The sequence below is a fragment of the Acomys russatus genome, chromosome 24 (genome assembly GCF_903995435.1).
Source record: "Acomys russatus chromosome 24, mAcoRus1.1, whole genome shotgun sequence".
Lineage (NCBI taxonomy): Eukaryota > Metazoa > Chordata > Mammalia > Rodentia > Muridae > Acomys > Acomys russatus.
The window spans coordinates 14270485-14847200 of record NC_067160.1 but is presented as its reverse complement, the minus strand read 5'-3'; the positions used below and the strand labels follow the sequence as shown (position 1 = coordinate 14847200).

General features: G+C 44.5%; 3 protein-coding genes and 1 long non-coding RNA gene across 7 annotated transcripts in view; all 4 read left to right on the top strand.

Moving 5' to 3' along the window:
* Pdk1 (pyruvate dehydrogenase kinase 1) overlaps positions 1 to 13788 on the top strand; it is a 24973-nt gene extending 11185 nt beyond the window's left edge. The window contains exons 6-11 of one of the 2 annotated variants that reach the window (XM_051166402.1): positions 1756 to 1833; positions 3139 to 3215; positions 4886 to 4984; positions 8418 to 8528; positions 10282 to 10395; positions 13218 to 13788. In XM_051166402.1, the coding sequence (XP_051022359.1) occupies positions 1756 to 1833; positions 3139 to 3215; positions 4886 to 4984; positions 8418 to 8528; positions 10282 to 10395; positions 13218 to 13358 (620 nt within the window). In that variant the 3' untranslated portion in view covers positions 13359 to 13788. The remainder of the gene's footprint in view (positions 1 to 1755; positions 1834 to 3138; positions 3216 to 4885; positions 4985 to 8417; positions 8529 to 10281; positions 10396 to 13217) is intronic. The other variant, XM_051166403.1, reaches the window with a different exon arrangement.
* A 78575-nt stretch (positions 13789 to 92363) lies between these two features.
* Rapgef4 (Rap guanine nucleotide exchange factor 4) lies at positions 92364 to 379974 on the top strand. The gene is made up of 31 exons (XM_051166215.1): positions 92364 to 92490; positions 144196 to 144338; positions 147447 to 147535; positions 161996 to 162142; positions 259748 to 259820; positions 264074 to 264093; positions 296355 to 296408; positions 296716 to 296822; positions 299743 to 299864; positions 301421 to 301604; positions 318051 to 318135; positions 318631 to 318691; positions 320662 to 320738; positions 321087 to 321233; positions 323379 to 323494; positions 329425 to 329513; positions 331882 to 331960; positions 347253 to 347403; positions 349275 to 349363; positions 350077 to 350107; positions 350325 to 350403; positions 351125 to 351271; positions 353110 to 353207; positions 357693 to 357818; positions 358224 to 358402; positions 361327 to 361417; positions 365075 to 365125; positions 365898 to 365985; positions 366590 to 366654; positions 376771 to 376825; positions 379693 to 379974. The coding sequence occupies exons 1-31, from the start codon at positions 92426 to 92428 to the stop codon at positions 379818 to 379820; spliced, it is 3036 nt and encodes a 1011-aa protein (XP_051022172.1). The 5' UTR covers positions 92364 to 92425; the 3' UTR covers positions 379821 to 379974.
* LOC127206910 (uncharacterized) lies at positions 177042 to 177466 on the top strand. The gene is made up of 3 exons (XR_007832899.1): positions 177042 to 177124; positions 177305 to 177340; positions 177395 to 177466. It is a non-coding gene; the product is annotated as an uncharacterized LOC127206910 (long non-coding RNA).
* A 27223-nt stretch (positions 379975 to 407197) lies between the features above and the next one.
* On the top strand, positions 407198 to 567304 carry Map3k20 (mitogen-activated protein kinase kinase kinase 20). 3 transcript variants are annotated; one of them, XM_051166214.1, is made up of 19 exons: positions 419805 to 419997; positions 477100 to 477187; positions 487692 to 487793; positions 491808 to 491873; positions 495544 to 495572; positions 495808 to 495945; positions 502255 to 502341; positions 507906 to 507980; positions 513491 to 513597; positions 520484 to 520619; positions 532916 to 532960; positions 535033 to 535063; positions 535157 to 535296; positions 540161 to 540223; positions 541596 to 541688; positions 558601 to 558717; positions 561099 to 561173; positions 564468 to 564618; positions 566511 to 567304. In XM_051166214.1, exons 1-19 carry the CDS (start codon positions 419839 to 419841, stop codon positions 567212 to 567214), a joined length of 2406 nt encoding a protein of 801 aa, XP_051022171.1. In that variant the 5' UTR covers positions 419805 to 419838; the 3' UTR covers positions 567215 to 567304. The 3 variants fall into 3 exon arrangements, with proteins under 3 accessions (XP_051022169.1, XP_051022170.1, XP_051022171.1); XM_051166212.1 differs by lacking the exons at positions 532916 to 532960; positions 535033 to 535063; positions 535157 to 535296; ... (4 more) ...; positions 564468 to 564618; positions 566511 to 567304 and adding exons at positions 407198 to 407364; positions 524611 to 525039; XM_051166213.1 differs by lacking the exons at positions 532916 to 532960; positions 535033 to 535063; positions 535157 to 535296; ... (4 more) ...; positions 564468 to 564618; positions 566511 to 567304 and adding exons at positions 419446 to 419660; positions 524611 to 525039.
* Positions 567305 to 576716: the final 9412 nt, after the last annotated feature.

The following is a 576716-nucleotide window of genomic DNA, read 5'->3' as shown; positions in this document are numbered from 1 at the left end:
GTCTAGTTCCCAGTGCTGAGAGTTAATAACAATTTAATTCTCATCTTTTCAAGCATTTTTGTTTGTTTGTGTTTTTAAGACAGGGTTTTTTTCTGTGTAGCCTTGGCTATCTGGGACCTTACTCTGTAGACCAGGCTGGCCTTGAACTCACAGAGATCCACTTGCCTTTGCCTCCTGCGTACTGAGACTAAAGATGTGGGCTACCACTGCCTGGCTGTTCTCAAACATCTTTTTAAATTGACATCACATGCTCATTTACGTATGAATTGTTTTATGGGTTTTGTTGTTTTTAATTTAAAAAGATTATATGGGTGTTTTGCCTACATTCATGTCTATACATCATGTGTATGTGGGGTGCTCTTGAAAGCTAGAAGCAGGGGTGGGATCTTCTAGAACTAAAATTACAGATGATTGTGAGCCACCATGTGGATATTGAAAATTGAACCCAGGTCCTTTGCAAAAGCAGCCTGTGCTGTTTTGTTTTGTTTTGTTTTTGTTTGTTTATTGTCTTTTTTTTTTTTTTTTTTTTTTTTTTTTGTGGTTATTTTTTCCTTAAGACAGTGTTTCTCCATGTATTCCTGGTTGTCCAGGAGCACACTGTGTAGGCCAGGCTGGCCTCAAACTCAGAGATTCACCTGCCTCTGCCTCCTGAGTGCTGGCTTTAAAGGCATGAAACTCCATGGCCAGATAGCAGCCTGTGTCCTTAACAGTTGAGCCATCTCTCCAGCCACTGTGTTTTGTTATTTTTAGAAAATGGAGTGCTTTGTACAGTTTAATATAAACTCATAGCCATATGGACATAGCCCACATTTTTGAGTGGCTCTTTAGAATGAAATAGAGTGCTGACCTGTACTTCTTGTGATGTACACTTAGGTTGTTTTCATTTTTTCCCTTCCTGCTCCTCACAGTATCTTAGTGAACTACCTTAAATATATAGTGACTTTTTCTAGTATAAGGCAAAGAACTTAGAATGGCCAGGCGTGGTGGTGCCCACATTTGACCCCAGCATTCAGGAGGTAGAGGAACATGGATTTCTGTGAGTTCAAGGCCAGTCAAACCAGCTTTGGTTACATAGTAAGATTGTTAACAACAACAACAACAACAGTGATAATCCTAGGATTAAAAACATGTTTAGGGGCTGGGTGGTGGTGGTGCAAGCCTTTAATCCCAGCACTTGGGAGGCAGAGGCAGGCGGTTCGCTGTGAGTTCGAGGCCAGCCTGGTCTACAAAAGCGAGTCCAGGACAGCCAAGGCTACACAGAGAAACCCTGTCTCGGAAAAAAAAAAAAAAAAAAAACACACACACACACACACCAAAAAAACCATGTTTAGGCATTTAAATTTTCAGTGGTTCCAAAAAAAAGGGCATCAAACAATAGATAAATGTGTAGACTTCCTAAGTCCTGAGCAACTGTTTTTTAGATGTCTCAAAAACAGATATCTATGCAATACATATTTAATGTATATAGCAATCTTTTTAGCCTCATGGTTTTTTTTTTTTTTTTTGTTTTTTTGCTTTGCTTCTGTTTTTTTTCCATGCTGCCTTTAAAAAAAAAGTTTTTGTGACCTTTTCTGTCATTCTCTCACAGCTCAGGCTTTGTCACGTAAAAGACCTTCCTTCCCTAAGATTGTTAAAAGTGTATTTTTCTTCTGCAGAGAGTTTTAAATTTTCATTTGTCAATACTGTTGGCCTCTTGTTGCGTAAGACAGAAGTACATTTCTTTAACGCTTCTTTGTTTTGTTTGATTCACACTAGATGGCTATGAGAATGCTAGGCGGCTTTGTGATTTGTATTATGTTAACTCTCCTGAACTAGAACTTGAAGAACTTAATGGTAAGCCTGCCGGGTCGCCTTTCCTCAGTAGTGGGTGTGCTGACGGCCAAGGAGCAAGCTGGGATTGGCTTGAACAGTAAAGGACTCTTCAGCATCAACCTCTTCACTGAGTGTGAAGGCAGAAGATACGTGTGTGCAACACACGCCTACACGTACATGAGTTAGTTTGAGTCCTAGGAAGAATATTTTGCTGTTTTGATTTGCTCTTTATTTTTAATGGGTAATTTTGACTTTTTGCTATTTTCTTCAGAGACAGAAAAAACAAATAACACCAAGAAAATTTTTATTTCATTTTTGTGTACACCTCATAGCAAAGTTTACCCTTTTTCTGTTTCCTGAATTGCAAGCCAGTTTTTATTGTTGAAGCCAGAAGACTGGGGTATGTGAACGACAGAGGAAGCCGCTCATTTGTGTGAGCGGCTCTGATGGTCTCTCCACCTGCCTTTTAGAGAAAAAGTTGAGAGTTTTGGACAGAAACTGGCGATGGTTGTTTAACAAGGAAAACCTCTCCCGGGTTAAGATAATTCTTTGGGAAGGTGATGGGAGGAAAAGTTTTAACAGGCTTGAACTAAGCCGCGCTCTGGACCTGAGTGGGGAGCAGTGTCTACTTGCCCAGCTGAGGTAGAACTGCCTGTGGTTTCCTGCCACAGTGAGTCTTCTGATGGTGCCACCAGTAAGAACCATGTGCCACACATAGAGCTTAGGAGCTTGAGCTGTATGGGCGGGCAGTGTCAGCTGTCCCACTCACGTTTCCACGTGGGAGTTGTTCAGGAAGGACAGTTTGGTTTACTATTAGAAACACAGTCCAGTTATTTATTGGTCAGTGTACTCTGAAACTTGGCATCTTACCCTTTTGTTTTCCCAGAGGTCTATGTTACAAGTAATGCTTGAGAAATGATGCTAGCTTTCTTTTTTTTTTTTTTTTTTTTTTTTAAATACAGTGTTATATCCATAGAAATGTCCGGAATAAAATAGACAGTGTTCTACCCAGGTGAAACTTTTTTTTTTTTCTAAGATAATCTGTCTTGGGAAGTACACTCCTACCTGAAGATGGAGTTAAGACTTGCTGTCACAGAGAAGCGTAGGAGAGTGGGTGGCTGACCTCTTACAACAGATTGTCCTTGTCATCTGCGACAGGGTTCAAGCGCTAAGGCAGTGAAGAAATGGTGTGACATTATGCACCCCCCCCCCCATAATACCACCCTCCATAGCTAATGTTTTCTCCACATCACTCCACAGTTTATTCTTAAGAATGCTTTGAGCACATCTCTCTGTACTTTCATATTTTTCTCTTCTGCTCTGTAGCGAAATCACCAGGACAGACAATACAAGTGGTTTATGTACCATCCCATCTCTATCACATGGTGTTTGAACTGTTCAAGGTTTGTAAAATAGTATTGCGTAACCTTTACCAGTCCTCTCTTGAGCTTAGGAATCCGCTCTGAAAACCATTTTCCTTTGGACTTCCTGATTCATTAAGATACGCCATTTCATGTCAGTATCATGCCCCACTGTGCTGGAAGTGCGCCTCTTGTCTATATAAATGGCTGCCTCCGTGTAGTAGAGCACACAGACCTGGGAGCCAGGAAGACCTGGAATTGAATAAAGATTCTGTTGCTCAAATGCTCTGAACCTCGGTTTCTTCTTTGAAGCTAGGATAGTACTTTCCAGGAAGATTTATGAAGATTAGGGAAGATGTGCCGAGTGGCTGTTAGGGCAGAGCGGGCTGTAGGTACTTAGTAAATTTGTATTATATTTTCATGAACCAAAATACTACAATTGTAATTCCCAACTTTGTATCCTTGAGCCAGCCCCACTTACATGCCTTTGTTTTTGCATTTCTCTTAGGAAGTTGTTTATGTTGGACTTAGAGACTATTTGCTGTTTATAGCAGATTTGGGGACTCAGTAGAAGCATTCTGGTTGTGTTGAGCTGCCCTCCACCCCACTGGGGCGTTTGCTAGTTGATAGAAAGTGGTTGCTGAATGTGGCTGGTTCCTGCAGCTGCAAGTGACTGTCCTAGAGCAGAAGCCTGTCCCGCTTCCTGCTTTAGCTGCCCAGTGTCCAGCCAGCAGCAGAGATGGCTGTCCGAGGGATAAGGCACGGTAACCATAGGCTGGCCAGGGCACACAGCTGTGACTGCAATCCCAGCACATTTGAAGGAAGCAGGAGGGCGCTAGCACTATAGGCCACCCCAAGCCGCGTCGCAAGACTTTCGTTCAGAATCCAAAGGAAAAAGAAAATAAAAAACAGCATACCAAAACATAGAAGCCCGAGAAAGCAAGGGTGACCATACGTGCTTTGTATTGATAAATTAAGAGCTCCTTTAACACCTACATAAATCTATCAAAGTGGTTAAAAAGCAGTAGGCACCTAACATGTTAGAATTGTTTTTCCCCCTTGAAATTTCAGTTATGTAAAGATCCTGTTTTTTTAAAAAGATTTATTTATTAATATGTAAACAGTGCTCTGCCTGCATGTACTCCTGCAGGTCAGAAGAGGACACCATATCACATTATAGATGGTTGTGAGCCACTATGTGGTTGCTGGGAACTGAACTCAGGACCTCTGGAAGAGCAGTCAGTGCTCTTAACTGCTGAGCCATCTCTCCAGCCAAAGATCCTAACTATTAACTATTCTAGTTAATGAGACTTTATGTAAACTGTAGCATATTTGTATAGTGCACATGACAGTGGCTTTTGTCTAGAACCTAGTATTAAACTGGCACAGCCTTGGCTCAAGGCTGTTCTGTCCTTAGTGGCCAATGCTGTCCCTCTTAAGTCCACATTCAGTCCCATCTTCTTTGGCTTTAGCCGTTTCTATTCCAGCGCCATGTGTCCTGTTATTAGTCCATGCTTAGGCAGCACTGGCCTCACACAGTTTAGAAACTAGTCAAAACATTTTTATGGTGTAAATACCCTTAGCTTCAAATCAGTGACAAAGGGAACTTAAAATTCAAATAATGCATATATCTTTAAAAACTGTTAGTATATGGTTTTCTTTTTTTTTAATTATTAAAAGCTCTACTTCATTGTAATCCTAATGTATTTCAGAATGCAATGCGAGCCACTATGGAGCACCATGCTGACAAGGGCGTCTACCCACCTATTCACGTCCATGTCACGCTGGGTGAGGAGGATTTGACTGTGAAGGTAATGTTTTAAAAAAAAATGCATGTATAGGCACGCAAAAATGATACATGTCTAATTCCTACAATGCACAACTTATTCTCAAGGGACAGAATTTCATCAACTAGATAATAAGCACTTTGCCTTGTTTCCTGGCAAATTATAGAATTATCTTCTGAGTCTGTTTCTATTCTGGTCCTTAATCCAGACAGCTCAGGTTGAAGGGATGCCTGGAGGCAGACTCTGATCAGTTAAAAAATCTTAAATATTTGGGCATGTTCAGTTTTAAGAAATGGTTTTTCATCTTGCTCTTAGGAGCACAGGTGACTTTAGCTTTATGTTTTAGTTACGGGAACTGAGGGTTAGTGAGAATTTAGGGTCACACAGGGAGTATAGAGGCTCCAGACCTGGAGATGTAACCATGTGACCCCTGCTCAGCCTTCCCACTTACCTGCTCCAGGAGCGCAGTTTGCTTGGAGTAATTGTGCATCTTTTAAATTATCAGGTATGATACAGAGTATAAAAGTCAGCTGTCCTTTCTGGCTGTTGATGCATGCGGCTCACACCTTGTCTTAGCTGTTGTGTGCTGACTGCACTTCTGAGGAGTTCTCTGGCGTTGCTAGTTCTGAATTCTTTACACTGTAAATAGCATGCACTGGTTTATGTGATGGTTGGGAGAGAGGCATTGGGTCTCTGTCCCTTTCCTACCTGGCTACACGTGCTGTTTGCCTCCATTGTTTTCCCAGTGTTGGTTTCATACATGGAATTGTAGGTTGCAAATAATTGTCTACAGAGTTCTGTAGGCAGCTGGTGCTCCTGTCTCTGAAGTCAGTTCTAGTGGGTTTTAATGTCTAATAAGTCCTTGGTTTCCCCCATAGGGTTTTAATACACATGCCTTTAGAGTCTAATTCAGTCCAGTAAATTTATAGGGTGGCACCATTTCTGCTCTCTGGAAGGTCTCATTTATATGTCTACCCAGGTGCCATTTGCTCCCATCCTTAAAATGGAGTCATGCATGGCAAAGCACAGTCTGAAAAACCACAGTTTTGCGCAACATGGAGTAAGTTAGGGGAAGAGTACAGCCTGAGCTCAGTCGGGTAGGGTCGAGAATGTAGGGCCTTCTGGAGGCTTTCCTGGGTGGGAGCACAACCCTCAAGAGTATGGCCTGCGAGATTCCTAGAGTTGAGCCTTCCAAAGCCCTGTGGCCATCTTAGTCCCTTGCTGCCCTGCTTAGCTCTTTGGTTAGCCTGTTATTAGTTCTAGCTTGTCCATGTTGTCTCAGCCCTCAAAGTAATTCATGGATCTGGATCTGGAGAGATGGATGGCCAGCATTGAGAGCACTGGGTACTACTCTTCCAGAGGACCCGGGTTCAATTCCCAGCACCCACGTGGCAGCTCACAGTTGTCTGTTAGCTCCAGTTCCAGGAGATCCAACATCCTCCCATAGACATACATGCAGGCAAAACACCAATACACATACATTAAAAAATGTATTCCATTATTTATAATTGTTTCTGACAACTGTTTGCAAATGAGACCTAAGACTTCATAATGGTAGGGTGCTGGGGAACTCGCAGTCAGCAAATGCAAGCCTTCTGAGTGGGAAGAGTCATACTACTGCCTGTCAGTGGGGTGGGGGGGTGGGGGGGTCGGGGGCCTCCGAGCAAGTCTAAGACAAGAAAGGGCCAGAACCACCTAGAGTTACCCGTCAGTGCTTTTCTGGAACAAGAGCCTCTTGGTTGGGTCATTTTCAGGGGTTCTGACATACTTGTGGTCTCTGTCTTTTTCTTGGTGCTATGTTGGAAGAGCGACTTTTGGGGAAATCCTTCCTTTTCTGTTTTTGCAGATGACATTCAAGTTGTTTCTTCTGCCGTTCCTTTGTGTGACCGGTTTTAGGCAGCTGGTTTTGCGTTAACTGAAGTTCTTAGATTCTTTTCTGGATTCTGTTGTGGGGTTCACTGATCTGAGTCAGTGGGGTCCTTTCTCTTCTCTGGGGCCTCGAGACTCACTTGTCCTATTTTCTCCTCCTGCTGCTGTGATAAAAATCCCCATGGGAAAAGCAACTTGAAAGAGAAAGGGTTTGTCTTGGCTCATAGTGAGGGGTCACCATCCATCATGCTAAGAAAGGCAGGGCTGCAGGAGCCCTGCGTAATAGTCAGGAAAGAGGTCACCCCACAGACATGCCTGGAGTCGCCTTCTAGATGAGTCAGAGCCTAGTAAGTTGGTAGTTAGTACAAACCACCATCCCAGTTTCTTGGGGGAAGCCATGGGTGGGTGTCCCATGGTGTCCACAGAGTTCAGAAGAGGGTGCTGGATCCCTGGAGCTGGAATTGTGGGTAGTTGTGAGCCTCCCTCTGGATGGATGCTGAGAACCAAACCTAGGTCTTCTGCAAGAGCAGGAAGTGCTCTGAACAGCGAAGCCATCTCAAACAGTCAGGAAGGGTTCCTTTGCTTTGGGCCTGCATTCACAGGAGTTAGCTCAGGGAGTCAGTGTCAGGGGAACAGGAAGACCAGGTGGCGTTCTTGGCTACATGCTTTTAGAGTGGCGGTTTGGGCACTGAAGGTGAGCTGGTACGCTTTGTTCGCATCTCCATCAGCGATGCTTTGTTTTGTGTTCACATCCTCTCAGTGTAGTGGCCTCCAGAATCTTACTCTCTTGCCTGAGTGTAGGCGCCAGCATCCTCCTCCCATCATCCCTACTCCCATCTCACTAGCCCTTATTTTTGTTTGTTGGCTATTACATTATAGCACAAGCTGGTCTCTAATTATGGCAAGCCTCCTGCCTCAGCCTCCTACATGCTAAGACTGCAGATGTGTAGCACCAATTAGGTTCTGGGTGGGGGGGACGATTTGTATGTGTGTGCGGGGTTACAGGAGTGCAGTGCATGCCCAGTGGAAGCCAGAAGTAGGTGGCAGATCCCCTGGAACTGGACTTAGTGGTGGTTTTGGGTCAGTATGTAGGAGTAGGGAGCCAGACCCAGGTTCTCTGGGAAAACAGTCTTACCTCGGAACTGCAAAGCCGTGTCTCCAACCCGCTGCAGACTTCTGTCTTTAATATATCTAACCCAAGTTGGAATCATGTCTCTAACTTGTTCCTTGTTGTCTATTTTTTGTAGCCATCTCTCCTGCTGATTATGTATTAAGGTTAGAGTCCCTACGTAGCGTTTTGTTTTAGAATGTGCTCATGTAGTCCCTGTGTGAGTTACTCTCTGATTTTTGTTAAAACCACGATGGATATTCTTGTGTGTACTTCCCCTATGTTAGTTTTTCTAGGATAAGCTTAGGAGATGGCATTGATGTGTAGAGTGTCCTTGGTTTTTATTTATTTTATCCTGGTTATCATGCCGCCCACCAGGAAGGGCTGGCTTTGTGTTAGTTAGACCGTGGGAGCAGCGGTCACATTTGTGATGCTCTAACGTGTGGGACTCGGTCACAGAGCGATCCTTTCTCCTCCTAGATGAGTGACCGGGGAGGCGGTGTTCCACTGAGGAAGATCGACAGACTTTTCAACTACATGTACTCCACTGCACCCCGGCCTCGGGTCGAGACGTCCCGCGCAGTGCCCCTGGTATGTGATCTGGAAGGGCTGTGGTGCCCCTCAGCCATCATTGGAAAGTGCGCTCCTCAAGGCCAGTTATGCTGATTTCACGGGAGTTCACAGGGAGGGAGAATGCTTTGGAAATTTGGAGATTAATACTTCTGTATGAATTTAAATAGCCCTGGGATTAGTGGTTTTTTTTTTTTTTTTTTTTTAAGATTTATTTTTTATTATGTATACAGTGCTCTGTCTGCATGTATACCTGCAGACCAGAAGAGGGCATCAGATCACATTACAGATGGTTGTGAGCCACCACGTGGTTGCTGGGAATTGAACTCAGGAGGACCTCAGGAAAAGCAGTCAGTGCTATTAACCTCTGAGCCATCTCTCCAGCCCTGGGATTAGTTTTTAATTGGAATAGGGACAAGACAGATTATAGTTTAAGAAATTTTTTCGGCTCCTCTTGGGAGTGATGTCACAGCAGTTTTCCCTGTAGTAGTCCACATGTGACTGTATGTGTCGGTATGGACTGTACTAGTAATCGGTCGTCATGACTTAATCTTTAATGTTGATGTTTTCCCTCAAATATTTGTTGTATTTGGAAAGACCTCATTATGTAGACCCAAATGAAATTCTGATCTCTTTTTTTTTTTTTTATTATTTAATTTTACTTTTGTGTTTATGTGTGTCTGAGTGTTTTGGTTGCAGCTCAGCCCTAGGGCAGGGGGAAAGTTAGAAATAAGGTAGTTGACTTAGAGGAACACACACAAACACTGCTTTAGAGCACAAAATAATTAGCTCTAGTGGGATGGCTCGGTGGGAAAATGCTTGCCAGTGACACTGATGACATCATTCGGTGCCCAGATCTCACCCACGCTGGCAGGAGAGAAGCAGCTCCTGGAAGCTGCCCTTCCCTCCACACATACAGCACGCTGTGCACATGCCCGCACGCACAGACACACAGTATAATAGTAAAAAACAACCAGCGGGAGAAAAGGCCAGGGTGTGTGTGTGTTACTAGTCAGTGCTGTGACGTAAACAGTTAATAACACGCTGTGAGGAATGCTACCGAAAGCATGATTTGGTGATGGAAGCCTTTTCTCCTTTTTCCAAGTGTTTGTAGATTCTGGATACTGGAAGCAGGTTGAACAGAGGCCCAGAAGTCCTGTGTTTCAGGAAGTCAGGGAAGGAGATGGGTTCTGCTAGGCAGGAGAGCAGGAGGCAGAGGCCTGTGTCAGACTCTCTTTCTAGAAGCTTGGCTTTTTTATCTCTAGGGCAGGGGGAGTGGGGATGGTAGAGTACTGGTGGGCTTTGAAGATTTTGGAGCAGGGAAGTGATGTGTCAGAGGGAATTAAGGAAGCAGACTATCACAGATTACCTCAGGATCCATGGTGTAAAGTCCCGAGATTCCTGCCTATTGTTAAGAAAGCTATGACAAGGCGTTTGCTAGTCTCGCTCCTAAATGAAACAGTGTGCTTTCTGTGAGACTGCTGAGAGCTGTATTGGGGAACCCCGGAGCATGGCAGCAAAGGAAAGCAGTGTGTGTGCCTTTTCCAGACTGCCCACAAGTCACTTTCTAGACAGAGTAAGGGGCTTTGGGTCTAGGCCTGACAAGCTGGTGGGCTCCACTGAACTCCAGCTTAGTCCTTCCACACAACTGTATCTTACACGCTCGCAGACGCACGGGCTGATGGCTCTGCAGCACTCGGTGGCATTTGTCTTAGTTAGGAAAGTGTTTCAGTATGCGAGTCTCTGAACAGAACTTTGTCTTCTCATCGAACAGGCTGGTTTTGGTTACGGATTGCCCATTTCACGCCTCTATGCACAGTATTTCCAAGGAGACCTTAAGCTGTATTCCTTAGAGGGCTACGGGACTGACGCCGTTATCTATATTAAGGTAATAAGCAATGCTTCTTGATTTAGCTCTATTTTTGAAAAAAAAATTTGTACATGTATGTGTGTGAGTTTATATGTACCACATGCATGCAAGAGCCCTCAGAGGCCAGACGGTAGCCACCACGTACGTGCTGGGAACTGAACCTGGGTCTTCTGTAAGAGCAGCCAGTGTTCTGAACTACTTAGCCATCTTTCCAGCCCCTTCACTTGGTTTCTTTTAATGATAAGAAAAGGTATCAGTTAAAAAGTATAATGGAGGCACAGGTGGTGCACACCTGTAATCCCAGCACTCAGGAGGCAGAGGCAGGTGAACCTCTGAGTTTGAGGCCAGCGTGGTCTACAAAGCGAGTCCAGGACAGCCAGGGCTGCTACACAGAGAAACCCTGTCTCAAAAACGTAAGGGGGGAAGAGCATAATGGGATTTTACTAAACTTCACACTATTCAATAAATGTAGAGATATTTTGATAGTTGAGGGCAGTGGGGAAAGAAATAGAAAATTAGGTTAAAGTAGAAAATTATAAGTATACAAGAAAGACCCTGGGTGAATTTTTAAAAAACATTTGTTTGTATAATATGTGTATGTTCGTATTGTGCGTGTGCATGGGCAGAGGACAGCTTTCCAGGATTGGCTCTCGCCTTTCGCCATGTGGGTTCTGGAGGTTGAGCATAGGTGTGGTGACAGCATTGCCAGGCAGTGATAGCACCCAGGCTTTGTGTGTGTGTGTGTGTGTGTGTGTGTGTGTGTGTGTGTGTGTGTGTGTGTGTGTGAGAGAATATATGGCCTTCCACATGTGGGGCTAGTGCTCCCCAGCTGCCAGCAGAGAAGCATTCTTTTTTTCAATAAATACTTGTTTTATTTTGAGTCTGAGTGTTTTGCCTGCATGTCTGTATACCTCATATGTGCCTCGTGCCTATGGAGAAGAGGGCATCAGATCCCCTGGCACTAGAGCTACAGATGATTGTGGAGCACCGTGCGGGTGCTGGGAATAAAACCTAGGTCCTGCGCAAAAGCCGGAAACGCTCTTAACTGCTGAGCCATCTCCTCAGCCACCTAAAGCAATCCTTTTAAAAAAGTGTGTGTGTGTGTGTGTATGTGTGTGTGTTATGTATTTGTGTGTGGGCATGCACATGTGGAAGTCAGATAGTAGTGTGTTGAAGTTCTTTCCTCTGACTATGTGGATCTTGGAGATTAAATTCAGGTCATTGGGCTTAAAGACAAGCATCTTAACCTGCTGAGCCACGCATGTGCAAATAAATAAATGTAGTACTATTTTTAAAAGCAATGGTTAAGCAGTTGGTGCCTGTAGTTTCCTGTTCTGGCCACTAGATGGCACCTATTTTATAGGCTATGCTCAAGAATTTTTTTAAAAAGTTGCCCTGAAGAGATTCAAGTCTTTATGGCCATATTATTTTTTTAATGTCATTGTGAGGAACTTAAATATGACAGCATCAGTGCAGTATTTTTAACACTAAATGTAACATTTTAATTTATGTTTAGGTTACTCAGGGCTTCGAGGTGGAAAGCAATTTTTATTTGGGGGAAAACTAGAACACAAGCATTTTAATGGAGTCAGCACACCCAATCACATTAGAGACCACACTCAGCACGACCAGGAGGAAACTCATAGGTCTGTATTGCCAACATCTTGGGGAATACCAGTGGCCTGTTGTCAGAATTCTGAGATTTCCTACTGTGAAGACAATAAAAGAAAGTGTAGTTTCTCGCTGGCTTTCATTACTTACAGGAGGCTGCAGGGCAGTGGATGAGTGGTTGTGTATGGGAACAAAGTCCATGCTCAGGCCCCAACACTGACCTTCTTGGCAAGAGAAGAAAACACAGTATTGCTCTGTGATGGAGTGCTTTCTCGTGTACAACAAAGACCTCCTGTTCAGTCTCCAGCACTGGGTACCGAGGAGTGAAAAACATGAGCTCCAAACAGAGGGACCATGCATTGTTCATGGGCCAGCCAAAATGTTGTAGGCTCAGCTTGATATTTATTGATGATATATTGGTATGTTCAATTTTTTTGGTCTTTCGAGACAGGGTTTCTCTGTGTAGCCCTGGCTGTCCTGGACTCGCTTTGTAGACCAGGCTGGCCTCGAACTCACATCAGTCTGCCTGCCTCTGCCTCCTAAGTGTTGGGATTAAAGGTGTGCGCCACCACGCCCGGTGGTATGTTTAATTTTTAAGTTTTGTAAGATTATTTTTGTGGTTAAGAGTGTTTTGCCTACACACATCTCTGTTGGGCAAATCCTCCTGGTGTGTGTGGAGGTCAGAGGGGGCATCAGGTTCTCTGGACTGGAGTTATAGGTGGTGGTGAGCCGCCATGGGGGTGCTGGGAACTGAACCTGGGTCCTCTGCAGCAAGTGCTCTTAACCACTGAGCCATCTCCGTTCCTGTACAGTAATGCTTTTATAGTACCTCGCTAGATAGTGAAGAAGGACAGCTTTCTTCTCATTGGGCCTATATGTGTAGCGTATGTTAAGGTAGCTATGCTGATTTTTATGCTCTTACAGCCAGCCCTTTGAAGTAGCGGACTCCTGGCTGGGCTTGTACTTTGTAAGAGGGTAGACATTTTCAGGCTGGCTAGTGGATAACTGAAGCATCGAACCCAAGCACTGTGTTATCGGTGCTGCAGATGTAGTAATAAACAGCTTGTTCTAAGTACGTCCGTCGCTCTGAAACTTGTGTGTGGTTAGTAAGTAGTTGGTAAGATGCCAGCATCTTGTTGTTTAGTTTGTAGTCACCGTTCGCCACCATATATAATCTCAGAAAATGAATTCTTAAAATGCCCGACTCAGGAGACTCTTTCCAACCGCAGGCTCTGTCAACAGAGTCCATCGAAAGACTCCCTGTGTATAATAAAGCTGCCTGGAAGCATTACAAAGCCAACCATGAGGCTGATGACTGGTGTGTCCCCAGCAGAGAGCCCAAAGACATGACCACGTTCCGAAGCTCGTAAGTGCACGTGGACATCTGGAAACCCAAATGGGGGCGTACGCTGAATTTGGAAGAGATGCGTTTGAGAAACCACATTGTACCAAATATGTCATGAGTGATTTTTTTTTTTTCACAATCCGTGTTTGCTAAAGCTCCTTAAGGATCAATTATACCAACTTTATTCTGATGTTTGGTTCATTGGGCGTATTTTTAAACACTCATAATTTCGGTCGGTTTCCCTTGGTGTGGCAGATTTTTATGGAGTGTGAAGTCTCTGGGTTTCTGTAAGAAGCAGAACATTTCTTTCAAGTTTTCATTTATGTCTGCTAGAAACAATGTCTTCTGAAGTGGCTGGTTAGCTTTTGGAGTTCTGTCATCTGTCAGTGGTAACCAGATGGTCTTGTGACCTCCAAGCAGAGCACAGAGGTAGTAGTCGAACCTACATGTGTTGTCCAGAGGTCCAGAGTGCTGGGTCATGGCATAGTTTCATTGTGGTGGCTTGTGATGACTGGTCCCCATGGAGCTAAGTCCAGATCACGAGTAGGGATCAATGCAAGGGATCTCAAAAAACAAAAACAAAAACAAAAAAAACCAAAGTCTCGCTCGATAGGACTAGCTGGCCTTGAGTTTATAACGCCGTTCCTTACCATCCCAGCTGCTACGATGGGTGAGAAGGGCGCACTGATACATCTGGCTTAAAAGAGAGATGTGTATTCCCCAAACAAGCAGGGTAGCAGCAGAGACTAAGCTGAGGGCAAAGCACATGGGGTCCCAGACTTGAGCCAGTTGACTGTTGAGATGATCTGAGTTTCTCTGGGTCCTCGGAAGGCTGGGAACGAGCTTCTCAAACACTCGGTGGTGAGGCTCATGGCTTCCCTGGCTGAAACCACACTTCAGAGTGAAGAGTGACGCCACTTCTACTGCCAAAGGGACAGGTTGAATTGGATCCAGACTTTTTTTTTTTTTTTTTAATTAGAGAAAAGTCATCTAGGATTGATTACAAAAACACTTTGTACCTGTGGTAATTTTAAAGCTTACAAATGCTCTGGAGTATTAGGACATTACTTGTGTCAAAAATACAGAGCTATGAAGCAGGTAGTGACATCTTAGTTCTCATGTAGAGTGACCCAAAGTCAGAATTGGAGCTACTGCCTGGGCTGTCCCTGCTGATCGCCGTCCACTGTCTGGGATGCTCTTGCCTCATCTCCTGAGTGATAGACACAGACTGTGCAGGCACGCTTTGCCATTTAACTGGAGGGATTTGGGGGTTTGGTTTGGAAAATTCCGTGAGTTATAGCATCCCTCTCTGACAGAATTTATCACATTTTCACTCTGTGTATCATAAATACATGCATATTTAATATAAAACCCAAGCTATGCAACATGGCACAAAATAGACCTTTTTTGTTCCAGATCATAGAAACTTGTAGATCGAGGGTGCACCACGGTGGTCATTCCGTGACCCTCATGAGTTTCAGGTGAGGGGCCTGAAACTCAAGTCTTACTGGCCCAGGAATTTTTAGCTAATACTACCAAATGTTGGAAAAAACACACCTTATACCCGCTGTTCCTAATTGAGGACTTTGTAAGAAATAATTAGACTGTGTTCATGAGTGACATTTATTGAGTGTATTACACTTACTAGCTTTAAATTACATTTTCTTGCAATGCTGAAATATTTTGGAATCTTTTGTACAAGTGTCAATAAATGTACTATTTTTACTTGTGAAGTAATTTTTCCTCTCCAAGGAATTAAAGTTTCCCCCCTCTCTATTTAAGAACTAAGAAATGTTTTCAGGTAAGAAGTAAAATTATTTTACTTTAGTCTCTTTTTAAGGTGTAGGACCTTTTTGCTTTGTTGTCATGGTAATGGATGGAAAACTGTGTGAAAATTTTCTGGGAAGGCCTTTTCAGAGTTACTTTTAAAGATACCTAAAAGGCTTTTAGATTCTTAAGGCGAGCTGTTCTGTCTCCCAGCATTAAATTTATGTGGTATAGATATAAAAATAGATTAGCAGTCGGGGAGTGGATGGCAAGTGGTTTTTATAACCTGGGCAGTTAATGAGCGTGCCATTACATTGTAGGGAAAGGATTGTAAGAAGATTCCACCCTGCAATTCAGAATGCTAGCTGACTTTGGTGCCTTTACACCTAACAATGGTCAGTGTCTTCCGCTGTGTAGTTTCCACATGAAGATACTGAAGCCGAATTCTGCCGTAGCATAATATGTTTTCTTGGTGACAATAAACTGTGAATACATGCATCAGCTCTTTTAAAAATAAATTTGAAGAAGCCAGGCATGGTGGTGCACGCCTGTAATCCCAGCACTGGGGAGGCAGAGGCAGATGGATCGCTGTGTCTGAGGCCAGCATGGTCTATGAAGCAAGTCCAAGATAGCTACACAGAGACACCCTGTCTTGGGGGAAAAAAAATCAAAATAAATAAATTTGTGTCACTTAAGGGTTTTAGAAATATACTCATGTCTTTTAAATAGTGCATCTGTAAATGTTTTTAAAAAACTGTAACTAGTTGCCAGCACACTGCTCAACAAGTGAAAGCAATAGCCGCCAAGCCTGGGTTAGGATAAGGGGCATAGGGTTAGAACTCTTTCCTCAGCACATGTGGTGGAAGAAGACCAGCTACCCCCGTGTGGTGTCTTTGGATCTCTACATCGCACTGTGCACATGGCCCACCCACACATAGCCCACAAAATAAGTGAAACTTAACTGTAGCCCGTGTCTTGCGCTCTCTCAACTGCTCTAATAGAAGTGTTTGAGGCAGGCTTCTGACGTTTCTAGTGCCATGGAGAAAGCAGGTGGTAGAGCTCATGTTGCTTCGGTGACCCTAGATTTCCGTTTCCTGATATACCGGCCGATGACTGAGGCTTACTGCGTAGATGGAGGGAAACACACACAAATATCCACATCGCTAACAACTGCAGAAGGAGGGGCAAGAGTTGTGTAGTTCTGTGGACCACTGTGATTGGCTCACTAGGGAGGAACCCCAGCCAATAAACAAGTTTATGTCATCACTCTTACAGGGATAGGTGGCCAGGGTTGTGTCTGGTTGTTTTCACTGGAGGAACTTCTCATTATATCTGATTAATTTGTGGTCTCAATACTATTAATTTTCTCACAGTCAAAACCAAGGCACTTAAAAAAAAATAATACAATTAATGCTTTGTGAAGGTTTTTTTTTTTTTAATGTCAGAAATGAATGCATTTCTATATTATATAATCCTGGTGTTCTTCAGTTACTGTATTATTTGTTCTACTTTTATGTTTGGAAATAATTAAACATTGTACTGCCCACTCTTGTCTATTTTTGGCTTCCTAAAGTTTTCACTCAGCTAGGGACACAGAGCTCTTGCCTTGCGTTATGAGTCCCTGGATTTATAAGCCCTACTACCACAAACACCAAACATGGTAGCATATGCTGGAAATCCAGGGGCGCATGCCTGTGATCTCTGGGTTACAGGGAAGGCAGAAGCGGGATGATCAGGAGTTCAAGGTCATCTTGGGCTACATAATGAGTTTGAGGTCATTCTGAGATATTTTAGCCCCTGTTTGTTTTCCTTTCTTTTTACTGTGTCATTTTGCTAGTGTGGTCCAGTCCCGAAAGACTGCAGGCTTTTTCTACAGCAGGCAGCCTGGAGAAGCAGATTGCTCTAAACTACCTCTTGGACATACTTGTTTCAAAGGAGTGTTCTAAACCAGCCTAAATGAAGATCAACCTGCTTATATTTTAAGCTCCCTAAATTGAACATCCAAAGTGGAAAACTCATTGTTTCAAAAATGAGAATTGGGTAAGTGATACCGGTTCTTTCCCGAGCCACTGCTACTCATGTTTTTCCCTAAGACGTATTTTGAGGCGGCTGAGCATTATAGCTGGCCATTCCTGACCCTGCATCAAACTGAGTAAGACTCTTGGTTACCCTAAGACACAGACTCCGAAGTGGTATGGCTGCTGCTGCAACCACAGGCTGACTCCTGGCCAAGCTCTGCTGATAACTACTGGAATGGAGTGGGATAGGAAGTCATGTGATGGTGAATCCCAATGTGACAGGAATGAGGCTGGCCCTGGTCAGAATGCATGGTCCTAGTGAGAGGTCTGGAAACCTAGCAGGCATCACGGGAAGAAGGAGCACCCAGTGGGCAGAGATTGACGGCTGCCATTTGGATTCTGAGACTTAAGAGATGTTCAGGACATCATCCTATCCAGTGTGTGCACTCCAAGGTGGTTCCTGAGCAGTTTCATAGAGGCACATATTTATTAGTTTTTAATTATCCTTTAATGGTCCTCAATAATTGTACATACTATGAGATACATAATCGGGTATAGCCATCCTCTCAAGCATTTATCATTTCTTTGGGGGATACTCAAAATCCTATTTTGAAGTCTATAATTTTACTAGCTGGCCAGCCTGTAGTGTAAAGCGCACCAAGGTGGCTCTTCTCGGCTGTACATTCACCTCATCACGGCCCTCTCTCGTCCCTGATGACCTCAGTCCTATGCTCTCAGATCAACTGACTGGGCATTTGTAGGTGAGTGAGATCACAAAACGTTTGTCTTTCTGCACCCAGCTTACAAACCCCAGGTCCATCTGTCTTAACCACATAAGATTTTGCAAAAATGACTTAGTTTTATATGTGTGGATGTTTTACCTGCTTGTGTTGTCTATGTACCACGTACGTGCTGTGCCACAGAGAGCAGAATACATGTAGGAGTTGGAGTTACAGATGGTTGTGAGCCATCATGTGGGTGCCGGGAATTGATCCTGGGTCCTTTGAAGGAGCAGCTAGTGTTCTGCACTGCTGAGCCATCTCCCCAGTCCCTGTGGACGTCAGTGTTTTTAATGGCTGAAGTGTATTCCACTGTATACAAATTACCCTTTTTTTTTTTTTTTTTTTTTAACCTCCATTGACTGATGAGTACCTAAGTTGATTCCACGTCCTGGAAGAAAAAGGATTTGGAAAAGGAGCTATGTTTGTTGTTAGCTTATATTAATCCACGAAGTATCAAATGGTTACACAGTTTCTGTGGGGTAAGGCAAAAATCTGAGTAAGCTAGAGATCAATAGCATAGCAGTTAATCAGAGAACCTAACACAAAGGATACTTAAACATTGATAAATATGCCTCTCTATGGAATTGCTCAGGAACCACCTTGGAGTGCACACACTAGATACGACGCCACGTGAGCATCAGCAGATGGCAGCTTCCATCTCATTTCAAGAGCGGTAGGATGGTGTTTGGTGCAAGTGCTAAAGTGAGTGCTTAGCTTCTAGAAAATCATTCTGAAACTGGACATGTTCAAATGGGAGATATTCTGGTTTGCTTTAGGGGACTATTGGGTGGTTTGGCCAAGTGCTTTTAAACTAATAAGGTTATTAATAACACTACAGAGAACACTTCAAGGTTCTGGATTCCAGCTGCTGTGATTGCAGTCACCTTTGCTGAATTGCTGGTTTGCTGTTCAATGGGTCTGCTGGAATCCTGACTACAAAGAGTGGAATCACTCCAAGGAACTGAGTCTAAAAAGGTCTACTTCTCCTGTCCCCACTAACCCCTTTTCTCTCCTGTCTAGGGTAGGTGGGTTGGGAGGGAGGTAGAGCATTAAAGAACCCCAAATCAAGTAGGTTTGAAAAAGTTCAAAGCCTACACATATTAAACACAATCTGAAATATTGAACATGAAGACAAAAACATCTTGTTACACCCAATCTAAAATAGTGTCTAGGATTAAAAAAAAAGGAGCTGGAGAGTTGGCTTGGCAGTTAAGACCACTTCTGCTCTTTTAGAGGACCCAAGTTTGGTTCTCAGCGCCCATATTTGGTGGCACAACCACCTGTAAGAACAGCTCCATGAGATCAGACACAGTCTTCTGAACTCCTTGGGAACTTGCACACACGTGGAGTATATTTACACACAAATGCACACACACACACACAATCACAAATAAATCATTAAAAGTAAACCAAAAGCCTGGCATAGTGGTGCATGCCTGTAGTCCCAGCACTCAGGGAAGCAGAGGCAGGTGGATCTCTGTGAGTTTGAGGCCAGCCTGGTCTACAAAGTGAGTCTAGGACAGCTAAGGCTACACAGAGAAAACCCCGTCTTGAAAAACCAAACCAAACCAACCAACAAACAACAAAAACAAAAACTAAAAATCTCCCAGGTAACATTTGTTTCAGGAGCTCTGCTAGGCCCATACAGAAAAAGCATGGTTTTGTTTGGTTTTGGTTTTGGTTTGGTTTTTTTTTTTTTTAAGACCAGTTTTTTTCTTCGAAGCAACTGACCATGGAACTGCTGACTTAACGGCTAGCTGTCCTTAGTAACTGTTGCTGCTCACCAAATTACCCCGCCACTTCTCCAGCACCAAGAATGCCAGTATACTTTATGATGTGTGTGGTTCTCTCTCTCTCTCTCTGTCTCGCTCTCTCTTCCCTGATAAAACTATCAACCTTTTGTTGATTGACCAGGCATACTATTGGCTTCCCCAGGTATGTGAGCGGTCTCTCTAGTCTGTCCTGCATGGCAAGTTGCTCTATTTCATACTAAATAAAGATTCCATTATTGAAGATTGTCCTCTAAGTCTTATTAGGAAAAAAAAAGCAAAGACTGTCAGCCTTCTCAGTGGCTGCTCTCAGGAGCATTAAAGTGAGGTGGATCTGACTTCCTGTAACTGAAATATCACTGCTTCAGGTGCAGAGAGACGCATGTGTTCTGTTACATAGGGGCAATGTTCTAAGAAGTTCCTAGATCTCAACCCACAGAAGCAGGCATTCCTGGAGACAAGGTTTATAAAGTGGGTAATGTGATTTCCTAAGTGCTCATTATCATCAGAAGGCATGATTAGCCTGCTGTTTGTGTTTGCAATATTGTCCTTAAATCTGAACTATCCATTGAACACATTAGTAGGTCCCTGTACTGAACCGGTAGTTTTCTGATGTTGAGTACAAGTCATGAACATTCCCTTGTAATTTGCATCTTTTCCAATTGGGTTGGGCCTTTCTCATTGCATTGCATCCCATGTTATAAACTTTATGATGAATTACTTCCAGCTGATGTCTGGTTCTGGAGAGATGGCTCAACAGTTAAGTTTTTCTGCTCTTCTTGAACACCTGAGTTCTATTGTTAGCACCCATATTGAGTGACTCACAAATGCCAGGGGAAGCTAGTGATTCTGACCTCTGCTGGCACTCACAGACACACGCACTTACACATGATTAAAAATTAACCTTTAAAAAAAAAAAAGGCTGAAGCATGATAAGGTTCAAGTTAGTGGTTACCAGGGTCAGATAAGGAAAATAACGAAGTAAATATAGGTTATTATTAAAGGTGGGTATTGTTGGCTGGATATCAGGGACATGGTAGTTTAGCGCATTACATTTCAATATGTTGCATAATCTGTTTGTGTATATTCTTTTCAATGTGTAAGTACATTTACATTATTGGGGTGGCTTAAAAAGCAGCAAGAGCTCTACTGAGGGCTGTGGATGTGGCTCAGTGGTAGTGCCTAGTTAGCCTACATTTGCATCTAAATTACTTAACAGTGAAAGGGGCAGTGTCACTCATATGTTCTGTCTCTCCCATGTTAGTGTTCATGTAGAGTCCACTCAAGGAAAACAGATGAAAATAATCTATAGATTATATAACAGGTATGTTTCTTTTATTCTAATTTATAAAGACAATGTTTGGCTATTTAAAAATCCAGATAGTTCTTGAGTATTAAATAGAAATAAATTATTCCCCCGACCAAGCCTACAACCTTCTATAAACCTATATACTTATCATATTTCTCCTCTTCCTCCTCTTCCTCCTCCTCCTCCTCCTCCTTGTTTTTCAGGACAGGGTTTCTCTGTGTAGCCTTGGCTGTGCTAGACTCGCTTTGTAGACCAGGCTGGCCTCGAACTCACAGCAGTCCGCCTGCCTCTGCCTCCCGAGTGCTGGGATTAAAGGTGTGTGCCACCATGCCCAGCTACATATGTCTTAAAGATAAAAGTATAGGCTTTAATCTCTGCACTCAAGATGCAAAGGCTAGCCTGGGCTACAGAGTTCCAGGCCAGACAGAAATACATCAGTCCCTGTCTCAAAATAATATTTAAAACATAAAACCTGTTTGTCTATAAATATGCTTTAATGTCTTATTCTTTTCATGCCAGGATCTATAATACACTGTTAGAAGATACATAATTTCCGATTGTATCAGCTGTGTGCCATGGCTGTTAGGCATACTGCTGGTGTAACAGGACACCAAGTACAAGTCTCTATATCCTTTTTAGCGTGGAACATCCCTGTCATGGTCAATTTCTGTGGTCCAAACTTGACACCATTTGGAATCACCTAGGAGACAAACACCTGGGTGTGCTTGTGAGGGGGTGTCTAGCCTGGGCTACCGAAGATGAGAAGAGCTACCCTTCTGGGCAGCAACCTTCCACAGGCTGAACTAGAAGCAGAAGGCAAGCTGAGCACTGGCGTTCGTCACTCTCTGTTTCCAGCATGTGGATGCCTTACGACCAGCTGCACCTTCCTCTCAAGGTGGGCTGTTCATCAGAGCACGAGCTCTTGTAAATCCTTCTTTAAATTGTGTGCACCGAGGATTTTCCCTCAGCAACGAGAAAAGTAATTAATACAGCTCCCAGGTTTGCAAAGGACTCAGAAGGTGCCAAGTATCCCCACTTGGGGAGCCGGGCACTCGGGATAGAACCCAGGGTCCCATATATGCTAAGTACTCCTCCACCACTGAGCTACACCCTCAGTCCCTAGGCCTTCCTAAGTGAGACGCCAGGTTAAAAATCCTGGAGTCAACAGGCATCAAGAAATAAAAATCAATGAAGTTAAAAAACCCAAGAAAGGGGGGGCTGGAGAGATGGCCCAGAGGTAAGGAACACTGATTGTTCTTCCAAAGGTCCTGAGTTCAGTTCCCAGCTACCATGTGGTGGCTTGTAAGCATCTATAATGTGATCTGGTGCCCTCTTCTGGTATGCAGGCACACATGCATGCAGGCATAATACTGTATAAATAATAGATAAATCTTAAGAAGCCCAAGAAAGGAAAGCCAGAGCCGTGGATTTAAAAAGAGATTTAAAAATTACTCGAACAAAGCAGGGGACTCTCTTTTTGTTTCTTCGGAAGAAGACAGCCACGTGCTTACATGACGGCGGTGAGAAATAAGGAAAGGCCCCGAATCCACTTTTTATTGCGCCCTCTTTGGTAATCAGCCTTCAACAGGGAAGGAGAGAGTAAAAGTACAAGTGGCGTGAGAGCCGCAGCTTAAGACGTGTGATGATACAATTTTCCTCTGTGTCCAGTGATGCTGGGTTTGAAACGGAAGTGGTAATTCTCGGGTCCGCAGCTCAGGCATGCAGGGGTCTCAGGTTTGATTCCCTGGAAACGGAGTTATGTGGGGGCATTAAAGTGTTAGCTGAGCGGACATTCTCCATCGTCACACCCAAGAGCTACCCCTGGAAGGCCCGGAAGAAGGCAGCGTGGGAGAGTGCAGGAAGCTTCGTCAACCAAGCTATGACTGAAGGCTCCGAGTTCCTGAGCTGATCTGTCTCTTCTGAGCGGTCCTGCTTGAAGGTGATGTGTTCTTGCATCCGCCAGTTATACACGCTCGTGCCCCGGGGGGGGGGGTCATAAATGTGGGTGAGATAGTTACAAAATTCAGTTGCTAACTCCAGACGGCAGGGGTTATCTGTACTGACCATGGATGAGGTGCCACCGTGTTGACTAGGAAGGAGATTGCAGGGAGGGACGAGGGCCTCTGTCTTTGCATGACTTTAGTCACTTCTGTGCTACCACAGAAGCCACTGTGGGAAGCCATGCAGCAGGATGGGTGAGGCCGTCTCCCTGACACATGTTCTTCCATTGCTGTACATGGGCTTCTTTCTGAGCAGGAGGAAATCCTTTGCTTGATCCTTTCTCAGGAGCACTGTTGTCTGTGCCTGGATTTCCAAACACAGACGCAGAGCATCTCCCTGCAGCACGGAGTAAATGCCCACGCTCAGAGCTGAAGGTGGAAGCAGGGGTGCGACAGGATCAGAGGGATCAGACAATGCCACTCAGAGCCATTTATCCCTCATATAATTTTTATGACCTGACTTCCCTCCAGGCCTTAGTTATATATATATATTTTAATGTCCTACGTTGCAGGCTTCAGATGTTTAAAAAAATCATTTTCTTTGCTTTTCTACTGTAACATCCTTCCCCAGGGCGATGGATACACTGATTAAATGAATTGAGGACAAAGAGTAAAAGAAATTCAGAGACGGAATCTCAGATAGCATCTCAAAATATTATCCCGCCACAGTCACATCCAAGGACGCTAACAGGACCTGGGGGTGAGAGCAATGAAATCTTGTAACAGTCTTTGATGGCTCAAGGAAAATGGGAAGCGAGCAGATGATCAAAGACAGGGAAAAAGTTCAGCATTTTTCAAAGTACAAAGAAAGAAGGTGCTGCAAATTGCAGGCGGGGAGAGCTCCAGAGAGAACTTGCCTCTTTTCTGGTTTTTGTTATTGTTGTTGTTTGTGTGTTTTTAGTAGTTGGTCTTGGACGGAGGCTGTTGAACAGAAACATCTGGAGATTTGCCAATAACACGAGTCTCTGCTGAAGTAGTGTTATGAAGTAGACTTGGAATGAGGAGCAAAAGGCAAAAACGTTAGAAAATGGGCAGTGCGTTGAACCCTGAAAGCAGTGAACTCTCTCCCAGGGGCTCATGGGAGGTACAAAGACCAACTCCCGTTTTAGGGAGTGGGACCTACAAGGAAACATTGGGGTGTTTTGATCTCTTTGACATGTCTGACAACACTATTCCTCCTGTGCATCACTGCCTCATGTTTGTGGTGGCCCAGCTCTTCCTCATGTGATAGGCTCTGCCTGCCATTTGTGGCACTACTGTAAGCTGGTCCTGGCTTGCTCGTCAGTCTGGTGTCACGACAGTCTCAATACATCATGCATGACCACAAACGTGGCAGTATGGTGGGTTGGCTTCCTTTCCACAGGAAGGCAAGTTGAGATGGGCTTGTTCCTGAGATGACATTTAGGGAAATGTGTAAACACTTGAGTCCTGTCTCCTTTGCCTTGTTACTTTTTTTTCCTCCTCTACACAGTTGAAGCGGTATTGGTAAGGCTCATGCTGCAGGCAACACCTCTTGTCTCCAGTGTCAAGCCCTCTGAGCCACTTGCTTTTTTCCTAGGTCACACAGAGCTTTTGGACAAAGAATATAAAAGATAGGGGGGTGTGTCTGTGATGTGTATGGAATGTATGCACATGTGTGCATGCATATATGCCAATTAACACACAGAGAGACCTGAAGAGGATGTCTGGAGTCCTACTTTACCCCTCTCTGTATTGTTTTTTTTTTTTTTTTCTTTCCTTCTTTTCTTTTTTAAAGATTTATATATTTACTATTATGTATATAGTGTTCTGCCTATATGTACACCTGCAGGCCAGAAGAGGGCATTCAATCACGTTATAGATGGTTGTGAGCCACCACGTGGTTGCTGGGAATTGAACTCGGGACCTCTGGAAGAACAGAGAGTGCTCTTAACCTCTGAGCCATCACTCCAGCCCCTGCATTATTTTCTTGGGATAACATTCCATTTCGAGAAAGAATGAGACAAGATGAATTTTAAGGATGCCCACGATGCTGAGAAGCCATGGCTCTACTTCTAGGAAAAAGTGTTTTCATTGCTTTTTCTCATTGCTGTGAGAAACACTAGACAAACCAGTTTAGGGCAGGAAAGGCCTGTCTTGGCTCACAGTCCACCGCGGTGAGAAGGCATGCATGCGAGCCCCAAGCTTGAGGCTTTGAGTCACATCACAGCTGTGGCCAGGAAGCGGAGAGACATGCACGTGGTGCTTGGCTCCCTTTTCCCCTTTCTGTTTACCCTGAGACTCCCCTCCACAGGCAAAGCTCTCTGGAAACATCCTAACGGACGCCCTCAGAGGTGTGTCTCCCAGGCAATTCTAAGTCCTATCAAGTTGGCCATAAAAATTTATCATCAGGGAAGAAAAGTGAAAAACTGAACCCAAGTCGGTTGTCACTTCTGTTACAAAGTGTTTTACATGATTTAGAGAGAGAGAGAGAAAAAAAAAAAAAAAAAAAAGCAACGTAAAACTAGTGACTCAGAGAGAATTTTATAAAGGCTTGTGAATATATTCAAAGTCAATTTTATGGCTCATGGGTAGCAACATTAACGGAAACAATGTTAATAAAAGGTATTCTTTATAGTAATAAAAAACCTAAAACAAGGGCTCATAAGTCATATTTTAAACAGTTTCTAAGGCAGTTAACTTTTCCAGTGTGATTTAAGAGAAAGTAGACTTAAAAAAAAAAAAAAAAAAGACAAGTAGGCTCTATATTAAACTTAGAGGTCATTCAGTTTTAGGCTAAAGACAAAGACAAAACAGTACCAGCCAAGGGTAACACACCATGGACACACTGATATTAAAATGTGACATCCGTCCTAGGGCAGGGAAGACGGTAAAGGCACCTGCTTCCAAGCCTGGTGACTTGAGTTCCACCTGCAGAGCCCACACAGTAGGAGAGAATCGAGTTGCACAAGTTGTCCTCTGATCTCTACAGAGGCACCAGTCACAGCCACAGTGTGATAAACATAAAGGGAAAATATACAAATGTATAAAGTGCTAATAGAAGTGGCTGAGTCACCCTACCTGCCAGCTGCTCACCGCATGCTTCTAATTTGAGGGTCAATTGACTTCTCTTGCTTTTCGCTCTTCCGAGATTCTAGCCAAAAGTTTGGCGAAGTGAAGCTTGTTAGTGTTGCTTGTGGCTGTGGCTTTCTTTGCAGCCACTTGCTCTGCCTTCTGCCACCCGAGCCCACTCACCTTCCGCTCAGGGATCCCTGTTCCCACGCCACCCAGCTGCCCATCATGGTCTCATCGTCGTCGTCTTCGGAGCTGACCAATCGCAGTGTGCCAGTGAGAAGTAACTGGCTAGGGGCATGCAGATGCCACCTGACCCCCTGAGGTCAGAATCACTTCTCAGGAATTATTAGGGATTTGAGGAGGAAGGGTGGGGAGAGCTCTCCTGGTACCCCAATTACCACACTCTGTAATGCATGCAGTCTTACGGGAACATCTCTTACATTCTAAGGGACTGGACCCTTTGCTGGACCTCACAGCCCAGCTAATAGTACCCCTTGAGGTCTCTTAAGACTTGAGACTGCTTTCCTGCTTTGTACGCAGCCTACTTGTTTTAAGCTGACTTTAAGAGAGCAATATAAGTCATTCTTACTATGCCTTGGATTTCCCATGTAATGAACTTTTATAACCTAAACCAATGCCTAGTTTTAATCATAACTTAGGCGTTCTTCCATGCCTCTGACCCAGAGAGAAATACATGTGTGTTTGTATGTGTTGTGAGAATCAGTTGCAGAAAGCAGCAAATGGATGAAAACTGCCTTATAAAACAAATACCTGCCATTACACATCGAAAGCAACGTACAGATACTGCTTGGTAGTGTTTTTTCTGGCTTGTTGTCTGGGTCAGGTCAGTCAGTTGGAACCAGTGACTTCACCTCTTGCGAAACTCTTAGAGATTTCTGTAGGTTATCCCTTAGTCCAGTCCCATGTGGTGTTTCCTGTGCTCTTCAGTAAATACAAAACAAAAGTCCCTTTGTTGGGGACAGATGGTAGGGATTAAGACAAGGCAACGTCCGGGCAGGCGCAGACTCATACTCATGGCAGACAGAAGGCAAATGGAAGGTGCAGGAGAGAATTGGAAAACTCAAGCCCTGTCTGGTCCGGCTTGCTCTCGGTTAAACCGCTTCAAGGGGACGCCTCTGACTTCTTTGACGCAACACAGCCATGATTCTGAGTTTATAGCTGAGGTGCTTAGCCAACACAACACGCCTTTTGAGTAGAAAAGCTGGGGGCCCATCCTTTATGACATCAGGCAGAGAACATCCTCGGGACTCCACCAGAGCAGAGGATAGCAGAACCAAGGGATGAGAAGGGATGACAGAGATGCCTGACAACATATTTGGATGCCTGTGTCCAGCTGCAGTCAGACCCCTCTGAAGCCCTGGGCATTTCAGAGTCTTGAAACAATGAGTTCTTGTCTCATCTTGCTAGTGAGATCTCAGTGCTGCTCCTCCTCGCAACCCAGAGTCCCAGCTCATTAGCTGTTGTTCTGTGTCTGGTGGCTTGGCCTGGGTTCTGTGTCTGGTGGGTTGGTCCTGGCACTGCTTGCCAGCAGACAAGAGTGAACGGTCCATCCTATCAAAAGTCCCAAGGCCTCATTTCTCGATCGGTGGCAGCTAGAGCACTTTAGGGTGAGGCCTGTCACCTGGGGTCACCTGGGCTCACCCGGGCGCTAGGCCATGTTCTCAGTCTCACTGGGGGTCAGCACTGAGCTAGCAGCAGTGGTGCACGGGGCCCCACCATCAGCTGCATAGGCAGTTCCGCCACTGCTGCCTGACCACCGAGTGTCCAGTGGCGGTTCCCCCAGAATAAGTGGAGCCTCAGATGGTCATGGTGGGGGAATGGTGAGCAAGAGGGCAAGGAAGCCCCCTCCCCCCCACCCCCCGCCCTGCCTCCAGCACACCAGCCAGCCTTTATAAATCTTGGGCGGGCAGTGGGGAGGGATTTTGAAGGTAAATGTGTCTGATTTGATAGGTCTAAGGGTGCCAGGATATTTAATCTCCACACAGTGATGCAGTAACATGGCGGTCCTATCACAAGAAAGAGAAAATGGTATGTAATTATCCTATGTGTGAGGGGATGACTTCTAGGTCCAATTAAAGGTCATTTTGGAGGCTAGGATCTCCTCAGCATAGGGAGCAGTACTTGCAGGAATTCCCTGTGCTTGTTGAAGAAGTTTCTTATCAGGAAAGGTCTGGCCTGTAATCTTCCCTGAGGGCTATGTGACACTCCTTACAAGATCTGAGGTTACCTGATCAGGTGGAGTGAGAACTCCCCCACCCCTATCCCCACCCCCACCCCTGCTAAGGAAGGGAGTCCACCTTCACAGACTGAGTGCAAAATGACTATCCGGCAAAGTCAGACTTCAACCTTATCCAGCAGACTCCCACAATTTGCCATGCCAGGGTTCCCTTTATGCGGTAGAAGAGTTTCTGGAGTGTGATGCAGATGATGTGGGTGTCTGAAGCTGGGCTATAAAAAAAGATGCAGTTTCTGGGCCAGTGAGATGGCTCAGTTGGGTAAAGGTGCTTGCTGCCAAAACCTCACAACCTGAGTTTGATCCCTGAAGGCGGCTCTGGCAAACTGTTTTCTGAGCTCATTTGTCATGTGTTTCCTTTGGCAAATGAAGGCTTGAATAACCGCAGAATTTCTCTGTTGTATGAGTTACCTTTTCTGTTGCTGTAAGAAACCATCATGACCAACAGCAGTTCTTGGGAAAGTTTATTTTGGCTTATGCTTCTGGGGTTGCTGGAAGCAGGGATGTCCAAATGGTGAGGGAGGGATGGCAGCATGTGGCTGGAGCAGGAAGCCTAGTGCACGCACAGGAAGGAGAGTGAACTGGACATAGGTTATAGATCCCCATAGCCCTCCCCCAATGACACACTTCTCTAGCAAGGCCACAACTCTTTTTTAAAAAATTATTTATTTATTATGTATACAGTGCTCTGCCCATTGAAACTTGTAATTGCACAAGCTGTAATACCACAAGCTCAATATACAATATGTAATCCAGCATTTATCTGAACATTTGCACTATACATGTTTCCATAGCAACAGAGTAGCATTTACAAAACTGCATATTTCACATATTTAATGGCATCAAAAATGATTACCTTTCTTTCATCTTATTTCAACTGTACCTTTTCAGATTCTGTATTTGTCTGTTTGGCATCTATCACAGAGCTAATTATATTAACTTTACTCTCCTATCTTCGGTATTTTTGATGCCCTGGCACTTAGGCTTTTATGGCTCTAGGAAGAGACTGTCCCATCCAGGCCTCACTAGCTCCTAAACACAGTGAACATCTTTGTATATGAACCAACCTTCTCTGTTTGTCTAATTCTCACATATCAACCCCACATCTTCCTTGTCCAACATCATTTCAGAACCAGGCACCTGAGAAAGAGAGGCCACTTGATACCCCCAGAGTCTTGCAGAGCCACTCAGACTGGACAATAGTGGCCATGGGGCCAAGCATGCTCCTTGTGCCTTTCTGCTTTTTTACCAAGCCCAGAATTTCTCTGTTGTATGAGTTACCTTTTCTGTTGCTGTAAGAAACCATTATGACCAACAGCAGTTCTTGGGAAGGTTTATTTTGGCTTATGCTTCTGGGGTTGCTGGAAGCAGGGATGTCCGAATGGTGAGGGAGGGATGGCAGCATGTGGCTGGAGCAGGAAGCCTAGTGCACGCACAGGAAGGAGAGTGAACTGGACATAGGTTATAGATCCCCATAGCCCTCCCCCAATGACACACTTCTCTAGCAAGGCCACAACTCTTTTTTAAAAAATTATTTATTTATTATGTATACAGTGCTCTGCCTGCCTGCACAGGTGCCTAAACTCCAGAAGAGGATGTCGGATCACATTATAGGTGGTTGTGAGCCACCATGTGGTTGCTGGGAATTGAACTCAGGACCTCTGGAAGAGCAGACAGTGCTCTTAACCTCTGAGCCATCTCTCCAGCCCAAGGCCACAACTCTTAAAGGTTCCCATAACCTTCCTAAACAATGTCTCCACCCAGGAACCGAGTGTTCAAACCTGGAGCCTATGGGACAGACTTCATAATCCAGCTGCCACAATTGTTGATTCTTAAAAATATGGCATTGCCCTGTCTGCTGGGAAAACTGAGTGACAAATTCTCCCAAAGGCCTTGACCTCTCTGTGTCAGCGTTCTATGACATTTTAAATCCTGAGACTCCAAAGAGGATGTACGGAGGAAAGACTGCTATAGCCCATCAAATAAAATTGTTCTCTCTCTCTCTCTCTCTCTCTCTCTCTCTCTCTCTCTCTCTCTCTCTCTCTCTCTCTCACACACACACACACACACACACACACACACACACACACACACACACACACACGTCAACTGCAACCAAAGACAACAAAAAGAAAATCTCCTTTCCACTCTAGACCTCCAGTTCTCCAGAAGCATAAGCTGAGTCTGTAGCATGGAAATTGTACATATAACAGACAAGTGACACGGCAGGGTCCCCAGGATCACTCAGAGCGGAAAAGTCAAGCATGGCTTCATACATCCAAGTTAGGCCCAAGTCCAAAGACTTCTGCAGAAGGCAACTCCCGAGAAAGCTGCTGCTGCCTGTGAGCCTTCCCTGGGTCCCACTTTGGCCTGGCGCTCCCTGAGCACGTTAGCTGGTGAAGGGTTGTTCACCACTGTGTTGTGATGTCCCCACGCTCCCACTTCACAGGTCATCTCTTCTGCCTCTTTCCCTCCCACCGATGCTCTTTTGGTGTTTACTAATTCCACAGGTTACTATATGCCTGATGGAACCATTTAAAATTGTTCATTTGTCAAAAATAAATAACTGTTGGGACATTTGATCTAGGGACTCCTTTACTGTTCTTAGAATCTTTTGCATCAACTGATAATTTTCGGGGTCCATCCACTTTAATTCAGGTTTTCCTGCAGATTTAAATTTATTTATTATGTATACACTGCTCTGCCTGCATGTACACCTGCAGGCCAGAAGAGGGCACCAGATCTCATTATAGATGGTTGTGAACCACCATGTGATGGCTGGGAATTGAATTCAGGACCCCTGGAAGGGCAGACAGTGCTCTTAACCGCAGAGCTATCTCTCCAGCTATGTAAGCATAGTTTAATAGACCTTAACAAGTAAATTTACAAGTTAGTACTTTCGTTCTGGTTTGCTCTCTTTTCTGCCTCTACATACACTGTTTTTTTGTTTGTTTTTTGTGTTGCTTTTCCTTTAAATGGAAAAGGCAAAGGTGATAAACTCAACATTGACTTATAGAAAAGGATCCCTTTTGCTTGGCTGACTGTCATTATTGCTGACTGGGCAAACACCATTGTGCTCCAAGCATGGTGGTGCATGCCTTCAATCCCAGCACTCAAGCCCAGAAGTGAATTCAAGGCCAGTCTGGTCTGCATAGCAGACTCCAGCCAGGGCGATATAACAAGACTCTGTTTTAAAAGCAGTCTTTCATGCAAGGACCTTGTGGTCAAGCCACATTTTCTAGCACAGTCCAGAAGAAGAAATGCCACCGACAGCCATGGTCTGAGATGTCGTTTTTATTAAAAACATTAATTTGCGAAGAAAATGGTATTTATGGCCATATATGGGTTGCCACTCATTTATATCAACAAAGCAAAGCTAAATACACAAATGGTAAAATAAAAACTACTCGTTAAGGCTAACTCACTTCACACTCTTGTTTACGTCTATTTCCAAAATGAGAATTTTCCTTTTAATGAAATGAGTACAGGAGAAAAAAAAAATTACTTTTCTTAGAAATCACTTACTGAGTTGGTGTGGAGGCACACACCTTTAATCCCAGCACTTGAAAAGGTAGAGCTCTGAGCTCCACCCCAACCAAAGGCTACGTAATGAGGTCCTGTGTCTAAAACAAAACAGCCAAACAACAACAACAAAACCACTCACTGAATTCTATTAGAAATATTAACATGTAAAAATATTTCTTTGGTGGAATAAATCATAGTCAAAAATTTGCATAATGCCTATTTTTATCCACAAAAGAGTTCTATTCAGCATAAGAGGCAGCACAAAACTAGCAGTATTAATACTCAAATCTTACTGTAAAACTTTAATATTTAGCTGTATGCACTTATAAAATGATTTCAATTCACCACTGTCCACATCAGGTTTATCCTATAGTCCTTCATTTGTAAGTTGAAAAGACGTTGTAAAGGGGACAGGTGAAACTATTTTAATTTTTGTTCTCCTCATGAGAACAAAAGTTCTTATCTCTTCCCATTTCTTCTCTCATCCTGGCCTCTCTGCTCGCAGCAGGGAAAGCTTGCCTGGGAAGAGACTCTCTGAGGTCCTTTCTCCATAGTTCAGGTCACAATGTGAGGAGACTGGGCCATAGGGGTTCTCCTGAGTGGGCAGAAATAAGAGACGTGCTCATGGGAGACGCAGAGTGAATTGAAGTTAGGACTGTTGTGTGAGATGGGCCCTAGGTGTGGCGGCTGCAGACAGGGGGTCGACAGCTGAAGAAGATAAGCAGGTGTTAAGATCTCTAAGCCCTTCGGAATGTCCTTCCGTTGGGAAAACACATGTATCTCCTCTGCTTCCCTTCCTCCCTTCCTTCTTGCACAGATTACCTCCACTATCGATTTTAGTCTCCGGTGTGGGTTCATGGTGCAGAAATGGACTGTCAGTTACGCCTTCAGGAAGGTAGGAGGGCGAGCGCTTACGGGCTAGAGCTATGCTGTGGAGGCAGCAGGAGTGACTATGCAGAACTTCCCCAAAGTGACAAAATCCTGCAGACCAGCAGCATCCCCATCGACACCCCCACACTCCAGCTAGTGGATAAAAATCCACCCGTGGATCCCGAATCAGACTTCCTGAAAGAAACTTCCAGAGAGACTCAGCACTCCGTTGCCTTTGAAACAAGCCCTTCAGGTGAATTGGCCATTCCAGAACTTTCCTGCTAGAGAAAGCAGGCCAGACCAGGTGTGAGTCATCCTGGCACAGTGGTGGGTCAGGCGTGTCCCCCACTCTCAGAGCTCTCCTCTCAGGCTTGTGGTGTCTGTGCCTAGGCACTGGCTTGTATCCCTTTCCTCTTCCGCCAGAATCTAGAAAGTTTAAGTGTTAAGCCTTAAATTTTAAAAAATCATCTGTTTTCCCACTCTGTGAACTAAATAAGGAAAATTATTCAAGTGATTTGCATATTTAAGATTGGATCCTGTGGAAGGAAAAAGCTCCAGGTAACTCAGATCGTAAGTAGAGAGCTCTGGGGAATCGTGTCACGGTTATTATGACTCGTTAGCCAAATGATTGCATTAGCTTTCCCACTGGTCTAGTCACCAGTGACTTCTACCCATTAGGAAGCGATCAGCTCAGGAGGATGTAATTAGAATATAAATGTCAGGTTGCTATCTCACGTAGTTCTCACCCACTTGCCAGCTATTGGAATCATTTAGAATGAACACCCATAGGCTCCAGGAGTTAGTGCTCATGACGTTGTCTGCCTCTCAGCACACGGGAACCGCTCAAGAGGAGCCTGGATCTCAGTGCTTTGGAAGGCTGGTCCGTGGCACTTGGGATGTTTTGTTTTGTTTTGTTTTTTGAGTAGTGAAATTATTTTTTTAATTTTTTATTAATTTATTCTTGTTACATCTCAATGTTTATTCCATCCCTTGTATCCTCCCATTCTTCCCTCCCTCTCATTTTCCCCTTATTCCTCTCCCCTATGACTGTTCCTGAGGGGGATTTCCTCCCCCTGTATATGCTCATAGGGTATCAAGTCTCCTTTTGGTAACCTGCTATCCTTCCTCTGAGTGCCACCAGATCTCCCCCTCCAGGGGACATGGTCAAATATGAGGCACCAGAGTTCGTGTGAAAGTCATACCCCACTCTCCACTCAACTGTGGAGAATGTCTGTCCATTGGCTAGATCTGGGTAGGGGTTTAAAGTTTACCGCCTGTATTGTCCTTGGATGGTGCCTTAGTTTGAGTGGGACCTCTGGACCCAAATCTGCCTATCATAATGTTCTACTTGTAGGTTTCTAGGACCCTCTGGCTCCTTCTACTTTGCTATTCTCCCATGCTTCTCTCATCTAGAGTCCCAATAGGATGTCCTCCCCTCTGTCCCAGTTTCCTGGTAAGTGAAGGCTTTCATGGGACATGCCCCTTGGGCTAGTATGCAGATATAAGTGAGTATATACCATTTGACTCTTTCTGCTTCTGGGTGAACTCACTCATTATGATCATTTCTAGCTCAATCCATTTGTCCACAAATTTCGGGAATTTCTTGTTTTTAATAGCTGAGTAGTATTCCATAGTGTAAATGTACCACAGTTTCTTTATCCATTCTTCTACTGAGGGACACTTAGGCTGTTTCCATGTTCTGGCTATTATGAATAACGCTGCTATGAACATGGTTGAGCAAAGTTTCTTGTTGTGTGCTGGAGTATCTTCTGGGTATATTCCAAGGAGTGGAATAGTTGGGTCTTGCGGAAGCCCTATTCCCAGAGTTCTGAGATAGCACCAGATAGATTTCCAAAGTGGCTATACTAGTTTGCATTCCTACCAGCAATGAAAGAGTGTTCCTCTCTCTCCACATCCTCGCCAGCATGTGGTGTCGCTTGAATTTTTGATCTTAGCCATTCTGGTGGGGTGGTTTGAAGGACAATAGCCCCATAGGCCTATAGAGAGTGGCACTACTGGGAGTTGTGGCCCTATTGGAGTGGGTGTGGCTTTGTTGTAGGGACTGTGTCCCTTGGGGGTGGGCTTTGAAGTTTCAGATGCTCAAGTCAGGCCAGGTGTCACTCTCTTCCTGCTGCCTGCCCATCATGATGTAGAACATTTGGCTCCTTCTCCAGCACTCTGTCTGCCTGTGTGCCGCCATGATGATATTGGACTAAACCTCTGAACCTGTAAGCCTGCCTCAACTAAATGTTTTCCTTTGTAAGAGTTGCTGTGGTCATGGTGTCTCTATGGCTCTTCACAGCAACAGAAACCCCAACTAAGACAGTGCTCTTCCAGGCCGAGTGGTGGTGGTGCACACTTTTAATCCCAGCACTCGGGAGGCAGAGGCAGGCGGATCGCTGTGAGTTCAAGGCCAGCCTGGTCTACAAAGCAAGTCCAGGACAGCCAAGGCTACACAGAGAAGCCCTGTCTCAAAAAACTAAAAAAAAAAAAAAAAAAAAAAAAAGACAGTGCTCTTCCAGTCTCAAGGGATCCCTTCCAGCCCTGGACCCTGGAATTTCCTGCCCAAACACCCAGTTCATGTGCAGGACTTGAAGTCCTTTTCCTTAGGTCTACCTTCCGAGGGACAGGCCATGCCCAAGAAGTGGGCAGAGCAGCTGTTTGCTTGGGAGGGGGACATAGCTTGAATGTAAGGGGTGGGGTGTTTGCATTCACGTGTGGAAGGACAAGACTGAGCTGGGGGTGGGAGAAAAAGGGACAGGAATGGGTTAGGGACAGAACCAATTCTTTCCCCTGCCCTGTTGAGAGAAAGTCTGAGGAATTCAATGATTCCAGCTTCAAACGTGGCCCCCAAAGGAGGTAAGAGAAACAGACTCTATTGTGACCACTCACTAGCTTGGTTTATAATTCTATTTAGACAAATGATTTTGTGGGCCTCCATTAGCTTTCTCCCTCCAGGCCCCATTACTGTTGCAAGCCAGTTGGCCACCCACGTAGACTGCTGGGAAACTTTTGTCTTCCCAATTATGTGGAACTGGATTCTTGAGCTCCACTCACTCAGTTCTCTGAGAGTCACCCATGAAGGATGGTTCATTTCAGACAGTTTTAGAGCAAGACAAAGTCAAGGCGCTGTCCAGAGGTAATACGGAGCTCCCTACTTTAGTTAAGTCAAGAAAGGGGAGGGAGAGATGGCTCAGCAGTTAAGAACACTGTCTGCTCTTCCAGAGGTCATGAGTTCAATTCCCAGCAACCACATGTTGGCTTACAACCATCTGTAATGTGATCTGATGTCCTCCTCTGCCTGCAGATGTACATGCAGGCAGAGCACTGTATACATAATAATAAATAAATAAATCTTTTTTTAAAAAAGGGAAAAAACTTATTTTTAGGGTTGGAAAAGAGACTTAAAATGTGCCAGGAAAAAAAACCCCAAACGACAGCAACAATAAAAACAAACCCTTAAGAAATCCATCACAGATTAGTCACTGGCATGCCCAACCAGGCAGCATCATGGCATAGAGAGCTGAGGGGCTGCCTAAGGTAACACAGCAGTTGAGAGTTTAGGCTCTGAGCCTATGCCTAGCATAAACATCCTGGATATAAGTTGTATAGCATTTGGGTCACTTAAGTTCCTCTGAGCCTGAGTTTCTTGCCTGTAAAGAGAGGATAACAATATGGTCTGCTTGCCAGGAAGATTGTGAGTTTACTTAAAATGCAAGTGTGTGGAGTACCTGCATGTTGTAAGCCTTCAGTAGATAGCCGCCTGAGAGTTTGTTATCGCGAGAATTGGTTCTCATGGAAATGTGTGTGTGTGTGTGTGTGCGCGTGCATTCATGTGTACATATGTATGTGAAGCTGAGGGTGCAGGATTAGTAGTGAAGTGCTTGCCTAGGACATGCAAGGCTGTGGGTTTGATCCCTAGCAGCAGTTAGAGTGGGAAATCCACAGGGGGGTGTTAGCCGAGGGGTTCTGACTGGTTACACTTAAGTTTTATGTCACGGTTTCAATTGGGCTTTAGTTGCGCAGAGCCCGGGCCTACATCCTGGCTCTGCAGTTTCCGGGATCTCTTAGCCTTTGGCTTTCTGTGAAATGCAGATGGCAATGGAGGAGACCCATGAACTGTTTGTAAGACAGATGCCAGGTGGTGTGTGGGACTCAGCTTGTAGCACTAGCAGGTGTACCGGTTACGTTTTCAGGACTTTACACGCTAGCTGTTAAACGTCTGGACAGCCTTACATTAGCCCCAGTGGGAGCATTTATATCACAGAAGTTAGCGGTGACTACAAACCAAGCCTCCTTCTCTTAGAGGGCCATTTGCCAACACAGTGTGATTACAAATGGAGAAACGTTTAAGAGGCAGCATTGCACAGCCCACAATAGGAACTGACCCTGTTCAGTAGTTTCCATTGTTAATGGGCCCTTAGTATGCACAGAAGTGTGTTTTAGTCACCATGGGACTCCCGTACTAGAAGAAGATGGGTGCATACACTGTCCTCCAAGGAAGATCAGCTTAGACTGTCTGAGAGGACAGCACCATGAAAGGGTTGTCCTTACAGCCACTGAGACTGGACATCTGTCCCAGCAGTCTCCCTATTTCTATCAGGACCTTAGTGTCTCACTGTAAATTGCTGGCTGGCCTGGCATTCACCATGCAGACACAGGCTGGCCTCGGACTCTCAGAGAACTGCCTGCCTCTGCTTCTTGAGTGCGAGGATCAAAGGTGTGCCCTGCAATACCTGCCAGGGTTCCCTTAACTCTCAAAGACAGAGATTAGCCACACACATTAATACTACTTAATGTACATTTTGTTTGATTTTCTATTTATGCAAGTGGATCTAATATCTGATCATGCTCTTTAAACATTTGTAAGTGGCTTACAAATGAAATAGCATATTGTGGTTTAGATATAAGTAATGTAAAAGAATCTATCTGTATTCAAAAGAGCACAAATCAAGAGTTCTGCTCCCATGTAAGTGATGTAAAATAAACTCTCTTCCTCCTGCCAGGAATGCAGATGGCATTTGCCTGACTGGTGGCCAATCAATGAGACAATCTTCCCCAAGGTGGGTTGACATCTGATTGCAGCATGCAGAGCAGCCATCCAGTGAGGCCATAATTTCCTATGAGGCAAGAGTAAGATGAGAGAGACTCAAATAATCATTAAAGCAACATTTTAGACATAGAAATTCCCCATTTCCTACTTATAGCTAAGTGGCAAGGATTCACAATTAAATCATGAAGGGTGTATACAGTTTATTTAGCTGTAGAAAAAAATAATAATCATAGATGTGAATCGTATGGTTTGTGACTCATAGCTAATTACTGTTTTCTCCTCGAGGAAGTAAAGGCAGAAGAGGCACATCTAGGGATTAATGAGGATATGGCTCTGAAGGTTTCTGTGTGTCTCCATCTCTCTCTCTCTCTCTTTTTTTTTTTTTTCCGAGACAGAGTCTCTCTGTGTAGCCTTGGCTGTCCTAGGCTCACTTTGTAGACCAGGCTGGCCTCGAACTCACAGCGATCCATTCGCCTGCCTCTGCCTCCCAAGTACTGGGATTAAAGGCGTGTGCCACCACCGCCCGGCATGTCTCCATCTCTTAAACTTCCCATTTCACCTCCTCAGAGAGACTGTCAGCTCAGAAGGGGGTTGGGGTGCTCCTTCTTGCTCTGACAGGCTCCGTGTGCAGTTACGACTGCAGCCTATGAGACACCAGGTTCCAGTTGTCAGTCAAACTTGCTCTGATTCATCTTTGGGAATAAATCCATAGTACATTGCAGGTCCGGAATGCGGGAGTGGAGAAAACTCTGTGGACACTCTCTCAAATCCCCAATTTCACAGCAAGCGTGAGAACATCGTTGAGAGAAATGTGCTGTTTAGAATTTTTTTTTTTTTATAGTGGCAACTGTCTTTAAAAAATAGACTTAAAAGAAATCTTACTTTTATGTGTATGGGTGCTTTGCCTGCATGTGTGTCAGTGCACCACATGTGTGCCTGGTGCCTGTGGAGTCCCAGAAGGGGGCGTTGGATTCACTGGAACAGGAATTACAGGGAGTTCTGAGCCACCATGAAGGTGCTTAGAATCAGCCCCAGGTCTCTGAAGAGCAGCCACTGCTCTCAACTGTGCAGCCCACCTCAGCGGTGTGGACTTTTGCCTTGTTATTTTATTGGATAACAGTACACTGAAAGTGAAAGCGGGAAGCAGAAAGTCTGTTCCCGTTTTTTCCACTGAATAGTTGTGCTGTCATTAGCTGCCTTTGATATTTTATTGATGTGTCTGTAGCATTTATTTACTGAGGAGCCACAGGCAGAGAGCCCAGGACATGAGTACAAAGCTGTCTTTGTAGCTGGTGACGACATAGATGATGTAGTGCCTGTGCTTAATAGCGAGCACTAGGAAATATAGAATTATTTTGAATATGTTATTTAGAACCAGTTGTGGTGGTGGATGCCCATAAATCCTCCAGAGGCAGAGGCAGAAGCAGGCAGATCTCTAAGTTGGAGGCCATCCTGGTCTAAAGAGTGAGTTCCAGGACAGACAGGGCCACACAGAGAAACCCTGTCTCCAAAACCAAAACAACAACGCCCCCCCCACCCCCCAAAAAAAAGTAATCAGGGCAATATCAGAGGAAAACAGGGTTATATTGTACATGGAAACTATGACTTCTACTTTCTGCACCAGAGGCTTTCACATCTGAGACTTAGCTACTCTGGGGAGAACCATCCTTCTCAGGGCTAGAGAGTTCCTATAATTCCAAATAACTTGCCTTTCATATGAAAACTAGTGAGTTCAGCATCTCCCCATAGCACATCATTAGCACCATATCCCTTCTGTAATCATCCAGGACCAAGTGCCGGATGACCACCGCTGGTCCCTCACACTAGCCACCTTCAACCTGCCCATTCCCCCACCCAGAAACCACAGGTAATGCTCTGGTTCACCCCTCTGCCTCCTGACTGCGCCATTGCTTCTCTCTGTGTGGTTCTGCTTATGTAATATATCCACAGAATACTTCTTCCTTCAGAACAGAAATTGTTATCTCAAAAAACATCCCGAATGCCTTTTATGACAAAAATATAATTTTTTTTAAAAAGGACAAATGACGTGTAAGACATTTGAATAGTTCAATATTGTGCCATCTGTTCTAGGTAGCTTCAGTGGTCAAATTAACACACCCTAGCATTTTCAGGGAAGAAAAAAAAAACCCCTCCATTGAGGAAACTCCTAGATGAAGACTGATGCTCAGGAGCTAAACGCTGCCCACTGCGGGCAGCACAATCCCTAGGCAGATGGTCCTTGCCTATGTAAGAAAGGTAGTTAAATCTGAGCCGGTGAGATAACCAGCTAATGGCTTCAAACTCTGGGTTCCTATCCTGACTTCCCTCAGTGATAGAGTGTGAGCAGGAAATATGAGCCAGTAAGTTCTTCCCTCCTCTAAGTTGTTTTGGTCATGGCATTTCTCACAACAACAACTTGAAATCAGAACACCATCCCTGTGAAGAATAATTACTCCTCACCTCAAAGTGTATTGATTCTTGCTCCAAAGAGTTATCAAGAAGAGAGAATTTATTCTTCCTCAAACATAAGTGGCCACAGCCCTGGAACATGGCTTCCAGTTGTATTAAATGGTATGTTCTGTCTTAAAAGTAGTGACATGAACTTTGACAGTCAGGACAAAAGAGAACCGTAAATCAGTGCATTTACTTAGTATGTCTGTGAGGACAGTAATAGGTTTTCGCCTGGATAATAAGCTTCTCTGATGGCATAATAAGCCAAACCAAACTAAGTGGAAAAAGTATAAAAGCAGGTTTTTGGGGAGCAACTTTCAGGCAGGTTCTTTGGAGGCCAGAGAAGTTACACAGAAGCCAGGCTAAGGTGAGGGGATTTTATATGTCCTAGGCTAGCCGTGAGCTGAGATTGTGCCCTTATATGGTTAAAAGCTGAGCCCTGAGCGGGCACTCTTGAGAGAGCTAGCAGGTTGCATCAGCTGCCTGAAACTCCCTTTGTTCAGAAGTTTTCAGTCTGACCGGCTTGGGAGAAAGACAGGAGGAACAGGGCTTCCTGGACAACGCAGGGGCAAGCCGGATGCTCCAACCAAACAGACATCAGGGAGATAGATGGACTACAGCAAAAAGTGGGGAAACTCTCCTCCGGTTTCCGAGGCTATCGGGTGACATTTATGGCTTTCAGACTTGGGGAGAGTAGTGGCCCTATTAAGTTAGTATGCATAGGTCACAGTTATTAGATCAGTTACAGAATGCTTTGGTTTCATTTCTGTTGTGGTGACTCAAAGAATCGAAAAGGAGGAAACAGTTTATTTCAACTTAAAATCCCAGTTTACAGTCCCTCACTGTGGGGAAGTCATGGCAGGCAGGAACTTCAAGCAGCCAGCCACACCACAGTCACATGCTTGGTTGGTTCCTTGTTTATGCTTACCTCCTGGGAGGGAGAGGGAGGGGGAGAGGGAGAGGCAGAGGGAGAGGGAGAGGGAGAGAGAGAGAGGGAGGTGGGAATGGTGTGGGCTTTTGAAATCTCAAAGCCTGCCTCCAGTGACACACCACCTCCAACAAAGCCACACCTCCTAGTCCCTCCCAAGCACTTCCATCAACAGCAGGGCCAAGTATTAAATATATGAGCATATGGGGTTCGCTCTCATGTAAGCCACCATACAGCGGTTGGTAATAAATTGCTATTGAGGTGACTAAACATAACCCAAGGCACACTGGCTCTCAGTCAGCAGCATTCTGTCCCTCCATAATCCCAGAGTTAAGTTACTGTGCATTAGTTACAATCAGTATGCAGAATCTCCCAGGCAAACGTGACTTTTCAGGTAGCCTCAGTCCACAGCTCAGTCCTCTACATGAAAGTATCCACCGAGTGTGAAGTGGAAATCTACCCTGTGACAACAGAAGCAGGAAAGCCAATAACGTCTTACCTGCCCTGAGCATGTAGCCATTTTATTTTCAACTTAGACTTTTCTCCCTTCGCAGTCCTTTCTGTTTACCTACTGTCACGTCTCTCCTGCTCCCTGCCTTCTAGCTTCCCAAATTAGCATGTCCCTGCTTCCGTTTCTTCTTCCCTAACAGGTGCACATCTCTGCTGTGCACAGCTCCCCCCTACAGCTGGCACGATCGTGCCACACTCACACCCCGCATTGCTCGCACCCATCTTGCCTGACTCCTGGAAGGACGGGCTAGGTATTCACAAGAACCGTAAACACAAATGTGAATAGGGAAATTGTTATAATGGGCATTCTGTATTCTTAGCTGGGCATGGTACCTGATGCCTCTGTTCTTAGCACTTGAAAGGCTAAGGCAAGAGAGTTGTAAAGGAAGGAATGGCTCAACAAGCCAAACCACTGATCACTGCTACTACTCTGAACAGAGACCTAAACGCAATACCTTCATAAAGACAGTGGCTTATATTTCTTTCTTTTGAAAATTATTATTGTTGTTGTTGTTGTTGTTGTTGTTGCTTTCTTGTTTAATTCAAGACATCTGCCCAGGGATGACACTGCTCACAGTGGGTTGGGTCCTCCCATATCTTCTGTTATCCAGGAAAATGCCCCATAGGTCAATCTGATGGAGGCATTTTCTCAGATTACTCTAGTTTGTGCCAAGCTGACAAACTAACCAAAACAATAGCACTTCCACAGGTTCAGATTATCAGAGTTTGTTAACTGATACGAGGAGCCATATTCATCAGTTATAGCTTATAGGCACCTTGTTTTATTTATTTATTGTCATTGCTACTACTACTGCTATAACATTGTTTGTCTCACTGTCCTTGGCTATATTTGAAACTTCCTTTGTTGATCTGCCTGGCCTTGAACTCAGAGATCCTTCTGTGTAGCCAGATTTTTTTTTTTTTAGCACTTTGTGGGTTCCTTTCTCTCTCTCTCACCCTTATTAACCCCCTGATAGGAGAGATAAAAAGAATAGGGAAGAGTACTTCCTGTGGATTAGGGGTGTCGAGTTCCTTAGGGCAAGTTTGACCTTTGCTGACAGGATATTTCATTTTTCTCGTTTCTTTGCACATGACTACTTTACAAACTGCAACCAACAGCATCTAAACACCAACCAAGCAACAACAGCGACCATCTACCCGGCCTCTCGGGGGTCCTAGCATTTATGTACCCTCTGAAAAGGTTCCCAGATTTCCAAACATCCCACACACTCAGAGAAACTATCTGCAGCTGGCAAAACCACGCCCCTGCCAGAGCACAAGACAAATCACAGTCAGCTGCTTAAAGCAGCCTCTTATCCCCCACACCTGGAATTAAAATGAAAACATAGTCCCATAATATTTCTGTGTATTTTAAAGAAACCAAAATTTTCATTACACCTCTGTTTCTCTCAAGTCAAATTGGCATTTGACTAATATTAGTAAAAAGTAGCTACATAATTTTTATTCATTGAGAATTTTTAAGATAAAAATTGTTTTTTGTTTTTTCAAGACAGGGTTTCTCTGTATAGCCTTGGCTGTGCTGGACTTGCTTTATGGACCAGGCTGGCCTCGAACTCACAATGATCCGCCTTCCTCTGCCTCCAGAGTGCTGGGATTACAGGCATGCGCCACCATGCCCGGCTTCTCCGTCGAGGTTTTAAAGGCATGCATCACCAAAACCACAATTTACAAATGTTCTTACATTTGCTCTCTTGTTTATGTTCCCCCAACTAATTATGAAAGTTAAGTTAGTCTAATTTTTATGATTGCAATTTGTGGGCAGAGTTTCTTCCCGCTGTTAATGACATCAAGCAAAGTGTAAAAAGTAAAAAGTATTCCAAAAAATATAGGATTCTTCATATTCTCTCTAATCATCTATCTGCTTTGTTTTGTCACCAGCCATTGAGACTCTTCGATTTTGTTAACTTTATATGCCAATATTTACAGAATTATAATGTAAGTTATAATTATAAATACAATTGGCATTTACATATATTAGTAAAAAGTAACTGCATAATTTTGTGTTCATTAAGAGAAACTCTGTCTTGAAAAAAACAACCCTACCCCCAAAAAAAGATTTCTTAAGATAAAATTGCTTGAATACATTGGAATATACCTATAAAATAATGTTTCCCTTTTTAAGCTCTTAATAATTTTGGGCCTCAGTTACTTCCACTGAGAAATCTAATATTCTCTCCATCTATTTTTCAGGGGAGGGGTTGTTATAAAAACACCTTGAACTAATAATGGTTATGAAAATTCTTTGTACACTGCTATTTACATGATTATATTTGCTATAAAGATATCCATGAGGGGCTGGAGAGATGGCTCAGTGGTTAAGAGCACTGGCTGTTCTTCCAAAGGACCCAGGTTCAAACCCCAGCACCCACATAGCAGTTCACAACTGTCTGTAATTCCAGTTCCAGGGAATTTGACCCCCACACACATACATACATGGGGGCAGAATACCAATGAAAATAAAATAAAATAAGATATCTATGATATGGAACATCCTGATAATGTCATAAATCAGGTCACAAATAAGCAATCTGGTATGTATAGTTAAACATGCTATAGAAATAGAGAAAGAGTCACAAGTCTGTCTTTTAAAGTGTTGTATGGGCCTGCATATATGTCTGTGTACCACCTGCATACCTGGTGCCTATGAAGGCCAGAAGAGAGCGCTGGGTCCTCTGGAACTGGAGTTACCTACAATTCTGAGCCATGCCAGTGCTGGGAATCAAATCTTCCCTCAGGAAGAGCCACCCTCTTAACCACTGAGTCATCTCTCTAGCCCCAACATGTCTGTCTTAGGAGAAAATTCTATCCTTACAGTTACAAGGAAATCAAAATCAAGTAAGGGAGCCTAAATACACGTTAGGAGGGAAACTTGGAAAAAGATGGTACCTCAGTAATATTTACTCAACACATGAGTAAACCAAATGGACAGGAAAGCAGAAAGCCCACGTCTTGCTCCTTTCGTTGTTTCTATAGAAAGTCTTGGAAGGCGTCACAAAAAACAGTGGCCTTGATTTTGAAAGAGAAAAGCATTTTTGGAATGCTGAGGAGAAGACAAACTCCCGCCTGTCCTTCCCAGGCTGACTGGTTCCATATTTGTCTGTGAATCATCGAGGCTCGAATTTCATGCCCTGCCCTTTCAAGCTGTCTAGGGTTTAAAATTAGCCACATACACCAGAGTAACATCTCCCGCTAAGACATAGCTCTCCTTTGTGTTTGGCGGCCGTATTTTTAGCCACAAATCACTAGCGTTATCTGCATGGCAGACCTTCTGGTTTCAGTGTTTAGTCTTTTCGCAGTCTGAATATCAAGCCAATTTGCACAACTATTAGGGACCTGTGATTTCTCGTCATGTGATGAAAAGATTGCAGTGATGTCACCACAGTTTGATTTTTAAGGTGACGAAGAGTGTTGCTTTTGGCAGTCACAGTGAGCCACAGTTTTACTGGTTAGACAGCAGCGAAAGGTTGGGAAGTTTATTCCTTAGTGTACAAAGACATCACTGTTTTGCCCTTTCTTCCTGTCTTAGTCTGTCTCAGGCTACTATAATAGGAAAGCACTGTTTAGGCATTTTACAAACAATAGATGTTTGTTGTTAGACTTGTGGTTCTAGAAGTTGTGGTTTTAAGAATGAAGGGCTGGGGCTGGAGAGATGGCTTAGTAGATAAAAGCACTGACTGTTCTTCCAGAGGTCCTGAGTTCAATTTCCAGCAACACCATGGTGGCTCACAACCTTCTATACTGTGATCTGCATGTGTACATGCAGGCAGAGCATGTATGCATGACAATAAATAAGTAAATCCTTAAAAAGAAAGAATGAAGGGCTGCATCTGGTATGGGCCTTCTTGAAGTGTTTCCAATGATGAGAGGCAGAGGGCACCTTGTGGTGAAGACCATGGCTGCAATAGTCCCTAACACTAACTATTGAACCGTATATACTAGCTAGGTTCAGCCCTGGCTAAAATATCGTCTTGACCCAAAGTGGGTTCTGGTTTTTTTTTTTTTTTTTTTTTTTTTGGGGGTTTTTTTGTTTTGTTTCTTTGGTTTTTTGAGACAGAGTTTCTCTGTGCAGCCTAGGCTGTCTTGGACTCACTTTGTAGACCAGGCCGGCCTTGAACGCACAGAGATCCGACTGCCTCTGCCTCCCAACTGCTGAGATTACAGGCGTGCACCACCATGCCCAGCAAAGTAGGTACTGTGAGTTATCTACCAGAAAAGACCACAGGGACATGGGTTCAAGCCAATAAAAGCCAGCCAGCGATCACACTGAGTGTTCAGGACCCCAGTGCAGTCCCAAGCCTTTCTCAAAATGAACTTTAAGCACAAAAATCCTGCACTCTCACACCTTTGCTAGCAGGAGCAGTTAGCTAGAAGCAGAGCTACAGAAGCCAAAAAGCAAGGCTAGTCCATTCAGAGACTTCCCCAGAACTGTGAATTTTGATGGATTAGGCCTTTGGTCTTGTTATGGTAGCTGTTGCTGCCCATGTGCTTGTTTCCAAGGCCTGGATGGTGCTTCCATCATGGAGGAAGTTGTGCTAAGGTCTGGGGGGGCCTGTTATCCTTCCTATCATTATGTTGTGGAACTTTCTTTGACCCTCTTTCAATTTACAGACCCTGGTATACCAAGTTCCAGCTATATCATCTCATAGATGCCTTCTGTTGCCGTTGTCATCACAATGGCATACATGTGTCACTAGTTACAACACAGTGTCTCGCTTATGGGATGGCATTCTATTTTGTTCATCATTGAATCTTGGAATACCCCATGTTCGGAGTTTGAACACAGTGTTTGCCCAATTCATATCTGATTATCCCCTGCCTCTGGAACTGGTGTAAGCTCATTGGCAACTTGACTCTGACCAAAACCAACCAAACAAACAAAAGGCATGTGGTGGTCAGTCACAGCTCTCTAGTCAGAGGGAACCAGATGATGGCTGTTGTCACAGTTTGAAAGCAATTCTTCCAGTTTAGGAGAATTGAGGGCTGGCCCCAGTTACACATGGGAAGCACGTGGGGGTGCCTCCGGGCTCTGGCGTGTATCTTTGTTTTTAGTGACTAGACTTTGTGCTTAAACCACATTGCTTAAGTTGTGAAGTCACTCTGTGGAAATATGTCTTATGGTAAGAAATGGTACCAGCCCCTTTACCGGGCAACATATTTAGTAAGTCTGATTGTTTAGGGGGCTGGAGTGTGTTGCCTGGATACTGGTATCTCTATTGTTCAGATTGTAGTAATGAAGTGTTTTCTTTTGGGGGAACAGTGTTGGTAGTATCAGTTAAATTAACAACTGTATATAAATTGTTAAAAAGAAGGAGGAGGAGGAACAGGAGGAAGAGGATACTACATCATCTATGACTCCATCTTGCTGGCTGAGTGTTACAGTGGTCCTCCTGGCTGTAAGTAGCCTTCTTGGGAAAGCCCAAGTGGCACCTACTGCTAGAGCTAGTGACGCAGCCAGCTCTCAGACAGCCAGAAGTGAGGACCCTAAATCCTACAGTTGCAAGAAGATAGATTTCTACTAGTAATCTAAGTAAGCCTCGAAGAGCATCCTTCCCCAGGTGAGCCTCCAGCAGACAGCACAGCCTGCCTGGCACCTGATAAGGGTTCATGAGACTCAAAACAGAAGACTCCACTGTGTCTATAATGGACCACCCCCCCGAAAAAAAAAAACCTGGAAGGTTAAACAAATTGTGTTTTATTCCAATACCTTTGTGGTAATTTATTGTGCAGCAATAGACAATTAATTCATTATCTGGCTCCCCAGATGATATTTTAGTATCTTTTAATTTTAAATTTTCAGGGATGAACAAATCTATATAATAGAGTATAAAATGTGAGCAGAATGCATTGTAATAGAGCATCTTCGTAGGCCATTTGGACTCATTTCTTATTACAATCTGCTGGAGACGTCTAATTGGCAAAGAAAGTAGTTAATGACCATGATATTCTTTACTGTGATGACATATCCATGAATGCATGCTCCACAAACACACTCTGTTGTTGTTGTTGTTGTTTGGGTTTGGGTTGGCATGCCTTCCTGATTGGGTGGGAAGGTGTCCAGGAAACCCACAACTTTAAGGCCTAGGGAGGTATTCCAGCTCAGAGGTGGGACAGTGTCCCAAGGGAAGGGTATCTGAGTCACGGCACCAAATATTATTGTTTGGGGTTTGGGTTTGCCTTCCTGGTACTCGACTCGAAGGGTATCCTGGGACTCAGAAGTCTAGGAACCACACAGCTCTGAGAGGAGGACTCCTCTGCAGAGACATTGCAGCTCCCAGGGGAGGGAGCCTAGGAACCTGAGCTCCACTCTTTCTGCAGCCATTGCAGCTCCTAGAAGAGGGTTGCCCCAAATCCTGAGATGCTCAGGAGCTCAGGAGCCTGAGTTCCACTCCTTCCCTGGTGTCTTCTCTTTTCTTCTTCTCTTCTTCTGATAAGAGAGTCACACCAGATTTATTGGAGAGACAATCCAGGAGAGGAGGGACAAATCCAGGAGTGGCTGCCTCTGCTCCCAGGAGAAGGCATCAGGGAACTGGGGCAGACACAGCCTTTATATAGGAGTTCTTAGGGGGGAGGAGCTTCCTAGGGCAGGAATTTCCAGAGTGTGGGTTGGTGGGATCACAAACCCTGAACTTGAGCAGCTCAGGGATTGGTGGGCTTCCTGTACAGGGATTGGCCAGTTCTCTTGCTCAGGGATTGGTGGGTTTTAATGGGAAGCTCAGGGATTGTTCAGTTCTCTTGCTCAGGGATTGGTGGGGTTTTGTCCAGACTTTTCACCTCAAATTAACTTACTCTAGGATGAGTCCTACTGAGACGGTTGTAAATGACAGTTACAGAAGTCTGTGGGAGGACCTGGGCTGCTGGAGCTTCCTCAGGTAGGGGTCTGGCCACTTTTCTGCCTTGAGGGGGCTATAAAGTATACAGAGTCTAAAATCTACAAAGAGTCCACTGTAAAGGCAGTAGGCTGAAACAAGAAATGTTGCTGACGTCATGAACAGCTCCCATGGCAGCTGTAGACAATCTGAGACAGGAAAGATGTAGACTCCCACGGCAGTAAGCTGAGGCAGGAATGGTCCCGTTGGATAACTCCTGCTGAGGCACTGTCAGGAGCCACCATTTTGTCTCCTGTCTCCACAGCCCCAGGGTGAGAAGGAAAAGCTGACAGCCCTGAGTCAGGATGGAGGGCCTGGCAGCCTGCCACTTTAAATTTTAGTGGCCTGCTGCTCAAGGGCTATATATAGCTCTGTGTGTGTGTGTGTGTGTGTGTGTGTGTGTGTGTGTGTGTGTGTGTCTGGGAGGTGGGGCACAATGGTCTCCACAACAGGGGAGGGTGGGGCAGTGGGCCACTGGGATTCACCACTGTCACAGGAGGCAGGGTGGTGGTATCAGGTCACCATGGCTTGGGGAGAACTGGAACACTTGGGGTGGAGGGCCACCTCAGAGGAATGCCTCACCTTGACGTGGGTTGGGATGGCCTGCTGTAGCTTGGGAGTGGGCCACTATGGCCACCACAGCAGCCTAGGGCATCCAGTGTGGTGGGATGTTATCACAGATGGAGGCTGATTTGACCTGTTGTGACCATGGGCCTCTGCTGTGGAGACCACTGTGCCCCGCCTCCCAGACACACACACTGCTGTCTCTCAGTGAAGAAAGCCCTACCCACTCCACCTACCTGTACCCTATCTCTCATTCCTTTTCCCAGGATAATTTTATATTTCTGGATCGCTACAAATATGCCGATGGGCATCTTTTATAAAGAGTTGTCGGGGGCCTCAAGAGATGGGTCAGTAGTTGAGAGAGCCTGCTGTGATGTCAGAAGGACTGCAGTTTGGAGGCCGGCACCTGTGTAACAATGTTGGCTATCCATGCCTGCACCTATAAGTACACACATACACATACCAATAAGTAAAAATACATCTTTTTAAAAAAGGACCAGTAGGGTTCCTCAATATTCTCAATGAGACCTCTTATTCTTCATACACACACATATATATATATGAAATATATATTTTGAAATGATTCTAAATAGTTCCACATCCTTGTGACTTAGTGTTACTAGCGATGTAGTTAGACTCCTGTAAACACACAGCTGCCCCAGCCTCTGCCTCATTAAGAATGTTTCCTAGGTGGCTGTAGGCTGCCCTGAGCACAGTGTCATGCTAACCATGATGGACAGAGCAACTCTCCCCATCTTTAGACTGTTTTGAGCAGGGATGCTCTGTAATCCATGCGGAGCTTAATATGCCTGTGCTAATTAAGGTACCACCTTCTGAGAGATTTAGATATATTAATTGGACTCAACAGTTAAATTGACCTTGCCCCCCCCCCAAATTGAGGATTATACTTAAACAATTAGTATGACTTTACTCACTCAATAAGTATGTGTCATGTTTGAGGCCAGATGATGGAAGAAATGCCCCAAGCAGCAGAAATCAAGCTGCCTGTCTCCCACTCACATTGCAAGTTTCCATAGTTATTATTCTAGCATAAAAAAAATGCACAGTGTGTAACCTCACCATATGCTACTTGCTAATGAGGAGAATTAAAACTACTGCCCAGAGGACTCACCATGGCAACCACCAGAAGTACCTCATTGGAAAGCTAAAAATCCATAAAGCGATAAAAAAGCCAGCATTTGTTTCTTCTGAAGTACTATCTTGGCTTACAATTCATGGCCCGTCTTTGCCTAGAGTGACTTTCAGGCTACGGTGTCATTTTTATTGTAAAGGAAAAAAAAAATCACCATCTCTTTAGAGGGCTATATGGGATGTATTTCAAAACCAACCAATTTAATATTGCACTCTGGGGGCTGCAGAGATGGCTCAGGAGTTGAGAGCACTAGCTGTTTCTCCTGAGGAGACACTGAGCCCAGGTTCAGTTCCCAGCACCCGCAGGGCAGCTCACAGCCACCTGCAATGCCAGTTCCACAGGATCCAACACTTTCTTCTGGCCTCTGTGGACACCATGGTGCATGGTGCATGGTGCATGGACAAAATACCCACATGCATAAAATAAAGATCAACACATCTTTAATATTACACTGTTTAGAGTTACCTACAAGCGGTACGCATTGGGAGTTGCCCACTTCCTACCAAACACACAGAGCTCTGCATTTTGATGCTTCCCCAACCCATCCTGTTCTCTCTCCCAAGAATCTCTATCACAGCATGAAAACAAGGCCCTGGTTCAAGCGTGAATGAGTTTTGCTTGCTTGCGCATATGTATATGCACTGCATGCTTGCCTGGTGCCTTCTTGGGTCAGAAGAGGGTGACTGATCCTTTGGAAGGGGATTTAGAGGCTCAAGCTCTCGTAAATCTTCCCGTGGATGCTGGGAGCCAAACCTGGGTCCTCTGCAAGAGCAGTAAGTAAACCACTGGCCCATCACTCGAGGCTCCTAGAACACAAGTTTAAAGGCTTTTTCTATTAGTTACTTTTTCTATTGTTACAGCCAAATGCTTGATACAAAGTAACAGAAGGGTGGGGGTGGGTGAGGGCGGGTGGGGGCAGAGGTGTCCGCTGGAAGTTAAATGGCCTTCAGATGCTTGCTTTTATCTGGGAGGGTCAGTAGGCAGGTAAAAGAGAATACTAGCATTTAGCTGGATTTCTCTTTTTTCCCCTCTTTATGGGATGGTGCCTTCACTGACACACCCAAATGTGTGTCTTGCCAAAGCTCTAAATGTTTCTTTTTTTCATTCTTCTTCTTCTTCTTCTTCTTCTTCTTCTTCTTCTTCTTCTTCTTCTTCTTCTTCTTCTTCTTCTTCTTCTTCTTCTTCTTCTTCTTCTTTCTGAGACAGGGTTTCTTTGTGTAGCCCTGGCTGTCCTGGACTCACTTTTGTAGACCAGGCTGGCCTTGAACTCACAGAGATCCACTTGCCTCTGCCTCCCAAATGATGGGATTAAAGGCATGCGCCATCATGCCCAGCCCCTAAGTGTTCCTTAGTCCAAACAAAGGATAATGAGACTTAACCCTCACAAGCTGCTAACCAGTTTACATTTTAGTTATTTATTTTTTTTAAAAGATCACCAGTTTTATTTCTACCTCTGTTGGCTTATTTTGAGCACAGGCAGTTTTTGTCTTACAAATGCTCAACTTAAGAGTTTTTTCAGTTTTACTGTGGCATGGAAACCATGTACATCAAAGTTTTAATTTGGGGACCAGTGAGATGGCTCAGTGGGTAAAAGGCATTTGTCACCAAACTTGATGACCTGAGTTCAACCGTCAGACCCACATGTGGAAAAAGGGAATAGACTCCTCTGAGTTTCCTTTGGTCTCCCCATGTACCCAGTGGCACACACAAACACACACCCCTGTCTTAGTTAGGGTTTCTGTTGCTGCAAAGAAACACCATGACCAAAAAGCAGGTTGGGTGGAGACAAGGGTTTATTCAGGTCACACTTCCACATCACTATTTATTGCCAAAGGAAGTCAGGACAGGAACTCAAACAGGGCAGGACCCGGGAGGCGGGAGCTGATGCAGAGGCAGTGGAGGGGTGTTGCTTACTGGCTTGCTCCTCATGATTTGCTCAGCTTGCCTTCTTATAGAACCCAGGAGCACCAGCCCAGGGATGGCCCCACCCACAATGGGCACATTGATCACTAATTAAGAAAATGTCCAACAGCTGGATCTTTTAGAGGCATTTTCTCAATTGAAGCTCCTTCTTCTCTGATGACTCTAGCTTGTGTCAACCAGTACACCCATAACACGCGCACACGTAAATGTAAAACAGTTTTTTTTTTATTTCGATTTTTTTTCTGAGACTAATGATATGCCATAAGACCTCTCTTGTAAGACTGGACAGTGAGCAGTGGTTGTGTGTCACAGCTCTAAGCTAGCACCCAACCAGAAAGAGAAACAGCCCATGTTACAGTGTACTTGTTTTGATGTCACTAAAAGGTGGTTAAGGGGCTGGAGAGATGGCTCAGAGGTTAAGAGCACCACCTGCTCTTCCAGAGGACCTGAGTTCAATTCCCAGCAACCACATGGTGGCTCACAACCATCTATAATGAGATTTGGTGCTCTCTTCTGGCCTCCAGGTGTAAAGCAGTCATATACATTAAATAAATAAAACTTAAAAAAAAAAAAAAAAAAAGCTGGTTAGGTGTATAAGGCAGTTAGTTGTGGCTTACGATATTTGCCAGTTAGAGTTGTTTTTTGTTTTTAAATCAGGATGCCACCCTCTCATTATCTGAGGACCATCTGTGTTTTCTTAGATATGTACAAATTTAGGGGTGTAATTTGTTTCTGTTGAGCTTAGTTCTTATACCTAGAAATATCTATTGAAGAAAAAAACAGCAGGCACATAGGCATGCCTCCGTTCACTGAGATCACTTTGTGGGTTTTGTTGTTGTTGTTTTAATTAGACTACATTAGACGGTGGTAAATATCCTTAATACACACTTGTTAATGATGCTGTTTCCTCTTAACTTTGGAAATATTTTCACTGGGTATGTTACTTTCCTGCAGAAAGGATTTATACTTGATTCTGAGCAACGATGAAGGCTGCAGTAATGACTCCCAGTAACCTTGGGTGAAGTATTGAGGCTCCTCAGAGCTGGGTTGGCATGTTTTGACTCAATTCATGTATGTTGCCTTAGGGTTCCTAACAGAGGATGAAGGGATTTCCGGGAGTCCCCTCATTGCTGGGCCCTGTTTTCTCTCTTATCCAATTAGTTATCAGAAGCTCCTCCCAGCTTCTCTGCCTTGTTAACTGCTTGCTTTTTTTTTCAATTGGTGAAGGCTTGCAAGGGAAAACCACTGGGCTAATCTTTCTGGCTTTTGACCTTTTCCTGGATTTTTGCTCTATTAATACTCTACTGTTTTGAATGTAGTTAGATTAAAATATAACAAACAAACAGCTAACTATATGCAGCTTTTCAGGTGCTTTCAATCAAATAGTTGGTCAGAATTATCTGCATTATCACGCTAAGGGCAACACTTCAGTACTCTGCGCAGATTCTCTTGACAATACCTTTCCCATATATACTGACCTCAAAGGCTATACTATTACATCTCTCACAAATATCGAGTCCTAAAATATCAGTTCTTGGGGGCTGAAGTGTGGCATAGACTTTGGATTCAAACCCCGACACCAAAACAAAACCTCAGATCCGAATATTTGGGACCTTTCTATGTTACCTTGGGAGAGAAACTAATTCTTTTTTTCCCCGGTTGGAATAAATTAAGGATCCTAAAATGAGGAAGTCATTCTGGATTACCTGGGTGTGATCTGAATGGCTCTCAAATGCCTGGCACAGAGGGAAATTTTACTTCATACAGTAAACCAGCCGGAAGACTAAAGGGATAAGATGCCCTCAGGGGTCTAGACAGAAGACAGTTCAGCTGGCACCTTAAAATCAGCCCCCTTCACTGACTTTGGAACTCTGCCCTCCAGAACTGTGTGAGAATACATTTCTGTTATGTAAAGTTACTAAGACTGTAGTATTTTGTTATAGCAGCCGCAGGAAAGTAATACATGTCTAGATTGTGCCGGTCAAAGGCCTCATATATACTTTATCAAGTTTAGTTACACAGCAAAGGCTTGGAAAGTTCGAATCTTTGAGTCCTTTCCTTTTAGAAACTCACAGTCTTCCATCATAAGTAATTCTGTTCCAAGGCAATCAGGTACCCTGGCTAACAGGAGAAACTCAGGAAGTCTTCTTAGGATAACACTTGAAGAAGTCTCGATGCCCCCCAATTCAGTAACAAGTCAGTGATGGGGAGCATGTTATTATGACTCGGCTCCCGCATCTAATCATACTGTGTCTGGCACGGCTTTGGAGAAACAAGTCGCCACCGAGGTCCTAGAATCAGAACAGCAGTGACACCTCTATATTCTCTGGTCTCCATATTATTCCCAGGGTCTTGGTCCGGCTTCCTGAAAAATAAGGGCAGTTGACAATAGCCGAGAGGGCTGGTTCCAACTGGAGTTCTAGGGAAAGCCGATGTCATGGAAAGTTAGTGTTGGATCTGTGTGCCGGAGCGAACAGGTTCACGGGAAAGGGTGACTCTGTTTTCGTCTTAGTACACAGTGCAACCTTGGGGTTCAATGAGCATCACAAGAGAAGCCAAGGTTTGTGTTTTATGACACTGGGCCTGACTTAAAGCCTTTGCTCTGACAATGTTCTGGCCCATTGCTGGCAGGGCCTCATTATTGCCTCCTGAGACAAAGTTTCCCAGTTTCCCAGTCAGCCTCCATGATACCTTTGAGGGAGGAGGGACTGCTGCCTGGTTAGGGTAGGGGTCTCAACCCCCCTCTAGGTCTCCCACACTGGCTACAAGCTGTAAGAAGGACTCATTAATGTTTCTTAGGTGGCTTCCATCGAGGTGGCCTTGTGACCACTGGGCAGTGGTGGAAGTGACTCTGCCTTCCTCTGATGTTACCCTAGCAGGGAGGAGGAGGAGGAAAAGGAGGAGGAGGAAGAGGAGGAGGAGGAGCGCCTTGCTTTTCCTAGGCACTTGAGTTTTGGGTTCAAATGCTTCACGCGGTCTCGCCTGCCCCTCACACGTAGCTGTGATTTTCTTAGGGCTTCTGAGAGTTGGAAATATTCATCCATATCTGGTCTTCTCTAATTCCACCTTAGGGAGTGGAAAGGAATATTTTGTCAGTACAGCCTGGCATGGTGAGTCTAGACTCCCTAGTTGACCTTGGGTAGCACATGCAGGCATGGAATGACTGTGTTTGCTGTGCTGTTTGACTGGGGTGAAGTTATTGTTTAGAAATTCTCTCGCTTGCCTGCTGCCCCTTAGCCTTTAGTTTTGTTAAAAGGAAGAGACATTCAACTCTCACCTCAAGCTGTAAAGTTAATCCTTGCTTAATTTCGGCAAATGGTTCACACAGTGTTTGTAGTGATGGGCTGGCATGCCTTTGGCAGGGTTCTAGTATGAACTAACTCACTTATCAGTTCTACAGTTAATATGATCAGCCCATGGGGCACGGTGTAAATTACATCTACACACCTGCAGTTTTATCAATAGCACGGCTCAACTTTGAGTTACCACAATGTTATGGTTTGCATGTGCCCCACCCCCTACAAACTTAAAACTATCTCCAAAGCAACTGGATGGAGAGAGAGGACCTTATGGAGAGATCTGTCCTTGTGAGTGGATTAATGCTATCATTACTGCAGAAGTTTATTTACTGTGTAAGGGAGATGGCTCAGCAGGAAACTGCTTGCCCTGCAAGCCTGACCGCCTGAGCTGATTCTCAGCTTATTATGTTAAAAAAAAAAAAAAAAGCTGATGTGGTAGCGCACACCTGTAATTCCAGCATTCCTATGTGGAGATGGGAGGTAGAGACAGGAGAGTCCATAGGAAAGATGGAGGCCACCTACAGCTACTAAGGTACAGTGAGCACATAGGGCCCAAACAAAAGAGACCTTGCCTGAAAGCTGTCTTTGACTTCCACATCCATGTCTTGTTAGGCAGGCATGTACCTGAACACACACACACACACACACACACACACACACACACACACACACACACACACACACAAACACACACAGAGAGAGAGAGAGAGAGAGAAGAAAGAGAGAGAGAAGAGAAAGAGAGAATAGAAAATTTTTTCTAGTTCAATGCCAGATTGGTGGAAGTTTATTATATTATAGTAGATTGAATGGCATTAAACCAAATGTACATAATGTACTGTAAGGACCAGACAAACTCCATTTTGAAAAAAAACCTCCATTTTGTGTTAGATCTGGCCAAGGGCTGAACCCAGAAAGTAGTCTAAACAGAAAAATTCCCCTAGCAACACAATCAGCTCACACTAGGAAAGTCCAAATATACTTTTGACCAGCAGGTGGTCTGGCACATAGCAACAACCAATTAGGAGAAGCCAGGCCAAAGTTCCTAAGGCCCTCATGTCTGCTTCAACCAATCTTTTCTATAGGCCAACTTGCCCCCACACCTATTACCCAACCACGAAACGCCAAGGCTTGTAACTTTTCTGCCCAAATGCCATCCAATCATATGCTGTAAAACCCATTCATTTGTCTAAAACCTATAAAAACCCCTCTCAATTGAGACTCGGGGCCGCTTCCCTGCATCTGCTGTGTGAATGCATAGGAGGAGTGGCACGGGTTCGAACCTACAATAAAAATTTCCTTACCATCGCATTTGGACTCAGCTCTTGGGTGGTCTGTTTGAGGAGTCTCTCAATATTTGGGCATAACAGTACAAATGCAAATACTTTAAGCAGAGTCATCATAATGTAAAATACAAACTCAAGGTCCACTTGAGTCCCAGGTCTAGCTCTCTTTCATTCTTTCTTGCCATTCTGCCTTAGGTCATGGGATGAGACAGGAGAGTGCTCACCACATGCAATCCCCTTGCCCTTACTTCCCCAAACATAAGACATAAATTTTTATTTTTACTTTTCGAGACAGGGTTTCTCTGTGTAGCCTTGGCTGTCCTGGACTCGCTTTGTAGACTAGGCTGGCCTCGAACTCACAGCGATCCGCCTGCCTCTGCCTCCCTGAGTGCTGGGATTAAAGGCTTGCAACACCACCGCCTGGCTTCACTGTGCTTTCTTATCTTTCTGATTAGCCCATGTGTCATTTTGCAAACAACAAACAAACAGCCGGGTAACTAAAGCCAAGGCAATGGGTGAACAACGAGGAAATTACAGCAAAGAAACAGAAGACCACGGTGGAAGTGAAATTACACTCAAACACCAGCAGAGTGATAGATGATAGAACTGACTGTGGCTACACTGACATTGCTACTGTGGGAAAGCCTAGATAGGTGCGACCGGGCTTTCTTTCTTTAGTTCTGGAAAGCGGTTGTAATGAAGATGTCCCAGCGGAAACGGTGCTGACAAAGAAGCACAAAGATCAAAGTGGACCTTGGAGATATTTCGCAACTTGAGAAGCGTTAAGTATAATGTTTGTACGCTGGCCCAAATCTAGGGAGGAGTATGACAGATACCTAAGGCATAAAGGACAAGACCCAAGGCACTACCCAAAGCATACTTTATAATTTGATTTACAAAGGAAGCTTTGAATGTCCGTAATTCTAAGGTTACACACTGAATGATCTGGGGTCTAGTTTCACCGCTTTTCCTTCCGCATATGTAACAGTAAGAGTCTTAACGTTTTTACAAAAATGGCTAGAGGTCAGGAGCACTCATGAGCTGAGTGCTGTCCTTAGGACGACTGTGCGTGATTTCAGCTCACGCAATTATGTTTACCTTCCGCCCTGTGTGCAGCGCTCGAGGGCTGCCTGTCAATGCAATCAAGACAGTCGCTTCCCTGTTTTTCCCTATCCCTGCCTGCCCTCTGCTGGAAGTGCTAGACATCGGCAAAATTATCCAAAGGCCCAGGACACGCAGTCCCTATGTACGGGTCCCCATCCCATGCCTCCACTGCCCTTTGAAGCTACTCTCCTTTTCCCCTGGGTTCCAGGTCACATTCACATCAGCCCCGTGACCCTAACGCCATAAACAGTCGCATCTAACTGAGCGCTTTTAACTGAACATTGCTCCCATTGTAGCTTCATATATGTTTCTTATTGAAAGAACTGTGGGGATTTATTTAATTCGGCTGCTGACTGGTGCCAACTTCCAGTGCAAAGCTATTTTTTTTTTTAAAGGTGTAAATGTAAAGTCAGAGGTCATTATTTTTAGCTAGCACCAAATTTCAATCGAGCCACCCTCCCTGCTCCCAACTCCCTTGTTTTTATTTCTGAGGTTGTCTGCCCTTGTTGGGCAGTTCTTAATAGAAACACTCGATTTTAATAGCTATATAAAGACATCTCTTGTGTTTCCAGACCATTTGTATTTCTAGATGCTGTGAGGTCTCTTCATCCCACGCCTACACTGCCCCCTTCTGTTTTTACATTGACAAATAATGTAACTACTCAAGTTAGAGCCATGGAAAATGCTTAATAAGGGATTGCTAAGGGTGTGATGTACAGGGGCTGGCGCGTGCTGCACAGTGGCGTTTCAGTTAACCGCAGGCTGTAGCGGGGGCCTTGGCAGTAAGCCTTCTGACACCAGTGAGAGTGGAAGGGAGGGGACATCACTTCAGGACTGGCGCCAGGAGTTTGGCTTTGATCCCGGGTCTGGTTTGTATTCTCATTTCATACTCTGAAGCTGCAAGGTGGGGCAGGCATGATTTTTACAGAAGAGCACACAGCAGCCAGCAGGTTGTTAAGGGCAACAGCTCACAGTTTCAGCTGTTTCTCCAGATGATTCTGATTCAGGTAGCAAGTCAAGCCATGCTTGGCATGTAGGCCGTATGAGCCGCGCCTTAAATAAAGCACCAACTCAATCAATAAATCAGCACCTAGCAGTTGGCTTTTCCTACCTACTTTGAGGCCATTCATACGATAGTGGTCCTCTGAGATGATGTTGCCTAGGGAAGCTGTGCCCATCTTACTCCAGGCAGGCATCTCCATGCAGCTTGTACAGCACAACGGCGACCTTCCTGCCTCAGCCTCCCAAGTGCTTGGATGGCAGGTGTGAGCTACCACACCTGGCTCCTTAGAGACTGAAATGTCATTAAGTTTTCATAGAGCATTACAGAATTTCCAATGACATCTTTACATTTGGGCATGTGAAAAGGCCTGGGAGCCGTGCCTGGCACAGTGTGCAGTGCACTTAAATGCTTTCATCAACCCCTCTTGTAGAAGAAGCTGTGGGGTTGCCCAGGCTCTCTTCCTGGGCAGTGGGGTCGCCCAGGCTCTCTTCCTGGGCAGTGTTGGTAGTTGGCCAAATGAAACGATTTGGTTCCTTCTATAGTAGAATCGACTCTGGGAGCACTTGTTTTCCCAAACTTCCACTCTGTTGTTCATCTATTGTGGTGGTTCTCACTCTTCTTAGTGCTGTTGCCCTTTAATACAGTTCCTCATGTTGTGATGACCGCCCCTCCCCCAACCATAGTTATTTTTGTTACTACTTCATAACTATACCTTTGAAACCGCTATAAGTAATAATGAAAATATCTGATATGCACAGTATCTGAAATGTGGCCCCTGTGAAAGGGTCACTCAGCCCTCAAAGAGGTCAAGACTCACAGGTTGAGAAACACTGGTCTACAGTCATGTCGAGCTGTGTAACGGTGTTTTAGCGAAGAGCAGACAGTGCAGTCGGTGCAGGCCTCTTCCCAGCTTGGCTCACAAAAGCCTCTCTAGCTTCTCTGTGTTTAGTTCTCTGTCACCAGTGGCACGGAGAGGCCCACAGTGCTGAGGGCAGTCACGGGTGAAGATGGCTCTGGTAGTAAGGTCTTGTTTCACAAGCAAGAGTTTGACCTCTAGAACCCAAGTACTAAAAGTGATGTGTTTGTTTCTAATTGTAGTTCTGGGAAGACAGAGGCAAGTAGATTTCTGGGGCTTCTTGATCATCCAGGCCCAACTGGACCAGCTACCTTCAGTCCCCAAAACTAAAGTGGGCAGGCCTGGACAAATGACACTCAATGTTAACCTCTGGCTTCTACATGTGAGAGCAAATACACACACACACACACACACACACACACACACACACACACAGACAGACACACACAGACACACACACACACACACACACACGGCACAGCCTTATCAGCCTGTATCTATCTATCTTTATTTATTTATTTATTTTAGTTAATTAATTTTGAGACAGGGTTTCTCCTTATAGCCCTGGCTGTCCCGAAACCCACCCTGTAGACCAGGCTGGCCTCAAACTCAGAGATCTGCCTGCGTCTGCCCCATGAGTGCTGGGATTAAAGGCCTGTGCCACTACTGCCCAGCTTGATCTTTCCTGACAATAGAGACTGGAATATACCTATTCTTGTCTCCCAACTCTGGAATCAATTTGGACTATTTAATGAGCAAAGAAAATGTGTGTCTCAGTTACTGTACACATTGAGATGAGGCTGTTAGACCAAACAGCCAGCCCTAACATCGTCTCCTTTTCTTCCTTTGTCCAAATGCCTAGCCTACAGTAAACCCTCTGATATGAGATTTTACCAGGCCTGCCGATTATTGGGTAGGAGGTCATTCATGAGACACACTCTTTTAGACCCTGGCCATTCATGTGCTGGTGAAGAGGAGACACCAAAATATAGACGGCATTTATTAAAGTGTTTTGAAGTGATAAAAAAAAAACAAAAACAAAAAACAAAAAAAAACTTCATCTGATGTACTGACTACATTTATCCTCAGTGGGCCCTGCGCACTGTGCTGGGAAACTGCCGGGGTGGTGTCCAGGCTCCGAGGAAAGAACCATGATTAATTAGCAATGACTGCCGTAGGCAGGTGAGTTAAGAACTGTGGCATGGGCTCAAAAGCTACATCATCCCTGGGGCTGCAGCCAAGCCGCTGGCTGCACGCAAAGGCTGTTCCTAGAAATACGACTCAGAGTTGCCATTAAGGTAGCATTCTTGTCATGGCTCTTCTTTGCAGAAATTGCAATATATTATTAGAAGCTTTAAATAGGCCAAGTGACAAATGAAGTTTAGATGATCTCCCAGTGCCCTGAATTTTGCTTGATTGGTTCGGGAAATCAGGTATCTTTCATAATTCAAACATTCTAGTAAAGCAGTTTTTAATTTTTCCCACTTTGAGGGATGAGCTCACCACATAGCCTAAGCTGGTCTGCAATTCTCAACCCTTCGGGTGGGAGAGCTGTCATAACGCGGCTTCATGAAAACAGATGTGAAGGCTCACAGGCTGTGGCATCTGAACAGTGGATATGCAGACGATTTACTCTCTGCTACCACAAGCTTTTTAAATCCATGACTGATTAACTCCTGCCTGGTTTATTGACTGGCCTGAAAACAAACAGTAGAACAGGAAATGGTCTCTAGACACAAACAAGCCTTAGGTGGTAAAAAGCATCAGATTCTTCCCGCAATCATTTGGACTTTTCCTCTCTCTTCTGTCTCTGTCCAGGGAGGCAGGGTTTCTCTGTGTAGCCCAGGCTGTCCTGAAACTCACCCTGTAGACCAGGCTGTCCTCCAACTCAGAGATCCACCCGCCTCCACCCTCCTCAGGGCTTGGACTAAGGGCGTGCACCACCACCACCAACCAGGGTGACCATGTGGTTTTCAGGTGTCAGGTCCTCAGTTACTACCATGCAGAGGGACAAGGCTGAAGTTCGGATGTGCGTGCCTGCCCGAGTCTCATTCATAAGCATCCGTCAAAACCTCAGCCTGATCTTTTTTTTTTTTAAACAAATCTGTTAGAGATGTCCTTTTCAAAGATTGTAAGAAGTGAATTAATACTATTTCATGCAAAATAAAAATCTATGAGTAGTGGAGAGATTCAAGTATTTCTAATCATGAAGAAACAGATATATTCAAAGTTGAAAGGATAGCATGCAAAATAGCTAATCTAGACAGAGTCTTGAAGGGATCAGTATCATGAAAAGACTGAAAAAACCAATTGTGGATGAAGGATTATATGCACACACACACACACAAATATATACATACACACACATACAAATAATACATATATGTGTGGTTGTGTGTGTGTTATGGTAGAAAGTTTAAACTCTTTATTTGGTAAGAGGATTCTATCATGGTCACTGCTTGGGTGAAATGATCATGGTGGCTAGGAAGATGCTTGTTCCTAAATACAGATGTGTGGGATCTCAGACTTGTCTCCAGTGATACGTGATACCCAGAAAGAAAAAGCATCCTGGGAATGGCAGGTACGATGAAGCATTTATCAGCCCTTGTGGTTGTTTCATCAAACTTGCAGCTTCTCTGTAGCTTTGAAGTTTTCAAAATGAGATTTCTACTGCATCAAATTCAGTGTTTAAGAAGGGGTGTTATGGCTCAGTGGTTAAGAGCATGTATTGTTTCTGCAGAGGACCTGAGTTCAATTCCCAGCACCCATGTCAGGAGGCAGCTTACAAACTGGCTTGTAACTACAGCTCCAGAGGATGTCCATAACCTCAGGCAGATGCACATATACAGACATATACACATGTACATGTAAATAAATAATAACAAAAATATTCTTAAAAGATGAGTTATTAGTCAGTAATTTTATATCTTTACGTATAAAATATATTGTTAAATGTGGCAAGTAACACCATGTGTAGGATCATATAGTTGTAATTTCAGTACTTTGGTAGTAGAGGCAAGAGGATCAAGAGTTTAAGGTCATTATCCTTAATGGGGCCTGTAGTGCTGTGCTGGGAAACTGCTGGGGTGGGTTCCAGGCTCACAGGAAAGAGAATATAGATATATATATATATATATATATATATATATATATATAATATATATACATATATATATATACACACACATAGATATACATACATATATATATATATACATACACATATATATATATACATACACACACACACACACCACACACACTATATAATATATATATATATATATATATATAGATATATATATATATATATATATAGTATATTTAAAGTTTGAGAACACCCTAGGTTATATAAGACCCTGTCTCTACAAAGAAAAAACAAATGTGGGAAATAGAGGGGGACTGTACCCATTATTCCATCATTAAATGCTAATCTCTGTGTGTTCCCAGGTTCTTGGTGCCTGTACAAAGCACTGGAAAAGATGCCCACATAAACATTAAAGCAAGAAGTTTTATTAAGAGTAAACAGAAAGTACCAGTTATTTCAAAGAGAGGCAGTTAGACAACTGTAGAGAAAAAAGAGCTCAGGTTATTGTTTGGGGTGTAGGAGAAGGAGGAGGTAGCTACAAGGGTACAGAGCAAAGTGGTTCTCTGTTTTGATTGGCAGGTTTGGGTTATGTAACCCCTCTTCATGATACACATGATTTCAATCAAATGTACTCCCAATTATGCATAGGCACTAGAAACAAATAACATGTTCTTTCTAGAAGTTCACTCATTCACTTATTTGTCTTATTGGGCATATACTCAACCAGTCTAGACTGGATATTTCCTCTCATTTCCATACTTGGATATAGTTGGAAAATATTTGAATGGAAACTGTCTATGAAAGATGAGTCATTGATAGTTGTTAGGGGTGAAAAAACCTACTTCATTGTTCAGAGTGTTGTGTTTGCACAGCTTGGTGTAGATGGGGGTCCTAGATTGCTAAATTCATTGTTGGGAGATAGGTGTGCTTATAGCACCCCAAAAGTGCAGCCCCAAGTTGCTAAGCAATCCCTATGTTTGCCTACCTCACTGTTGTAGTCCAAGAATAGTCACAAAAACCACCCAGACACCAATCTCAGTCAGATATTGATGGTGTATTGTCCACACACCCCAAGACTGATCATGATTAGGGACACAGTTGACCTGGGAGACAAACTGTGACCCTGAGTCGTGACCTCAGAGTGAGCTTTAAACAAACAAACAAACACACAAACAAAAAACCCAAAACAAAACAACACAACCAAGCACGAAGAATCAATTCTATTTCAGGCAAATTGTGCCTAGGTAGCTAGACAGCATTTCAGCTGACCTGTAAGCTAATTGGTTGGATATAGGGTAGGGGAACTTGGGGACTTACTAGTTCCTTCTCTTGGGGGTCTGGGGACTTCCCAGACCTTTACCATTCCTGTGAGAAAGGAACGGAGCAGAGTATTGTGGTTTAGCTTAAGCAGAACAGCCATTTATCACCTCTGCCATTATTATTCTAAGCAGCAATTTCAAGCTAGGGAAGACAAAATGGCTGTTCTTATGTTAGGTAGCAAGGCCTAGGCATGTCTTAATGTTGGTGGGCTTCAACATTCCCCACCCCTTGAGTTATTCCTAGAGTCAAATTGTAAACTCTATACCACCTTCCAGATCTATGGGATTATAGGGAGTCCTTAGAACCAAAAGTTTGACAGCATAAATCCTTTTCTTGTACAAAAGACATAAAGGTATTACGAGGCAAAGTCCACAGATTAAGGCCATGAGAGCAGTAAGTAAAGATGTTAACCATGGGGACCAATTGAGTAATTCTTCACACTGGTGATTTGATTGTTGTCTTCTTGTTCTCTCCTACAGAGACAGGTTTTTAAATTCAGCCAATCACCGGAATGATTGGCACAGAAGCAACACTGTTTGCCTAGGGCCACACATAATCCTCCTGCCTTGAGGAACAGCAAGTCTAATGCCTGCTGTCAGTTTTGCTCTTATTTTTATTTTTTATTGTTTTTGTTTTTAATGCCTGTCAGTTTTGCAGGGCCACTTCAGCTCAGGAGTCTACTTGTTCCAGGAACAAGGTAGCTGAGTGCCATTCGGCCAGATCTTTGCCAACTTGTTCATTTAAATATTTGATGAATTACGTGGGTATCGGGATTAAAACAACCTCCTGAGTATGGGTGGGATGTAGAGCCCCTAAAATTAGAAGTGAATCTCATGGGCAAGAGGCTGTATCATTAAGAAGAACTAGATGAAAGTTCTGGAAGGGTTTTGGGTTTATAGTAGCAACATATATGTAATAGGGTGGTTTGGGATCCAGACAGAGCCAGCAGCCCTTATATCTAGTGTCTTTATGAAACTTAAAAGTTGCCCTGTGGTGTCTGTTATTGGAGACCCATTTTTGGTACATCAATTGGCATTATAGGTAATCATTTGTTCCTTATGTCAAGGGAGGCCTTTTTGACAGCATTTCAGCCTGTTAGGTGGGACAATGGACGGCATATTCTTTTCTGTAACTACTTCCAGCCGGCATTAGGACGTTGTTATCAGGGCCCAGGAAGGCTGCAATGCTAGTCAGAAGCCGGACAATGAGGCAATTATCAAAAGCATCTGATTAGTTGATCTAATTGAAAGGCAGGGAGCAATCGCATTGGCTGGGCTTGTTTTACATCAGCTTTCAGGAAGTCCAGAGCTTAGCAGCTTGCAATCTGAGGGTGATCCCTGGATGGAGTCTGTCAGCCAAGTGAAAATCTGCTGAGACAAATATAGACTAGGTACAGAATTAAATTTTTCTAGTAATTGGGGAAAGTGATGAGTCCCAAGACCAGGAGAAAATTCTCATTTTTAGGAACAAGTAGGTGTACTTACCTGGACTTCATTTGACTTGAGGCAGGTGGATCCAACTCATTGTCTCAAACTTATAAGATTCTTTGTTTATTTGTTGTTTTTCGAGACAGGGTTACAGGGTTTCTCTGTGTAGCCTTGGCTGTCCTAGACTTACTTTGTAGACCAGGCTGGCCTCGAATTCACAGTGATCTGCCTGCCTCTGCCTCCCGAGTGCTGGGATTAAAGGAGTGCCCCACCATGCCCGGCAAGACTCTTTTTACGTTTACAAAAGCAGGGTTGGTTTGGGTGACAATTTAAAATCTATTAATATTAAAGCTCTGAAATTCTTAATATAACAGTACCTTAAATCATTTATCATCATTGAAGTTTTTTAATTCTTTAATCTTTATAACTTGTATTTACCAACATTAAGATATTTTTATACTTTTAAATATTTTTATAAGTTTAAACATTTTTAGATCCCCAGACTTTAATAAATTATATATATATTATATATACATGTATATATATTCTAATTATTTGTCATGAGATACAAGTGGTTAATTATCAGGAGCAGTACAGTGAGTTCCTTTTAGACAAAGGAACAGTAAAGAAAAAGTTATTTTTCCTTTCTTTTTAAAAATTTTATTTATTAGTCTAGTCCTCAAATGCATCAGAGACATGAAAAAGATAAATTATAGCAGGAAGTACCATTTAAATGGCGATGTACCAGTTAAAATGACAGAGGCTTACCCACTCCCTAGACTGCCATCCCATTAGGCTCCTGTGCTGTTGATGGCTTTGTTGAGGGCATAGATCCCAGGGGACTATCAGTCTCTAGCTGCCACGCCCAACAAATCTGAGAAGCCTTTCTGCGGAGGAGGATCATGGGAGAGACCTACCTTACCTTGTCTTAGGCACAATTAATTAATTGGGACAATTAATTTTCCAGGTGTCCTCTTTGTCCATAATTCAGACCAGGCCCTAGCAGGGTGTGAGCCGTTGGGGCAGTCAGGCCCAGAGGTTAGCATACCCATCCATGTGAGGTTCTTGTTATTGTGCCCATATCTTCTTGGAGACCTTAGGTTCACCACTAAGAGCTGGGGTCTCTATCACAGTGAGCTTTTTAAAAAAAATTAAACATTTATATGCCATATTCAGCCAATCTCTGAGGTATCTGAGGGACAACTATTTATCTAAAGTTTATCTGAGCCAAACACACTTTGTTTGTATTCAGTTTCCCATCCTAGGCTTCACCATGAAAACATAAAACGAGAGACTAGGTAAAGCTTGATCTTGTAATCAACTGCATCAGTTCTTAGCATGACTTTATTATACATACACTTCTAAAGACATTAAAGGATTTGATCGTCCATATGGTGGCTGACCATCAGCTTGCATTTCCTAGTTATCCTCAACAATCTGCAATAATTTAGTTATTTACCTTTGTTTAGCTTTGAAAACAAATATTGGAGGCCAAATAAAGCTCATCCCAGTAATCAATCATGATCGTAAGCATGGTCATGAATATTTCAAATAATACAATCATTCATGAGGCAACCGACATCAAGTTGCGTACCCCGATCATCTTCAACAGTCCATAATAAAATGAAAGCTGCTGAACTGAAGCTCCTTCAGCATCAAGATCCCTAAATATAGAGACTAGGAACTTCCTTGAGCTCCACATGGCACATACCATAGAACATAACAGTTCCCTGTATGACCCAGTTTATTAAAAAAAAAAAAAACCAGTTCTAATAATGCTAGTAAAAACAAGGAGGCCAAATACATCCTTAAGTATCTCTCAGTTAGCCTGAATAGACCCAAGAGCCAGTGGTTTTTATTTTTACTTTTAAATGTATCTTTTTAATATACACATCTCTGTTGTTGTGGCAGTTGCCAGGATGTACTGATATTTGCAAGCTATACAGGGTACACAAGAGTAATGTGTAAGACCAGTTATCCTGTCAAGCTTCTGTATGCTTTATTGATTTCTAGGGGGCACAGAGAAACACAAAGCAGCCAGAACGCTTCAGTGCCCTAGGGGGTGCCTTGGTTTCTCAGAAACTGAAAGACACACAGTGCCCCAGGATCCACGGACTCTAACCTGAAAAACCTATCCTATGGCACATGTTTCTCAAGGCAGCTAGGCCAGGCCAATTTCATGACTCCCTGAAGTTTCCCTTTTTATTTTTAATACCAAGGTATACAAGTCAATCTTCAAAGTACACACTGAATAGCAAATCATTCTTACAGTTATTATGATTCTCAGAATAGCCAATAACAAAATTCTCAGAGATATTTCTTTGGACCATAGTTTAGAAGTCCAATTAGAGACAGAAAATAATCTTTGCCAGGTTTTTATGTACTGATGATAACGATGATTTATCTAACTTTAAATGCTAAATGGTTAATATTTTATCATGCAAGGCCTGAACATCAATATTCAAATTGTCATGTGACCGTCTTTGCCTAGGGAAGAATATATTCAACAATGGGCACTCCCAAGTCCTAAGACTCATTGACCTAAACAGGAATATTATTCTTCTCCAAGTTAATGAAGTGAAGCACAGGAAGACCAGACACATAAGCCCAATATGCTTCAGTAGTAGTTTTCATTTATTTATTATTCATCAAGATCATATATTAATAAAGACATTATAATAAAAATACCTAATAAACACTAAAATGTTCCATAGTCTTATATATTTAAGTATTTTTAAAAACTTTTTGCAATATTAAAATAAAGTACTTTTTTTTTTTTTTTTTTTTTGGTTTTTCAAGACAGTTTCTCTCTGTGTTAGCTTTGGCTGTCCTGGACTCGCTTTGTAGACCAGGCTGGCCTCGAACTCACAGTGATCCGCCTGCCTCTGCCTCCCGAGTGCTGGGATTAAAGGCGTGCACCACCATGCCCGGCTAATAAAGTACTTTTTAAAGAGTGAAGTCACAGAGCATAATCATAATTTTTAGAAACCAAAACCAATTATTTTTGTTTTTGTTTTTTTGAGGTAGGGTATTTTTCCCATCACCTTGCCTGTCCTCAACTCACTTTGTAGACCAGACTGGTCTTGAACTCACATTGATCCACCTGCTATTGCCTCCCTGAGTCCTGGGATCACAGTCTTGTGCTATTGTACCCGGGCTGACAAACCAAATTTTAACAGTGCAAAAGTTCTTGTGTATCAAGGCATAGAGGTGCAGCTTTAAGACCTTTTAAATCAAGCATAGTTTTAAGATAGGATGGAAATTACATAAAATCCTATCCTAATATAAAAGTAACTTTGGAGACCTGTTTCTGTGATTGTCTCATGACACTTCTTGCTGTCCAGACTGGCTCCAACCCTAAGTTATGAGTTTGAGCTAACTTTTTGTTACAGATGTTACAGTTTTTTAACCTTTTCCAATAATTCATAAGGCAATAATCTATAACCCAGTTATATAGAACATAATAAATTCATATATTTAAGATCAGTGAGAAACAAACATGTAGTGGCCATATATATGTATGTATATATATTTACTCATAACAGACAAAATTTTTCTTATTTTTCCAGCTGTGATTTCAAGGGAGGAGCACTCTGTTATCTGCTGAATCCAACTCTTGTGGCCACAGAGGCTTTGTAGCACTAATAGGAACAGCTTTCCTCCTGGAGAAGCTGAGCAGCTGCTGGGGCCCCTTAAAGAGCAGCTTGTACAGACCAGGCAGCCTCTGGCCCGCTGCCAACCTGATTCAGGCAGGAGGCAGGGCTTCTCCGGCAGTGCCAGTTTATCAGTTTTTATTGTAGCAATTCGGCTGCCTTCTTCCCCCCCCCCTACCCCCACCCCCCGCCCCGAAAATCCTGGAAATGAATTAAAACTAAGTCAAGATGTAAACATCCAGAAGATGAAGTTTGGCCTTTTTCCCAGGACGTGAAATGCAGAGCAACAATCAAGCAGTTAAACAAAACTACAGACATAGACCGACAGATGTGGACTGACCGGCATGTCCAGGACCAGCACCAGATGTTCCCCCCAAGGGAATCAGAGAGGGGCTGGAGCGTCTTACAACCTCCTCAGACCCCAGGACTTTGCTGCGTCCAGCTCTGCTCTCATGGGTCTCAGATTGGTACCACAAAACAGATTCCCAAAACACAAAATGGGGATTCCCCCCAGAACAGGTTACAAGTTACAGATTTGAGCACTCTCTGAGTTCAGGGTGGAAGTTGAGAAAACTCATTTCAGATACAGAAGCTTAAAATAAAAGTGTTATTTTCTGTGCTCAGGGAGGTGGCCAGGTTGGGATCCTAACCATGTCCAGCTTCTCTTTTTTGAGTCACCAAGAGTCTAGACTGTACCAAGACTAAACCAAGAAATCAGGAAAAAACAAGAAAGCAAGGAAAAAAAAAAACTTACAGAGGAGCTTCCTGTTTCAGTGGCATTCACTTATCACACTGAGAGGTGGCTGAGGGTAGACGGCCATCTTGCTAGAACCTCCAAATGTTATAGCCTAAGATTAGCCTCAGGAACCACTCAGACAGCGATCTCAGCCAGAGATTGATGGTTTATTGTCTGCAAACCCCAAGACTGATCATGATCAGGGAAATAGTGGATTCAGGAGACAAACTGTGACCCTGAGTTGTTCTCAGAGTGAGCTTTTTAAAGGGGGGAAAAAACCCAAAACCAAACAGGAAGAATCAATTCTATTTCAGGAACATTTTGCCTAGGTAGTTAGAAAAAGCATTTCAGCTGACCTGTAAGCTGATTTGCTGGGATATAGGGTAGGGGAACTTGGGGACTTTCCAGTTCTTTCTCTTGGGAGTGTCAGTTCCTTCTCTTGGGAGTGTTAGCATCTGAGAGCTCCACTAACCTGCCTGCCTCTAGGTTGCTTAGCAATCTGTGACATCATCATTTGTGGCCTCAAGTGTGCACCAGGTGGCCTCAAGGGCCAGCCTGCCATTGCCATCTTCTCTCTCTCTCTCTCTCTCTCTCTCTCTCTCTCTCTCTCTCTCTCCTCTCTCCTCTCTCTCTCTCTCTCTGTCTCTCTGTCTCTCTCTCTCACACTCTCTCTCTCTCTCTGTCCCCCTGGAGTGCCCCTCCCCCTTCTTTCTCTCCCCATGCTTCTACAGTAAATCTCTCTATATCAGATCTGCTGTGCATCACTCTATTTATTTGTAATGGTAACATTTGGTGCCGAAAACTCTTCTGGTAGTGTCTGAGGATGCTACTGGAATCCCATAACCTCTACAGCCCACAATAGATTTTCCTTTCTCTCGCGGTACCATAGACCAAGACATTCTTTCCAAACGACCTCCACTCTAATCCGCTTGGACTCACTTGCTTTCGGTCAGTCACTTGCTACAACTGTTTGGTAAGTAGTCTCTGCTGCTTGAGGTTCCGGCCTCTGCCCCACCACACACCACCAGGCCTGAGGTGGGTGAGGTGGGGTCCACCCTGAGCACAGAGAGTTTTTAAACTGCGTCCCTACTGTCCTGTCCAGGATGATCCCGGGTGCTGCCACTGTAGCCACCCAGAACACATGGTGAGGCGAGCTGCCGTGTTGATTTTGGTACAAGGGGGTGGAAGCATTGCTTCTTTACCATCTTGACTGAGGGCAATCTCATGACTAATCACCATTTTTGTTGTGGGAAAGTCATGGCTGTGCCGCTATCTTTTTTGAGGGCTGCCAGACTCATTCAAATTCTTGCTGAACTCCAAATCAACTTTTATCTTTTAAGTTTCTGCTGTTCAGTCTGTAATGATGCAGTTAATATAGGATTAAGCTTTATCTAGTCTTTGGTTTTACATTTTCTAGGTTATGCTTTAGGACAGGTAACTAAAAAACAATAAGTCTCATTTAAATTGCTATGGACTTTTTATATAAATTCAAATTTATATTTTTACATCATGATATATATGTGTATACACATACACACACATACACATACATGGTTGAATATATAAATTTATATTCAACCCTAGTTCAAAATGTTTTTATATAATGATGAAATTTCAATATTATACATAGCTATTCAGATATACAAGCTAATTTAAAATGCACGTTTAACTACCTATCTCTTCACTAGTTCTTGGAATGAATGCTGTTTCTACCACCACCACCTGGCTGTGCAGCTTTCTGGCCAATGGATTTGATAAAAACTTGATTGTTCTACTCGTATCTTCACTCAAAAAGGTTAAAAATAATTGCCTTAAATATGCTAATCTATTAATAAAGCCCTAGGCTTTTATAAGTTATGGACTTTTTAGAGCCTAAATCATATAGGGACCTCTTTTGTTCTTTCTTTGTGAACCATGTTTATGTTTATTTATTTTTTTTTTTTTCCGAGACAAGGTTTCTCTGTGTAGCCTTGGCTGTCCTGGACTCACTTTGTAGATCAGGCTAGTCTTGAACTCACAGTGATCTGCCTTCTGCCTCTGCCTCCCCAGTGCTGGGATTAAAGGTGTGCGCCACCATGCCGGGCCGTGTTTATGTTTTTTAAGACTCCAACTTAAAAGGGATGAAACCCAAAGTCCTAGTCTTTAATGGTTAAGACCTTATAATAAATGATCAAATCCTTTAATGTATTCAGAAGTATATTTTCAGTCATGATTAGAACCAATGTGATTTATTACAAGACTGAGCTTTATTTAGACTTCTAGGCATATTTTTAAGGTCAAACACAAAATAAGACCATAACATTCTGTTTTATGTTTGCAAGGTGTAGTTTAGAGCAGATAACTAAAGACAGACAAAAATTGCTTAACTCAAATATGCTAACCCTCGAGTTTGTCAGAGACCTGCTGGATATGGCATTTAACAAGTGTAAGTTTGTTGTGATAAAAAGAGATTTCCAAATCCTATCAGTAGTTCCCCAAGGTCTCCTAGAAGAGCTAGGCACAATGATAAATGATGTCACCCTTGGACTGTGGTGTGCTAACCACTGGGCAAGACTGTCTCCAATGCCTCACCCTCTGCAAGGGTCCTGCCTGAACTGTGAAGAAACTGGACACCTGGAGAGCTATTGTCTCATGTTGCTGAAAACTAGGTGAGGTCAGATTCTCCCGTATTCTTCCACAAAATGAGCCTCTCATCCTCTGTGCCTGATGACTAGTCTGATGGCGGTATTCAAGAACTGTCATTTCATTTTTTAAATACATATTTTTCTTTTTAATTGATATATTTATTTAGGGTACAGAGTAACATTTCAATAAATGAATATAATATGTAATGATCAGATTTTATCCTATTATAGTCACATAATTATTATACTTTTCCTTTGTACTTTTTCTCATTCTCTACATAAATGATATCACATGACAATTTTCATTTACTTTCCCTGTGATACAACAATGGATACTCCTTAGAATTTTCTACTGTGGTATATCTTAGGCTTTCTTGATGATTACTATTTAATGATCATAATGCTAAATACTAGACTCTATGGCATGGAAAGAATAGAAATGAGACAAAGCCACATATTCTGAACAAACAGGGTAAGTTCCTTCGCTGGAAGTGATACTAAGCAAGTCAAGCCAAAGGCATCAGCACAGCCCAGACGCCCGGACAAAGGAAGCAGCAAGCTTTTACTGATGTTCTGGGTGGGCTGTAGTTCCGTAATTTACTGTTGGTCACAGGCACAATTTGGAAGATGTTTTATTCCTTGTGCACAAGCATTCTAACATTGACTTTGCCGGCTAGCTGGCCAGTGACCTAGCCCAGAACTCCTGAGTTATTCATTGTCCTAATTGATTGTTCTGGTCTCATGGTTTGGTAGGGTCCCTATGGTTGGGCAGATGGACTGCTGGTGCTTATATTGCGGAGACAGTACAAGAGTGGGAAAGAAGAAACACACAGTGCCTCCAAGGGGCAGTAGGCCAAGTCTGCTACATTGTTGCCGTGAACAAAATTTCAACTGATCAACATGGCTATGGGCTTTGAGTCCGAGTCAACAGTTGAGGTAGCAGAGGAGACAGACACCACATGAGGACAGAGATGCCAGTTCACTCTAGTTACCCATCAGACAGGCTGATAGAGTCTAGCCAAGTGTTCTGGTGTGACGTGTACTGCCAGACTTCAGAGGCTGAGGTAGGAGAAACGCAAGTTGCCATCCCGGGCAACAGTTTCAGGCTATTCCAGGCAACTTAGCAAGATGTTAAATCACAGTGAAAAAGGTCTAAAGACGTAGTTCAGCAATTGGGAGCTTGTCTCAAACCCACAAGGCCTTGGGCTCCATCCCTAGTTCAAAGGAAAAACTAAAAAGACTGAGTGCTTTAGGCCTTCGGGTTTCTGTAGGGTCCAAGGCACATGCGAACCCTCACCTGCCCCGCCTTCAGCAAGCTATGGGATGCCAAGAATGGACTGTGGCTGCTGGGATGGGTTAAGTAGGTGCAAGTATTGCTGGAAGGCTTAATTGAGTCTGCTTCCTAACACTGCCCCATGTCTCTGCTTAACGTCTGTGTGGCCACCACTCACTCGACTGGTTTTATATTGGTGTAGGCCTAAAGGGATCCTTCTTTGTGAGTTATTTTGGCTTTTTGTTCTAACCTTATATTTTATGACCAAGCTGTCAAAAGTATGGTTTTTTGTGAGTAACAGGGTAAAGACCCAAGACTTCTTTACTTTCATCCTCTTGCACGGCTGCCACTTTGCATGTCATGGTACAATGATGCCACAGTTCAGATTTTTAATTAGTGATGCATTGATAACAGTTTTGCTTGGCTCTTTCTCCATATTGTGGATTCTAGTTTCAGTGAACGTTTCTACAGATAGGTTTCAGGGTCAAGAGACAGTTAGTAAAGTACTAGAAACACTACCTGATTTACCTTTTGAATGACTAAGTGAAGTAGGGGGTCAAATGAAAGCAAACCATTAGAACAGCTTTCTGCACCTAAAGATGTCTACACTGCCCCCTCCCTCAGCTACATGTGAGCTTTGCAACTCTTTGCTATCCTTTAGATGAGGTTTTTTGTTTGTTTGCTTGCTTTTCAAACGGAGACCAAGAGGTCTATGAGACTAGCAAGGGCTCTTTATGCTTTTTAAATATTTTACTGAGTAACATGAAACGCTTCTCCTATGAAGCTTGAATGAGTGACCTTAAAAGTGACGTCTCTGACTCCATGGAGCTTTCCTATGATGCCAGTGCCAGGCGACATCTCCACTGCAGCCTGAGACTGAGCCAGATCCACCTACTAAACTCTTCCCAGGCTCCTGACCCTAGTAAGCTAATACGCAGTTGTTGCTTTCAGCTGCCAGCTTTCAGAGTGATGTGTATGTCGGCAATGGATGACTAATGCAGATTTTTAGGTGTGGGATGTGGCCAAAAACAAAAGCAGAGCACGTGGATGCGCACTTCATAAAAGAAGCTAAGTAATTATGAGCACATCAAAAAGAGATCATCATTAGTCATCAGGGGGAAAATGCATATTAAAACCATGATGAATACCACTCTACACCCACCAGAAAGGCTAAAATTAAAAAGACTGACAAATGCACCTTTTGGTGAGCCCATGGAATGACTGGCTCTCTGGGGTTGTGCAAAACCGTGCAGTCACTTTGAAAAAAACTAAGGAAGCTTTTGCGAACCTTTTGTTGTTGAACTAGAGAGTACATAGGTGAGCTTGTACCAATAGTGATGGTTGCATGTGCTGGAGAAAGGAAGAGAGCATATATGCTCTTAGCACGTAGAAGCTCCACTCATTACAGGCCTAAGCTGCAAATAGCTCAAACCACTCATCGGTGGGGGGCTGGGTAAACAAATATGAACTGTGTAGGTGGTGTGGTGCTGCTCCACTGTGCAAACAGGGTGAGTGCACACATAGCAATGGAAGGGTCTCAAAAGCATTTCTATGAGTCAGAATAGTGCCTGCCACCTGGCGCTTTGTACATCCTTTGAGACTCAAGCCAAGCCTGTGATGATAAAAGTGACTGGTAGTTGTTTTCGGTTAGTAAGTTTGTAATTAAAAAAAAAAACAAAAAACAAAAAAACAACTTTTTATTGATTCTTTGTGAATTTCACATTACGCGCCACAATCCCACTCAACTCCCTGTCCCTTCATATCTGCCCTTACAACCTCACCCAAAAGAAAACAAACAACAACAATCAAACAAACAAACAAAATCTCCCTGTAAAAGCTGGGGTGTATCACGGTGTGTCACATAGTATACCCTTTTGCTCAAATCACCTCTGGCTTCTGCAACACTGTCAACACTGGATCTTCACCAGGACTCCTCTCAGATCTCCTGTTGTTGCCCTGTGTCATTGGAGATCCTGCAGCTTTGGATCTGCTGGACTGGCTCCTTCATGTTGTGGTTAATTTATCAGTGCAGCCTAATAATATTTATTATTAGGTTTATAATTATTATTATGGTGGTATTTTCTAACCCGCTAGCAGTCAATGAAACACAATGAAACACCTGTTATATTTTTAAATAGCCTTAGTTAACCTGGGGCAGGGCAGACATTAATCCCCTAAACTACTTCCCATAGTGGAGCAGGTATCCTATACCTGCCCCAATCCTATGTCATCTGCTTCTAATAATTTCTATCAAGCTACCTCCCATCCATAATCCCAAATACTTGCTAATGCTCTTCATCTGGGCTGAACCCTCCATCCATGCTGGCCATGTGCTTTCTCCTTTCTCTAACCCATGGCGTGGCCTTTTCCTTCTTCCCCTCTTCTTTGGTCTCTCTTTCAAAGCTTCCTTCTTTCTTTCCCAGCCCGGGGAACCTTAGTCACACCTATTTCCATTTGCCCTGCCCAGGTGTGGTGGCTTTTTATTGGTCAAACAGGAATAAGCTCTTAGGCAAGGTACAAACAATCTTCATTAAAATGTATCAGACCAACCTCCAACACCTTCGCATGTTCCAGCAGTTCATAGAAGAGGTAGATGTTGCAGCACGCCAACTCAAAGCTCTGGATCTGGGCCTGGGTGGAAGCAGAGCTGGTCAGACAGCCAGCTCTCCTGCACCCACACCACCAGGGCCAGCTCTCCTGTTTTGCTCAGGTGAGGGGTGAGGCCACCTCTCCCAGATGAGGGTCAAAGCCAGTTCTCCTAGTCTCAAGCCACCAGCTCTACTGTGCTGCCTAGTCCAGGGTTCTAGGAGCTTCTCTTTCTAGTGTTGCTGCTGGTGAGGGGAGGGGCCAGCTCCATGCAACCCTTGGACACCAACATGGCCCCAGAAAGCAGCCCAGGCCAGGGACATCCCATGGCATGTGATGGTAACATGGACCATAGATATAAACCTAGACCCTTGCTGCTGCAGGCCCATGGGCTCAGCTATGGTTCTAAGCTACAGCATGGGCTAGGACTTCGCCATGGCCTCAGGTAGCAGCACAGGCTATTTATATCAGGGTGTTCTTCTCTTCCCTCAGTGGTCTAGTTCTGCCTCTCTTCACAGGCCTAAAACATTCAGCTTCTCTTTCTCTCCCACTGCTCACTACATACTTGCTCATTTTAGTGGTGTCGTTCATTGGAGGGCAGGGCACGAGGTGGACAGGCCTCTGGATGTCTTCTGCCCACCCACCCACACCACTGTCACCAGACAGGCCTCTCTTGGTAAGTTATGTTGACTAAGAGGTAGGACTTCTATAAGGTGATGGGAAATTTATCTGGATGGAAATAGTCTTAAGGTTTCTAATTGCAGGACCGTGCAACACTATGAATGAAAAGCAAGCTGGGGAGGAAAGGGTGTATTAGGCTTATACTTCCACATTGTAGTCTATCATTGAAAGAAGTCAGGACAGAACTCAGACAGGGCAGGAACCTGGAGGCAGGAGCTGGTGCAGAGGTCATGGAGGAGTGTTGCTTACTGGCTTGCCCACCCTCCTACAGAAACTGGGACCACCAGCCCAGGGGTGGCACCACCCATAATGGGCTGGGCCTTCCCCCATCAATTACTACTTCATTAAGAAAATACTCTACACGCTTGCCTACAACCTGAAATTGCCTTATGGAGCCGCCTTCTTCTTCTTCTTCTTCTTCTTCTTCTTCTTCTTCTTCTTCTTTTCTTCTTCTTCTTCTTCTTCTTTTCTTCTTCTTTTTCTTCTTCTTCTCCTCCTCCTCCTCCCTTCTCCTCTTCCTCCTCTTCTTTTTAAGATTCATTTATTTATTATATATACAGTGCCCTGCCTGCATGTACACCTGCACACCAGAAGAGGGTATCAGATCACATTATCGATGGTTGTGAGCCACCATGTGGTTGCTGGGAATTGAACTTGGGACCTCTAGAAGAGCAGTGTTCTTAACCTCTGAGCCATCTCTCCAGCCCTGGAGGCATTTTCTTAATTGGGGGTTCCTCATCTCAGATGACTCCAGCCTATGGCTGGAGTTGACATAAAACTATCCAGCACAGCAGTCTTATTGGATTGTTATGTTTTAGTTTTTTAAAAAAAATCACAAAAGATACCCTAAGATGTAGTAATTTTACTATGATATGTGATTCTATCTTAGCAAGAAAGAAGACAACAAACTCAAATCCTCCTTGTGGCCCTGGATCATGTCTTTCTTTCTTTCTTTTTTTTTTTTAAAGATGTATTTATTTATTATTATGTATATAGTGCTCTGCCTGCATGTACACCTGTAGTCAGAAGAGGGCATCAGATCACATTATAGATGGTTGTAAACCACCGTGTGGTTGCTGGGAATTGAACTCAGGACCTCTGGAAGAGCAGCCAATGCTCTTAACCGCTGAGCCATCCTCCCAGCCCTGGATCATGTCTTTCATTCCTCTAACTAACTTAATCATTTTAGTCTTCCCCGTAGCGTGAAGCCATACCAGCCCTTCATCCAGTTCTTCCCTGTTGGACTGATGTTTTTGCGCACCGTGTAAAGGGTGTCTTTGTATACACAAATGCCGGTTTCTATACCTGCAGGGAGCTAAGTACGGACCAGACTTGGGTATTGTTAAGCATCACCGGTCTCAGTGTTTTGTAAACATGGTTCTCCATCATTTTTGATTGGCTGAATAAAGAGCTGAATGGCCTATAGCCAAGGCAGGAGAGAGTAGGCAGGACATCCTGAGAGATAGGAACTCTGGGAAAGAAAGGTGGGGAAGGTTTGCCTAACGGGACACGGAAGAAGTAGAATGTATGAAACTGAGGAGAGGTAAGCCACCTCACGGCAAACATAGATTAGACATAGGTTATAAGAGCTAGTAGGAAACAACAGTAAGATGAGGCCTACAGCTATTATAAATAAATGTAAGTCTCCGTGTCATTAGTCAGAGCTGGGGCAGGGAGAGAAAGTCTGTATAGTTTTACTTCCCTCTGTCAATACTCTATGAACTCAAATATCTCTCAGCCAATCTCCTGCCAAATGATCCAGGACTTCGGTTGTCATAGCAATGGTCCCCTGGAAAGCAGACCTCAGGCGAGGATTAAGTGTTAGTGTTTTATATGGGAGGTACAACCCCACACAGCTGGCTGCCTTGTGTATTAGTTTCCTAGGACTGCTGTAATGGAGTGACTCACTCAAGTCCTTAAGACAGCAGAGATGTGCTGCATTGTAGTTCTGGAAGCTACAAATTTAGGGGGGGTGGGGTGGGGGGCGGCTAGACCATGCTTTCTAGGCAGCCTGTAGGGGAGAATCTTCCCGGCTTCTTGGAGCTGATGTTTGCAGACATTCTTCCAGGGCCTGTGGATGCATCACTCCATCCTCAGCCTCCTTTGTCATTTAGCAGAAGCCTCCCTGTGTGTCTCTGTGTCTTTGCCTTTCCTATTTGTAAAGAGGAAAGGTTGGAGTAGAGCACCGCCCCTCCCCCATCCCATGACTTCATCTGATCATGAGCAAACATGCAAAGACACAGATATAGGGAGTTTGGGTTTCTATGTATATCTATAGGGGATGCCATTCAATGGTCATACAGGTTGTATGAAGGGTCTATGCCTTGGAGCCATCCATCAGACGGAGAGAAAGTGAGAGGATTTATGTGCCTGCTGTCCTCCCACCTTGCAGGCACCCCCTACTGGCTGTAGTTCACAGACGGGGAATTAGATCCTTAGCAGTTCAGCTTTGTAGGCAGTTGCTCACAGAAGCAGGCCCTGCGGGTTGTTTTTCATCATTTGCAAGTGGAGAGAAGAGCCAGCGACCTCAGGCTTGTGGCTTGTGAGCCTCAGGTAGGCAGTGGCCCGCAGGAACCTGAATGGAGCTCTGGAGAGGAGGTAGGTGGTGTATAGAAGAGTCCCAGGCTTTGCTCAAGTGTCACCTTCTAACCTCTGTATTTCCTTATTTTGCTTGATTTCATAGTGTTTTTCCCTCACTAAACATAAAATATATTTTATTTGCTTATTTTCATTTATCCACTACTACAACAATTCATGCAGATAGAAATTTGTTTTCTGCTCTTTCCTCAGAGCCTAACAGAGACCATTGGGAAAATGAAAACACTCAATAACTTCATTGGGTTGAGTCACAAGAAGCCCTACTCTACAGACTGACTGTTGCAGGACAGCAGGGCCGATGGCGGTGAGTTTGGTTATATTCGCTGCAGACAGCACTGTCTTAAGCATGTGAGGGTCTAGGTCTGAGGGAAAGATGGCTGCATGCTGAATAGCTCCACTCCGGGAGGACGCAGTGGCAGCCTAGAGAACACCTATAAGACTCCTGGGTAAACGAGTGACTGAAGAAGTTACAAACGGAACGCTCTCTTCACATTGGGACTTGGAGAGCCGAACCTTGCCATGACAGAGGGATGTCTCCATGCAGGGTTGCAGTGAATGAACCCACCGTCCTGTGCTCCATAGTTTTGTGTCAACTTGACACAAGCTAGGGTCATCTGAGAGAAGAAAACCTCAGTTAATAAAATGTTTCTGTAAGATGCGGCTGTGGGCAAGCCTGTAGGACATTTCTTAATTGGGGACAGCTCAGCCCATTGTGGGCAGTGTCAAGCCTAGGCTGGTGGTCCTGGGTTCTATAAGAAAGCAGGCTGAAGAATAAATAAATAAATAAATCAGGCTGAGCAAACCACGAGGAGCAAGCCAATAAGCAGAACCTCTCCGTGGCCTCTGCATCCCTCCTGCCTTCAGGTTCCTGCCCCGTTTGAATTCCTGTCCTGACTTCCTTCCAGGATGGACTACAGTGTGGAAACATAAGCCAAATAAACCTTTTCCTTCCCAACTGGCTTTTGGTCATGGTGTTTCATCACAGCAATAGTAACCTGTAACCCCTAATTTTGACTTCTTGCTAGGCATGTGCTCTTGTCTTTCTTTGGATCCAACTGGCAATTAATTCTAACTGAGAAATGAATGAATCAGATCTTCCATATTTTCATAGTGAAGATGAATGTCACCTGGCCAAAGAGCTCAGGTCCTTATAATTTTACGAGTCAAGATTTTATGTCTTACTATAATTGGCAGCTGTTTATTTTACTCCTTCCAAATTCTATTTGCTCTTATTTTAATATAATCAGGACAATTTTAGTCACAGTCTCTTTCTTGTGTTTAGTTTTTCTGTAGAATCCACTGCATAACTAATCTGTTTTGAAATATGTAGGCAACATATTGGATTATAGTCAAAAGGAAATTGTAACAAATGTTATGTGACTGTAATTCACTTAAAAGCTTTAATGATGAATTTTCTCTATTAATGTGAAAAATGTATATAATGACATCAGAGATTTTTCGGAGGTAAATATTCTATGCATCACTCCCATAGTATTGAACAGCAATACTACCTTGATATTTCACAAATATAGATAGATAGATTTCACAAGATGATGCAATGCTAAAGCCCTGACATGTTTACCAAAGTTTATTATTGAGACTTTACCAACTCAACTTGAGGACGTGCCATCTATATACTTTTCACCTATGACAGTTATGGTGAGGAAGACTGTAGTGGATGTAAACAAGTTTTTATTTTGATTCCAAGTATAGGATCTGAAACAGACATGTGTGAGGGTGTGTGGTGTTTGTCTGCTGGACGGATGTGTGAGAGGACACGCAGTGTTTGTTTACTAGAGGAGGAATTGCCTCTTGCCAAGGCATGGTCTTTGCCAGCTGATAAACATCCTAGGACGGACTCTTGAGAGAAGATGGACATATGAGCCCAAAACAAGAGGCTTAGCTTTTTGGCTTTGGCATAGCTTCTATCGTTTGGCTGTTCATCACTCCACTTTGAGATGCTCCTGGAAAGAAATGCTCCAGAGAACACTTCAGGGTTCCTGGTTCTGGCTGCTGCTCTGGATTCCAGCTGCTGCAGTTGCAGTCACCTTTGCTGAATTGCTGGTTTGCTCTTTAACAGGTCTGCTGGAATCCTGAACATGAAGAGTGGAATCGCTCCAAGGAACTGAGTCTAAAAAGGTCTGCTTCTCCTGTCCCTACTAACCTCTTTTCTCTCCTATCTAGGGTAGGTGGGTTGGAAGGGAGATAATCCCAAATCAAGTAAGTTTGAAAAAGTTCAACGCCTACAGAAGACTTTGCTATAGCTGATTGGTCCTTAGATCAAGTTTAGGCTGACATGATTGATTTACTTATCAATGACTGCCATTACCCTGGGGCTCCAGGGTGGTCATGAAGGTCAGGTGGGCTTTCCCATTGCCACCTACCTAGTAGCAAGGAATTGGCAGCATATGAATCAATACAACACAACTGCCAGCTTCTTTGTTGATGTCAGTGTGTTTCCCTAGCATACAATTTTACTTAGTGAGTAAGAGATTTTTAAAAGTAAGATTTTCTTTCATTGCTGAGTCAAAAAAGTTAACAGAATTGCTTTTTTCGTTTGTTGACGTTTATTTTAACCTGTGTGTATGTGTGTTAGGGGACTCAGTAAGAAAACTTCTGAAATGGCTATTCTATTAGGAGGAAGGTTTTTTATTGTGGGTAAGAGAGAGAATGTTATGTTGATGTGCATGGGATATAACGCACCTGCCACCCCTGCCCACACTCTCCCTGCTTCTCTCAGCTTCTTCTCTCTGTCCCCCTCCCACCCCCGTACCCCAGGGTGCCCCTTCTTCCTTTCTTTCTCTCCCCTCTTCCCTTCTACAATAAGTCTCCGTATGCCAAATATGTTGCGTGGAGGCCTGCTTATCAAAATTACAACAGAAAAATATCCAGAAGCATCTAAAAGAGTCCAGAGCAAAGAGTGAAAGTAACAGACTGGCCAAGGCCAGGGCTAGGAAAGTGGAGCAGCAGCGACCAGCAAGAGTAGCTGGGCTATACGGATGGTGAGTAGCGGAGGGAAGGGAAGCCCCTGAGTTGGAACAGGCCTGGGAGTTTCAGGTAGAAGGAGAAGGAAAGGGGCCAGGATGCTAGTGTGAGGGCTTTGAAATGTGTACCAGAGGCTTGTGGGCTGAGGGAGCCTGGAGGCCCGCATGGGCTTTGATATGTGGAGCCACCACAGGTATATGTCAATGGAGAACCACATGTCCCTTCTACCAGAGACAAGGGAAATAACTCCTTCTGGGGACAGAAAATCCACCTCAGAAGTTCTTGAGGAATGCTGGCTTTCATCTAATCCCCAGAAATCTTTCTATAGTCCACTTTAAATTAAGCCAAGACTATCAGTTCTGGACACGTGCTCTGCCTTTTAGAGTTTGGGAAAATCCTTTTTCCTTTGGATCTGACAACTGTACGTAATAATACTATACTGTATCTTCCTGTAAAATAGGGAGCTGTGTCATTAGATCTATGCTCTTCTAGAGAAGACAAACCCTGACCTGTCATTAGCCCCAGATGAGCCTGGTGACAGGAAGACTGTCTTCATTTCTTTTGTGCTGAGTTTTTTTTTTTTTAAACTAGCCAATTCCCAAAGTCTGTGAGGCCAGATTCCAGCCAATGGCGGAAAGGCACAGTCACCCATGTCTTAGAATAAAAACCATGTGAACCTCCGGCCCCTGTGTGTGTTAGTCCAGTTTGGGTTCAGTGCATGTATTTGGGGGCGGGGGGGGGGGGGCAGGGGTGCGGGGGGAAGTCCTTGCAGAGCTACTTTCACTTTGTTCCCTTGTGTGACACTAAGACTGATCCTCGTTTCTAACAGTTAATTGTATTTAAAGTGCAACCAAAGCTAGGTAGGTAACAAAGAGTGCCAGAGAGAAGGCTCCTATTACCGAGCCTGACCACCCACACACACTCTGGCCCCAAGTGCAGTCTGTTCTGCTGGTCACGCTCAGTCTGGACTACTCTTCCAGATGCTTCTGGCTGTGCTCTCCCTCATATCTAAACAACAACAACAACAACAACAACAACTCATCTCCTCAGCCGTACTTTGGAGCAGTCCTCACTTTCATTCAGAAGGAGAGAATGGACTGTCGCCAGTTGCTTTGAGTGTCCACGAGTGCCATCGCACACATCCACCCCAACACACATCTATACAACAACAAAAAGCCTACAAAGAGATCCAAGAATGCCTAATTTAGTATTGTGAGTATTGAGGTTCTTCCTTTTTAGGGGTGGGCGGGGAGCACGTCGAGACAGGGTTTCTCTGTGTGGCCTTGATGTCCTGGACTCACTTTGTAGACCAGGCTGGCCTTGAACTCACAGTGAAACACCCGCCTCTGCCTCCATGAGTGATGAGATTAAAGATGTGTGCCACCACACCCGGTAGTATTGAGGTTCTAAACATGGGTCATTTATGATTTTTGCCTTATCAGTGAATCTTAAGAACATTGTATTGTTCTAAGCAAAATCTTCACCATTCCCTATCCTCTCTATGATTGTTTTAAAACAGTAACCCAGTTATCTTTCCCTGGAATTGACATATCTTCAGAATCACAACCTTTTTAATATAAGCCACCATTTGGGACTCTCCTGATCAGGTGGCTTTAATTACACACTTGTTCCTTAGAAAGCTCAAGGGCCCACAGAGATGTACTTTGCTAATGAGTGTGGGATTCCTTACAACTCCCAGGTGAGTTGCCTCACCTAGAAAGGCAACTGTTTCAGTTGAGTGGGAATGTTTGCTGAAGGTGCAGCAGAGCAAGTTGGCTTGATACGGTCCTTGTCCTCAGCGCAAATCACAGCTGTTAAACTGCAAGTGCAAGAGGCACTGAACCGGGAGGAAGATGAAATTCTGTGGCGAGACGCAGAGACACTGATTCTCGATAAGAACACCTTAGTACAAAGGAAGAGAGAAAAGTGCCTAGGAGGCAGTGATTGAGCGAGAGCTTGCCTGAGCGGTTGTCTGGCTTAGATTCACACGTCCATTTGACGGCATCAAGAGTATCCACTCTCTGGGTGTGTCTCTGAGGGTTTTTCTTCATGAGGTTAGCATTTGAATCACTGGATTTAAGTCAGATTAGAAGGGCCAGGCAGGAGTTAAGCATTGTCAAAGCTCTGTGAAGACTACTTAAAACCACTATTAGCAAGTAGTTTATTGTAGGCATGCCTTCTGAGCTTGATTTTCCTCATAGTAAATAGGAAAGCTGTAAAGGATTGGGCTATGTAACTTCCTGACTGGCAACTGTCACTTTCCCACAATATCTCAGCTGTCTTCTCAGAACTGTCAGTCAAGTCGCCAACTGGTCTACCTTTATGCCAACACCGGCTGTGTTGATTGCTCCTTGGACGCCCTGAAGAAACTACGTATCAAATACAATTGCTTTCTCTGCATCCAAAGGTGCAGCTCCAACCACATGGGTTCCACAACCCACAACCACAACATAGCTTTCATTTGATTTTCTTTGCATCCATTTCCATCCGGGCAGAAGGGAGGCACTTCCCATGGTGGCCTCACAGAGGGACAGTTGTGACTGTTGCAAAAAAGACAAAACCATGATTGGTCTAAACAGGTTCTCTCATTTGCATGGTGGTCTTCAGTGATTGGTGCCGCGCCTGTTTCTGGCTGCTTTGTAAGCTGCTAGGAAACACGCATCTGCGCAGCCTCATTGGTATGTCAGCTTGAGGCCCAATAAGGCTTCTCTCGAGAGGCCTTTTCTTGCCCTGCTTCTGATATCCAACATTGGTAGAGTGGGCTGAGCTGGAGACAAAGAGAGGAGAGGTAGCAGTAATGATGTGGAGCAGCTGCCAGATATAGTCACAGAAGTGGAGAGCTGGAGAGCTTCCATGGCTTTGATAGCTACAGAAGAGGCAGAGCCACAGGGACCATGATGACTTTGATGGTGGCCTTGACAACTTGGCAGTGATGGTGGCAGAACTGCCAGAGTGTCAACAGAGCGGCTGTAGCAGAGCAGAGGGGAGAAACAGTCACAACAATGGCTACAGGAACCAACAGGGGAGCAGTAGGGAGGGGGCACACTGCAGCAGTGGCCATGACACTGATAACAGAAGTAGCAGCAGCAGCATTAGTCTTAGGGTCTACCAGTCTTAGACTTACCAGGGCCAGGAGATGGAATGTAGCCATTACCAAGGGTCAGGGAATTCCCCACACCTAGACCTGTGTATTAGTCCTGTTTCTATCAAGATGCCTGGGGTGGTTTGAATAAGAATGGCCCCCATGAAGGAGGAATGGGAGGATACAAGGGATGGGATAAACATTGAGATGTAACAAGAATAAATTAATAAAAAAAAAAAAAAAAAAAGAATGGCCCCCATAGGCTCATATATTTGAATACTTAGTCACCAGAGAGTGACACTATTTGAAAAGATTAGGAGGTGGGGCCTTGTTAGAGGAAGTGAGTCACTGGGGGCTTTAAGGTTTTAAAATCTCAAGCCAGGCCAAGTGGCTCTCTCTTCCTGCTGCCTGTGGCATCAGATATAGAACTCTTAGCTACCATGTCTGCTTGCGTGCTGTCATGTTTTTTGACACAAGGATAATGGACTAAACCTCTGAAACAGTAAGCAAGGCCCCAATTAAATGCTTTTTTAAAAATAAGAGTTGCCATTTTGGTTGTGGTTTCAGAGGATGGAGTTCATCCTGGTGGGGGCAGCATAGCAGAGCATCTCTGATCACATTATAGTGGACCAGGAAGCAGGGGCAGACAGAGCATCTCTGTTCACGTTATAGTGGACCAGGAAGCAGGGGCAGACAGAGCATCTCTGTTCACGTTATAGTGGACCAGGAAGCAGGGGCAGACAGGAGAATGCAAGATCAGCCCTAAGCAGTCACCCTCACCTCGTACAGTCAGGTGGCACTTCCCAAAGTTTTCAGAGCCTCCCGATTGTGCCACCAGCTAGAAACGAACCACGAACCACAGAGACACTCTGGATTCAAACTATAACAGCTCAGGAGCTGTAACGTGGTTGAGGATTTTCTCAGCCCTATATAAGGGATAAAAACTCTCTTTCCTGAGGCCTACAGGAAAGCTGTGATGTTAGAAGGTTCAACCTACTGCCACTCCCTCCTGCTGCCATCACTCGCTACTGCTAATAACATGAGAGATGCTGGAGACCAGCACCTAAGAGCTTTCTCTTGCCTACCCACTTCTTCTCTCTGGGCTGAAAAAGAAGACCCACGTCAGCTGACTGGCAGGGTATTCAGTAAAGAAGATTTCCCTCCCCAGGTTGAGCATTATCATCTTAAGAATCTTAATAAAAAAAAAGGGGGGGGGAGGACAGAGGGATTTGCACTCTCCTTCCCCTTCTTACTTTTGAACACAGGCATCATATCCCATGATTCCCTGCCCTCTGCCCTAGATTTATATTATCAGCGTCATGTCGCTGGTGCTCTGACCTTTGAACTCATTTTGAATCACACCACCAGCTGTTTCGGGTTCTAGAAAGTCTATTCTGGGCTTCTCAGCTTCTAGCATCATGGAAGCCAACGTGATGTCAGTGATCACTTAGTCTACCATGGACTTTCCAGGGCTGGGGAAGTGCAGGGCTCTCTGCTTGATTTTTTTTTTTTTTTTTTTTTTTTTTTTTTTGTTGCTGTGCTTTTGGTTTCCATACGGTAACGATTATCTAGTGTTATGTATGTGTTTTGTGTATGTATGTTTGAAGAACGCCAGAGCTGTGCAGAGAGTGAATGGCCTTGATTGTGATTCGAAGCTCAAAATAGCTTGAGTAGGAAGCAGTAATGTTTCTTAGGGAGAACCAGCTCCCGAATCCTTCACAGTGGAAACTTTCAAGTCACAGATTGCAAATGGAGGGCCATCGGTATAAGGGAGCTCGATGATTTATTACTAGGTTCCTGGGAAACAAAGAAGGCGCATACTCTTCATCTGTATTGTGCAGAGAGTAATAACTAAGCGTTATCGAATGTCCACTGTGCATTTGGCACCTGTGTTGCAGGCCCTGTGAGCACGAATATCTCCACTTGCGGATGAAACAGAATCTTATGCTAAGTAAGTCATCTAAGGCCAGAGTCTTGTCTTAGTTGAAGAAGGAACCACAATTCGCACCGAGGCGCCTACCTTGCCTACCTTCAAACTGATAACTTAGCTTCTGCTCACACAAACAAATGCAACTTGAACTTCAAGCGCGTTATTTAAGGGCTGATAGGCATTAACAGATATTACATCGTATAACACTCTGCATCTAGGTGCGGGGTCTGTACTGAACACCTCAGCTGTCATAGAAAGGACTCATTGAACTACAAGAAGAGGACTAGGCAGAAAATAGTTTTGCCAGTGATCAAAAACAAGTCTAGAGGATACTTAAGTACATTACAACTGTATATTTGAGCATTCAGAAACCAATAAAAATTTCTAATGAAGATATTTTGAACATATAAAACATATGCCATCCATTGTAGAACTTATAATCTATTAATGTTTTCAAGTCTGGATGAACATATTTATATATATTTATAATATAAATGATTGGATATAGATTGCTAGTTTTATCTGTGTGTTTGTTGCTATACCTTTTAAAAAAAAACATTTATTTTTATGTGTATGGGTATTTTGTGTGCAATGCTCATGGAGGGCAAAGGGGTATCAGATCCCTGGGAATGGAGTTACAAGTGGTTGTGAGCCACCACGTGGGTGCTGGAAATCCGACTGAAGGGCTCTGGAAGGGCAGTGGTACCTTTAACCGCTGGGATATCTCTCTAGCCCCTGCCCTTTAAAATAGAAAAGCATAGTGGAAAGTTTTGGTATCTTTAAAAAACCCAGTTATGTTATGTAAACATGTTTTTGTTTTAATCCCAGGTGTGGGGTATGGGGCTGATTCAGATTGTCCACAGCAGCCAACTATTTGCCTCATGTGGGCTCTGAGAGGGGGGTGGGTCTTTGCAAGCTAGTGTAATTCTGAGGACTCTGAGAAGGAATAAATGCCAGAGCCCAGAAAGAAATGGAGGGACAGCGGTGGAGGGGTGGGGGGGGGGCGCAGTGGAGGTGGGGTGGGGTGGTGGTGGGTGTTAGGGGAGCATGGGAGCAGCTCTGCTGCTCCCCTCCCCCCGCTGCTCCTGGTTGCTGTTGATGCAGTTTGGAGAGAAGAAGTTGGAGATGTCCTTAAAAGAAGATTGGACTTGCCCCAAGGAACCCGATGACCGTAAAGAGCAGGAAGTAGCAAACTAGAACTCTGCCCCACCCCCCCCTACTAACCCTCTTCCTCTCCTGCCTGGTGCTGTGGGTTGGAAGGTGTTAGGAGGGATTTGGGGTAGAGAAGAAAGAGGCATTAAGATAACTAAAATAAAATACATAATTAAATAAAAAAAAGCATGCCTATACCATGTGGGTGCAGAGAATCCAGTTGAAGGGTTGTGGAAGTGCAGGCTGTGCCCTCAGCCACTGAGTTATCTCTCCAGCCCCCTGCCCTTTAAAATAGAAACGTTTAGAATGAAGTTCACTAAAATATTAGCAAGGTCACTTTTAGGTGATAGAATTATAGGTGATTCTTTTTTCTCCTATAATTTTTTATTTTAATCCTTCCAAATCAGACCCCACAGTAGATAAGTTTATTGCTTCCTTTAAAAAGTTTTATTATGATGCCATTTGCATGCCATATGTTGACTCATTGTAAACATACCATTTAGGGATTATGTGAATCCGATAACATGTGTGTCCCTCACTACAAGCAATCTTAAGTCACGTCTTGAGTTCATCATAGCCTGTCTTCGATCCTACTACCCAGCTCCAAGCAACTTCCAGTCTAGAGCCTTTCTTTATAAATTTACCTTCTCTAGATATTTTCCATGATAGAAATACATCATGTATAGTCTTTTATAGTCTGGTACTGTTTTATGTCCTTTAAAAGAAGGATGATGGTTAAGAGCACTCACTGCTCTTGCAGAGGACCTGGGTTTGGTTCCCAGCACTCACATAGGAGCTTACAACCACCCATAAGCCCAGTCAGTCCCAGGAGACCTGACAACCTCTTTTGACCTTCACGGGAGCCACACGTGCTTATATACAGGCAGGCAAAACACTCACACACACATAAAATAAAACAAATACTTCTAAGAAAGAATTTAACAGGAAAGAAAGGTAGGAGAATATTCTCTGATTCTTTGCCTGGCTTTGTCCTTCATCACAACAGGCACAAGCAGGAGTGCATTTTCCTTGACTTTTGCAGTTCTTGAAACAGTCTTATCCCTTTCAGACCATGAGAATAACCTCTATATCATCCATAAGGCTGTGCCTAAGTGTGTGTTTGCATGTGTGTGTGTGTTTATTAATGTACAGTAACTAATATATATTTAATTCTTGAGATGTGTCCCCATTCTTATATTTGGATAACAGTCTATAACCATTCAGTTCCTTTTTCTTTTCTTTTCTTTTTCTTTTTTTTTTTTTTTTTTTTTGGTTTTTCAAGACAGGGTCTCTATGTGTTAGCCTTGGCTGCCCTGAACTTGCTTTGTAGACCAGGTTGGCCTTGAACTCACAGTGATCTGACTGCCTCTGCCTCCCAAGTGCTGGGATTAAAGGCATGAGCCACCATGCCCAGCTACCATTTTGCTCTTATCACTTGGGCAGCTGTTAGGACAGACCTTATAGTCTCATTTCATTGGCAGAAACAGCAGAACCCCCTCACTTTGAAGTTACCCAGCTCCAGTTCAAGGGAAGGGAGGTGGTTCTAGTGTCTCTCGGTCACGGGCCTTTGTGGCTCTCCCTGTCCTGGTGACTGATACCGCCCTCCAGGGGTGGATGGAGCCATGCATATGCTCGGAACGGGCTAAGAGTTGTCAGCACTCCTTCTAGACCATAGTTAAGTAGTTCTGCTTGTCCTTAGAGGTCAGCCAATGCTCCCCAGGGAACAGACAAAGCTCTTGCACTCTGTCAGACAGACTTTAAAAAACTTCACATGTATGGGAGACTTACTGGAGACCTTACCCCACCACAAGCAGTCTCGGTCTCTCAGAATGTTCTAAGGATTAAACAAGAATGCATATCAAGAATGTTGCCCGCTGCCTAACACCTAGTGGCTTTAATAAATACCGAACATTCTTTGTGGCCTCCCATGGCCACCTTGAGCCTCTATGTGGTGACAGGTGACCCTTGGCCTTTTTCCCCCTCTGGATCCTCACTTCCAAATATTCTCCAAGGCATTGCGAGCAAGCGTTTAGTAACCTCGGAGTGTTCCGATAGCTCTGATACCTTCATAAACAGAAACATAGACGACCTTCTCCTTCTTCCTCCCATAAGATGACATTGTTGAGCCGGGCGTGGTGGCACACGCCTTTAATCCCAGCACTCGGGAGGCAGAGGCAGGCGGATCACTGTGAATTCGAGGCCAGCCTGGTCTACAAAGTGAGTCCAGGATGGCCAAGGCTACACAGAGAAACCCTGTCTCGAAAAACCAAAACCAAACAAACAAACAAAAAGATGACATCGTTGGAAGTCTTATTGTGGTGCGATGTTAAGCGTTGTGGTGAGTGATAGAGGTTAACAGAATGAAGTTCAGCTGAGGGCTAAGCCCTGAGCAGGGAGGCGCTGCTGAAAGCATTTGATGGCGGGTCTGAAACCAGATCTGTCTATTGAACATGGGGAAATGGAAAATTTTCTGGAGAGATTTAAGGTCAAGGTTGTTTTATGAGAACAAAAGCATCCCAGAAGGCACAGGCTGCTTTCCTTCTCCCCAGATTCCCCCGAATCTGCCCTAAAGGGGTGGAGGTGGGGACAACAGACAAAGAGGGCAAAGCAATGATCCTGTCCACCCTGGCCTATTCCTAAATGGATGTCACAAATACCAAAACGGTGCTTGGAAGGAGTTCAATGGATTTAACTTGTCCCCAAATTCCTGAACAACCTTCTTTGTAAATTTGTTGGGTTTTTGGCAGAGTATAACTGAACAACTTCCAGGCATAACATTTGCTGTATAAACCTACAGGAGACTGGCAGCTGTTGTCACCCTCGCACTGGGTCAGGGAAGAGGGGGTGCTGTGCGAGAGAAGAGTTTATGGAGTGCCCAGGAACTTGGCTTCCAGACCGGAAACCCAGTTCTGCTTGGGACTCAGGGAATACCCCATTCTTAATTGTTTCTTTTTGCTCAAGCAAGTCCAAGGTTCAAGGCCAGTGACTTCAGTTTGCACTCCGCCCTCCCTCCTCTCCCCATTATCCTCTGGTCTCCTAGGTTCTGTCCTGCCCAGCCTTCAACGCCCCCCAACCTTCGAAATAGTTTACCCTTTGGGGTACAAAGCAAGAGACTATGTTGTCCCGGACCCCCACTACATCACAAGCCTTCCTAGCCCTGCCCCCTGTTGCCTCTATTTAAAGGGGAGACTGTAAAGGTGAGCCGGGAGCAGCCAGCAAGTTTTGACAGGCGCTGAAGAGGACTAATGGGTTTCTAAGGAAACGGAGAGGCAGCAGCCATTTTAGTGGCATTTGCCGTACGAAAAATATATAGAGTCTGACATCCCCTCCCCAGGCGCACCTGGGTGGCACCGGCCGCAGAGGCGCCCCCTCCCCCACTCCAGAGGTGAGGGTGGACGCAGGCCTGGAGGAGCAGGGCACCTGCCGCAGGTGCCGTGGGGTCGCCGTTTCCTGGCTGGCGGGCGGGGCGGCGGGGCTCCCACGCGGGCGCCGCAGTGCAGCGCGGGCCTCGCGCCTGGCCCGCCCCTCGGTCCCCGCCCCGCAGGCCGCGGGAGCCCGCCGGGAGGCGCGCAGGAGGTGGCCGCAGCCCTGGGGCCACCGCGCGCTGCTGCCCAACATGGTCGCTGCGCACGCTGCACACGCTCCGTCCTCGGGCGAGTGGATCGCCTGCCTGGATAAAAGGTATGCAGGGTGGGGTACGGGACCTGGGTCGTGGGGGGCCACCTGCGGGAGAGCATTCCAGGTGCCGGGAACAGACTGCCGTGGTGCGGGGGACAAGGTGCCAGCCTGCCCTGGTCCCCTTCCGCCTCGCAGCGACTCCACGCTCCACGCTCCACTCGTGGAATGGGGGGTTTCCATTGGTGTTAAGACCAGGGAGAGTGTATTCACTCTGCTTCAGGATGTACAGACCCTAAGGGAGAATGTCATTTAAGTTTCCAGGAGGGGCGGGGAGGTGGGTGGTTCATGCAGGTGCAGTGTCACCTTTTTTTTTTTCTTTCTGAAAACCAAGTGTGAGGACGCAGTGGAGCTGTCAAGTCCTTTGCTGAAATTCACAGCTCTTTTCCCCCAGTCACTCTCTCAAGGTCTACGATTAGGAAGGTCACCGGGAGGTGTCTTAATCTCTGCAGAAAAGACCCTCACTCTAAAGAGAAATTTGAACAGCAGAGAGTGTTGACTTCAGCCAGCCTCCGAGGAAGGTGTTGTGGGTGACAACCGATTGCAGTTGTTTTCAAGCTCCAACAGTGCAATTTTCTGTTTGTCCAGATTGCAAATTTAACAGTAAACATTACACAGTATGTTAGCAATTATAGCTTATTACCCTCAGGGGAAAAAAGGTGAGGCATCTGAACTTTGAAAGAAGCTAGCAAAATGTCTTGCAGAGTGAACTGCCTCTGAAACCTCAGAATTTGGTGCCAAACGCCAGTAGATTCACATCTTGATGCTATCTGCATGGTACCTGAATTTGCATCTGTGGGAAATATTTTGTGCTCTGCCATATTGAAATTTTTTTCAATGAACAGATTTGTAACTGGATCAAACTTGAGAATCTCGAGAGTGGCCTGTTGTGCACGCTCTACCCCTACAGGCCTCTGCTGAAAAGATACTAACTGACCGAGAAGAGCTAAACGCAGCTCATGTTAATATCCTGAAGATTGATAAAACCAATCTTGACTTTTAGTTACCACACAGTAGCAAGAATATTTTTGGCAGGCATTGCCCGATTTCTGACTAAATGGTATGTTCTGATATTAGAGAAATTACATGCAGCAAACAGTAAGACGATCGAAGAGATGGTTAAGTCATACAGAATTCTGTGGAGGAATTAAAGGCATATTTCAGCCGAGAGCCTGCTAATGGGATCAGCAATCTAAATGTAATACTCTAGGAAAAGCGAATTATAAAACAAGAGATAATCAAGAGCTTGCGCCTAACCTATAAATAGCAGCGCTTCCTCGTGAGTGATCATTTTGGGGAGGAAGAAACATACTTCTCTGTGCCGAAATGCATAGCGTACAGTTTCGAACAGTCAGTAAGTCGGCGCGCATGTGCGGGATGGATGGAGTGGTGCCTCTACCTGCGCATCTGCCTACCTGGTTGTGTTCGGAGTGGATTTCTAGACCTTGGTGCGACAGTTTAACGCCGCCACCGCCGTTCATAATGGGTAAGATAAGTAGATACCAAACAGGCAAATAAATAAACCTTCTCTCCCCGAGCCTCGTGCTTCAGAAACACAGGCGAGTGGACAGCTCCATAAGCTGAGGGTTTTAGGCCCAGAGCTCTTACGGGTTCTGATCTTGTGTCCTATCGCTTTACTTCCTGGGTTTGAAAAAAAGAGGCTCATCTCCCAGCAACCTGTGGGCAAATGGAAAGGAAGGCGAAGGTGCCGAGTGCGCTGGAAGATAGGAGGTGCCCTATAAGTGTTTCGTTTCCACGGTGTGAAGACCCCTTCTTATCTGCTCTGTGTGTGGCCTTGATCCCAGAATTCCTCAGCAGAGCCTTTTAGGAGAGGCTGTTTCATAACAGCAAGCCGGTAGGGGGAGGCCTATTTTGCTGTTGCATTTTTAAGCGTAGTCTGTTCAATTTTTATTTTTTAATTTGAAAAAATGTTTAATTTTTAAAATTTATTCAGATTACAACTCAATTGTTATCCCATCACTTGTATCCTCCCGTTCCTCCCTCCCTCCTGCTTTCAGCCTATTCCCCTCTCCTAGGTCTAAGACTGAGGGGGACCTCCTCCCCTACTATATGGTCATAGGCTATCAAGTCTCATCTTGGTAGCCTGCTTATTCTTTCTTTGAGTGCCAAAAGAAAGGATGAAGGCCGAGAGTGTAGATGAAAATCGTCTGGGGTGCTGGCTCTCTGTAATGTCCTTCTTCCTGGGGACGTTGCCTTTAACTCGTCTGAGAGACTTAGTGTTAATACCCTGTTCCAGGTACTAGACTAGGCATTGAGGTTGCTTCTTGGCTTGGAGGTGCTGAGGGCTTGGTGGTGGGGTAGCTAGGTAACTGTGTAACTGTAGGCCAGGGATAAATGCTTTAACAAGGATATGTGCTTTGGAAATGCAGAGTCAGGCCTGGACATAGAGGCTGAAGGCTGGTTCTACCAAAGACTGGGGAGGGCAGGCCAGACAGGGGAGGCAGTTGGACAAAGGCACACAGATGTGGCAAGGGACTCAGCCTTTTTCCCCACCTCACTTTTTATTTTTTATTTTTTTTTTTAAGTTTTTGGAGACAGGGTTTCTCTGTGTTAGCCTTGGCTGTCCTGGACTCGCAGTGTAGACCAGGCTGGCCTCGAACTCACAACGATCCGCCTGCCTCTGCTTCCCAAGTGCTGGGATTAAAGGTGTGCGCCACCATGGACAATTCCAAGAATGCACAAGAAGAGAAGGAACAATGCAGCGAGGTGGGATTTGGGACTCTGATGCCAGGAACGTAGTGAGTTAAGCTGAGAAATGTAGTTCAAATGTACGGATGAGCGAAATGAGCAGGAGTTTGGATATCTGGGGGGGGGATTGTGGGGGCAGCGGCGGCTGGGGTGGAAAGAGGAGCTCAGAGATTGGAAATAGAAGAGAGAGGAGAGGGGAGGCTATTGTTGGTGGAGATAGCATAGTCAGTACAGTGTCTGCTGTACAGACTCCTGAGTCTGGATTGCCAGCACCTGTGTGAGAAGCCTGGCATTGCCCCAAACATCCGCAGACCCAGCAACGGGGCAGCACAGACAGGAGGAGCTCATTGGCCAGCTGTAGTGATGAGCTACACATTCACCGAGATATCCTGTCTCATGAAATAAGGTTGAGAATGGTCAGGGAAGACACCCAGCATTAACTTCTGACCTCTCCATGCGTACACACCCACGTGCATATCACACACACACACACACACACACACACACACACACACACAGAGAGAGAGAGAGAGAGAGGAGAGAGGAGAGAGAGAGAGAGAGAGAGAGAACTTTAACAGAAGAGAGTAGAAGGAGAAAAGTCTTCTTGAGTAAAGACATCTGTAGGGGAAATCGGAGCAAAACAACAAGGAGGGCGGAGCCTGAGGAGTGTGTGGTTCTCTGTTTATGGAGATCTTGGTTGGGATGGTGCTCTCCAACCTCACGTGTGAAGGGGGAGGTTGAAGACCTGCAGATGTGTAGATTAGGCTGGAGAAAGGAAAAGCAAAGCATTCTAGGTGTCAGCTACCTATGGTCACGGACTGAGGTGGTGTCTATAAATACGAACCTAAGAGTCTGAACCATGTCAGACCCTAGATGTATAAACCCACATGGAAACGGTTATCAGTGCACTTACTGTGAACCCAGAGCAAGTGTACTGCTTGTCTGCGGGTTAGATTGTTCTCTGTATAGATTGTTCCTTAAGCTGAGCTCATTAACAAATTCCTAAATTACACAATTCCTACTATTTTGCACTTTTTAAAATAATGTGATGGCTTTATTTAATGTTAACGAAAGGTTTTAAGTTGGCTTCCTGTGGTTTTGAGAATTGTTTCTAGTTGATAACTTGCATTGTGGGTAAGGGGCTGCTTCAATCATAGGAGAGCAGGAATCAGCAAACCCTGACCTGTAAAATCCTCCCTGGAGCATGGCTCTAAAATTCCTGATTGGCTGGAAAATAAATAAAAAGAGCGATATTTCACGATCCATAAAGTTTGTATGAATTCAAATTGCAGTGCGCATCAACAGTTTCATTGGAACACAGCCACACTTACTCGGTTACATATTGTCTGTGGCTGCTGTCACTCGAAAGTGGCAAGGAGGCTTACTGTCTTCTGTGTGAACCCTCACAGGAAACACTACCACCTCTTGCTCTAGCTGATAGGCTCTCCTGAGAGAGTGATGGTGAAACTACAAGTGGCAACAGAAACCATCTTCTCTTTGGAAAGAGTTTGCTGTGTCCTTCCTTTTGTTTGAAGCTCTGTTAGGCTTTGAGGAGGGGAGGGGCAGCTGGTTAATTTATTTGAGGACCACTGTCTCACAGGCCAAAGCAGAAACAGAAGGTAAAGCCAAGGATTGTGGGATATGTCAAAAAGGCTGTCCTCTTTTAAAGGCAACTAAGTTTGTTTTTCAAAATTGTGTTTCGTTTACACACACACACACACACACACACACACACACACACACACACACACTTCTGTTGATGGTTCCTTTGAATGGGACTTACCCACATAGAGATGGTGTGTTAGCTATTTTGATGAGGTTGAGTGAGACTGAAAGAAATCAGGGAACACATCTGCTAAAACCAAAATACTTTGTAGGACACATGGTGTGAGAGGATGACTCAGATATCAAAGAAGTATCAGATATGGTCTCACTCTGGAGGGATCAAAGAGGCACACGGAGCAGAACCGTGGCTCTGGGGGAGACTGGTGTCAACTACGCAGGACCCCAGGGATGAAATCCTCTGGTACTTTCTCCGGGGCTCAGGGCTAGCTCCAGGAATCTTGCTTTGTCAGCACATTGAGAATCTATGCGTGTTTCAGGGATGGTCGCACACGTACCAGACTCCAGAGACCTTAGAGAGCAGCCAGGTCATTGATTTGACGATAAATCTGTTTCACCAGGCAAGTGGACACGCTCATTTGGCTAATGCAGTCCTGCCAGAGGCCAGCTGAGCGGGGAATACGGTCGTTAAGCAGAAGCACAGCTCTTGAATTTCCTAAGAGAAGCTAGGCTGCCAGGTCAGGATGGCCGCTCATATCTACAGCGTGCGGAGTGCATTCTTTTCCCAGAGACACAGAGCTGGGAATTGGGTTCTAATCACAAGGTAGTTCTGGGAATACTTGAGGACAGCTTTGCTGTCTTGCTGTCTCATCTTCTAGTTAGATGACCACTGCAAGAGCTCCCAGGGCACACTTTGTCCACTGCAATAAGACATAGCAGACTCCGTGTTAACTGCCTGCTTGCTTCTGCATCCTTTGATGCTACTCCCGCATTTTACTCATCCCTTTATCTCCAGCACCTGCCCAGTGCCCTCCGTGTAGAAGGTTCTGGCAGGGCCAAGGTGAGGTAGTCACATGCTCTGCAGCCCTCTGGCAAGGTCTTTCCTGGGAAGGGTGCAGGTGGCAGGTTAGCAATGTCTGCCTCTGGTTCCTGGCTGATCTGAATACTGGTTTTGGAGTGGGGGTGGGGAGACAGTTCATGACTGTTTTTACCAACTGTCTAAAAATTTCCATCTATTTTTATTGTGGAAAATTTCTAAATACATAGAATAGTAAGATTTTCTTATTCGATCCCTTCCCACCCTGAAGAATCATTAACTCGCTTAAAGCCCTGTTTTATTTTTATACTCTATCTATCTATCTATCTATCTATCTATCTATCTATCATCTACTTACTTAGTTGTGTGTGGTGTGTGTGTGCAGGTGTGTGCAGTGTGTGGGTGTTGGGTTCAGGAGCATTCAGTTGTTCTTCCTCCCCTTTCATCTGATTTGAGCAAGTTACCGGCTCCTCCATCACACAGTGTACTACCTGCTAGCTGACTCCAGATCTTCTGGGCCATTCCCCTGTGTCTGCCTCCCATCTTGCTATAGGGGTGTTGGGATGTTCATGCCACCTAGCCTCTATTATTTATATGGGCTCTGGACACAGGTCACCAGGCGTGTGTGCTGTAGTTCACCCATCAAGCTATCCCCCAGTGCCTGCCCCTGGTTTATCTTGAAGCAATTTCCATATGTAGTATTTAATCTGCAAATATGTCAGAATACCTCTCAAAAAGGTAAGGATTTTTTTGGTAGCATTCTTTTGCATTTTCTTTTTTTTAAATATATCTTATTAATTTGTTCATATTACATCTCAATTGTTATTCCATCCTTTGCATCCTCCCATTCCTCCCTCCTTTCCATTTTCCCCATACTCCCCTCTCCTATGACTGTGACTGAGGGGGACCTCCTCCCCCTGTATATGCTCATAGGGTATCAAGTCTCTTCTTGGTAGCCTGCTATCCTTCCTCTGAGTGCCCACTCTCCACTCAACTATGGAGAATGTCCTGTCCATTGGCTAGATCTGGGTAGGGTTTTTGTTTGTTTTGTTTATTTTGTTTTTTGGTTCTTTTGTTTTTTTCGAGACAGGGTTTCTCTGTGTATCCTTGTCTGTCCTGGACTCTCTTTGTAGACCAGGCTGGCCTCCAACTCACAGTGATCCGCCTGCCCCTGCCTCCTGAGTGCTGGGATTAAAGGCGTGCGCCACCACGCCCCTCAGGAATTTTTTTTTAAATAAAGAAACTAATGCCATTAGTGGTCTTTACAAATGTTGACACTAGTTCCTAAATATATTCAAGTATTCACAGTTCCTTGTTTATTTCAAATCTTTCTTTCTTTTTTCATTTTGTCCGTATCAGCATGCAGATTATTTGTGTTTAGTTCAGATATGTTTTTATACCTAGATTTCTCTCCCCATGTTTCCACCTGAACTGTAATTGTTCCCCTGTGGTGTTTTGTAGAGACCCATTCCTTTGCGTCTGCATTTCCTGAAACTGGCATTTGGGTTTAGAGCTTGATCAAATCCTGACGTGATACTTTGGTGAAAGCGCCAGCAGAGGAGTTCCGGAGTTCCATCAACAGGCGCCGGTGTCCATCAGTCTCTTTCTCTCTCTATGATGTTAGCAATCTCTACTTTTCAAGGTTCATGTCTGGAGTCTCGGTGTGTAGTTCCTTAGGAGACAGAGCACTATGAGCTTACAACCATGGGAACACATGCTGTATATATGTGGAGCCAGTCTAGTGTCTAACCAGGCGTTAGTGTTCTGGCTCTGGTTTTATTTGCAGAATTTTTAGGGAAAAAGCATGGCCTGCCCCGATGCCTTCAGAGAGGGAACACGGGAGATGCTATGCAGCTGACCCCGTACACCCCTGGCCCTGCTGTCTTCACCTTGCCCTGATCCTGGGAGGCAGAATTTTTCCCCCATAGAAAAGTGGCACCCAGCAGAGCAAATGCAGTCTCCTGTCTTCCTTGGTTTTCTCTTAGTGGATTTCGGGTTCCTCCAGTGACAGTAAGACTAGTGTTGCCCTTTTTTTCCTGAATTCCCACTGGTTTATAAGAAGCTTTTGTAGCCCTTTCTTAGTTCAGGTTAACCTCCCGAGCCACCCCTCCAAGCCCCGGGCATCTGGTTTGGCTTCTGGCAGATTTAAAAGTTGCGTTCTCAAGAGAGGCAGGGAAGAGGGCTGCCGTTCTATGCTTTATTCTCCCAGAGAACGGAGGCATGGGGGAGGCTCTGGTCTAAGGTATACTAAGAGGAAAAGAGTGGAAATAAGTGCGTGGATAAGAGACCGGAAGCAGCTACACACCCCAAGGAAAACAGCAGACTAGCCTGGGTGGCAGCAGCGGTCTCCAGCTGGCTGTGTTGACTCAGCTGCTTCTCCGGGAAGCACGTGGCTCTCCTGCAGAAAAATAAAGTATGTGTGGCCTCTCTTTTTCCTCTTCATACATGCCCTTTCGTCTGGGGTCTCCTGCCCTCACTACGAAGATCACGTCAACTTTGTGCCCAAGGCGCATGTGAAAGACCAGCTGCGTTTGTCTCTGCACAGGGGGAGTCCCTTGAGATACCCCAGGAACATTTGGTGGGCACACTGCCTTCACCCTCCACTGCCACAGAGGCTGGGGAGAAAAGAAAGAAAAGAAAACGATTTTCTTTCAGTCGCCTCCTTCAGCCCAGGTATCATGGCCACGGTGACATAGGGGAAGCTTACTGAGAGATTCCAGGACGGCTTTTGCCTTCCTGATAAAAGATGGAGATATTGATAAACCCCCTCCTGCCGGCCCACTGTCTAGAAAGCATGATCCTGTGGCCGCCATCTTGTAATCAAAAGGAGAGCCCAAGGGAAACCCTAAGGTCCCGACTGTGCTCAGCCATTGTGTCTCTTGTGAATACAATGACACCCTCTGTTAGGCTTTCCGTCATGTCGGAAGGACCTGTGGTCTAACGAGCTGCTCTGTGTCAAGCTTGTCTGACCCCTCTTAGCCCCTGAGGGCCCTTTTAGGTCTTCCTTCTTTTTCGTCTTATTAATAACATCACAAGTCTGTATTTTTCAGATCCTTGACGCTGTCTATAATAAACAGTCACCAGTTCTTCCCTTACCCGCTGCGTTCTCCTGTTTTCTTTCAGGACCTTAGCCTCAGGTTTCTTCATTTCCAGCTGGAAATGCACATTGTCAGATCAGCTTCGTTTTTAGGATGAACGGGATCTGGGTTCAAGATGTCACCAGCCCCACTCACCAGCGGGGTGCACTAAGTCGTTAAGTTTTCTGAACCTCTGGTCTTGAATCTTTGAATAAAGCTACCGATACAGGGAGAGCTGTGCTGAGATTTGTGGGCGAATACAAGTACAGCTGAATGGTCGTCTCTGAGTTGTGAAAGTCTGGTGCAGCTGTCAAAGCTTGGGGACCGTAGTGGACAGGTTCAGATATCCTGTTTGATTTCACTAGCGATGTAATTTTTGCCAAGCTAATGAGTTCTAGTAGTTCCTGTATAATTGTTTTAATAGACCGCCATGTCTGTAAATAATGGTAGTTTTACTTATTTATCTTGATTGGTTTTGCCTTTTGTAATTTTTCTTGCCTGACGTCACTAGCTAGGAATTCTAGGGCAAGGTTGAAGAAAATAGGTGAAGATGAACAGCATCTTTGAGTTCTTAATGTTTGGCCATGCAATTTAAGTGAGTCCCGTCCCCCCCCCCACCCCCCCAACACACACACTTCCTTCCTTCTACTTTCTTTTATTTTTTAAAACAAAGTCCATCTTCTTAAGCTAAGATGATCATGTGAATTTTTGTTTCTCTTTCTCAAAAACAAAAAAACAACAACAAAACAACAACAACAACAAAACAAAAAACCCTTTTATTTTGTTTCTCCCAGAAATACAGAGATTTACCTTGATTCATGTTCTTCTTCCTCTTCCTCTGCCGTGTCACCTAGGCGTCCTTGAGCTGCAGGGTGCTTCCAGCCCACACTCAGCCTCCTGCCTCCGCCTCCTGAGTACTGGGGCCACCTGTGGAGCCTACACCTGGCTTAGTTTTGAATGATGAATCGCTCTTTCCCATCGGAACACTGCTTTGTTGTGTTACATTATCGTCCTGGAGTTTTGCTCCATTCAGCAATGTAATGTTTTGTGAAAGCCATTTTCCTATCTATCAATGAAGGATGTAAGCTGGTGAGTTTGTAATATTTATTTCAGGTTTTAGTAACATGATGCTCCTGGCTTCTTAGTTTTCCTCTATTTTATTCCTCTCTAAATTAAAAAAAAAAATTTTATCAAAGATTGATGTTTTTCTTTAAAAGATATTTATCATTTTGTTCAGGTGTTAAATTTGTAGAAAGTTTTTGTTGTTGTTGGTTTTGGTTTTTCGAGACAGGGTTTCTCTGTGTAGCCTTGGCTGTTCTGGACTCACTTTGTAGACCGGCCTGGCCTCGAACTCACAGAAATCTGCCGGCCTCTGCCTCCTGAGTGCTGGGATTAAAAGCATGCACAACCAACCACCGCCCGGCTAGAAAGTTTTTTCTTTTTTTAAATAACAGATTCAATCTTTTTAGTAGATAAAGGACTACTCATATTTCTGTTTCTTCTGGTTATATTTTTGATAAGTTCTTTCAGGAGTTCATTTATTTCACCCATGTTATCAGATGGCATAATACTTCTGAGTTGCCTGTTTGCCATCCTCTGTGACTGCTTTAGTTTCCAAATACCCGAGAGGAAGCAACTCATGGAAAGAAAGATTATTTTGGCTCACAGTTAACAGGACAAGTCCACGTGGCAGGGGATGGCTGGTGACAGGGTTGTGAGGTGGCTTGTGGGATTGCATCCCCAGCCATGAAGCAAAGAGAAGGGAATGGTGGCTTCTTCTTTCACCTTTTTTATTTGGCCCAGCACCATCATGAGATGACACCACCCATGTACAGGGTGAGATTTTCCCTCTTCAGTGAATTCTGTCTGGAAACATAGCACAGCCAGGGGTGCACCATTGTTGGGAAAATGTCTACTTAGGTCCTTTACCCTTTTTCAATCCATTTTTTGGGGGACATTGAATTGTATACTTCTTATATCTTTTGGATATTAAGTTCTTACTAGAGACATAATCTGTAGACAGTTTCTATTTGTGGTGCCCCTTTTTTATTATTTGGGAATCTCACATCGTGCACCCTGATTGCACTTACCTCGCAGTCTTCCCATGTGCACCCCTATTTCCCTGTGGCCTCCTACACACACACAATTTAATTTTGTGTTGTCTATATACACACTGGAGCATGGTCAGATTCCTACTGGCCAGCCCCACAAGGCAGAATAAGTCTTTCTCTGCTTGCCTACCTACCAGAAGCCATCAACTAGGAGAGCCCTGAGGTGCTAACTTTCCCATGAGGGGCAGGGAAAGCTTTCCTGTGCCCACAACATTGTCAGTGCTACCATGTGGCCGCTGGAGAAGGACCAGGCCAGTTGTCCTGCACCCATACCCTGTGGTGGCCTTTTTACTGTACTGCTTGCTTCTTTGCTAGGAAGTCCCTGGCTATCTATCTATCTATCTATCTATCTATCTATCTATCTATCTATCTATCTCATTATTTATTTATTACTTATTTTGAGTTCTTTTAAAAAATTGATTCTTTGATTTTTTTTTATTGAGATTTAAAAATAATTACAAAAATTTCCCCTCCAAATCCTCCCGTAGATTTACCTTGGCTCACTTTCAAATTCATGGCTTCTTTTTTTCACTAACTGTTGCTATGTGCCTATCTGTATATATTTCTATTGTTATAATGTTACTTATATGTATGCTTTCAGGGCTGACTATTTGGTATTGAATAATCAGTTGGTGGAATTTTTGTTTCTCTCTCTCTTTCTTTCTTTCTTTTTTTCCTTCTCCTAGACACGTAGAGATTTACGTTGCCTCTTCTTCTTTTCTTGGGGAAGACTATCTGTCTGTCCTGCTATTGCATGACTATCTATTGACTGTGCCACAGGAAGGCTGGATGCTTGGGTCTTTTTTTTTTTTTTTTTTCCGAGACAGGGTTTCTCTGTGTAGCCTTGGCTGTCCTGGACTTGCTTTGTAGACCAGGCTGGCCTTGAACTCACAGCGATCTGCCTGCCTCTGTCTCCCGAGTGCTGGGATTAAAGACGTGTGCCATCATGCCCGGCGGGTGCTTAGGTCTTGCATGCCATGGTCTTCAGCTCTTTAAACAAATGTGTGACATAATAAGAAAGCTCCGCCATCACTGTCCTCGCCTCGTCATCTCTTCTACCTTCCCCACACCGAATGTGCTGTAGGAAAAGACCAAACGCAGTTACTTCCTTCCTGCTCTTCACGCATCCATTTATTCACTCTGACTCCACTTTGCTCTCTATTTGCCAGACACTCTTGTTGAATGCCCATTAGTGAGAAAACCGGCAAAGCCCTTGGCCTTGTGAATTGAAACCTAGATGAAAAGATACCATTCAGTCAGTCGTCGGGACATAGCTGAGTACCTGATCATGTGCTGGGATGGTATAGCAGTGAACAGGGACAAGTTCCCTGCGAGAAGTGCCATGGGGTTAAAGGTAATAGTATACAGAGCAGGGACACAGACATATGCAGGAGCGGACATCTTTACCACCATGCCCAGGAGTGACAGGAGCCTTAATGGGAAATAAAGCAGAGACAGAGCAGAGACCTAGAGACACTGCTGTGTGAAAGAGGATGGCTAGAGAGGTCTTTCTACTGCAGCGATGTTTCATTCAAAACCTTGAATGAGCTGTGAGTTACTTGAATTGAATTTAAATCCAGGCTCTACCAAATGGGTGGATGAGACATCTTAGAGAGCAGAGTTGGACAGGCGCCCATGGTGAAGATTCAGGCTGAATAAATACAGTGACATCCTTTGGTTTGGTGACAAGATCTGACTTTGGAAAAATACCCATACTTTAACTGCTTTTGTTGCCATAGTAGATGATAGTAATTTCATTGAAATGAACAAATTAAGGCTTTTTAGAATTCTTGAATATCTTTTAAAAATGATACTTGCTTAGTGTGTGTGTGTGTGTGTGTGTGTGTATGTGTGTGTGTGTGTTCATATGTGTGCCATAATCCATGTACAGAGATCAGAGGACAACTTGTGGGAATCAATTCTCTCCTACCTTGTGGGCACTGGGGATTAAACTCAGGTCATCGGCTTTGGTGACAAGTGCCTTTGCCTAGTGTGCCAGCCCTGGGTTATCTTTTAAATACTATTATTCAAAGATATATTTTAAAAATAAGACTAGAGCGATGGTTCAGAGGTCAAGAGCACTTTTCGATCTTGTAGAGGCTGTGGTGGTTTGAGTGAGAATGGCCCTATGGTGTTTGAGTGCTTGGTTTCCAGTTAGTGGAACTCCTACAGAAGGATTAGGAGGTGTGGACTTTGTTGGAGTGGGTGTGGCCTTGTTGGAGGAGGTGTATTACTGAGGGTGTGGCTTGGGCTTTCAAAAACCCATGCCCGGCCCAGTCTCTCCCCCCCCCCCCCCCCCCCCCCCCCCCCCCCCGTTTGTGCGTCTCTGTCTCTCTGACTGATGCCTGTGGATTAGGATGTAAATCCCTCAGTTACTGCTGCAGCATCATGTCTGTCTGCTTCTGACCTGTCATGATATAACTGTAGGCAAGCCTCCAATTAAATGCTTTCTCTTATAGGAGTTGCCTCGGTCACTGTGTCTCTTCACAGCAATAGAACACTGAGACCGAGGACCTGGATCTGGTTTCCAGCATCCACATGGTGACTCACAACCACCAATATTTCCAGTTTCAGGGAATCCGATGCTCTCTTTTGTCCTCCACATGTACCAGGCATGCGCGTGGTATACATACATGCATGCAGGCAAAACACTCACACATAAAATAAGACAAAAACACCTCCCAATTAAAAAAAAAATACAACAACAGCAACAACAAGAACACAATTCATTTTAGTTTTTCATCCCTCCCTTTCTCCTTCTTTCTTTCAACCCCGAACCTCTTGTCTGGAGCATTTATGACTTTAAATGTGATCTGCAGTGTAGTCCACCCTGGGCTTGAATTGATACCCTCATCTCAGCCTCCTGAATGCTGGGATTATATGAGTGCACTCTACCACCCGGCTTCGTTTTCCAATAAAATAACGTTTTTGTTTTTGTTTTCCAGGAGTGAGAATGCTGCCTTCAGAGAGGCAGGGGTGTGAGTGTGTCCTGACACTGGCTACGTGCCAAGCGGTGTCCTTACCTCTACTCTAAGGATGGCTTCTGGGTTTTGTATTTACCTGGCTTAGATTTATCAGGGGTGAACTTAGTGCCTATGTAGAGCCCCTTAGAATTCTAATTCTGAAATCCTAGAAGGAAACAGCTCGGAAAGCCTGCCAGTGTCCTGCTTGAAGGATTTGTTTGTTGGCTTGAACATTTTATTTTTCTTTCTATCATTATCATTGGCCTTTTCAGAACATTTGTGTGTGTGTGTGCGTGTGTGTGCGTGTGTGTGTGTGTTGGGTTCATATCATGGTTTCCTCATTAAGATGTAGCAGTATGTTTTACTTTCTTTTGTCAGATTTGAAGCCCATTTGAGAATACCTCGTATGTCATGATAATGTTGAGGTAACTACCTACATCAGACTTCCCCACTGGCTCCACACTGTGGAGCTGGAAAGATCTGGCATCTGGCCTAGCTTTATATTTTATTTACTTAAAATACTTTTAAAACCGTACATCAGGAATCCCGTGTAATCATTTAGATTATTAGAACACAGACAGGGGGTCCTCTCGATACACCGGAGTGCCAGTTGCGGAGGGCAGCTCTGTGCATAAGGCAGATCTCCCAGCACGGCCAGGCTGGGAACCCCGCTGGCTCAGTGTGAATGGAGCCGGTGCTCCCTCGCTCGCTCACCTCCTGCTGCTGGAGCTGTACAGTATCCCAAGCTTGTGAATGCACCTTATCTTCCCCTCAATTGAATTTGATGCTATCTCTACAGCTTTGCTTTCTGCCTCTTCAGTGTAAGCTTGGATACTTATCTTAACTTCAGAGGCTCATTTTAGAATTCAACATTCAACAAGTTCTGGATGTCAAAGAAAATTTAATTTTTAACCTCCCTGTGGGTTTAGAGGATTAATATATGGTTTCTCTCTCCTATCAGAAGTTCCAGCCTCAGGAGTAACGGGCAAGAAAACTGTGCCTTGGCGAGTGTGGAGAACTCAGAGTGGGGACTAGTTAACTCTCGTGTTGTTTTTGGTTACCTGAAAGATAAATACAATCAAAACAAGTTAAATAAATGAATATATTAGTCATCATTCTTAGGGAATGCATACAGGCATCATTGAGAAGAGAGAGTGAACAGTGACTTGATTTTATGTTATTAGAAAACCTATGATTTTCAATCTGCTACAGACAAATTCTACCACAAAAAGTGCCCCCATGAATGGAATTGTAGTGTTTGAATCTGTTTATTTTTGCTTGGGCCCAGCAGCATGTATGACTGGTTTCATGTGCTATGTTCTGCTAGTTTACATCATTACACAGGGGAGACTTCATAGGTGTGAGTTTATCTCAAGGTAAATAAAAAGAGATCCAAAAATACTAAAATAGTTGAAAAGAGAATTATAGAAGAGGAAAACATTTAAAGTTATTTTTTAAAAGATATAAGACCTGTAGCTGAGACAGCAGTACTGAGGAAATGCTCACCTGTGACCCAGGTACCATCACCACCTGCTCCTCCCTTCCGCTGTGGGTCTGAGGGGCACAGGACTGCACAGTGCCCCTCTCTGCTTTACCTCCCTTCCGAGATCACTACCAAGTAACAACATACTTCTCCTTCCCAGATGGAAAATGACACTGGCTTTGAAAAATTACAGGCTATAATTGAAACTATCTTTTAATTGGGGCCAAATTAAAAAATTGTTGAAACCTTATCAACTGGGCTCATAGGTTTTACTGCACTTCTTCAGTGTCTTTGGTCTGAGTACTTTTAGCATATTTTTAGCCTAGACTCGATGCTTTATGACATTTAAAATGAACATTATAGGACACTAATAGGATGATCATTTCCTAGGTGAGTAAAATTTTTATAAATATAATATTTTATAGTTTTTGTTCTTTTTTCTTTCTTTCTTTTTTTTTTTTTTTTTTTTTTTTTTTTTTGTTTGGTTGGCTTTGTTGTTTTGTTTTTGAGACAGGGTTTCTCTGTGTAGCTCTGGCTGTCCTGGAACTCTTTGTAGTTCAGGCTGGCTTTGAACTTAGAGATCTGCCTGCCTCTGTCTCTTGATTGCTGGGATTAAAGACATGTACCACTACAGCCAGCTTAATTTTTATAAGTATGATTTTTATTGGCTGAAATCACATGGCTCATATGGATTGAGGTTTTTTTCCCCCTAACGTTCTGTGCCCCTGGGCAATGCCACTAAGACTGTGGTTGGCAGAATGACAGCCTGTCTCAATTCTTAGCCTTCACAATAATCTTTCCACCATGGCTGAATTCCAGGAAGCCTGTAAGGAGCCATTTCAAAGTGTCTGGTGTACTCAAGATGTCCCTCGTTGACTATTTCTAGTCTCCCCTCCCACTTAGATGCCTTGGGTTGACATTTCCCTCCGTCTTCTATCTCTCTTGTTGGCCAACCTCTCTACTAAGAAAAGTAAGACAGACGTGTGGGCATCCCCTCTGGAGGTGGACTGAGGACGGCAAGACCAGCCTGCCTGGCATCTGTTTGCTTTGAGCCCACTGTTCTAAATGTCCTAACCATTAATGAAATGATCTGAGCAAATTTGCTGAGGAGCTCAACGGTGCCATTCTCTATCAGAAATAACTGTATTTCTAATACAGAATTCCTGTAGATGTGGAATCCTTAACTCAAAGAAGATCAGGGTGAGACACAGGAGGAGCCCGATGGCCTTTCCAAGTCTCACCTTGTGAATGCCATTGCTGTACTGCGCCCACTGCTGACGCATCCGCTTCAGCCAGTCAAGAGTTTTTGTGCTTTGTATAGATCATTAAAAATCTCAGACCAAAAACCCTCTTGAAGTTCGATAGTTGATCAGAACTTGCTCTGTTTTTGGAGCATAAGATTATTTTGCACACGTGAATAGCTGAAGGCCTAACAACATGCTTGTCTGCAGTCTTAAGCTACGGTGTATAGAAGTTAATTTCAGAGATACTTATGTCCTAAATCACCAAAATTTAGCATTATTTAATAATTCTAGCAGAAGCAGAGTGGTGGTGGTGCACGCCTTTAATCCCAGCACTTGGGAGACAGAAGCAGGTGGATCTCTGTGAGTTTGAAGCCAGCCTAGTCTACAGAGTGAGTTCTATGACAGACAAAGCTACACAGAGAAACCCTGTCTCAAAAAACAAACTATAATAACAACAACAACAACAGCAACAATAATAGTTATAGTAGTAGAAATACTTAAATGATATTTCTTATGACTTTCCTCAAAGCATATGAAATACTATTTTTCTCTTACTAGCTAGGACTCAGTATCTCTGTTGGGACTCAACCTCTTGAATATAAGCCAGTATTTTGTGGGACAACATCATGGCCTTGAAGGATGTGGGATTATCTTAGGACCAGGTGCCTCAATGGTTTATATTTATTTTTAGTTTGCCTCCCTACATCTTGTTTCCATCCTTTGTGCTGCCAGAAGCTACGGCTCCTTGATCACTGCCCTTTTGGTTTCTGTCCGGTCCTCTCTTGTACAAATAGAACAGCTTGCTTCTAATCCTTTGGATTTAGAAGCCAGGTAACTGGGTTTATTGGGGCTATATGCATAATGCGAGAACATGTGTATTTTGCTCTCTCTGAGTATTTATCTCTCCTAAGAGTAAAGTATATGAATTTCAGAGTTTCAACATTTGGATCATTGATCTCGGTTTTACAATTTTTAGTCTTATTTACTGTGTGATTGTACTCGAGTTATTTCTATTTATAATTTTTAAATTATTAACTGAATTCCCACATAAATAGTCATTGATTGATGCATTTCTTCAACAAGATGAATTCCTGCATCTAATATATATTTGCTTAGTACATGGGAGACACCTTCTAAGTCTTTTGGACTTGTTAGTGGGCAAAGAAAGATGCCCCTGCTTTCAGAGGGATTGTTTCTCTGAATGAGAAAATAGGTAATGCCAATAAGCATAATGACCACATATTTACGTTAAAATTGGTATGTGTTATGGAAGAAGCCAAACACTCAGTAAGAGACAGGGAATGCCAGTGGGGTGTGTGTGGAGATTGCAATGACAGAGTAGTTAGGATAGCATTCATACGGAAGGTGTTTCTGCTGAGGCAGGGTTTGAGCTAAGCATGTGTTGAGGGTAAGAATCCCCAACCATAGCCGGGGTGAAGACTCTGGCATGGGCACAAGGATTGCTCAAGAACCAGTCAGAAACTGGGTGTTGTAGTCAATGTTCTATTGCTGTGATGAGACACCATGACCACAGCAAATCTTCTGAAAGCAAGTGTTTCACTGGGCATGGCTTACAGTTCAGAGGGGGAGTCCATTGTCATCATGGCTGCATGCAGGCAGACACAGTGCTGGAGAAGGAGCCAAGAGTTCTACATCTTGATCCACAGACAGCAGGAAGAGAGAGACACTGAGCCTGGCTTGAACATTTGAAATTTCAAGGCCCACCCCCAGTGACACACCCCTTCCTCCAACAAGGCCACACCTACTACAATAAGGCCACACCTCCTAATCCCTGTCAGGAATCAACACTCCCTAATGACCACACATTCAAATATATAAGCCTATTCCGATTCACACCGCCACACTAGGGCTAAGTAAATGAGGGAAAGAGTAGAAGTCACACTGAAAGATAAGGCAGGCCATGTAGGGTGCTGTGAGTGGCTCTTACAAGGGAAATCACACTGAAAGACAGGGCAGGCCATGTAAGGGGGACTGAATGGCTTTTACAAGGGCCTCAGGTTATCATTCTGGGCTTGGATAGAAGGATGGCATGACTTACATTTCTATTATTATTATTTTAGTCTTAAAAAGATTTTATTCGTGTGTGTGTGTGTGTGTGTGTGTGTGTGTGTGTGTGTGTGTGTGTGTGTTGGGGGACACTCGTGGGAGCTACAGGCATGGGTGAGCTGCCTAATGTGGGTTCTGGGATCCAAATTCTAGTCCTCTGATAGAGCAGTGAGCACTCTTAACCACTGGGTCATCTTTTCAACCCCCTTGACTTACATTTTAAAGTATCACTATGATTATAGTACTGAGAAAGTTGTGGAGAGCAGGACCATAGAGGAGGAGGAAAGACCTAGTAGGAAGCCATTGCAGTCATCAGGTGAGAGGTGAAGGTGGCTTGGCTCAGGAGGCAGCTGTGAAGATGTGGGAATCGCTGGGATCCATGTTGGATAGGTTCTGCCCATGAGCTGGAAGTGGGACTATATAGTGCTGTGTTTTTCAGACCTTGGGTTCTAAAAATCTCCAAGGATTGTAGAAGGGTCATGGGGCCATATGTTTTCATGGAGAAGACTGTAGAGAAAGCGCGTTTGGAGGGAGAGTTCAGATGTGGACCTATTGAGTTTACAGTAGATGCTAACTGGCCGTGTTGGATGGGAGATTGAACACATGACTGCGGAGTTTGGGAAACAGCACTGAGCTGCAGATAGAAATTCAGAGATTGTTACTATGTAGACAGTATTTAAAGCCATAAACTATTGAATATCAAAGAAGTCTTGGTATTAGAACCTTTTGGAGGAGGGGAACATAACAAACAAGAAGCTGTGTGGGAGGGAGTTATCAGGAGGAGAAAAAGAAAGGAGTGTGGAAGGTGCTTTGAAAGGCAAAGAAGATATTTTGAAACAGTCTGTGTCATGTTGACAAAACACGCAAGAAAAAACTCGGACCTGCTGACTGGGTTTGCATTTGAAGTTTTTGTATCTTGCAGTCTCTTCCCAGCCTGCTTTGTTGTCAGGCTAACCAAAGACTCTGTGTCAGGTCAAGGCTGAAGGTGTGAGGATGCTGGCAGTGCTACAAGCAAAACCATAAGCTTTATAACCCAAATCCAGTACCAACGCTTAGCTGATGGCTTAGTGCGGCCATTCTGTTAAGACCCAGGAAGGGGCAGCTCAAGTCAGGAAGCTGAAAAACCGAGGGAAGGAGGCGCAGAGGACAGGAATGTGGATAATACGGCTGCACTTATGAGTTCTCAGAGTGTTATTTCTCTGTAACAAATGGGGAAGAGATCAGAGAATGAACATCCCTGAGACACGTACTGAGCACCAAGGAAGCAAGCTATTGCAGCTAAGGCACGCAGGCTGCTGTGAGGGGCAGAAGTGGTATTATCAATAAAGCCAGAGCTGCCATAAACAACATATGGCAACATTGGTCGCCAGGTCCCTGGAAGCATATTCCTTGGGAGACAGTGTGCCTCTAGTTTCTAGCTCTCAAATACGTGCTTTTGGGGGCGTGTGGAGGTTGTGAAATTATACCTACCTGGCTTACCTGAGAAAAATTGCTACCATAAAACAACCATGGATTTCCAGTGTGGGTCAGAGAGTGGTTGTAATTCTCCCTGATCCTTCCCTGAAGTCTGCCTGCCTGTGAGCTCTGACGTCATGTATTTAAAAAAATGGAAAAATGATTCTAAAGGCGGAGAGAAAACAGTGAATGCACTTGAGTCCTTTTGTTTTTCTAGAGATTGACAGAATGAGATGGTGAGTCTTCTGAGGTTTTACCCTCTTTCTTTCTTTCTTTCCCATATATATATCCCAGGATGGTGTTGGAATATGCAGTGACCCAGAAACACCTTAAAAACAAACAAACAAACAAACAAAGCCCTTCCAAAACATTATCCTAAGAAAAACTTGTTTTTCTGTAGTCCTAGAGAAGGGACAGCCTAATGAAACTCAGAACTCCTAGACAATAATGACTCTCTTTTAAAAAGCCAAATTCCACATAAACTGTGGTCCTACTTTCAACCCTGTTATCATAGACCGAGGCCAGAGCCCAATTTCGTCTTCCCCGTGTGGCTATAATGAAGCAGTCTTGCCTTGCTGCCTCAATTTTAAAGTGGCCATCCTGAAAATACTTCCATGAACAATTGGAAATGCATTTGGAATAAAAGAGAAACAAAACAAAACAAAACAAAACAAAAACAAAACGGGATGTCTAAGCAAAGAAATAGAAAGCTTTAGAGACTACAACACACGCCACACACACACACACACACACACACACACACACACACACTTAAAGAGAATGGAAATACGAGAACCGAAAACCACAGAAACTGAAATTGAAAAGTCAATGGATGACTCAACAGCAAAACGAAAAAGGCAGAAGGCTCAGTGAACTTGAAGATAAGACAATACATTTCAAGAAGGAGAAAGTCTTCAATGTAACAGCCCCCCCCCCCACACCAAGAATCCCCTGCAAGACGCACAAGCTTTTGAAAACCAAAAGCAAAGAACCAATGTTTCGAAACAGAATATACTTTCCCAAAAGAGACATGCCACCTTGTCTGTAGGGAGAAGCAGAATGTCAGTGGGTTTTCTCATGGAAAACCACCAAGTCCAGAATGAAGTGAGGGACGACCTGTGAGTGTAGAAGGAACTGTCAATGCAGAGTCCTTTGCTCAGTGAAACCATCCCGTAAGAGTAAAGGAGAGTCACAGTGTTCTCAGCTGAGCACACTCGGGATTTGTCCCTGGCTGTCCTGCCCGGAAGGAATGACAGAAGGAAATTCCTGAAACAAAATGGAAGTGAGAAAAATAAGGAATATGGGGTGTTAGGAAGGAAGAATCGATGACGGATAACAAAAAGAGGAAAACTCCAGGGCACTGGAGAACAGAGATTCAGTTAAAATAGCTGCATACCACATACTAGAGAGATGAATGAGGTGGGTGGATAGCAGAAAGTGTCTGGCTTTCTCCATCATCCTGAAAATCATTCCGTCGTTTTAAGATGCTCTTGTGCTTTGAGTACTAGGATGGTGTTAGGTACCGAGTTCCTGCTTCCCCTCGGCTTTGTATCTTCTACCTATTGGCGCTTCCTCTGCTCTTGTCTAGCCGCCTCCCAGGAGATCACCTGCCTGTATCATCCAGAGATACAGGCATCTCCCCCTCCACTTCTCATCAGACTGCAAAGTTAGTTACATCTTCGTCACTGACAATTCCAGTCTTTATGGAGCCCTCAAAGTGCCTTAAAATTCTTGGACTGGCAACCATTCTTTCTAGTTAGCATTCTTTCTTACTCTGCCTCTTACCTAATGGAACAAGAACAGACCCCATAGGCTCATATATTTGAATACTTGGTCCCCAGTTGGTGGAACTGTTTGGAAAAGATTAGAAGTGTGATCTTGTTGGATAAAGTATGTCCCTGCACGTGGGCTTTGAGGTTTCAAAAGCCTAGACCAACCCCAGTTAGCATCCTCTGTCTCCTACTTTTGGATAAGGTTTTAAACTTTCAGCTACTGTTCCAGCGTCACGCCTGCCTGCAGGCTACCATGCTCCCACCATGATGGACATGGACTCTAACCATTTAGAATTGTAAACCTCCAATGAACTCTTTCGTCTTTAAGTTGCCTTGGTTATGGTATCACTCATAGCAATAGAAAAATAGCTAAGACATGTAGGTACTGCTAGTGTATAGAATCACAGAAGTATATAAAGAGGCCTTCTGTCTGGGGCTGGTGTACCACTAGGGATAGAAGGCATTGAAGAGGAGATGGCCAACAGTGGACACACCCAGACAGTGAATAGTGGGGTTTATCCCTCTGCCTTTAGGCTTCCCACTACTCCTACCCTATGTTTGGAATGTATGACTCAAAGTTATAAAAAAGGAATCCTGGTGGAGTTGGGGAGTGACCGTCTTTGCATGTTCATAGATCCTCTGTCCTAGCTGGTGTGCAGATAGAGATGGGGGAGGGCTGGGGAGGGACCGATGGCAAAACACTGGCTCTGCACCCGAGGGACCCCTGCCATGAGTGCCTATGGCAAACACGACGGTGCACCACATAGGATCACAGAAGCCAGTTCTGTGAGAGTTGCTTCTTGAATGCAGCATCGTGGTCTAGGCATTGTACAATACAAGTTGGGACTTTACCATTCTGAAACCAAGACACCCAAGACAAGAGCCTGGTATGATGTGAAGGCCAAAGTAAACCTTGTCCTCACTTGATGAAGCAGTCAGCAGACAGAAGGTGGAGAAGGAAGAACAGCAGAGAGGCGCATGCGTTCACTGTATGTTAGTTCCTATTTCATCCTGAAAAGTCCCTATGAAGCCAGGAATTCATGAATCGTGACGGGTTAGTAATAAGAGGATTAGAAAAGTCTGACCTTAAATTTTTTTTCCTTTTTAGGTTTACTTATTTTATTGTATGTGTATGGTGTACTGCCTCCGTGCAAATGTGTCTGTACTTCCACAGTACCTGTCTGCTACCTCCAGATGCCCACAAGGGGTGTTGGATCTTCTGGAACTGGAGTTAAAAGGGGTGGTGAGCCCCCCCCTCCAATGTGGGTTCTGGGAAGTGATCCTGGGTCCTCTGCAAGAGCAGCCTGTGCTTTTAACCCTGAGCTGTGTTGCCAGCCTCCAACCTGCACATTTCTGTTGCTATAAGGGAGGAATTGGGGAGGAATAGTTAAAAGTTGACTATTCTAATAAAAAATTGGAGCTTATTGGGAAAGAGTTTTTAAGACACATCATTTCAGCATGGTCAATCAGAGACGGCACATAAGAGGAGAGTGGTAGTATACACCCCAGAACAGGAGCAGGCATCTCAAGAGAGTCTAACATTGTCTTAGCTATAGGGCTCACTATTCCAGTTTTAGTTACTAAAATATTGTCTAGTTTGTCCCCTTTAAAGGTGTGTGTATGTATGAATGGATGTGGGCGCACCCTTGCTTTCAGGTGTGCATATGGGGGTCTGAGGACAACTTTGGGAAGTGGGCCACATCCGTGATACCCATCCTCTGCCTCACTGAGGCAGGGTCACTTCTGTTTCTGCTGCTGCCACTGTGTGATCCAGGCCCGCTGGCCTTGAGCCACTGGTGACTCTCAGGGGGATTCTCCTATCTCTGTCTTCTCTCTCACTGTACCAATGTGGGTATCACAGATGTGGACCACAGCATCCAGCTTCTGACCTGGGTTCAGGGATGGAACTTGGGACATCATCAGGCTTATGTGGCTTGTGCTTTTGCCCCACTGAATTATTTCCCCTGATCCCTTTATAAAAATCTTGTTTCCTGTTAAAGAATTTTAAATGTATACACATGCACATTTTCTTTGGGATGGGCACAGTAATCTCACTAAGAAAGGAGATTTTACTTAATTTGTAGATAGTAATAATATTATTATATATAATGATATAATATATTATATCACACAATTATATTACATAATATACATAACATATTGTTATATAATATATTATAAAAACAATATATAATTATATAATAATATTATATAATCATAATAATAATTATTATTTCAGGATTTAATTCTTCCCAGGTCACCACTAAACATAAATACATTTCCTTCCATGATTCCTATGTAAACCAGATGCCAAGAATAATCTTTTATAATATGGAAGCTACAGACAAACCATCCAAACTCCTGGCACTTCTCCATGAGTCTGTGAGTTTTGTTTGATTTTTCATTGGAAATTAAGCTGAGGGAAAGTAGGTGAGATGGCTGTGATAGGAAAGTGTTGTCTCACTTGTCTCTCCACTAGAGCTCACAGGACTCCACACCTGTGAGCTGAGGGTAACAGGCTTCAGTCTGGAGCCGATGGAGAGGATGCACACGTTTGGGAACACCATGACTGAACTCTGAAAAGCAATGGCCTGTGCCGTTTGTGGGCACAGCCCACAATGCAGCCTCTGTCTAAAACATCTTTCATCTGGGTGATGGAGATGGACAGAAGCTCCTGTAAAGGTTTTGTTTGAAGGAACTGTCCCTTGGGAACAACTTCTCAGAGTGTCTGCCTCTTTTGTGCCACCAGGAATAAATCTGGACAAAACTACCAGACTATATTTCACCAGATTTTCTTCTAAATAATTCTGAATTTATTCTTAAGAAAGCTGTGAGCAATTTCTGCTGCGCGCGCGCGCGTGCGTGTGTGTATGTGTTTAAACTGGGTTGCTTTTAGTTATAGCTGCAAACAAAACAAACCAAAAAACCCGCCCTCCTTCTTTGGGATGAGGACTGATTAAGGGAGAGGTGACAGACAGTAGAATGTGGAGAACATGAGGTAGAAAGGGAAAACACAGCATGAGAAGGCTTGAGGAGGGAGGATGTCAGGAGATAGAGGATATTATGGGGTTGAGGGGAGCCAAGGAGATGTAGGGCAGGAAGCTGATCCTGACCAAGAGTGGGGTTGAGATGCATTCAAACTCCAGAAATCGCATCCTGAGATCAGCAGGAGTAGACTCCCTCCATCCCCTGCCCCTGGCCTGCATATCAGGGCTCACACAACATTGCCCCTCGGAGGAGATAGCCTGGCAGCCAGGGTGGACTTCCTCTCCTTATAAGGTTATGTATAGCAATATCTGAAATTCCTCCCTATGCATATGAGGTATCCTCAGCACCCTGGCCCGGGCCAATGATGTACACTCTCCCTGAAGACCCCTATCCACTCCCCAAAAGGTTTAAATAACCTTTGTTCTCCCAAGTAAATGAGCTGCCTCACTCAGGCCTGTCTCCCAGAGTTTGTTCTACTCCTTGCTTACTCGGTGCCTGAGGTCTCCATGCCCTGGCTGTTCCTGCCTTGTTCCCATTCCCAGGATCCACCTTGTGGTCACACTATTACAGGTGGGAAAATTGGGGCCAGGAATAGCAGGGTTGGTGAAGGGTTAACCAAAATCAATGGAGTACAAAAGCGTTATGGAAACCTATAATCTTGTAATGAAAAAAAATTTTAATGTATTTTTTAAAAATGTTTGCAGGGGTGGCGCATGCCTTTAATCCTAGCACTTGGGAAGCAGAGGCAGGTGGATCTCTGTGAGTTCAAGGCCAGCCTGGTCTACAAAGCGAGTCCAGGACAGCCAAGGCTACACAGAGAAACCCTGTCTCAAAAACCCCCCAAAAATGTTTGGAGGGAGATATCGTACAAGGCTAGAAAAATCTGTACTTGGGAGCCGTGGGTTATTAAACAAAAACCACAGTGCGAGGGTTGGGTTACCTCTTTATGAGTTGGTGGTCACGGGTCCCAGTGTGGGGAGCCGGCTAAATTCTGCCAAATTTCCAGGCCCGACATGCACACTTGTGGGGCAGTGGCCCTACTATTCTGAATGTAACCAGTTGCCCTCTGGATTTGAAACCTGCTCCACAGGAAGGGATTGATGCTTGGTTACTGTAAACGTGATCGCAAGCCCATGGCAGGGGAGAAAGATCAAAGTCTCTGGGGACAGCTGAATACTGTTGTTTAGCTCAGTTGACATGTTGCCAAGCTGCCTTCTAAAGATGTATGCTTACACCCGCTAGCCTTAACAAAAGAAGCCTCTCCTTCCAGCGAACAGTGGTAAAGGTGGCGACTCAGGGTTGTGCAAGGTGTTGACAATATGTGAAGGATGCTCAGCCCTATTCCCTTTAAACTTCAGGAAAGTTTAGAAGCAGGAGTAGGGTGGAAAAAAAAAATACAAGAACCAAAAGATGGGGAGAATGGCTGTGACATGTTGGGGAGGGTGGCTGTGACATGCTATGTTCTGGGCAAGAAGCACCCACGGCAATCATGATCTCACAGCAGATGCTAATACCTGTCCAGGGTCTGCTTAAGAACGGACCCACTGTCAGGCATGGAGGGAGGAGGAGGGGAGCAAGTGCCCCACCCTTTACCACTGAGCTGTTTACGACTGGTAGAGTGAGGATAGCGGGGACACATTGCCTTCACTTGTGTCTCCACTGAGGATCCTACCAGACTCCGGTAGATATTTCCAACCCACGGGTCACACAGATAGCTCTGGTTAAATTAAATGGGCCACAAATCCAAAACATAAGTCATGCTTCTGAGAAAGAGACTGGTAGGATAAGGGGAGGTTGATTTATATAGGAGTGAGTTGTGGGGAAAAGAGTAATCAGTATATATTATAAGTGTGTATGAAATTGTCAAGCAACAGAATTAATCAATAAAAAAACTGGCCTCTGTCTCTTCTAATAAGAGTCATGGCCTTGTATACACATAGCTCATCCAAGATAGAACAGGTTTTGGGCACATATGTACCTCTATAAAAATGAATCGTATGTCTTTAATTTTAAAAATATTTTTATTATGTTTTACTTACTGTCTGTGTGCGCACAAGTGTGCATGCTGTGGCATGTGCAGAAGTCAGAGGAGAGCTTGTGGAAGATGGCTCTCCCTTTCTACCACATGGGTTCTGTGGCTTGAACTCAGGTCTTCAAGCTTGGCAGCAGGTGCCTTTATCCACTGGGCCATCTTGACAGCCTCGATGTGTCTTAAACAAACAGGTAACTACCCTCTGCACTTATTTAATATACTTTGGTACATGCCTCCAAATGACCGTGAAATAAGGATGGCTGTCTACTTTTTGTAGTTTATTGAGGACTGCTCAAAAGGAGACTATGCTGACTAGCTTTATTTCAACTTAACACAAGCTAGAGTCATCTGAGAGGAGAGAGCCTCAGCAGAGAAAAGGGCTCCATAAGATCCAGCTATAGGGCATTTTCTTAATTAGCGACTGATGGGGAGGGCCCAACCCATTGTGGGTGGGGCCATCTCAGGGCTGGTGCTGCTGGGTTATATAAAAACTCAGGCTGAGCAAGCCAGTAAGCAGCACTCCTCCACGGCCTCTAGGTTCATTTCCTGTTTGAGTTCCTGTCCTGACTTCCTTCAGTGATGGACCAAGATGTGGAAGTGTAAGCCAAATAAACCCTTTGCTCCCCAACTTGCTTTTTGGTTATGGTGTTTCTTTGCAGCAGTAGTAACTCTAACTAAGACAGGGCCATTAGGTGCCAAAGTCTTCAGTGATTTATATTCAGTGATGTGTGAGGTTTTCACTGACTGAAACAAAAATATATGCTCTGTTTGGCACACAGACAGGCCCAGCTCTCTGCCAAGTGAAATCTTGGGAACTCAAGGTCATTGAAAGTTTGTGTGCACCAACAGACAGCTGTTCAGACTGTATTGTTCAGATGTATTGCCAATTTAAAATGCAAACAGGGAAAGTATACATATTATTTAAAAAATTTTGTTTTGGCTGGCTTTATGTGGTAGGGATACTCTTTGGAACAGAACATGGAGCTATTTATAATCTTGTTTTTGTAGATGAAAATTTTGATTTATCACATTTTAAAGCAATTTCAGTTGGAAGTTGCACTAGTTGCTGTGGGAGCCAGTATGTGTGTGTGTGTGTGTGTATATATATATATATATATATATATATATATATATACATATATTTTAAATTTTTTTATTTTTTGGTAGGCAAAAGTGAGGAAAGGGGGGGAAAAAAAAAGCAAAGCTTCTTTGGATTCATCAAGAAATAGCATTTCCTGGCAGGGATGCTTGGGTGGAAGACAGCCAGCTGTGCCTCGTGGCGCCAGCATCTCAGTCTCACCCAAGGCATGGCTGCTTGTTTCTGCCTACAGTGCTGATTCTGGTAATCTTGCTTCCCTGAGTACAGCAGGGTGCGGTCCCTCACTGCACATAAACATATTGTGGCCACTTGGTCTTCGTGAAAAAAGAAAGGAAAAAGCTCTGCATTGTCCAAGATGAAAACCAGCAATCTGCATATTCACATAATAACTTCCTGTAACAATTCTAAAACACGATTTTTTTTTTTTGGCCAATCTTTTAGTAAAACTGATGCTCAGAGTAGTGGCTCTTTGCATCCTGTAGCTCTTTAGCTCCCCTTGAGTTTTCACCCACAAAATGAGCTAATTGCTTTGTTAATCCCATCAAAGGAGAGCAAAGACCATTACCCAAATTATTTTCGTCAAATTAAGAAAGCTTTATTATTATTTTTGTCTGACAGGCCATCTCTCTAAATCGGGGTTTGAAAAAAAATAGTATCGAACACAGGGTTCGAAGGTGGGGTTTATATTAGCCTCCAAAACTGCAAGGCTGAGGGGTGCGGCTTAAGAGTCTTGGCTTACTTAGGAACTTGGCAGAATATTTTAAAATTATTTGGCAGAACATCTTAATCAGGGTGGAAGTTAGGGTATAAGGTGTGGAAAACGTCAAATTCCAAGAAACGGGTCAAGCCATGGCCAAACCCAAGTTTTACAGAAAACAGGAAGGGAATTGTTCTGAGCTTGGAACAGATGGATTTTAATTTTAAAAAAGAACCAGACTGGCCCGTTATTCTCTCTTTGTCTTATGTGTCATTTGTCTTATATTGGTCATTTTCTTCTGTTGTACGGGCTGATAGTGCTGGCAGAGAGCAGGTATCTTAGCATTTTCTATTTGGCGAGAGATAAAATTTGTATCATGGCTAGGATTGCTCGGATGGTGTCTGCTTGGTTAGCACAGAACGAATATATTTTTCTTAAACCCATCCTTTCTGTTCTGTATTGAGCAGATCAAGTATCCTATCATATTGTAGAACTATTTTAGCTAATGAACTATTTTAGTTGATGGATCTTGGTCTATTTAGTTTTAACAGGCACCTTTTTTTTGACAGTGAGGGAGTCCGGTATGCCAACAGGCATTTTATATATATATATATCCATCTTGCTCCCTTTGCCAGGAGGTTTCCTTTTGACCTAACCGTCCAGCCTCTGTTGACGATAAGGGGCAGTGTACTCTCCCCTGTAGCTGCTTCTCAGCTCAAATTAGGACGCTGTTGTCTGGGCCCAGGAAGGTTGACATGTTAGTCAAAGGCCAGGAGGGGATTCAGGCAATGCGGCATTCACGAGAAGCAGCTGGTTCATTGACCCGGCTGAGGAGACAGAGCAATTATCTTGGCTGGACCAGTTCGTATCAGCTTTTAGCAAGTCCAGGCTCTCCAGCTTTGTAGGACTACTTGGTGCTGGCATGGTGTACATCACTCTTGGGACAGTTGGTAATCGGCAGCTGATCTCTGGATGGTGCCTGCCAGCTGAGTGGAAATCTACAGAGACAGATGTAGACCAGGGACAGATGTTAAAGTTAAGGAACATAAAGAAAAGTCTTACATTTGCAGCTTCCCCTTTAGGAATAAGTAAGAGGCACAAAGGTTTGACGTGACTGGAGGACTTATCTGGAGTCTATTTGACCCGTGACAGGTAGATTCAGGTTGCAATTCCCCGAAGCTTATATGAATTTACACACAAAATAAAAGTTTTAGATATGTTAGCATTACTACTGTTTGTGCTCTGTATTGAACTCTCCGCTGTAGAAAAAGCAGTTAACAGGTATCAGTAAAACAGCTGGAGTAGATAGATGCTGTGTCATGAATCGCGGAAAAAGCTATGGCTTTGAATGAAAAAGCGTGGGCGTTCTTTTTTTCTGTCTAGAAGGATGGCTGTAGATTGGATAGAGGTGCATTTAGCATGATGAGAAGCATCTTTAAGTTTATATTTAGAAGACTACCAAAGGAAATTTAAAATATTGAGCTTGTGACTGATAACAGTAGTCAATGCTTTGCCGGTTTCTCAGAGCTCCGTTGATCAGTGTTAAACCTCTGAACCTTTGCAATTCTTAGTATTACAATAGCGCAGAAGGGGAAGAAATCTGAAAGTTTTTAAAAATCTTAAGTAATTTTTTAGACCTTTATAACTTACTTTAAACTTTTTTATGCCCTCAGATGTTTATAACTTGCATTTGCCTTATACTGTTTCCTTAGACTCTCAGAACTTACATAAATTTAAAACCTTTACTATTCAATCATTTATTTACCCTGAGACATTGGTGGTTGATTTCTGAGAGCAGCCATTGCAAAGCAAGGCCCTTTAAATAGGGAAAGCCACATTTGTTTACCCTCTCCATATGAAACCTGTTAGTAAGGCAATCCTGTCTGAGCTTACCTTTCTCATCAGGAGACCTTCCAGCTCTAGGAAAGCTAGTCCTGATTGATTTTCATATGAAAGGTGCTGAGTAGACAGCTGTTGTTCAGCGGATAAATCTACCGTTAGCTGCCAACGCCATCAGAAATCCTAGAAGGATAAATTAGCAGGAAGTGTGAACCAACAGGCCCTTATCTCAATTAAAATAATAGACTTACCACTACCTGAGTGGCTACTCTAGGCTCCAGAGGTAGTTTTGTTGTGGCAGAGGTTGGTCTTCAGCTAGCACACAGGACAGTGTCTTTTCTTCAGCACAAGACTGCGTCGGCCTTTGGCTGCCAAACACAGATGATCTGAGAGATTTTCCTGTGGGTGAGGAACCTGGAAGATTGACCTACCTTGACTTAGACAGAGTAGGGCAGTCAATTGAGCAGTGTCCAGTTTGTGCAGGGCCCTGGCCACTGGCGAGGCCTGGAACAGTTTACCCAGCAGTTAGCAGCATCCCAGTCTTGCCCCATCTGTCTTCTTTGGAGACCTTGGGGCAGCTGCTTGGATCTGCCTTTTTCTGTCTATCATAGGAAGCTTATCCCATGAAACATCTTAAATGCTATATTCAGCAGATCTCGGAAAAGTTTTGAGGGCCATCTATTAAGTATACCTGATTTTAAATACATTTCATGTGTTTTTGCCTATTTGCTTTAGGCTTACTCTTGAAACATACATAGAAGGCTAAATAAACAAAGTTTATTCCTGAAAAATAAAATACATTTTTACTTAGCGTGACTACAAATATAGTTCTGAGCATATGGTCATGTTATAAGGTCATTAATAACTATTAACTTGCATATCTTAATCATTTTTAGCAGTTTACACCAGGTTAGTACCTTTTATAAGATTAGAATTCAAACTGAGTTTTAAATTGATTAGCATTTTCATTTTAAAATTAACCCTTAGAAACATTGAGCTTATACCGGGAGGTGTTAGGCTGGGCCGCTGAAGGCCAGGAGAAACCTTTAACAGGAAACACAGCAGCCATTGACGCCCCACCTTCACCCAGCAGTAGGAGCCAGTTCTTAGCCTTTGCATAGTTTGCTGCGAATAACCTGCACTTACATATCCAAGTACCTGGGCTTTCATCCTACAGTCCTGGAAGCTAGCAACAGGCCTGCCCATATCACCAAAGTCAGTGGTTTTTTTGTTTCAAGGCAGGGCAGACTTTAAAATGTCATCTTCTCACTAGAGCTCCCTGTGGGAGCTTTTTACCTTTGTCTTTTCTCCATCCTCTTCCTACTGTTGGGCTTTGGAGGCCCTTTTAGCCATTTTTATCGAGAACCTTAGTTTAGTACTTCTGTGAGAATCTTTAAAGATACTCACTGGATTTTTCAGGAGAAGAAAGGCTACATGCACATTTGTAGATATCTAAGGTTATTTAGAAATCATTTCATGTAATATTTTGGCATTGTCTGGCAGCAACGGGTCCTCCTTTTTTGTATAAAAGTAACAAAGAGGAAATAACGCATGGGATGACAGACTTAGTTGGGCCTGTGTGCTTTACCTAAAAAAAAAAAAAAAGAAAAGAAAAGAAAAGAAAAGAAAGAAATCTTAAGTTTTTGTGCTTATAGTTGTGGCTCTAACACTTTAGATTTTTCATCTTTTATCTAGAATAATGTAGAATTTTGTCATTTTGTCTGTCCAAAATCCTGGCCAGACTCTATCTCATGGCATTAAACCTCTGCTGGTTCTTTTAAGTTATATTTAATCAGAAGACCCAGCTAAGGATGCGAGTCCCTGCTAGTGACAGTCAAGTTGGCATCAGAATCTGGCCAGAGAGGAAAGTAGCCCTAAGACAGGAGGAGGCCTGGCCTGATTTTTTTTTCCTTCCCATGAGACAGTTTCCTTTATCTCTTCTCTTATTTGTTTGTTTTAGACAATATTTTTATCTTTACTTTTTTAATGGCTATTCTTTTTTGGCTTAGTCCTCTAGCTAAAGTGTAAACTAGAATTGGCAAAATTATTAAAAGAATCTTTGCATATAGCAGATGACATCAGGATAAATGCAGAATTTGAGGATGTTTAAGGATAAACATTTTGGTTCAATCCATGACATTTGAGATGAAGTTGCCATCTGGAAGACCTGCTATTACGTTTCTTTTTAAGAGCAAATAGTTATTGACTATAGTAACTGAAACCTCATTCATGTTACCTTGATTGAGGAATAAAAATTATTAAAGGCTTTTATTTATATCTTTAATTATCATAGTTTTTAATGTTTCCAAATTTTTTTCAAACAAGAGTTGAATCCAAATCATATATATGGTATATTGTAGTAAATTAAAATTAACCATTCATAATTTTTTTTATTTATCAACTCTTTTTGTTGTAAGTTTTGTTTGTTTGTTTGTTTGTTTAAATATTTTATTTAATTTTAATGTGCCTTAGTATGAGAGTATCAGATCTTGGAGTTACAGACAGTTGTGAGTTGCCATGTGGGTGCTGGGAATTGAACCCGGGTCCTTTGGAAGAGCAGGCAGTGCTCTTAACCACTGAGCCATCTCTCCAGCCCTTGTTTGTTTGTTTTTTGTTTTTGTTTTTTTATTATTTAATTTATTCAGATTACATCTAAATTGTTTTCCCATCCCTTGTATCCTCTTGTTCCTCCCTCCCATTGTGACCGAGGGGGGCCCTCCTCCCCCACTGTATGGTCATAGGCTGTCAAGTCTCATCTTGGTAGTCTGCTTATTCTTTCTCTGAGTGCCACCAGGCCTCCCCACCATGGGGAAGTGGTCAAATATGGGACACCAGAGTTCATGTCTGAGTCAGTCCCTGCTGTACACTCAACTGTGGAGAATGTCTTGCCCACTGGCTAGATCTGAGAAGGGGTTCAATGTTTGCTGCATGTATTGTCCTTGGTTTGTGCAGTAGTTTGAGAAGAACCCTGGGCCCAGATCCACCTGTCATGATGTTCTTCTTGTAGGTTTCTAGGACCCTCTGGATCCTTCTGTTTCCCCATTCTCCCATACCTTCTCTCACCTAGAGTCCCAATAGGATGTCCTCACAACTATCCCAATCTTCTGATAAGTGAAGATTTTCATAAGGCATGCCTCTTGGGCTAGTGTCCAATTATAAGTGAGTATATACCATGTGAGTCTTTCTGCTTCTGGGTTAACTCACTCAGTATGATCATTTCTAGTTCCATCTATTTGTCCACAAATTTGGGGATTTCCTTGTTTTTTATTTTTTATTTTTTATAGCTGAGTAGTATTCTATAGTGTAAATGTACCACAGTTTTTTTATCCATTCTTCTATTGAGGGACACTTAGGCTGTTTCCAGGTTCTGGCTATTATGAATAAGGCTGCTATGAACATGGTTGAGCATATGTCCTTGCTGTGTGGTGGAGCATTTTCTGGGTATAGTCCAAGGAGTGGGATGGCTGGGTCGTGAGGAAGCCCTATTCCCAGTTTTCTGAGATAGCACCAGATAGATTTCCAAAGTGGTTGTACAGTTTAGGTTAACTTTTTCTTATAGACTTTATAAATCTTTAACCATACCCAATACATTTGAAAATCTTGATTATAGAAAGTTCATAAAATAGATTTACAGGAATATTTTATATTTCAGCAAAAGTTTTAGAAAATCAAATGAAATCAACAGTCCGTACCCCCCCCCCCCTCCCTGTCATTAAATTCAGGTGATTCACCTGTCCACAGAACAGACAGGAAACTTTAAAATCAGCCTTCTTGGGTATAATAGAAGGGGGAGCTATAACTCAACTCCACAGCCCGCTTTTCAGTACAGCAGAGCAATATAAAAACAATATTTCCATAAGTTGAATCCAGTGACTAGGGAGAATAACTCGATAACAGAGAACGTTCAGAGGCAGAACTTCCTAGCTCTGGTTATTAAAGCAGCCTTGGCGAGCTGCCAAAGCTTCTTCTGTGTTGGTCCCTCTTCCCCTGCCAGGTCTGCCCCGCCCCTTTTTGGGGCCAGGTGTTTTTTTCTCGGGGTACTTTCTGCTGCCCACCTTCCCCCTGCCACAGCCAGCACCTAGCAGCAGGCTCTACTCGGGAAGGGAAAACAAAGCTGCGAAGGGAAAACAAACCTGCGTGGAAAAGTTCCTGTGACTGACATGGGGTGGGGGTGGCGGGTAGGAAAACAGTAAACACAGAGCACGGAGTGGAGTCAGGAAACAAAACCAAACCAGTAAATATAGAACACAGTGTTCACATAGTCAAAAGAGACCGGTCAAAACGAAACACGCAGTGGCCACCTTCATTCGTACCTTTAACCGGGCTTGACTGATTTCCGTCTCAGTTCTTAGCATCCAAGAACCAAGTGGGCAGAATGACTTCTTGCTAGTGCCCCAGGCAGGAGACAAAACATAGAGCAAAACACAGGACCAAGAACCAGGTGCCATAAACCCAGGTGGGCCATGCAGTGTCTGGCTAGTACCCTGAACAGGGTTCATGTACCTCGTCAAGCACCTCTCTGCACCCCCAGGAGCAGCGCCAGATATCCTTGAAGGACATACCTTCTAGGACTTACCGATGGAAGCCTATTCAGACAGGTGCCTGCTGGTTTCTTTTTAGTGCAGCAGTTCGTTCCAACAATCCGCCAAACTGAAAATCTTTGCCTTGGAGCCTCGGAACATCTTCAAGGCATGAACCTTCCGAGGCAGCATTCCAGTCCCGGAAGCCCAGAGTGAAGGTCCACCTTCAGATTTTGGCCTGGGGACTTGATGTGGCGGGGTCTCCAATTCTTAATCCCGCCGAGTAAAGACCATTACCCAGATTCTTTTACTCGAGTTAAGCAAGTTTGATTTACTGCCAGGCAGGGCTATCTCCCTAAAGCGGGGTTTGAGAAGACAGCATCAAACACAGGAGACGGTAGGCTTTAGATTAGCCCCAGATCTGCAAGGCCAGAGGAGTCTCAAGAATTTTTGGTTATGCAGGAACTTGGCAGAATATTTCAAAATTATTTGGCAGAACAGGTTAACGTATAGGGTATGGAACACATCAAATTCCAGAAAATCGGTCAAGACGAGGTCAAATCCAGGTTTTACAGAAAAGAGAAAGGAAAGTGTTTTGAGCCTGTAACAAGATGGATTTTAATCTTAAAATGGAGTCAGGCGAGCCCGTCAGGATCCCAGTGTTGTTGGCAGGCACTACAATGGCCTTGGGTCACTCTGTACACAGCAGGCAGGCCATACCTAACAGAGGTAGGAGCAGGGCCAGGTCAGGCTCTGACTATTCGAGGCACCTGTCTGGGGTCATCACTGTCCCAGCAGTTCTAGACAGCAATAGAAGGAGAGATGGAGACAACCAGGCTTGCCTGGGGTTCCTGGATAAAATGTAAGACAACCGATTAATTTGAATTTCAGACTAATGGGAAATTAAAAATTAATTACATCCCTTTTATTGTAAGTATATACTTACATTAAAATTATCATTTACCTGAAATTTGAATTTTGGGGGACTGCTTTATTTGTTTTTGCTGGACCTGTTGACTTAGTTAAAAAAACAAAAACAAAAAACAAAACAACTCTCCACATAAAGAAAACAGCTTTCAGGATAGAGGGCTCTTTTTGGAAATTTTAATATTTTATTGTCGTGTATGTGATGCTGAGTGTGGAAGAAGCACATATCATGGCACATGTGTGTGGGTCAGAGGACAGCTTTATGGAGTTGGCTTGTTGTGGGGTCCACTTAAGTCCAAGATAACTCAAATGTCAGGTCAATACAGATGACAACATGTATTGTAATCAAACCTCTACTGGTCTATTAGGGCCACAGAACAGACTCGGGAGCTGATCTGCAACCCTGAAGGGACATTGTACAGAGTACTTAAAGCGTGAAACCATAGGGTGAGGGGGGGGAGCAGGGGGCTGCAGCGCTGTCCAGTCATGCTCTGCCATAAGGGGTTGACAAGGGAGTGTCCATCACTCAGGGCAGGAGGCGGTCCCTGGCCTGGGAACATGAGCTTGTTTGACAAGTTTGGCAAGATGGCAAGGCTGTCCTTGAGATGTCTGGACTCAGACAACTGTCCCCTCACAACAGAAGCTGTCTAGATTTTGGCAAGTCCCCGCTTCTCCTAGGGCCTGAGTTCTTGGATTTAGTTTCTCTCTATGGTTAAGTGGAGTCTGAAAACAACATGGTAGTACTTAGAATAAGTTTCTTTACTTGGTCCCAACAGGTTCTCTCCTTCCGTGTGTGTGTGTGTGTGTGTGTGTGTGTGTGTGTGTGTGTGTGTGTGTGTGTGTGTGTGTGTGTGTTCTGGGCATCAAACTCAGGCCTCAAGCCTTGTGTGGTAAGCACTTTTACTTGCAAAGCCACCACCCAGTTCCTAGAGAATCTATGTAAAAAAACAAAAGTTTTGAAGAATATTTACGTTAGCTTTCCTAATCCTAAGTGGCCAACGCTAAACTCATATTTATGCAAACAACACTAAATGGACTGAGTAGTGTGCGTGTATGTGTGTGTAAAACAGTAAGAGTGAAATAGCAAAGAGGTCGTGACTTTGAGTGGGAATTGGCAGAAGTTGGAGACAGAAGAAGCAGTGAGAGGAAAGATGTAAATACAGCCCTCATGTTTGAAATTCTCAAAAAATTAAAAGTATTTACTTTATGTGTATGTCTTGGCACTATGTAATATGTGTGGGCCCTTGGAGGTCAGAAGAGGGCATTGGCACCCTAGAACTGGAGTTACAGGTGGTGTGAACCATCTGGTGTGAGTGCTGGGGACCAAGGCAGGGTCCTCTGTAAGAGCAGCAAGTACTCTTAATTTTGAGCCATCTCACCTCCTTCTTTAAAAGTTTTAAATTATGTTCTTATTTGTGTGTATGTGTGTGTGTGTGTGTGTGCATGCACACATGTGAGCACATGTGTAGGTGTGCGTATGTGCACACATGCATTCAGCGTAGCGCATGTATGGAGGTCAGTAGACAAGTGTTCAGGGTTAGGTCTTTCCTTCTGCTGTGTGGATCTGGGGATGGCTCAGGTGGTCAGCCTTGGTGTCCTTAGTCACTGAATCATTTCATTGGCCCAAGGGTCCATCTTAATAAGTTGTTCCGTTGGGGGATAAGGTGACAATGACTAACCACAGCAATCTAACTTCCTTTTATGAAAGTGGGACCGTGAGTCAGTCATGACTTAAGAAACTGTGGGACATACTGGGGTGACTTATGTTCAATAGAAATTTACTACTTGTACCCCTGAAGGTTGAGACATCTGACACAAAATGCCCGCATGCTTATTGTCTGATGAGGGCTTGCTTTCTGTTTCATAGATGGTATCTTCTTGTTGTGTCCTTTCACGGTGAAAAGGGCAGGCAAACTCTTTTAGCGTCTTTTACAAGGACACACCTTAATGTAGGATGGAAGAGCTGCCACAACTTTATCACCACTCCAAGGCTCATCTCTGAATATTTCACTTTTGGTTAGAATTTCAACATACAACTTCCGGGTAATACCAACACCAGACAACAGCTGCATCATGTGTGTGTGTTTGTGTGTGTGTGTGTGTGTGTGTGTGTGTGTGTGTTATGTTCCTCAACTGTTCTTGACCTTATTTTTTGAGGTAGGGTTTCTCTCCAAATGTGGAGCTCACTGGTTTGGCTAGACTATCTGACTCAAAGGCCCAGGGATCCTCCTGTGTCTACATCCACCGTGCTAGGATCATGTGGGTGTTGGTGATTGAATGGAAATCCTCATGCTCGTGAAGTGAGCCATTTACCAATGAAATATCTCCTCAGGCACCAAAAGTACCACTTTTGAAAACTCAGTTTTTGGTTTTATCCAGCTGAGTTGCTAGATGAAGACTGGGAAGATATAAAGCATATGAGGGTTATTTGAGAGGCTATAATTGTGATTGTTTTTAATAATGATTTCTTCCAAGTGCATTTATGTAACTAGGAAGATTTATTCTCTCTCTCTCTCTCTCTCTCTCTCTCTCTCTCTCTCTCTCTCTCTCTCTCTCCCTCTCCCTCTCCCTCTCTCTCTCTCTCTCTCTCTCTCTCTCTCTCTCTCTCTCTGTATCTAAGTGTATGTGCATATGTGGATGTAGGTGTGCGCACCACACACACAAGTGGCTGAGGAGGACAACCTCAGGTGTTAGTCCTTGCATTTCTATGTTATGGAAGGGGGATATTAGATTCCCAAAGGCTTCTCTACCCTGGCTGATTCTTGGCTAAAAAAATAGACACAAGGAGACTCTAATTTATGTTATAAGCTTAAAGCACAATATCTGGGCAGACCATCAATGCTCTGGTTATTTCGCTCTCTCCCAGCTACACTCCCTAAGTAAGTCATCTGTCTGGGCTGCATCTGCTCTGTCAGTCTGTCCTCATGGCCATGTACTCATGGTTCATACTGCCCCAGGTGACTTCCTTCTCTCCGGCTTCCTCTCCTCCTGCTCCATCTTCTGCTTCCTCTCCTTCCTTCTGCCTCATGGTCCTCTCAGACCCCAGGCCCAGGAACCTCACTCAACTCTGCCTCCTCCTCTTCTGCCCAACCCAGGCTGTCAGCAACTTTATTAACCGATCAGGGATAACTGGGGAACAAAGTTACACAGCCTTACCTGGTGTATGTGAGAGTGCACTCTCCTGAGGTGTATCAGATCTTGGGCAGGGGTGGGGGTGGGGGGGTGGTTGGGTGTCATTAATTAGCATTAGAATACACAGCACCAGACCAACCTCCAACAAATTGTCTCTTCCCTGCTATGTGGGCCAGGCTGGCATGAACTTTGGGTTGTTTTTTCTTGTCTCAGCGTCTCCTCTCCAGTAGATGGTGCTGGCCTTACAGAAGCTTGACCCACTGTGTCTGGCTTTGCTGAGCATGCACACCAAGTGCTTTTACCCATGGAGCCATCTCTCCAGCACTGTTTTACATTTTTAATGTTCTATGTAATGTTAGGGCTTAGACTGTAGCTTAGTGATAAGGTGTTTGCCTCACATGCATGCCAGTACTGAATAAACAGTTAATTTATGTGCTCCTAAATGTAAGTTGAAGGAGAGAAAAACCTGTTTTTGTCATGATCCCAAGTATGGGATCGGAGCGGTCTTGTGAGAGAACAGATGAGGTTAATCCATTAGAAGATCAACCACCTTGTGCGGGAGCTTGACTGTTGCCAACTGAAAAGATACCGTGAACAGACTCTGGGAGGAGATATATAAATGAGGCCAGAACTGGAGGTGGGGCTTTTGGAGACTTTGGATAGTTTTGGCTGTTCATCGCTGCACTTCAAGATGCTCCTAGAGAGAACCGCTCGAGGGAAGGCTTCGGGCCTCTGCCTCCTGCTCCTGCTGAGGTTCCGGGTTCTGGTTACTCCAGGTTCCAGCAGAAGAAATCCTGCTGGCAACGCCAGAGTATTGTTCCTCAGAACTGATATTCTTACGGTTTTGTTATTATTTTCCTTAATCCTCTTTCCCTATTGTTTTGGTTAGTCGGGTTGTAAGTGACATATGCTCAGTTACTAAGTTGTTAATAAGATATATTGGTTAAGAAAATTGAGCCTACAGTAAGTAACCTCCAAGTACTGATGACCTAGATAAAGTCAGTATTTAAAGTCAAACTGCAAGTGCTAGATTCTTAAGGAAAATGAAAAGATAGCCACTTAGTGAAAATAATACCTGTTGAATTCTGAATACTGCCAAAAAGAAAAAAATACAACTCTGAATAAAAAAAATAAATATTTAAGATAGTGGAAGGTTGTTTTAAAATAAAAACCCAAACAATTGACAATTTATTAATACTCAGTATGGTCAGTAAACTAATGTGTAAATAATAATCTATCACCAGTAGGTGTGTGGTGCTGAGTCTGGCTGGCCAGTTTCAGAATATTTGACTATTTGGAGGACTAAGGGAATAACTAAGTGGTTGAGTGCTTGCTGAAGCAGGCTTGAGGCTCTGGGTTCAATTCCCAGCACTAACCCAAACCCAAAACCAAACAATAGCAGTGCCAACAACCCCTTTGAATTCTCTCTTTATCTGCACTAACTCTTCCTCCCAGCATTGCTAGTGGTGCATTGCAAGCACATGACTCCAGCGCCTACCCAGAACACAGTCTTCTTGAAAGCATTAGTGATTATTCTCAGATCGCTTTCTGTGGTGAAGCATGCATTAGCTTCTTCTGCCTGGGCTGCTGGATGTGTCTCCTTTTCTTTAGCGAACGTGGTCCCGCCCAGGAATGTGATGCGATGGTTTTTGCACTCTTATAATGGTAGGGAGCATTTCTATTGCTTTGGTATTTTCTTCCTCACAGAAGTTCATTAGGGCCTGAAAGATCTAGATCTCTGAGTGGATACGATGACTTGTTAGTTATAGAAGGAATCAGTGTTAGCATCGGATGCAAAGGATCAGGCATAACAAACCGGAATTATGAATGCATAGAGTGTTTATAATTATAATGGAATAACAGTACACTAAGAACACTTTGATACCTTGTGTGATTTACATGCATGCTCCTGGGCAGCACTGTAATTAGAAACAAGCGATTCATATGATGCTTAATCAGAGACTGTAATTAGTATTACTTTGGTGTAGTCAAGGCCACCGTTTTGTTTTCCCCAATCCATGTATCCTTTCATCATGTTCACACCCTACTGACACTTGCAGATGAGAAAGAGAAAGACCCAGAATCTTGCTCATCAACACCTGGAGAGCCTCTGTCCTTCATCTCTTCTATCCTAGGCTTGAGAGTCTTTTCTGGACCTTGGCACATCCTAGGAGCTAGGTTCCGAATTCTGCTCTGTCTCACTGACCTGGAGCTGGGGGAAGAGGAAGTGGAGGCTGGCTACAAAGTCAGATGAATGTGGATCATTCAGGGCTGCGGTGAGGCAGAGAAAGTGAGGGCATCATCCCGGCGAGGGGAGAGGCTCCAAATTGTAGATAGCAGGTCCCTGATGCTGGGGGCACCCGCAGGGAGAAAGGAACAGGGTTATTTCCGAGCAAATTGCATGCATAATTTATTGTCTAAACCAGGACACTTTTTAGAGCGAGTGAGGACACTATTAATAATTTTGCAGGGACTACAGGCATATGTGCCATGACCATCTCTAGATCAGACTTGAGGTTACACTGCTGCTAAGCGGACAGTGGAGAGGAGGGAAGAGGTTTGTGTGTTATGACACCGAATGAACGTGTGCTGCCCTGTAAGCATAAGCACGAAGGCTAGATGGTAGAGAAAGAATGACATGTAGTGCCCCTAAAAGCCCAGCTCCAATTAGCCTTGCCTACTGTTACCCCATTCTTCCCTCCCAGTTCACTTCCTGTGGGAAGACAGATTTTCTGAAATGATGGGCTCAGATTTTTTTTTCTGATTAAACAATAACAACAACAACAACAACAAAAACCTCAGCATCCCCCAGGCCTAGTAAAATAAAGTCTACCCAGTTGGCTGGCATTGGGGTCCTGGTCAATCAGATCTACTATTATTTTTGAGTCTAATTGTTTGGGGAGCCTGTAGAATTTCCAACCGCTGTGGCTGTTGGCCATCTTGTCTTTAACGTCCCACCCCCATGTCTTTCTTCACTGTCCGACTAGCCAGAAACCTTTTTTCCTCTCATGGTACTTAACACAATTTCTGCCCACTCTCCCTGTCTAGTTAAAACGCCAGGAATTAGAAGTGGGTATCCCTGGGAAGCCGCCTCTCTGAATCTTAACGAGTCTACGCAGACCTCTGTGTCCCTTTCCCTGGAGACGTGACTGTGTGTTGGCTCGTATCACTGTGATTTAGAGAAATACTTTGGATTAGCACAGGGCAGATTTGAGGCCTGATCTCTTGTAAGGCTCAGAGAACTTGCTTTAGGCCTGCTTTGAGAGGCCTGCGGCGGTTTTGTTGAAAGAGGGTCTAGAAATGGAGGACCAAGATTCTGATGTCATTTATCTCTGCAAAGTTGTGGGACAACAGTGCCCCTTGCTTTGTTGCCTGGAGTCGGAGGACTGGGGCAGGGGTGGGCCTCTGCCTTGCTGGCCCTCAGGAGTGGAACTGGGAAGTCTGCTGGGATCTGTCAACCAGAACTCTGCTTCACCCGGGTGGGCAGTCACGTGCAAGGCCCTTGACTTTTCAGAAGCGCTCCATCTCCAGGCATCTTCTTGTTTTAGTAGCCAAAAGGATTTATTTATTTATTCTTTTTAATGTAAAGTTTTGTGGGTGGAAGTGCTCATGCGCATGCTCTTGTGGAGTCATGCAGGTGCCCACAGAGGCCAGAGGCATTGGACCCCCGTGGGCTGGAGTTACAGTGGTTGCTGGGAGTCAGGTCCTCTGGAAAAGCAGCAAGTTCTCTTAATCACTGGGCCACCCCTCCAACACACTTGTCTTTTTTTTTTTTTTTTTTTTAATGCAAGAATTTAAACTTTGTCTGAAATTGAATGCTAGGCACAAGGCTGGTGTCCTTTTTTTTTTCCTTTAAATTAGATCATCTTCCTACATCCTGGCTTACCTGCTCTGGACTACTAATCCTGGCCTCCCTGAAACCCACGATGACTAACAGTGAAGGGAGATACCGTGGGGCAGAGTCCTCATTCATAATGGATCAGCACCTGCCATCTGTCCTTGGCACAAGCCCTGCTCCCTAGGGCTTTAATTTGGGCAGTGAGGCATGCTGGAAGTGTGTGTTTCTGAGAGCTGCCCTTGTCATTTCACACAGGCAGGGCGCTACCAAAAGCTCCTTCCAAACAGAGTGAAATTCAGGGCACCAGTTTCCCCTGGCATTAGGGAATTCGAGCCTGTGGAAATAATGTACATAATTGAAGAATTTTGGTTTTATTTGTAAGTTTATTTAAAGATGTGCAATGCTTTATTTTATAGCCACCTCAGAGTTATTTAACAGCCTGTCCACTATTATGGCCTAAGCACCGTGAAGAAAAGCATCATTTTGTTTTATCTTACTGTGCCTTATAGAATCCTTACTTAGGTTGTTAATATCTTTTAACTGACAGGTCACTATATTAAATATTCTCTAATGTATAAACCAAAGCCAGCTGTATCATGAATACAATGTAATTAAAAAAAAATTACATTAGGGCTAGAGAGATGGCTTAGAGGTTAAGAGCACCGACTGCTCTTCCAGAGGTCCTGAGTTCAATTCCTAGCAACCACATGGTGGCTCACAACCATCTAGAATGTGATATGATGCCCTCTTCTGGCGTGCAGGTGTACATGCAGGCAGAGAAGTGTGTACATAATAATAAATAGATCTTTTTTAAAAATCACCTTATGTGTGTGTTTTGAATCAGCACTGCATGTGGAAGGCACAGGGACATTTTGATTAAGGTGATTAAGACATTTTGATTCTGAAGCACCAAATGGTTTCAGGATGGTTGCAATATCCTTCTAATTGCATTGTGTTTATCAGCTCAACACAGAACTACTTCTGAACACAGACTTTTAAAAAGCTATGCGCCATGTGTATGCCTGGTGCTCCAGGAGGCCCGGAAGCTGGAGTTTTAGACAGTTGTGAGCCACCATATGGGTGTTGGCATTGAACGGCCAGGGCTCTTAACTGTTGAGCCATCTCTCCAGCCCCGAAGTTCTACTGCTCGGAAGAGATGGCAAAATATCCTCTTTTATAAAGAAAAAAAAATGTACTTCATGATAGTTTAGACTCTTATTCTATATACTGCATTTTTAATTTAAAAAAGGTCAGCCACTATTTCTCAAATATTTTCCCTTTTCCCTACCCCCTTTTCCTTATCTGTAAATTCTATCACACGGATACTAAGTCCTCTTGGTTTTGTCCCCCAGGCCACCGGGTCTCTGTTCATTTGTTTTTGTTTGTTTGTTTTTTAAAGATTTATTTATTTATTTATTTATTAGGTAGACAGTGCTCTGTCTGCATGTACAACTGTAGGCTTGAAGAGGGCATCAGATCACATTATAGATGGTTGTGAGCCACCATGTGGTTGCTGGGAATTGAACTCAGGACCTCTGGAAGAGCAGTCGGTGCTCTTAACCTCTGAGCCTGTTCATTTGTTTTTCATCTTTGTTCTCACTGGAAAATTTGTATTGTCTGCCTCACTGTTCTTCTGGTGATTTTCCCCATTATACCCAGTCTGCCCTTAATTCCACAGGGTGTGTTTTGCTTTGTTTTGGTTTTTTTCATCTTGTACTTTTCAGCTTTAGAATTCCCATTTGCTTAAAAAAAAAAAAAAAAAAAAAAAAAAAAAACCTTTAATTCTTTCACTACTGCTCTTTCCTGTCTGTTCAGTCACTATTAATCTTTCCCGTTAAATCCTTGAATACATTTCCAATTCCTTTCTTGGAATTTTCCACATATTTATCATTTCTAGATGTGTTTGCATTTTCCCATTTATCTGAAATTATAATATTTTATTATGGTATGTTAGACATTTTGGATGTTATGCTATTGAAAGTGTAGACTTTCTTTCTTTTAAAAAAGGAGTCCAGCTTATACTCTCATAGACAGCTGATATATTGATCAATCAACTTGATTCTCCCAGGCTTATTTTAAGCCTTGTCAGGGCAAGTCTATGGTGTAGGCTGGAGTACTGTTTCAGGAGTTTGAACGTCCAGGTGGTTGGAGAGTCCTGCCTTCTTTGGCCCTTCAGAGGTCATGTATCTCTGTGAGAAAACCTGACCTACAGAACCCTGCAGAGCTGAGTTCTGCCAGAGCTCTCTATGAACCGGCCTGGGCATGTGCAGCTGATGACTCAGTGAGGCCCCACCCTCAGTTCACTCCTTCCGTATCCTATGCTGTGACTCACGTCACTGCAAATTGCCACCACCAGCCCAGTGAGTCTGCTGTGTTCCCTCTGCCTGTGTTTCACAAAGTGTATCAGCAAAACAAGGCTGTTATGTGGCTCCCTCATGTATTTCTCTTCTTGCCTGGACCACAGTCCAGTGTTGCCTGTTGTCTAATGTTGGAATGCAATGGTTCACGTCATTTGTCCAATTTCTCTTTACTTTCAAAGACTTTGTCCAGTATTCCATCACAGTATGAAATGATACAAGAGGTGTGTGTGTGTGTGTGTGTGTGTGTGTGTGTGTGTGTGTGTGTGTGTGTTTAAACTCGGGGCCTATGTATGATAACATGTACTCTACCACCAAATTATGCCATAGATTTTTCTTTTCTTTTTAGTTTTTTCAGACAGGATTTCTCTGGGTAGCCTTGGCTGTCTGGGACTCACTTTGTAGACCAGGCTGGCCACAAATTCACAGAGATCTGCCTGCTTCTGCCTCCTGAGTTCTGGGATTACAGGCATGTGCTGCTGCACCCAGCCTCACTAGCCTTGGCTGGCTTAGAGCTTGATATGTAGACCAAGACGGCTTCAAAGTCACAAATATCTGCCTCCATCTTCCTCCTGAGTGCTGGGATTAAAGATGTGTGCCATCATGCCCCGATAGAATTTTTTAATAAATAAAAACTTCCTAGTAGAAAAAAAAAAAACCACATTGTCATTCTCCATGATGCTTAACTGACCAGTCCGAATTATCAAATATGAATGTTAGTTAACCAGTGTCTTAGTTACTTTTCTGTTGCTATAAAGAGAGGCCATAACCAGTTGCACCTTATAGAAGAAAGCATTCGTTGGGGCTTGTAGTTTCAGAGCTTAAGTCTATGACCATCAGGGCAGGGAGCTGGGTGGTAGGTAGGTGATATGCTGCTGCAGCAGTAGCTGAGAGTTACTTCTGATGCACAAGCAGGAGGCAGAGAGCTAACTCAAGGGGCCTGGGCCTTTTGAAATGTCAAAGCCTGCACCTAGTGATGAACTTCCTCCAACAAGGCCACACTTCCTAATCCTTCCCAAACAGTTCCACCAACTGGGAACCAAGTGTTTAAATGTGGGAGCCTATGGGAGCCAGTCTCATCCTGACACCACAGCCAGCAACACCTGTAAGGGCTGTGCTTGGCTGTTGTTTAGTGGGTGTGGTTTGCTAAGAGATCTGTGATCTGATTAGAGTCCCAGCTTAGCATCCTTGTTCACTTTTCCTTTGGATGTTTCAGGTTATCACAGGCAGGGACACCAGTAGCAGGCGCTGAAGGATGTTTGGTGCTAGATGTGGAGGCAAACATATGCAAGGAGTGTTCAGGGACCGAAACAAATGGCTTGAAAGCCCCAAGGCTAAATAACTAACTCAGAAACTACTTTTCTCTTAAGGAGATTCCCCAACTTAGCTGGTTCAGTTTGAGAGTCTTTTTTCCAAACCTCCCCTGCTAAAAAAATCTGCTTTCCTCTTGTAACGCTACTGACTGCGTGTCCCATGCTTCAGGTGGCCCCAGATGGCAGAATCTTGAAAAATCCCTGGCCCAGGCTGTAGTGTAGTTGCCTCAGTATAGACAAGACTGACTGACTCTGAGTGATACTGCCATAGACCACTGGCTTAGATATAGAACACATGGAATAACATATAGAATAGAATATGGAATTCTATAGGATAGACTTCAATGGCTTCCCTTTTCATTGTTGAGAATGTAGTAATTACTAGGCAGGTGCGGTGGGCTCAGACCTCTAACCCAGCACTGGGGACATAGGAGCAGGAAGGTCAAGAGCTCAAAGGCAGCGTGAACCACTTAGGATATTCTAGGTCAGCCTGGGCTATGAGACCTTGACTCCAAGATAGACAGACACACAGACGGACAGACAGACTGAAGCTCTGAGTGGGCCAGCCTCATGAGCATCTGCTGCTGACTCCTCTATGAATCACCTCGAGGAAAAGTCACTGGTTCTGTTTTAGTCTGAAACATTTTAAAAAAGCATCTGTCACCTGACTCATCCTGGACACTCTTCTATAATGTGAAGAACCGAATGAAACGCTCTCTTACCCTCATGCTAGCAGGGCCAGCGCACTGGCGAGTTCTAGTCCATGTGCATTTGAGGGTGTAGGTCAGCTGGCGTCTGTAGAGCCTGTGGCAGAGGGTGTGTGCACAGCCTAATGGCGCTGTGCTAACCTTAGATACTAAAGCACAGCCAGAGAGACTTGGAAACGAGCTTCTGAAACTGATCCGGCCTTTTTTGTCTGTTCTGGGGATCAAACCCTGTACATGCCTGGCAAGTGCTCTACCACTGAGCTGCATCTCTGGGCCCTAGACGGGGCTGTACTTTGATTTTGTATTGTGGTTTGAATCTAAAGAAACAAAAGACAAGACAGAACCTTCTCAAAGGCTTCCTTCCCTCCATTCACTCACAGATGCCAGGCTCAGCATCCTTTAAGCCTTGCCAGGCGGTCCTGGGCTCCAGGTAACAGTGAGATTGTTTTTCAAGGGCCACAGAGCAGTGGCTTTCAGTCCCCTGTGGGACCTGGGACAAAGTAGCCATATCCAACGGGGAGGTGAAGCTATCTGGGCCTCCTCAGCCGCAACCTCTGGTCTCATCTTGTTAGACATAAATTCAGGGTCACAAAGAGACAACCACTCCAGTTAAAGTGTCTTCACGGGGCAAACCTTACTTCTCGTCAGAAGGGCAAGCCACCCATGAGAGCAGAGGAGCAAGCACACGGGATAGGGAAGCTGAGTTGGGTTTTTAGGCTTATGTAAATGGTGACTGTGGCTTTCCCCTGTTGACTGGGATCTGACTTCACAGCGGTTCACTACTGGTTAGTTTTAAAAGAACTGGCACAGAGGAAATGAAGGAAAGTGGGAAGGAGTGGGCCACTTAAGTCATTTAAGTTGTGTGTGTGTGTGTGTGTGTGTGTGTGTGTGTGTGTGTGTGTGTGTGTGAGTGTGTGTATGTGTTTCTTCATTGTCTTATAGAGATGTAAAAGCTAGCAGGCTGTGCTAGCTATCGGGCATTTCCAACAGACTGCCCTTAGGGACCTAGTGGCAGCTTATGTCATCACTTGCCTCTGCCAGGTGTGCCAGGTGTGGCACATAAAAGGGTCTGCCTACCCCAGATCTCTCTCTCTCTCTCTCTCTCTCTCTCTCTCTCTCTCTCTCTCTCTCTCTCTCTCTGTCTCTGTCTCTTTCCAATTGCCCCTCTGTCTTTCTCTTTTTTGTTTTTGCTCTCTCTCATTCCCTGTCTGTCTTGTTTGTTCTCTCTCTCCTGGTCCCTCTGTCTGTCTGTCTGTCTGTCTGTCTCCCTTATGTCCCCAGTCTAAGAAGGCCTTTTGCTCTCCCTGTTTCCCCCGCCCCAAAACTTCTTAAACTAGATCTGTTGCCTGGCCTAACTTCTTGGGGACACACCTTACCATGACCCACCAAAAGTACCCACCATCTCCGCAGCTATCTTATTAGGTTGGCTACTAAGCAGCAATCTGCAGAGTTAGTGGTCTCTGCTTCCTTGTGGCAGCTGGGCAGCTATTGAAGGACTAGGAAGACCTTGCCAGGCCTTGGTTAAGGCGGAATCAAGGATAATAGACAAGAGGAAATGTTGGCAGTTGAGTTGTGGTGTGTGTGTGTGTGTATACATAAACAGGTATGTATCTATGCATCACCGTGTGTATGTGTATAGACGTAGGTGTGTGCGCATGCACTCGTGTAGTGAATGAGTGAGAAACTGACAGAGGGAGGAGTGAGGAAGGAAGAACTTTCTAGGGAGAAACCTCCAGCAAACTTTACAGACTCAGTTGCCAGCACTGGTGCTACAGTTACAAAAGAAGAGACGGGAAGGGAGGGTTTTAGGGCTAACAGTGCATTCATGGATTCTTGGTAGAATTTTACCCGCAGGGACAGCTCTTTCCTTTCTGAACTCCTTTCCCTTCCTTGACAATTCTGTATGTGCACAGATGCCCTCCTTGCTCTGGGCACACAAGCCATGGCCTTTAAGTCACTAGATAGCTTCACTTACTTCCTTGGTAAATGTGTGCAGATTGAACAAACCACCATCCACCCTTTCTTTCTGAATTCCATTGACATTGCTGGAAAAACTTGCAATTATCACAGAGTAAATAGTGTTCTAAGTGGTTAATAATCGCATAATTAAGACGATAACCTGATAAGTGGAAAACATCTTGAGTTTCAAAGACCTTTGACACCTCTACATCATCAGCGGCATTATAAATACACATGATCTTCAGCATGCTGATAGTCGCCTGACTTATGTGTCTAAATGTTTTTGAGTATAAAATGGGATTCATTATATTTGCTTTATCTGTTAGACCACAATGATCAAAAATTTCCATAGGTGTCAAAACCCTTTGAAAAGCTAAGTGGTTTAAAGACTGAGATCGTTAAGTACGCATTGTTTAAGATCTTATGGTTATAACAAAAAGAACACACACGTGTCTCAAAATCCTACGAAAGGCATACAGGCATGCTAGTGTATGTCTCAAGCTCTGCATCCGTTGGTTTCCTTAGATACTGTGTGTGCGTGTGTGTGTGTGTGTGTGTGCGTGTGTGTTATGTCTATATGCACAGGCATGCCTATGTCTGTGTGGAGGCTGGAGATCAACATTAAGTGTGTCTTCCTCTTTCCTTCTTCACCCTAATTTTTGAGACGGTCTCTTCCTGGATCGGGATCTTACCTTACCACAGACCGTTTCTCCAGCCCCTCATTAGATGGTTCTTTTAAAGGTTTTGGTGACTAATGACCATGCCGATGGTGGTGGTACTACTGCTAGTTGTAGCTTCTGTAGCCTTGTGTGATTTATAAAGCTCACGTGAGTTATTTTAGCTCTGGTCACTGCTCATTAAGGGAGGGAGAGATCTTTTTTACATTGACTTCTTGTTGAAATGAAGAGTCAAACTAAGCTACAAAGTCATTTTAATTCAAGTGTATTTAACTAACCGTATGTCTAATGTTCCGAAACACTTACACTAATCCCCAGAAGCCATTGAGGATGAAAGCCATGGGACTGGCAGGGTTGGTGGCGTGACTGGCAGGCACAAGGCTCTGGGTCCAATCTGCAGCCCTGCATATGGATATGCACACACAAACACACAGATACAGAAACCGACACAAGACAATGTAATTTATACATTTTTACATTAAAAAAAATCATCATTTTTCATTTTTTGAGGGAACTTAAATGTTTAACAATGGGCAATATCAATCAGGCTGGGTGTGGTGGCACATGCACTCGGAAGGCAGAGGCAGGTAGATCGCTGTGTGAGTTCGAGGCCAGTCTGTCTACAAAGTGAGTCTAGGATAGCCAACGCTACTCAGAGAAACCCCTGTCTCGAAAAAACAAAAACAAAAAAACAAACCAAAACCCAAAACAAACAAACAAAAAACTAAACAAACAAACAAACAAAACCCCCAAAAAACCACCCATCCATTCCCCCTCTCAAAAAAAAAAAAAAAAAAAAAAACAGTTGACAATATCATTGAGACCTTTGAGTTAGGGCTACACAAAACCGTTGACATCGTCTTTTGTGACTTATATTCTGGATTTGAACCTTGGTGATCTCCTGGCTTACTTTGAACTTCATGGAAGCACATGTTTCCCCTGCTGCTCCTGAGTGTTCAGTCTCTCACGTAGTGTTAGGCTGACAGTCTGCTGCTGCCATGGCCTGCCTTCCTGATAAAGGACGTCCTCAGGGGGAACAAATACGGGTTCTGCTTTCCTCACCTCTTGCTGTTTTTCCCGTGAAGACAGAACTTACCACATCAGTGTTGTTTCTAGCTCACCTGCCTTGCAATTCCTCCTGGGGTAATTTCCATGCTGGCCTTGCTTTGGGCCAGTCTCGGGCCTCCTGTGGCAGTGCTCTGACTCACTGTAGGCGCCAACAGTGTGGCATATGCCCACTGGGCTGAATGCCCTCCGAGAGACACCCTGCTGTTGCCTTTGCTGTACTGACTGTGCTTGCCTCTGAGCACACACAGACTCTCTTTGGGCAGCCTTTTGTTTACTCTTGAAGTTCTAGTTCCCTGGCAAAGCCCTGGGCGCCTTGAGGACTTTGCTTCTGATAGGGAGTTTGGAAGTCCTCCCTAGGTGATGGATGGAAAGGGGCCGTGACACAGAGGTACTGTGCTGCTATAACCAAATACCACAGGCTGGGTAATTTATGAAGAAAATAAAATCTGGCATAGTCCTGGAGTGTGGGTGATCCCTTAGAAGAGGAGAGAAAACCATACTGGCAGGGCCTTCTAGCTGCATAAGCCCAGGGTGGCAAAAAAGGGAGGCAAGTAACATCCATGCAAAGGTCAAAGAGAAAGGGCTTGGAGAAGAGGTGGCCCTGCCCCCGCGCCCCCCCCCCCCCCCCCCCCCCCCCCGTAATCCCAGGTCTTCTTTCTTCTACCGGAAGTCCTACCCACACCTTCTCTGGGGGGAATTAGCTGGGAGGCTAGCCAGGACCACAGACATTTTCTTTGAGTCTAGTTTTCTTTACTCTGAACAGACCTGCCTAGGTGTTGGCAACAGTAAGGACTTAAGACGGCAGAGGCCCCAAGAGAGATGACTGTGATGGGGGTGGGTGGATAAAGATTTGGGATGGGGCACTTGGGAGAGTCCACTAACTTTACGACACAGGCCTATAGTCTGGCACTTAGGGGCGTGGAGGGAGGAGCTAAGCGGTCAGAGTCATCCTGGCCCACATTCTAAGTTGCAGGCCGTGCAGGCTGCAGGAGATAAGCAACTGTAGTGAGTTTATGCCTCGTGGCCTGTTTCTCACTAAGGCCTTACAGGTTCTGTGCCTTTTCTGCGCCCCCTGCAGGCCGTTGGAACGATCCAGTGAAGATGTGGACATAATTTTCACGCGCCTGAAAGAAGTTAAAGCCTTCGAGAAATTTCACCCAAACCTCCTTCATCAGATTTGCTTATGCGGTTATTATGAGAACCTGGAGAAAGGAATAACACGTAAGTCCCGTGACTTCTGTGCCAGGTGCTTATGTGTGGCCTGCGCTCATCCGGGGCCGCAGCTGTGTGGGGACCGAGAGCACCCGCAGAGTCCCCGCAGAATCTGGGTGGCAGATGTTTGGGCTTCCAAGTGAGCTGACGTCTGTGTCCTCTGTGTTTCTTCTGTTTCTCACCCTTTAGCTCACAGTGTAGAAATTGTTATCCCCCCCGCTCAGGGCAGCAGCTCACTTTCCAGATAGGTCTGGAAGGACAGACTGACATACTCATTTAGGCGTGTCCTTAGAGATTCAAAGAATTATTTTCTTTAATCCAGGAAAGAGGTGACTGTTGGGCAACTAACAACTTTTCTTATCGAACACTGTTAGCTATGATTTGAATGGACCTCACTAATAAATGTTATTTATTCCAGATAGGAATCAGGGAGCAGCGAGAACAAACGTAGAGGGTGAAAGCGGCATTTTAAAAGTGTTTTTCTTTTCATTAAGAAAGCAGCGTTCCCCATCTCTAGGTATATTTTATTCTGCAATAACAGAACACTTCCATCCAACTGCCTTAAATAACCAGTGACTCATTCAAGAAGGGGGAAAAAAAAAGCAAAACAATCCATCATCTATGAAAGCCATGAGGTGCGATGATTCATGGCTGGGCCCTGCCCCCGCTCCCGCCCCCGCCCCCGCCCCCCTCATGCACCTCAGGGCTTGGCTTGTGCCTCAGGCAGCTGTAGCAGGTGGCGGTGTTCTGTGTAGACTCCCTGAAAGACTGTTTCTTCTAAGTCCCGAACCCGACTTCTTGTGTTGTACCCCATGACTAAAGCCTCGAGCAATCACTGGCAAGGCTGATGAGATGTCCCGGATTGATTAGAGCAGTCTTCATCCTGCAGGCCTTGGACCAGGCCTGTGGACAAGGGCGTGAACTGGCATAAAATCAGGCTCAGTGTAGTCAGACCGCATGCGTGTGTGCTCTGGGTGGGAAGGCAGGGACAGCATCACTGTAGGAAATTAACAACACAAGTCACCTGACATCCCCAGACCTAGAGATGACTAATAGTATTTAGTACGTGTCTTTTGAAGTGTTTTCCTGGATCTACACACAAATGGTCACACTTCTGATTTTGAAAATTTCTCCACACGGGGGTGTGGGGGGGGGGTGTGGGTGGGGGCAGGGCGGGCGCGGGGGACAGGAGAGATCGCTCAATGATTAATACTTGTTGCTCTTTGGAAGGTTTGGTTCCCAGTATCCAGTTGGGGCAGCTCGCAACCCATAATAATTCCAGCTCCTGGGAATCTTACATTTTCTTCTGACCTTTGCAGGCATACACACACAGACACACAAACACAGGTAAATAGTAAAATAAATCTTTAAACACTCTCCACATATATAATTTTTGAACCAACGTATGTTTAAATTTTTTTCTTCACTGATGTCAGAAGCTTCATTCTTTGAGAGGATGTTTTTGGTTCCTAAAGCCAGTTTGAAATAAATTTTGTATGGCATGTGATAGGGAGTGGATCACGTGTGTAGCTCTAAGCATGTGGTAGAGGCTGAGAGCAGTTGTCACTGGAAAGGCCCTGGCTGTGTCACTGTCCTGGCTGGATGCCCTCACTGTCTTGTGCCCCTTCACAACATGGTCCACTCAGAGGGAGCAGAGCATACCTTCAACCATAGTTCCCAGAAGCTGCCCCTTAGGCACTGTGCACCAGCCCTGCCAGGCCTTGGCTGGCCCTCTGAGCTGCGCTTTAATTTTTGGTAAGCCAGTTGTCTGACCTCTGATTTTTAAACATAAAAATAAGTATTGTCGGCTTGTCCCACGGGGTTCCTTAGTCAACAGGAGAGTTGGTTTGCATGAGATTTTAAAGCAAGAGTTTCAGAGAATGGTTTTCTTCTTTTTTTTTTTTTTAAATAAAAGATTTATTTTATTTGTGTGTGTGTGTGTGTGTGTGTGTGTGTGTGCGTGTGTGTGTGTGTGTATGTGTGTGACTTTGTGAATGTCTGCTACACAAGTTCTGGTGTCCACGAGGTCAGAGCAGGGCGTGGCATCCCCTGGAGCTGGAGTTAGAGGTAGTTCTCCGACTAGGGTGCTGGGAACTGAACTCTGTCCCTTGGAAGAACCGTAGGCGTCATAGCTGCTGAGCCATCTCTCCATCCCTACAGATGACTTACCCAAGTGTACCCTTTACATAATACGGGAGCTAGCGTGTATCCTGAGTGTCTACACGGTTTTGCTCTGAGACTACAAACTCAGCGGCGATTCGGGTTCAGAAAGTTCTGGTGAGAATCACAGCCAAGTGCCCAAGTACAGCGGAGTCAGAAAGCAAACAAGACAACAATGATGGCTCAGTCCTTTACAATTTTTATAAACAAAGAAAAACAAACCGTTCATTGGTTAGTTTAAAAGGAAACACATTACCCTAGAAAACACACCACAGCATTCATTTATTTATTAACTTAATTTACTTCTTGACCGAGTCTTGCTCTGTCTCTTGGGTTGGCCACAAAGTCATGGTCCTCCTATCTCAGCCTTCTGAATGCTGGGACCATGGGTGTGCCACCACAGTGGTTTTGCTTTTAATGCAGATTCATGAAGTTGGGTCGGCATACTGTGGAAAGCCAAGTAACCCCTTCTCCTGTTTAGAGTCACAGTTTCCCAAGAATCACAACACAGTGAGATGTATTTAAGATAAAGGCACACAGAACGGTAGTGAATCATTACCGTGGATGTTCTGCGTAGCCTTGGCTGTCCTGGGACTCAGCTTGCAAACCAGGCTGTCTTCCTCATATTCACAGAGCTCTGCCTATCTGCCTCAGCCTCCTGAGGGCTGTGACCAATCACCCGAGTTACTGTGTCAGGCCAGTGGACCTCACTGCAGTCAGGGTGGCCAACCTTTGCAGACCAGTGTTCATGGGGTGTCAGCTTCTTAGGATGCTGAATCTGGAAGATAAGTGTCGTGGGTGGACGGCACCGAAGAAAGCCATGCTGTAGCCTTGTGAGAAGAGACCAAGGAAGGGTGAAAACAAGCCATACCTGTAACGTCCAGTGAAGGTCTGTCAGCTACAGTCAAACAAACCCCTCTGCGATATGTTTACACTACTGTTTTTTTTTCCCCCCAGTATTTCGCCAAGGTGACATTGGAACCAACTGGTATGCTGTCCTAGCCGGGTCTTTGGATGTTAAAGTGTCTGAGACCAGCAGTCACCAGGTAATCCACCATGCCATTAAAACAAACAAACAAACAAACTGTCTTGAGCATATAGCTCAGTGGTAAGGTGCATGCCTAGCATGTGTGAGGCCCTAGGTTCAATCCCCAGTACCACACCATATGAAAAAAAAAGTTAAGATTTATTATTAATGTTTTTTAAAATAACTGTAATATATTATGTTTTTTTGTTAGGTTGTTTGTTTGTTTGTTTGTTTGAGACAGGGTTTCTCTGTGAAGCCTTGGTTGTCCTGGACTCACTTTGTAGACCCATGCTGGCCTCAGACTCACAGACATCTGCCTGCCTCTGCCTCCTAGAGTGCTAGGATTACTGGCGTGTGCCACCATGCCCAACTTAATTTTAGTTTTTTAATATTTAAGACTCTCGTACATGAGCACTGTGTTTATACCATTTTCAGGCCTCCGTCTCCCACTTCAATCCCTGTATCCAGCCAGCTCCCTCTCAAACTCATGACTTTGTCTACCATGTTATTATTATTATTATTTAAAGATACATTTTCCGGGGGCTGGAGAGATGGCTCAGAGGTTAAGAGCACTGACTGTTCTTCCAGAGGTCCTGAGTTCAATTCCCAGCAACCACATGGTGGCTCACAATCATCTATAATGTGATCTAATGCCCTCTTCTGGCCTGCAGGTGAACATGCAGGCAGAGTACTGTATACTTAATAAATAAATCTTTAAAAAAAAAAAAAATACATTTTCCAATCTACTTCTCCACATTAAGTATTTGTTGAATTCATTTGTTTGGTCATGTCACAACATACCCTGAAAATCTGTGGGACGTGAGCTTGGTGTCAAAATTCAAAGCATTTAGTGCAGAAATGCTCTGGCTGTCTCAGGAGCTGGCTGTCCCTTGGGAAGTGCAGACAGTCCCACTGCGGTGAGAGAGAGAGAGAGAGAGAGAGAGAGAGAGAGAGAGAGAGAGAGAGAGAGAGAGAGAGAGAGAGAGAAAGAGAGAAAGAGAAAGAGAGAGAGAGAGAGAACCTGGAGGAAAGAAAGCTGCTTGCTTCCCTCTGGGATCCTTGCTCTACCTTTCATGGTGATTTTTATTCAAATTAGAAGTTGTCCCCCATCAACCTCCTAAGAGATTCAGAGATACGGTGAAAAATGGCTGACACAGGCAGCCTCAAAAGCCTATCTTTCCAGAGCTGGATGTGGTGGCCCAAGCCTTTAGTCCCAGCACTTGGGAGGCAGAGGGAAGTGGATCTCTGAGATCAAGGTCAGCCTGGTCTATAGAGTGAATTCCAGGACAGCCAGGACTATACAGAGAAATCCCATCTTGAGAAAGAAAGAAAGAAAGAAAGAAAGAAAGAAAGAAAGAAAGACAGACCAAATCCAAAACACTATCCAACCTCCACAAAAAAAAAAAAAAAAAAAAAAACAACCAAAAAACAACTAACAACAAAATGAACAAAAAAACCACACTGCAACTCTTCAAAACAAAACAAAACAAACAAACACCAGCAAACCCCGCAACCGCCCCCCCCCCTATTCCTAGGCTAGGGTGGTGGCTCAGTAAGGAAAGTGCCTGCTGTATAAACCTGAGGACTTAGGCTCAGAGCCTCAGCATCCGCTTACCAGCCTGGTGTAGCCTCAGGCATCTATAGTCACAGTTCTCAAAGTTCATGGGAGCTCATTGACCAGTAAACTGATGAGTCCCAGGTCTCAGTGAGAGACCCTGGCTCAAAGACTCAGGGGAAGAGCGACCGGGGAAGATACTCGACATTGAACACCTCTGGCCCCCACAAAAGAGTAAACACATACACACACACACACACACACACACACACACACACACACACACACACACCACTTGCATACATGTACACAGGCACACTACATATAGGTGACAATTTCTGAGCCCATTTTGGCAGCACACTTTAAATAAGAAAATATTTGTGATTCTAAATTTGAGATTTACAATCTGTAGGGACTCGTGGACAATCGCTTTTTTTTTTTTTTTTTTTAAGATTTATTTATTTATAGTGAGTGCGTATGAGTCTGCGTGTAAATCTGTGTGCCACGTGCATGCCTGGTGCTGGAGGAGGTCAGACGAGGATATCAGATCCCCTGGAACTGGAGGTCTGGATGGTTGTGAGCCACCATGTTGGTTCTGGGAACCAAACCCAGGTCCTCTGAGAGACCAGCCACTGTTCTTTGCTGCTGAGCCATCTCTTTAGCCCTACAGACCTCTTACAACGGCAGTGGCATCTCAAAAGGTTGTTGGTGGCGTGAACTTTGGAACACGCTTGGTTTCCTGTGTTAGGCCCACTGTTGTGGATGGTCACTGTTCCCTTTGGTGACCAGGCCATTCTTGTCCTATGGGCACTTTCCCTGTGTGTAGAGAGGACCCCAGACATGGCTTGCCGCCCACGGCTCCTCCTCTCTTCTCTCTCATGACTGGTTTTCCTTGCATTTCAGAGAAGACTTTGATTGTTATCAGCTGCCTCAGTGTCCCAGTGAGTCTGCAAACGGCTGACGTTTTTTGCATAGTCATCCCTAGTGGCCAGTATTCTAAGCACTGGACAGGCCTGGCTGTCTTTGAATCCTTGTATAACCTGTGAATTAGGTTGTGTTCCTGACTTCTCTTTACGGATGAGGAAACTATCCCCGTCCCCCAGCAGGTCAATAGCTTAGCCTCAGATATTAGAGACCAAGGCAGTTAGGATTCACACATGAGCACCTGGTCCCATGCGCGTGCTCTAAACCACTGCTCTGCTCTGGAAAGGAACATGAAAAGAGCTAGAGATGTGTGGAGCTCAGTTGGTGGAGAGCTTGCCTAGCTTGCCGAAAGTGCCTGGGTTTGATTCTCAGTGCCATGTAAACCACATGAGGCAGTGCACATAATTATAGGTGGAAGCAGGAGGATCAGGAGTTTAAGGTCACAATGAGGTACTTGTAGAAGTTGGGGCCCGCCTAAGGCACAGGACACTGTTTCAAATTAAGAAGAAGGAGAAGAAAGCCAGGTGATGAAATATTACCCTCTACACACACACACACACACAGACACATACATACACACACACACACTCGTGCACACACACTAGCACACACACACTCGCACACACATGCATACACACAGACACAGACACACATGTACATACCCGTGCACACACACTAGTACACACACACTTGTACACACACGCATATACACATACACACACACTCGTACACACACAAATACACACACACCCCCCACTGTTTTCATTCTGCTGTCCTGAGGTCTTCTGCACAGATGTGCCACAGGGAGGACCTTGAGGAGGGTCATTTGTTGGTCCCTCTTGCTCTTTGAACGGGCCCTGAATAAGTCTTGATGGAAAAAGGAGAGAAACTGAAAAGAAAAGAGGAAGGGAAGAAGAAAGTGAAGATTAAGGAGGAGAGAGAAGTGGAAAGAAAGTGCAGCTGTGCCCGAGGGCATGATCAGGGCACCAGCAGAAGTGGACTGACACAGCTGCTGCTGCTGCTGCTGCTGCTGCTGCATGAGACTTTGATGGGGTGAAAAGTAATCCGTGGTCAGGATCTTCAGGAATATTGCCCTGCCCCAATGGGAGAGCCCCATGAGGTCCTAGCAGGGGAGAGCCAGGTAATGCTTTGCAATTTGCTGTGGGGCTTTACACTTGAAGTTAATATAATTTAGTTGTAGGTTTTTAATGTGTAATTTTGACCTTAACCCTACTGCAGACAACTTTCCTGAGCTATGCTTGGTTTCCCAGGCTCCTAAATCATGGGGCGTTATTAGCTTATACTGACACTGCTCACTGGCTCCTTGACATACTCCATCCTGTAAAGTTGAACCAGTTTTCTGGATGTATTTTCACCATTAAGATACAAGGAAGAAAAGGGACATTGACCCAGAAAGTGGGCCCAGGCTCTCAGGCAGCTCAAGGTCCCAGCTGTGGAACAGGAAGAAATTAAGGAGGGGAGCAAGATGGCTGGCCCTCCTCCCACCAGACTTCCTATATATAAGAAGAGGAAGAGGAGGAGGAGGAGGAGGAGGAGGAGGAGGAGGAGGAGGAGGAAGAAGAAGAAGAAGAAGAAGAAGAAGAAGAAGAAGAAGAAGAAGAAGAAGAAGAAGAAGAAGAAGAAGAAGAAGTTGTTACTTGGGCTGACTGTGTAGTCAGCATTGGGCCTCTGCCTAGCAGCAATTGGGGCAAATTAGCCTGACTGCTTAGCTTGGTAGAAGAGTGCCCTGTATAAGAGAAAAGGGAAAGATGGAGGGAGGAAAGGAAACAAAGACACACTGGGTTTGGTTCCCAGGCTCATGGGCCTCAGCAGACATGAACTCCTAGGGCAGCTGTCAGGGCTGGGGGACAAGTTGTATTCTTGGACAAGTGGGCTGGAAACTCTGCCTTCTTTCTTCTGTGGGAACCCCAAGGGAAACAGATTTGCTCTTAAGACCATCAGCTGATCGGGACAAGGCCCACCTACCCCAGAAAGGGTAATTTGTTTTCTTTAAAGTTTATTTATGGGTGGTGAGATGGCTCAGCAGGTAAAAACGCTCATTGTGCGAGCCTGGAAGAGACCTAAATTTGATCCCTTTGACCTGTGCAAAAGGAGGGAGGACAGAGTGGACCCCACAGAGTTGTCCTCTGACTTCCACATGTATCCTGTGGCTTGTGTGCACCACCCCCAAGTAATACATAAAAGTGAATAAATCTAAATTTTATTTACTGTGACATCAATCACATCCAAAACAAAAAACGAAAAAATTACAGCATCTAGGGTTTGACCAAACAAATGATCATCAGGTTAGCGTAGAAGAGCATACCAGTATATCCTTTATGCTTGGGACTGGCTTCATCTTTAGGCATATATATGTGTGCTGGTGTGCCCATCGGCTTCCTAACAGTAGTTCCAACCATCCTGGAGCTGCACAGTTGCATAGCAACCAAAGATTTGGATCCAGGTCTGACATAGTCCAAAGTTTACATTCTTCCTGCTGCCTACACATTAACCAACCAACCAACCAACCAACCAACCAACCACCACCACCACCAACAAAACATAGGTGGAGAGTTGGGAGCTGGAAGCGAGGAAGAGAAAAACTGTTACAAGAGGTTAAAGGAGAACTGAAGAGAGAGGATGGAGGTGAGCTGTGTACAGGGTCGAGTCATCAGAGAGGGCAGAGCAGTTTTCCTCTGCCAGCCTGCATCTCCATTTTCTTTCTCTAAGATCCTCAGTCTGGCCCGTCTTCTCGCCAAATCAGAGGGATACAGTGACAAGCTCCCAAAGGCACCCTGAGTTTCAGCCCCTGTGTGTGTGTGGGGGGGGGGGGGGGGGGGAGCATTAGATGCTTTCTGGCCCAGAACAGTGAGCAAAGAGAAGCGTTTCTGGCTCAAGGGTGCCCCCTACAGTCAGCTATGTACTGAGCAGCCAACAAGCATCTTGAGAGCTCCCATGAGACTCATTTTGCTCGCCAGTGTGCTCACACCCATCAGATGGGGCAGCCAGCTTCTTTGTGACTCTGGGGCTTATGTCCTTGACTATAATGGGTGCCTGAAGGACGAGAAGAGGGAGGAAATAGAAGCGAGGCAGTCTAGGATTACAGTTGTGGAGAAAAACAGCTTCCCTATGGGGTTCCTCTAGCCATTTTTCTGTATGCGATGCCAGCTCAGAACCCCGGCCTTTGCTGCCACACCCACCTACTCTTCTCCGACCACCTCTTAGACCTAGCAATGTATGGTTAAACCAATGTGGCCTTGTGTTCCACAGCATATCCATGTTGGAGTAGGACAGACGAAGGAAGAAAACTGAAGGGCAGCAGGTTACGGGGTAGAGGTGAAATTGTTAGAAAGGATGTTGGGGGGTTGCGTGGCCTCCTGGGAGAAGGGAAGAAGTGGGTGGTGGCACCCCTGAAGAGATGGGCCTCCAGGGTCTGACATAGTATTTATTATGGTATTCATTTATTGAGTTTTATTGATTTGATCCTTTTTTTTTCCCCCAAAAAAATTAGCCTACTTTGTGTAGTGATAGAAAGTTAAGAATGCATATATAAATGCTATGTCTTCTTTTCTCCATTAGTCACTTTGGGCTCAGTAGCTTAAGAACACAGTGTCAGCCGGGCATGGTGAAACGCACCTTTAATCCCAGCACTCAGGCAGGCAGAGGCAGGCAGATATCTGTGAGTTCGAGGCCAGCCTGGTCTACAAAACAAGTCCAAGGCTACACAGAGAAACTCTATCTCAAAAAAAGAAAAAAAAAGAAAAAAAGAAAAGAAAAGAAAAGAAAAAACAATGCGTGTTTTTCCCCTGTATGATTGGTGTGCATGGCTTTTCTTGAACCTTTTGGGCCTTCGATGTAGGTTGTCCTCACTTTTCACTGGTGATGTCCAGCACTGTTTACAGAGCCTATCTCTAGCTTTGGCTTGAGGCCCTCTGCCCCCTGCAGGTTGACCCAAGTGTACTGTATTGTGCTTGTACACAGAGAAGTCATGGGCTCCTTAGGATGACAGAGTAGGAAGCTGAAGAGCTAGAGGCCACTAGGATTCCTGTCATCCCTGTATTCTCTGCCATCATCAGGGTTAGTCAACACTGTCTGAAAGTGTCTCATCAGTGTCCAGGGGATGCGGTGGGTGCAGTGTGCATTCACTATTGTCCCTGGCCTGATGAGGCCTAAGCTTGCAGTAAGGAAATCCATTGAAGCCACATTGCAGGGAAAACTACACAAAGTGCGAAAACTATTCAGGGAATGAGTGGGCCTGCCAACGTCAGGCTCTCTGCTGTGTGGGGAGGAAGGAAGACAGGCCTTTGGGCTTCAGGCCTAGGGGTGGCCTACCTCCCAGCACAGGGCTCAGTCCCACTGTCAGCTCAGTAGCCAAAGCTGGTGAGGGTAGTGTGCAGGCAGAAAGAGAAAGAGGCAAGACTTGCTGCCAACCACCTCGCCCTGTTCCCAAATGATACAAAATCCTGTCGAGAAAGAGCCACACAGCTCGGTTCTCAGGCAGTTACATTCTTCCTTTCCCTGATGGGCCCAGAGCCACACCCTGCTTCTTGCAGCCTTGCATTCTGGGCAGCTGAGTTCCCCAGGCCTCAGGCTTTCAGAGCAACCTGGGTGGGAGAGAGAAAACCCTTGGGTGGGCGGGGACATGTCCCACCCAGAGACCTTCCCCCAAGGAACTGATGCTCTTGCCCTCATTTCCTCATGGCTCCCTTGAAACCACATTTGCCCCAAGAATTCTGGGACATGTGGAGCCACTCCTCTTCTTCCTGTGCTGAGGGACCTTTGGAGACCTGCAAACCCTCATATCTATCTTCACATTCACCATGTTTATTCCTCTACACCACCAAACAAAGCCTAGGCTTTGTATAGTGTCATGGGCATGTCTCCTGCTTCACAGACGGCCTTCCTGCATTGGCCATTCTTTTTGCTATCTTATGAACCCTTGACCAGCCAACAAGGGGGCATGCCTACAAGATGGCGTCCGTGTCTAATGGAGTCTCAACGTGACTCATGTGGTCATGTAGACTGCTATTTGGCAACAGGGGTTTTGTTGAGGACTAGTCTCTCCAGCTCCCCTGTGGCGTCTGCCTGCACCTCCAGGACATTCTACCCAGGACACAGAGGCCTTCAGATCCTGTCACCAAACTCAAGCCTGACCGCATGTACTCTCAGGCCTGCTTACTTGGGCTAGATGGTCCTACTTGAGTGAACTATGGAGGTGCATTTTTCATTACTATATTAATGGATTGGAAGTAAACAATAGGACATTGTTATAAACAATAAATAATAACAAGCATGAAGTGGCAAAAAATCATCATCATCATTATCCTTAAGTGACAAGAAATAATAATAATAAAACTTAAATAGGCTTATAAATCTCACTATATCAGACAACAGCACCCAACTTGTGTGTGTGGGCACGCATGTACATGTGTGTGTGTGTGTGTGTGTGTGTGTGTGAGAGAGAGAGAGAGAGAGAGAGAGAGAGAGAGAGAGAGAGAGAGAGAGAGAGGGAGCGCACAAGGTCTTGTTTCTCCCTGCAGATTGTCTTGGTGAAGAGAATGTATGGTATAATAAATATCTAAATCCTAGAAACATGTATGAGTTTAAACTAATCTGGAAACACCCAAAGTATGGGAAAGTTTCCAATCATACCAATGCCCAGAGGCTGCTGACAGGAGTCCATGTTAACAGAGAATGGTGGTTTGGGATGTCACTGAAGGCCATGCTCCTTTGTAACAGACACCCACTCACTGTACCCTGTAAACTGAAGCTAGCTGCTCCTACCTTAACGAGTCTTAATGCACTTAGCACAAAGCTTTGGATGTGCAGAGTCCCTGTGCTTTCTGGTAACCAATAAAAAGCTGGTTGCCTAGAAAGGAGCGCTGTTGGCTGCCATGCCTGCAATGCTATCATTGGTCACAAGAGGGCAGTGTTAGAACATGAAAAGCGGGAACCGCTTCCCAGTGTTTGAAACTACAGGGGTTTAATTTTTGTTCAGCCATTTCACTGGAGCAGAGAATCTGTCTGGGCTGCCCTTGGCCTTGGTCTTCACTTCATCCCACCCCCTCATCTGTCATTGTGCCATTATCTGGCAAATTTTACTCTGGTTTTAGAAAAAAAGACCTCTTACTGCTCCGCCCCCCCCCCCCCCCCCCCCCCCCCCCCCCCGGCTCTCTCTAAGGTCAAGTAGTGAACCTCTTATGATTCCTGCCTTTGCCTTTATAACTCAGATGCTTTTGGGCATTGCATTTTTGTTTATCAGATTGGAAGCCCAGATCACTCTCTCTTCTTCCCTCCCTCCCTTTCTCCCCCTCTCTGCTCCTCCTCTCCCTCTCTGCCTCCATTCTTTCACTCAGCTACTCATTTTGTTTTCAGTGACATCACCATTTTTGGGAGACATTTGCTGGGCACATTTCTACACAGTTTTATGAAGCCCAGGAAACGTAAGAGTGCCAAGCTGGCAGCGGTCGGTCGTCCGTCATTGCTGCCTGCTGCCTGCACTCCGGCTGCCGCTCTGCCGCTATTCGTTAGGAGCAGATTTCTTAATTGACTTAGCATTCTGCACAACTCATCCTACGTTTAGTTTTGTTGCTATGTATTCTTTGTCTGGGTGACACAGTGCTGGCCAGATAGGCTCTCTGCACTGGTTAGAAATGCCCACACCAGCCCATCCTCTGCAAGCCAGCTTGCCTGATGTCTGTCAGCTGCCCAGCAAGCTGAATCCAGGGACATGCTCGAAAAGGAACCGGCCTTGTTGCTTCTGCTTGCCAGAAAACACATTTGACTTAGAAGTATCTTGCCTTCCTGCTTGGCGGTAAATCCTTTTTGACACACGTACAGTTGGATGCCTTAACCGACTCTAAAATTGGGTTCCATTCAATTTTATTACTTAAAAGCGCTTAGAGGACTCAATAAATTCCAGGAGCAAATTCAAGCTCACAAGCTAAATGCAAGTGCTTTGAAACACAATGGCTTCTGCGCTGAGCATACTTACAGGCTGAAAAATGAACACTGTGAAAACATTTGCTTTGGGAAAAACATGCTTCTTTCTGAGTCTGTCTCACACTTAAATATAATCAAACACAAATGAGATTATTAATTCTTGACTCACTAATACACGATATGAATGAAGTCTGAATAGCCACAGATATGCTACCTCTCCTTTTGGGGGAGGGATGTTGGATTTTTTTTTTTTTTTTTTTTTTTTTTTTTTTGAGTCCAGGTCTTACTATGTAGCCCTGGCTGGCCTGGAGCTTACTCTATAGAAGACCAGAGGCTGGCCTCAGACTCTCAGAGGTGATGCTGTTTCTGCCTCCCAAGTGCTGGGGTAAGAAGCACGAAGCAGCATGCCTGGCCTAAGATCTGATCACTCTTCAACATTACAGAATAACTTAAAGAAATCTCCACGTGCTCATCACAGACAATGCTCATGTCTTTGGTACCAATTAAGTGGCTCTGACCTCCCCAGAACATCTGTGCAAGCTGGCTTTCAATGGATGCTTCTAAACCGTTTGCCTGCCAGTCCCAACTTTCCTAGCTTGGACCAGCATCTTAACTGCCTGTGACATGTAACCCCGGCCCTCTTAGCACCAGCTCTATTTTCATACTGGTACGTAAGAAGCAAATATGAAATGGCTCTTGTGAGAATGTCTCCTTTACGATGTGCGTATTCCATAATGCAGGCGCACAAAGCAGATAAATTAAGGGGTGATTAGTCGCAGTACAAAAGGATTCTTTGATTTACAACAGGATTGTCAGGAGGGTTTCTTTGAATACAAGCTCCCCCAGAGAGCTCAAGTGTTTTGCAGATCATTCAAACCACTTGACATCCAGACTGGGGGACAGAGAAACTTGGAATTTAAGGGTTGAAAGCCCGTCATTAGATGAAGCTTAATACACACGACTATAGAGATTCTCTGTTGTTTAAATAATAGCAAAAATATAATTTGCTTTTTAGGAGTGTAGAAAACCTATACATGCATGGCAACGTGACTGAGTTAGGAATTATAGTTTCCTTTATATTGTTTATTTCTATTTAATTCTGGCAAGATAGCTCAGCCAGTAAAGGGGATTGCTGCCAAGCCTGACTATGTGAGTTCGAGCCCCGGAAGCCCACATGCTAAAAAGAGAAAACCAACTCCCACAGGTCCTCACACTGACCCCCACCTGCATGCTATGATATGTGTGTCATGGTGGCTGCCCCCCCAATTAAATAAATGCTTAAAATGTGTTCTGCTATTAATCTCATTAAAGATACTGTGACCGTTCCACAGAGGACTCAGGGAATGTTTTGCATAAAGCCGAGGTTTAAGTGCAATCTAGGTCTACCAGGCTCAGGCATTTTCCACATCAGTTCTGTCTGGCCCTGTGTCTCTGTGTGGACCTCCTTGGCCTGGTGTTTGGGGCCTGTCACTACAGGCTTGTTGGTGCAGATAGCTGCAGATTTGTCTGGTGAAGGCTTGGGCAGTTTTATCAACTGGTACACAGAGACTGAGGTACACACGCCGGAAGGGCGTGTGCTAAATATTTTATGTCAATCTGACCCAGGCTACAGTCACCTGAGAGGACAGAACACTTAGTGGAGAAAATGTCTCCATAAGATTGGGCTGTAGGCAAGACTTTAGGGTGTTTTCTTAAGTAGTGATTGATGTGACAAGGCCCAAACTAATGTGAGCTTGGAGGTGGGGTGTGGGGGTGTGGGGGAGATGGGCACTCCTGAGCTGGTGGTCCTGGGTTTTATAAGAAAGCAGGCTGAGCAAGCCATGAGGAGCAAGCCAGTAAGCAGCACCCTTCCATGGCCTCTGCAGCAGCTCCTGCCTCCAGGTCCCTGCCCCGCATGAGTTCCTGCCCTGACTGCTTTTGATGATGAACAGTTATTTGGGAGTATGAGTGAGATAAACCCTCTTATCCCCAAGTTGCTTTGGGCTATAGTATTTCATCAAAGCATTAATAACCCTAGCTAGGACAGGGAGTCAGGAAGCAGGTGTAGCAGAGAGCTGCACCTCCACCCAGGCTGACTAGGAGCTCTCTCCACAGAATGATTACCAGAAAGCCCTTGGGGCACAGATGCATTGTCAAGTGACACATCAGTGTGTTTCTACAAGGGTCAGTAGGGCCAGGCGGTCTGTAGCTAAGTTAAGAGAGTGACTAGCTCCTTGTCTCGGCTCTTCCTGTAACTGGCTGTTGTGGACATCTCTACGGCTGCGTTTGTCTAGCTTATGAAGCAGTGATAATGCTTGATGATAGTGCGGGATCACTTTAACAGCATTCCTAACCGCAGAATCCTAAGTTCTGGAACATTCTATATCTGATCCTGTATGACAGGTAGTTCAGACACAGTTTAAGGAATGGAGTGGTGGCTCAGTCAATGAAGTACCTGCCAGAGAAGCACCAGGACCCATGTGACAAAGCTGGGCTCTCTAACCCTACAGTGACAGGAGCTGGGGAGACAGCCCAGCCAACTGCTGAGTGATGAGCTCACTGAGAGGCCCTGGCTCAAAGACCCTGACTCTAGCCTCCACATGTGTGCCCGTGCACTGCCATGCACATGTGTGTGCACACACATGTACACACAAAATAGAGCTCAGCGTGAGGACAGATTTGTTTGGAATATCGCATGATGTTACTTTTAGACTGTGCATAAGGAAATAAGACACAGAAGTGATTTTGTGTTTAGACTGAGGTCCTTCACACTCAAGGTATCTCCTGATTATTTATATATATATGTATATAGTGTATATATGTATGTATATATTTATATATAAAGCATATGCATATATGCCATATATAACAAATGCATATATATCATACGACACAGATACATATACATATATATGAACTATGCATTTATATCACATATATATAATGCAAATATCCCAAAATTTTAAAAAGCAGGAAATCTGAGACCATTCTGACCCAAGCATTTCACTCGACATGATGGACAAAGGGAACATCACACTCCCTTTGATGGACAAAGGGAACATCACAGTCAAAACCATGCTCAGTCATGGCACAACATTCCACTCACATGCGTGCAGATATCTAGTCCCAGGTGATCCTACGCCATCTTCTGGCCTCCAAGGGCACTACACACAGATATATATGGAGGCAAAGCACCCATATACACAGGAAAAAATAAATTTAAAAATTCCTTTTAAAGTGTACTGATCAATAGGTTTCCTCTGTGGGACACTGGGCTCTCTCCAGAGAAGGCCGAGGAAGCTGCTTGTCCCCCACTGTCCTACCTCTTCACAGAAGGATGTACCTTAAAGGCGCCTGAGCAGCATTCTGTTCTAGGGTGGAGGGACAATGCTGTGCAGGCAGCACTACTACAAGTGAGCAAACTGGAAGCTCCAGGGAAAGCGAGCCTTCTGCCCCGTGTCTTCATTACAAGAGCCGTTCACTGCCAACAAGACAGGTCATGTTGAGTCCCACAGCCGAAGTTTGTGTACCCTGTGGTGACAAGCTACACGTGTCATGAAGGGAGAGGAAGACACCCGATTAATCTGTCAACATCAGCTAATTCATGTGTAAACTGAAGTTGAACAACCCCCTGCTGCAGTCCTCATGAGGGGTCCCCCTCAAGTCTTAAGAAGTCGCAATGCTAGCTGGGAAGTGGTGGCGCACATCTTTAATCCCAGCACTCAGGGAGACAGAGGCAGGCGGGTCTCTGTGACTTCAAGCCTGGTCTACAGAGAGAGTTCCAGGACAGCCAGGGCTATACAGAGAAAACCTGTCTCAAAACAAACAAGTCTCAACACTGGAAAGATCGCATTAGGCAAAAGAAATGGTTCTGAAGTTAGACCTACAAGAATACGACAGCGCAGTGAGAGCCTCCAGGGAGCCCTCCTCTAGGGCGTCTGTGGAAGGCTGTGACTTGTTACAACTCATCCCACGTTTCTCCTAGAACTGGCAAGTTACTCGCCAATTCCTTGAGTGCTGTTAACTTCAGTGCTGGGCACGCTTTGTGAATGGACCTGTTTGCAGTTGCCCCTCTGGAGAATTTATGAATGGGTGTTTTTAAACTTCCCCCGGATCTTTTTTCCTCCCTTTCCGGAAATATTATTGATTTTTATTTTCCTGAACATCGTTTTAGAGGGTAATATCTTTGCAGAAGCAATTTGCCGTGCTTCAAGGGGCTGGATTCGCGTGCGCATTTGTCTCAGTAATGCGATTGCAAAGTCACCAATGATCGGGCACAGGAGGCATGAGAGGGAAAGCATGCCTTCTAACTCGCAGGCTTGCCCCATGTAGCTTCCTAGTGTACAGTGCCTGCAGAATTAATCTCCAGGTGATTTTGAGTGGCTATTTGCTTTGTTTGAAAATTGTTAGGATTGAATATAAACATTCTCGCAAGTGTTGCGTGCAGAGAGGAATTAATTTTTACTTTTTCTTTAGAACTTTCTTGATCACAGACTCAGGGCCCTTTATAAGCAGCTTTACAGTGTTTTCTCCAGTGCTGTTTTTCCTCTGTTCTGGCTGCAGGAGGCAGCATGATACAAAAAGCTTGGCATCTCTAATCAGAAAGACTTAGAATCTGGCTCTGGTTTCTGTATGGCCTGAGCTGAGGCCTCTGGGAACTCACCGTCAGTTTCCCACATACAGAAACAGCCCTGTTCCAATTTCTTAAATATTGTGATCATTCCCTCTCACCAAAAAGACCTAGTGCCTTTTCAGTAAACTTTTCTTCTTTTCTTCAAGCAACTCGTAGTTTTAAAATAAAATAAGGTTATTGTTATCAGCAGTATTCAGAGTACCCACAAACTAGAAACCCCCAGCAGGAGAACGGGTGAGCAAATGATAGCATGGCCACAGAAAGCATGTAAGTCTTGACTGGGTGTCTTTTACACCACTGTGTACATTTGCCAAAATATGTTGAGCTGCACAGAGAAATGAGCTCATTTATCTTATATAAATTATACTTCAGTTTAAAGACAAGGCAAGTCTGTCACCCATTGCGCCTTTAATTTTCTAATGATTTTCTTGGGGGTTGTTTCTCAGGATGCGGTGACCATCTGTACCCTGGGAATTGGGACAGCCTTTGGAGAGTCCATTCTGGACAACACGCCCCGCCATGCAACCATCGTTACCAGGGAGAGCAGTGAGCTTCTCCGCATTGAGCAGGAAGACTTCAAGGCACTATGGGAGGTGAGCCCCCAGGCTGCCCGTCAATTAATGCAGTGTCCAGTGAGGAGAGAGAGAGAGAGAGAGAGAGAGAGAGAGAGAGAGAGAGAGAGAGAGAGAGAGAGAGAGAGAGAACGCTAGCTAGCACCGCCGCGTGGATAATGGCGTTACAGTCAAGCCTTAATGTGTGCTGTTGTGAGCTGGTGGATGGAATTTAATTTTCAAAACTTGTTTTTGAAATGAGTGAGTGAAAAAGCCATTTTGACACAAGACATCCATTTTTTTTTGTTGTTGCTAATTTAGTGCTTGCTCGATTTTCTGCGGTTTGACATACCTTATAATTATTTCTTGAATGACCATAGAGCGTTTTATGAATTTTCTCCTTCCTATTCCACAGATGTATTCTTAACCAGGGAACAAAATACTTTGACATTTTCTTTTGCATTTTCAAAATCATTATTGACACATTCCCCGAGAAAGTGGAATGAATGGGGTTAACATCTGGTTCATTTAAATGCTTTTAAAAATGATATGCTCTGTAATAAGGTATGGAAAATGGGGGGCCATAAAGATGTCTGGTTACTTGCCAGCTTCAAAATGCATCGATGGCCCAGCAGTGGGTGGATGCTGCCGTTGGTCCCGTTGTTGGCTTTTGCATTTACCGATGCTTCCCAGCATCCCTTAGGGCATAGCACTCATTTACAGGAAGTATGAAGAATACATCATCTTGTATGCAGTCATGGCAGCTAGAGCACTCACAAAGGCCTGGCTGAGCCTCGCATCTTTTATGCTCTCATCCCTTTTCAGCTCCTTTACCTTTGGATTTTAACCTGTGGTGGCTCCTTATCTTTGTCCCTGGCTCAGTGGGTCCAGGAGTTAACCCATCGAGCTGTCGGGCTTCGCCACTTGCTCCAGTGTGGCTAGATTTCAAACTTGACCTAAAAAGAATTTTGTGTAATCAAATAGTTTCCTCCAGAGCCAAACAAATGACTGATGCATTGGGGGAGCTAGCCTGCAGGTGAGTGAGTGATGATGCCGGCTGCCTTAAAAGTCACGCAAAGCGTTGGAAGGCCTTTGCGGGTGAGGCCTGTTACTTTTTATTCTTGGCGGCCGTGAATAAATTGAGGGGTTGCTTGTTTGAAATGTTTCTCTTAGAAAATATTAAAGAGCTCCAACTGCTTTGTAAAGTTCAGAGACAAAGCTAGGATTTTTTTTTTTTTTCCGGGGCGGGGGCGGGGGAGGAAAAGTAAAAGTCAGTTTATGTGAGGTGTGTAGGTAAAGATACTCTGTCAGTCAGAAGAGGCCAGGCTTTGTGTGTGTGGGGGGGGTGGTGGGTAGGGTGGGAGGTGGGGGGGTGTTGTCTTTCATTTTAAAAGACAAACTGAAAAGGCTTATACATAATGGGAATTTGGGAACATGGCTCAAGAAAGGAAGCCATTCCTAAAGGTATCATGCACTACAGCAGCCATTTGGTCTGTGTCACTTATCAGCCTGATTGGGAGCTTTGGGGAAACAGAGAAGAGCCACTTGTTTCAGTTAGGAGCCTACCGTGCTCTGAAGGAAGTCCTTGAGAAGTTGCTGCCTATGGACATTAGAACATTCTGTAAGACCGCTTTTCAGACCGAGAAATGTTGCCCTGAGCATTTGCAATGGACACGCAGCCTGGCAGTCAATGGGCAGCTGCCTTCGCCTCATCTTGCTTTTCTGTCTGAGCCTCTTTAATGCTAATGAGACACCAAGATGTTTCATCCTGAGTATTCAATGCATCTCAAGGAAATGAGTGTTCTGCTACAACCCATAATATTATTGTGAGCATTTGGAGTGAATAGCAGCATCCTGGTGCCGTCTAATAACCAGTGGATATTTCATGTTTCCCCAGTTGTTCCAAAAATGTGTTTTATAGATGTGTACATCACCCCCCCCTCCCCGAAACCAAGCTCAGGTGAAAATGAAAACAAAACATGTATTATATTTGAGTGTTATATTAACATTGCTCTGCTTAGCTTTCTCTGTGTCTCTATGTCTCTTGACTCCTTTTTTGTCCGCTTCCTTGCCTCTATCTCTTCTTGTCATTAGCGTCTTTAAAAGGGCTGGTCAATTTTCTCTCCCCTAAAATTGATCTGTTTTCTCATGTTGTCTCCGTTAATGCTTCTACCCAGGTTTCCTGTAAAGATATGTTGGGGCTAAGAGTTAAATTCAGTCAAGTCAAATGTTTTATTGGATTGCCAGAAAATGGCTGGTGGGTTGCTGGTGACCCCAGCCGGAGGCTCATGATGGCTGTCTACTGGATGGCTTACATCTACTCATCTCAAGGCTGAGCCCCACTGCTATTCCTCTTAGGGACAAATTCTTAAGTGAGGGAACTGACCCCGAGGGCATCATGGCTGCCCCCAGCCTTTCCCGTGTTCCCTAGCTCTGTGGATCACCCTTCATCTGTAACTCGACTCCTCCTCCTCCTCCTTCTTCTCCTCCTCCTCCACCTACCTCCTCCTCCTCTTCCTCCTCCTCCTTCTTCTTTTTCTTCTTCTTTTGGTTTTTTGAGACAGTTTCTCTGTGTAGCCTTGGCTGTCCTGGACTAACTTTGTAGACCAGGCTGGCCTCGAACTCACAATGATCCTCCCGCCTCTGCCTCCCGAGTGCTGGGATTAAAGGCGTGCGCCACCACTGCCCTGCCCGACTTCTTATCAGAGTCCGGCTTTGATCTCTCTAGTTAGTGGCTTACCCGTGATGGAGACAAGAGCCTGAGAGCTCTTCACAGCTGAAAGAAGGGGATGTCTTTGCCTCTTTTGCAGCTCTGGGGCTGGAGACCAAGAGAATACAGTTAGGTGCTTCTTTGCGGTTGCCTTTTCATGCAGCCAAGCACAGGGTGTGGGTGGGGTGCTCCGTCAGTGTTGAAACTATTTGAAGTGAAAATTCAATAAGCCTCTCATGTAGCAGCCTGTTAATCAAGGCTTTATTAAAGAGCATCCATGTGCATACACAGTGCATATAATCCCAGGAAATTGTACAAGTCTAAAAGAGCTTCTCAGGGAAGCCTGAATGGTGCTCACTTTAAGGCTTATTTATTCAACAGATGCTAAGTAGCTCCTGTGTATGTGTGTATGTCAGGCATCAGCGAGCAAGACTGGCAGAGCTCTGTTTTCAGGGCAGGAGCTGCCACTTTGCTACTTGGAGGAGATGGCAAATAAGTTAACAATGTAACTTAAGCATATTATGTGCCATTATCAGTAAATTTTTCTTCTATTCTCTGGATATTAGGATACACCAGTGGCATACAAAGCACTAACTACAAGCAAAATGTTTGACAATCAAACACATCTCCCTTAATAATGTCAAATAATATGGTTTAGAATTCAGCCATCCATTGTACTACTAAGTGGCTCTGTTAGCAAAACTAATACCCAACATCACACTGAAACCCAAGCCAGACCCGTTAGAGAACATGTCTGCAGGGAGGACGATGTGGGAAGGGGTTTAGCCTCTAGATGCAGGAATGTCGCTGACCCTCAGAGGAGGCACCAACCAGGTCCAGAGCTCAGAGCTGAGGTGAGGTCAGACGGTCTGGATCTTAAAAGTGAGAGAACCTTGGTCTGGCTTTAAATTCATGTTCATCTCACTCATCTGGTCCTTGGTGTTGGAGCAATGCCATAGGGGATGGTCTATTTTACGGCGAGAAGTGTTATATTTAGCTTGGGATCCTTATATTAGCTGTTGACTCCATTCTGAGGGGTAGTAGGAGCTGAAATAGCGGTTCTTAGTCCTTGGCAGATGGCACAGCCTGAGAGTGGCTGGGTGCTCAGCTGATATCTCATTCCTGGGATTGAGTGGCCATGGAAGGCTGGGGAAAGCCCTCTCCTTCCCAGGAGGAAGGCGGATTCCCCAGACTTCTGCGGGTATGCACTCTCGGTGCTCAGCAGCACTTGCAGGAGGTTTCAGCACCCTGGCTAATTCTATTGCAAGGATTCCTGTCTTTTTGTGGTCTCCATGTTCTTAGGCAACTAGGCAGCTCTGGGGTATTTTAAAAATTGTCATGAGGAGACCAGAAACATTTCCCAATGTCTACGTAAGACAGCAACTCGAAGTTTCTTATTTACCCTTTTTTCATCTTCTTAAGGAAAACCGATTTCTTCTCCTTTCTTCTTGTGGTTTAGTTTCCAGTTTATGGTTTGATCTGTGGATGCTGCATTGGCCTGTCAGAAAGTCACTTATGCTTTCTTAGCTGAAGCACATTGTGGGACATTTCCTTCAAGTGGGCCAATAACACTCCCTCTTCTCAGGCCTCTTTGACACATTAGCCAGGGCCTAAAACATCTGAGTTACCAGTAATAGCTTAGAAGGGAAAGACAGGCAAGGAGAGGCATGGCACTGGAGTGACGGGAGACAGTGACATTTCTGAATTTCATCCAGGAGAAAATTAAGTTGAAAGTCTTGGGCAACCATTTTTAGTTCTTGAGACCACTTTAATTTATAATTTAAACTTCTTGACACCAGTGGCATTTTTGGGCTCAGTAAGGAAGCTAAATGGCGTTAAGTGGAGATCTGGGGATTTAAACCAGTTATTAATAGTTGATTCAAGATTATAGGTGTTTATGATGGATGGTGGCTCTTGGAATACATATAAAACTGATTTATTATCTGGTTCTATGAATCTCTTACTGCTAACAGCCCGAGAGTTTCTGATGGTTTGGAACAGTGGTTCCTAATGCTGTGACCTTTTAATACAGTTTCTCATGTTGTGGTGACCCCCCCCAACCATAAATTTATTTTGTTGCTGCTTCATAACTGTAATCTTGCCAGTTATGAATCATAATATAAATATCTGATAGTCAGGATATCTGATATACAACCTCTGGTGAAAAGGTTGTTTGACCCCCCCCTCAAAGGAGTCATGACCCCCTGGTTGCGACTATTGATTTAGATGAACAGTGGTGGTGATGTGGGGGCGGGGGGGATTATCTCATTTTCCTTTTTATATTTAAGTGCCCACATGAGAATGCTTTTGGGTTTGCTTTGAGAGCCTTGCAAAGTAATGAGTCCAGTGTGTTCAGAGAAGTGGATGAGAGAGGCTGTCTTGGTCAAATTCAGAAAAGACATTAATGGGACACCTTAGATCTAGCAGGCTACCACCAGTTACCAGCCTTTCAGTTGCATAAACATCATTTTGGAATTTTTTTTTTCTTTTACTGTGTGTCCTATTTGAGCATGTCCAAATAACACACATTTGTGAGTAAATTTTTGAAAATTTGAAGATGGTAATGAAATTACAGCATTTAAAAATAAAAGTGATTTTATTTTTAAATTTTACAAATTTCAGATTTGTAAATTGAGCCTTCTTTATGAAAGTGGCTACTTAGCTGTGATTGTCGCCTGCTCAATTGTTGGTATACTACCATGATTTTGTTTCAGCCAAAGGATCATTTTGGGGACATTGTAATTGGCAGGGTTTATCCCCCAAATATTCCTGTGGCTGCAGGAAGAGCCAAATGCTATTTCATGTCTCGTGAGATATACAATTTAAATGGTTAAAAAATAAAAGGTAGATCTGGGTGCGATAGAGCATATTTTTATTCTCGGCACTCAGGAGGCAGAGGCAGGTGATCTGTGAGTTCAAGGCCAGCCTGGTCTACAGAGTGAGTTCCAAAACAGTCAGGGCTGCACAGAGAAACCCTGTCTTGAGAAACAAAACAAAATTAAATAAATAAATAAAAGAAATAGAAGAACACATTTCTGTCTTATGACAGCAATCTGTTAAAAAAAAAAAAAAGGATATTTCTCAGAGCCATGAATGCTATTGAAGAAAGATATTTGTTTCTCTCTGTTCCCTAATTTTTATAGTGATATTTTGTCTAGAAGATTCTACCAGATGAGAAGCTTTTTTAGCTGCGTTTCTTCACTGCCTCCTTTACATACATGGGGGGGGGGGGACAAAAGTGATTTTCCATTAATAATCTTTGAAGCCACTGTGAAGGTAAGAATTGGTGACACATGACAGCAGCTTGACCGTGACCGGCGTATGTTAAAAGCCTTGTGGTATCAATGCTTTCAGCAGGCATCCGTGCCTGTCTGAGTGGGCTTGATGCTCCTATCTGTTTGCAGCTGTCAAGAAAATGAAAGCCAGGTACCAAAAACATAGTCTCTGAGAACACAGATGTCAGAAGTCATCCGGGTGGGCTCCCTTCAGTGTGCTCACGTCAGCTTCCTTTGCTTTTGTACTAGTGATTAGTTGGAGGGCCAGCGTTTCAAACCATTGTCACTGGCCCAGGCTCCATCCCGCCCTTCTAGGTAGCACTGGGACCTGGATGCAGAGGAGTTTGCTTCCCCTGAGGCAGAGGCCTGTGCTGACTCTTGGCAACTTTGAGTTTTCTAGGGTTACTTCCCAGGCCAGAAATTTGCATCAAAGGCCCAAGAAAAATACATCCAAAAATAAACATGAAAGCCAAGACTCCATGCCAGGAACTCCAGCCACACACATCCTGTTGGCTGGTTCCTCTGTCTTTCTCCTCACAGCTCTGATTCTTTTAAACCAAACGGAAGCCTGCTCCAATGACTTGGACCTGATGCCAGGACAAAGGTCTCCCTCCTCAGTCCTCGAGTGCCTCCATGGTGTGACAGAAGTTATTCAAAGCCAGAAAGGAAAGGAGTGAAGTTTTTAGGGGCTAACTAAAGTTAAAGGGGGAGGGGGGAGGAAGTCTTTTGCTACCTGTGACTGGCCAGGCTTTCCTGGAGCGCCTTCAGCACTGCTTCCTCCCTGTGGACTCAGAGGCTCTCTGCAGGCTTTGAGAAGGGACCTGTGGCTGATGAAGGTCCACTGTGCTGTTCAGATAAAGGCTGGCTGCTTACTGCATGTCTGAGAATTTCCAGCAACGGACGCATGCTCTACAAGGTCAGAGGGGTCTTTGATTCTTTAGTGAAGGGTGGGAGATGGATGAAATTTGGTGTGTCTTAGCTTTTAGTTGGCTTGGGGAGCTATGCTCTGGGATGTCTCTGGTGTTTCTGATTCCGTTCTACAAGACCTCACCATGTACTGCGGCACTGCCATTATTTTATCTGTGGTTTCCATGTTGGGGGATGGGGTGAGTGGTGGCTCATCTTTTTTTTTTTTCTTTCTGATGGCAACATGATTTTTATTTTTATTTATTTTTTTCTTTTTTTTTTTGGCAACATGATTTTTAAATACATTTCTTGAGAATACTTATGAACTAAGTAGGCAAAATTACATTAAACACACCAATATAGTATATATATATACATATATATGTGTGTGTGTGTATGTGTTTGTGTGTGTGTATGTTTATCCTATGACATATTTGAATGGCATATAGGCATATATTAAAAACCAACGTGGGTAAGGAGATAGATTGCCACTCTTGGTATTTCACACTCTGGGCACCTGGTAGGTATTCTGCCGGTAGCTCTCGGATTATTTAAAACCCTTAGTGTTTATGGGAATCCTGTTACATTATTAACAACTGGAAGTCCTACCAGCTCCCCACGCTGTGACCCCACTGTGTCACAGAAGTTTCTCAGGGGGTCTGAGCAGATCAAGGCTTGGCTAGCAGGTGCCAGGCAAACCCAGATGCTGCTCGCAGGCCTGTTGGCAGGGTGCTGTAACCAAACAGCAGCCACCTCTCCTGGCTGTCACCCCCTCTAGCCTAGGCTCCTGCAGACGTTAATCTTGACAATGCACAACTCTACTTGTGCTTTTTAGGGTTATGCTAACCATTTTTGAAATGTTCCTTGACTGTGATCTTCTCTATGTTGTTGACCCCCCCTCCCTCCTACCTTGTCTCCTGAGAGAGGTCCTGTCTTCCCAGTCCACCCCCCCCCCACTGTCACTCAGCTATACCCCTGGACAGTGTGCCCTTCTGAAGAGCTACTCAGTTGCCTTCTAGGAAGAGACTGTAACACACAACAAATGTACTTGGTTCTTACCATGCGGAGGTGCCTGCTCTGCACCCGATCTTTCTGTGGCTTATAGTGCTGTAAAGACAGACAGGCAAGAACCAACATCGACATACAAAGGGACTAAGACAAACCCAAAAGTACTCCAAGAAAGTGTGCTGAAGGTCACAGAGGCTCACAGGGAGATTGATTTCTGGCCCCGAGTCTCACTTCATACACAGAAGTCTCGGCTTGTGAATTCTTGTGTGGCTCAATAGTCGGCTTCTCGGCCTCCCTCCAGCATTGGGGTCAGTTAAGCAAGTGACAGCCTTGGAGGCAGTCTTGTCCCCAGGGAGAGAGCAGGTTCCTTCCTCTGATGCTTGCTTTGGGGTTCTCCTCCTCTGTGAGGCCACCCGGCGTCTGGGGGAACCTCACGGAGGGGGTCATGTGCTGTGTTTCCAAACACTAGCTTTTGTTTTCGGCTTGGACTCAGTCGTCATCTGGAGAAATCTACTCTGAGCTTTTATGGTCCCTCAGGCAAAAGCAGTTGTAGCTGGGAAAATGTTAAGAACTTGAGACTTCCAAAAGGAGCTCGTGGTGAGGCCGAGAGGATTTGTTAAGCTCATTATGTGTAGAAAACCCTTTGTCTCGTGATGGTCTTCCCACCCCACCCTCACCCCTGACCCGTACCCCCCCCCACCCTCACCCCTGACCTGTACCCCCCCCACCCTCACCCCTGACCCGTACCCCCCCCCACCCTCACCCCTGACCCGGAGTCTAGATTCCACAGCAGTCTTGTGGCACCTGGGCAGAGAACATCTGACATCCAGGAAGATTGCAGGAAATTGGTTCACAGTGCTGGCCTCTGACTTCCGGAAGTCTTGGCCCAGTTTGACCTCTCTGACCTCGGTGTTTAGAGCAGTCTAGCCCAAACCAGTAAATGTAAGACAGAGCTTCCAGGGCCATTCATGTGATTTAGTGGTCTGGCTCTATTCTTGACTTAACCCTGTACTCCTGGGTGAATTTGTGCAGAGATCCTCAGCCTCCTGGGTCCCTTGCCGTGGAATAGAAAACTCTCTATTTCCATTTTGGGGCGCTGCCTGGAGGTCAGTATTGATGCCAGCATATTACTTCTGTGCATTACTTGGGGAAAATGTCAGTGTTCCCTCCCTTTCGGTTTGCAAATGGGGAAAAAAAAAGGCAGAACCACAAATGATAAGGATGAAGAGAATAAAATATAAGCTAATAGGATATACTTCACCAAAATATATTATTTAGAAGGGAAAAAGAATTCTTTGTATCTTTCTGATTCTACATTAGAATCATCAAGGGGGACTTAAAAGTAAAATTCCAGTGCCTGTGCCTTCCCTAGACTAAAGAAGTCCTAAACTCTAGAAAAGGTGGGCCCAGCCCCGTGGCCTCTTAAAGGGCCCTCTGTGGGTCTCCAGGCAGCCTTGCCTTTACGCAGAGGGATTTGCCAGCCTGTTGTGCCTCTCGGCTCTTTTCAGAGTGCTCGTGGCTGGTGCCCTTGCCCAGGGCTGAGGCCCTGCGAACATTCTTCTTTTACATGTCCTATGTTTTTCTTCCTTCCCTGACAGGCATTCTACTTTCTAACTAGGCTTCTGCCACACTTGGATGATAGCAGCAGACAGTGCTTGAGTCGGGTGTGGGGACTATTCGTGAATTACAGGTGCTGATTGCTATGGTCATTGAACATGTGAAGATCACATGCAAAATCACCCGTTCCCCCATCCTATGAGCTCACATTCTCTTGGCTCTCAGCGTGATGATCTGGATGCTGTTTCACCTCAGAGCTTCTGGGGAGCTCCATAGTTGCCCGATGAGAGAGGAAAGGAAAGCAGGCAAGCCATATCTAGCTATTGTCAAGAGTGGGATTCACGTGTCTTCTGAGACCATTGGGAGCCCACGCCGTTGACTGTCCCTCGTCTCTAGTTTGAGAATTATTTCTTTAGGGAACATTTCTGGAAAAACAACACTAACTTAAAAAGTGTGCAAATCAGTTCTTGATAAGTACGATTATGTTTCTTTGCACTCTTCTGAGCTATATTCTGGCATAGCTGCATTTTTTCACTGACTTTCATTCTGTCACCAAAGTCATCTGAGTGTGGCTGTTACATCTCACTTTGAACAGCATGACTATGGTACATATATACATGTATGTGTTTATGTGTATGTATATGTATGTGGGTATATTTATGTGTGAGTGTCTGTGTATATATATATATATATATATGTACATATGTATATGTGTGTATGTATGCGTGAGTGTGTATGTGCATTTATGTATGTGTATGTGTGTGTATGTGTGTATATATATGTATGAATGTATGTTGGTATGTGTGTGTGTGAAGGTATGTATGTGTAAGTATATGTGTATATGTGTATTTATGTGTGAGTGTGTGTGTATGCATGTGCGTATATGTGTGTATTAATGTTTGCATGTATGCGTGTGTATGTGTGTGGGTAAATGTGTATGTGCGTGTGAGTGTATGGATTATTATTGAAAAATCTTTCTTTGGCTGTTAAAATTCATATAGACACTTTATTTGATTGAGACATTTATACTTGTTAACAATGTACTTTTTATTTGCAGACATGTTTGACCTTCACTCATCATAATATTTTATGAAAATTCATTTAAAATCCGTTCACTGTAAACACGGCTCTACTGTGATTTTCAAAAGTTTGTCTCGAAAGCTGCCACTTTGCTTCCATTCATAGGTTTGAAAAGTCACGTGATGTCAGGGCAGCCAGTAGTCATACGTGAGTGGGATGAAGTTAAAAACCTTGCCTTGTTTCCAAACTCTCAAACGCATTTACCGCCAATTGCTCTAAGTCTCGCCCCCCGCCCCCCCCCCCCCCCCGCCCCCGAGGTTTAGAAAGCGTTTTAAAGAAGGCAGAGCTCCTTTTAGGCATTGTGGGTGGGGGGAGGGGGAAAGAGGGAGGGGGAGGGGGGAGGCAGGGCGAGTAGGGTCCATCAGAGCTCGCTGTTTTAGAGTTAAAGCTTCCGGATGAAGGTATGGGGCAGGGTGGGGGCGGGAATGGACCAATCCCGTCCAGCTTCCCAGATGCCTGAGGGTTCAGTCACAGCCTCAGTATGATCTCCACAGGGCAGACGCTCTCTAGAATCCAAACCAAAACCCAAGTTGTTGTTCTGCATCACCAAGTAGAGGAAAAAAGCAGAAAGAACAGTAATTTCCCCTGGAGTAAAAGAGCTCCCGAAGCTGCTGGAAACTTCTACCCTGCCTCTTCATCTGGGGTCAAGTTGCTGTAGGCAGAAGACACCTCAGAATGTATCTTTAGTCCTGCTGTGGTCACCATATTTTTGCTGGATTTAGAGGTCACAGCCTGTGCCTTAACAAGAGCCAAGGTAATAGTGAAAAGCAGAAAAAGGAGACTTTGTCAATGTGGACACATTGGGAAGAGGGACAGAGAGTTCCAGTGGTGCCCCCCACCTCCCACGCCCCACCCCACCTCCCACGCCCCACCCCACCTCCCACGCCCCACCCCCCCAAGTGCCTAGCCAAGAGCATATTTGTCTTGTATATTTTAAACTTCAATTTCAAAATTTTTAATCTGTATACTATCTTCAGAAAAAAGAAAATATTTCTCTTTCTCCCTCCTTCGCTACTGCTGCTACTGCCCCTGCTCCTCCCCGCCCCCTCCTCCTCTTCCTCTCCCCATGCCCCCTCCCCCTTTCTCTCCTTATTTTTGGTATAGCAGGAGTCCTGGCCTGCCAGGCAGTGTTGTTCCACTGAGACACACTCTCAGCCCTCCAGCTGTTTCTTATAACCTCTATCTGGAGCCTTTTTTAGGATCTATGCCAACATTTCCTTACCATTTCTTTTCTGAACTTACAGTCGACACCTTGCTCTTTTAATACATTTGAAAAGAAAATTTTAGCAGAGCATAGAATTGATTTTTAAAAAATTCTCTTTTGTTTGTTGCTTTAGACTTTCTTCTTCTTCATCTGAGTCCTTTCTCCAAACTTTATTGGAAACACTAGACTCATTTTTATCTCATCAACTTTTGGTTCAAACATCCAGAAAAAAAAAAGGAAGAAAGAAAGAAAGAAGGAAGGAAGGAAGAGAGGGAGGAAGAGAGGGAGGAAGGGAGAGAGGGAGGGAGGGAGGGAGGGAGGGAGGGAGGGAGGGAAAGAGATCAGCCTACATACAGTCAGTCCTGTGTTCTTCTGGTACTATGTCTGTGGATTCCACCACCCATGATAATAAAGTCTAGGGGTCCTGAAATGACACCCAGGCATCTGGATTGGGTTCGTGTTCTCTGCTAGTTAAAGAATTAAAAAGCAGGAAAAATTTGAAGCACACAGGTAGCAGCAGAGAAACCTCAAGCACTTCAGGCAGGATCAGTAGGTGAAGGAAGGCTTTTACTGCGGGTAAGGAGACACACCTGCAGCAGACACGTGGAGAAAAAGATGCTCTACAAAGCAGAGGGGGGCACCCAGGAAACCAAAAAAGTCAGCCTCTTCCTGAGGGCTGCGGTTCTTTAAGGCTCCAAAGAGAAGAGTTTCCCCTTCTACTTTAGGGTTGGTTATCTGGAAGACGGACAGGATGGTTGATTGGTCCATGACTGTTATGTGACATGTCCTGATCTGGCCTTGAACTTGTTGAGCCAGTCCATCAAAAGCTGTCAGGCTTTTGTCTCACGTTGGAATGTTGAGAAGTTGGCCACCTTATTATGTAGGCACGGTACCTCTCCCTATTTGTCTGCCTACCAGGAAGTTTGTCTAACTCTCAGTCTCTCAGTAGGTTGAAATATTTAAATAAAATGTGTCTGAACATGCACAGACTTTGCTGCAATTGTTTTGCAAATAGTATGATGTAATGACCAGTTAGGAATCATTTACATTGTGCTAGCTATTAGAAGTAATGTAGACTTCATTTAAAGCTTGCCATGGGAGGGATCAGGCCTGTAATCCAAGAATTTAGGAGGTGGAGTTAGTGATGCAGTGATCTCGAGTTTAAAGTCAGCTTGGATTATGCAGCAAGACCCTGTCTAAAACAAAAACAGAAACAAAAACAAAAACAAACCAACAACAACAACAAAAGTATTTGAGAGGTTGTGCATAGGATTTTATAAGCACTATATTTTATGCAAGAGACTTGAACTGTGAATTTTAATGCTTGAGAGGGGTTTTGGCGTCAACCCTTCACAGGCAGCAAGGGATGACTGGAATGCTGATCACGTGGAAGCTTGTTGAAGATGTCCCGACAGTTCACCTTTTATATTTCAGGTTGGTTTCCCGGCTTCTCATCCTCACTCGTCCCTTTGTAATCAGTTGTGTACTTCAGAGACAACCCTTTATGAGGACTTGGAAGTTTTGTTGTGGTTTTCATTAAAATATTTTTAAAATATTTATTTGTCTGTGTGCGTGTATGTGTGTGTGTGTGTGTGTGTGTGTATGGTCCATGTATGAGTATCACATGTGTGCCTGTACCCAAAGAGATCCAAAGAGTGTGTCAGATGCTCAGGAGCTGGAGTTGTGAGTCACAGTGTGGTCCTGGAAACCCAACGCAAGAGTAACAAGTCTCTTAACCACTGCGCCATCTCTCCAGTCCCTGACACGGTGGGTTTTGAAATTTTCCCATCTCTAGTGATCTATCCCACAGTCGTTGGAGGCCACGTGCTTGCTAGATGAGCAAAGCACCTTGCATGCTCAGAAATGTGTGACCAGCCTCCGCAGCAGCCTGCCCTACTCATGTTGTGCCCCTTAAACCCCTTTGTCTTCTTCCATTTCGAGAAGCAGCCCAAATGCCATCTCCTCTGACACTCTCCTCGGGTCCCACGGACAAGATCGATGACATAGGGAGCAATAATGGTACCGTATGCATGTACTGCCTCTTGGAAGCTTATTTTTAAAATGAAATATAAGAGGGCAGTGAAGCTTTTTCCTGTGGGGAATTGAGCCACGTGCTCTAAAAGAATCCTACATCAGACAGGTTGCTATGAAACTTTGAGGCGTGGTCTTTAAGTTGCCCATTGTGGCCTTGGACTCCCTCGGTAGCCCAGGCAGGCCTTGAACTTGTTAATCCTCCTGCCTCTGCCTCCCAAGCAGCTGGGATTGCAAGCCTGATGATGTCAGCTGTTTATCACTTGGTGCCTTCTACTTGCTGTGGGTTTCTGCTGGTACCAGGTAGGCAGGGGTTCACTGTCAGCTCTTGGTCAAAGTCACAGAAGATCCAAACCCTCCACATTACTTTCCACCCTGTGTTCTCCCGGGGCTTGCAGACATTCTTCTCTGGTTTAGGTGGAAGGAAGATGAGCCCCTCTCCCCACCCCCCCTGCCCCCAAAGAGAATCCCACTGAGGTGTGATTAGCCTCAGGCTGGAGCTGATTGAGGACCGTGTGGTCATTTGGATCTTGCATTTACTCAGTGGGTCTCTGTAAATAAAGTTTACGGTAACAGACAGATTTTTGCACCACTGCCAACTGACCACTGGGGACATTCTGAATTGTTTAGATGCACCAGCATCTTAATAGGAAGGTATTATCAACTTAGTGTGGGGAATAGGATGGCAGCGTGGTGAGTGCAGTTATAGGAGCATCTGGAATGAAGGAAAATCTTTCAGTTGGTTTAGGAAAACACTCGAGATTAGATTCAGACGTTCGCTTTAGGCTACTGGAAATGCAAGAAGTCACTTTATCCCTTGGCAGATTGGTCACAACAGGCACTGTTAACTGTGGGATTTGTGACCACAGAAGGATGGCAATAGGTTCAGGGACCAGGTGTTTGACCCTTAACATGGCTCTAGGTATACACATTAGCCTTTATTCTAATCATATAGGCATCTGTTGCTGCCCTCCTCAGATCAGGGACCGTCTTCCGTAGAATCCAAAGGCTATGGAGTGGAAGAATGCAGGCAGACATCACTAGAAGTTTAACATATTCATACAGAGGTTGTGATTAGAGGAGTATAAATGGTAAAATAATTGTCATCAGGCTTTGACACGGCTATATCAAAACCTAAAAAGAAAACCAACCATCACTGCCCCCCCTTAAAACAAAACAGGATTATTTTATATAGCTCAGGTGGCCAGAAACTCAGTTCCTTCCTGCCCCTTCTCCTGAGTGCTGCAGTGCAGGTGTGTGCTGCTTTACAGGTGTGTACTGCATTACAGGTGTGTGCTGCTTTACAGGTGTGTGCTGCATTACGGGTGTGTGCTGCATTGCAGGTGTGTGCTGCATTACGGGTGTGTGCTGCATTGCAGGTGTGTGCTGCATTACAGGTGTGTGCTGCTTTACAGCTGTGTGCTGCATTACAGGTGTGTGCTGCATTACAGGTGTGTGCTGCATTGCAGGTGTGTGCTGCTTTACAGTTGTGTGCTGCATTACAGGTGTGTGCTGCATTACAGGTGTGTGCTGCTTTACAGGTGTGTGCTGCATTGCAGGTGTGTGCTGCTTTACAGGTGTGAGCTGCATTACAGGTGTGTGCTGAATTACAGGTGTGTGCTGAATTACAGGTGTGTGCTGAATTGCAGGTGTGTGCTGCATTACAGGTGTGAGCTGCATTACAGGTGTGAGCGGCATTACAGGTGTGAGCGGCATTACAGGTGTAAGCGGCATTACAAGTGTGTGCTGCATTACAGGTCTGTGCTGAATTACAGGTGTGTGCCTCCATGTTTGCTACCAAAAATGTTTTTTTGGAGAGGAAAGGAAATTATTAGATAAAAACAAACTACCAGAGATCAATACAAATACTTAGAAGTTTAAAGATGTTCTCCTAATGTCCATATTAGAAGAAAATTGAAGTAATTTTTTAAATGTATGGACCTAGTATCCCAGTGAATGGGAAAGCCCATAGGAGTATTTTCTACCCAGTTCCAGAAAGACCCATTAAAGAATGTAAGCTTTCGTATCCACAGGTCCCACTGACCCATGCTTTCCAGTTAACAATGCTAGTTGAGCTGACTAGGCAATTTAAGAGAATGGTGCTTTAAGAAATCAGCCTTGGGCTAGGAAGATGCTCAGCGGCACAAAGCACTTGCTGCACAAGCATAAAGACATGAACCTGAATCCCTAGCATCCAGGTAAGAAGCTGGGTGTGGCTGCAAGTGCGCCTGTAGCCCCAGCACTGTGGGAGATGGAGACAGGAGGATTTCTTGGTCTTTCTGTCTGCCAGCCTAGCTCCATGTTCGGGAAGATACCTCATCTCAAAAAATAAGGCAGAGGGTGAATACAGAAGACACCCAACATTGACCTTTGGCCTCGGCACATGTGCATATAGGTACATGTAACCTGCATGCACATGCTCACATATAGCCCAAACACACAAATGCATAGATACGTGCACACACAAAAAAGGAAAAGAAGAAAAAAAGAAATTAGCCACAACCCGCACATCATTCAGAGCAAGAACTTTTATTTTTATAGTATTTGTTTATCTATCATTTCTCTACGTGTGTGTGTGTGTGTGTGTGTGTGTGTGTGTGTGTGTGTGTGTGTGTACCTGTGTATGCAGGTGGACATGCACATTTTCAGGCCAGAGGTCTATGTTGGTGTCTCTTCAATTGTTCTCCACCTTATGTTGTGAGACTGGGCCTAGCAGTGGATCTGGAACTTGTACATTTGGCTCAGCAGCTGGCCACCAGTGCAGAGCCCATCCCTACTGCCTCCGCAGTGCTGGGATCACAGGTGCCCACGGCAGTGCTGGGCATTTTACCTGAGTGCAGGGATCTGAACTCGGGTCTTCCTGTTTGTACAGCAAGTACTTCACCACTGAGCCATCTTCCTCGACCAAGAATATTTGTTTTTATATTAAAAACTTATTAAGATCAATCAACACATGCCTCCAATACAAAATTTTAAATGTACAACAAGGCATGCAAGAAAATCAACGCCTTCCATGGTCCCCACTATGGTGCCATTTTCCCTCACTACAGCAGCCCTGTTACAGGCTCCTGCTGAGCAACCTTTAAGTGACCATTGGGCAAGAGTTCCAACATATCTGGGACTCTCTCAACTTCTTGGAAAGAAAGCAACCTAACCTAAAAAAAGTAAAACTTGGGGACATTTGGAGATAATGATTTTCACATAAATCCATGCTAACATACTGCTAAGGATGCAATTTATTCACCCTTTTTGGTTTACTGTTTTACTAAACCTTTTTACTAAAAGCTGTTTGTCTTATCGACATTAAATTGGGCAATGTTAGTGCAAAATATGACTACGTTACAAACAGAAAATTTGAACCAAGGATGTAAGAGTCATCGCTGAATAATTAGCTCTAACTTGTGACTTTCAAGAACGGGTGCTCAGGGCTGGAGAGATGGCTCAGAGGTTAAAAGCATCAGCTGCTCTTCCAAAGGTCCTGAGTTCAATTTCCAGCAACCACGTGGTGGCTCACTACCATCTATAATGAGATCTGGCGACCTCTTCTTGTGTGCAGGTGTACATGCAGGCAGAACACTGTATGCATAATAAGTAAATTAACAAAAAAAGAATGGGTGCTCAGTAATATCAAAAGAAGTAAATATAAAAGGGCCTCTCTTGGCGTTTATAGAGATGCCAGTCACTGGGGCTGTGGGATAGCCCACTGCCATCACGCTAGTAGTGCACCGTGAGAAATCTCTTTTGCATTAATTTGCTGTGATATTATGCCTGTAAATAACTCGTCTGGATTGTCTCTATTTCTAGGGCTGATGTATATGTACCAGTCAAAGGCAGGCAGCCCTTATGTTGTAAATGACGTTGCAGCCATGGCCCTTTGGAGGATAAATATTTATGGTAACGGTATAGCTGTCGTGAGTGGAGTTCATGAAATTGACTCAGGGGTTTCAAGTCTGGCAGAGGCTTTTTGCTTAATCTCATTGTGTCCACTGTGGCTCCCATGCTGTAAATCAGGGAGAATAAATGTACAAGAACGACAAGAGAGCAGGAGTGGCAGTGTGAAGGGGAGGGAGCCTCTGTTTATCAGGGTGACTCTTCAGCAGGCGCCTTTTTTTTTTTTTTTTCAGACTGCAATTCCCTAGATCTTACTGTTATAGTTTTATTTTTAAGAAGCATATGTGAACCAGATTTGAATGAGGGGTAACACACAGATTATTAAGGAAGGGAGTAAGGCAGGTGAGTGTAAAAAGAATGCTGGTTACACACACACACACACACACACACACACACACACACACACATACACACACACAGAAAAGTAGGATGCATGCACACAGTATTCAGATCATATGGACAGGGCCAATTGCATAATTTATTGCACCTTGCACAAAATAAATATATGGGGGTTCTTTGTTCTCCTGGAGTGAAGAAAGATGTAAAGATGTCACTAGTGGTACTAAAATAAGCCTTTTTTTTTTACTCTGCATTCTGTACCTCAACTCATCATTTTGTTCTTATCTGCTGTTTCATATCACTCTAAGTGAAGAAAAGTTTTTAAAAATTTTATTAGCATAAATTTACCACCTCTCCTTCTGTGCTACGATGCCAGCTTAAAATGCAAATGGGAGAACATTCAGCTTGTATGCAGAACCCCTGAAATTACCATTTATATTTCTTAGCTTCCACATGCATATGTATTTTGTTCTTATCAGGAGAGTGGGAACCATACATCAGACGGATCCAAGCCATTTGTGTTTCATGTCTCAAGGCGTGTAGATTCTGCTAACACTTTATCCAGCTTACTGATGAGTGAGGAAGGACTGGAAGAAAAAAAGAAGTCTCGGGTCGTCCCCTTGCCTTTCTGTCTTTATCTTTCTTTCTTTCTTTCTTTCTTTCTTTCTTTCTTTCTTTCTTTCTTTTCCTTTTTCTTTTCTTTTTGTTTTTGTTTTGGTTTTGGTTTTTTGAGACAGGGTTTCTCTGTGTAGTCTTGGCTGTCCTGGACTTGCTTTGTAGACCAGGCTGGCCTCGAGCTCACAGCGATCCGCCTGCTTCTGCCTCCCAAGTGCTGGGATTAAAAGTGTGTGCCACCACGCCTGGCTTTCTGTCTTTATCTTAAGTGTAAGCCCTCGCTGCCGATGGAGGGGAATACTGTGGGGGGAGCTCCTCCGCCACCATCACTGCCGTCCTTCTGAGTTCAAAGCCAGTCTAGGTTAGAGTAGAAAACGGAGCCTGTGCAGAATGGCAAGAGCCTGGATTTGCTCATTGAAGATGGCGTGTGCTTAGCTTGTCCTTGCTCTGAGCCATGCTTTCTGAGTTCTGGTTTTGTGGGATGCTGTGAAACCTCTGTGGAAGGGATGACATTATGTCCTTGTCCACTTTTCCGTGGTGTCACTGAACTTCGCTTCGTTGGATAAGTTCAACATGGAGGATTAGGAAGGGTGTCACGATGGACATCAGAGCAGCAGTCCAGGTACCTGTGGCTCTCGGGTGTGGGCGTCCATGCAGCCTCACACTTCTGGGTACGACGTGCCTGAGAAGAAATGTAGATTCCTGCCTTTTCCGTCCTTATTTATGCTCCCAGTTCCTCTCTCCAGAAGAAAGTACTGGAACAACCATCGCAGAAACACTTCAGCTACATGGAAGATGAACACAGATGCAGAAATATAAACCCATAGAGAGACATAGTGGTGGATTAGATACGGCCACACATTCTTTGCAGCTTTTCCAAGTGAGAGGAAGAACAGTCTGTTTTCCAACTTTTGAATCCAGACTCTTCCTGGTACATGTTTTAACAACCAACCAAACTTTTTTTTTTTTTTTTTTTTTTTTTTTTGTGGGAGTGATTTCCTCTTTACTCTTGGCCTCTAGGAACGCTGTCTTCCTTGTATGTGTGTCTTCACAAAGGAAATATGCTTCACACCAGACATTGCAGTGTAACAGTCAAGACCCCTGTGAAGTAGATACCTTGAGCCCTAACCAACGGTCCAGCTTAATGCAGCCGCCAAAGGGAGGCGTTGCCAGTAGACCAACTTCCTAGGAAGCCTGTGGAGTTGTGAGACATGCTTAATCGTTGTTTTAAGACACCACATTTGGGGGTGATTTGCCGTGATCAATGGTGCTTTATTAAAAAGCATTAAACTGGATGCTCTCTCAAGTGGGCTTCTCTCAGTCATGTTGTCTGTGTCTTGACTTTCCTTTTCCTGTGGTGCTTACCAGTGCAAACCCTTTTTGTAAATCCATGTAGGTTAGCCATGTTTTGCTACGTTTCCATTGAAGGTCGACTGTAATTTGTTTAACTTGTTCCTTTATCGATAATTATGCTGTGTTTTGTTCTTATAAGCACTGCTTCAAAGGACAGCCACCAACATCTTTCTCCATGTACATTTTCTGAGTAAGTTTGTATTTGTGGACTCCATTACATAAAAATTAAAAATTGATATGTATTTTATAATATAAATAATGATGATGATGATAAACTATTTTCTACAAAGTCTTCACCAAATTACACTCGTTCCAACAATGTGTGTTAACTGGTTTTGTTAGTTCTTCAGCATGAGTAATTTAAAACCCTGAAAAACATTTAAAAAACAAAACTCTGGAAAACTATGCGAGGAAAAAGAGGTTGGAGTTTTTTTTCCCCACTATATTGCTTTGTATTTCCTTTTTCTTTTTTTCTTTGTATTTCTTGAGTCTCTAATCTTAACTAAGTCCTTAATAAAGATTTAACTCCTAAATAGTTTAAGAAGTCAAACATTAAAACATTTTTTTCTTCAGTGGTTGTTGCTTAGTTTCCATCTGTGAATGACAAACTTATGTCCTTTGTTAGTTTGATGGACGATAGCCACAATTTATAAACTTATGGGAACCCTTTGAAATTCCACAAAACAAGCCCCCTTTGCCATACACATTAAAATATCTTTCCCAAGTTTTCATTGACAATATATTGCATGGCTGGCTAGAGGAACATCACCTGGCTGGCTTCATGATGTCATTCAGGATATTTCGTTCATTAATTTCTCCATCTTGTAAACTTTGTCCCAGTCAGACCTCCCAAAGGACACACTGCAAAACTTTAAAAATGTCATTTTGTTGCCTACCATTTCTCCTGGAAATTAATCTATTCATTTAACACTATTTTTATCCTGTTGCTATTGAAGAGTTGCTACTTCAGGAAGCTGATCCCAAACTAGTTGGTAGCTGGATCCCAATTTGTTGGCTGCAAAATGCAGTTCCCAGCAATAATTCAGCCTTATCTATTTGGAAGAAGCCAAAGAGAAGAAAAAACACTAAAATTATATCATGCGCTGTTTTTCTTGGCTAGATCAGTGACTTAACAGTGTACCACATGGCTTCTCAGTCTCTACTGATCAGGTAGGCTCTACTGGACTGGCTTAAAGGGTTGAAACTAAAGAGCTCCAGACACAGGGATCAGACACATTCGTGCCTGGATCTGACCTTTGCCTGGTACTCCGTGTGTCATCTAGTTAGGATATAGTCATGTGTGGGACATAGCAGAGCTAACCTGAAAAAACCCTCAGAGTAGGTACAGTGTGAGGAGGCGCTATCGAACACAGAAGTAGAGGATAAAAACGCCTCTTAGCTAAAAACTTGGCTCAGAGTCTGTTGTGACTGTGGTAGTAAAAGGTGCTGGTGAGAGGCAGAACAGAGCTAGGGAACCCTTCCAGGAAAGTTCTGGAAGGTCTGCAACAGAAAATCATGCTCTTGTTGTTGAAATAAAAGAATAAAAAAGAAATAGAAAAGGAGGGAAGGAGGGAGAGAGGGAGGGAAAGAGAGAGAGAGGGGGGGATTCAAACAACTTTTAACCCTTTGGGTGCTTTATAGAGTAGTGTTATTTTTTTAAATGTTGTATTTATTTTTATGTGTGCAAATGTTTTGCCTACACCTATGTATGATGCATGTGCATCACGTGTGTACCTGGTGACCTCGAGGGTCAGAAAATGCTGTCGAATGCCCTGGAACTTGAGTTACAGAAGGTTTGGTTGTGAGCCACGATGTCGGCACTGTGACCCTAACCTGGGTCCTCTGCAAGAGCAACAAGAGCCCTTAACTGCTGAGCCATCTTTCAAACCTCAACAAAGATTAGTTTTTAGTGACAGGAAGTAGTCTCCCTTTAAGAATTAAAATGCTTTTTTGGAAGACCTATTTAGAAATTACTTTCCGTTCTATTTCTCTTGTTATCAGTAGATAAAATACCAAATTCTGCTTTCTCAGGACGGACTACCCATGGCACCATTATGAACTTGTGTGTCAGCTACCCGGTGTGCCCTGAAGATTCTCTGACATTTCTGAGCTGGGCAGGAACTTTGCCTCATGGGAAATGGCCCCAATCTGTCACAGACCACTACCGTTTTCCCCTATTCTCTTTCTCTCGGGCGTCGTCGTCTTCCACCCTCTCTGCCTCTTGGTCCCTCCCCTAGTGCTTCTGTGTTAGAGGCTGGCCTCCCTAGCGTTCTGACTGAACAGAGTAAATTAATACTAAGGACATGAGTTGTGTCTGGTCAGAGCAGTGACATCTTCCAGCTGGGATGCGCAAGGCAAGTGCCACTCTTGGTGTCTCGAAGATGAATTTACAGCTCTTAATTATGTTTGTATCAAGCATATCTGTGGAAGTGATTCCTGGGTGAATGGCGGCCTGATGAGGCGCTGTAAATCTTTATGAGACGCTATTTCTAGATTGTCCACTGTCCTGCACACGGAGTATGTGAGTTCTCTCATGAATAGAGAGGCTACTTTCTAGGAAGAAGCTGCCGGTAGATGGATGTGGGCCACACTATGACCCTGCTCCTTCCTGCCCCTGTGATAGAAGGTCTGAAGTATGCAGCTGTGTTTCTTCAACTTAAAATAAGAAAATAAAACATGGCTCTTAAGGTGGTGAAGTGTCTGTGTGTCTAGCTCATGGATCCTTAGTAAGTGAATTTTGCAAATGGTAACGATTTTGGATATACACAAGTTGACAGTGTTATTATTTTGGAGATAGGGTCTCTTGTTGTTTATGCTGACCTTGAACTTCATTATGTAGTGAGGCTGGCCTTGAACTCGTGATCTTACTGCCTCCACACGTCCCAAGTGCTGACATTATAGGCGTCTGCTGCTAAGCCTGCTCATAAGCTGACATTAGTTTGAATGTTTTCTAAATGTAAGCCATGAGAATTCATGCTCCGTGTTTTTAATAAGAAAAGTTCATATCTTCATTGATATATAAATGGCATGATTATAAACTGCCAAAACACACTATTTTCAAAAAAAAAAAAAAAGAAAAAAGCCTTTTAATTATTCCTACTTTCAGTTCAGAAGTCAGATTCTCAGTGTCAGTGTCAGGGTGAGGTCATGAGAGAGTGTAAAGATGTGTTTCATTCTCCAAGGTTCCCAGTTGGAGGGTGAGTCTGATGCTACAAAGAGGGTGAGACTGAGCATGCCTTCCCAAACTCCCGACTCCCCCCTCAATCTGAACAACTCCCAGGTCTGGAGAGTGTAGATGAGGTAACTCCTCACTATTTGAATTACAAATATATTTTCACTCGATAAAAGATGTCACATCTTGATACAGAGTCAGGCTTCTTTTTGAAAAAAAAAATGCTAATTTATTTTTTTAAAATGGCAGCCTTGGCAATGGAGATCTTCAGAGTTGCTTCCTTCTGAGTGCCAAAACCCTTCTCGTGTATGGGCATGCATGCCTGCACGGAGCCACACAAGACACACCCACACTGCCTACATTCATCTCTGCCACCAAATCTCACTTCCAAAGGAAATGCCTAGACAAGCTGAGAGGGGTGTGCTTTGAGACCACCATGTGTCAGCACAGGGGTGGGGGGTGACGAGGGGGCGAGGTGACGGTCAGTGCAAGGATCTTGGCTGTAACACGGGATACCTTCCTTTCTTATGACGTGACAAAATGTGCTCTGCTCGGGCGTTCCCTGACAGATGGGAATAATAATAACACTACTTGGGTAAGAAGGGTAGCGTTCCCGAGGCGGGGCATCCTTTTGACTTCCTTCTTCAAGTGGAGCGCTTCCTGCTTTCCACTGAGTGATGAGTCATGTGACAAGACTTGAGGATGTGACACAGGGGGCCAGTCAGCCTGTAATTATGTGCATGGCGCTGGCGATAAATTTGCTTTTGGCACACTGTCCATCCAGGTTAAACTAGAATATACAAGCAGGACTAGAAATAGCTCATGGCTGGTATCTTGAACCTTCGCCATTCCGTGTCTTTCAGAGCTCAGAGAGACACATTGCCGTGGTTATGTTTACCAGGATTCTCACTGCAGAACGGAATCTCCTGTGCTGACTTCTGTTCCTTGTGAGTTCTGGCAACTGGAGAGCTTGTTTAAAGTTGATTCTGATTGAGAGAGTCATGAGTATTTTGTGTTTGCTGAGAGACACCTGTGTATGAAGTAATGGCACATCAAAGTATGTGGCCCGTAGTATACAGTCATTCCAGAAAATTGCCCTGGGTGTGTAAGGAAGCTGTCTCATATTGGGTATTGAGCACTAGCATTAGCATTTATATGTGCCAAGTGCCACTTTGGGGTGTGTGTGTGTTTATGTGTGTGTATGTGCACACAATTTTGTTGATTCCTAACGATGACCTTGTGAAGCAATAATAAGTATAGAAATAGCTGTAGGCATTGTGCTTGCTAAGGGCCGTCACTCTGCTGAGCAGCCATCTTGCATACACTGTCTCACTTAAGCCTCCGACACAGTGGAGGTTATGATCCTATTTTATAAGGAAGAAAATGAAGATATGAGACTGGAGAGATGGCCTAGCGGTTCAGAGGATCCAGGCTCAGTTCCTGTCATCCTCAGGCAACTCACAACTGTCTGTGAACTCCAGTCCCAGGGACTCTGACGCTATCCTGTGACCTCCTTTGGCACCAGGTCTGCATGCAATGAACCTATGTCCATGTAGGCAAAAATGCTCATAAACATAAAATAAAAATAAACAAATCTTTTTTTTTTTTTTTTTTTTTAATGAAGAACAAAGAAAAGGAAGGTGCTAACTGAAGACGCTGCCCTAGGCTGTGCAGCTAGCAAGGTGAAGGTCTAGGCTTTCCGTGAGCCCTCTCTACTCCAGGACTTAGCATTATAACGTTTTCTCCTTTGCTCTGGGATCAAGTGGTGTCAACAGTAAACTCGCCAACCTGTCAATCAGCATGTGTGCACATAAAAAAAAAGTCCACTCTTAAACTCTTTGAATAGAGTATGTAGGAGCAAAATACTTAAATTCATGTAAAGGACGATGGCAAAGTGACCTGTTCTCATCAGTATTAGGACAAAAATTAGGATTGTAAGAAATTGGCCTAATTTGTGTGAATGAGTGTGCAGATACAGGAAAACCTTGGCTATCTTTCCAGGCACTGTCTACCTCTCTGTCCCCTCCCACCTTTCTTTTTGATTTGTAAAGATTTCCACCCCACACCTCACTTGCAGCCCTTTAAGGTGGACACATTTGCTTAACAATATGGATGACTTTAAGGGCACACACAAGTTGAGTGTGGACAATGAGATTAGATCCTGCAGACTGGGACAGAGCCTGCAACTGCCAGTGCAGGCGAGCCAGTGACTCCCAGAATCCTGCCTGTCTTTCCATCTCCAGCTCTGGGATTACGAGTATATGGTACCTTGTTTTTTCTTTTTGTAAACATGGATTCTGGCGATCAAACTAAGGTCCTTGTACTTACAAGGCAAACACTTGCCAGCCCATGATTGGAATTTTAACACTTAAATTCAACAGGCTTGCACCGAGTGCCTCTTGGGCTGACCATATTTCCTATGTGACCCTGAGGTGAGAAGTCAAGATGCTTAAGCAAAGACTATCCACGCAGACAAGAAGGCTGCTGTTTTAATTTTAGCCCTTTCCCATGACATATTTCATTCTGTACAAGAAGTATTCTGGGTATGGTGGCATGCACACCTTTAATCGTAGCACTCATGAGGCAGAGGCAGGTCGCTCTCTATGAGTTCAAGGCCAGATAACTGTAAATAGAGAATTCCAGGCCAGCCAGGGTGACATAGTGTGACTCTGTCTCAGAAAACAAAGAAAGAGAAGGTCTCTACTCTGATTTGCTATAAGATGGAACCATTCTTATCTCCCCGTCTCATGATAAGGAAGAGCATCTCCCTCACAGTCTTTCACAGCTAGGCCTGAGTCATAGACCTGTGGTGCTGAGACATGAGGGTCACAAGTTCAAGGCCTGCCAGGGCAACTTAGTGATATGCTATCTGGATACAAAGACAACTGGGAAGTTGTGCTGTGGCAGAAAGCTTGCCTAGCATGGATTCAGTCCCTGCCATGCCCAAACAGTGTTTTCCTAAACTGAATATGGTGGTGCAACGCTGTAATTCAAGCCCTTAGGAGGCTGAGGCAGGAGGGTAGAGAGCATGGGCTATACAGTGAGTTCAAGGCTAACCTGTTTCAAGCAAGATTCTGTCTCAGCAAAACAAAGCACAAGCTGGCGTCCCTCTCTGTCTTTGAGCTCCTTCCAAGACCAAGGTCACTGTATCACGATGACGGTGCTGTCTAAACAGTCCAGGAAAAGAGACCGAGGAGACCTCAGCACTTCCCTTTCTTGTTTATCTGCAATTTTTTATTCTGAAGTAAGTGATTTAAAGAAATTAAAGTACAGCGATATAATAATATGCGCTGACTCTTAGCTATTCAGTTTATAACCAAAGGAAAAGAAGAATCTGGAGAAACTCATACTGGCATAAAGTTCATGTTTTAAATATGCTGAATGGTATTTAAGATGGGATATTGCTCAGTGGAAGACTTCTTACCCAGAATATGTGAGCCCTGAGCTCAATTCCTGTCAAAACAAAAACAATAAATAAGAGAACAAATAAATACATAGACAAAAAAACCAAACAACAGTATTCTAAGTATGAGGCCTTTTTACCAAACAAACACACACACACACACACACACACACACACACACACACACACACACACACAATCAATTTGAAGGTATTGTCTTCCACAAGCACTTTCTCTTCCTTAGGCATTTAGTTCACAGATGTGCAAATTTATCTAAAGAACTTTGCAGAGAACCTAGACACCCCCTCCCCCGTCCAGATGTAGCCTATGGACAGCTCATTCTCCAAGTTGGGGGTGGGGTGGAAGAACTGACGCTGAGCTCTGACATGCACTCTGGTGCCCACGATTTGGTCACTGCCTGTTGGCAGGACGGCCTTGCAGGCACACAGAGGAAGGGGATGCAGGCTATCCTGATGAGACCTGATAGGCTGTGGCCAGACAGTGGGGTAAGAAGGACCCCCTGTCAGAGGTCTAGGGGAGAGGACTAGGACAGAAGCCATTGATATAAATTATATATATATGCTGTGTATGTATAGTACACCAGAGTGGTAGGGAGAAAAGAAAGAAAATTTGAATGAATCATATATTGAGGAGAATAAAAATTCATTCATTCATAACCCTTCCTCCTCTTATTATTTTTTAGAGAAACACAGATTTGTTTTTAAGGCATGGGGGAATAAGATAAGGTTGTCTCTCACTCTCTCCAGGTCTCCATGCGCTGGTCAGAGAACAGGCTCCTTCTCCTAGGGCCCCCACACCCACTGCCCTTGGTGGTCAGCGATACTCAGAGGGGCTCATTTGCACTTTTACTTTCTAATGAAAGAAGTGCTTTGTGGATGCTGCTTACAGTGGATTAGGAGAACGTGCTTGGTTTCCCTATAAAGCTATGTGCTCGCTCCATCACCTTCCTGAGCTTCAGGGAGAAAACTTCATTTGTTGATTCATAGAATATTTATTGCCTATTTAGTAAGCATTTGCTATTGTACAGATGAGATCAAATATAATATGGGCAAAGGGTTCAAGGAAGTGACTGCTTAGCCTATAAGTCACGTCTTTCATATGTATATGCACACACACACACACATACACATATGAAAGACTGAGTATAACTTTAAAGGGAAAAATTAGTGGATCAAGAAATGATAAAATGATCAGCGTTTCGTGTTCCATCTTCCTAGGCACTGAAAGCCTATATTCTCTAGTTCTCTGCCTTATGTTCCATCTCTAGTTCAGACCTTGTATAAAATCTTGCTTCCTCCATCGAATCCTATGAATGTGAGAAGACCAGATCATCCTTGGGTCTGGACTGCCCATTCCATGCTCTCCTTCCACTAAGCCCCGCCCATTCCGCACACTCCTTCCGCTAAGCCCCGCCCGTTCCGTACACTCCTCGTCCATTAAGCCTCAGCATTTGCCTTCTCGGTGTTTGTATCTGGATCTGCTCCTGTCAAAGCTGGCTCTGGGCGTCACAGCGGTCTTGCGGGCACTTATCTACCTTTAAAGAAAGATTTCCCTCCAGGGAAACAGGTCTGCTAACTGATCTGCAGTGCTAGAGGGCAGAGGAACAAGTGGATGCCCACTGACTAGGCCAGGCCCGCTAAGCCCACCTGTTTATCAGCAGACTTCGCATTTCCTTCAACAGCTCCATGACCCCTCTCCCGCCCTCCCGGTGATGAGCCATCTCTTCTTTTTGGCCACTTTCACCATTCTACCTTCTAGAACAGTCTGCAGCATTGGATTGAACTACTCAGAGTAAAGGCCAAATCTTAGAACTAAGGCTGAGTGAAAAGTTCATGACTGGTGACTGTCACAAGGTGAAGCACAGTTAATACTTACGAAGTAAGTGATTGTGAATATTTTAATATAAACTTTAACCAAGATGAATAGTACCATTTATTTATTTATTTTTATTAACTAATTTATTTAATTACTTTACAGCCTTATCACAGCCTTCTCCCCCCTCTTCTCCCAGTCCCACCCTCACACTCTCCCCTGTTGTAGAAAACTTAAAATATATAATAATGTTTATTATCAAAGCTTATTATGGTGGTATTATCTAACCCACCATCATAATCAAACAAGAGACAGACACCTGTTGTATTTTAGAATAAGCCGTATTTTATCTGGAGCTGGGCAGATATTAACCCCTAAACTTCCTCCCATTATCGCCCAGCCCCTGTCCCAGGCCGTCTGCTTTAATCATTTCTCTTGAATCCCAAAATAGTTGCTTATGTCGTTCATCTGGGCCGCTTCTCTCCACGGGCAACTTCAGCGTTCCTCCTCCTGGTCCACGTGGCTCTTTCCTGTCCCATGGAGACCCTGCCCCTTCTTCCTTCTCCGGTGCCTGTCTCCTACCCAAGGTCCTCCTGTCCCAGAAGCCTCCAAACTTTGGCCATGCCTCCTCACTCTGCCCCGCCCAGCTGTGTAGGCATTTATTCAGCTAGTCAGGGATAACTTGGAGGCAAGGCTTAAAAACATCATTTTGGGGTTCTTGAGTATCTATCTTCTCATTAAAGACAGCAAGCCGACCGACCTCAGGGGTGTGAGGGGAAATAATTAGCAATCAAATACAAAGCACCAGACCCTGCTGTTACAGACCAGCAGGGGTACCAACCCACCCTGGAATTCTACTGGAAAGGCACAAGCAAGGTAGTAGCTTCTCCCCCGCCCCTACCCCCTCCCCTCCTCCCCCTTCTCACTGTCCTCTTCCTATTTCTTACAGGAACTATCTACAGAAGCCTTAGCCCTATTGGGTCTTAGGGATCATTCAGTATGCTCCCCTTTTAGAAACGTCTACAAGTTTTTATGAGAGATCTTACAAAGATGTCTCCAAGGCCATTTCCCCCAAATCTGCATGAGCAACCACGGTTTCTCTATTGCTAGCTCCAAGTTGGGCCTTGACAGGGTTTTGAAGGAAGGTTCACCTGGGATTCTGATAAAAGAAGTTGATCTTACCTCAGAAAAACATGCATGGATGTAAAAGTGTGGATGTGATACTAGGCTGGAGCCACTAATTCCAGCAGCTAATGACCATGATTTAGCCCCATGGTCTCCGTTTTTAAGAAGTCTGATAGAGATGTCATTTGACAAGAAATGGCTCTGTTCACTGCTGGCCTCTGCCATGTTCTAATTACTCTTAAGTGTTGACACGATTGTAGCATGGTTATTGCCATTTCTCAAAATGCCTACTTAGAATTTAATTATTAATGAGACAACAGTTCCCACAGCAGACATCCAGTCCACATGTTGGCTGAATGCACACACACACACACACACACACACACACACACACACACACACACAAATACACACACACACACACACACACAAAATGCCTGAATGTGGGCTTTATATACTGTGAAGGTAATTTAGTGACTTGAAAATTCTGAGTTTCTTGAAACTCCAGGATCCTCCACAAACACATTATCTTTATTGTCCCTTATTTTTCTATCATATTTTCTTTTACAGAGAACACCTGTCATGTTGTATATCATTTATTAAATACATACTACAAGCAAATATATAACTATATAATATATAAAGTAATATATTATGAAATGTATGTCAAATACATACCATATTATATAAATATATTCATTCATATTAATTATTAATATTAATATATCACATAGATATTTAAAATACAATGTGTTATATTATATGTATATATGATATATAAATATATAGTACATAATACATATATTTGTCTGTATATATAGGGAGATATTCTGAGATATGATGGGAAAGGATTCCCAGAGAAACACAAACATGAATTCTTTTCTCAGGAAAATTATGGAGTGGGGTGTTGGTAGTAATATGCATAAATGGTGAGTCTGTATTGGGTGTTAGTCAAGCTTGAAGCAACAGAGAAATCAATCACCTTTAGGTTGGCTTAGTTTCATGAAGAAGGTGATGCTCATACTGAGCTTTGAAAGGTTGGGTTGGAATTTCAAAGGCTGAAAAGGACCAGAAGAAGGAATTCATTGTTTTCCTTTCCAGTTAGCCACCGTTAGGTAACAAGCCATCCCAAACAGAGCTACCTGAGCAACAACAAGTCTTTGCTTTGCTCATGAACCTGAGATTTCAGTAGCGTTGTGGAGAGTGAGGGGGACCAGCTTGCCTCTGTTCTACCAACAGTCCTCAGGGACGGCTCAGACAAGGAAGTACTCGCTGGACTCTGGCATGTCTGTGGGTCTCTGCTGATAACGGCTGGAGCGCTTGACCAGGGAACTATGTAGAGCTTTTCCATGTGACTGTGTGGCTGCTTCCCAGCATGGGGGCTGCAGAACAAGAGCTAGGCTCTCCAGAGAACCAGCCAGAAGCGCTTCACACTTTCTGACCTGCCTTGGAGGTCACCCTCTGCCGCTTTTGTCGAAGTCCAAATCCAAAGGGAGAAGGCATCACTTTTAAAAAAGAATGCGTTGTCAGAGGAAAGGGTGGGCTGGGGGACAGTGGAGACATTTTGGAGGGAATAGTCTGCTGCGGAGGCCTGCGGTGATGGGAGTGAGGTCGCAGAGGTGGTCAAGTTAATGTGCTCAGGTGTACGCCTGCGTGGAGCAGGCAGTGGAAAGGAGCCAGTGAGAAGGGGAGGGGCTCAGTAAAGAGCTCATTGGCTAGAAGGACCTCGCTGCAGAGGGCCGAATGGTTTGTGGGGATGTTGAAGAAGTGCCGTGAGCTGGGGATTTCTTACAGCACTCTAGAAAAGGGACAAAGAAGGAACAGTAGAAAAGACTCTGCTAGGCAATGTCTGACGCTAAGAACACACGCTGGTAACACTGTATCGAGCTAAATAGAAGTATAGGTCTTATTCTTGTTTTAAAATTTACTATAACTTATTCAGATTACATCCCAGTAGTTATCCCCTTGCTTGTATCTTCCTGTTCCTACCCTCTTCAGCTCTATTCCCCTCCCCTAGACCTCTAACAGAAGGAGACCTCCTCCCCCACTATATGATCACAGCCTATCAGGTCTCATTTGGATAGCCTACATCCCTTTCCTCTGTGTGCTGCTGGCTAGGCCTCCCCACCAAGGGGAAGTGATCAAATGGCCAGGAGGCTGGTGCGGGGGGACACCAGAGTTCATGTTAGAGGCACTTCCTGCTCCCTCTACAACCATGGAGAATTAACTGTCCATTGGCTAGATCTGAACAGGGGGTCTAGGTTTACTATATGCATTGTCCTTGGTTGGAGTGACAGTTTGTACAGCCCTTCCCACCAGGGTCCAGATCTGTAGGCCTTGATAGTCACCTTGTGGGGCTCTTGAGCCCTCTGGGTCCTTCCATTCCCCCATTCTTCCATACCACTCTCAGTGCTCTGCCCAGAGTCCAGCAGTGAGTTCCATCATCAGTCCTGATCCCTCGCTGAGAGGGGTCTCTCAGAGGACACCTATGTTGGGCTCATATCCACTTATAAGTGAGTATATACCATGCATGTCTTTCTGGGTCTGGGTTACCCCACTCAGGATAATCATTTCTAATTCCATCCATTTGCCTGCACATTTCAAGGTTTCCTTGTTTTTAATAGCTGAGTAGTATTCCATTGTGTAAATGTACCACTTTTTTTTAATGCATTCTTTGGTTGAGGAACATGTAGGATGTTTCCAGATTCTGGCAACAGAGGAGTGTTCGCCTTTCTCCACATCCTTCCTAGCATGTGCTGTCACTTGAATTTTTGGTCTTAGCTATTCTGATGGGTGTAAGATGGAACTTCAGGCCTTATTCTTAAAGGGATTGGTAGACTTTCCCAGTGGAATCAGCCTCGGGAGAGTCAAAGCATACACACTTGGATAATTAGTGTTTCCTGAGATCCCACAGCGAGTTCGATACACATCAATGACATACTTGGTGGAAGTACATTTATACAATTAAGACATTTTTCTAAGTATAATTGATCATATGGTTGCTTTGTTTATCTTCAGTGCATTCCTTTCTACATTATCACAGATTTTATGGCTCCCTATCCACTATCTTGTGTTACAATAAATTGTATCTCTTCGGTCTAGGAAGCCAATAACTGACACAAAGAGACTGAAACGTAATTCAAAGCTGCAAGCACTACACCAAGCAGAATCTAAACTGCTACTAATCTTACAATAAATTAAAATAAAGTATTCTAATCCTCATAACCTATATAGATCCAATGCACTTGCCAATCTAGTACTTCTTGGGCGGCTCTTCTCCTTGAACTCTCTCCCTCAACTCTCAACCATCAATTGTCCTCTGTCAACTTCCGGCTCCTCCTCCTCTCCAGGAAGTCCCGCCTTCCACTTCCTGTCCTTCTGCCCAGCTGATTGGCTAAACAGCACTTTATTGACAGTTGTTACATCCACTCAAGACATTCCTCCACAGTCCTAAGAACCAGTTTTAAATTTTAATTTAAAAATTATATATTGAAAAATATATAGTGTGTGTGAGAAGGGGAAAGCTCTTTAGTCAATTTTTTTTTTAGCAGATTTGGGCTGTTTATGGCTTTATCTCAATAATATGAGTATTTGTAATTTTACCACAGATATTTTATGCATTTAATTTTGACAACCTGGAGCAAATCCCCATTGTACAGATAAGAATACTGACACTCAGAAAGTTAAATAATTTAGTCAATTGATCTCTGAAGGATAAAGGCCTTTTTTGTGAGCAGAATCTAATCTTAAAACCTGCATGTGGGAAAGCCAATCTTTCTTTGACAGAGGATTTGTCTCTCTTCCTCCCTCCCTCCTTTTCTTTCTCTCTGTCTCTCTCTCTCTCTCTCTCTCTCTCTCTCTCTCTCTCTCTCTCTCTCTCTTTCTCTCTCTGTGTGTGTGTGTGTGTGTGTGCATAGACAATCTTTTTTTTGGGGGGGGGAGGGACAGGATCTTCCACTGGCCTGGAGCTCACCAAGTAGCCTAAGCTCCAGGGATCCTCCAATTCCTCCCTTTTCAGGTCTGGTATTACAAATGCACACCCACCACCGGGCTTTTTTTCTTTTGGGTTCTGGGGCTGGAACTCAGGTCCCTGTGCTTTCAAGGCAAGTACATTCCTAACTGAGCTGTTTCCCCAGCTGATGTGACGGGCTAGTCTCATCTCTGATAACTGCGGTGTTTTGGGGCTTTTAAGTTGTAGTGTTTTTACAACAGTAACCAATGAAGTATTTGTGTTATTTGCCTTATGTATACTTACATAATCTTGAATTTGAATGCATTTGATGAATATGTACTCCAATTTAGGCCAAATGCTGCAGGTTGACTAAGACCGCAGTACTAGGGAAGTCTATGTGCGCTGTCAGCCCCAAGCCAGGAAGGCTTGGAGCAGTACACTCTACCAAGGGAAGAATGGCCTCAACCTGGATGTCTCATCTCAGTGTCCTCAGATGGACCCATGAGACCTTGGGGCAGGACCAAAGGCTAATAATTTTAGAGATCTCAGATGGCCTTCAGGTGTCCATTGGGAGGACAGGCCCCTGGTCATGAATCACCCAGGAAATACAGACACACAAGCCTTTTCCAGAAAGTCACCAATGGGCTTTCTCACACTCACTGTGTACTGTCCAGCACAAGAGTCAGTGACCTTTATTGCTAAGTTGTCCTTGACTGTCTCTAGTGGTCAGAAAATTATCCAGCAGGAAACTTATCGTATAAAACAATATAATCACTCCCCCCCCCCCCATCAAAACCCAAACAAATAAAAGAAAGCCACAACTAGAGCACCCAGCCGCAGTGTGTCCTGTGACTTTTGGCTGGCAGGAAAGTGTTCTCTAAAAGGAATCGTTCAAACAGTTGCATTCAGCACTTACTCAGTACATTTTATGTCATGGGCAGAGACATGAGGGTTTTGCTGTTTTTACAGGTATGGTTTAGTCCCTTTCAATAGCGTGCATATTTTAAGCCTCCCAAAGGAGGAGCTGTAACTTTAATATGATCATTGGGGTAGAAATTATTTGTTTGTTAATGATCTTTATGTTCAGTTGTGTAGTGTCAAACAAACATGGACGCTAAGCAAACTCAGACCTGGTCACTAGCTTTTAACACTTTGGTACCTTTGAGAATTTACTAAATACTAACATTGCTTTTCTTTTTCCTCTTTCTTCCCTCTCCCACTCCTTCCCTTCTTGTTGTGGGAAGAGAAACATTTTCTTACTTACTTACTTACTCATTATTCATTTATATATGTATTTTTGAGATAAGGACTTACATATCTTTGACATCCTGTGTAGCCAAGGAAAACCTTTGCCCTTCTGGTCTTCTGGCCTCTGCCGCCCTCCTATGTGCTGAGATCATAGGCATGTGCCAGGACAGCAGGTATATGTGGTACTGAGGGTGGAAGCCAAAGCTTCATAATGCCAGGCAAAGACTCTACCAGGCCATACATTCAGGCCTGCAACCTGTCTTCTTAGTGGGAAGAAGGAAAGAACACTGTAACCAAGCTTACACATTGTTTGATGGAAACGCAAATCCCAATGGTTTGGGCGCAAAGCATTCTGGGAATTACCACTGACAACAGTAGGGATCCTGTGGTGATTCCCAGTCAGGCGGGAGCTGCCTTGAGTCATGTCCCAATAAAAAGACTGAGAGTTTTTTGGGTCCATAGAATTTTCAGTTGAGCAGAGCGTGTTTTGCAATAGACCATGGCTAAATCCCTTACAGGGCAAGGCACCCTCTCTTACACGTGGAAGGAACCATGGTTGGGACACCGAATAAGATGACTGACAGCTTAGGGAATGGCCCAGCATGTGCTGTTTTGAATAATGCCAGCCAGCCAGTTTCAAGTGGGCAGGATTAAAATGCAAACCAAGCCCAGATTAGTTCACCTTTTTTTTTTTTTTTTTAATGAATGTCTGATGTTTGCCAACCAGCAGGAAGGTGATAGAACATGGCATACAAATTGCTTAGAGCTGTTTGGACTAAGACATCTTGACATGACATAGCTGGGACAGCAGCTGGCTCCTCAGTGGTACTGGGATGGATTTGGCAGACAAGGAGGGAATATGAAATGTTTCTGAAACACTGTCTACTTACAAGTAAATTGAAAATATTATGAGGCCACAATTTTAATAAGCATGAGTCCATTCACAGTGTTGATCCCACAGCTCAAGGCAGAGCTGGTAGAGATTGGCCTGTGCTTTTGGAATTTCTACTCTTACATGGGAGAAAAAAAATCCCCATGAATGTATAATTCTTGTGCTGGGTTGAGGAAGCAGACACGTGGGACACAGGTGGGACCTGATGCAGCTTTACGTGTCCCCTCCCTCCCCTGACCATGCCACTCCAGGTAGGCTCTGTGCTCCTGTGCTCCCATTCTATCCCAGCACATCATTTTCACATCATTTTGGAATTGCTTGTTTGTTTTGCCCAGTTCTACTCTCTTGAGAATATGAGCGATGGTGGTGGTGGTGATGCTGGTGGTGGTGATGGTGATGGTGGGGATGGTGGGGATGGTGCAGCAGAATGGTGTCTCTGCTGTGCTTGGCATGAGGTATGAAAAGCCAATGGCAACTTGATGAGGAAATGCCTAGACACATCTCATTTTGGCAACAATCAGGAGCAAAGAGAAGTGGAGACACACTGTACCCTCCCTGTCTCAAGTCCCCAAAATGGCTTGCTCTTGTCCTCACTCTGTATTGGCATTGTGTGGCTTCTCCAGAAGTCAGTGGCTTTGTGTCCTCTCTACTCCTCAGTACACAACCTCCACACAGCTCCCTACCACTGTCATTAGCATCCTAATTGTGTTCCTAGGGCTCCTGAGGCCAGACTATTTAGGAAAACAGCATGAATGATCTTGCGTGGGTAGGTGACTAGGCCCAGATGCCAGGAGTGATGACAGGATGGCTTCTCCAGCCTGGCTTCAGGCCCCTCCCTATTCAGTCTTGCCACCACCCTGCTTCATGCCATCAACTCCTCCTAGACTCCTGCCCTGGGCCATCTTGCCTGACCAGAAAGCCAGGTGTGGAGGGGACAGTATGCATCCTATGTATCCTGGCCAAAGGTGGAGTAGAAAGACCCAGGAGGCTGAACCAGACGAGGTGCTTCATGAGGAGAAAAAAGCAGGTGGCTCTTGGGGGCTTCCTCGGTTGTTTGGCTGCTGGCTGGGGTCAGGTGAGAATCTTGTTGCATCACTGGGACAGAATCCTGAAAGGAGAGCAGATGTGGACACATCTAGTCTTAGAGATTACTTGAAGTTTTGAGTGTAAACTATCTCTATGCTTAAGATTCTTTTATTCTCTATAAAGATAGATAATGTGTTATATTTAATAGATCATGTGCTAGCTTTGTTTGTTTTGGATGACTGGGGAGGTTTATCACATGTTTATTTTCATGGGTATTGACTGGTTAGGCCTATCACATGCATTTATTGTATAGATGACAGCTACCATACTACCATGATGATTTCTCTATGGGTTCATGGCCCCCTCCTCTTACAAAGGACTCTCCATTGCTGGGGTGGATTGTGACCTTTAAGGTCCCTTCCTTCCTTCCCTCCTTCCTTCTTTCCCTTTTTCTTTTCTTTTCTTTCTTTTTTTTTTTCAAGGCAGGATCTCACCATTTAACTCTGGCTGTCTTGGAGACTATTATGTAGACAAGGCTGAGATCCCTTTCTTAATGGTGGACAAAGACTTAACTGTTCACTGGAAAGAAACTGACCCATGTTGGAACTGATTTTATGATTGAAGAGTCTTTATCATTCAAAATGAGCTTACACTTGAGGCACCTCAGGTGCGGTCAAATCATTCGAAGCCGTGCATGGAGCTGCTCTCTGATGGTGTCGTTCTGGAAATTGGGAGAGCCAGCCCTTGTGAATCACAAGTCATGGTTACTCCCCCCTTTAACATGTCACCTTTTATCCACATGAGGTTCTTTCTGTTGAGTTGGTTGTTTCATTTTTAGTGTAGAAATCAAGTTTAATTAAAACTTACGTACAATTTAAGGTGATAATTTGTTTGATTTAACATTCTTAATTACCTTGGGTAAATTGCCCGTAGAAACTCACATAATTCATTTGTTTGTTAAAGTATTACTGTGTCATTTGCATATTTTGAACGACACCACTTTAATGAAATGCTGGGGGTGGAGTCAAGGAAGACGCTAAGGGGTCCACCCTGGTCTGTTTGTTCAGCTGGAGGATGTTCATCACTTGCTTATTGAGTTTTTGTAGGAGATCAAAGTCTTTAAAAGTTCCATTGTAGGAAAATTGTTAGTTATGACATGTCTGGGGAAAGGATAGCCATGTGGTCCCTGTAAGAAGCTTTGAGCCCAGCCAGAACTGACCCTCAGGAACCACATAGCTTCTTACAGTCACACAGGCTCCTCAACATCCAAGATGGCAGCCTGCAAACTCGAGGCTGTGTGGATTGAAATCCTATGTCTAACACACTAGGAGAACTTACAATAGTTGGAAAGCTTGTCTGAACTAGTGAAAACAAAATGTGATGTTGACAGATGGTAGCCATCTTATTTTTTTTTTATTATTATTATGTATTATTCCTAGCAAATAACTGTTGGTGGGGGAGGACTTTAGAAACTTACAGAGAAGCAGGTAAGAGCGATAGAACATTTAATGCCTGTTATTTTAGGTTTTGTTTGTGAGTTCCAGCTCATGCCCTTAGGCATGCTAGTTTGAGTACTGTTCAGGTGTACCCCTTTCCTTAATAGAGAGGAATGAGGGGTTTGCTGACTAGCCTGGCATAGTCTCTGATTTATTGATTTTTAAGTAATTTAGAGTCTTGTCTCTGGTTTTTCCTTAAACACTAGTAGCTGATTCATCATAATAATAATAATGATAATAGTAGTAGTAGTAATAATAATAATAATAATAATAATAATAGTAATAATAATAATAGAAGAAAGCATCACAGGTTAGACGTTTTCAATGTTCCAACTGCCTGCAGTAATACTGAGCAAAGCACCCCAAGAAGCCCGCATTAGTTATTAGTTACACCGCCAAATTATCTCTGAGTCACGTGACAGAAAGATGGGTCTCACTCTGTCTTTTCGTCTAAGGGATCATTCACAGGAGAAGTGTACATGTATTTTCCAGAACAGAGTGACAAGGTGAAGGAATGATAGAGTTGCTTTTTCACTACAACCTGAGCATCCAGGGTAATGGCCGGAAACTGCCCCGTCTTGGCTCGTTGTTAAGTCCGCCATCTAATGCAGCCATGTACATACACAAAGGCTCTGTCCTTGGTGCACCAACAGCGGGACATGTCCTTCAGTCCCTTGTGAGTCCCAAGGGAACATGTGTCCTGAGGTTCAGAAGACCTGATTTGATCACAGATGTAACTCTGTGGGCAAGTTGTTTGTATTCTCTGAATTCCGGTTCGCTTGCCTGCCAAGTTCTCGGCGCATGAACTCGGGTGTATTGAAAGTCAGTCTAAGTACAGCTTTGTGGCCTACACCTTCTAGACAAGTTTGCCTGTTGGCCTGGCATGTCCTCTGATTTATTGATTTTTAAGTACTTCAGAGTCTTGCCACTGGTTTTCTCTTAAACACTAGAAGCTGATTCATAGCTTCTGACTATGAATAATAATAATAATAATAATAATAATAATAATAAATAATAATAATAATAATAAAAAATGATGATGATGGTGGTGGTGATGATGGTGATGGTGATGATGATAGAAACCATCGCACCGGGTTAGGCGTCTCCAGCCCTCCTACTGCTTTAGCTCACTGTGACTGATTCTTTCATACCAATGGTCCTATCTACCCACGCCTGTGCTTGGTTGGTGGGGTGCTAGGAAGGCTCTCAGAGCTGAAAACACCTGGAGCACCTGATCTTGATGTTTAAAGTACAACCCTACCTTTGCATAAAGAGCACAGAGAAGAGTTCTCTTAACCTTAGCGGATTCAGAAGAGAAAAAGACTAAACACTGTGACTTTTAAATGTTGGTAACAGTTTACATTACCAAGGGGCCTGGCTTTGTTTTTAGTTACAAAGTAAAAGTATTCATAAATATTGAAAGTGCAAACAACATGCCAAAGCCATATAATAAAAAAAGTGTTCTCCCACTCACAGCACCCTGAGCTGTCCTCCGTGAAGACTTGGGTTTGTATATTTCCAGTCACTTTCCTCTGCATATGTCAATACAGTTTTTACAAAAGGATGTGCTTGTCTTAAGATTGAATACTACTGTTTTCTTATTCCTTAAGTGCCCACCATGGCTGGTCTGCTATTATTAGCTGTAAACTACAGGAAGGTGTATGCTCATCAGATACAATCCCTGGCAGCTTGTGAGGCAGTGTAGACAGGATGTATGGGGTCGTTCTGTAACGCACTTCACCTTTCTTCCTGTGTTTGGAATGTCACTGAGCAGGAATGGCTCTAGAGACATCTCAGTATTAGCTGCCCCGAGCTTTGTCATAGCCTGGGTCCCAGAACAAAAATAACTTTGTTTTTTTAAGGTAGCCTTTCCTCAGTACTTTGATAAGTAAATGTATGTTGTCAGTAGGCTAATATGTATATTTCTCAGACAATACACTTAGATGTACTTTTAACATAATGCTTACTGTGTGCCAGGCATAATTTGGAAACATAATTTAATTTAAATTCATATAACCCATTATAACAGATGTAGGAAAGAAATATTATCCCATGAAAAAACATGACTTTTCCATTCAGTCATATAATCGGCATATAATTGGACTATCATTTCTCTGCCTTTATGCCTTTTATTTTATTTTTCCTGCATTATTACCTTGGGTAAGGTAACTCCTACTAAGGGTATACATCCTTTTCTTGTCATTGATTTTAGGGGAGCTTAACACTTCACTATTAAATATAATTCCAAATATAGACTGAAGAAATCTTTTTTTTTTTTTTTTCGAGAGTTTTTATCATGGAGTCCCTGAAATTACAAAATACTTTTATTGTGCAATTTTATCTTGTTACTATTGGTTACGTTTTATTATTATTAGTTACATGTTATAGTCTTACATTTTTTAGGCAAACTTTAATACTTATTCGAAAGGTTGCTTGTCCTTTTTATAAATGGCCAACTTAGACTTACTAATATTTGCTAAGGCTAGTTAGGTCTATGTTAGTTGACACTGATCTCCAATTTTCTTTTCATAAAGTATTTCTTTCAAATTTTGGTGTCAGGTTTGCCATAGCCTCATAATAGGTCAAGTGTATTCCACCTTGCTCCTCTTTTTGAAAAAATTGTATAATATTTAAGTATTATTATTATTATTATTATTATTACGGGTTTTTTTTTGTTTTTTTTTTTTTTTTTTTTTTTTTTGTTTTTGTTTTTGTTTTGAGACAAGGTTTCTTTGTGTAGTCTTGGCTACCTGGAACTTGCTTTGTAGACCAACCTGGCCTCGAACTCACAGAGATTCCCTGTGCCTTTGCCTCTCTGAGTGCTGGGATTCCAGGCATGCACCACTGTGCCTGGCTTAAGTATTATTTTTACCTTTAAATGTCTGATTGAATTCATTATGAACCCCTTTGTCCTGGAGTTTTCCTTATGGAAAGAATTTTGAGAACATATTCAATTTATTAATAGACATGGAGCTATTTAGGATTTTCAATTGCTTCATGTGTCAATTTTGATAAATTGTAACTTTCAAGTAATTTGCTTATTTTATCATAAATTTAGATTTTATTGACATAAAATTATTTGTTTAGTTATTACTTCAATGTACTAGAATTTCTAAAGTGATCTCTCATTTCTTATGCTGGCAATTTATGCTTCCTTCTTTTTAGAATTTTCTTGATGAGTGTAGTTAGAAATTTATTGATTTCTTTCAAGGAACCAATTTTTGGTTTCATTAATTTTTCTCTATTGGTATTCTGTTTCATTGATTTCTGCTCTTAAGAAAAATTCATTCCTTCTATTTACACTGGATTTATAAACAGTTGCTCTGGCTCTGTTCACAAAGATGGGAACTGGAGCTCAGACCTTCAGACCTTTCTTTTTTAAAGATTTTAAGATATATTTAAATTAATTTTTATTATTATTTTTCTTTTTTACATATATTTATCTTATTACACATAAACACAATAAACTACCTACAGCAATAAGAGTCACGAAACAGTCAGGAATTATATAAATGTTATATTCTTAGTGTTTTGGCTATTTGTATTTGCCAACCTTGAAGAAAACATCTTTCCTATCTTGGTGAGTCTAAAATTCTGAATATAAATCAATATATATCATAGCTCATCTCTATCAACTTAAAACATCCACCTAGACCTAAAATCACCTTACCCCCTAACCAACTAAGCTTAATTGTAAAACCAAACTATCTGGTCTTCAACCCCATCAGAGACTTGAGAAGGAATAAAAATGAATTACCTGAGTGAACTGGAAGTGCAGGTTAGCAGCTTCCAAAATGAAAAAAATGACAGAAACAGTTTGCTGCCTGAACAGTCACCCAAGACTCTCTATAATGTTGAGATCTTTCTTCTTTCTTACCAGAAGCATTTCAAGCTATGAACTCCCCCCAAGGCGTACGTTAGCAGTGTCCCCAGATTGCACCATGTCGTGTTTTCACTGTCATTCGGAGCACCCTGGGTTTCCTCTGTGATCCCTGTCTTTGGTTACAGGTTCTTCTTTTCCTTATGAGTTCCTGAGAAATGTGTTATTTCTAAAGATTTTGAGTTTCCTGAGTATCTTATTGCTGTTGATTTGATTAAATCATTACCAAGACACATTTCGTAGTGTTCCCACTCTTTTCATCTTTATTGAGACTTATTTGTGGGGCATCTTGCTTCTACCCCCCTGGTCATTGCACCTGGAACGTGCCCTGCAAGTGTTGGGCGCAGTGCTCTGAGAGTGCTGGGCACAGTGCTCTGAGGGTGCTGGGCACAGTGGTCTGAGGGTGCTGGGCGCAGTGGTCTGAGGGTGCTGGGCGCAGTGGTCTGAGGGTGCTGGGCACAGTGGTCTGAGGGTGCTGGGCGCAGTGGTCTGAGGGTGCTGGGCGCAGTGGTCTGAGGGTGCTGTTGGTCATGTCAGTGTAGTTGGTAGCGCTCTTCAGGTCTTCTAGGTCCCTACCGACTTCTCTTTGTTCCTTGTGGCTCTGGATGTGGACCCTAGCATGAGGCCCACTGATGTTTTCTACCATGTTCTGTCAGTTATTGAGAGGAGAGTATTAAAATTGCCAATTAACATTGTGAATTCACCCATTTAATAATAAATTCTGCTGCTGTTTGCTTTGTAACAGTCTATTTTAGGTGCACGCGGACTTTATTTTTAGTTCTTGCAAATGAATAGCTTCTTTTGTTGCTACCCAATACCCTCTTCATGTCTCATTATGCTGTGCCTCGAAATGCAGCGCATATGGTGTTAACGTAGCCACTGCGGCCTTCTTGTGTGCATATGCGTGTGTCTGAGGACACACGTGCGTGCGTGCGTTCGTGCATGTGTGTGTGTGTGTTCACGTGTGTGGATGTAGGTGTGTATGTGCCACAGCACACATACGGATGTCAGGGGACAGCTTCTGTTTTGTTTGAGAGAGGGTCACCGTGTTGCTTTTCCAATGCAAGTGCCAGGCTAGGTGGCCTCCCAGCTTCTAGGGATTTCTGAGCCTTTGCCTTCTCGCAGGACCACTGAGGTTCCAGGTGCTTGCTCTACGCATCTGCCTTTTCACGTAGGCTCTGGGGATTTGAACTCAGGGCCTCACACTCATATGATGAGTCCTTTTATCCACTGGGCCATCATCTCAGCCCCACAGCAGATTTCTTTTCCACGGAATATAGTTTTCAAGCTTTTATTATTTATTTATTTTATTATTTATTATTAAATCAAAGTTTTGTATTTAGCAAGTGTGAAGAACATAGTTCACACCCCTTCCCCTACCCCATTTTTTGAAAACTTTTGTTTTTTTTTTTAATTATTATTATTTGGTGTATGTGTGGGTGGGTGGCAGCGGCGGGGGGGGGGGTCTGTTCAGGTACATTATATTTATGAGGAGCCACTTTTTTTTAAAAAGTTCTCTCACTGTTCTTGGCTTTGATTAGCTTGACTGGCCAGCAGCACCCAGGGATGTGCAGCATCTCTGCCTCCCTAGCACTGAATTATAAGCACGACTCTCCATTTACCAGTTTTCATTTATTCTTTGAGACTTTTACGAGATATATTTTGATCATTCTTATTCTATTCCACAATCTCCTCCTAGATCCGCCCCCACCTCCCTATGCAACTTCATGGATCCTCCCCCATTTCTCTCTCTCACAGAACAAACCAAACCCATGGAGGCCAGTTTGTGTTTGCCAACAACTTTTGGGTGTGGGACCTGCTCTTGAGAAGGGTTGCTATTTCAAGTGTCACTCTACTGCAGAAAACTAACTTTCGCTTATCAAGCGATGATCAAATTCCAATAGCTCCTTGGTTAAGAATGGGACGGGAGGCCTGTCTTCCCTGTCTTATGCTGTGCTTTGTCTGGCTTGAGGTTGTATAGGTCTTGTGCATGCTGCGCCAATCTGAGCTCACGTGTGCATCTCCCTTGAAGTCACCCACCACCCCTGGCTCTTAGGATTTTTCTTTTCCATCTTCCACATAGATCTCTGAGCCTTGAGGGGAAACACTTCCATTTGGTTTCATCCCCACCTCACACTTTTCCCCATGTGTTTTTCATTTCTTTATGTCCTCTGTGTGCCCTATTTTGGATTAGTTGATTTTGTTTTTGTTTCTGTTTTTGTTTTAGAATTCTATGCTACTTAGGCTCCCCAGGTAGCATGTGGAAGGGTGTATGAGAGATTTATCTGGTACCAAGGGAAAAAAAAAGGAGACTGAGCAGAAGGCTGTCGTTGTGGAAGGAGGGCAGGAAGAAGAAAAATGGCATAGAAGGAGGCCAATTTTACCTTCCCTCTGACAGAGTTAACAGGGAAAATTCTTCTTGCCTTAGCTAAGCTGCTTGGAGTCTGCTGCGTGCGCGCGTGCGTGCGCGCGTGTGTGCGTGGTCCTGGGATCCGTCAGAATTTGCCCAGATCTCCATTACTCTCCTTGTGTGTCTGTCTTCTCTCTGGGATTTCCTCCCACATTTTCTAGCCACTGTCATGTCCCTGAGCTGCCCTCTTGACTACTCAGCAGTAAACTGAGCATGGTCACTAAGCTGCCACCTGGAGCAGCTCCTCTTTACAAGGGCTGAAGGAAACGGGTTATTCTAGCGCCATTCATCTAAGTGTCACCGATACGCAGTTTCTCACTCTGTCCTTGTTGCTGTCCCGTCGTGCCTTTCAGACATTTTGCTGCTGCCGTTCTACTGCTTTATCTTGAGTTTGTCACCAGCTCCCACAGGATGGTTGGTCTGATATGAGTCACTTTCAAGCCCAGAAGAACTCTATGATAACTCTTTATAGCAAATTTAAAACATGCACATGCACATGTATGCTTACAATGCATATGTATGAGTGCACATACACACATGTGCATACGCATACAGGTCTCTGGTTCCAGAGTCTTCTATGAGAGGCTTCTATGAGAAGACTCCAGAGCCTTCTATGAGTTTCCAGGACAATGGGAAGAAGTATAGATGTCCTAGGCCTTACGGAACCTTCTGGTGACAGTTCCTTGCACATCGTGCTCATACCTAGGTCTTATTACTTAGTAGGTACTTTAATCACTCACGTTCTTTGATATAGAAGTTTACCTAAAGTTGCAGTCAAGGACTGTGCTGCCTCGCAAGGGAGGCCTTTGACTTTGTGGAATCGCGTGTGTGGTCGTGTGATGCTGGGGTTCCAAAGAGGTCTTTAAAAACTGATAAAGTTTGCCATGTAGTTTAATGATTTCAGTCAAGACAGATTTTGGAAGAAAGAAAATTTGACAGGAAAATAATGGGTCTGTGAGAGTTACTGACTTAACGCCGAACAGTGGCCATGGATCAATGCCTGTTAGCTGGCATAAGTCATAGGTCTTGAAAGCACTACTAAGACTAGCTTGGGCAAATACTTGTTTCTGCTTCTGCCAGTGGCTCCCCCTTTCTCCACTCCCCAAGGTTCATCAAAGGATTAATTTTTCTTAGACCCGCCCCCTACTCTTTTATCTTTACTTTGTCTTGTCGTAGTCAGGGTTACTCCCTAGGTCTTACCATAGCTGATTTGGGGAGTGGAAAAGACCTGCAACCCTCTCAGCACCCCAGGCTGGTGCTGTTACTCTGCACACAGGTCTGGCCCATAAATCACAGGAGCTCAATCCTTGATTGACTAATGGCTCCGAATCCCAGGGAGGCAGTTCTGGGAACCGAGCTGTGATGAGGATTTTGGCCTTCATCCTAAGAGCAACGGGAAGCTATACAAAGTCCAAGCTACAGAGTAAAAAGCCTGGATCGAAAAATTTAAAGATACTTTCTCTGGTCGGTTGGGGCGCAGTGCAGGGTAACCCCATTCTAGAGTGTAGAAGTTAATATAAATTTCCAAAGTTTAACCCAGGCCTGGATAGTCTTTAAGAAGTCTACCCAAGTCTTACTTCAAGTCACTGGAATTTTCAAGGAAAGTTGTGAAACAGAAAATTTGAGATTGAGATTGATTTTTTTTTTAATGGTATTTATTTGTGTGTGAAACTGACCTTTTTTTTTTTTTTTACTTTGTTGAGATATGAATAAGACTTTTAAAATATATATATATATATATATATATATATATATATATATATATATATATATATAATAAAAACTACAAGATACACTTTGCTCTTGGTTCAATTCCCAAATTTTCCCCAGAAGAGGGGGGAAACTCACAGTAATGTAAATGCCAAAGGTTAGAGAATTGAAGAATATTATAAAGCTATTAAACAGAACAGCTGTGGGGGGCTAGTGAGATGGCTCAGTGCTTAAGATCATGTACTGCCCTTCCAGAGGACCCAAGTTCAGTTCCTAGCACTCACAGCTGGTGGCTCCCAATGGCCTGGAACTCTCAAGTTCCAAGAAATCCGATGCCCCTGGCCATCTCCAGCACAAGCACCCCTATAAGTAAAAATAAATAAATCTTAAGAGAAATGGTAAGCCTGTATCTTATGCTTTCAGAGAAATGGGTATGCTGTGATTTGTTAATTTAAAAATGTTTTGTTGTTTTTTTATGGATATGAATGTTTTGCTTGCACGTGTGTCTCTGCACCACATGCCTGCCTGGTACCCACAGAGGCCAGGCGAGGGTCTGGGATCCTCTGGAGCTGGAGTTACAGATGGTTGAGAGCCACCACGTGGGTGCCAGGAATTGAACCTGGGTCCTCTGAAAGAGCAGCCAGTGATCTAAACTGCTGAGCCATCTCTCCAGCCCCCATAATTTCTTAATTTCAAAACTCAAAATTAAGAATGCAAAAACGTATTTAAAACGATGAAAACAATCATGTCTTCTCCAAAGTAAAGACACAGCTTCTGTAGTTAGTATCCACTAAATTCTACCGCTTGCAGCTCTCCTGTAGTTTTGCTGCCTAAAAGACTAAAGACCTGGTCTTTTCAATAATTGTTGTGAATCTGCTTTTAAAGGCTTCAAGATACTGCTGGGGTGGCAACATTTTAAAGAGATCGAAAACTTTTCTATGAAAAATGTACTCTGATATGTTTGTGCTCCCCAGACATTTGGGGAGAACAAGGGCAGCTTAAGGTTTGAGGGCTGCCGTTGGCTCCCCCTGTCAGCTGCTTGCTGACATCAGGTTGCAAGGAGGTTAATCGCTTGTTTGATGAATTCCCCTAAATTTTTAAATAGGCTATTCAGCCTCTCGTCTGTAACTTGCACTCAAATTTCTTATCAAAATAAACACTTGAGGATGCACATGTGAGGCAGATATTGGTGGAGAAAGGAAGAGATTTTTTTTTTCCTGAAAATATGAAGAACTGCACCCAGGACACTGAGAGGAGTATCAGATTGCTGCTTTCACGGAAGTGTCGGTTTTTAATTCTGAGCTGAAAACGCTCATAGCTGACAGCTCTCTCTAGGATTTCCTGGGGGCCATCTGCTGTTATAGAGCATACATCGTAAATTTACCTTTGAGCCATCACAGCCTTGCTGGCCTGTCCCCTTGCCACTCAGCCTTCCAGTCTCAATGGGATACAGGATAGAACCAACAGTGGGATCCTTGTCTGGGAGTGACTGCCTGGCAATTGTTTCATGGAAAACACGAGGGGGGTGCGGGGGGACAACAACCCTGCTCTGTTCACTGGCTCTTTAATTTAGATTACCAATGATAAAGCCAGGGCAACGGCTAAAGAAAGGTAGGATACGTACGCTACATTAGTGCTAATGTGCTGTAGAGAGACAAGATAAATCAGTCCAGCTCCCGTACATCACTGAGGGAGAAGCTGATGGCAACTTGACCATGTGCCTGAATGGTTCGATCAGTGAGAAGAGCCAAACATGGATTAAAAAAACCTAGGATGTGCCGTTAGGGCTACCGCTGTGCTGGACCTGGGGGAACTGTCTGGTGTAAGTGTCAGCCTGTTTTATCCATATTTATCAGTACGTTCACGTCCAGGGAACTTGTTTCTCTTCTCTGTTTTTCCTCCCTACCCCCACCCTGGAGCTTTCAGCATGTTTATTTGCAGTAGTAGACTTAATTCCGCATAAATGCAATCACCACCTGATAAAGTTCTGGGGAGAGAGGACCGTTCAGCTCAGTGTGTATGTATCCAGGAGCGGATTCTGAGAAAGCAATGATCATCATCGCTACTGTCTGTGGGCAGCCTGGGGGTGAGGTGCATTTTGTTTATTGTTTTGATTTATTTTATTTCATAGGGAAGTGGGAGGTCAGAGGGTTGTACGTTTTAAATTAATAACTCGGTTATTTTGCTAGACTTTTAAAAAAGGGTATTTATGACAGTATTTCACGTCTCCTGTGGGCTTTTGTTTTTGAAAACTGTGTTTGAATATGTAAACCAGAGTGCTTGAGATGCATCATATTTTATGACTGGGATGTTTGTATTGTTTCATATGTTATTAGACAAAATAATCATAAAGGGTGTTTTCTGTGGACCTTTTTATATTCCAAAATTAAGTACAGATGGTAATTTCCAGCAGTTTTAAAATTTTGTCAATTATTTAATTTAGCATCCCTTTAGCATCTGCACAGGGAGAGAGCTGAGATGGTACAAGGCTGAATGAACATTGATTGCTAGTCTGAATTGCATCTTTAAAGTTTTTTTGCCTCAAATCTCTGATTTCATAGCTTTTTTTTTTTTTTTTTTTTTTTTTTTTTTACCAAATTAGATTATCATATTTTATTATTGAGACCGAGAATGGGCGGAACTCTCACGGAGCCCACATTCCCCTTAGAGCAGAGCTTCCATGAAGTGCCTGCCGGTTCTTGCTGGGAGGGAAATTCTCAAGCTGGCTCACTGAGAAGATTGCTTAAATAATGCAAGAGCAGGCAGGAGAGAGGCAAGATGGAATTTATGGCCCAGACACTGAGACCAGGCTTTTGTTAGAGGAGAGACCAGTTAAGTGTGAGCCTGTAACGTACACCGAGGCTCCAGGGAACTAATGTCACCAAATGAAAGTAGTGGCCCCGTGAGGCTGTCCACGAGTCATTTCAAAGCAAGCCCATTGAGCCCATCGCGGGGCTGGGAAGGGAGGAAGAAGGGGAAATTTGAAGGGCCGATTGGAAACGGAATCCCCCTGCCTGAAAATTCCATGGGACAGACGGAGGAGTGAGTATTATTCTGGGAGGAGGTGGCTCTCAGGAGGCCAGATGTCCAACTAGTGAAATGTAGTGTGGCAATCCCGCTAGGAAGGAAGAAACCTTGGCCAAGCTGCAGTATTCTATGGACGACGTCTTCCATCTTGCCCTAATTAGAGAAATATGACTGCTGAATCCTAATCTCTTTAATTGTTGATAGAGTGGGCACGTGATTTGCTATAAATACAGACGTGCATTCATTTCTGAAATAATGGCTGTTACCAAATATATTCGGCCAACAGGAGTGCTGGCCTTGGGAAGCTGTGCTGAGTCCTTGTGTTCGCGAGGTAACGGGCCCCCCGAGAACCACTGCACAGCTGGGCCAGCAGCTGCACCCAGGGCTCTGTCAAGTTTGGCCTCTAATTTCCCTGAACTTGTCCTTGTTTGCCAAAGTGATGAACATAGCAAGACCATGCCTTTAAATGAGCCGGCTGCAAGTGACGAAGGCCTTTTCCAGGGAGTCTTTGTCAAAGTGGGGAGTCAACTACAGCGGTGGCCAAATGAGGTATTGATTGGGCAAGTGAAGTTTGGTGGGTCGTTATAAAAGTAGAAAGCAGAGGCAAAGTTGTAGAGTGAGCTAAACAGGCAGGTCAGAAAACATTAAAAGGCAGCCTTGGGTCATCAAGCGTCCGACTAAAGGACATATGGAAAAATCCTAGAGTAATATCGAACAATAATCATCCTGTCGTTAGGAGAAGTAAATAGTGCTGTTGAGTTGGAAAGGAGCCCAGGAATTGTAGCGCCTTTTCCCCCTAACAGTGTGTTGCTCTGATTTGGGGGAGGAGGGATTGGGCCAGGAGGAAGTGTCAGACAAGAGGGTGTTTTATATTAAGAAGCATCCTTGGCAACCTGCTGTCCTTCCTCTGAGTGCCACCGGGTCTCCCCCTCCAGGGGACATGGTCAAATGTGAGGCACCAGAGTACGTGAGAAAGTCATATCCCACTCTCCACTCAACTGTGGAGAATGTTCTGACCATTGGCACCCTATGAGCATATACAGGGGGAGGTAATCCCCCATCAGGAACAGTCATAGGGGAGGGGAATAAGGGGAAAATGGGAGGGAGGGAAGAATGGGAGGATACAGGGATGGGATAAACATTGAGATGTAACAAGGATAAATTAATAAAATAAAATAAAAAATTTAAAAATTAAAAAAAAGAAGCATCCTATGACCAAGCGATGCAATCTGAATCTCAAGTTAGCCAAGCTGAGAGAGCACCAAGCTTGCTCTCTAACCCCTGCTCTCAGATACATCGAGGCTTTTTATATATATATATATATATATATATATATATATATATATATTTAGCACTTACTGTGTACCTACCATGTTATCTATAACACTGTAACTAGATTAAAAACTTTGAAGGAAGACAGGTGGATTGATACTTCAGTTTTACCAATCCCAGCTCTCCAAAACTATTAGGCTTAAGGTTGCTCCTTGAGGCTAAACAGATTGAACACGGAATCCTTGTCATTTCAACATTTCATTTACCCACTACAGAGCAGGCTACTTTCTTTCCCTGGATTGCAGGGCTAGGAGCCTGAACTTCCAGGAAATCCAGTTTCTTCATTTGTGAAATGAAGAAATCGAGGCTCATCTTTCTGTGTTGAGAGAATTAAAGAAGCAGGGCCTGGGTACCATCACACCTGGGAGGTGTGTCCTGCCCTCCAAGTCAAGAGCACATGACTCACAGAGTAGATGGGTGTACGGTGGAGCTTGGCTGGAGGGAGGATGACATGTGTGGTGGGAAAGCTGGCAGGAGCTGGAGCAGGACCTTGGAGCAGACGAGAAGTGATGAGGGAGGTGGGAGTGAGGAAAGGAGATGGGGGTGTGGCCACGGGAGACTTAGAGAGGTAAAGAAAGAAGAGTGTGGGAAGAGTCACCATGTAGCTGGAGTGACAAGATGATGGGCTTCATCATGGCAGAGTGTAATTTATGCAGATAATCTTTTCTCCGAAAACCAAAAAGCTGAAACAATACTGTGTTCCAGCAAATCGGAGAACTGAGAAAACATAATGAGAGGAGAAGTGATTAGAATGTTCTAGTTAGCTTATGTAAAGGGGAATGGGGGAAATCAATAATAAGCCAATAATATAGGCCTATTGCTGACAACAGTGAATTCAAAGGAATGGCTTAAAGTGGCAAATCTGTTTGGAGTTTTTCCCAGACAAGAGTCACAGTCATCAAATAATAAGGCTGCTCTGAAGTCTTGGAACTTATTTACGTTTTCCTGAGTTAAAAAATGCCACCAAAGAGATACAAATAGTGTCAGGGTTGGGAAGAAAAGGAGCACGGGGAATGGAAAAATCTCAAAACAGCCTGGCTTATAAGAGGAAGTGGGAGCCAAGCAAGGGCTGCTTGACCCTGTGAGACAGTCACTGTTCATTATGACTTACCGTAAACCATGGTAAGAGGTGTTCCTCAGTAGCTTATTGTGATCTTTCAGGAAATCCATATGAAGAGTCAGGATTATACCTTAACTGGCAAAGGGGCTGTATTCCAAAAGTCCATTTGGACAACAGCATAAACATCTTTAATCTACTTCTCAAAAGGCTACCCAACCTATGTGGCAACAGAAATCACATACATTGCAATTAAAAATTAATAGCAAAATACTTCTAATGTTAATAATTAAAATATTAATGAGAACCATCATACTAGAAAATGTTCCAAGCGCTTGTGCTCGGGTATGGAAGAGGTGATTAGCCACAGCATTAGTTTTGTTATGGTCACAAAATTAGTTTGTAAGCCATTTGCAATTCCTGCCTCTGTGCTGTAACTCAGGGGCGCTTCAGTCTTTTTAATGTAATGAAAAGGTTTTCTTGCCCTTTTTTCATACACACTGTGTGGTCTATGATTATCCATACTTACCATGATGGATATTGCTTTCCTAAAGTCAAAAAGGAAACCAGGTAAGACTAAAAGAAAGACAGATACTTGGGGTAGCTGGGCAAAAAGAACAGAGAGAAGAGACATTGAGTTAAAAGAGTGAGGCAGATCTGGACCCAGGGGGATCTGCCAACCAAGGACAACTCATGCAGTAAAACCTAGACCCCCCCTCTTCAGATGTAGCCAACGGACAGCGCACCCTCCACAGTTGTGTGGAGAGCAGAGACTGACTCTGACATGAACTCTGGTGCCCCCTATTCGACCACTTCCTCTTGGTGGGGAGGCCTGGTGGCACTCAGAGGAAGGGGAAACAAGTATCCAGATGAAACCTGATAGGCTGTGATCCTATGGTGGGGGAGGAGGTCCCCTCCTGTCACAGGTCTAGGGGAGGGAAATAGGGTGAGAGAGGAGAATGGGAACATACAAGTGAGGGATAACAATTGAGATGTAATCTGAATAAATTATTTAAAGAAAAGAAAAAGAAAGAAGAAAAAAGGGAGAAGAGGAAGGCAAAAAGTTAAAAGACTGAGTGAGAAGAAGATGGTGGAAAGAGAAATTAACAGAGCACTGGACAGTGAAGGGAGGAACACGGAGAGTGCATATGTGGAAAGAGGATAGGACCTACTAGCTCCCATACCAGCCACCATGAAGTGCCTAAGACTCCAAGACAGCTCAAAGTTGTCTCTGAAATGGGAAGCCGCATCTGTAGCTAAGTACACCAAGGCATCCCTTAGAACCTTCTGTGTTGGTCCTTTTCCCAGGTTCCCCTTGTCTTCACTTCCTTCCCTGTTCAGTTGGACACTATAGTTATCATCTCTTTAGCCAGATTATCAACTTGTGTCTCCTTCACTCCTTCACTCACTCATTCATTCATTCATTCATTCTGATTTATTGAGTGGTTCCTACATGTCAAAGCAAGTCATCCTGTTTTGGGCAAAACTTCCAGGGTAAATACAAACTCTGAAGAGATCCACTTGTATGCTTTCTATTTCCTCCGGCCAGGCTGCTAATCACTGCTGGGGAAAGCCACCACTATTCAGACTGATGCCATAGTAAACTTGTGACCCTCGAGCTCAATGGATCCCTTGATATAACTCGGCCATTGCTGTGGATTTAGTAAGCACCTCCTATTGTTCTCAGCATGTATGTGCAGACCTTTGCATGAGGCCTCGAATTCCGGACAAACTACACCTCCCTCATGTTTAGCAGATGGCCTCAGCTCTTACCGTGCAAGGTTTCCATCCCGCTATCAAGACCTGTGTAAACCAAATAAAACCAGCTGCCTGGAGGACAGTTGCTCACAGGGAGGTCAACGCTGCCTCCAGGAGGCCTTGGAAGCAAGGGGAATCTTCACTAGAGATTTCTACACGAGTCAACCAAGATCAAAATCTCTAAAGCCAATGTTTACACATCTCTCTCCTCAAGTATTCCAGTTTCTTCCAGCAAGAACCAGTGCTCTGCTGGGCTCCCCCTTGCTGCCGATTCACGTCATCGCGTCATCGCGTTACTGTGTTCCTTTCAGGTACAGCAAGCTGGCCTGTTGCTGCCTGCCATTTTCCTCCTCCTTGCCCTGCATCAGTATAAGGTATAGGGTGACTCAGCAGATTTTCCTTCCATGTGAGGGGACAAAAGACTTTCAGATATCAAGGGCTTCCGCGTCCCTCCCCCGCAGTCTGATCCCTATACAACTCAGCCATTTTTGGCAATGCAATGACATCTCTTGGCCCTGGCCACCTCTCTTGGTTGGCCATATCCAGCCTGGATTCTTATCTCTGCCCACTTTCTCCCTTATGCCTACAACGAATATCTTCTCCATACTTTCGGGGTAGTCACGTCCTTCTCCTTTTATTTCATTTTTTCCCCCCATTCAGACTCCCCTGCCTGTGTTCTGACCCCTGTAAAGCATCATCTTCTTGGTGTATTTGCTTTTCACTCAGTTTCTTCCATTTCCTGCAACTTGTACATGGAGGCAGCTACTCTTATCTCCAAAATTAAGCCAGATGAACCCTTCATCCTCCCAACGTACCTTTTTATGTTCTTTCAGCCCGTTTCCTTGTCACAGTCACACTTGGTAAAGGGATTGACAGCATTTATTGTATCATTCCCTTCCTTCCCTTCAGCCACCATTTAATGTCTACCCAAGAGACCTTGTGGACCCCCCACCAGCCGAGGCCATCTGCTGCCTCCTGTGCCCTGAACGGAGAGGAGAGTCCCAGTGCTTCCTACAGCATCTGACATTGTAGGTCGGTTCTTGAAATGTGGGTTTCTCACAGCTTCCTTGAGCTCTCCTTACCTTTCTTTACATGCTGTTTAAAATATGGATAAGGGGGTGGACAGATGGCTTCTCAATTAAAAGTGCTTGTTAGGTGAGCATGAGGGCCAGGGTTTGGATTTCAACACCCACTTAACAAACCATGTATGAGCTCTAACCCCAGCACCATGGGGGTGTGGAGACAGCAGAGATTACTGACTTCTAGCCTAACTGGGAAAACAACAACAACAACAGCAAACAAGTTTCTGACTTGGGGAGATCCTTCCTCAAAGGAATAAGATGAGAGTGATAGAAGAGAAAGACCGAAAATCTTCTCTGGCCTCCACATGGATACAGTTGCATGTACCCCTCTCCCAAACACATGCATTTACACCACACACACACACACACACACACACACACACACACACTAATAAATAAATAAATAAATAAATAAATAAATAAATAAATAAATAGAAATAATAAAAATAGCATAGATGAAGTATAGGGAGCTGTTCTTTTCTAATCTTGGCTGGAGGTAGGGATGGACCCCATACATGGGTGTGGCTTCTGTTAATGACCATGTGATGCTGGTTTCAATGTTGGGTAACCCTGGCCTTACACAGGGAAGTGAAACCCAGATTTCCTCTTCTCTGGGACTCCTCCAAACCTACAACGGTGCAGTCAGTCAGTGAGCTTCATTGTTGTCCCCTCCCCTCTTTAATAAGTATAAGCTTCATGGCGTTAGTTTGTCCCACCAAACAAAACTTTGGAATATTAACGTCTTTTCTGTCTTAAAAATAAGAAGATAATTTGACGTTCTGTGCTTTAGATTTTAAGAATCTGTTAGACTACCTGCTAAGACAGCTTCGTTTGCTTTGGGTCTTTGAGTGTCTTGAGGTAACTTGGCTGATTCCACAGGAGCAGTGAGATATAAATTTTCAAATACTTTAAGTGACTCTTGCAGGGAAAGAAGGAAGAGTTAGTTTTACTTGTGGTGTGAAGAATTAGAAAAGACCCCTGACCTTGAACTTAAGGATCAAGGGAACTCGCTTTGCTTTCCTTGACAAATCACTTATCATCTGAGTGTGCGACACTCACTTTGAAATGGGAGATAATTAGCTAGATTGTTCAGCATTATGAGTAGATGGATTGATAACTGAGAAGTTGTCTCTTTGTTGAGCTCTTAGAGTTTGATTGCTGTGAAGAGACACCGTGACCATAGCAACTCTTATAAAGTAAAGCATTTCATTGAACTGACTTAAAGCTTAGAGGTTTAGTCCATTATCACCATGATAGGAAACATGGAGGCATGCAGGCCAACTTGTTGCTGGAGAGGCAGCTGAGAGTTCTATGTCTGGCTCTGCAGGCAACAGGAAGAGACAGTGAGCCACCAAGCCTGGCTTGAGCTTCTAAGACCTCAAAGCCCACCCCCAGTGACACACCTCCTTCAACAAAGCCACGCCTACTCTAACAAGGCCACGCCTCCAATAATGCCACTGCCTGTGAATCTATGGGGGTCATTTTCATTCAGTCCTCCACAATGAGTGTTTATAATAAGTTATGATAAAAGGAGAGCCAAGTTTATTGGCTTTAACCAGTTTGAACCTGATCAAATAGGTATAGACTAACCTGTATGCAGGGGGTGAGAAACTGGCTTGAACCTTTGACCCTGGCTAACTGTTCATGCAAAGTTCCATGTGGCGTGGAGAAAAGACAGCCACCAAGTCAGAGAAGTAATGCTGAATATTGCTTATTATGGTTCTTTAAGGCTGTTGTGTTGGCAAATGTAGAAAATACTGGAACTTTCAAGAGTTAAAGCAGAACATGTTTCATGAATTCAAACCATGTCTTACCTAAATTAATCCAGATTTTAACTGTCAAACAACAGCAGATAATATAGCAGAAATGCTATATGCCTCAGTTGTCTGGCTTTCCCCACCCAAGCATGCAATTGTATTTTGCACAGGCTACAATTGAAAGGACAGACTGAACAAAAGCCGAATCCCAGTAATCAATGTCTGTAATAATACAAAACATGATTTCGATCAATAGTATTCACACAGCTCATATCCTTAATGATAATCCTTAACTGAAGGAGAGACCTTTGCTTCAAGGTTCGTTTGCCATCCACAGAAAACTCTAAATTTGCTTGAGACCCCAGTGCTTCTGGGGTCTATGAGTCCTGCACAAACCGGGTTAGTTCAGAGGACAGAGTTGGGCGTCCGCCTTCACCCTTATTCACACATTCTGTAGTCTCTCCTCTTCTGAAAAGAGGATGCACGGAACCTTTAAAAAGCTCTGTTCTACCTTAGAGTGGTAGGACAGGCGGACATTCCTATAAAGTCGCTTTGGAGCCCACAGGAGGGCAGCTCTGCTGCTGTGGTCCTTCTGCAATGCCAACGACAATCCAGCAGCCGCCCCGCCCTTCCTGCAGCTGACTGATGGGCTGTGCTATAGGGAGAGACACCTTGTCTCCACCACTTAGCGTTGCCTAAAAAAAAAAAAAAAAAAAAAAAGAGCAGAACTGCAAAATGAGTCCCGAGGTATTCAGCACTTCCTAGGTGGGGGCCGTGGCTCTGGCAGAGATTGGCAAATTGTTGCCAGTGTTGCCTTTTGTCATTTTGGCTTTCTAACCAAAAGCGATCCTCCACAAAAATGTCTGACGCTTGTTGAAAAACTGGATGGCAGATGGTTGCATGCCTATTTTGGTAAACCTACACAACTGAGAGATGGTCCTAGGGTTGGTTAAGGCTGAATGTGGAGTCTGCTAACATTAATGAGCCACAGATTGTGACGTACTCCTAAGGTTTTTTAGTTTTATCATTTACTTTTGTCATTTTTGGCAAATGTGTTCTAGGGCAGAGAAATGGCTCCAGGATAAAGGTGCTGGCTGCAAGGCTGGCATTCTGAGTTCAAAGAAGAGAACTGACTTCTTACCATTGTCCTGTGACCTCCACACACATGCTGTGGTGTGTGGTCAATGCACTCCGGAGTATGTGCATATGTGTGTGTGTGTGTGTGTGTGTGTGTGTGTGTCCTGCCATTTGGGAAATGAGGACCCAGTTAAATTTTGTAGAAATATTTATGCTCCCAGACAGAAGAAGAGGGGGGAAAAAAAAAAAAAAAGGTCCCAGATCAATGTTTAAGCTTTTGTAACCCTCTTAAGTAACTTGCTGCCTGTATTGGATTAAAATAGGATTTATTTTCCTCTGCCTGGTGTAGGGAAGCCACAGCCTTGCAGATGAGCCCCAGGACGGGGCTGTGGCTTGAGTTCAACACCTTGAAGTCCTCCTAATTACTTATCAGTGGTCATGGCTTCTTTAAGCCGCAGTAGATTATGGCCAGCAGATGAACAGCCCCAGAAGTGCGTGCTACTGCACACAAATGTGGCTGGTGAGGTTAGTTATCTTCATACCCACTTCCTAGCCCTGAAGCAACTTCACAACCTTCCCTGTCTGTGCCTTGAGATGCAAGCTCAGAAGCAAGCCGTTGCAGAGCCAGCTAACCGACGAGAGACTGCAAGTCGTGCTTTGTGGAGTAGGCACCCTAGGTTACTGTGGCTTGGATCAAAACTTTTGAAATGTGTTGAAAAGGGTTCTCATACAATCTGATGTGAGGTGTCTCTATTACTTCTAGGACTGAGAAATGAGTCAACACCGTAGGTTACTCAGATGGCCTAGTTCACTGGCGTTTCCAGTGCCAACTGCTTCAAATACAAAAATATGTTCTGGAAGCAGGGAGGCGAGGGTAGGGTGGGGGTGAGGGGGATTCCTTCTTCTTTCAGGGCTCTGTCCCTAACTGAGTTGCCAACCTGTCTGGAACCCTGCTCACCCAGCAAGAACCAGAGGCAGAACACTTTCTTGTTCAGATGAATCAGAATGAACTCAGAGTGCCACCATTCCAGGGAGAGCTTGCCTTATACTTGGGCTGACTTCTGGGGTGCAGTTAACTCATGGCAGTGTTGTGCTGTCTTCTGGGGAGGGCACTGACCACAGTGAAATGCTGCAATCACGGGAAATTTCCTCTAACAACAGCCTCGTTGAGACCGGTGTTAGCAATGGATGGCGAGGCACAAAGTCTGGACTATCTATCCTGACCTCTGAGCCATTTTATCCCCCTCAGGAGGTCACTGTTGTCTCTGCAGAGGCTTTCATCCATGAATGGAAATAAGAATTCCGTTCCACAGACCTCACTAAAAGACATCGCTACAATTTGACAAAAGAGTCTAATTTGTTTTGCATCAAAGTCAATTCAAGGGGGAGTTACGGTAGTATTTTGAGATGACAGCATTGTTCAAAAAGCAAATGAAAAAAAAAACAAAAACAAAAATCAAATGACCATCCCAGGCAAGTACATATTGAAACAAAGACTGGGATGGAAGTATTGCCAAGTGGTAGAACAAATGTTAAGTATAGGTGAAGCCCTGGCTTTTTACCCCCAGCACCAAACAACAACCAAGATGAAAAAAAAACAAAAAAACAAAAAACAAAAAAAAAAAAAACCACTAAAAACTCCAAAACTCACCCCCACCCCAAAACACTAGGCTGAGTCTTCAGAATCTCATTACTGATTGATAAGCATCCCTGGGGCAGCTGCAGTGAACACAGACGTTTATGTCTGAGCCATCATCCTGTGTTTCAACTTGTCTGGAGACGTTTCCGTGTTGCCTATCAAAACCTCAGCGCAGGAGTTATGGCTCCTGTGTCCATGCACACCCGTGCACCTGAGACCACAATTAAAATGTAAGATGACCTATTCACAGATGCATTGAGATCCAAGACATCTCACCTGCTGTCCATTGGCACAGCCTTGAGACTCTGCATCCTATAGATAATGCCAGAGCGACGCCGGTTTGTTTCCCTTTGGCCCTTCAGTTGCCCCTCCCCTTTCCCTATTCAACAATGACATGAAATCATGCGGAGCAAACTGAAGCCCTGTGCAAACACGATAGTTCAGATCAGGGTATCCTTGTTACTACTAGGCTTTAAGAAACAAGCTTGGAGTCTTTGGTGCTGAGTCGATCCGTGCTGCATCCAAGCCTTACACTTCTCACTTTGTTGGACTGCGGCACCTGCTGGAAACAGAACCCCTCCTACCCTTGGGCCAGCCTTTTCAGGTGTAAGATGTCTCCATTCTCCCTCACTGCTTGCATCTGGAAAAAAAAAAAAAAAAAAAAAAAAAAAAAAAGCAAAAGCAAAACATACCCATGTGCTGATTTGAAGCCCTTTCTTCATTGCTGCCCCTAAGCCTCAAGACAGCATTAAACATGAGAGACTTTCTGTCTTTTCTGTGATGGAAGGGGGTGGGGCTTGATCCCCCTATCGATGAGAAAGATGCTGCTGTGTAATTCTGAACATGCTAACAGTCGGCTGTATGAATAGATCTTAAATCTGTTTTGTTCTCTTGCTCAAAGACAATTGCTAAGAATAGAGGCAAATAGTTGCTATGAAACTTAGTCTGTGACCCTTTCGTGACTCAGCCAGCATTGCTAATTTGCTGTAAGAGGCAGCTTTCCATTTGTTGGAACCAGTTCCTGAAGAGAGTGCTCTTTGCTTTAGAATCCGCACTTCACATGAGTTAACTGTGCCTATGTGGGACATAAGACGGAGCACAAGGTTAGCTGTTCATGCAGGGCTAGAGACGGGCAAAGTGGGGCTGTGGTTCATTCCCACTTAGGTCTTTCCAGTCTCCTTTTCTATCCGAGCTTCTTCTTCCAGATACGTCCCTCCCCCCCCCCCCCCGCCCGTATTCTCCACCTGCCTCTAACGTGGCAATGGGCGGTTGCAGAGCACTCTGTTCATGTTGGCATCTCCTATCGTGGCTCAAGACCCTCTAGTATCTGCTCCATGTTTCCAGAGGGCTCCATTTCCATTGCTGCAGGAGACCTATGGCCAGCCTGCTTATTTCTAGAAAAAACAAAAACTGCTGCTGAGCTTATCGCCTCCTCTCCAGATGGCAGGGTGATTACTCCTGCGCGTGACTTCTGGGGTGGGGAGTGGTTGTGGGTAGAAGATTCTGGAAAGAGAGAGAGTCTCATCAAGGCCATCAGAATATTACTGCTGTCACTGTCTGCTAGAAAACAATAATAGACACGCCCAGGTGGCTAGACTGATTTAGAAACACAGATCAGAAATCTTAGGTACGATCCCTGCTAAGGGGGCTGGTGTGTGGGGGGGGGGCACTCAAAATTTATCAGCCCAAAAGGAAAGGCCACTAGCAAGAAAAGTGGGCAAACCATATGTACGGCAATTCAATGTGAAACAGAAATGACCAATAAGTATCACTCACTCGCCATCACAAGAACAAATGAGAACAACTAGATATGCTTTTCACCCATCAGACTGATGTCAGGAAAAGTTATTCCTAAATATCCAGTGATGGGGACGCAGGAATTCCTAGGTTGTGGGTACAGATGCTAATGTTAATAAGATTTTATAGCTTGTTTGCATACACCAGTGGCTTAAATGTTTCTAAGCCTTGCACTTGTTCACAACGACGTGCACATAAGAATCTTCTTTGCAGGGCTAAGAGTACTGTCTGTTCTACCAAAGGACCTGGGTTCAGTTCCTAGCGTCAGCATGGCTACTCACAACTGATTCTATAATGCCAGTTCCAGAGGACCTAGCGCCCCCTTCTGGCCTTCATGGGCGCTGCATGAACCTGACACAGACATACAAGCACGCAAACAACCATACACATAAAATAAAAAAGAATCTTCTTTGCATTGTTATTTAAAATAACAACAATTGGAATAACCATAAATATACACCAGTAAACCCATTCATATAAATAATAATTCATGGCCGAATTGAAAGACTATAAAGCTATTCACTCTCTGAGAGACATATAAAGATGTATGTTCATCTTTAAGACATTGTTAATTCACAGTCAGGAAATTATATGACAGTGCCTATAACTATAATTTAATTTAATATAAAGTGAGACCAAAGCCATAGATCTGTGTGAATGCAGGTAGATGTGAGGTAAACAAACCAAGTTATGAGACACTTTAAATTAAGCTGTTTCCCCTGGGAATAGGAGGCAAGGGGGTGGGGAGTGAAGTGAGGCCTTACATAAATTCTGCATATTACTGACCTTTGACTTTTTTTTTATAATAAGAATCAATTTGTGGATTGTTTGTGTAATTCATTAAACTTTATATAAAAATAGCAAAGTTTCAGCTTAGTTTTCTGGGAAAAGCACTCAGAGTTGCTTCCCAAAGACTGCATTCAGGAAACCACAGGTGGGTGTAATGGAAGTGTTCTCTTTTTATTTTGGTAGCGGTTGACCTGTTTATATAATTAGGTATAAGAGAGGTGCCCCCCCCCCATAGACTTTCCAGAAAACATACCTGTGTTGCCTGCAGCAGAGGTACACACATGAAGCTGGCTGAGCCCACCAATTATCTGCAGGCTGGAGTACGTGGGGAATACAGTTCCCACTTGCTGACTGGAATAGCATGGTCATTATAAGAGATGACTGTGCATAAGATGCTGGGCTAGTCCTTATAGTGCACACTGCATCCCTGGCCTTAGAGCCTGATGCTGGCCTGGTCCTTACAGTGCACACTGCATCCCTGGCCTGAGAGCCTGATGCTGGGCTGGTCCTTACAGTGCAAACTGCATCCCTGGCCTTAGAGCCTGATGCTGGGCTGGTCCTTACAGTGCACACTGCATCCCTGGCCTTAGAGCCCGATGCTGGGCTGGTCCTTACAGTGCATACTCTATCCCTGGCCCTAGAGCCCAATGCTGGGCTGGTCCTTACAGTGCACACTCCACCCCTGGCCTTAGAGCCCAGTGCCCAGACAATGAAGCCAAGGTTTCATGCTCTTGTTGCCTTCAGTAGAGCTCAAGCTTATAAAAAATGCCTCTTTATGTCCCCAACAATCAGGCCTGGACAGCAGTTATATTCTCTTGCTCACACTATGTAATGATTTGTGCCCCCTGTGTCAGTGCCTCACTCTCCTCTGTTACCTGCTCCTGGGAAAGAGTTGAAGTTTGTTCATCTCTGTATCCACAGTACTCAGTCCAGTGCCTGAGCCCCCATGATAAATGATTAAAAAAAAAAAAAGTCTGACTTTCAAGCAACTCTTTTTAAGTTTTTTATTATTGTATGTATATGGTATTTTACTTGTGTGCATGTCTATGTGCCACATGTATGCCTGGCGCCTGCAAAGGCCAATCAAAGGCACTGGATCCCTGGAATTAGACTTACAGACATTTATGAGCCACCATGTGGGTGCTGAGAATTGAACCTGGGTCCTCTGGAAAAGCATCCAGTGCGCTTAACTGCTGAGCCATCTCTCTAGCCCCACAATATATGTGTGTGTGTGTCTGTCTATGTGTGTGTGTGTGTACACCAGAGGACAATTTCAGGTGTCCTCCTTTGAGACAAGGTCCCACAGTGGCTTGCAGCCTCACAAATTAAGCTAGACTAGCTGGCTAATGAACTCCAGAAATCTGCCTCTACTTTCCAGCTTTGAGCTATGAGAATTTCGGGGGATCCAACTCAGGACCTCCTGCTTGCAAGGCAAGTAAGTGGTTTACCCACTGAGCCATCAAGCGTAGCCTACCACTCACTCTCAAATAATTGAAACTGCAGTTTACTGTGGTTGGATATGAGAGAAAAGGCTAAAAACACAGTAGTTGTAACCTGGTGTGGTTAACGCTGAGCTGTGGCCAGCTTGGCTTGGCTTTTACGCATCGGAGTTGGCAGGCAGTGACTCTGCAGGTTCCTTGCCTTACCTTCTTCCCCTGTGAACAGACACACTCTCATCTCCTTCCTAGGCTGCATTCTGGGACTCAGTGAGATAAAAATGAAAAGTTTCTTCATGGGTGGAGGCATTCATTGTTGTTTGTGCTGGCTTTTTTTCCGGAATGTATATGACATGAGTTATCCTCCTGGTCAGGGTTTCTAAACACCCCTCTTTAAATAGCGAGTGATTATTATTTAACTAACTTTGGAGCTACATCTTCCAAACATGGAGTCATTTCCTGAAACAGTCTAGCGAGCATCTTACCTTTTAGCTCCGGAGCATTATCATAAGCAGCAATTACTGTCCTGTGTAAGGCACAGAAATACTGCCGGAGCCCACAGAGGTGTGGCCCACTGCCATGCATTACAGCTACTGTGATTCGTTAGCTCTTTTGTCTTGGCTTCCTTAATGGCCAGCTGTCAATTGTTACTACTCTCAGTGGCCTGTGAGTAGTACATTCTTTCATCATTATAATTTTCCCTTCTAATAGGCTGTACTCTTGGGAATCAGGCAGCCAAGACTGTTATAGTTGTGCATAAATAACAGTGGCTTGATGAGGGTCCTTAGGTGCTCTCTGCTGGATAAGATGAATAATCTTTGCAACTGTACTATCGGTTGAGATTTTTACACCACTATTCCCCATAGTTAAGGTAGGCAAAGCCTTACCACACACAGAAGCTGCCTTCCCTCCATTCTTGCACCCACTCCCAGGGCCTCACTTGTAGCCTTGTGAGTGTAGCCTCTAATGCCAGTGGAGGCTGGGATAAGAGGCATGTGCTGCCAAGTCCACCTCTCTGTCTTCCATGCTACAGTTTTCACTCAGATTCAGCACAGCACAGCACAGGGCTGGTCCAGACCTCTCAACACGTCTTGTACTCAGAGAGAAGCCCTCTGTGCTACTGGGAAGGGCACTGGGTTCAAGCTCTGAACCTTAGTGACATGGGTTTAGTTCTCCTCCTCTGTCCAGGAATAAGGCTGGTTCAGTAATGTCCATGAAACGAATCTGTTCATTCTAAAGTGCTAAGAATTGTACTAGCTTTATGTCACTCCAGCACACGGTTCTACTATTGTTTTTATTGTTCTTCCGAGAATCTGGCTTGAGACAGAATTCTGTGGTTTTTCCAAAGAAATTCCTCAATGGCCTTTCCATGAACCCCTGTTCTTTTTGGGGGACCATCCTATAAAACCACTGTGAAGCTGCCGCCTGGGAGATGATGAAGTCAGGTTGCAGGGGAGAGGTGACGAGAAGTGCCACCGTGTGGGATGCAGTGAGCCGAGGCGAGGAGGAAAGCTGCCTTCTCTACAGATTCTGCCAGTGAGTTCATTTCTACCTACAGATGGGAGAGCATTAAAATAAATATGTGGCATGTCCCTGGCCTTGAACAGAGGAGCCGGTGGTAATTAAGTAGATCCAGTATTTGTCTTCTAATTTTATATTAAGTTTCTCCGATTAAATGATGTACTTCTGCAGTAGCCATCTGTCTTGGAGCACACAGTATGAGGTGCCTCGCGACTCTATTCAGTACTGTTCTCTTATTATCAACTAGAGGTTTTCTGTGGCAGAGAGCAGCCCCCTGCCCTTCATCTTCTCTTTCTGATATCGTTGGGCCTCTTTGGGGATGCAGTTAGAGTGAATTCCCCACCGCAGCCCTGGGTCCTCAGGTCTGCCTGACCCCGGAGGTCTGGAGTACAGTTCTGGCTGTGCTTTGGTTATATGGTAAATGGAAGTCACTCAGTGCCCGTTTAATTCTCCTGCTCAGTGAAATGCAAGCATGTTAAAGATACCTCAGTCGGAAATGCTTCTGGGAGACAGTGAGGCTGAAAGTGGAGTGTGTGAGCAGCCACGGGGAGTGGAGGGAGGAGCTGACAGCAGGTTATGAAGGAAGCAGGTGGAACAGCACATCTCAAGGTCTACGTTTATATCTTGGCCTTTACATTTTTAATGTACTATTGTGTATGGTCTTCTCTCGCATGTGTGGGTGGGCATGTGTGTATGTGTGAGTGTGTATGTGTGAATGTGTGTGAGTGTGTATGTGTGCATGTGAGTATGTGCTAGTATGTATGTGTGTGTGAGAGTGTATGACTGTGCTTGCGTGTGTGTCTGTGTGTATATGTGTTTGTGAGTGTATTAAGTATGTGTGTGTATATGTGTGTGTGTAAATGCATGTGAATGTATATGTGTAAAAGAGTGTGTTTGTGAGTGTATGTGTGCATGTGTATGGGTGTGTGCATGTATATGTGTGGTGTGTGTATGTGGATGTGTGATGTGTGGAGTGTGTGTGTGTGTGTGTGGATGTGTGTGTGTGCAATTCTCTCCTACCTTTGCAAGGGTTCTGGGGATGGAACACAGATCACCACCTTTACCCTTTTAGCCAGATCCATCTTGCTGGCCCTATATGGACTTTGAACTATGATTCCCTTGGGTAAGACACTTTGTCTCTTTAACTCAGCTCTTTTTTTTTTTTTTTTTTTTTTTTCAAAAGTGAGGCTATAGTATCTGGTGTATTTGTAAAATTGGGTAAAGCTGAGCTGGGGTAGCTGGAGGAAGCGCCTTCTGTATTGTAAGATGCCAATGGTCCCCATCATTGCTATGGGTACCATTAGGATGCCGCGTGCTGCATCCCACAGTTCTGAAGTTCAGGCTATTTACAGCAGTGGGGTTCTTCCTTGCTCTTGTTTGCTTCAGGTTCAATCACTGCACTAACTCGTAGTTATCACTCAGTTTTGATTTTGTCAGTGGCCTGTCACCCCCTTATTTCCAAGGATGAAGTTGAGGCAGGGGGCATTTGGCTGGGGGCCCAGATGGGCAAGAGTGCCATTAGGAGATGGGGAATGTGCTACATTTAAAACAACATGTTTAATATGTTAAAAACAAAAACAAAAACAAAAACACAAAAACAAAAACAACAAAAAAAAAAAACCACAGAAACTATCCCAGTCTTCAGAGAGAGCCTGTTGAGGGTGGATAAGGACTCTTTAAAAAGAGAAGTTCATTGAACAAACTCAAGAAAAGAAGTTCACAGGGCCTAACTGACACTAAGAAAAGTTCGGTTGACTGACCACCTAGTGGAATTTACCCAAAATCTGCTGTCCTTTAAGGTGGCTCCCGTAGGTGGGCTGTGCAGGAAACTTGTTCTGACTGGCGGAGAGTGAGAGTGGACTGTAGTTATAGGGTGTACTCCTGAGCTGTCCCAGCACAAACCTAGCTTCGAGCAGCATAGAAATGAGATGTAAAATGCTGTTTGGAAGGATCTGCGAGCGCCAAGTCTTCCCCTACCTAGTGTTTAGGTTAGTGAAAACAAACCCCGTGTGGGAGTCACTTTGAGTGAGGACGGAGAGATGATATATGTGGTCACTGAGATAATTGGACTCATGGAGTTAGGACAGCAGCTGTGGGATCAGACCAATTTTTGTCCTCATCGATTAGGCTTCTTCTAGTAACTAAACTGTCACCACAGCAATTTTGCTACAGCAGTGACCTGTGATGACAGTGTTTAAATTCCACTATAGCCTTGTACCTCCACCCCAGGACCAGGGCACCAACAGTGAGCCGTTAAAATGCATGAAGCGGAGCCTCCCTGGGAGCCCGTTACTACAGCAGTAACTCCAAGTGGGAAACCATGAAAATGGTTTGAAACTCTTTACCTTCAGATACAAAACCTTAATACCATGTTGACCTTGGACTGTAATTTGGGTAACCAGTACTTTTGTGCCCCATTTACAACAGGGAGGTAGATTGGTTAGAAAACATGTGTTTGCAGTCAGTAGTGTTCATGGGTTGGTTGCCGCAGACCTGTCTTGGATGAGTGTTTGCAAAGCCTGTGCTCCTCATTGTCCATAGGATTTGGTCTTGGTCATGATTCCCTTGTCTAAAATGGTGTATGGTCTGTATGAGCTCTGTGCCCACCCTCCTATGTTTTCAATTGGTCTCCAGCTTTACTTAAAATACCTAACACAGTGTAAATAATGTTAGTCTTCATTAGGGAGCAATGAAAGCAGGCGGGGGGGTCAGGCAGGGGGGAAATATATGTTTAGTGTAGATATAGCTTAAAATTTTTTTCAACCATTGGTCAAATCTATGGATGCCAGACTGTAGGTGCAGAAAGCCAAGGATTTTGCCTGGACCATTGATTGGTTTTGCTTGAAGAAACTCATGTGAGATTAGCACCCGTCTTTCTCACACCACGTGTCAAGTTGTACTTTCTAGTATTGCTTTCTCCAGCTGAGATCCAGAACATTCCTGCTGTTGTGGGAATTCTGTGCTGGCCTTTCTCTGTGTTTGTTCAGCCTTTTTCTGCACAGGGCTGCTATGCATCCAGTTTGAAGCAGTTTGCCCCCTGAGCGTTTTTGTTTGTTTGGTAGGTTTTTGTTTTTATGAGATAAGAGAATGTATCCCTGGCTGGCCTGGAACTCTTTATGAAAACCAGGCAGGTCTCAAATTATATAACTCTGTCTGCCTCTGCCTCCGAGTGCTGGGATTAAAGGTGTGCCCCACCACACCCAGAGAATTTTTGAATTATCTTTATCTGAAGTGCTTCAATTGTTTAATGGTCTATAAACATAGTACTGTGGTTAATAATATATATATATATATATATATATATATATATATATATATATATATATATACACACACACATAATCTCTGTAGACATCTTTAAAAATTTTTTTTGACATTGCCCCCCCCCCAGAAAAGGAATTTTATTTAGAAAGATTTGACAGCATTTGAAAATAGCTTCTAGTTTTCTTGCTTTATTTCTGATGAAATGGAAAGATTAATTTTTATAAATACTATTGGTGCTCCATCTATGCAGGTGGCCATGTCTCAGTTGCCCAGCAGCTTGGTGGACTGGTCCTCTGCTCCCCACTTCAACCATCAGTGTCCCCTACTTCTTCCTGGTGGCTTTCTCTACTAGCAAGGTGTGCTGCAAAGGGTTAACTGTTGACTTGATGTGACCTAGAATCACCTGGGGAGAGGGTTTTCTGAGGAACTGTCTAGGCCAAGTTGGCCTGTGGACAGGTCTGTGGGAGGTTGTCTTGATTGTTAACTGAGTGTGGCCTTGATTGTATCCTGAGTGTGGGCCGCACCATTTGATTGGCTGAGCCTTGGACACTGTAAGTGTAGAGGATGCTTGCGGAATGCTAAGAAGCAAGCAAGCAAGGATGTGATTCGACCACCTGCCGTGGCTTTGCTGAAGGGGTGCAGTATAATTTGGAGTTAGAAGCCCAATAAACTCCTTCCTCCTCTCTGTTGCTTCTTGTTAGGCTACCTTATTAAAACAACAGAAATGAAATTAGGGCGCAAGGGGGTCTTCGCATGCAGTGGGCAGCACGAATTCTCCCATGTTCATTCAAGCAATGAGGATTGCACGCAAGGGCCTTTTCACCCCCTCCTGGATGGATAAGGAAGTTCACGCCCCATACCTCCTCCGTGGATCTCAGAATAATTAACTGACTTCCCGTTGCCCACAGCAGCAATGGCTTTTCTCTCTGCCCTACCTCACATTCTCCTTCTGTATGCTTTCTGAGATTCCAAATATACCTCCTGCAAACCGAGGCCTGGGCTCTGGAGGGCTGTTGGAGGAGCCAAAACCACAGTAGTTTCCTAAGCTTCTGCTTAGGTACCTGTGGCCTATTTACCTGGTCTTTTTGCCACCTTTGGATCTCTTGGAGCAAACCAATCCATTCCTAAAGTCCTTTGATGGCTTTCTCTTGCCTTAGACCCCTAACACATGGCATTGCCCTACAGGGACCAAGTTCTTCCAGTGCTCCAGCGCCTGAGACCCTGCGACAGTGTTGCGGCCTCTCTCTGTGCTTCAGCCTCCTTGCTTGAGCCTATCTGTATCCTTTTCCTCTTCTGGAGTGTTTGTTGCTACTGGCTTATGTTCCAGCTCTTTCCTGGACCTCTCAGGCTTGGTCCAGGACCTCAAACTCAAGTTCCCACGGAGCCTTGTGCTTTCCCGCCTTAGTGCTTTCCATCTGTGCACATCTGACTTACTTTCAGCTGTGTCTAACTTGGAACCTGAACAGCATGCTGTTTTATATTAGAATGCCTTCACACTCGCTGGTGTCCATGTCACCTGTACTTTTCTGATACACCTGCGCAGGGCTACCTGTGCAAGACGCCACGTGGCTCACAACATCTTTATAAACCTTTACACACTCGGCCAAAGTAAGTTTAGTGGCCCCCTGCCTAGACTGTGTGTCTATGAGAGCCAAATGTCTTGCTCGCAATTGTGACCTAGCACAGGGCCCTATGGGTGATGCAGAGCAGACACGGTATAAATATTATCTTACTGTCTGAACTGAAAGCAGTTTCTATGAATGTTGCCTTTCTTTCCTCCTTGCTGTCATGTGTCCCCGTCCTGTGGATTGCGTGTGTGTCCCTGTTGCAGCACTATTGATAACAAGGGAACCTTTTTAGACAGACCGACCTCCTCAGGGCCCTTGTGGGACAACGTGGGATCCGACTCTGTGGGGGCTGTTTACTGGATCCCCAGGCGGAGCTTTTTACTAAAGAGAGACTTCCTGTCTTAATCTAAGGCTTTTGTTCAGGTGTTTCAGAGCTGGCGGGATGTGATGCACTGCGCCGCTTTCCAGATCAAAAAGAGTATCTCCCTGCTTTTATGTTTACATGGGAGAATATGACCAAGCTAGGTTCAATTTGAGGAAATGGGAGTATACTGAAGAACAGAAGGCTATGGCTTTGATTTTGACTGTACAAAGTATGAAAATGTCCCTACCGGATGCTGCCGATAATACTTTTAGCATACAGATTTGCATCATGTCTCTTTTACTTAAAAAAATATTAGTGTTTGCCTCGCTTCTCAGCAATGCCTGTCAGAGCATCTCTGAATTGGTTTTCAGTTTGCTTTTACAGCTGTGTCTCTTGTTATGCCCTAGGACAGGGGTGTGAAATTGAGCTGGGTGTACATCCAGACTGCCACTGTTTTCGCAAATAAAAATTTATTGGGACGTAGCCGTGCTCATCTAGTTATGTACTGTCTGTGTCCACGTTTCCAGTCAGATGGCCATACTACATGGCTTCAAAGGCCCAGCCTTTTGCAAACTGTATGTACTGGGAAGGCTGTTATGGCTTGGATACGGTTTATGTCTCAAAGGATCATGTGTTGGTCCCTGGAGTAGTGGTGTGATGGAACCTCCAAGTAGCAGGGCCTAACTGAAGGTAGGCCATGTGGCTCCACCTTCATGAATAATTAATTATCTCCTTGTGCACTGGGATAGGACTAGTCACTACTAAAAAAGACTACATCTGCCCTGCTCCACTCCTCACTCATTTGTGTGCCCTTTCTGAACATGGCTGGTTCCTTTCTGCTTCACAGTGATGCTATGATGTGGATGATGGGGTCCTTTCCAGGATACTGATATGTGCTATATGAACGTTTTAGTCTCCTGAATCGTGAGCCAAATAAAGCTTTGTAAAAAAAAAAAAAAAAAAAAAAAAAACAGGCTTAGATATATTGACACAGGAACACAAAATGGAACAAGACAAAGCTCTTTCTACTTAACCATAGCCATAAGTTGTCTTCATTTGCCTTTCTTGCTAGAGCACTGTGCCCGCCCGAGCCCTTGAAGGTACCGTTGTCTCTGACTACAAAGCCAACTCTGTCTTTCCCTGTTTAGACAGTACCTCCTACAAGCTATCATCTCCACTTGGTATTCACCTTCCTTGTAAAACTTCTGAACTCCCACAAATGTATTTTTTCCTCTTCTGATTCCTATGACAGCCTGTGGAGGTATGCATTAAAATGGCATATTGCTGTTAGTATCATAGTGCCTGGAATGGCATTTTTCTTCTGCTGTAGTATGGGCTTACTCAAGAGCCTGTAACCAGCCATATGATAAAATAACGCTCTCATGTTGAAGCATTGAATAGTCTTCAAAAATATGTTATTTATTATTGTCTATGTATGACATGTACACACACGTGCTTGCCACAGCACATGTATGCAACATATGGGGGTCAGAGGACAAGTGTGTAGAGTTGGGTCAATCAGTTCACTTTTCCATGGGTTTTGGGGGATCCAACTCAGGCTTGTATGTCAAACTCCTGTACCCACTAAGCTATCTTGCTGTCCCCACTGACTGTCCTTTACCAGTGTACCGGACAGCACAGAGGTAACAGGAAACACATACCGCTGTTGGAGACTCTCTTGGACCATTTGTGTCTTACTTTCCCCACGTCCAACCGTCTTACAGATGGAAGACATCAGGTACAGTTGAAGAGAGGATTTGACCAGGATGCCTGGTAAATGTGGTCCTCACTCTTCTAACTCAACTGTGCAGTAGTGAGACCCTTTGGTGGCGTGGGGTAGGGGTTGAGGTGTCACTAGACACAGTGTGTTGGTGGCAGAGGTGATAGAACTGTTGACACTTTGTTCCCCTGGAGGAAGCTGGGTATTTATTGGTAGACTGACCTCCTATAGCAGTAAATGAAGGATAATCACAGTCTGATGACCTCCATGTTTCATTTAGAGGTATGCTGACTTCTTCATCTCCTTTGGTTTTTTTTTTCTTGTGGAATGTAAGAATACTTCACTGTTCCTGATGTTGTTGTCTCTGCTTCATCAGTTAAATCTAAACACCTTTAAAGTTGCTTTGAATCCATGATCTCTTCCGTAGTCACAGCTTCGTGACCTGGCACGTTACACCCAACATAATATTCTCCTTTCTTTCAGGGAAGATTGAATTGAAAAATGGAAAGCAGTGTTTTCAACAGTTTCCCATGTTTATCTGAGTGGCTGTGATTTCACGTTGCTAGAGCCTGCGAGCTGCTGGAAGCTTCGCATTTCCCGACTGCCTAATGGGAAGCATTTGGTCTGGCGAAGAGCCCAATTGTCCATCTTCCTGGGGCTGGCAACCACTTATGGGGTTGTGAGGGTGTGTTTTAATCGACTTCCTAGACACCTCTCCACTGGGGGAGAGCCTGCAGATGAGGAAAGGAGTGTGTGAGTGGCGGCGAGCAGTGCCTGAGATTGGCAGGTGGTTTGAATTTCATTTGAAATGCCCGGAAAGCAATATTCATCATCTTGGAGAGCAGATTTGAATGAGGACTTCAAGTCGGACCTTCTCTGCTGATACTTAACGAAGTTGCACTGTACGTGTTGAGGCACTCATCTTTCCCTTGCTAAAGAGCTGGGAGAGAGATCGTATGACACAGTCCTTTTAGATGAATGGGCTTTTGACATCTTTGGAGCATGCTTTATAAAGAAATCCGTTTTTGCTGGCTTCTCATGGTTCAGATTTTGGCAGTCACACTTAAGCATTATAATAATGCCAACCAAGAGGTCCTGTTTGCTTACAAATAGATTTCAGTGGTTTAGAGACTGAATTATGCCCTGTTGCTGGACATATGGACAATATTTGGTCTCTGTTCATTGAGTGACTTTGTAATTAGGATGGCGTCTAAGTAGCAAATGCTTCTTGTCCTGTGGAGGCCATTACAGCTTCCCACTAATAGGAAATTACAGTTCCCACTAGTAGGAAAAGGTCTTAGCAGAGGACTAGTTTCTAGACACATGGATGACGTTTAACTGAGTACATGTGTATACATGTATGCAGGCTGTGTAGATATCTGTGTTTGACTTGCTGCTTCCTAATACCAATCAGCAAGGGAAAGGAGTTTAAATATGGATAGAAATTTTGCAAGATTTAGGTCAACGTTAGTAAGTAAACTTTTAGGGAATAAATGCTGTAAGCTTTGCAAAGGAAAAGGCACTCTGGCACACAGTGTGCCTAAAAGGCTCGGTGTCCCTGGGCTCTGTCTCTCAGACTCTGGGACTGCACTGTGGCACATGAGAGACACACATATACAGCTGCAGAAAGAAGGAGGTTATGCACCTCATTTTGTCAGCCCTGCCGAGGTCACGTGGCACTATGGCCAGCAGCCCCAGGCCTGGAAAGCAAGACTCCAACAGATGCTCTGGTGCTAGGCATCGAATAGAGACCATGTAACCAGGACCTCAGGTGTGAACCAACAGCCATCGAAAGGGTTTTGGTTTGGGTAGCTGATGCCAGAACCTCAGATTTTTTTTTTCCCCCTAAGGAAAGTTGCTGGTGACATTTGTGGTGGCTCTATTTAAGGACAGGAAGTTTGGGAAGGTTTGATGACTGATATGAGCCAAGGCTCAGAGTCAGAACTTAGGAGACTGGCGACAGCCATTTCCACAATTGTCCCTGGGGATTCCTGGGTGACCTTTGGTGCCCTCTCCTGCCCCCTGCCCCGTCTAAGGAGACTCAAGAATTTTCTTTGCAAGGAAGTTAGGCTTTATCTTATGGAACCTTATTTTGAAGACATTTTTCCTTGGTTGTCATTTGAAATGTCAGTTCCTGCTTCTGGAAACGAGAAAGCTGGTGGAAGGAGTTTGGAATTTCATCCATCCGCTTAGAACTTCATTCTCTGTGATTTCCTGCCTTCAGCACTCATCACCAGCTTACCAGTTCCTTCCTCCACCTAACAGGCCGAGCATCTTTAAACCCAAAGAGGCAGTTGGCAATGAATCCGTGAGAAACAGGGAGGAGGTGTGTTGAGAACACCCCTTCAACTCACTCCCTCTCCACCAGGACATGTGCACAGGAAATGACTGATCCCATGATTCCTATCCTTTCACTCGGGATCAGAAATGGAAAAGAAAACACAGGACCCTTTGTTGAAATATTATTAAGAATCCCAGGACAGGCCGGGTGGTAGTGGCGCACTCCTTCAATCCCAGCACTCAGGGGCAGAGGCAGGTAGATCCCTGTGAGTTCAAGGCCAGCCTGATCTACAATGAGAGTCCAGGACAGCCAACGCTATACAGAGAAACCCTGTCTCAAAAACCAAAAAGCAAACAAACAAACAAAAAGTAGAATCCCAGGACAGCAGCTACACGGCAGTAAGCCAGGCCCAGTGTCCTCTGATGGAAACTGTGCAAGTTGCAGGTCCCACACCCCAAAAGCCAGGCCTGATTTGATGCTTCTTCTTCCAATGAACTCCAAGACTGGCGCCGACCTATTCTTTAAAGGTATTATTGTAACATCTGTCAGATACTAAGTCAGGATGTGTCTCAATGTCTTCTGATTTCTCTCGATTCCTAAATGTGTAGTTTGCTTCCCTTTTTTCTCTTTTCTCCCACCTCTTTTTTTCTCTCTTTTGGTGTTATAAGGGGCCTAGTCCTGTGAGCACACGTGTTTGCAGGTGTGCTCATTTGTGTGTATGTACTTGGAGACCAGAGATCAAAGTCAGGTGTCCTCCTCTGTCATTTTCGATATTTATTTCTTGAGTCTGAGTGTCTCCCTGAACCTGGAGTTCACTGTTTGTCTAGATTGGCTGGGCAGGGAGCTCCCAGAATCCTCTTGGCTCCATCTGTCAGAGCAGAAGCTACATCCAGCTTTCTAAGACGGTTCCAGAGATCGGAACTCAGGTCTTTGTGCTTGTTCGGCAAGCCCTTTCCCCACTGAGCCATCTCCTCCACGCTTCTTCAGTTTAAAAAGATATTTTATAGACTCATTTCTGCTTTTACGGCCCTCTTTCTTACCTCACTGCCACAGCATCTGTTTCTCTCAAAATTCCAGGGTAGTACTAAGCTAAAAGACGCTTGATGAAAAAGTAAGGCTGATTACAAAACAAAACAAAACAAAACAAAACAAAAAAAACCAAAACAAACAAACAAACAAAAAAAGAACCAAAGAGCCAAATTCATGGTCATTTGCTCTGCGTGGTGGGATCAGAGGCAGCTGAGGGCATGGGTAGAGGGGGCATGTGAATCAAGAGAAATGAGCAGCACCTGAGTTTTTCACCCAGCGAGCAGTGCAGCGCCCAGGCTCAGCTAGAGAAACAACAGGAAGAGAGGCAGTCTATCCTTTTTTCAATTGGCACAGATGTTTCTGGTCAAAGTGACTATAAGGAGCGTTACTAGACTGACTCGGAGAAGGTAAAGAAGCAGGTTCACTGTCATCAGCAGTAGATTGCTCTGGTCTTAGCCACTGTCATTACTGCTGTGATTACTGCTGTCATGGCCAACAGCAAGTTGGAGAGGTTAAAGTGTTTGTTTGGCTTACACTTCCACACCATAGTTTATCACTAAAGGAAGTCAGGGCAGAAACCTGGAGGCAAGAACTGATACAGAGGCCACGGAGGGGTGCTGCTTACTGGGTTACCTGCTCCTCATGGCTTGCTCACACAACCCAGGACCACCAGCCCAGGGATGGCCCCGCCCACAGTGGGCTGGGCCCTCCCACATCAGTCACTAATTAACTATTACTAATTAACAAAATGCTCTACAGCCTTGCTTTTTGAAAGTGTTTTCTCAGCTGAGGTTCCCTACTCTCAGATGGCAATAGCTTATGGCAAGTTGACATTAAATTACCCAGCACCATTGACCCCTTGTCAACTTGACATACAAACGCATCACTATTAGGCCACAACCTTTCTGTTCGTATTGATCCCCCAAGATCACACATTAATATTGACATCACAGTATAACGCATTTTCAAACTTAAAAATGGCCCACAAATCTCACAAATTTAATCAACAAAAGTCAGTCTCTTAAAATCCAAAGTCTCTGAACTGAGGACTCCTATAAAATTAAAAAAATATATAAATTAAATGTTTTCTTACTTAAAGAGGAAAGAACCAGGGTATAATCACAATCCAATCAAAGCCAAACCAAATTCTTCTGCTGTTCTTGGTGATCATCCCGAGACCACCAAGGTACTAGTGTCTCCAAAATCCTCGGGTTTCCTCCAGCAACTGGGCTGCATTTTCACCAGTAGCCTCTTCTGGCCTCTCTCAGGTACCTCGGCCCTCCCACACAGTGCCAAGCCTCAGCTGGTCTCCATGACCCCTTCCTGCCTTCAAAACAGTGCCACCCAGGTGACTATTACACTACTAAGCTCAGCTGGCAGTGTGAGATACAAACTTGGCTGCCTCTGGAACACAGCTGGTATGTGCAGACTCCGAGAAAACACTTCCCAGACGATTTCACGTCAGTGACGCTGGCCTCTTTTAAATCACTGGTCATTTCTGAGCTCCAGGTAAGGAACACTGAGTGTTCTAGTAAAGCAAAGGTTTTCCTTAGGTGGTGCTGGGCTCTTGTTACTCATGGCTGAATCTTTAGCCTTGGCCATCCAGACCCATCGATTCTTAATAAAAAATAGCAAACGGCCCCTATAGTTCTTTTTTTTTAAATCAAGTTGTAAACCTTTATTGCAGATTAAAAAATGAAGCTCTTTCTTTTTTAGAGATTTATTTATTTATTTATTATACAGTATTCTGCCTGCATGTGTGCCGCACCCCAGAAGAGGACACCAGATCTCATTGTAGATGGTTGTGAGCCACCATGTGGTTGCTGGGAATTGAACTCAGGACCTTTGGAAGAACAGACAGTGCTCTTAACCTTTGAGCCATCTCTCCAGATCCAGCCCCTATAATTTTTAAGCTTCACTTTAAACTTCACAAGCCAGGCGTCCATCGTCTGCACTGCTCTTAGTATTGTCTTCCAAGCTCCCATAGAGCAGTTTGCCAAACTTTGAGCACTCAATGGCTTTTCTAGCTCCGAGTTCCAAATTCCCTTCAAAATCCTCCCAAGAACACATGGCCAGGTCTGTCACAACAGTATCCACACAATCCTGATACCAGTTTCTGCCCTAGTAAAGGTCACTATTACTGGGATGAAAACCTTGACTAGAAGCAAGCTGAGGAGGAGAGGGCTTATCTGCCTTCACATCCACATCACAGTCCATCACTGAAGGAAGTCAGGGCAGGATCCTGGAGGCAGGAGCTGATGCAGAGGCTCTGGAGGGGTGCTGCTTCCTGGCTTGCTCAGCCTGCTTTCTTATAGAAGCCAGAATCATTGTCCCAGAGGTGGCCCCACCCACAGTGGACTGGGCCCTCCCGAATCTATCAGTAATTTAAAAAATGCTCGGGCTGTAGAGATGGCTCAGAAGTTAAGAGCACTGCTTGTTCTTCCAAAGGTCCCGAGTTCAATTCCCAGCAACCACATGGTGGCTCACAACCATCTATAATGTAATCTGATACTTTTCTTCTGGCCTGCAGGTATAAATGTAGACAGAACACTGTATATATAATAATAAATAAATAAATCTTTTCTAAAAATGCCCTACAGGCTTGCCTGCAGGGCCATCTTCCGGAAGAATTTTCTCAATTGAGGTTCCCTCTTTTCAGATGACTATAGTTGGCGTCAAGGAGACATGAACTAGCCAGCACCTCCTGTACACTAGGTGGAAACTTTTTCAAATCTGTCATCAAAGCCTAAGAGAAGAGAAAGGACTCTTCCTCACTTTGCTGTTCATGTAATCACAAAAGACCCAATTGCGTGGTGTCAAGAATTTATAATGATCGAGAAAGGACATATGGCCACGCCTAGTTCTTTTTGTGCTTTGACTAGTGGATGTTGGTAGGAGTCAGTATCTCGTGGGAGGGGTACGTAAGGTTTGGATGTTACTGGACGTCAGTAACAGAACCCTACCCTTCCCCTTGGCACCCCATCCCTGTGAAGCACTTGTAAGTCCTTAATTATTTCTTCCATGGCTCTTTCCTTACTAGCACCAACACGTGCTGTGGCCTACCATCTTTAGCGGCAGACGCGGTGGGCAGTTGCACTGCACATTAACATCCTGTCCCAGTGATTTGCAGCCTGTATGTGTCTGCTGTAGGGCTTTTTCTAAACCACAAGAGATTCCACAGCCTAAACTCATGATAATTGGGGCATTTGTGAGCAAAGAGAGGTAGTCCCCCTGGGAGCAGCCCTCAATATCGGCAGACAAGGAGGCACAATTCTGAGATGCATTAGCTAAGGGTCCCTCGTGGGCCAGCCAGCTCACGGGCAGTCTTTATATTCCTTTTTTTGTTTGTTTGTTTTCCTCTCCATAACTGCTCCGGCGTGTCTGGTGCGGGGGGGGGGGGGGGGGGGATCATGTAAGTTCAGTTCTAAGGTCATACAGTTAATTAAGAGATGCCCATAAAATGAATTAGATGCAATGCATATATATCATACCTGCTGTTCTTCTATAGATCTTGAACTAACTGTGGCATTTTTGGAGGGCACTCACAAGTCTTTAAGCTTTGACCTGATAACTAGAAGAGGAAACCAGAAATTCAGGCATGTTCATCCTGTTGAAAAAGTTCACACTTACTTATGACATCTTATTGTTTATTGACTTTTGCAGTAAATGTTCATCAAGGCTACCCCTTCTCTCAGGCACCAAGTTAGAGTCTAGTCTGAGAAAGAGAAGTAAGCTATGGTTCATGTCTAAGAGTGTAGTGTGTGCAAAAAGGAGGTGATGCTAGAAATCTGCCCAGACCACAGTGAGTGCCCAATGTAAACAGGTCATTTGTGGTCAGTATGACAAAGGTGAGAGGACATCACCAGGCAGGGGAAACTTGAGAAGAGACGAGGAGTGGGTGACATGATTCAGTCGCTGGGGAGAGCTGCAGCCGGTGGGACACAATGTGAAGAAGACAATGTGGAATCCTGAGGCGAGACCATGCACTCCATGTCCTGTGTGTAATAGACAGTGAAGGGAGACTGAGCACGGAAATGGTGTATCTGAAGCAGCTAACCTTTGCGGATCTGAAGGCGGGTGCCCTCAGGCACAGGTGTGACAGGTGTGGATCTGAAGGCGGCTGCCCTCAGGCACAGGTGTGACAGATGTGGATCTGAAGGAGGCTGCCCTCAGGCACAGGTGTGACAGGTGTGGATCTGAAGGCAGCTGCCCTCAGGCACAGGTGTGACAGGTGTGGATCTGAAGGCGGCTGCCCTCAGGCATAGGTGTGACAGGTGTGGATGTGAAGGCAGCTGCCCTCAGGCACAGGTGTTGATCTGAAGGAGGCTGCCCTCAGGCACAGGTGTGACAGGTGTTGATCTGAAGGAGGCTGCCCTCAGGCATAGGTGTGACAGGTGTGGATCTGAAGGAGGCTGCCCTCAGGCACAGGTGTGACAGGTGTGGATCTGAAGGAGGCTGCCCTCAGGCATAGGTGTGACAGGTGTGGATCTGAAGGCAGCTGCCCTCAGGCACAGGTGTGGATCTGAAGGCAGCTGCTCTCAGGCACAGGTGTGACAGGTGTGGATCTGAAGGCGGCTGCTCTCAGGCACAGGTGTGACAGGATGGATACTTGGGATTCTCAACTCTATTCTTCTTCATAAAAGATTATAATAACCCTACTTATATTTTTTTAAAGTGGTCTGTTGACTTAGTCAAGGCCTTTGGGGCACAGAGTATTAGCTACAGTCATGTTAGCAATGGACTGATCAGAGAAATATGAAGAAAGAGCTTCAGGAATGTCTTGAAGTAATGTCAGTGTTGGCCCTTATGGAAATATCCTCCAGTGATACCGAGGAGGGTCTGGCCAGAGTAGACTACTGTCTCCTTCCCTGCTCTAGGCATCTCCGAGCAGCTTGTTCTCCTTTTTAAATGCACCTCTGGGAGCTGGGGTGAGGATAACTCAGGGAGAGAGAGCTTGGCTAGCATGCCCAAGGCCTAGAGCTCTAAACCGTTGTGCTGCAAACAACAGCTAATTCATTCTAGAATTGGCCCCGCTCGCCGGCATATTGGTATCTACATTGTCACAGTGTGAGCCTTTGGGCGCAAGCCAGTACATAAGTCTTCCAAAGCCCTTTGTAAAGATGCTGCTAGAAAAAAAAAATCCTTTTAGAATGTATCACTGTACATCACAGCTTCTCCACCTATGGTTAGTGACCCCTGTGGGGGTCAAGTGGTCCTTTCACAGGGGTCACCAAGACCACAAGAAAACACAGATACTTACATTATGACTCATAATGGTAGAGAAATTATAGCCAGGAAGCAACAATGAAAATGCTTTTATGGTTGGGGGGGGGAGGGGTCACCACAACATTGAAGCACTGTATTAAAGGGTTGCAGCATCGGGAAAATTGAGAACGGTTTCTCTATATGAAGACCTCCTTCCGTTCTTGGACTGAAAGACATACAAAATCACAGCAGCCCGCTCTGGCTGTGCTGTGCTGTGCATGCATCATGGGTAAGGCCCACTAGTCATCAGAGCTTCCTTTTAGAATAGTTGAGTACATGGCACAGCGGGTGGGGGATGGGCAACAAGAAGAGCACAGTGTGAATATCTTTGGCTCTATCTCCCGCTTTAGGGTGTTCTGTTGCCGTAGACACTCACGTTTTCCTCTCTGTCTTGCTCACTTCCTGCTTGGTGTGGAGTGGTCCACACAGAATATTCAAGGTCCTCCTGGACAGCTCCGTGGATAGGCTTTTCCAAAGCTGTCTTAAGTTCATCATGGGTGCTCACTTGTGAAAAGTGTCACTTCGCAGTAGCACCTCGTTGGCCTGAGATTCTGGGCTCTTGTCACTAAAGCAATAATGGTTTCCTGGGAGAACTCTGGAAGTCTACGTTCCCTCCTATTGCAAGGTGGACAGTAGAAAGCCAGGGCTAATCTCTCTAAAAGTTGTAATTCTAGGTCTTTTCTTCCCTTCTCTTTACTCTAGGGGAAAGGGTTTGGTGGGAGAGAGTACCAGAGTTGTTTTCCATTTTTTTTTTTAAATGAACATGCATTTTGGAAGCAAGTACAGGCGACTCTGTGGAAGTGTTCCGTTCATGCGCTGTGAGTGGGGATTTAGACTGCCTGAGGGAGGCGCTCCTGAGAAAGCTGATTAGTGGCGGTGAAGACTGAGAGCTGAAAAGCGCCTTTGCTCCTGGCGTGCTTCCTGCCATTTGTTGTCCACTCCAGATCACACCAGTCTTTTGAACCGCTCACACCAACACAAGCACCTGCACACACTGGTTTGGCCTTTAAAGTGGCGGTGCAGGTTGCAGAATAATTTTCGCAACATGGGACGTGCACCGCCTTGAACTCCGGGCATGCTCACTGGCCGCTCAGTGCTTTGTACGCGGAGCCTCTTCAAAGAAGAGCTGTGTTTGGGTTTTCTTTGGAGAGCTCTTCAGGGCTTCTGGTATGCGAGGGACCAGAAGTAGGGAGTGGAAGCTGGTGTGACTTTCCGGCTGTTTTAAACGCTCCCTGGGAAGCATCCTGCAACTGTTCCACTTTCATGTTTTCTGTTCTTCTTTGTTTTCGATCTTCCCTAGACAACAGCTGGATTCCGCTTTCAGGACTTTTAATTCCCTGTCCTGTCGTGAGCCATTCTGGTGGGTGGTATTTTTTTTTCCCCCAAGCATCTGAATGTATTTAACTAAAAGTTTGATTTTGTGGAATTTATCATTAGTAATTATTGCTCAAAAGTAGAGCCTAGTGCACATCTCCCAGGAGTCAGGATTCTCTTTCTCTACCCCGCTCAGCCTCCTTATCTGAGGATTGAATGCTTTGTACCAACCCGAAATAAGATGACTATGCCATACAAACACACCAAAAGTGTGCATTTTGTGCCCTTTGTTCTGATTCCTATTGGCCAGCATCATTTAATTTTATGCAAAGCAGTTCTACTTCTGACATGGTTTTCTGAGATGGTCAAACATGGAATTTGTGCTGCTGTAATTTACCTACAAAAAAAAAAAAAAAATGTTCTGATCATCAAGTTCCTTACCTTAGTCTTTAAGGTGCTGCTGTACTGGAATATTACCGATGGGGTAATTTATAAGGAATAGAAGGGTGGCACACCCCTTTAATCCCAGCAGGCAGAGGCAGGCGGGTTGCTGTGAGTTTAAGGACAGCTTGGCTTACAAAGCGAATCCAGAACAGCCAGGGCTACACAGAGAAACTCTGTCTCCAAAAATAAATAAATAAATAAATAAATAGATAAATAAATAAATAAATAAATAAGAGAAACAAAAAAGAAAGAAAGAAATTAACTTGGCTCACAGCTCGGGAGGCTGAAGGAGCCGAGATGGAGTGGCTGTATCTACCAGGCCTGCTTGCTGTGTTACCACATGGCAGAAGGCATCGTGTGGCTGAGACAGAGTAAGAGAGAGCAGAGACGCTGCTTTCAAAAACAAGCCTATGCTGGCTTCAATGGCAGGAAGCTACTCAGGCATCACACCGGAGGTCTTAGTTCTCCACAGGGGTACACTGGGGAAGGGGTTCCTCATAGGATTTTAAAGGGCACACTTAACCCATCACAGGCACTCAGAAATACATATCTAGGTTTTGTACAGGAGAAGGAAGGAATTTGGGGGTAAGAACGATTAAAAATAAAAATCAAGACAAAACACTATGAACGTAACATTTGTATAATTCCTGATTGTTTCGTGGTTCTTCTTGCTGTAGGTAGTTTATTCTATATGTGTATAATAATATAAATGTATATGTTAAAAAAAAAGAGAGAGAGAGAAAATCAAACAACACCTGTTGCTAGAATTTTCTCCGGAGCCATTTCCAAAATTGCCTTGCTTACTTAGATCATGGCTTTTCAGCATGAGCTATATTATCACAACAGTTTTACAGTTTTACATCTTTCCTTTTTAACGAGATTCCTCCTCCTCCTCCCTCCCACTGTCTTGCCATCCACACATCCCAGCCTTAGTTCAGAAAAGTGTAGTGACAATGGAGGCTCGTCTGGGACGTAATATCAGTGACAGAGACCCTGAACACATTCTCTAGGAATCAAAATTTTATTATTTTTATTCCCATGTGTGTGCACATGTGTCTGAGTGAGTGTGTGTGGCACGTGAATGCAGGTGCCCCTGGGGGCCAGAAGATCTCCTGGAGCTAAGTCCCAGGCAGATGTGGGAGAACTGAGAGGGCAGCTGGCCCCTGGAAGAGCTGGTTGTGCCCTTAGCCACCCGGCCATCTCCCCAGCCCCTAAGCCAAAGTCTTTAACGCTAGAAACAACACCTCTCTTCCACTAGACTACATGAACTACCGTTCACACTCACCACAGGAATTTCACTTGCAAGGAGGCAGAATCTGCCGGAGCTGGGAAAATTTTTTTGTTAACCTTCTTTTGAGGGCTTTCATCTGAATTGTTCGTATTGAGATAGACAGACTGAAATTACCCAGTGGATGAAGGAACTAGCTTAAGATTTATAAGAAAAGTTATCTTAATCAGTTTTTAAAATTCTTTTTAAAGATAACATAATTTTCCGGATACATCATTATGACACACTGAATTATAATCTACAAATTAGAGCATAATTGTGCAATTTGTGTTTAATTCTATCACTCATGTTTTATACCAGGCAGGCTTCTTTGCAGGCTTACAGTATTGTGAACTTTTCATATGCAGCTATTTAAAACCATTCATATAATCAAAATATTATTTATAGATATTTGAGAAATGATTATTCTTAGGATTGTGTAAAGCAGAAAACCTTACTGTGTTGTAGGTTTGCACTGCCCTGCCACCATTAAAAAAAAAAAAAAAAAAAAAAAAAAAAAAAAAAATCAAGGCTTAGTTAAGTTCCATGAATGGATGTTGTGAAAATTAGTTTCTTTTGGAATGCTCCTACAGTTGAAAGACTAATTTAAATTAAGAGGGCACACTGGGCTTGGAAAAGGGCACTGTGGGAACTGCAAAGCATAATTTCCCCCTAAACAAAGAGAAGCTTGTTGAAGCACACACTTTATTGCCTGGAAATTCTATATATATGCAAAGTTGCTTGTCAAGTCACTGTTGGGTTTTGTGTGCTTGCTTTCTCCTTTTGTTTGGAAAAAAAATCAAATGCTGAAAATAGTCTGCACAGCCCTGCGTGCTATAGGCACAGGGGAACGTACACACACCAATTCTTGTGCCGCGTGGCACCCTCCCACAGGCAGCTCAGAGCTGGCTCCTCACAGGTAAAGCCAGCATATATCCTTCATCAAAGCCCACTCAGGGTTTCTGGAATGTGGTGTTCAACGTCTTTATTTTTATCCCTCCTTCTGACAGAAGTGGGGCTGCCCCGGGTAAGTAATGTCCGGGTCCTGAGGCCCACTCAGTGTCTTCTCTGTTCTATATTGAGGTATGATTCATATACAATACTGTCTACCAACCTACGGTGCACAGCTCAGTAGAGTTTATAAACTATAGTAGGTTGCAGCGCCACAAGTTTTAGCACAAAATGATACCTTGTACCTGAGCAAGTGTTCTTCAGCAATCCAGATGTGGGTGAATTCGGTCAGTGAAATGAAAGTACTGGTTATCCGGGATGTCTCCAAGTGGGAGTTCTGGTCTTTGGAACGGCCACTCATGCAACACGTTAGCTTCTTGGTACGATAGCTCCATCCACCCCTCGTTACATATATGGCATTTATAGTTTGCCAAGAACTTTCTCGCAGGCACCAGATGGGAAGCCTGGACCACAACATAACCAGGTGCAGGGTGAGCAACTCCCAAGTGGTCTGGAGGAAGAGGGCCCGTGCAGTTTGGTTCCGTTATCCTCATTACGGCTGCTGCCTGCACATAGCTGAATGGGGTCTTCTTGCCTGCGTTAGGGACAGCAAGAAATCCAACAGGCTAGAAGTGAGACTGAGCTAAGAAGACAGATGTGGGGACTGGGTAGGTGGGGGCCCCAAACACAAGGATGGAGGGGTTCTCAAGGTAGGAGGCAAGTCTGAGAGGACGGGGAGCCCGGCAAACATGCAGATGGGAATGAAGGTGGACCTGAGGCAGCAGAGCTAGAGCCGAGAGAACCAGGAAGAATTTGGCGTAGCTGCTGAGCCGTGCCCTCTGTGAAAGAATCTCCTTGACTTTCACATCCGGTAATATTCTACACCCCTGCCCCATTGCTCTAGCCCCCATACCTTGCGCCAAGATCGCCGCTCTCCTCACTCTGTGTGCCCATTTGGATAAGCTACACCGCTTAGCATTCTCCCTTATATATAAACTCCCACCCCTGGCCAGCATCTCACACCCCTAGCTGAAGTAGGAAGGCCTTTGGGCAGCCATCCCATTTTCTTGTGGGGGAAGAAGAGGGGGAGAAAGACAGACTAGACTAGCTGGCATTGATTACTACAGAGGCAAAGCCAGACTATCACCATTTTGGGGGACTGTGGGTGGCCAGAGAGAGCCTAAGCCAGGCATTTTTAGGCTTCTTTACAAGGCCCCTACCTCATGGGCTGTCCCCACATCTATGCTTTTCAGCTCCTGGAATGTTCACTGATTGGAGTAGCCTTTTGTCCAGATTCGCTGTGTGCCATGCGTATGGCTGGAAAGTGATAGGCAGTGGTGACTTTCCTGGCAAACCTCCTAAGCAAGTTTTAATAAGGTCATTCTCTGCTGCCTGAAGGTTCCACAGTTTTTCCTGTAAATTTTATATATCACTTCATTCAATAGATATTATTATAAAGCAACGTATCTACTAATTTGGGCAAAGTTTAATATATTTTTTTAAAACAGGAAGACTTTTGTTTAAAGTTTCTATAAAACAAAAATGACCATGTATTGCCAAGGTTGAGCCACATGTGTAAGCATGGCCCGCCAGATCACATTGCCCTGGTTTGTGTTGGCTGGCAGAAAGGGCAGCCATCTCCTTCTAGCTCTATTGAATTAATTTATAGGGAGGCTCAGTGCTTGCTTTCTGACTGCAAAATTAACATTTGAAGTTAGGTTTCTAAATTGCACCAGCGGTCTGCTGTTTGTGGGCTCAAAGATTACCCACATAAAGCAGACTCTTCAGTTGTCTTCGCACAGGACATTGGATCTAGGGAACCCTTGGGCCGTAAAAGACCAGGATGCAGACTACAAGGAAGCCGAAATGTGCATTGTAGACTGACCCCTGAAGGCAGTGGCCAGGGATCAAAACGACAGTGCCAAAGGAGGTTGGCCAACTCAGATTTCATCTAGGACAGATGGCCAAGGGTGACCCTGGCATGCTAGTTCAGTTAATGGAGAAGACGGAGAATCACTTGGGAGGCTGAGGCAAGAGAATTGCTAATCAAGTCTATCCTGGGCTATAAAGTTCAAGGTGGGCTTGGGCAGCATGGGCAATGTATCTAAAATAAGGTGTTAAACACAGGCAGGGAAATAAAGCCACAAGTCGGTTCTGTGGAAAAAAATACAAACAACAACAAACTCCTAGCCAATTCCAGTAAGCTGGGTTCCTTTACATACAAATATCAAACATCCCCTGGCAAAGGTTGAAGTTTTCATTTGAACCAAATTTAAATAAAGTCAATTTTCTTTCTGACAGTATTTTTTTTTTTCTTTATATATGTTATATGAAAACCTTTCGCCAAGTTTCCAAGAACTCTGTTGATAGTCTATGGAGTTACAGCACGCTGCCAGGGAGGAGAGGGAGCTGTTAGGTGAAGGGAGTTCGGGAGCAATATACATGCATGCCAGTTTGTGTTTAAACTGTACACAGCTATCCTATTATTGAGGCTAAAATGGAAATTAGACATGGGTTCTCTAAAATTTAACGTTTACCCATGAATACATTTTGGCTCTGCTCTCTCTCTCTCTCTCTCTTTCTTTTTTCCCTCTGTACTTCCTTTTAAGTCACAAACAACTATTCATAAGTAAGTATTAGACTTTTGAAAATAGTACTGGGAGGGGGAAGGGCATGTGACCCAGCACATGTGTGGAGGTCAGAGGATAACTTCCTGCCGTCGCTTCACTCCTGTGACCTGTACTTTTGGTTCCATGGACCTAGCCTGGCAAGTGTCCTTTCTTGATGACTCTACTTCTTACCTGACATGTGTGGACTTGGGATAAATTAAGTTGAGGTTCTGTGCCCATCTGCATCAACTGACCAGCATGCTGACTCTGTTCCTGCCTACAAGCAGGAAGCTCACCCACAAAGAATGAACAACCCCTCCCCGCCACCCCCGCATCCATGCCACCCCGCAATCTCAAACCCAGACCCCGAGCTTCATGGTGGTACATCTTCATGCATGAGGCTGCTTCTTATGTCAGGCATTAGTTCTTTTAAATGAAAAGGAAGCCTTTGACCGAATTGGCCCAGGAAAGAATGGCGGAGGGGAAATAGGGACTCATGTTTATTTTGTGTCAGAGCCATGGGGACCCTCAGTTATCTCACTCAGTCCCCCGTCCCCATGAGGGGCTACCATAGTAGGAGCACTTGCTAGACTCTAGGGACACAGTGAGGGTGACTATAGCAGGGCACCTCCGTCTGTTACCTTGTAATGGCTCAGAAAAGGGAGCTGAGGCAGCACACAGTCAGATCCAGTAAATGATGGTCATACCAGTGTTGGCGGCGTGATACCAGGAAAGACAACACAGGCTCAGGTAGACAAGGGCACTGGGCACAGGCACTCCAGGGAAGCAAGTTCAGATGAGATGCTGGGAAGCCGAGTGAGGAAGGGTACATTCCAGGCATCATGAGATCCATGTGCTGGGTTCTAAAGAGGCCAATGTGCTTGGAAAGGGAAGGCTGTGGGAGCCGCAGGCGGAGGGTCAGGCAGGCAGGCTGGGGAGTGTAAGGTTCCCAGGTCTTGTCAACACCAACAGAGATGGAACAGGCTGTATCTAGAGGTCATAATCACCTGGATCCTAAAGCCATGTCCTTGCAAGTTGCTCAGCCTTGCCCACTCTCACAAGACATGAGCATGCCTTGCCCTCTGAACACAAGACATCTTAGTGTCCTCTTTACTGTTTCCAACCAGCTAAAACATCCACTCTCTTTATTGGTCCTCTTAGCCTTCATGCTGTGTGAAGAGGGACCCAATCTGTTACTGAGATTTAGAGGGACATTAGATAACCCAGACAGGGGGGCAGCCAATAAGAACGTACCCTACAAAGAGAACAGATGACCCCGAGTAGAAAAAGGACAGAAGGCAAGATTTGCTCAAAGGATTCAAGCATTTCCACACCCCCGAATGCAGGTGCCTCTCAAGCCTGCTCCGATTCCATAGAAATATACCATAAATATATGTTGCTTTATCTTGAGACAAAGCTGTCTCAAGGTTGCTCACTGGGATTTGTGATGAAAATAGAACCGGTGGAGGCAAGGGAATCAAGTCAACCTAACCAGCCGGTGGGAGGAAGGCTGGGCAGACGAGATGCATCAAAGAGCTTTAAAAATGGAGAATGGTGGGGGCTAAGGCGTGTACTCTGGGCCGTGGAGAGGACAAAACACCAATCAGTGTCCTTGTCTGGCATAGAGTGTGTTGGAGCATAGTGAACCGGTCATTCTGAGTTGATGTCACGTGTTCACTGGTACTCAGGGCAGGATGGGAGTGAAGAGGGGAGTTCACATTTCTCTGAGCCAGGAAGATCTTCCTGATGTTGAGCCCAGTCTCTTCTGCTCAGCTCCTTTGCTGATGGCTGCCCTCCGTGTGCACCAAGAAGGCAGATCCGCCCTGGGTAGTTTCCTCAGCAGGGAGGGCAGTCCTGTGTTATTACTTTTGGGGAAAATGGTCCTTCAATGGCCCATGGGTCCAGAATCTGTATTATCAATATAGAAGCTCATTTATTTTGGTTTGTATTGCTGCTATTATTGTCCATTTTACAAGAATTATGGACTGGAGAGACGGCTCAGTGGGTAAGAGTACTAGATGCTCTTGCAGAGGACTGTTGTGTGCTAGGTAGCTCACAACCATCTGTAACTCCAGTTCCACGGAGCACTACACCCTTTTCTAGCCTCCTTGAGCACCAGGCACTTATGCATACACTTATGTATACGCAGCCTAAATATTCATACACATAAAATAAAAATAAATATTATTTTAGTGTATGAATAGGGTTTTTTGAATAGGGTTTTATATAATAGATTTCATTTAGGATAGCTGTATGTAAGATCCACCAACCTTTCAAGGTTTACATGATTGGAAACTGTTTCCCACAGCCAAGGGGGCAATCCCTAGTTGTTGCATCATTCACAGTGGTACTTGGGTGCTAGCTGGGCTGCAGTGGGTTCAGACCTACTATGACCAGAGAGTTTTCAGTGCAGTCACCATGCCAGGGTAAACTGCTAGATGACTTTCAGCTAAGCAGCATTGACCTACTATGTGTCCCAAGTTTCCAGCTCGAGTTGTGCTAACAGAGCCCTTGGTTAATTAATTACTAGAATACACTCAGGGCTAACTTATGTTATTTGTCCGAGGGAGCCATCTGAGGGCCCTCCTAAAACACTTCAGTCAGCTTAAAGACACAGGGATGTTGCATTTCAACATGAAACCAGAGGCTTTGCGTTGTCCACAGAAAACAGACGGAGACTACCTCAGCTCTGCTTTTAGGGACAAGTGTCCTCATCTCCCTCTGTCTGCAATACCACATCCCTCTCTTTCCTCATTCTGGCTGTCCTGGACTCTCTTTGTAGACCAGGCTGGCCTCGAACTCACAGAGATCCACTTGCCTGTGCCTCCTAAGTGCTGGGATTAAAGGTGTGCGCCACCACACCCTGGCTCTCTGACAATTCTCTTGGTCCCTTTGTTTTTGCCGTATGCAGGCAGCTCTCGGGTACACAGGACCTTCCTTATTTTCTCATCAAAACCACCCTCATGGCATCAGGCTGATCTTCTAAATGCACTCATGTACTCTTTTTACTTCTCCATCTGAGTGTCTCCCACGACACTATGACAGTAGCCTACACCCTAACCGTGACCTGTGAGGCCCTGCCTGCTGAGGCCTCGCCATCATCCTCTTTCCCCTCTCCTTAGCCTCGTCCTCAGTTCATCTTCACGGTGCCTCTTTCATCTCCACCGACCCTCATCTCTGACGCAACATCATTTCCCTGATGTCTAAATCGAAATGACCACACCACACCCCATAGCTCCCCAGCCACGGTTTCAGCTTTCTCTGTGTCCTTTCTAGCATGGCGATAGCTGTTCATGTGATCATGTTTGAGGGGTTGCCCTTGTAAGACCACGAGTTCTTCAAGGACTCCGCCCTCCCTTGTCATGGCTGGGCAGGCAGCGGTCAGCAAGGGCTGTCTAAAGGACTGTGTGTTTATTACCTCTTCTTTCAATGTTGAGTGCTGCCAAGTGGCATTTCTTCTTTCAGGTGACAGTACTCACAGAACCCACCCATGCTGTCAGTGTCTTGGGCATCACTGGTATCTCAAGTGGGTTGGTTTAACAGTGACCTCGTATGGTTACTTGCGGCTCTTAGCTTCTTAAGAGATTCTGCTTGGCGGCCTGCTTCCACCACAGCCATCGTGAGACAGCTATTCTGACACTTGTATCTCCGTGTTCTTTCCTTTTCCGTCATTCTGGAGGCTGGGTCTCCTCCCCAGACCTGTTTGCTCTGTGGATACAAAATAGTATGTTAGGGGTTTGTGTGTGTGTGTGTGTGTGTGTGTGTGTGTGTGTGTGTGTGTGTGTGTATTTCTTCTTTTGAGATAAGACCTCACTTGGCCTAGGCTGACCTTGAACTTGCTGTGTAGGAAAGGCTGGCCTTGAAATCATGGTCCTGCTGTCTCCACTTCCCAGATGCTGGCATTGCAAACACACTGCAAAAACATTACATTATGGAATTATTTTTTAACTCTATGATTTAAGTTATGTGCTTAAGATAATTGTGAATCAGAGACATTTTAGACTATATGTCTGTGACTTTTTAAGCCTATGATGGTTCTATAGCCCCACTTGGCACACAGACCCATAGGTGTGCTAGGCCTTTATACAATGCATCCATCACAGCCTTAGCAATATGAAGCCATGATGTAGAAAATGACCTTTCCCCAAGCTGTGATGATCTGGTTACGAAATATCAAACATACTAAAATTATCTTGACTCATCTTTGGCTTATTGTTATTTTCAGGATTATTGTTGCTACTACCAATCACCACTTACTTCCTAATGTGTGCTGGAAACTTTTATAGACTTTATTTCTTTTCCTCACAAGTGTCCAAAAGTTGGGTACCATTATCCAAGTTCCTTATCTGGGAGATGGGGGGAGGGCAAACATCTTCAAGCCCACACAGGCAGCGTTTGACAGATTCAGGGTTAAGGCTTGCGGGCTTGCGTGATGCCGACGGCTGCACGCTCCCCACAGCATCAGAGGCCCTCTCTGGTTTTTTTCCACTGGAGCTCCTGAATGCAGAGGAAATCAACACATTAAGCCTGGGGTCTGGGCCCTTTGTAGCTAGAAGTAGCCAGCAGCCAGTTCAGGGTTTCTTTGAAGTCTCATGCTTTAATCTTTAAAATGTATGCAAATGTATCTTCCTACTCTATAATATAAATGTATAAAAGTAATCCTTTCAACTACTTGACATGGAATAAAGTTGAAACTCCAGGAAGAGCTGCTGTTTACCCTTCTCCTGCCTGGCTGGGTGCCACTCTGGGGGAGCTTCGGACCTCAGCTGGAGAAGGTCACTGCTGCTCTGTGGGGCTGCACATCTTGAATAGCCTTAGGACCAACTCCCACACCCTGAGGAGCGGGGACTCAGCTCCAGGGCCTTGGACATGCTCACCAAGAGCTCTCTCACACTCTACCCATTTTTTTTTTCTCCTTGTTTTTATTGAAACAGGAACTCACTGTGCCACCTAGGCTGGCCTCGATGTCACGATCCTTCTGTCTCAGTCTCAGTTAGTACCTTTTTGTTGTCGGAAAAGCTTTTCAGTGATGGAGCACACCACCATACTCGTGGGCAGTACATGGCCATAGAAGTCTTTGAAATGGAGAGCAGAGCCTCCAGGAACATTGCCTGCTCAGTCCTAAGCCAGGCTTTGTTGATGCGATATGGAGGTGTGTGAGTGATGCCTACCCAGCGGGAAGTCTAGAGGTTCTTTAACCATCATTTGTAAACCTTCATTTTATTTTTTTATTTTTTTAGGAAACAAAGGTATTTTTACAAATGAAATTGCACGTACAGCTCTAATTTATGCAGCCACTGAGAGTGACGATAACCTCTTTTCTATAGACCTTGAAAGTTGTGCGTGTATGGCATGCTTTTCTTGAGGGTCCTATCGGCACCCCAAGCTGTGCAAAACCAAGAGGAAATGCCCCAGATCTGACTCGGCATGCATTTTCCTGATGAGACTCAAGCTGGAGGGCTTGTCTCCAGGGACCCTGCTGATGAGTAACCCTCCCACTGTCTGATCTCAGAGACCCAGCCCTGCCAGGTTCACCTCGAACCCTTGAAGGCTCTTCTGGTTCTACTACCTCTAAAAAGCTTCTTTTATAGCTTCTCTGAGAGGCCAGGAGGGGCATGCCCTAGTCCCATCAGCATCCGTGGCAGGGTGGCCTCATGGGAAAAGACACATTGACTCACTGGGTCTCCGGACAGCCAACCCAGACTGTGTTGATTTGCTCTGTTCCTCCCTCCCTCCAGACAAGGCTTTTCCGAAAGATGTTCTGATGGGAGAAAATGCCTCTGGAATGGGAAGCCTGAGCTGTCACAAGTGCCATACGTGAAGCCACGTTCTGAGGGCTACAGTGCGGGAGTTTGGGGTAGCCCCAGAGCTCAGCACGTTTCTCTTCCCCTCACAGCCAATTCTAATCTTTTCCTCAGCTCACTGCTGCTTTGCCTCTGCTGAGACCTGGTCATTTCAGGGCTTGGGTTAGTGGCGTAGCTCTTTCTTAAGTGCCCAAGTGAGGCCACGCAGACTATTGCACTATTGTAGTGGGTTGGGATCCAGAGGAAGGGTCTGCAGGGAAAAGTCAACCAAGATCTCAAAGAAGACAAAGGCCTCGGCCAAGCCACCATATACCTCAGCTGCAGGGGGGTGGGGTTGACAGCCACCAAGACCTGCTGGGCCACCTCTAAAGACTGATGTCCTTAGATTTCTACTGACTAGTACTGATTGTATATGTGAGGTTCATTAAGCAATGGCCTTCACACTGCTTTTGATTTGTTTCTTTTCTTTCTTTTTTTTTTTTCCCCCTTCAGAAAATGGGAGTTTTTTAAAACGTCTATAAAAATGCAAATTGTTGTAGCACATAGGTTTATGAATGCAGTCATCTTGCTGTTACTCCCCAGTGATCCCTAGGGTACATGACAGCACTATTAGGAAGTGGCCTAGCATCCAACCTCTCTATTCTTATGGCCTCTGGAGGACTTCGTGATTGAAGGGACTGCTCCCTCTTCTGTGTGTCACTCTATCATCCTGCTGCTGTCATCATCACATACTGCCAGTGCCACATGCACTCCGATGCTGAGTGCCCCACTGGCAGAGGGATGGCTGGAAATGCGCCAGGCTTGGGTCTGCACAGATGCTCTCACGGTTCTCATCTCTTCCTGGCCACACAGACAGAGCGCTCGCTTGTTTATTTAGCATTGCTCCCTGTGTGGACATAGACTAGCTATCCCATGCCCCTTCCTACCCAGGAACTTCTATGCAATAACCTTAGGCTTTATAGACACTGGTAGCATTTGTATACTGCATGGAGGGCTGAGTAGTATTCCATAGTGTAAATGTACCATGGTTTCTTTATCCATTCTTTGACTGAGGGACATTTAGGTTGTTTCCAGGTTCTGGCTATTATGAATAAGGCCGCTATGAACATGGTTGAGCATATGTTCTTGTTATGTGGTGGAGCATCCAAGCCCATGAGTATCTTTGCATCAGCCCCTCTCCGCCTTGAACCCTCTTTGGTGTGGCTGAAATACAGCTTCTATAAAGTCTTTCAGAATCCCATCAAAGGGCTCATACCACCTCTTCCCCTCATCACTCTAAGGCTTTGTTTTCTGGACAGGACTCTGTGTTCATCTCCTTCCTGAGTTCCATCTATTTTAGAACTTTCTGCTAAGAGATTGGAGATGAGAAATTGTCTTATTTTTTAGACCTTATAAAACCTGGACCCTAATTTGTATTCTGATTGCAGATGAAATGACTCCACGCTTAGCTCATCGGTACCTGGACCTTAACAGATGAGACTGGAAGAAAGTGCTGGCATATGGTGGTCTATGGGCATCTTAGCTAGAGTCCACTGGTTACATCTTTTGGGTCTGGAGTTATGTGGACACTAGTTTGGTTTTTTTTTTTTTTTTTTCAAACATTCCACTTCTGCTCAGTAAGGACCAGCATCCTCTTTCTCTCCCACCCTCCTCCTTAGCACACTGTCCACAGCCCTCCAGCCCCACTATGCTTCCTCTCAAATCAAAGCCACATGTTTCAACTTTGTTCCAACAGAACTTCATGATCAGATACCAAGTTCCCAGTTAGATTTCTCTGGCCATTTAACACTCTGTGCCAAACGCAGTGGCCATCCACCAAGAGTTGTTTTCTCATGTCCACAGCTCCACTGGGGAAGGGGCAGGAATTGGGTCAGGAAACAGTGGGGATTTGTCTCTCTCCATGGTATCTGAACTTCAGAATACTTAGCAGCTAACATGGCCTGAATTGCTGGAGATGATTTAACTGACTGTGGGCAGTTAATGTGGAAGATTCTTCACCCCTGTACTGTCAGTGATGCAAAGAGGGCCAGGGGATAGCGTGAGAGAGTAGACCCTGCATGTAAACACGACCTCTGATTCTTCAGAATGCCTTCCCTTTTAACGTTTTTTTTCCCCCCCTTTTGATTGTATGGATTTTTTTTCCCATTTTGATTCCTGTGTTTATTGCTTCCATAATGGAAAACTTCAAATTAAGTTTTTAACACATATAAAACAGCAAAGGATGTGGTGGGCTGTTCTGGTGCCCCAAGTGTAACAAGGGTCACATGGTACAAAGTCTAAAGTTCCAAACTGCAAACAGTGAAAGCCGTGCCTCTGACTACATGCCCTCAGCCACACCGCCTCTTTCCAGAAGCACTCTTATTGCTCTCCTCTTAACGCCCAGAGATGCGCTTCATGGCTGCAGGTTCTTGTATTTATATACGGTCATCTCTTCTTGTGTTGCCACAAAGCAATAGCATACTGTGTATATCACGCTGGAGATTGTCCTGTATTTGCATTGTAGTATATGCTTGTGTGCACATGTATGCACAAGCATGTCTACCCATGCAAACATAAGAGGAGGCCAGGGGTTAATGTCACACACACACACACACACACACACACACACACACACACACACACACACTTTAAATGCTTTTAAAACATTTACTTTATTTACAGATATGTTAACCCTGTCTTTATAATCTCTATTTATTTTTTTAAAGTTATTTAATACTATGTGCTTTGGTGTGAGGATGTCAGATCCCTTGAAACTAGAGTTAGTTACAGACAGTTGTGAGCTGTTTTGTATGTGTTGGGAATTGAGCATCTGGTCCTTATAACCACTGAGCCATCTTTCCTGCCCTCTAATCTCCACTTATATACCCAAAGCTGTTGTGTTAAAAACCATTGTTGTCTTACTAAATAAACTGCTTTTAAAATTTAGTTTATTGATGACATTTACAAAACAACTAGAATTCTTCCATCAACTGGATACTGTAGACTTTCAAAAAGCTTTGATAATGCTGTGATTCTGTTTAAGAAGAGCCTTTATCTTTTAGAAATTCCTACTGAACTATTTAGTGATTAATTTATATGACGTCTAGAATTTGACCCAAAAAATAATTCTGAAAGGAATAGGCAGATATATGTACAGTGAAATAGCATCAGCCACCAGCTGTTAATTACTGATGACAGCAATGAGCACATGGTCTTCTGTCTGTCGGAATGTGTGTTTGAAATCGACAATTGAGTATTGAATTTGTACGGTAGTCACCCTCGCCTGAGGTTTTATTTGCTGTGGTTTTACTTACCTGCCATCCACCGTGGTCTAACTTATCTAGAGCACAACAACACATTTTGAGGGAGAGAATGACTGGAATCCATTTTCCCCTTAGCATTTACCGCAGCGTGCTGGTAGGATTGTCGTATTTTATTATCAATTACCACAAATCTCTTACTGTGCCTAATTCTTAAAATTAAACTTCACCCTATGTAGGTGTGTCTGGGTAAGAACAGTACACATAGAGTTCGGCAATGTCCATGCTTAAAGGTATCCATTGTTGGTCTTGGGATGGGAACCTTGTGGATAATGGGGAGCTGATACGGTACGCACAAGTCCTTGTGCTCAGTGTTTCAGTAATTAGATAGTATGCGAGAGCGAGGGCCCTTGTCCCCTGTTCTCTGTAGCGTGCCCAGTGCCTGGGACACCAAACACATCTCTAAATTCAGCCCACATGGTCCTCCCTGGAGGCTGCCCTCCTTCCTGTTCTCAAAGCAGCAGCCCCAGGGACTCAGACTTGGGGAGCCACAGACCTGGGCTTGGAGGAAGGTCAGTGGTGCTCCCTGAGTCCATGGGGACTGGCACCCAAGTGCTATGACAAATAGCACCATCAGCCACAAGAGAATATTTCTAAGCAAAACAAACTGGTCCCTTAAACTTAACAGGAACCATTGCTTTCAGAAGCCTGAAAGGGCCTTATAAAGCACAGGAGCAAGAATGCAGATGGTTGAAGGAGGCTCACAAAGCTTCTTGGAACACAACGGGCTTGTTAGGCTAGGCCCTCTCTTAAACTGTAGAGCACAAGTTAGCTGAGTGCCCAGAATCCTATCCCATGAAAAAGAAGAGTAGACAGCAGTGTAATAAAGAAGGGATTTGGAATTGGGAAGGTGTCAGGAAACGACAGGAATACTGGGTGACATGTTGTTCCTGTAGGTATGTTTGAGGGATGAGCTCAGAGACAGGGGCAAACCATCATTTTAATGTTGCACGCGCGCGCGCGCACACACACACACACATACACCACGCTGGTATAGTGCTTCCTAATTGGAAGGGGAAAAAATGGGGTGGGAAGTGCTAGTCATATCTTGGCTAGAAGGCTCTTTAGAGAAAGTACCATGACAACACTGTTCAAATCTTCCAAATGAGCCAGATGGCTGCTGGGGTACCACATGTTACCAGCTGCCCATTGCTACAGATGAAGTCTTTTCTACTGGTGTTTGTATAGCACACATTATGGGATGCTGGCTCTTTTGATGCTGTTTAACATTTATGTGTGTGCCACTGTAATTATAAAGCCATGAATAGACATGATGCCACATGATCGGTAAAACTGCCCACCTCTCATTCTGCAAGGAAGGAAGCTGCATTTACTGCCTGAGAGCACTCACCTTCCCTTCTCTGTAAATGCCCCTCCTTTCTAGCCTGAGGCTCACTGAGCCTCACCCCTCCCAACACAGCACAGACTCCTGGGGCTAATCACAGAGATTGTGGAGCCCCAAGTTTCAGAGCAAGCCTGGACCAAAAAAACCAGGGGAAAGACAATTCGGCAGCATCGAAATTAAGCCGACCGATTTTATTTGACAACGTAACAAAAGTGCTCTGGAGGTCACATAGCAGGCAGGTGTGCCGTGTAAAAGGGAGGAGGTAAATGAAAGCAAGTCGGCTTCTTTCAAAGAGACGTGTTCCAAGAGCTGCTGCGTTTCTTTTGGCTTTGAAAGAGGCTGATTTGGAGGCATTCACCTCGGAGGTAGGCAGCGTGGTTACTGTGTCTGAGCCTGTAAACACTCAGAGCGGGTTCTCAGGTGCCTGTGTATACCTGGTGGGGAGAGGTAAGAACCCCCCCCCACACACACACACACTCCTCTGACCCCACAAACGCATAACATATAAATAAAGCAGCTGGGTGGAGCTCTGCCCAGTCTCACCCAGGAAGCCTCGTCTTAAACCACACGTTGTTAGTTTAAACCCAGAGCCCCAGAAAGCATACTTCCTGGCTCTGTAAATACGACACCCAGAGGTTTGCTGACACCCTGGGTTTCTATTATTTAACATGTAAATAAACCAATGCTCCAAGCAAGTAAATATCTGTGTGCTGAGTTTACCATCTTATCTTGCAGAAATACCGACAGTATATGGCCGGACTTCTGGCTCCTCCCTATGGTGTTATGGAAACGGGCTCTAACAATGACAGTAAGTGAAATGTGACCATTTTGTACCTGAAAGTTTGTTGTGTGCTATGTGTTTTCTTGTGGGAAAAAAATGTTGTACGCCAGCATGGCAGAGAAAGCACCCTGACTCTGGTGTGAGTACCAGACCACCAGCAGCTTGTGCTGGAGATACTGCGCACGTGATCTGTGCCCTGTCCTGTGGGGTCTTCACCAATGCAGAGTAGGCAGCTCTGGTGCGGGGCTGGGCCTTCCACAGACTGGGCATCCGCATACTTGGAGTGTTTCTGTGTCCTCTTCCTCTTCAAAATGGGATTCCTGAGTTGTGTTTGACTCAGCCACATGTGGGTACCCAGTATCCCATCTCCTGCTCACTTTAGCTCTGTTGACCAAAGAGAGAACCAGAAGTCACCCGTTCTTTTAGAATGGCCCCTTTCGAGTTCGAGGCTTTTGTTAAGGGTCTAGGCACTCTACCACCGTGATGGGCGGCTTAACTTTGTATCCATTTCACAAATGTATGTGTAGCCAAGTGGTGTGGTACATTCCTTCAATGTACACTGGCAAAAAAAAAAAAAAAAAAAAAAAAATCAATCTCCTATAAGAGACTTAGCCCTGGGGCTGGAGAGATGGCTCAGAGGTTAAGAGCACTGCCTGCTCTTCCGGAGGTCCTGAGTTCAATTCCCAGCAACCACATGGTGGTTCACAGCCATCTCTAATGTGATCTGATGTCCTCTTCTGGCATGCAGCTATTCGTGTAGATAGAGCACTCATATACGTATAGATAGATAGATAGATAGATAGATAGATAGATGTTAAAGAGAGACAGAGAGAGACAGAGACATAGAGAGACAGAGAGACAGAGAGAGACCCTCCCTTGGATGAGATTTTAAATTAGGGGTGGGTGAGGTGTGTGTTTTCTCTTTCTTTCTTTCTTTCTTTCTTTCTTTCTTTCTTTCTTTCTTTCTTTCTTTTGGTTTTTTCCAGACAGGGGTTCTCTATGTATCCCTGGCTGTCCTAGACTTGCTTTGTAGACCAGGCTGACCTCAAACTCATAGTGATCCGCCTACCTCTGATTGCATGCTACCTTTTAAAGGATTGATTTTATTTTTATGTATGTGTCTTTTCATCTGAGTGCAGGTGCCCTTAGAGGCCAGTAGAGGGCGTCAGATCCCTTAAAGCGGTTGTGAGCTCTCTGACCTGGGTACTAGGAGCTGCCTCAGTCCCCTGGAAGAACAGCACATGGTCTTAACTGCTGAGTCATCTCTTCAGTCTTTTTCATTCCATCCCATCCCTCCTGCAGGTGCATGTGTGCGTTCATGTGCTCATGCGCGTGTGCGTGTGCATGTGCGCGTGTGTAAAACAACGTACCAAGCATGAAGTATCTGAAGTTGTGGCACTTGGGCAACCAGAGATGGATGTGGCAGGCAGCATTTCTACCCTCTCCTTTGTCCCTTGAATGCCAGCTCATTCTCCTGTTTGTTACTTTCTGCAGGGGCCGCCTTCTTGCTTGACTAGAATCTTCAGGGTTCCTCACCTTCTGCCTCACGGAGATGCTGTCACTGTCTTTCTCCATAGCCCCTGCCCTCCCCTCACATCTGACTCCCTGAAAACTGAGCAGGAAAGCTGAGGCTCATCCTTTCTTTCTTTCTTTCTTTCTTAATTTCCTCTTTTCCTCCTCATCTTGGCTAAGCCATGAAAAACTAGTTCACTAAGAATGCCTGAGTTAAAAAAAAAAATCAACTGTGCTGTCTCCTACCTATGTGGCCTCAGGCAAGACAGGTGCTTCATGCCTCAGTTTCCTCCCAGGGTTGTTGTATTAAATGAGTCAAAATGTGCCAAGTATTTAAAAGAGTGCCAGGCACATAACAGCCGTGCATAATATATTAGCTATTATGAGCTCATACCAACCATCACCAGCCCCGAGAAGCCTGGCTTCCGCCCAGTACTTTTAAATACTCCGCAGTTAACCATCACCAATAGCCTCAACAGCTCCCATGGTTCTTATTAATTTAATAACCTCCTGGCCCGGGTCGCCCTTGCACCTCAGGGCTCTGCTGCATGATCCTTCTGTTCCTGCATCACTCTCTACACTTGCAGCTCTGACTCTTTCCCACTCCTTTTACCTTCTCCTAAAAGCTTAATTTAGGAGCCTGAACTTGGTGTCCTCTCATTCTCTCTCCAGACTGTGTCTTACCACACACTGGGAGACTAGCCTCACTTGCAGTCGTCCTGCCTCTGCCTCCTTAGTGTCTAGGATTGCAGGTACCCAGCCCCGCCCCCGGCTTTAGGAGACCTTTCTGAAAATAAAGGCTTTTCTAAGTCTAGGCAACACTTTGACCACGTGAAAGAGCTGCCATTGTTTCTCTGAAGAACATCCACTGCCCAGTCAATAGTCAGACTCTCCAAACTTAATCTCTTTATTACAATTATTGAACTGGACCCAGTCAAGTGGCAGCCATTGTGTCTGGTCTTGGTGTCTCTTTAAAAATGATAATTATTATTACATTTGTTTACATCTTCTGTGAATGCTTGTGCAAGTATGTGCCACACCACATGCATGAAGATGGGAGGATAATTTACAGGATAGTTAGTTCTCTCCTACCACCATGTAGGTCTGAGGGATGGGACTCAGGCCGAGCATGCATCAAGCACTTTTACCTGTTGTGTCATCTCACCACCCCATTTTTTTTTTTTTTAGATAGAGTCTTACTAAGTACTCCAGGCTAGCCTCAGACTCATGATCTTCCTGCCTCAGCCGCCTGCAAACTAAGACAACAAGGGTGCAATACCAATAAATTGTCTTTTCATTTGAATTGTCTTTTCCTCCTTTTTGCTGTTTTTATTCCTCTATTGTGCGAAGCCTTTTATTGATTGCTGTTGCCATCCATGGAAGGTGGCAATCCAAGAATCTGTACGCCTTAGCCCAACTGTCAAGACCTGCATGGGCTGAAAACCCACCTGTTTCTTGTAGCTCCCCAAAAGTACCCTAAGAGGCCACCATTCATATGTAGCCATCTGTGCAACTGTACCTTTCACTTAGCGAACACTCTAGGGAGTCAGTCTACTGTCCCCGGCTCTCCTCAGGCAGTCTGTTCCAGTCCCACCAGGCAGCTGCTGGCTCAATAGCTGTCTCGATGGCTGGGTGCAGGAGGAATTTCAGAGTGCTGTCACAAGGCTACCTGGCTCTTTCTGACATATCTGGGATGCTATGGCAGACTTGCCTACAATACCCCTGCTTCCTGCCTGAGCATTTGTGTCTTGACACTCTCCAGATTAAGGGAACAAAACTCCAACTAGATCAAGTTTTTAAATAACCTCTTCTGGTCTGAGGCCTCTTATCTACTTCCCTGCTGCTATTGGGATGACCACCCACCGCATCCTGTTAAGGCTGATATGGCAATTGTGTGGCCATACCTGAGAACAGTGCCCCGTATACTTAGAATTTGGACACACTGTAGGTTTGTGGGGCAAACCACCTTACACTGAGCCGCTGGTTGGAAGCAAGGCCACACATGAGACCCACCTGTGCTATCTTCTTCCTCCATACAACACAACTTTGTGCCCGCTGCTCTGAGCTTAGTGAACTCTGCTAAGCTGTGGCTTTCCACAGTTGCCCCCTTACTGTGTCCACCAAAAGAAAAGGAGTGGACACAGGTGCTTGTCTAATGTTGGTAAATGAAGGGCTGGGTGAGTACACAGAAGAACAGTGGCTTTTTTTTTTTTTTTTTTTTAGTTAGGGGAACTGAGAGAATTATTCACCTTGACACAGCTGCTGCCAACCGGCCTGAGCGCAACAGGAAGGGGCTCTGCTCAAAACAGAAGTGTCCTGGTGGCTTGTCTATGCCACTTGCACTGGCTTCGGGTCACTGGAGCAGAGTGAGGTGGCTCGCATCGTAAAGCCGTGCTTGTGCAAATGGTAGGATAGCTCCATCTGTGCACGGTTCTGAGTGCACTGGTGTCCAGTCAGTGGGGTGAGCTGCTTGAACAGTGTAAATGAGCCACAGAGAGATTTTTACCACCAGGAGGGTAAAGCACGTGGTGGAGACAAAATAAGTCTGGGTTTTATTGCCTATACACACAGCTCTCTGTCCCCCAATCCTTTGATTTATGGAGTTGATGCTACGGAGTTTTGATGGCTCTTTCTGCATAGGCCTGTGTAAGCTGCACAAGTGGAAAACATGGAAGTGTTGCTGGACTTCCTTCAGCGAAAGAGTGTGGGTCGGTTGTGTAGGCTGATCATCTCACTTATGGCCTCTCTTTTCTCTCTTCTCCCTCTAGGGCTTCCTGACAAGGAGAATGTGAGTAGCCCCTCTCTGCCTAGCTTCTATACACTGTCATAAGGTAAAACACACCCATAGTGACCTTCCAAGCCAAGGAAGGTTCTCCATCCACCGTCAACAGAGCGATAAATATTTTTTTCTAATCTCACTGTGGCATCTTGGGTGAGTCATTTAAAATGCCCAGGAGAGCAGGTGATGATTGTCACGTGTTTCTGGTATTTAGTCCAAAGAAAGATTGTTCTAAGGGTAAAGCATGCAGTGCTAAGTGTTTTCTTTCCCCCCCTGCCGTGATGCATCTACGTGAATAGAACAAATTATTGTAACTGTGCAAAGAAAACCAGTTGCTTTTCCTTCATGAGAATAGAACCGGTGAAAGCCAGGGTCTGTTGACGAACTTGCCTAATTATATCCAGGCGCACTACATCAGCATTTCTCTTTGGAAACTGAGGATGGCTAATTACCATAATTGCTTTCTGAGAATGGGTGGGAGAGATTTTTTAAGATACAGCTTCCAGGGCATTGCTATCCTTTAATCCCAGCACTCAGGAGGCAGAGGCAGAGGCAGGCAGATCTCTGAGTTTGTGGCCAACCTGGCTTACAGAGCGAGGTCCAAGGCAGCCAGGCTACACAGAGAAACCCTGTCTTGAAAAATAAACAAATGAAAACAACAACAACAAAAAAAGTACAGCCTCCCCCAGCGGCGTTCAGTATGTCTGCTAAGAACAAGTGTAGCTCAGTGGCAAGTACCTTGTACTGACAATGGTGGTGTTAATTCTACTAAGCACACTCTAGGCTTACACAGCAGCTGGTGAGGTTTAAGGGTGAAAATGCCTAGGGACGACCATCATGATGTGTGGTTAGTACTCAGATGTGCACCTTGTAATCCTGTTCTTGATTGCTGTACCTAAGTGACCATTTTCTCAATGGTTTCCCTTCCCTTCCTCTGCTCTCAGTCCTGCAACTGTCGGCAGATATGCAGTCTCCTTTAAATTCAAGTTATCTGTGTATTCCCTTTCAGAGAGCTGACTCTGTAAGCCACCCTCTTTTTCATTATGCTGGGTCCTACCCCACTGTTCTACTGCCTGAAGCAGGGGTCCCCGTCTTTGTTTGTTTGTTTGTTTTTTGAGACAGAGTTTCTCTGTGTAGCCTTGGCTGTCCTAGACTCGCTTTGTAGACCAGGCTGGCCTCGAACTCACAGCGATCCGCCTGCCTCTGCCTCCCCTAGTGCTAGGATTAAAGGCATGTGCCACCATGCCCGGCTAGGGGTTCCAGTCTTAACAATGCCGCTTATAAATGTCACACCAGATTTTGACTTTATTTAGCTCAGCAAAGCATTTCAGAGCCCAGCCGTGGGCCTGGGACAAGCTGCTTGGTTTATCTAAACATCCTTGTCTCCTTTCTAAAATGTAACTGTTAGTCAAGACTACCTCAAAAGTCTGTTATGAATATTGAATAAGATCACTGATGGAAAGCATAGGGTGAGAGCAATAGAGCTCAGAAATGCTAGGGCTATCATTGTAATTAGTATTTCCTCAGGCACTGTATCATTTCCCAGCTACCTTTTCTCTCTGAAAAGCAGCCTCGCCCTCCTTAAAATATTTCTCTTCAATGAACCTGTCTATATTTTGCTTTTAAAAACAAAAGCAAACAACAACAACAGCAAAACCCAAGTCTGTACATTAAAAAAAAAAAAAAAACCCAGAGACCTGGCTTCACAAGATTCATAAGCAACAGGCTACAGTGTAACATAACAAGCTGATCCTGCCACCATCTTGGATGAGGAAGCCAGGAAGCATCCACAAAGTAACAAACAGCTTGCAGAGTGTGAGATAAATCAAGATGGTAAAATGGCCTCCAGCTTCCTCCCCAAGGGACAGCTGGTGATTTGGAGACTGCACAGAATGCCTGAACCTTGGGGGAGCTAACATGGTCTAAGCTTCAAAAGGAAATTCCATCACTTTTAGTCTCTGGGTGACCTTTAGGTTGGGGGCCCCCTGCAGTGGGACCTACAGGAACAGGGCTGTAAGTGGAGGGCCTAACAGCTGTTATGCACTCAACTCCAGACAAGACTGGAGTTTGAAGTTTGCAGAACCTCAGATCCGGTGAACTGTGAACCTCAGATCCAGAAACATACTGCCCTGAAAGGTTTGGGGGACTGGACAAGCTGCCAGCCTGGCATCATAGTGGGAGAAACTTACTGGGGTTTATTCTTGACTGTTCTATAGCAAACCATAGCATGCATATACTCTGTACTAGCAACCAGAATAGATGTAATGATACCACATGCAATTTGGGAAGATCTCCAGTGCACAGTCAAATAAGGCAGAGGAGATGAAAGACATTCATGAGGAGAGTTGAAGTTCCAGAGAGATAAAAAGAGGCCTAAGAGCCTTCAAGTGGGGCTAATTGAAATTTTTCCCTTTAAAGGGACAAGTTGAGATATGATATTTTCTTTTATCCTTCCTCTTCTTTAAGCACATGCTGAGAGACACTGTATTCCCACGCATTCCTAAATAACGATAATACGCCTGTGGGATGAAATGAAAGTGCTTCGATGATGGCTTCGGTGTCTGGACAGATTCTTTGTAGAAAGAATGCGTTCTCCTCCCTGGCTTCCACTCACAGTTTTGTTAATCACCAGGCTTAACTTTTAATCAAACATGAGGACATCACTATGCAGCATTTTGAACCACTTTGCCAGCTCGGTTTTAATTCCAGACCTGGTCTTACTGTGCAGAAATAGAACTTTCTTTTTCTGTCAGTTCCGCATAGCCACTTGCTGGATTGTTGTGTCCACCACCCACTCTGAGGGCTAGGGCTGTCTATGGAGGATGGACCCAGGACGCTGGAACCTTACACAGCGAGGGAGAGCTACATTAGAAAGAGGACTGTGGAGTCAATAATACAAGCGGGCTGTTTTCACACTTCTGTGATTGCCTACAGCTGGAGGTGTTATTAAGGGCACCCTCTCTTTGATCTGTGTCTTTACATGCCAAATCCGGCTGGCCATGTTTAAAACTGAAGTTAAAACCCCAGGTACAGGCTTTCCAGCTAATGTGACAGCTGGCTTTTAAGGAAAGGAGCCTTTCTGTGAGAGTTTTGAACCCCACCCCACCCCGCCCCAGGGAGATTTTGTTGTTCGTTGTGCTGAGTCTTTAGGCAGGCAACTGCCAAAAGGTTTTGTTATTTTAGAAAGTTCTGTTCTTTCTGTGTGGAAAAAGCAGGAGAATGGAGCCTGATCAGGGGGCTGCTGGAAAAAAAAAAAAACAAAAAGATCTATTTCCTGAATACCAACATCTTGTTTCCACTCGGAAGTGTTCATTCCTAGGCAGCTACAGAGTCAACAGCAGTGAGGAGTCTCCCCCAGAGACAGCAGAGTCCCCTCAAATCTGAGGGTGATTCCAAGCATCAGACCACCTGGGTACACCTAGGAATGAGGGCGTGGCTCCTCTCCAAACAAAGGGCAACCTCCTGTAAGGGGATTAGTTTAAATGAGAGTTTCTCAAACTTCTAAAGATCAGGAGATGTGTAGAGGAGGAATCATTTGGGGGAAGTTACCGGGAAGATTTTAAAGTTTGAAATCACAACTTGGTAAGGAACTACTGGCTCACAGTTTGTGAACCACCTCGTTAGGCAGAGGACAAAAAGAACTGTTAGTCAGGGTGTTAGGGATGTTAGCCGTGCTTCGTGACATTTCTTTCTCTTTGCTGCTGTCATTTGTCAAGGTTGGAGAAAGCAGATTGAATGTGTTCCAGCTATTATTATTATTTTTTTTTTTTACTGCGATCATGCAATGCTGGGCCAGATGAAGAGAAAGGAAAATGTGCCGTCCCCCCTCCCCATGCAAGTTTAAATCGTAAAATTCTCAGTCCATTAAAACCAGACAAATCCTTTCACTCCAGCTTTGAGCATAGCTGCTGGTTCACATGGTTTTCTGTGGAGCACACTGCTGGTAAAGTGCCTGCCACAAGGCCAGAGCCTGTGAAAACATCCTGCCCTGGGTTCAAGGCTTGCCCCCTGTAGCTGTTTTCCTCTGTCTGGTCGGGGGCGGGGATCTCTGTTGTTTGACCAGGTCCCTAACCAGCATCAGTGAGATCTGAATGCAGGTGTGGAGGACAGGGCGCCCGCACAGAGAAAGCTTTCACAGGACAGAACAACAAAATTCTAAAGCTCAAGAAAATCCTGAGCCTGCCTTTTCTGAATCTGAAGGGCAAACTGCTTATCACCAGAGTGAAGATTAGATTTAGCCCGACTGTTCTTGGGTCCTGCAAGTTGTATGCTAAGTAAATACTCATTTTTCAAGCTGGCCTATGAGGAAGGGTGGCCCAGCCAGCCAGCCAAGACTTTTTTACTCTGCCCCACCTCCAAGAAAACACCAGTGACTTCATGGCCAAGGTGCCAAGGACAACCTCAGCTCTCCAGCCTCTGAAGAGATGTTTGTTTTTGTATTTGTGAGTTATGTGTTTTATGGGAGGAATGTCCTTGCGGGGGCTTCTCTGTGCCTTTTCTTCCCGCCCTTTCTCAGCTGCTATAAATGTGGGCCTTCGTGTTTCTCGTGTGTTTCTCGCTCCGATTCTCTCTGGTTTCTGCAGTGTGAAGGTGGTTGAATTTTTTAGGTGGTCTGAAGCCGCTGTTGGTCTATGCAGGAAGCAGTGGATGTAGGTAGCTTCTGAACCCTGGACACTTCATCTCTTGGTCAAGGTGTTGGTGGCCTCTGGATGTTTTCTGCATTGAGCCTGATACCTGCTGGTTGTGAGTCTGTGTGGCGAAGAGGCACACCTTGGGATATCCTGGGTGGTGCCTCACTGTATATTGTAGAATTGTTTTGTATAATATTGTGGTTCTATCTGATGATTGTTTTTCATGTTTCTTCACAGTGTTTAAAGTACCTTATTGTTCTTAAATTACCAGTATTATTAGTAGGCCTGGCTAGGTCCTGCTAGCAATCAATTAGGACACTGAAACTTGTTATATTTTAGAATAGACTTAGTTAACCTGGGGCAGGGCAGACATTAATTCTCTAAACTACTTCCCATAGTGGGGCAGGTCTAGGATCCTTGCCCCAGTCCCATGCCATCTGTTTCTAATAACTTCTATCAAGCTACCTCCCATCCATAATCCCAAATACTTGCTAATGTTCTTCATCTGGGCCGAATCTCCATCCATGCCTGCCACATGTTTCTCTTCTGTCTAACCCATGGCGGTGTTCTTTCTCCTCTCGGGACCTTCTCCTTGGCTTCTTTCTCCTTCTGCATCTTCTTCCCAGAATTTCTCTCTCTCTCTCTCTCTCTCTCTCTCTCTCTCTCTCTCTCTCTCTCTCTCTCTAAGCCCAGGTACCTTAGCCACACCTCTATCTCCCCTGCCCTGGCCAGGTGGGATGGCTTTTTATTACTTAGCATCAAAATACATTAGACCATCCCCCAACAACACCTTGATATAGAGCTTATACACTGCAGATGTATTTTTTGTTTGGTTGGTTTGGGGTTTTGGTTTTTCGAGACGGAGTTTTTCTGTGTAGCTTTGGCTGTCCTGGACTTACTTTGTAGACCAGGCTGTCCTCGAACTCACAGCGATCCACCTGCCTCTGCCTCCTGAGTGCTGGGATTAAAGGTGTGCGCCACCATGCCCAGCTCACTACAGGTAATTAGCTGTGCTTCCATCACTGGGTTGCACTTCAAGAATACTCTTGCATTACTTTCAGTGGATATAATTTGACACAAGCGGGAGATAACAGAGAAACGGGGCAACGTAGTGTTTGATGCTCAAAATAATAATGATGATGCTAACGACAAAGGCCCGACGTCACCCCCCACCTCTAGCCAGTAGCTCCTTCCTGCTTTTATTTTCATAAATGGCCTGTCATGAGATGAGGTCTCTCGATGGACTCGGAAGCTGGGAACCAGCTCCATCGTGGGCAAGGAAGAAGAACATCAATGTCATATCTACGCTAAAGCACTGCGGGAGTCAGGCTGACTCTGCAGCCTGCCCTGCTGCCCTTAGAAACCTTTCATCGTGCACTGTAGAGGCTCATCTTCATCCTCGTTGTGGGTGGCTAGAGCAATCTCGGCTAATTCAGATCTAGCGTCTTTTAGGTTTGACGCAGCTGAGTTCTTATCATTCCTGTTTTGAGAATTTGTAACCAAATTGCCTTTTAGGAAAATTTTGTCACAATAGTTGTTAAGTTGGTAAATGTTTATAGATGTATGCGTGCTGTACGTACATACATACATACAAATTGGTGCATGTAGAAAGATGTGTAGCCATTCCTATTCTTTTACATTTTGTAAACCTGTCTGATCACTGTTAGTACTATGGTTCAGGTTTGTGCCAGCTTTCAGTACTATTTAAATTATTTTCACCACAATATACTTTTATTTACCATCTTGTCTCGGCCAAAGAATATCTCAGAATTATCCATAGATGTATTTCAATTTATCAATAGAATATATTGCCTATTTATTCAAAACTTCGAATTTATCACACATTGTTGATCAATCTCAGGTTCTTAATGGGCCCGTGAAAAATAAATGAAGCCTGGGGGGGCTTCCCATCAGGGTTAGCAGCCCCAGATAGAGGGAAACACCAAGAAAATAAGTGTAATAGGATGCTATGGGGGCTCATGGGGTTGCAGAGTGTGGCCTTAAGAGCTCTTCAGCCCTGACAGCTTCTAAGCCTCCTCCTTCGTCTGTTCTTCACCACTGTAGTTCATGCCAAATTAGGAGTTGTGGGGCATTGTTGCCCAGTGCTAGATGGTATCTGCTTTGTGGAAGTACACACAATATGGCAGGGCAGGATGCCTTGGGGGAACAAGGGACTAAGAGTGTCCTCAAGGAGAAAGAAGTGATACCCAAGTAGAAGGGGAAAAGAAATTTTAGGCTGTGAGCATTACATGAACAAAGGAACTGAGTTTGGGAACTTTGTCTAATAAGGTTAATGTTACCAGACTTTAATTTAAAAAGGGTTGCCTTCCAAACCTATTTCCCAAGGTATAGGAGCTGGGGTCCAAGCAACACCCCCTTTCCTAGAGTTATCTAATTTGTGTCTAGAAGGGGATTTGGCTTGACAATGTCCCCGTTGTTTTTTTTTTTTTTTTCCCTGAAGTTGTACCTTTTTTTTTTTTTTAAGTGACAGAAGCAGGTTGCTGACGCCTCTAAAGCCTGTTGGTCACTCTGGCCTCCAGCTCTTCCTCTAGTTGCATAGCCTGCGCTTGCTCACTGCTCTTGTGCTCTGCTTCCCCACGACTTTTGAGTGAGCTATTTTGCAAAGATTCCTATTGAATTTTGGCCTTTTTTTCCTTTTCTGTTCACCAAGATCATTTTAAATTTCAATCCAGTTTTCCTAACCATCAGCCGTCCCACCCAACTGGGCGTCATTTATAAACGTAATGATAATGTTTCTGAGTCTGTTTTAGCAGCATTAATAAGCACGCTGAGCCTAACAGCATCTAGCCAAGGGCCTAACCCTGTAGAATTCAGTTTGTTTGTGCTAATTTATTTGCATACATTATAAAATTACCCTATCTAGACGTGAAAAAGAAACTTGGGAAACAAGGCTAAGTCATTCAACTCATTCCTGACACAGTTTCAATCGTAGTCAGAGGGAAAGGAAGACAGAAAAGTTCTACCTCAAAGGTTAGGAATACGATTGAGTTTGACGTTCGCATATTAGAATTCATGTTTCTGGAAAGGAACCTTCATCAAAGTTTGTGACCTTGACACTTAATTGCTATCAGTAATGAACTGAAACTGTAGGTTTCAATTTCCTTGTAGATCAGTGGTTAAGGCTCTCAATATACCCCCCAAAAAAGCCTAACGAGACGGTAGTTACACAGTTTGATAATGCTGTCAAATGTAAGCCCGTATGCCTGGGAGTTAAGATCATGCCTTGTCCAGATAGCCTCGGTCCTGGCCCAGTTCTCTAGTTTAGGAGTGGCTGACCTGGGCCTGCCGGAGGTCCTCTGTTGTCCTGTTTAGGACCTGGTCCAGTTTTCAGATGCAGGAAGACTTCAAGATGGTAAACGGAAAGTCATCCTTAATGCCCTCATCATTTGGCTCAGACAGGAGAAGGGAAAAAAAAAAAAAAAAAAATCCCAAGTCACACCAAGTGCTGTAATTTGATAGCCTGATCCCAAACAAAGTGAGGAAACCACACCCAAACCTTCCCCCAGTTAACCACAAGGATGGACCAGAATAGAGAAGGAGAGCAGGGACTTTAAGAAAAGCCGGAGAAGGTCTGCCTGGGGCACGGCCGAGAGCCATGGACGCTATCACCGCACTCCCCCCTGGACCTTCTAGTCTTAGGGTATGTGAATTTTTAAAAAGATTGTGTTCTGTTAATCATCTTTTTTGGGTCAGAGCATTGGGATAGACCACGGCCGAGCAAGGGGATTTGTATCACGAATGCAAGATGCATCTGCCAATATCTGTCAATGAGATATTCCTGAAACAGCGGCAGCCCCTCTCCCCTCTGCTTTCTAGCTTTATGTTTTGTAAGCCTTTTCTCGTCTTGGTATTTTGTAGGCTCAGAAAAACACACGGGCTCCCTCTGGTGGTCATTCCAGGGTTTCTAGCATTCCTAACATTGACGTTTGAGTTACACAGAACAAGACGTTTGAAGGAAAAATGTTAATAGTAAATGTTGTTTTCTAAGATTCCTAGGCCTTGAGAACATTCAAATCAATCCAAATTGAAAAGACCCCTGTACATCTCTCCATATGTTCATTTGTCCATCTGACCATCTATCCATCTGCCCTTCCATCCATATGTGGATGTATACATTCTATTGTATCATGTTGGTGATGTTTTTGCTTCCTGAATGCAGTCTAGCCTGTGAGTCCATAGGAAGATGCAGAGCTCCAATCTCACAAGGCAGACAAGCACTCCCAAGGAACAGGTCTGTTGAGCAGCAGGTCTTGAGCACTTACTTAACTCTGTTGTACCAGAGCAAGCATTGCAAGAAGTGACCCGCTACCATTTAAAATATACTGTAGGTTCTTCACTGTTGACAATGATGTTTCTTTTTCTCCTTTAAGTCACATCCTGAGAATGTGATCTTACTGTCATGTGGTTTTATCCTAGGCTGACGATTGTACCGTTGCATCAGTGCATTCTTAACATGCAGGCTAGGTGATTAAACACAAGGAAAACAGTGTGTGGTCTAGAAAACAGAAGTTCACGTTTCTTTCTTTTGGGCTGTCCAGGTGTTAGCTGTTCAGGGTAAACCTGGAAGCTGCAGGCTGTGATGTGTGCTGTGATTGGAAGTCTCTCTCATGAACCACCCTCTTATACATAGCATCTTCTAGCAGGCATGGAAACTTAAGTCTCGGTGTTTAAAATTTTTCTGATAGCCAGATGTTTTTATTGCATTTTTTCCTTCTTGACTGGTTGATTGTTATCCGTATCTGTGCACAAGTATAGAAACAATGTAAATATTTTATACATAACTATTATTCAACATTAAAATACATTGTTATTGAAAAGTTATTATTTGTTTATTTACTTATTTACTCCTTTTGGTTTTTATCCTTGTAAGAACTGGGGAAACCAGTTCACATACATAACGAGATGGGGATGGGAATAATTTAACTAGCATGCCTGAGTTCTTCAATTCTTGGGGACCCAGTGTGGTACTTTATGGAGAGCTAAAGGCGAGGAGGTACAGTTACAGGGTGATGGCACAGCGCGGCATCCATAAATCCGTAGAATTATTTGGTGAATGAGATATGAGGTAAGGGGAGGAGCTATAAGAATGACTCCCAGGCTTTTGGCTTGAAAGGGTAGAAAGATGCAGTTGCCATTGGTGGAGAAAGGGAGGGGAGAATAGGTCCCAGGACCTAGGTTCAAGGTCACAGTGCAAGGTAGTATCCAGGAACGTGGAGTGATTTAGACTTTTGTGTTCTGCCTATGCCCAATCAATAGTTAATTACAGTAAATGTTTGATCAGAAAATAATAGTGAGGTAGGTGCTGGGGGTTTGTGCCCAAAAGCGTTTGCCCAGCAAATGAATGGAATAAAATGGATCTGAAAGCAATTAAATAAAAGAGGGGACACAAATCAGCCAGAAGTTTATTAGGTTTGTTTTCACCCATTATTATATTTTTGTAGATTTTTAAGAGAATTTATGTTTGTGAGTAAACCGTGTATAACTGCGGGTGTCACCTTTCCCATTAGTATGAGGCTGATTTATGTACTGTTTCAAGTGCAAATAACAAATGAGCCAGGCTGACAAAGTGTTACTTAGTAAACATCCCCAGAGGCCTTATTTAATGAATAGGTAGAGGACTATTGTTTGAAACTTAGCCCACAAATTATTTCTATATGAATTGGTGATACTAAATGGCTGTGGCCTGCTTGAAACAATTTATTTTCTTAATTAGTTTAATCATCCTCTTTACAGTCTCTTACACTACTACATGAGCTACTAACCACTTTTTCTTGAATAAATTAACTTTCTAGCCTGCTTACAAATTTCCAATTAATAAAGTTTTTCAAGGAGTGAGGTCATGGTGTAATCCTAAGACTGGCCATAGTTTATTTAATCCTTTTGAAATCTACTGACACTGGCTAAGCAACTACTATGTACTATGCAGGCTCTGCATTTTAGTCTGGGGATTCAAAGTGCAATAAAACAAATTTCTGACTTCATAGGGCATGGAAGGGGAGATAGGTGAATGCATAATTATATCCAGGTGTGGGAGGACAAAGACGGGAAACACATGGCAAGATACCAAAGTATCCACCCCCATGATGCTCGTCCCTGCAGGGGGAGGGTCTCCGAAGAAAGAGTATTTGGTCACTCACTCCCCACGTGCGATCACAACACCGGACTGCAGTCTCCAAATCTTATGCCCTGTAGCTCAGGACTTTGAAGGTGCAAGAGACAGAAACCCACAAGAAGCCACCTTAAAAGCAATCAGGAGCATACACTGGAGATGACTGCTGGGGTCTCCAGAGAGCATGGAAGCTGGTGGAGGGCCGATGGGAGCCCAGGGCCCTGCTTTCTGTTCTTTGGGAGCCTTGCAAATATGGCCCTCAATTGTTCTTGTTTTTTTGTTTTGGTTTGGTTTGGTTTGGTTTTTCCACCAGCATCTGCTGTGAGGAAACCTTGTGCAAACACCCTAATTGAGATAGTGTGGGTCATGTGACCCCTCCACCTAAACTCTGGGCCAGCTAACTAGAGGAGGATTCTACTGTGGTTTCAGCTTTGTAGACAGGAAAGGGGCAACCAGAGGAATAATTGCTCCCTGTCTCCTTCCTGAGAATGCATGTCCAGCGGACATCGTGATGCAATCAATACCCTATTCGTGGGTAGTCTTCATTCCTTGCTTATGAAGAAATGGGGCAGAAGCACTTAGCAGAATAGTGTTGACATGACACTTTGCCATAGCCTTGATTGCAGTGAGTGCTGTGCTTAGAAGTCCCGAGAATCCCACATAATCAGAAACGCTTCTTCCTCACCGCTGTTTCCTGAACATGTGTGGTGGGAGATTGCAAGAATTGATCTTCTTAGGTCTTTTGAGCAAGGTGGACCTAGGTGCTAAAACAAGGTTTGACATAACTTGTCCCGGCTTTTCTAGAATATTCAAGGAATTCTTTTTTTAATCTATCTGATTTTAAGTCCTTAAAAGTCTGGGAGCCAAGTTTACATTCAGATAAGTCACAGGAGTCTGAGATGTGTGCCTAAAGGAAACGTTTCTGCCAAGAGCCTAAAGTGAAGAGAAGCAAGATGGTAGGTTTTACAATATAATGTCTTCCTGATCATAAATATGACAGTTTATGTTGAGTATTGGGAAACATAAAACTAATTTTTACAACTCCTATGAATGCCACCACCTGGTGTGTACACACACACACACACACACACACACACACACACACACACACACACACACACACACACACACGGCTGGGGAGATGACTCAGCAAATAAGGACCTGAGTTCAAATCTCCAGGATGCACAGAAGAGGCTGAGTGTGACCATACACACATGTAACCTCAGAGCTGTGGAGACAGGGCGATGGTTGAAGCTTCCTGGCTGCCAGCCCAGCTCCGGGTTAAGTGAGAGAGCCTGTGTCAAAGGGACACAGGAGAGAGTGACAGAGCAGGACACCAGCTGTCCTCGGACCTTCACTTGATTGCATGGGTGTGTATACCCTCACACACTTGCACCATAGCACTTATATGTCATATACACATGTGATGCACACACACAAAGGAAAAAATATATATATATATAGAGAGAGAGAGTTTGTGTTCACATAGTATATAGTTTGTTACCTGTCTTTTTCAATTAGGTTTTTAGAAAGACTTTTAAAGTAGTTAGCATTGACTGAGCCATACAGGGGGAGGAATTTCCTCTGTAATTAACATTTTTATATGCCCTTACACTTTATCTATGTATCTTGTCAAAGTTAGTTTTCACATTATCCCCTGCCCATTTCTAGGGTTATTTTGGGGTACTTTGCTCCAGTTTTTCCTGATGTTCTCAGTCTCTCTCTGGAATCACCTTTGCCTGTCTGAAGAACTTCCTGCGGAACTTGTGGATGGGCAGGCATGTTGCCTGCAGGTTTTCCACGCTCTCCTTCACCAAGACTGCCTTACTTCCTCTTTATTGCTGAGGGTGACCTCCCTGAGATGGAGCAGACATCTTAGCAGTTCTTCCTTCCGATCACTTAAAGATGCTAACATCGACAGTTGTCCCCAAGCCCGTGGTCCACCCAGATTTCCTTCATGTGTACCAAATGCCCATTTCCCTTTCCAGGATCCCATTGAAGACACCAGGCTGCATTTAGTCTTTAGGCAACTTTTGCCTGTAACTCAGACCTTTGGCTTCTGTGACTTTTGACGGTTTCATAGGAATGCCCATCAGGCATTTTATACTGTGTCCCTCAGTTGGGATTTATCTGATCTTTTTCCTAAATTAGAGTCATATTCTGCCCTCCAGGGAAGAAACCCAGAGGTGGACTGTTTGTATCTAATCATTTCAAAATATGCCCTGTCAGTATGACCAAACACAATTGCCACTGACCTTGCTCACCTGCTTAGGGTGTACTTGCCAAGTTTCTTCTCCATGAGGTCACTGTCCCTACCCGCCCACCTTTAGCATACAACTGTGAAAGGATGTCACTATGCACAACCCATGGTGGACTTTTAAAGGAACAGTGAGCTGTGTCCCAAGTCCTTGGTAGCACAATACCAATATAAGTATTTAGAATCCCTTCTGGGAGATTTGCCTCTTTTCCATAATTATTCATTAATTCAGTCTCTTTATGTATCATTACGAACTCTTGTTCGTCTGCTTCATACTTGGTGCTACAGCCTAGCACTGATAGTTGAATTTATTCCTTAAATTGTTCTAGTTTTAGCTTCACTGTTCCCTGTTTCGTTGTGTTTTATTTGGTTTTTGAGCACCGTCTTCTGCTATAGCTAAATAGTTTTAATCCATTCCCTTACAGGGTATTATATCCAATCATTTTGCCAAATAATTAATTTTTCCTCTCACTCAAAGATGCTATTAGAAGCCAATGTCTGGGTCCTCGATGGATTGTTGCTATTGGGAGCACTAACCCTCCCAGCTGCTATAAGTCGGCAGCATAAGTAACCCGAATGCCAGAAGGGTGGCCACAGGGAGTTAGCCTTGCCTTGCCTCGCTTTCCTACTCTGTGAAATAGGGCTGACAAGAGTCCCTTCATCAAAGTGTTGTTGGTGTTCAGTTATCGGCTTGAAGAACGGTCATATGGAAACTTATAAATAATTGCTCTTACCCTCTCCTGTGTCCTGAATGACATCTTATGGGCCAGCCCACAACTTCCTGCCTTCCTCACTTTCGCTACTTTACTTTGCTGTAAGTGTCCTCTTCAGGCAGCTACCTTACCCCATCACCCTGCATCAGATAAGAAAGCTGAACATCTTGTGCTTCGCCCCAGTCTTTGTGCACAGGTCTGCTTTTCAACCTGAGGGTGGTTGTGTATGTATAGTTGGGATACATGCCTGGAAACATGTGGCCTTGGAGTTTCCTCGGCTGTGTAGCCTCATAAAGATTCCACACCCCCTCAGCAATACCTTAAGATCACAGGCTTAAACTCCTAATGATAACCAGAGAGAAATGCCTCTCAGAGCGGCTACTTGGATAAAAACAGCAATGATATTGCCAAATAATTGATGAGAAATGAAAAACAGTTATTTATAGTGCTTGCAGGCACCACAAGTCACCTGAGGGCATTTGACTTGCAAAGTTTTGAAGCAAGAACATTTCATAAGAGATTAAATCGCACAGAGACGAGTTCCCTGCCTTCTAGAGGAAATGTGTAGACATCTGAGATGCCTGCCTTCCCCTTCCTTCCTGTGCTGTGAAATGTCCTCTTGCGGCCACCCTGCCTTCTGGAGGGAACCACACGGTGGAAAAAGAATGAAAACTCTTTCAGTTCTTGGCAATTCTTCAGGGTTTAAGTGTTGAGACAATGGTGTATTCACAGTTCTGTCTTTCGTTGGCAGAGATTTGCTTGAAAACGAAGCCTACCACTTAAAAATTGTCTAAGCTACACAAAACAAAGAATGGTGGCGTTCCCGGAGTTTGGTGGAGTGCTTGAAGTTGGATAGAGTGAGAGAAAAGGTTTGTGGTGGGTCTTAGAAGCCTGGGACAAGTACCCAGAGAGGGCTGTATCACTCAGCAAGGTGTGACTCCTGTCCCACTCTGATTTCACGGCTGGAAAGCCTAGTACAGCATCTGGGCTTTGGGCTAGGGGTGTCAGATGGGGATACAGAAGAGCCTGTTACTCACCGACCTCTGTGGTGCTTAACCAAGTCTGGTCAAAGGCTTTAGTCAGGGGGCCTTGGTAATTAACACATCCCACTCGGGGTGCTGTGAAAATCTGTGGCTATCATGTCCACAGTCTCTCAGTTTCTAGTCAGTCAAAGAACATAATAGCATTTGATTCATTCTCATTGTGTTTGCAAAAGTTTCGAGTGTTTCTGAAGCCTTTCGAATGCCTTTGGATTAAAAAGAAAACAAAGCAAACAAAAACTGCAACCTTGAGGTAGAAACAGCTTGGTTTCTGAAGTAGGCTTGTGCTTCCCTTGACTAATTATTTTCCTAGTAATAATAAGGCTTTAAATTTTGGAAACTTTTTTTTTTTCTTTTTTCCTGAACGCTGCAGGAGGAAGGAAGATAAATATATGGGTAGCAACAATTTTAAAAGTCCAATATATCTGAGTACTTCTTTGGCATTGAAAGAACTCAGATTGCATATGTGATTGGAGCCATTGTCTGCATTAGTACAACCTGATGGTTAAAAGAAAAGCAAAAAAGACTGTTGTTTAGGGAACCTGCCTGGTTTATGAGCCAGTTTGGAAATGAATTTGGTGTTTTACGCAGTATGCTGCTGTTCCAGCCTGCTTTCATATTTTATATGGTATGCTTTCCGAGCTTTGATCATTTTTGGTTTTGATGAGCTTTGTAGAGGTTTAAAAGGTTTCTTGAAAACATTAATAGGCCTTTACTGTTCCAGGAATTGTGTATAATGTGGATCAAATGCACGCCGTTCTCAGGCCCTCAGACCCGTCCAGGTTTTCAGAGCCTCTTGTTTGTGTGTTCTCGTATTTGTCCTGAGGTTGTGTTTATTGTACCTTTGCCTCACTAGATTGTTCTAGGCAGGGGGAAAAATCCTCTTTTAGAATTTCCAATCAATACAGATAAATACACCACCATGCAGAGGACTGTACAAAAGACGATTGAGTGTATTATCTTCAACTCAAAGTACAGGACAAAGAGTCCCATTTTTTTTTTTAGTAATTATTTTACCTTTCCCAGTTGGGAATTACAAGACTATTAAAATAATAGCTAAGGGCATTTTAGATAGGATGCATTTACATGCTAGGAAAATATATTTGTGTTTTCCTATTGGAAAATTTTATCTTAACTGATTAATTTGTTCTTATTAATATTTATGAATCCTATGCCAGAATGACTATTCAAGAAGCCAAAGATAGACCACTTTCTTAAGAGTCCCCCGTCCAAGGTTGTCTCCTGTGAAAATGTTCCAGTTTGTCATCGTCGTAAAACCTTAATCCGTGATATCCATCTTCTATTTCTAAAACCCCGTTCTGAGCGGGTCACCTCCAGTGAGTGGGTGACTGAAACTTTCAGCCTAAGCTTGTAGCATATTTATAGTATCAAATTGTTAAAAAAAAAAAAAAAAAAAAAGAACACCTTGAAGGTACAATGACAAGAAAAACATTAAATTATGTCATATTTCAATAAAATTTTTATTAAAAAGAATTTAGATAAATATGTGGATTTTTTATGATAGTGCTGTATACGATGGAAGAAATATAAAATTTTATTTAGAGTGATTATGCCTCACTTAAAAATGAAGGAAACCCCCTATCCACTCAGAAGGATTAATATTCAGATCCTAAAATAATAATATTTTTGCCTTGTATGGTTAAGATATACTGTCTGGTGGACATGCATCATTTTGTAGTGGAAAAAGCTAAAAGCTGAAAATTAAGGATAAGCTTTTGCTGTGATTCGTAACCCGACATTGCAGTGTCTGTTCTGAGCACTGGTGGAACCACAATGTCTTGGTACATCTTGGCTTCAGGCACTTTGTCTCACCTCATCCCAGCCCCAGACGCACGCACGCACGCACGCACGCACGCACGCACGCACGCCAGCCAGACTCGGGAACGCCCGGTGCTTTCACCTCCCACCAGCGTGACTTTGGTTGGCTTCAGTCTGCAACTCCATTCTGCTTCCCTGTGCCTATCAAATCCTCTTCCTGCTAAAGGCACTGGAGCCCCACCCCACTCAAGGCACCTTCCTTGACCCACAGGCCAGTTGTGGCCCCCCCTTCCCATTTCCCGGCACAAACCTGTCTCTGTAAGATACGTACGCATACAGAGTTCCGCTAGATATAAGCTTAAGGCACAATGACAAGAGGACCATTAAATTATGCCACCTACTATTAATACAATTTCTCACTGAAAAGAGTCCTTTGGTACTGTGTAAAAATGCTTATGATTTAGGGTTATGCAAGAAGGAAGAGTTATATATTTTAATGTAGAGTATGATTACACCCTTGCTTGAAAATAGAGCAAATCCCATGCCTAGTTGAAAGGCTCTCTATCAGTATCCTAAAAGAGCAGTCATGTGTTGCACATCCTCTGACCTTGGGAAGCCCCACAGGTATTTTATCAGTGCCACTAGTTGGTGACAGGTGAAGAATGATCATCTATAACCATAAGTGCATTTTCATTCTGCCCTTATAGAACACATTGCAGAGTTTCCACAGTATGCAACATTGAACGGGGCCCATTTATTTCATTTTTTTATTTTAATTTTAATTTATTATAATTTATTCAGATTATGTCCCAAATGTTATCTACTCACTTGTATCTTCCTGTTCCCACCCCCTCCCTCTTCAGCCCTATTCCCCTCCCCTAGACCTCTGACTGAAGGGGACCTACCTCTGCCCCCATCATATGACCACAGCATAGCCTGTTTCCCATTCATCTGTGTGCCACCGGGCCTCCCCACCAAGGGGAGGTGGCACCAATGTTCATATCAGAAGCAGTCTCTTCTCCTCCCACAGCAGTGGAGAATGAGCTGTCCATTAATTAGATCTGAACAGGGGGTCTAGGTTTACTGCATGCATTGTCCTTGGTTGGCGCAACATTTTGCGCAGGCCCCCTGGGTCCAGATCTGCCTTGTGGGGCCCCTGATCCCTCTGGATCCTTCCATACCCCCATTCTTCCATACCACTCTCAACAGTCCACCCAGAGTCCAGCAGCGAGTCCTAGCATCTGTCCTGATCCCCTGCTGGGCGGAGTCTCTCAGAGGACATCTATGTTGATGAATGTATTTTCTGGGTTTCTGTTTTGTCTTTATGTAACAGTCTGTTTCTGGAGAGTTAAAAATATGATTGTTCAGGTTTAAAGTCTGTGTGTGGGCTTCCAGAGGTTTGTTAATCCATGAAATTATAAGCAGAATTTTGGATGTCGCATCGTAAACTATCACTTTTATGACATTCTCAAAACTGACTCGCCCCAAAAGTTTATCAAAACAATGAAATTTCAAAAATTGATAGAGCTTTTATCAAGGGAAAAAAATAATCAAAACATCATGAAAAAAGGTAGCTTCCAGTTTTCTAGGATGATCTGTCTTCTGGAATATTTTTCAATCTAAAGGATTGAGCCAATATTTCAATCTAAAAGAAATACAAAGGTTTTTAACCTTGAAATAAATGTTTCTTATTCCCAGTGCAAAACACCACATTACAGATTTGATGGGGAGAAATTTGCCTAGGGAGGGAGAAGAAACCATGTCAGTCACCGGCTCATGCTGGCATCCAGTGCACGTGGGCCTTCCTTATCCGCAGTGAAGAGTGGAACTGGAATTTCAGACATGAAAAGAGGAAAATTCTCCTCTTTCTTTTCCTTCCTCAGTCAGGTAAACATTCCTCAGAGGTTTCTCCATGTTCTTCCAGGAAATATTTAATGAATAATCCACCGATGGTGCCACGGGGCCTCTAAGATAACGAAGGCGTGGGTTTTAATTTTGAGGAGTTCATTTAGTATTCAGCAAAATAAACATGTAAGCAACTACAGTTCAAGGAGCGGAGTGTGTGCAGGGCAGAGCTTTGGGGAATACAGAGGGGTCCCCAGGGCAGACCTGGCCCCTATGTGGAGGAAACAGAAAGCCTCGAGACAAAAGAAAGGACAGGGATACACACCCTTCTCTCCAGGGGTTCTCTTAACTGTGTCATCTGTTTCATTGATTAGAAAAGTTCAAGGCACCACGGATCAGAAGAACCACCTGTAGCCAGCTGAGTGTCCATAGCTTCTCAGATCCTTCCACTGTGTGTCCCAATTGGACCAATTTTATCTTTAAGAATTTTGTTACCCAAAGCCAAGATTATAATAACCCAAGTTCAGCATCATTTACCAGAATAGTCCTCTTTGAATTCTTCTGGCTTAGGGTTAGTATAGCTCTCCTGACACGCATGGATTTAGTATTTGCACAGTTTGAAGTCCAGCTAGAACGCCAGAATATGATGCCATTGTAGGTTGTTTTATGTAGGATGTTAATGTGTGTCATCGTGGTGCATGGTCTTAAGGACTAGTCTGTGCCCCGTGGGTTTATGAAGACATTTCCAAATCTCTGTGTAGCCTTGGCTGTCCTGAACTCGCTTTGTAGACCATGCTGGCCTTGAGCTCACAGCGATCCACCTGCCTCTGCCTCCTGAGTGCTGAGATTAAAGGCGTGCGCCACCACGCCCAGCGCTGCAACGTTGTCTGCGTATTGTATGTGTGTCACTATTTGTGGTATCTGTAAATATCCTCTCTACACTGAGGCTTTGACTCTACAGGTTGCTAACCACTCCTCCTGCTGTACTGCCAGTGAAGGAAGGAATGTTAACTTCAGTTGAGCTATCTCAACACTCTAGAATTCCAGCCTCCTTGAAAACAATTCAGGCTCCAGTGTGCGGCCCCAGCTCTGTCAGCTTGGCAGAATCCATCCTCCTTGGCAGGGGAGAGCAGGTTTTCCCAAGTTCATTGCCTGCTCAGGACAAGTCTTGGTCATGGGGTATAGTGCAGGTCTTGCCCTTGGCTGTGTTGTCCCTCAGTCTGTCAGTCCATGGTCTTTTTAGAGATTCTGACATTTTTATGATCCACAGATACATTTCCGTTCTACCTTGGCTAGCTAGACTAAGAATATAACATATTATATCCCAAAAATGTTAACAATACTTTATACTGTTGAAATTTAGATTCCCTTTGTAAACACTTCCAAGTACTAGTTTTATAAATATGAATTGTGGGGTAGGTTTTCTTTTTTCCGTATTCCTTTGGGATGTTGTCTTAGTTGGGGTGACATTGTTGTGAGGGAACACTGTGAACAAAAGCAACTTGGAGAGGAAAGGGTTTATTTAGCTTGTGTCTCCTGAGTCACAGTTCACTGAGTGAAGCCAAGGCAGGAACTCAAACTAGGACGGGAACCTGGAAGCAGGAGCTGATGCCGAGGCCGCCATGGAAGAGTACTCTTTCTTCCTGGGCTGCTCCTCATAGACAGATTAGCCTGTTTTCCTATAGAGCCCAGGGCCCCCGACCTGCCCAGGGTGGCACCACTCACAATGGACTGGGCCTCTCCCATCAGTCACTAGTTAACAAAATGCCCTACAGGCTGTCCTGCTACTCAGTCTTATAGAGGCATTTTTCTCAACTGAAGTTCCCTCCCCTCAGATGACTATAGCTTGTGTCAAGTTGACATAAAACTAGCAGCACAGTTGGCAAGGGAGGGATTATGTTGTCTTTTACTATCTTTGGAATCCTTATATTCACACAATGATTTTGTTTGAAATTAGTTACTCGTAGTTTAGAAATTATCAAGCCTTTTATTTGTGAACATTAGGTGTATTACTGAAGTAACCATACTTTTTTTTTTTTTACTAAATTACTAGTATTTGGTTTTCATATAAGGTATTTTCATACTCAAAACAATAAAAACAAAAATTATTGAGAAATGATTCCTTGGAGGGAGGCATCTAAGTTTAATTAGGTAGTTTAAATATTGTTAACGCTACTGTGGCCCAGTCTTCAGGGAAAACACATCTTAGTAAAGAATTGTGTTATAGGTGCACAGAATGCTGCTGGCACTCACGGATTCTCCAGTGCTCAGATTGGTACCCACACACCACAGTACCAATACCTTAAAGCAGAGGTAGAGACATGCCTCAGATCATACCTCAGACCAGCAGATCCCATATCTGCACTTTAGTGAGATCTCTGTGTGATGTGCAAAGCATTGACTTGTCTCCTCTCAATCACAGATCCAGTAGAAACAGCAGCCATTTTCCTCCCAACATACCTGAATGTATAAGTTTTCACTACTAAATGAAGTCTGCTGAGAGGCTTTAATTCATTAATTAAGAAATCATTTCATTCATCAATAATAACGTCTCAAGTAGTTCCGTATACCGAGAGCTGGGGGACAGGAGAGCAAGCATGATGAAGTCCACAAAGCCAACATTGCAGTGGAGAGTACAGGCAGGAAACGAAAAGCCATGTGTCAAAGGTGTAAGGTGCTGTACAGCGAGAGGGGAAGGATGCTGATTTAGAGCGAGGATGAGCCGAGTATCATTTCTGGACAGGTATGTTTGAACAAAGGCTTGGACTGGGTGTGAGGCAGAGATCGTCTTGGAATTCAGTGTCTAGAAGAAGGAAGAGGAGGATGACGAGGAAGGGCTGGACAGAAAGCAGCCAGGAATCATTCTATAGTGTTCAGCTTGCACTCTGAGCAAGAAGGGGAGCCCAGGAACGTTGGATTTTATATCTGATCCATGCTTTCTATGGGATGTGCTAGCTATGGGCTTGCGGATGATGGGGAATATGGAGAGATGGAGACATGCAGACTTCTAAGGCTACCATCACAGTTTCTAGGAAAGAGAAGCCTATGGCTGGGACAGAACACATACTGACACTAGCACTTAGCATGTAGCTCATGGGGCTTAAAGAACTGAATTTTCACATTTTAATTAACATAAATGTGAGTGCCTACATGAGGCCAGTGGCTAATGCATTGAACTGTGCGATTCTTGAGTTCAGGGATACTGTCGGCATGGTTTTGTTTCCAGGACAGTGTTTGTGTGGTCTTGGGCTATTGACAGGTTGTACTTAGTCATAGTTCACCAGTTAAAAAGACAGCTTGCTAATCAACCCTACAATACTTGTATTTTGAGAATTCTGGCCTTTCCCAGCATCTTCTGCATGACTATTCCCACAGTCAGTACATGAGAACATTCTAGTCACGCAGGCTATCCACTATATTGGCAGATGTTCCATGGGCTGTGAAAATAAAACAAAACTAAAATACCAGAAAAATAACATACAGTCTCATTTCCAGTGTCTTGTCTCAGTGTACTGCTTTTCTTTGCATTCAAAGTGTGCAGTGAAGTAGAATTTTGGGAAAATTGTTACCACAAGTTCTGTACAAAGCATCTGAAAGGTTTGCTGCAAGTCTGTTTGCTACAGCTGTATTGTCCTCCTTTTAAAAGTCATATAATATACTCATTGCTATTGTAGTTTCACTTTTTTTTTTTTAACTATATTTTTCCTCACGGTAGAATCCTGGGCTTTTCAGCATCACAGAGAGAAAATATCCCATAATTTCTCATTGGCTTTATCTCGGGTTAACATTGCTAAATAATTATCAATAAATGATCATTCAACAAATCATACCATGTCTGCAATGGCTTCCATACAGGTATAAAAAAATGCACAGAAGTGCAAAACCAGGTAACTGTTTGTGGTTTGATATGAAAATTCTTGAAAACTCTTTTTAAGTGATAAGCACAAGACGGAGGGCAATGTGTCTTAGCATTTGTGTTGGAGAGTAGGGGAGCTCATATATATTTCCATATTAGTTTGTGTATGATAATTAAATTAGCATTTCAGCCCAATTAGATTTTCTAAGACATGTTATGCAAATCACATCCTGAGCAGGAGCTTGAAGCCTAGCTCTAGAGTGGGTCGAGTTTCTTAAAATGTTAAATAAATGCCAAAATTTCCAGTATCTCACCACACCCAAGTTTAAATTTGAGACCATAATGGGGCGGGGTGTGTGTGGGAGGGTGGTACATGTAGTGCTAGACTTACCATTAATAAGTACCCCTCAGTGCACAGGGCAAACATTGATGTGCTGCTCCATCACAGCCTTTGCCTCCTGAAAGTGAGGAGCACACAATTATACGATGTGATTTGCCGCTAGCATTTCTCAGAAAGGAAGCCTGAATGATGGAAAGAAAGAGGTTTAAGTCCTCTTCCCCACAACTTAGATGTCCATAAAAATTACTGTCGTGAGCCAGAGAAGACCTGACAGTGGTACTTGTGGGATGTTGTGGTTGACTGACTCACATCTTCTCCCTTCTCACCCCAAGTGCAGACAGAACAGGAGCTTACCCAGAGGCCTTGGATCAGAAAATCTGGGCCAATTTGTAAGAAAGAGGAAACTAAACAAAATGTCCCATCCCACTCCACTCCGATATGCGTGCGCGCGCGCGCGCGCACACACACACACACACACACACACACACACACACACACACACTGCTGGGCCTAAAGGAACTGTTATGATTGGTAACTCTCAAACGTAGCATTTTATTTCTTGAAGGGCAAGATGGCAGGGGATTAATTCCCTTGAGGTTTGTTTGTCTCAGCTGACATTTTCTTTCCTTCACTGTGTGTATATGTATGTGTGTCCGTGTGCATGTGTGTGTTTGATGGGTGCTTCGAGGTGAATGCATGTCATGGTGTGTGCCTGGAGGTCAGAGGACAAGTTTGTGAATTCTGTCCTTTACATGGGCTCTGGGGGTCAAACTCGGGTCACCAGGCTTGCACAGCAAGTACTGTGTCTGCTGGGCCATCTCACTGCCCTGTGTTAGATCCTACAGTGTGCACCTGACGTGCCCCAGTGCAGGGCTTTTGTTGTGCTGTTGCCCTTGTTTGTTTTCATTTGTTCTTCCTGGTGTTCTGTGAACTTCCTGGTTCTGGAGTCTGTCGTTAAGTTTTGAGAGAATCTGAGTCATTATTAAAGTATCTGTTCTCTTTACTTTCTTCCTGTGGTGTTGTAAGTACATGTGTGTTTTTAATCACATATGTGTTTTGCCTTAGAAATTGCCTCAGCATACTTAGACATTCTGGGTTTGGACATAGGACAGTATCTTTTTCTCTTTCCATTTCAGTTGGAAAGGTTTCTGATGACCTGTGTTTGGGGTCACTGAATCTTTTCTACTGATTGTCCGTCTACTGCTGAGCTCATTCATGCCAATGTCATTCTTCCTGTGGAAATGCAGAGTTTGTTTGTTTGTTTGTTTGTTTTCTTGTCATTTCTATCTCTCTGGTTTTTTTTGTTACTCGATACATTTTTGCGTTTTTTTTTTTTTTTCCATACAATTTCATTGGTGCAATCAATAGGAAAAATTTTCTATACTTAACTTACATTACTGATTCAACCTTCCTGTCTGGCCATTCGAAAATCTGTGTAACATCTAAGTTTCAGCCCAGTGTTTGATTTGTTCTTCAGACTGAAGTCTCTCCTGTTTATCAGGCCTTGTGATTTTTATTATTGAAGTGGAGGTAAGCAGGATGTCTTAGTTACTGTTCCGTTGCTGTGAAGAGACACCATGCCGAGGCAACACTTGTAAAAGACAGTGTTTAATTGGGGCCTGGCTTACAGTTTCAGAGGGTTAGCCCATTATCATTATGGTGGGGAGCAGACAGGCATAGAACAGGAACTGAAAGTTTTACTGAGAGCTTTACAGTCTGGTCCACAGATGGCAGAGGGAGGGAGGGAGGGAGGAAGGGAGGGAGGGAGGGACGGAGAGAGAAGAGAAGAGAAGAGAAGGACAAAGAGAAAGAGAAAGAGAGAGATGCTTGGCATGGAATTTTGAAACCTCCAAGCCCACCCCCAGTGACACACCTCCTCCAACAAAGCCACACCTTCTAATCCCTCCCAAACAGTTCCACTCACTGGAGACCAAGCATTCAAATGTGTGAGCCTACAGGGCCTTTCTCATTCAGACTGCCTCAGATAGGCCTTTAACCTAAAGTTTTCTGCTAATCAATCTGTCCAGGGGATAGATGGAGCTTAATGTTTGCCATAGTAGGAGAGATCAGAAGTCTCACATTTTTCTTGTGTTCTTTGTGTTTTTTCTGGTGAGAGCTTCTTGGAAAGAGTTAGAATCGGGGCTGGAGAGATAACTTAAGAGTTCAGAGCACTGGCTCCTCCTGCAGAGGACTCATGTTTGGTCCCCAAAACCAAAACATGGCAGCTCACAACCCTCTGCAACTCCAGTTCTAGGGGGGAATCCAATGCTCTCTTCTGGCTTCTGGGAGTACCAGGTACACATGCGATCCATAGATACATAGGCAAACATTCATACATATGAAATAAGTAAACAAACAAACAAAAAAAAAGAGTCGATCTTTCCACTAGAATCTACTATTTTTATGCTGTCTCTGGGGTTGGCATGAGATCATGATGCTAAGAGTCCTGTTAGTAGGCCTACTTTCCTGGCCCGTGACCTTCGCAACTGGTTTTGTTTTGTTTTATACTTTTCTTAAACCTGTAGAATCTTCCTGTTCGAGATTATTTTGACTAAGACTTTTACGCATTGTGTTTTGCTCAAATCCACGCCTGCCATCCCCAACTCCCCCTTCATGTACCTACTACTTTTTCTTCCCAACTCCTTTCCCCTTCTCTCTGCCCACTGAGTCCATCTAGTGCTGTCAGCATGTGCAGGGGCAAACCATCTATGGGAGGATCTTAGGAAGCCTCTCCGGGCTCATGTTCCTGAAAACAACTTGCTCTCCCTCTAAGCAGCTGCCACTCGCTTCTGAGCTAGGTGCGGGACTTCGTGGGCCCCCACACCTGCCTCTTAGCTCCTGCTCTCTCTCCCTGACTCAGTTACTGTAGGAAGATGGATGCTAAATCACCTCCTCCAGGTGGGGTCAGACGCCGTTGAGTCTCTTCCTGAGGAGCAGACCGTTGCTGTGGACAACGCTCTCGGTACAGAGCTAAGGGGCTGCTGCCCACAACTCAGGGTTCCTAGACAGGTGGTCCACATTCAGCCTCCAGCAGTCCAGCCGGAGCCCTGTCCCTGTGGTGATGCTTCTGCCACAGGCCAACTGACCTCAGGCCTCCCTTGTTGGAGCACCTATACCTGCGGGTCCCTGGCTGACAGTGTAGACTGGACCCTCAGTTCTCTGATGAGCCCAGGGAGTTATTTTCATTTTGCTTAGCCTTCCAAGCTCCTTCTGTGTCAAAGCATTCCTCTGCAGGCCAGTTCTGATCTAGAAAAGCCTTAGAGCAACATTTCCCAACCTGTGGGTCGTGACCCCTTTAGGGGCGGGGTCAAGCAACCCTTTCACAGAGGTCTCCTAAGACCATGGGGGGAAATAAAGACATTTACATTACAATTCATAACCGTAGCAAAATTACACTTACAAAGTAGCAATGGAAATAATTGTATGGTTGGGGAGGAGGGGGTCACCATCACATGAGGAGCTGTCTTAAGGGTCACAGGATTAGGAAAGTAAGAACCACTGTCTTAGAGGAAGAAAAGCTTCACCAATGACGGAAGCCAAAGGAGCCCAGAGATGACGTTTCTATGATCTCATGAATGGAAAAGCTTAGTTATTTCCAAGTCATGGAATCTGCAGGTGAGTCCTGCATCGTGTTTCATCAGCCCAGCACTAGAGTGCTGACGTAGTAATGACGAGACTGAGGCCGATGCTTCAAAGGCTTAGTTGCACTATTCCAAAATATCAAAACAGGGGACATTAACTCCTTCCAGTATGTCATTTTTGCTAAGAAACCGAATGTTCTTTTCACTTGCTTATGAGAACTAAGAGGGGCATTTGAAAGCCATGGTGTTCCATAGCATTTACTTGCAGACTCAGATGGACTTGCGGATTATTGAACCCATAGAAAGTTCAAGAGCTCATCTCAATCCGGCACTTTCTCCACCTCAATCCCCCATTTAGCCTTTCACATTGCCTCGCACACCGTAGGCCTTCATTAAGTGCCTGGATCTGGTTGGATCTGACTGCCGTGACTTCTGTATTGCCCTGGATTGCGGGCGGGCGTCTGCGCTGAGCTCTGTGGCCCCATCTGGCTTGTTACTCTTGTCTCTTGGCTTAAGATGCTGTGCCTTGCAAGAGGCTTCTGTGAGCGAATACTTGACTGAAAAGAATCACCCTGCTTTCAAAGGGGTCTGAATATGATTTTTCGGGAGGCCTATTACAAGGCCTTATCTACCTATGTACTGGGGGGCGTCATTGTGCACCTTGTAATGGAAGCTAAATTCATATTTTTCATCACCTGATTAGTATTTCTAAATTGGCTCACATGCCAAAAGGAATATTTTTTTCCACTCACCATTTTCCCCTTTCACTGGTAATAGAAACATAATTAAAAAAAAAAAAAAAAGCAGTTGAAAGCGCACCCCTTCCCTAAAACAAACAAAAACCATTTATGGTTAGTCCTGAGGGAAGTCTCCAGGGGAGACAGCCAAGAAAACGCTGAACACTGCTGCCCTTATCTGTCCTCCCTGCTTGCCTTTTGAGGATCACATGTTCACAGCCTGGTTTGGACTCTTTCACTCCCACGGGAATTTCTATCAACAGGAGAATGTGTTCAAATGGTATAAAATTTAATCAGCGAGGGCCCATTCCTTGCCCAACTCCTTGTGATGTGTGCATTCTAGCTACAGGCAAGATGGGGGCCCAGCTCTCGGACACAAACCAAGCGATTGTTAATGAAGGCCCTGTGCCTTCCTCTTCTGCACCCAACAGGAAATGGGCCTGGAGGACAGAGGGCAGCAGCAAGAGGGCGGGCGGGCTGGGGTGCTGCATGGTGAGGTTCTGCCCCAGTCTGTGGCTGCTGTGACCACCTTGTATGGCTGGGCCTTTGGGTTGTGTCTGTGTCCCTCCCAAGCTCTGCAAGGGACCTGCCTCCACAGCCATGTTTGCTGGCTTCCTGTTCTTAAGGCTGGTTTTCTTGCTTTGGTTCTCACTAATAGCACTATACTGTTGTTTCTCTCTCTCTCTCTCTCTCTCTGTCTCTCTCTCTCTCTGTCTCTGTCTCCCTTTCTCTCCCCTGTTTAACCCAATCATTGGTATAATGAAATGATTCCTTTATTTCTCTAGCGTCTGAAGAGAGAGGAGACTGAGTATGGGTGGATCTTGCCTCCCTCTTGGCAGTGGGTAGGCTGGTGGCATCAGCAGCAATGACTATGCCTCCACAGGTTCACCTAATTAAGCCCTCATGATACTTCCTTCTTCCTCTGAACTCTTCCCCAGAGCTTCTTTGGCCAACACAGGGCTTGGCTGAGTGCATACACACAGCCTCCCTGTCTTTCCTTACCTGTGAAACTGTTTCCCCGCAGAGAATTCATTGCCTCTCTAGCCAGGTCTCCAAGTGGCTTCTATTCTCCTGATTGGACTTCTGTAATACCCTTTCTCTGGCATCTTTATCTTATCCCTGAAGGAATAGTTCCTCCATGTCAATGTTTTATTCTTATGAGTCATGTCTCAGTTAGGGTTTCTATTGCTGTGAAGAAGAGACGCCATGATCAGGGCAACCCTTAATAAGGAAAGCATTTTAGTGGAGCTGCCTTACAGTTTAGAGGTTTAGTCCACTAGCATCATGGTGGCATGCAGGCAGACACTGTGCTAGAGAGGGAGCTGAGAGTCCTACATCTGGATCCGCAGAGAGCAAGGAAGAGACAGTGAGCCACAAGGGCTAGCTTGAGCTTCAGAGACTTCAAAGTCTCAGAACTTTGACACCTCCCCACCCAGTGACATACTTCCTCCAACAAGGCCATACCTCTCAATAGCGTCATTCCTATTCAAACCACCACTGCGTGGTGCCAACGGGTGTGGTCTCAGTGAGGGAAAATGACTATTTATTACTAAAAATTCGTAATATCAAATCTGATGCCTTGACCTAGAAGGGCTGGCCAGCATTTGTACCCTTTTTCAGTGAACTTTAATCCAACAGAATATATAATCTTCCAACATGAGAGCCAAGGTATTTCTAAAAGAAAAGGGGTGAGTGTAGTGGCAGAGGCTGTGGTTGCTGCTGCTGCTGCTGCTGCTGCTGCTGCTGCTGCTGCTGTTGGTGGTGGTGGTAACTGTAGACACTAGAGCCATGGTTCTCGACGGGGGTGGGGTGGGGTGGGGTCACATATCAAACATTCCGCATACCATATTCTTGCATTACAATTCCTAACAGTAACAAAATTGCTGCAATGAAATAATTGTATGCTTGGGGTCACCACAGCATGAGGACCTGTATTAAAGGGTCACGGCGTTAGGAAGGTGAGAACCACCTCACTAGACGTGGACTGAACTCTCAGCAATCCCAGACAGCAGCAGTACGAGCTCAGGCAAGTCCCTACCTGCCTCTGGCCTTCGTTTTCTCAGTGAAAAACAAAATAATAGTGAGACAAGGAGCTAGCACCAATGAAGGAGCGTGTAGACATGGGCAAACCCATCTCTAGGGCACACCTTCTTACTCGGACACTTCACAAGAGTAACCACATTTTGTCTGTCTTTCCTAACTATGTGTAAAATTCAATAGAATATATTTCCTTATTTCTCTATAGCGCAGCCAAGGGGGTATTTACTCAAAACGCAAGGAGCAACAAACTGGAAATGAGTAGGCAGACCCAAAAGCAATGTACTCACAGTAGTTACATAGGAGTCCCTGACCAGGCCTGGCCAGGGATGGTTTCCCAGGGATCCCGCCTGCCTGTCTCAGTTCTCTCTGGGTAAACAGTCGCTGTCAGGCACTGGTACTTTCTCAGACCTCCTGAGTGAATGTAGTATTCCCTTCAGAGTCTAAGTCCTGCTCTCTGAAGAGAACACGTGCCCCAGTTCCCCTGCGTGTGTGTTCCCTCACAGGCTTTATTTAACCAAAGGGATGTCCCCTCCTCAAAGCACTCATTCATGCTTGTTACCCCCAACCTAACATCTCTGAGGTGGAGAAGGTTGGAGAACATTGCTTTTCAACCGATGAAACACATTCCTGGCTGTGGAGCTGGTACTAGGATTCGCTATATGAAAAAAACCTTGGGCAGGTTTTATGCCTTTAGAAGTCACAAATCGAAGGGAACATTTCTGGTATAGCTTGATGCTTCTCCCTGCTTTAGCAATTCCTCCTTTTCAAGGTTCGGAGGAACCAAAAAAGGAAAAAAAAAAGTCATTGAACAAATAAACTTGGTACTGCTTTTAGCATTTTGTTACAATATAGTAGAAGGAATATAATCAAATAGTTTCATTCAGCCCACTAAAACCAAAAAGAAACACACACATCATCATCATCATCATCAAATAGTTTCATTCAGCCCACCAAAAGCAAAAAGAAAAACCACTTCTCAGCCACCCTCAGTTTAAGCCTCCTCTTGACCTCCAGCCTAGCCAGCTTCCTAGAGACAAAGGTAGAAGAAGAAGAAGAAGAAGAAAAAAAAGTCAGCTTTTCATAGGATAGAAAAGGTTGTCAGGAAAACAAACCCAGCATCCACCTGTCTAGCCGTCTCCTGGCAGAACAGGAGGAAGGGATGAGTGTCTACCATCACTTTCTAGAATAACCAGAGGCGTTCACAATTTGATCCTTAACCAGGAAGCCCCGCAGGTGTCTAACAAATGCTCGCTGTGTCTAGAGGGGACAGGATCCCTGGAGCTGATGCTTACAGTTGGGATGGGCACAGCAAGTTTTAGCTGTATGTTCCAGGGACCATTTCCCAGGCTGGTCAAGGCTCTGAGCTGTGCGCAGGTGTTCCATGGTCTCACGACCAACCCCTTGCCCATCTCAGGTCCGCTGTGAGGAACACGGGAGTTGTCAGGTGCGCCATTTTGAATTGGACCACATTGACATCCTCTGGTCTAAGTCCGTGCTTGATCTAAGTGGTCAGTTTCCATGGGTGGGGGCAGCTGGATGCTAGACACGTGAAGAGAATGTTGAAATGGATGAGTTCCATGGGACTGTGGCAATTCTGAACAAATGCTGGTTTTTAAAGTGTAGTGTTCATGTCTCCCTTTGACTCTATGATAATATTAAAATCACCAACCTGCCTGAAATGTGTTTATGTGTGTGCGTGTATTCACACTGAGGTTTAAAGTGTTTCTTAAAACTAATATTGACTGTCATCTCCCTCGCTGGTTTTGTATTTGAAATGAGAAGTAGAAATGAACTCACCAATGTATTTTCTCTGTAAATAACTGCTATTTGCAAAAAGCAGGGAGGTGTTGATATAAAGTGTTACAATCACTATGTCAGTGTTTGGGGACTCTATAACAAATTGCCACTCACCGAGTGGACCTGGACAGTCAAGTCAGTGAGCACACGGTGCTATAGACTAGATCTCCAGCGTGAGCCCCTGAGTTAAAATGGGGGTGTCAGCAAGACCGGGCTGCTTTTAGAGACTCAAGGGGTCTCTCTCTCCCTCCTCTCTCCCTCCACCCTGTATGAGTATCTCTGTGTTTATATATGCATGTCCCTGTCTATGTCTCTATTTCTCTGTGTGTCTCTCTGTCTCTGTCTCTCTGTCTGTGTCTCTATCTCTCTCTGTCTCTGTCTGTCTGTCTGTCTGTCTGTCTCTCTGTCTGTCTCTCTCTCTCTCTCTCTCTCTCTCTCTCTCTCTCTCTCTCTGCCCTTTGTATCTTCCCCTGCTGAGGCCTCCAGGATTCTGTGGCTGACTCCCCCACTTTCCGCTGTCTAGTGCTGGCTTTGTGCCTCACATTCTTACACCTATTAACAGACTCCCCCAGAAACACCAGGCTACGTCTCCCCATTTTGATCCTTAGCCACACTCACATCATCCTTTTGCGAGTAACCAAGTATGCACAGGTTCCAGCGAAAAAGATGTGTGCATCTTTGGGAAGCCAGCGTTTATGTAGCTAAGGAGCCCCAGCCTACTAAAGCTCCAAAGAATGAAAACACCATTATGGCTTTCAAAAGTATCTCAACTAGCACTGTGTCTGTGGCTCCTCCACCACCTTTGACTGGGCACATTTGGGAAGGACATTGCCAGATGTGTGAGGTAACAACTCCTCCCCAGATTCAGATCTGTCACATCCATCTCAAGAATGTGGGTCACATGAAGAATGCCATCTAGATCCTGGACCCCTCTCACTTGCCTCAGAATCTTGAAACCTGCACAGCTTTCTCAGAAAAAGAGAAACATACCAACTGCTTCCATTGAGTTCTGGAAGCTTGAGTGCAGGAAGGTACATGTAAAGGAACAAAACGAAACAACAAAAGCAAACACAACAACGGCACTGCAGAGGAAGTCTTAAGTACACGAGAGAAAAGGGAACAACTCACTCCCACCCTAAATCAAAACTTTATCCACAGGCGCAAACAGGTCACTCTAACCTCTGGCTGTTTATCTTGTTTCACTTTCTTCCCTGCTCTGACCTTTGTTACGCTTTGACCAGCTGCCCTTTCCCTGCTCATTAAGCCGATAAACACCAAATCATCCCCCGTTTGATTCTTTTTTTCATTTTTAACAATCTGCATTTAAATGTTGGCAAACTGAATGGCCAGATTTGCCCTTTGAATGCCTGTGCATTCAAGTTCTTTTAGGCAGCCTTTTCTCTCCTTTTTAAATTCTATTTTGAGTTTCATAAAAATTGGTATTTCTTATTATCCTCAGCCCATGATTTTCTTTACTGAACTTTTTTGTTTAATTTTCTTTTGCTTTAACGTTTTATTTTTCAGACACCTCTCATTGAACCTCACGTTCCTCTCCGTCCTGCTAACACCATTACCAAGGTAATGGGATGTAGGTGGGTTGATGAGCCATCCAAGCTCACTTCTTAAGTACCACTGGAGGTGGCTCCCATGTCAGAGCGTCATGTCAAGGCTCCTCACATCCACTTCCTAGAGTCAATAAATATGCAGTGTGTCTCCACATAAGGCGGTGACATGTCACACGCGTGAGCAATGTAAATATGTATGAGTGATTTACAGTTTTCTATCCAGACTCTGATTAGAAAATGGTTTAAGAATTCACTGGGTTTATTTCCCTCCTATAAACTCTCCTTTCCCCCTTTCCTCCTCCCACCTGAATAAAACCCAGGTCCCTTCAGAGAAGATCCTCAGAGCTGGAAAGATTTTACGAATTGCCATTCTCTCTCGAGCACCCCACATGATAAGGGACAGGAAATATCACCTCAAAACATACAGGTATGTTTGCTCATTCTAATGGCTCGGCCCCCTCCAGTTCATGTTTTAGGAAAGTGGATCAAATAGCCCCTTTTATATGGTGCCTAGGTTCCAGCCTGAATTTGGTTTAGCCTTGCTCCTTGGCTAATCTGTGCAGGCCTGAGCACAGAGGAGGGCCTTTTGTGTTCCTCTTTGGCAGCATCTTTCAGTGGACCTACTAAGTTCATCTAGCATTCACACGGTCTTGCTTATGCCACAGTGGTGATACCAGGCCACTTACTCTGTGTGATCCACCACATTCCTGCTAGAAAGGTACATCTAGGTATGTGTCCACTTCTCAGCTGATAAAACTGATTCAGGGCTGAGATTAAATAATTTTCCTTCACTAAGTCTGGTAACTAGAGACAAGCAAGATTTAAATCAAGTATGGTTGATCACCGAGTTCAGTAATTTTTATTTATTTATTTGTTTTAAGCCATGGTGTGACAGGCTCTGAGGATACGGAATTGAACAAAATATACAAAGTCTTTTATGGAGTTCGTTTTCTAGTAAAGTTTTATTTTAATCAGCTACTTCACCTGGGGGAGGTGGGTGTGCACTTTGTGAAGCCGGCAGAGGACACTGGAGCTGGCATCCAGCAAGCCCCCAGGGACCCCCCCCTTGCCTCTTCCTGTCATAGTACTGGAATGACAGGCATGTGAGGGGCCACCCCTAGCTTTTACACTGGGAATTCAGGCTCAGGTCCTTAGGCTTGTGCTGCAGTGTCCTTACTCACAGGGCCAGCTCTCCAGCCCCATGTCGTCTTCACTAGCTGGCTATTTTCAGAAATTACATCTGAAAGGCTTGTTCTGTAGCCCTGCAAGTTAGTCTGTCTAGATTCTGTGGCTCGTATATATATATATATATATATATATATATATATATATATATGCATGCATGCCATCAACGCTTCTAAGGAGAGTCAAGATTTAAAACAAAGCCAAGGAAAAACCAAAACACGTGTGTCACAAGTCCCCAGAACCTCAACCCCTTTAATCCTTTGGCTCTTTAGCTTTAAATGGACCTCAAAAATCTCACATAGCTGAGAAGATCTTTTTTGAACACTTTAATTATTTTTCCTTTGACATGTGAGTGTGCTCCGTAATTATTGACTCGGGTTGGGGAAATTCCATTAACTACGTCATGTTTGGTGACAAATACTGGAAACTGGAAGTCAGAAACTGGTCTCTTCCCTCTGATGAGATTTAAACCCTGACATGGAGATGTTATGTCTGTCCCACACCCTATGACATAAAGTTATGATCTGCTAGTGATGACCAGTGGACTTTACCGGATGCCACGGACATGGTTTCTCCTTCCATAGCAGTTGGAGTTCTGTGCGAGCAAACTCTGTCCTCTCGCCCCATCCTATTCTTTATCCTGTTAGGATTCCTTCAGTGTCCAAGAGCTGAGGCCTTTACAGACTCAGTATCATCCCCAAGGACCACTTTGCTTCAGGTTGATGGTCAGTTCTGAAGTGTAGGATGCCCAGGGAGGGGCTCTGCTACGTGCCCCTGTTGTATATTCTAGCACCAAAGTCCCTAAGCCTCTCCTAGAAATTTGATGCTCTTGGACCATCTTGATGCTCTTGATCATCTCAGTTGCTTATGTACTTTTTTTTTTTAGCTTTAACAGCAACCATTGAATTAAAAGCTAAATAAAATTATTTCTTCTGTACTTTTATAAGAACTTTCCCACTAATAAACTACCAAATTATAAGAGAAATACTTGTTTTATATGCGTAGTTCAGAGGTATATGGTTAGTTCAGAGTGGAGATGTGGGTGCCTCTTCAACCTAGATAGGTGAGAGATGGTACACTGGCTTTCTCCTCAGCCCTTCCTGGCTCAGGTATGCTCATTCCAGGCATTCTGATTTCAGAGCTTCTAGAATATTGGAACAGGAGAGGGCTCCAGGGACATCATGTGCCCTCCTGTTACAGAGAGGGCAACAAAACCAGAGAGCTGGCCAAAGTCACGTGGCTAATGATGAGCAGCAAACCTACTGTTACACCTCATGGCTCCTCCACTTTAAGATTTCTCCCAAAGTGGCCTGGCACAGGGAATCTGCTTCCATTTATGCTAGAGTTCTTCAGGTTTGGCCCAGTCTCTACTCATACTCAGAGGCTGTTTCATTCTTAGCATACAAAGGGAGGCAACCAGTGAGTCAGGCCCAGCTGCCTGCAGCAGCCACCCCTACTCTGGGCCTCTGTCCCTAGGACTCAAGACCCCACTTTCTCCCTTGTACACACACACACACAGAGGGGAGGGGAGGAGGGAGGGAGAGGGAGGAGGGAGGGAAGGAGGAAGGAAGGAAGAGAGAAGAGGAGGAGAGGGAAGGAGAGAAAGGGAGGGATGGAGGAAGAGAGAGAATACCTGCTTTATTTTCTCACGCAACTCAGAGTTTCCTAATATGTAAGTATATAATTATGTATTTCCTAACTAATATTCATAGTTTGTCTACCCAGATCAACTCACTACAGGGGCAGCTTTGGAGCTAGCAGGGAGCATCTAGAATTGTTAGGTGACAGATTCTGTAGACATGTTAATGCTCACTACACAGAACTTTTTTGGGAGAGAGATTTGCATTGCTAATTGCTTATTTCTCCCAATACCCCTCAGACTGAGGTGTTCTGGGACCAGCTCAGAGCGATGGGAGGAAGGATAATGCTTTCTATCTACCATCCCTTTGAGCAGCCTGGTGCTTTGTTTTAAAGCACTCTTCTATCCACACAACCCTGCTGAGAAGATACAAGGGCTTAAGGCTATATACCCCATACCCTTGCCTTGATTTCTTTTATGGTGCCACACTCTTTGGAAGGTCCTCCTCTCGAAGGCTGCCTTACTCTCTCTCTCTCTCTGCAAAGAGGTGACTTTCCCATCCTCTGTGTCTCATCTCCTTTAGACAATGCTGCGTTGGGACCGAGCTGGTGGACTGGATGATACAGCAGACGTCTTATGTTCACTCCCGGACTCAAGCTGTTGGCATGTGGCAAGTCTTGCTGGAAGATGGCGTCCTCAACCATGGTAAGATGAGCCATAGGCTCCGGAAACTTCTCAAGCAATGCAAAGTGCATTTCCCTGGGTAAGCTGTAGCTGAATCCCCAAATGGGCAGGAAAGAATTATGATCCCTTAAAGAAGCACCAAGCTAGCATCTTCATTTAGTGATACAAATGCAGGGAGCGGATGCTATTGATTGCTATGTTCCACCATTGTACCTTCCTAACTTCTGAGAACGAAGGGAAAGAAAATGAAATTGCAGCTGGGGTGCATCCAGCTCCAATTATGTTTATTAGTTTGCATTCATGGTTCATTGATAGCGTGATTATACTCCGAGCTCACTGGCAGTCCTGATGCAGGGGCAGAATGAGAGAGCAATGAAATGTGTGGCCAGGCTGATGACATGAAAGTAAGTAATGAATTCAGACACTGCCTTTTAACTGTGCCGCTGTCTGGGAGAGCCAATTTGTATACCCGCAGGATGACCATATTTAACATCAGAGCTGAGCTCTGCAATTGCCGTCTCTAGTAACTGCAGCAGCTATGGCAAAACAGAAGAACCATTCCTATTTGGGGCTGGTGTGTGACTGCCACTGAACGGCTCACATGCCACTTGTTTAAGACTACTTTTCTAAACATGAAGATATTCAAATCGCCCATTTCATTTGCCAACACCTGGGGACGCGGGAATCATAATTTTGCTAGAGTTTCTCAGAGTTTAATGTGCATTCCAATCACCTGGGGCTCTTGTTGAAATGCAGATTCCAACACTGCAGGTCTGGCATGGATTTTAAGCATATTGTTTTTCCAAGAAGTGCCCTACAGTTGCTGCTGCGGCTGCGGCTGCCATCCCTGTTTTTGAGAATCTGCAAGGCTCTATCACTGTTCTTTGTCTTTTGAATGTATTGACAATCCCTGCTATAAAGGGACCAAATGGCTTTCAGACATTTAGTTGAGGTTTTCGACCCTACTTCACCTAACAGAGACCCCCAAACCTTCTTGCTGATCACTTGGTTGGTATGTGTAAGTTCCTAGGTTTGAGTGCCCAGCTTTGCCAAAAGTAAGGGAGGAAATAGCTTTTTGAACATTAAAACTGCAGGAAAATGACCACAAAATTCCTTCCAGGAGTCTGTGACCTAGAAGTGTGGTCTGGTTGGCTCTGCTGTTATGGCTAATTAATGCTCTTGGAACCGTCTTTCTCCGAGTCCGGTGAGAAAGGAAAACCTAAGTTCCAACCTCCCGAAGGAGTGAATGTCCCCTGTAAGACTGGCCTCCCAAGCCACTCTACAGGCATTCTCTGGCAGTGAGTTTACCAGTTTGGGACACGTGTCCCACACTGTAGAAAATGCCACCAAGGCATTGTGTGCTTATCCCATAACAGCTCAGTAAGAGGCCCAAAACTGGGTGGGTCCCCAGGAGGCTGTGGCAGGCATGGGTGCAGATGGGATGGTTTCCGCTTCCAGCTTGCCCCGCCTGGGTGAGGTGGCATTCAAAGGACTGAGATTCCTGCTGTGCTGTCTTTGGGGACTCCTGTCCTGTCCTCACAGCAGGGAGCTGACCCTTGGCTTCATGCTTCCCGCAGTGGACCAGGAACGCCATTTCCAAGACAAATATTTATTTTATCGATTTCTGGATGACGAGCATGAGGATGCCCCTTTGCCTACTGAGGAGGAGAAAAAGGAGTGTGATGAGGAACTCCAGGACACCATGCTGCTGCTGTCACAGATGGGCCCTGACGCCCACATGAGGATGATCCTACGCAAACCGTAAGTGAGAGCCAGGAGCTCATCAGCCCCAGGCTGATCCATGTGCAGATGGGGGAGGGACTCAGGGTGCTGGCAAAAGTCCTGGCCTTCCCTGATGTCAGAGGAGAGGTGACAAAGGGGTGACACTGCAGCAGTGTTTGTCTCTAGTTTTAGCTTTGATCACCACCCCCAAAACGCCACTTTCCACTCATGTGAGCTTAAACGAAAGATCTTTAGCAGGTGCCTCGGGATATCAAACTGGAGTCCCCCTATTAAATGACCTTTGGCCAATGACAAACAGAAACTGATCTGCTTCTATGCCAGACTGAGGCAGCCCCTTTCCTCATAGTGCTAGAGGAAAGTGTCCTCAGAAGCAAAGCTCTCGCACCTGCGTTATATTCATTCGCTTATTCTTTTGGTAACACCTTAAAGGCCTCTGTCCAGTCAGTGAGGCAGCTGGAAACCCCCTTGTCTGCCACAGCTGACCCCAAGCTGACATTGACTAGCTTGAGATATTTAATAAGACCAAAGAAGGAAACAACCTGCCATGCTCCTGTTTAGGGTCTAGGCATCCTACTGATGGTTCCAGGATGTGCAAAGCATACCTACCCCCATGCTCATCCACTCAGGGAAACCTTTGAAGTAGGCGTGGTGCAGCACTAGATTTGGAAACCCCGCACACAGGCTTATATTTTCATGCTGGAAATAAAACCTCCCTCTGCCATACAACCAGTGCCAGGCAGCTATGGGTATCAACCCTGCGTCACTGACTCCCTGTCCCCTCCTTTACGATTAGGTCTCTGTGAGAACATTCAGTGTTAGGTTGGCTGTGTCCACTGGGCACTTTCCAAGAGAGAGCCGACCCTCAGACAGACTTCCCCAGCTTTTGCCCCTCAGGCCAATCCACAATAGCCTCCGAGTATAGCTTTATCTCTGTCCCACAGGACTCTTTCCCTTTCACTGGCCCAGGCTCCAGGCTGCATGGGCTTTTCAACACATGGCTTTTGTGTGTGTGTGTGTGTGTGTGTGTGTGTGTGTGTGTGTGTGTGTGTGTGTGTGTGTGTCACACCATGTCCCCTTTGTCCAAACTCTCTCTTGGGGCCTAATCTCCCACACAGAGCATTTCAAAGGCCTTTCCCTCATCCCAGCCGTTCCTATCATCCTTCACTCTAGAACCGTGGCTTTCAGCTCTTTCAGCCTCAATACTCTTTCTTCAAACAGAAATTTAATAGAAGAATCTAAACTATCAAATAGAAAAGCCAGAGCCTCACTGACCTAAGCAGGAGTGGGGTCCAAGGAACCTGCCCAGCCAATTTATGCTCTGTCTGCCCTGAAGGATCATGGGAATGGTGGCTGAGGACACGAGACTTCCCTGGGGCTGTGGACCTCAAATGAGTGATGCTCATGTTTTCTCTCCCGTCTGCCTCTCTTTCCCTTGACCCGTTCACCCATCATCTGTCCTTCTTCATCATTTCCTGCATCAATCCCCTTTGTGCTGTTTTTCTTGCTGTCGCGTTCATTCAAGCCACTACCCTTCTGTGGTTCTGAGTGAGGCTGACACAGACCCCGAGGCATTTGGAAATGTACGGGGGCGTTCAGGTTGTCGGAACACATGAGTGGACCACACGGGCTATTGGCATCCATTGTGCAGAGGTGAAGACCAAGGGATAGCAGTGGCGTTCAGTGTCAAGGAACCCTGCCACGTGTGTCCTGCAAAACGCCCTCTGCTATTGACAAACAGCTAAACTCTGGAAGCCTGTGAAAGGTGGTCACACAAATGCCCTCTTTTTAATTCACTGGCACTTGTTGGCCATCTGGCTTGTTCTAGGCACTGTGGAGTTAAGTTAATCAGGAGCAAGGGGGTTGTTCCTTCTTTTGGACCTCTGTGTGAGCAGAAGACATCTCGTAAGACCCGTGAACGATGATCTAATCAGGACTGTACTACACCCTACAATGGACAAGGTAGAGTGTGTTAGCATCCTATACTGTGGAGAGGGAGTTACCCCAGTGTAGAATAGTTAAGCTGTGTCCCCAGCAAGGAAGCCATTGGTAAACATTTGCTAGTGAGTGAGTCTGCAGCCCCTGCCAAACCTTCCTTAGCTATTCCTTGCTTCAAAGAGGCAGGCATGTCATTGAGTTCACTAATGTTTTCAAGCACTTCCCAAGTAGAAGAAAATGTAAAAAGAGTAAACTGTTTGTACCACTGAGGAGTTTGTAATCCAATGAGAAAAGCACTGCCAAATTAGATTCAACTTGGGCAGGCATTTGTTGAGTACATGCTGTGTGCTCCAGACTTCATGGCAAGGTTTCAGGAATCATCCCTAGAAATAGAATCTTCTGGGTTGGGAGTTCAGAACTTGGGCTGGGGGCGCTGGAGAGATGGCTCAGAGGTTAAGAGCACTGTCTGCTCTTTCAAAGGTCATGAGTTCAATTCCCAGCAACCACATGGTGGCTCACAACCATCTATAGTGTGATCTGATACCCTCCTCTGGCCTGCAGGTGTACACGCAGGCAGACCTCTATATACATAAATAAATAAATAAATCTTTAAAAATATATATTAAAAAAAAAAAAAGAACTTGGGCTGGGTGTGGTGGTGCATGCCTTTAATCCCAGCACTTGGGAGGCAGTAGCAGGTGGATCAATCTGAGTTCGAGGCCAACAGAGTGAGTCCCAGATAGCCAAGGTTACACAGAGAAACCTTGTCTAGGAAAATAAAGAAAGAAAGAAAGAAAGAAAGAAAGAAAGAAAAGAAACAGTCTAGCAGCTGGGCATGGTGGCGCACGCCTGTAATCCCAGCACTAGGGAGGCAGAGGTAGGTGGATCTCTATGAGTTCAAGGCCAGACTGGTCTACAAAGCAAGTCCAAAACATCCAAGGCTACACAGAGAAACCCTGTCTTGAAGAAAACAAAAAACAGAAAAAACAAAAACAAAAACAAAAACAAAAAACTTGTCCAGGATGTGTGAGAGAAGCTATTGGTTCAGTTCTGCAGCACCCCACCCCACCCCCACCCCCAAAAGAGATGGTGCTGCTTCCATTTTCTTCCACACTGCAATGAATCACATGTACCTTAGAAACTCAAATTGTCAAGGAAAATTCATTTCCCAAACTTGGCTGCAGTTGAGCTCTGGCTGTGGAGCAGCAGGTGTTCACTTGGTGTGGTGGCTAAGGCCTGGGCTCTGAGCATACTAGCATCCGAGGCAGGAAGACTTGAAGGTTGAGGCTATCCCTGGAAGCATAGAGCTACAGGCCGGTTTGGATTACATATGGAGATCCTTGTCTCAACAAACAACACACCAAGAAGATAAAGATCACTGATATCCCAGGATGGAGCATCGGGGACTTTCTTCCCATTTCCCTTTTTTTTTTTTTTTTCTTTTCTGTTCATTTGTTTTGTTTTTGTTGTTGCTTTTTTTAATTTGGCAAACACTGGGTTTGCTCTGGCAATGTTCTTTTTGCCTTATAGATGCTCTTCCTGCCTGAATGGCAGCTCCTAAGGAATGAGAGAGTAAAAAGTAAGGAATCTAGCTTTGTTTTTTGGGGTTTTTTGTTTGTTTGTTTTGTTTTGGGTTTTTTTTTTTTGTTTTTTTGTTTTTGTTTTTGTTTTTTTTCTGAGACAAAGTTTCTCTGTGTAGCCTTGGCTGTCCTGGACTCCCTGTGTAGACCAGGCTGACCTTGAACTCACAGGGATCTGCCTGCCTCTGCCTCCCTGCAGGCCTGCTGGGATGAAAGGCGTGCACCACCACCTCCTGGCCTAGGAATCTAGCTTTATGAGATGCACAAGTTCTATACACACACACACACACACACACACACACACACACACACACACACACTCACACACACACACACTACTCCCCCACCCCACTTTTGGTTGGTTGTTTTTTCAATTTTTTAGTGATCTTCGAAGGTACACTGAAGAGGAAAGCCAAGAAGCAAGCTTGGCTAGGAGTCACCAGCAACACTTCTGTTCTTGAAGGGACTGACTCAGCACTCTGCTCTTGGAGGCTGGGGCCAAGTCCATGGGTCCTGGAGAGGTTGGTCCCTCACTGCCCAAAGTGCCGAGTCACCGAGAAATGTGGAGCGTTGGCTCGATGTCAGCTGGGCCAAGGCCCCCAGCTTTTGAACTCAGCACAGCTGCATTTATAGTAGTCACCACTGCCAGAGAGGCTGCAGAGCTCTGATAATTACTGGGAAAGAAATAACACAATATTCTTTGATGAGAAGATTACTTTGAGAATTTGATTGTATAATGAAGATGTTGCTTTGAAAGGTGCTTCCCATTGTTCAGAGTCTGAGACTCTCTAGCTGGAAAAAAAAAGTGTCACTTGTTTTGACAGGCTACTTAGAAAAATTCTCTGTTTATTACATTAACTGCAGCATTTTAACTGTCAAACTATGAAAGAATGTTCTGCAGTTTAAAAAACAGAATAGAGCTTCAGGGCGAATTTTTTTTTTGGCACACTCTTGTTGCTATTGGTATTGAAAGAAAAAAAAAAACCCATACATTCTGAATGTGAAATTAGCTTTTTTTTTTTTTTTTTTAATGTGGTGGCAGACGGAGTGACTCACAATGCCAGTCGTGGTTGCGCAGGTGTGGACCTGGATGGCATTCGGGAGCAAATGCTACAGAGTGGTGACAGGTTGTGGGGCTGTTGTTGCAGCGCTGAGACAGGGCCATCAAACACACGTGAACTTTCAGGGCTTACTATTTTGACTTTTCTTTGTTTATAAGTCTGAGTGAAGGGGGCTACCCTGCACACACAGATGCAGCAGAGACTCTAACGTGTAGAAGTGGGCATTTGGGTACATTTAAGCAGGCGCTTTGGATAGGAAACTGTGGGCCAAAAGATGCAGAGGCAACCAGGTAAGTACAATATTGTAATAAGTGGAGCCAGATGGATACAAAGAGCCTTTGTGAAGACAGGATTCTTCCACATACAAGCCTTCCAGCTCCTTCCACGAGGGATGAAGCACTCTCTAGACTGATCTCTCAGAGGCTTACCTAAAGTGGGAGGGAAGTGAAGTTTCTATTTCTCAAATCTAATTCTAGGTCTGCAATTCTGAAATTTCCTAAATCCTAGAAGCTTAAGTGGTTGGAAAGGAAAAAAAAAAATCCACTGAGCATGCAAAGAGTGAAAAACAGCACAGGAAAATTAGGTTGTCATATTAAAACAAAATTGTTAGCAAGTTCTAGAGTCTTCCAAATGGGCCTGAAACTCGTAAACTTTAATTCATTTGTTTTATGTGATCAGCGAAAGGTTTTAGGTGTCTGCATGAGGCTGGGAAGGAAATGAGTAGTGTAAGAAAATACTGGGAAGGGTTGGGGGTTATCCGCTCTGCCTGTCGATGGCTTTGATGTCCAACAGCTGGGCTGACTCACTGTATGCTCTACACAGTTGTTAGAGGGCACTCAGGAGCTGTATATTTTTTTCTTAATTAGCAAACCTTGTCTTTTAAAGTATTTATTATTATTATTATTATTATTATTATTATTATTATTATTATTATTATTATTATTATTATTATTATTATTATTATTATTATTATTATTATAGTGTGTGTGTGTGTGTGTGTGTGTGTGTGTGTGTGTGTGTTGGGTTAGAGTGGGATGGGGCATTTTGTTTAATTTTCTCTTTCTTACAAATTGGCCCAGATTTTCTGATCCAAGGCCTCTGGTGGGCTCCTGTTCTGTCTGCACTTGGGGTGAGAAGGGAGAAGATGTGAGTCAGTCAACCACAACATCCCACAAGTACCACTGTCAAGTCTTCTCTGGCTCACGATAGTAATTTTTATGGACATCTAAGTTGTGGGGAACATGACTTAAACATCTTTCCTACAGAGGCCAGAAGAGGGCATTGGATTTCCTGTGGGTTGCCTGGTCTGGGTATTGGGAACTGAACTGGGGTTTTCCAGAAGACGGGGAAGCCTCTTAACCACTGAGCCATCTCTCCATCCCTGCTCGTCTTAACAGCGTCTTTCTTTGTGCAGACTGTTTCTGAGGGGGTGAAGTCTGAAACCCTAACATTTTAGGGAGGTGTCTTTACTCTGGAGATCTCAGGGCCATCAGCCGAAAGTCATTGGTGGTTTTCCATTCTGGAGAAGACATATTTACCAAGAGAATGTTCACCCATCAGGCAGTCCATCCTCCTCACGTGCTGGTCGGGGGTGGGGATGGGGGCGTGGGGATGGGGGGAAATAAGCCTGAGCACAGGAGCTAAAGCTAAGAAAGGGGCTGCATTGTGGACCTTCCCACAGTGCACACTTCAGTGTGGACCTTCCCACAGTGAATCCTTCAGTGTGGACCTTCCCACAGTGAACCCTTCAGTGTGGACCTTCCCACAGTGAACCCTTCAGTTCTCAGCAAACTGCCCTCTGTTCTCGCTGCAAAGGTTGCTCTGTTCTCATGGAAAGCTTAGAGAATGTCCCTACGTAAGTGATCCCACTAAGTGGGTCATTTCATGTCCCCTATGAAAACAATGTGCCATGTTCTGTTTGGGTCTGCATACCCACGAAAGCACACTGAATTGCTGCCACTATGATTCAGGCCCAGCGCAGTGGGGCTGCAGTGACACACTTAAAACTTCAGGGTTCCCAGTAAGATTAGCTCAAGTTTTTTAAATCACGTCCTATTATTTAAGTCAATCTATTTGTTGTAGAAAATTTGGAAACTACTAGAAGAAATTTCAAAAGAAGGCCTATCATATGCAATCCTATCTCCCAGATATATAATTGGCATTAACATTTTGGTACCTAGCTCTCTGGGGATTTTCAGGTGTATGGGTTTTGTTGTTGTTGTTGTTGTTGCTGTTGTTGTGTTTGTTTTTTGTTTTCTACAATTAATGGTACGAGGTTCTCTGGGGCCAGGGCTCTAAGGTGGTGTGGAATGTGCTATATTCCTGCATGTATTCGTTTTGTGATGGATGGATGTGTGGGTTGATTCTCTGCTTCCTAGGAGTAACAAAAGCTATTTATTGCTTCGGTGTTCTTCCTCCCAAAGCAGAGAAGGAGCTTCCAGCTGGGCAGGGGCACAAGCATGGGGGTGGGCCAGAAGCATGCTGGGAAAGCAAAGAGCGACTTGATGCTGAAGGTGTGTACAGACATGGAGCAGAGTTAAATCAGGGTCAGAGGAAGGGAGGACAGCTATGCCACCCCAGGGCCCTGTGGAAGAGCATGGAGGGGGGGGGTGTGAACGGTCAGACACGCAGCACATTGACCTCTGAAGTTGAATTCTCTGATGACTGTAGAGAAAGGACCGGAGGGGCCAAGACTGATCACAGCTAGATATTTATACGAGAATAAAATTAATGGGTTTTGGAGAGTTTAATGATACCATTCGAAATGCATGCATGCGATCCAAGAGGCTGCCTAATAACCCGTCAGTAACATGGAGCATGAGAGCCAGGATTCTCTTCTCACAGATTTGCCATCACCACATCCAACTTGGGTACCGATCTCCAGGGACTTAATGATGCCCACTCACCCTCTCTCCCTGCTTTCCAAGGCCTTGCAAATGGAAACACAAATGCAATTGTATTTAATGATGGGCGGATTTATTAAGTGCATTGTGCTAGGCACTGGGATAAACAGTCCTTTAACTCAATTCTCTCAGCCAACAATGAGGCAGTTAACATACTTCTCACCTCATACTTTAGGAAACAGAAGCTGCCTGTGGCTATCCAGCAGTGGTGGCTTGGAATTTGATCTCGTTGTCTTACTCTGGAGCTGTGTTCCAGCTGCCATGGTCCTCAAGGGACCCCGGCTTGGGGCATCGGTGACAAGGGATGTCATGGAAATTAGATTTTAAAGTAGTTATTAGAAGATTACCTCAGCCCGTTACATCATTCCTCTATAAAGCTGAAATACAAGCACAGCACAGTCAACAAGCCATTACCATACAGACTAGGACGTGAGTGTACACCTACTCTAGAAAGAGAGTCCTACTTTTGGAGAGTTTCTGATGACTCCTCAGTCTATAAAGGGTTATGGTAATAGTGGAGGTTACTCTTTCTCTGCAAACTTCTGGGGCCTACAGTTCTCATGCGTGTATCTCATGCACTGAGCTCTCCTCAGTGTTGTCAATAGCAGGTCCACATAGTTATGTGGCTGTAACATTGTCCAAATGTTCTGATTCCACAGAAATGAAAGGCTTTATGACTAGTGTTTCCAGATTAAATATAGGATGCCCAGCTAAACTGAGGTTTCAGATAAACAATGATTTCTTAAAACTATATATGTTTAATGCATTTTTTTTTTTTTTTTGAGGCAGAGTTTCACTATGTAGACCAGGATGGCTTCAACCTTAGAGCTACCTGCCTGCCTCTGTCTCTGGGGTGCTGGGGCTAACAGGGCACACAACCGTGCCAGGCTTTCATGCATCATTTTATTTGCTAAAAACCAGTCCCTGGCTTGGGATTATTAATTGGCTCATCTTCGCAGCTGTCTGGAAGAGTCACTGGAAAATTTAGGTAAGGAGACCAAGCACAGCTGAGAGGAGCCTCCTTACTCCACCAGAGCCACACACAAAACTTAGTGACTCATACTTGAGCAGTACTACGTAGTTTACATGGTGACCTCACACCCTTCAACCCTTTCAAGCATTAAAGAGCGCTATAAACTTTACATGGCTTAATTATAACTTTCTGCGTTCAGGAGAATAAATTGAGCTGAAGGGATGTCAAGCGATTTTCTTCTTGCTACGATTCTCCCCTTCCTGCAAAGTTACCTCAGATCTCTTCTTTCTAGTTCAGTTAGTGAATCAGAATGAGATGCCCAAAGAAAACGAGGAGGAGAAGAAAAGGAAACAATAGGACAATTCACCTTGTCCCTGATAAGAACTGACAGTTTACTGAGAAAAAAAGTAAAGCTAATAATGTGTCCTTCTAGCACTTCTGATCGTTTGGATTTTCTGTTGTTCCCAAAGCCAGAGTGAGAGATTTGCCATCTGACTCCATCCTCATTGGTTTGTCCTCTTCTTCTTACTACTTGGATATTTCAAGGGAAAGTACCAGTAGTTGTACATCTTACAAAGTTTAATGTTGGGTGCTGGAGAGATGACTCAGAGGTTAAGAGCACTTACTGCTCTTGTAGAGGACCGGGATTTAGTTCCCAGACCTGCATGGTGACTCACAATAGCCTCTAATTCCATTCTAAAGGCTCTGACATCTTCTTCTGGGTTTCTTGGGCACTGGGCACTGGGTGTGCACATGGTGCACGTGTGCGCGTGCGCACACACACACACAAGAACTTGCCCACGCACATAAGACAAAAACAAATAATTCTTATTTAAATAGAAGTTTAATGTTAACCTTCTTGAAAGTCCTTGTAAGACACGCTTGCTGTCAGAGTATTAGGCAGAGTCTGTTCCTGAGCACAACCAAATACCTTGTCCTAAAAGCATTTTAGGGCTTCGAGTCTCTGACCTATGGAACTGGGGCTCCATGTCTTACAGAGATGGGCATCTTTTCTCACAAACAGAACGCTTTTTGCTATTTATGAATAGTCTGTATTTATTTCTAATCTCACGAAGAAGCACAAGCCCTGATGTACAGGCTTTAAGGTAGAACAGAAGATAGCTACTTGCATGTAACAAACTTCTCTGTGGTTAAAATAAGTACGAGGGTGGCAGCCAGGCCTGACACTTCACTGTTAGTCACAGGGAATGTCTCTGACATGTACGAAGAAAGGCATTGCAGGTGAGAAAAAGAAACAAGCAAGCAACAACAATTTCTCTAGACAAGGCTGCAGACCCTTACCATACTTCCCTTTAAGGGGAAAGGAAAATGTAAGGTCTATACATGGTCCCAATAGCATCAGAACGCGATAGTACGTTAAGACATGACTTTGAAGTAGCGTATCAGGTGGGTTGTGGTGAAGTCCTACATCAGAAATAAACATTCCCTCCCCGGAAGTAAACAGAACACTTTTTAAAATTTAGAAACTTATCGGGGCGTGGTGGTGCACGCCTTTAATCCCAGTACTCAGGGAGGCGGAGGCAGGTGGATCTCTGTAAGTTCGAGGCCAGCCTGGTCGACAGAGCGAGTCCAGGACAGCCGAGGCTACACAGAGAACCCCTGTCTCAGAAAGAAAGAAAGAAAGAAAGAAAGAAAGAAAGAAAGAAAGAAAATTTAGAAACACATACATGGCTTGTGCTTGTATTTAGAATGTTGACTTCTCTTAGTGTTTTCTACACAAATCAGGCCAGGTAGCAGGCCTACTGGAACCAGTTTATTCACTTTCTCACCTGCTTGTTGTACCCCTAGTCATGCCCACACGCCACTTGGCAGATGGGCGAATCCTTCATTCTATCCGCATTCCAATAGCAGAGGAACTCTGTCTCTGACCTTGATAAATTCCTTGATAAAACGGTATTTACCAGCAGCGTCCTAGATCACCTGCGCCCTCCCATCCTTTAATGTACAAACTGCTTCTCCCTCCATCCCCGTTTATTATCTTGCCTGTAACTAGGCGTTGCTGCCAGGAATGTAGCCCTTACAGAAACTAGGCCTTTCCGCAGCGGGATCCAACAGAGCCACATCAATGTGGCACCACGCAGGTTTGTAAAGAAGCGGGGATGCCTAACATCTCCCCCTGGGACATCTGGAGAAGGACAAGTAAAGACCAGGTACATTCACCAGCTGCCACTCAGAGCATCCAGAGAGTCCATTCACTTCCGCAGCTCGCGGGTTCCTCTTCTGAAGGTCCATGGGAGTTATCTCCTCCCGGTGCTCGCCCCCCCCCCCAGCCCCGCCCCGTTTCCCTTTCCTCTTGAAAGCCAAATTGCCTTCAGTCCTTGGGACCCTTTCATTACCGTGTTTGAACAGGCTGGGGGGCTGATTTGTAGGATCGCTTCTCTATTTTCTCCCCCTGTCACCCCCATAAAGACCAAGGCATGAAAGGTGCCTAATGCCACTGTAGCCACGAGAGACCCGCTTTTAAACGATGACTTTGTTCGGTGATTGCGGTAGGTAGGGAAGGCTGGGTTTAGATGTTCTCAGAAGCTCTTTCAGGGCTCGTGGCAGACGAAGGGGAATACCTCCGTCTGAAGCAAGGGTAGAGAGATGGAATTTTCCCAAAGACTCTGGCTGGCACAGCGGCCCTGCGCTGGTGGCCTTGGGAGCAGCCAGGTTCGTTGCTGTTTTTCCTATGGCCAACACTGAGATGCAGCACTGTCTAGGAGAGGCGCGCACACTTTGATTTGCTCCGGCAGGCACAGGTTGACCAGATTGACTTTCCTTCCCTCTGGCATTCTGCCTAGTATTTACCTCAACTGTCAATCTTGATGGCATGTTGAGACCCCAAAGGGACGGGGTCCTGGCTCTGGGCAAATCTCTTACGGATGTTTTCATTGCTTTGTGAATTGTGAATAGACTCATTTTTGAAAGAGTAAAGTCTCCTCACGCCGTGCAGCGCTGACTTCTCTCACCTCATTACACCACTTGCTATAAACAGGACCAAAGAGCACCTGGCAGCCTGGGTCTACTGCCAAATGACAATGGCCTGCCCGGTCACTTCAGACCACAGAGTTGTTTTGTTGTTGTTGTTGTTGTTGTTACTGTAGTGTTTTTTTCTTTTTCTTTTTCTTTTTTTTCTATTCATTTGAAAGCTAACCTGTGTTTAGACATTGTTCAGTTTGGTTTCAAAGCCCAACCCCCACCACCACGTGTTTCACCACAGTATCTGGTCAGTCCCTCTAGAAGACTTTATTCACCTGGGTTGCCTGCTGAAGATGGATAACCAGGCCTGGGGCAAGCTGCCACACAAGTGTTTACATACCAGTGGCACCCCCAAGAGAGCCTTCCCGCAAGAACTAAGGTGGATTTTTATTAGGTTATTCCCAACAGGCTGGGCTTTATGAGAGGTCTTTGGGGTCAAAGAGGCTGAAATCGTCTCTCCTTCCCATTTATTGCCAAAATAAAGAGTATTTCTCCAGCCCGAAGCCATTTTGTACCCTTCCTGGGACAACTCTTCTCAACTGTGTGTCTCTAAACCACTGGCTCAGTTCTGCCTTTCCCAGGCTCTGTCAGCCACCCTGAGGTTCTTCTCTGGACATCGTCTCAGAGAACAAGTTTTCTCTCCATGAGAAACTCTGTTCAGTGTGGTAGGCGAAGGCCAGGGGCGACCCTAGAGTCCAGTGAGTCTGAGTAGGGTCCAGTTGATGAACCGCCAAGACCAAGCCCTTACAGAGTACTCGTGTAGAGTACTGCTGTCCGTGCTGCCACTTAGCTCTCATGTGAGTGCCAGGCTCCAGGGCCTCCAGGCTTGATCAGTCTATTCCTTTATGCTTTCCACTATCCAAGAATTCTGGAAGCTTCCTGGCCTTCTGGTAAGGCCCACTTTGGTGTGTGGTGGTGGTACCTGCTCGTTTTTCCCTGGGCTTTTTAAGCCACAGACAAAACCCTGACCAAAACAGTGGCTAGCCCAACAGGTGCCATTTGGCTGGTCACCTCCATCCAGACCCCATGCCCACATTTATTTTGATGCAGAGTAACTGGCTGCATGTCACAACTGTACGATTATACATTTTTTTCTATCATTTGTAGAAAAAGATTGTTTCCATCCAATTCCTCCCTCTACTGAGAATTAAAATACCTGCTTTTTCCTATGGAGAATGTCCTAAGGCTTTCCATGGATATCTGATTGTGGATGGTACACTACTGTGTGTGTGTGTGTGTGCATATAAATGTATATAATATATATGTACCATATATAATCACCACACACACATATATACTTGATCTAGTATATATAATAGATACAATAAAGTAAAGCAATCAGAATAATTTACTATGAGTCATTTGAAACTTGGAAATTATTTATTTGTAGAATTTCCCACCTAATAATGGGACCTCAGTTGACTACAGCTCTGTGAAATTACAGAGACCACAACTACAGATGAGGAAGGTCACAGACAAGAGAAGACAGCTGTCACTCTTTGTCATGGAGTAGATCAAAATGAAATGTGCTGTGGACACCTTGTGTTACTTGACCTCACTGGGAAGATCACAGAGCATACACCCCCAGTTCCCTCAGGCCACAGAACAGGAGTGCTCTGTGGCTCTGATGGCATCACTTCCAAACTCATCGTGAATTTTCAGAACTCCGTCCCATGAGCCATGAGGAAAACTTGCCCTTGTAATAAAGCCATCCCGCCTTTCTGCCATATTCCCTAAACACGCAGTTGACCTTTACAGCTATCCTACTTAGTATTCTGCCTTACAAATGCAGAAATGAGCCAGCAGAGTATTAGGCAACTAGAAAGTTCATAGGTTAGACTTTGGTGCCAGTTTCTGCTTCTAATCTAGTGTATGATGCCTTTTGATGCTGCTGCTCTTGAGAAGAGTGTAGAGTTAGGAATGGCCAAGCAAATAACACTCCTCAGAGAGTGTTGCCTATTACCACAGCAATGCAGCCTTGGAAGGACAAGGGCTGGTGAGCCCAAGCGATGCTTGAGGCAGAAAGAAGCATCCTCGTTAGGTAGGAGCTGCAGAAGTCTTGTGGACAGGAAGTAGGGTGTATTTGCGGAAGTGAAAAGGCGTGCCAATGGCTGTGGCAGACAACACGCCTATCAGGAAAGATGGACAGTGAGTGGCAGCAGATGACTCTAGAACAGTAAATCAAGACCAGGCTTTAAAGAGCTGTGGTGGACGCTGAAGTACTGAAAAGATGAAGCTTAGGATGCTTGTCAGCTCTGGGATGGGAGGGCCAAGAAGCCGCAGGAGGTCAGGAAAGAATGCTGTATGACCTCCGGTAACATCCCAGAGCTACACAGATGGGAGCCAGGCTTTTCCCTGGGGAGACAAAGCAGAGCAAATCCTTTGTGGCAGAGCACACTGTGAGAGGTAGACAGAAGGACAGACAGGGAGAGGAAGGGTTTAGGAAAGCAAGAAGTGGTGGGGTGCAAGCTGTGGAAGGAACGAGAACTCAAGTGCGTTTCAAAAATAGCCTGGATGTTGCCTTCTTTACCTCCCCCCACAGGCCCTAGGACTAATCGGAATGGCTCGGCACTGGCAGATTTTCAGTATATTGCCTCAAATATCTGACTGTTCATCATGTTTAAAATTCTTGATGGAAGTAATTATTTTTACTGTAATGAGATGTGTAAATCCTAAAGACAGTATTTAAATTTAAATAAGTTAATATTTAAGTGATTTAAATACATTTTAAAATTCTAAATTTTTAAAAGGCATCTGAGTCAAGCAATAAAGATTTCGTATTGCTACCATCCAAATGCTGCTAAATGCCCAGAGATCTGCTGCTGCCTCGATTCCAATACTGAATCTGCCAAGATTTTAGAACTGGCTTACTTGTAAACCTTTCTTCTCGAGGCTGTGCCCCCCACCTTCAGCTCAGTCCACACCCAGGAGGTAAGGTAGTCTAATAACTCCTTCTGCTTTTAGCCGAACATCCAGGAGCATTTGTGCTATTTGCCTCGTGTCAAGAGGCACGAACAGCAGGGCAGCTCCTTGATCCAAACAGCTGTAATCCTCTTCCGCCTACCTGAGCCTTTTCCCCCGTGGCTGCCTCTGTGGCCACAGATGCGTGAGGTGACTTGATTGACTTTTAAATCCCCAAGGGTCCTCATTTCAAAATCCCTACGTGTAAGTCAAGTGCTAGATTGGGCACTTGCTAGGAGGGCCTGGCTCCTGTGGCACCCCTGGTGGCCTCAGTTTCTCTTCAGTGTCTTTCAAGGTCCTGCACTTTCTAGGTGACACCACTAAGCACTAGATTGGTGTGCCACTGTGTCCTTCAGTGATGATCCCTGGCAGGAAATGAATGTGGCTGGCGTCTCCCAAGACCTGAATTTTGTATTCTTTTGTTCATGGCAAAGCTGCCCTTATGGAGGTCATTGGAAATTATGTATTTCCTTCCTCCTGCTCGCTCAGAGTAGGCCTGCCACCTACCTTGTGTGATACTGTGCTTGCAAAATTGTTTAATCTGGCCATCTGCCTCATCATATTTACAGTGCAGTTCTGAACACCCCACAATTCATCTAAGTTCCAGATGTAGACTGCTGGACCAAATACCATACTCTACTTTAAGCTTGTTGCACTTTGGTTTGAGTTTCGATTAGCATGTTGCCGGGGTTTGTTTCCCACTCACACAATTGTGTAAGTGCCTTAACATCCAACACTTGGCGTAAATCTCACCTCTCTCTCAAGAACTGTCTCTAGTTTTCCAAAGGAATGTCAAAGGGGTGGTATCATAGTTACTTTTCTATAGCTGTGAGATGACACTGTATCAGTGCAATTTATAAAAGAAAGGGTTTACTGGGGCTGAAGGTCCCGGAGAGTCAAAGTCTGTGACCATCATGGTGGGGAACATGGCAAAAGGCAGGCAGGCAGGCATGACCCTGAAGCAGTATCTGGGAACTCAGATCTTGAGACAAATTCACTCATGGGGCAGAGAAAGCTAATGGGGAATGGCATGGGCTTTTGAAACCTCAGAACCCACCCCCAGTGACACATCTCTTTCAACAAGACCACACCCCTAATCCTTTCCACACAGTCCCACCAACTGGAGACCAGGTATTTAAATATATGAAGCTATGGGAGCTGTCTTTATTCACTCTCCACAGATGGTGAGTGTCAGTTAATCAGGCTTCCTTATATTGCAATAAACAATAAAAAAACCCAAATTATGGACTAATCTTATCTTTTTAATCATTAATGTTATTAAATATTAAAAAGATTCTAAAACAATTTTTGGATACAAAAGGCAGTTAGGAATTTTCTCTGTCTTCTTATGTTAAAATTTACCCCTTATTCCACACACCAAAGGTGCATTACTAATTTTATACACTACTAAGCTTTGTAATTAAAAAGCATTAGCATAGATCATTAACTGTTTGTGCACAGTGGTAGTTATGGAACAAAGTTTCAGACACATGAATGTACCTTGCTTTTCCTGTCTTAGAAATTCCAGACAGTGTGATTGGTCTTATTCTCACACGATGAACGTACCTCCTTAGGGCTGCATAAGGAATCCTTGAGTCTTCTGGGTGAAGCCTAGAACCTAGCACAGGGAGAGCGGCAGTGTTACCTTTTTGTTAGGCTATGGTACTACACCAGAGCCAAGAAATGTGAATCCATTGTCAAGGTGACCAACCCAGTGTCTCCAGTGCTTGAAGAGGCAAGTTGTGTCATCATTGATTGAGGGTGTAATAAAAAGCAATGTTTTACAATGATCTACAAAGTGCCTGGCAAGTCAGCCAATGACCATGTAGAGGGCTCATCCCACTGAGAGTGGAAGGAATGGGAGCCTGGGTCTGTGCTTCTCCTCCCATATCCTTCCCACTAATGAAAGCATCCATTCCTACGCCCTGTAGGCATTATTGCGGCACAGTGTCTCCCTCTGTCGGTATATTTTCATATAAAATAACCCCCTGAACATGTTCCTGACCACTGGATCCATTTCCGTATTTGAAGCTCATGTAACAACATTTCATTCTTGTCTTTCTTTATAGACCTGGCCAGAGGACTGTGGATGACCTGGAGATTATTTACGATGAGCTCCTTCATATTAAAGCCTTATCCCATCTTTCTACCACAGTAAGTGTCTCTCGAGCAAGCTGTGGCACACGGGGATGCAGCCAAGAAAGAGAAATAAAAATTGTAGATCAGCAAACAAACAAAAATGGTGTCTGAGTCTAAGAAGTGACTCAACGTGGGTATAGGTGGAAGCCTGAGCTCCACTGCAGAAACCCCACATGGTGGAAAGGAAGAAACAACTCTGGCGAGTTGTTCTCCGATGTCCAAATGTACACCGTAGCATGCAGTCACCCCACAAAGTAAATAGATGTCCCTAAGGGCTCTGCCTGGTGGGAATTCATTATAAACTTGTTTGTCTAGACAGTAGTTTGGGTACGGACTTTGAGATCCAAGCAGCAAGTCCAGTGAGAGTTTTTTTTCTGGATCGCAGGGAATTGTATAAGCAAGATGACAGCTTTGAGGTGAGCCTGGGGACTACAGCCATCTGACATCCACGCAAAACACAAGTCCCTTCTCCCATACCTTGCCTTCCTACGGTCTTTCTTTTCCTTCTAGGTGAAACGGGAGTTAGCGGGCGTTCTCATTTTTGAGTCTCATGCCAAAGGAGGAACTGTGTGTAAGTGAGAGTCCTGAGGAAGCCTTGTGCCTCACCACACCCTCTCCTGTTCCAGGCCAATGCCACACTCTCCCATGTTGGCCCCACACTGACCCAGCAGGATGTCAAGTGGCACTTGTACTTTTCTGGACCCACGACTATTCCAGTTTGTGTCAATTAATCTGAGGTTTGGTGGATTTTCCAGCACCGCACATGTAGCCCTTGCCAATCTGAGTCCTGCTGGCTCCCTACTCCACTGGCTCAGCATAGCGTCTAGCATAAGTGGAAAGCATGAAGTCTTTACTCTTCCTGCAGGGCTCTGGGGGCATGACTTGCACAGTGACTTCTTTGCAGTTTGTGGATTTAGAACTAGTCTGGGGCTGAGGGATAGTTCAGTTAGCAGAGCACATGCCCAACATGTGTGAAGCCAGCCCTAAGTTCTATCTTGATATCTTGATCACTGTGTAAGCCGGGGGGGGGGGGGGGGGGGGGAAGGGAGGGGAGTTTGAGGGGATGGAATTGGGAGGGCAGAGGGAAATAGTTTGAACTTCAAGGTCATCCGTGGCTACATAGCAAGTTTGGGACTCAGTCACCAAAAAACGGTTAAATTAATTAAAAAAAAAAAAAAAAAAAGAACTAATTTGGCTCTTGAAATTGCCTGTTACAGTTACATTTAAAGTGTCGTGTTCCTGTTCTTCTTGCACCGGGGGCTCCAAGCCCAGGAGGGATTCTTAGGCTTGCATTTCTCACTTACACGGTGCTAGTCAAATGGGGTATTTCTCCAGAATTCAAGCTGTCCTTCAGTTCTGTGATCATACCTGGAAGAAAAAAAAATCCGATATTAATAGATGCAAGCAGTGTTACTAAAGTGGCGTTCCCGCTCGTCCTACAAAAGCTGTGTCCAGCAGTTGGGGTTAAGGCCAGGCAATGCCTCCTTGTCTGCTCTGTGGCAGAATCAGAAGACTAAGCAGCATATCAGGGCCTCTCAGGGTTCTGCGCCAAACAGGGAGTGATGGCTACACATAAATGGCCCTTCCTAATCCCGGTGACACACAGGAACACCTTATTAATCAACATCAATTAAACAAACTTCCAGGAGACATCTTTTGGGAAATTTTGTTCTTTGTTAGCTATGTCGTGATAGTTAAAAAGAAACAAGAAATGTGAATTATAGAAGCAAAGTGAGTTTTACATTTTTTATCTCAAAATGTCTTCATTGTTTCTAATACTGATACCTCTGTCAACAAGAAACTCCATTTTTTTTTTAGCTTTGTCTCTTCAGTTCTTTTTTATTTAATTCATTTTCATTTGTCTTTTAATTTTTTTTTTCATTCAAACTCACTAGTTGTTTTCACCGTACTATGAAATATTTAAATGTTCCAGATGAAAAATAGAGACTATTAAAATATTTCATTTTTATCCAACACTCCCTGCTTGTCCTATAGTTTAACTATTTTCCAAACAATGAGCCCTGCACTCCAGCTGCCTCACATCCCTTCCTTTAGTCTGTTCTTTCTCACCCTCCTGAGCGTGAGTCCTGCCCTGAATACATTGGTTATTATTCTAACCAGTTAAAAACATATGCGCAGGTATGTATTTATCAACACGCTACAGCACTGATTTGCATGTTTTCAAACTTCATGTTACTGGTCAGATCACTTTTAAAACCTATTTTCTACAGCACAATGCTTTGTGAATTGTGGGGGAAACATGCAATCCATTAAGAAATGGATTGCTGGTAAATTGATATCTGGTAACAACCTGTCTTTCAAGGTAGAGCAAATACTGCAGTTTCTTGTGCTTTTATGTTCTATAGAAAGACAATAATATTCCACCTGAATTAGTTAGGATTTGCCAGTAATTTTTTTTTTTTTTTTTGTATTTTATGTATGCGTAATTCTGGGGACTTAAAAGTGATGATTTGATAAGCTGTAATTTATATTGATGTGCTTCTATTCTTGTCATAAGTCTCTTCATCTTTTTGTATCTAGTGTTTAACCAGGGGGAAGAAGGTACCTCCTGGTACATTATTCTAAAAGGATCAGTGAATGTAGTCATTTATGGCAAGGTATATATCTATATATATCTTTTTTTTTTCTTTTTGAAGCTTTATTATACTCCATTTGCTAGTATGTCTCTAAGTAGTAACAAATGTTGCTGCAATTAAATTTACCATGGCATTGTTACTCCATGTAGAAAAGACATAATTTCATCTTTAATCATCAATTTTCTCAATTATTGCACTCAAGGTCATTCATTGACTGTATTTATTCTGTGAAAGAAAAATTAAGCAGTTTAATTTGATTATGTAATACAAGCTGCAGCAGTCCATTTACCCACACAGTGTTTGCATGGCACGGGAGGGTAAGGAGGGTGGTGTTTGGTCCATTTTATCTGAATGTCCTGCTCTCCCCAGGGTGTGGTCTGCACCCTGCACGAGGGAGATGACTTTGGCAAGTTAGCTCTGGTGAACGATGCTCCACGAGCTGCCTCCATTGTTCTTCGAGAAGATAACTGTCACTTCTTAAGAGTTGACAAGGAGGACTTCAACCGGATTCTGAGGGTGAGTGAAGAGAGTGCAGTTTGGCTGAAGGACATCTTATTCCCCTCCCTCCCCCACCCCCCACCCCCGCACCTTCTTAAATAAGAAAAGATTTGAATGGGTTGTTCATCCCACAGGATTGCGGCAAATAGATGCTTGAACAACGGGCCTTTGTGATGACACCGGCATGTTCAGTGTGTTCCTGTGCATTCTGGTGACCAGCTGCAGATATCAGATAGTATGCTGGACCAAATACCTCTGCACATGTCCACACTGGTCCATACGAACAGACAACACTAGCAGCTGTCTTAGCAAGATATCAAAGGCTAAGACATTCCTCTCTGCTCTCCTATGCATCCCTTTGGATGCTCTTTTTCTACCCCACTGTCCAGGAGAGTGGCAGCCCCCCTCTACTGCATGTCTTCCCTGTGGTCCATTTCCCATCTCTTCCCAAGTGGACCATTCTCATAGCATCACACACTCCTGATTTACCGAGTGTTTGCTAATAGAAATTAATGCCAACTGAAGTTATCCATTCAAGGGCTTTATCTCAAGCTGTTTCAAGCCACAGCTGTTGCAGATACAGGCAAACAGGTGAATGGTTTGGGTGGTCGTGGGGCAGCAAAACTGCACCTGAGGTTGGGCTGTGATGAAGAGCCCCCAAAAGCTCTTTCAGGTCCCTGTAAGAGTATGAGATGTTAAAAAATGGTTCCTGGTCCCAGAGAAGCTCCCTCTGCCCCTGTCCTTCCATGTGCACTTCTCTCTCTACATTGCCCAAAGCCCTGGCCTCTGCTCACAGCACTGGATGCATACTTAGTCACAAAGCAAAGAAAGTCAAAGTCCATACCATGAAGAGCATTAGAAGAGCGGCTCAGCTGGTCGAGCGCTTGCCTAGTGTGCCTAAAGCACTGAGTTCAATCCATCCCCCAGTACCTATGAACCAGGCCTGGTGATGAACAAGGATTATCTCAGTACATAGAAGGTGGAAGCCTGTAGGATCAGAAGTTCAAGGTCAGCCTCAGCTACACAGAGAGTTTGAAGCTATCCTGGGGCATATGAGACCTTGTCAATAGTAATGATAATAGTAATTATAAAATTTATACCACTGGTTAATATAGGGAAAGGTATCATAGGAAGTTAGTTTTTATCCTTATCTGGTCCCATTTAAAAATGGAGACCGAATTAAGAAAATGCAGTACAAATTTCAGAGTAAATATTTTTAAAAGTATTTTAGGTAAATTTGACTAACTCTGAAATTTAAACCTGTGAGGTTACACTCTAGGGGGGGAAAAAGGCATTTGAAGGAGTCATATTTGGGCCACTTTGTCAATGACATCATTTATAAAGCCACTTAAAATAACTGAAAAGGGCTTGGATAACATTTCAATTTGATTTTGAAAGAAGCACAGCGTGTGCTTGGGGAGACAGCTCTGTCAGTAAAGTGCTTCCTGCATGAGTGTGAGGGCTTGCATTCAGAGCCCAGGACTCACCTGTAGTCCTGGTGGGCCCTGTGGTGAGTTCAGAGCCCAGGACTCACCTGTAGTCCTGGTGGGCCCTGTGGGGCTGAGCAGCCAGTCTAGTTGAATCAGACAGCTCCAGGTTCAGTGAGAGGCTCAGTGGGGAGTGGTTGAGGTGTGGACCTATGGTGTCTGCGTGCACGCTTGCACGCAAAGCACACGTGGAAACATGGATGCATATACACTCCAGACATGTCCAAATTCAAACAAAACAGTTGCTTAATCACACAGAGGTGCCTCTCCTATGCACCATAGAGGAGAAAGGGACTCCGCTGAAGCTCGGGACTGTTTACCACATATTTTTAGAAAGAATAAACACCTCTGGCTCCCCGTTTGCCTGTCCCATGCCCCTCCCCCAGAGACTTCCCAGAGCGCACCACCCCAGGCTCCTCTGGAGTTTTTTTGTTTTTTTTTTTTTTTTTTTTTTTTTTTCTGAGACTAGGGTAAAAGCAGTTTTAAAAACCACATGCTTCAAACCTCATCTGGTCCTCTCTCTGACCATTCCAGCCCTTGACTTTGAAAAATGGCTTAATTTGTAGACGCGACAATTAACATCACAAGCACCAAATGAGTTTCTGAAGCATTGGAAATTTCTGTCATTGTCTGAGTGAACAGCAGCATCTGTGTGTGGTGTAATTTGTGTTTGCAGGACGTTGAGGCGAATACAGTCAGACTTAAGGAACATGACCAAGATGTCTTGGTGCTGGAGAAGGTCCCAGCAGGGAACAGAGCTTCTAATCAAGGAAACTCGCAGCCTCAGCAAAAGTATGTTTGCATCCAACACTGTAATTGCCAGACTATGATTAACCTTTTCACATGGTATCATTTCTACAATAGCATGTTCTCCCTTTCTGTGGAAGATGGCAGTGCGTGTGACTTTTTTTTCTTTCTTTCTTCTCTCTATATTGCCTAATCACACATCTTGTGGCGTATAATGTATCCATTTCTGGCACTGCATTGAGCTTGGGGCAGGGTAGAGTAATGCAGAGAGAATGCGGTCCTGCTCCAAGGCTTCTCCCCCACCGTAGCGTACAGCCATAAGAGCTTCAAAAAGAAGACATAACCCCCTCCCCTCCCCGCCAGAACAATGCAAGCCGGCATGCCAGGCAGCTCAGGGCACAGGCCCCAATGAGGAGGATCCTTGCTATCTAAACGCCCGCCCGGGGGCTGGGGGAGGGGGGGAGGTTCTCCTAAAGCGTTTTCACCTTGTTATTAGAGTGACTAAGTGACATGGACGAAGCTCTGGTCGTGTGTGCTGCCTCATCGGCCGCAAGGGCACTTATTCTTGCCAGTGTCAGATGGGAGTTTGGCTTCTCATTTCGCAGGCTTCTTGTTTAACTGGGGTCGTTTTCAGCTTTTACTGTAGCTTTCTACCTAGGACTGTCTCACGAAATGGACCAGCGTCTGCACTACGAGACAAGAGACGTAGAGATGAGCCTGTAGGAAATCGGGGCTTGCGAAGTCTTAAGTGGGGATTAATTTTCAATCTGTGTATAAGAAAAGCAGATGAATGTGTTTGTTTGCTAAAGAAACATCACCAAATAATATGTTGAAAGAGCATTTTTCCTTTGTTGCCAAGTAAAATGGGGTTTCCTTTATCAGAGCGCTCACCAAAACTGATGAATTCCTATTGTTTCGACTAAAAAGCCTATGACTCAGTTGTTTTCATCTGGGTAAGTCAACATATTTGAGAAGAAGACAGGAAGAAACATATTATTAAATAAGCACAGTATGTTTTGTAAATCTTATCTAATGCTTAAAACAACCCTTTAGAAGGAATGGAGGCACGTCAGCTCTCACTGGCAAGTGCCTGCTCAGAATTCCTACGGGACTGTCCTCCCTAGACAGCAGCAACCCTTCAATACAGTTCCTCATGCAGTGGTGCCCGCCCCCCAACCATAAATTCAGTTTCGTTGCTACTCTATCACTTAAGTTTTGCTACTGCGATGGGACATAATGTAAACATCTGATACACGGGCTATCTGATATGCTACCCTTTGTGAAAGAGTTGGTTGACTCGAAAGGGGTCTCAACCCACAGGCTGAGAAGCACTGCCTTAAAGGGGAGTTCAGTTTGACCGACTTTCACGCCTCTGTTCCTCCTGCTTCCTAGCTTACGTTAGCAAAACAGAGTAGTAGATTCCATGGGCTCCGAAGTACTCACAGAGTGGGCCACGTATCTGAGCATGTCCGTGTGTGTCTCCCGTATGGTTATTCCTTAAACAATACAGAATAGCAGCTACTTGTATCACAGTTGCCGTTAGTAAGTATTCTGAATGACCTAGAGCAAATTGAAGCACATGGGAAGGTGTATACTATGCTATCCTGTATGAGGGATTTGAGCAGCTGCATGTTTGGGTATCAATGTGCATCCTGGTACCAAATGTTCAGACGAGGAGCGATGGCTATAAGTAAGAGCACTGCATCTTCAACACTCCATGGTAAATCTGCAATATGTCTCAAGGAGGATGGCACTAAAAAAGAACTGTATAAAAAAAAAATCTGTTCTAGGCACCATTGGAGACTGTAATAATAATAATAATAATAATAATAATAATAATAATAATAATAATAATAACAACAACAACAACAATAATAATAATATTCCTGCTCTGTAAATCTAATTAAAAGTCTATAAATTTTAAAAAGTAATAATAAAATAAAATAATCTATTCTTTCACTTACAAAGCTCTAAACTTGCCACCTGGATTTATTTATTATGTACTAGTGATATTTACTTTTATCTATGCTTTTTGTAGCAAGGATTGAACCCAGAGCTTTCTATGTGTTCAGCAAATGCTCTCCCACTGAACTATGGTCCCAGCTCTACATCTATGCTACTATCTACTTTTTAAACAGTTGTCCTTGTAGCCTACTAAGGAGGATGGCCATGACAGCTGTGTGTGTGTGTGTGTGTGTGTGTGTGTGTGTGTGTGTGTGAGAGAGAGAGAGGGGGGGGGGGTTATACTACTTTCAAGATTTATTTATAACTAGATTATTTTGCAGGTAATCATATTCCTTTTTTTTTTTTCTGGTTTTGCAAGTAACTGGGAGTTTTGTTTTGTTTTTTTAATTAATTTATTCATATTACATCTCAGTAGTTAGCCCTTCCCTTGTATCCTCCTATCCCTCCCTCCCTCCCGCTTCCCCCTCTTCTTCCCACCCCCCCCCCCCCGTGTCTGTGACTGAGGGGACCTGGTAATCATATTCTTTAATACTATCTCATGTCTCAGGAAAATTATGATATCTGCTAAGGCAAATCTGGAAATTTCTCCTTAACTTTGAAACATCTGATCAAGAGATGCCCTTGGGGCCTCCCTTCGCCTCTTTCGTACATGAGGGAGGATTAAAAAACAAAACAACAACAACAACAAACCCTGTGTTTATTCCAAGTCTTCAGTTCAGATGCCTTCCAATTTATGAATTCAGTGGAATGAAAACTCAAACTGAAGATCATATGAAGAAAAAGATTGGTGATATAAAAGATATAAAGGAAGCTGAGCGTGGTGGCGCACGCCTTTAATCCTAGCACTTGGGAGGCGAAGGCCGGCAGTGAGTTCAAGGCCAGCCTGGTCTACAAAATGAGTCCAGGATAGCCAGAGCAATACAGAGAAACCCTGTCTTGAAAAACAAAAACAACAACAACAAAAAAGATATGAAGATTATATAAAAGACAAGTGTCTTACGTTTATTTTAGTACCAAATAAATTTTCCATTTGTGTCCTGTTATCCAGCCCAAATTTCTTATATAATTTAAAGATAACCACCACCACCCCACCCCACCCCTTGCATGTTTGCAGCAAGCTATTTGTGAAATGCACTAGGTAGAAAGCAACACACCGCACAGTCAGCTGCCTAAAGAATGAAAAGCTGTTACCACAAATGACAAGACTGACCAGAGCTGATAGGAGGGTCCTGTAAGTAAACGTCATGCCTGGTGTTCTCATCAACTCTGATAGCACTCCGACAACCATGTCTGCAGATAGACGTACAATTGAGGGTATCTGTCTCCACAGAAATTGTTCTTTTTTAAACTCAGAAAACATCATCATGGTCGTGGCACTAATGCTATATTTCTGTTTCTTTTTTTCCCCCTGAGAACTCCAGGTTAGTTTTTATATATACATTAAGCTTTAAAAACTGCCTGACTCATCCCAAGCCCCTGAACGTTGAGTGTAGCGTCAGTACTGACGTTACGTAACAGTTGGGATGAAGGGCTCACTGTGACACCCCCTTTGGGGGATGTCGTGGTCACTGTGACACCCCCTTTGGGGGATGTCGTGGTCACTGGGTTGTGAGAACTTGGTAGGACAAGAACTTGAAATGACTGTCATTTTCTGCTCAGGGCCCTGCCTTTTCCTTAGACGGGTTTTCCCACTGCAGTACTCCCGGCTTGTTCATAGGAGGGTCTGCTTTTCTGTTCCTCTGCTCCCGGGCCTTGCTTTTTGTTTGTTTGTTTGTTTGCTTGTTTGTTTGTTTTTTGTTGTTGTTCTAAATGTAGACTTGGTATTAGGAAAAGATTTTTTTTTCCTTTCACAAGTTTAAGAGAGCCTGCTGGCTTTAAGTCAACTAGGGTGGCTTTTTACTAGAACTGGGGTAGCTGCCTCTTGCCATAAATTGACAAGAGTTGCTCTATCTAGTCTCAGACACTTTTGACCCCACATAGCAAGGGCTCAAACACTAGGCGCCTGCCTGTTTCTGGTGGGTGTAAAGCCAGAATCTGATGTTTTAGGCAGAACTGGGGCCATCTAAAGGTTTCTATGCGCCCCTTTCCTAGTTCTATGGAGCTATAGGTTAGGTAAGCAGTCTGCAGAGCTGTGCCACTAGAGGGAGTCAAGGACCAAAGAAAGACTGGCAGGACATGACTGGCCAGGCAGGCAGGACCTGAAAGAAGACACTTGCTCTCTGTTGAGGTGACAGCTTGCGTGGCAAGCCAGTGGGTCTTCATCCTATGTGATCTGGCAGAATACTCCACCTAAGGGAAGTCCAGACAAAGAGAACCAGAGTGTAAATGCAGACTGCTTCAGAATTAAAGTTCTGACAAAGGCACTCATGGCCGGTCAATCTCTACCCAGACAATACATGAAGCGACTAACTCACTCACTCAGAGTTCAGTTAATGAATGCATGTATAGTCTTATTTAAATAAAAGTTTCTTGCAAAGCCTCCTCGGAGAGGAAGACTATTAATAACACAGAGAACTTCCTGTTCAGAATGGGCTCTTGACAGACAGGCTGGTCTTCTCTCCACACAGAGCATCTTGCTCCATAACCCAACCAACCAACCAACCAAAGCAGCCACACAGTTGCATTCTCTAAAGCAGGCCAGCTTCCCCACCGGGCAAAATTAACTAACTACAGGAGTACACAGGGCTGCCTAATCTAGCACCTACCTGGTTGCTGGGGGCGTAGCAAACACCAGACAGGTGTAGACTGCTCTCCTGACCCCCACCCTGCTTCCTGATTAAGGTGGCCATACGCTGCTCCTCTGGCAGCTCTTCTAGTGAGCCATAGATTCATTCATTCGAGCTAAGCCTAAGTAGCAGAGCACACACTTGCCTAGCGCACACAAGGCCCTGAGTTCGATGTCCAGGGCCACTCTCTGTTTTCATGTCCTCAGGGCCATATGCTTTTGGGTCTCTTCCATCCCTCCGGCAGGAGGTAAGACCCTGCTGCTGTTTGGAGGGGCTCTTCTTTCCAGCTCTGTGTGCCTCCTCCACAGTCTCAAAACAGGCAGGAAAAGCACATGGGTGAGGAGGTGAAAAAGGGAGCTGGACTCTCTCCGAACTTGAGCCTGTCTCTGCTTTCTGAACATGAGAGAACGTTCTTTCTGTTGTTAGATTCCTTTCCCGTTGTCATGCCAAGCAGGAAGGGCAGGGCTGAGTTCTAGCTGAGAGACACCCACAGCATCTTAGGTACTTTGCCTACGCCAGCTATCGGTTTCCGTTTGCCACTCTCTTCACCCCGACTTTAACTCACCTTCAATTTTAAAAGTGCATGGTCTCCTGATGTCTGGAGAGTACCCCGAATATATCCCTTGATGCACCCCCTAAAGTAATTCATATTTGACATTGAATACCTTATGCATAGCTTTCTATTTCTGATTTATTTCTGTTTGTGATGGTCCCTGGGTTTGTTTGCTCGCTGGTACTTGGGGTTTTTGTCTTTTGATTTCTTTTCGTTATTAGCTGATTTCCAAAGCACATAGCAGTGTTCAGTTGGAAAAGACAGAACATTCCAGAATTCTGCAGGGGAACCCAGTGTCACACTGACATTTTGTATGAGTGACCCATGCCTGGATAACCCAGTCCACTGTCATTTTCCTCAACAGCGCCCTCCTTGCCCTGTCCTGCCCTGCCATTGCCCTGCCCGAGGGTTTATATACTACTTTACATTTCCCTTGGAATAAGACTGGCATTCCTCAGCTCCAGCTGAGGGAGCTTATCTCTTGGGGAAGGGGAAAAGAACGTCTTTTAGTCTGTGCTCCTATTGACTGTTTTTCTATCGCTTCTTGTGTGCTTGGGCAAGGCCCATGGTCTCCCTTGCCACAACGAGCACAGTAATCACAAGTGGCCCATGCTTTCCCAGCAGCTCTGTTTTCAGAAATATATGTCAGTAATCTGTTTCTCCCAATGAGTGCTCACCTTTGTAAAAAAAAAAAAAAAAAAAATCTAATGGTCTTTTTCCTTCTTGCCCAGGTATACTGTGATGTCAGGAACACCTGAAAAAATTTTAGAGCATTTTCTAGAAACAATACGCCTCGAGCCATCCTTGAATGAAGCAACAGGTACGCGCACAGGAGAGTTTTGAGAATCTACCAAATCCATGTATAGAATTGTGAGAGAGAGAGAAAAATCCTGATTTTTCTCTCAGTGTGGGCCGCCAGGGCAGTACAAGAGGGGTGTCATGTTCATTCTTTTTTAAAGAGTGTCCCTGGGTGGTGCGGAGACCAGCCCATCCCTAGCAGTGGTGTAGTTATAATTGAACATGTTAGGAGTAGCCTTCCATAGACATCTGTCCTAATACCATTCAGTTCCAACACACACACACACACACACACACACACACACACACACACACACACAAAGGTGTCTGTTAGGCCATCATTTAAACCCACCCTCTTCCCATAGAGTATTTGGAGCTTCCCACATTAAGAATAAATGGAATGGTTCTCTCTGTGGTTGTGGAGTCTTAGGCCAGAGTGAACTAAATACCACCCGGGTCGGTTTTACTGCCAGCTGCTCTAACATGGAACAGATGCCCAGACAGTGGCATCTGATTGTCCTACAGGAGGCTAGACATCTACAACAGTGGTGATAGTAGATAGATTTCCTTATGAGGGTTGTGATAGAGTCCATCTTTGCCTCTCTCTTATCCCCTGGTGTCTGTTGGAATCTTTCCATATATAGCTCCAATGTCATGTTGGCCAGGTCTGCACTTTGTGAGTCTTCATATGGCCTTCCTTCTGTGCAGAGATGTCCCTGTGTCCAGATTTTTTTTTTTCCCACAGGACATTGGTTAGAGCCCACACTAGTGACTCACCTTAACTTGTGTCTTCAAAGACCCTGTTTCCATACAGTGTCACATTTGGAGGCTCTGGGGCTTAGTCCCACAGCATGTCTTTTGTGAATAATAAAGTTCATCACATAAACTTCCTTATAGCGAGCAAGCCTTGCTTTTAAGAGACAACACTGAGGATGAAAAAGACAAATCTCACAAGTGAGCTGTGTCCAGGGTCACATTATTTCCACTTTGTGGGAGAATTGGAAGAAACGACCTGCAGCCAACTTTGTCTTTGTACTTTCTTGTGATGCTGGGCATGGAAGCCAGGGCCCTGGGTATACTAGGCAAGTGTTGTACCCCAGAGCTGCACTGCCAGTTCAGGCATCCAATTTAAAAGAAAAATCCTGAGCTCCTTGCCTATCTTACTGAATAGCATCATGGGTTAATGTTTTAAGCACAGTGACTTCCATGAGAGAACATCTCTCACTACAGTAAACTCACAGATTTATCTCAGAAACTTAGTGGTAGGTCAAAATCCATTAACAACTGACCTTGGCAATTTACCTAAGATGAAGACACCATTATTATATATTTCTTATAAGTGTGTTGCCACTGACTTCCTAATCTCTTTCCAGTGTCTTATTCTATGAATTGATTAGCTGAGATTTTTGCAAAACAGCAAATGAAGTGGGGAGTAGTTGACACAAAGCCAAGACCCCAGGCGTGGGTCTCTTCTTAGAGCACTATTTGTTGAGTCAGTCCAGGCAGATACTCAGATGGATGGATGCCTTGTGTTCAGTGATGTATATAGACCTCCATGGCTTCGAAGTGTGTCTACACACGCTTTCCCAGCGAGGATGCCTGGATGATGTGATCCTTGCAATAAGGAAGCACCAAGCAGCTTGGTGATGAGGTACTGAGACAGCCTTCTCTCCCTTGCCATCCCCTGGTTCCCCACTCACAGAGCAGGTGTGGCCCCAGCTGTCATCCGGTGACTGGCTCTGATCACTTCTAACGCTGCTCTCAAGGCCTTCATGTATCTCTTTTGGCTGATTTCCTCTGTCCTCCAATTCTGTGCTTTTACTACCTTCATTTTCCCATAGTTCTATCCTCCTCTTACCCATGTTGCTCCTTCTGGAAAGATGCAAAATCAAAGATAATAGAAAAGACATATTGCCACAAAAGAAGTATAAAATAGACAAAAGTCAATGTGTTAATTTAGCATTAGGCTATTGCCCAGGTATAATTCCTTAATATAGAAATATATTTAACATACAAATAAAATATATATGCATATTTTGTGTGTGTGTGTGTGTGTGTGTGTGTGTGTGTGTGTATTAAGAGGTATTTGTAAGGTCCCAGCCCAGAGAAAAAAACTATTTGTGCTTAAAGTGACTAATGCCATTCATACAAGGCTGTCCTTTTTTTTTTTTTTTTTTTTTTTTTTTTTTTTTTTTTTTTTAATGCTATATTTTTGTTCATTGTCCTAAGAAATTGAATTTTGATCTCAGGCCCTGTCCACATCACTAACTTGGGATGAAGACACCCTACACAGACAGTCATGCCCAAACTGACACTTAAGAACAAACGACTAGATCCTCTTGCTGCCCTAGAATTAACACAAAATGTAATTTCTCTTTTCTCCCTTCCAGATTCCGTTTTAAATGATTTTGTTATGATGCACTGTGTTTTTATGCCAAATACCCAGCTTTGCCCTGCCCTGGTGGCCCAATATCCTTTCACTGTGGTAAGTCTCTGCTCTCAGAAACACCCCACACGAAATGGTCATTGCCTCACTCCATCTCCTGAAGGTAAGTCTGGCTCAGAGCACGCTGTGCTCTTTAGTCTTACCAGACTCTGAAATGCTAGCGTTTTCCCTGGTGTAGGCAGGCATCTGCCTTTTCTTGCCTGTGGGTTTTACTAACTGTATGAAGCACAAGCCAAGTTACTTCGTCTTAGTCCGTTTTTCCATTGCTATAGCAGAATTCCCAACACTGGGTTGTTTGTGAAGAAAGGAAGTTGATTTAGCTCATGGTTCTGGAGGATGGAGGTCTCCAGACCAGGCAGCTGCATCTGTCAAGGGCCTTGCACTGTGTCATTAAATGACAAAAGCAGAAAGCTTGACAGGCGTGTGCAAAAGAGACAACGCAGGAAGTGTGGTTTCACTTTGTAACAACCTGTCTTCACAAGGTCTCATCAGTCCCAGACAGTGAGAGTCACTAACCCTGCCCTCAGAGAGAGATACGAATGTGTCTACAAGGGCAGTGCTTCCGTGACTAACTGCTCTCTTAAGGGTCCTTCCACTCCTCAAAACCTTAGAGTGTCACTCAGATTTTGACACGAGTGTCAGAGAAGACAAACCGCATCCAAACCGGACACTCAGGAAGGCAAGGCTGACATTTCTTCCTGGACTGATCTCTTTATGTCACATTGCCTTAAAACAAAAAGCCAATACTTGAAATTCTAAGGACAGTCCAATAGACAGATCAAAAGCTGTGTCTGGTTGATGGCAACTTTTCAATAATGGTCTGAACTGACCAGTTGGCAAGCATTGGAATCGTAAACATTCAAAATGATAAACTGCATAAAAGAAGTGAATTTTGTGGATGTCAGTTTTGGAAGCGACGTGAAAGCTTATCTTCTAATTCTGCTTTATTTTTAGAGGCACAAATATTTAGGCCCCAAAATGCTTTGCCCTTTCGGAGCAACTAAACACATCCCGAGATTGCCTCTTTAGTCCTTTGCTTGAGCAGTCCAATCAGTGTTGGCATACTTCCCTTTCTCAAAATTATAGTTGTCCTATTTCGTTCTCATTTTCTGCTCACCCAGAATTCACTTTGAAGTCAACAGAATGTGTGAGGATGGGAGATTTGAGTTGAATGCATTACTCAGAGGAAACTGCAAGAGTAAGATTCGGGTGTTTATTTGCCTGGAAACGATATTTCCAAGTAATGACAGCTTAATGAGTCTTACCTATATTGTGTATTCTTTCCGGCTCACCTTCAATTTTCTAAGGTGGAAATTAACATATTCAGGGACTCCTCATGCTCTCTTCACTCTATACATGCTGAGTGTTATGAGACCTTTGAGATTTGTTGGAAGGAAAATAAAAACCACTTCTGAATTCAGCTTGATTCCCTCGGTGGTTAGTGTGCCAATAAGCCTAAACTGGGCAAACCCAAAGGTGAGAGTTGCACTGGCCAAGCCTTTATCTCTATACGTTAAAGCCCCTACACAAAGCTTATGCCAGTCTCTTCACTTAGTAGCTCCTCCCCTTTAAGAGGGACTCAGAGTGTTCATGGTGCCAGCTGTTTTGAAAGCAGCAGCTCCACAGGGAAGGCTCATGCCATGCCCAGTCAGAGAAGGAGTGGGGGTGACGGTGTTGTAAAGAAGAAAGCACAAGCACCCATAGGAGACCTGCGTATCCCGTGCCAACTCCTCAGCAGAGCGAGGCAAGCAATATGGCTGGATATAATGTGCACTGCCTGGCACCTCCAAACATCCTTTTTCTGTGAGGACTTAGATTCTCTTCTTTGTTCTACTTTGATTCAGCCCTCTGGGTTTGAGTTTCAGACATTCTTCCAAGAGTTTTGAACTATGCCATCATCTTATCCTCACAAGATTCTGTTTGAGTTAGCGTAAGCATTGCTTTGCAGATGTGGACCTTAAAGCCCTCTGCAAGCATGGAGTGACATTCCCAGTGCAGTGGCAGGGTCATCTGGGATTTATCACTTGTTCTCTTCATAATTAATTTCTTTAAAGGCATATTTAAGTTGTTGCTGATTCTATAACCTTTAATTACAGTTTCAGAACATTTCTTCAAAATGCACTGCATTTATACAGGCCCTTTATACAACCAAAGAGCCTTGCTAAAACCAAACAAAATTACCCATTGGACTTCCACCTATGCTAAACATCCTCAGAGATTTTCTTAGCACATTCTTTTTAAAAGGAGGAGAAAGAAGAGAGGGAAGAGGAGGGGGAGTGGGAGGGGAGAGGAAGAGGAAGAGGAGGAGGAAGGAGGAGGAGGAAGGAGGAGGAGGAAGAGGAGGAGACCCTTCTAGTTTTAACAGTTTCCAGAATGTGCAAGGCCCTTAGGGCACCTCATTTGCATATTTACCAAAAAACCCAAGGGCATCCTAACAAACTAGTACCAGTTTTGGCCTGCAGATGAGCTTGTAGGGAGAATTACTAGTGAGGCTCTGGGCCATAAAATAGTCTAGTCACCACTGTCCAATGCATGCTAGTTTCATGGCCACTGAGTTAAAATTGGACTTGTAATGAACTGGCTTCAGTGTGACTTAACTGCTCTTGTTTTAGTTTACATTGGCACATGCGGCTAATGGCCACCACATTAGGTGCCAGAAGCTGAGCCCTTAGGCTTTAGGAGCAGGAGATTCTAATAAGAATTGTTCTGTGATGGCTAGACATAATGTTCCAGAAAGCCAGGGCTCTTCCTGTCAAGAGTAAGGAAAGGGGCAGGGCTCCATCCTCAAGGTTGTGTATGTTCGAGGGCTTGTGCAATATGCAGTTTTCTGCCTTCCTCATGGTGATGGCATAGATAAGGCCCTTAGATCATCTACTTTTCTGGCCACAAGTAACATAAACCAACTGCGACTGACTTAAGGAATAAAATGACTCATCAGAAGGGAATGGGGCAACTTGGCAAACAGGGAATCCAAAGGATCCCAGACCTTAGGAAGGGGCCTGGGCTGGCAGGTATTCAAGGCCTTACAGATGAGACAGGCCCTCACCGAACCTTCTGGGCCCTTGACTCATTCCCACATCCTGAGGATGGGGTCTGCTTGGCACTGTCATCAGTGGGCAGCTCGGACATATGGAGGTAAAAGTGTTTTCTGTACAGGTTTACAGAGGCAGCCTGGCACGACAAAGTGAGTGGAGAAACGGCAAAACAACATGTATGTATGTATGTATGTATGTATGTATGTACGTATGTATGTATATGCATGAATGTGTGTGTATGTGTGTCTATGTGTACATGTTTACTGTACCCCATAAGCAGCTGGATATTGTATGTGCAGCCAGACAAATCAGTTGACTCCCGTGTTCTTAACACAGGGCACAGGAGTGGCAAAGTACTTAAGCACATTTTTGTGACTTGATGGGTTTTGGTAAAGTACAGAGTGTTTTCAAAGTACTTGACATCTCTGACTTTTCACAGCAGCCCTAAAAAGAAGTAGTCAGTATTTTTTCACTGTTCTTTTTCCAAATCAATAAACTAGGATAATGAAAAATTATGATTTGCTCAGAGAAAGGTAATTACCAGCACAGAAAAGATTCGAGCCCAGAGCCACTGACACCTATTTCTGTCCTTAATCCGCATTGTGTGTCTTGTCTATTTTTGCTTTAAGCATAGAAAAAGGTGGTAGAACTCAGTTTAACATTAATATATCAGCCCTTTTATGTGCTAATGAGAGAGACTCTATTCATTAAATACACTTTGGACATGATTTGACCTGATGAATACAAGTGCTTTATAATGAGTCTTAAAATCATATTTGTTCATTTCCTATACTTTTCATCTCTAGCTTTTTAAATCTTTTTAAAAATCTATATTTAAAAATCAGTTCAATTTTCCTTTAGTTTAAAAAGAAAATTAAAGCTGCCAGTATATAAAACCTTATCATTTCCCAGATATAACTATGGCTTACATTTTAGTGTATATTCTTCTCATCTCATCCTTTTTAATACATGGAGATGCATACTTTAAAAAAACATTCCCATTCTGAGTGAGTTAACCCAGAAGCAGAAAGACTCACACGGTATCTACTCACTTAGAATTGGTCACTAGCCCAAGAGGCATGTCCCACGAAAGTCTTCACTTACCAGGAGATTGGAATAGACATGAGGACATTCTATTGGGACTCTAGGTAAGAGAAATATAGGAGATGGGGAAATAGAAGGATCCAGAGGATCTTAGAAACCTACAAGAAGAACAACATAACGAGTGGATCAGGGCCCAAGGGGTCTGCTCAAACTATTACACTAACCAAGGACGATACAAGTAGTAAACACCAAAGCCCTACTCTGATCTAGCCAATGGACAGGACATTCTCCACAGTTATATGGAGAGCAGGGACTGACTCTGATATGAACTCTGGTGCCCCATATTTGACGACCTCCCCTTGGTGGGGAACCCTGGTGGCACTCAAAGAAAGAATAGGCAGGCTACCAAGATGACACTTGATAGCCTGTGACCATAAAGTGGGGAAGAAGATCACCCTCAATCATGGGCCTAGGGGAGGGGAATAGGGTGGGGGTAGGAGGAAGGGAGGAACGGGAGGATACAAGTGATGAGAGAACAATTTAGTTGTAATCTGAATAAATTAATTACTTTTTTAAAAATTCTCATTCTGGGCCTGGAGAGATTGCTCAGTAGTTAGGAACACTGGCTGCTCTTCCAGAGGATCCAGGTTCAACTCCCAGCACCCACATGGCTGCTCACAACTGTCTGTAACTCCTTTTCCATGGGATCTGACACACTCACACAGACATACATGTAGCCAACACACCAATGTACATAAAATAAAAATAAAGTATCAAAAAACAAATTCTCATTCTCTCCCCACTCCTTGTGTGTGTGTGTGTGTGTGTGTGTGTGTGTGTGTGTATGTGTGTGTATATGTCTGTGTGTCTGTATATCTGTGTGTGTGTATGGGTATATGTGTATGTGCATCTGTATGTATGTGTGAAGGAGTATATGTACACATGTTTATATGTACAGGCCAAAAGTTAACCTTGGGTGCTGTTCCTCAGGAACCATCCACCTTGGTTTTCAGAGCAGGGCCTCTCACTAGGATATTGGGCTAGCTCACTAGGCTAGGCAAGCTGGCCCGTGAGCCCCAGGGACCCACCTGCACTTCCCTTCTGAGCACTGACTTTACAAGCACACATCACCATGCCTGGCTGTTTAAGGTGAGTTGTAGGTATCCAAGTCAAGTCATCACGCTTGTACAACAGTCTTCTCCTCAGCCTGACGTACAGTTGTAAACGCGAGAATGGGACTATGTTGTAATTTCATGCTTTTTTTTTTTTTCACTAACAGGATCTTATGAACATCTTTCTATGCCATTGAATATTTTCTACCATTTTTCTAAATATAAGCAGTGTTGTCATCATCATGACACTTTCCCTGCAAAACTTTTCAATTGCCACAAAAAGAGAAAGAGAAAAATCCACCTGACATCTTAGCTCTGTTAATAGTTTTACAAAAAACACAATAGAATTTGGGAGGGGGAGAGAGGTATAGCATGTTTTGGTTTTGGTGTCTGGGAGTTCTTTTTTAAACCAAATTCTTTTCCTGGTGTCTTCCTTCTCTGCTTTATGACTGAACCCTACCATAGCCTTCAACTCAGTAAGTGGTCAGTATGAGTTAACACTGTTTGCCAGTTTGACAACCAGCTCCTTGATGCCCAGTGTTTTTAGAGTGTTTATTTTTTCAACACACATTTCCCCTAATATGAGACCAAAGGAAATGGTGTATTACTTAATTCATTTGATATATAAGAGAAAGCTAAGGCCTGGAGGACCAATAAACACTGAAGAGTCTGTATATGCCGTCAGGAGAGTGTTATAGAAACACGGTTGTTTTTTGTAGTCTTGTGCTGAACCTAACTCTACAGTATGCAAGCCATCATAGGAGGCCTTTCTGACCATGCTTAGGGGCTTAGCTGCCCTTGCAAAGAGTCTCAAGGGCCCCATGTAGACTGGGCCAGTGAGGCTTTCCGGGCTTCTGGGCAAAAAGCATTTGAAACATTTAAGGCAGAAAATAGGAAGCATACAACCCCAACTACTAGAACCAACCATCTGGGCACTGTAATGGAGGTGAGGAACTCAAGGGTAAACCTGAACAAGTCAGCAGTCACAGAACTGGGGTCTGTAGCGGCTTCGCCAGCATTTGGACCAGGCAAGAACTCACGCTGCCAATAGGTTTGCATGTCAGTGAATACCAGTCTTTGTTATTTAGGACAGATTCTGACAGAAGCTAAAAGGACCCTAAGTGATAAATGGTTTCTATTTAAACATATATAAATTTAAATACAGCGGTAATTTTGGTTGAATATTTTCTATTAGCATACTAATTTCCTTTGGCTGAGGATCAGGACAAATTTTATGCTTTTGACATGGAAGTAATTTATTTAGTTTCTAAATTAAAAGGGAAAAATGGAATATAGATTTGCTACTAAGTTCTAGTTAAAACTGTCTTTTATGCACTTTGTTCCTGTACAGAAACAAACATAGCAGAGTCTCATTCAGGGAAGACATGGTCTACATCATCTGTAGTTCTGTGAAACTGACCTGGAAATACTGTCTGTATGAATTGGCTGGGTGTTTCAACAGGAACGCATATTAAAAAAAAAAAAAAAAAAAAAAAAGACTGGTTTTGTTGTAAATGAAAGATTAACAAAGCAGTGTTAGGTTCATATTCTTTAGGTGAAGTGAGCTTGTGGGAACATGCTTTAGATTTATTCTTAAAGACCTATTTTTTGTTGTTTTGTTTTTAATTATGTGTGGGTCTGTGCAAATGAATGAGGGTGCCCATGGAGACCAAAGGCACTGTTTCCCCCTAGAGCTGACATTACAGGCTGTTGCTAGCTGCCCCGTGTGAGTGCTGGGGACCAAGCTTGAGTTCAGTGCTCTTAATTACTCAGAATCCTGCCGACAGCTTGTGTTAAGTACTCCTGACTGCTGAGCCATCTCTCTAGCCACCTCTTTAGAGTTCTAAAGGAAAAATTGTCAACTTAAATTTGCCTTAAGTCAGGTCTTAGCGCTGTGGCCCCTTTTTGAGTTCTGGAAAACGTTTGTCTGTATTGTCACCATCAGAGCAATTTCCCTCCGCAGTTATGTAGTTTGAGAATTTCTTTCTGGTAAGGACATTTTGATTTGTTGATAAGAACACTATGTCCTGATTGGAAGAAAACAACCGTCTTGGTAGATAAGCTGCAAGTCCCTGGAAGACGTCTATGTCCTCAGCCTCATAGCATAACTTAGGGTATGGACTCTCAACCGCTTCTCACGATAGAAGTAAGATTATACAGTTTACTAATATGTTCCAAATTACACTACCAATGTTAGCAGAAAATGTGAACTCTGACAGTGTGTTACTGGGGGTGGGGGTGGGGGGTGGCGGTCACATCCTAACTGTTTAGCTATAAGTAAGTACAGACCCTCCTTTGAAACTTAAGAGGAATATGGTAAGAGTCAGGGGCTTCTAAAAAACAGAATTCTGGAGAGGTAAAAATATTCTAGGCAAGAAAACTGGAGACATGTAAAGAAACTGTTGGTACTGCAGATGCTTCTGGAAGCCTGGAGTTAATAGCCACACATGAACACGGGGGAGCAGGGGAGGGCAACGTGTGTTGGGTCTAAACAGTGTCACTGATGAGAAATTTCCAGAGGCAGGGCAAGAGTTCCCAGAGCGCAGTAGCGATGGCCTACTAAACACTGCCTCTGTTGCAGCCCCTGCGTCTTGTTCATTTTAGCCCATTACCCTCACTTTGGAGCTAACTGAAGAGCACCTCCAGGCTCCACGCAGACGACAGACTGACTGACCCACGCAAACCGTCCCGTTCTAGAACTTGAACATTCATTCCAGGAAAGGATGGTGGCCAGAGTGTTGAACTGCTCCACAAAAAGGCATGCGGGCAGCAGTGAGGCCCCAGGTTCCAGTGGGAGAGGGGGTGTGGCGGGGTCACGGCGGGGGGGGGGGGGGGGGGGGGGAGAGCTCTGAAGCCAGAAGAAGGTCCTGTTTAAGATGTGCTGCCTCCAAGCCTGCCTCCAAGCCACAGTACGGGCAATTATGCCTCACCTCTCTGAGACCTCTCTGCATAATAGGGGTAATTATTCCTTGCCCTACCCACTCTCGGGGCCATTCTGAAGATCAAATGAGGCTATGTGTGTGAAAGTACATTATAAACCCGGACACCCCCATTAAATACCACCATGATAATTGTGCCGTGAGAGGAGTTTGGCATAAAGTAAAGACTACAGAAGCTTTGTCTCCTCAGTGGGCAGATGACCCCCAAAGTTTGTTTTCAGTCGCAAGCAGAGATCTTGTATGCAAAGCAGGATTTTAAAAAAACAACAACATTGAAGAGTGTCAGTTTGAATGTTGATAAGTGTTTTATAAATAGCTGCATAATTAGCATGTACTTACTGCAAAAAGTATACATAATATTTTATTCCCTGTTGTAGGCTGTAATGAATCTGCTGTCTCTACATCCTAGGAGGTTTTCACTTACTTTCCCTGCGATAATTTTAATACGTGGCACCATTATTAGCTGAATTAAGAATAAGTAAATGAGCAGTTAAAAAAAAAATACAGAAAAATTACAGGTGCCTGTGGTGAGTAAGATAATAACTAGGTAAAAATATATGAAATAATTACAGTGTTTGAACGGCAGAGCCGGCATGAGGAAAATGACTCAATGGAATCTCAAGCCTGCTGTAGGGAAGGGTGGAAGTGCAGCCTGCCTTGTGGCCTTCGCCTCATCCATTTCCAGCCCTGCACATGCACCCAGCCTCTCCTCAGCCAAAGGACACAACGCTGAACCAGCTGGTCCTCTTCCGTGGAGACCGTCACCCTGGGAGCTTGCTTGTCCTCTTGTAGCTTTAGTAACCGATAGTAAATGTTCCTGGTTAAAAGATGTGCCAGGTGTTTTGACATCTGTGCAGACTTCCTGTACCTGGTGGCGTTGGAGCCTTTATAAACTTATTTAGCGACAGAGCTATGGTCCGTGTTTGGTGCCATCACGGAGAAAGATTTCAGGTCATTTGGATGCGAGTCTGGACGAGCTGTGATGTGTTTTGGAGAAGTATGTTCTGTGTTAGCATTCCAAACTGCGCAATGCTTTTAAGGTAGTTAACCAACCAGGGTTTGAGGGCTCTTTTGTGCCTGGTTCCAAAAATAGTAAATGGAGGGATCTACTGTGTCTTTAAAACCTGGGCCTAGCCTTAACGGTTCTGACCCAGTGCTGCTCCATACAGAGCAAAGTCTCCTTTACAGAGAAGGCTCAGGCTGGTACTGAATCGTGGTGGGTGTGGCAGCGAGCTGGTTGTGACGCCATCGATGGCAGGGAATACAATGCAAGCGATCTAGGTCAGACACTAGCAGGTCCTGCCTCTCTAACTCAGTTTACCCGAGCAGGGGCAGTTACCCTTTCATTTTCTAGCTGTTCTTTGTGTGCTTTGAGAATTTGGGGAGAGATTTTTCTCTATCCCCAGTGAATGGCCCTGCTACCCACCAGACCTCTGAATCTGCTGCATAGCTCATGTTTAATAAGGACATGACTATTATATGAAATCGAACAAAGCAGCCTGGACTGGGGACTGTCGCGGGGAAGTGAGTTCCAGCCCGAGAGGTTCATTGATAAGTTTTGGGAAGTCATTTAAACTTGTTCTGCCTCAGTTTTCTATTGAGTTCAAAGAAATGCTATCAAAAAGCTAGGAAAACTATGATTCCTGCTGCATCTAAAAATCAGCTATATATAAGGCTGGGTTTGACCATTTAAACTATGTATTTTCTTATAGCCCTTCAACCCTTCTCAAACTTGGGTTAAGTTCTTGTAGGAGTGAGCAAAAAACCCACTCCCTGGAACCATCTCAGGAAGTTAATTACCTATGAAGTCCTCTCTGTGTCCCTTGAGAATCTGACTCCAGGGACTGGGGAGGTAGGTGGCTGAACTAACAAAGTGCCTGCTGTGTACACACAAGGACTGAGTTCAGACCCCAAGAGCCTATGTAAAATCCAGGTATGATGTGTAACCTAGCCATAGAGGCCAGGTGGGAAATAGTGTTTGCTGGCCAGATAGACCTGTCTCAAGGGACTAAATAAACAAGACAGAGAGTGGCCAAGGAAGACATCTACCACTGACCGCTGACCTCTGGCCTCCATGGGGGTATGCGCGTGCTGGCGATGGCCGCACACATTCACGGAGGAATCCACACACATTCAGGGAACTGCCTGCCTGGGAAGGAGCCTGAGCACAGAAAGAACAATAGTAGCCCAACTCAGCTTAGTCAGGATAAACATCTGTGAGAGGAAAGGCCAGACTCTGTGAAATAGGTCAGTTAGTTTCCTACAGGGGAAAAATGCTTAGTTTCCACGAGAAAAAAAAAAAAAAAAAAGACACACACACACACATACACACACACACACATTTCCCTCCGTACTTTTGGTCATTCTTATCTGCCGGGTGGCTCTGGCTAGAAATGACTCTAGGGAATTAGAATTGAGGGGTTGGAGAAGGAAGTGAAGGAGGAGGAGGAGGAGGACGATGACAACGATGATGACAACAGGAATCTCATAGTAAGAATTTTGCTTCCCTCGGGGATGGAGAGAAGACTCAGAGAGATTAAGCGCACTGGCTGCTCTTGCAGAGGACCCATGCTCAATTCCCAGCACCCACACGGTACCTCACAACCGTCTTCAACTCCAATTTCAGGGGACCCAAAACCCTCACACAGACACGCATGCAGGTAAAGTGCTCATGCGCATAAAATAAAGATAAGGTTTTAAACTGAAGGGTAAAAAGAAAAGAATTTTGCTTTCCCAAATGCAATTATTTTTTACTAATATAAAGCAAACTAGTGTAGAGGCCTCATTGGCCGTGTTTGGGACAGTGGGCACAAAAAGAGCCCTGTCTGCATTTGTAAGCCCGATACTGATGTCGTCGGAGGCATCTGGTGAGCAGACCTCCTCCTTCAGAGCCTTAAGGTTTCTTTCATCTTCACATAGTCCCTCCTAAGTTTGTAGGGAACATTTTATGCATATGCTCACTCCCATGAGCGTTCTGAAGGTGTTTTATAAATGTAAATTTTTACAAACACTTGAAACATGATCATATCAATCTGCCCAATTATGTGTTCTGTCATTGACTGCAGACAACAACAACAACAAAAACTAGATTTCAATACCGACAGAAAGGTCAAGAAAAGCCTTTGTGCTGACGGACAGGGACAATATAGAGGCTGCAGGTTAACCACAGATGTATTGCTGATCCTCCCCGGCCAGCGCATGAGCACTTGTCCTACCTCCTTGGTCCCAGGAAAGATAACCTGGATTATTAGAATTACATTCGTGGTCCCAACTTGCTGTTTCAGATGGTTTCCCTGTCGTACAACTGGAAGAGAGTCTCCTCTTCCTTCATTTCAGCATATTGTCCAGTGCGCTATTCTAAGAGATAGGGCCGAGGCCCAACACGTCCCTATCACTGAGCACTTACTTTAAGGAGTGTCTTTGCTAGCCCGGTTTGAATGATTTCGTTGCCCACATATCTATCAATATTTGGAGTTTTCTTTAATAGGTCATTACTTTATTTGAAAATTACATTTGCCTCTTAAGAAACAAACCAACAGCCTGGAGATATGGGTGGCTCATAATGATTAAGAGCATATTTGTTGCTCTAGCAGAGGGATTGAGTCTGTTTCACAGTACCCATGAGGTGGCTCATAACTGTTTGTAATTTGGGTTCCAGGGGATCCAATGTCCTCTTCTGGTCTCTGTGTGCACTACATGCACATGACGTGACTTACATACAAGTAAAACACCTGTATACATGAAACAGAAACAAATACATCTCCTTACAGAGAAAATCAACACTTTCCTCATTTCATCTTGAGGTAAATTTTCCTAAATTTAGGTCAAGGGCTCTCACTCTGTGCACCGGTTCAGTAGGCATTTACATTTCCTTTGTATGATGTCACCATCTTTAAGTGATTCAAGATCATACTTCATGTGTCATGCTTCTTTTTAAAGACTTTTAAAAGACTTTAGTCTGTACAGTCAGTCAGGGCACAGTGTGATATTCTTTTAAAGTTGAAATGACAGGTCCAAGAATATATGTACATTTTCACAGCATAAAGCCATCAGAAAGATGTTTTTATAGCCATTATCACATGCTTCTAGCAAAGTGGATAGAGAGAGGCCTAGGTTGAGGGGAAGAGTGTAGTGCATATATACTGTGGCTACAACTTAAAGTCAAGACAGCTGGCATAGAGTGAGCTCAGAGTAAGCCTGGCATAGCGGGAGCCATATCAAATCTAATCAGATTTTATAATTTTACTACCTCAGTCCTACCAAGGCTGTCCAAACCCCACATCCCTGCTTCTCCACCTTAGCCATTCCTACTTTATCCCACTGACTCCAGAAACTAATTCTTAAAATAGTACCTCCCAAAGCCTGACCTGACCTAAACCACAGTTCCGTATGTCTTGATTTATTTGCTGTCTTTGCACTAAAACACCAGACACTGGACCATTTATAAAGAAAAGTGATGTGTTAGTTCACGGTTCTGGAGGCTGGAAGTTGATGGTGGCCACAGCTCCTCAGCGTCTGCTGAGGGCACCATCCAGCTCCAAGCAGCAGGGTAAATGGGCATGTAAAAAGAGAGAGCCAAGAAAGGAGCCACCATGTTGTATCGTGATCCACTTTAGAAAGAACCAATCAGTTCGTTCCTGAGAACTGTCACTGTCTCTCAACAAAGACATCAATGACCCTTAAAGGTATAACCTCGCGGTATCATTGCATTAAAGAATTAATACCTGCACATGAACCATAGTGGGAACATACTGTATTGTTGGCTCTGTTTTTTAACAATTAGACTTTATTATACAATCCAACTATCCTATACAGGAGGGAAAAAAGGTTAAAGGGAAACAGGAATAAACCTTCCAGGTGTCAGCTCCACGGGATGGATCCCTAAGTGTCTCTGGGTCTATTCGCTGGTCCTTTCCCTATAGAAGTGATCCACACCCTCATGGTCTGAACCTGCAGCGCTCTCTCTCTCTCTCTCTCTCTCTCTCTCTCTCTCTCTCTCTCTCTCTCTCTCTCCCTCCCTCCCTCCTCTAGGACTGTAATCCCTGGTCTCATCCAATTGCCTCCTCCCATCAATGTTAGAAACACAATAGCCCAGCTAAAGTCCCCAGTCTGTTTCCTGAATTCTGGACCCAGGATGGCCCCTCCCACTTTATCACAATGCCCATCTCAGTGGGTTATCCGTGGTGCTTCCAAGGGGCAAAGCCAGTCAAGACTGCTTTCACCTGAGACAAAGCCTGCCACCCTTCCACACCATATCAAAACTACAGCACCACCCAGAACACAAGTTTCCATAAAATTAAGCAGAAGAGACCGTGAAAAGGCAGCTTATTTTCATTATGCTAGTTTGTGGTACCGAATTCTCTTTGGATCAACCTTCCATTGGCATTATAAAATACACCTAGAGAGAAGCTGGCGTTTTGCCTCGCCTCTTCCACAGGTGCAGGGGCCTGTGGGTCCCAGTGACTCACTGCAATTCAAGGCTATAGACAGTGGGAACCAAAGAACTCAAGGCCAGGTTCTCCAAGCCTCTGCTGAGCCAGCCAGTTCTTGTGTTTCAGTCAGCACCAACCCCCCCCCCCCCCCCGCCGACAATGCTAACGCCTACCCTGTGCACTATTCACAAAATTTTATACCTGGTATTGTAATTCTTATGAAAGAAAAACTGAGTTATGCATATATATAAGAGACCAAAGGGTTAATCAGAAAAGAAATAATTTTCACATAAAGTGATCTGTCTTCCCTTTTTTTTTATTGTAAACTCAGAGAGAATTGTAGCAATACAGGTTGAGCAATTTTCTTTTTTATGAATCTCGTGCTCAATTTATGAAAGCCATTCTGCAATCCATTTACATGCAGTAAACCTTTGCTTTAAGGTTCTGTCATTTACCTTGATCATGATTATTTATAGTTCTTCCCAAAAGGCCCTTTGCTGGCTTAGTTTTCCAGTACAGCCCTGCCATGAGGCAGTTTTCTATGGTGCCTTGTAAGACGTGGCTGTCAGCTAAGACATGGCCGGTCTTGTTGCTTGCTACGAGGTTCAGGAATGCTGTTCGGTGGGAAGAAAACTAGCTGGAGTCAGCAGTCTTGGACCCAGAACCAACTGTGCCCTCTCACTAGGTAATCATAGCCTTTTATGTTCCTTTTGTGTTGGTTTGCTCACTTTAGAAAGGAAACAACAGTTTCGTCACCAGACGCTCTATTTAGAGCTTCACAGAGGTCCTTTTTGTATAACTTACAGCCTAAACTATAAATACCAAGTTTGTTTTATGAGCTAGGTGATTATGATATAAGCTACTATAAATCATTTAAAAAAAAAAAAAAGAAAGAAAGAAAGAAAGAAAGAAAGAAAAAGTGTGTCTAATCTAAAACACTTGCATTGGCCACACAGGAGTGTCAGTGACAGCAGGGCCCTTTAATTTTGACATATGGTAGGCACTCAAGTAAGCATGGAATTCTATTGATAAGTAAAGTAAAACTTGGGATAAAAGTCGTGGTGTTAGGCTTGGTATAGTACACAAGACAAGCAATACCCCGAGCCTAATAGCACTTACGATTAAGATGGCTGGCCATACGTGCACAAACTGATGCTGTAGAAGGGAGGGTCAGGAGCCCTCCCCAAGGGCTGACTAAGTAAGAGTGCTCTCTCTCTCTAAAGCATAGTGAGTTGATCTTCCCCCACCTTGCGTGTTTATATAAACAATCGCACCAGCCATGATCCTGGCAGAACAGGGTGCCCACCCAGAAGAGTTAAATTGAAATTCATGTAAAGAAGACGACTGTAACGATGTGGGTAGAATTATGGGGCCCAACGGGATGAGGCAAAGTCCCCAGAGATAAGCAATAGGAAATCACATTACTGTCCTGAGAGGTGAAGGGGGGGTAAAGGGCAGACAGAGGGAATGGAGGCTGAAGGCTGAAGCTAGACCATGCAGGGGTCTTTGTCAACACTTTAGTCACGCCGTCTGTAGTGTAACTCCTCAGTCAGCTCTCAGGTAAAAGTGAGCAGGAGTCACCAAACGTGTGTGTGCATGTGTGTGCTTCAGACACCGTGACAGGGAGTCTCCTTGAAGACTAATTTGGGAGACCGAATCAGTCCAAAGCTGGGATCTGTCACTCTCCGACTTGCAAGTAGCACAATTTAAGTGGGTGGCGAGTAGCTCTGTGGTTTCCTTGACTCCTTGGCACTTACCACGCACAGCCTTCTCAAGGGACAGAACAGGAGAGAATGGATTATGCCCTCCACAACAAGAGGCGGGTCATCCGCTTGGTTCTGCAATGGGCTGCCATGTATGGGGATCTCCTCCAAGAAGATGATGTGGCCATGGCTTTCCTGGAGGTATGTGGGGGGTCATCCATTCCAAGAATATCCTTTTGTCCCATAACACAGGGTTGCACAGCAAAGTCTATAGAGATGCCACAATTGCCAGTTCTAGACTTTGTTAGCATGTTCACTGTCAAAGAGGCACTTTAATAAAAGAAAACCATCATCCATTACCCTGCCACTTTAATTCAGGGAGTGGTGGCATTGTGATGTGTTTTCTTTGTATGTTTGATAGGCTTCTAATCACGTTAGTACCCAGCATTTTGCAGGCTGCTTCTTTTCTACTTAGCTCTGTAAAGATTTTTCCATGTCTGAATGATCTTTGTAAAAAGTTTTGGTGATCAGTCAGCAGCTACCCACAAATGTATTTATCTGTGCCCAGATTGTATTATTTTCTCCTTCCTAGAAAAACTGTACAGCAAACATTTTTGTGCATGTAGGTCTGCCTTTAGTTACTTTCTTAGGGGTAAGAGCGCTAGGACAAATGGTAGGCGGGCTGCTTGTCCGCAGATTGATTTAATGAGGACTGGCCAGGGCCGCCAGGAGACAGTTCTGAATGGACACTGTTTACTTGGTCAGCACAGCTTCTAGCTTAGCTGCCTTCCTTTCCTGCGGCTCACTGCAGCATGGCTTGGCTTTTGACCCTGGATTAAGCAGTACCCCAATATCCATGGGTACGTTCCGAGACCCCCAAGCAGAGACCTGCACTGCTAGTAGAACCAAGTTCTGTACATTACTGCTTTTTCTACACATATCTATTCAGAATGAAGTTTGTCAGTTCATCACACTAGGAGGTAAACTACAGTAAGTGATATGAAGATACTCTAATATACTGTCATAAAGGTTATGAGTTATTTATTTCTGGAATTCTCCATGTAGTATTTCCAGACTGTAGTTGATAGCAGGTAGCTGATACTATGGAACACAACCTCCCAAGATAAGGGGAGTGATTGCACTCACTCTCCCCTCCCTAACTCAGCAAGAGCACTCCTGTACTCATACATAGAAGGCAATGTGGTTCCAGTTCAGAATTTACAGTCTCTTTGCCCTAAATTTAATCTCCCAAAAGAATTATGCCTCCTTTTAACTTGTGTTTATCTTTGATGAAGCATCAAGAAAACTGGGCTGTGGCTGGAGGGGGAGTCAGTCAAAGAGTAAAGATTTTAGAAATAAGACACATGGTGGTTTGGGACCATGTGCCGACTTGTGCGCCACCCTGTGACTGCCATAGTTGTCGTGGCTCACCCTGGAGGCCATTGCTCCCAGGAGACATGGGCACATGTACTGATGTTGCCACTAGTGGTCAGCACAGCTCTGTGAGCGTCAGATGGCATGGTAGCCCAAGCCCACAGTTGGGCCATGCCTGTGTTTGTACCATTAACAACCACACTGATGGTGCATATTAAACGACAAATAGTAAAGTAATATAAAAACATATTAAAATTCCCTAGGGGGAAAAGAATTTTTAGATTTTAGATTGTAAAGTGGCCTATATTACACTTTGTCTTCTTTCCTACAGATGCCACATATGTAAGTTCGCTTGCACTTTATTGTTTTAATTTTTGTCAAGATAAAATGTAAAGAACATAATATTGATTATTTTAGCCATTTTTTAAATACAAAATCCATTGATGGTCATTTTATCGCCATTATCTATTTCTAGGACCTTCTCTCATTGGCAGTTTTGAATGTAAATGTGTAACTACTTCTTCCTCCTCTTCCTCCCTCCTCCCTCCTCTCCTCCCCTCACCCCCCACTCCCTCCTTTCCACAAAACTATGGTCTGGAGGTGCTAGCAGCATGCATGGCATAGGAGCATGTCTCTGTTGCTCTCTAGAGAGCTGCACCTTACGGTTCTTAAGATCCTGTGACCTTTGCTGATTATAGGAGTTCTATGTGTCTGTATCAGATGACGCCCGGATGATGGCTGCCTTCAAGGAGCAGCTGCCGGAGCTGGAGAAGATTGTCAAACAAATGTAAGGAGGGGTTCACTTTGGGGGATACATTTGCCAAGTGGGTGCCTGCCTTACCATTAGAACATCTTCCCCCACGCCCCCTCCCCCAAGCCTTTCCCTACAAAAATGGCTAGCACTGGCCTGTCATTAGCCACATGTTCTGGTTTGTGTCATGGGCCCCAGGCACAGGTGGCAATGAGACAGGAAGGACCTGAATGATGTCTGGGCCAGCAGGCTACAGAGCGGGAACCTGCCCTTTTACAAGCCCGGTTCTAGACACGAGTCCCTTAGACAACCCAGCAATAAAATAGTCCTCGGGCGTCTGAGCACATTTGAAGACAGTTTCCTGTAAGGGAAATTCACTCTCTGCTGCTAAAGCTGTTCGTTGCAAATATTCCTGTCTTTGTGGTGAATGTGGGGGTTTCCTATGCTCTTAATGAGCTATTAGGATAAGTACTGGGGAGTGAGTATGTTGTGAAGTTGACTTCGAAAACCAGGAACCAGAACTTTTAGCCTCGGGTGTGCTCAGGATCTGCCTGTGACAGGACCTAGTGGCTTTGCTGCCTTCCTGCATTTTGGCCTCTTAATTGTTAAAATGGGGGAGTCTCCGCTGCTGCCCAGAGAGGTTGTGCAATCTCACTGCCTAACATAAGATTAAAGTGATAGGCAAATAAAGCAATCTGAGGGGACCGTGGCAATGGTGCTCAACGGTGTGCTTTCTCTGCTTCTTGTAGCTCAGAAGATGCAAGAGCTCCGCAGAAGAAGGTAAGGGGTCTTCTGAGTCAACCCTGTCTGTACCGCATAGCATCAGGGTTATGGAGAAGCCTTGGGTTGCGGTCTGTTAAAGGGGTGTCTCCTCTGTACACACAAAATCTATTTGCTTCATTCTTTGCCTCTAATTGCTTCTCGGACACATCTTTTCTGAGTTGTCGGGGTCTGTTAGTCACCCTCTCTTATGTCACCGTGGTTATTATTTTTACAGCACAAGGTGCTCTTGCAGCAGTTCAACACAGGCGACGAGAGGGTCCAGAAGCGCCAGCCCATCCGTGGCTCTGATGAGGGTGAGCAATCTCTTGCGTAGAGTGTTTATCGTCCGGCTAAAATCTGACCCCCTGGGAAAACCACTGCCTCGAACCCACCAAAAAGCTGCTCCTGGACTCTGGTGCCCCGATTTGATCACTTCCCCCTTGGTGGGGAGGCCCTGCAGGCACACAGAGGAAGGGGATGCAGGCTATCCTATCCGGATGAGACCTGATAGGCTGTGGTCAGATGGTGGGGTGGGGTGGGGGTACAGGAGAGGGCCCCTTCTGTCAGAGGTCTAAGCAAATGGAATAGGGCAGAAGAGGGAGGGAAGGTGGGAATGGGAAGATACAAGCGAGGGGATAACAATTGGGATGTAATCTGAAATTTTTTTAAAAAGCTGCTCTTGGATGTGCCCTCTGGTCTCCTCATAAGTTACATTCTTGAAGTCTGGTACCCAGACAGAGCGAGGTACTTGCCCGCACCTCACTGGCTGCCTCTCCCTGACTGTCTTTATCTCTTAAAGGAGTGTGGGTTCTCTCAGGGTGTGGTTGACAGGATTATCACTTTTGTGAAGAACTGGTGGGAAGGGCAGTAGGGACCTATGGATGCCCAGAGCAAGGTCCTCCTCCAACCCCAGGTCATCAGTAGATCAGGGGGGATGCTCAGGGCCTGACCACAGATGCCTATGTAATGTGCATAGTATGTGTTTTCCTTTGAATGCCAGAGACCTTTTTCTCATGTTGTGGACTGTCTCTGCAGTTTTGTTTAAGGTCTACTGCATGGACCATACCTATACTACCATTCGTGTGCCTGTAGCTGCCTCTGTGAAGGAAGTCATCAGCGCAGTGGCTGACAAACTTGGCTCTGGGGAAGGACTGATCATAGTCAAGATGAACTCCGGAGGAGGTAAGAACCTGGATTAGCATTTGGGGCTTTTGTGAAATCAGCCACCCTGGGCAATAAAAGCCACAGAAGGAGTTACGTGAGCCCATCCTCAGCTGGCCCAGAGGATGGCAGAGGCAGGTGGCAAGGGGACAACAGGAATGTCGTGGGAAGATGCAGGCTTATCAAATGTCTAACATCCCCTAGCTCATAGGTTCGCACGCAGAGTGAAGAATGACTTATGTGTCTGCAATCTCTAGTATAGGTGTCAGCCTAGGGCTCTTTCCATGGAAACCATAAAAAAACAAAACAAAACAAACAAACAAAAAAAAACCAAAACACTCTGGGCCTAAGATCCCTGAGAAAGGTGCACCTTAGGGGGCACGGAGATTGACAAGCTAAGATTCCAGGTGCCAGCAAATCTGAAGCTGGGCCAACTGAGGCCGGTTCTTTTCACCTGATGACAGTTACCTTCTTACCCAGTAGAGCCAGCAAAGCCCAACTGGTCTAGTAACCTGGGGAGTACTCTGCTCCTCAGCCTGGGTCTAAAGTTCCTCTCCTCCTCCCTGACTACGTTTACCCAACATGTCATTTTGTATCATCTGACCACCTGAATGTAGCAATGGCAGAAAAAAAGATGAATTAGACATTCTGTGTCCATGGGTGCTTCCCAGGCTTGGGAGAGTTAGGAAGTGAGTGCACACCTGCTCGGGCGCTGGCAAGGAGTTTGGCCAGTGGCCACCCACAATGCAGTGTGAGGGTGCAGGAAGGAGCCAGGAGGGCAGTACTACAGCAATGGCTTTACGGGGGCCCTTTGGGCACCGAGTGAAGCGTCTCTGCTTCGTCTGATGCCACTGTAGGTGATGCCACCGATGCAGGATATTAAAGTGGATGACGGGTTCTCAAGGCCTCTCCTTCTATTTTTGTGCTCCAGACCCTCCAGACCCAGAATGACCTTTCTGATTCATTCACTGCGTCTTTCCCATAGGTGTTCCAGTACAGTACACAGGACAGTCACCTAAATGATAGCGTGCCACTGAACCCTGCTCCTTGATGCCCTGCCTACAATTTTAACTGCTCCCCAGATACAAACTTTCTAACCCACTTTCTTGCTGTACTTTGTGATCCCACATCACACACATACACACACACACACACACACACACACACACACACACACACTCACTCACTCACACACTCATTCATTATTACCTCCATGTTGACTGGGATTTTTAATTTATGTTTTATCTCTCTATATTATTTCTTTATGCATCCAGTACCTGACACATAGTAAATACTAAATATATATTTAATAAACTCATTTGTAAAATGTAGAATGAGACTTAAGGTAGTTAATGCTGTTACCTTCCAGCAAGGGTTTTTTTTTTTTAAAGAGATAATTTGCAATTAAAATCATGTGAGATCTCTGAAGTGGCCCCCACCCAGGTCTCTAACAATGAGCTTTCTGTTTCCAAAGCACTGGGCATTATTACCATCAAGAAACCTAACTCGCTATATAAATGGCCGTGCAGGTTTTATAAATAAGTTGCAGAGTAGATCTGGGCGAAGTAATCCTTGGATATTTCTGCTTCTGCTTCTGCTTCTGCTTCTGCTTTGCTTCTGCTTCTGCTGTGTGGTCATTTCTGACAGTATCCTGAGCATTGCAGCTATATGAAAGCACTGTCTTTTTTTTTTTTTTTTTTTTTTTTTTTATTCAGTGGATCCCTTCACCCCCGTGTTTTATGCAGTCGCATTGCATGTTCCAGTAATTCACCGAGCCGGCAATTTGTTGGTGTGATTAGGGCAGTGCAGCAAATCTCAGATGGATTTAATAGGCAATCTTATGCTTTTTATGTTCACAGAAAAGGTGGTGCTCAAACCTAATGATGTTTCAGTATTTACGACGCTCACCATTAACGGACGCCTGTTTGCCTGCCCGCGAGAGCAATTCGACTCACTGGTAGGTATGAATGGCCTCCTCGGAGCAGTGTGTGCAATCAGAAAACCTTGTCTGCAGCTTAATTTCACAGCCACACTGAGGCTGGCCACTAACATTTCTTGACTGCTCTGAGGCTTTTTCTACAGTGGTCTAACAGGAAAGCCTCGGGCGCTCACTGGAGATGCTCCAGGTTTTAGACCATCTTCTGTGGAAATTAGCCAAGCCATGCTGCTACGGGGGGACACGGCTCAGCTTTCAGGGTCTTGGGTCTTTAAGCTCCGTATTAATGTTCAACCTCAGTCGAGAAGGGCTCTTCCCTGATCATGCTCTCAGGACCACCCATAGGGGTACCAGGGGTCAGAACACTTGTCCCCAAGAGTCACATTCATTTCTGTCTGTCCTATAAAAATAAAGTGTGGAATTGACTACCTACTAAAAGATCTTGGAAGCCACAGGACCAAGTTTTAGTTCCACAAATCCAGTTCTTTTCTGTCTGTGGACACAGGGGCTTCCTTTGGTGGGGAGAGAGGGAAGGAGGGAGGGAGAGAGAGAGAGGGAGAAAGTGAGTCATGTGGGTGAGAGGTAAATTGGGGAGAGTTCTGTTTCCTTAGTGAGGTGTAGACAGATCTTTTAAAAAAAATTTTTTTATTAATTTATTCTTATTACATCTCAATGGTTATCCCATCCCTTGTATCCTCCCATTCCTCCCTCCTTCCATTTTCCCCTTACTTCCCTCCCCTATGACTGTGACTGAGGGGGACTTCCTCCCCCTAGACAGATCTTGGTAGAACTTTAGGAGAGAGTTGGGCTAGAGCGTTGTAATCAGAGTTCTTGGTAGAGTGTGAGGCCCTGGGATCCTGCCCAGCACTGCAGCACCACGAGGTGCTCTCAGATCTCGATTGCCAGTGTTTTCCCTTGCCGGGACCTTGGTTTTCTGCTTCTGGAAAGGCTGTGGGTTTCTGTTTCTTTTGTTTTGTTTTTTTTAATGTGGTCTTGTTTTGTGGCCCATGCTAGCCCTTAGGTCCCAATCTTTTCTCCTTAGTATCCCGTGTGCAGAGATTACAGCAGCTTTGTTCCACCAGACCCCGTGGGACACGATTTGATACCACCTTGCTTCCTCTTAAGGAATTGCTTCACGAATGTGGCATAGTTTCCCCAACCAAGCCCTGAGCACCCTAGCTACCAGCACAGGAAGATTAGGTGCAAGTCACAAGCCTTTTTGCATATTCTTTGATTCCTTAATCACCTGCCTTCCTTGCTTTCTGAATAAACATCTCTCAACATTGAGCAATTTAAAATAAATAACCAGGAAACCACAAAGACAGAAGAAACATGACTCCCTCTGACCTCCACATGGAAAATGTGCCCTTCCTCTTCCCCCATATATGTATATGCACACACTTATAATTTTTTAAAACTGCTGTAAGTCCAGCCATCTTCTTCTGGACACTAAAGCCTTAAACAGCGGGTGCTGCCCATGTTCCATGGAAGGTGCTGGGTGAAGTGTTGGCCACACAGTGTGCTAGGGACTCTCTTGCCAGCTGGTTCTTGGCTGCCGTGTTGAGCCAGGGGGTGGATAGCCAAGCACGTGGACTGTCTCCAGCTCCCTGGGGGCAGGCACTAACTTTTTGAGCTTCTGTTTATTGCACACAGCCCTGTGGCCTTCCAAGCTCTGGGCTCTGGCTTATCTTCCATTTTAAGGCCTGAGTGGTTCGAAGGAATTTGCTTGGCAGCAAAGAGCCAGGACACGAGCCGCTCAGCTTGGGCGTGCTGTGTACCTCCCGGCACTCAGAGGGCACAGACCTTACTGGAAGGAAGCTCCTTCTCAGACGCGCTAAAGCATCCCTGTGAGGACCCTCTTTCTGGAAAGAGTGGTCCAGCAGGTGCCTACAACACAGAATGTTGACAGATCTATCAGCACACACTTACCAAGTGTCGGCTAGCATGACATGTGCCCCGCAGCGTCTGTCCTTACGGCAGTGACAGCCGAATTAGGAAGAGAGTAACCCAAGCAGTCTAGAAGAAAATGAATTTTGGTGTTAAATTGTGTTGTCTAAAACTAGTTGAGTGCCAGCGCTGATCCCACTGTAGAAGGGCTTGTGGTGGGGAGCTTTACTCTTCTTGACATTTCATTTGAGTATAAATGTTAGTACAAAGCCAATTACAACAAAGCTGCAGTGTACTGTAATTTGGCTCTGCTTTCATCCACTCACTGGTTCCTAAGACTTTTATTTAGTATCTGCCACTTCATTCCACGGTCTGTGGACGTTTCTGGCTGCGGGATAGTCTCGGAGACAAACCCCTCACACTCCATATTTCTCAAGGAGCTTGTGATGACTGGTGTGTCATCAGAGAGAACCCGATATGGACAAGCCCCACTACAGAAGTGGGGTGGTGTAGCTCAAGCAAAGAGGGGTTACTGCTGTAGAGCGGAGCAGAGGGGCTGTGCGCACAGCAGCGGCTGTAGGAGGGAAGGGAGACGTGGAGAGCAGGTCTGTCCAAAGACCTGGAATTTCAAAGCTTCACGTACTGTTCTACTGAAGACCTGCCTGGGCTGAAGCCATTCTCGGCTGGCTCCATAAGCTGCCTGCCCATCAGTACCAGGTCTCTTTGGAATCCTTGCTTGCTGCCTTGTTCTCTGTGCTCTGCCCAGTGGACCCACATCCAGCTCTTAACCTGACTGCTGCACTAACCGCACGTCCCTGTGCATGTGTAGCAGTGCAGCCCTCTCTGGAAAGTGACCGAACTGGAGAGAGGGGCAAACCTCTCTGTGCCGAAGACTGGGTTTACACGCTGCACTTAAACTGTTCCCATTTAATTCTCTTAACGAGCCTCGGTATTAGTGCCCCAAGTTGCCAACATGGGTTGTATAACCCTGATTTACTGGAGCTAGAGACAGATCGTCAAAAGAGTAAGGGGCCGTTCCAAGTCTGTTACTATAGTGGAGTTTATGTTCAGTTTGCTGTTTTCTGAAGCCAGCACTAACATGACCTATTATCTGTCCTGTGGCAGAACCCCATCTCCTAACCTGGTACTCAGGCCCTCTTTAAAAGCTTTTATTTGGTCCCTCTCTGCAATCTGTTCCTGCAAAGAAACTCTCCTGGCAGCTTTCACACTTTCAGGCCACCCTTGCTTTCCATCCTGAGCGTGAACCATCCTGAGAAAAGCCTTCCTCACCCTCCTGTTCACTGCTTCTTCTCATCTTCCATCACACACTGACTCCAAATATGCAGTGTGTTTCAAACGGCCCACTGGGGGCCTCAACCCGCTTGTCTGTGTGCCCAACAGTGGAGTCTGTTGATGCTCTGTCTCCAGGTGTGCATGTGAAGACCAGCAAGAGGCCGTATCCACAGCAGCACAGCACCTGTTGCTCAGGGTTAATGCTGCTGCACTATAAACTTGGTTACTCATCTCACAGACTGAACTTTTCAATGCAGGGACCACCTACACCCTGAGCGTGTCCTTTCTTTGGTGTCTAGAGCACAGAGGGCATTTATTGAATACAGTGGTAATGAAGATGTTGATATTAATCTTTCTAACATGAACCTTTTCTCTTATTAACGCTGGGGCTGGAGCACCCAACCTTGTACGTGCAAGGACAGTGCTCACCCAGAGTGATAGCTCTGGCCCTGTGACATGAATATTGAATATCCAAATACTGTTAGCATCATGTTGGCAAATATTATTTTCATCATCGTGTGTGTGTGTGTGTGTGTGTGTGTGTGTCCGTCTAATCCTGGTCCTAGAGATAAGTAAGACTCCTTTGTCTATCACTCATCTTATAAAGTAAAAACACTTTATAGCATTTCTTAGAATACAAAAGGAGGTAAGTAAACCAAATGAAAATTTCTGACCAAAAGTTTTGGTCAAAGTAGCAAAGTTGGGTCTTGCCCTAAACATGGGAATAACATTCTCAACCCAGGGGGTTGGTGACTTAGAAATCCTGTGTAGACTCAGCTCACAGCACTCTCTGCCACTTTGCTACTTTCAGTGATGTGTGAAGACGTGGCTGTGGCAACTTGACCTCCGACACCACCGGCAGTTAAGCAGTACTGTGGGTAGAAATTCATACTCCCATGCTAGTATTTGGCTTTATAACAGTTTCCATGGAAACATGAGAGAGAGGTCTCTGAGAGCATTTTCCATCTTTACCATGGAAAAGGAAGTGTCTCCAGGTTACCCCAAGCCCCCCACACACACCCGCACAGGAGAAATGTCCCAGGTCCTCCTTTGCTGAGTCTTATTTGCCATAACTTGCAGTTGGAATGATGGTGGCGATGACAGTGGTGATGACTGATGACAATGTGATAATGGTTAGTAAAGACAAAAATGACCTTGAAGCAAATACCACAGACAACAAAGGCACTTTTAACCTCAAACTCAACATTTCAAAATATGCCTGAAATACCCCCCAAATCCCATCCCATCACAAACTCCTGAAAGCATTTGGCTCTAAGCCTTTGCCCCTTTTGTGGCTCTGATCCAGTTTTTCACAATTTTTCCCAGACACCCTTGCCAGAACAGGAAGGCCCAACCACTGGGACAGTGGGAACTTTTGAACTGATGAGCTCCAAAGACTTGGCATACCAGATGACAACATATGATTGGGAACTCTTCAACTGTGTGCACGAGGTAAGGTGCCCGGCAAGCAGCATACATGAGTTCCATAGGATTCTGCTCAGAGCCTGCTGGCCTCACTCAAGTCACATTTCTGTGTGCTGCCATATGGGAGCCACATGATGGGTTTGGTGCATGTTGAGCTTATAAAATCCTTAAGCATGAAAGAAAAAAAAAATCTTTGTGATGCTTTGCTATGTCTTCCAGAGTTTATTAAGCCAATAACACCTAGTTTATATTTTTATATTCTGCAAGCTCCATGAAGGGCCTTCAAATGCATATGACAAGTCACATCCGGGTTAGCAACTGGATTCACATCTGCAGCTTGACAGGACACTGTCTTGACAAACAGAGGAGCCAGCCTGGCGTTTTGATTTAAAAGCCAGCAAATAAGTGAAATTGTTTTCCTCTCTGTTCTAGCTGGAGCTAATCTACCACACATTTGGAAGGCATAATTTTAAAAAGACCACAGCAAACTTGGATTTGTTCCTGAGGAGATTTAATGAGATTCAATTTTGGGTTGTCACTGAGATCTGCCTTTGTCCCCAGCTCAGCAAGCGTGTTCAGCTTTTGAAAAAATTTATCAAGATAGCAGCTCAGTAAGTATCTTTACCTTTGAATGAAAAAACGTTTTCTCTGAGCTGTCTTCTCCTGGCATACACCTTAAACAGAGAAGCAGAGTGTCAGAGCCTCCAGCAGCTGAATTCTTGGAAGGGAAGAGGGTCTCCAGCTTTTTAACAGTTAACATCAGTATATAAAGTAACATCTTGTAGTGCTGGCGCTGGAGTCAAGAGGGGAGTGGGGCTTGCTCTGAACTTTCCCCTCTTCTGTTTGAAGAGTGCTTTAAGTAAACAAAAGTTCCTTTTAGACACTTATAAGGCTCTTGAAGCCAGGGTCCCACATGACACGTTCTCACCAGTAGAGGGCAGTAGAGCATGCTGGAACAACAGCTCAGCCAACTCAGCCAGAATAGAATCAGTAAAAATGCATAAAGGCTAGCTACCCTGGCACTAGGAAATCGTCTCCATGCACATCAGAGAAAGCAAACATCTTATAAATATTCTATTTAAAAGCACTTCTTGGGAAACAATTTATTTACTGCGGAGGCCAGTTAGGTTTCTCCCTGACATGAATTTAATCTTCTCCTGCTATTTAGATATGCTTGACAACCTCCTGTTTACTTCCATGTTTTTGGTATCACCACAGTGCTAAAAATAAAAAAGCTAAATGCGGCCTGTACTGTGAGACTCCTTCCCTTTCTAAACGCAGGGCTCGAGCTCAGGTTGGGAGAACAAGTGACCCCCCGGCCCGGCAACTTTCTAGAGCCAAACAGCTCAGATCCCACGCGGAGTCTTGATTTCCAGAGCTAAACAAAGAAAGGAGAGCCGCCTGGTGTGTTACAGAAGCTGGCTTGCCAAATGCCTTGAGTTGTTTTGCCAAAAATACGAGAGTACAATAGAATACCCGGTCCTTTGAATTCACGTGCTGCTTGCTCTTTCTTTGGAAAAGCTGGCTACCTGAAGAAAGGTTCAGTCAAATGTGGCCACTCTGCCTTGCCTCTGTGCAGTGAGCAAATGCCTTCACCTGTTTGAAATGAGTGGATTATGGAAAGTACGGCAGGGTGTGTTTTCCCATCACAGGGAGCACGTTCTCTCTTCACCTTAGCCTGCTAGTGCCAAGTGCAGCAAGGAGGGAAGTGGGGACCTGTCTGCTATTTTATGGAGGTAACACAGACAATCCTCTCAAAGCAGCCAGGCATTCTGTTTTAATGTGTCTGTCTGCCTTTGTAATTTACCCCTCTTCCTCCTGGCTTCCGCTGACTATACAGGTGGACGTAGGCTTCCCCACGGGCCAGCTGATAATTTAACCATATCCAGCCCTGTGCTGAGCCTTCTGTCTCACAGTGAACCTGTTAACCCGGCCCAGCTATTAAAGACTGTAGACTTCTGTAACCCTGAGTCTACAAGGACAAAACAGAAACCTTCAGGCCGATGGCTCTCAACATGTGGGTTGCGACCCTTTTGAGGGTCCTGCTTCCGATATTTTGCATATCAGGTATTTACACTAAGATTCATAACAGCAGAAAAATTACCCTTGTGAAGTAGCAACAAAATAATTCCGTGTATTAAAGGGTTGCAGCGTTAGCAAGGTGGAGAACTCCTGTTACAGGCAATAGCATCTGTTTTGTTTGCTGTCTTTAGAGCGGCAGCACTCTCTGTAAGCTCTTGGCCATGTCTGGAACTTAGCGAGCTTGAGAGCCAGAATTGGCGGAGGTGTTTTTATCCTGTGTTCACAGGAGGAGAAACTGAGGCAGACAGTCATCTCCTGACCTGCCTTGAATGATAAGAAAGTGGGTGACAGCAGGCCTGTAGCTCTGGATTTATTCTCTCCCAGTCACTTACACAAGGCAAAGGCCAGCATGTGTATGTGATGGCGCCAGCCCTTGACCTGGGAGCCGCGACCCCAGCACTGGAGCATCCTCTCTTGTTTTTCACATGTGTGATCCTCTAACACGCCTTGTACTGCTTCTACAGACGTGAGGAAGTGCTCATTGTGACTTTTGGAGTTGAATATGAGCAGCCAGAGCAGCCATTGATGAGTCTTCTACAAAAAAAAAAAAAAAAAAAAGTCTACTCTAACATGATTTACTTATGACACCAGCTACCTTAGATAACCATACTGATGGGTGGTGAAGGATTTGTGGTTATTATGAAATAATGCTTTCTGTCTTTAGGGGCCTGGTATCAAGACCCTCAGGTGTGTGGTGGTGGTTGCTTGTCATCACATATATCAAGTACCTGGGGTGACATTTTAATAAGAATGTCTAGCCTTGATCCATCCATTGCTTCATCCCCAATATAGATTCATAAATACTCATAGTGGCATAAACACAGTCAAAACTATGAGCCTCACCAATGTCCGTAAACATAAAGTAATGTTATTTGGTTGTTGATATGATAAGTCATTTCCCGACGTTAAAGTCCAGGAGAGCAAGTGCCCGTCCCACAGGGACCATGCCTTGTAAGCTGAGTGTCACTGACACAGCATACAGGGGCTAGGGTGGCAGAGGCAGTTGTGACATCCTTAACTCCTTCCTACCTGTCACATCAGAGCCTCCACTTCCGGCTCTCAAATTCTCCAACATTCTCCCTCCCTTTTTCAATTCCATAGGATGTGTCTCCCCATCCCCTTCCAGGTTCACCACAGCTTTCAGCCAATTTGGGATTATAATAACCCCTCTCAGGGGAGGTGAATGTCAATTACTTCTCAAAACCCAAACTCGATGGCCAAAGCTATCAACTTTCTAAAACTATAATGGGCCATCGGCTGGGAAAGCATGGTAGAGCACGGCTACCCAAGCAGAACTCCAACAGTGCGTTAAATCTGTCACCGCCAGTTCATATGAACGAGTCCTGATAAATATTAATGACTCTCAGAAAATAGAACTCCGTTTTTTTTTTTTTTCCTTAAATCTTGCTCCAAAGTGGGCATTCTTCTTAAACGCGTGCCTCTTGTGTTTCAGCTGCAAGGAGTACAAAAATCTAAATTCCTTTTTTGCCATCGTCATGGGACTTAGCAACGTTGCAGTGAGCCGCTTGGCACTAACGTGGGAGGTAAGCTGCTGCCAAGATCCAGCTGTGACTTTTGCCTGAGGAATAAAAACAGAGGCTCACCAGTGAGCTTTTTTATAGAAACAGCACTCACAATGGAAAAGGTGGGACCCTGGGAGAGAGTGACCTGTCTCCTTCTTCCAGTTGCCTCAGAGTGAGAGTTTAAAAAAGTTGTTGTCCAGGTGGAGGAGGAAATAGGGAGAGGGGCAGGAAACCTTGGGTTTTTCCCATCTCTCCAATGCAAATAATCCTAAATCCAGGTCGTACAGATAACATGAAGGATTAGCTAGCATTGCTCTGATGGCTGCAAAAGTCACGTTGTTCACTGGTTGAATTGTCTCTGAAATGTCTGCTTATTGCTTTTGCACTGAGCCCTACCTGTGATTGAAAGAGGGCGGAAGATCCATTTTATCCATGTAGTCATTTTGCTCCGGGGAGAAACCTCCCGGAGGCCAACTGTGGGGAGCAGCAGAGGACTGAGGTCTCCTGGGCACCTGGTGATTCCTCCCTCCGGAGAGGAGCAACAGTTGGCACGCACTGCTCTGGAGCTAACGTTATGCAGGTGTGCTGTGAATTCCTCTAACAAACAGGATGAGTGATTCACTGACAGTTCAAAAACACCTTCATTTGTCCTTAGCTTAGTGCTCAGAGTGTGCTTACCCCCTTTCCATGTGGCAGGAAGAGATACTAAACTCTAATAGGACATACTCAGGACAGACCCCTGACAAATAGACGCAGGCATATGTAAGAGGGGCTGCGGACCAGAGGGGGCAGGAATATGAGACCCACTTGGCCGTGGTGCTTAATTGCAGCCATTTGTGTCCGCATTCCCCTTGAAGTTATTTTCCTACCCATTTCCCTCTTGAAACTATTTTCTTCCCTTGAGTCTCCTAAATATTTCCATTGTTTATAGGGCAGGCCCTTGCACGTCCTCCTGTCTTGAGTTTCTCTTAAAATTCCAGGCAGATGCAGCACGCAGCAGTTCATCCCCTGAATATAGGCATGAGGGAATTGGTGAGGCCTGTGAGCCACGCAGCTGTATCGTCTTCCAGCCAGCGGGAGAAGAGAGTGGGTGCGCCAGTAATAAGCCGTGAAGCCATTGTGCCCGGCCCCTGTCTCTCTGCCTGAGATACCTGGACTCTCTAGAGACTTAAGAGTTCCCCTTTGGTAGTCTGCACTCCCCAATCTGCTTATGGCTCCTGGTCTCCCACACAGAGTCCACATGAGTTGGTTGTGGGTGGGGGTGGGGGAAGTTCTATTGGTTTTGTTTTTTGTTTTTTTTGTTTTTTTTTTTTTTTTGAGGATCCATGGAAGCCAGCTGGAGGGTCTACGTCACAGCAACCATGCAGTGAGATGGAGCACTGGGTCCTTTGGGATGTCTTGGAGGCCCCCAGGGAGGGTGCAGCCAGATCATTGGCCAGTTTATTGTCAGCAAAAGGAGACAGCTAACTGGCCAGTCCTTTACTTTTCCGGGTCTAAGAGCCCCATGAGCCTATGAGCATCTATTTCTGTCACTGTGTGTCTCTGACAGAATAGATTAGCCTTTTGTAATTAAACCTCCATTCCTCTTTTAAGGTGAAGTGCGATTATGTAACTCTGTAAGGAGAGCTTTCACTCCTGAGCCTCTTCGATTTAGGTGAAAGGCTCACAGCTTCCGTGAGCACCAGCGTAGCCACATGAGCAGCGTAAGGGATGCTGCGTGATCTCTGGGGACTGTAGAGCCACTGTTAGACAGTCAGTGAGCCGAGGAGGAACTATAGGAGCCTGTGGTATGGAGAAGGGCTCAAGGCAGGAGAGCAACTCCCATCTGAAATGAAGCACTGAAGAGTGCTAGCCTTGGCCGTATTGACAGTTGGGAGGACAAGTTCCTGTGGTGGAGGACTGCCTGTGTATTGTAGTGTGCCAAGCTGCCTTCTCTGGCCACACCCGCTGTATTTCGATAGCACATCCTATTGCTTCCTCCCGCTCCCACAGTTATGACAACAAAAATGCCTGCTGACATTCCTAGCCATCCCCTGGATTGGCTAATGGCCCCAAGCAAGACACTTCTTCTGAAACAGTGTACAGATAGAGGCCAGTCTTGAAAGCCACAAAAAAGGTTTATAACCACACTGCCTATTGCTTCTGTCTGAGAATCTGGCTAAGTTAAGAGAGAGCTAGGATGACAGAAGTAGTCTAACCTACATAGGTGTGCTCACTATGTAGTCCTGAATATGTGGCCCTGGTGGGCCTTGAACACGTGATGGAGACCAGATCCGCCTGGAACTCACAAAGATCCCTTGTCCCTGCCTCCAGGGTACCTGGTTTAAAGGTGTGTGTTGCCATGTCCAAGTCCAGAAAGGTATAATTTTTTAAATAGATTATATTTACAACTCGGTGTGGTGATGCTCCACGTGACCCTTGGTGCCCATGGCAGCTTTCAGCCTTGAATGCGTCTTCTGAGAGATACTATGAGGCTTTCCACATCCTTGAAACTGGGTACTCGGGGATGTGGAGGATGTGCAAGGCACTGGCTTCCAAAAACAAAATAGGAGTCCTACAGGTGCTTTAGTGGGAACAGGACAGTGGGACCCACACCCCAGAGAACAGGTAGGAGTGTTCCAGAGGACTGCAGAAGGCTGGCTGGTGGGGCAGTTGTAGAAGGGGACTTCACTGGGCAGAGCAGGGCTGTCCAGAACCTCTAGGTTGTGGCTCTGCTGATGCTCTCCCCACCTCACGACGAGAAACATGTCGCTCTGCACCCCCTGGCTTCATCAGCAGAAAAGTTCAGCTTTGTGAAAGCAGCTCTCAGCAAAATGGGGAGCCTCGGATCGAAATGGGATCCGCTACTGATCTCCTGGCCTCTCCCAGCAGGTGCACGGAGTGGTGCTGACAGGAACCAATGCATAGCTGTGAGAAGCCAGCGCCTGGGTAGAACTCTCATATTTTCCATTAGAGCCAGGCAGAGAAACCATGCAGAAGCGTTCGCTTGAGAAAGCAGCTCCAAGCATAGGAGGGAAGTGACAGAAAAGCAAGCAGGAAATATAAACCAAAGGAGCCAGGGATGGCCAGCTGTGGCATGGGGACACACAGGCCCTGAGAATAACACCTTCTGTCTGTAATACACAGGTTTTAACTATTCAAAGGAAAGTGAATCTCTCTGTACCTCAGCACTGTTAGGCACTGAGAAAATAGGTTAAAAAAAAAAAAAAAAAAAAAAGGAAGGCTCTTTTCTTGTGGGGCTTTCTCTATAAAGGAGGAAGAGGAGGAGGGCTGCATCATCCCTAAGGCTTTTTAATGCTAACATTCTCCAGACTAAATGTATAATTGGAGGGAATTAAAGAGTTGCTAGAAACAAGGACTTGTAAGGTCCTGGCCAGTCACAGTTACAGGAATGCAGGCAGTCCTGCTTATGAATCGTCCAGTCGGGAATATATTATAAAAGCAGTAAGGCCAACATGTTCACAGCTTCTTGGAATTCAGCTACATTGGGAGTTTTCAAAGGCAAGCTCCTTGTATTCCAGGGATCATTCTCAAGTGACAGGACGCATGATCATTCACCCTGGCTCAGAGGTGTTTGATTAGGAGGCAGAAGAAGTGTGCTTCCCTTAGAGTGGCACGCAATCTAGGTCTAGATCGAGAATCTGACAGATACGTGTGTCATTTTCGTTTTATTAACAGAAACTGCCAAGCAAGTTTAAGAAGTTCTATGCAGAGTTTGAGAGCTTAATGGTAAGTGACAGTGGCTTCTTTATTCTGTTCACTGTCCGCATTAATCCAATTTCTGATTAGCTGAAGTTCTCGCTGTAGAAATTTTATCCGTCCTTGTGTGACTTTAAGAAGTTTATGATCCCTTTTAGTGCTGCTAAAACAAGCATGTCTTGCTAATGAATGGCTCCCTGAGGAACTAACTTAAAGAGGACTTATGTCCCACATAAGGTCAATTTGTGTAACTTAGAAAAGCAGTGTAATAGGATCCCTACCTAGCTCAGCTCAGGTGACTATGGGTTGGAAGCTAAGATTCTTGGCTTGCCAAAATTATGTCTCCCCGTTGTCTGGGAGGTGCTACCAGACAGGAAAGTGGTGAATAGGTGTTGCTAGGAGGCACGGGATGGTTCAGAGGGCAAGTTAGGACTGGCTATGCCAGGCAGAGGACGGGCCGGGAAGCCCAACCTTTGGGAGGCAGGTGGGGACCTCAGGGAGTGAGGGAGTCTGTTGAGCTTTGTTTTACACAGTTCACTTCTGCATCCAGAGGGATGCCTTCCCTTGGCTTCTGTAGGTACCTCCAAACCAGGGTGGAAGCAAACAGCACAGTACTGTCCCACCGTATGCGGAGTTGTTCTAAAACAAATCAAACCAGATTAAGTCTTCCTTTCTTCTGTAGCTATAGCTCATCCCTGAATCCATGACTGTGGCATAACAGGGCTATGTGTGCTAAGAGGTTTAAAAGGGGGTGTGGCATGTATCACTCATCACTGACCAGAAACATTTTGTTTCTTTCAAGGATCCTTCCAGAAACCACAGAGCCTACAGGCTGACAGCGGCTAAACTGGAGCCTCCCCTTATCCCTTTTATGCCCTTGCTTATTAAAGGTAATCTGATGACACACCCAGGCCTGGAGGGAGGGAGCGATTGAGGGGTGAAGATGAACACCCCCTGAGAAAGCTCTCTGGCAAGAAGACTTTCTCTTTCCTCCGTCTTTGACTCCCACTCTTGGACCTCAGTCTCCTAAAAGGGTTGGAAGGTGGGAAGGTGGTGTTATGAAGAGCCCATGGGCCAGGCGTGGTGGCGCACGCCTTTAATCCCAGCAGTTGGGAGGCAGAGGCAGGCGGATTGCTGTGAGTTCAAGGCCAGCCTGGTCTACAGAGAGAGTCCAGGATAGCCAAGGCTACACAGAAAAACCCTGTCTTGAAAAACCAAAAGAAAAAGAAAGAAAGAAAGAAAGCCAGAAAGCCCATGGTTTTGAAGCCTTGAGAGCGGACGGGAGCGGGAGTGAAAAGGGTTTAGTTAGAGATTTTACTAACCTCAGGTAAAGTGATTTGGAAAGTTAAACACCTAACATAAAAGAAACCATTATCAGCTTTTTCAACTGCAGTGTTATGCAAATCTACCCGCATATGCTAATTGTGCTATTGTACTTTCTTAGTATGACATATTTCGGTTAGTGACTGGAATGTGGCTTTTATTTCTTTACAGATATGACATTTACTCATGAGGGGAACAAGACGTTCATTGACAATCTAGTAAACTTTGAAAAAATGGTACGTGCAGTATTATAACCTTAACCACAATGGGTTTTTTTTTTTTTCAAATAAAATTTGCATTCGTACTAATAAGGCAAATAACTTCTGTGTATGCTGCCATGTTACAAAGGTAGCTATACAGAATGGAGTTTTAAAACATTTGGTTCAAATTGGCTCTCTCTTTTGCTGTCAGTTCCCTTTTGTGGAGTTGAATGGTATTTGTGCGTGGCTCACAGCAGCAGTTAGCTTTCTATGCGGTGTGCTGCTGTCCCTCCACTGCCTGTTGTTAAAACGCATGAATGTTCAAGAGTGACTTCTGTGTTTCTTGTTGTTTTGTAAGGTCTGTGCAGCTAGACTGCCCCAGGATGCCTTGGAAATGTTTATCTGCCAGGGCTGACTTGAGTGCATGTAGGTAAAAGGCAACAGTACAGCCAATCTTTATTATAGGGTATTAATCTAAGTGTGTATTGCTTGGTCTCATAAAGTTCACTCAAGTTCAGAGGGGGACTTGGAGACTCGCAGATCTCTACAACGATGACAACAACAACAACAATGAAATATCCTGGCAACAAATGTGAAACTGGCACTTTCATATTCAGCACTTTCCAGCCTCCCCCCTTCCCCCGCCTTGACCCTACTCCCACCCAGAGAAGAGAGTCTGGCAAAAGCGCTTTGTAGTTTGTTTCCTTCTCTTCCATGAAGCAATATTGCAGGCCCTGGCAAAGCCTTTCTTCAGCTGCACAGCCCATGTCAATGGAATGCCACACTGTCTCCGAATCCCTGGGCTGCATAGAGCCTGGAAAGATGGAGGGATGGGGCTTCACTTCCCAAGGGGTAAGCATTTGCCCAAGATTATGTGGCTCCGGATTTGGAACTCAGGAGACGTTTAGGATCAATACCCAGTTCCATCCCTTCCCCACCCCCACCCCCAAGACAGGGTTTCTCTGTGTAGCCTTGGCTGTCCTGGACTCACTTTGTAGACCAGGCTGTCCTCGAACTCACAGAGATCCACCTGCCTCTGCCTCCCGAGTGCTGGGATTAAAGGCGTGCACCACCACACCTGGCTTCCCAGTTCCATCCCTTTGCTCGCATGCTCACATGTCTTCCATGTGAGTCTGTTTCCTCAACAGAAAATGGGGCTTGTGCCTGCTTCATCCACTTCTAGATGGATGGATGGTTCATGGTACACGAGGCTTCCTGTAAGCCAGAAAGTGCTGTAGTTTTAGAAGTCTAATTGTTTCTTGGAATCAAGATAGTGTATATGCCTGCTGTATGTGGGCTATGGCTCAGCCCTGTTCACTGTGAGCTTGCGGTTAGAAGCACAGCTTTGGCTGCTGGGTTCACTGTTTTAAACTTCTGAGGAAACAGTATATAAGCACACACTCGTCAAAGATACTGCACCAGTCAGTAAATGGTTTCTAGGTGCTTTCTCTCCATATACCAAAGGTTGAACCTGACTGTCTCTGCTATGGGATCAGTTTGGTGTTTTTTGTTTTGTTTTTGTTTTTGTTTTTTTAATGAAAAGAAAAAATTCTTTGCCTACTTGTTAACATTGAGTTAAACATTCCCCAGAATTGGAAGGAAAGAAGGAAGGGAAGAAGGAAGGAAGGAAAGAAAGAAAGAAAGAAAAACACTTGTTTTTCCAAAGTAAAAGATCTAGCAAATAGGCATTGCGCCTTCTGCAGAGCATACTAACACTGCAGGGCAGCTAAGGCAACCACTGAGCTGTGAAACTTGGGATTCCCAGAAGAGTTGACTGACCTCAGAACTTGAGACTGCTAATGTGCACTATATGGTCCAGAGCAATCAGGAATGGCAGCCATCCTGGGAGCGGCGGGGGTGGGGGGGGGCGACAACTGAGGACTAAGAGTTGTCTCTAGGTTTCTAGAATCATGTCCCCTCCACAGCCTGCAGAGGGGAAGTCAAGATGCTCCTCGTGTCTGTACCTCAGGTACCATAGCAATGGACCCCTCCCTGCAAGGCAATCAGCACGGAGGCCCTAACTGGTCTGCTCTCGGTAGACATATTTGTTTAACAGCCACTGAATAGTCAAGCCAGCCCTGCAGCTACAATACACAAAGTCCAAACTAATGATGTGCTGAGCATCATTGTGATGCCTTAGAAAATGGTAAGTTTACTTCTTTGCACTTTGAAGTCTTAAGTGAGCATAGAAACCCCGCTCTGAGAACAGTCAAGGTTCCTGGCTTCAGCTCTCATGCCATTTCATGTGGTCTATGATGACACCATCATATCCACATTTTAGCTGTGAAGAGGAGAAAGGGTGCATGAAGGAACGCTTTTGCCTTGAAGGGCAGGAAAGAAGCTGGACGTGCCGTGTCCATCATTTTTTAGTGGCTAGAAATTTAATCACGTGGAAGGTAGGCTAGAAAATGGAGCACTCACTTGGGGTGTCAGAGTGTTTCATCAAAAATTAAAGGTTCAGTAGCTGTGCACAGGGGTGAGGGGAACAACTTTGGGGAAGTGTTCTTAGTCCACTATGCCAGCAACTTTCTAAATATTACCAGACAGTCTTCAGAAATGCCCTCCCACAGGTTAGATGTTCCGAGAACGTGAAATAGAATTTCAGATAGATTTGATTGGCTTTCCAGATCGGATTGATCATATGGCGTTATCAATCTACATTGATCGGTCTGTGTTGGCAAGCTTTCTAGCGCTCTCTCCCATCAACCAGCCCCACCCTTCTTCTAGGCACCACCACCCATCACCCTCATCCACACTCACCCCTATGTGAAACCATTTACTGACTGGTGCAGTATCTTTGATGAGTGTGTGCTTATATACTGTTTCCTCAGAAGTGCACCCACCCCTATGAGACGGCTGCATCTTCTTTTCTAGATTTCTGTCAGTCATCCATCAGCAAGGACCAGGTGTGAAAGGAGTTGGCAGTCTGCGTGGGTAGACCTGCTGGGCTCTGTCCCCAGTGGGGAGCCTGTCAGGGAGCAGAAGTCACCAGGGCAGCCAGGGACAGCAAACGCCTTTCTGTGGTGCTGGCCTCACACGGGCACAGTGAGCCAGCATGCCAACCCTGGTTTTTGTTTTGTTTTTATTTTGAGTGTCTTCACCCTTGGGGTATGGAATGAGGATTAGAGAATTTGTTGCAGATTGGTTTTCAGGATTTGTGAGTATGAACAAAAGAGACCTCACACTCTGATCCTTATGCAAAAAAAAAAAAATTTTTTTTCAGGCATTCTTTCTTTTTTGGGAAACATAAAGGGGTATTCAAAAAATGTTTGAATAAAGCCCTTTATAGCTTTCTATGGCATGTATGAATATTTATAACACTCAGAAGGTAGACCAGCAACGGATTAAAGGATAACCTGCTGGCCGGCTGCCACCATCCGAGGCTGCAGAAAGCGTGTTGCTGTACCACAAGGCTGGCTCTATGTCAGACATACCCATATTTAGGTATATTTATTTAAGAATAAGATTTTGAAGTAGTCACTTTTTTTTTCTGGGACGTGAAGCATGGGGAAAGTTGTAGACTTCTGGAAACATGAACAGAAGCTTATTGAGGAAGAGAAACGTTTTGAATCCTTTCAGTTTGGCTTCTCCAGCCATACCGTTATATGATTTGCAACAATGTGGCTTCTAATGCCAGTAATATTCTTTTTTTTTTTTTTTTTTTTAAGATTTATTTATTACATATACAGTGTTCTGCCTGCATGTGCACCTGCACACCAGAAGAGGGCACCAGATCTCATTATAGATGGTTGTGAGCCACCATGTGGTTGCTGGGAATTGAACTCAGGACCTCTGGAAGAGCAACCAGTGCCCTTAACTGCTGAGCCATCTCTCCAGCCCACCAGTAATATTCTAAAAGAAGAATGTGAAGCACTAGTTTTGTTACCTGGGTCTATGGAAAAAAGAACCTTTAGGTTATGTGTGTGTGTGTGTGTGTGTGTGTGTGTGTGTGTGTATGTTTGTATGTATGTATGTATGTATGTATATTTCAAACCTGCCTGGTCCCCAGGACCTTTACAATCCAAAGGAAAGCTATAGGAATGCAGTTGGGACTTATACTTTATATAGACTTCACAGACCAAGACAAATGCAGATTTTTCCAAAGAGCAAGCTTCAAAGCAACGGAACATATGAGAGTGCCCAGGCAAAGGATCTCACTAGGAAATTAAAAGATGCCTACTGAGTGGTCCTGGTCCTTTAGAGTACACGCTGTTGTAAAGATAAGACATAAACAGATGGAATATTAAAAATTAACAAGTTATTACAACAGAGGTCACGCGAGTAGTAAAAGACATGCACCAAAGAAGCCTATGGGTGAGAAGCCCCTGCAGCCATGTCAGCAGCAGACAAAGCCACACTTCACACAGTCTCACAGGAAGATCCAGCCATGCTGCGCTAAGGACCCTTCGAGCTTCGACGCCTTTCTTCCTTCCCATGCCAGCCGTGGGCCCTTTGTTCTAGCTGCCACCTTTCCCTGAAAGTGATGTGTCCCCAGTGTCCGTGTCTCTGGCCCCCTTTCATGGTTCAGGCTGTAGCTCATGCCCGTTCTCTGCGTTGAGCGTCCTTGACTCCCTGTCTGGCATTGCTCACTCACATCGAGCACTCTGAATAGTGGCCCAGCCTTGAGAATAACTCTTAACGATCCAAGATCGCCATCTTTGCCTTCCCTCATCTGTCCTCCACACTAGAAGGTGAGGGATCTTGTCTGTCGTGTCCACTGACGCTTCACGAACGTCCATCCATCACGAAATGGGTCTGTAGATTCTAACTATGCAACAAATATCTGTCAAGTAGAAGAGTTAAACCAGTGATAGTCCAGTGCTGGCCTTGATAAGAAAGGGCATTTTGAAAAGGATTTTGTGACATCCAGAAGCATTTTCTATTTGTTAGGAATCGAATTAACGAGGGTGCCCCATGGCTTCTTAGGCAAAACTGAGATTTGTTCCCTTAGTTGTCTGTTCCTGAATGGGCATGACTCTTTCCCTTCCCCACCTCATGGTCCTCTGTCCTGCAGTGTCCCTTCCAGGCTACCCCAGTATGTGTGAGGTGCTCACAGTACTGCATACATGCATACTGCACTGTGATGCCCATGACCGTCCTATGTGCAATAGACTGTGAATGTTATGTATCTTAGATATGTCTGTCTGTCTGTCACAAAGCCTTTGGATAAGAAAGATCCACGGATGGGGACCAAGGTCAGGCTTCTTCGGGACCGCTTACTGTGCACAGCCAGCAGTTGCTACCAAGAGCATAATTTTTGGAGAAGAGACTGTATAATGGGGAAAAAATTCTTGTCCTGAAAGTCTGAACAAAAAATGTTACCCTTTGTAAATCAGGTTTTATACATACAAAACATAGAGGATAGCTAGAGGGCCTATGCTCAGTAAGCACACACACACACACACACACACACACACACAGAGAGAGAGAGAGAGAGAGAGAGAGAGAGAGAGAGAGATTTTCAAAGCAGAAGGAATAGAAATGCCATAAGAGAAGAGAGCTCAGAAAACAAGAGCGACAGCAGTTGTGAACACAGCCCATGTCCACCATCGGGGCACTGGAGGGTCACAAGTTTAGGGCCAGCAAGATCTTACTTGAAAGTCAAAATCAAAAGAATAAGAAAGATTAAGATCTTAGAGGTCAACAGAAGGAGAGGCAAAGCCTGCTCCGACGGGCACTTCATAGCAAGAGGCTTGAGTCCCAGGAGCTGCTTGCTTCCTCAGGCTGCTCCTAGCTGAGGAGCCAAGTGGCCTAAGCCCAGCACAGCTGACTGGTGGTGTCTGAGCCTGTACCAGTGTCAGGTAGCCTTGCCTGGGAGGCAAGCTAGTCTGAACTTGAACATTAGACACATGAGCCTGTACCACCTCAGGAACGCAGGCGAGCAGCTTGGGCAGGGCCAAGAGTCACTAGGAAGGCTGCAAAGCATAAAAGCCCAGCAGACAGCCCCAGGTCCACATGGGTCTGAAAATGGAAACGAGAAAACCTGACTGGGCAAGCCTGCTCCTCAAAGGCTGCCCCATAGGCCGGTAAATGGGTGCAGCTGAGGCCTTGGACAAGACACCTCCCACCTCCCTGTATCCAAGGATAATGATCTACCTCAGAACTTGAGGGACATTTGTATCTGCCTTGTCACCTCCGAGGTCAAGTGCAGGCACAGTTGGTCACCATGTGACTCACACAGGGCCCCAAGAGGGACATGTGTTTCTGAGTCTCCTTCAGTTAGAAAGAGAAATCTTTTGTGGGCTTTCTGCAAGTGCTCATCTTAAGAAGAGTTCCTCAGCCTCAGCTGGGTCCATCTCTCAGCCCCCACAGGTCGGGAACTGTGCAAACAAACCAGCCTCAAAGGCCTGCACTTAGAGCTAGTCCCACAAAAGAATCCTTTCAGCTGTGAGGAGGGATTTCAGTCTGTCCACCCCACCAACCTGGAGGACCTCCTGAGGGTGTGCGCTCTCCTCACACCCACCTCAAATTGCTTTTGTAATGAGCCAATTGCTAATAGGAGTCTGTATCCTGCGCTTTGGGGTGGGGTGGGGGGGGGGGGGAAGAGGTGAGACTTGTGCTCTGGAGTAATCAAGCAGGTCCCCTCTGGCCTGCCATTACAGTGAGTTGCCTGGCAGGCTCCAGGCAGGCCAACCTGCTCTGGCAAGACCTCTGAGCCCAGGGTGTAATCCTTTTGCTCCCTCCCCATTATAGCAGTTGTCTAATGAAACCTGTGTCTCTTTAACTTTAGTTTTGGCCAACCTCAGCTAAGCACAAGAACGGATAACCGTGTCTAACACCAAAGATGACACATAGGGCAGAGCCTTTGGAACGCAAAAGACAGAAAGACTAACTGGATATGTTTTAGTGGAGATAAATGTAAAAATCTTCCACCCTGATCCTCAAAATCACCTGGACATTTGCAGAGCAGAGAGCTGTGTGTCCGGACAGCATCCCAGGGAGCCAGGCTTAATTCTCTGAAGTGCAGCAGATGTCAGTTACATAATTTGATCCACATTGTGACTTAGATGTAGATCAAGGAGGGGAGCAAAGTGATTTCTCTGCACTCTAAGATGTCACTGTAGAAACTGGCTAGAAGAGACCAAATCACCCTGTAAGAAAGTGCTGAATAAACCGGCGGGTGGGGTTGGGGGTAGGTTTAGGTTGAGTCAGGGAAGACCCAAGGTGAGAGTACTGTGTGTCTGAGAAACCAACCTAACATATTTGTTAAGGTTTAAGAGCTCACTGGGTGAAAAGTAAAGGGAGAAATACTTTGACTCCAAACATCAACATGATTCTAAAGCAGAAATGCTTACGAATGAGAAGGCTGACTTTCGAGCTGAAGTGTTCCTACTGCCGGTTGAGGCCAAGCACTGGGAAGCCATGGCTTATATGCAGGCTATATAGAAGGCGTTGTGCACCCCTGGATGTGGTGTTATTTGGGGGGGGGGTTGATTTCTGAAGTCTCAGCAGCATATTAGATATTGCATGTGTCGGAGCAAAACATCTTGGAGCTAAAATATCATGCTAGCCCCTCTTCCTTTTTTTTTTTTTTTTGCCCCCTTGAAATCATCCTTTAAGCTAACCCTGGCCAGCAATGCTACTAGGTTTCACTGTCATCGCCGAGTTCACACCATTAAACATTATTGTCTGGACCTCACAAAGGGAAAGAATGGACCTCCTTATAAAGCCCGAGTTGGATTTTGAAGTTAAGCTGAAGTTATCTTGGCAATACAATTAAAAGGATACGTCAAAATTAAAACCATTGTTAAAATTAATCAAAGATTCAGAAAGGTAAAATGAACTTCGGGGCTAGAAATTACGGATTTGAACAATTGTTCTCACATTTTAAACTACATAATGAGCTAAAAATTATGAAGCCTCAGAGGATAGCTATAAAGAGTAGTCTAAAACTAAAGTCAGAGTGAAATGTTTTATCTTTCAAAACTAAAAAGCAGAACAATTACTCCCTACAAAATGGTATAGGAAGAGGTTTCTGACCCCTGCTAATTGTTTTATTATTCTTCAGAGGGGCATACTGGCAGCATTTCATGGGGGTTTCGGTAATTACACTCCATTCAATATCTGAAGAATTACAATAATTCTACATGGAATATACTTGTGCCCTTCCGATGCAAAGCCTTTACAGGAGTGAAAAAACAGCTTAAAGTAAATTAGCAGGGAAATTATCATAGTTACTGTTTATTCTGGGGCTCCATATATCAGAGGCTAATTATACATTGTATGCTACGTTTTCTTGGAGGTATTTGCAGTTTATTTCTCATGCTGATCAACAGTCGTGCTGGTTTTTAGGACCCTTTATCAAAGTGAAGTTCAAACAACTTTTCCGATTTCCTCTTCGTGTGTGAGAAAGCATCCCGTGCAGACATGCGCCATTTCCACTTGCCAGAATCTTCCAAGCGGAAGCATCCTGTTTCACAGTGTGAAGCTCACGTATATACATTTTTAAGGCCTAGGCTCTTCTTGTTAGCTTACTGGCCATTCCACTGGCCTGCCCCCAGGGGACCTAGCAATCGCTTACAAGGTACACCAGGGGACCCCCACGGGGAACCCAGCTCTATCTTAGGTGTCCCCTCTGTTCTCTGTGCCGGCCTGTCTCTGCTCTCTCTCTCTCTGTCCTCATGGCTCTGGTCCCGATCTGTCTGGATTTAAATAGCTCCTTAGAAATTGGGAGTAGCTTTCTCTGGGTGGAGACTATTCAACTTCCTGCTGATCGGACTATCCATCCACCATCTATGCAGGATTCTCTTCAGACTCTGAGAAACACAGGTAGGGACTTCAAAGCCTGCTTTGTGCCATAAAGAGAAACAGGACATCCTGGCTAAAGAACTGTGCTTAGTCCTAGCCAGTGTTTCTCCTTGGGAGTCTGAGGTCCCTGTTCCAAGCCTTCATGGTGGTAGTGTCTGGCCTTCCCTACCCCTTTCAGTACTGGAGATTGAATCTAGGGCCCCTCGTATGTTCAGTAAGAACTTTCCCACTAAACCAGGTCCCCAGCCCTTTCCTGCTGTTTTTGTGTCTGTATTCAACACCACCACACACATACAGTTTTAAATTTTTATTACAACCAAAAATTAGGAAATTAAGATTGCTTAGTAACAAACTTAACAAAGGCCGGCTACGTTATAGTCTGTTTAAAGAGTTTTCAAGTGCAAATGGCATGGAAAAGAACTACAGTGTGATGAAAAAGTGAAAACCAAACCCATATGAAGTATAGCTTAACTTTAAAAATGCATCTGTGTGTTTATTTTTAAGATGTCATGAGGCTAGCTGGAAAGTGGTGATACACGCCTTTAATTCCAGCACTCAGGAGGCAGAGGCAGGCAGATCTCTGTTCCAGGTCAGCCTGGTCTGTAAAGAGAGTTCTAGGACAGCCAAGCCCTACACAGAGAAACCCTATCTTGAAAAAACAAAACAAACTGAAGAATACATTTAGTGTTTATTTTTTGCTTTATTATTTTATTTTTATTGTTATCAGATATATCTAATATATCCATATACCTGTGTAGATATATGCAAATATATATGGCAATGTACCAAAATAGTAATGAGTTTACCCATTGAGTTTACCATCTCCATGATTTTACTTTGTTGCTACCATTTTGATTTCCTAAACTGTTACTATGGCAATGCTATAAATTAGGAGGTAAAAGTAAAGAAGGAAGGAAAACACAATTTGGATTGAAACATATACTTTTGCTGCTACTAAGGAAGGTCAGGGAAGCATAGTGGGGCAGCAACAGTCATAAGGAAAATAATCCGACTTCCCACTCACAGCTGAGTCCTGCTAACTAGGAGACGCTTGAAAGCTAACCCTTCTTCAGATCCAAGACCATTTCAAAGGACGGCGGAAACGGTTTCTCAGCATTAAAGCACAGTGTCAGAGATGCAGGCACACACAGCGAGACAAAGAGCTGTGTCATGAAGTCATGAGTGTTCGTTACCTGCAAATGCTTTGTGCTGGATGCCTCGTTAACGTCACTGTGCAGGTTATCCATCAACCAGCTGCCCTCAGACTGTCAGCATTCCAGAACATGCTGTTTCCTGTGCTACTGAGTCTCACTGGAATAAATAATGTTTTCCCTCCTCTGGGGAGTATATACTAAACTGGTTTGCTTTTCTCTTCCTTTTTTTTTTTTTTTTTATTCCTTACAGCGCATGATTGCAAACACTGCCAGAACAGTGCGGTACTACAGGAGCCAGCCCTTTAGTAAGTTTCAAGTTATTACCGCATGCTCTTGTGGACATGGTGGTGGTTAAGACCTTTTTAACGAGTCTTCCAATGCACTCTAGGAAGCTGGACAACATTTGTCTGTGTCGAATGCAGTTTGGACCCTGAAACCAATGTGTGCCTTGGGTTTAAGAGTGTTGTTTTGCTGCCATAGGCTAAAATATATTTATGTTGCTGTAACACTAGAAAATAAGGGTCAGAATATTATTTTAATGAGTGAATGGGAAGGAAATTCATTTGCTCGTCCCAGTGTAGCTAGAACAGGTAGGCTGCAAAGGCCCACATGAGCCTTCCTCTAAATTGCTTTCGATGCGACTCATGGCTCAGCGCTGAGAAACCCAGTAGCCCTTGGTGAGTCAGCACTATCATTTATAAACTGGAAAGATAGTATTTATTGTCTCTTGAGAATGCATTAATGTCTACAGCACACTTGCAAACTGTCCCATGGCAGAATTATACATAACATTTCTAGTGTTCCCAAATGCTCTTTTAAGTGTTGGGTGTGTGTCATAAACACCCAACGTTTTTATGTTTTCCATATGTATGAAATATTACTAATAACAAGCGAGCACTTTAAACTGTTGGGAGTTAAGTTTCTCATAACACCAGCTGGCCATGTTAGGTCAGTGCTCCTGTTTCCTGACCTAGGATTTGGGATAAGGACCAGAGCTTTGCTTCTCCTGTCTGGTCTAGGAGAGAGCAGGTGAGTCCTTCGAAGTTTCGTGCTAATCTCATTATGTGAGTCATTCGAGAGAACTGGCATATTAACTCAACATGGTCAGATGGCGGAGATGTGACAGCAGCCCACCTCACCACCCTCCGCAGTAGAGACTGACAGTTCTTGTTTTAATAATCACAGTGGTATGCTCTTTGTAGTGTAAACCTGGCCCCACGCCAGAGCTTGCTAACATGGAAGGCCAGAGCTACTTACTGTTCTTTTGTTTTGTTTTGTTTTGTTTTGTTTTTTAATGTTCAGGAGGGGAAAAAAAACAATTAGAGAAAATAATCTTGACTTAGGGATTGAGAGGAGCTTTAAAAGTTCATTCAAACAGCTGTGTCCTCTCACTTCTAAAAATGAGAAGTCTTGCACGTCACCCACCCTTCCTACATGGATTCTGCCAGAAGCCAAGCATCTCATATCTCTTCCTATAGTAATTTACTATGCATGCAAAAGACATGGCCGTAAATCATCTGAGAAAGAGGAGGAACAGTGCCAGTTACAACAGACTTTATCATGCAGAATCTGTGGTCCTTCAGGGGAGTCCAAGACATCCTCAGAATTACATGCAGAACTCCTGTGTGCTGGAGAGGCCTTAGAGCCTTGAGAAGGGTTCTCTGGGCTTTCCAGAACCAAACAGGAGACATAATAGCATCAGCTTTGTTCCTCCAGGCTCTTTGGCGGTAAATTCTACATCCTTCCATGTCTTTGAGAGAAGTGAGGGGATTTTTTTTTTTTTTTTTTTTTTTAATTTCTACTGCATTTGTTGAACTTATCAGCAACTGCTGGTAAACAACAGCTGCTCAACTCTGAAGTCAACAATCTATAGATAAAGCTATAGGAATAGATTCAGAAACGTTGTGGGGCTACGTACAATGTAATTATAGTATATTGTAGATGCAGAGTACCCTGCCAGTGGGAAGCGGAGGAAATTAAGCACAATGCGTTCTGTGGTTCGCTGTGGTATTATTTGTGTGTGATAATTATACTGATGAGTCCTCTTCTCACAGTGAGCAGGAGCTTTTGTAGCTTGTCTCTGCTTTCTGGGCTCAGACCTGCTTCGTTTCCCTCCAGCCCCTTATGCAGATGTGGAGTAGAGTAGTGGTCAGGAGGGCAGAACTCTGGTCCCGAGTCCAGATCCCAGCTTGGCCCCTCCTGTGCACTACTAGAGCAGAGAGGCAGCCCTGGGATGGTGGTCCATGACTGCAGCAGAGGTTTGGGTTATATAAATGTCACCTTCTTATTTCTTTGAAAAATCCTCATTTAAATTTTGGGACAAACAGACCCTAAGGGGCGATGTGTCTGCTCTGGAGACAGATCCCTACACGGTGACTGCGTTCAGGAGCTAGGTAGCCACTTCCCGGGGTACTGGGTTCCCAGTTTCTCACTCGGCTATTGGCCGCGGCCTCCCTTGTTCTTACCTGCAGTGTGTGCAGGAGCTGTGTGCATTAGATTTTCTTGAAGTCTTGGTTTGAATTAAAATCCATTTGCCTTTTGGATAGCCCAGGTACTCCCATCCATAGATCAAAATAAAACAGTTGGTGGACGTTCAGGGCAAGTCATATCAGAGAAGAAAAGTTTACTAGGAGTCCTCAATTAGCCAGAAGGTAGCCTTGCCCCCAGTTGGGGCTGTGCCTAGGGGCATACAGTTGGAGCACTGCTGTGTATGTGTACAAGCGAAGGGGGCCCGGCAGGCCAGGTGTTGAGTGCTTCTGTGAGTTCTAATGAAACTGTGTCTTTGACATTAGTCCTCATCTGGATCAAAGGAGGTGGAGACAGAGTGTGAGACACAGAGGTGGGCTGGGAACGGAAAACAATTTTCATCTGTCACCAGGGCCATCAGACAGCTGTTTCCCCTTTTTATTTGGTGCCTTGTTCGCCCCCAGTGTGCAATGCAAAGGAAAATGATCAAAAGAGGTGATTCCAGGGAAGAAAGGAAAATTGGAGGGTAGAAGGGAGTAGATGGACCAACCAAATAGAAATATTCCAGTGAGTGTGGTGTGTGGAAAGGTCTTGACGGGACGCAGGGACTCTCTGATAAATGTAATAAGCCAGTGGGGAAAATAAAGCTGCATCTTCCATGCAGATATTATGCAATGCCAACTCTGCCTGCTATTCTTTCTAACAGATCCAGATGCCGCTCAAGCTAATAAGAACCATCAGGATGTCCGGAGTTATGTACGGCAATTAAATGTGATTGACAACCAGAGAACTTTATCACAGATGTCACACAGATTAGAGCCTCGCAGGCCATAGACATCTGAAGTGCCCAGAGTGATGCTTTGTCTCCCGTCCACAATCTTTCAAAAGATGCTGTGTTTGCTACTACTGACTGTGTTGCCACTAGAGAATTCTCCAGAATAAGCAGAGACACATCCTAAGCCTCCCTGCCACCTCCCAACCCCCACCCCCACCCCCTTAGGGCCACATACAGCTTTCCAACCACACCAGAAAAGAAGACGTGATTTGACTTGCATAGCACTGACACACTGTAGCTTAGGAATCATCCATTGCTGTCATGCTCCCTCATTTCCGGCATGCCACCGTCGGGCTCACATGAAGAAATAACCTTGGCAAGGGCGACATCAGGCCCATGACATCCCTTCCCAGGCTGTTTGCAGCATGAGACTGTGCCGTGGATGGGTTTGACTTGGATGCATTGGTGATGATATAATTGAAAGATTTGTTTACTTAGCACCTTGATTTGGGGCATGGGAGTCTGAGAAGGTGTTAAGGGAAGCATACAAGTCTAAATTATAGGACGTAGTCCTCCATTGTCATAATCTTACCTCCGAAGGAATAGAACCTCACCACACTATGAAACATTATGGCTATTTGGTCTGTAATTTCTAAATGATCTCTAGAATAATATGTTTACATTGTGACTTTTAAAAACTTACAAATCAGGATTACATACTTAAGAATTCCACTAAGAAACACCAAGGTTCTTAATATTGCCAGCGTTAAGATAGAAAATAACATTTCAGAAGAGCACAATAGGCACAAAACATTTTTTCAAAATTGAAATATTTTCCTGGGCATTAAAAAAAACCTTTCCTCTACAAATTTGTTGTTACTGATGGGGGAAAAAAAACGTATTTTCTGGACTTAAATCTTATTACAAAAATGTTAATTTTCAGGATTGTTTTGCACTTTCAGATAGATTGTAAATAGGTCATGCAATCAATAGTACAGAGTTATTTATTTGCTACATAATATACATTGTGCCAAATAATTCCTTTTTATTTATTTTACTCAGTATGAAATTTTGGAGTACATTTTTTTCTGTTTTCACAATTAGGCTACATTTAATGTGTAAGAATTGTATGTACATATCCCTTCTGTAAATAGCAGCCAGTATCTTCATTAAATATACTTGACAAGAAATAATTGTGTTGTCAGTTTCTTTGATACAGAAAGTCTTACCTTTTGGTGTGATGGGTGCTGGATTTTTAAAAAATCATTTATTGATTTTATGTGTGTGTGCTGGGGACTGAACCCAGGGCCTCATGAATGCCAAGCACACACTGAACCTGGAGCTGCAACCCTGCCTGCATTTAAGTTTGTTTGTTTGTCTGTCTGTCTGTCTGCTTATTTTGACTTGTTTTTCAATTGAAATAAGTTCACGTACTAATCCTAAATTTCACCCTCTCGGAGTAATCTAGTGAGGTTTAATATATTCACGGTGCTGCGCGACCATTATCGCTGCCATCAGATCATCACGGTGTGGAAAGACTAGTCATTAGTATTCGTGTCTCATTCTCCTTCCAACCCCAGGCAACCCTGATCTCCGTCCTGGTGCTGGAGCTTGCTCTGAGCCTCCTATAATTGGAATCAGGCAACATACGTCTTTGGTGTCTGGCTCCTTTCATTTAACATAATGTCATCATGAGTCTTCCGTGTTACTTCCTTCATCCATACAGTCCTTTTTATGGCTGATCAATATGTACTTTATGGATATGCTAGATTTTGTTCACCCCTTCATCACCTTTGACCATCAGAAAAGCTGTTAGTGTGAAGAGGCACCGGATCGTTGGATGTGGAACTGCGTGTACGGGGTGTCATGCTGCCTCTCATCGTGAAGCTTTTAATAAATATTCAAGAAGGAGATATTTAAAATATAGACCTGTCTCCCTTTTTTGTAAGTCTGGTTTTTTTCCATAGTGTGTTCCAGGCTGTACTTGTTTCACAAATTCACATTATTTCTCCATAAACAGAAATACAACCATGCAGGCAAGAAACAACAACAACAACAACAAAAAAACCAAAGATACTGTCTTCAAATCAGTTTGGAGGCCACTGCATAGCAGATCCAGTTCTTACGAATGATTCCTGGGTCTCATTAATATATTAATGGCTCTGAGAAGTCCGATTAAATTCTGTTTAAATTCCTATAATTAAAGCCTATCTTGCCAAATGCTAAACCAGGTAAATGGCCTTTGTGTTTCTTTATATAATATTTCGGTGCCCTAAAGAACAGATGTGTTATTTATGCAATACTGACTTCTGCCCAGGAGTACACACATATAAGGCCTTGGATTTTCTACATGATAATGGTTTTTTTTTTTTTTAATCACAGAATAAATTTTCCTATATAATCATGGTTGTTCAATGTTTTGCTATATCATGGGCCTCAATTCGCTGCAAAGGTTTCACTCACTATTACGGATTTCTGGGTAATTTATAAAGATGATTGATAGAGGTGGTTGTCCTTTCTTCCTTTCTTCAATCTTACTCTTCTTTCTTCCTGCACCTCTTAAAAGCTGCTCTCCTGTGCTCACCAGCACCACTCCCCAATTCCACAGTGACTGACACACTATAACCTCATTTTAATTTACTTTCAACATTATTAAAAATTAATACATATTCTCCCATGTGTATTACCCTTGGCCTCCCAAATGAGGATAACAATTTCTAGATAAAATAAAAATAAGAGACCTTAATTATGACTGGCTTTTATATAAATTCATTAAATTCTTTTATTCAAGATAGAAATGATGAGGTCAAAAAATTAGTGCTCTGAAAAGCGTAGAGTAGTAGCCAGGCAACCGTCCCCGAATCGGGAGATGCAGTTAATATTTTAAAACTTGCAAACAAGCCAAAAGAAAATGAGATGCCTACGGGGTCATAAGAAGGATAATGAGGTTTGCTGAAAGATGTGGGGGGGGAAAAGAAAGAGAATGTTTTTCCCAAAAGCTCCAGTAGAAAATTATACATCTAAGTGTTTAACGTGACTGCACAGCAAGGTCACCCAGCACAGTGTCCAGTAGCTAAGCTTTCCCCAGCAGCATTTGAATGCCACGCAGGTTAAATACATTTCCCTCCTGGATTCAGTGGCATTTCCTCGCAAGCTATGAATGCTGATCGATGACTACCAGTGTGAGAAAATTAAAAGAAGTGTCACTCTGGTTTCAAATTGTGCTTCTGATAATAATAAAAATTCAGCATAGAGGAAGCGTGTGGTAAAATGAGCCCCCGCCTTGAATAGCTTTCCTTTTGTTGTCGATCTAAAATGCATTACGCGTCTTGCTTCTGAGTAATTTGAATCTGTCCTACATAGCACAGGATAGTGTTTCACACGAGCAGGCCACAGCAGCCTTTACTTATAAATTGGAGAAAATCTTTAACTCAACTACTGGCGGTCATTTTTTTCTATTTGCTCATTGGGTCATTGGCTCATTAGCAGGTAATGATCAGCATGTGCTAGAGGTTGAGTCCTGAGTGTCCCTGAAGAGATTTATGTTGAAGGCCTGTCCTGAGACCATGATGATATTGGGAGATAGTGGGACCTTTAAGGGGTGGGGCTTATGGAAGGAAGTAAGGTCACTGGGAGCAAGGGTTGTTGGGATTCCAGCCTCTCTTCTTTCTCTTTGTTTCCTGATAATCTTGGTGCAAACAGCGTCCTCTACCATGTGCCCCAACAGGCCTTAGGGCAATGTGGCCAAAGGACTGTAGATTGGACCGGCTGACCATGAGCAAGCATGTTGTGAGGATTCAAGACTGCGGCAAAGCGCAGGAGTTTCTTTTCTCGTCGCGCTTACCATACAGTGGGGGTGACAGAAGAAACTACCTACATAATCAGACAGCCAAATAGAAAAACCCCTTCCAAGGAAGTTACATGATGTGAGCGTGTGAGATGAAGATTTTAATTTCCTGAGGCGAGGAAATATGGCCCGTGCAAGTGACAGTTGAGCTGAGCTCCGGAGGAAAGGAAGAGGAGAGTTTGTTCTAAGAAGGACATGATGCTGGCAGCCAGGGCCAGGATGCTCACGAGGACCGTGGGAGAGACTGTTCGATGATGTGCTGGTGAGCTAAAAAAGACTCGCGACGTGCCGGCCCTCCACTCCTGTCTTTTCTTCAAGAGTGGTGGGCAGACATGGAAGAACAGAGCTGAGCTTCTGATGGTGAGCCCCTGGAGGGTAGAAGCATTGTTCTGATCTGTCATGGTACCCTGATTTGTGGAGAGCCCCGTCCACCTTGCCTTAGTTCCTTTATTGTGCTCACTGAGAAGAAGGGCAAAGGCAGCTGCAAAAAGCACGGACAAGAAAGGTCACAGGTGAGTCTACATTCCTATAGTCATGCGCCCTCCCTTCACCTAAACCTTTTGTGGGACATGATTCAACTTTATTGTTCTAAAATACAAGAAACTAAAATTTAACCATTTAAAAAATCTTTTGTAAGTGAGCAGTTCAACGGGTCCGTGCTATATGAATTCACCCTGGTACAACTTGACTTGTGACTGCCATGACTGCAGCAGAGTAACCCTAGTCAGTTTTCTGCTTAGTCTCCCAGCAGACCATAATAAGCCAAAACAACTAGAGTGGCCAAGCGGGGCAGTGGTCGTGCATGCCTTTAATCCCAGCACTCGGAAGGCAGAGGCAGGCAGATTGCTGTGAGTTCGAGGCCAGCCTGGTCTACAAAGTGAGTCCAAGACTGCCAAGGCTACACAGAGAAACCCTGTCTCGAAAAAACAAAACCAAAACAAAACAACCCCCCAAAACAAAACAAAACAAAAACCACAAACAAACAAATGGACCCTAGAACCAGGAATGTGCTTGACTCTGATACAAGCTTAAGATAAACTAGCTAGTCTACACTCTGGCTAGGGCTAAGTTGTTTTTGGCCTGATCAATGCATATTGCTCTTCCTCTGACTGTAACACCTGCTGCTGCCTCTGAGCAGGCCTTGCTCAGTAGGTCCCCCCAGTAAAGTGTGCATCCTGTATAACACTAGGTCTTTCCTCCTCTTTCTTTGGTTCCGTGGCACCTTAGAGCTGGTTCTCACACACTGATGCCAAGGTATTCTAGAACAAGTGCATGTCTACTGTTGGGGACAGCCGTCACCACTGTCTATCCAACACCCTTTGGGCACCTAGACCGGCTCCGTAGACCCTTCATACAGTCAGTGCCACCTCCTCCTACAGCTGTTAACAGCTGTTCCTCCTCAGCCTCTGGATGGGCCCATTCATGTGCTGCGCTTCCTTCTGTGTCTGAGTTGTTTTGTGTAGCTTAATGTATTTGAGGCTCATCCGTTGTTGTCTCATGTGTCAAAATGGAATCTTCTTCCCTCTTCAGGCTGATTTTTTTTTTTTTTTCTCCCTTGTGAGACAGGTCTCATGTATCTCAAGCTAACCTTGAACTCACCATGTAGCTGATAATGACCTTGAACTTTTGGTCCTTCTTCCTCTGCCTCTCCAGTGCTTGGGTTGTAGATGTATGTTACCATATCCAGTTTATGCGGTGCTCAGGATTGGACCTCGGGCCTCACGCATGCTAGGGAGCTACATCCTCAGCCCAGGGCTAAATTAACGCTCCATTTATGTGCATGTTAGATTTTGTTAATTTATGCACCTATTGACAGACAATTGGCTTGTTTCTCCTCCCTTTTAGCTATTGTGAATAATACTAATTTATGAGCATAGGCCTACAAACACCTGCTCAAGCTCTGGCTCTTTACCTCTAGAAGTGAGAGAGAGGCATATAGCAATTCTGTGTTTCATCGTCAAACAATGTTTTTATTTACTCTTTGAATTTTTCACATATTTACGCAGTGTATTTCGGAAAGCAGCTATACTCACCCAATTCTACCAAAGCATCGTGTTTGGTTTATTTTGATTATATACTCACCCACCATTGCCTCCTTCCAGTTCCGCTGTTATTCCCCACCCTCTCTTAATTTCTTGGCCTCCTTTTGTTGTTATTATTAATCACCCCTGAGTCCAATAAGTGTTGTCGATACGCATACGGGTGTGGGGTCACCTACTGGAGCATGGATAAGCTCCCGGCACCCACATCCCCCAAGTAGAGTGACTCTCCCTTCTCCACCGAGGGTGAAGTCTCTGGGGTCCCCTGCTCTGTTCTTGATGAAATTTTGACTAGCTAGATCTTGTGCCGTTCTCGGGTAGATAACCACGGGTGCCGTGCATGGATATGAGTAGTAGCCACGCCCGGAGATCAGGAATCACAGCTCTTCTCCATCCATCAGCTCTTACATTCTTTCCGCCCACTCTTCCACAATGTACCCGGAGCCTTGAATGGAGCCAGTTAATACAGATGATTCACTCACAGCTGAGCGCTCAAAGCTACTACCACATGGCACCTTGACCGAATGAGTCTGCCTTAACTGCTACCCTGTTTACTCAATCTTTATGTGTCTGTGTAAGCACCCGTGTGCCTGCGAATGTTTGTGTATGCATGCCACAGCACACGTGTGGATGTCAGAGGAAAACATCAAGTGTCAGCCCTCCCTCATCTCTCAGCTTGTTAGAGACAGTGATCTCTTATCTTACTGGCCGGCCCACAAGCTTCCAAGAACCTCATGTCCCCCATCCCATCTTGCCAGAGACGCGCAGGGATTGTAGGTGTGTCCCTCTGCGTTCAGCTCTGGCGCTCCTAGCTCACCACGTTGTGAAGGGCTGCCACGCTTTTCTTCCACAGTGGCTGCGCCATCTTACGTGCGACAGTTAACATGCCCCACAATGACCTGTGTCATCATCTCCTCCTTTAGGATGAAGCTGCCGATGTGTCCCATGGCTACTGGGGAAGTGGTGCCTAGGGGACCTGTGACTCAGTGTCTTGGTGCAGTCGTTTTAGGAATGGCTTGGGTGTGTTCCCTGAGGATTCACACATTGGAAGCTCACTTCGCAGTGTGGCAGTGTTGGGAAATGATAGAGCCAGTAGTAAGGTAACTGGATCTTTGGAGCATGTAGTTCTCAGAGCCTCCTTAGTTCTTGTGACCTCAGGAGAGAGCCTGGGTTCCCTTTCTCTTTGGTTCCTGTCTTACCACGGGCTCTGTCCCTCTCACATCTGCTCTCGCCATGGTGCCATTCACCACGAGGCCCTTACTAGAGGCTGAGTAGATGAGGATCTAATCTTGGACTTTTAGCCTCCAAAAACTGTAAGCTAAATGAAGCCCCTTTCTTCATATATCGCCCATCCTCAGTAATCCTGTAAAATACCAGCAAAGAGTGGATTAACATAGCAGGTTTCCAAGCTTGGAGATAGGACTTCCTGGAAAGTGACCATAGCCCCAGGACCTTGATTGCCCTGTTGGTTGATGTACTCGTCTTGCCACCAGAAGAGGGGAATGAAATGAATGCTCAATGTTACCACCCCTGAGAGAAGAAGGGTTTGCAGATATGAGAGTGCCTGCCTTGTTTTTAGGGTCTATTGCATATGTTTGCCAAGCAGTTAGGGAAGGTCAGGGACATCATGTCCCAGGAAGCCAGAACTTGGCTCTTTGTGGCAACTCACAACAGAGTCAAAGCTTTGCCATGAAGCTCGAAGCACTGCAAGGTCCCAGCATTTCTCTACAGCCTTGGACAAGAGAAGAGGTGGGGGTTGGGGGGGCATAGGCTGGGACACAGAGAGCTGCCTGGTTCCACCCTAGTCCTGTCCTGCAGGTCCCTGGGAATCTCTCTTCCTAAGCAAGGAAGAATCAGGAACAGAGGGACAATGGAAGAGGAGATCCAACACAAGAAAGTAACAAGAACACAGAATTCTCCAGGTCAGGCTTCTGCAGTATCTGTATCTAAGAGGAGACTGGATGGTGCTCAACATCCCTCCTGCTGTTCCCTTGGCCGGGGGCAGCCTGTGGGACTTGGCAGATGCCTATCATAACTGATTGTTCCCAGCCAAGGTTGTGGTATTTTAGGGTAGGGGTACATGTGACAATAGATCCGTCTTTGTAGCAGGGAGAAGTTCTCCAGGAAAGAAAGCACAACACCTTGGCATGAGTTGTGGATGAATTCCGTAGTTCCCAAGATGTCGGGACTTTAGAAGGATAAAGAAAGATGTGGCTCCGTGGAAAGAAACGCTTTACCAGTGAGTCCATCGGTTGGTCTGTGTATTAGTCAGCATTCTCCTGAGAAACAGAAACAATGGAACAAGCCAGTTCTCTGTAATGCATTGCCTTCAAAGGAGAGGCAATATAAGAAATTAGCTCATGTAATTACAGAGGCCAGCAAGCATAGTCTGCACTGTGAGACAGTCGGCTTGAGACTCAGGAGGCCCAATGTGGGCCTAAATGCTATTCCAGCCTGCAGTCCTGAAGGTGAAGAGCCAGGGTAGAACCAGATCTTGAGGATGAAAGCCCCTCATTCCTGCATGTTAACAGGCCAAGCTCAGGCTTAATGTGCCAATTAAAGAGGCCTGCAATGGTGAGCAGCAACTCACTGTATGCACCTGACTAAGAACAGCTAAAGGCGTCCAGTGACTCCAAGTTGTCTTCCTGAGGTACCAGGACCTTTCGGTTTAAACAAAGGACGGACGTGGACAAGAGGCAAGTCCTGGTCGAGGTGTAGGCCTGTCAGTCAATGTCACGGCTTGGGTCCTGCCAAGTGGTCTGATATGAGGTTATCATCATTACTGTTGTCACCTGAGGTGGCCAGTCTCATTCTGACACGATGATCAGATGATCAGGGTGGAGCATTACTGTCATAGATAATGGTCCTAGTCTTCTGGGGCAGTGGAGGGGGTTCTGTCTTGGGGAGGCGCTTTGCTTTTCCTGGAGTCCAAGGTGACTCATGGGGTTTAGGGCAATGACTTATCTCTGTACCTTCATCTTTGATGAGCTAAGGGTAACTGGAAGGCATTCCTTGCCTGATTGGAAAGCCTATGCCAAGTCTAGCCCAAAGTAAGGGACAGGAGGCAGAGTATGCTGGCTAGTGTGCCTGTCTTCCTTCCTTCCTCCCTTCCTTCCTTCCTCCCTTCCTCCCTTCCTTCCTTCCTTCCTTCCTTCCTTCCTTCCTTCCTCTCTTTCTTTTCAGGCTGGAATCATCTGAGAAAAGGGAACCTTAATGAGGGATTGACTTTATCAGATTGCTTGTAGGCAAGTCTGTGAGATGGGGTCTTGATTGATGTGGGAGATCCCAGCCCACTATGGGCAGTGCCACCCCAAGAAAGTGGTCCAGGGTTGTGTGAGAAAGCAAGCGGAGCATCCATGAGAACTAACTAGTAAGCAGCCATTCTCCACCATCTCTGCTCTTCTTGCCTCCAGGTGCCTTCCTTGAATTCTTGTCCTGACTTCCCCCAGCGATGGCTTGTGGCCTCGGGCCTGGGTTTGTAAGCTGAACAAACTCTTTCCTCCCCAAATTGATTTTGGTCATGGTGATTATCTCGCGCGCACACACACACACACACACACACACGCGCACACACACACACACACACACACACACACACACACACACACACACACACCTATAGAAAGCAAAGCAGGACACAGAGATGCCAGGCTTTCCTTGGGGTGCACTTTGTTACCTGTGGGGTCCAAGCGAGGAATTGATGCTTTGTGAGCCAATGCCACTTCTAAGGAGACCTGGTGGTACCCATGAAGTCTAGAGGCAGTCTACTGGAGAGTTATGTTCTTCTTGGGGGAAGCTGGTCATCTTCTTCTGTGCAGAAGCCTTCCACTGATTAGATGTGACTGGCTACATCAGACTGCCTCTGTCCTTCTAAAGTCAGCCTGCTTTACCCAGACGCCTCCAGTTTAAAGGTCAATCTTATTCCCCAAATACCCATTGAGTTGGCACATAAAAGTAAACATCACAGAGCAGAGCAAGCCACTTCAATCGACGACTTTTAAAAACAACCATGGATAATGGGTCACCTGTTCTGCCAAGCCTCATCTCTGCCCGCATGATCTCTTCCACTCCAGTGGGCCTGTCTGGGCTTGGCTTAGCCACTTGTTGGCTGAGGAAATCTTGCAGGAAGCAAGGAGGTAACCGAGGTCTCTGAAGGGCCCAGCTCAAAATGAGTGAGACTAGCACCAAGCTAGTCTAAGGGGATTGGGAGGACAGTCAAGAGTCAGAGGGTGGAAAAACACTTTTCTCTGCTTGCCCCCCTGCACCCCCAAAGTCATACTGCCCACGCAGTAGAAACAGGGAGTGGAGTGTCATCACCATCTTGCAAAACACCTGCTAGAGTGAGGGTGGCTATGGGAGAAATGGCTGAAGAGTCTGACACTCTTGGTTTTGGGGAGCTTAAATAGGTGTAGGCACCTATTTAAAGTGTTTATCTTGGTGACTTTAGCAGTCCTGGAAGAGGGGGGGAGGGAGGGAGGGAAGGAGGGAAGAAGGGAGGGAGGGAGGGAGGGAGAGAGACAGAGAGAGAGAGAGAGAGAGAGAGAGAGAGAGAGATCAAGCTTGAGAATTGCTAGACCTGGGTTTGACTTAGAAACCTCCTTCACACACACACACACACACACACACACACACACACACACACACACACACACACGCACACACTTCATTTGCATAGTTTGGGGAAGGGGTGCTTCTTTCCAGCAACTACTACCTCACCAGAGTGCCTCTCAACCAGACTTTGCTGTGCATGCTACAGTCTGTACCACAAGCTATGGAGGACAGATCTGGGCTGCAAACTTTGGCGCATGTATTTCAAAAAATATGGAAAAGAGGAGAAACCTCTCTGAGAGCTTTGAGTTACTGAAAATGACTTGAGAGTGAGGGACAGTTTGAGAATTGTGTCAAACGCTTGCTCTTTGTACCCCAAATTTCTGTTAGAACAGACAGGTGGTGCCGCACCAGATATCTCTATACCCATGGATATCTGTGTACAGGGATGGCTTCAAAATTCTTTGCAGCTCACAGATAACATTTTTTTTTTTAATTACTGAGTGAAAAGGGGGAGAAGTGAAAATAGGACAAAAGACTCTCATGCTTTTTTTTTTTAAATGACTTTTAAAAATTATGTGTTAATATGTGTGCCTGCATGAGTTTATGTGCACCATGGCATGAAGGCCCCTAAGAAAGCCAGAAGGAGATGTTGGGCTCCCTGGCAGGTGGCAGTTGTGAGAGCCACTTGGTGTGGGTGCTGGGAACTGAGCCCCGTTCCTCTGCAAGAGCAGCAAGTGCTCTTACCGCCTGAGTTCTCTCTCTATCCCCAAGACGCTTGTACTTCCTACCTATGGATCAAATGATCAAAAATGAAAGAATTTGAATCAAAGGGCAAGTCACATGCGCATAAATCATACTAGCAATTAGGTTCTCATGTGGCCTGCATGTGCACTGAGAAGTTCAGTCTACACCCTCTAGAGTCAAGTCTCCATGAGATTTCACCTCAGAAGCGAGCTCTTCATCAACAGCCCCAATCTTCTCTTATCCAGCACACACGAGCCATTATAAAATCCATTTGTAGTTCTGACTTCAGAAATTAAATTGTAAGTACGAAGCGAAGTATTCATTAAATTAGGGATTATCGCTTGTGGCACTCTGTGTGAGCTGGGTGATGCTGGGCCATTTTAATTAAGAATTCCTTCTCCATAACAATACAAGCAAATGAATAACATTAAGTCAACATAGAAGCGGTCGTGAGCTGGGGGTGGGGGTGGGGGCTGGGGAGGGTGGTGGCAACGGCTGAGATCCACAGCAGCCCTATTGCAGGCTTGTGCAGAGTTCACGCACACATTTAAAAAGCGTTATCTTCAGCAACTGGGAAGTCTGGAGCATGAATATGGAGCTCCTTGGCATACAAAGAGGTGCCTGCCAGGAGTGGGGGAGGGGAGGGAATTCATATATATATATATATATATATATATATATATATAGAATATATATATATTATATATTATATACAAGACAAAGGCCACTAAGGAATTCAGAGCTTTAAATATGAAGTTTTCGGAATGCTGCCTTTGGAAGGGATTGGCTGGGGATTCAGACATTACAGCTATTGACCCATCAGTCCCACTGTTTGTTGAACACGCACCCCACACCAGGCATCTTATTCTAAAACACCCAGGAGATGAATGGTGTCATTATGTACTGTGTGAGGAAACACACAGAAATAAAATAGCTTGCCTAAGTTTGCATGTTACGCGTATGACAGAGCTGGGGTGGCCAACCAACGGCTCTGATTCTGTGCACTTGTTCTGCTGAGGGTACCCGGTGTGCCTGTCTCTCTGCCCCATAGGGCTGGTTCTGTATATTTTTGATGGCACAAAGGAAAATCAATGGGATACATCAGTAGCTCAGGCATGAGATTCATACTTCCAAACCATGGTAACTGAGATGTTATGTACTTATGTGTACACGCATGTGTGCATCTGTTTATGTCCAGGTGAGGTCTGGCCTCGAATGGTGCATCTCCAGTGATATTCTTCCTGGATCATCATCCCCTACAGTAGCTGGGACCACAGGCAAGATAGCTCAGTGAGGTGTTTTGTGGTTTGTTTGTTTGTTTGTTCGTTTGTTTTTCCAGAAAAAAAAATTAACTTCTTTAAGTATTTTAAGAAGTAGTTTGTCAAGCTGGGCGTGGTGGTGCATGCCTTTAATCCCAGCACTTGGGAGACAGAAGCAGGTGGATCGCTGTGAATTCGTAGTCTATAAAGGGAGTCCAGGACAGCCAAGGCTACACAGAGAAACCCTGTCTCAAAAAAACAAAAGTAAAAGAAGAAGGAGTAATTTGTCTGCTGGCTGGACAAGTTTCTTTTCCCATTTGTATTACTTCTTGTCTTTTGTGAGATTATAATAGAATTACATTGCTTCTTCATTCCCTGTCCTCCCTCTAAAACCTCCCATATATCTACCCCCTCCTTGCTCTCTTTCAAAGTCATGGCTTTTTTTTTTTTTTTCACTAATAGTTGCATATACCTAAACAAACAGATTTCTAACTACAACTTGCCCAGTCTATATAATGTTTACTTGTGTGTGTTTTTGGGCCTGACCAGTTGGGAAGAGCACACCGACTGGCTGGTTATCCAATACCAAACGGTCAGTGAGGTTCAGTGATCTGTAGTTATCCCCTCAGAATTTTATCTTTAAGATAGAAGGTGTGTGTGTGTGTGTGTGTGTGTGTGTGTGTGTGTGTGTGTGTGTGTGTGTGTGCAGTCCTTATATAAAATTTTCATAATCCTACATTTGTCATAAGTCAGCTGCAGAAAGACTTATGTTTCTCAAGATCCAACAGTGCTCTGCATTTCCCATAAAGGAGAGGGCTCCACCGCGTTTTCAGAACTTCTTCTGAGGCACTTATGTTTCCTGCTGTTCTCTATGCTTTGCTTATTAAAATTGACACCACTGAAGCCAATGCATAATTAAGCTATGTATATACGCTGAGCCCTGTTGAAAATCCGGAGGAGGAGCTTCATTACAGAGTCCCAGGGTGTTCTATGTTGAAACATCCTCATTGGACACAATCTTGTTTGGCAATCTTGGCTGCCAGTCATCTGGTTTCTTCTTTCTCCTCTTTTTTCTCCCCTCCCTTCCATCTTACAGGCTGACATGTCACTGTTGCGTACCTGACGTCATGGTAACTTGAAACTGTCTACCTTGCTAAAGACTGTCGTTGGTGCTGCAAACAGAAGACCCTCCTGTTATGAGGCTCCATTTGCTTGAAATGGGTATTATAAATGACCATGGCTAAATAATAAATTAATTAAATAAATAAATGAGCTGTTATGAGGCTGGTCATGGCATATGGCTGTACTCTCAGCCATGTGTAACGCTGTGCGACGATCACAGGAAGGGCTGGGACTCATGGCCAGGGACAGTGTACAGTTTGGCCACTTAGGAGTCAAAAAGCAGAGACACAAGGATTGCTATGAGTTCAGCAGAGGACTGGACTACATAGTGAGTTCCAGGACAGCCAAGGCTACACAGCAAGGCACTGATTCAGAAAAACAAGGGGAAAAAAACCAACTACAGAGCGAGGATAACTTGAGCCTAGAGGGTGAGACCAGCCTGGGTAGCAAGCCCCCAGCTCAAAACAAACAAAACACAGGGAAAATACATTTACTTAACACCCACTGTCTCCAGCTCTTTCTTCTTTGTGATGTAGTAAGGGTGTGTGTGTGTGTGTGTGTGTGTGTGTGTGTGACTTCCTATCAGAAGCAGCAAATATCTTTCCTGTGTAGTTTTACTCAGAGATTGGTGAGGATTAAAAAGTAAAACCCTCCTGAGTCAGGTTGTGGTCAAACATGGGGACACAGCTCACAGAAATAGGAGCCTAACCAAGCCACTGTCACTCTCCACTTGGAGACACACTCCCAGAATATACACTGAGGTCACTCTTCCTTTCTCTTTAAAGGCACCAAGTCATAATAAGCTCATTAAGGGGTAGGTTGTTTCCCCCTTGCTATTTTTGGTAAACTGCTCAGAGGCAAGAGTGATATTTTTGTGCCCTTCATCAGGTCAAAATATTTGTACCATCTCCTAATCTCCCCTGATCTTTACCTTCTTAATAAACAGTCATTTTGTGGCTGGAGAGATGGCTCAGTGGTTAAGAGCACATATTGTCCCTGCAGAAAACCCAAGTTCAAGTCCCAGCATTTATCTCAGGCAGCTCACAACTGCCTGTAACTCCAGCTCCAGAGGATCTGACACTACACACACACACACACACACACACACACACACACACACACACACACGCATGCACATAGATAAATAATTAAAAAAAAATACTAGATATTTTAATAGAGGCTTCTCAACTCCCAGAGAAATCTTCACTTATGTCTACAGTGAGATATCTGCCCGACATTTTTTCTGTCATCTCCAGCACCATCTTGCACATATTTTCATTGACCATGTGATCTACAACTTCACAAACTGAACTTGAACAGTACAAGGCACATCAGTACTAACACAATCACACAAGCCAAATCAACCAAGGGGGAAAAATGCATTTGTTAACTGAATTAGCTTTCTTTTATTGTAAGAAAATACCTGAAGCAATCACCTTGTGAAGAGAAAAGGTTACAAAATTTTTATTGTTTCTTCCCTTCCCTTCCCTTCCCTTCCCTTCCTTCCCTTCCCTTCCCTTCCCTTCCCTCCCTTCCCTTTCCTTCCCTTCCTTTCCCTTCCCTTCCCTTCCCTTCTCTTCCCTTCTCTTCCCTTCCCTTCCCCTCCCCTTCCCTTCCTTTCTCTTCCTTTCCCCTTCCCTTCCCTTCCCTTCCCCTCCCTTTACCCTTTCCCTTCCCTTCCCCTCCCTTTACCCTTTCCCTTTCCTTCCCTTCCCCTTCCCTTCCCTTCCCCTTCCCTTCTCTTCCCTTCCCCTTCCCTTCCCTTCCCTTCCCCTTTTCCTTCCTCTTCCCTTCCCTTCCCCTTCCCTTCTCTTCTCTTCCCCTTCCCCCTTCCCTTCCCCTCCCTTCCCTTTCTTTCTCTTCCCTTTTGTGACTTCCTATACCCCTGACCTTGACCTCAAGTTTCCTGCATTGTGGGATTGCAGGTGGGCACACCCACATGGCTTGGCACAGGTTTGAAGGTGTGAGGGCACAGCTGGTTGAGCCTTTGCTTTGGGCCCAACCCTACAGTATGTTGTGCTGTATACTGTAGTAGACGCACATGGCAAAGCAAACTTCCTCATCTGATGGCCAGGACAGGAAAGTGCAGGAAGGAAAAAGACGGGGTCCCATGGGCACCTTCAAAGAGATAACCCTAGTTATTAAGTGTACCTCCAACACATGGGCCTTTGGATACTTCAGGGCCTAGCTATAGCAATTTTTTTCTAAAGCCTACCAATCAACGCACCCTACCACATACTAGACATTTTCAGGGAAGTGTGCATAGGAGAAATCTACATCACAGTAGCAGAAGAAAATCCATGTAGCTCCCTAAAATAGCCAGAATAATGATTTTTTTCTTATACATAAATAACAGCTACTAATCACTAGAAATAGCGGAGAGATTGGTACTCTAAATCTAAATAAGAGGAAAACTCACTCCAGGGGAAACAAGAAATCCAAGGACCTGAAAAGCAACAGTAATAGCAAATGCTCAACATATGATCAGCAACCAACCGCAGCAGAAACTAGTGCTACTGAATACGGACTCTGGACAAGGTCCTGTTTCAAGTGTTGTAGATGTATTGATTCACTAACCAAAACAAAAACCTAATTATTACCCTCGAATTGTAGATGAAGAAATGAGCCCTAGAGAGGCTAATTAAAACATCCAAGGTCCTGGAGCTCAAAAGAAGATGGCCCGGTTCTTATTCATCTAGTTCCTTTATCGAGTGCCACAGTCCTTTAAAAAAAAAAAGTCCCTATTCATAATGCCTTCAATGATTAGTTTTTTGCATGTACGCATATGTGTCTATACACAGTGTGTGTGTGTAAAGGTCAAAAGTCAGAGTCAGATATGTGGTTCCTCAGGTCCTGTCCATCTTGGTTTTGGTTTTGTCTTACCACAGCCTGAAGCTTGCCACTGTGGTGATGGCCCGGGCCCCAAGGATCTATAGGTCTCCACTGTGGTTCCAAGTACACGCTACCATGCTTGGCATTTCCGTGTGGGTTCTGGGGATAACCTCACACTTGCTCACCAAGTACTTTACCAATACAGCCATCTCCCTGCCTGGCCCCCAAGTTCTTAGTGAGTTTAGGGCACTTCCATGTTGTCATTAACATATATCCTGAGGGATCCATCCAAACCTCAAGTTCTCTTGTGATAAGATCACTCAAGGTCCATCCTAACTAGTCTAACCTGGGAAAGAGAGAGGGCTTGAATTTGGCTCTCAAATGCTTGTCTGTCTAAGATAATTGTACTATAAGGCTGAAATCATACCCAGGACGTGAAGACATCTAGGAACCCTGTTCTGTAATAGTATGTCAACACTAAAACTGACCAATCCAGAGCCACCAGGAACAGACATAATCTCCCCCATCGAGAGATACGTCTAACGCAACTGCCTCCGGAGACAAGAATGTTGCCTATGTTGTCAAGCCATGTAATCTAACGCCCTGAAACTTGCAGCAAGGTTTGTTTAACTAATTTTCATGGCAAAATGAGCTGGGCAAACTGGCCATCTAGACGTGCAAAGGCCGGCTAAGTGAGGCTGAGGTTTGATTACTCAACTGAAATAATTCGCTGGAATTTTGCAAATCTGACTTACAATTACCTTGAACTGTGTCTGCCACAAAGATTTAACAAGACTTGATCTATATTAATGAAATGAGAAACTAAGACAATTATCCAGTTATTTCAACTCATTTCCATTTTTTTTTTTTTTCTTGACATCTGGCCACAAGAGAATCTTGAGTGAAATGTTTAAGAAACAGGAGGCAAAAACGTATTTGCATACACCAGTGTGTTGGTAAGGAAGTGTCAGCGCCTGCAGGAGCATGCAGGGTAGTTAGCCATACTCCCTGCGTCATGCCAAGGAATAATCCCCCACCCCCTGCTGAGGTGCTTTTGAATCAGTCCAGGCTCCTAGAACAAAATGCACCCTGCCTACTAGTTACTTCCTAGCGTGTTACACATGTGTTTGATCTCGCTTCCTCCACCAGGAAATAGTGAATTTATCACCATCTAAGACAAGTTCAAAGAAAAGGCTGAAAAGGGCGGGGGGGGGGGAGGGGGGAGGGCCGGTAATTATATGAAGAATTATCATAAAGTACGACAGGAAATGAAGAGTGGAGCACGTCCAAGAGGTGGGCACTAAGAGTAGGGGCAGCCAAGTGGCTCAAGAATCAACTCTCTTTGTAGGCTGAAGCCCATTCTTTTAATTCTTGCATTCAGGAGGCTGACACAGAAGGAACCAGAAATTTCAGGGCATTGTATGCTATGTGGGGAGGTCGAGGCTGTGGGGAGGACCCCCGTCACAGACAAACACGCACACAATAACATAGACAAACGTTGATATCTTCAAGAAAAGTTCGACTCCTTAAAGTTTCAAAACTTAAAAAAAAAAACATTTTCATTTATTTATTCGTTCATCTATGTATCTATCTGTTTATCTATGACAGGATCTTACTATGTAGCTCTGGCTGCCCTATGTGGACCAGGCTGGCCTCGAACTCTCAGACACCTTTCTACTTCTGCCTTCAAGTGCTGGGGTTAAATGAATGTGCCATCGCGCCAGGCTTTTAACTGGCTTGTTATTTTATCTCTTTAACCTCCATGTCTACTATGGGATTGTTTTTAAATCCGATAAATAAAAATTATGTTAAGACAGGGAAATTCTAAAACACTGAAAAATTTCCCTCCAAATCATAGCTTCAGTATTCAACTGTATCCAATACCAACTATGACATGGTTTTGGCATTTACTGAGAACATGGGTGTTTTCTTTGGAAATGCTCCAAAACGAATCTTCTAGAAAGACAGCCTTTAACTCTCAGTAAAAGCAACACACATACTTGTCTTTACTGTGTTATAATAAACAAATAATTTTGCTGGCTTTTATAAAACTTCTAAGCCACTTTTTCAGAGAGATGGCTCAGCAGTTAAGAGCACACACTGCTTGTACAGAGGACCAGAGTTCAAGTCCCCACACCATCATTGGGTGGGCCACAGTTGCCTATCATCCCGCTCCAGGGCAGGCAATACCTTCTTCTGGCCTCCACAGGCACCTTCAGTCAGGTGCACACACCCTCACTCACACACATAATTAAAAATAACTCTTAAAGTTACATGTAAACTGTATGACAGTACGCCAAGGTGGCCAGCACAGCTATTAGGAGAATGGTTCACATTAAGAAACTACATTTAGAGTCAAAATAAAACTTCCAAGTTGTAAAATAAAAGGTCCCTATGGGATCATATTGTGAGGACACCACAGAATAAAAGGAAAGAAATAACGAGACTGAGAGAGAAAAGGAAGATGTTTCCTAAAAAGTAGTTCAGAGAACACAAAGACTAATTGGCTGGATAATGATTTAAAACTGCCACATGTGACCAGAAGTCTGGTCACACTGAAAATGCAAACCATCGTTGTAGAACACTAATAAAGATGGTGATGTGTGACCAGGAGTCAAGTGAAGGCCTAATAGACCTCACATACGGATTTGAAAGTGGCTCGCTGGAAAAAACAAAGTCACCCCAGAGTCTCTAGCAGTCAGTGCACAGGCTTGAGTACATAAATACATATGCATTCCTGCCTTTATTTATATACATATAGAGAAATATTAAGTGAGTTTTATTATATATATAAGGCATTTATCCTTGGTACTGTTTCCTTGCTTACAAGAATATATCTACAAGTTGCTTCATGTTAGAACATTGATACCACACATAGGAAAACAAATATGAATTAAAGATCTTAATGTGGAACATATCTTAAATCTATAGAAGACCATTCACTGAGAAAAAAAAGACTTAATTTCCTTTTATAAATTGCTGTGGCTCAGAGCCCAACAATGGCTAACTCTGCTATTGCTGTGCATTTAAAGCCAAGATGATGACTGTATTGAAAAAGAGGGACGAGAAAATCAATAGATTATGGCTTCAATGGAGCTCACAGCAGTGCTGATTAAAGAACACAAATGGATTGCATAATAGTAAAATAACTATAAACTGGGTATGGATTTAAGCCTATGTTAAGGCCATTCTTAACTGCATTGTGTCTTTAGAAAACATGCATTGAAATTACAACAGCAAATTAAACCTATTCAACCGCAAAATTTAATACATAAGAAATTGCATTTTTTTTAATGATCTGGAAGAGAGAGTAAATAGCATGTTAATGAAATTTGCAGATGCTACTAAATTAGAAGGTGTTACAAACAACAGTGTGGACAAGGGTTTAATACAAATGGATCTTATAAATGTAGAGAAGATCCAGTGGTGGCAAAAAAAAAAAAAAAAAAAAAAGCAATTAAAACTTAATGAAAATATTAGTTGGCCAAATTTCAGCATAAGGAAGAATAATTCAAAAGAAGTATAGAGAAAAGGAGTTTACTATTTGCCCAGAATATTCTGGCTATGTAGGCTGGTGTGGTATATCTACATCAGTAGGGTCCAGGTCCAGGCTGTGAGGCACAATCATTCCCCACAGTCTGCATGGAAGCAGGTCAGAGGACCTATGTTGTTTGCTTGTGTACTTTACACACACACACACACACACACACAAACCCAGATCAGTCTTACCAGTAAAACATACATGCAGATGAAAGAGAAAGAAATTGTTATTGGTAATAAGTAATGATGAACCAGCCTCTGCTTCCATCTTAGGCTTAAAAGCCACCTTACAATAAAGACAAAGTAGTTTCATTCCTGTTTATGATCAAGCCTCTGTTTCTCAAGGACTGGGCTATGCCACACCTGTAACCTTAACTGCAAATGGTTCTGTGCTGCCTGTTCCAGTTTTGAGTCTTTGCCTTAAAAAAAAATTATAATAACCATCTTGCAACCCTACCTTTGTTTCAAAAAGTTGTTATGACTACCTGGCTATGACCAACTTGCAGCCATGTCTTTGTTTCAGGAGCTCATTATGACTAACTTGCTATGCTTACATTCTGCTCCTGTAACCTGGCCTATTTTGCCTACCAAATCTCCCATTTGGAAAGCTCTTACCCCTGAGCTATAAAAACCGCATCTTCCTCACATCCACTGCTGACCTCTTGAACCCTACCTTATGGGAAGGTAGCCCATGTACATGAATAAATAAACTTGCTTTAATTAATTCCTTGCTTTAATTAATTTGTCCCAGTGGTCATTCTCCTTGCATCTCTGGGACTAACAGTTATTATATATTACTATCATTTCATGGTTTATATAATGAAAAGGCCATGGTGTTGGGCACGGTTGGCTCACATCTGCAATGCCAGCACTTGGGAGTCCAATGCAAGAGAATTCAGTGAGCAGGTCAGCCTGGGCGACATAGTGAATTTCAGGCCAACTTGACCTAAAGAGCAAGACTCTGTCTCAAAAAGAAAAGCACAAACAATGCATAGATGGCTGAAATTTTAATATGAAGCTATTGATATAACTTTATTTATGAATAATTTAAATGCATATGGAATTTGGAATAGAATTACTGATTTATCTGATATCAAAAGAAGCAGCTTCTCCCACAGCCCTATAGAGAACACGACTCCAAACCCAAGAAACTGATATGACGATGCAATGTTATATGGGATTGTATCATTTGACTTCTTATACTATCTGTAAATTTGAATCTGAGAACTTCTTTTATCCATGATAACAGGGGACTTTTTCTGGAAGATACAGAGACTACCCAAAAAAAAAAAAAAAAAAAAAAAAAAAAGAATTAATGGGCCTCTGTTTTCCAGATTATCTACATCTAAAACCCAGTGTCTTAGCAGCTCACTGGGACAAAGATACAGGCATCTGAGGATGAAACCTCACATCTATTACATCTGTGGACACAGAGGCCTTAATTTTAGAAACTTGAATATTTTCACTATATTTTGGGTTTAGGCAATTATAATCTGCACACTGCCCTTTAGGATTCAATAACTTTTTTTTTTTTTAATAGAGTTTTCTACCACCACGCCTGTGGTGAGGCAGAGTATGTTTGGTTGCCAGGTACCATGAGGAGGGTTAGAATTAATATGGAAACATCTCAAGTAGGTGAAGATGCCGGGAGGGAGGCAGCGGTGGAGGAACCAAAGGAGGGGAGTAGACACCCCCCCCCCACAGGGCTGTGTGGGGGATTTCCCTTTCTTGAGTACCTCAGCAGTGCTGAGGGTTGACATATAGGAAGATATTGTACACAGAAGTCTGGGGCCCTGTTCCTGAATCTTTATAGTAAGAAACTGTCCTAGTCACATTGCGAAGCATCCTGCCTGAGTGGATGTCCAGTCCCTTTGCAGTTACGCTGCTCAGTTGGCAAATTTAATTTTAATAAGTGACGCCAAAAAAGCCTAAAGTCTTTCAGAAAAATCTTGAAGGTAGGGAATATATAGATTTCCCTCCCCTACCCCCCCCCCACCTTGCTTATACACAAAGTCCTTTGGTATACACATAATACGTCACTTTAATCTGTTTCCGATCTTTTCCTTTGGGAAAGAGCTGGGCAGAGGGCAGATGCTGACAGAGCAGTGGTTCTCAACCTTCCTAATGCTGTGATCCTTTAATACATTGTTGTGGTGACCCCAGCCATAGCATTATTTCCATTGCTACTTCATAACTGTAGATTTTGGAACTGTTATGAGCCTTAATGTAAAAATCTGTGTATTCTGATGCTTGTATGCAACCCCCGTGAAAAGGCTGTTGATGCCCCCCGAGAAGGGTCGTGACCCACAGGTTGAGAACCACCGTGGTAAACTCATCATTTTTACCAGACATTTCTAGAAATGCGTTTCCTCTCATGTATAGTGCAGTAGGAAGGAAATCGGCTACAAGATCAGGGCAGCTGGGGTTTACTCAGAACCCGACTTGACTCGCGAGTTACATGATGTTGAGCAGGATTGTGTAGAATCACTTGATCCCGCAGCTCCTCTTTCATGGACTAAATACAGTCAACAACCCATATATGTGTAAAACGTCTAGTCACTTGCCTAAGAGAATTAATGATTGTGCATCATTCATTCCCATCCTCCTCTAGTCTCTAATCGCTAAAGATGGCATTAATTGAGTCATAAACCCAATTGTCACTCATTTCCTTATCCTCGTTAAATATTTGACTGCTTCCAAACGCTGCCTGGTGTCAGTTAGGGTAGGCACAGGACACAGACACAATAGTGATCTCTATGAATCTTCGTTTTTAAGGTTCATAAAGAACAGGGGATGACAAGCAGGTAAATTGTTAAATGAATCTATTATGGAGTAAAACCCTAGTGCAAAGTATGATGAGAACCTATGGTGGGTGGGGCAGGGTGGGCGGGGTGGGGCAGGGCGGGGCGGGGTGGGGTGGGCGGGGTGCGGTGGATCACTAATCCATGGAAGAATGGAAAAGGCCTTGGGGGAAGCAGAGGCTTCCGCTGGTCCTTAACACAGGGGTGCTAGGAGGGCAGCAGGACAGAGAGCAAGGGCCCACGGTTCAGTCTGAGGCAGGTGTGAAGCTCGTGAAGATGGCAGATAATTTGGGGGCAGGTAAGTTTGGGTTGGACAACTGAAGGTTTTGAATGAACTATGAGAAAAATTGTACTGGCTGTACTGAGGTGTCCAATAAAGGATTTCAAAGGTTTTTGAGGTGTTTGTTTTTGAGACGAAGATCTCACTGTGTAGCCCAAGCTGGTGTCAAACTCATGAGCCCCAAATGTTGGAGTTATATAAGCATGTACCACCATGTCCAGCATGCTTTGGGGTTTTGAAATGTTTATTTTTTTAAAAAATATATACATTTTTTGTTATTTTTAAGTGTGCATGCGTGTGTGTGTGTGTGTGTGTGTGTGTGTGTGTGTGTGTGACACACACATGATTGCAGATTTCTACAGAGGACAGAGGCATCAGATGTCCTGGAGCTGGTGTTACAGATGGCTGTGGGCTGCCTAGTGTGACTGCTGGGACTTGGACTCAGGTCTCCACCACTGAGCCATCTCGCCAGCCCCTGAAATGATTCTTCTATCAAATATGTTGGCTGCGCCTTCTAAACTCATGTCCCTCTGTCACTAAAATGTGCTTGTCACTTACGTCTTCCTTCCAGCTGCTACAGTGCTGAGCAGGCAGATGCGCGAGGGGGGATCCATCAGTACATGTTGGGAAACCCCTCCATGCACACTCTGTGGCTCAACTTCCTACATCGCCCAGTCAGGAAAAACTAGGCACTTCCTGGTTTCAGTGAGTGAGCCCTGGTGTGCACATACAGGTTATACCATTTAGCAATAACCCCAGGATTCCTGCAGGAAGCCACAGGAAGTCAGTGCTTTTATGAAGAGATTGTCTGCTTCTTACCATAAAGCAAAAGCAGAGGGGGACCTGGAGATGGCAAGGCTTGATGCTGGAGGGCTGTGAGAGACTCACTTTTAGCTCTTGGATTTGAAGGGCTGGCATGGCAAACATCAGTAACGAATGAGCCTAAATAGGACGGAAGATTCCAGTAAGTGCGCCTCTATCAACCCACGTGACTACTAGGTGGCATAGCTAAGGACAGCATCCCCAAGGATAAGGGTGGGACCACATTCCACATGTTTTAATATCTGTCAGAGGATTTGCCTCTCCTACTCAGTGTGGCCGTGACATCATCCTGGGACAGTATGAGCAACCAGCTCCCTCCAGGTTAGGGAGCAAGCAAGCACCCTTGACTCTATAGGAGCGGTGACAACCCTTTCAGGGGCTCCACTGAGACTGCTTTTACTGTGGCTCCATGAGTGTAGAGTTTCCCAGAGGGCATGTGTGTGATGCTGCAGCATATTAAACGCAGAAGCAGAATGAGAATCCATGTTCTCTACTTAAGCCAGCCATTCCGGAGATTTGCCAAAGGAGAAAGAGAGAGAGAGAGAGAGAGAGGGGGGTGGGGGTGGAGGTGGGGAGGGAAGATGCTTTTGTGATTTTTGAAGAGGTTTGGACAATGCTTACCTTTTTCTTGGTTTTGGTTTAGTGAGACAAGGCCTCACCCTGTAGCCTAGGCCGACAGTGCTTCACAAGGGTATCCCAGATGCTGGGATGATAGTCATGGGCCGCTACACCTGCCTGCTTCTCCTCGCAATCCATTCTCTAGGGCCCAACGATGGTGCAGCAGATAAAAGTGTTTGCTCCCGACACCGTGGTGGTGGTGGTGGTGGTGGTGGTGGTGTCCTCTGACTGTGATGTAGGCTTTGTTCATGATTTTAAAGTAATGACTATATTTACCTCAGAGGATGTTTAGTTTTGCACCTTCATTTCCTAGGGACTCAGAGCTGTATGGCACTGGCCTCTGTAGACAAGTTGTGGTAACTCTTAGCTGTGAAGCTGTGGTCCAGAGGTCAAAGACTCCCAATCTTTACCAATCTGAGGTAAAGAACTAAGATGAGTGGAGAAAAAATGCCCCGGGGACCAGCCTGAGTGGCAGATGTTATCACTTTGAGGGGACAGGGACTGCTTTCTTCTTTTTAAGCCACATGCTTGTTCTACACCCCCCCCTCCCCCAGCTTGTAGCAGTTCCAGAATTTCTATTAAAGGCGCAGGGGGGAGGGATCCCATTGAATAAGGGGTTAGGTAGCATTTTTGTTAAGCTGTATTTAATCAGCACTTAATTTTTTTTTAAACTTAGAATGCGTGCTTACTTTGGAGGGTGTTCTTGGCTATAAGAGGGTGCTAAGGACTTCCACACTACCCCACAGCTGAGAGTACATCTATTTTTAGTGTGGAAGCCTTTGAAGTGAAGGAATAACAAGGCTTGACAGAGTTGTGATCAGGGATCTTTTGTTGTTGCTGGTTTACACTTGTAAATCTATAATCTGCCCAAGAAGGATTCACCAAAAAACCAAACTTGAAAAAAGATTATTTTTCTAAGTTTGAAAAAGCTGAGTAAGCGGTAGGAGTCAGCATGATGGTGGACCGTATGGCTCTGGGGTCTAACGAGATCAATATGGTCCCAAGTAAACAAGCCATTTGCTTAAAAAAAAAAATCAAAAGTTGAAGCAACGGGACCAGAGAGATGGCTAGTGGTTAAGAGCACTTGCTGCTCTTGCAATGGACCCTGGTTCAATTACCAGCACCAACACGGTGCCTCACAAACACACATAATTCTAGTTCCAATGAATCTGACACCCTCTTCTGACCTCTGTGGGTACCAGGCACGTATACGGTGCACACACATACATGTGGGTGAAACACTCGCACATACAAAATGAGAATAAATCTTAAGAAGAAGAAGTTGAGGCAAGCTGGTTTTAATCACAGAATCAGTGTGTGTTTATTACGGTCATGGCCCCACACCAATAGAATATAAGATGTAGCCTTGAGGAACTCACCATATAAATGGGAAGGCAGGATGTCTGCGAGGTGCTCCTTCAAATATGTTTTTGAAACTACTTTGTCGAGTTCCTTGTTCCTGCTGGCTACTCTGTGAGCCTAATTCTAGAAGGAAAACAGAGTGAAGGAAATGAGGAGGGGAGATAATGTGGTTAAGAATGCTGAGGCTGTTCAGCTCCACCCGCCCGTTATAAAGCAATGCACAGGCACCGGTTGGCTGGCAAGCTCCAGCCGGTAGCTACCAGCACGTTTTTGTGAGCAGGATCCTGAGGTCTGTCCTTAAGTGTTCCGGATGATAGCCCGGGGGGGCCAAGAGCAAAGCCAGGGTCCCTGACCACCAGGCCAGAGTCAGGACACATTTCAAAAGCTTAAAGCCACCTAAAGCTAAGGTGACTGCGGGCACTTCATGCCCACAGCATGTTCAAGAGCCTGTCACCTGCTCATTTGAGTAGACAGACGGCTTTTTACAATTGTTTGATCACCTACAACAGGAATCTTAGCGTGACAGTTTTCAACAGTCTTCTCCATTACCAAGACATAGTTCCTTAATCGAAAATCCACAGTCCTTGTAATAACAGACCAGAAAGTGGGTCTATTATTTTTTATTTTATATTTACTCCGCCCCCTCCCCTTCCACCCTCATACGTTAAATACATATGAATGGTTTTCAAATTTTCTGTTTCTCTTTTGGCTTCTTTTCTGATTTCCGTTTCTTGTTTCATCTCTACCTGTTTTTCCTCTCATGACTTCAAAACTCAGCAGGAAGCCACATTTCTATTTCTGTCAGTGACACCATCGTTCTTCCAGTCACTCAGGTCTCAGATGCTGGCATCATCTCTTTCTTCTTTCCCAACCGAATGGGTCACCAATTTCTGTGGCCTCTTTCTGAAACACGTCTCTCAACTCCAATTTCATTTTTTTAAAAAAAGATCCCATCGTGTACCCTCTAACTGGGGTCCTCGCGCGATTCCATCTGTAACCAGTAGTGACAATATGTACCACTTAGCTTGTTTCCGTGTCGAGGCACCTCTCTAAACCCCCACTAAAATGGTTGGGGAGGCAAGAGAATGTGGCTTAAAATCCTAAGGCTTAGTAAGCCCAGGTGCTCCAATAAAATGCAATGCACTAAAACCCATTTTACTCCATTTCAACTTTTCTCATTTCTCCACGTGTGTGCAGGACTAAATTCTAACTCAGAAAATGTCTCCCCTACTTTTTCAATTTCATCTCTTTTCCCCCTCCAGCTCCATCCTTCCCAATCAATTTCTCTTCCCCCTGAAGCTTTATGCCGTGTCCCCCCCCCCCGCACCCACCCCCCTAAACACTTGCGACGGACTTTGTCTCTTCTATGTGAAAATCTCAGGCACTTCATCTTAAAAGTCACCAACCAGAGCAGCAGGCCGTGACTCCTCCTCAAAATCCCCAAAGAACCTGTTGATGGTGGCACATGCAACCCTGAAATCGAGTTCCCTGTTAACCCCCTTCCTAGTCAGTGCTCTCAGTCCCACTGGGGGCTTGCAGCAGCTGGGGTCCCTGTGACCCTGAGCCCCGGGCCTCTCCCCTGGGCGCCGGGCCGGGCGTGCCCAGGAGTCTGACGGGCCGGCGGTTCCGCGCTGGGAGGTAGGTGGTGCTGTTGCCGCGACATCTTCCTCATTGGCGCCGCGCGGAGAGGCGGAATGTTCAACTCCTGAGTCCGGCGGAAGCGTGGGAGCCGCGCGGGCCGCCGTCCGGGACCCCCGCCGCCGCTCGCGCCCGGCCCGGGAGCCAGGTAAGGGTCGCGGGGGACCCGGGAGGCGGGAGGGAGCTCCACCGGAGGATTGGCGGGGCTGGGGCCTGCGGGGACCCGGGCAGCCGCGGGTACGGGAGGCCAGGGCTCGGCGGGCGGCAGTACTCGGCCGGCGCCCGGTGCCCTGGAGTCCCGCAACCTTCCGGTCCCGCAGCCCCCGAGCCCATAGCACTCTGCGGCTGGGCCGAGTACAGCCTGGGCAAGTCCGGGCCGGTCCCGCGGGGCACTCGGTGCCCGGAAGAGCCCGGTCTGGCACAGTCCGCGGCGATCGCGGGGAGCCGGCTGCCCTTCCCGAGTACCCTTTCCTTACGTGGGGGCACGCGCGGGTGTCGCGGGCACCAGGGAGCTACACCCGGCCTGGCGGCTGAGTGACTCCCGCCGGCCGCGCACCCGTCTCGCCCGGCGCGTGACAGCTCTCAGACAAACTTTAATTCTTAAACTGCCCTGATGATGACATGGAACTGCCTGAAAAACAATGGCACGTCATTGTTGGGTTGCTGAAAATGTATGTTTCTCGTGCGCCTGGAGATCCTGCATAAGCACTGTTTATGAAGAGCATAATTACTATTTTTGTTAGTTTCGTTAATAATGAAAGCACACCATTTGGTGGCCCGTTCCAGCGATTTCACAATAAGCAGCCTTCGTTAATAATGCGTATGAGAACCGTCTTCCAGAATGGATTGAGGACATCTGAGTTCCGATTGTTGTGAAAGTGTGTTCCTGTTTTACCCCTGAAGTGATTGTAAGGAATCATCTGGCTTTCTTGACCGTAGATGAAACCAACTGCCAGCATTTAGTGTATCCAAACCTACTAAAATATTTAACTACAAAAGATAAACAAATGATTCAAAACCAGACTTCTTGGTCGTAGGCCTGTCTCTTCAGTGAAATTTCATTCCTTCTTTGATTTTTAGAAAAGCGACGGCTGCATTTTAATTATGGTTTTGGTCATTTGTAGAGTCTTTGTTTTAGTTTCCCGGTACAATAGTGAGAGATTTGGGAGATTGTAAATGAACATGAATTTTACTTGTTTGGAAAGAGAGAATTAAGATAGAGAAAAACGGTCTTTTGTAGCTTTTTTTTTTTTTTTTTTTTTTTTTTGTCTTTTACAGTATAATTTTTACAAGAACTTTTTTGGGATTATTTTGATTTTTTTTTAAACTGGAAATGTGCAAGTCAAAAGTTTAAGTGGAAAACATTTTGTTGTCTAGGAAAACAAATAGCTGTTTTAAAAAGTTTTATTTTGGTGTGGGGGAGGGATACATAAGAACACATTAAGAGAAGTAATAACCAAATATTAAGCACACAGATTTAGATCTAAAAATGGATGGTCAAAGATCTTGGGAACTGAGGGACCTTCTTGCCAAATAAGGAAACTTGGCGAGCTGCACTGTGTATTTTAAGTTAGTGCAGAGTGAGTGGGTGCTATTGGCAATACATTGGCTCAGTGCCTATCTGGACTAAGCAGTGAAACCGAGTCTGATAGGGCTGCAGAATCATAAGGAGGAGTTACAAAGGGTGTGGAGTGAATAGTCGAATCGCCAGAGGAGACACTGGAGAAATTACAGGGCCGTTTTCTCAAAGAGGCTAGATAAAACTCCCAGTGCATCCAGCGCTGGTCAGCAGGCTCTTAGAGCTTGACAGAAGCCTCTTCTGTTAAACTGGGGGAACGGCATCTGTGGCGGACGCAGTGTCGTTGGAGTAGGAGAGCCTCTGCACCCTCACATGTTGGAAATAAAAGTTTGAATTATTTGTGTTCCATTTTATTCTGCCCGGGACAGATGGACAAGGTGGAGGAGACTGGTCTGTCTATAGGAGCAGCAGCTGAGGCACCTTCCGTCTTACTGTGGGGAAGTTTAGGCTACTTTGTGCCTGTTGCCCTTGGCCCAGTCAACATAACACAAGCGTAGTTCCTGCTGTAACCAAAAAGTTCTTACCTGAGCAGGGAATGACAGCCAATCGACACCAGAGCCTAAAGGCCTGGCTGGTACTACAGGGTCTTTTGTGTGGGACCCTCCGGGGGACAGCGAGCAGAAGCATCGATTATAACAGGAGTTGAATAATCCTAACCCAGCAAAAGACCATGAGAACAAGGAGCCACACTCTGGCACTTTAACCCCAGGGACACCACTGCTGGTAGAAAATTAAAGTCTCAAATGACGTGGCTAGTAAGCCATCCAGTCATTGTGGTACCAAGAAATGGGTCTGTTTAAGGGCGTTGGGCGGTGGGTGGGGATGGGGGGGGGGGGGGGGTAGGGGAGGGAAGGAAAACTAGGAGGCAGAAAATGATGGAGTAGAAGAAGAAAAGAGGGTGACCCAAGTTGAATCCCAGTTGTGTCATTTGTAAAGCAGGCTTGGCTTACCTTTATAACCTTGGGGGCCAGTAATACCTGCTTCTCGGGCAGCGGTGTCTGAGGCAGCATGTGGAAATGCTCCGGCTAGTCCCTGAAGCGCCAGCTACCATGACTTGAGTGCAGAGAGGGCTTCCCCACGTTACTCAGGCTGTGTGCTTGCCTCGCCTCTCCCAGCCAAGGCTGGCCTATCATGCTTAAATGTGTATGCTAAGAGTAGATGGGGGGGGGGGTTTCCTAGGTTCCCCTCTCTGAGCATCAAAGCGTCTATGCGGCTTTGTAAAGCTGTGTGTTGGGGAGGAATCTGAAGATTGATGCACTTAAGTATATGTGTGAAGAGTTTGGAAGTTCCAGGGAGCACGGGCTGGCTATGGCCAAGCAGCCAGAGCTAAGATCACTGTGTGCTGCGTATATGGGGATTAGCCCATGGGAAGACGGGATGGGGCCTGGTGAGGGTTGTAGCCCCCAGTCTGATGGAAGAGGTACCGTGAGTCCATTTTGCCAGGAGAAGTCTCGAATTGGACCATCCTCCCAAGGGCATGTATAGTCTGTGGCTGTCTTTATGGTCAAGAGCTCTTTGCTTTGGAGATGGGAGAGAATTGCGTGTGTGTGTGGGGGGGGGTATGGGCTTTGGAATGTGGACCTCCCCAGCCATGTGAGGAGAGTCTCAAGGACTTTCATTATTTCATTATTATATTGTTTCAAAGATGTAGATTGCTAACATCCCCTCATGTTTACTTTCAGGTACATGACTGTGTCTCCCTGTAAAGGAAGCCGGTCAGTCAGCACGTCATACTAGCTTAGTTAGTCATCGTGCCAGTCAGGCTGAGGCAGACTGTAGAGACACATCCCTCACCGTCTCACCTATGAAGGATGCTCCACTCCCTGCCCCCACCTCCCGTTGAGTGCTCACTCCCTCCTGAGAGGGCAGATTATCTTCTTGTGCTGGTGTCACTAGTCACCAGCAGTTCTGTAATTTGCACCCACAGATAATTTCACCTCAGCCAAGCATAATACGGGTCTTGCTTTTGGCCAAATTTAATAATCCCCACGTCTGTCTTCTCTGGCGTCTTCCTTCAGGTGACCCGGTTCTGACTCGCATATCTGCCCTTATGCGGATGCATTCCTTCCTTCTAGGCAGCCAGTCTCAGGTTGCCCAGGTGGCACCTTGTATGCCAGTAGTCGGGCTGGTTGGGTATTTCCTATTTGACAGGGATGGAACTGTGCAGCAGACCCCCCAGGATGAGTGGGCGGGGCCTGGCTTAGCAAGTACAGCCTGTTGCTCAGCAGAGCAACTCCCCCCCCCCCCCCCGGGCACCTGCTCATTCTTTGAGGCAGCCCCAGAAATCTTCCCTCTTTGCTTGACGGCAGTCCCACCACCACTTTTTCTCTTTCCACAAGAAGCCCCTCCGGTGGCCCAGCACATGGGTGGACTCACTTCTTGTTTCCTAGCTGGGCTCCAGTGACCACAGACTCGTCCCACAGAGCATCTCTCCACCACCCACTCTCCTGCCTCTTACTTATTTAATTTCTGCTAACAGCATCTCTCGCAAGGAAGCGTGCCATGGAAGTTGCTTTTTCACTTATTGGAATATTAATGGATGAATAAGAGTGTCTCACTTTACCAGCTTGTTTTGATTTTAACCTTTGCTCCGACCAGAGAGTCACAGTACTTATATGGTAAAGCACAAATAGAGAGGGGAATCATCTGTTCTCTATATAAAGTTGGGTTTTCTCAGATGGGACCATGCCAGAAGAAGTCCTGTTTCCTGGGCCCAGGCTATTTTATGTCAGGTCTGCTTTTCTGAAAGCAGCTTTGAAGAACATCGCAAAGTAGACATGGTTCTAGTTAGTTTTACTCATAAACCCAGTCTTGCAACTATTGTCATTAATTGATTTATTTTTAAAAGAAGGGCACAGAGCAGTCTGTTCAGGACTTGTTTCTTTAAATCCCTGACCCTGACATTATGAAGAAGTACATCAAACCATGGCATTCCCCATTCTTTTTTTTTTTTTTTAAGGTTTATTTATTTATTATTTATACAGTGTTCTGCCTGCATGTATGTCTAGATGCTAGAAGAAGGTACCAGATCTCATTATAGATGGTTATGAGCCAGCATGTGGTTGCTGGGAATTGAACTCAGGACCTCTGGAAGAGTAGTCAGTGCTCTTAACCCTCTGAGCCATCTCTCCAGCCCCAGTTTTCCTCATTGTTAAAAATTAAAAATACAAGCTGGGCAGTGGTGGCACATGCCTTTAATCCCAGCACTTAGGAGGCAGAGACAGGTGGATCACTGTGAGTTCAAGGCCAGCCTGGTCTACTAAGTGAGGATAGCCAAGGCTACACAAAGAAACCCTGTCTCAAAAAAAAAAAAAAAAAAAAAAAAAAGACAAATAAACAAACAAAAACCCAAACAAACAAAATAACCCAGAATTCTTAATAGAACACAGGGAAGTAATTCCAAACAGCACCATGAAGTGCATGAGAGAAGGCCGTTTTGATTCATTTATTTACTTGACTGTATGAAGAAACACGCATCAGAAGCAAGGTTTGTTAGAGGCTTTTGAGGATCGTCTTTAAGTATTTTTTAAATGTGTGTGTGTGTGTGGTGCACAATGCACAGAGGTCAGAGGACAGCTTGTGGGAGTCAGTTCTTTTCTTCCATCTACCATGTAGGTTCCTGGGATCAAACTCAGACTTGATGGCAAGCGCTCTTACCTGCTGAGGCCTCTTGCTGCCCCTCTCCCCCAAGTCCTTTCCTCTTCTCTCTGCCCTCTGCTCCTTCCTTCTGCATGTGTGATATATGCGTTTGTGAATGTGGCCAAGGGCATGGAGAGGCCGAGAAGGATGCTGGATGTCTTCCTTTCTCTCCTCCTTATTTTTTTGAGACAAGGTCTCACACTGAATCTAAAGCTTGCCACATTAGTTAGACTGGCTGGCCAGCAAGCTCCCAGAATCCACTTGTCTCTGCCCACCCCCTTCTCATCTCCCTACTCCACCCCTTGACAACACTGGGATTACAAGCACGCATTGTCATGAATGCCTTTTACGTGCGTGCCAGGGATGTGAACAAGTGATCTTACCTGTTGAGCCATCTCTTCAGCCTCAGAAATCCCCTTAAAAGTTTGTCTTGATCATGATGACACAAGTTGGTTTTCTGGAGCCGGGCATGGTGGCGCACGCCTTTAATCCCAGCACTTGGGAGGTAGGGAGGCAGAGGCAGGTGGATCCCTGTGAGTTCAAGGCCAGCCTGGTCTTCAAAGTGAGTCCAGGACAGTCAAGGCTACACAGAGAAACCCTGTATGGAAAAAACCAAAGAAACAAAATACAAGTTGGTTTTCCTTCTTATGTTGTTTTGGAAATAAACGTATAACAACTTCCACGAAGAAAGACAAAAGGAAAGTATAAATTATGGATGGAAAAAGATGAAGTATGTAAGCCAGAAATATACAAAAGAGAAAAATCCAGACAAATCTCAAAGGCTTTATTTGTAAAATTAAATTTTAAACCATTGTTTTCATTATGATGTGGAGGAATTTAATGAAGCAGAATACAGTTTTCTTGAGTTGGGTGCCCATAGGATATGAGTAGATATCATCAGAAAAAAGACAGTGTCTCTGAGGAAGGTGGACACTCTAGGACACTACAGAAGTGAGTGCTATAATTGAATAAATACAGCCTAGAAATACTAGTATTTAAAAAGTACAAAGAAAAAAAATGGCTTAGTAACTTAAATAGGATCCATCTCTATTAAAAACCATTTGAAAGGAAAATTTATAATTATAGTTAGGCATGCTGGTATATGTCTTTAACTTTGGCACTTGGAAAGCTGAGACAGAAGGGGGTCACAAGTTCAAGGCCAGCCTGGACAACATAGCAAGACCTTGTCTTGGAAATAAGTAATTAATCCTTGCTAGTAAGAGAGATCTTTCAAAATGACCTAGCCCCCAACAGCAGAACAAACAAAAAGGATGAGAAGAAATCAAGACACATAAACACAGACAGGAGGGACTTAGAAACCAACGGGCCATTTCTTTGTGGATGCTTGTGCAGCCAAAAGTGATTGAAATAGAAAAGAAAGTGATTCTAAAAAAATGAGAAGAGGAAACATACTTGATTATGAGGGCTGAAAGGCTAGGTGACTAAACATGGCCTCAACGCTTATGACAGCAGGTAGAAAGCCACAATTTCCACTTGTTATGTGTAAATTCCTTGCTGGGCTCTGGGCAAGGCCTTTCCACACCTCCTCTGCTTCCATGCGCAGAGCAGGACCCCCCCCCCCCGCCCCCCGGAAGCCACCACGCCACCACAGGAGTCTGAATAGCAGAGGGCAAAGTCCTTCCCTGAGCTCCAGCAGCTTGTACTTTGTTTCCTCTCTCTCTCTCTCTCATCTCTCTCTCCCTCCCTTCCTCTCCGTGCAGTGCTTGGAAGTAGCAATTTCCAGTGACATCAGGCCAAACCCTGCACACACTTTGAGGCTATCAAATGAAAGTGATTTAAAAATTCTTATTTATGAGGTTTACAAGTGTGGTAATTGGAGGGAAAGTAATTGTTTCAGGAGAGGTGGAGGCAGAATTCAACTCAGTGCCACCTAATTTTAAAATTTGCTTTTTAAATGCTAGAAGTTCCAGTAGTCTTTTGTTGTTGTTGTTTTAAATTTGTGACAAATAGCCGGGCATATTGGCACATGCCTGTAGTCCCAGCAGTTAGGGAGGCAGAGGCAGGTGGGTCACTGAGTTCGAAGCCAGCCTGGTCTACAAGGTGAGTTCAGGAAATCCAGGGCTACACAGAGAAACCCTATTTCAAAAAATCAAAAACAAAAATGACAAAAATCAAGTGGGATATGTAGACAGACGACTGAATTGAGATCATTACCAATTTGAAAAATCAAGAAGCAAAAAAAAAAAAAAAAAAAAAAAAAGACCTGTGAGTTAAGTCCTGACCCCAGCCCCATTTTTGAAAAGATGAGAAACTTTAAAAAGTAAAATAATACTCCGTTTAAGGTTTTCCTTAAGGTTCTGCTTCTGTAACTAACTAGTGATGCTGTACATGATCCTATTGGTTTAGTTAATAGTTAAAATTATATGTGTATTTTTAATTTAGGGACATTTTAAAAATCACAAAGTTTCTGCTACTGCTCAAATAAACCGATGGCTGAATTTAGCCAACTTGCTATTGTCTTCAAATTTGTGACCACTTATTATGCTGTATTGTTTGTGATATTCCTGCCCTGAGTCCACCTGCAGTGCTGTGTGGTCACCAGTCTTCAAGCATTGCATGTGATCTTTGTAAGCAAATGGGGATAAATGGCTCCCCAGGTCTAGACAGTACAGATATTGCTGAAAAACTGGAGCATAATTTGATCAGGCCTTGCTGCTATAATTTGATCAGCATCTTCCTAAAAGATGCTGTGGGTTTGGTAAGTGGCAACTCATGTTTTATTCTCCTTCTCCTGACTTGATCTTCAAATAGTGACTTGAAATGAAAAAGGAAGCAATATACATATGTAGCCTGACATATATGCGCGCACACACACACACATATATATGTACGGGCATACACGTATATTATGGGCACACACACATATATATAGACACACACATATATGTTTATATATATGGGCATACACACACACATATATGGGCACACACACACACATATATAGGCATACACACACACACACACACACACACACACACACACACACATCTATGTATATGGAGGTGGGAAGTTAAACCAAGTTTTTCATCTGAAGGGTAGGGAGCTCATTGGAGTTAAAACCTGTACTGAGACACTCTAAAATTGTTAGTCTCTTCAGAAGTCAGAAGGGACTTAGTTTCCAAATAACTGCATAGTTCCCAAATGGCAGGGCGTATTACAACGGGAGTACCTGATTGGGTGGGAGTGGCGATTATGGCCAAGGGTACTACTGGCCAGTCGGTTCAGGTTAATTCTTATTGGTCTCACCCTTCTTTGTTTTGGAAAGGGCTTTTATACCCCTCTTTAGCTCAACCCAAATGGGGAGGCACCCAAGGACCGGAGGCACCAAGGACAGGAGGCACCAGGTTTCCCAAGCAAGCTGGTGGAAACTCCTCAAAGCAGGACTGGGTTTAGAGTCCTCCGTGGGCACCTAGAGAAATGGCAAGGCTGAGTTTACTTAGTTGGGTCGAAATCTTTGCAGCTCCAGGAATTATAATGGAAAATTAACTAAAAGCTATTAATTTAACAAGTAGTTTGGAGTAGAAAAGTGTGTACCATGTGTTTGGTTATAAGTGAGGTGCTGAAAATCCAGGTATAGATAGAAATAAATTTTGGGTTTAGGGAGTTTTGTGTTCTGGTGGGGATTTGATGGAAAAGATGCTATGGGAGAATACAAATTCTCATATGGACTTCAAAATTGTGCTTAGCGACGGGCTTGCTGGGTAGAGATGGGTATTTGAAGCAGGCATGTTGCCAGATCTGAGCATGGAGATGTGCGAGAGATCAGCACAGGAAGAGAGCAGCAAGCAGCGCTTCACGGACGTGTGAGAGCTAAGATGTGAAATGAAAGTGGCTCCAGTAGGAGAGGACACCACCAGACAATTGGGGTGCAAAGATGGGCGTTGAAGACTGGGACTCAGGGTCCTACCAGTGAATGGGGGAAAATCATCTCTAAGGACACTCCGAGAAGAGGCAGAATTCTGTAGATAAAGAAATGATTCTAAACACTTTTAGAAAAAAAAATGTAAAGAGGTTTAGAAATCAGAGTAGCGTCCGACTGCTTCATAGTGACGTTAGAAAGGAGAAGAGAGGCTACAGAGACGCTCAGTGGCTAAGAGCATTTGTTGCTCTTTCAGAGAACGTGGGTTCTGTTCCCTGCACCCACAACTGACTATAAGTAATTCCAGAGGATCTGATGTCTTCTTCTGAATGCTTCAGGTGCCAGACGTACAGTGCACATCCATATATGCAGGCAAAACGCACATACACATAAAAACATATTTGAGGAGGAAAAAGAAATCAGACGAGGGAGCTGGAGAGATGGCTCAGTAGTTAAGAAAACTTGCTACTCTTGCAAAGGTCTCAAGGTCAGTTCCCAGCACATACATGGTGGCTCACAACCACCTGTAACTCCATTTCTGGGAGATTTGATGACCCTTCCAAGCCTCTGTGTGCCCCGGGCATGCTAGCAGTGCACATACATACATGCAGGCAAAACATTCGTACTCATAAAATGAGTGAATGTGTTACTTTTTAAAATGAGAAGAAAATGAAATAATACTTTCACAACTACGTAAGGGACACTATCGTTCCTAGAACAGCATGCACAGACAAGTTGGCAGTCAGGACGCAAACTGACGTTCTGAGCCCTCTGCTCAGAGAGCCAGTGGGAGATGTGTGTTGTCAAGGTGCAGAGGTAAACCGAGACAGAGAGAGAGAGAGAGAGAGAGAGAGAGAGAGAGAGAGAGAGAGAGAGAGAGACTGAAGATCCAGAGCCAGGGTTTTCCTCAGAGGGTGAAGGAAAAGGAGTCTTTGGGTGGCAGAGGAACTGAAATCCCAGCTACAGTCAGGCCTGGAAAGCTGCCATTCCAGTAGGACTGAATCCATGTGAAGTGTTTAGAAAGAAACACGAAACCATGAAAACTAGTCTCCTCCGTCCTCCGGGGTACCAGAAGACGATGAAAGAAGGAAGAACCTGGTGTTTTTTACTTTGTTGGGTGTTTCGTAGTTTTGGGGGGAATTCAATGAGTTGGATAAGTTTATCAATAGTATAAAAAGCTTAAAAAAAAAAAAAAAAGAACAGAAGATAATCACAGGGCAACTAATAACTCCAGGAGAAACAAAAGGTTGTTCAAGTAAAATAGAATGATTGCTGCACGGCGGTGCTGGGAATAATGCTGACTTTGCAAGACTGCTATAGCCCATGAATGTTGGCTTAGACAAATGTTACAGTGGTAAACAGGGCTAGACCAGTGTGGCCCCTGAATGCATGGCGGGTACATAGCGAGTGAATCCCTCTCTCACAGAGAATGGCTAATAACAAGATCTGAAGTGGGAAAAATCAAGGTGTGACCGTATTTAAACACATTACATAGAAATACGACGAATAAGAGAAAATGCTCAAAGGTGTTGTTGTTACGAGCTGCTTTCTCTCAGCAGTGAGAGCTGAGTGGGAAACAGCGAGGCAGGGGATTGGCTTTGTAGTCCTGTTTCAATTCTTATACTTGAATAAAATTAATGATAACAACACAGATTTACCCATCCTCTGCTTTCCTGTGGAGATCCAGCAGGTAGCGTTTGACGTTTATTGTGCAAGCTTCTTGCTTCGCACACGCTATCTGCGTTTGGCTGGCACAGTCTCCTATGTTGTCTGTAAACCTTCTTTCCTACAGTTTACTCTGAATTGCAGTGACTCTGTGTGGGAAACTGCTGAATTAAATGTAGCCGTAGACTGTAACTGGTCCCCACAGCCGTCCTCCCGCCCCTCCCTGTTTTCTTGTCAGTTTGGTCTTCTAAACATTACAAGGCTATAAACATTGGAGGATAAACAAGGCAATTCATTTTTCTTTCTTGCCTTCTCCCCAAAGAGGAGCAAACTTAGACTTTGCATAAGAAATCAGCATTCTTCAGTGAGCTGATGTTCCTAAAATGGGCTCGCTAAGCCAGCTGCACGCCAGGACCTCTGAGCTGCCTTCCTGCATCTCTCCACAAAGCCCTGAGTTGTCAATGGAGAAACTGAATTTATAGTGACACAGACAGACCGCTTTCTTCTGCTTTTTATTTTGGAAGAAAAAAAAAATCCAGACTTCATAGAAAATGACCAGGCTAACAAATGCCCATGCAGCTTTCTGATTTGTCATTCTTCGTTCTGTCATGTGGCTTTCTCTCTCATACACTCTATGCCACACACACCTCCCCCCCCTGCCACCCCCCCCTTGTGCTTCTGGGGGGTGGAGTCACAATCGTCCTGAAGGAAGTTGCAGGCATGTTTCAATATGCCTAAGTATTTATAGAGGATAAATGCCGAAAGTGGTCATATATTGCATCTCATGTCTTTAAGTTCTTATAAAGATGCTTTTCTTTCTATTTGTTAAGACTTCACTGATGATGACCGTTAGGAGCATAAGCCAGCTGTTCTATACAATGGCCGGCCTCAGATATAGGCTCATCTTTTTGCTCCATGATTATAATAGTCTGGCTTATAGTTACAGAAAGGATGCATATACAGCCACCACCTGCAGCTTTTTGTGCTCGCTCAAAAGCTTACCCCAACAGTTGTGTGTTGTGGATTTTGCTTTTCCCCTGATAATTTATGGTTTGGCATAGAGGATTAAGAATGGACACTTAACCTGGGGAGAGTAAGAACCCTTCAATCATAGAGAACCTCACTGCAGCAATCTCGGGAGGGGTCATCTGTTCCTCTGGAAACAAGCATAATATTTTTTTTTTAGCATCGTTGGCAGGGTTCCTTGGATGACTTAATATACTGTAATCAGGGACAATGTCTCTTAGAAAATAGGTTCTGCTATGGTGTGCAGTCTGGTGAGACGTGTTTGGAAGCACTTGACCAGCTTTTCTCTCGCCCCTAAGTGAAGTCTTGTTTGGAGTCTAAGCACTGAATGTGTGTTTACTTTGCAGCATGCTGGCTGCGCTGGTGCCAGGATGCTGGGGGGTGGGGGGGTTAGGCTGTGTACGTTTCCTGCAAGGCAGGGACAATGTGGAGAGGTGGCATGCCGCACATGCCAGAGGAGCTGTGTAAGCGTGCTGTGGAAAGCATGGTTTCTGTGTGTCAGGCCTTCCTGGTAGGAGACCTGGTGACACAGTAGCCTTTAAGGAAGAGCTCCTCTGGATGTGTAGGAAGCGCCGTGACAGGTTTCGTTTGGGGGGAGCCTGAGCCATTTCCAAGCCTGGACAAGCTGCTGTTCAATTTTGCACTGGCTGCCAGGGTGAGCGTTTTCATTTCGATTTGTTTGTCTTGCTCTGTCTGAAGTCATCGAGGGCTTTCTGGAAGTTTCATGGGACTTGCTATAAATATTTACAGCAGGATTCTAATGTGTTTGTGATTCCGCCTTTCTTCTTTCTCCCTCCAGATTTTGTGGACGTTTCCTACTTTGTCAGTATGAGATGTCGTCTCTCGGTGCCTCCTTTGTGCAAATTAAATTCGACGACCTGCAGTTTTTTGAAAACTGCGGTGGAGGAAGTTTTGGGAGTGTTTATCGAGCCAAATGGATATCACAGGACAAGGAGGTGGCTGTAAAGAAGTTACTCAAAATAGAGAAAGAGGTAAGATCTTCTGCTCCCAGAGGCACTCACAGCAGCTCTTATATAATAAAGCCTTCAGCCTAGAGTTAGAGGACTAGAGACCTGGCAGGTCCTTTGGGGCTGGTCCATGAGGCTCCTTCCCAATTTCCATTCTGGGAACGCCATAAATAGAAAATATTGCAGTGTGTGCTTTAGGATTGAGTTCTACTAAAGCTCATCTGAAGCTTGGAGATTTCTTTCCATGGTATAAACGCCGATGTTCTCTGAGCTGGCTGCCCTACAGAAACAGGCTGGTTTGAGGTTTTCACTTCCCCAGGGCAACCAAGAGGGGGCAGTGAAGAGTAACAGGTAACGTTTTCATTGTTTACTAGGTTTCGCCCCTTGTGTTGGGCGGGGGGCGGGTGGTGGTCCTTAGCTGCTGTCTTTAAAAAGATAAGAGTATTATTTTTCAGCCGAACTAAGCAAAGCTAGCTTCTTAGGTTTCACCTCTACTGGCTCACGGTGGTGCATTTTGTGCAATAAAGGATTAGGCGCTAGATGGAGTTGTCTTTCCTTGTAAAATCAGAGTAAGGTCTTGGCTTATAGAGCCTGGAACTCATATTGAAGTAGATGAGTCCTGAACTCTTAGATTCTTCATCTTTCATAAGAATAAATATCACACACACACACACACACACACACACACACACACACACACACACACACAACCACCGCTGGAGCCGCCACTACATTCAGTTTGGTACCTCAAGAGTTAAATAATTTGTATGGCTGCTTCATAGGAGTTAAATCTTGGTAACTTTCTCTTTAAAGTACTTTTTTAAAAATGTAAATGTCCTTTTTAACTGATCCTAAGACCACAAACAAAAGAACATCTGTGAGCCATGTTCATATTTCAGTGTGTGCGCTGTACGGATAAGTCGTTATATCCAGGCTTCATTTTAACATTTCCTTCACGGTGTAAACATTCACATGGCTTTCCTTCGGCTTTTTGAAGTATATAGTATATTTCCACTCTCCGTAGCTGTCCTTCTGGTGGCTGGTTAAACCTTCCCTCTGGTACTTATCTTGGCCGTTATTTTTTTTTTTTTTTTAAGATTTATTTATTTATTATGTATACAGTGGTCTCCTGCATGTAACAACTGCAGACCAGAAGAGGACAACAGATCTCGTTATAGATGGCTGTGAGCCACCATGTGGTTGCTGGGAATTGAACTCAGGACCTCTGGATGAACAGCAAGTGCTCTTAACCTCTGAGCCATCTCTCCAGCCCAACCGTTAATTTTCAGTGTCCACTTTTCAAAAAGTACTGTTCCTTTCAAGAGAACCTTTCCGTGGATGCACTTTCTTCTTCTCCCAAAGTGATCTTGTTGTTACCATCGGTTGCCACCAGAGAACCCGCCCTGGCTGCCTAGAGTTGAAGAGCCAGTGTTAGTGTTGCAGGTCTCCTCCCAGCAGCACCCTGTGCCTGGAGCTCACCTGCCAGCTCGCCCATGGCACTGAGGTGTCTCTGCCGTGGGCTGTCTGAAGGCTTTGCAGGAAGCAGACGGGCATTAGAAAAAGATTGATTCTTGCCTTAGAACCAACCACTTTAATACCAAACTCTTTGATCTAGTAAGTTTGCGTTATTGTCCCCATTTTGTAGTTTGGGAAACAGAGCACTGAGAAGTGTCTTAGCTGCTCCAGTGGAGGCAGGTAGAACTCAGGAGGCCAGACTTCCTGTTCCTCAGTATTTTATTCTGTGACTTCTAGCTGACCAGGTAAGAATAGAAAACAAGCCAATTCCGTCCACTTACGTAGCAATGTTAAGGGATAGGTTGTGGCACTTTGATACAACTAGCTTCTTATGTGACTGTTCAACGAGACAGGAAACGTGATTTTGAAGGGAAGCCTTAGTTTGGGCCCACTCACTTCCTACGTCCCCAGCGTATGTACATACATTGTGCCTTTTCCGTGGCTAGAGAGGCCAGGAAGATGTCACAGGGTGAAAGCAAGGCTTGGAAGCTGCCAGCCCCTGCTTTTTCTATTGCATGAGCATAACTCATCAACTTGCGAGTAGGAAAAAGGCAGAGACTGCACTTCTACTCCAGGTCCTCTTTGTCGGCAGGGACGGTCATTATCCATCCCGGTGCCAGGCACCCCACGCTGCTAAAGCCACCAGGAGTTTATTTAATGTGACCGGCTGACGAGGCAGCAGCAGTGACTGCAGACGAAGTATGCATCCCGCTTGGAGTTGTATTTTATTCCGTGGGTCCAGCTGGTGGTTGGGCACTTTTGCGTGGAGAGCTCTACAGTGCTCCCTGCCCCACACACCCTGTGCTCCTCGCCTTACACACCCTGTGCTCCTGCCCCACACAGTGTGCTTCTTGATCATTGTTTTTTCCAATGAGTTTTAGGAGGAGCAGACCCCTTAATGAGGTGCACATAACTCATTTCACAAGGCTCTGAGAATTACCTGCTCTCTGACTAAATGTTTGATTTGTGATCTCAGCCACATGTTGGGGAATATACGAGCAACTCTTCAACTCAGCTTAGGTCACTATTTGTGACCTCTAGTGTCATAGGGTACGCCCCTCTATTTTAGAGAGGATGTGTTACCTTCCTAATGGAAACAACAAGAATGGCACTTACTTTAAATGGTTTTTAAAACTATTTAAAGCAGACACCAAAAAAATTACAAGACCGTCACGATCTCTTTAATACCATGTGAGCCTACGACTTGGTGACATTTTGTGGCATCTGCCTTTTAAAACTCTTTATTTATACTATTGATTTATGTGCAGTTATATTTTATTTCTTCATGACTGTGAGAATAAATTACAGATGCCATATGTGTTTATTCAAAGTATGTAAGCATTTCCTTATAAACCCAATTAACAAGGTCAGGAAATCCAGCGGTTCTGTTACTGTATTGCATAGTCCACATCCAGATTTTTTTCATTTGTCCCAAGAGACTTTTATAGGAATTTCTCCCTACACAGGATGCACTCCAGGATGACAAATGACATCTAGCTAATGTCTGTTTAGTCTGTTTTGTTCTGGAACAATTTCCCTGCCTTCCTTTGCCTTTTAAGACTTCAACAGTTTTGAAAATCTGAGAACATTTACTTGTCTTGCAGAATGTCCCTTGTTTGGGACTTTCCCGATTTCCTCCTCCTGTAGCTTATGTGGTTATGGGGGAGTGTCCGTGGTTGTGTGTCCTTGGTGGCTCTTGCTGCAGTGTGATGGGTATCGCTCGTCTGTCTTAGTTTTGGTGATGTTGCTTTCGAACCCCTGGTTATGAGTTCACTTAACTCCTCTGCAGTGAAAATACCTGTTTCTCTTTTGTAATTAGCTGTTGGGAGCGACTTTGTAGCTATGCAAATATCTTTCCTCAGCTTAAGCATCGCTTGGTGATTCTGTCTTAGACATTACTGTGACAGCTTAGTGTGCCAAGATCAGAAGTCTCCTCCCTCTGAGCTTCCCTCCCCCAGTCCTCCCTCTGTCCACCTTTATTTATATACAAATTTGTTCATTTGTTTATAGACTTTAAATCCTTTTATAATTCAAAGTGATGCAATCCATTAACTCATGATGCACTTTTGTGTTCAAATTATGCTCAGCTTGGCAAGGAAGAGCTCCTTGGGGCTGGCTTCTGTATTTTGACATATGCTGTTGAACTTTAATGACTTCCTTACTTCCCAACACAGAAAGGTACCCCACACTCACTTAGCTCCTGTCCCAGTGTGGGCCCAGCCATTTCTTCAGGAAGTCCTGAGTCAGCACCCCTGACGTGGAGTTGGAATTTCGGAACCAAAGTAGGACTAGTAGCGGTGCCTATTTTAGACTTTTTGAAAAGGAACTCTTGCTTTTTTGTTTGTTTGTTTGTTTGTTTGTTTGTTTGTTTTTTTAGTAGAAACTAACGTGACACATTGTATTTTACTTGTGGGAGTGTTTAAAATTTAGAATCAACCCACTGGGTAGACAGGTTCTGTGATACGCTCTTTCCGGAGAAGAGTTTAGAAAAATGTAGCACACAAAAGCAGGTCTCAAAATGGTTGCTTTCTCCACGTCACAAATTGTACTTCCGGGGCGTTGTTCTAAGTCAGAGGTATCCAGTCGGGATCACGTCAAGTGGGCGATGGAAACACTTAGAGACAGTACAGCACCACCTGTGCAGTGACGTCATATGTCATTTGGAAAATGCTCAGAGTTACTGCAAGTGAAGGAGGAAAATGGGTTATAATGCACGTATATGCTTAGAGTCTGTGTGCTGCTTATGTTTTTCTTGAATGTCTATGGTTTTCTATGATTTCATGTTTTCCTTCAATATTTTATTGTGAAAGTTTTCAGCCATAAAGTGAATTTTGCAGCAAACATCATATACACAACATACAGAATGTATAATTTAAAAAACCTCTTTGTCACGTATGTAGCCAGCTCTCCACCCTCTCACTCGTTGGTCTGTCCGATGAATTTCACCCCAGCAGCCAGCATCAGTGTCCTTCCCCGTAAACATGTCATCATGTGTACTGCTGTTTGAGCTCAGTCGTTGTAACAGTTTTATTTTCTTCTGTGGTGGAAATATGTGTCACACTAAGATTATAGAAATGTGGGTTGACTGTGACATATATTTTCATTTCTAATCAGAAGAATGCAATTTTAAAAGTGTAGTTTTGACAATCTGTAGCACTGTCCTGGGAATTTCAAGGGAACTCAGCTTCATAGCCTGTTAGTAGAGCATGCAACACTGATTTCCCAGGTTCACTGTATACATCTCTGAAATGTGGGACACTTCTTTCACATTGCTGTCCCACGGCAGTGCCCCCAGGCCTCAGAACTCAGATGTTTACATTTTTTAACAGATGTCCTTACAATGCACTCACTGTTTCTTTCTGTTTAGAAAATGCTTTCAACAGGGGAAAAAAAATACAATCTTAAGAATATATACCAAAAGTAAGGAAAGGAGCAGTGAGTGTGTCTTCCTGGTTCTTACTGACTGACTTGGGTGAAGTGTAGCTGCTCAGGCGAATGTTTAGCAAGGAGTGGGCATGCCAGAGAGAGAGCCACTGTGATCCCCAAGATGTCATGGTTCTCACAATGTGAACAGTCAGAAAGGACTAAACATGGCAGCTTAGAGTCGATGATGTGCCGACACAGTCGTGTCTACTGATGGCTCGTCCCTCTGTATGATGCAGATGGCAGGCCACCTGTGAGCGTTCTTGCTCGCTGTTCGCTGCTCTTCCCAACACCTGGGCTCACAACCTACAGAGGAAGGGATGTAGTGTGCTCAGGGCTCCAGTTCACTCTTTCCCATGGCAGGAAGGCCTGGTGGGACGGGGCAAGTCCCGGTGAAGGAAAGAAGGAGAGTAGGGGACAGGGATGGGAAAGGGGCAGAAAGAGAGACAGAGACAGAGAGAGACAGAGAGACAGAGACAGACAGACAGACAGACAGACACACACACACACACACACAGAGAGAGAGAGAGAGAGAGAGAGAGAGAGAGAGAGAGAGAGAGAGAGAGAGAGAAATATTGAGTGAGAACATGGCCATGTTAGCTGGTTTTCCTCTGTTTTATCCCAGCCCGTAGGATGGCACCGCCCACACCCAGGTGGTTCTTCTTTCCAAATTAACCTCATAGCTTTCTCCTATACTAATCCCCTGGGCATGCCTCAAGCCAACCGGGAAGACACTAACCATTACTGTCTTTATGCTACCTTGAAATCTGATGATACTCAACAATGTTCACACACCACAGTCAAATAGTAGGAATGAAGGAGGCATCATTTTCTCTGGCCTTGGTTTATGCAGTCCTCCCACCTAAGGAAAACATAATCCTACCAAGTTTTAGAAATGTAAAAAGCCAGATAAGTTCCGATTTAAAAGCTGATCCACATTGTGCACATTCATGAGTAGAGGACATCTGAATGCCAACTGGTCATAAGAATGGGAGCTATTAGTAATTTTTATGCAGAGAAAAGTTGTCTGTATCAATTACAAAGTAGGATATTGGGAGTGGCATGGAACTCAGACAAAAGTAAAGGCTTTGCTATGCCTAGTGTATCTGTGCATTGGAATTTACACTTGGAAAAAACTAGATAAATATTATTTCTTATTATCCCAAGGGGCCTTGCTTCCTGTCTGTGCAATTCTCTAGCATTTTTGTCAATGAATTCTCTGGTTTTAGTTGTAGGATTGTGGTTTTAATATTTCCTCTGTCCCTGAACATAACAAAGAATAAGAACATGACACTGACTTCCTTTGTAAGTCCCTTCAGTGTTTAAATGTGTTGTTAGGTCCAACAGAAATAGAACTTCAGTACTGCAGACACCAGGCAGATACCCAGCAGTGCCTATGAATTCCGGCAGAGTTCCTGTGACATCTTGGGTTGAGAAGGTGTCACTCGGTATTATTCGGCTTTGGGCTACGCTTAACGTCTCCCCATGCTGATGAGTTCCTGTGCCAAGGCCCTGCTGGGCAATCTCATGGGGCATAGAGGAGTAAGGGCTGACTAGGAACACAGACATGGCCTCAGGGCAACACCCCTGCCCAGCTCCTCATCCTCCCCTCACCCCCTGTGTTACTCTGACCCCCCAGCTTTGCTTTTCATCTGCTGACCTGAGCTCCCCAGCCTGTTGCTTATCCTTTGGCCTTGCTTTCTTGTTTCTGGCCACATTCTTTCCTTTACCTGTAATTGCATTGTTTTCTCCACCTGGGCAGGTCCTACTCATTTTTTTTTTTTTTAGGTTTAATGCCTTCTTTTTTTCATGAACATTCTCAGTCCCATAATAATTTCATTTTTCTTCTGAATTTATACCACCTAACATCCAAACTACTAATTTGACATAGGATTAGAACTGCCCTGTGAGGCTAACATTCCTGTAAGGAGTGGTCACTTAACTTTCCACATGCACATGCTGTGGCTGCTTAGCTGAAATGTGGGCCTAATTATTGTACCCACATCATAGGGCTGTTTGAAAGGATTAAGTGAAGCAATACATGTCAAATATGTATGTGAAGAACACTGGACACAAGGGAAGACCTGGTAAGTGTTGGCCATTGGTTTATCTGCAGCTGCACTCCAAAGTGAGAATAGCAGGGAAGTATCATCTTTTAGGAAGATTCTAATGAATTCATATCTAGGATCTTATGTTGGGCAAGGAGCAGGTACTCCATTTACAACCAACAGGAAAGAGAGCCATGGCAAGGCCCTGCTAATTAATTGTGTGTGGGCAGACTCATAGGTAGTGTGCTGGTTGGTGTTGTCAATGTGACAGAAGTGACAGTCACATGGGAGATGGGCTGCTGGATGTTTCTGTGAGGAGTTATCTTGATTACATCTATTGAGGTGAGAAGACCTGCCCACTGTGGGTGGCACCATTCCCTAGGCAGGGTGTCTTGGAGTGTAGGAGTAGAATTGGAGCAAATTTCTGCAATGTACACATTTATAGGTCTCATGTGACTGTGGACATAGTGTGGCCAGCTGTTTCAAGCTCCTGCCAGTGTGACCTAAGTAAGCCCCCTCTCCCTTGAGCGTCAAGTGTTTTTATCGCAGTCACAGAACAAGAACTAAGACAAATGATAGTATGCCCAGCATCCTCATTGCAAACTCTCTGAAGGCCGAGGCTGCCTCTTTAGCTGATACTGTCACCGTCTTGATCATCACCAGTGTGCCAAGCACAGTTGCCACCATTACTGCTCCCTGGTTTTTTTTTTATAGTCACTTTGCAGGATTATACTATCCATTTGACACGTCGGATTTAAGGCCTCCAGAGGCTAAGCAAGCTGACCAAGCCACCTAGTCAACACACGTAGCATCCTTCATGTGGGTTTTCTCTGTGGTGCTGGGCCCTCTGCATTGTTCACAGTAAACTGAACCGTTTGTCCTGATACTTGGTATCAAGTTGCAGAGGACTTCCCTCTCACAGTTCATCTTAAAGAGATATCATATACTGATCTTTCAGCTGTCACTACAGTGGAACACACTCCTCTTCCCTGGATCACTGGGACTATGGTAACAAGCTTGCATTCAGCTACATAGCTACTGGACTCAGGGTTATGACTTTGGTTTAGGCAACCTGATGTTTTAATTTGTAAGGGCTACTGATTTTTATGCCTTTTAGGCTGACATGCCATTTCAAACATATCGGAGCAATATACTTTGGCTACATTCTACATGTAAAAAATCATCACTTTGAGTTAAAAATTAAACAGCTTAAACTAATGAATCGTTCTATTGATGATTGATGTGGGTATCCTTCCAGAAGCACAAGCTAGATAGCATCGCTCACTTGGCTTTCCTCTGTGAGGCAGACCCGTTACCAGGAGCTTATGTGCAAAGCTGCTCCGAGGTGAACTGTAATAAAAGAGATAGGGAAATTGACTGCATGTTGAACAAATATACGGACTAAATGAATGGCCATGTATTGTCAATATGTCTGAAGATAATTTGAACCTTATGGGAGCCGTCAGTAAAGAAACGCCACGGCTTGGCCTTCCTGCCACAAGATGACTTACAAGGTACCCCACCACGGTCTGCAAAAATGCATGAAACCAAACACTGCTTTGCCAAGATTCCATATTTACTATATATGGAGACTACTGTCATTTGTCACAAATGGGACATGACTGCAGCTGTTATATCAGTTTCTCATTACAGTATTATTGATCTTGGTATATTGAGCAATAAACTTTTCAGTTAGTTAATGTTTATTCTTCAGCTGTGCTCTAAATATCATGGTGAAATCAAACCAATTAATGTATCCCAGTAAAAATGTTATGTCCGGACTAACTGATTTTACATAAAGTCAGACTCTTGCTACAGAAGAAAATGGCAGGCATGCTCCATGACTCCAGTACCTGAGAAATCCAAAGCTGACTAGAGAGTAGTAACAGCTTGAAATATTGGAGGAGAAAAAGAAATACCAGTGAGCACCTCTAAAAGCTTCAGAACGTCCCCTGTGAGCATGTCACAATAGGGGTGACCAGCCAGTGGGGTGGCTCAGAGGGTAAAGACACTTCTGACTACCTGAGTCCTATCCCAGACCCAAATATAGAAGGAGAGAACAGACGCCCCAAGTTGTCCTCTGGCCTCCACATGGCACAAGAACTCGTGCTCTCTCATTCCTCTCCTCTCTCTCAATAGATGGAGAGATGATAGATAGATAGATAGATAGATAGATAGATAGATAGATACATACATACATACAATTTTAAATAGATATGATTTTTCTTTTTAGTCTTCAAAACCAGAATTCTCTCACTTGAGTGATGTCCTGACATCTTGGTATGAGGTATAGACAAGAAGTCACTGTCCTCGTGGCACCCAAGCACCAAGGCCACATCACCAAGTATTTTTCACGGATGCCTGACTCCCACTCCTCAGCAGGACATCCAGTTGCTTTTGAACATGACTGTCGTCGATGTTGTGTGTGGTGTCCACTGCATGCTTTTAGAGCATTTCAGTCCCCAGAAAGTTCTTCACAGTGGAACTTTGGGATTGGCACTAGCCCCTGCCTTTGGGGGCCACATAGACTTCTTTCAGATGTCAGTTTCCTGAGGGCAGGAGCTGTCTTCATTGTTGTCTTCTGGGTCTCACAGAGCGCCTTGCCCACCGTAAAGCAGGCAGCCGGCACGCCCATGATGGAGAGAAGTCATGTGTGCAGGAGTCTCAGCCTTGTCTTGTGAAATTTATAGGAAAAGTTGCTCTGGTTCTCAGTCTACAGCCAGGGATCCAGCATGTCACTCAGTCTACTTGTGGCTTTGTCTTTTGCAAGTGTGGTGGAATTTTTCTTTTTAAGCTCTTAATCACTTTGTCTTCGAATGAAAGGCTGTTTCTATAGCTGGGAGGAATGGTTTTCACAGCCACAGTTTTTTGTATGTTTGGGTTTGGGCTGTATTTGCAAAAAAGAATCTAGCATGTTAGCCCCATTGACATCAGATGTTGATTGAATCATGATCTGGGGACAGAGACAATATCCCAGTGCCATGAGCCTGACAAAATTTTAATGACTTGAGAACGATGATTTCTTTCCTCGAGACAATCATTCAGGAAAAGGGTGCGTTTTAAAGTTAGCTGCTGTAGTAAGCCACCCTGAAAAGACTGGGAACGTGTGGCGAACAGTCTCTGTCAAAGAGGAAGAAGACTGTGCTGTACTCTACTAGAGCAATTAATGCACAAATTCTACTTAAATCACTAGACTAAATTTTATTTACAGTTAGTGTGTGTGTGTGTGTGTGTGTGTGTGTGTGTGTGTGTGTGTGTGCGCGTGTTTGTGTGTGTGTCTCAAGAGAGGACAACTTTGGGGCTTCTATTCTTCCCTTCTACGAATAGGTTCTGGGAACTGGAGGCAGGTAGGTGGTCAGGCTTGGCAGCAGGCGCCTTTATCCCCTGAGTCATCTCACTGGCTTCAGCTCAGGACATTTTTAAAGCACGCAGGGCAGTACGTCCTCTGGTGGGAACTGAATTGCTTCTGTTACCGGAATGTAGAACTTACTTTTAAAAAAAAATACATACTCATTTTAATCACTCGATGTGTATTTTTAAATATGACACAACATTTTATTGACATCTGCTGCTAGACAAATCTGGTTGCTGTGTATTTCAGGCTGACCTTGAATTCACCATTATCCTGTCTTAGCCTCCTGAGTGCCAGGATTACAGGCTTGTGCCATCATGCCACTGGGAGTAGTAACGAGAGAATGTGGCATCGAGGAAGGGACTAAAGTCACTAAGAAACAATGGCAAGCTTCTTGAGACCTGGAGTTCAGTGAAGCCAGTGCCTAATTCGGTTTGATGGCAGAAGACTCAGCTTTTAGGGAGCGAGGGTTTAGCACATCTGAGGTGGTAACGCTGATTCTGGCCCAGGGGAACATGTGCCAAGAGCAGGCTGGAGCAGCAGCCGAGGAGAGCCTGCCTTGGGGACCAGCCTCTATCTGAGGCAAGGTGGAAAGGTTCAGGCTGCTGGTGTGCAGCTGGTGACGGATGTGAGCAGGCAATGGAAGGAAAATGGAAAGGTGGGAGATGGGACCAGCTCGGAAACGTGTGGTAAAAGAGCCAATGGGCAGAGGGCCAGGGTTGCCAGGCCATTTTTGTGGTGATTATGCAAGCAGGGAGAAACAGGAACAGTGAGTTCAGTGCTGGAAAATTAGAGTGGATGGTGTGGGGTCAGCTTAGGGCAGGGTAGTGTTTGGGCTCTTTGGCCTCAGGAACTGGACATGAAAAGCCTGCCGCAAGTGTATGGACTGAAAAAAGGAAATCTCTCCAAAGATTCCCTAATTCCAGATGCTGGGATTTGCGTGATCTCGGTTTTCAGTGACTCTTAACACCGACTAAGAAAGAGGCAATTAATGAGAAACCAGGAAATGTGAGCCCGACAGGACCTTGTCTACATGTTCATAATGAGAAATTACTCCATTGGCAAAGATAGCAGACACATATTTATGAAAACTACAGATGGATTTCCACTTGCACATTTTAAAATAAGACATATATTCTAAATAGTATCTTCCACTTTTTGTTGAAAACAGGCATCTGATTCCCAGGACACTGTGTAGCGTGGTGTTGAAGAAAGAGCTTCATTCAGTCAGTGGAGATTCAAGTCTCAGCTCCCCAGCTTGTTTGGCATCTAGTCTTAGTTTTCTCTGCTATAAAATGCAGATAATAATGGGCTTAGCATCATAAAAATGCTGTGAGGACCGGTTGAGGTAACCCATGTGGGTACGTGCACACAGTTCTGGCACCTAGTCAGCTCCCAGGTGTGGGGCAACTGTTAGCGCGGTTCTTTCAGCAGCCTGATGTCTGAGCACACCCAGCGTTCCACTCTGTGGCCTGTTAGCACACGTCACTGTAGATCTTTCCTTTTCAGAGCGTGTAAATAACTCGCTATTTACATCGTTGTTCAGTGTGGTATTCCCAAACTTGAAATCTCCATAGTCTTTTTTATTTTTATTTTTTTTTTTTCTTTTTTATTTTTTTTTTTTTTTTTTTTTATTAATTTATTCTTGTTACATCTCAATGTTTATCCCATCCCTTGTATCCTCCCATTCCTCCCCCCCCCATTTTCCCATTATTCCCCTCCCCTATGACTGTTCCTGAGGGGGATTACGTCCCCCTATATATTCTCATAGGGTATCAAGTCTCTTCTTGGCTACTTGCTGTCCTTCCTCTGAGTGCCACCAGGTCTCCCCCTCCAGGGGACATGGTCAAATGTGAGGCACCAGAGTATGTGAGAAAGTCGTATCACACTCTCCACTCAACTGTGGAGAATATTCTGACCATTGGCTAGATCTGGGAAGGGGTTTAAAGTTTACCTCCTGTATTGTCCTTGGCTGGTGCCTTAGTTTGAGCGGGACCCCTGGGCCCAAATCTGCCTATCATATTGTTCTACTTGTAGATTTCTAGGACCCTCTGGATCCTTTTATTTTGCTGTTCTCCCATGCGTCTCTCATTTAGAGTCCCAATAGGATGCCTTCCCCTCTGTCCCAGTTTCCTGGTAAGTGAAGGCTTTCGTGGGACATGCCCCTTGGGCTAGTATGCAGATATAAGTGAGTATATACCATTTGATTCTTTCTGCTTCTGGGTTAACTCACTCATTATGATCATTTCTAGCTCAATCCATTTATCCACAAATTTCGGGAATTCCTTGTTTCTAATAGCTGAGTAGTATTCCATAGTGTATATGTACCACAGTTTCTTTATCCACTCTTCTACTGAGGGACACTTAGGCTGTTTCCATGTTCTGGCTATTATGAATAAGGCTGCTATGAACATGGTTGAGCAAATTTTCTTGTTGTGTGCTGGAGCATCTTCTGGGTATATTCCAAGGAGTGGAATAGCTGGGTCTTGAGGAAGCCCTATTCCCATTTTTCTGAGATAGCACCAGATAGATTTCCAAAGTGGCTGTACTAGTTTGCATTCCCACCAGCAATGAAGGAGTGTTCCTCTCTCCCCACATCCTCGCCAGCATGTGGTGTCGCTTGAATTTTTGATCTTAGCCATTCTGATGGGTGTAAGATGGAATCTCAGAGTTGTTTTGATTTGCATTTCCCTGATGACTAAGGAGGTTGAGCATTTCTTTAAGTGTTTCTCAGCCATTTGATACTCCTCTGTTGAGAATTCTCTGTTTAGTTCCAAGCCCCATTTCTCAATTGGGTTATTCGGTTTGGTGGTGTTTAATTTCTTGAGTTCTTTATATATTTTGGATATTAGACCTTTGTCAGATGTAGGGTTGGTGAAGATTTTTTCCCAGTCTGTAGGCTGTCGCTTTGTTCTCTTGACAGTGTCTCCTGCCTTACAGAAGCTTCTCAGCCTCATGAGGTCCCATTTATTAATGGTTGACATTAAGGCCTGGGCCGTTGGTGTTCTGTTCAGGAAGTTGTCTCCTGTGCCAATATGTTCCAGGCTCTTTCCCACTTTTTCTTCTAAGTGAGTTAGTGTCTCTGGTTTTATGTTGAGGTCTTTAATCCACTTGGATTTGAGTTTTGTGCAAGGTGACAAATATGGGTCCAGTTTCATTTTTTTACACATAGACCTCCAGTTAGACCAGCACCATTTGTTGAAGATGCTATCCTTTTTCCATTGAATGGATTTGGCTTCTTTGTCAAAAATCAAGTGACCATATGTGTGTGGATTCATATCTGGGTCTTCGATTCGATTCCACTGATCAACCAGCCTGTTGCTGTGCCAGTACCATGCTGTTTTAAGTACTATTGCTTTATAGTACAGTTTGAGATCAGGTATGGAGATTCCTCCGGAGCATCTTTTATTGTACAAGATTGTTTTAGCTATTCTGGGTTTTTTGTTTTTCCATATGAAGTTCAGAATTGAACTTTCAATGTCTTTAAAAAATTGTGTAGTTATTTTGATAGGGATTGCATTGAATCTATAGATTGCTTTTGGTAGGATGGCCATTTTTACTATGTTAATTCTCCCGATCCATGAGCAAGGAAGATCACGCCATCTTCTCAGGTCATCTTCAATCTCTTTCTTCAGAGTTTTGAAATTTTTTTCATACAAGTCCTTCACTTGCTTAGTTAGGGTAACTCCTAGATATTTTATATTGCTTGTGGCTAATGTGAAGGGTGTGGTTTTCCTAATTTCTTCCTCTGCAAGCTTGTCATTTGTGTATAGGAAGGCTACAGACTTTTTTGAGTTAATTTTGTATCCAGCCAATTTGCTGAAGGTGTTTATCAGCTTAGGAGTTCTCTGGTGGAGTTTTGAGGGTCACTTATGTACACTATCATATCATCTGCAAAGAGGGATAATTTGACTTCCTCCTTTCCCATTTGGATCCCCTTGATCTCCTTTTGTTGTCTTATTGCTCTGGCTAGAACTTCGAGTACTATATTGAAGAGATATGGAGAGAGTGGGCAGCCTTGCCTTGTTCCCGATTTGAGAGGAATTTCCTTGAGTATCTCACCATTTACTTTGATTTTGGCTATTGGCTTGCTGTATATAGCCTTTATTATGTTGAGGAAAGTGCCTTGTATCCCCGATCTCTCTAAAACTTTAAACATGAATGGGTGTTGAATTTTATCAAATGCTTTCTCTGCATCCAAGGAGATAATCATGTGGTTTTTTATTTTCAGTTTGTTTATATGATGGATTACATTGATGGATTTCCGTATATTAAACCATCCCTGCATGCCTGGAATGAAGCCTACTTGGTCATGATGAATGATATCTTTGATGTGCTCCTGTATTCGTTTTGCAAGTATTTTATTTAGTATTTTTGCATCTATGTTCATAAGAGAAATTGGTCTGAAATTCTCTTTCTTTGTTGAGTCTTTGTGAGGTTTAGGTATCAATGAGACTATGGCCTCATAGAATGAATTTGGTAATTTTCCATCCATTTCTATCTTTTGGAGTAGCTTGAAGAGTATCGGTATTAGCTCGCCCTTAAAGGTCTGGTAGAATTCTGCACTGAAACCATCTGGCCCTGGGCTTTTTTTGGTTGGGAGACCATCGATGATTGCTTCTATTTCTGTCGGGGAAATGGGACTATTTAACTTGTTTATCTGTTCTTCACTCAACTTTGGCAAGTGAACTTGATCAAGAAAATCGTCCATTTCCCTTAGATTTTCAAATTTTGTGGCGTATATGCCTTCAAAGTAGGATCTTATGATTCTTTGAATTTCTTCAGTGTCTGTTGTTATGTCTCCCTTTTCATTTCTGATTTTGTTGATTTCAATACTGTCTCTCTGCCTTTTAGTTAGTTTGGCTAATGGTCTGTCTATCTTGTTGATTTTCTCAAAGAACCAGCTTTTGGTTTTGTTGATTCTTTGGACTGTTTTCTTAGTTTCTAATTTGTTAATTTCAGCCCTGAGTTTGATAATTTCCAGGCGTCTACTCCTCTTGGGTGTTTCTGCTTCTTTTTTTTCTAGGGCTTCCAGTTGTGTTGTTAAGATGCTTATGTGCGATGTTTCCAATTTCTTTTTAAAGGCACTTAGTGCTATGAATTTTCCTCTTAGCACTGCTTTCAATGTATCCCACAAATTTGGGTATGTTGTTTCTTCATTTTCATTGAATTTCAGAAACTCCTTGATTTCTTTCTTTATTTCTTCCCTGACCCAGGTGTCATTTAGCAGAGAGTTGTTTAGTTTCCACAAACGTGTAGGCTTTTTGTTATTTCTGTTGTTGTTGAATTGCAGCCTAAGAGCATGGTGATCTGATAGGATACAAGGTATTATTTCAATCCTCTTGTATCTGTTGAGGCTTGCTTTGTGACCTACGATGTGATCAATTTTGGAGAAGGTTCCATGGGGTGCAGAGAAGAAGGTGTATTCTTTCTTGTTTGGGTGAAAGGTTCTATAGATATCTGTTAGATCCATTTGACCCATGGCATTGGTTAATGATGTTATTTCTCGGCTTAGTTTCTGTTTCAATGACTTATCCTTCAGTGAGAGTGGGGTGTTGAAGTCTCCCACTATTATTGTGTGGGGATCGATGTGTGGTTTAAGCTTTTTTAGGAGATCTTTTACATATGTGGGTGCCCTTGTATTGGGAGCATAGATGTTCAGAATTGTGATGTCATCTTGGTTGACTTTACCTTTGATAAGTATGAAGTGTCCTTCCTCATCCCTTTTGATTAATTTTGGTTGAAAGTCTATTTTGTTCGATACTAAAATGGCTACACCTGCTTGCTTCTTGTGACCATTTGCTTGGAATATTTTTTTCCAACCTTTTACCCTGAGGTAATGCCTTTCATTATGGGTGAGATGTGTTTCTTGGATGCAGAAGAATGTTGGGTCTTGTTTATGTACCCATTCGGTTAGTCTGTGTCTTTTTATTGGAGAATTGAGGCCATTGATGTTGAGAGATATTAATGACCAGTGACTGTTAAGAGTCTTAATTTTGATGTTGTTTCCAGTCGAGCGTTTGTGTAGTTGTGTTTTTGCCATGGGATAGTTATCTATTTCCTGGGTAGTTTTGGTTGTAGCTTGACCCTTTGGGATGGAGTTTTCCTTCTAGTACCTTCTGTAAAGCTGGGTTTGTGGATAGGTACTGTTTGAATTTGTTTTTGTCATGGAATATTTTGTTTTCTCCATCAATGGTTATTGATAATTTTGCTGGGTAAAGTAGTCTGGCCTGGCATCTGTGTTCTCTTAGGGTTTGCAGGATCTCTGTCCAGGACCTTCTGGCTTTTATGGTCTCTGCTGAGAAGTCAGGTGTAATTCTGATAGGTTTACCATTAAATGTTATTTGGCCCTTTTCCCTTGCAGCTTTTAATATTTTTTCTTTGTTCTGCATGTTTTGTGTTTTGATTATTATGTGGCGGGCAGTTTTTCTTTTCTGGTCAATTCTATTTGGTGTTCTGTAGGCCTCTTGTATGTTTATAGGCATCTCTTTCTTTAGATTGGGGAAATTTTCTTCTATGATTTTGTTGAGAATAGTTTCTGGGCCCTGGAGTCTGATGTCTTCTCTTTCTTCAATGCCTATTATCCGCAAATTTCTTCTTTTCATGGTGTCCTTAATTTCTTGGATGTTTTGTGTCAGGAGTTTTCCAGATTTGGCATTTTCTTTAATGGTTGATTCAATATCTGTGATTGTATCTTCTAGCCCTGAGATTCGTTCTTCCATCTCTTGGATTCTGTTAGAAAAGCTCACCTCTGTGTTGCTCGCCTTCTTCTCTGAGGTCTCACGTTCTCGTTTTTCTTCTGTCTGTGTGTTTATCATTGAATCCATTTTCATTTTCAGATCTTGAACTGATTTTTTGATTTCTTTCATCTGATTTTTTGTATATTCCTGAGTTTCTTCCATTGCCTCTTTATAGGTCTTCAGAGCTTGAACCGTTTTAGCTATTTCTTTCATCTGGTTGTTTGCATTTTCCTGCAATTTTTCCAGTTCCACTCTATGTGCTTCTTTTATGTCTCTCACCTGTTTGTCTGCGTCTTCCTGCATTTGATTACGAATTTATTTGTTTCCTCCATTATCATCCTCATTACTAAGGATTTGAGGTCATTTTCTTGTATTTCCGTTGTATTTGAGTTCTCTGGGTGGTTTTCTTTGGGATAGCTGGAAACTGGAGACGCCATGTTGTTTTGGGGTTTTTTGCGTATGCTTTTTCGTTGTCCTTTAGACATCTTGCCGTCTTTGTTTTTGTTGGGTAGCTTCCAGAGTTGAATGGAGGGTGTCTGATGATAGATTCACTTGTTTTCTTACGATTTCCCTAGGCTGCGAGCTCAAAGCTTCACTGGTGTGGATGTTAGGAGGTTAGCCCTGTTGTTCTGGTCTCTCACAGCCAGTGATCCTCAGTCCCTCTCTGCTGTGGATCCTGCAATTGTTCTGGGTCTCTGAATGAGCGTTGGGTCAGGCCAAGGTATCCACAGCCTTCTGTGTTCCCTGCCAAGTCCAGCCAGGAGCACTGGGACCGAACCACGGGCAGAACTCAGCTAGATTCTCAGGGCCAGAACCGTCTGCCAAGCTCAGCTAGGGATTTTGGGCCCAAAATGCACACAGGGCCCAGCCAGAATTTTTGGGCTGGGACTACGCACCAAGCTCCACTAGGGCCTTTTGGCCCAAAGTGCGTGCTGTGGTCAGTTATTGACTCAGGGCCCGAACTGACCACCAATCTCAGTCAGGAATTCTGGATTCAAACTGTACACTGTGTCCAACCAGAGTCTTAGAGCTGGTGGAACCGAGAGCTCTGTCCAGCCTGTGCCACAGCAGGAGAACTGCGGCTGCTCTGAGTTAGCGCCAGTAGTGGAACAAGTGCTCCACCCGGACTGTGTCACCGCAGGGGAGCTGCCGCTGAGCTGAGGTGGTGCCTAGGATGGAACCGCGCACGTCACCAAGCCTGCGCCACAGCAGGAGAACTGCGGCTGCTCTGAGTTAGCGCCAGTGGTGGGACAAGTGCTCCGCCCAGACTGTGTCCCCGCAGGGGAGCTGCCGCTGAGCTGAGGTGGTGCCTAGGATGGAACCGAGCACGTCACCAAGCCTGCGCCACAGCAGGAGAACTGCGGCTGCTCTGAGTTAGCGCCAGTGGTGGGACAAGTGCTCCGCCCAGACTGTGTCCCCGCAGGGGAGCTGCCGCTGAGCTGAGGTGGTGCCTAGGATGGAACCGAGCACGTCACCAAGCCTGCGCCACAGCAGGAGAACTGCGGCTGCTCTGAGTTAGCGCCTGTGGTGAAACCAAGTGCTCTGCCCAGACTGTGTCACCGCAGGGGAGCTGCCGCTGAGCTGAGGTAGTGCCTAGTGTGGAGCAGCGTGCTCAACTACGCCTGCGCCACAGCAGGGGAGCTATGGCCACGCTGAGTTAGTGCCTCAGGCAGAATTGTTTGCTGGGCCGGGCCAATACCCGGGACTCTGGGGCCGAACTGTCCGCCGAGTCCAATCTGGGTCCAAAGGCTCCACGCGACCCAAATCCTGCCCCGAGTCCCCTCTCCCGCAGCAATTCCCACCAGCCACCACACCAATCGCCTCCACCGGAAGGCTATGAGCTGCAAACCTCAGCCGCCGCTGCTGGTGCCGCTGGTGCTGCCGCCTCTGCCGCTGCCGCTCCGATCAGAGAAAAACCACGCTCCTCCCGTGTGCAGGGGCACGCAGGTCCTCCGCACCCTGGTCCCTCCGAACCGTGGAGCACTCCCGCTGCCGTGATGTTCGGACCTCGGTGTTCCTGGCTCAGAAATCTGTGCAATTCCCTGAATTGTTCACTGGAGCCTCCAAACGCGGTCCACACTGCTCGCCGCCATCTTGGATCCCCCAATCTCCATAGTCTTAATAAGGATTTTTTCAATCCTATTTCTTTTTTTACTTGCAAACAATGTTTTGTCATTTACGGGCTGCTTTCTGCATTATAAACTGGATTGCTTTTAAATACCTCAAGTCTACCTGCCCCTTGTCCACTATAAACTGAGTCTCCTTCTGCTTGAGAGTCGGCCATATGAGAGGTTCTGTGTAACAGAACATGTGAGCTGGGAGGGCAGGCAAAAGAACAGTGACACCCAACAACACGCATGTGTGCTGGATCTGAAAGGCTGTGACCTTCTGGAAGGTAGCTTGAGAGACTGACAAGTCAAAAAGAACTGCTGCTTGCCCTATCAGCTTCCCCTGCAGGAATTTGTCCTTAGGGAGACACTAGGAAAGTACACACACGTGTACGGTAAGAACTGTTGATTTGATGCAAATTGGAAACTGTATGCGTTTTGTGCGTTTGTGTTCTTTGTCTACACCTATGTGGAGGGTGAGGAGAGGTATGTGGTCCAGAGGCAGATGCTGGCTGTCTTCCTCAATCACTCTCCACTTTAATTTGTTGAGGCAGAATTGCTCACAGAAGCTGCAGCACACTGATTGGCTAAAGTGTCTGATGAGTGAGAGCCCCTGGACCCTCTGATCTTTGCCTACCCACCAGATCATGGGCACAAGCCCTCACTCTTGGCTTTGCCTGTGGGCGTCGTGGACCCAAACTCAGGACCTCACAAGTGCACAGCAAGCACTTTACCACTGAGCCATCTCTCTGGCCCTGAGTGTTCTTTTATAATCATAAAAAGAAAGGAGGGGGAGGGAAGGAGGGAAGGAGGGAATCCAATGCATGTCTCTAGAGGGGTAGAAACTAGAAAAGGAAATTATATAATTCTTCTGTTCTGTACAGATGGGCAGGTCATCCTCCTGTTTAGTTTTAAATCATACAGGATGCCTTGATAGTAGACTTCTGCACTTTGGGTGTTTTCTCCTTCAGCTCTCCTAGAATGTCAGTGATGTCAGCCCCGAGTTCTGCTCTCCTTTCCTCCCACCCCCTTCAGTCTCTTTGCGATCATGAAGGCCTGCACTTGTGTGTGGGAAGTCAACACCATGCATGAAAGTTTCTGTAGGTCTTGGTTGATTGCCGAGGAAACACTGGAGGTCATTAGCATGGCCTGGGTGCTGGGTGTGTCTCTCCTTCTGTCCTTTAGGAGCGCAGCTAGGACAGCTAGTGCTTTTGGGCAATAGCAAGTAAGGCTCTGGAGTTCACCTTTGTTTAGCTTGCTCCAGCTCTGACTGTATTTGCTCTGTGGGTGAAACCGAAGGAATGTGTGACTGGTACTTGGGTACTGGTACTTCGATCAGTCGTTTTCCTTTTATTATGGCACCCACCGCCTACTCCTCATGCTTGTTTTAGCAAACCTATAAAAAGCTTGGAATGTTTACCCACAGCTACTTGTCAGGATGAGCAGGAAGAGATTTTTCTTTTGAAGAATTCAAGGCACAGTGAGAAGATTGTGCCCACCTGTTTACGTAAGCACGGTCTACAGAGGCAGAGCCTCCATAAATGCTTGTGTTCAGAGTTTAGGAAGACACCGAAGCCTGGGACCTGACTCTCCTGAGTAGGAATGCACAGAGGCTGAGGGAGGGTTCTGTGTAGGCACATAAGCCTTCTCCCTGCCCCTCCCTCAGTTCTCCTTGGTCTCACAGAACCAGCCTGTGCAATTCCTTCTGTTCTCTGCAAAGACGTGACAATCAAGATCTCCCTATAATGTACTATCTGGGAATCAGTATTTAGGATTTTGCTTTAATTAAGCACTGCCTTCAGTTTTGGGCCCCACTTGACTTATCCTGGTAGCTTGGGGAGTCCACTGATGTCGGCTGTCAAGGCCAGCTGCTTCAGGGGAACTGTGAGGGTCCTCTTCTCTTTTAACCTAGAATTCAATTCTATAGAAAGTAGGATATAAGTACAATTGCTGTGCTCCCAACAGTTTAAAGAGAAACAAAATTATTTCTGTTATGTTGACAATTAAAAATAATTTTCTCCCTTTCTGAAATATGTGCATCATATAGAACCGAATCCTGCTGTTTAGCATGGATGTCACCTTATGTACTTATTTGTGGTGAGAACATTTAAAAGCAAGTTGACTGTGATCGCCATGGAGTACAAGAGATGGCTTGAGCTTAACACCTTCCAGGTAGAATTTTGATCAGTATCTTCTCATCCTCACTAATGTCAATTTTATATAATTTCTAAATGAAAATGAATGGGGTCATCCTTGACTGAGTCAGTTCACTAATCATCAAAAAGCTAATCCCTTGTAATGTTTGTTTTCTACCACCCTCATCACCCTGTGCATATGCCTATGCTGTGGTACATAAATAGAGGCCAGAGGGCAACTTGTGGGAGTCTGCTCTCTCCTTCTACCATGTGGGTCCCAGGGATCGAACTCAGATCACCAGGCTTGGCAGCAGGTGCCTTAGCCACTGAGCCATCTCCACAGCTATCCTTAAGAGTTGTCATTTTGCAAGCCATCTCGCCTTCTTCGAGTTCAGTACGGAAACAGTTCTTTGCTGAGCACAGAGTGAACTTCCTGTCTACTGTAATGGTCTTTTGCCCTCTGCAGACTTTCACCGCCACCACTTGCAACCCCCCCCCCCTTACCCTTCAGCCACTTGATGGAAAGAGCGGGCTCCCCTCTAGGTTCAGACGAGAAGCCGAGGCTTCTGCACTCTGCCTGCGTCTACCTACAGTGCCATCCTCATTGAGGCCTCCGGCCAAGACTCCCAAGTTTGCCCTTCCCTTCTGGATCTCCTCACCTACACACCTGGATGTCACCCATCATGCATTTGTTTCAGGGCTCACTTACTTCTTATCTCCTTCACCATCTGTTCCCTAGTGGCAAGCACAGTAACTTCATGTGCATCTCCTAGCTCTGGGTTCTCTCTTTTTTTTCCAAAAGAAAAATAAGTGTAGGACCTCGTAGCGCAATGGTAGTGCGTCTGACTCCAGAAAAATAAAAGGTTGATAGGTTCACAAGTTCAGTTTCAGTAACTTTCAGCTTTGTCAAAAATTAAACTCACCGTCTGACAAATGTTGTAACATCAAGAAGTTTAAGTATTGGAATCTCTCTATCTTAGTCAGGGCTATAAGCTCCTGAGCCTCCACACAGCAGTGTAAAAGAGGAAAGCCAGTCAAGCAGTGCCCAATGAGGAGTGCTAGGAATTGTGGGAAAGTGCAGAGGGCACCACTACTGTACCCAGCAGTGTGCTGGCCCGTTGTTTTTGTAGGATGAAAACCAGTGCTGCAGAACACATCTGCACCACAGTCCATGTGTGTTCTACTCTACATATGTATCATGGGTCTTAAAAAATTAGATGAGTCTGCAAAAACCATTCCAGGTTGCTGATCTGCTAGAATCAGAAGCAGGGTAGGTCCCGTCTCTTGAATGGCTCTACCAAGATCGTCATTGATGGCAGCAACAATTGTCTGGAGGAAGGTCTGGAAGATTCCAGAAAGAGGGTCTTCAGTCCCTAACTACACAGGTCATTTAATAGGGTGTGTTTCCATTAGTACTTAACAACGTAGACAGTGAGGCCAAGAAAAGAGTTATTTCCTTTCAAATTTATCTATACAATGTATCTGAAAGATTGAGAAGTGTTTCGGTTGAATTTCTTAAGAATGAAGCGGTTGAGATGGCTCACTGGGTGAAAGTGCTTGCCACCAAGCTTCGAACCTCAGTTCAATCCCCAGAGCCCCCACACTGAAAGGAAAGGATCTTTCCCAAAGATGTTCTTTGACTCCACATGTGTTCTGTGACCCACACACATACACACAGTGCACATCCATCCATCCACTCCCACACAAATGCATGGATGCAATTTAAACATTTAAAGTCAAGTGTGGTGGCGCACAACTTTAATCCCAACACTCAGGAGGCAGAGACAGGCAAACCTCTGAGTTTGAGGCCAGACTGGTCTACAGAGTAAGTTCTGGGACAGCCAGGGATACACAGAGAAACCCTGTCTCAAACAAACAAACAAACAAACTTTTTTAAAAAGCCAAAAGATGGTACATACAAGGCCCTAGGTTCTATTCACAACACAGCCAAACAAGTTATGTCAGAAGTTCCTTTCTTATAAACTTTTAAGCTTCCTCATTTATGTTTTTCTTAATAAAATATAATGAAGTTTACTCTTAATTGCATGAAGAGAATTGGCTAATAATTTCCAAGATCCCACAACACAGAAGTTGGGGTGCTCTAGTAGAGAGCTCCCCCAAAGCACATGTCTGAACAAGACAGACATCAACATGTCTGTGAGTCATTCTGGCACTTCATAGCAGTGACACTCTTTCCTCCTAGGTTATGTGAAGGCATCCAAGTTATACAAGGGCCTTCTTTGTCTCAGGGTGATGTGCCTGCCATTATGCACTGGATGGAGAGCAGTGGGGGGGGGGGGGGGTGGATGCCTGCAGGTGCGGTAAATGGAAAGACATAACCAGATTCTCGCATCTAAATCTTTGTTATGGTGGAAGAGCAGCCCCAGAGGTTTTTGCGGTCTTTGCATAATGATATCAGGAAATTCTGAGCCCAGATGCACGTTATCTGCAGCCAGCTGCTGCTTCTGTCATCTTAGAGAGAACTTGAATATTTAGTCAGGCCTTAAGATGAATTATGTTTCGTCATAGTTTGAGATAGAGTCTCATGTAGCGATCAGTTCATGATGGAAAGCCAAGGATGACTTTGAACTCTTCAACCTCTGCTGCTGTTTGATTTGCTTTGGGTTTTGCTTGTTTGTTGTTATTTGTTGGTTGGTTTGTTTCTGAGACAGGTCTGTAGCCCTGGCTGTCCTGAAACTCACTTTGTAGACTAGGCTGGCCGCAAACTAAGAGATCCGCTTGCCTCTGCCTCCCAAGGAGAGGCATGCACCACCAACATCTGACTCTCAGCTGCTGGTTTTTAAGGAGATAACTAGCATGTGCTTTTAGAATGTGATGTGAACTTAGTGACATTAATGAATTCAGTCATGGGAACAGGAACTAGGCAAAAGGGCCATTCAAGGGCCAGATTAATGTTGTGAGACGCTTCCCTGAGTTTGTCTTTCTGTTCCAACTTTGTCATAAAGGATCAGCTTACAGAAAAAAAAATCAACAGGTTAAGAAATGCAAATATTTTATGTGTTGGCCACAGAGGACTTGAGCCCCAGGGAGCCACAGTTACGTGCATAGCGAGGCGGGTTCTAAGCACAATGGCTTTACAGTGTTAGGTGAAACACAGGCTGCAGGATGTAATTGACAAGGATTCCTTGATGATGACAGAGCTCTTAATGGCCAGGCTCAGCTGAGCTGTTGGTGATAATTACGAGAGTTCACCATCAATTTTTGTATTTACATCATCGTAGTGCATTGAACTTGATTTCTCTCGTCTTTCATTCAAAGAGTTATAGCCTCTCCTGTCCTTTCCTTACAACATTAAAAAACTAATAGTCCTAGAAGTAGCTGTAATTAAGTTTGGGGCATATAGTGTCTCCGTTGTCTGCTCTGTCAAGTGAATAGTACCAAGACACAAAAGACCCTTCAGTACCAAAATAGATTATATTAATCAGGGTCCAGTCAGGAGACAGCAAGATACTTAAGTGCTAAAGACTGTGGAGGTGATGGGACTAGCAAAAACAGAGGGCAGCTGATACCTGCACAGTGGAGGACATCTGTGCCCACCCACGCCCCCTTCTGCATCCTTAAATCTGGGTCTTCTCTGGGGGTATACCCCACCGGGTGGCAGGAAGCTTTGCTGTGATACCACACTGAAGTTCTCAGCTGCTGTTGACACATGGGATGCTACCTGCTGGGAGGCTGCAGCTGGCCTTCCAGCATCCCCATGAGGTGCTGACAAGGCTCACTGAATGGTGTGTAGCAAGTGGGTCTTGCACATGCTGCTGGCCGCTGCAGGGAAACCTACCACACTAGAAATATTTCTTCCTTTGCTTGTGCCTTTCAGTGCCTTTAGCACCATTTATTGACACGGACTTAGCAAGGTGCCATCCGGCAGAGGAAAAAAAATAATCAGTAGAGATATTACAAAGCAGGACAAAGGTGATGGGTGCAGCGTGGTGTTTCTTGCTGTTCAGCTCCTGCACACTCCCTGCACATACATCTGCATTTCTGGATAACAATGAAACAATTCTGCTTTCACCTGTGGAAGGCAGCTGTCCTTTGCACAAGGGACGGCCTTATCACTCCCCCAAAATAAGATGCAAGACCTGAGAGTCATTTCATCCACTGCTGGCTTTACTGCCCTCTCCTCAGATGCCATAGCAGTACACTGAGTCATTATGACCAAAGCTGAGTCGTAGTGGGGGGGGGGGGGGGGGAGGGGGGCAGTGAGGGGGGGAGAGAAGGAAAAACGAGAAGGCAGTTATCCACACTCATGTCTGCGCACATACAAAGAACAAGCAGAGGAAAGTGCAGGAAGCTAGTACGGTTCTCCTTCCTCTGCCTGGCCCCTTTCGAGTTATTCCTTCAATACTCAGTCCATTTTTCTGTTTTCCCTCAGCTGGCTTGCAGGATGTTACCCAGGGAGGGGACCTGAACTTTTCTTCTTGAAGTTTCTCAGTCCTTCTTACTCCTGTTTGTCTTTCATCGCGTATGTTTTCCTAATATTTATTTTTGGCCGTGGAGGTCCTAGAACACTCCTGCAGAATTCACTGGGTTTCAGACACAGGCTTCTCTTCTGGTTTGTGCCTTGATTATCTTGCAGATGCAGATTATCTTGCAGTGGCTAAGGGTTGGCCACTACCTCGTGCTGCTGCCTGGACCATGTTAGTAATTGGGACCAGTCTCTCCAGTCAGTAGAGAAAATTTTCTTTTTCTTTTTCTTTTTCTTTCTTTTTTTCTTTTTCTTTTTTCTTTCTCTTTTTTTTTTTTTTCTGCTTGTAAGCTTTGTAGTAGGAAAGAACTTTAAAATAACTGAAAGGTGCACTCTCATATTCTAATTCAGTACGATCATTACGTCCCCTAGAGGATCTTTTTTTTTTTTTTTTTTTAACATTCTGTCCTTGAGGAGTAAGGTCCTCAAAGTAGCAGAGGTCACTGTTACTGGGGTAGGAACAAACTCTTGAGAGTGGGTCATTAAACATCATGTGACAGGAGACTCTCACCTGCAATCCAGATCTGCAGGCATAGAAGACACAGCGGTTGAGGCAGAGCATGTAAGGCCATCCCGTAAGTGAACCGGAAATGCTCGCAGCCGCTGTTCCTCAGCTGCTCCTGTACCCGGATCTCCAGTGAGACACTCCGCTTTTCTGCTAGTCAGTTGTTGCTAGAGGGGAGGGCTGTGTGGTGAGCTTAGTTTAGTTAATCCCATTGCTGTGAGAGGATTGCTTCACTTCCTGTGTTGTGAGTGCTTTCCCTCAGCAGCGGCTGACAGTGGAATGCTAACACGGTGACTAGGGACTTCTGTGGGGCAGTGGGTGAAGACGCGGTCAGCAGCATGGCAGATGGGGATGGCGGATTCTTATTCACGAGATGTGTTTATGCTGGGGAAGATAAATCCCACTCCCGTGTCCAGTGCCCTCCTTCTGCCCTCTTCAGGATGGTGACAGTCGAGCTCAGAGTCTCTCATTAGCAGACCTGATACAAACTCACCAGGACCAGCAGATACTTCAGCCTTGTTAAGGTGGAGTTGCTTTTATTAACTGTACACGTGGTCCCCAGCCTTGCTCTTGTGCTCACTTTGTTCTTGGGCCCATTGAATGTGCCTTGGGGTAGTTAGACGGGAGGTTGAGTGGCATCCGCAGAGCATATAATTTTGTTCACCAGAAACCTGAATGTCCCTCTGTAATAGATGCCCATTACTGAACTTTAACATGAGATACAATCTGCCCGGTGTGGAAGGTCTGGCTGCACACATCTTCCCTAGGTTCTTTGTCCCCAGTCTCCTCATCCTTACCTACCAGAATGCCTGGCCAAACTGTAAGCAACCAGCTGGGAATTAGTATAAATTCTTACTTTGGGTCATTTCACACTCCAGACCAAGTGAGTCACCAAATCAATTGCCAGCGTTCGGCCCTCTGGGAGCGGTTTCTCGGAGTGCTATTCGCTGGGGTCATCCCTAATGGGGATGACCACTTACGATAAACACTTTCACCCAGTTGGTACTAACCTATCACACAGAACCACGTATAATCTGAGCTCGCGTTTTATTCTTCCTCAGTCTGTTGCAGGGAACTTAGGGGTGACTCGAGGTTCTGAGTTGTCCCCCTTCTTGCACTGTCTGTTTAATAAATGGCAGCAAGTTTGTTTGCTGATAGCCTGAAGGATTTATGGTGTACCTTGGATGACCTCACGGGCTCCTCCTCAAAGGAAATCCAGCATTCCTTTCCATCAAAGGGTTCAAGGTCTTTCAACTGGCCCATGCCTGAAACTGAGTGTTGCACTGAGATTCTCCACTGAGATGACTTAATGGCTGTCAGACATAGCAGATTTTGTTTGTTTCCTATTATGTAGGTAATACAACCTTATAAAAAGGTTGGTTTTATTACTAGGATATAAGGATAAATGAACTCCCAATGGAGATTCCTGGGGGCCAAAGCATTTGGTTAGCATATCCATGCTTCCCCCTTTGATGGTAAATGCACCCACCATGTCTTCTGTACCTAAGCTTTGCTGTTCTAATACATACAATCATGCCTAAGGAAATAATTAAGCCACAAGAGCGGTTGTTGGCATATAAATCCTTTGGTCATAACTGGTCTACAAAAGAGAATAACATGAACTTTTGAGGGTTGCAGTACCCCCCCTGCCCCCCATTCCCCCACCCCCACCCCCAAGGAATGCAGGGAGTGTCTCTGGTCCTTCTCAGGAGTGTAATTTTGAGATAGTAGTTGAGATGATAAAACTTAGTTTTATTTCCTGTTGCTGTCATGACATACCCTGACAGAATCAACCTGGGGAAACTGTTTAGCTCGCAGTCCCAGGCTATGGTCCATTGTAACTGAAAAGTCACAGTATTTGATGAATGGCATGTCCACTATCAGATAGAGAGAGCAGTGAATGCATGCTTGCTTGGGCTTAGCTCCCTTTCCCACTCTTACACGGTTCAGTCTTCTGCTTAGGGAATGGTGACACCCACAGTGGGTGGGTCTTCTTACCTTAAATAATGTAATCAAAGCAACACCCCTGAAGACATGCCCACACGCCAACCTGATGATGACAACCCTTTATTGAAACTCTCTTCCCATGTGACTCTAGATTATGTCAAGTTAACAAAACTAACCATAACAGATAGGGACATAAGTAGTTCATACCTGATTAATCACTTCAACAGTTCTATAACCTTAAGCGTTTGGATTTTCTCTTTAATATTATGCCAGAGGAGGTCTGACATCTCAATCTCATGACATGTTGGCTACACTGAGTTCATGTTTCAGTCACCTAGCTATATAAGCTGTTAGAGACACTTCCAGCATGCAGGGCTAACACATTTTATGTTAACTCTGGAATTTGCTTTGCATCTTTCGTCATGGAAGCAGCTTCATCTACTGTATATTCCCGTTGGTCTCATTCTAACACCACTGAGACATGCTTCTAAACACATTCCAGATTTTGGAGTTTGGGGTTTTTGGTGTTTACTCATTTGTTTGTTTGTGATTATGAGTTACTTCCTTCTGGATGATACTATGTGCTCCCTGGGGCATGTTGAGTTATAGGCAGTTGTAAGCAGCCCAACATGAGTCCTGGGAACCAAATGCAGAGCATCTGCAAGAGCGACAAGTGCTCTAACCACTGAGCACTCTCCCCAGCCCCACAGTTGTTTTCTTTAGGTAAATGTTCTTTTGCATTCAAAGGGATGCATACCAACAGTGTTCCCTGTCTTAAAAGTCAAGGGCAGAAGCTTTTTGACTCCAGGACTTGATTGCAGTTCATCACAGATGATAACTTGATGGATTTGGTTCTACTTAGAATCATTCCCATTGGCAGGGAACTGGTACTGCACTCCAGTCAAAGCTCACAGCCAAACTAACCCCTAACTTCTCTTTTTGAAACTCTCTGGGAACATCTAATGACCAATCCTGCTTTGTGCAGGCTCAGTCAGGACAATTAGTATAGAGAATTATCAACTAATAAAGGCACCTAGTGACCAAACAGGATGAAAGAGACCGAGAAGTATGGAGACACCAGACACAGAGACCAGCTGTAAGCTCTAGCACTGATGAAGTATATCCCAAGATGAGCAGATTGTCGGGGAGGGCCTTGGTCCAGGCTGTGACTGAGACTCTTAAAGAAATTGTAGCTGTGAACGGATGGTAGAGGAGTTTGTTAGGCTCCCACGGGCTGCAGCTGGTACCCAAGCTACCTGCTAGGGTGCTGGTGTTGTTTGTTTTATAGCTCCAGTTGGAGTTGAACACAAAGCCACCTAACTTGGGTACAGTTGTCCAGAGCTGGTAGAAAGAACACTACCCACCAGGCTATGACACATAGCTGGTATCCAAGAATCCAGCAGCTAGAGAGTGAGAGGAACTTGCTGGAAGATTTGCTGGACTATCTCCCCTTCACACTGATGGCGGCAAATGCTGAAAGGGAAGAAAAAGGCTACAGGGCCCAGAGAGTCTCTGGGATGACCTCCCATGCCTGTGGTAACATAGCCTGGAATGGCACCAACAGACAGGAAGAAATAAATGTTCACAGGATCCAGCCTAGGTACCACACAGGAGGGCAAGGTGTAGATTCATAACCGAAGGGTAAATAATTCATCACTGGCACCTTTTATAAAGTAGGAGAAGAAATGAAAATATTGAGAAACCGCTTCATAGTCATTTAATCCATTCTGGAGAAGATAGAAGCACTGAAACCACTGTGAAAAATACCCCTTGTGGAATGTCGCGTATATTACTCCTCAGGACGAGACATTCTCATCTGGTCTTTCTGTCTCCATTAATATGGCTACAAATCCTGAGAGAGAGAGAGCGCGCGCACGCGAAGACCCCATGCTGTCTCAGAGCTCCTGCTGGGGCCCTCCTTGTCAACACAGCAAGGCACGGAGCCCAGTCCCTCCAGCATCCTCAGGTGCTTGTGTCTTCTGCTTAGCCTTCTTTATCTCACAGTTACTATGTGTTCCCTGGGGCCTTCTGAAAACAGAACCTTATGCTGTGGAATACACTAGCATTTCCTGTCAAGCACTGAAAACGTCGGTATGCCGAGTAGTGGGAGGGGGGGGATGCAGTTCATTCTGGAAGGGTTTCTCAGATAGTCCTGTCTTTGTTTCCTTTTCATTAATTAAATTGAAGGGCGTATACTTCCCAAGACTATTTTTCAGGACTCTGTCCATTATAAGAGCAGGAAATTATACCACTAGGATGATTAAGAACAAATGCTTTGAAGCAATATAATTACATTTTTATGTTTAATACAAAAAAGAGGCATTGTTTCATGTGTGTGTGTGTGTGTGTGTGTGTATTTAAAAAGCACTTAGTGTGATGGTTTTGCCAGTGTCACTTAGTAGGATTTATATGAATCAGAATGAGTGTAAGCGTTTGAGAGTTTCATGCTAGATAGCTGGCCCATGGAAAAGAATGATAAACAAAATAAGAATATGTCACGGTCATCCAGCTATGACACGGGCGTAGGTCGTATCTAAGGTCACAAAGAATGGGGCAAAGGTGAGAATACTCATTTCTATTTTTACGGTCAGTTTCAAGAAAAGCGGTGTAGGATTCTGCTGTTTGGGTTGCTGAGTGGTCTTACAGGCTCTCAGGGAAGGCTTGAAAGAGCAGGCCAGCTTTGCCCTCAGCCACAGCCCAGGCCACTCGAGCTCAGGGGCTGTTCTCGCTGTGGCCATCATGTGGTTGTAGAATGGACACTCATTTCCTTACCAAACCACAATCCCGTTTGGTTTGGTTTTGTGGGTTTTCTCCCAACACACAACAGGAAGTGGGGACTAGCATTATGACCACTCCGTAACATCAGGACTGTGCTTACAAAAAGAAAAAAACAGTTGCCAGAAAGCAACTTTCTACTGGAGAGGACCACCCACTGGCCACCTGCCCCTCTGATTACCTCAGGAAGTCTAGGGAGGCCGAGGCAGATGCCCGGGTACTGGAGTGGAGCCTCCAGAGGTTTCCTACTTCACTTAAGAAATCTATTTAATTACCAATTTAAATATTTAATTAACAATTTACTGCTTTCCCAGGCAGTCTTCTGAGATTTGCCAGGCTGTTCCTAACGAGGAAAGATGGGAGGGAAAGAAATTTCGTGTCACTTCTCTGAGGCTTCAGAAACAGTGGTTTTGCTTTTCTGAGGATTCTGTTTAAAAGATGATAATTCAAACTTTAGGACCTCAGCTAAAAACAAACCTGGTTTCATTTTGAAGAGTTTTTGGCGGGGAAGGAAGACGATGAGAAGCAGCTGGTGTGTGGGATGAGAAAAAGACGAAGTGCCCTGCATTTCCAGTAAACCAGACCAGGTTTGGGGGAATTTTCTTTTTTAATATTCAAACTGCCTAATTCCTAAATGACATGGGAGTGGAGTTGGAAAGGAAAATGCTAATTTGAGAGTTTGTGTGTTGGTTGAAAACATGTTGGTAAGATTTATTCTAAATTAGAGCAGAAATAGTAACAGACAAAATCAGTACCCTACAGTGTGCACACACAAATGCGTATTAATATGATTGTCCCTTCAGGCCTTCCTTCGTTCATCGCTTTCCACACATCCGGCTTGCACTGAGTGTCTGTTCGTAGGGGACACTCTGTGAGTTTGGGGGTTACTGCCAAGGCACGGATTACAAAATGCAGAGCAGTGAACTTGTGAGCCCAAAGCCCCGTGGTCAACAACACAGTCAACGTGGAACTCCAAAAGTGCTTGCTTGGCCTCTGGCATGTGCGTCTTCACTTTCTCTCTCAACCGAAGCGCACCTAGCCTCTGCTCGTATCCTGTGCCAGTTGGTGCCTCCCACACCCTGTTCACATGTTTCTTTGTGACTAACAAGATAAATATAAGCATCATGCAGATTATGAGATACATTGATTTTTTTCCCCCTCACGTTACTTTCAACTCCTGTTCCTGCCACCTTCAGTGGTGCTTTTTCCATTTTGTCCCTTCAAGAAGTGATGCTGAGTTACGCAGCTGCAGAAGACTGTATGACAGAGCGGCACATGGAGAACACAATGGTCAAGTCGACCTTAGCCAAAAGTTGCTGTGCTATTCTTTGTGTTATTTCTCCCACGTCTGCCGGGGGGTGGGGGGAGAGGGCGGCTGTGCCATGCTTTAGGTCCTGGCGGCGGGATGCTGTGCAGGGAGGATTTGTTCCCGGAAGCGCAGAAGAAGAATAGATCACTTCCTGTTCAAACAGAATTCCCTTTAGGCTGCTTTAACCAACACCCCATTGTATCTGTGCTGATCTGAAAGTGAAGACCTTTCATATGTGTTAGGTATAACCCACAAGCTGAGTTTTGCCAATCTTAAATGTTGAAATCAAACTAGAGAGTTTTATAAGGCTACATGAATAAGGATGTGTGGGGCCTGCAGGAAGTTCATTTTCTTTTAGTACAGTCTTGTGAGATGGGCTCTGCCCTACTCTATGAAATCTAAGGTGGCTTTGGTTTGAAATGACCATTACTGCGTGCATCACTAAGAAACTAAACACTGCCAGTGAAGACGGCGTGCTTCCTAGTTACTGTGCAGAACAATTTCAGCGACGCCGGAAGAAACGTGATTCATAGAATCTTCAGTATAGCGACACTAAATTGGTTCTACGGCTGAAGAACCCAGTACTGAAGACGTCAGTAACTCACCAAAAGTCTTGGGCGGCAGAGCTGGGCTGCAAGCCTGGTTCTCTGCCTACAACCTGAGGCCACTACAGGCCCATTGTGCTTCCAGAGACAAAAAGCGGCACGGAGATATTTAGAAATGAAACTTCATTAGATACGTTATTTATATTTGAAATATTTAAAGAGTATAGAAATTGCCTTTTCTAGGATCAAAAGTCATAATCAAGACCCACTTAACTAAAGTGGAGAACACAGAGGTAAATGCACTGTTATAAAAATGGAAAAAGGATATGAAGGAACATTTCACAAAAGAATTGATTATTCAATGTTAATAAAGAGAGAGCAAGTATAGCTAATATCGACCAGGCCTGAGAAGCAGGCATTCTTTTCATTGTGGTACAAGCACAAATTGATGTCTCTGGAGCACATGTATTATTTATGGGAATGTTCATACTTTTTGGCCTGAACATTTCACAGTTAATTATATATCGTAGTCATGGGGAAACAAGTACATCTGAGAAATATGAAGCAATGTTCATATAACTGTCTTTTTGTGAGAAATATTCAACACAACCTAAATGTCTGTTCAGGATTAAATAAATAAATTCTGACATCTTCTGTCAATGAACAGTAACCAGGTACAGAAAGCAGCGGTTAGAGCACCGTCTACTGGCATGGAATAATGCCTGTTGTGTATTTTGTAAAACGGCTTGTCGATGCTGTACGTGACTTTCGTGAGCCCATGCTTGGAGATGGTATCTCCTTCAATTCCCAGAAAGGACAGTGAGTGAGCATGGCAGTGTTTTTAAGCTGTCAAGGAACAGGAGTGTTCACGGTTTTATCCTAGACTCTGAAATGAGTCGCCTCTCCCACATGCTTTTTTCATCTGTAAAATGAGACGACGGTGATTTAAGTCTTTCCGGTCTGAGATGTAAATGCAGATTTACAGAAGTGCCGGATTGATTATGACGGGAGAATACTCGTCCTGCATGTGCCAGTTAACTGTAGGCAAAGGGAACGCTGAAGGGCGGTCAGGGGAGAAGCAGCCCTAGAGACCTCCCCAGGAAACTGCTCTTTGAGGGACGGGTTGTGTTTCTGTCCTGGCTGGCTGGTGTCACTATAGCACTATAAAGCCAGAATTTTCATAGCGGCGAGATTCAGAATGTGTCCAGGCTTTCAAATCCACCAAAAGTCTACGGAGACTAATAGCTGTAACTGCGCAAGTACAAAGCTTCTAAAAACACGTTTTGATGTGTTTATGGGCACCTTGGAAAAATGACGTGCAGGCAGCGTGAGAGAGAATAGTACTATTCCACAGAGTATCATTTGTGTTTTGTGCAGATAAAACCCTTGCGTCTGTCTTCCAACTCAGTGAGAACAGCAGAGGCGGCGGCAGCCCCAGACCGTAAATCATCCGGCTGCGCATGCTCGCATTTTGTTTTCCTGGCTCTGGCCTTTCTCCACTGGAGGGGATAACGCTTTGTCTCCCGGGAGTCCAAGGCTGCCTGTGTGCCTTAGCGAATATAAAGGAGATAAGTAACACACACACATAAAGTTACGTGTACAGTAATTGACATTAGGTGCTCCATTAAACAATGAAATGCCACAGTGTACCAGTTCTTCAGGACTTGTTGCCATGGATACCCAGTGTGATGGAGATGGGGAAAGAGTTGCTTAGGAATTCGGCAATTTCATTTTGAGGTGATGCGAAAAATAAACTATCCAGAGGTAGGAGCCATTAAACCATTCCCATATGCGTGCAGATTTCAAAATAGTTTAAAAGAGGAAAACGTGTTTCAAAATGAGTATTAATTCATGGCCAGTTGCTTTAAATTGTTTATTGTTTTATAAGCCAAAGGGCAGTTTTTTTCTTAGCTATAAAGCTATGTGACATATTAAATACACTTGAAAGGAAACATTTCAATCAAAGACGAGTAAAATCTAGCAAATACTGTAGACACGTGGAAGGGTGGCAGTCGATCAGGCAGCAAGGGCCCTTGCTGTATTAGATGCACTCTAATGACAAAGCAAACACTGGACATAGAGCTGGTGTAAGACAGTATTGTTACGGAGGCAGAACACAAGATGGCAGCTAGGGCTAGGAAGACGACAGCTGGTAAGGTGCTTGCAAACATGAGGACCTGGGCTTGGGCTCTCCAGTGCCCCGGAAAAGAGCTGGGCATGAGCACAGCAGTATTTTACTGTAATCCTGACCTGGGAGGTAAAGGCAGGAGGATCCAGATGGCTTGCAACCAACCAGCTCAGCTGAGTTGGTGAGTTTTGGGTGCAGTGAGAGATCCTGTCTTAAAAATAAGATGGAGAATGATTGAGGAAGATAAAGCTGCCACTGACCTTTGTTACACACATGTGAGCACATGCACACATATACACACACATGCTGTCAGCTAACTGTTTGGAAGTCATTTTATATTTTCCTACTTCTGTGCGTAGTTTGCAACAAGCATTAGATGTCTAATGCTTTGATTTATGGAAATATCCCTGATCTCACCCCCAAACCACCAAAGTGGAAATCCAGTGGATTGTATAACAAAGCCTCTGGGATGTGAAAGTGATCTGGATGGCCTATCTGCCACCCTCTGATCACCAGGGTTAATATGGATAATTAGACTGGCTAGCCAGTATCCCCTCCCCTCGCTCCCCCTCGCTCCCTTTTGGAGCTGCGTGCTTGGTTGAAGAGGATGGTCCTCCCTAATAGGAGAGGACTGTGTCTTGGTCAAGGGCATCTGTGTAGCTCACTCCCCCTGATAGAACCTTCAAACTGCCAAAGGAAGTCTCTAGGGACTAGAAAAACTTTATTTCAGGACTACTGAAGGGATGGGTGTTCACCTAGCTGTATTCTCAGCTACGGAAGCTTTCTCAATAATGGGGACAATTTTAAAAAATTCGTGCTGTCCCACTTCCCTCCCTGCTCCCCGGACCATGTGAGGCAGCGCAGTAGCAGAACGCTATAAACCCCTGAGCTCTTTTACTGCTAGAAGCTGATATCATATCCAGTGTTCTTATCCATGGTGGTAAGCCCATGTATGGTCTGAAAGCTAACATGACAGAGAGAGAGAGGGGGGGGGGGGAGACCATGATGAGCAATTCTGGGGACCACCATTTCCAAACCAGAACAAGTTCTCTCCTGATCACTGCAACAAAAAGGCTACAACCAAATGAGAGAAGAGGCCAGAGTTTAACACAGAGGGTGAGTCATTCAGGCTAGGGCTTGAGAATTTTAAGTATGGTCATAAAATTAAGAGACAACGGAGAACAAACTTCCTAGGCTATAGAATCATGAAGCCTAAAAGGACCTCAGAAGATCAGTTTCCCTAACTAGCTACATATCAAAATGACCTGGTGGGCTTATGCAGATATTCTACAAGGATGCTGATGAACTCAGTCCAGAGAAGAGCCTGTGCGTGCGTGCGTGCGTGCATGCGTGCATGCGTATGTCTGTGTGAGTGTGCACTCTGCCCCTCCCCCACCCCCACCCTGCTTTTGAACATTCATACATTACATAGCAGATGAATGGGCAGCTACTTGAGAGCCACTGTGACGAGAGAGTCTCAATATGACAGTGATTGATTTTCACTGATCATTTGGTTATCTGGACACTTGAATTACTATTGGTTGTGGGAACTTTCTATTAAGACATCTTTTCTTCTTTTCAAGTGTTCTCTTTGAATGGGTCTTAGTTGATTTAGCTGTAGGATTTGCTTCAGCTCAGCTCTGTCTATTGGTTCTAGTGTATGCCTTGTACTGCACAAGTTAGCTCGGCTACCTCCTCTATCTGGCACCTGTTAAAGACTATGTCTTTGAAGGCAGCATAATGTCTCCCTTCTGTTTAATTTTTTAACTTAGGCTGCAGAGAGCTCTGTATCCTTATTGTGCCAACTCCAGCTGAATTCAGAAAGGCAGTCACTAAGTGCTGAATACACTCTAGACCTGTGCTGAAGGCTGGGAGACTCACAGGGACCGTCCAGGTGAATGTGGCCAGGTCATAACCTCATAAGTGTTCATAAAACCTAGGCAAGGCTCTAAGATGTTGGCTCCAGACTTCACAGACCTGTTTTGAGACCCCCAAGATCCTCCGTTTGACTAGGGAAGCCTGTAGGCAAGCTCTTTAGCAGCCTTGCCTTGGAGTTCTCGTTTTGAAGATGCGATTAATCTCAGTACAATATGTGGTTCATAGAAAGTGTTCAGTACATTTAATGTATTTAAAGCAAATGCTGTACCGTATGACCATATGGGAGAAAAAAAAAAAAGGCAAACTGTTTCTGGTCCTGAAATTTAAATACTGAAATAAAATTTTAATAAACAAATTAGCTGAGTGGTAAGCAAATTTTTTAGCAGATAAAGAACACTTATTACTTGTATAACTAAGTGATTTTACTGTGTCATGTTGAGTGCCTCTGTTGATAGGTTAGTTAGGATCTGCTTCTCTCTGCTGCTGTGATAGGCGGACCAGTCACCATGTTAACAGATTCAGTGTGAGCTGAAAAAGATGTCAGCAGATTAAGAGCAAGAACCCAGAAGGTAGAAACAGGGAAGAAAAACAAACAAACAAACAAACAAACAAGAACAAAACCCTCATGTAGACTCTGGAAAAGAGAGTATATGTAGAATATGGGACATTTTACAGTTGGTTTATAATATGTCAAAATGTGAGTTGTTTGCCAGAGACGTCACTGTGATTTTCCAACTGTGGTGGACATTGGGAACCCAGAGCCAGGGACAGCTGTGCCTGTTCATCTCCGCTCCAGGTCTATACCAACTCTCCCTTTGTGCTTGTTAGCCGGCATGTTTGGCAGCTTGCTTACCTGAACTCATAGAACGGGTGTAATTCTGGCTCAGTAAAACCCTTGAGTTGTGATGGTGAAGTGCAGTGAACACGGTGGTAGTATTGCCACTAGCCAGCTTGGTCACATTCACTCGCTAGTTTTTATGCACCCGGGATTTCAATCAACTGAAATTGAAATTAATTAAAATCTTAAGGTTTGCAGTAGATAGATCATTGTTACACTTGCTTTGTACTCTGTAGCAATGTTGCCACTAGAGTGGGTGGTCAGAAGTGAGTTCTCTTATACATATACTGACAGAGGTAACTGTGCTAAGCTAGCCATGGTATTTTAGCCACAGTATTCATCTATCTATCTATCTATCTTTCATCTATCTACTATCCATCTACTTACCTATTTATCATCTACCATATATATATATATATATATATATATATATATATATATATATCTCCCCTCATTTGGTGTCATAATGACAAAAATTTATAATATGGAGATTAATATCATGCAGATGTCTGTTTTTCTAACCATGTTTTGAAACCAAGCACGAACATTAGAAGCCTTTTCTACACAATATGACAGTTTCCACCAGCCTTAAATTGGCATCTTGGGACGGCGTGCTCGGCGGCACCTGAAGAGCCTCGGAGAGAGGAGAAGAGGCCGAGGGTGAGATGGAGAGGGGGATTCTAATGACGATCTTTTGAATAGTGCCAGTTCAATCCCTAAAACAAAAAGCCAGATCTTTTTTTTCCCCCTAAATAATGTGCTCTCCAGCTTCACCTCTCATCCTGAGAAACATGAAAGAGGAAGTAAAAGAGGTGACCCAAATCACAGAGTGCCTTTGATAGGAGGGATTCGGCTGTTTTGAACACTTACAATCAAAGGAAGTGCTTTCCCTAATTACACGAACTATGTGAAATCTCTCAGAATAGCTCTTCCACCCCAGGATTCCTTGCACTTTAGAAGTTTGCATAAAAGCTCACATGGAGAATCAGATGCAAGGTGTTTGATTCGGATTTTATTAGGCAGAAGTGTGCCCACATCTCTCCTGCAGCTTGCCAGCTGCTTAGCTTTAGGACCACTCTACTTGGTTTTGATGTGGCTGGCGTTCAGACCTGCGACACTAGGATCTTTGTTCCATCTTTTTCCTGCAAGAAGCACTAGTTTTTAGGGATAGTAGCTGTGGCAATATCCAGAGGGTTGTGGTCTTGCGAGTTTATCTCCCAACCTAAAAAGGAATTAGTAGTTCCGTACATGAGCTTTGCATGGGAGAGTACGCTTTCTTGTGTTTGCTGCTGCAGGATGCCAGGATGCGCAGCTTTATTATGCTTTTTATTCTATCTTTCATACATTTTAAAGTAAGAGTACTGTACCGTGAAATTTGTATGCAGAATTCCTTGTTTATGCTTAGAATCTAGACTAGGAAGCTACCCAAACCCTTAGCCCAAGTGATAACAGAGGTTATGGCTGTGTTAACTTTCTGCATTTGGAGAGTGTCCTTGGCGCTGAGGTACAGCAGAAAGCCAATGTGGGGAGACAATCGTCAATACCCAGAGTTCTCTGTATGGCAAGGCCGGCATCAGTGTCATGGCTCAAGGGAAAAAAAAAAAAAAAAAGAAGCCCCTGTTCCCATTAACCTGTCAGGCTGATGTTTTTTTCTGTATAAGCAATTTTATATGTTAAGGAGATTGTCTAGTAATCATAGTCCATAGTGAGAGAGAAGTGTTTTCTGTCAGCCAACCAGTATGTGGATGTTACTGTATTTTATAAACTACTGGGGGATGGGGGGCGGGGGGAGGGCTCTGTGTATCCCAAGGAAGGGGAAAACCGCAACCCCAGAGCGAAAGGAGAAAGTTCTACTCCGTTTGTTCAGTATTGAAAGCCTGAATAGCTATAGCCTGGAAAGCATTTCCTAACAGTCCGGCCCCTGAGCAACAAGACGTAAGTTAAGAGGAATTAAAAATGCTCTTCAGCCAGCCAACCTACACAGACGTTATCAAGCGGTTTCCGTCTGCTTTTATAATCCTCATTGATTCCAGGTAGGTGGTTTATTTTAAAGACAGTTAGATTACAGCCTTAATCCAGCCTGCAGGAAGCTAAAGCAGGGAGCCTCCTGCAGCTACCTACCCATGCCTGTTACAAGAGGGAAGGTTAGATGATAGTGAGTGACAGGCACTCAGTAGTACTTCAGGGTTAGCAGCTAAAAAGCGCCTGGCTTCTTTCTGATATTTCGAGCCGTTGCGCACCTGCTGCCCCGTAAGTCACAACTCAGCCTTTTGTTCTGCACTGGAATTCTATTTGAATCGCCCTAGACACTGAGAACTATTATATATTTGTTGCCAAAATTCCACAGGCTTTCTCCAAAATGAGTCCCATAACCTTTACCATCCAGTAGCTCTCCTTAGAGGCTGCCTGACGTAACTTCTGTTAAGACTCTAACCCGGCGTGCCTTGCGGTGCCGTTCCCAGTACAGAGTGACACTGTGCATATAGTGCTTTATCCTTTTAGAAAGCAGTGTGGTTACGATCTCCCCTCTGTAGATGATGGGGCAGGCTCCGCCCTGCCCAGCATCACACTGGAAAAACCAGAACTTGATCTGAGGTTTTCTGGCCACAGGCCCGGTGCTCTTTGCCCTTGGTAGGCCCTCAGCATTGGAGGAGCCCTTTCTTGGCTATATTTCTCACGCCTGAGTGTCCTGTCAAGCATTCCTCCCACAAATGGGCATTTCGACTCTGTTGGGATTCTGGTGACTAGTGATGGGTGGGGACTCACTAGGCTCCTGGGGCTTCCAGTTCATCTTGGAAAGCTCGACTGTTAGGTGCTCTCTGCTAGTCTGAGTTTCTGCACATGCGGACTAGCGGCTCTTTCTGGGTCAAGGAGAAAATAATTATTGTAATACTGTAATGTGAGTTGTTTTTTTAAGACCAACATTAAAATTAACGTGCATGTAGCAGTAATAGAAGAGTAGATTCCTAAATATTTATTTTATGTTGGACGTGAATAGACAGGGTCATTGTGAGTACCTGTTCATGGTGATTGCAGCTGGTTACGGTCACACCTGTCCATGTCATGGGCATCTTCTAGGTTCCTGTGTCAAAAGGTAACATCATTGTGGCAAAAAGTCTGTGCAAACCTATGCTTTAAACTCACCAGCTTGTAACATTCCAGAATTTTTTCCACTGTCTTTTTAACTATACTGTTACTTTTTCCCACGAGAAAATGGAGGCTTTGAAAAGAGTCCTACCAGGTAACAGTGTGATTCTGGTCTGCATCTTGACTGTGGTGGTGGCCAACACATATACACATGTGACAAAGAGTGCAGAGGACACACCGGTGCATGGGGGGAGGGGCGTGATGAACTTTGCTGAAGTTGGTGGATTTTATCAACCACCTGAAAACAAGAGATGTCTTTGTGTTATTTCTGACTACAGCGATCCACAACCGTCCTGATATTTCATATACACAGACACTGTATCTGTGTACCCTCACAGTGCAGCATCCCTTTTATGCAGCTGTGTGTAGAACTACCTCATTCCTTTTAAAATAACCTTCAAGTTTTCACTTATATAGTACGGGCTTGCCTTTATTTTACAAAAATTATATTCCTGCCCATTATATAATAAACCATAGACACATGAAATTGCATTTATCATAGTTTTTAGAGCAGCTTCTGTCAGTGTTCAAGAACGGAAAGGGAAACATAGTAAAACAAGAGAGAAGTGTGGCATTCAACAGTCTGCAGATGGACACTCTCGGACTCTGCAGCTGCCCTATGTGAAATGTAACTTCTACTGCACTGGGCTTAACGGCCGATTGAGGACAGCAGAAGAAAAGCTAAGTACACAGAGGACAATAACAGAAATCATCAGATCCGAGCAATGCAAGGGAAAAGATGGGGGTGGGGGACGGGAATCCAACACTCAATTTTGGCACACTCCTGTAATCCCATAAAGGCTGAGGCAGGAGGATCATAGGTTGAAAGCCCATCTAAGCTACATAGTGAGGCCCGTCTCAACAAAATAAACAATCAAAAAAGAATATTCAGTTACATATTGGTTATATCAATCTAATTAATATATGATAGGAGATATAGAAGGAAGAGGCAAGAAGGGAGGGAAAGGAGAAAAAGAGGAGATGGGGAGTGAAATATCGAAAAATAAATCATGGCTTTAGATTCTCTCATTTTGGTGAAAAGCACACAGCTAGCTTAAACATACTCAGCCAAACCCGAGCAAAGGAAGTTTAAAGTAAAAATAAAAATGCCACACTCAGTTACTGCCAAGTTAAATTTATAAGAAATAAATTTAAAGAGAAATTAAACATAAAAAGAGAATGAAATTTAAAGAGAAAAATATAAAAACCTGCCACAAGGGTGGCGGTGGGGAGGGAGGTGGGGCAGGTGACACATTACATCAGGATGCAGATCACTGACAAGGGCTCATCAGAACCGGTGGGGGTCAGGGGCAGCAAAAAGAAAGAAAAGCAGATATCCAGGATATCCTGGAAAATTAGGGTGAAATGTGGGACATTGACTTTTTTAGATAAAATCTAAGATAGTTTTCTGCAGCAGGTCAAAGTGTGGGTTTGTTTATTTATTTATTTGAGGTTAAAAGTAAAATATATTTTTTATTTCATTAATTGCTTCAAAAGAGCACTAACTGGCTGAAAGAATATTTGTAGTGTTACAGTACGGGTTTTATAACTCACATCCATCAGAATATATAACAGAAAGCCACAAAGTATGGAGAGTTCTTCCATTTACGAAATTAAGTAGACTGTTACAATGTTGGAGTCTTAGAGCAGCCACTGAACAGTCCCCACAAAGCAAGTAAAAGGCAGAGACAAAACTACAAAGCTGGTAAAAATGCACTTTTAAATGAAATGTTAAAAAAAAAAAAAAAAAAAGCGGAGACTAGGACAACAAGAAAACCCAGGTGAATCTGATAGAAAGACAAGGCTATCGACTTAAACCCAGCAACACACAGAACTGTGTTAAGCACCTTAACTACGGAGCGGAGGTCATGAGTCTGAATCCGGCTATGGGCTGTCTACAGGAAAAGTTAAGTATCCGACACACATTGCTAGAGAGCACAAAGTTGCACACAGGGAAGCACACACAGTGGGGCCGCTAGAGAGCACAAAGTTGCACACAGGGAAGCACACACAGTGGGGCCACACGCAGAGTCTCAAAGTGCACACGGGGAACCAAGAGTTTCATCAGAGGTAACGTGGAGATATGAGTTACTTATGAACCAGAACAAGCATTGATGTCTAATAGCAGAACTTCAAAAAGAAGCAAAACAAACGTAAGGGGACTCGGAAGAAAAGCAGACAAGCCCACAGTTGTGTTTGGGAATGCCGCTTTACTCTATGTACTCAAATGTTATTAATTCGGATAGGCCTCACTGTGGTACCCAAAGTGGTCTCTAGCTCCTGGACTCATGTGACACCCCTCCCCTTCTCCTCAGACTCCTGAGTAACTGGAGCCACGGAGATATGACACCATGCCTGGCTTTTATTTGTAAATTTTAAATGTCTCCCTTTTGGCAACTAGGAACCTTATTCTCCACACCTATAAAATATACACTCTTAACTGGTGCACACGGAATATTCTCCAGGACAGACCATATGGTGGCCTAAAGCGTCTCAGTAATTTCCAGTCTTCTGCATGGCATCTACCACAAGCCCTATAGTCAACATTTTCTCCTGACAGTGACGTTCTGCGTGTTTTTCTCTCCAAGATCAAGACTGAGACAAGGCCATCTGTTCTCACCATCCATGTTCAAGGTGTTTGGTGGAGGAGGTTTCAGTGCAGCGAGATCAAAGAAATGAAAGGCATAAAGACTAGAGAGGCCAAAGTAGGATTTTATTTGCAGACTAACTTACTGCGCCTGTGCAGAACACCTCGAGAGGTCTGTAAATGGTTCTGTAGGTGTGGGTCACCCTTTTCCTTTCTTGATGGTATCTACTCAGGCCCAGCACTTTTAAGTCTGTGAAAGTCCAATTTATCTTTCCCTTTTTTCTTTTATTTTGTGTGATATCTAAGAAGCCCTTGCCTAACTCGAATCATCAAGAGTTAGTCTTAAGTTTTCTTCAGAAAGTTTTACTGTTTTAGCTCCTACTTTTATGCTTGTGATCTATTCAAGATAATCTTTATGTTTATTTGAAGAAGGGGTCCAGCCCTGCTACTTTTTTGTATGTTAAAGTAGCTTCAAAGGAGGTTTGAGATATTGACTTTTTAAAAAAGGTTTTATTTTTATTATATGTGTATGGGCATTCGGCTTGCATGTTTATCTGTGCATCCTGTGTGTGCAGTACCCATGAAGGCCAGAAGAGGGCATTAGAATACCTGGAACCAGAGTTACAGACAGTTGTGAGCCAACAGGTGGGTACTGGGAATTGAACCCATGTCCTCTGGAAGAGCACTACTCGGTTGTAAGCCACTGAGCCATTTCTTTAGACTGGGATATAAAATTCTTGTTTGGTGCTATTCCTACCCCCAAAGAAAACAGGACGAGTGACACAACATGTCCAGATAGATGCCCTGGGTTGTCTTAACCTTTCTGAAATGTGACTCTGACCCAAAGGCACCTTCTATCATTAGCTCAAAGAGGACTGACATGATTTTAGCCCAACCTCTAAAGTTATGAACTTGATCAAGAAGTATCCCGGGCTGGTGAGATGGCTGTGTAGGTGAACGGGCTTGCTGCCGAGCCAGACACCCTGAGTTCTGTATTCAGAGCCCACACAGTGGAAGGGGAGACATCTCCCGCCGGCTGTCCTCTGACCTCCACACACTTCCCACACACACAATAAATAAATACAACAAAATGTTTTTTGAAGAAGTGGCATTCATAAGTAGCCTCGCCCTCCACCCCCCCCCGAGGGGGGGGGGCTTTTTAAAAGTTTTTTCTTTGAGTCTGAGGGTGTAAGTCATCAAGAGGGCACATTCTTGGCACATACACGTCCTACGTCTGGCTCTCAGACACAGAAAATTGGGTTTTGTTATTTTTATTTAATACATTTTTTCCCTAAAGATAATGCTGAAAACTAAAAGAGAATGACATTTGATGTTATTTAAATTTTTAGGTCACTGTTTCATGTCTTCCATTCAACTGCTTTTCCCTTGATGCCCAGCCCCACTGCTAACATTGTACCATACTTAATGGGCTTTTTACCCTTAGTGGACATGTCGGCCTCCCTACTCAGAAATGATTTAATATCCTCCCTATTTTTTGGGTCATAAAGACTTCTGAGAACTTTGTGTTAAAATGTTACACTACAAGAGGCAGGGTACCCAGTGGCCTTGGTGCAGGCTTGGGTGCAGCAGAGTCCTTTCTGGTTTCTTTGAGCACCTTATCACCTGATGTCAGGTGTGCCACGGAAGCAGCCCTTCAAAGCCCGTGCTGAGGAATGAGGAGAAGAAGCACTGCTTCCCTCTCTCCCTCTCTCCCTCTCTCTCACCCCCCAGCCCCTCCCCCCAGTCCTCTTTTCTGCCCTCCCAGTGGTGCTTGCGTGCTGTGTGTGGATGGTTTGATATGAGATGCACCATGACTTTGCTGTGGGTTATCCTCGCCTGTCACATTTGCCTGAGTGCTTAGTGTCTTTGACTGAGTGACACTGGGACATAGACTGCGATTAGATGAAATGAAACCTAAGTGGCCCCTAGGTCAGCCCATCCCTCTGCCTGTGTTTCTCGTTCTTCCGGATTTGGCAAGGTGCTTATGAAGGTCTGGTTAGGGGCTGACACCCCTAAGACTGACGTCATCAGGAAGTAGAAATTGTAATCATAGATGAAAGTCTGAACTCTAAGCATGTTAGATACATGTAGAAGCAACCACAATATAGGAATAAATATGTACGTTTGGTCTTCCTTATAGAGTTGAATATGATCAACACGTGTCAGTTTTCTGAATTTTTGTATGCGCGGACTCTTTTAGTCTGTAACAACAGGAAGCTGTGTTCTTGTGGTACATGGTATTTTACAAAGTGTTGTCGCATCCATTTAAACTCACTAGAACTTCTGATTATGAGGATAGAGGGCATAAGAAACACATGACAACTACAAGGATCCTGGAACACTAAGGAGATATTTTTTTAAAATCTCAATACAGGGGTGGAGAGGCGGCTCTGTAGTAGATCGCTTGCCTAGCATGCACGCCTAGCAAGGCCTTGAGTTTGATTCCCAGAACTGCCAGAACCTGGAACCCTTGATCCGTCTGCCTCCTCCACCCGTCAAGTACACACACTGTTTCTGGCCTGTCTGATGCTTTGATTGTTATTTATGGATACACGTGATCATTTCATACATATGCGATGAGCAAACCGTGCTGATTAACATCTCCATCTCCTTAAACATTTATCATTTCCTGACAGGTAAGACATCATGATGACTCATGTTCACAACTGGAAAAAAAACAACTGAAACATACTTCTTGTTGACTTTGAATCAGAAGCCCTTGTATATTTGAATGCATAATACAGTAGTTACTTTAGGGGCCCATTTGCTTAAACCAATGCAACGGAAACCTCCCCCAGGAGCACACAGAGAAGATACTGTGCTTCTTAGTTAGGGTTCTAGTAGTGTGAGAAAATACCGTGACCACAATCAGCTTGGCAAGGAAAGGATTCATCTCATATTACAGGTCACAGTCCCTTGAGGGAAGTCAAGGCAGGAACGTGGAGGCGGCGTCACAGAGGCAGGCACAGATGCAGAGACCATGAAGGAACACTGCTTACTCACTTGCTCCACCTGGCCTGCTTGGATTCCTTTCTTATATATCCCAGGACTGCCTGCCCAGAATGACAACACTTCACAGTGGTCTGGGCCTTTCCACATCAGCCATCAATGAAGAAACTGCCACACAGCCTCGCCTACAGGCCACTCTGATGGGGCATAATCTCACTTGAGGTTCCTTCTTCCCAGATGACCCTAACTTGTGCCAAGTTGAAAAAAAATACCAGCCAACACAATTGACCCTTTGCCAACTCGACGGCGCATAACTATTTAAACTACAGCCTTTCCTTTCTCATTTGTCTCCATGATGTAATATTAATATCACAATATAAAATATAACTGCTAAAGTACAAGTCTTTAAAATGTTAAATACTTTAAAAGTTCAGGGTTTTTTGTTTTTTTTTTAATAGCCAAATATCTCTCTAAAAGTCTTTAGTTTCTTAACTAGGCTCCTGTAAAATCAAGAACAAGTCACACACTTCTTATTTCACAAAAGAAGAAAAAGCAGAGCAATCAGACCAAGTTAAATCAGTTACAATCAGATCAAGGTTAGACCAACAGCCCCTAGTGTCAATCAAAGCCTATAGCTCAGTGTCTTGCACCTGGGACTCACTCACGATCCTCTGGGCTCCAGTGGCTTGGACAGCTCCATCTCTTTCGCTCTGCCATGTGCAGTAAACACAGCTTGTCTCCTAGGTTCCACTGGGAAGCTCCACTCTACACCTGCTACTGTCCTTGGTGGTCATCCCCCAGCCTTGGCATCTCCAGTATGCTGGAGACTCTGGAGGCTTCACCTTCACTGCTGGCTTCCTGGCTTCTCCTCGGGGGCTTCTAATCCTGCTTCATGCTTCTATGGCCTTGCTTTTCAGCAATTCGTAGTCCTAGCTGACGTGTGAGTTCAGTTCTATACCATTTGGGGACGCTTTTCTCTGCTCATGGTTGCTAGCAGCTAAGACTAAGGAGAGGATGTGCCCACATGAAGTTCACATGTGGTTTGGTGAGGTTGTCTTAAGTTGATGGTGGCTCTCCTGTTTCCAAGTCCTCGGAATGTGTGGAATCACAGGGGAGTTTGTTTACTCACTTTGGTGTAGCAATGTATGGCCTAGCATCTATGTGACTCAACGTTTCGTAGCTTTGAGGCCAGACTGTCTGCTTGAATCTTGGCCTCCTTATGTTTTAAACCATCTGGCCAGGTGCAGGTCATTTACCTCTTCCTTGGTTTCTTAGTGCTAAACTGAAGATGACAAGTTAATGCGTACAGAGTGATACGACCATGTTGATACACAGGAAGCGTTTTCGTGCATGATAGCTACTAAAACATACAGATAAGAATGAACTCAGCTTACAACTTCTGAAACTCAGGAGCTACTACATTCATGGATTGCAAAAGGGTTATAGCAATGAAGCTGTAGTTAGGTTCATGTGTATCAAACACTATGTAAGCTCTTAGCAGAATCTGAATTCTCCCGCATCACAGCCCGCCATCTTTCCTGGGCTCATGTTGAATCTTTGCAGCCTAGCTCAGTTCAGCCACTTCCTTCCGTGTATTTTCTAAATGTCTCGGGTTGCCTGACTGTGTGTGGAAGGAGTTTGGTATGTTACAGCAGGCATTTTCTGCCTATATTCCCACAGCAGTCCCTGTGTCTTGAGAGCCAGATGCAGTCAGTAAGCAGTATCCGGATCTTGAATTGTAGATTCGTGATAAAAAAACAAAAACAAAAACCATATCTGAGAGGCTCAGTATACTTTCTGGATGTTGGCAACAAACTTTGGTTTATCTTTCCTAGCAACCAACTGGAAAAGCGTAGCACAGTAGTTTGCTAAAATAGTCATTGAAGCAATGAGATATAAACAAACCAATTATTCAGGACAATCAGAAATACTCCTTTTGCTGGGGTCATTATGTTAAAGTTATAACTTACATATGACTAAATTAAAGAATGCCTGCTGTGGTAATCAGGGTTCCCTGTTAACAATGGAGTTTGTGGGTGAAGACTAGGAAGGAAAGGATTGGACGCTGTCTAATCTTCTTCATCCCTACGATGCTGGTTTTTTTTGTTTTTTTTTTTTTTATTGTCTAAAGTTAGCATACAAAATAACAGGTCTTATTACAGCCTCTTCATGCATGCCTCTCATTGCATTTTGCTCATATTTACCTTCTCTTTATTCTTAATTCCTTTCTCCCCAAAATAATCACTCGTCTGCTTTCGTAGATATATACACATGCTCTATGTGCATATATGTCTAAACTGTGTGTATGAGAGACGTCAACATATCTGCCTTTCTTCCTCGTTACTTTCTTTTGTTCCCCCCTCCCCCCCCCCCCCCGTTCTGGATCTTTTCTTCTACCGAACAATTGTTTTCTCATATCATATCATACACTTTTTAAAACATTTAGATTCTGCGTATAATCCTGTGATTATTTGTCTTGTGAATCTGGCTCGTCTTATTTAACACGACGTGCTACAGTTCTGTCCAGTTCTATTTAAATGTCAGGTTTTTTCCCGTTGGTTGAGTAAAAACTTCATTGTGTATGAATATGCCTCATTTTCTTTATGCATTCATCTCTCTCTCTCTGTGTATGCGTTCATGTGTGCACACAGGTGTACAGGTGCACGGGAACATGTGTGGTGCAGGTGTCGTCCAGAGAGAGTGTTTTTCCTCAGAAGCCATCTATCTTGTTGGTTTCTGTATTTCCTTTGCTTTGAGATGGAGACAGGGTCTCTCACTGGGAACTGTTGGCTAGACTGGCTGGCCCGAAGAACTCGCCTGTTTGCCTCCCCGAGAGCTGATATTACAAGCACGCCGCCATACCTGGTTCATTTCCTGGGTTCTGGAGATCAAACTCAAGTTCTGGTGCTACAAGTATTTGACTGACTAAACTATCTCTCCATCCTGTGTCTATTCACTTCTTTTTAAAAAAGATTTATTTTTCGGTAACGTGTATGTGTGTTTGCCTGCAGTATGTATGTGCGCTACAGGTCTGATGCCCTCAGAGGCCAGGCAAGTCTCTTGGATCCCCAGGAACTGGAGTTGCAGGTGGTTTTCAGTCACTATGTGGGTGGTGGGAATAGAACCCATGTCCTCTACAAGAGCAGCAAGTGCTTTAACCACTGAACCATCTTGCCCCTGGCTCATTCACCTCCTGACATTACATATCCTAACCATTGTGAGTTGTGCCACAGTAAACATGGCTGTGCAAGTAGCTCTGGGGTGTTGACTTAGATTCCCTTGGATACACACCCTGGAGATATACTTTATATACCTGGATGATGTGATTATTCTATTTTTTGTTCTTGTGAGACCTTTCCCCAGACTGATCTCCATACTCACTGCAGCACTTGTTTATACCCCAACCAGCAGTGTGTAAAAGTCCTTTCTCCAGGAACCTCTCAAGCATTTCTTGTGGTTAATTTTCCTAATGATCGTTATTCTGACTGAAGTGAGATGTATACTCACTTCAATATACTTTTGATATTCATTTCTCTGATGGCTAAGGATGTTGAATATTTTCTTGTGTATTTATTTGTCGTTTGTATTCTTTTTGCATATGTGTATATGCACATGGATGTAGAGGCCAGAGCTTGACACTGATGTCTTCCTCAATCACTTCTGGGATTTACTTTTTAAGACAGGGTGTCTCGATAAGCCTTGAGCTCACCAGTTCATCCGTCTGGACTGCAGGCGAGCAAGCCCCAGGGATGCTGCTGCCTCTGTCTTCCCAGCGCTGGGGTCACAGGCACACTCCTCCCCCTTTCCCAGAAGTCACCTGCCCAGCTCGCTCCCACATATCTTCTTTTGAGAACTGTCCAGTCTGTTTGCCCACTGAGTGATTGATTAGATGGTTTGGGGCATTTTTTATGTTTAATTTTTGAGTTCTTTATATAGTTTAGATATTAACCCCGGTCAGCTAGTTGGCAGAATTTTCTCCTATTCTGTTGATTGCCTCTTTATTTGTGTTATTTCTCCTCTCTGCTGTGCAGAGGTCTTTTAACCTCCCCAACCGCATTCTGCCAGTACTTGCAATTATTTCCCAGGCTGCCTTTTCTGAAAACCTTTGCCTATGCCATGTAATGTTTTCTTCTTGCAAATTTTCGGGGCTACTTTTGAGTTGAGTTTTGTGCAGGGTGAGAGATAGGGATCTAACTGCATTCTTCTACTTGTGGGAGCCCAGTTTCCCTAGTTTGTTAAAGAGGATGCCTTTTCTCCTTTGTGTGTTTTGACACCAATTATAGGAGGAACCCAGGTGGCTGTGGTGGGATGGGTGTGTGTACTTCCGTGTTCTCTGTTGGTGTGCACATCTGTTTGTCTGTCGGTACCGGGCTGTTTTATATAGCTCTTAAAAACCCTGTAGTTCCAAATTACATGTGTAAGGTTCGATGCTGTTGTTTTTCAGTCAATAGAGGCAAGTGTCAAACATGTTTTCACCTTTAGTTATTGCGTATCCTATCAGAACACCAAAAGAGTAAAATCGCTATTAATCTAGCTGAAGAATCCAGGTATTCCAGGTACTGTCTAATTGGAGTGTAAACGATGTTAAGGGACTTCTCAGACTATTTTTAAATTAAATTTGCCTAAATTCTTCTAAGTGATTTCATAGATTTCCATAATAGATGTGGCAAACATTTCCCTTATGGGATGTAAATAATCAAACTCTGTTGCACTGTAGAGTAATATTATAAAGCACTTAGCTAATCAGATTGTGAACTTGCTCAAGATTCCTACCATGTAATTTTTGCATAGAGAGAGGCGGCCTCATGCTGTGCAATTAACGGCTTTTATTAGCTATAAATTCGGTTGTTGCTGGCTGGCCGTAGGCCCCAGTTCCTGGAGAAAATGAGATCTTGCTTTTTGGCCTGATCTTGCAACAGTCGAATGTCAAGAAGGTGTGGACATGTTGCAGTAGGGACAGTGGCCCGGCCTCTGAGAGGAAGTCATGGAGAGGTTTCCTTAAACTTTTGTAACTAGGGGGATTCTGGAATTGTGATGTCTGGGTGTTTTACAAATTCATGTTCCTTTCTGTTCTCAAATCTGGTTTGAGGGTAAAGCACTGTGAATTGCCGACTATAAGCAGGTCTCTGAGATCACATGACGTGTTAAAAGTCAGTGTCCTTGACGAGTTTTGAGTGATCTCCTTGTGCCCAGGTTCCTCCCCCTGTAGAAAGTGTGATACTGGACGCTCGCCCACAGTTTGTTGTGAGAAAATGAAAGCATGGTCCAGTTCAAAAATAGGCACTTATTCAAGAGATGTTTACCTTGATTATGGGGGGACGCCACAAGTCCGTAGCCATAGGAGCAAGGCAGTTCCTAATAAATACTTTCATCTTAATAAAAATTTAAATGTTTTATTCATTTAGCTTTTGTGGTTGGTGTGCTTGTTTGTTTTTGAGGCAGGGCCTCATGTAGTCCAGGCTGACCTCGAACTGTCTATAGAGCTCAGGATACGTCTACCTCCCAAGTGGTGGGATTGCAGATGTGCAACCCCAAGCCAAAAGAGACAGTTTTGCTGGGCGTTCTTTAAAGGGGCAAGGGCCATGAATTTATATAAAAGAGGCAGAGGTGGGAGAGCTGGGTTCAGATTTTATCACTGATATTTAGGAGGTCCTCGACGAGTAAACTAATAAGCCCATCTGAGACCAAATTTCCTCAACATTTAAATACGATAAAATGTCTTCCTGGTGAGAGAAGATAAAGGCTTTGGAGATGTTGTGTTGTGTTTAGGTAAAATCATAAATAAATGCATATGAAACTAAATCAAGCAACATATGTCCATGGAATGCACTGCTAGAAGAGATGAGTTAATTGACCTGAAACTGTGGATTGGTTGATGATAAATGGACTATAAAGGGGAAGAGAAGAGACTGGCACTGGCTTGAGCACTTGGCATTTGCTAGCACTAGGGTGGGACTTATTGTCCCTGTGTTGCAAGTAAGAAGACTGGGTCTCAGAGGCTTAATTTCTTCAAAGTCCTTGTGTGTGTTAGCTCCATATTACTGTAGAAACACCAGACACAAACCCTCTTAAACTAGGAGGAAGATTAGCTTGGCTCACAGTTTGGGAGGGCTCAGTCCACGACGGACTGTCTCTATGGCCTGGGACACCACAACATACAACAGAATGTCTCATAGAGCAAGTCTTTTAGACTTCATGGCTGGGTACAAAAGAAATAAAAAAGGAGGAGGCTACGACCTAGTTTCCCTTTTCAGGGGTAAGACTTGCCTCTAGGCCCTGACTCTTACATTTTTCTCTCTCAGAAGGACCCTGCTAGAGACTAAACCTTTACTTACCACATGGAGCTTTGGGTCCATTAAAAATGCAACTCTGCCAGTCCCCAGTTAAATGGTAGAGCCAGACTCCCACTGGCCAGTCACATGGCAGAGGAGGAGGTCCTAATGCACCAAGTCCAGTTCATCCTGTAGCTATTGAGTGCTTCCTCCATGAAAAAAATGACATTAGTAATACATTAACTATCATCAGAAATTAATAGACATTAAAACTAAAGGAATCAGAAGATGTGTCCATTCAAGTCATTTTCTAGGAAGAAAGCAAGACCCAAGGGGAATATTCTTGGGGAATATTCTTTTTTTTTTTTTTTTTTTTTTTTTAATAGCTTAGCACAATTTGGCCAACTCTTTGACCAAGGTAAATAAATTGTGATTTAAAAAAAAAAAAAAAACAGATTTGTGTGTGTACTTACTTTGGTCACCCAAATTTGAGCACAGGTTGTTTTAATATTTTGGTTTGTTTTTATCATGTTAACCACAGCGACACCCAATTGCAGGCGCTGTGACTTGAGACAATTTCTTTAGCCTTCACAGTGTTTGTCTAGTTATGTTCTGACCACTACCCCGTTCAGCCAGGTTAGTTACACTTAGTCTGACTTACAAATGTCCTAACCTAGAGGGTCCAGGCCCATCTTCGAGGTCACCGTGAGTCAGCTGCAGCGCCCCACCCAGGAAAACCATTGAGCAACCAGAGACTTCGCAGTTCTGCTGACGTGGCTGACAGGATGCTTCGTCAGCTTTCAAGAAACATGAGGAGAGTGACTTGTTTAGCATCTGTAACCAGTTTCCTAAACCCCGTCCCCCCCCCCCACACACACACACAAAGACTCTTTATGATGTCAAATCTCTTTAGGGATATAGGATTCCTCTTATGGAGCCTGAGTCCAGTTCACCTAGCCCTCCTTATGTCCCTGAGTACCTGGGGAGCCTCACTGGAAAGAGAATCTATAGAATTGTAGGGCTCATTGCTTGTCGTGTGATTGTTTGTGAACGGGTCTCGTTAAACCCAAAGTGACTCCAAAAAATGTGACCTGCTCCCAACACTGTGCTGATTAAATCTGCCATCCTGCTTTGTAAGTTGTTCTTGTAACAGCATTTCCAAAGTCAGGGGGCCTAGTTTTCCATCATGTACGAATCACTTTATTAAAGAAAAAAAAAAAAGGTTTTATTTTAGGAAAATGCTCCAAGTCGTGAATGCAATGAATCAAGCAGTGTGTTCCTGGTCTGGGTCCTGGGAACTAGATGCATGCAAATCTTATAACTGGGATTAAGAATTTTGCTTTGTTTGTGTTGGGGATCAGAGGGTGACATAATTAGCAGAGAAGGGATCTTAGGAAGGGAAGGTCGACCTACCTTTGGCAGTCTGGCCTCATAGCGCCTTCAGAGCTTTGCGGTCTGTTGCCTTTTGCCTTTCCACTCTCTCCTACGCTAAGGACAGCAGTTGTGGATTCTGTGGTCATGGAAATGAGTGGTACTCTGTACTGAGAAATGAGAGTGTTCCTCTTTTACAAGCTTCCCTCTGATGCAGGGCCTGGGGCATCTGTGGTATGGGGGGGGGGGGAGGGGGGAGGGGGAGGGGCTTCATCTCAGTGCAGGAGCTCTCGCTGCAGCAACATAAAGAAGCAGAGCACGTGGCTCTCCTACAGAACTGTTTCTGGAAATATATGACTGAGTGTATAGGACAGAAAACAGAACGGAAGGGTTAAAGATGAGGAAGCTTCCTGCCTTCTTTTTATAATTTTTTTCTTTATTTTTGAAATTATAAGTTAATTATATTTTTCCCTTTTCTTTCCTCCCTCCAAATCTTCCCATATATCTCTCCTGGCTCTCCTTCAAATTTATACCCTTTTCCCACGAATTGCTATTGCAAATGTATATGTATATACACATATATTCCTAAGTATAGCCTGTTCAGGCCATATAATGTTACTTAGATGCATGTTTTAGGGGCTGACCATTTGGCACTGGACAATCAGTTGGTGTAGGAATGAGCCTCATGGTCATTTCCCCGCCCACTTTGGCACGTCTATTGTTCTTGTGTAGCTCATGTTTAGGAAGTCATGTTAGTGAGGCTTTATGGGTGTAGCTTCGGGCACATGCAATCTCATAGCAAACGCCCTGACCCCCTCGGTCTTACAGTCTTTCCGCCTCTTTATCTGCAATGTTCCCTGAGCCTTGAGTTTGGTAGTATTTTATAGATATATCCATTGGTACTGAGCTCCACAGCTCTGCATTTTGATTGGTTGTGCTTCTTGGTAGGAGTCTCTGTCTGTTGCAAAGTGTCCCTAGTAAGAAGTGAGGGCTCCACTTATCTGTGGGCATAAGGACACATGTTTATAGACTGTGGTTAGTGATGATGCTGGTTTAGCAAATTGGTGCTTGAAGACTCTCTTCCCATGGCCATGGCATCACTAGCATTGAGTAGTTAGGCTTCCAGTTCAAGGAGCTGAAAGGTTCACTGTAGACACAGGGCATGCTCAAAGAGTGAAAAGTGAGCAGGGACTCTCCAGCAAAGGTGCTTGTTTGTCTTAGACAGAGACAGAGTTGAAGCACAGCTATCAAATCCTATCTCTCCAAAGTTTAAGTCAACAGTGAGCCGTGGAACATAAATTTCAAACCTGGCCTCTGCATGGTTAGACAGTCATTCTTCTGAAATCTAACCCAAGTTACTGCGTAGCAGGAATCGGGAGGCAAGAGCCGATGTAGACAGAGGGCATGGAGGAGCGCTGCTTACTGGATTGCCCCTATAGTTGTTTTAAATGAAAATCCCAGCCAGTCTATTTTACCAATAAAGACTCTGGGCCAAATGCTGGGGTGAAAACCTGCTAGCTCAGAGAGGCAGAGAAAGCACCCAGCTGACCTTCCTACTTTGCTGATGTCTTGGAAGGAAAATGACCCAAAAGACTCAGTAGCTCAGCTGACAGCCCAGAAGGAAAAGAAACAACAACAAAACCCAAGGCCAAAGGCTTGATAACTCAAAGCCCCAAAAGCCAAAGGCCAAGGAGTTGAAGAGTTCAAAAGCTAAAGGGCTAAACATCCCCTTCTACACGCTACCTAAATACCCTTCAAATCAAAGCCCCTCCTGTTCTTTAACTTCTGTCAGCTGGTTTCTTGCTCCGCCTCTTGACCTAGGGTTAACTTTATTAAATCCTGTGTCCAGATAGCTCTTGGATTAAAGCTGTGCGTTAGAACTCAACCACGCCAAACAAAAGACAGGTTTTTACAGTTCACAATCTCAAGGATCAGTGGAATCAAATATCCTCCAACACCCTATGGCTTGTTTTATTATAGAACCCAGGACCACCAGTCCCACGGGTAGCACCACTCACAGTGGGCGGGGCCCTCTCCCATCAATCATTAAGTAAGAAAATGCTCCACAGCGGTATCTCATGGAGGCTGTTGAGGTTCCCTCCTTTCACATAACTGTTGCTTGAACCAAGTCGACATAAAACTATGCAGCACACACACTATCTTTTTTTTTTTTTTTTTTAAAGCTATTAGCAAACATGCACTATGGCACTTTTTAATCTTAGGAGTTAAGTTTAATAAATGTAACTTATTTTTATCATGTCATTCTTGGAAAGCTTTCTAGTATTAATATATTTCAAACTGTAGCGACATGGCCCCCTATATTAGATCTCCAGCAAACATCAGGGAATCTCCCTTTCTATGTTTACATGGAAGGACAGCAATAATGTATTTCTGATTACTTATTGGGAGATCCATATAAAAGCGGGTAAAATAAATAACAGAATGTAAGCGAATCTATTCCATTAGTGCAGTGGTTCTCTACCTGGGGGTCATGACCCCTGGGGGATGTCACACGTCAGATATCCTGCATATCCGATATTTATATTATGATTCGTAATAGTAGGAAAATTATAGTTATGAGATAGCAACAAAATAATTTCATGGTCCGGGGTCACAGCAGCACAGGGAACTGTGTTCAAGAGTCTCAGCGTTTAGGAAGGTTGAGAGCCACTGACTTAGTGCTTGATTGTCTCTAGCTTAACTTTGACTCACTCACTGATGAAAGCCTAGGCTTGCTGCACCTCTGCCTCCAACGGGACATTATACAGAAAAAGTATATTTGGCCATTAGGAAAAGGGCTTTTTACTGAAAAGAAATATGCTGTGTGCTTCTTCATCCTCCACCGCCCCCACATAGACTCTTGTGACTCTTGTTGCCATTTCGACCCCTTTTAGAAAGTTTTAGACTGTTGAGCATGCTTCTGCAGGCAGTCTGGTCAGTATCGCAGCCTTGCTGGGTGCGCTAGTGTCTTTGTAAATGTAAGGCTGGGAAAGTGGCTGTGAAGCCTTTGTCGTAAGACTGCCATACGCGTGACATTTTACATAATTTTGCATTTGATTTCCGTGCAGGCAGAAATCCTGAGTGTCCTCAGTCACAGGAACATCATCCAGTTTTACGGAGTGATTCTGGAACCACCCAACTATGGCATTGTCACAGGTAGGAACTCACTGTTGGACGGTCTGCCTTCCCAGTTGCCTGGCTTCCGGTTCCTTCCTGCGCTAAAATGCTTACTCTTCGGTTCTGTTGTGGTTTGTGTGCTACTGTCAGGCGTCAATTTTGTTGCCATAAAGCATTAATAAAACTGATTATCTCAATATAATTAAGAATGGTGCTTCCACCTCTACCCTTGTTTAATTGTGCTAATTATACCTGTGTAGATTGCTGTTCGAATGCACCTGCAGCTGCAATGCCAATGCGTAAGGTGCCGTTTAACTAAAATTTCATTTAATTAGTTGAAGTGAAAGATGTTTTTTGTGACTCTGTGACCTTTTATAAATTAAGATTTCTTGAGCTGTTCATGGTGTAATTCTTGCAGTGCTCTTTAGTCAGGTCTCTGGTGTGAGGGCCGTATTTTTCAGGTTTGGTCATTTGCACTAATAATGACCTTGAGCTAAAACCATCACGTAATTTTGAGCAGAAATTTTTAGCTGATGGAAATACCCTTTCTGAATGGAAAATTTTGCCACAAGAAACTACAAAGACATATATTTTAAGCCATTCTATACTTGCAACTGCACACCCTAGTGAGGTGGGCTCAGCCCACTGTAACTGTAATGTTGGATTTTTACAGTAAGTAACTTACAGTGATTTTACAGTAAGTTCCCCTTATCGCGGCAACTCTTTGGCTTGAATGAAAACCTAATAAGAAAACCTTAAACGACTTATCCTTGCAGTATAATGGCAAGGGCTTGGATTGTCTTTAGAGGAAAAAAAAAAAAAACACTCATAGTATAAAAACCTTGCAAAGTAAACAAAATAATTCTTTTTTATACGAAAGGCATTGAAACTCTAAGTTAAGTGCCTTTGCTACATGGTCACCCGGCGGGCAGCAGACCCAGAGAGGTATAAATCCCTCTCGTGGCTTTTCTCCCGGAGCTCCTCCTGCCTGTGAGCCGGGGTTTGGAAGGACCACTGGTTCTTCTCAGGGACAGATTGCTCTTATGTCCATCATCTGGTAGCTTTTAATATAATGATGATGATGATTAACTTTACACCCCAGTAATAGCCCCTCCCTCCTCTCCTCCTAGCCCCTCCCTCCTCTCCTCCTAGCCCCTCCCTCCCTCCCTGTTTCCCCCATCCCCTCCCGCTACTCTGATGAGAAGCAGAGCCCCACCCCCCACCGCAGCATATCAAGGACTGAGCGCATCCTCTTCCCCTGTTGCCAGGAGAGGCAGCTCCACCAGGGGAAAGTAATTGAAAAGTGAGTAACCCTGTCCAGGCCAGAGTCAGCCCCCATCCCCCTTACTAGGGGATCCACATGAGGACTGAGCTGCCCATTGGCTACATGCCTGTGTAGGGGGCCTAGGTCCAGTCCATGCATGGTCCTTGGTTGGAGGTTCAGTCTCCACAGCTGACCCCCCCCACACACACACCCTAGGTAGTTGGCTCTCTTGGTCTTCTTGAGGGATATGCTCTGCTCTTGAACAGCATTGTCTACATCTTTATATGTGGAGGGATTTGCATCCCCAGTGTGCTGTCTCTGGTCTTGGCAAAGTCTACCTTGAACCTGTGTGCAAACTCCAGGATAGGTTCTGCCGTTAGGGGTAAACCGGGCCTCACCTTTGGTGTCAGGTTTCCCATTCAGCTCCCTTCCCAGGTGCGTCACATTTACTTTTGACTAGTTATGTCCACCGTACGGATCCGAATCCAGTTGTCTGATCCTCACTTGAAGCAGAGGCCATGAAAGGCTGCCAAGGGTGCCATTTGATTTGCTCCGCATTGCTTGCTCAATTTGCTTTCTCATACATTCTATGACACCCTGCCCAGGGTGACACTGGTCCTGCTGTGGACTGAGCCTGCCCACATCAGTCATTAAGAAAGTGCCCTACAGTCGTGCCTACATATGATCTGATTGGGGCCTTTTTCTCAACTGAGATTCCTCTTCCAAAATAACTTTAGGTTATGACAAAACAAACAAACAAACTAACTAACTAACTAACTAACGAGCACAAGGTTACTCAGGGAGTTTTTCCAGTTTCCTGAGGTGAGACTGAAGAGAAGAGATGTGAATCTCTTTGCAGTATTTGGCTGTCAGTGCCCAGGAAAGTGTGAAGTGTGGTAAGCTACCACACCAGCCTGAGCCATTGCATCCAAGAGAAAGATCCGAATCAGGCCTGACTGGGTTGGTTCATTTGCATACTTTATCTGATTGGCCAGGCTTTATCCTGGGGCTTCCTTGAGCAGGTGCTTCTTCTTAAAGCCTTACCTACTCCAATTCTTGGATAGAGAGATCTGTTCCCATCACTGTTTTTGTCTGAAAGATAAAAGAAGCAATGGGTTTTTGTTTGTGTGTTTGTTTTTTTCTTTTGGTTTTTCGAGACAGGATTTCTGTATGATAGCCTTGTCTGTCCTGGACTTGCTTTGTAGACCAGGCTGGCCTCGAACTCACAGAGATCCACCTGCCTCTGCCTCCTGAGTGCTGGGATTAAAGGCGTGTGCCACTGCCACCACCACCCAGCTAAAAAAAAAAAAAAAAAAAAAAGACAATGGTTAACATTAAATACTTCTTTAAAATAAGTTTCAGAGTTATAACACAATAGCAAATCATATAGTTCTAGCTTTCTTATTGAACCCATGGGGTTGATGGGTAAAGAGACTACTTAGCCAGTCCTGTTGTTTGAAAGCATATCACTTTAGTAGGTTATCTTTATGCTCTGAGATTTAGGCTGAAATCTACTCAGTGTGTGGGTAGCAGGGCATGTACAACCAGGCATGTTGGGAGCTAACTCATCGATTGCATGAACCTCGTGATCTGTGTCAGCTGCTGGAGACTCCGAGGGACGAAGGATGAAGGGTTGAGTCCATTCGGTTTGAGATCTTTGTTCGGTATGAAGGCTGTTAGCACAGGCGATTGCTGTCACCCATCCTTGAAAGAATGATTTATCACGGGAATGGAGTGGACAAGTGCTGGAATGCGAACCGGAAGAAGTGAGGTCTCGTCCCAACTCTGCCAAGGCTTCCCAGATAAATCACTGAGATGCCCTGAGTCTCCTAGTGCAAATGAAGAGATCAGAGAGACGCTGTCTGGGAGACTGTACATGTATTTGTGCACATTTCTGCATGTGTATTTGTGGGATGTTTGTATCCTAGATTTACAGGACTCCTTATGAGGGGTATAGGAAATTATATCAAAGGCAGCTGTTGATTATTTTCCCTTTAAGGAGAAATGAACGTCTCCCCCAAGATGGTTTTCTGTGATCATTGGAAACCTCTTAATATTCTAACATATGTAAATCCCTGGGACAGGAAAGCTGAGTGGTTAGATACTAGACAAAATGGCTCTTCCATACAAGCCGTATCAGAGGAACACCCCACTGAAGGGTCTGGGAATCCAAGAGTGATGGAAGGGTGTCAGACTTGGTCCCTGTGTTCCAGAGGAGACACGATTTAGGATCCCAGAGCAGAGAGCATTGCACCTTTGGGCTTATTACCCTTTGTTTATTATGTGTCTCTATTACTTCATCTTATTGCATGAAGAGACTATGCTAGCTCTGCGTGGCTTGTCAGCAGGCTCAAGTCCTCATTCGACTCAACCACAGAACCCGTTAAGTACCAAACTTATTTCCTTCAACCTGGTCCTGATTTACTTTAATCACAGACACGTCTGATTTGCATGTTCTGATATTGACTGGTCCTTTTTAATAGCCAATTAAAGACAAGTGTCACATTTTATAACAGATTGCAGACATTTGCCCAAATTTCATTGGTTCTGCTGGTCATAACCTAAACTAAAGCTCACCTTGATGGTACTTTTTTATAAAGAGATTTCATGATAATATTTGTTTCAACAGTAGTACACTGGGCCCTCCATATGTAAACATTCCCCATTCATGGATTTAACCAACTAAGGAACAAAAGAAAGAGAACAGATGGATGCGCGGGGGGTGGGGTGGGAGGGGGGCAATATAATATAACAGCTATTTGCATGGCGTTTATGTTGTATTTGCTAGTGTGAGTGTCTGGGCCGATTCTAAGCACAAGAGCTCCTCTACCTACAGTAGGCCCATGTCTCAGTAAATCCACCAGTATTCAAGATAAAAGTACATTTAGTACACCTAACCTGTTAAACATCATAGCTTAGCAACGCAGCCCACTGTATTTGTGACCCTTGTAACTGACTGGAGGCCGTAGCTAGCTGTTGCTGTTGTTCAGTACGGTGAAATAGTACAGAAACTGCCATATTGCATATGTCCAGCAAAAAGAGACCCATAATTCAAATTGTATTTTCTAAAGAATGTGTGTCATTTTGACACCATCTGAAATCTTAAAATATTTCAATTAAAAAAAAAAAAAACCCGCATGTGTTTCTAAGACCCACCAGACATTCTGCAAGACACGTGGTAACCAGGAACCCCACAAAAGTGACACAGTACATGAAGTCAAGGATTCTTCTCTGTGTGCCCAGGCACAGCGATATTATGGCAGGAAACAGAGTGGCTACCCAGGTCAGACTGAGCCTACTTTCTGCAAAGAGGCTAAAACTACAAAGACGACTGTGCTAAGTGTGCTAAGCCCAGCTACAGATTGAAGGGGCCGCTGGCTAGTCAGAAATGCGAGCATTTTGTTTTTTGTTTTTTGTTTTTTTTTTTTTAATTTATTCTTGTTACATCTCAATGTTTATCCCATCCCTTGTATCCTCCCATTCCTCCCTCCCCGCCCCCCATTTTCCCATTATTCCCCTCCCCTATGACTGTTCCTGAGGGGGATTACCTCCCCCTGTATATTCTCATAGGGTATCAAGTCTCTTCTTGGCAACCTGCTGTCCTTCCTCTGAGTGCCACCAGGTCTCCCCCTCCTGGGTACATGGTCAAATGTGAGGCACCAGAGTACGTGAGAAAGTCATATCCCACTCTCCACTCAACTGTGGAGAATATTCTGACCATTGGCTAGATCTGGGAAGGGGTTTAAAGTGTACCCCCTGTATTGTCCTTGGCTGGTGCCTTAGTTTGAGCTGGACCCCTGGGCCCAAATCTGCCTATCATATTGTTCTACTTGTAGATTTCTAGGACCCTCTGTATCCTTTTATTTTGCTATTCTCCCATGCGGAGCATTTTGAATTGAGAAGAGAGAGCCCCAAGTGATCTGGTTCTAAGCTGATTTTGTTAGAAGACAGTGAAACCATGAGCTTTCCCCTCTCACGCAAAGAGTCGGAGCAAATCCTTACACGGAAGCTCAGCAAGCTTCCTGCTCGGGAAATGTGAAGAGACTTGACAGAACCGCATGGATGGATGGGGGACTCTTCACCTCCCAATGAGACACCCCAAGAGGCCGAAGAGTTCACACTCTTGGTAGAGTACTTAAGAACATTGGTTTTGCTAGGCACAGATTTAAAGCTGTGTAATGTGGGCTATAAAAGAGCGCACGCCCAAAGCATGCTCTACCCGTGGATAAGCCAACGTGAACATTTTGGATGCAGCAAGGAAAAACGGCTCAGGCACATACAAAGGGTAGCACGGTCGATGGTGATGTCTCATCCTGAGAAATCTCTGCCTTTTGATTAGACTATTAAGACCGCTCATGTTTAGGAGGCCGGGTGACAATAAACTGATATGTACCTGTCGAAAGGACTATACCAAGAAAAAGAAAAGGTCTTTTTTTTTTTTTTTTTTTTTTTTTTTAAGTTTTTCTCTATGTAGCCTTGGCTGTCCTAGACTCGCTTTGTAGACCAGGCTGGCCTTGAACTCATAGCGATCCGCCTGCCTTTGCCTCCCAAGAGCTGGGATTAAAGGTGTGCGCCACCACCCCCAACAAGAAAACATCTTTTAATGGTGAAATAACTATAAAAATATTCTTAGACAGAGAATGAGTGAGTTTATAGCTGGTAGGTCTGCTTTAAAAGAAATTAGGGGCTTATGGAATAGCTTAGAACATGTAATTAGCACAGAGGCCTTGAGTGTGAGCCTTAGTTAAAAAATAAACAACAAATGAAAGCAATATTAAAAGAAGTCCTTTGGGTTGAAAGAAGACAGTCAGTAATAAAAAAAAAAATTAGGGAGAGAATTCATGGGTAGGAGAAATGGTAAAAATGTGACTTGATATAAAAGATTCTTCAAACATCTTCATTGCTCTTCCATAACATATATAAAAAACAATTTTATAGAGCAATAAATGTTTTATTGAGATTTGTACAGACTTAATGTTTTATAATAATAGTATAAAAGATCAGGGAGAAGTAGTCATAGTGGAGAAAAGTGTATAAAAGACTTTATATTTTATGTTAGTAATCTGAAATTATTGTGCTATAAAACGTTTTTTTTTTTTTTTTTATCATCCCTTGAGTCACCACAAAAAAAAAAAAAAGTCACTCAAGAAATTAAAAGCACATTGATCAGAGGGTGGAAGGAAGCTATGATCCCAAGGCACATGAAGCCGAAGCCATTTTAAGTCTGAGATTAGCCTGAGCTGTATAAGGAGAATCAATTTAAAGGAAAAGTCAAGAGGGCTGTGGAGATGGTTCAGCAGCTAAGAGCCTGGTCTGATGAAACGTGCCTTTAATCCCAGCGCTCAGGAGGCTAGGCAGGCGATCCCTATGAATTTGAGGCCAGCCCGTGAGCTTGAGGCCAGCAGAGGATACATAATGAGAGCTTGCATAAAGAGAGCGTGCATACTAAACTTGCAGAGGATTTGAGTTCAGCTCCCAGCACCCATGTCTGATGGCTCATACCTGCCTGGAACTCCAGCTCCAGGCTTGTATCTAACATCTTTGGCCTCTGCATGCATACATATCCACACACGGGTGCAAACACAGACACATGCACACACTCACACCCAAACAATTTTGAAAATCTCTAAAAAAAAAAAAAAAAAAATCAAGGAATTAAAATGATATATTAGGACATAGTAAATAAGGAACATCTGACTGAGGACAGGAGCCAGTAAGAAAACAAGATAGCACATGTCAACCCAATTATGTTACTAATTACATTAAATATGAGTAGTCTTAATATTCCTATCAAAGGGCAGAGATTTCTCAGCTGGGATGAGAAAGCAGGTTAAGGTGTACACTGTCTACAATACACATATCTTAGAGTCAAAGCCACAGATGGGCTGAAAATAAAAGGAAAGTGGGAGATACTCTGTGCCAATAATACCCATTAGGAAGCTGGGGTTTCTATGCTGATTTCACACAAAATAGACTTCATGTAATACTAGAAACAAGGGAGGCCATTTTACCATGAGAAGGGGGTCAGTAATCTAGAAGTCTGTAATAACTGTGGCAAATCGACACTAATTAATTTCAATCTTCCTTTCAATAAGTAGTAGAGTAAATAAACAGAATTGGCAGAGGGTTAGAGGGCTTGCAGACCATTCTCAGCTAACTCCCCCTAATTCACATACGTATAGCACACCATCTGACAAGGGCATTCTTCAGAGTGTGGCAGAAGGGAGGCCTTTTAAACAATATTCATTATGTCAAAAATAAAAATAATTGGCAGACTTGCTTTTGTATATGTATAGTTTGTGTGTGTGTGTGTGTGTGTGTGTGTGTGTGTGTGTGTTCTCCAGTGCTTTATAGTGCAGTTCTCCAACCACAGATGAATTATACTAGAAATGAGTGACCAACAGACTTGGTAAAAAAAGCACCAAGTATTTGAAAGTTAAATAACATGCTTCTAAATGCCTATCAGATCCCAAAAGAAATCACAATGGATCTGTGAAGGTCTGAACTAGAAGAAAATAAGATGTAAACCTGCCAGAACTCTAGGGCGTAGCCCTGAGCAGGGTGTGTGTGGCTTCCAGAAGCTGTACCATAAAGAAGCAAGTTTGGTCTTGGTAACATCAGCATCTTCATCCTGAACAAACAGTAGGAAAAAAGAATCAATGAGGACCAGAGTAAGCCATGGAAAAGAAAAGGTGAGATGTTAGGACAGGTGCCGTAAAATAGAGGACTGAAATGGCAGAGAAAAAAAAAAATCAACAAAAGGCTTGGATTTTAAACATTCAATAAGACGGGGAATCTTTAGCCAGACTGACAAGAAAATAGAAGATGGACATTGGCAAAGCCACAGACGGAGAGAAGAAATGCTGTGATTCCTAAGGGAGTTTCAGAAGACAGTAGAGAGTAGCTTAAGCAGCTGTGCTAGTAAATTAGTCTGGTGTACGCAGTCAGCCATCTCCTGAAGTGATACAGTGATCTAAACTGACTCAAGAGCTGGGCCTTCGTCGTGATGCCAGCACTTGGAAATGCAAGTAGGAATATCAGGAGTTCAAAGCCAGCTTCAGCTGCATAGCAAGTTTGAGTCTAGCCTGAACTACCTGAGATCCTGTCTCAAATAAACAAAATACAACAACCACAACAAAACTCACTCAAATTAAAAAAAAAAAAAACCTGACTCTTTGTAGAAGAAAAACTAAATTAGTAGTTTAAAATATTTCCATAGAGATTTTTATTTTTTAATTTTTTAATTTTTATTATTATTTTTGTATTAATTTATTCATATTACATCTCGATTGTTAGCCCTTCCCCTGTTTCCTCCCATTCTTCCCTCCCTCCCACTTCCCCCTTCTCCCCTCCCCTATGTCTGTGACTGAGGGAGACTTCCTCCCCCTATATATGCTCTTAGAATATCGAGTCTCTTCTTGGTAACTTGCTATCCTTTCTCTGAGTGCCACCAGGCCTCCCCATCCAGGGGCCATGGTCAGAAAAGGGGCCCCAGTGTTCATGTGAGAGTCAGATCTCACTCTCCACTCAATGGTGGAGAATATCCTGTTCGTCGGCTAGGTCTTGGTAGGGGTTTGAAGCCTACTGCCTATATTCTCCTTGGCTGGTGCCTTAGTTTGAGGAGGACCCCAGGACCCAGATCTGCCTGTCATAAAGTTCTTCTTGTAGGTTTCCAGGACCCTATGGAGTAAATAAATAAATAAAATAAAAGATAAAAAAAAAAAAAAGAAATATGAACAGCGAATAGTCTTTGTCTGATCCAGTATTGAATGTTAGTAAATTATTTTGGTGATAACTTTGAAGATGTTGCAATGAACATGTGTTCACTACATTAGATAATCTGTTGGAGATGTGTGCTTAATTATTTGGGGTTGAAATGTCACAATGATTGTAATTTACTCTAAATGCTTCAATAAGGCAGATGAGGCAAAAAAAATTTCCATAGAGAAAAGATGATTTTTTTTTTTTTTTTTGGCTAGTGAATTTTGTCAGATATTTATAGAAGAAACAATATCAATCCTTCTTTCCGAAGACAGGATTCAGTTGGGCTGTAACGCCAACATCATTTCTACACCAACGCCACACAAAGACAGGATCAGGAAACTACAGCTCAGTTTCCCTCATGCCTGCGATATAAACTTCATAGCCATGTTCGCACAGAGGATCCGTGCTAGTACATGATTATCACAGGGAAGCAAGAGCTGAGCAATTCCAACAGCAGTAGACACCCTGGGTAGACAGGGCAAATCTCACTGCCCGCACCCATAGAGGAAGAGCGCCAAGCAGTGACCAACTGCCGAGGAAGGGAGAATTCGTGTTTCCCATGGATGAGCCCCTTGGTTGGTCAGCCAGTGTAGAATGCTCAGCTCTAGAAACAAAACATGAAGGTGATGCTGAAAGGACTCAGCAGGTTGTGGTTACGTATTTGTAAGTGTGTGTGTGTGTGTGTGTGTGTATTATCAACAATGGTTAAAGAAGAGAGAACTGGGAGTTTGGGAGAAAGACATGAGAGGGGTAGAAGGGAGGTGAGAAAGGAAATTATGTAATTTGATTTTAATTAAATTAAAAAATAACAATATTAAAACTTTGTGTTTCATGACCAATGGGATATTTTCCAGAAATGTTGGCTTAACATCTGAAGTCAGTTTATATAAGGCACAATAACAGGTAATCCAATTAGAGACAAAAAACTTAAACTATGACCATTTCAAAAGATACAGAAGAAGCATTTGGTTGTTGTTCTGTTGTTGTTACTGCTGCTGCTGTGATATTAGGGGTTGAACACAGGGCCTCAGGCATGCTAGCAGAGGGCCCCATCACTGAACTATATCCCCAGTCCTTAAAGAAAACACTTGAGAGACTATGACATCCCCTGATAATGATAAATCTCCTCATACTAGGAGTAAAAAGGAATTTTCTCAATAAATAACATCTACAAAAACCTGTCGCCAACATCATACTTAATGATTGAAAAGCTCTGTTTCCCCAAGGCTGGGCACAAGATGAATTCTGTTCTTAGCACACTCTATACCAAGGCTCCAGACAGGCTACTCAGGCAAGAAAATGGGATAAAAAGCATCAAGTTGGGGGGGAAAAAAAGAGACTAAAACTGCCTTCATCACTGTTTTACTACTGTGAAGAGACACCATGACCAAGGCGACTCTTGTGTAGTCTTAATATCCTCATTTGTTAAGCTCACTAACCTGTTTTCTCAATGAAAATGGAGAGTCTTGTTTCCGAAGCGCAACTGTAATTTGGCATTTGTTCCATTCTTAACAGAATATGCCTCCCTTGGATCCCTGTATGACTACATTAACAGCAACCGAAGTGAGGAGATGGACATGGATCACATCATGACCTGGGCCACTGACGTCGCCAAAGGTAACTCTGCTTGCTGTGTGCCTGCGGAGCTGGGCAGTGGCCTCCCACACCGACCCGGGGCCGTATGTCAGAAGATTTTTATTCTATGTCTGTAGATATTCTTTTTATCGACCAAATACAATTTTAAAAAATTCAACTCACTGTACAGATAATATTTTAGATCCTTGCCTTTCCATTACTGAATTCTCTTTGTCTTCTTCTGTTCGCTTCATCTCTTTTTCCCTAAAATCAAATTTTACAAAGTCAGTAAGCTTCAGGGCAGAGATTTTTGTTCTGTTTGTGACATTGTAATTAACAAACTCACTTGTCATGTTAAATGGAAAAATTATGATTCTCTTGTTCTGAAAGTTTTTCCGTGGGTCTCTAAAACTGTGACTATGATAGGATTAGTTGTATTTGTTTTGAATACATAATAATGTTCCAAAATAGTAACCACTGGCCTGCATGCAAAGTAGCTCAGATTTTATTTTACATGTAATAGAACTCGAATGTCACTCTTGAAACTTAAATATTCTAAGTATTTAAGTATTCTAAATATTCTAAGTATCCCAAGCCAGGTTTCTGGTTCTTCTCCTGCCCCCCGCCCCAGAAATTCTTGCATAAATTAATGCTCTCTAAAGCAATTCAAATTCTATTAGTTTTTCTCCCTTTTTGCACTTTCCTACCTGAGATGCTTGAGGTTTTCATCAGAACTGTTGGAATTGCCTTGGAAGTGGTTATAACTAACAGCTGCTGTTGTCATGGTTGTATTCGGGGATCCTCTAAGGTAGCAAGTGGTTACACCTGGGTAGTTAGCGCCTGTGTGGCCCAACACTCTCCCTACAGATGTCTCTGTACAAAGTAAATAGATAGGTATTGCTTGGTGTTCAATGAGGAAGCAGCATATATTTTTGCTTTCATGGCAAAAGTAAAGATACATAGTGACTCCAACAAGAGCCTGTTCTGTGGGGGAATTAGTCAAAGCTTTTAAGTTTCACCAGCGCCTGCCACATTGCTCAAACAGGAAAAATAAAAGGGAGCAAATTAAGTTTTAAGCCAAGGCTGCCACTCACTACCTAAGACCTATGTATAAGCAGCTCTCTGTTTGGATAGGATGCTAATTCTTGAGCTGTGATGATGAACTTAGCCATGTATTCATGCATCAGGCATCTTAAACTTGCCTTAACACTCTGTGTTCTTCAAGATGCCTTCAGATAATATCACTGTCATTTCTCTGCGTGTCCATAGTGTACAAGGAGCACCTTTGAGTGTCCATGGTATACAAGGAGCACCTGTGAGTGTCCATAGTACACAAGGAGCACCTGTGAGTGTCCATGGTCCACAAAGAGCACCTGTGAGTGTCCATGGTCCACAAGGAGCACTTGTTTGCATCCATAGTGCACAAGGAGCACCTGTGAGTGTCCATAGTACACAAGGAGCACCTGTGAGTGTCCATGGTACACAAGGAGCACCTGTGAGTGTCCATGGTCCACAAAGAGCACCTGTGAGTGTCCATGGTCCACAAGGAGCACTTGTTTGCATCCATAGTGCACAAGGAGCACCTGTGAGTGTCCATGGTACACAAGGAGAACTTGTTAGTGTCAATAGTGCACAAGAAGCACCTGTGAGTATCCATAGTACACAAGTACACAGTACACCAAGAGCACCTGTGAGTGCCTACAGTTCACAAGAAGCTACTGTGAGTAGGCAAAGAGATGTGCTAATACTGGCAGTTACCTACAGCATCGTGGAAATGTACCTACACAGAGGAAACACACAGTCCTTATAGCACTTTACTGACGTTATGTTTTGGGTGCTCAGCTAATTACACTCCTGTCATTACTTAATAGTACTTAGGATGCCTAGACAGCAAGCAAATCAAGTGACAGCTTCCAGCTGTGCTCTCTCCACCTTCCTGTTCCCTGTTCCTAGCTGCAGCACCCACTCTGCCCTCTGTCACATGGTCCTGTCTGAGGGCCAAATCTCTTGGCTCCAGAATAGCACTGTCATTCTCTCGAGTTTCTCAAGAGAGCTGCTTCTCCACTTTAGAAGAGTAGGGAGGAGAAGGAACAGAATTAAGTGGCAAAATGGAAGCAGAGATGCAGAATAAGAAAGGTAGGCCAGGCACAAGTCCACAAACTAAGACCCCTCTTGCCTGGTTAGAGAAGTAATTTGAAAGACAAATTCTCAGATGTTTACCCTGAGAAAATGGGCCCTTTCACTTATGTCCTAAGTGGTATATAATGTGTAGGATTATTTCAGATGGTTGGTTAAAGTGGAAAGGAGTCAATGCTTTAGGCACCCCCCTCCCCGACAGCTAAGTGTAAACTTTAAATAGGAAAGCTTGGCTCATGTTGGTTCTCTTTCAAATTCAACCCGTGCACCTTTTGGGTCGTCCATGATTGAAGCCACTGAAGCAACAATTTGTTGAGCCATTGCAGAATGACTAATTCATTCTGAGAGTTGACGCATGCATTTGGAAATAGGCATTGCTCAACGTCTTTCTGTTGACAGCTGCCCTCCAAGCTGCAAGGAGCCTCTTCCTTCAGGAAAGAAAGAGGGGTGCGAGTGGATGAGCACGTACATCTGCTGCTGTATACAAGGAGCAACCGCAGCGCGTTAGCTTGACTCCATCCTCAGTCCAAAGCGCCCCCAACCCTCCACTGTAGTGCGGGTCTGATCTTATTCAGAATTCACAAATAGTTAAGCCACATGAGAGTAGTTTTCAACCCTTTTCAATGGTTTGCAATAAAAAGCAAAGCAGGTGACTCAATAAAAACAAATGAAATGGAATTTGATGATTGCGGTTAGATGTGCACCAAGTTTTCAAAACTGGATACTATACATTGTGCACAAATAACGTGTAGGACTTTTTCTTCTGAGAAGCTCACACAGAGTAGAAAAATGCCTATATTTTAAGATTTTTATAGTCAAATCTTCCCTCTCGAAATCTTTGTCAGCAAGTATAAAAATGATCTTTTCTTGCCTCTAATCATAGTCAAATAGGCTATACCTGGAAATTATTCAGAAATTTGACTTTAAAGCAAGGAAGACATGAGTATGAAATTCAGGCATATAGACTATTAAGCGCCTCACAAGTAGCAGCTATTGAACCTTATGGTTTGAATATGTAGAACTTGCTATTAAATGAGGCCTTTTATCCTGGTTGCATCGCTTAAGATCATCTGAGTTACTAATACTTCTGTTAACTTGACTCTCTTCAGTGATATCATTGTGTAATAAGAGTTAAGACTTTTTTCTTATTTTCTTTGTTCTTTTGATTGCTCAGTATATAATAACTGGAGTAGTAGAGGAAGAGTAGCTATTAATAAATTTGCCTTTATAAAATTGTAGTGTGCTGTATACTTTAAACACCAGGGGTACTTACTAAATTACTTTCATGGGCATCTCATCAAAAAGGGGGGCTGGGGGGCGGGGTCGTGTTTGATTTGCCGTGAAGAAGGACTGTTTCTTCCCTATTTGAAGAAGAGAACGTGAGACATGAGGAGTACTGTGTAGAAAATGTTATATTCTTGTGAGAGAAAAATTATTTTGTAAGCATTGCACATCGATTAGAGGCCCACAGCGCCTTTGTGCCTCAGTGGGCCAGCCAGCTGCCCACCCCCCTTCTGTCTTCACTCCCAGGTCTTGGATAAAAGTAACCACAGCGCGGTGCCTCAGTTCCTGCAGATGCCTAAGCAAGCCTGAGGAGCCAAAGCTTGGGCAGACGGCGCACACGTAGTTGTGGGATGCTCAGGGGTCATTATGGTCATTTTGCTGTGCTCTTTTCATGCATTTGAGAAAAAAATCACAGTGTCCTTCTTAGGGACTGTAAGAAACAAGGTCTCCCATAAGAAAGTGCTGCATCAGCTTAGCTGAGGGGAATGCTACCAATGTAGACACATGTCACTTTTCTTTTTGCCGAGCATGGAGGAGCAGAACATATTCTGCTATGGATCTCCTTGTGAATGGGCATACCGATGCAATATTGTAAACCATTAATCTAGCTCTCTTCCCCCCCCCCTTGTACTAAAGGGATGCACTACCTACACATGGAGGCCCCAGTCAAGGTGATCCACAGAGACCTCAAGTCAAGGAATGGTAAGTGCTCACACCTTTCAGTCCCACTATTTTACTACAGACCACACGCACCTACAAATAAAATCAGCACAGTGTTTTGCATTGTTTTGGTAACTTACTCTCTACTATGGAAACACTTTCATTGTCAATAAATATCAAAATCTGTATGCTATTTGAGGAAGTTGCATAGTTTTCTGCTGTGTGAATCTAACACAGGATGGAGGCCACTGGATTGCTTGCATTTTTTTTCTCTAAAATAAGAAATGTTTAATGCCATTTGGCCAAGTTTTCCTACACATCTCTAATTATTTCCTTAGAATCTTTTTCTAAAGTTGGCATTGCCAGGTCAAAGTGTATAGTCATATATTTTAAGTCTCTTATTTTTAGATACTTCCTTCTGCCAGCAATTTTGAACCTTATTTCTACATTGCATAGTCTACAGCTTTTGGTCAGTTGTGCCCATGTCACCTGGAGTAATGCCCAAAGATGACCAGCGTGCTTGAGTTCAGAACAGAAAGGCACGCGTTCCCTTTCTCTCTTTCCTCTTCTGTACTTTCTATACTTTATGAGCCTATATTTATCATTTGGAAAGTGAGCGTTTTAAAATAGCATGCAGGGTTAGATGCTACCTTCTTCCATTACGTCACGTCAAAGCTATCAGAAGGCAGCAGGACTATTTAGCTTTAGTAGAGCTTGCTAAGTAAACATCAGAGGTTGCCACTTAAGAGAAGGGAAAAAAAGAACCAGCCCTTGCTATCACTTATTTCTATGATTTTCAGCAGCTCTCAGTAGGGAGACCGAGAAACATTTATTTTTAGAAATCTTAAGATCATGGCAACCAAAACTTGAATTTAGCAGTAGCGTGGTCCTTAGAATGGGCGGCAACAGTAAGAGGAGCCTGGGCAGGCCCCAGGTGCTTGGCTCACACGCAGGACCTCCAGGCCTAGGTCTGGCAGGTGGAGAGCAGGAAAGGCAGGAAGTTGTAGGCAGCTGCTAGCATGAATCCAGGCTGGCCCCTGCTTACCCTGACCAGCCGCCTCAGCTGACTGCCCAGCCCTCTCCTGTGGCCTCTCATACTCTTTGGCTCTTCTGAGACAGGCACTTCTGGGAACTACAAACTTGTGCTTATAGAGCTGGCTAACAGGAAGTCACTCAAAAATAATCCCTAATCAGGTAGGAAGTAGCAGAGTTTTATGACTAAAATTTTAGTCCATGTTATTAATTTCAATATAAGCAAATTACTTTATTTCTTTAAACCCATGTAGGTAGCATGAAAACTATGTAGCAATAGAGAATTCTTCATTTAAAAAACAATTACAAGCTATAGGAAAGATTGTGCCTCTAAAGAATATGAGCTTAACTTTGGCAATTTATTTTTACTGGGAGAAAGGGCAACACTTTTCTTTCTGTAATATTTTTGAAAACTTTAGTGATCAGCTAGCAAGATGGCTCAATGTGTAAAGGCGCTTGTCATCAAGCCTGACAACCTGACTTCAATCCCCAGAGACCCATGACAGAAGGGGAGAGCCAACCCCGACAGGATAGCCTCTGACATTCGTGTGCATAGCATGGGCACTACGCACACACACACACATACACACACACACACACACACCACCACCAGTCAGTCAATCAATCTATCTATCTAGCAATGTGATTAAAAACCGTATTATTAGTGTGTGTATATGTGTCAGGTGTGTCTTTGTGTGCATGCCTGTGCTGTGATGTGCTTTTGAAGCCAGATGATAACTTTGTGGAGTTGGTTTTCTCCTTCCACCGTTATATGGGTCTCTGGGATCCAACTCAGGATAGCAGACTTTCATGACAACTTCTTTTACACCCACTGAACTATCTCTCCAGCCTCTATATTAAGTATGTTTATAATGTTATTTTTTAAATGAACACGTACTAATATTACAACCAAAAAGGAATAGAGAGATATTTTAAGAACAACTGAATATAATAGTAATATTTATTCATGTTTTTATTTGCAAAAGCATGTTGCTCATCACTCCCAACCCCTCACTTATCTGTGGCTATTTTATATATTAGATAACACAGGGTGTTTTCTCTAATTATCAAAATCACCAATAACATCTGCTGTACTGATGATCCACCATGCCCAAGGCACTGAGTGGCTTACTAAACAAACCCTAGAAATCGCCTTGGGCTTCCCTCCTTGGCCTCCTCTTCTGTCTTCCCACTTCCTATAATAACCCTATTTCTCTACCAGCACTCCCAAACTGATGTCGACTTAGAAACTATCCATTAGCCATCCCTGCGTAGACATTTTACCTGAGCTTAAAATATATTCTGTCCCAACTGATCTTTTCATCTTCTCCTCCTGCCACAAAGAGTCATTCCTACATTTTCTCTCTTGGTGGGTGAAGTACCAGTTGCTTAAGCCAGTGCTTTTGGGATTTCATCCTGGAGCCCTCCTCCCACCCATATAGCTACTCATCAAGTCCACCAACCCGTGGCCAAAACATCTCTCAACCCACCCCTCTAGTCTCTCATTCTTTCTCACGGTCCAAGCACTGACAGCCATGTCTTTCTCAGACCACAACCGCTTGCGTGCCTAGCCCCCTCCTCGTCTCTTGTATTGCTCTGTGATATGGTCTCTCCCCACCTCACCCTACCCCCGCCCGTACATAGGCTCGCTCCTGGCATTCCTCTATATCAAATTCTTTGTGGGCTTTCATTTCTCACAAGACCTCTTCTTAGGTTTCTGTCTTCCAGAACTACTGAGCCTTTACTTCTTCCCCTGAGGGTTTCATGGGTGAAGCCCTGCCCTCCACGCTCTCCTCTCCCGTCAGCAAGTCTTTAGTATAAGATCAGTTCCTGCCAGAAACCTCATCCAACCCCTCCAGACCTAGGTGTTCCTCTGGGCGGGTTCTTTATTAACTCTCCTCCTCTCATCATGGCATGTGCCCCCACCTCACTGTAGATGTTTGATGGGCTCTCTGCAAACTTCGTGAGAGGAGGGGGATCCCCATAGGTGGGCAGCACACTGTCGGCAAGCTCATGGCTCTATGAGTAAATGAATGAAAGCTGTCTTCACATTTCAGAAAAGTAAAGTATTCTTCAACTGGGAAGAAAACACACACACACACACACACCATAAAGTAATAATGCAGTGACTTCCTCAGTGTCCCACTGGCACTCAGCCTAAAGAATCCAGGTCAAACTTTGTTTTCTGAACTACTCTATTGCAGTCCTTTCTGTTTCCCTTGATACAAAACAATATCCTAAAAGCCATTTTGAGTAGCACCTTGTGGAATTAAGCTTTTTAAAAGTGTTATCTCCCTTATTTAAAAAAAAAATCTGCAATTCAGTAAATACTTTCATTTTAGCTTTTATAATATAAATTTATATCTGCCTGTCTCTCTGCCACTGTCTCTATCTGTCTCTCTGTCTCTCTCTGCCTGTGCACATGTGTGTGTGCGTATGTGTGTGTGTGTGTGTGTGTGTGTGCGTGCGCGTGTGTATGTATGTGTTTAGAACAGAGTCTTGTTATGTATCCTAGGCAGGTTTAGTTCTTGCTATATAGCCCAGGCTTGCCTTGAATTCACGGTAGTCCTCCTGCCTCAGCCTGGGATTATGGGTGAAGTTAAGAATGTAGTGATGTCAATTGTATGTGAGGCGACTCGAACCAAATTGATGGTCATGATTTCTCTCAATTTTCTTTTAGTTGTTATTGCTGCTGACGGAGTACTGAAGGTAAGACTGTTACTTTTTGTTGTTGTTGTGTTGTTGTGTTTTCTTCTGTTGCTGCTTTGCCTCGAACTCACAGCGATGTGCTTGCCTCTGCCTACCTAAGTGCTGGGATTAAGCAGGGCTAAGACTACTTCTTTTAATTTGAAGAAAGTTGTTCCTTTCTGATAAAAAGTCTTGTGACTGACAGTTCTCCCTTCAGCGCTGGGTGGAAAATTGATATCGATTCCTGTGTCCTCAGATCTGTGACTTCGGTGCCTCTCGGTTCCATAACCACACAACACACATGTCCTTGGTTGGAACTTTCCCGTGGATGGCTCCGGAAGTCATTCAGAGTCTCCCCGTGTCTGAAACCTGTGACACGTATTCCTACGGCGTGGTGAGTATGGTTTGTTTACCACAGGATATAGGAAGGTCAAACAGCTAGGGGAGCAAGTGGCCACAGGTTCGTCTGCCTGTGTCCGAGGCAGGAGGATCACCCGCAGTGGAGTCATAGGGAGAGGGCTATCTAGCTGTCACAACGTGCTAGGTCACTTAGGACCCCGAGTTAATCTGTCCTGCATTGACAAGAGCCATCACTACTTCCAAGAAGGCAACGATACAGAACCTGATCAGTGCTGGGCCCGGGGGGGGGGGGCCGGGGAGGGCGGAATACGACAGTAGAATAGCTATACAGTTCACGGATCCTGTGGGTCTCGCTGAGTACGCTTGCCTGTCATATTTTGCCCACGTGGTGTGTGACTGCCAGTAACTGCCAAGTGAGCTAAACTTGTGCATCGCCAAAACTACCAAAGAGCATGTAGTTAGACCGGATAACCTTGCCCAGGTCTTGCTGCGAGTCCTGTGAAAACAAGCAGTGAGGTTAAGGTGTTACGGGAGAGTGAAAACAGATGGGAGCAAGGGTAGCATTGGGGGAGGAAGCAGCTAAGGAAGGACTGGTTAGGAAGAAGATGCCTCTAGTCGGCTACTTCCTGCTGCAGGCAGCAACCCGTTGTGGGCCCTTGTTTGAAGATGGTTTTTCCTAAGTGTTATATATCCTTTAAAAACCCCAGAGCATCCCAGGGAATGCTGCATCTCTGAGTCTCATCCCTGAGGTGAGAGGCAGTGGCCAGAGGGGACCACATGTCAGGGACACCCGTTTCCCTTAGCAGTCTGCTGGCTTCCCTCTGTGTGTTCTGTGTCAGGCGTCATACGCTCATCCGGAAACTGGGAAAACAGGAGGTTTTTACAACTTAAGACTTTGCGTGCTAAGGTTTAGCTGCGTAGTGGAACACTTGCCCCATCGTCGTGTACACGAGGCCCTGGGGGGGTCAATCCCCAGCACTACAGAAGGAAACAGTTAAGCTTTTGTGAACTTGTTTCCCCTTACCAAGTTATGTTGCTTCACTTTAGGAAAATGTTGACAAGTTGATTTAGTCTCAGGGTTGGGCACAAACGTAGGTTGATTTAAATGTTACGTGTTCTGTGGCATCAGTGCCTCATTTCACCGTGTTGAGCAGAAGCCGATGCACCTGGTTTTTATAAGGAACCAGGTGGCGCCCAGCTTTGGCCTTGAGGACTCCTTACTGGCCGCTGAGGCCCCTTCTCAGCTCTTGACACAACCACCCCTCTGCGCTCTGCCAACTTTCCTGTGGAACAAGGGGCTTCAAAAGACAGCAACATGGCTTCAACACATGGGTCATGTGGTCGTGGTCCAGCCGATCATGTGACTGAGCAGGAGGCCAGCTCTCCTTGCATCCACGGGTGTATAGAAAAATCGAGAGATGTGTTCAAACCACCGTGGTTTTAGGCTCGCTTGCACAGCCTTGCTAGTCAGATGGTCTCCGAGGCTTACCCTCTTCTCCAGCAGCCCATGCGTTATTTTCACTTTGACAATTCTCCCCAAGTCTTGGAATTTCCCTGTTAGAAATTTTTGACCTAAAGTCACAGCTATGAGTCGCATGTAGAATGAACCTTTAGTTTCGGTATTATTGCATTTATGAAAATAAACTCCGTACCACTTTCTTTAAAGAGCTTCCTGGGACTTTGTGTGAAATGCACCAGTGGGTACCCTCTTGGTACCTGTAACCAAGACTCGATGCCGTTCCCCTGGGGACCACGGATGCTGAGCATGACTTCTGAAGCCTGGCCGAGGGTCTCTCCTGTGCGGTTAAATCCCTGTGGTGGCTCTCGCCGATGCTCAAGCACTGTCCAGATCTATCTTCCTGGAGCCGTAGATTTTTCCAAGTGTTGATTTAAAATCCTTTCACTTTTCCAGAGACTGCGCTGCTTTTGAGTGCGGGATCTATGCGCATGCGCACGAGGTCTGCAGTCTCCAAGTGAGCCACCCCTTCCTCTGCTCACCTTGTTTGGCTTTCTTGGGGGGAAGGATGGTCTGCTTTGGTTTGTTTTTTGAAGTCAAGGGCTCACTACTTAGCCCTGGCTGACCTAGAATCTCCCACGTAAGCTAGCCACACACACCTCCCCTCCCCCCTGGAACTCGCAGAGATCGCCTGTCACCTAGCCTGGTATTAAAGACGTGGGCCATCCTGCTGACTGGGGAAGGGATTTTACAAACCATTTCCTAAAACAAACCCACCCTGCCAGGACTACCCTGCACCGCCTACCACCTGTTGCTCCAAACCTAATAGCCCAGTCCCCTCACTCTATCCATCTCGATTCAGGAGTCGGAGTCTATGTAAATACCTTCCTGCCCTCGAGTGGCAGAAATAGAAATGTTCCAATGTCTCTTTAGAATCAGCTTCTAGGAGACTGAAGAGATGGCTGCTCCTCCAGAGGACCTCAATTCTGTGCCCAGCACCCACACAGGAGCGCATAGCTGTCTGTAACTCCAGTCCCGGGGATCTGGTGCCCGCCCCCTGGCCTCTGCAGACACTGTACCCCTGTCATGCACACAAAGCATAACATGAAACAAACAAACAAAAATCTCAAGACAATAATGAAGGCAGCATCTGGGCCTGAGAAATGGCCGATGTGGATAAAATGTTTGCTGGCCAGTCTGATGGTCTGGGTTTAATCCCTAGGGGAACCCACATGGTAGGAAAGAACAGACTCTCACTAGTTGTCACCTGACCTCCACATGCATGCCATAAAATAGACAAATATAAAATCATCTTTTGTTCTTAGTTTCTCTCTGAGTGAGGTTTGACTGGAAATGCTGGCTTGACTCACACAGAGAAGCGTATCAGCAGAACTCCAGATAAGAAATCAGGATTGCGTTCAACGCTGTCCCTATCTCATTCTGTCCATTCCTAATGAGCATCATGAGGGAAAAGGAAAATACAAGTCTTGCTCTCCAGAACCTTTTGTTTTAAACAACCATCCATACAAACAAACAAACAAACAAACAAACAAACGAAAAGCCATTATGAGCTCCCAGGAGGCTGGGCATCAGGGAAGGAGAGTGGAGAGTCGGTCCGGTTGAGGCCATGTTAGACACGGACGTCTGTGACTCTAAGACTGAAAGAATGGCACTAGCGCAAGAAAACAACATAGTGATGTAGGACTGTGCTGTCCCTTCAGAAGGAAGATAATTTCCCATAGCTCACTAAGGTGGAGAGAACACGGCCATCAAAAAAGTGGTTTTGAAACTCATCCAAAAAACCCGAGACGTGTGTTTGTTTCGTGTTGCTTCTGAGCACGTAGCAGAATGAACTAGCCTTGTACTGCCGATAGAGAAAGTTCTTGTTTCTAAGCAGATTGACAGTGCAAGGCAGGCAGGTATTTTTTGCCCATTTTACAAGAAAGGGGATGTTTGTCCACCCCAAGGAGAGCATCTCCTGAAAGCCTGGGAGTGTGGTTAGTATGTCCTCTGCTAAAGAGAAGGGCACAGATCACTGAGAGAGCTGCCTTGTGGGAACACACGACTTGTCGCCCACCACAAACAAAGCTTCCCGGGGACAGGGCAGAAAGAGTTTCCAGCGAATGCCAGCTCGGACTGTGGTAGCTTAAGAAGCAGCCTCTGCAACTTGTCTGGCACTGTGTTCCAGAACCAGCCAGCCTCAGGTAATGGCTTCCTATTGTTTGTGAGAGAAAAGGCAGAAACACACTGCCTCATCCAAGTTTCTGTTCTGTTAACTGAAAATAGAAATTTTCCTTGTGAGTGCAGTTTAACTGGGAGGACGTCTCCATATACAATGGGTTGGAAAATATTTTTAAGGTGAAAGATCACAGCAGTGTTTGGCCTGTGTCCTCCGAACTGATATTTTAAGGCATCGGCTTAATGTATTTTTAGACCTCCGAGTGACTTCCTCAACAAACTTATTTTGTGTGTGTGTGTGTGTGCCAAACATCATTTTTATTGAATGTAGAAAAAAAAAGCCACCCTTGCTTGTTCTGCTTTCATTTGGGAACATTCCCAAGTCTGAGGAGCTAATGGGATATCATGGAAGGTGCTGATACTGGAACCAAATAGAAGACCTTGTTTCCGCTCCGGAACCAGAAGCCTCCGGTGGTGTGCACCTCTGCCCCTACAATTTCAGATCCCACAAGCTCTCGCTTGGCTATCAGAGCTATTCAGAGACACAGGCAGAATGACGCTGGCCAGTTAGTTCAGGGTTGCACCTCTTAATTTATTAGACTTTTAATATTTTCCAGCCAAGTATTTTGGCCTTAAAAAAAAAAATGAAGAATACCTTTCTGGTGCTGTCTCCTCAGACTCTCAGGGGCCGTGTTTGACTCTGTAGAATGCAGGCAGGTTGCACATGTGGGCACACATTTCTGTGCATGTTGTACTTGTCCCTGAACTAAGAAAAGAGGAGGCATGAACTGTTCACCTGAACATTTGGGGCTCTTGGGGCACTTGATTTCTTTGAAGCTGCCTCCGTATTTCCATTTTCCACAGGAATGCCAAGTTGGTCCATTTTTCTGCTCTTCATCTCCTTTTCTCCTCCTATCCCCAGAAGCAACAAAGTGCGGTAATCACAGCAAACCAAGGGACTTCATTTCCTGCTCCACCTCACGCGCTGCCTCCTCCCCTGCACAGGCAGGGAGGGTGGCTGGGTGACTGCATACCTGTGCTGCCTCGGCCCCCGCCTCGCTTACAGCCAGCACTAGACTTGTCCCCTTCTGAGATGCCCCTTACCTTTCACTAATCAGTTGTGTGATTCAAATGGAATTATTCAGCAGCTCTCCTGAAGAAGTACCTTACACACTTGATTAAAAGCCCAAAGAGGCTCCGGGGACTTTTTTCCGCTCCTGCTTAAGGAACATCTGCCAATTTCCCTGATTTTCTTGTTAATTATCTTTGTATTAGCCAGCATTCATTTAACATGCTATGGCTTGAACAAGGCAGCATGCTGCCTGGGGACATACTGCCTATATGGTTAAAGGCTTACAGAACTTACTCCAATAGAGGCGGGCCTTCCACCTAGACTCCTGTTCAGAAGTAGGCTTTTGAGTTTGCAGCAAAGGAGAGCAAAGCGTACCTTGCAACTTGTCACCCCAGTCGGGCTTGGCCCCACACCTACAGTAGAGGCTGTTGTGTTCCCTTTAGCACCGGACGCCCCATCCCTAGGATTCCATGGGATGAGAGTACAGCCTCCAGTAAGAAAGCAGTTGTGTCCCCGCTGCCCTCCTTGATAGCTGAGTCTGTGTAGGCAAGTTTATCTGGCTTTCCTAAACAGCATTATCCTCACCTGTGGACTGAGGACCATGCCTGAGGGCTTTACAATGACCAAGGTGATCCGTGCAGGGAGGATTTGGAGCACATTGGGCACACAAATTATAATGGTTGTCCTATTAGGATTATTAGCAAACTTAGCATTGCTTTTGTGCTTTGCAAAGTTCTGGTAGACTACACTTTGTGATGTCAGGCTGGCTGTAATTCTAGCGCTTGGGAGGCCGAGACAAGAGGGTCATGACTACAAGGCTAGCCGAGACAAACTCTATCTCAAAAAAAAATTTTTTTTTGTATGCCTATTTGAGTAAAAAGAGAAGACAACTAGGTGTTCCAATCCCCGTTACTCAGTGTTTGAAGAAAACCCAAAATGGCTATTCTAGCACTAGTTTGCGTTCCTGAGCATTTTAGGTCAGAGCTCATTTCCACTCTCATCTTGACTTTCACATTGAGTTGGGTGGCACATTCACTCGTGCACGCAGTCAGTTTACATGTGTATTAAATGTGCAGTGTTCTTTAGAGTATGGTATAGTATATATATGTGGGAATGGATCCCTTAGACTGACGTTCTGAGGGAAATTAGTCCAGCCCACAACCTAATGTTACAATCTCACAGATGTCTCTCAGTGTGGGGCAGATGGACTTGCTGGAGATTTGAACTGGGGACCTGGTTGTTTTCATGTGGCCATTATTGAACCTTTACTATCTGATTTTTTTAAAAATGTATCTGAGATTCAAGGCAGAAAAACTGTTCTCTAACAAAATACAAAACCCGGTTTGTGGGAATATGTGAAAATATCACTGAGTCATAAGATCGTTCATATAAAAATTTTAAGTGTAGACACTCCAATTCCTAAAACAAGTTTTTTCCTTATATGCAAAGAACATAAACATATATAACATATGGTAGAAGGCCTATGTCTGAATATATACATACATACATACAGTCAAAGTTTCTACAGATGGTTGGCTATGTCTAATAATTGGATATAATTAAGTGCTAGCTACATTTCCAGTAATATACCAAAATAAAGTACCAGAATAAAAATCCCATTTTTCTTTTTGTTACAGGTTCTCTGGGAGATGCTAACAAGGGAGGTCCCCTTTAAAGGTTTGGAAGGATTACAAGTAGCTTGGCTTGTAGTGGAAAAAAACGAGGTAAGACTCCGTTCCTCCATTCAGGTGCATAGATCAGAAAACAGTATTGGGGTTTTGCAAAAGACTTTTTCATCTTCTTCAAATTGAAAGTAAGTTCACGCTTATGGAAAGATTAGCAGTAGGAGCTAACACAAAGGGTCAAAGTGATGCTATTCCTCATGAATGGACCCTTTACATCTAATTGTTGCAGCCTCACGTCGTGATGCTGTAGATCAAAAATTGTACAAGTACTAGTTTCTCAGTCTCAATTGTAAAACCTGGGGGTTTGTTCTTAGTGATGAAAGAAGCCATTGCGCCCAAGGTAGGGGGACAGTTTAACTGCATCTCCTGCGTTTAGGACATCTTTTTTACTGGCCGGGAGTTGATATATCTGTGAGAGACCTTCGGCTACTCCAACTTACCTCTCCCAGCAGGAGTCACTGTAGTACCAGAAACTGTCGCTTAGATGAGAATTTCAAAAATAAAAGAAGAAAAAATAGTTTCAAAAGGGGGGAAAATTACAGTTTTGCCACCTACGTTGAATACTACATTGAAGATGAGCTCCTCACTGGAATTGGCGAGGCAGAGGCACAAGCGCTGCCTTCCTCATGCAGAGTCGTTCCATTTCAAAGGGACTTCAGTGGCGTAAACACCGTTTGTGCTGTGTCCCCGGCCTCGCTTTTCTTCTTCCCACAAATTGAGGCTTTCAGCTCGTTGGACCTATGAGCCTACATCAGAGAACATGGCACATCCATATCAAAGAGAACAACTACATTTTGAAAGGTTTCAAATCGTCACTGAAACGCATAGCCATGGAAATCCCTCAGCATAAGGATGAAGCGTGCACTCTCACGGCGTTAGGGGGACTTAGATGGCATGGTTGGATGTGCACACTTGTGCTTGCCAGGCAGAACAACGTATTTCCCAGAACGTCTTCATTTTCACATCTGTATACAAAGGCTGAGTGTAACCTTAAAGTAAAATAATCATCTCCAGGAAGGAGATTATTTTAGCGCTTTAACAGAACTGGATTGACCTGCCCCTCCACCTCCCGCATCACTCCCCGCCACCCGACCCCCATGTAAGTACAGAGCAAGCCAGGTTAATCAGAAAAGCCACTGTTGACCAGGAGAAACCAAGATTCTGTCTCCCAGGTCCCATTTACCTGACTAATTTGTCCTCCCCACTCATTGGGGATGGGTGGCACGTAGCGGTGGCTGAATTTGGTTGGGAGAAGGCTGTCCAGCATAAGAGATGAAAAGGACCTGCACGCAAGGGCAGGCCTCACTCATCGCTTCACAAGAGCTCTTAGGTTTTAATTAGATGATGGTCATTTCCCATGCACCGTTCAGTAAGACCTCGCACGGGGTAACTGATCACTTTGGACAGGAGGACCTATTTGTGTCTGTTCTGTTTCTTTCACCAGTGAGATGGTTGGATGCTTAGTTCTGGTTTTAGCAAATCCAAGGGAAGGCAGCGTTGACCTTCAGGCTGACCCAGAAGTAGGGCACCTCGTGCAATCTCTAGACTGCTCGAGATGCACCAGGAAAGCCACCCAGGTCCTCCAGAGTTGACACGAATAATTACTATTTTGCAATGATATTTTTATCTAGAGGGTGGCAGGGTAGTTGCACTCCAACGGGTTTTCAAAGCCCCATGTATTTAAAGGTAAAGAGAGTAGGGGGTTCGCATCCTGCCTGAGGGTTGGGGAGCTCCCACCAACACCCCTCAGAACTTAACATCACACACAAGGAAGCCAAGTCCTGCCCCTGGCGCCCGCGGCACATTTGTGGCATGCTGCAATGAGCGGCTAAAAGACTTCCTGAACTGTTCATTAAAAGAAGAAGGGCCTCGAGAGAACCCACGTGATGACAGAAGTTCTCTCAGCTTGTCCATGAGTTGGAGTTTTGGTTAGTTTAAGGATAATTACCTGCGGCTCCCATTCTGTACAGTACTTACTAGTCGGAAAAAAAAAAAAAAAAAAAGTGGCCATTAAGCCCGGATGGGATTTCCATTGTCGCCTTGCAGAAGGTTTCTTCCCTCTTGCCCCATTAGAGGCACTGCTCTCCAAGCACGCCCTGCTCCCATCGTGTTAAGGCAATTCCCAAAGACTGAGTTTGCTTAATAACAAAACTCAAGACCTCAAGAAACAGAACTCGTAAAACCTCTTCACTTTCCTCCCGTGTTTTCCTTCTCTTCACTGCTGAATGCTTTCGGCTTATCGGGCTGGAGAAAGGTCTCCATATTTCCAGCAGTCTTGATTTAAAGAAGGATGATGCGTTTAAACTGCCACGGAGAAACTGTTAATGTGGTCTAGTTAGTCAGTCATCCTCTGATGTCTGTATCCAATTAGTAGGGTTGCTTTTTATTTTGAAATAATTATGGATGCCTAGGAGTCTGTAAAAGTATTACAGAGAATCCTGTGTACCCTACTTCCCCACTGCCAATACCTTATATAGCCGTGGTGGCATCCGAGCTGGGCAGTTAGGGGTGGGCCAGCATTCTTAGACTAGGTGGATGTCCCTCTGTAATCTCTAGCTCCACAAAGGGCATCACACGGGAACCTGTAGGAAAAGCATGCCTTCTAACATTGTATCCAAAGATCTTTGCTTCTAAACTCGTATGGAATAAGGATTTGGATTAATTATTTTTTTCTGACATTAACTTCTGTTAAAAATAAATTCATAAACCCTATTACACTTTAACAAGTGAGCAGTGAACCTATACAGAGGCAACAGCTTAAAAGGGCATTACTAAAAAGAATTTTTTTTAATGTAAAAGATACAAATATTTGCTTTTTTATTTCCATGACAATCAGTGAGCCTTCAGAACATTCTAGAATATAATTTCTACTTTTATAAACACTTGGATTCTTATATAAAATGTGTTTGTTGTAAGTAGCAAGTTAACCAATATAAAAAATCTTCATGAAACTTAAATTTTAACTGGGGCCAATGAGATGGCTCAGCAAGTAAAGGCACTTGCTACCAAGCCTGACAACCTGAGTTCAATTCCCACATCTCACATGGTAGAAAGAGAGAACCAACTTTCTTAAGTTGTCTCTCATCTCTATGTGCACAGCACAGCATAAGTGTGTGTTCAATACACACAGACACTCCCCCACACACGAGCATAAACACACTCACACAATAAATAAAACATAATACAAAACTTTTAAACTTAAATTTAATCTACTACTCTTTAACTTTAGAAAGATTAAAACAATAATTTTTATACCTTACATATAAAATGGTCCAAGATATTTCTAAGTGCCCTACCTATTTTAGTTATTGAGAGGTACTCTACTTTTAAATGTGGAACCCTTATTCTAAAATATCTAAGCTGTAAGCAGTGTTGCCACATAGTGCAAAGATCTGGGCATTTCAGGGTGTTTGGATGCATCAGGGGCCCATTAAGGTTGTGTATTCAGTACATACGTACTTCAGATCCCATTTCAAAGTACTCTTTAATGCACCAAAGGAATCCCTTCCATGCAGGTGTCTGAGTCTGTGCTTAACTAATACCTGACGGTGTTAGAGGTGTAAGATCACTGTTTTCCTTGTGTGGTGTTTGAAATGTTGTGTCTAGAAAGGTTTCCCAGTAAACACAGAAGACAAAGGGGCATCATAGTCAGCCCCTGGGCACCGGTAAACACAGAGACAGGCCTGAGCTGAGATGCAGCCCTCTGAAGCTTAGTGTGTGTGTGTGTGTGTGTGTGTGTGTGCGCGCGCGGTACACAAAACTCTAGTGCATCTTATCCATTCCCACTGCCAGCCATCTCCTGGTTTTTCAAACGACTGACTTCTCCTTTAGACCTCGATCAAACACATGCAGCTCACAGTACAGTAAAGTAACAGTGAAAACAGATTGTTCTGTTCCCTGAGGTCAAAAAGACTCGAAGTTTGGAAGACTTGGCATAGCTTTAATTTGGACAGGCTGTCGATTTATTCGCTTTATTTCACTCTGAGGATTATCTGCAATTCTACATGTACTCTATCGGTTTTCTTGCCCAGACACCTGTTTTTCTAGTTCTCTGCATGGCCTCACCCAAATCCAACCAAATTCCATTTTTAAAGTTTCTATTGTAAAATTCCTTTGGCAGACAACTCTAGGGACTTAAACCTTAGTGCTTTTATCTTCACATTTCTCCACTCTACTCCACCCAGCAAAACACACACACACACACACACACACACACACACACACACACACACACACACACACACACACACACACCCTCCGCACTGGCGATGCAGCCCAGGGCTTCATGTGTGCCAGTGCTCTCTTTGTAACAACTGCAGTGACAGCCACAGCTCTGCTGAGAGGAAAACCCGAAAAACCTCAACTTGCCCACAGCATAACCTTATACTGTGAGAAATAAATGAAATTATTACAGTACACATGTGCTCAGACATGACCTGACTAGACACGCTGATGAGGCCATTTAAGGCACTTAGCCTTGTGGGTAAATGACACCGGATGACTGCAAATACAGCCTGGTAAAGGTAAGCCATGTTAACGACTTGGTTCCGAGACAGTACCGTTGCTAATGACCATACCTAGAGTCAGAGTCAGCTTATGAATAATTATGGATAATGTAAAAACTAGTCTCTTTTGTGGGTGTTTGCACTCTTGGAGAGTCTGGTGGATTTGGAAACTGTTCAAGTGTTTCTGTTTATTTGTAACTCGGTTCGATGCTAAGTCCAGAAAGTTATAAACTTCATTTTGTTTACTTGCCTCAAAGGAACATTTGGGATTCAGGGGCCTGCAAGAGGATTCTTGATACTGTGATGGTTTGTGGTATACTGGAGACAGCCAAGCCATCCTTTCTTTATCTTTCTAGTGCTGAGAATCAAACTCAGAGCCTCATACACGCCAGGCCCTTCTGTTGCTGTCAAGGAGTTATTGGCTGGCCCAGCAAGCCTTTTAAAACAAAACTTCCTCCTCAGGACAGAGGCATGTCCCGTTCTGTGAGAGCCAGAAAGTGTAGAATGTGCGAGTGAGATTGATCCTTACAAGCTAATCTGCTTTGTAGCCCGTCTGTTTCAGTACACGGGTGTGACCAAAGGTAAAGCCACAATGAGTCATGCATTCGGAACAGCACATTCAGAATTACCAATGAAAACATGCAAAGTGGTCTTCTGGGCCAAGGATGTTTTCAGAGCTTGCCTGAACCTATTGCCAAAATCATCTTGTCTCCCAGTTACCTGGCTGGTGTGCAGAAATCTTAACGTTGCCTATAAAAACTTAGTAATAAACTTGTGGTTTTCAAGGCAATGTTGTGTCCCAGCTTGCCCCTCTTCCACTGTAGTTTGTCTTAGACGCGGTTGTTTTTGTTGCATTTGCCGTGATGAGCCTGACCTTTGCATCTACCGTGGTTTCTGCGTGGGAAAAGCCAAATCCTTTTGGGGATCAAATAGGACAAATGGGGACGTGAATTCTCCCACCATAAAACCCCTAGAACCTTTCTTTAAACTCCCGTGTCTTCTTTACGCTTCTACGGTAACTTTTGGATGATCCTTCATAGGACATGTCCTTGTCTCAGAGAGTAACCTCGTGTTTCTCCTGTCCCCCCTTGGTTGCAGAGGCTGACCATCCCTAGCAGCTGCCCCCGAAGCTTTGCAGAGCTGCTACATCAGTGTTGGGAGGCGGATGCCAAGGTACGCTCGTTCCTGTTCAGATTTCTGAAATTACACCTGCTCACTTCTGAGTTCTTCAAACCTGGGGTAGCAAGCGCACTGCCAAGCCTGTGAGCCCCAGGATGGCTGCTTAGACACCTCCATATCTTGGTCAAGCGACTATTATCAACTTTATTTCTTTTAAATAGCATTCTTGTCTCAGAAACAAGTCTTGTTCTTTAACTTTTCATCATGACCATTGTATCCTGTAAAACAAAAAAAGCAGCTAACATGGGACACACTATATGTGAGGCTGTGTTCCCAGTACTTTCTATTAACTCTTAGATACAGGAGCTGAGCTCTCCCTTGGCTCACAGAATAAACGATGAGCCAAGGCCATGTGGCCAGTACTCATTGCTGCATGGGAACCCAGACAGTCTGCCATAAGCCTTAGCCTCTGTTCCATTACTGCAGGGTCACAGTATGTCATCATTGGACAGTTTCAGGAGGTTATTTTATTTTATTTTATTTTATTGAGCTGTCACAAGAAAATTGAAGAAATGCCAATCCTAGGCTTTCATGCATGTATCACATATAAGCATAGATAGGCCATTTTCTTTCCCCACAAAGATCAGCCTTAAGAAAATACTCCTGACCAGGTCATGGTGGCGCTCACCTTTAGTCCCAGTGCTCAGGAGGCTGAGGCAGGTGGATCTCTGAATTCGAGGCCAGGCTGGTCTACAGCATTAGTTCCAGGACAGCCAGGGCTACACAGAGAAACCCTGTCTTGGGAGGAGGGGGAAGAAAAAGAAAAAACTTTTGGATACATATGGAAATAGTCATCAATAAAATGATAGCTAGTCTTGGATTTGCTTCTAAATAAAGTGAAAGATATCAGAGAGCTGTACAAATGAAACTATTGGCAGTGGTAAGTTTTTATGTGTAGTCATAGAATATAGAGGCACATTATATTGTTTTGTGTATGCTTAGGTTTTCATAGTAAAGATTATAACTTTAAAATGAGTCTCATAGATTAAACCTTAAAACAAATGAACAATCAAGCTCAAGAAACAAAATTCACAATTCAGGTTTGTGTAGTTTTTTTTTTTGTTTGTTTGTTTTTTTGTTTTTTGTTTTGTTTTGTTTTGTTTTCATGGAAATTGGGGTCTTACTACGAATTCAAAGATAGATGCCTTAAAAAAAAATAACAAGGAAACCTAAAAATATGGAATTCTTCCATAAGTTATACTAACTTCTAGTGAGAGCACTGGGAGCAAAAGATAGTGACATAAGTCTGTCCTTGGGCCATGGGCTTCTTTAGTGGAAACGGCTGAGAGACAAAGGGTTGTGTGGACAGAATTCTTCTTGGCTCATACAGAACATTTCCAACACATCATGACAAAATACCGTGATCTGGCAGCAAGAGCCCCTCCCACCCATGTGCCTTGCACCTATGGCTGAGGAGACTTACCCACTGAGCTCCCCAGCCACGTGCACCCTGCCGTGGCCCAGCATCCTGCAGCTTCAGAGTTTCACTCCAGCTCTTTAGGCTCCCTTCAGCCTCTTGTCAAGTGGAGGTCCTATGTAAAATAACTGAGTGTTAATTTTCTTAAGGCATGGGACACCTGCACTGTTACTATTTTGATTGGTACACTGGCAACATTGTGAGATGTTGAGTGCCCTCTCACCCCTCTTTTTCAGGCCCCCTGTTGTCAGGATGAATTTTTCTTTTCAGAATGAGGGATTCTAAGCATTAAAAGAAACATACACTTTACCACTAATTAGGTTAAGTTACGAGCAGATGTTTCTAAGTTTATGTTCAAACATGTCCTGTTGAAATATTATCTCAGTCCCTCTACTTTTGTGTCTGTGTATACAGTGATCTCAATAATATTTTCCCTCTCGTGTTTAGAAAATTTACTAGAAGGAGCTGGAGAGATGGCTCAGAGGTTAAGAGCACTGTCTAATCTTCCAAAGGTCCTGAGTTCAATTCCCAGCACCCACATGGTAGTTCACAGCCATCTATAATGAGATCTGGTGCCCTCTTCTGGAGTGCAGGCATAAATGCAGGCAGAACACTGTATACATAATAAATAAATAAATCTTTTTTAAAAAATTAAGAAAGAAAGAAAGAAATTTCACTAGAAATTATTTGCATTGAATTAGATTCATGCAACCAGATCTCCAGAGTTTAATTATATTTTAGTGTGATTTAATTCCTTAATCAAAAACTTGGTAATATATTAGTTAAAACCTAAGAATATGCTCTTAAGTGATAACGTACGCACACCATACAACAAGGAATTTGAGCCCAGAGTGATAGCCATGAAACTGGCATGTCTTTAACACGTAGGAAGTTTAGCACTTTTTAGAACCAAAAAACCTTGTGTTCTAACTACATTAGTGTAAAGAAAGTTTAAAACTGGTTTTTTTTTTTTTTTTTTTTTTACATTTATGACATTTTATTCTGATAAAAGTACCCCAGGCCACTGGATTGGATTGGATTGGATTGGATTGGATAGCAGCTGCAACTCACACTTGAATCCTCGTGGCTAATCTCCCTGCACACCTCCCAGGCTTCATTCCCCGAGCTTGCTCTTTCCCTAGTAATATACCACTGAGCCTTTCCTGACACCCTGGGAACCCTGCCCAGGCCCAGAGGCAGTCTGGGTTACTGCTCTGGCTTGGATAGTGAATTCTTTTCTTGCTAGATGGATATGGGAAATATATACATACATATATTTACATATATTTTTTCCTATAGCACTTTGCAGCAACAGAAAGTAGATGCAGAAACCATGCCACAGTAAATTTTTTTTTTTTTTTTTGAGAGATGCATTTTCTTTCCGTGGCTCAGGGTTGGTACTAGTCCTATGCTGTACGGAGAGCAGTAGTTGGTTAAAGTGTTTTATTTCCTTTCTCAGTCTTTAGACTTTAGAGACTAACACTTAGGCCACAATATCCAGCTTCCCCTTAGTGCTGGTGTACTTTTGCAGTGCGGAGGGGAGACATATGGGAAAAGCTGGCCTTCTGTAAGTGACAGAGCATCCTGGTGGCCTAAATCATATGCTCAAATATTTTATTAGAGTTGGAAATGTAGCTCAGTTGGTAGAGTGGCTTCCTAGTATGCACAAAGCCCCAAGTTCAACCCCTAGCCATGCATATACCAGGTATGGCTCGGCATGCCTATAATCCCAGTCCTGGGCATGTAGAGACTGAGAATTAGAAGCCTACATAGTAAGTCCAAGACCAGCCTGGGATACGCAAAACGCTGTGTTAAAATAAAATTATATATATATATATATATATATATATATATATATATATATATATATATATATATATATAAACTATACATATGTATATGAATGAAAGTAAGAAAAGAAAGATGAGTATTGGTTTGTCTTAAAATGACGTCTCTGAAGCTAAGAATTAGGTAGGAATTGGTAACATATTCTACAAGATAAAGGATTTGAAGTTTAAAAACGTAACCCAGAGTTCTGTGTAATGCTGGATAACTTAATACCTTTCTAAACTAGTTGTCCTGTGTATAAAAATGGAAATAGAAAATAGAAAATAGAAATGTGAGATATGAAGATGCTTAGTAGGTGGTCCTGGTTGTGACTTCTTTTCACGATAAGTAGTCTGTGCCTGACATTCCAGAGGCACCTAAGCCCATCAGAGGAGCCCCACAGTCCCTAGCACAGTGCTAGTTCTGCAGTCAGCAGACCCAAGGCCATTGCTGTAGAATTCTACATTGTTGGGGCGGGAGGAGGGGGCAGAGGCATGTCCATTTTTCCAGGGCTGATTTTGAACTGCAGGCTCCAATAATCCTCCTGCCTCAGCCTTCCAAATTTCTGGGACTACTGAAATGTACCACTGCTGTCAACTGGCACATGACCGTGTTTCAATGGTCATGTGATAATGTGTGAGGGTAGAGGCTGTGGGGTAAGACTTTTTTTCTTTTTAAGGGTTGCTTGTCATCCGAATACAGAGGAGGAGTTTAATGTTGTTTCAAGAATAACTAACTATAAGGAGAAATAAATCTTTAAAAGCTCATTAAATGGACTGGGAGTGTAGGTTGATTAGTAAAGGGCTTGGCTAGTCTGCACAAGGCCCAGAGTTCAGTCCCCTACTCTTCATAAACTGTGTGCTCCACAGCCCAACTCAGAGCTGGGGGCTTGCCTGGGATCCTTGAGACCAGCTCTTTTTTTTTTTTTTTTTTTTTCCCCAAACCATTAGCTCCTCTTGTTGCTTTTCCTTGCAAAATGAAAAATCTTGTGTTTCCTGTTTTTTGTTTTTGGGGTTTTTCTGTTTTGTATATATATATATATATGTATATATACATATATATATGTGTGTGTATATATATATACATATATATATATGTGTATATATATATATATATTCAGTTCTTGTGCAGAGTTACACATGTTTATTGGTTTGTTTGTTTTTTCATTTAAAACCTAACACATGAAGATAGGAGCAAAGTTTGAAAACATAGATTCATTTTCATGTGCCCTATTTAAAGCTTTTTTCTTTGTTCATGAGTAACATTTAACTATGCTTTCTTACACACACACACACACACACACACACACACCATCTGTAGATGCATACACAGTGCATTTGCCCTTGAAGTAAACAAAGTCAGAAGCCAATAAATATCCTAGTTATATGTTTCTGAGATACGGAGAAAGCACTTTTTAAAAAATAACGTCAGAAGCACCCGGGTCCTGAGAGCAAGCCATCTCAACATTGTTCCTTCCTGTTTTTGTGCTCCTAAATTAAAATGCGTGTTTTAATTGCTGTCGCTGTAATTTGTTCTGAAATGGTGTAATTATGAGGCATGAGGAGGAGAGAATGTGCACCATCCTTTTATTATCGTCCTTCATTTTTGTTTTAACCTTTTGTCTCAGCCTTGGCTGGAGTGGAAAGAGGTGAGCATAGACCATGCCTGTCAGTAGCTGCCCTCAGAGCCCCGCGGGGTCCCCAGATGCAAAGCTGGCTTCAGTGTGGGGTAAACCTTGAGAACGATGATGTTATTCTGGCTTTTAATTTTTTTTTTTTTTTCAGACCAACTGGTTTGGGAAATTTTCTTAGTTTCAATAGGTTGGTAAGCAGATACTGCCCTCCCACACACATTTTATAAAAATAGAAAAGAAGAGGGGCAAAAGAAGAAGCATTGGCAGAATGCTCAAAGTGCATAATCTAGTTAAGTTTTTACCAGGCCTGCCTCACAGGTAGGTCTTCAATGGCCTTTTTATATAGGAGTTCCCAGTTATACCTCAAAGTAGGACTTGGAACCTCTCTCCTCACCTACCCAAGCGTCCTCATGAGCCCAACCTGACGTCGTGTGGTTAAAAAAAAAAAAATCAATAGATGAGTCTATCTTTATGGATAGTTAATTGCAAATAAAGAATACACCTGCGTGGTCTGACGGTCCCACACACCGAGTCAGAACCCTACCATGTCTTTGTCGGCTGTGGCTGCACTTTCTCCTGTTGTTTCATTCCTTGAGACTCACAGCGGTTCCTTTTTCTCCTCTTCAGAAGCGGCCATCTTTCAAGCAAATCATTTCAATCCTGGAGTCCATGTCAAATGACACGAACCTTCCTGACCAGTGTAACTCATTTTTACACAACAAAGCAGAATGGAGGTGGGTAGTGCCTGCATGGTCCCAGCCCGCAGCTTCGGTGACGAGAGCCAGACCCCAAGGGACGGTTCTGATTTCTTGGCGCAGCTTGGGGGAGGGGCAAGCCTAAGATTTATCGCCCTGCACTTATACGTAAGCAAGACTTTCCCTGGCCTTGTTGTCTTAGCGGGTGTCTAAGTATTTGGGAAGAGTATTGAAGTCCTATCTTCTGAAACAAAGGCTATTTCCACTTTTTCTCGGTACACATTGTGTGTTAGGAAGCTTTGGCCTCCGTCCAGAAAAAAAAAAAAATCGTTTTAGAAAATAGACACGTGTAGTGTTAGTCCTGCCATGTGCAGAGAGCTGCATCTGCTAATTCAGGGAGCGAGTAACCTAGGCAGACACGTTGTTTGATGTTATAAATCCTGGCAAAACAAATCAGTAAAGAGAGAATTGTATTGTATGAGTGGAAAAAAAATAAGTCCAGGATGAAACAGTTGGGCCAGGTCGAATGACGCAGGGAATATAAATAGCATGTTTGGGAGCTGGACGCTGTCCCTCCCCTGACTCAGCAGAGATTTTGAAGTAACTTCATCCCTGCTCCTGATAGTCATGGCAGTAACGTGATGCCCTGCGCCACCTGCTGGTGTGACATGAGTACTGCATGCGCTTAGAGAGTCGCTCTTTACACATTACCATGGGCCTTCTATTAGACTGATATTTTACAGTGACCTTATATATTTTCATTCCTTTGAAATAGCTATCTAGGGCTAATCCCTTTCATGAATTGCTCTTAGCAACACAAAATTAATGCGGTGAGCTCAAATCTAGATCTGAGGGCTTTTGTTTTTCTTGTCTAAAATAACTAACAAAACCCCCAGCATGACGTCTCCTCCGGTGGCTAACAGGTCAGAGCTTCCCCTCACAGTCTGTATGTGGGTGGAAGGCCCGTATCCAGCCTCGTCTTGAGGAGCATGCCCTCCACAGAGCCTCCGTAATGCAGTCTCCTTTTTATAGCCACACTGTTTCAGTGGCACATTCCTCCTGCCCCAGCTCCTGTTAGCTGTCCAGGCAGCTGTCATTTGAGCACAACTGCAAAGAAGCAGCCCCCACTCCCCAGCCAGGTCAGTTCCACAGAGCTCACTGCTGGGGTGTTGGAAAAGCAAACAACTGGTTTTGCCCATCTCAGTTTCCATCGCTTCCAACAGCACCTGCTGAGTAAACCTATGGGGGAGGAAGTAGAGAAGGAAGGAAGGAAGGAAGGAAGGAAGGAAGGAAGGAAGGGTGACAGAAGTGATGTGAACAACACTGCTCTTGTCCTGAAAGTTAAATATGTACCTAATGCATTTGTCCTGGCAGAATGCTTCTAGTCACATTCCTTAAACTTCTCCTGGCGAGGGAGAGGCCGATGGTCTTCTAAGCGATGGGCTGCAGTGGTTGGTACAGTGTCCCCAGATGTGGGTCGCTCCAGCAGCAGCCTCAGAAACAACCACGTTAAAATGCCAAATCCAAGAGCACAACTTGCCATCCGCAATCCTGTCCTGACGAGCCATGTGACAGAGAGGTAGTGGCTAGCGGAGCATTAACAGCAAAATCTGATCCCACCTAAGTATATAATACAGGGGCTCCCTGGGGAAATGCTATTTGATCTATTATCCAAAGGATTAGAGGGATTGTAAAACTGTGTGTGTGTTCATGTGTTGGAGATCGGGTTCTTTAAGTGTGCCAACAAAGAAAACAGACTTAGTACATTTTCTGCAAAAGTATTGAAATTTCCTAAATAAGTTTACAAGAGAAATAGCATACAGTTATAACTGTCTTCCCTAGTCTAGTAGACTAAAGTTTCTCAGCTACTTTGTATGTAGGACTCCAGCTGAGTCTGTGTGTGTGTGCGCGCATGTCAGTGTTCTGTGCATGTGTGTGTTCATGGGGGTTATATGCATATGTGTGTGCAGGTTTGGGTGTACACGAGTGTGCAGACACAGAAGGAGGATGTTGGGTGACCTGCTCTGTCACACTCTTTCCTTGCTTGAAGCAGGACTCAGCCATGGGCCAGCAAGTCCCAGTTGGCTATAGGCAAGCACTGCCGTGCTTGTGTGCTTTGTGCATGTACCAGGGTCCCCAGCTCAGATCCTCACGCTTGACTAGCGAGTCTCCTACCCAGAGAGCCGGCTCTCCAACATCGCTATTTCACCCCTAAAAATCATTGGGGACCCCCAGAAAACACTTCTGTTTAAAATCAGTTGTATCTGATAATATTTAATGTATTAAAAATAGAACTGAGAAAAAGTAAAATATATTTATCATTTAAGAACTAGTAAATCCATGCTGTTGAAAAGATGGCTCGCTCAGTGGCTAAGAGCACTGGCTGCTGACTGCAGTTAGCTTCCAGCACCCACAGCAGGAGGCTCAGAACACACTGTAACTCCCGCTCCAAGCTACCCAGTGCCCTTTTTTGGTCTCTTTGGGCACCCATGCTTGCTTGAGCAAACAGACACACACATACATACCAATAAAAAGCAAATAAAAGTCTTTCTAAGACAGTAATAAATTCTGCTCCTGCCTTCAGCCCACGGCCCAAATGCCATAAAACATGTGGGAAATTATATGTTCTTCTGAGAGAGTGTGAGTAGAGAAGCCATGATGTGGTGCCATCTTGAAAACCAGTTAGGCCTCCAGAAGCCTCTGAGAAGCTCTCCTGGGTCCCCAAGCATGCTACAGTTACTACCTTTTAAGGAGCGTTTTAGTTAAAACAACATTCTAATGAGAGGACCGTTCACAGAAAGAGATTGGCTGGTGCTGTCATCAAGGGAAACGGTGACGCTGGTAAGGATGTGGGGAACGAGGAATCCTTATTCACTGCTGGCGGATAGCAACCTTGTGTGGCCACTGTGGAAGCCAGTAGAGAGATGCCATACAACCCAGCCATGCCACTCAGGTATGCACCTGTCTTAGTCAGTGTTCCAGTGCTGTGAAGAGACACCGTGACCACGGCAACTCTTATAAAAGGAAGCCTTTAACTAGGGCCTGGCTCACAGTCTCAGAGGTCTAGTCCACTGTCATCATGGCAGGGAGCAAGGCAGCGCACAGGCAGACAGGGTGCTGGAGACGGAAGTAGTTCTCCATCCGGATCCTCGGGCAGCAGGAAGCTAGGGCCACATGACCCGGCTTGGGTTTTTGAAGTCTCAGAACCCACCCTCAGTGGCACACTTCCTCCAACAAGCCTACACCTCCTGGTCCTTTTCACATAGTGCTGTGCCCTGACGACTAAACATTCAAATGTTTGCACCTACGGGGGCCGTTCTTATTCAAACCTCCACAGCGCCCAAAGGACAAAGCGAACACATCACTAAGAACTTGCACACCCATGTGTACCACTGCAGAGTACACAGCGTCCAGGAAATGGAACTCCCCTGGGTGTCCATCAGCAAAATAAAGGAAATGGGGCACGGTAGAATTTCATGCAGTTATAAAGAGAAGTGAAATCATAGAGTCTTTCAGGAGAATGAGTAGAGCAGAAAATCATTATGTTAGGTGATATATAACTAACAGACACCCTGATTTCTCTTATATGCAGAAGCTAAATTTAAAGCGTGTATGTGTGCATGTGTGTGTATGCATGCACATGTGTGTATGTGTGCGTATGCGTGTGTGTGTGTGTGTGTGTGCACGCGCTTGTGGGTGTATGAAGCTTGCCCAGTGGGATGCGTATGTAATCCCCCTACTGGGGAGGCAGAGACAGGCAGATCCCTGGTGCTCATTAGCCAGCCAGCCTAGTCAAATCCATGAGTTTCAAGTTCAATGAAAGACCTTGTTTCAAAAAACAAAAATGGAGAGCAACTAGGGAAAATACCTGACATCAACCTCCTGTTCACATATGCGTCTGCACACGCTTGCACGCATGCGTGCACACACAAACATACCTGTGCATACCCACAAGAGCAGATGGTAAATTACAACACCATACACACACAAAATAAAATTACATGCGTATTTTTATATGTGCACATGTGTGAGTTGAGGAACTGAAAAAAGACCCATGGTGGGGTGGAAGGATTGTTAATGGGGTGTGAAACAGAGAAAGTGTAGAATACATGTGACAAGGGAGGTCACGTGGGGACTAGCTGGGAGGGTTAGAGCATGGGGGGAGGCAGTGGGAAGGAAGAAGGAGCAAGTGAGAACAAAGGACGGTGATTCATATGTGAAAACGCCATGACGAGACTCATCTTTCGCATGCTGACGTGACAAATTAATTTAAAAGGAGATCAAACGGCTAATAAGCACATGGAAAATATTCAACTTCACTTAGCAAACAAGTTAGTAAAGGGGATAATAACCCCTTTATGAGATTTTCAAATTTTCACGTCATAAAATTAAGTGGTGCTAATAAATAGGCCTTCTCGTACATTCTTTTTTTTTTTTAACAGAACAATTAGATACCCTAAAAATGTACAAATGCTTTGCCCCCAATGTCCTATGACGTCAGCTTCATTACAGGGCAAACCAATGGGAAGGCTTTTGACAGAATGTATGGTACATCTTTCTGTCACAGCTTTACGATTACTTAACTGTTGATCAGGTTCCCACAAGGGCTCAAAATCCCTGTGGGCTCCCTGAGCCAGAATTTGAGATGAGGCCTTGGATTTAATTGCAAGCAAAACAGAGCAAGCAAAAGCATGCTCATTTATCCTGACTGAAAGGAGCAAGCTTCCGTGGGACCAGTCCCCCTGGCAGGAGAGTTAGGACAAGCTTATCAAGTGTCACACAGACAAGTGACCCAGGCCACTGCATCAAGTACGTCCAGCTCTGAGACCCTGCTTGCCACCCTCTGACTTCCTCAATGACTCAAAGTGGCTCATTGTTTTTTGTCATAGAAGTTTACTATAAGGTCTTCCACACTGTGTTTTTTCTCTTCAATTTTCCATTTGAAAGGTTAAAACAAACTTGTGCATGAACTGGCAAAACCTTTATGTCAAGAATCTTAAGGATTGAATTTGGATTTTATAATTAAGTCATAATTCTAAAAGATTCTGCTTTTGTGACTTTTCTTGGGACTGGGACTTTAGTGTCCCTTTGTGCTTTGTCGCGTGGCCCCAGTGAAAGGCACTAGGGTACACAGGAGCTGCTCTGTAAGTTTCCCATGTGACAGACTTTTCATACAGGCAGGGAAGAGAAGCTTTGGGTTCAAACGTAGCCCCACCTTGAAGCTACCCCATGAGTTAGGCAGTGTGTCCTTCATCCATAAGGAGTGGATTGAGATGGCCACTTACGCTGACTTCCCCTGGAAACACAACGGCAGGTTCGCTTAGATATCGCCATTAACTGGGATCTGGGGTTCGTGTCTTCCTCCCACACCCAAGGCCTCACCGCAACGATGATGCAGGCTTGTCTCAGCAGCTAGCCAGGAAGTCGTTTCAGGACAGCGGAGGTGTTGTCCTTTAGCCTTCTTGTCCTCTTCCGAGGGCCTCTCTGCACACCCTGCCCCCACCCCAGGCCCTTTCATCTCTTATTACGTGGCTCTATGTGCAGGCCCTTCAGAAACTCAAGGCGGGAGAACTTGCTGTTCTCGGAGCATAAATTTAGACATTAACATTGGGTCAGCCCTGAGGGGGGAAATGTTTGTGCCGAGCCATCTTGCCAGCTTCAGTTTCTGCAAGGAACAGTTTCTGGAAGGAACAGTTTCTGGTACTGGCCAGAGTGTTCTGTGTGGCCTACACAGGAGGGAAAGAACTTCCTTTAAAAGTATAGACTCTAAAAGAAACTCAGAATTTCTCTGGACAAGTGTCCAATGCTTGCTAGATTATAACAATTACTTGTATGGGATTCCTGTGTGTACGGATGCGTCTTTATATGTTTCTTGTGCTTTTTCTTTGGCTTTTTTTCCCCCTTCTCTTTCTGTTTGTTTTGTTATATTCCAGTTAGCTTGTTTTTGTTTTATTTTACAATCACAGATGCCTATTTTTACCCCTAAGGAGAGAAAGAAAAAGTATGGATTTAGATGAGATGGGGGGAACCTCAGAGGAGTGAGGGGAAGGGAAACCATAATAAAACATATTGTATGGAAAATGTCTATCTTCAATAAAAGAAAAATAGAGAAAAAAATTACCTTGTGTTTGATAAATAGTGGAAACAGCCAGGTCGCGCCAGCAGGCAGTGCTATGCTCTTTCTAAGGTAATCTTGGGCATCTGTGTTTGACTGTTTTCAACAAGAAGGCCAAAGAATTCTTAGAAACTGACATCTTAGAACTGTTGCTTCTACAGCCAAAGAAAGTCCTGGTTACTCGGCCTCGCTGAGCCACTCCGTGGGCAGGAGTGCCAGCCCCGTAGCTCTGACCTGGGGAGGTTAAGACTTGTCTGGATAGGAAAGGTCTTTGAGGAACACAAAATGAAGGGCGTTGGACTTTTTTCTTGGTTTATTTGTCAATAACTTTATTTTTAATCTCTCATTCCTTGCGATTTTCCCATCCACAATAACAGACCCATACATACCATTCTCGGGGCTATTGTGGGAGTAAGATGAGAGATGACATGACTGACGGTGCTTTGTGAGCCATAAAGCTCCATAAACTATAAGCAAGAACTAAATGGCTAGCTCACAAGGGCAGCTTCCAACCCTTGCTGCCGCGGGTCACTCTTCGCGGGCTTTGTTGAGATGCCCTGAGTTTGTTTTACCCAGCTAGAAACTACCTGTTGATTTTGAAGGGTAAGAAAGAATCCTGCTGCTCTCGTCGGTTCCTGGCCAGTTTCAAAGCCCACACCTCAGCTGTTTATCTGGTTAGCACGCCAATGAATCCACCGAGGAGCGTCCACAGTCCGCGAGCCTCACTGAGCTCTGGTTAGGACTTCAATGGACCCACCGAGCAAGCAAGCGTCCTCACTGAGCTCTCTCTCTTTCTCTCTCTCTCTGCAGGTGTGAGATTGAGGCAACCCTTGAGAGGCTGAAGAAACTAGAGCGTGATCTGAGCTTTAAAGAGCAGGAGCTCAAAGAACGGGAGAGACGCTTGAAGATGTGGGAGCAGAAGCTGACAGAGCAGTCCAACACCCCGGTGAGTACCCGACCTACCCACCCAGCTTCCTGCATCACTCCGAAGCCTGGCTGAGCATGGCAGCATGGCTCCCCCGCCCCCCCCCCCAACTCTTCTCTGCCCTGCTCCTCAGAATTAAATGCCTGCACCAGTAGTAAGGGGTATGAAACACCACAATGCCAGAGATTTAAAAGAAAGGTGGGGGGGGGGGGCAGGGGGGGAACCTATTCAAAAGAAAATTCTTCCTTCTAACTCTTTCCTTTAAGAACTGCATTTCCATGTTAAAGCTACAAGAGTAAAATCTGATGGATTTGGGGGCATCTGTTAGGTCCCCCAGAGCACTCTGGGAATGCTACAGCTACAGCACCTCACTTAGAGGCTATCAACAATTAATAACCGTAAATTGCGAGGCAGCTGGGAGTGTCTTGGATGTGTCAGAACTTAACCACATCTTCTTTCTAAGACTGAGCTGGCCTGCTGACATAGTGGTAACAAGCATTAATATTCCTTATTAATTTAGTGCTATGATGACGAGCAGCTTAAAATGGGGAGAAGGCTTCTGGGACGGGAAGCCTTCTTCCTCTACCTCTGGGAAGACCCTGACTCTTTCCCAGTCTAGAGGAGCACTGGCCGCTTTGGACCTTGAACTTAAGCTGTACGTTAAGTTTTACATCATGTTTCACCATTCTTCTAGATTTTAAATAAGACTTACTCTTAGGAAGCTGGTAAAAGCTAAAGATTGGTTTTTTACCCTAGGTTTTTCAATGGGCAATATTTGTCCACTTAAAATAGCAAGGAATGAGAGATTAAAAATAAAGTTATTGACAAATAAACCAAGAAAAAAGTCCAACGCCCTTCATTTTGTGTTCCTCAAAGACCTTTCCTATCCAGACAAGTCTTAACCTCCATTGAGCCGCCAGTGACAGGTTGCAAAAGGTCTCCCAATGTTTACAGAATAAAAGAATTCATCTCCATTTCCAATTCCTATGGAAACTCAATCTGGCACCCCCTCACCCCAAAAAGAATAAGGAATTTTTAAAAAGATTTATTTATTTAAGTATACAGTGTTTCGCCCGCATGTACACCTGCACACCAGAAGAGGGTGCCAGATCTCATTACAGATGGTTGTGAGCCACCATGTGGTTGCCGGGAACCTTTGGAAGAGCAGGCAGTGCTCTTAACCTCTGAGCCATCTCTCCAGCCTCAGGACAAGGAACTTAAATGCTATTCATTTACCCTTTTCAAAAGTGAGTTTGGTCATGCTAGGAATGCCAAGGTAAGGATTGGACTGCTGTGTCTAATTCCGCCATGAGCTATTACCTTTGTTAGAGAGTCCCGTGGAGTCATCCAGACTCTCAAAAATCGAGTAAAGGGGAGAGTTTGCTGTCTAGACTGAGTTGTTGGCAGCAGGCTGCAGCACTCAGGGCTCCGTGAAGGAGGAGCTAGCATGCAGCCTGTTCCTACAACCTATCGGCTGAGGGCTAGGAAGCTGCTTTTGTTTTTGTTTTTTAAGTGCTTTGAAACCTTTTCTGTAAAGCCCTGCATGGCTTGACTCCTTCTAAACCTAGCATTGTCAGGAACACTTTCAACTGCCTATCAGAGAGAGTATGCTTCAGAGCCTTGCTTTGGTTTATTGGCATCCGTTTTTGCTAAGAAATTATGGGCTGTCTTGCACACATGATTGCTGCTGGTAACACAGTTGTGTGACAAAGAATAAACTGCTACAGGTGCTTAGTAGGTCGCACGCTTGCGTTTTAACTCCAGAAAACTTGGCTTAGAGAAAAGTGCTTTGCAGGCCACCAGGTAACAGTGGACAGCAAGATGCAGAGTCTCCGTGAGGCTCCCTTTCTCTTTATGTATGAGGCCCAAGTTTTCTTTATTTATAACACTTGCTTTCACCATTTCCTCTGCCTAGAGGAGCTTATGCACAGGTATTTTATAAGTAGCTGGTTTCTTTTATCCTTGCTTCAGTCTCTAGTTGGTTTTAAACTAGACTGCTGAGAAAAAGCTGAATCTTTTATAAAATGGCAAATCTGGGCTTTTTAATTATAGGTAGCTTAAATGTAAATGTAACAGTCTTAACACTTATGCAACTGCATAAAAATACTATCAACTTGGTTTCAGGGTTACTATTTTCCTTCCTAAAATGGAAGGGAGCATGAACGATGCTTGGAAAGATGACTCCTCTGTGCATAAATATGAATAATGCTTAATTTTTAATTATTATTGCAGCTTGCTTTAAAATTCTTAGAGATAAACTCTCATTTGAGGAATATTTGTGGAGCTCTTTGGAGTCTACCATCATGTGGGAAGAGAACTCAGCAATAATAAAACAAATAAGCAGCAAAGAGTTTCTGTCCATTGAAAAGCCAATGTGAGAGGGTGAGAGGGTGAGAGGGTGGCCTCCATGAGGTAGGAGCCGCGGCTGGCCGGTTGGAGCACATGACCTTGATGGTGTGAGCCCACAATGCCAAAGTTCTCTCCTAGAAGAATGGGCTGGCTTTTTGGAAACTGAGCTCCAACAGTAAATTAAATTAGAAAGAGACCGTCAAGATGGCTTAGTGACTAAAAGCACGTGCCAGTGCTGATGACCCTAACAAAGTCCCTAGAACCTGCAGGCATGGGAGAGAACTGACTCCCAAAAGTTGTCCTCTGACCTCCACACATATGTCTTTGGCATGCGTGTGCCCGCAATAATAGTAGATAAGTTTGTTTTTTTTTCTTTTATCTTAAAAAAAAATTTTTTAAAGGACTAAATATCCGGTCCCTTCACACCCAGAACGTAGAGTTCGTCTAAGAGCGCCATCACCTGCGCGTTACTTGTTGAAGCCGTGGACTTTTTATTGGCTTTGTTCTCAGAAGAGGTTAGAAAAATGCCAGTTTTACCATGAAAGAAATAGGACCAAACGTTAAGGATTAGCTTGGCTGTCGAAAGTAATTACAAAAGGAAAAAAAAAAAAAAAAGTAAACATTTGTCACCTCTGTGACAATATGAGAAAGACCTAATAGACAAAAGTCCCACTGAAAGGAGACTTGGGAATTAGTGGCTCCAGCAAGGAGACAGCCTAAGTGAAGCCAGAGCGAGACCCCCACAGTCCCCCACGTGTTCACTGGGGCTGGCTTAAAGGCCAGAGTGAGACCCCCACAGTCCCCCACGTGTTCACTGGGGCTGGCTTAAAGGCTAGACAGGATCTCGAGTTTATTCCCGAGCGAATTACACAACAACTTGAATAAATTAAGCAGCGCCGGATCTGGCTGGAGTCAATAATAAATTGGAAGCCAGAAAGGTCGTCTTCAGAGCATGTGCACAACGGTAGCCCAGGGCGAGAGGTGGACCACCCCATTCCTCAGAAGCATGCACAGCCAGACCGCTTGTATCCTTCCTCTGGACTCTTCCTTGGGACAGGGTTTCTGAATTCTTTTATTTTTACTTTTTTACTTGAGATTTAATCTCCACCTCATTTCATCTTTTTTTTTTTTTTTTTAATTAATATAATGGTTACTCAAATGTTTCTGTATGAAAGTGAAATTGGGAAGAATTAAGAGACATCCTAAAAAAATGATTTTTTTTTATTTTATTTTATTTTTTATTTTTTTAAGCAAAGCAAGGACTTAAAACTGTTACCTTCCTGTCCATTTGAGATCCAGCTCTGCGTGGTGCTTTGCAAGCTTTTGGTTGTGGTTTACCCTGTCACTTAGAAATTATGGCCTGTACACTGGTGCCAAATCTACATCCTTATCAGCTGGGCACGGTGATGCATGCCTGTAATCCCAGCACTCAGGGAGACAGAGGCAGGCGGATATCTGTGAGTTCAAGGCCAGCCTGGTCTACAAAGCGAGTCCAGGCCAGCCAAGGCTACACAGAGAAACCCTGTCTCGAAAGAAAGAAGAAAAAAAAAGTCTTCATCATTCACCTCCCGCGTGGTACCAACTAATTTTATGGTATCTGTGCCCTGGTTTAAATTGGTACTAATTTCTCTTTTCACTTCTGTCCTTTCTTCCCCTTCGATAGCTTCTCTTGCCTCTCTCTGCAAGAATGTCTGAGGAGTCTTACTTTGAATCTAAGACAGAGGAGTCAAACAGTGCAGAGATGTCATGTCAGATCACAGCAGCGAGTAACGGGGAGGGCCATGCCATGAACCCAAGTCTGCAGGCCATGATGCTCATGGGCTTTGGGGATGTCTTCTCAATGAACAAAGCAGGAGCTGTGCTGCATTCTGGGATGCAGATAAACATGCAAGCCAAGCAGAATTCATCCAAAACCACATGTAAGAGGCGGGGGAAGAAAGTCAACATGGCCCTGGGGTTCAGTGATTTTGACTTGTCAGAAGGTGATGATGATGGCGGTGGTGGTGATGATGATGATGATGGCGGTGAGGAGGAGGAGGAGAATGACGTGGATAATAGTGAATGATGGCAGAAAGGAATCAAGTGGAAAATGTTTTTTAAAAAAATAAACAGAAGAAATGTATTATTTCAGTTTGTGGGGGAAAAAAAAAAAAGCAGCAGCATAGGGAGACAGAGCATTGAGCGCTGCGTGGTAGGCCAGATTCTTTTAGGGCAGTTTCCTTGTCAGTGTGACTTGACTTCTGCCTTCAGAAAAAGCAAGGTAGGGAACCGAGCTAAAGGCATGTTCATAAGCAACTGTGGTGCCTGGTTATAGAAATATGTGATTACACGCATATCATGTTCTTAAGCTTAATGATATTTGGGCCTTTTCTTTTGAAAGTGCGTCCTTTGTAGTTTGTGTCTGACTGTATTTCACTCCTTCCTGTCCCTTTAGAATAAGCACTCTACTCCCGACTCCACTCTGGTGCTTGACTCTTCCCCAGCATGCCACGTGCATACAAAACAAACAAACAGGCAAATGCAACCAAGGTGAAAGAAACCTCTTCCAAAATACATAAGTGCCAAGAATTTTCAGTGCCAAGCAGCACACAGCTCCTCAGAGTAAAGCCCAGGTTGTGTTCTCAGTAGTAACATTTGAAGGAGAAATGTTGTGGTCGCAAGCTGGCACCCACACGCTGCTGGGCGCATCCTAACAAGAGCACACTGTCACCCTAGGCTTAGCTTGTCCTTTGCACAGAAACACATGGTCTCAAAGAGACATGTCTAGGTGTGAGCAGGCTAAGCCCGCCCCACTCTTTCCATCCAATAAAGGCACCCTGCTTCTTCGCTCCCAGAGGTGACTAATGATGATGATGATAATAATAATAATAATAATAATAATAATAATAATAATAATAATAGGTTTTAATCTATGTGTAGAAAAAAATAAACACTATAAATAGGAAAGACAAATTATCCTTCTTAGACACAAGTACATTCTGAAGGGGTTTTTCTGTTAAATGTAGCTATATGCTGCCCCCTCCCCAACTCTTCTCTTTTTACTAAGCTCTGTGACGCTGGCTTAAGAAATAGATTCAGGTGCTACTGACTGTGAAGGCCAGACTACCCAGAGACACTCTTAGAAGACTAGCATTTCAGCCAAAATTTATTTAAACTATAAACTTCTGTGAAAATTACAACTAGATAAAGGCAAAACAAAACTCCTTTTCATTCTGACTGAGAAATTGTTGCTGTTCATTTTGGTGGGCTTTTTTTTAGATAGGAGCTCTGACATCAGGTGGGCATGGTGGCTCGTGTCCGTAATCCGGGCCCTTGGAGGATGAGGCAGGAGGATAGCAAGTTTAGTATTAGCCTGTATGGGCTACATAACAAGACTCTGTCCCAAGAAAAGATTAGATGTCATCTCCTATTGTTTCTAAGTATATTTGGTCTTAAAGTCTTTTGGCATCCGAGATATGACATGCTTCTAATCCTCAGTGAGAACTGAAAAGTACCACCAGCAATGAAAAGCCTGTGCTACGACTTTATTTGTTCTGGGTGCCTATTTGCTGTGCAGTCTTGGGTAGACTATTCACTCTCTGAGCCTGTTTACCCTTCATTGGCATGGCAGGAACGCTAGCCTACTTCAAAGAAAAAGGTTCCAGACAAAGCGTGTGGCTGGGTAGCGTGGCGCCAGGCCACGGCAGGTGCCACATAACTCAGCTACGGTTAACTGCCACATAAGAGAGACACTGAGAAGTAAGTGGGCTCAGTAGCCTTCTGGGTCACTAGACTATCCATTGCAAGTGACACTTGCTCAGAAGTCTGAAATTTAAAAGTAGATAACTTTCAAGAAAAATAAAGAGAGACATTCTTAGACCATAAAACATACAAAACAGATTTAATTCAGTTGCTCTTGGAACCTGTGTGCCATGGCCAGATCCACCTGCGCTGGGTGTTTACGGATCGATAACTCGGTCTGAGAAGATGGGTGCCCCTCGTGCCCATCCTGCCGTAATCCTCTGCACATGCGTACTCTAGATATGTAGCCAGGCTGCTCAAACAGAACGTCTTAGAGGGGGGTGCCTGGCAACTCCTGATTTCCCAGCATGCCCTGAGTACCTGAAGGAGACAGTGGGAGGCACAGGGTCTTAGAGCCTCTTTGAGAGGCCAAGGAGAACTGAGGTCTGCTCAGCAAGCATTCTCGGGGACCCTGGTGTCAACCGAGTTCTAGAGAACAGCTGGATGACAGCTTGGTACACATGGAGCATGCATGCTAGCGAGCAGGAGCGAGCAAGCAGTACGCCATGCATCACAGAATATTAGGATTTATTAAGTGCCTGCTGGAAGTGGGAAGGAAGATGAGGCTGGTAGGAGAGGTCTTCAAAGTGTGGTCAGGAAAGGTCTGGCTGGTATTTGTAAACATTTGCACAGAGCCGAAGGAGGTGAAGGGGTCTCTGTGAGTGGCGAGTTCTGTTCTATATGTACGGACATAAGCTGCACCACCACTACTCAGGAGTTAGTTTAGAACATATATATGCCATGGAAATAATGTGTTTTCTAGTTAATACATAAATTCATAATCTATATACAAATTTTAGTGCACTGAAAATCAGCCAGCTAGTGCCAGCAGGGAAACTCAGTTCCTGGATTCTGTACCCAGGCCCAGGCTTACCATCACCCCGGCAAGCACTACTGCCCTTTCTCTGCCAAATGTCACAGCCATGCTCATATCCCAGTACTCAGTCATAGCAAAACCACAGGTCATGGGACAGAGCAGAACCAGCCGCTGAAGAGCTCCCCACTGCCCAGTCTGGAACCACACAGTACGCCACTGGCCATTTCACTTCTGCTCCAAATTAGTGCCCAGCTAGTGGCTTAGAAATGCTCAAACATACCTGAAATTGGACTCATAAAAACAGGATCCTATAGAGTTCTCGCACCATCTGTAAAAAAAAAAAATTACTAGAAAGCTTTAGATTCCATTAATTTCAGGGAGAACGCTTTAGATTCCGTTAATTTCAGGAAGAGCGCTTTAGATTCCGTTACTTTCAGGAAGAGCGCTTTAGATCCGTTAATGCCTTTAGGTGTCTATGCGCCACGTGCAGAATTTCTAATGGTGCTAATGTGGCTCACTTCTTAGATCAGTTCTTGAACTGACCAATTATCACTGTTAGATTTTGTTCCAATGACCTGACTTACAATGGAACACAATTCAGAAGTTAAAGAAACCCTGAAAACTGTAAAAGTTCTGAATGAGACTGAGAATGGCAGACTGTGGCCATAAGTACCAGCCAGATACCGGAAACACGGTCTTTTCCCTTTCTTTCTTTCTTTACTCATAAAGCTAACATGAGGGCATCTATATCTGTTCTCAGCTGAGAGGTAATGTCTCCCTGACCAGCCAGATTTACTGTAGACTGGTAGCATCCTGCTCACTGGGGAGAGTCCCACCTTGCAAAGATTTCCATTCAAAATCCCTATAGCTTTATCCTTTCCCCCCAGACAAAATTACCTGTGCCTTTTTAGAATAGTAGCAGCGCCTTCTCCTGCGTATTAGGAAGTTGTAGCTATTTCTCAGGTCACTGTTTGTGGGATTGAGTTCTTCTCCCCGACCCCACCCGTAAGGTTGCTGGTGGGAATGCTATGAAATAACTGCATCGGCCTAGGGTTAGGGTAACTGCACAGTGCTACAGCCCTGGCGAGCATGCTGTCATCGCGCAAAGTCGGTTAAAGGGAGTTTTTCCTAATCTTTTGCTTTTCTTTTTGAGCAAAATCACATTTTAATGTTTCACAAGCAGCCAATTGGAAAAGGTCAAAAGACACACTGCTCACTGCTTTTGATGTTCTGAAAACACTGAGGACTGTTTTGTCTTGTTTTTTAACCACTGACTTTTTTTTTTTAACATGCAGTGAACTTGTTAGACTTTAAACACCAGCTGAAGTATTTACACTTGATCCCCATCGAAATCAAAAGTTCTGGGGGAAGGGGTGGTGGTTAGGAGAAACCCAGACCCACTCCCCTTCAAGTCACTATGTTAGTGGATAACATTAGTTTTCATTAGCGTGCCAAGAATCTTATGAAAGATGGTCTTAAACCTAATCTGAGTTCAATATTTAAATATTGATACTTTTAAAAAACAATTATTTTTGGTCACACTAGATTTGGGCAGCCTCGTGAAACCAGTCAAGCCTCGCTGTTCCACAGACGCACAGTAAAGCATAATTCTTTCTATAATCAGGCGCCTTCTGCTGCTTTCAAGTCCGACCCATTTCCTTTGTACACTGTAAGCATCGTGGCGGAGGCTCCACCCTGCTCGGTGGAGCGCAGCCCGACAGCCCCCCAGTCCAGCCTTCTGTGATTAAAACATGGATGTCTATGAGGAAATCAGGGGACAGGCCATGTTTTCTCAGGCCCCAACTTTTGTGGGCTGTCTGTTGCTTGTGTGAGGAACTTTTCTGGCGTGTGGTTAATAATTTCAAACTAGAGTTCAAGGCACCAAATGCAATGGTTTTATAGTGTGTGCAGAGAGAGCACTCTTAATTGCGACAGGACACACTGCTTTTGCACTCTAAAAACGGCTATTAGAAAACATTTCTACCCTCTGAGTGTGAGCTTTTAGTAGGTGGCCTCGCCACTGTGTTTTCATAGCAGTCTTCTCTCCCCCTCACTCTACTGCGATGTTACTCTGAGCAAGTCGTATGCCAAATGCCATGTATAATGTCTGTATGGGAGATTACACTGCGCTCCTGTGTGGGCATACTGTTGAGTTGCCAACTCCATAGCTGGAATTTGATATTCCAGCACTGAGTCCACGATGTATTCAGAAATCCAAGTTGGTGTCATACATTTCATTCTGATGTGAACTTTTCTCCGCTTTCCTTTGTTCTAAGACTCCATTTTGCAATAAACGTTTTGACAGTAAATCCCTTTGTTGTGTGTCGCTGTGTACATAAGATCTTTGTTAGACTGCATTCCCAGCATCCTTTGAAGAAATCAGTGTCACACACACGCATACGAGTGCTCGCTTTCCCCTCCTGAAGTCTGGTGGAGTATAAATAATGAATTACTAAAGTGATGGGGCAGTCATGAGGGATTTTATTTTTTCCTTATCCCCAAAGAAAACAGAAAGGCTTAGAACTCATCTGCAGCAGATGCCCTGATATGTTAACAAGGTACAGAAAGCTCGTAGGAGATGGCTGGAGATCGTTAACTCTTATCCCCTGTCTTGCCAAATTCAAACCGTCTTGCCGCAGTGCCTGGTCCCAGCCCTCCTCTCACTGATCTTTGCCAGCATCTGCAGACTCCTGCTGGAGGGAGCGCCAGGCAGAATCCAGCATCTGCAGATTCCTGCTGGAGGGAGCGCCAGGCAGAATCCGGGCTTTTCCCTGTGGCATACTGTTGATGAGGCGGCCGTGGGGCGGCAAGAACTCCGTTCTTCTTTGCACATTGAAACTGAAGATGTTGGTTATTTCACTTGCAGCCTTTATTGAAGAAATGCTTATTTCTCAAATTTTGTTTAGCACATTTGGAAATTATATAGAAGTCAAAACACGAGCACACGCGTGCACACACACACACACACACACACACACACACACACACACACACCAACACTACCACCACACCATATCACATTCGTGCGTTCACTGACATCCTGTAAAGACTAGCCATAATGTGGGGAATAACTTCCATATGGTACCTTGCTGCCTCTTGCTTCACGTCTGTGACCGTGAGGGGCCGAGGGCATGGCATGTTTCCGCAGCTGTACTCAGCTGCCCTGTGGAGAAGCCAAGCTTGCTGTGTATTTTCTGGTTGGGATCAGCTCCAGATGCACTTTCTTGAGTCACTCACTCACATTATTAGAGCAGGTGAGTGTGCATGTGACTCCTTCACACCTCACGTGTTTCAGAGAAAGGAAGTGCGTGGGTAGCAGAGTATGTGGAGAATGTTAGTGAGCTGAGCATATGCTGGATGTCCTTGCAACCTCAAAGTCTGCACTTCCACGTTGATTTTTTAAACAAGAGAGTCTAAAATAATAACGTACGCTCTGCCGCACCCGGAATCGGCTTCTTTCTCTTTTTCCTCCAACACCAGCTCACCTCATCCCGTTCTCCAACTAAGTGATCATGTTCACACCCACCCGATCCCCATGTCTCACCTAGTTCCTCTTCCTCATCTTCTCAACCCCCTTGCAATCCCCAGTTCGAAACCGCTTTCCTTCCGTTCCCCTTCCGTTCCCCTGCCGCATGCTATGGAACATGGGTCTTTGTATGCCTGTCAACACGGAGAAGACCACCCAAAAATTGATCAACTGAATACATGCATCCTTCAACTCCATTCATTCTATAAGGTTGTACAGTAAAAATCAAGCAGGTGGAGGGCTGGAGAGATGGCTCAGAGGTTAAGAGCACCGTCTGCTCTTCTGAAGGTCCTGAGTTCAATTCCCAACAACAACATGGTGGCTTACAACCACCTGTAATGAGATCTGGTGCCTTCTTGTGGTGGGCAGGCACATGTGTGGGCAAATATTGTATAAATAATAAATCTTTTTAAAAAATCAAGCAGGTGGGGCTAGAGAGAGAATGTGGTTGGTAAAATGCTTGCTTTGCCTATATGAGGACCTGAATTCAACCCTAGAATATACATAAAAAAGCCAACAATTGTGTCATGTGCTTATATCGCAGTGCTGGGGGCAGACAGGCAGATAGGACTCTGGAACTCACTGGTCAGCGAGGCCACTGAGTTGTACTGAGGAATGACATCCAACGTTGTCCTTGGGCCCTCGTATTCATGCATGCATGTACCCACACACATATAAATATGCAGGCGAACATGCAAATGCACCAATATTGCACATTAGGAACTAAAAAATATATCTATAAAACTGGCCTCTCCCAAATATAATCTACACGTGTTTCATTCATTATCTCATTCATTCTAGTGAAATTCCTTGTAGGGACTATGTCTTTCCTGCCGTTTGAACATGTGGTTATGCACCCAATACTTCTAAATTAGAAAGATTGACTTAGCTACCAGTAGATTGTCACGCTGAAGGTAAAAGCAACGAATTCAACTTCGTTCTTCTTTTTTTTTTTTTTTTTAATTGTTCTTTGGAAAGTTCATGCATATATGAAGTGTGTGTAGATCAAATTTACTTCCAGCACATTCTTTTTCCCAATTTGACCAACAAGGAAGGAGGGAAGGAAAGGCTATTTGTACCAGAGGTTGGGTGATACTTTGGCATATTATTTCATGAGTCATTTAAACACTTTGACAACTCAAGTTAGTTGACACTAATGGCTGCACCACACTCTAGCCCATAGGACAAAGGCTTTTTCAAGTTATGGAAGTGTTTGCTATTTAGCCCATGACCAATGCGAACATTTCTGTGGCACAGGCTGAAGTGCTCTGCAGGTCTCCATCCCACATGTGTCTCTGGTTTTAGTCTGTGTTAGAGTAACTCAGAACCCAGATGCCTCAGGACACTTCCAACTCCACATGTCCCGCTTCCACCATGAAAGGCAGATGTTTAAGCCTCTGTGAGAACAGACAAAATAAGTCACCAAGTTACATATGGTTGCTTTGGAATTTCTGATAGTAGTCTATCCTGTTATCCTAATGCTGGCTGAGGGTGCTAAGGCTGTCTGATGGCTGGAGACTGTCAGGAAAGCCTTGGTTCCAAAGTTCTGCTGTGGGATGGACAGCCATTTCTGCCAAGCCTCATGCCAAAGAAGACTACAGCAAGTTGCACCAAGTCCCCACTAAAACAGCCCATACGGTAGATAGAATGGCTTTTTGCTGCAGGGCTCAGCATCCTTGGACACTAAGAACTTCCTCTGAAGGTTGGGGGACCAGTTTTCTACTCAGCCTAAGCGGCAAGAGGAAGGTTGTAGAGCCACGGGAGAGCTGAGCTGAGAAGACAAACCAAAAGGGCAAGGGTGCTATTGCTTCCCCGTTTTTCATTCCCTTCATGTCTCCCACGCAGCTGCTGCCTTCCTTTGAGATTGGTGCGTGGACTGAAGACGATGTGGTAAGCCACTGCTGGGAATGCGTCTTTGGATCCGGGCAGGAATCCCACAGATCGGCCCACAGTTATAAGTTTAGAAGTGCAGTTAGCGAGATCTGGGTCTAACTAGCAGAAACTAACAAGCTCCTCTTTTTGCGTGAATAAATAATATAACAGAGGTTGAAAATAGGAAGTTCATAACAGTAGCCAGGGTGTGGTGGTGCCTGCCTTTAATCCCAGCACTCGGGAGGCAGAGGCAGGCAGATCTCTGTGAGTTTGAGGACAACCTGGTCTACAAAGTGAGTCTAGGACAGCCAGGGCTACACAGTGAAACCCTGTCTTGGAAAAAAACAAACAGAAAAAAAGAAAGGAAGGAAGAAAGAAAGGAAGAAAGAAAGAAAAGAAGTTCATAGCAAAAGCAACTAGCTCTCCAAACCTTATGAGAGGCCTATCTTTCTCTCTGGTTGTAAAAAATACTCCAGAATGCAGAATACCAGCGGCAAGATAAAAGCTATGATCCAAGGGTATCAAACACTCACAGTTAAGCTATTCAACTTTTCAGCTTCCCTACAATGCCAGCTGTAGGTCTGAGCATGGGGGTGGGGGAGAGAGACAATCACAGGGCAGAGTCCCCTGCACAGGTTCCCTTCCTACCACAGGTCTGCTCATTAAATGACACGATGCCTAACTGCCTCCCCCTCCGTGCTCAGGCCTTCCCTGAGAGGGATGGACAAAGTGTGCCCTGTAATCTCACATCCCAGGAGACAGGATACTTAAGTCCACAAGAAGGCTCCATGCAGCTCTGGGCGCCCCTGAGGAACAATCCCACATAGCCAGTTCTGTCTCCATATCTGCTTCCTTAATGGGAAAACAGTTCTGAGAACTGCTGATGAGAGGGGAGCGGGGGGCAGGGGGAGAGAGAGAGACACCTCGGGGACTGTGCCTGTCCAGGTCCATCTTACAAGCTCAAGGGCATCACTAAATGAAGTAGAAAATAAAGATGGAATGCTAGCCAGCCCTGACAAGAATGGGCCCACCCTAGGGAGAAAGCCGCTCCAAGGCAGGTCAAGGAAAAGACTCAAGACTAGGAATCCCAGGAGATTTGTTCTACAGCCCAGCCCGGTGTGGGGCTGGAACATGCCCCCTCTGCCCTTTGTTTTGTTCTCTTTGTTGGTTTGTTTGTTTTGTGTTTGCTTTTGTTTTGTGTTTTGTTTTTTCAAGACAGGGTTTCTCTGTGTAGCCTTGGCTGTCCCTGGACTCGCTTTGTAGACCAGGCTGCTTCCTTTAGCATTAGGCGGGAGCATGGGCTCCACAAAGTAACTGCCTAGTGCCAGCTTCCTGTTTCCCCCCATTTCCTGAACCCTGGGAGCTGAGCCTCTTGCCAGACCTGGACATAATCACTTCCTCCCCACCTACAGGGTTGCTCCATCTTCTTTGAAAAGAAATCTATTTGAGAGATCTGAGTTCTGGGAGCTATTTGTAGTCTTTGCTGCCAGGTTGAGTGGCTCCTATGCCATGTAGCTAAAAGTCCATTGTCAAGGGACCTGGGGAATCAGAGTGTCTGAGGCTGGCCTCTTCTCTTCGTGTCTTCACCAAGGTAATATTAGGCCACCAGTGAACAGGTGTCAAGTGTTACTCAAGGACAAGGGACCCCTGGCTGTAACTACCTCACTCGGCACAGAAAGTTCCATGTCTTGCCTGTCCCCCATGTGGGGGTGCAGGGGTCCCTCATTCAGTCAGTCTCCCTGTCCACTGCGGTCTGGTTCTTGTTATTCAGTTTCTGAAATAAGCACCATGGCAATCACCACATGTAAGTGGAAAGATCATTATAGGAGCACCTTTGAGAGAGATGTAAACTGCCCCGCCCCTTCCTTCCCCCCCACCCCCCAGAAAGTCTCTCAGCTGCCCAGTCCCCACTTGGGGAGGAATATCTCCGACCAGAAAGCCTGAGGCTTTAAAACTACCAAGAGAACTCTTTTGCCTTTTTCCTTTGTGGCTAAGTTAGAGGCATCCATATCTGTTGGAAACTTTTATTGTTAAGAATGACTACTGCCTTTGTGTGAGCCTCCCAAACCATGTGTGTCCTCTCTTCGCAGTATTTTTGGGTTCAGCAGCTCGTCAGAAAAGGCAAGTAGACAAAATCACCGTCTCATTTATGGAGTCAACTTTGTTGCGGCTGTGGTTTAGCTTCATTTCCTGCCTTCTTCACGCCTCCCCCAGGTGACTCCTCGGTAGAGATGAGTGGATATGCAAGCTTGTTCAAGGACCACAACATCACAGGCAAGCGGTTGCTGCTTCTGGAAGAGGAAGATCTGAAAGACATGGGCATCATCTCCAAGGGACACATCATTCACTTTAAGGTACCTGGGAGGAGAGCATCGTGGGCGGTGTAGTGGGCCATGCATAGCAAGCAGAGATAAAAGCATCACAGTGTAGGACATTGGGTGCTGAGATGCCTTCAGGCTTGTCCCTAACTAGCTGCCACACCCACGTTGCCTGGCACAGTAGCAGTTCCCTGGGCACAATGGTAACACTCCTGTTACCTCCAGGAAGCCTCTAGCTTAGGGGAAAGTGATGTAACTATTCTGCACGGTGACACCTAGGAGAGATGCCACAAAGGAGGGTTGTCTGGGATGAGAGTGGACTTCTGGAAGGATGTCGTGAAGGAGATAAGTGCTCAGGACAAGAAACATTAGCCAGGAGAAGGACTCCCACTGGAAGTGTGTGAGGGAGAAGCTCTGCCAGGGGAAAGACCAGAGCCAGGGGGAAGCTTAGTGAGCCAGAAGACAGGAACTAAGGTAGGGTGACACCTAGAGGGCCATCCTCAGGACCAGCATGATGCCACTTAGCCCACTTAGAGCTGGAGAGGCCAGATATATTCATGAGGAATCCTTAAGGAGCCTCGAGTTTGTGTACAGCCCAAATGACCTCAGAGCCACTGCCACAATCTAAGTCACAGGAGTATGTGTTGGATGGGTAATCTTCATCACACAACAGACACTATTTGTGCTTCTGAAGCAGGAAGCCACTCTGCAAGTCCTAGCATCCCTTTCAAACTTAAATCTGGAAAAAATTTCAAACTAACCCTGTTTTCGCTGATGTTGCCTTTCTTTCTACAATTTAGCCCAGATCGGGCCTGGGGCTGGAGCCCAGTGGTACAGCACTGGGGTAGTGTACACAAGTTCTGTGCCTAGCACTGAATACATTTGATTGACTGAACAGCTACCCAGGAGCCAGAGCTCCTTGTTTGGCTTTTTAGATTGCTACTCAAGTGTAGTAACAAGTGCAGACACTATGGGATAATGTTATTAGAGCTCTGGTTCAAAAGAGACCTTATTTGGAAGTTAAGATCAACTTTTCCCTGCAATCCTAGCAGAAAAATTGCAAGTTCAAGGCCAGCCTGAGCTGTATAGTAAGACTGTTCCCTGTCTCTCCCACAAAATCAAATTGCTCCCCAAATCCCACTCTTAGTATGGATGGATGGAGATGTGTATACAGATTAGACGGGACAGAGGATGAAAAGAACACAGCTCTTACCCAAATCCGTACCTCTCTAAGGCTATGCAAACAAATTCCCCTTTATTCCGAGATGCCTCACCCTAGCTTTTCTATGGCTGTTCCATTAAAGTCCGAAAGAGACCCTTTCATTCACTAGTGCCAGAGAGCCTGGACCCATGTGGGAACCGCATCTGCCGTCTCAATGTCCTAACGTCTCAGCAGCCCTGGGACAATAGCTGGGCACTATCTGCAAGACAAAGCAGGACCGTGATGTCTTCCCCCTACAAGGTGTGCAAGAGGACACATGTAAACATCCACCAGGAGGGAAAAAACAAACCTGGCAAGAAACATAATTTCTCCTGGCTTAGGTGTGCTACTACAGGAAAATCACACCTCTCAGTTCAGAGGTGTCTGAGCTCCAAGAGAGACATTTTGTAAATCTTGTCCTGTGTAGCAGCTGCGAAGTTAAGGTACTCCCACCGGCCTGGCCTTTACCTGGCCCTTCCTGCCTTTACCAACTTTCTTCAAGAATCAGCCAGAGGGAGTCGGAGCTGCAACTTTGAGACTACCAAACCAGAGTGATTTAAATGTTCCCAGACATAGCCAGGACCACAGAAGTGTCACTGGACAAGTAGCATCGCAGCTTACTATGTTCGGCTCATCAAAGTCAGTGTATGTCTGCTTGTGAGACTGGACCGGTGGAAGTTCAAAGAATCCACCCCCTACCCCTTTGCAGAATTTACATCCCAGAGAAGAGATAGAACACACGCACATAGCCCTTTACAAGCAGTTGGAAGAAAGGGGACCAGCTCTTACCTTGACCGGAGGAAAGAAATGGGGAGCATCTCTGATACGGGGTGAGGGGGATCTGGGGAGAAGGACAGAGCAGAGGGGATGGTGGACCAAAGAGAATGAAAAAAGCGGCTTGCCTGTGTACAGAGGAGCAGTGGATGGTTTTCTGGTCTGGTGGTAGCTGGTCTGGTGGAAGCTGGTCTGGTGGTAGCTGGTCTGGTGGAAGCTGGTCTGGAGGCTCCCTGGTCTAGTGGAAGCTGGTCTGGTGGCTCCCTGATTTGGTGGCTCCCTGGTCTGGAGGCTCCCGGGTCTGGTGGCTCCCTGATCTAGTGGCTCCCTGGTCTGGTGAAAGCTGGTCTTGTGGCTCCCTGATCTGGTGGCTCCCTGGTCTGGTGGCTCCCTGGTCTAGTGGAAGCTGGTCTGGATCTGGGGGTGACTCAAGTGGAGTGAAGATAGCCCATCTCCTGCACTATGTCCAACTTCAGGCAGGATATCTGAAACGTGACCAGAGTTGAAACTCACTGAGAATGGACATGTTTAAACTTGGCTTCTTGGAGTTTTACAGTGGACTAGGGAGGAGAGGCTGGCCTTAAAACTCCAGATAGGTAGTTAAGACAGCAGGAAATAAGGTCTGCCCGGCTCCTTAGCAGAAATGGAGATGGAGAACAGAGAGGTTCTAGCTGATCTGTTGATGAAAGAGAACACGCGAGATTCAGGCATGTGCTGCATCATGGATGGACCTGGAAATGATGCTCGTGGGAAGAGCCAGACACAGAGGGCTGTGCTGGTATTCTGTGTATATCACACATCCAGGATAGCAGACCGCAGACACAGAGGGCTGTGCTGGTATTCTGTGTATATCACACATCCAGGATAGCAGACCGCAGACACAGAGTACAGGTGGTGGCTGTCAGTGTATAGGACAAGGAAGAAAGGGGTGGTGGTGGTTTAATGAGTGACACAGTTCCTGGGGGTGATGTCTGGAACACAGTGGAGAAGAAGGGGCTGCATAACCCTGTGACAGCAGTACATACTGATGGAGGAAGCACTTGGCAATAGCCGCTTGTAAGTTATGTGAATTTCACCCCATTAGAAAAAAACAATACAACACATGCCGGAGGCAGCAGCTCAGAAGGTAAAGTGTTTGCCACAAGCATGAGGACCTGGCTTTAATTTCGAGAAGCTGAGTGAAAAGTTGCCAAAACCCAGGCATGGTGCTATGTGTTTGTGATCTGGGGAAGGGAGACTAGCAGGTATATGCCTGAGGCTCCAGAGCCAACCTGCCTAGCCTGCTAAGTGAGCCCCAGGCAAGGAGAGACCCTGACTCAAGAAAATAAATTTCCATGAGAGAGAGAGACAAGGAAAAGGCAGTGGGAACTTGTTATAACCAGTTCTGTGTCTACTCCAGGGGCAGTTGGCATGAATGGGCATTGAACTGGGCCTTTGGGAAGAGAGTCCCATGGGGATTCCAGACTAGAGTCCTGCCGGGTGTGTCTGCTGCACACGTGCACACACTGCCACTGAGAGGCTGTCCTCTGTGTCTGTCTGTCACTGAAAGGCACAGTCATCATGTGCCTAAGAGGAGGTAATAAGACTGCAAGCTGGTCCAGGGTAGCCACTGTCCCTTTGCCACTGGGAGCCCCTCCCTCTAAGCCTGTCTTCTCCTCCCCCCCCCCACCCCGAGCCTCCTGGGAAGGAGGAGCCAAGTGTCCAGAGTCCCACAGTGTTCACTACATTGTTGGAAGTTTCATTTTGCCTTAGAAAAAGAAATATATCGAGTTTTTCTGACTTGGCATTCTTCTTTATGTGGTCAACTCACAGAAAAGCTGAATAATAGCTGGCAAACGCTCCAACCTTCATCAGCTAAACCAGTGGTTCTCAGCTAATGCTGCGACCCTTTAACACAGTTCTTCACGTGGTTGGTGACCCCCCAACCATAAAGTTATTTCATTAATTTATAACTACTTCATAGCTATTAGGAATGTAAATATTCAGAGCATCTGATATGTGTGCGGCCCCTGTGAGAGGACGCACTTTCCCCCAAGGGATCACAACCTACAGGTTGAGAAATGCTGATCTAAACTGTCCTCTCTGAGATTCTTGGTGCTCCCTTGTCGGGAACTGCGGATGCTGAGGCTGCAGTCTTCCTGAGGGCTTTGCTAGTCCACGCTCCTATGCTCCCTCACAACAACCACATGCTGCTAACTTGCCCTACCCAGCTAGGTTTGCAGGACGGCTCTATTCATTGCTTACTCTGAGGTTTGGCATCCTTGTCTGGCTTACTGGGTGTTTCATTTCCAGCATCATTTCCGTTTGGCTTTTCCTCATTGGTCTTCATAATTGAATTCTATTTTCATATCTTATATTGACTTCCTTATTTCATTCCTCTCTTGGCTTTTGTCTTGAGTCATCTGAACATAGTTTTTGTCATTCTCTTGAATTCTTTGGGAGCTCTTTGAAGTCATTCCCCCTGGGGTCTCTTATTCCGGGAGAAGTAATTTTTTTTTTTTTTTTTTTTTTTTTTTTTGAGGAGCCATGTTGTTTGCACAGATCTGTACATCTGGAATTAGTTGGTTAGATGGGAGTGTGGACTCAGGTCTCATGGGCAGGAGGCTGCTTACCTGCTAATACCAGGAGTCAGGGCAACTGGAGAAGTGTGGGCGGGGACTTCAGGCCCACGGGTCCTGGATGGTCAACTAGGAAGCATGGGTCAAGCCATAGAGGCCTGACAGACCTGACCTGTGAGGGCAGGAACGGATGGGCCATGGTTTAAGATCTCAAAAGCAGATGCATTCAGACGTATGCCCAACCCATGGTGGACACTAACATCCCACAAGATAGTCTACAAAGAATCCTCCTTTGTCTGTGCGGTAATTTTAATCATCTTTGGAATCTTCAGAACATTAATAAAGGCACTTGGTTTTCTCCTTACAGTCAGCTATTGAGAAGTTAACCCATGATTACCTGAACCTGTTTCACTTCCCACCACTGATTAAGGTAAGTGAGTTTTCCTCACTGAAGGCTCTCCCTGCTTTTATTGGCATGGACACCTGCCACATCCACGCCCAAATTTGCTAATGTCTGTAACTGGTGTTTGAAGTGAAATTTAACGACATCTGTCCAACAAAAGACCCTTTGAAGACTAAGATGTGTGTAAATTACACACAGTTGTCCCCTCCACACTTTGAAATGTTAACAACACATTCAAGATAAGAATAGTACCCCTCACTGACATGGCAGGTGAAGGCCTCTGACCTCAGAAGGTTCTAGAGGCTTTTCTCTACCCTTTGAGTTACTAAAGGAAGTCACACACCAGAGCTGTGGGTTGCCACTTGCCCCAGGGGTGGAGGGCTATTATTTAAACAGAAAGTTAAGCAGCAGTTCCCTTTCTCATCCGCGGGAATACATCCCAGCACCCCTTGCAGATCCTTGCAACTGACATTGGCACAAACCCTGCGTAAGCTGCTCTTTCTTGTGCAAACATGCCTGTGACAGAGTTTAATATATAAGCTGGGCACAGTGAGAGGTTAGCAACAATGAGTAACAAAATAACAGTTTGCTTATTAAAAAGTTATCTTAAAACTTGTGAATTGTTGTTTCTACAGCTATTATATAACATTTTTGGACCAGAACTGACTGCAGATACCTGATACCATGGAGGAGGGGCAGGGATGGATAAGGAGGGACTACTGTACTTAGCACACTGTTGTGAATATAGCCTAAAGGTGCATGACAGTCGTTATAAAATTAACAAACACTTGTAGTTAATACCCAGAGCTGTGTTAATTCACTAACAGCCAAGGCTTCCCAGCTCTCAGCCCTTGGGTCCCTCAGTCCACATATACTGGAGAAGCTGAAAAGTTTCTGTCTGGAAAGAGTATATAAATATCTTCAGTAATTTGAAGCGCTCGGCCCGAAATCTCACCATGCAGCTAGTGCAAAACGCACTTCCAGAATGAAGCGCACATTGCTAGATGCATCCAGAAGACCGTGCCAGTGGCACAGACGCGAAGAGTCTTTCAGCAAAGTTCTCAAAGCTGTGCCATTCCTCTTGCCTTTCGTTATAACTTGTGTCTTAATTTGATAATAAAAGTTCAATAACAGACTAGAATGGAAAACCCCCCTGTTAGCACCAGGAGCTAGGGGAACTGCAGAAATGTGGGCAGGAGTTTCAGGACTGGAGAGCCCTTCACTGTCAGAAGCAGGAGCTGAGCTAGCCAGGAAGTCTGGGCTGAGTAGCAGGGGCTTGGTGGGCCCTTTCCTGTGACAGGGGAAAAAAGAAAAAAACAAAAAAAGATTACCTGCTTTACATGAAAAGTCAAAGTGAAAAACACCATCTCTAATAACAGTATCTACTTTTCTATTTTAGGATTCAGGAGGGGACCCTGAAGAAAATGAGGAAAAAATAGTGAACCTTGAACTTGTCTTTGGTTTTCACTTGAAGCCAGGAACTGGCCCACAGGTAACATGTTTCAAATCCTTTGGGTATTTTATTTTTGGTTTTTGGGTTTTGGTTTTTGGTTTGGGGTTTTGGTTTTTCGAGACAGGGTTTCTGTGTCGCCTTGGCTGGCCTAGACTCAATTCGTAGACCAGGCTGGCCTCGAACTCACAGAGATCTGCCTGCCTCTGCCTTCTTTGGATATTTCAATCTGTAACTCTGTGGCTTAATACGCCAGGCCCAAGCCCCTGGTAACATGACTCTGAATAAAGTGTACACTGAAGATCTCATAAAAACAAAACTCAGCTGACAGGCTGCCTGGTGCCTCTGGGATCCAGTCTAAGAATATATAATCTTCCTCAGAAAAAGAACACTGGCGGAGGAGGGGGCAGCGCGGGGTGGGGGCACGGGTTGGAACTGACCAAACTCTCAAGGTCCTGCAGAGCAAAACGCAGGCAGCATGAGTTTGGGCGACTGTCTCCTCCGCTTTCCTGGCTCTGGAGGAAAGTAAGAATAAAGCCACACTGAGAACGGAGCAGAGATCGGGCGGGATTATCCGCTCAAATAGGGCAGCAGGGGCATTTGACCCACACTCATTCAGGGAGGTCGTACTTGGCTACTTGGCATCATTCTCAGCCTGAGCTGCGGGGGGGGGGGGGGGGGGGGGTTGCCTGGGTAGCTGTGATCGAACTTCTGATGGGCTTGGGTAACTGCAGATCACTGTAAATAGCTAATAGCTTCTATTAGTTGACCACTTAGCATGTGTCAGGCAGAGTACTTGTATGAATGACCTTTTCTCGTGCTGCGAGGACATCCCGCCAGAAGCAGCTGAAGGAAGAAGGATCGTCTGGGCTCTGGGTTTAAGAAGGTCCCTCACAGTGGGGCGACATGGTGGCAAGCATGGCTAGGTGTGTGGCAGCCACACTTGGGAAGGACGGAAACAGGAGGCTAACCCTTGGGCTTTGTATCCAGCCCTGAGAGCCCTGCCTACGGGATGGCGCCACCCACATCAGAGTGGGTTTTTTCCTCAGTTAAGTCTCTGGAAATGCCTTCACAGTCACACCCAGAGACCCAGACTGAGTCTTATCTAGTCAAGTTGACAGTGAAGATGAGGCATTGAGGAGCCTCCATGTAAATGTGGCTCTTCCCCGGTTTGCAAATGTGGACACAGAGGCTTTGAAGGGTTAAATACCTTGCCTTCAAGGGTTACATAGGCAGAAAGTAGCTGAATTAAGGATCCTGTGTGAAGCCACAGAAGGTTGTGAACCACCTGATGTGGATGCTGGGACTCGAACTCGGGTCCTAGGGGGGCAGGGAGGGCAGGGGACAGGGGACAGCAAGTTCTGATGACCACTGAGCCATTTCTCTAGCCCCAGCTTTTAACTACTTCCTAACTTGTACTTTTGCCTTGAGGAGCCAAGGCACTTCGGTTTTAACTCCGCACCTGTAGCTTGTGCCTGGGGAAGGGTTGAACAGACCTGGCTGGTCTCCGTTGTTTAACTAAGCCTTCTTTTTCCCAAGCCGGTGCTGGGTGCTGGTGCTTGGGAACCAGCAGCAGTTGTGAGGGCTGAGTTTCACCTGGGACACCTGCCTTCACCGCTGCAGGCACAGTGATGCTCTGATGGCTGGGGGCGGGGACTCTCCCGGTCCTCTGTTTTGGCCATAAATGTAATTGAAGGAAAGCCACTGTGCTGCAAATTGATCACTGTCTATTCACTCTTGTTAGAAGCAGAAGGAAGGAGGGGAGAAGATTAACTTCCTTTCTCTCTGGCAGCAATGAAGGACCTTCTAACCCCGCAGCCCACGCAGGTCTGCCCAATAGCAAACAAGGTGCCTGTTACAATCTGCCTTCTTTAATGTCCTGTACTCCATGGCGGTTTATAAACATTCTACACTGTAACTTTTTTATGATCTGGAGGGAGGGAGGGAGAGGAGAGAGAATCTCCTTGAGACAGACATATCATGAGAGGTTTCAAACAAGAAAATGTTTTCAGTTAGTAAATATGTATATTTGTCAATGAGGAAATCTGAAATTTATTTTTTAGTAAAAACCAGAAGTTACGAAGATATTTGAAAATTGATACCGTGACCTATTTTTTACTATAATAATATAGACCTCTTAAGTTCTGGGTTGCGCACAAGTTCCCACAGTTTTTGATAGTCTGCTGTCCCTGGGTCACCCACCTAGAATAGACATTTCCTGAAGACCTACTGTGTGCCTAGATGTATGCTAAATGCTCAGAATACAGAGTCAGAAAGGACAGCCTTGGCTTACAGAGAGCCCCTAGCATCTTGAGAGAAATAGACAACATCAGTGGGTGGCTGTGGCTCAGGGCGATGAAACCTTCCAATGCCACATGCATCAGTTTATGGCACACACTGCATGGATGTCTGCTTGTGGATGGCCTTAAAGTCTCCCTGGTAAAATGATGCTAAAAATCACATTTTAGAACCATTGGGAGCTGGGCGTGGTGGCGCACGCCTTTAATCCCAGCACTTGGGAGGCAGAAGCAGGTGGATCGCTGTGAGTTCAAGGCCAGCCAGGTCTACAAAGTGAGTCCAGGACAGCCAAGGCTACACAGAGAAACCCTGTCTCAAAAAACCAAAAATAAAAAAATGAGAACGATTGGGATTAATTTAGTAGGAGCAGGGTGTGGGAGGCAGAGGGACCAGTACAAAGACAGTTAAAGACAAGAAGCTCCTCTTGAGCTCATTTCCATGGACCTGACTCAAGCATTTTCCCCTCGGGAAGACGGAACAAAGAGCAGGGAAGCAGGGTGATAAGTTAAGGCCAGAAATGGGGCTGGTGAACAGGAGACGAACCATCTGCTATGCCAAGCCAAGGGTCTGGAGGGTTTCAAACAGAGCAGGTACCATCTGGTTTCTGTTCTTAAACCATTTCTCAGAAGCAGAAGAGGGTGACTCCGGGAAAGGGCCAGGCCACTGCGGGGAAGAGAGCTGTGCATCAAATGGGGAGGCAAGTTAAAAGTGATGAGAACAGGCCGGGGCCAGTGCTGCGGGTCCCAGGACACACTGCGTTGGAATGGAAGAGGCTGGAGAAGAGCTAGGAATGGGACAAAGGTTTGTAACCCAGCAGCTGGAGAGATACATGGTGTTACAGAGTAACAGATCAAAGGGAGCCTATTGTGTGGGTGCTATGCCCAGGTGCTAAAAGCATAAGGAAGTAACCAGCGTGGAGTTAATCAGGGAACACCTTCCGGAAGAGATAGGTTTTGAACTGGAGGTGTTGAAGAGGTTGATAAGCCACTGCAAAATAATTACCTGAAAGTAATAAAAAAGACCCGTCTTTAGAGACTTTCTGAAAATCTTAAGCATTTTGTGAGTGCTATCTTCTTAGTGCCATGGAATTTTTGTCAGATACATGAGACACAACTTTGTCATCATTGATTAAAAAACAGGCAACAAGACAAAGTATGTGACTAGACTGGGACAAGGTGACAACAGCCAGGACAAAATTATGGCTTTTTTTTTTCTCTTATTGAACATGTGCTAACTCTGTTAAGCCCTATATAAACTCAAATAAAAAACAGTCACAGAATAGATTACTGCCCAGTTCTAAAGCACCTCACTGTGCCAGCCTATACTCTAAAAAAAAAAAAAAAAAAAAAAAAAAAAAAAAAAAAAAAAAAAAAAAACTTCTTCATAAGCATGCTTTGAATGGAAATTACAACTCAGGTGAGTCATATTACCTTGACTCTTAAACATAGAACCTATTTAAAATAAAACAATAAACAAAAAACAAAAAAAGAAAACCACTTCCTCAAAATCTTAGTTAACTGAATTCTCACAAACCTACCTTTGCAATGCCCTCCACAACTAGAAAAAAAACACACAAGAAATACTGAAGTTCTTAAAGCCTCCCCAAATGCTCAGCTCTATGCCACCTTTTCTTTCCCAAGGAAAATGAGAAGGGGGTTCCAACGGGCGCCAATGGGAATAAGATATGGCCGGGATTCCTTTCAGGAAAACAGTGGCAACTTCTTCTCTTTGCCTTTGAGACTATTGGACAACTCTCCTGAAAGCTGTATTAGTTACCTTTGGGTTGCTGTAATGAAATGCCTGACAGAAATAACTTAGGGAAGCTGGGTTTGCCAACCACAGTTCCAGAGGATGTCAGCCCACCATGAAGGCATGTGCAGCAGTCCAGTTCCCAACAGGGAGCAAGTGGGAGAGCTGCTCACTTCATGGTAGACCAGGGAGCAGGAGCGCCATGGGAACAAGAGGCCAGATATAGCCGGCAAAGGCCCACCCCTAGTGACCTTCTTCTGCCAGTGAGACCTCACCTGCTAACCATACCGCAACTTTAAAAAAAGAAGAAAAAAAAAATCACCACCAACCAAAGAGAAAGTATTCCAAGCATGAGCCTGTGGAGGTCATTTCAAATGCTGTGCCATCTCCATAGCCTGAAACCTACCAAGAACAGAATAGAAAAATAGGATTTTATATACACCTAGCTGCAGAAAGACAAAACAAAAAAACAGAAAAAAATCTTTCATTGTAAGAATTCAGATTAAATTACTTTTCTCTGCTTCGTTTTCCAACCAAATAGCTTCTGACATGACACAGATTCAGAGAACCTCGGCCAGCATCCGTGTCTCCACTGCAGGGGCCACAATGGCTGCATGACACCTGGCCCATGGTCTTTTCTTTCCCACTGCACCCTTCTGGAGACCCAGGATCTGCCAGGGCTCAGGCACTGTGCACACCACAGGACTTCTCCCACAAGCAATTGTCCTTTTTCATTCCCTGTCCCAAAACAACCTAGCAGGGAGGGACCAAAGCATGTCTGTGCTAGTGGCGACACTGGCAATTTAATAAATGAGAATGGCCCTTACTCTATATGGCCATTTTTAAAGAGCAATGTTAATTATTTCTTTAAATAGCACACATACACACATGTATACACACAAATGCACACACACACATGTTATGACTATCAAATTGGGGGAAACTGGGCCTTCTTAAGCTTGACTGTCCCCCATGTGAGAGGCAGGAGGCGTCTCTAATGCCCCTGCTAACCATTACATCGTCATACTTCTAAGAGACACTGAGCAAACATGTTAATGCCATCTTTTCAGCTCAGCGTGATAGGGAACAGTAGCCCTGGATTAGCCTCCCAGGGAGGAAACCAAGGAGAGAGATGAAGTGCCTTGTCCAGAACCCCCACTTGGTAAGGGGCGGGCAGCTCCAGGCATCACCTCCTTCTGGAAAATACCAGCGCCCCCTCTGAGTACATGCCTTGGTGATCGCTCGGGGTTTGATCAGTTAATACTATACCCTGACGATTCTTGTTTTGTGTGAAAACTGCTTTGTGCTGTGTGCTGTAAAACCCTTGGCTTGGTATAAAGGAAAGCAGCTTCTAGAAGCTCAGGCGGCTTCCTGCACTCCCCAGGGCAGCAGCCAGGCTTTCTATTGAAATATTCAGCTGCACAGGGTTTATTATTATTTCTCTTATCAGCTCACCAGTCAGGAACATTGATGCTCAATTTGCCAAAGGATAAACTATCAAATCACCCAGTACTTTTCTCACCAAGCTCTTCTGAGACTTTGTGTCATAAAAATTCAAAAGCAGAGCAAAGCAGGAACTACTGGGACGTCATCCATTGCTTGTGAGTGGCAAGCCGACAGACTTTATCCCGGAGTCCTTATCTGTCCCTGTCCCCAGTAAGACAGAAGAAACCTGACAGAGCTATGGTCCTGCAGACCTGAACTGGTCACCTGCTGTAGCAGATGCATCACCTCCCTTTCCCAATATTCCCCGACAGGGAACTCTGAAACAGGGAACTGGGTCCAGGACAAAGAACACTTTCCAAGTGGCAGTAGCGTCAGATTTACTTTCTAGGGTTTTTGGGGTTTTTTTGTTTTTTGTTGTTGGTTTGGTTTGGTTTTTGGTTTTTTGTTTGTTTGTTTGTTTGTTTGTTTGTTTGTTTTTTGCCGAGGGCAGAAGGAGAAACTGAGAACTTGGAAGCAGGTTGGCAATGTCCCTCGGGAGGCTGGTTGTCTCTAGAGGACTCTCCCAGCTGCTTTATTCCTCTTTCTCCTCCCCATGCCTCATCCTATGAGCCTTTAGCTGCTTCCCTGCCACCACAGAAGCAGGGCAAGCTCCTGCTCTCGCTCTTAGCTACTGGTCAAATTCACCTTGACCTCTGCCTCTCACTTGTGTTGTCCTGAGGCCTTTATTAGGTCACTTATAAAATGTGGCATTTAATAAACAGAACTGACTTCACCAGGCCCCTCCTCCAAGTACTATAAATATCAGAAACTATCAGATAGGGATTTTTTTTTTACTATTGGGTAATTTTTATAAATGGATAGATAAGATGGCTAAAATCACAGGGCCCCCAAGAAAAGGATTCTGCGAGCAAGCATAAAGCCAGTGCCTTCTGTCGATTCCTGAAGAGCTGAGAGCAGGGCTTTTCTCTACTCTGGTGGATATTGGATTTATTGTAAATTCAGTATAGGGAAGTTCATGCCCCATGATCAGCTATGGGGGAGTGGATATGCACACTGGCATGTCTTTGTACACGTGCCTAAGTACTGAAGCTAGCCGTGGTGAAGTTCTAGAAGACGTGCGGGTTTTAGGAAGGAAGAGACAGGAAGGATTAGCCGGACTCTCCAAAGCTTGATTTGCAAAGGGAGTGAGTGCAAGAGAAATGCTGCATTGCACAGTGTCTATCGTTAACACTGCCGACTGGAAACTTAAAATTTCACAAAGAAGGGAAATATTAGTTAAGTGTTCGCATCACAGAACTAACAAGAAGCGGGAGAAAATTTAGGAGGAGGCGGTGGCTTGTTCATCAGAGACTGTGGTGACAGCTTTCCATTTGATCCAGCTATTCACTTTAAGTATGTCCAGCTTTTACATGTCAATCATACCTCCATAAAAATCATCCTTTTGGGAGGGGGGTGTTTGTTTGTTTGTTTTGAGGCAGGGTTTCTCTGTGTAGCCATGGCTGTCCTAGAACTCACTCTATAGACCAGGCTGGCCTCAAACTCACAGAGATATGCCTGCTTCTGCCTCCCGAGTGCTGGGTTTAATGACATGCGCCACCACCACCAGACCATTGAGTCATCTTTTTAAAAAGGAAAGAAACATAAGTTTTAATCGACTGGACAGAAGCAAATGCAGTTACACTTGTATAACTCACTGCTGGTTTCTAATTACAGAGCATGGCAGTGTGCTCTGTCCAGTGGGTTGGCTAGCCGGCTGCCTGGAGCGCTTGCTGATGGATTGACAGCCACTTGTACGTGCCCGAGTGCCAGGAACTGTCTAACACCCACAGGAAAGAGCCATGCTATGGAGCGTTTGCAGCTTTTGGTGGTGTAAATAATTCTGCCCTGACTGATTTCAAGTTATCATGCTGACATCACTGATCTTAGTTGGGAAGAGCAGTGAGAGTCAGCTTGGGAGCGCTGCCTCTAGCATACTATTGGAGCGTTCTTAGTCTTCGTCAGGATTATAAGTCCCTTTAAAAATAGCAATGGGCAATGTGGCACATGTGAGCAAACAAACACAGGCTTGAATCAATTGCAGACACGTTAGTGCTGGTTTTCAGGGCAAACCGTAAATGCAGGAACAGCTCCGGTCTTTTAATGAAGCCGTGGCTGCCTGGCGCCTGAATCAACCCTGACCTACATCGTCTCACGCTGACCATGTGTTGTGTGAACCGCAAGGCAGGGTTTGGATTTGTGAAAATAGACCCACGGAGACAGGGAAACAACTAAATCCGTGCCTGTCTTTTGAAACCCTCTGGGGTTACCGTAGCTGGTGATTCCTGGGCGGCAGGTGCCACTGTGGATCTGGGCAGAGGCCTTTGCTTTTGGAAGCCTCTGAGTATTGAGAAGTCTTGAGAATATTGAACTCCAAAACAGACAGATGAGTTACAGGAAAGCACTGGGTGCGGGGCACCCAAGACAGCTCCACCAATCCTGGCCACTGGGATTTGGGTTGGAAAACGGCTCAAATGGGGACCGGCTTCTTCAGAAGTCTACTGCTTGTCACCACTCCTGGAGTTATGGGACAGGAGAACAACTTTACAGGGACCTGCTTTTATACTCGGAGAGACCTGAGTCGAAGTTCAAAGAGAACAAATGTCTCCGTGTTGAAAGAATTTGATGAACGCTTAACATAAGCTGGACGCTGTCTACACAGACTCACTAGGGAACCTAGTCAGACACAGCATAGTCTTAATTAATGGCAAATCAGCAGCAAAAAACGGTTATTCTTTTATACGAGATAACTACCTTCCAATTCCAAATGCAAAATCCTTGAAGGCCTTTCTGGACCGTTAAGGACTATCTGAACCACCTTAGCTGGCCAGGCACTGTGTTCTGTGGAAGTGTGCTCACTTGATTTGCTTTGCTTTCACATTGCCCCTCAGCCTCCTTTTTCATACATAACTCCAATAACAAGGCCCCAAAAGGCGATATAACAACCTTATTTCCACTGGTGTCTACTTGGCACCAGTCTGCCCTGACCTTAGACACAAGCCATTGTTAAGGGTATAACACATTTACATATTTTGCAATAAAACATCAGTTATTTGCATTACTGTGTCAAGTTTTATTTGATTCTTTCACCTAAAAATGACTCATTTTCCTTTCTTGTATTTTAAAAACCAACTACTCTAAGCTTGTTTGAGAATAATCAAAAATTGCCCATTTAGCTAGAAGTCATTTTCTTTTCAAAAGGCAAATGTTATTTAATCTTTCAGCTGTTCATTGTGCCATCATAAATACTTTCTTTTCAGCACAGTTGTGCGGACTGAAATGAGCCCACTAATTGCCTCCCATCTCGACTGACATGTGGTGGTTTAGTGGAACGGGGACACAGCAGGGAGAAGGAAATAGGAGGCTGAGAAAATGAGAGCTAATTATTTTCACTGCCTCATGTCAGGCTCTGTGTCAGCCTTGTTTTTACAAACTGGAAGGTTTAGCACTAAATAAAACAAACTGGCGTCATGTTTTTATATACTGGCAGTGTCATGGAAGCAGCTGCACATCTCAAAGACAATATAATGCCTGCGTTCGCATGGACACCATCTGACAGACACTGTGAGCCGCGGCTAATGAGGATATCACAGTGGTGCCAAAGTGAAAGGTGCTGAATTATGTATGATTCTTCATCAGCGCGGCAATAGTCCTGTACATCATTATGAGACATTGTTTTGCTGAAGAGATTAAAACATTCTTAGTTCCAGACCCTGCAACCTATACGCGCTGAAAGAGGTTATTAATGGAATTTTTAGGGAGACTTTCTTGTGGATTTCTTTGGGGTTTGAGAAACCAATTTCATGGGACAAAGCCGGGATGGGTCATGACACGGTATAGATGAAGAAGAGAGGCAAATTAACCATACTTGTGTTATCTTCCTTCTAAAGACAGCATAATAAAAATATAGTGTGGCGGGGTTATGCTTAATGATAAATAACCCAGGTGCTATCGCAGGACATGCCACTTTCCTGCCCTTAGCACAGCAGGTTCCGGCAGCTGAGCTGGGTAATGGCGACACATGCAAAGGAGCCATTGGAGGCCTCTGTCAGCAGCGTCTCCCTACTTTTTGATACAGCTGTGACCAGTATTATTTTTGTGGGGTTTGTTTTTATCTGGGACCGCTTCTTCTGCTTCGAAAAAGTCAGTCAGCTGCTGGGATTGCATCTTTCTTTCCTGGCTTTGCTTTTTCAGAAAGTTCACTCTGGCCCCTCTAGTTTATATTTTTAAAGTACTTTCACAGTGGGTGGTTTTACTTTTTTCTTCTTCTTCTTCTTCTTCTTCTTCTTCTTCTTCTCTTCTTCTTCTTCTTCTTCTTCTTCTTCTTCTTCTTCTTCTTCTTCTTCTTCTTCTTCTTCTTCTTCTTCTTCTCCATTTGTGAGAAAAGAGGAGCAGGTGGGGGTTTTGGAAGCCAGTGCTTCTAAGATTAAACTTGATGTATCTGGGGTATGAATCCCAGTTCCATGAGGCTGGCTGTATCTGTTCCAGTACCTAAACCTCGGTTTCTTCATCCATAAGATGGGAACCATGTTCTCTAGAGTGGAGTAAGACTATAAGGGTTGGAGAACGTAAACAGATCTCAAAACCAACATGGTGGCTGTATACACGTGGCAGCGTGAAGTTTACTCTGTGCAACATAACTAAGAACGGGACAGCCTCTGGTTGCTGGGAGGAGGGTTTGCCTGGGAACAGGGCCTTCTAGAGGATGTAAGTGTCTTGCCTGCTTGGTTGGCCACACAGGTATGGACGCTAGTCAAACTCAGTGGCCCGTGCAATTAAAGATCTGTGTTTTTATTACGTGCAGATTGTACCTTGGTGCCTAAGACATTGTTTTTAAATGTCTGCCTCCTTCCAGAAAAGGTCAGCTAGAGAAGCTGATTTGAGAGCCACCTTCCTTCTGGGGGATCCTAAGTGACCCTGGCCTTAGATTTTCATCTTGAAGATTAGTCTATGGTGTTGATGGCTCCACTTAATTTGTTAAGGGAAAACTAAATATTTTATTTAAGAAAAAATCATACTGCCTCTGAATTTCCAGAACTATAAGGTTTGATATATTTCCTGCTACCTTAATATCTGGGTTCTCCCCCCTATTTGGAAAGTCTACTACTATCTCAACTCCTCTCTTCTCTTTCATTCCTTCTTCCCTCCCTCTTTTCGTATAAGGAGAAGGGATGTCTGTGTTTGGTGTCATTTCAGCTCGTTTGGAACTCCAAGGAATTTTAAGCCGCACACAAGGCATGTGGTAGTGGACTCTCACAAAGAGATGCTTAATTTAGCATAAACTGCGTGTTGCTTAGGATTTTATCTCCACAGGGCAAATATTCCTGTTTGAGTTGGCCCATACCCTTAATTCATAAACTGCTTCCACGTAATTGGCCATCCTAAAGCAGTTAGTTGGGTTGCTTTCTCATCCTCTGTCAGGCACACACTTGCTCCTAGAATTATCCAGGTATATCAGCAGATGATCAGAGAAGCGTCCAGAGTCCTGGGATACTAGCAGAATTCTCCTATGTTCTACAATCCAAATTCAAAACTTGTCCCCCCCCCCCTCTTGCCCCAGCAAAATGTCATGTGTGTCCTGCAGACTGCAGAGCAGAGCATCTGCTACTTAGCGCAGGCAGTTTCTTGGATTATGTTTTTGCTGCCCCAAGTCCCAGCCAAAACAGTCCCTGTGCTCAGCCCTTCTGCTAAGCTCAGGGCCCTGCCCCAGTGGGTCAGGACGGGATGCTCTCGGGATAATTCTTGCAGCCGTGTGTGTCATCCTGGGTGGGAATCTAGGTATGAAATCAAGATCCTGGATACTCAGGGCCTGCCATGACTTTGCATCTACAACAAGACATAAGCTGTTGTTTCTGGTCTGCATGGTACAATGCCAGCTGGGCTGAAGCTACGTGATTGCCCTGGTGTTGTTGGTACTCCCAACAAGGACTGCTGTGGTAATGGAAGAAAACATGGCTATGTTGAGACTCACGGAGATGGCATTTTATTCTTGGTCTTGGATCCTTACTGATGCGTTCAACAGGAGAGTCTGGATTATTTGCAGCTTCTGCTTCCCACTTGCACTTCGTAAAGCGAGACTTCCTGGTGCTGTTGGCTGTCCTTTGTCAACCTGTAACAAGGAGGGGAAATGCTATAGCTTAAATCCGGAATGAACCCATACCATGTCTTTTTGTTTGTTTGTTTGTTTGTTTGTTTGTTTGTCAAGACAGGGTCTCTCTGTGTAGCCTTGGCTGTCCTGGACTCACTTTGTAGACCAGGCTGGCCTTGAACTCACAGCGATCCACCTACCTCTGCCTCCCAAGTGCTGGGATTAAAGGCGTGGTCGCGCACACCTGGCTTCCATGCCATGTTTTAAGGGATTAATCCTCAGCTTAGACCTATTGGGAGGTGCCGGAACCTTTAAAGAGCTGGACCCAGTGGGAGGATGTCAAGTCGTTGGAGGCATACCCTCCAAGTGGACCTTTGAATCTGAATCTCTCTTGTGCTTCTTGGCCATGACATCTGCTGTAGCTCCCACTGTGATGCACCTGCCCTACGATGGGTCCCTCGGCAAGGGCCAGATGCTCATCAATATGAAGCCTCCAATTCTACGGGGCCAAAACAAACCTTCTCCCTTTATAAGTTGACTTTAAAGGATATTTATTCTGCTGATGTGAAAGAAGATAAAACTGTGTTCCTTCTATTTAATAAAACCAGTCATTGTGACACTGGCAGCACTAGGTTTGAAGCCAGCCTGGGATGCATGAATCCTTTTCTTGAAAGAAGAACATCTGTTTATGGCGACAAACATGGTGGCATACACCTATAATGTCAGCGCTCGGGATGCAGGGGCAAGAGTTGCCACACATTCAAGGCAGGCCTGTTCTACATAGAAAGGGTTATGTTGTGAGGCCTTTCCAAAACCAAACCAAATAAAGAGAACACTAAGATTCAGAAAGATTACACCAGTTGGCTTTGACTAGGTGAAAGAAAAAAAGATAAACACTAGAAGTCGGTGTAGGGAAGTGAAGTTTTAAGCCCACCATCTTCTACCCACCCCCTTCCTCCACTTCTCCATAGCAACAGCTTAATATCTAACCTTACCCCATATGTCCCCACAGTTGTCAGCAGCAGGTATAGTTCATATAGCCAGGCCTGAGAGGGTTTTGGAAAAGGAGTCTTTTGAGGAGTCCCACAACAGGACTGACTCCATAGCTGTTAGGATTTGTTTGATTTAGGCCAGTCAAGACTGAGAGGGCAGTGGTAGTGGCGGCGGCGGCGGCGGTGGCGGCGGCGGCGGTGGCAGAGCCCACCTTTAATCCCAGCATTCAGGAGGCAGAGGCAGGTAGATCTCTGTGACTTGAGGCCTCCCTGGCCTACGAAGTGAGTCAAGGACAGGCAAGATACACACAGAGATACTTCGGGGGTGGGGGGAGTTGGGAGGGATTGACAGTTCTCCAGAGAGCCTCAGTCACTCTTGAATGTCTCCCACTCAGCATCCATACTCAAGTTTGTATTAACTCAAGCCAGTCAATCACCCTGATGAAGTGAATGTTTTTTAGAGCCACACCTGGTCCCTATCAGGACCACGATATGAATAGGTAGCCGTGACACGGAAGACCCTGCAGGAGGACCCTTTAATATTTGGTTTCAGGTAGCTGGGGCTGGCCTCGAACTCCTGATCTTCCAGCTTCTCCCTCTCGAGCATAAAGACTACAGGTGTGCACTATCACACTGGCCTATACAACCTAACTCTTAAGGAAACCTCAGCAATCCGCTGGTGAGCACCTTGTTACTTGTCATCTCAACATCTGCGTCTGTGCCCCCTGTGGAACTCAGCAGCGGCTGCTTACAGCCTGGACACTGTGGCATGTCCTCAAGGACACTTTAGGGCAACTTGGAAATGCACAGGACTCAGAGAATCCTCTTGCTTTATTTGCAGGTTCCTTTTCTTAACTAAGTGACGACATCATAGCCGCTGACGAGCTCTAGGGGTTCCATCGGGCCAAGCAAATTAAGCTCAGTGCCTTGGTTGGACTCCACCTATTCTCTCTCACACAGTTTTGTAACAAGCAGTGTCCACCTAGCCAATGCCCTCCTTCCTTAGTGCTTTCCCGATTGGAATTCTATTGCTTCGGAAACTGTCTTCCTTTATGAGTCAGTTAAGGGGCTCTTAAATAAAAGACACTTGGGAGGCAGAGGCAGGCGGACCTCTGTGAGTTCGAGGGGATGGGAGCGGGGTGGGGTGGGGTGGGGAAGACAGATACTATTTACCTGTTGTTTGGATCGGGACTCCTGGGAGCTGAGCTTGGCAAACAATAGGCATAGCTGCAGGGGGGACCTCTGGCCTCTGGCTCTCTACTTTCACTGTCCTACCTGCTGTCCACAGCTTATTTGATTTGTGGAGTTGGGCAGAGCCACCAGTAAGCCAGGCCCACCCTGTCTTTACCCCCTTCCCCGGTGGTACCTCCTCAGCCACCTCTCCCAGTTTGAAGCCCATCTCTACCGCCACAGCTCAGCAAATACCAGGAAAGCCCCTTAATCTGTCTGAGCCTCCTTTTCCTCCCTCATTTAAAGGGGAAGTAAGCCTGATTCACAGGATTTTTATGAATATCAAATAAAATAACATAGTCTAAGCAGCCAGCACAGAATAAGAGCAGCAAGTGTTCTGCCAGTGTGGCAAGGTGGAGGCTGGAGCCATATGTTAGTTACCTAATTTTTGCCGTGGTAAAAATACCTGACCTTCCCACTCCACCCCACCCCACCCCACCCCACCCCATTCCACCCCTAAAAAAAAAACAAAAAAAAAAACTTCAGGGAGGCTTTATTTTGGCTCAGGGTTCAAGAAGACAATCCATCCTGGTAGGGAATTCATGGTGCCAGGAGCTTGAGGCAGCTGACACAGCTGGACACAGCTGGACGCATCGCCTCTGCAGTCAGGAAGCAGACAGACATGAATGCTGCTGCTCAGCGGTTCTACTTTTTCCTCAGTCCAAGTCCCCAGCCCGTGGAACAGCAAAGCCCACAGTGAAAGTGGATTTTCCCATCTCAACCATCCTATCTAAATACTCCCTCCCAGGCATGCCCAGAGGCTTGTACTAACCAGCTCAGAGCACAAGGTGTCACAGGGGCAGCGTGTCCAAAGGGAACCCTAGGGCCGGGAGGCAAGAGTGAGGCAGCAGGAGGCTGGTCACTGTGGGTGGTCTTCTGACAACGCCTTTGACTGTACAATTCCCAGGCTTGACAGGTGAGAGAAACAGAAGTTAACAGCAGCTCTGTCTCTCTAACATGTTTTGTTCAGGCACTTGCTTTGGGGAGGTTCTATTTAAGGGAAGGGCCCTACTCTGCCTGGTTAGCCCAGGGCCTTCATGTTCCTATAGTAATGGGAGATGAGAGATGTGCCAGTTCTCAGCTGTGGCTGTAGCTACTGTGAGAAAGCAGGTTCATTTCACTGCGTGGACCTTTTCTTCCCCTAATTGGCATCCCATACGTGTAGCCGGGCAAGAAGGCCCTCCTGATGGCACCATCCTTGCTTGTCCCTGAAGGTCCCCCAGGGGCTCTCCCAAACCTCCGTCCTAGCTTCTCATGGTCGCCAAAGGGGTTTCTGTAGCCTCCTTGCTGCTTTTCCTGCCCAGGGCTGTTTCTGAATGGTCCAAGCCCACTGTCAGCAAAGTGCTTCCTAGTCTTAACATGTGTGTGCTTAGTGTGATATGTTTGATCCTTCAACCCTTGGTTCTTCAAAAAATGTAAAAGACAATGTTAATTTATAGTCCAGAGATCAAATCTGAACTGCATACACATGTAATGGTTTATTACTAAATTCTTTACATAGTGGTGTTTTTTGTATTCAAACCTCATGTACTCACCTTGATCTAACCGTTAACATTTTACTCTGCTTACTTCATGTCATCCCTTCTCTCTCTCTCCACCCACCTAAGCGGTGCTTAGTTCAGAATACATTTCAAAGTAGCTCACAGACGTCAGAATGTGTCTTCCTAAACATTTCAGTAGACCAGGATTCCGAAAGAAATGTATAGATCTTATGTATACATTCACTGGTTTTGGTAAGTGTATATAACCCTTATGCTACCCTATGTTCTGTCAACACAGCCCTACCACTTCCAGAAAGTTCTCTCATACTCATCTGAAGAAGCAATCAGTCTTCTGAAAGTTTTTTTCCAGAGGAAAGTTGTTGAGTGTCAGAAAAATATCCATCAGTGTATTCTTTCTTCTGCCTCCTACGTCTTTCATTCCCTATGTTTTTCAGCACATCATGTTTCTAAATGCATCAGTAATTTTTATTGACCATTCTATAAATATATAGTGACTCTTTTCCCTTTTTTATTAATATTAAGCACTTTATTAGCTGTTAAAATAAAGCTTCTAAGAACATAGCCTGACAAATCTTTTTTCCATTTCTTCTGTGTAAATACCTCTACAAGTAGAATGTCGTAGTCATGGGTGTATGTTTAGTCTTGTTTTTAAAAAAGGCCAAAAGGTTTTCTGAAGTAATTATACCATTTATGTTTTTGCTACGGAACATGGGAGTTCCAGTATCTTCAAATCCTAACCAACATTTAATCGTATCAGCTTTAGGCACTCGCCTGGTGTGTAATAGTAACTTCCTGTGGTTTGAATTAACATTCCCCTCCTGACCAATGATATACAGAACTATACAGCAGTGTTGCTATAAATTTAATATACCATTATTAAAAGTTAAGTAGTTTCACGTAAGAATCCAAATTTCTAGTTTTTAATGAAACAGTGAAGGCCCTATCAAAACTGGACTCCTATTCCTACATGGATACAATCGATAGAACCTGGGCAGTGACTACATTTTTAGGGCAACTGCCCAGCTCTCTGAGTCTCCTATGCCTCCTCCTCCCCATAACTGCTCAGCCGTCAGTTACCATATGTCATCACCTCTGCCGTGTCGTCCTTCTTGCTAAGAAGACGGTGAGCTGTGTCTTCAACCCATGCCGTTATCAGCTCTGGAAAATGGAGGTAGTAGATCGAGAGGACTATATAATAAAAGAAAAGAAAAAGGAGGAATAGGACTGTTTTTGTCCCAATGATAAATGGTATTTAAAAAATGATACCCCCATAATGTTTAATATAATATGTACATTAAAGGGACCTATTGTGAAGGTTCCATAATGTAACTGCCTGAGTTTACTCATTTTTATTTTATGCCTGGCCCCTTTAGAATTTTGAGTTTGCAACTCCTATAACAAAACACTTCAACTGATAAATTATGCCTCAAGCCTGCACTGACTGGGGGTTATTAGATATACAAAGGGACCTAATTTCATGTCCTCTTTTGAAAAAGAAAAAATAAAGCACTCCCACACTACTTCATTTAGAATACTTTGTGTGTTATAAAACACAGAAATGAGAAAAAAATCGTTTCATTCTCTCAATTCTGTAATTTTGCTTTTAATTCCAGGATTGTAAATGGAAAATGTATATGGAGATGGATGGGGATGAAATTGCAATAACCTACATAAAAGATGTGACTTTCAACACAAGCCTCCCCGATGCAGAGATTTTAAAGATGACAAAGGTAAGTTCTATTTACAGCTTAAAAGCCTTTTTTATTTCACAGATATCAAACAAAGACATTAGAATACCCCAGCAGTGGGCTTTTGTGCTCCTGGATACTCACATCAGCTCAGCCTCAAGCTGGCTCTTAAAAGGCACATTTTATTTAGCAGATTGAGGGGATAATTTTTTTGTTAAAATTCCACTTATGCTGTGTGAACTAAAAAGCACTGCAAACAAAAAAAAAAGTATCATTTAAGTTTCTTTTTAATCCTACATTTCTTCATACTTATCCTATCATTTACTAAAGTAAAAAAAAAAAAAATTATCAATGAAAATATTTATCTCAAACTGGATTGACTTAAACTTTGACAAAACTTGTGATGATGAGCACTTTATTCTCTTGCCCTCACTGTTGGTGATCAACACAGAGCCTTGTACACGAGGGACAGTGTCGCTACCCCCAAGCTGAATCCCCAGCAAGCGCTATCCAGTTTCTAGAAGGATTGAGACAAGGCTACTGGGGTGGGGGTGGGGGGTGACACGTGTTGCTGCTTTGTAGCTTCTGTAAATTCACACTAGAAATCCCTACAATGGGTGGAGAGCACATTACAGTCAGAGTCACTGGACACCCTGAAGGAAATCTGATAGAAATGCTTAACTTCCTCCTCAGACTCTAGGTTTTCCCCACCATACAGGGGGGAAGAAGTGTAATATTTCAGTGGTAGAAGGTCTACTACTTCAGACACAGGACATGTCAGTAGGATGGTCATCCTGACCTCAAGTAGCCACCAATGCTGGACACCACCAACTTAACTGTGTAGTGGCTTTTAGTGAAAAAAAAAAAATGGAGATTTTTTTTTTTTTTTGCAAAGAACCAGACACAAGTAGTAAACAGAATGAGTCTGCAAAGCCATGACAGTGACTTGTGTGGTCTCTCCATAAACATAAGATGGCTGAATGCCCAAGTCCTTACAATGTACCAGTAGATCCATCAAAAGGCTGGTTTGGTACCCATTGTCTGACCCCCTATGTAACTGGGATTCACTTCCCTGGCATTACTTACCCATAAGGCTATGATTTGGGTTAACATTTCCTTATGCTGTGGGGACATGCTGTGTTTTGCTATCTGGAGGACTAGAAAGGACAGGTGTTCTCCTCTGGGTCTCTGTTCTGTCCTCTCCAGTTACCACAGATGTCCCCTTGCTCCCATGTCTTCAAGAAGATGTGGCCATTGCTTACCATGAGAAGGAAGTTGCTCACTGTAAGAATAATGCAATACCATTGTAGAACCAAATATAGATGTTTCTGCTATCATGTGCCAGTGCAAAACCACACGCCAACACTGATGAGACTTGCAGGAAAAATAGGACTGAGAAGAGCATTCAAAATTTGTATAACTTTATAAAAACAACAGAGACCATAACAATCTTAATTTATGTAAAGCCATCCCAGTTAAGTCTTCCTTATATTCTATCCCCAGTTTATACACAGTCATTGTTTTGCAGCCCCAACCTGGAAGGATAAGGGAACGAGAAGAAAAAATTTAAGAGGCAGCAGAGGTTGGCAGATCACTGTGAGTTGAAGGCCAGCCTGGTCTATAAAGTGAGTCCAGGACAGCCAAGGCTATACAGAGAAACCCTGTCTCAGAAAAAAAGAAAGAAAGAAAGAAAGAAAGAAAATGAAGAAACATATTTTTATTAGAATTATCATAAGATCCAAGACAAGGGCTTCAATGATCCTTTCTCTTGGCACAGGAGGAAAATAGCACCATAATGTCTTTATTGGTACAAACCTCTCGGCACAATTGCCTGACAGACTGGAAAGCTGAGTGGTTATCAAATCACTGCACCAGCCACTGCTTACCCTCAAGGAAGACACTTCTGGGCATCTCGTGTTGTCATAGCTTTATATTAGTGTTGCGAAAGCTTGTGGCTACTGTTTCAAGCATTAGCATGAATTACCAGCCTTCAGAGAGGATTGAGTGATATGTTATGTTCTATCAGCCCAGAGAGGGTTGAGGACCTACATGCTGGTACATCTATGATCCCAATACTTGGGAGGCTGAGGCAGGAGGATCACCTACCAGTTCTAAGTCAGGACTACACAGCCAGACTCTATCTCAAAAACAAAAACAAAGACAAAAAAACCCACAGAAGACCATCAGAGACTGGGACTACTGTCTCCCATCAGGAGAACATGCACACATTCAGAAATATTGTTTGCAAATGTATAAAAGCAACAAAAGCCAAAACATAAGTATTTTATAAGCTAAAAAGATTTTTTGATAATCTGATATTCTGTCCCTATTTGCAAATCATGTAAGGGCACAACTGGCCTCAACAAGACACAGCAGCCCAGGCTGTACTCTGATACTATGCCATCCTAACTTCTGTGTTTCAGCCACCCTTTGTAATGGAGAAGTGGATTGTTGGAATAGTGGATGACCAGACTGTGGAGTGCACGGTCATGTATGAGGTATGCCCCTGAAACCAGAGCTGGGTGTTTTAGCCCGTTGGTGAGCAGGGATTTGCCAGGTCTCTCTGGGTACCTACAGGTTGGTACATGGATTTATTGGAAGAGAAATTATAATATCAATATGCCCATACAAAGATGAATGCCATCCCCTAATAAGTGTGAGGAAGGAAAGAGAACACAATAGAATTTAGGGTAACACCTCGACTCTACTTCCATTAGATATTGATTGAACACTTTGTGCATCCTACCTAATAATATAAAAGTGAGGGGAAATCACTCGAAAGTAAGAGCTTGGGTGAGGAGTTCAACTATTGTTCCAAAGACCAGCACGTACCCGAGGGCCACCTGGGGAGTTTATTGCTATAGCCAAATTAGCAGATTCCATAAATTTCTATTTAAAAAGAAAGAAAAACTTGTGTTTTAAAAAATGTTAACAAGCAGGACATGGTGCATGCCTTTAATCCCAGCACTCGGGAGGCAGAGGCAAGTGGATTACTGTGAGTTCGAGGCCAGCCTGGTCTACAAAGCAAGTCCAGGACAGCCAAGGCTATACAGAGAGACCCTGTCTCAAGAAACCAAACAAACAAATGCTAACAAAATGTTCACATTTGGTACTACCTGCCAACAGGGTAGAGAATAGCCCAGCCATAAATAAATCTTGTCAGAGAGTGGCAGGTGGAAATGAGCAACACTAGCTTGGGGTGGTAGATTACATGTTCAGAGATCAGAAAACAGCCATACAAACGTCAAGAGTGCAAATCTCTAGGACACAGAAAACAATGATGGCAGACAGCTGGGCAAAGTTGGATCTGGGGACCCCAGTCAGGACTCACTCTAGACAAAGCAGGAAGTCAAAGGAGGCATTTTAAGCTTCACAGAGAAGCTAATCCTGCTGTGAAAACCACCATGTCTTCTATACAATAAGCTACTAATACCTTACACTTAAAATTTTGTTTAAAATGTTAAAGTTTCATGTCTTTTACCATTTTAAAAATTCATATTTGCTGTTATAAAAATATCTCTCTGGAAATGTACTTCAATTCTCAATTCTGTTTTCAGAAATGTACTTAATCTAGTGACTTTGTGAAAATCAACAAGGTCTTTGGGGCTGGTGGGACACTGACCCTAGAAAGGCTGGAACCTCACGCGGCACGGGCTGAAAGGGATGCAGTCAGAGCACAGAGCTGGAGACAAGTGCATATACCAATATGTATCTTCCATTGGCAGGGCATACACGTCTTTCGTTCACTTAAGACAGCTGTATTAAGGATTGAGCATAAACCAGGAAACGTAAGAGGCAAGCACACCTACACTGTCTCACAGACCTCACTCGTGGGTGGATAACGGGCTGGGAGAGAAGAAAGGAAGTTCGGGGCTCCGGGGTACTCTGTGAGAGAGTTAATGTGTTTATACACAGGTCTTCTCTCTGGGAACAGTGTCTCTTTCCTGGTCCCCCGACCAGTGGCTGTAGTAAAGACGCAGGACGTCTCCCTCAAGCTGGACCTTGCGTGCTGCTGCATTGAAATGGTTTCCTGAGCTATCACAGTCTAGATTTTTAGACTGAGACCCAAATCTCCTCCACCTTATTCCACAGCCTGCATAGCAATAAGTATGACGGCCATACTGATACCTGTTAGCTGGTCCTCGCCCGCCAGGAAAAGCCACCAGGAAAAGCTGGACAGAGCAGCCCCATTCCAGTTCTGTCTGCTGCAGACCAATCTGCAATCACGCCACGCCAGCTTCTTGCTGTTGCTGCTGCTGCTTACTCTTATTTCTGCCATTCCTCTCCTCCCCGCTCCCTCCCCCCTTCCTCTCCTGCCCCTCCCTTCTCCCTTCTTCTCTTCCTTCCTCCCTGTCATTTTCTTTCCTTTCTTCTTCCTCCTCTTCCTTAGACTTCACGATAATAAGCCACTTAGGTATTTCTCACTTTCCAGCTTTTAAAGACTCCTTCCTTCCCTCCTGCCTTCCTTCCCTCCTTCCCTCCTTCCCTCCTGCCTTCCTTCCCCTCCTGCCTTCCTTCCCTCCTGCCCTCCTTCCTTCCTTCCCTCCTGCCTTCCTTCCCTCCTGCCTTCCTTCCCTCCTTCCCTCCTGCCCTCCTGCCTTCCCTCCTGCCCTCCTGCCTTCCTTCCTTCCTGCCTGCCTTCCTTCCCTCCTTCCTTCCCTCCTGCCTTCCTTCCTTCCTGCCTGCCTTCCTTCCCTCCTGCCTTCCTTCCCTCTTTTCCTCCTTCCCTCCCTCCCTCCTTCCCTCCTTCCTTCCTTCCCTCCTTCCCTCCTTCCTTCCTTCCCTCCTGCCTTCCTTCCCTCCTGCCTTCCTTCCTCCTTCCTTTCTCTTCTCCTCCTCTTCTCTTCTTTTTTGAGACAAGATCTTTCTATATAGCCCTGGCTGGTCTCCACCTTGCTATTAGACCAGGGCTGGCTTTGAACTCTCAGTGATCCACCTACCTGTGCTACTAAGTGCTGGCATTAAAGGTGTGCACCACCACACACTACTAGAGACATATTTCCATAACTGTATTGACTCCTAGAGATTTGATTTTTGTAGGGACCCAAGGCCATTCACAGGCCAAGCCAATTGTCACACTGAGCTATGTATACCCACGGCCCTAGTGAGACTGTGGTCTATAGATACATCTGGTAATGAGGATGCTTTCAGGACAGAAACTGATGTCTTGGTCCAATATCCTCTCCAAATACTGGATTTCTTCACTCTCCACGCTGTCTCGCTGCACCTGCCCACATGCACGCAGCCGGGAGCAGCCTAATTTGATCCTCTTCCCTGTGTGTGTCCCAGTGCCCTTGGCCCAAAGGCACTCTGGAGCAAAACATTTCTTATCAAAGAGGTAAATTGAGCTCTGTCAAATATTAAAAATTCTGAGAAGACTACCCTATGTTTAAGTACTGTAATCTAATATGTAGAAAAGGGAATAGGATGGGAAAAGGGGGGGGGGCTACTAGAGTCCATTATAAGAAAGGTGGTTACAATGTTCTTATGAGTTAGTTAGTTAGTTAGTTAGTTAGTTAGTTAGTTAGTTAGTTGGCTAGTTAGGTTGGTTTGGTTTTACAGGACAGGGTCTCTCTGTACTCACTTTGTACACCAGGCTGGCCTCGAACTCACAGAAATCTGCCTCCCTGAGTGCTGGGATTACAGGCATGTGCCACCATGCTCGGCTTGTTCCTCTATTTAAATTCACTAAGTTGGGCAAATGACATAATAACGTGCATTTTCCCTCGTTCCGTTTTATAACTGTATACATGTATGATCAGGTTTGTTTGCGGTTTGTTTTTTTTTTTCAGAGTGATGTTAGAATGCCGAAACTCACAAAGCATGTGCACTCCATTCAGTGGAGCAGAACGAAGCCGCAGGATGAGGTGACAGCTGTCCAGCTGGCTATTCAGACTTCATTCTCCAGCTCAGAGGGCAACCCCGGCAGCAGATCTGACTCAAGTAAGTTAGTGTGCGAGTATCGCACACGTGCCTCAACCCAGAATTCTAACTATGACATTCCCGTCACAGAGGTGAGTGCCAGGCAGTGGGCGACACAGATGTCTAACACAGCACCTCCCTCTTACAGTCTTTTAATATTGTTCTTTTTTTTTTTTTTTTCAAAGTTTTTTTCCCTAATTCTTTGAAAATTTCATACATGTGTTCAGTGTACTTTGATCATATTCACCCCCATTATATTGGTTTTATAAGCAGATTATAGAGTACTATTTATAGGCATAAATGTGCACACATTGTACAAATTTTAATATCCGGATAACTATAATGATGAAAAGCAGTTACATTACATGCCGACAAAAATGTCTGCTTTATTTAGTTTCTAAAAGTGTATCTGTATGAGGTGAATCTTCTAGCAAACATTCCTGCAAAGCCACTGCTGTCCACAGTACTTCTGGTTTTGTGTATCCCTGGCTGGTCTGGAACTATTTTCATATAGCTGAGGATGACCTTGAACTTCTGATACTCCAGCCTCCACCTCTAAAGTGCTCCAGTCACGGGCATGGGCCACCACACCCGGTTTAATGGGCTGCTAGGAATGGAGTCAGGGTTTTGCATAGGCTAGGCCAGCACTCCACCAACTGAGCCACATCCCTCGCCACGAGGACATCTCGAGTCCTGAAAACCAGTCATCATGGCAGGATTGGGGGCGGGGGGAGGAGGGGGAGAAGACTGAACAAAACAAGAGTAAAGTAGGACGTGATGAAAAGGTTCAGCATGGGCTGGGTGGTGGTGGCTCATGTCTTTAATCCCAGCAACTGGGAGGCAGAGGCAGAGGCAGGTGGATCCCTGTGAGTTCAAGGTCAGCCTGGTCTACAAAGCGAGTTCTAGAACAGCCAGGGCTACACACAGAGAAACCCTGTCTCAAAAAAAAGAAAGAAAGACAGAAAGAAAGGAAGAAAGGAAGAAAGAAAGAAAGAGAAAAAGTTCGGCCAGTCATGGTGGCGCACACCTTTAATCCCAGCACTCGGGAGGCAGAGGCAGGCGGATCACTGTGAGCTCAAGGCCAGCTTGGTCTACAGAGTCCAGGACAGCCAGAGGGACACAGAGAAACCCTGTCTCAAAAAAAAAAAAAACCAAAAGAAAAAAGCAAGGCCAGCTGACAGGCTATGAAATTGCTCATTATCTGGTGAACTCAAGCAAACATTCTGACTCCCTACTTGTAGGTTGAGAAACTCTGGAGACTGTTGGGCTGAGGCAAGCTCACAAGTCTGTAAAGGGTGGATGTACACAAAGCCACATGCAGTTTCCTTTAACAATCAGACATACCAACCAAGCACAGCAGAAACACATGCTTTCTCGTCAACACTTCTTTGTCTCCAAGAGAAAAGTATTTCTGTGACAATATACCAGAAGGCTCTTTGTCAGGCATAGAGACAAAGGCAGGGATCTAACTTACTGCCACCAAGGGCAACTGTCACTGAGTTATGACAGCCTGGCCCCTTTGTTGGCTACTGTAAGGTCTGACTTGCCAAACAGAAGAAATATTCTTTTTTGGGTTTTGTTCTTGTTCTTGTTCTGTTGGGTGGTTGGTTGTTTGCTAGGTTTTTTGTTGTTGTTTGTTTGTTTTTCAAGACAGGTTTTCTCTGTAAGTTCGAGGCCAGCCTAGTCTACAAAGCGAGTCCAGGACAGCCAAGGTAGCATAGAGAAACCCTGTTTCGAAAAACCAAAAAAGAAAAAGAAAAGAAATAGGTCCATGTGCCCAGCCTGGAACTTCCATGAGTGGTAATGCTTGGCACGCCCCCAAGCAGCCGTGAGATTGCTTCCCTGAGCCAGGCTTATGAATTAGGCATGCAGCTTTGTGTGGTGGAAGATGCTCATTTCCATTTCCCCTGCAGGTGCGGACTGCCAGTGGTTAGACACTCTGCGCATGCGGCAGATTGCATCCCACTCTTCTCTACAGCGTTCCCAGAGCAACCCCATCCTGGGGTCCCCTTTCTACCCTTACTTTGGCAGCCAGGATTCCTACGCTGCCGCGGTGCGGAGGACCCAGACACCCATGAAGTACCAGCAGATCACACCCATCAACCCTTCCCGGAGCTCCTCCCCAACGCAGTACGGGCTGACCAAAAACTTCTCTTCCCTGCACCTCAACTCTAGGGACAGCGGCTTCTCCAGTGTCAACACCGACAGCTCATCTGAGAGGGGCCGCTACTCAGACCGGAACAGAAACAAATACGACCGCGGCAGTGTATCCCTCAACTCTTCCCCAAAAGGAAGATATGGTGGTGGGAAAAGTCAGCATTCCACACCTTCAAGAGAAAGGTATTCTGGAAAATTCTACAGGCTGCCCCAGTCAGCGCTGAACACTCATCACTCCCCTGACTTCAAGAGGAGCCCGAATGACCGCCGCGTGCCGAGGACCATCCCCGGGATGCCTCTGCACCCCGAGACTCTCTCCAAAGGAGGTGAAGAGGAGAGCAGGGTGAGCGAAGGGGGCTGGACTAAAGTGGAGTACCGGAAGAAGACTCACAGGCAACTTCCGGCCAAGACTGGCAAGGAGCGAACCCGGGGCAGCTACCGTGGGCGGAGGAACTTTTGATGGATTGAATCAAATGGGCTTTTTGAAGTGGGTTCTGTGGGAGTTTGTGCAATGGACTTTTGGTAACAAGATATCTTCAGATTGCAGGGACCAAAATGACTAATTTTGGGGTTGGGAAACACCTTTAAATTGAAAGGACAACAAAAACAAGGCCATGATTATGGCTGTCGGTTGACTAGTGGTGGCAATTAGACTGGACAATAACTGCCCATGTTTTGTCGCCTGAATTAACATTGAAGCGGGAAGGGCTGTGCCATTTATTCCATGCTGGACACATTCTCCTTACCAGGCTTGGAACTGGTAAAGCTAATGAGGGCCACAGAGAAATCAGATGTCTAGATGAAGCAGGATTCTTGTTATTTCCAAGACAGCTCAGCAAGGCACTGTGGCTGATACTTTTTTTAAAAAAAATATGGGTATTTTGTTCGTCATGAATTTTTGCATTGATTTTTTTTTTTTTAAGTAGTGCGATAAAATATCATTTCTCTTGATTGCTGAGGGATTTTTTTTTCTAATGCCTCTTTAAATTCTGTGCCCAAGGCAAGTGCTCACTCATCTCAACCCTGTTAGTATTTATTTTAGTGAGATTTTTGTGTTCTGTCACGGTCAGAATTGGACTGATTTGGCTCATCCTTTTGGGGGTAATAAAAAAAGAGTATTGAAGTCACTGTTGATTGTATGGTGCTTAACTCATTCATTAAGGTTCATCACACAGAAGGTCTAAATGGCCTGGAGATTTGTAGCTGGCTCCCTTCCTGGACTCCCAGGACTCTAGTTGTGTAGTACTTTCCACCTTCACCACAGAAGGAGAAAAGGTGGGGGAGGGGGAGAGACGGTCCATACAGCACCCTCGGGATGCCAGAACTCCAAAGTCTAAAAGAAAACAGATGGAGCAGGACGATACCACCTCAAGCTAAAAAGCCAGAGAAATGAAATCGCCATTAGCCTTGTTAGAGCAAGACAGTAAATGCCAGCCTTGCAGCAAGATGACGTGCAGGAGCTAGGGTTAGGAGGAGCTAGGAGTTAGGAGGAGCTAGGAGTTAGGAGGAGCTAGGAGTTAGGAGGAGCTAGGAGTTAGGAGGAGCTAGGAGTTAGGAGGAGCTAGGAGTTAGGAGGAGCTAGGAGTTAGGAGGAGCTAGGAGTTAGGAGGAGCTAGGAGTTAGGAGGAGCTGCTTGTAGTCCAGAGCAGGAAGCCTGCGGCATGAAGGAGATGAGGATGACATGAAGCACTCTGAGATGCTTTTTGTTTGTAGAAAGTCAGGTGGCAACAAACCTATTACACACCAGGTAGGTAAACACTGCTCTCAATATGCTGAGATTCTGTTCAGCATTCACTGACACTAAACACTTCGTGCCCTTCAATAGTCCTGATGCCCTATAGGAATCCAGATGATTCATGGGTATTCCATAATGTTGAATTCTCTCTTTATATTGTAGAGAGTAGGCCTCACCATACGTACACATGCTCCGATGCAGTACGTGGGGCCTGCTGACATCACCAAGGATTTTGTAGCATTAAAGTCAACATGATAGGAAATGACTCTCATTCACAAGGGAAACTGTCATGGCCCAAATGTTGATTCTGCAACTTAAATTTCATTCACCATCTGCACACACTAGCAAGCAAAGCAGTGGGCGTGTAAATCAAGGTCAGGTTGGTGGGTGTGCGGTATTCACTTCCACCATGGCTGACCATCGTGCAAAGCCCCTAAGTCTTTGCCTTTGCCACTGGAATCCTTTATATCAAGCACAGTCTGTTCCCAGGTGTGTTCCCCCTTTGGCCTTCCTTCAGGTTTAAACAGTAACAAACAATCGAAAGGCCTGTGCAAAGTTCGCTCTTACTACGCTGTTTCCAAACAGGCAGTAATAGGCAGTACATTCTTTGAAGATTTTTTTGGATAAATAGCTGGATGCAGTCTTGAATCAGTCACTCTGAAAGGAATCCAAAGTGTGGTGTGAATTAGTACAACAAATACACAGTGTGGGAACAGCAGCTCCAGCTTAAAGGGTGGCTATGCAAGTGACTGCTCGGGCCATGCTCCTTGCCACCATCTTGCTTTTGTGGCTCCTGAGTTAGGTCATCCAGACCTGGTATTAAAGTGAGTGCATGTTCTCAGCCTTCTTTTGTACAGTGGGTGATCACACAAAAAAAAAGTTACTGCAGCAGCCCACCAAACTGACCACTTTGTAATGTCTCGTGGAAAATTACTTGTCAGCATCGATGCCTCCAGTCAAAATCAAAACAGAAACAGCTGCAGTCTGGGTTTGGGTTGTAAAGAAGGTAATAAGAGTTGGGTATGCTTTGCTTTTCTTCTTTCTCTCTCCCTCCCTCCCTCCCTCTCTCTCTCTCTCTGTCTCTCTCTCTCTCCTTAGTCATCAGACATTTCTAAGGTTAAAAGATGAATGTAAGTCAAACGCAGAACAAGAATTAACAGGACTTGCATCACCAAAACAATCAATTGCCAAAACAGAAATTGAAAAAACAGCCGCCTAGGGGTTTAGTCCTGTGCTTAGCATTCATAAGGCCTTAGGCTCAAGTCTCAACAGCAGAAAACAAAATAATCTTCCAACAGTCAGGAAGTATGTTAGTTGGAAGAAGCTGAGGTTAGGCCAGACAGACAAGAGGAAAATTGTTTGTAAGAACTTAAGGGTGTGGCTCATTAGCCGGCTGCAGCCACCTAGACGTAAATGCGCTCACAAGTGAGCAGACAATTGCTTTCATCTGACTCACAGGGAATATATATAGCTTATAAAGAAAAATCAAACTACAATGTGCTGCAAATGATTGACAGCGAAGTTGAGGTCAGTAGCATCTACCTGGGAACTCTTTCTTTAGTGTGCCTTTTCCAGTGCAGCGGTACCGAAGTAATGTATCGGCTCCCTGAAAGCCTTCTCTGTCATGCATACCACCTGAGCAAGTTGGTACAGGTGTGGAATGCTTCTGAGGGGAGTTAGGTTAAGGAGCTTGCTGCAAAAGCTAACTCACGGAAATATTGACAAGTTGCCGTTGGGCAAGATAGAAGCCGAACTATGAATGAAAAGGAATTCTCTGATACATAAACTATTCCTTGTAAACTTTAAATTGTACATTAAATCCATGGGGAACACCACTATGAGGGGAGTATAAAAGAGCCAAGGGAATGGCTCAGTGGATAAAACACTTGCTGTTCAAGCCTAACAAGCCGAGCTCAGACCCCTAGAGCCCATAGCAGAAGCCAGATGTGACAGTGCCGTACATCCGGTGCTCCAACGGTGAGGTAGGAAGCAGAGAATGGCCCAGAAGCTTGAGGGCTGGCTAAGCTAGATACAAAAGGAAGCAGAGAAGCGAGACTCTGCTTCAAAAGAAAGTGAAAGGTGAGGACTGACACCTGAACGTTATCCGCTGACCTCCACACTCATGTCATGTCATGTCATGTGCATGCCCTCACTCATACACCCACAGACACATGGCATGTACAACACACACACTCAATTAATATAAAAATAATAAATGTTATGCTACATAAAAAATTAAATAGATAAATATTTGCTTTCTTTTTATTGACAAAAGCCTTTCTCAATTTAATGTAACAGCTCTAATTATTTATCTGTACAGAATCAAAATATCCTGAGGCAGAACAGGGTGGTGAGACTATCCAGTAGTTCAACACGGCAAGGTCAGAACATCCTAAACGTACGTCAAGGTGCTCTGACTTTACCGTGCCTCTTCCAATGCAGAGGTCCCAAGATAGTTTATAAGCTTCCTAGGACCCGTCTCTGTAACACGCCCTTCCGCCTCCACAAGCTGGGACAGGCTCTGGCTCCAAACACCGCTGTCGGGAGCTACCATGGTTTGGTTGTGTGAACTTGTCCAGGATGCAACATGACTTCATTCTGAAATTACAGAGACTGCACTTTAGGAGGCTTAGAACAATCTCCTGCTGTTGTTGGATTTGAGAACCACCTTGAAGGCCGGCTGCCCTGAGGAGGAGAGCTTATGGCCAGAGCCTAGCTCTTCCTGTCCACGTGCCATTTCTGCACCCGCCTTATAAGGTGACCTGGGGTGGTAAAGAGCCAAATCCATGGTGGAGAGTCCCAACTGTTAGCTACTCATGCCAGTGCCTTCTTTCTTGCTCTTGCCTATCTCGTAGCACCAGTGGCCATGCCTGACCACGACAGCACAGTTAAAGTCTGGAGTCTTCTCTGGCCTTGCAGTTCACTCACAGTTAAAACTGAGCCTCAACATTGATAACCAGTGTTTCTCTTACTCTCCGGGAGGAGTCTCTTTCCTACCAATAGCTGTTTCTCTTAGCCCCCAAGGTCTGGCTGAGGAAAAAAGAAAAAAAGATGTAGGCAAAACCTTTACACAAGCCACCCTCTGCCCAAGCTCACATAAGCCGAACAGTATTAACCAGCAAGGCCCTTCCAAAGTGACACAGGAATCTGCTTGGTCTGCAAAGTCCACAGCCATGGTGGTGATGGTCATGTGACCAAGCTCATGACTCTCTGCTATACTGTACTCCCTTGGGCCCTCAGGGGGTCACTCGGGCGTCACATCCAGCCACACAAATAAGTCACCCTTTTGTCTGTTAACTTCAAAACTTGGTACCCGCTTCCACGGTCAACCTTTCCTGCAGCTAAAATGCTGCTCCCTGTAGGAAGTGTCCCACGACCTCTAGCTGCCACTCTGTTCTATTCTGGGCAGTCACACAGAACCACTTGGCTACTCAGCCACTTTTATCAGCCTCTCTAATGGAATTATGCCCAAGTTAGCCTGCATTTGCTTACATGGCCAGGCTACTAGCTACATGGAGCAAGGATTATACTTGCTCATATTATATTATATTACTATATTATAATTGTAATTATATTTTGGTCATCATTACAGTTTTGTTTTGTTTTGTTTTGTTTTGTTTTTTGAGACAGGGTTTCTCTGTGTAGCCTTGGTTGTCCTAGACTCGCTTTGTAGACCAGGCTGGCCTTCAACTCACAGAGATCTACCTGCCTCTGCCTCCCGAGTGCTGGGATTACAGGCGTGCATCACCGTGCCCAGCTCATCAATACAGCTTTTCAGCAGTTCTTAGTCTGTTTATAAAGTGAATGGAATGATCAATTAATCAGGCTACCAAACCTTCAAATCCTTTAAATTCTTGTTCTAATTAGTAGTCTCCAAAAAAAAAAACAAAAACAAAAACAAAAACAAATCAAGTGTTACATAAACTAGGAACCAATTCCATGTGTTTTGAGACCCTTCAAAGGAAAGGCCGCCTGGTTTTCCAAGCTGTTTCCCTCCACCTTGAAGGAATTGGGCTTATTTTCTGTTTTGAGTTTGTACACTTAGCACAGCATTCCGAATGCACTTTCAGTTATCGCCTGTCACAGAGGTGACAAAGAAGAGATGCAGCATGTGTTGGTACACAGAGCTGTGCACAAAACCTGCCCTCGCAGCCATCCTCTCCTGTCCCAGGTCCTAAGCCCACTCACTAACGGCCTCACAATATCTGTTCTGGCTGAGGCTGGGTGCGGTTTTGTGTTGATCAGGACAATTCAAGATTCGTCAGCTGCTTGTGTCTGCTTACCAAGACGTCCAAACTGGCTCCTTTGCTATGTGTAAGCAATTTAATTTTGAGCCTAATTTTAATCTGCAGCACACTGTATGTGTGCATCTGCTGTGTTAAAGCCATCATTAGCATCTAAAGGGAAAACTGATGGTATTGATCCCTCTTATTAAAACTGTACAGCCGTGTGAGTGAGCAAGCTCTCCTGCCACTGCAGGCCCAGCCAAAGCTGATGTTCTCAGGCCACTAACACAGATGGAAAGTATGACATGAAAGCAGGGGTGTAAGTGACATCTGCAATAGGCCCTCACCGCTTGCCACCCCTGCCCCCACCCACCTCAGATCCCCAGCTTCTGAGCTAGAAAATAGCCAACTCTACTTGCTTCTGAACTTCTTGGCATTTCTTCCAGCCAGCAAACAGTGGCTTCTCAGTAGTGTTCTGGTGAGTGAATACATTAAAGAAGAAAGGTTGGGGGCTGGAGAGATAGTTCAGTGGTTAAGGGCACCAGCTGTTCTTCCAGAGGTCATGAGTTCAATTCCCAGCAACCACAGGGTGGCTCACAACCCTCTGTAATGTGATCTGATGCCCTCTTCTGGCCAGCCGGTGTACATGCAGGCAGAGCACTGTATACATAATAATAAATAAATAAAATCTTTTTTAAAAAAAGAAGAAGAAGAAAGATTAGGAATCCCCTGTGTTATACAAATGTTTTCCAAGAGCAATTACATCTTTCTTTTTTAAGATTTATTTTATTTTATGTAGGTGAGTGCTCTATTTGAATATACACCTGCATGCCAGAGGAGGGAATCAGATCCCAGTATAAATGGTTGCTGGGAATTTAACTCAGGACCTCTGGAAGAGCAGACAATGCTCTTAACCACTGCCATCTCTCCAGCCCCCGATTACATCTTTATTATAGAACTTGTAATAGGAATGGATTGCTGTGTAACAAATTGCCCCCAAAATTAAAATAAAAAAATAGCTTAAAGTAAAGAATAACTAGCTGGGTGTGGTGGCACACACCTTTAATCCCAGCACTCAGGAAGCAGAGGCAAGTGAACCTCTGTGAGTTCAAGGCCAGCCTGGTTTACAAAGCAAGTCTAGGACAGCCAGGGCTTTTATACAGAGAAACCCTGACTCGAAAAATTTAAATAAACAAATAAAAATAAAAATGAATAACTAGTTATGATCCCATATTATTTCTATGGGTCAGAATTCAGGAGTGGCCTTTATGGCTGACCCCACTTTTCAGACAGAGTCTTGATGTTTCTACACTCCTGGAACTTACTATTTAGTCCAGCGTTTCCTTGAACTTGTGATCATGCTGCCTCAGCCTCTGGAATTCTTTTTTTAAAGATTTATTTATTTATTTATTTATTTATTATGTATACAGTGTTCTGCCTGTATGTACACCTGCAGGCCAGAAAATGGCATAAGATCACATTACAGATGGTTGTGAGCCACTATGTGGTTGCTGAGAATTGAACTCAGGACCTTTGGAAGAGCAGGTGACACTCTTAACCTCTGCGCCATCTCTCCAGCCCAGCCTCTGGAATTCTGGCATTGCACATGTGTCTCAGCATGCCAGGCTGCTCTGAGTTTTTAGAAGTGCCAATCAGAGGGTTGAATGAGCTGCACTCATATGAAGGAGGCAGGAGGACCTGCATTCCATGCTGTCCATCTAATGGTACTGGTTGGTGGCAAAACACCTCCATTTCTCCCTGTGTATGTCTTTTCACACATTCTAAAACCCTTGTGACAGGGTGGCTGGATTCCTCAGAGAGAGTTATCTATCACAGAGGACAAGGAAAGCCACACTATCTCCTTTGCTTGGCTTCAGAACACTTACCCAGTGCTTTTTGGAACATCTCACAGCTTGCACAGGTTAACCCCGTTCAGTCTAAAAGGAAAACACCACCATCCAATGAGCCTCCTGGGAGGGTCGTCTTGTAAGCTAGCTAACATGGACACCCACAAAGTCTTCCTACTCCCCTTTGTAATTTAGAATCTTTTCTTGGCTTTGCTTCTTCTGCTTGTTTTATATTCTCTCACAATCTATAATTTGGATCTGAGCACAGTTCTGCTGAACATGGAACAGGAAGAGCTGGCGCCCACCCTGGTCTTGGACTTCTCAGATTCCAGAATTGTGAGAAACTGAAGAAGCAGCAGCCTGCCTCCATCTTAGGCTTGAAAGTCATCTTATACGAAAGACAAACTAGAGTCATTCCTGTTTATGATGAAACCTCTGTTTCTCAAGGATTGGGCTATGCCCCGCCCATAACATTAACTACAAATGGTTCTGTACTGCCTATTCCAGGAATGGCAACCATGTCTTTGTTACAAAAAGTTAATAACCATCTTGCAACCCTACCTTTGTTTCAAAAGCTTGTTATGACTGCCTGTTGTTACGACCACCTTGCAATCATGTCTCTGTTTCAGAAGCTCATTATGGTTAACCTGTTATGCTTACGTTCTGCTCCCGAAACCCTGCCTGTTTTGCCTGCCAAATCCCCCATTTGGAAACCCTTTACCCCTGATTTATAAAAACCTTGTCTTTCTCATATCCATTCTGACCTCTCAAACTTCACCTTAGGGGGAGCAGCCCATGTACACAAATTTTTTTTTTAAAGCTTGCTTTAATTAATTGATTACCTCAATCAATTTGGCCATGATGACTTGGGTCAGTGGTCTTCCTCCTCCTTTCCATTTTTGGGACTAACCAAATGAATGTTTCCTTTATAGCAACCCAATCTATGACAACTTGTTAGAGCAGCCTGTCCTGTCCGAGGCATCGCTCACCTCTTTATAAACCTTTACCAACACAAATGGATCCAGGGACCCTCAAGAGGAATGCCCACACCACCCCTGCCTGAGTCTTCACCGAAAGAAGCAGCAGGCAAAGGCATTGCCAGGAGAGACTCTGTGGGTGTCTCCCATCAGTTAACAGACAATGAAACAATAGGCCCCAGAGAATAAAAATCTTCCCAGGAATCTACTTCTACTTAAAGCCAAACTTGAATACACACACACACACACACACACACACACACACACACACACACACACACACACACTGGACTTTGGGGAAACACTTGATTTGGTGTCCTTCCAGATGTAGACACACTGAATAAATCTCTTTCTTCTGCTTCTCCCTATTATTTATAACTTTCGTTGGTGTATCAGGACATAGAACTACCTTGTTGCTGCTCCTAAGATCTAAAGTTTTACCCTAAAGACTCCTTTGACATTGGACTGAGGTGTGACCCAATGGTAAAGAATTTGCCTGGCATCTGCCCCGCCCTGGGCTGCATCATTGGCAGGGAAAGAGACTCAGTCCCATTCTGGCCTGTTCAGACTCATGGAAGCAGATTCCAGTTAGCATTTGCTCACCGTGTGCATGCCAAGCCTGGTTTTGAATTCCTTCTTTGTTTAAACACCACCCAATCCATGAGGTAGATGCTACCATTGTCTCCTGTTTCCCTTGAGGAGGTTAGCTATGTGCCCAAGGTAATAAAAAGAAAGATGGAGCCATAAAAGAGTAGGACCCTTAAAGGCCGGTGGGTGCTAGAGGATGCCTCAGCTGGTGGGGGGAGGGGGCTGCTGGGCCTTTGCCCTGGGGTTCCTTCATTAATGTGGTTGTCAGTTGTGGCCAATAGAGAAAGGGCAGGAGGGTTGAGAGACACATGAACCTGCAGGGGCAATGACCGCCCTAGAATAAGGTACAGACATAATTAATGTTTTAGAATACTGTTAATTCTCTGCTGTCTAGTTCATTGCAAGGGCAGATTTGAACAAGCTGTGGTTTTATAACTTTATTTTTATGTGGAATTTAGAAAAAAAATCACACGAGGAAACTGGCGTAGATGAAAATCTGTGCAATGTTTTTATATGTGAATTGATTGCAATAAAGTGATTTTAATGAATTCTGAAACACACACACACACTCACTCACACACAGCTTTAA

What these genes read in the sequence shown, in the direction of transcription:
- Rapgef4 (XM_051166215.1), top strand. Translation starts at nt 92,426, where the DNA reads ATGGTCGCTGCGCACGCTGCACACGCTCCGTCCTCGGGCGAGTGGATC. An exon ending in TATCCCATCTTTCTACCACA is followed by an intron (nt 318,136 to 318,630) that starts GTAAGTGTCTCT and finishes TTTTCCTTCTAG; the next exon opens with GTGAAACGGGAGTTAGCGGG. An exon ending in TCTTCAACTGTGTGCACGAG is followed by an intron (nt 357,819 to 358,223) that starts GTAAGGTGCCCG and finishes TCTCTGTTCTAG; the next exon opens with CTGGAGCTAATCTACCACAC.
- Map3k20 (XM_051166214.1), top strand. Translation starts at nt 419,839, where the DNA reads ATGTCGTCTCTCGGTGCCTCCTTTGTGCAAATTAAATTCGACGACCTG. An exon ending in CACAACAAAGCAGAATGGAG is followed by an intron (nt 513,598 to 520,483) that starts GTGGGTAGTGCC and finishes CTCTCTCTGCAG; the next exon opens with GTGTGAGATTGAGGCAACCC. An exon ending in CAGAGCAGTCCAACACCCCG is followed by an intron (nt 520,620 to 532,915) that starts GTGAGTACCCGA and finishes TCTCCCACGCAG; the next exon opens with CTGCTGCCTTCCTTTGAGAT.